At 43.2% G+C, this 509,259-nt stretch overlaps 1 protein-coding gene and 1 long non-coding RNA gene across 3 annotated transcripts; both read right to left on the bottom strand.

Moving 5' to 3' along the window:
- Window positions 1–22,506: 22,506 nt before the first annotated feature.
- Window positions 22,507–259,188, bottom strand: ZFAND3 (zinc finger AN1-type containing 3). Of its 2 annotated transcripts, XM_074949104.1 has the most exons (7): window positions 259,102–259,188; window positions 198,112–198,152; window positions 195,806–195,832; window positions 96,490–96,669; window positions 79,169–79,234; window positions 52,223–52,393; window positions 22,508–25,073 (listed from the first exon to the last, which is right to left on the bottom strand). In XM_074949104.1, the coding sequence occupies exons 1-7, from the start codon at window positions 259,170–259,172 to the stop codon at window positions 24,919–24,921; spliced, it is 711 nt and encodes a 236-aa protein (XP_074805205.1). In that variant the 5' UTR covers window positions 259,173–259,188; the 3' UTR covers window positions 22,508–24,918. The 2 variants fall into 2 exon arrangements, with proteins under 2 accessions (XP_074805206.1, XP_074805205.1); XM_074949105.1 differs by lacking the exon at window positions 195,806–195,832 and having other exon boundaries at window positions 22,507–25,073; window positions 259,102–259,187.
- Window positions 259,189–474,331: 215,143 nt separating this feature from the next.
- Window positions 474,332–480,299, bottom strand: LOC141984283 (uncharacterized). Its single transcript, XR_012638711.1, has 3 exons — window positions 480,256–480,299; window positions 479,105–479,192; window positions 474,332–474,368 (listed from the first exon to the last, which is right to left on the bottom strand). It is a non-coding gene; the product is annotated as an uncharacterized LOC141984283 (long non-coding RNA).
- Between the last annotated feature and the right edge of the window lie 28,960 nt (window positions 480,300–509,259).

Here is a 509,259-nt window from a genome sequence, read left to right as displayed (position 1 = left end):
CAGGGGGTTGGACTAGATGACCTCCTGAGGTCCCTTCCAACCCTGATATTCTATGATTCTATGATCACTAGCTAACATTACTGCTGTGCTGACTCTGGGGTTCAGATCCATCTCTGTTCTTCTGAAATACTGAGGTGATTATCTGCAAATCACAAGTGTCTCAGCTCCTGTCTTTGGGATTTGTGAAGAAGTAGAGGAGTGAGACTTCTATCTCTTGGCTTTTATTCCCTGGAATACATTTGAATGTGGCTTACTGCTTTGAAGCAGCGTTCATGTTTGTAGGATTTACACTAAAGTTTATTGCTTCATTTTAAATACACCCACAGTGTATTGAAATTTGCCTTTCTTTAGTCTTCTTTTTCTTCTCTAAACCTATTTTCGGGCAACCAGTGGCAAACTTCCTCAATAGAAAAGTGACATCCTAGTGAGTCAAGTGCTGGTCCAATTAGAACTGTTCTTCCTTTCTGCATTTTAGTGGCTGTTACAGCTGGATGTAGCATTAAGACTTTTATGCTGCAAAAGGTTCCATTTTCTGAATGTTCTTGTTGCATTGCAATGTCAGACTTTAAAGGAAGGCATGTCTTCTGTGAGAGAAGACAAAAGTACAGTGGGGTGGCCTCATTGAAGTCTCCATTTGATCATGTAACATCAGCCTGTTCCAGAGAAGCCCTAGTTTGGAAGAGCATGGATGCTGCTAGTCAGAATTATTGAACTAGACGTGAATTAGCAGTGATACAGTTGTGGAGTATAGCAGGTTGGTACTGAGGTGCAAGGCTGTGCTCTAAGAAGGGTCCAAGACTTCAGGAGAACAGGGTTGCTTTAGGACAGCACTGAAGGTGCATTGTTGGGGGACTCTAGAAGAGAAGTAGCAGTATTGAGGTGGTAGGTCAGGATTGACATACATTGGCAGCGGTGCATAGAGGCTTGGAATGGAATTGGAATAGCTGCTTAATGTTTTGAGAGCTAGGAATTGATTTATGCTCTGGGTGCCATCTCCCCCTCTCCCCCCATTCCAAGACTAAGATCCTAATTAAAAGGAGGTTGGGAGGAGCAACTGATGGACATTTTACTGCTACTCCTTTGTTGTGTAAATTAAGTACCTAATGATCTGCATCACAGACCTGTTTTTTGTATGTGTTGTTTCAGTGCAGATTGTTACAGACTGCATCTCTCTTTCATGAACAAGCATATTCACACTTGACTTGACCCATTTCCAGGAAAGTCCTGCCAAGCAGAGGAATCTATCTTACAATGCTATCCCAGTCCAAGGATGCAGGAGGTCACATAGGGCCCTTATTCTGTTGTATGAGAGGATCTTATCCTTGTCTTACTCATCATAAGAGAGGTGGACTCGGAGTCTGGGTTTAAAGGGCACCACGCCATAACTTTTTTATAAGTGTGTGTGTTGCGGGGGCAGGGGGACAATGGGTTGAAACAGATCCTCAGAATAGAGGAGAGGTGTCTTCAATATGGGGGAAGGGAAAGATGATCTCAACAGAAACCTGTGTCTTCACATGCCTCCCTGCCCTGCCCTTTTTTTTTTTTCTTCTTTTGACCAAATTTGTGAATTTCCTTCAATGCCAGACTCCTGTGTAGCAAGTTTTGGTTGTCACTGAGCCTGGAAGCTCAAGCTGCTCAGTGATGACTCCATCTAGGTTGATCTTCTGGAAGGACAGTCATTCCACTTCCTTCCCCGCCATAGGAAAGCTGATACTGTGCATCCCAGCCCTATCCATCTATCCAGGGGCCAGTTAAAGCAGGTCAGGAAAATGATTTTCCTGTCCCTTGAAAATTTTCAAGATTTTTCTGTTTTGCATTGGGATGAAATAAGAGAAGAACTACTAGGCACCCAGTTTCAAGTCCTTGCTCCAATAAATAGGAGAGATTGAGAAAAACCCACCCAGAATAGCTAATAGCCTGGTGGTTAGGGAACTTAGGTAGGATGCGGGAAACCAAGGTTCAAGTCCCTGGTCTGACTCAGGCAGAGCAAGGGTTTGAACTTTGGTCTCCTACACCCAGCTGAGTTCCCTAACCACAAGGCTATACTGTGGTGAATGAATCTTTGTCTCTGGTTTTGACCAGGACTTCCAACTTGGATGTGAGCGAATTTTTTCTCAAAACTGGTATGTTCCCATGAAAAGGCCACATGGTTACAACATTCCTGACCACAACCTGTGAAGTGTCATTTTTGTTTAATCAGCATTTTCCGACAAAAAACTGTTCTGTTGAAAATTTCTTTACCAGATCTAATGTCAAGGCAGAAGTGTTTTCTATTTTCATTTTCTGGTGTTTTGTTCAGTCTAGTTTTGAGAATCTCTTCATCCTTTTTGACAAGGAGCTGATTGGTGTCTACCCCCCTTGTTCTACTTACTTCCAAATTGGCTCCTTTGAAAAGAATAACATATAAGTGGTAGCTGGTTTTACACACACCCATCCCTCAAGCTGGGTTCCTGGAGGGAATCTGTCCCTTTGAGAGGGCAGTGAAGAGTGACTGTTGCATTTAGATCTTGGCAGCTGGAAGAAACAGGCTGATGCTATCAATCATTTGAGGGGCCAGATTTGGGAGATGACAGACAGACCGGAGAGATAAGGACTGTGGACTTGTGATCAACACAGATACAGACACTGGTATCCAGGAACTAGTGTAGCTGCATCGGTAGAAACCTATAGCATAGACAAGCAAACCTGTGATTTGCAGAAGTAACATTTATCCTGATGCCAGACAGGAGTATGCTCAGCCAGTGCAAATTGTGGCTATTCGTGTTTCTACCTGGCTTTTCACCAGTGCAGCTACGCCGATTGCCAGCTACTGATGGCTGAGTTACAGACAAGGCCCATGATGCCTACATGAGATTAGGCAATAAAACACCCACTTACTGGAAACAAACACCCCCCCCCCATACTGTGCACTAAGCCTTTCTGAGTAACCCCATTCTGGCTGATGGCATATATCTTCCCTCCTCCAGCCCCATACCTCATGTCTAATCTAGTTTGCAAACTCTTCAGGGCAGTTTGGGGAAGTGTTTGGTGTCACTAGAGATAAATAATAGGGAAGCAGTGGCTCAGCCTCCTCTGAAATTGGAGGAGTCATCAGGGCAAAAGTTATCTTCTGATAGAAGAAGAAATCTAGCCCATGGCTCCAAACTATAAATGGACTGAGGGGCCATATCCCTCTTCAGTGGTTTAAAATATAAAGGGTGCAATGACATTGCCCCGATTGGTGGTTTAGTCCCTGGCCTGGGCCCTGGGTCCCACTTAGAAAGCCAGCTGAGCCTGGACCTCTGACTGTCAGGTGCCTGCTGAATGCTCACTGTGTATGGGATTCCCTCTGTCCTCATGTTCTGATGCTGAATAATCCAACCTGTTGGCACTTTGAATTCCCTAGCCCAGCTCCACTCCCTGTTCATTCAGGTGCATGTGAGCCCCCACTGCAGCTTGGATGCTGTGAAATGGGGAGCTTTGACAAGACATAGGTGCATCTGGTCAAAACTGGTCTGGGCAAGGAGACAATCTATCCCAGTCAGTCAGGGGGAAAGTCCACCAGTGCAGCTGAATAACAGGGATGTGAAATGGTTTGTGGCTTTGGCTTATAGATTCTCTCGGCAGCTGCCAATAGGGAGGGAGGGTAAGAGGGAGACTGTTTCATGGGCTCAGGAGGTACAAGAAATGTCTTCCCTTGTCGTTTCACCTCCCATCAAAGATTGTTCCACCAAAAATGGAATGCAGCACTGTGCACCATCTGACCTGGTGAATTAGGGAAAGGGGAAATAATTTACAACTGATTTCAAACCCCTCCAGGCCACTCTCCCCAGCTTCACCATCTCGGCCCAGAGAAGATCGTTCAGATTGTAAGGCAGAGAAGAGAGAAATGGTGGTAGGGGGAGTTGCATGGGATAGGAGAGTCTTGCAATAATAATGAAACTTTCACGCTGGCACAAACAATTATGAGCTTCTCCTGCCTGTTTCATTTCTTCATAAACATCCTGATCCCTGAACTGTGTATTCTCTGGACAGCATGTCACTTAATTATTTTTTGCAGGATGAAAAAACTGTAATTCCACTAAATTAAAAATAGAACTGCAAATGGGTCTGGTTTGATCTCTGTGGCGTCTACAGCAGAGGAACAAGAGTAATTCTAGCAATTAGATGTTAATTGATGTCTGAGTGTATCTATTCCTAGAAACAGCAAGACCATGTATGGCATAACTAGCATCATTAAACAGCATCATCTCCCCTCTGTGCTCTGCAAGCTAGAGTGGAGAAACTCACCCAAGGATTCTCTTCTAAGCGGGAGAGCAGTGGTGGATGATTCAGGAGGAGAGGTTTGTACAAGAATTGACCTCATCTTAATAATGGCAAATGATGGGGAGAGGGAATGGGACTAATTTTTCATTGGCTGATTAAGTTAGAGGAGGTTAAATGCAGAGAATGTCACAGGCTTCCTAGTGTTTTTATTTAGTTTTTTAAAAACCCGGTGGTGCACACTGCCAGTGCTGGTTAGGTCTGCGCAGGACTATAATGGCCTACACAGTTTTGATACAAGCCAGTCAAATGTAGAGTAGAGAAAAAGAGAAATTTGCTTTAGCCTATGCAGGCCTGTTACTAATTACTTCAGTTAAATGGAATAAGAGATCACTGAATTTGGTATCTATTGTACATAACTTCAGATACAGCCATTTCAGTAATGTGATCCCATTTCTGAGCTGCTTGTGCCTTCACAATAAAGCACAAAGTGCTATTTGTTTCACTTTGTTTTTCATTTTACAATACAATAAAAATCTTTTTCAACTAGAAAAAATGCTAACCTTGGATTCTGAACTGAAGCACAGCACAGAATAATAAATCCTATGCATCAGCAAAGTGGCTTTCATCTGTGGGTCTTAAAGAACTTTGTAAACATCAATTAATCCTCCCAACATGCCTGTCACATAGAGGAGGAGTATTAGCTCCTTTCTGCAGTTATTGCTATGAATTCGTATTGTAATAGCATCTAAAAGACCCAACTGAGATCAAGATCCCATTGTACTTGGTATTGTGTACACACAATAATAAGACATCCCTGCCCCCAAAGAGCTTACATCACTATAAGAGAAGAGAGATAGGGGATAAAGCCACCACACTAGCTATCCAGCTATTGTCACATGTTTTGTAGACAGCGTAGCAGAGGTGAGGAGGAATCTGGAGTTAGACTATACTGCTTTTCAGATTTTAGAGGGCACTGCTCCCATGCATAAGAGGGAGCATAGGAAAAAGCATGAAGGTGTTTGAGGGACATTTGGACTAATGCAAAGGTGGGCAAACTATGACCCATGAGCTGTGTCCAGCCCATCAGATGTTTTAATCCGGCACTCGAGCTCCTGCTGGGGAGCAGGGTCGGGGGCTTGCCCCGCTCCGCGCGGCTCCTGAAAGCAGCAGCATATTTCCTCTCCGGCTCCTATGCGTAGGGGCAGCCAAGGGGGTCTGCACGCTGCCCCCGCCCCAAGCGCTGGGAACCACTGCCAATGGGAGCTGCAGGGGCGGTGCCTGTGGACAGGGCAGCCCGTAGAGCCACCTGCCCACACTTCCACATATGAGCCGGAGGGGGGACATGCCGGCTGCTTCCAGGAGCTGCCTGAGGTAAGCGCTGCCCAGAGCCTGCATCCCTGACCCCATGCCATGCCTCAACCCCCTGTCCCAGCCCTGATTCCCCTCCCGCCCTCCAAACCCCTTGATCCCAGCCTGGGCACCCTCCTGCACCCCGGACCCTCACCCCGCGCCCTGACCTGCCCTCCCTCCTGCCCCCTGAACCCTTCGGTCCCAGCATGGAGCACCCTCGTACACCCCAAACCCCTCATCCACAGCCCCACCCCAGAGTCTGCGCACCCAGCCTGAGCCCTCACCCACCCCCCGTACTCCTGCCCCAGCCAGAGCCCTCTCCCACACCCTGAACTCCTTTCTGGCCTCACCCCAACCCCAGTTTCGTGAGCATTCATGGCCACCATACAATTTCCATACCCGGATGTGTCCCTTGGGTCAAAAAGTTTGCCCACCCCCTAGACTAATGAATGTTAAAGACTGGTGTCATTGGCAGAGTGAAGGAAAGTTGATGGCTCAGAGTGGTAGGGGTACGGCTAAACTATGAAGAGTCTTAAAAGCGAAGACAAGTACATTGCATTTGTGGTGGTGAAGCGGGTGCCAGTGCTTAGGTGTAAGGAGAGGGGTGGCACAGTCCGCACTTAGAGTATGGCTACGCTGCAATCAGGAGGTGCGGTTTGCAGCATGTAAGACACATGGCTTGGTTTACCCAGGCTAGCTTTGCTCTTGTAACAATAGCTTGAGAACAATAGCCATGGCAGCGACAGCGTGGGTAGGGCTGCCCCTTGCCACTGTGGCTTCGCTGTTATTGTTACTGGAACTAACTTTGATCTATTTAGATCAAAGCTAGCTCCTTGGGTATGTCTCTGTAGTGCAATCACAGCTCCCAGTAGCCAGTGTAGACGTAACCTTAGTGGCAAGAACCACAGAGTTCTCAACAGTTAAGAGGCCACTTGCGACCTGTCTGAGGGCAGCCTATTACAGTGCAACGTAGACGGGTGCCCTGCCCAGGAAAGGTACATGACATCTTACTGAAGGAGCTCAGGCTACGTCTACACTGTACTTTCATCGTTTAAAACTTTTGTTGCTCAAGGGTATGATAAAGATACACCCCTGAATGGCAAAAGTTTTACCGATGAAAAGCACCGGGTGTGGACAGTACTTTGTCAGTGGGAGACACTCTACCGGAGACAAAGCTCTACCGCCCCTCGTTGTGGGTGGTTTTATTTTATCGCCAGGAGAGCTCTCTCCCAGTGACAAAGAGTGGCTACACTGTGTACCCTACAACAGCACAGCTGCAGCGGCACAGCCACGCCGTTGTAAGGTGCGCAATGTAGACATAGCCTCAGGCTGAAAGACAGTCAAGTGTTGCTAGAGAATACTGTCTGACTCTACAAATTAGAGCAGACTGACTTGGGGCATGGCTACACTAGAGAGCTTACACTGGCGCTTTTGCAACATTGTAGCTGCACCACTGTACGCTAATGTAGCTGCTTTAAGCCAACAGGAGACATAGCACTGTGCACACCAGTGCTTATGACTGCGTAACTTATCTCGCTCAAGGGGGTGATTTGTTCATCCCCCACGAGCGACTTAAGTTATGCAGACATAAGCAGTAGTATTAGGGAGAGTAGTAGTATTAGGGAGAGCCTTGGCCTGCAGCCAGACCACTTTGGGCTATAATCTTGTCAGATCTCATAAGTTAAGCAGGGTCAAGCCAGATCAGGACTTACAGGGGAGAGCTCTAATGAAAACCCAGGTGCAGCAGGTGACGCAACTTGCTCTAAATACAGTGCCACTACCCCTGCCTGGAGAGGTTCTGTGTTTCTGGAGAGGCCATGTTTCATGTGAGAAGTGAAATTTACATCTTGTCCATGTATCCTTATTAAAGATCCCAGGGCACTCTTCCCTGAGTGGTGCCTGCTGTTTCATTTAGACAGGGTGTGCTTTTTCCTATTTCAAACTGAGGTGTAGTGTTGTTTTGTGCTGTAAAACAGCTGGTGTGTTCCATGATTCATCTATGTGTAATTCATCAGTGAGGCTTCTGATTTTCAGTTCTAACCAATAAACACTCACATATACTTATAGATAAAAAATAAGTGTTTATCCAGTAAACACCAGAAATGGTTACTTGTATCTAAGGGGCTTGTCTGCCCAGAGCCGTTATGTGGACTAGCAGGGTGTGATTTTTCTGAAGTGCACTAACATGTTGTGCATTAATTGGTCTATGTGGACCTTGCTGGTGGACAGTAAAGGTTCCCTAGTGTACTTTAGCGTAGTGCTGTTTGAAACGCTACTACGTTAAAGTTCACTAAGGTACCTTAAAGAGAGTTCTGAAAAAAAAACAATTTTTCATTGTAAAGCTAAAAAAATGCTAAAAATAAACCCTAAAAAATAGAATCCCCATGCATAAAGCATTTGGGGATTTTTCTACATGAATTTTTTTTTTTTAAACTCTGATAAACTTGGGTCTGTACTAGCTACTCAGTAAGACAGCTCTACCCAAAGGAGTTATAATCCCCAGAAAAGCTTCTGTAGATGGTGCTGTACAGATGTAAATGATTTACATTTTGACTTCATAGAAACCGAGCCAGGTTATGAGAAGAGGATTGTATTTAGAGAAATAGCTGGCTATGAGAAGCATGACATATGAGTGAAGATAAGTCTTGAACTACTGTCCCAGTGGTGGGCTGATCATTTGGGGATATTCTCAGTGAAAAGGCAGCGAGATGTATTGGTGCTAGTGCTCTGAGGTAACTGAACCACTGGAACAGGATAGGATAATGTGTGCAAGGGGAGGATCTCAGTGTTTGGAGAAAGGCGGCATCCTAAATTGCAGCAGTTTATCACCTCTCTAATCAGGAAGTGTTGGGAACCCAGACTTTCTCGGAGGGATTTCCACATTGTGGCCAGGCTAGACTCAGTACCAGGAGTCTTTCACACAGAATTTCAGCGCTTCTGTTCCTAGTTATAAACAGATTTGAGCAGAACAATATTGCTGGTAGTTGGCTAGTCTGCATGTGGCATTATGGGTTGACTTAAAACCTCATTGAAAATGATTTGTGAATAATGCCTTTCATTCAAGGTAGTTGCAAAAGACAGTGAAGGGGCTACACCTAAAAAAGAGAATTAATGGAGTCTTCACAGAAACTCACAACTTGTGGGCAGAGGGTTCAACCGTGTGTGTGGGTGTGTTCTGACTAGGTGAGTGTGTGGGCAGACAAGAAACTGACCCAGACTAAGGCCTGGTCTACACTGGCGGAGGTGCAGGAGGGGAATCAATCTAAGTTACGCAACTTTAGCTACGTGAATAATGTAGCTGAAGTTGACGTACTTAGATCTACTTACCGCAGTGTCCTCACTGTGGTAGGTCCACTGCTGATGCTCCCCTGTCGACGACTCCTAGGCTTCTCACTCCAGTGGAGTGCCAGAGTTGAAAGGAGAGTGCTTGGCGGTTGATTTATCGCATCTTCACGAGACACAATAAATCAACCCCCGCTGGATCGAATGCTCCGGAGGTAAGTGTAGACATGCCCTGAGGCAGGAAAAAAAGTAAAGCAGCAGCCAGTAAATGTGGTGTGATCCTGGAGAAGCCTAGAGAACGGTTCTGGGTCTGGTGCTTGTTAAAGAGACATGGAGCGATAAGCAAAGAAGCTATCCTCTGTCTTTTTTTTTTTTTTTTTTTTTTTTGGTTCCTCGTTTGGAGAAGCAGAGCTTTGATGCAATTATGTTTATTTACAAGGAACATACAAAGAAAATACCAGATTCAGTCATCAATTTCTGCTTCCATCTGAAACATCCCAGGGCCCTGAACTTTGAGTAGCTGCTCGGTTTAAAAAGGGGAACATGTGTGTGAAGCATCGGATCTGGTTTCCAGGGAGAGATTGTGGATTGATATTCCTGTTGAACTAAATTAGAGCAAGTTAAGGCAATGCTTGCAGAAATCGAAGATGGCCAAAAGCAATAACTAAAACAGGAGCTGGAGATGTCACAAAATGAATTTAAGACAACTTAAAGCAAGAGCTGGAAGTTTCCCAGAAAGGACTCAAAGATGACTTACAGGCCTGGTGGAGCAACAATTACAAAGAGCCTAGACAGATTGGGAAACCAGAAGTTTTTCATGAAAATGGGGTAGACCAGTTAGACTTTGTTCAATTTCAGGGCCCTGAACTTTAAACTAGCCACTCAGATTAAAGAGGAGCCACATGTAGTGTTGCCTTTTTCTGGAACAGAAATGCTCACCTGTGCATTTGTCTTTTGAAAAAAGGACCATTTTCCATAGAGCAAAGTGGCAAATGTTATGGGCAAGCTATTTTAATGTCCAGTATCAACCAAACTAGGCTTTATAAAGAAGCTGCAAGCATTTCAGGACTTGCCCAAAGAAAGAAACGGAGGATTCCCACTGGGCTCAGCTTTATGGAGCTTTAACAGTTTCCTCTAGACTAGAGAATTGTTTCTCGACCTTTTTGATAACATGGACCGGCTTGCTGCCTTCCTAAACTGTGCCAGGGAGATCTCAGGGACTGTCACTGGTCCATGGACCGGTTGTTGGGAAACACTGCTCTAAGAGTCCTCTTTCTTCTAATGCTGAGTCTCTTCCTTTGCCACAGTGCTGATTCCTCATATACTTCTGAAAGAAGGAGTCCTCCATGCAGACTAGGCCATTCAGAACAGGCGCACTAGAAGGAAAGTCTCTCTCACACACAAAACAGTCAATATAACTTTCTCTGTGAAGTCCGCCATGACTGAAAATAATGCAGGCTTAATGTGAGCTACAGGCAATTCTCCTTCAGTTCAGATGTACTGGGCCTTTGCTGCAGCAGAAGATCCTCCTGAAATCTGTTTGCAGCAGAGAGACACGCAAGAAGTGCTAGGTGGCCACAGCCTTGTTTCATTGTTACTTGAGTATCTTCAAGTCATAAAACCAATTTAGGTTTGGGTAGAGTTTGCAGCCAAGTTTTGCCTCACTTTTCATTAATATTTTTACCCAGCAGGAAAACCAGCAGGTGGACATTGGTTTAGGTGGAAATGTACCACTCCCCAACTGCTTTCCCCCGCAAAAAATATTAGCGTTTGTAAATGTATTTGTGTTTACATAAAATTGAATTGGCTGCTGGCTGTGTAGGTTGGTTTGATTAGAAATGTATGGATTGACTTTAGTTATACTACAGCCTTTTGGAGAAAGAGTGCTCAGTCTTGAAGAATGGATGCCTGAGAGTAGCTGACATGCTTAGCTCAGCTCTGGAAATCACAGACCCTTCTGGGTCCGTGTGTTACAAAGGGGAGTCAATTAAATGTTTCCAGTTGTGGAAAAAGCAGCCTCCTCAAAATACATTAGCTCTCTCAAATATCCAATTTTAAAAAAAGGGGGGGCGGAGGAGGGGAGGGTTTGATTGCAATTTACAATAGTCTATTCCTTTAGTTCAAAATACCCTCCTTTCACTACTGTGTGCTTGGCTCAGCATCTCCATTTGATTAGATCTGTGCAGTGTGATTCTGTATATGGTGTATTGATCTCACTAGAAGTAATTTGGTGAAGACAAAAGTGGAACTGTTGGGGCACCAAGCCCTGATTTTTTTATTTAACAACCCCACAAGTGCTCTGCTAAACCAGACATCCTTGAAGAGTCTAATGGCCTATAGAAATGAAACATGCTTGCAGCTGGCAAAGGAGGTGCAAAAAGACTGGGCTTTTTTTAAACTTTGTTTTTATTATAGGTTCACACAAATCCTGGTACAAGGGGAAAAAAGAGAGTAGTTATTCTACAAACGCTACCCCTCCCATTCCTGCACAGCTTTGTAGAGGTCCCCTATTTGCATACCACTGCAGAGAGCAGCCATACAGAGTGAGCACAGGTTTTAAGGCCATCTGGCACACACCACTCACCTGTCCATCATTTGAGACCCAATGCTACCTCTGTGCTCAGAGAGACCTGCTGTTATCTCTATTACTGTCATTTGTTGACATCAAGAAATGGAGGTTATGGAAAACGTTGTTTGTGAATAAAACAACCACCACCTAATTGGCAGCTGCCTTCTGTCTAGTTCCCTTGTTTTGGGGGAGGATATGTGTGTGTAATTCTGTCCTTACAGTTCTCTGTGGTCCTGTTGTAAATTGAGAGAGTGACAGACCTGATCACAAAAACCAAGCTTTTAGCCATTTTGGCTTAAATGCTAGGCTAGTGTTCCTGACCTTTTTGCTGATGCTAATAGTTCTTTCCTAGTTTCCCAGGGTCTGCAGGAAATTAATCATGATGGATTTTACTATGGTAAAATGACTTCAGAGATTCTAGTTTAGTTGTACTAGGAAAATTATTTTTGCGTTTTCACTGAATAATTGCGAAGTGAGGATGGGTACAATTGTATGAGTGCAACAGCAATGAAAAATGCAGGTAGAGGCATGAATTCATAGAATTATAGAAATGTAGGGCTGGAAGGAACCTCAAGAGGTCATCTTATCCAGCCTCCTCATACTGAGGCAGGATTAAGTATACCTAGACCATCCCTGACAGGTGTTTGAAGGTTTTTAAGAACAGGTTAGACAATGACAGATTCCGCAATCTCCCTAGGTGACCTGTTTCAGTGCTGAACTAAGTTACAAATTTTTTCTGGAGATCTAATCTAAATCTCCTTTGCTGCAGAACTAGCCAGTTACTACATGTACTAGCGTCAGTGGACACAAAACACAATCAATTGTCATTCTCTCCATAACGGCCCATAACATATTGGAAGACTTATGTCCCTGATCAGCCTTCTTGTCAGATGAAACATGCCCAATTCTTTCAACTTTCCACATAGGTCATGTTTTGCAAGCTTCTTAACATTTCTGTTCTTTTCTGGATTCACTTCAGTTTGTTCACATCTTTCTTAAAGCGTGGCACTGTACAGTGGACACAGTACTCCAGCTGCAGCCACACCCGCACTGCATAGAACAGGACAGTTATCTCCCATGTCTTACTTTTAACCCTCCGGTTAATACATCCCAGAATGACATTTGTCCTTTTAGCATCGCACTATTGACTCATATTCACTGTAACCCCCAGATGCTTTTCTGCAGTATTGGTGCCTAGCCTATTATTTTCCATTTGTGCATTTGATTTTTTCCTTTCTAAGTGCAGTACTTTTGCACTTGTGTTTACTGAATTTCATCCTTATTGTACAAGGGGAGACAAAAGCTTTAATCGGACATTCTGAAAATAAGGTAAAAGGCACATCAAGTGGACTAAGTCCATTAAAATGACAATATCCCTGGATAGAAGCAATCGACTTAATAAGCAGGGCTAGCATAGCATAACATAAATGTCTTGTTATAGCACCATAAGCCTCCAGGGGGTGCTTTACAGGCAAAGCCAATGATAACACACAGTGGCTGCAGGCTAGAAGGCTAAAATGGCAGCACTTCCAAAGATGGGAGTCAGAGAATCAGAAGACAAGTCTTAGGCCTTGTCTACACTACAGTGGGAGAGCGATCTAAGGTATGCAACTTCAGCTGTGTGAATAACATAGCTGAAGTCGACATACTTAGATCTACTTACCGTGCAGGGGCAGCGAGTTGTATGGGTGTGTGGTGCCCATGCTCCACTAATATGAGAGCATAGGGGCCCGGCTCCACCAAAGTTCGGAGTAGGGTCTCTACCCCGGCCCTGCCTGCCACCCTCAGGCAATTTAAAAGGGCCTGGGGCCCCCACTGCCAGTGCAACGGGGCTAAGGCAGTTTCCTGCCCACTCCGCTTCCGGAAGTGGCCGGCCTGTCCCTCCTGCACCCCAACCCCCTTCCCCAGTCCAGACCCCACACCCAAACTCCCTCCCAGAGCCTTGGGGAGGGGGTGGGACTTGGACCCATTCTGGGGCACGACCAAAAATTATACAAACCTGCCGCTCCTGTTACCGCGGGGTTCACACTATGCTATGGAGTCATAGATTAAAGTTATCACCAAAAGAATAGGTTTGCGGTGGGTGAGAGCAAGAAACAGACGTACCTGTTACTATTGATTGTATAGTGATTCTATGGTGACAGGAGAGTGTTCTGCGGTCGATTTAGCGGGTCTTCACTAGACCCGCTAAATCGACCACTGATGCATCAGTCGCCACGTGTCGATCCCCCAGTAAGTGTAGACAAGCCCTTAGTTTTAGGTTAACTTCCAACTTGAAATGCTCACAAACCCTGTTCGTAGTGCTCACACTTTCAAGTTAAGTAATTGATCCCCCACATCAATTAAAATATTTTATTTTAAACCCAGAAAGTTAAGAAATTTGCAATCTATCAAAAGGTAAATTGCCCAAAGGAGCCTGTGCAAACACTTCCAGCATGGATTACAGCACAGAATTTACTGTCATTCCACTGTGACTTTACTGCTGTTAACAAAGTCATTATATACCCTAATATAGTCAGAACTAGACTGCCCAGTGATTACACTACAGCCACAAATTGCATTTCCTGACTAATTCATCTAAAACATAATATTCACACCATAAAATCAACATTAAGAGTGTGAAGGGAACCCATAGCCAGCAAAGAAACATAAGGTCAAAAGTCTCTATTTTATTACCCAGTATTTTGTGCTGCAGTGATCCTGATTTTGTTCATTATGTCGTTAAATCCTCCAATTTACCTGTTTAACTGAAATCCTCAAGGAATGCTCTGATGTACCCCAACACACAACACAATGCTAGAGGTGCTTTTTGCCCAGCGTGCCTGGTACAGTAGGCAGCAAATTGTTTAATACTCAGTAATAAATACTTAGCACCATATAGTGCTTTCCACCTCCAAAATGCTGAAAAATGTTAATCAATCAGTCCTTGCCCTGGACCCTGTGAGGTGGTATAAGCTTATTATATAGACAGGGATACTGAGGCCCAGAAAGGTTAAGTGACTGACTCAGGATTCCGCACATTGCAAGTTAATGATAGATTGCATTAGACGGCATTTAACTTTACCTTGCTCGGGATATGTAGTTTGCATAGATATAGCATCATTTAAGTTTCATTTCATGATAGTTGAAATAAGTTGTGCAGGAACACTGTGTCCATGAATGAGCAATTGTGGTGTATTCTCAGAAGTGTTGTAGACCATTTAATTTCCTCATGTTTTCTCCTCCTTTCAGCCAGATAGCATTTTGTCAGGGGAAAGGCATTGCAGCAGATAGGTTCCCTGCTAGGCCAGTCACAGATCAGGGTTGTACTGCTTAACATGATTAATACATTTTACCTCTTTATGCACAACCCAGTGTTTCACATAAATATTTTGACACCTCTTACTGTGCCTAGTTAGAAACTGCAAATATAATATACAAGGACTAAAGCTTCCAAACCCAGTGTTTTACATTTGCTCATAAAACTGTAACTCCTAGATGGTGGGCTGCTACTGAGATCTCTGGGGCACAGGGTACAAAGAGGTGAGCACCAGCCCCTCTGCTAGCACCGAGCACACCAAAAGCTCAAACGTTATAAAAGTTAAGGGGCCAGATTGAGCTCAGTTTGGAATTTCATAAGTTCAGTGACGTGTATTTATTAATGTAGTTCTGAAAATGGGGTAAACATAGATTCCAAGGCCAGAAGGGACCATTACATCGTCCTTTAAAGAGCAGCAACTAAGTAATTTAGCATTTAAGAATTAAGATCTTCATTTACAAGTAGACTGAGATTGATTGGCAATAAAAGTCTTGCTGCTGTGATATTAATGGACATGATTGACTGTTCTAAGGACTGACTGACTGTATATCACCATGCCCTCAGCTATAGTTTACTATGAAAGTGATCATGCAGAGTAAGAGACGGATTTGGGGAGCACCGAGAAAGGTTGTTAGGCACTGAAGGTGACTGGTGAGTTGCTAGTGGCACCATTACTTTAAAACGGGTATAGCATTTTCTAGTATAGGTGCAGGCCTGAATGAGTGAAGACAGTAAAAGCATAGACAGGCCCTTCCAGTAAGTGAGGTCAATAGTAGTAGGTAAGAAGCCACAGGCCATAAGCAAGCAGAAAAATGAGGGAAGACAAAGGAATCATTGGCAGGCCACTTTCCACCTGGAAATCTGTTGAGACAAGGGCTGGTGATTGGATGTGTGGATATAATGAATTTATGTTTTCCTTCCAAACAAGGTAGGTCCTGCTTCACTCAGGCCTCTACTTTACAAGGAAACAAACATTTCTTTGCCTAACCAAAGCACACAAGGAATGCCCCTTTGAAACTGCCTAGAGCCAAGTCAGTAGCGATCCAGGAACAGAAAGAAACAGTATGCACGCTGGTTGGTGGCTGTGAACATAAATTTGGGTAAGCAATTAATTAATGCTTAACTAATAAGGATTTCATCCAAACATCTCCAAATGTGGGTTTCCCCCTTCATTACCTTTCTGTATATTCAGCATGCACAAACTGTACATGTGTAGAGATGTATTCTGGGCCAACTCAAAGGTAAGAACCTCACTGGACTTGTCTAGACTAGAGTAAAAGGTGCATTAGCTAAAACTGTTTTAAGTAACATTTTGAAAACTTTAGATTGAGCAAATTGAATTTTAACATGCATTAGTTGGTAGAGATGAACCCTAGTGGGAGTTTAGGCTTTAACTCAACCAGCTAGTTTAAGTACACACTGTCTTGTTTACACGAGACTAACATGTTTGCTAGAATGTTTTATCATCACACCTTTAAATCCTAGCCTAGATAAGGCTTTAGAGAGCCTGAATGTAAATTGCGGTAATTTACATGCTGAAGGGGGCAGACCAAGATGTAAAATTACAGGAATTTAAAATAATCTCTAAATCCAGCCCATCGAGCACAGGGGATTTCTCCCCTCAGAAGTTTGCTTTTTCTCCTTTGAAAAGTAACAGATCATTCTGTTGGGTATTTCAGCATTTATGGAAACATTTATTTCAGGGAAAGAAATCTTGATTATCTTTGCAGTGCTGATCACAAAGGCTTTTTTTTTTTTAACCCCACACACAATATGCTGCACTGGCAACTACTCGTTTCAGGTTTTTGGTTTTTCTAAAAAATTAAGGAAGTAGGATTACTAAGAAATTCTGAACAATACTGGAAGAGTATGGACTAAAAACACTATCCAGACATAAAACACATCTTTCTCACTTTCCATTCTCATTCACAGTAGATCAGTTCTCTTAGCACTCTCTACCTTCAGCCAAATTTGTTTGCTTACTTAAGAAAGTAGCTTTCTAAAAAGTCAAGGACTTTGATTAGATCCCCATCTTCATTAGCAAAGTGCATCAGGAATTAAGAGATGGAAAAGAACTATTCGATCAGACTTGTCCTCTAGCTCAAGTAGATTATTCCATATAGTTAGGCGAGGTAGAATTCAGGGTGGTTTTATTTATTTATTTTATTTTTTAGTAATTTCAATGGATAATACCAGTGTTTATTTTTAAGCATTTTTATTGCTTTAAATTTTCACAGTTGTAAAAAATTATGGGGCGGTGGAAGAGAGAAGAGATCAAACAATCATCATTTAATGACAGTAGATGTTGAGATTCAATAAGTTTAAAGCTTTATAACCATTAAAACAAATTGTCAACATCACATGTCAATATACAAAGTAAATATCCTTAAATCAAACTCTAATGAAAGTTCTCAAGCAGCATTTTTCTTATTTTGCCCATCTGTAAATTTCAGTTATGGAAGTTTTGTTGGTTTGTATGTGTAGAGTGAAATCAACATTTACAGATAAAAATCTAATCCTCCCAAGCCCTTATTCAGTTTGGTTTCAATAGATTTAAGCAGCCAGGCTTCCACTAGTTGTCTAGAGGACTATATTCAATAGTCCAAGAGCTCATTTAGGAAACTTTTCCTTGGGTAGCTAATTTTCCTTTTGTTTTAGCTGCACCCCTTGAACAGACCCAACAGAAAGAAACTTTGTGCTTGTGATTAAACCAATGCCTTCAAAGCTTATCCATCACCATCTTAAAAAAATGTTTTAGAGTGCACTTACTGAATTTTCAAACATTTCCCCAATACTTCAGCTGTTTAATCTTTTTTCTATTTTGAATTCGGTATATAATTTATCTGCTAAAGTTATGCATAGTTTGTCCATTAGGGAATGTATAATATATTGTAAGTGCAATAGCAAAACAGGAAACTCGTAGCAAAATTTAATCCCTATTAAACAGTAAAAACCAACATTTGTTTTTAGACCAAATATAAGCATGTTCCCATTTTACTTTGAACATAAATGGAGTTCCAGGTGTTGAATCAGACACCAGGACACTATTCAGGTACTTTTAAAAAAAAAAGTAAATTCACACCATAGCTTGGCACTTTGGTAATGTGTGAGATAACCTTTGTGATCACGGACTTCAGAAGATGCAAGTGGCTAGTACTGTATATGCATGTAGGTTTTGTACATTCTCTATTCTGGTTTCATTCTACTCTTCCTCTTGCTGACTCCTATCTACAGGCTGCAGGACATGGTATACTGTAGGTGTCTGGCACCTCCAAAGGAGTGAGGGGAGTCTATAAAAAAGTCATAGTCCACATCCATCCAGATTAGACAGGACACCTCCACGATGTGTCTGATGTCCTTGGAGCAATGCCACCATCTATATGCTTGTGGTGCCTCATGAACGTTCTAGAACACAGCTCCTGGTTCAACCTGCCTGATCTTAAATTCTGAGGGCTGCAAAAAGAGGAGAATTGATACATCTTGTGTCTTATTGGGAATGCTGCAAATCAGTGTAGTAGAAGAGTGTGCTCTGGCAGAACACGAAACACTACTTCCACATATCCAGCTAACTTGGAGAGTACATCAACAGATAGGCCCTTGGGAGTTTGCATAAAAGTAAAGAACTCATTCACTTCCTTCAAATGAAACTAACACACCCAGTGCTCTCTGTTAAACAGAAGCAATACTTCTTGGTAAGACAGCCCGGAGCTCTTCCTCTCACATTTCCTTTTGATTTGAAGGCTATAACGTGTCCTTCTTGTGGTTTTTTTTTTTTTTTCCCCCCCAAGAGGGCAGCATCATAGCGGACAAAAGTTTGGCTAATAAGACAAAACATGCTGACCTCAGTAAGCAGAGTTCAATCTAGGGAATGGTGACTTGTTTGTGTAAATCTCTCTCTTTTTACATTGCTGTAGATGTGCCCCCACGTTAAAGTTTAGAGTCAGAATTGAATCTGATATTCTACAGCAGTGGTTTTTAACTGGGGGTGTCTGCAGACCTTATCTGAGGGGTCCACAAAAGGTTGTAATTACCATACAACAATGGTTTTCAAGGAAGAAAGGAAAGCAGCTTCGAATACTGACCCTGGACTTCAGAAAAGCAGACTTTGACTCCCTCAGGGAACTGATGGGCAAGATCCCCTGGGAGAATAACATGAGGGGGAAAGGAGTTCAGGAGAGCTGGCTGTATTTTAAAGAATCCTTATTGAGGTTACAGGGACAAACCATCCCAATGTGTAGAAAGAATAGTAAATATGGCAGGCAACCAGCTTGGCTTAACAGTGAAATCCTTGCTGATCTTAAACACAAAAAAGAGGCTTACAAGAAGTGGAAGATTGGACAAATGACCAGGGATGAGTATATAAATATTGCTCGGGCATGTAGGAATGGAATCAAGAAGGCTAAATCACACCTGGAGTTGCAGCTAGCGAGGGATGTTAAGAGTAACAAGAAGAGTTTCTTCAGGTATGTTGGCAATAAGAAGAAAGCCAAGGAAAGTGTGGGCCCCTTACTAAATGAGGGAGGCAACCTAGTGACAGAGGATGTGGAAAAAGCTAACGTACTCAATGCTTTTTTTGCCTCTGTCTTCACGAACAAGGTCAGCTCCCAGACTACTGCACTGGGCAGCACAGCATGGGGAGGAGGTGGCCAGCCCTCTGTGAAGGAAGAAGTGGTTCAGGACTATTTAGAAAAACTGGACGTGCACAAGTCCATGGGGCCGGATGCGTTGCATCCGAGAGTGCTAAAGGAGTTGGTGGATGTGATTGCAGAGCCATTGGCCATTATCTTTGAAAACTCATGGCTATTGGGGGAAGTCCCGGAAGATTGGAAAAAGCCTAATGTAGTGCCCATCTTTAAAAAAGGGAAGAAGGATGATCCTGGGAACTACAGGCCGGTCAGCCTCACCTCAGTCCCCGGAAAAATCATGGAGCATGTCCTCAAGGAATCAATTCTGAAGCACTTAGACGAGAGGAAAGTGATCAGGAACAGTCAACATGGATTCACCAAGGGAAAGTCATGCCTGACTAATCTAATTGCCTTCTATGATGAGATAACCGGTTCTGTGGATGAAGGGAAAGCAGTGGACGTGTTATTCCTCGACTTTAGCAAAGCTTTTGACACGGTCTCCCACAGTATTCTTGTCAGCAAGTTAAAGAAGTATGGGCTGGATGGATGCACTACAAGGTGGGTAGAAAGTTGGCTAGATTGTCGGGCTCAACAGGTAGTGATCAATGGCTCCATGTCTAGTTGGCAGCCGGTATCTAGCGGAGTGCCCCAAGGGTTGGTCCTGGGGCCGGTTTTGTTCAATATCTTCATTAATGATCTGGAGGATGATGTTGATTGCACCCTCAGCAAGTTAGCGGATGACACTAAACTGGGAGAAGTGGTAGATACGCTGGAGGGTAGGGATAGGATACAGAGGGACCTAGACAAATTGGAGGATTGGGCCAAAAGAAATCTGATGAGGTTCAACAAGGACAAGTGCAGAATCCTGCACTTAGGACGGAAGAATCCAATGCACCGTGACAGACTAGGGACCGAATGGCTAGGCAGCAGTTCTGCAGAGAAGGACCTGGGGTGACAGTGGACGAGAAGCTGGATATGAGTCAACAGTGTGCCCTTGTTGCCAAGAAGGCCAATGGCATTTGGGGGTGTATAAGTAGGGGCATTGCCAGCAGATCGAGGGAAATCGACGTGATCGTTCCCCTCTATTTGACATTGGTGAGGCCTCATCTGGAGTACTGTGTCCAGTTTTGGGCCCCACACTACAAGAAGGATGTGGAGAAATTGGAGAGAGCCCAGTGAAGGGCAACAAAAATGATTAGGGGACTGGAACACATGAGTTATGAGGAGAGGCTGAGGGAACTGGGATTGTTTAGTCTACGGAAGAGAAGAATGAGGGGGGATTTGATAGCTGCTTTTAACTACCTGAAAGGTGGATCCAAAGAGGATGGATCTAGACTATTCTCAGTGATAGCAGATGACAGGACAAGGAGTAATGGTCTGAAGTTGCAGTGGGGGAGGTTTAGGTTGGATATTAGGAAAAACGTTTTCACTAGGAGGGTGGTGGTGGAATCCCCTTCCTTAGAAGTTTTTAAGGTCAGGCTTGACAAAGCCCTGGCTGGGATTGGTCCTGCTCTGGGCAGGGGGTTGGACTAGATGGCCTCCAGAGGTCCCTTCCAACTCTGTTATTCTATGATTCCTGGGAGTCCACACCTCCATTCAAAAATTTTTAGGGGGCCACAAATGAAAAAAGGTTGAAAACCACTGCTCTAAAGATTTGTTCTATCTCAGACCTCCTGATGCTCTAGTTTGAGCTTCTCTCCATTTTTTTTACTGTACTGAGTGGCAATTTCAGTTAATATACCCAGTGACAAAGGAGCATTGATTGATGGCTGTATGTATTTAATAATGTACCAAGGACCATGCTGTCTGGGTACTGTTAATGATTTTGCTGATGGAGCATCTGGAATCCATTATAAAATTTGCATTTTATAACAGATTCCAGTTTTCTTCCTTTTGGGAGACCATTATTAAAAATAAACATTGCAAGGCAGAGAACTGGGTTTGAGTGCATGTACCTTTCACCCTTGGAGAGGTAGGCACAAATCATTCACATGAGAGAGAGAGATGATTGTTCTCATTCTCCATAATTTAGTTTGTGCCACAAAGTCAACTCACTTCAGCACAACATCGAAATAGGGTTCAGTGGATTGGAGTTGGTCAAAAAACTGACAAACTTTTCACAAGAAAAAAATCACCCCATTTTGTCGTCAGAAAAATTAAAATTGAATTTTTGACTGGCTCTCAGGATACAGCACCAGGGGACTGTTACACCTTGAGACTGAAGTATAATTGCATGTGTACACTTGCATAATGCTAGCACTTTCACCAGCGCTAAATTCATTTTCTGTAATTAAAAAAGCTTTATTGTTGCAAGACAGACAATAGCAGATACAGAGCAAGAAAGGATTTTGGACGTAGGGCTCAAGACTGCTCATTCTAGCTGAGAGATCTCCCTCTTTTTCTGAAATCTTGGCTCACTCCTTGGAGCTACACCAATAGCAGCTGGGATATCTCTAAGTGTGACTAACCTTGCTATACTACTGAAGTGGTGTGCAAGAACCACAATACACAATTTTATCTTTGAAAGTACAGTGTTCATTTCAGGAAAAAATAGGGGTACATGTCCCATGATTCAGGCATAATTTCAATTCCAAACTGAATTTAAATAGTACCCGTTTGACTTTGTCTCCTTGTTCAACACATTCCATTGTTATTGGCATTGTAAGATCTAATCTATATAGTTTAGCTCCTAATTACCAATTATGAACATCTCATAACTATGGAACTTTACATTCAGCATACAGCTACTGCAGGTGAAGAATCAGTCAAAATACATTTACTTTAGAGGACATTCTTTACTTCTCATACCACTGTAGCAGTGTGCAGTACCATATGCATGGGACTTAAGAGCAAAGAAACTTGTTTAATTGATAAAAGTGACAAATCTACTGTAACCTCAGTATTAGGAAATAAAGTTTTGTGAGGTTAAACTAGAGTTGCTTACAAAAGAAATTGCTAAACTTGAACTCTGCAGAAGTGCTAGCTCCAATGACTGGCAGAAAATACTACCCACTTCCCACCAACTTTAAACACAATTTGAAATCACTGGCCCAGTGCTGAGGTTTCTCCCCCCCCCCCCCAATTCACATTTCATAAACAGCAGAAACAGTGCAGATCAACATGACCTGCTGGAATAGTCAGAGAGGAATTCAAACTTTAGTCTGATTGGTTTAATTTTTTTTTTTTTTAGCAGGAGGAAAAAGAATAAAGTTACAAGAGTCTTTAATATTTTCACAATGTTAAACTAAAACTGAGCACTAGGCTACATGTGTAAGTAAATCTAGAACACAAAAGGGTTAAATAAGATTTTCTTTAAAGATACAAGAACTTAAGCTTTCTTTACGTTTAACAAACTTCACAGAACAGATACTGCAGAAGGAACAACCCCTACCCCCACTTTTGTTTTAAAGTGAATATTGCCCATAATCCACATGAACTTTGAGTAGTGTTCTCTTACGAGCCACCTTGAAACCAACTGTGCATTTATAACAGGGTTAAAGGAGTAGGAGGGATAAACAGCATCATCAGTATTAATGCGGAGGAGTCTTGTGTGTCAATCAGAATGTCCACCAAAGACTATGCTATGATTTTAGAGGAAAAGAAAGTGCGTATCTCAGCAACAGCTGAAATCCATGGTTTTTAAACTCTTCATGGCAAGTGTTAAAAATATCCTCAGATTGCCTTGTCACCAGGATGGAGTGGGACCATTTCCTGAAAATACAGCTGGAAATTTTGTTGCTGATTCCATAACCTTGAATAATAAAAAAATAGTTTGGTTTACATAGCTTGCATTTTACAAATGATGGAACATTTCTGATTTACTTTATGATTAAATCACACTAATACAGTCTGATGCTGAGTGTATTTTTAAAAAAAATGTCTCATTAAATGGTTTGATCTGGCTACCAAACTAAAAATTAATTTGGCATGTATGAAATTATTTACCTTTAACACATGCAGAAAAAAGGAGGACTTATTTAAGCTCTCTTTCCCCACACACTATTATTGGAGTGACAATATGCTACTTCACCCCTTGGAAGTTTTACACAAGCCCAATTTTTCAAAACTATACAAAATCCTCCCACCCCTCCCAGTTTTTCTACTAAACTACCTGATTGTTAATGCTTTACTAACTTGGGTCAGGGAACCATATCCACATAGGACTACTGAGACAAATCAGCATGAATCCTCTTGACCTGCATAAACTTTGTCTGCAGCAGGAGACATGCTGATTTTTTTTTCTTTCTCTTTTTTTTTTATGCTACAAACTAACAAGATCTGTGCAGTTCAGCTCTATGTGGCTCAGTGTGAAAGCGCACATAAGTCTAAACAACAGATCCAAAGTTTTCTATTCCATGTAATGCATTTCACATTCACTTGCTTTGCAATATATGCGGGCAGAGATTTTCATGAGAGCATCGAGCTGCATAGAAACAAGGCTGACATAGCCCATTTGATTATCTTGTTAAAACTCAAGCTGATGAGGGATGCTTTCCTGGTTGTTCCCCAATACTGTTACTGAATTCTGTTTGCTACAATATGTCCTTTCCCCCCCCAATATATATGTCTAGCTACAGAAAGTCAGTCTGTAGAATCCAGCCTTGGCTACTGTGCTGTGAATTAGCCTTATTTGATCAATTATCAGATACCTGCACTTAGCAAAAGGCAAACAAGAGCCAATCAGGTTTCGGCCAGTGGGAATGGCAGCACTGGTCAGCATACATAACAACCGTGGAATCTGGTCAGACAACGCTTAGAAATTCTATGGATGCCATGTAGAGAATATACACTGTTTACTGCTCTAGGATGGAACCAGCTTTAAAATGAGATCACCATAATTTAAATGAAGAAAAATAGGATCTCTGCAGCAAGTTAGATATAAATTTTTTTCATAAGAATCTCTGTCCTCCTCTCTTTTTGGCTTCCTGGGAAGAATCAGAAAGATGTTCCCTCCCCAGCAGAATCCCTGATGCTGGTGACATTGCCTAACCTCAAAAGCCACACGTGATGAAGGCACGGATGACCAGTCAGGTCTTCCGGGCTTAGCAGCTACCACTGCTGCTTTTAGTGGAGTTTCACCTCTTCAGGATTAACTAGAAGTGAAGAGGTGAAAGGCTGCACATTAAACACAGTTTGTCTGAAAGCCGTGTGCATAGCAAACTTTTACACCAGCTTCTACTCAGCTATTTATTTTAACTCTGCAGCTGGAAGGTTTCCAGCATAAGGCTTTTAGAGTTTGACTCCAGCAATAACAGAAGCCTTTGGATTTTTTGTTTTGTTGTGTTTTAAATCCACTAGCCATGCTCAAAAAAATATTTCTTCATGTTTTAATTTTATACATTGGCTAGCAGGCACCTTTGTAACCAGCCAGAAATCAATTTCAACCACCATCAACCCCTAAACTACAGTACCAGGACGGTTGGCTAAAGAAAGGAAACTGATTGGCTGTAGTCTGAAACTTGCCCAGTACAAGGTGTCTGGCTGACTTTGTCCTAAATAAGGCTAACATTAGTGAACTAAGAACAGCATTTGGTTGCAGAGTGTCGCACTCAGGAACACCCTTCGCCGATGCGCTGGCATGATCTCCCTACTTTCCGGTCCAGTTTCACCATTTTCATAATGGCTTCCTCGCGCCCACGTCCCATGTGGTCAAACGTGCAGTCATGTTGTTCGGGCAGGCGATGTAACATACAGAACACATAACCTGCCAAGGAGAAGGAAAGAATGTGTTGTGTTAAGGACTCCCTTGAAATGGCTGAATCCTATGTCACCCAGGAGAACAGCATTATGCTGGGTATTAGTGGGGTTTCAAGATCAATGAAAACTTCACGTTTTCATTTGTTTTCATGATATTGTCACAACTATTGGTATGAATAACTTTAAATTCCATGCTGTTTTGTATCATACACATTCAGTGGGAGACCACATAGTTTACACCTACATTTACAGAATTTTCTATGGCATATCTGAGTTGGAGTCATATATTAGTAATTTATTCTTGCAACCCACCCCTCTGTGAGGAAGGAAGTTTCCTATTTTACAGATGAGACAGAGTAAAACCAACATTTTCTAAATTAGTCTCTGATTTTGGATGCCCAGCTGGAAATATCTAGGGTCTGATTTTCAGAGGCATTGAACACCCTCAGCTTCCTTTGACTTCTTTTGGAGTTGTGGGTGCTGAGCATGCTGTCCATGGTGTCACAGTTTGGGGACCCAAATACCATGGCACTCAAAATCAGAAGTTATTTTAAAAATGTTGACTCTGTTAGCACCACCAACCCTGTGACTGAGCTGGAAAAAGAACCCAGATTTCCCCAGTCTAGTTGTACTGAATGCCATTCTCTTTTTGAGGGTGTCCTCACTCTCTGTCAGAACCCAGAGGATTCCCTTCCTCACGATGCTATGTCATGCCATTATCCTTCTGACTGTGGGTCAGTCTTCTCTCTCCCTTCCTTCCTCTCCCAGCTACTTAATACCATTCAGGCATCCAGAGCCCTGCACTTCAATGATAAAAGGCAGCCTTTTTTTCCCCCCAAAGGCAAAGAATAAAGCCTCTTCAGCACCCAGTCTTTTCAATCTAGGGAGAGACTGGAAACCGAACTCTCATCTCGGGATGTGGGCTGAACATCAGAGTGAGTATAAAAGTCTTGACTTCAGATCCCGTCTCTGACACAGATACTTGGTAACTTTGAACAAATCTCCTCTCTGCGTCCATTTCCCTATCAGTAAAATGAGGATAATAATTACCTCACAGGGACATTGTAAGTAGTGTTTCTAAAGGCCTTTGCAAGTGAAAAGTGCTGTATGATGGTAAGTAGTAGTAGGCTGATACAGTATGGCAGAACAGCAGCACACAGCTACCAGGATGGCATAATCCACTGCGTTTGAAAAGTAGTACAATATAATGTATGCCAACAATATCCCTCCTGCATGATAGCTCAAAGGACATCATTCTGCCTCCCACAGAACACTTAGCTAGTGCCTCTCCATAAGCAATCAGAACAGATTAAAACCACAATTATTTCAAGCTTCTAAAACAGGGGTTCTCAAACTTCATTGCACCATGATCCCCTTCTGACAACAAAGATTACTACACGACCCCAGAAGGGGGGACCAAAGCCTGAGCCCACATGAGCCATGCTGCCCCAGGTTGGGATGGGGGCAAAGCCCAAGCCCCACCACTCCAGGAAGGGGGCCAAAGCTGAAGCCCCGCCACCCAGGGCTGAAGCGCTCGAGCTTTGGCCCCAGGTGGTGGGGCTCGGGATTCAACCCCAGACCCCAGTAAGTCTAAGCCAGCCCTGGCGACCGCATTAAAATGGTGTCACAACCCACAGTTTGAGAACCGCTGCTGTAAACCTATATTACAAGACACCACTATAGAAATGAAAGAACCAATAGATTACCTTTACATTGGTAAGATCCTTAAGAAAACCGATACAAAAAAAATCTCATGAGGGATTATTTTTGCAAAACTAACTTGAAGACAAGATGGATTTATTTTGGCTTGCCGTTTCGATGACACCTGCTATAGACTTTGCTATATTTCACACCCTTACCTTGTGCAGAGCATGTATTCTCGGGATACCAGCAACAAAAATGGAGTTTCCTTTACTTAACTGATCTTATTTAACAAAACAGACAATGATTCAGCTAAATTAGGATATAAAACCTCTATCCCTTTCCCCATTTATTCTCAACTGCTGATCCACAGCAGCCATATGCAGGAAATACCAGGCACTTCCAAGGTCAGATGGTAAAGATGGTTTAAGTAAGAATGCCCTTGGGTATCAACTTAACAGGCTACTTGCCCGATTCTCTTGTGTACATTCTGGGGTAGGGAACATCTCCAACTGAGATTGGCATTTCCTTTCTCCATTTGTTGAAAATAGGACATCAGCCTGCTGAACCAGTACCAATTGGATGGCATAGGAATATAGCAACTGCCATATTGCATCAGACCTGAGGTCCATCTAGTCCAGTAACCTGTCTCTGAAAGTGGCAAGCATCAGATGTTTTACAGGAAAGTGCAAGAAACCATGCAGTAAACAGATATGGTATAATCTGCCCACCATGACGGTTTCATCCTAATCCCTGTTAGAAATTGCCTTAAACCCTGCAATATGAGGTTTCAGATCCTTTCCACTTTTTTTTAATATCATCCTTAGCTAACAAGTCTGGATATTCTTGCTATCCATATAAATGTCCAATCCTTCTTTGAATCTTGCTAAAACTCTTGGTTTCAATGACATTCTGTGGCAGTGAGTTCCAGAGTCTAATTATGCATTGTGTGAAAATGTATTTCCTTTTATCAGTTTTGAATTTGTCACATTTCAGCTTCATTGACTGTCTCCTTGTCCTTGTGATATGAAGCAGGGAGAACAGAAGCTTTCACTCTATCTTCTCTAGACCAGTGGTCTCCAAAGTGGGGTGCGCAGCAGGAGGAGCGCCGCTGGAACGCCGCTGTCACAGTGGCGGCTGCGCTCCTGGACCTTTGATTCCTCAGTGGCACGCTGGCGGCTGCTCAGCTCTCCCTGCCCTATCTTTGGCCGCACGCCAGCAGCCGCTCTTTTTTTTTTTTTTTTTTTTTGGCTTCTCCCTAGAGCTGGCCCTGGGGGGTGCGCGATCCAAAAAGTTTGGAGACCACTGCTCTAGACCATTGTTTTATGTAACTATCACGTCCTATCTTATTTTGTCTCCTTCTAAGGTAAACAATCCCATTATTTTCATGCTCCACATATCAGTTTTTCTAAGCCCCAATCATTCTCACCACCCTTTTCTGAGACCCCGCTAATGCTGCAACATCCTTTCTAAGATGAGGTGAGCAGTAATTTACACAGTATCCTACATAAAGATATTCCATCAATATTTTCTCTATTATTCTTCCATTCAATCCTCATGTCTCCTAACATGTTTTTTAAAAAAACTACAACTGCACACTGAACAGAAATTCATCAATCTGTCCACAAAAGGTATCCAGATGCTTTTCTTGGGTGGATTCTGTTAATTTAGGGTCTCACTATTCTAGTGGGCCAGTGAATGATCTAAACTATTTTCAGCTGTCTCTTATTGCCGGGGCTTTTGCTTTTTATAAATATGTGCAAGTGAGAACAATGCCTTAAAGCCCATATGGAAAATTTACAGACTGTTCAAACAGAACAGTGATAATGCCTACAACTGAATTCATAAAAAAAATCCCATCATTAAAAAACCAATATCCAATACAGGATTTTTAACATTTTACTTAAGACAAGTTTTTATATTATTAGCTTTTCTTTTACATTATGCATTGGGCTTTTTAGATAGGTAAAGGATAAAATTATCAAAAGTGCCTAAGAATTTAAATGAGCCATGCATCAGCCTATCGAAGCTAGGTTGTGTAACAACATAGTTCTGAAGAGTTTTTCGCTAGTTCACAGTTGTATTATTGCTTCTGTATTCTCTCCCTGCTTCACTAGCCTTGGGAATCAGGGTGGGCACTACGTAGTCGGTTGTGTGTGGGAGTGCCCATTCCAGTCCCAGGCTCATCAACTTTGACAGCAATTACATTATTAATTTATTGCACTAGGAGAGAAGGCCAATATGTTTATCTCTACTCTTATCCTTAAAACCAGTTCAGATTTAGAGATGAAACCGTTTCCTGAGAAACAGGAGCTCCCTCTTGGTTAGAAAGCAGAGTTAGATTAATGAGCTCTTGTGATATATTTACTGTTAAGTTCATTACTGAAAGATACTGGATATGGGTTGTCTCTCCTAAAGGATAGTACAGAAATGCAGAAGTACCTTTGCTAGTCCACTTTAACAAGCAAAAAACTTCTTGCTGGGGAAAAATATCTGTCAGCTAAGGCTAGTTTAGCAAAAGCAGAGTCATACCAAAAATACAGCAAAACGAAAGATTTCAGCTCCGGGTGGCAGATCTCAATGTGCTACACTTCATGTCAGGAATAGGCTATGAACTGTGCTCTTTACACTACATTCATCTAATGCAGCATTGTGGAAAGATGTACTGAGGCATTAATACCTTATAGGTAGGGCCCTACCAAATTCATGGTCCATTTTGGTCAATTTCATGGTCATAGGATTTAAAAAATCATAAATTTCATGATTTCAGCTATTTAAATCTGAAATTTCACAGTGGTGTAATTGTAGGGGTCCTGACCCAAAAATGAGTTGTGGGAAGGTCACAAGGTTATTGTAGGAGGGGTTGCAGTACTGCTCCCCTTACTTCTGCGTACTGCGGGCGGTGACACTGCCTTCAGAGCTGGGCACCTGGAGAGTTGTGGCTGCTGGCCTGGAGCCCAGCTCTGAAGGTAGAGCCACAGCACAGAAGAAAGATTGGCATGATGTGGCACTGCCACCCTTACTTCTGTGCTGCTGCTGGCAGGGTGCTACTTTCAGAGCTTGGCACCTGGCCAACAGCTGCCGCTCTCTGGCCTCCCTGCTCTGAAGGCAGTACGATCCCCTGCAACTCCCTTTTGGGTCAAGACCCCCAATTTGAGAAATGCTGGTCTCCTCTGTGAAATCTGTGTAGTATGAAGTAAAAATCACAAAAGACAAGATTTCATGGGGGCAGACCAGATTCCATGGTGCCTGACGCGTTTTTCATGGCCATGAATTTGGTAGGGCCCTACTTATGGGATCTTATAAGTGCAGTAAGGAACTATTCTCTGAAATTCATCAAAACGAGGCTTCTGCTACATTAATTAGAACTTCAATGGGACACTGGGAGCTAGGACTGCACCTGGTGTAACATCTCGCTCTAGAGTACTCATGCCATTTCAAGTGATCTTGAAAATGGTGGAAGCATCATTCAAAGAAAGTCTCTAAGGCAGCAAAGAACAGCTGTGAAGTCTGCCCTTCATTTTTCATTCTTCCTGAGGACTCTACTGGAGAAAGCACATTTCAGCTGGAGGTCACTAAAGCAGCTCTATGTACCTAAGATGGGAGAGCACATCAGACTTCTGTTCTTACTCTGTGTGAAAGTGAAATGCTGCTGAGTCCCTGTTAAGTAAGAAGCTGTTCACGTCACTAGACAGGAATATGGAACAACAACTATTGAGAGCTTCCACCAAAGTGCTAAAAAAACCCACATTTAATTCTTCTTGACGTTTTGACTTCTGAGTTTTGAAAGCAGCTAGCTGCTATTTTAGCAGCTGCTAAAATACCAGCAAAGTAATACATGAAGCATTAGAAACAATTAAAATACATCGCATAGTAATTCACTAGGAAAAAGTCAGGATGGAGTTTTGGAGGGTTCTTAATTCCCTCAAATGGCATCAATTCAGTTCAATTCCTTTTCTTGTCACGATAACTCAATGGAAGGAAATATGGTCCTGGAACATGCCCCTTTTTGCAGAGTAGGTGTTGTAGGTGTTACTGCAAGCCAACAGTTTTACCCTCATTGCAAGCCAGCAACTGAAAGCTACAGCAAGAAGGACTGGGTAGTCTCTTACAGGTTTTTGGCAGATCTGTAGACCTCAATCTTCCAGTAGTAGAGTCCACTGGAGAATTTCAAGGATATTCCTGATAAATATCTATATGAGGATTTCAGTGACTAACTAGCATGTTAAACAGAAAGGGAGAAAACATTTCCAAATGCCAATCCCTGTGTTTAAGAATCCAAAAACCTGTCATGACAAGACCCTTTTTTTGGGGATATGAGCATGTCTTGAGAAGCTAGCAAGAGAAAGAAAAATTGCTCAAGTACAAGTGTCAACAAAGACTATTCTTATTAAATATTTATGTAGTACCGTAATTTGCATGGTGATTTAGAGATATTGAAGACAATGCCCCATCTCAAAGATTAAGCCTAAATTAGCAAAAAAGCAATTGCACATTGACCTAATTACCCTGGAATAACTGCTCAACTTTCAGCACTTTTAAGCTTTAGTTTTTGTAGAAATCAGAAATATTCAGACTTACCCTGAAGTTTTCATAGCAAATGTGCCGAGTTGTTGACTCATCCACCGAAGTTAAGACAAAACCCCAAACTCCACTTTAATGGGGTTTTATTTTAGTATTTCCAAACACCTCAATTCACAGAACTGCAAAAACCTCATTAGCTTAAGCTGACAAAATACCTGACTGTAAAATGCTATAAAAACTGTAACAATATTTTCTGGGTCATAAATTTGAAAACATTAGTAATGTTCAGAGTTGGTTCACTAGTCAAAGCGAAAGTGAGCAATTCTCTCCTGAAATACCGGTTCTAACAGCAACCTGTTAGTTTTCAAAGTTATGCACGGTGATTGTGGCCATATGCACAAACCATTCTGAAAGTTGACTCTCCCCGCCCAAAATATGTATGCAACATCGACCCTCCTATAGCCTTTGAAGGGGAAGCTTCCCTGGGTAGGTAAATGGAAGCGATGCCAAGATTCACAGCCAAAGTCAGAGTGCTTGACATTTTAAATTCAGTCCTAGCTTCACACTACTGTTGTCGTTTGTCAGCTTTATTCCTGAATGAAAAGGCACAAATTCAAAGCCACCAGAATTTGCAGCTCATGCCACTTCTGAATTTTAATTAATAACACACTTTTTTCCTCACAAATATTCTATTTGGAGCCTCTTCAAAAGTGGTCTAATAAAGCCACAGACTTATTCCTGTGCAGAATTCTGCTCCATATGTTCTGGCTTCTTTCACCTCTCTTGCAAGAAATTTTACTTTCCTGCTGATTTGAAATTCTAATCAACAGAAGTTCAAGCAGAACCTAAAAATACCTAGATGCCTTAGAGATGAAGGTACTGCAAGAATTACATGCCAAAATGCAGTATTTTCTAGTAGTGCATGTGTGTGTGTTTACATAGAATTCTGTATAAAGATTATGTGCAAGCATAAAATGTAGAAATAGAGGTTAAAATATCTGCAAAATGTAAAAAGACCAATACTTTTGAAGGATCAAAATTACAGACCTATTTATATCGGCAGACAGTACATTTGTGTGCATGTCCAGATCGTAAGTACACAGAAAAAGTCTGCAAATCAAGAGTTGCTCTAGTGTGAAGCACTGAAGTTTAGTCACACACACAATCTTTGCTAAAGCATATAGGAATGGATTTTCAAGCATGTTCAGCACTTACAGTGGGGGCCAGATTTTGAGACAGCTCCACTCCCATTTAGGTTCCTAGAGATGAATGGGAACTGCTAGGTCCTGAGCTCTTGAAAACGTGACACTTAAACGTTAGACCAACTCCTTCTTTAACCTCTTCCCCCTCTTATCCACAATTAGATTTATACAGAATAAGAGTTATTGTTCAGCCACTATAGGTGCGCTTGACTTAACTCAAAACCACACTCCATTACAGCTAAACTGCAGCAATTCCGTCCCATGTAATCCCTAAAACTAATAAACAAGGTAAACTTTTGAAGGCACCTTTTCCCTTCCCACAACAATTGACCACCCTTCACAACTTCTCTTCCCCTCTCCTATTGGGGGGTGGGTCAGAGGGAGGGAAGAAGTGAGCTTTACCATGTAAAATGTAGCATCATCTGGTTATCCCATCCTTCCCCCATCAAACTAGTATAGAAGATAGCCAAAAATATGTCTCCAGTACCACCTTTCTGTTGCACTTTCTGGACTCCTCCCAATCCAGAGCACGGCATAGACAACACTTGCTGCTCTGGTGGGGGATGGCCTCCTGTCCATTTAAAATGGAAAAACATTCATCTTCATCCTTCGGGACTTCTCTGGGGCATTTGATACTATAAGCCACCAGATTCCAGTACACTCTCCAAGAGGCTGGCAGGCATGAATCTAACTGCCCTGAGATGTCTCAGTTCTTTTTTATCTTAGGGTTTTGTACTGCTGCTCATCAACATAATATTGAACTTCCTCCTTGTAAAAAAAAAAAAAAAAAAGTCAATAGCAAAGTCTCTATTTGACTTATGTATTTCCTGGCTCTTCTCTTTTTGGATTATAGAAAACTGCTTTGAGTGACGACGTGTTTGTGGCTGGCTGGGGGTAGTAACTGCTTTTTGGGAGTTTTTAGCTTTGTTTTTTGGGGGTAGAGGTGGGGGAAGGGGTATTCTGGAAAAGCTTTATCAAAGAAGGTTTTGAAGCACTTTCTAAAAGTAGGACAGACCCTGAATTCATCTAATCGCTGGAAATTGGTTCACAGGTAGAGCCCCTCAATTGAGAAGCTTTATCCCCAAGCTCTCACATAGTATGTGGTCAGTTTTGTGATCTGTGTTATTACAGAGGAGCACAACTTTCTTGGCAGTTCTTAGGTGGAGCTGAGATCTGATCCACTGATTTTCTTTGAAGATAAGGACCAAGGCTTTAAATTGCATAAAAAATAGACTGGGATCCAGTGCCAGGTCCAGAGGATGGGCTGTAAGTACTCACATGAACCCAAACTATGCAGGAGGCAGGCAGCTGAATTTTGTACTGTCTGGGGCCTTTCTACAGTGTTCACATTCAGCTTCAGATGTAGTGAATTATAGTAGTCAAGCCTTCAGGTGACTAATGCATGGATGACTGAGCCAGGTCCTCTCCTGGCAGGAAGGGGCAGAGTTTCCTAGCAAGCTGGAGGTAAAAAGAAGTTTGAGTCAGATGGTACCTGATTATCCAAGCTAAGTGATAGTCAAACAGTACTGTGGGGCGTTGCACCACTTCGATGAATGTACACGGTATGCTTTCAATGGAAAGGTAGATGCAGGAAGATGGAGTCTCAGCTAGTTCTTCAAAGCTTTTCCCTCTGCTGACCAGCATCGTTTCTGTGTTGCCTGGGTTGTGTTTGAGCTAGCTGCTGTTTCATCCGGGAACTGAGAACTTGTAGAAATTGTTAAATCTTAGTAGTGGTAGTATCATTGGAGAATGAGGTCATGTCTATGCTAGGAGCACTTTGCTGGTGTAGTTATACCAGCATACTATACCAGGAAAGTGATCCTAGAGTGTATGCCAGCAAAACTGTGTTTTGTACCTGTATAATAAAACCATCCCTTCCTGGCGAAATAATCTATACTAGCAAAACTGCTGTTTTGCTCATATAACTGCATCCATGTTAGGCACTTCTGCCAGCACAGCTATGTCAGAGATCACACCTCATGACACCACTGATATAGGTAGGCCAACAAAAGTTTGTGGTGTAGACCTGGGCTGAGATGTATAGTTGGGTGTCAGTATACTATTGGCATTGGAGCCCATGAATTCTCACTCTACCTTCATATGGTCTCAGGTAAATATTGGAGAATAGGGGATAATCTGGACACCTGCAAGATCCCATAGGTGAGGGCCTTCAGAGAAGAGAAGTAGTTACCCATCATCACTCTCTGAGTTCTGCTAGAAAGGAGCATTTGGAACCATATGAGCATAACCTGTGTCTGAACCTATAGAGCAGTGGTTCTTAAACTGTGGGTCGGGACCCCAAAGTGGGTTGCGAACCGCTTTGAATGGGGTCGCCAGGACTGGCTTAGATTCGCTGGGGCCCGGGACTGAAGCCCGAGCCCCACTGCCCAGGGCCAAAGCCAAATCCTGAGGGCTTCAGCCCTGGGTGGTGGGGCTTAGGTTGCAGGCCACCTGCCTGGGGCTAAAGCCCTTGAGCTTCAGCTTTGGCCCCCTTGTCCAGAGTGGTGGGGCTCAGGCTTTGGCCTCCCCACCCAGGGCAGTGGGGTTCAGGTGGGCTCAGGCTTCAGTCCCCCCTCTGGGGGTCATGAAGTAATTTTTTTTTGTCAGAAGGGAGTCACGGTGCAATGAAGTTTGAGAACCCCTGCTATAGAGTCATTATGGACAGTTATATCTCCAACACAAGGGCCTCCAAGTTTTAGTTTTCTCCCCTGTACCATTCCATACCTACATGGAGCCACTGAGTGCTAGTGAGACAACATGGGCTTCAAGGCAGAGGTTGTGAGGGAAATTCCCAAAGCTAAGCCATTCTTTTTAGGTGACAAACCTGAGGAACGGTTGCAGATTCAGGTATAATTAGAGAAGGTTTTGGAACAAACTGATAAACAATAAGAAGTCACCAAGACCAGATGGTATTCACTCAAGATTTCTGAAGGAACTCGCATGTGAAAATGCAGAACTACTAACTGTGGTTTGTAACCTATTGTTTAAATCAGCTTCTGTACCAAATGACTGGAGGATAACTAATGTGACGCCAATTTTTAAAAAAGGCTCCAGAGGTGATCCTGGCAATTACAGGCTGGTAAGCCTGACTTCAGTACCGGGCAAACTGTGTGAAACTATAGTAAAGAACAAAATTATCAGACACATAGATGAAAATAATTTGTTGGGGAAGAGTCAAAATGGTTTTTGTAAAGGGAAATCATGCCTCATCAATCCACTAGAATTCTTTGAGGGGGTCAACAAGCATGTGGACACGGTAGATCCAGTGGATATAGTGTACTTAGCTTTTCAGAAAGGCTTTGACAAAGGTCCCTCACCAAAGGCTCTGAAGCAAAGTAAACTGTCATGGGATAGAGGGAAGGTCCTCTCATGGATTGGTAACTGGTTAAAAGACAGGGGAAAAAGGGTAGAAATAAATGGTCAGTTTTCAGAATGGAGAGCAGTAAATAGTGGTATTCCCCCCAGGGATCTGTACTGGGACCAATCTTATTCAACATATTCATAACTGATCTGGAAAAAGGGGTAAACAGTAAGGTGGCAAAATCTGCAGATGATACAAGAGAGTTAAGTCCCAAGCAGACTGCAAAGAGCTACAAAAGGATCTCACAAAACTAGGTGACTAGGCAACAAAATGGCAGATGAAATTCAATGTTGATAAATGCATGTATAGTTGGGATTATATTTTCCAATGTATATATAAAATGATGGGGTCTAAATTAGCTGTTACCACTCAAGAAAGATCTTGGAGTCATTGTGGATAGTTCTCTGAAAACATCCACTCAATGTGCAGCGGCAGTCAAAAAAAAAACAAAAAAACAGAATGTTGGGAATCATTAAGAAAGGGATAGATAACAAGACAGAAAATATCATATTGCCTCTATATAAATTCATGGTATGCCCACATCTTGAATACTGCACACAGATGTGGTCTCGCCATCTCAAAAAAAGATATATTGGAATTGGAAAAAGTTCAGAAAAGGGCAACAAAAATGATTAGGGGTATGGAACGGCTTCAAAATGAGGAGTGATTAATAAGACTGGGACTTTTCAGCTTGGAAAAGAGATGACTAAGGTGGGGATATGATAGAGGTCTATAAAATCATGACTGGTTTGGAAAAAGTAAATAAGGATGTGTTAGTTTCTTATAACACAAGAACTAGGGGTCACCAAATGAAATTAATAGGCAGCAGGTTTAAAACAAAAGGAAGTATTTTTTCATACAACGCACAGTCAACCTGTGGAACTCCTTGCCAGAGGATGTTGTGAAGGCCAAGACTAACAGGCCTCTTCAAAAAAGAACTAGATACATTAATGGAGGATAGGTCCATCAGCGGCTATTAGCCAGGATGGACAGGGATGGTGTCCCTAGCCTCTGTTTGCCAGAAGCTAGGAATGGGCGACAAGATGGATCACTTGATGATTACCTGTTCTGTTCATTCCCTATGGGGCACCTGGCATTGGCCATTATCAGTAGACAGGATACTGGGCTAGATGGACCTCTGGTCTGACCCAGTATGGCCGTTCTTACGTTCTATGCTAATAGAAAACACCCAGCTTTATACCTCCTTTACCAGATGCTACCATCATCTCCTCCAAGTTTTGTTTGGCTAAAATTAGTGCCTGATAAAGAACAGCTGACTGAAGATGAACCCTAACAAGACTGAGATGATGTTGGTGGGAAGAAGTAGTACTTGGAAGAACTCACCTTCATTACAACACCCACCACTGAAGGTATCTGCACTCAAACTGTTGGACCCCAATCACACCAGACACTGATCTGGCCATTGTGATCCATGTTTTCATGCCTTCAGGCTTGACTACCGCAGTTTTTGGGGGAAGCTTTATAGTGATAGACTCAAGGAGCTCCATCTGTTTAGCTTAACGAAGAGCAGGTTAAGGGGTGACTTGATTAGAGTCTATAAATACCTACTGGGGAACAAATATTTAATAAAGGACTCTTCAATCTAGTAGAGAAAGATTGAACATGCTCCACTAGCTGGAAGATGAAACTAGAAAGATTCCGACTGGAGGAACTAAGATATCAAGTTTTAACAGTGATAGTAATTAACCATTGTAACAACTTATCAAGAGTCATGGTGGATTCTCCACTACAGACAATTTTTAAATCAAGATGGGATGTTTTTCTAAAAGATAGGATTTAGGAATTATTTCGAGGAAGTTCTATGGCTTGTGTTTTCAGAAGATCGGATTAGATGATCACAGTGGTCTCTTCTGGCCTTGGAATTTATTAATTCTCTTTACCGAGGAATGCAGGCAAATGCCCTGAGGTAACTACAGCTTTTTCAAAATGAATCATGCCTGGTAACAAGTTACCAGAGACACACAATTCCAACTGCCACTCCCTAAACTGGCTCCCAGTTGTATTCACTGTACTGATTTCCAAATTGGCACAGGACTGGTCCTAGCTAATTTAGAGATCACATCTTCCTCTACAATAATCACCTTGCACAATAGCTTTGCTCTAGCAAATTTTTTGACAAACATGAAAATTCCTATCCACAGAGACAAATGTCATGGTTGAATGATAATGTAAATATATCTATATATCTCGAACTCTAAACATATAAAATATAGATTCATTCTGGAATGAAACTCCTAGAAGCTCAGGACAGCTAGGAGGCCAGAGAGCTCATTTTTAAGTACATGTCTGTAACAGGAGGTGGTTACAGTCAGTGGTTTGTTGGAAAGCATTAGCAGTTCATACTCCATCAGCAAAAATACCTGGATTACATTGTGTCTACTGACCCACTGCCCAAGACAGAATTTGTAACACAGAGATATATTAAAGCATCTTAATACATTTTATTTCATCAAGCCTATGGCAGGGCAGAGAAGCTGCAGGTGTTCCATGAATAAAACAGATTTGTTTTACATTCTCCTCCATCCCTGGGCTTTACATAGCTAAGAGGAAGAATTCAACTTACTCTACAGGGCTGGAAATGACTGGCCTGTTATCCAGTATAGTGCATGTCAGGGCAGATAATCAGCAGAGAAGAGATTACTTCCTACCGCGGATACAGAATGCTGCTGTACTGTTTAAAATAGTTAGACATCATTCATAGCAAGGTAACAGTAATCCCCAAAGCAGAGTGTTTATGCAACTCTCCCCCTTACAAAGGGAAAGAGGACTTAATTTGTTTTAAAAGATATTATTGGCATTAAAGCCGCTAAACATTAGGGGAATCCTAAAATAAGCGTAATCTGCTGGTTTTTCAAGTGAAGGAAAATGGACCAGATAAGACAAATGTAAAAATAGAAGAAATAGCTAAGATACAAAGCAAACATTCTAGAGACTTGTACAGAGTACTTGAGAAACTCTTGCTCTATAGATGCCATTGTGATCCAGTTTATTCCCCTGATACTCCCCATCAGACTGCTCTAAAAGAGCAGCCAACAATGGAAATAAATAAAATTGTGTTACAGTCCAGCTTAATGAAGCTCCCAATGCAATTTGTGCGCACTGTCACTTTAAATTTTAAAAAAAAATATTCTCTTCTGCTGACATTTTTTATTGTCTCCTTCCAGACAGTTCCATCCTTGCACAAACTATAATTACCTTTTTCCCTCTCTTCTGTAGGAATTGCTTTGTGCTGGTAATGTCTGCTTTCATTGCACAAATCCAGCAACATTCACTTTTAATGACATTTTACAAAAAGAAGAAAAATAAACCCAACAAGCCCACAAATCACAACAATTCACCAAAAAATTGACCTTTGGAAATGAATGAGCCAAACTAATCTCCTATTTCCCCAAACTTTATAAATGGCAGGGACTCTGAGTAAGTGCTAGGGATAAAGGTAAAACTTTTGCATTCAACATGCTTTTGCTGGGAATCTTTTCATCCCTCCCCCCATCCACCTCACCCTGAGAAGAGAGATGAGTCACATTATGGTAAAGCTTTTTATCCAAATTAATATAATTTTAAAAACTCCAGGAGAAATGGCCCAAGGCAGTTTTTGCCACAGATAGTGATATGTTCCTTCTATCATTTCTATTCCAAGAGCAGAACTGGGGGGTGGGGTGGGGGGGTTGCTAACTCCTTAATGCTGGAAATCAGGATTTCTAGATATTAATGCAAAGCATCTTAGAGCTTATCAAGTGATCCCAAGTTAATTTGCCTCTACAGAGGGACAGACACATACAGCCAGCCGCACATGTTCCAGGAAACACAGACAGCACCAACAGATGGGCTGGTGACCTTGTTTATTCCACAGTTGCCTGTGATCACTGTAGCTAGCCTTTCCTTGTCTTTTTAAAGATGTTCTTTTCAACTGAGTGCTTACTAGAAGCTACCAACAAAAGTGATAACTGAACTGAAATCAGCAGGAGAAGGGGAAGACATCAGAGAGCGTAAGATGCATCATAATGTTTCTCTGAGTCTTCCCACTCATGCTTTAGGACTGGAGCACCACTAGGCTGCAGGCAAACAAGTCTCAACCTGGATTCACATGGCAAGCATATCATGCCATGACATCTATGATGCAAAGTGAAAGTTTATGCCTCAGAGCCTCAGGATAGTTAGGAAGTACTGCTGATTTGCAGTTCTAATACTGGATAGAAAATATGTCTCTTCTGATACCCTTGATGGTGTGTAAGAGAGTGAGAGGTGAAGAACCTAGTGAGAAAGAGAAGCATGTTTCCCTTCTGATTTGCTCTGTTTTCTTCCCTCTCTTGCAAATAGGACCTAAGCCAACCCACACAACCATACATATAGGCAAAAAGCCATCAGTGGTGCAAGGCTACCATGAGGTCAGAGGGAAACAACTGACATGCTTGCACATGAATGCAAGGAGTCTGTTCAAAACAGATATTATAGGGATTACAAAAACATGGTGGAATTACACTCATGACTAGAATACAGGTATTGATGGGTATGTGCTATTTAGGAGAGAGAGGAATAAAGGTAAAAGCTGTGTGTGGAGGAATAGCACGTCAAATCAATGAAGCGGTAAACTGTAAAGAAATACGAAGTAACAGAATGGCCAAAACAGTCAGTCTGGGTCAAAATCACTTTGGGGAAAGATTGTAAAATAGGTTCTATTAGTATAGTGTTAGGAGTCTGCTTTTGACCCTCAGAGTCAGACTTAGATATGGATAGATACCTCTAATATTAGAAAGAGAAATACTATTGGGAATTATGTAAATGGGAGACTGACTTCCCAGACATAGACTGGAGAATAAATGCTACTAATACTGGTAGAGCCCAGTTATTCCTGGATGTGACAGATAGTTTTCTTCATCAAACTGCCCCAAACCAACAAGAGGTGATGCGATTTTAGACATGGTTTTGGTTAGTAGTGAAGACATCATAGAAGAGCTGGTTGTAGGAAATAACCTTGGATCGAGTGGTCACAAGTTGATTTAGTTTAAATTAAATGGAAGGATAATCAAAACGTCAGCTATGATTTTTTATTTCAAAAGGGCAGACCAGACACTTTGGGAAATTAAGGGAAATAGTTAAAGAAGTCAACTGGACTAAAGTGCTCAACAACTTAAATGCAGAAGAGGTTTGGAATTTCTTCAAATGAACTATACAGAACGATCTGAAATTTGCACCACAAGCAAGGGGGAAAAACTTGTAGAGAAAAGCTCCAGACCCAGATGGATAAATAACCACCTTAAAAAGGTTATTAGGAGTAATCAGAGAGTCTATTGGGAATGGAAGAAGGGGATGATCAGCAAATAAAGCTACATTGTGGAGGTTAGAAAAGGTAGGAATAAAGTGAGAATTGCCAAGAGTCAAGCTGGATAAAAAAAAGAATAAGGATGGATGAAGTTGGGCAGCTATGCAGTGAGCTTTGGGAAGGAGATTAAAGATAATCTAGGTATAGCCCCAAAACTAAATAAATACTTTGCCTCGGATTTCAATAAAGATAATATGAAAAATGTGCATGAAAGCAGAATGGCTAATGGAAATGGAAATTACCACAAGTGAGATGGAAAAAAAATTAAAGCGCTTTAATGCAACTCAGATCAGGGGACTGGATAATTTCCATCCCAGAATACTGAAAGAACTGGAATCTGAGATTGCTAGTCTGATAGCCAGGATCTGTAATAAATCTGTCTATTTGGTGATATTACCATTTAACTGGAGAAAAGCAAATGTAGTATCTGTACTTAAGAAAGGGGGGAAAAGTGATCTGGGCAATTACAAACCTGTTAGTCTGATCTCAGTAATATGCAAGGTTTTAGAACAAATGGTGAAGGAAAACATGGAGATAAATGGTAAAGGGGATATAAAGCAACATGGGTTTACTGGAAGTAGATCATGCCAGTTATTTGAGAAAATAACTGATTTTTTAGATAAGTGAGTACAGTAGATCTAATATATTTGAACTTCAGTAAAGCATTTGACAAGGAACCACATGGGAAATTATTAGGTGAATTAGGGAAGGTAGAGATCAGAACAAGAATTGTAAGGTGGATAAGGAACAAACTGAAGGGGAGAATGTAATTGGGTTGTACTGAAAGGTCAATTATTAGACCGGAGGGAGATTACTAGTGGAGTTCCCCAAGGATAGGTTGAGGGACCAATCTTCATCAGTATTTTTTATTACTGATCTGGACACAAAAAGTAGGAGTGTGTTAATGAAATCTGCTGATGATACAAAAGTTGGGGGCATCGTCAATGCAGAGGAGGATTTGATGATCTGGAGTGACATAAACGGGATGAAATTCAATAGTATGAAGTGCAAGGTCAGGCATTTAGGGTCTGATAGGTATTTCTGCTACACACTGGGGACTCATCAGTTGGAAGCAACAAAGGAGGAGAGAGACCTGGGTAGGTGCGTCTATCTCAGGATGACTATAATCACCTCTGTGCTGTGGCTATGAAAAAGGCTAATGCAATGAGGCATTTCAAGTATTAATGCCATTGTACAAGGCACTAGTAAAAACTCATTTGGAATATTGTGTACAATTCTGGTCATCCATGTTCAAGAAAGTTGAATTCAAACTGGAACAGGTGCAGAGAAGAGTTATGAGAACAATAAGGGGAATGGAGATCCTTTCTTATGAAAGGAGCTTGGAAGACGGCTGAGAGGGGATATTATTGCTTTCTATAAGTACATTGGGTGGTAAAAGGAGGCAGAGTGAAGAGCTATTGAAGCTAAAGGACAATGTTGGCACAAGAACAAATGGATATAAACTGGCCATGGACAAATTAAGGCTGGAATTTAGAAGAAGGTTTCTAACCCTCAAAGGGGTCAGGTTCTGGAACAGCCCACAAAAGAAGCTGTGGGGGCAAAACTTGGTTTTGAGAGAGAACAGGTCAAATTCATGAGTGCAACTGTATGACAGGTTTGCTTGTCATGGAAGGGGACAGAGCTCAACAGCCCTGGGGCTCACTTCTGGTTTATGTTCCTAAAAGTGCATCTTTCAGGGTTTCAGCTGGCCACCCCAGCAGGGGGTCATGAAGAGATTTATACATTGGGGGATTTAAAAAAAAAATCTCCTTGTGAAACGTTGGGGAGGGCCAGGGCTCGGAGGTAGCACCAAGCATTCTCTCTCTTAGATGTGCTTGGCAGGCTGGTTCTTGCTAACATGCTCAGCACCTAACTGACCACTGTATGTGGGGTTGGGAAGGAATTTCCTCCCAGATTGGGGGGGAACCCTTGGGGCTTTTTGCCTTCCTCTGCAGCATATGGGTGCAAGTCTACCAGACAATCCTGGCATGTATCTCTCACTTATTTATTTCCCTACCATTGCGGGGTCCTTGGGCACTGGTACACCTTGATCCCTCCTATTCTTTGCCTGAGGCACATAATAGTTTAGCTTCCTATGGGCTCTAATTTTGGTTGTTGGGTTTATTGTGCGGGTGCTGGATGGTGTTGGTGGCTTGTGTTATACAGGAGGTCAATCTAGACAATCTGGTGGTCCCGTCTGTCCTTAAAGTCTATGACTGAATTGGTAGTGCTCTAATATTCCAGGGGTCTGTGCCCCATATAGAGGAGCAATCACTATGTGCCAAAGGCTTTGATATCTCTTGAGAAAGGTAAAGTGGATGGGATACAGCCACCCGAGCATCTGTGTTGGGGCATTAAGTGTAAGGCTTCTTGGGTGTAGAACATTTCATACTTTGCACTGACTCTGGTTTAGTATTCATACTTCTCAAAGTCTCTGCACACCAAGTTAATCTCTACTACTACACTCCTCCCAAAAGTTGAGAATTCAATTAAAAGCCAAAGTGTATCCAATAATTTAATTAAAACAAGCAAGCAATACTAGGTGAGCTGATAAAGTATGTGTACCTTCTGTTTTTTCAAACCAATGAAAATGGAAGTCAGATAAGGCTATTAAAGAGCCAGAATAAATCATGACAAGATTCCATGCTGAGGCAATGTGCAAGCTGCATAAATCCAGGGCATTTATGTGGCTCCAGGTATTTTGACCTCAAACCTTCACATGCCTATCAGGACTCCAGTGCTTTAACTTGCAACACATTTTCTCAATTAGATTATTTATGCCCTGGATTTAAATAGCTGTCTACAGCTGTTGCTGTAAATTGATTAATCCCCTGACAATAGTCAGAGCTGCTGACCAAACCATTTGAGACAAAAAGCTCTAAATTTAGGCTGAAAACTCAGTGTAATCTATTTTATGTTCTGTTTCCCTCTCCCACTTAGAGGACTCCAGGTGCCACTTTGATTTTCCCTCCTGCCTCCTACTTCAGGGATCCATGTCATAGTAACCTCTTTCTTCTGGCAGAAGAAGGCTGGATGGAGTTCCATTCAGAAGCCCACTTGTGCTGGAAAGGTATGCAAAAAGAGCTGTAGAGTGATGAAAGATCACTTTCTTCCCCTCCCTGGGAAGCAAGCTGAATTTACACAGTACTTCCAACCCTTGCTGGTTCAGGATGTGACCGATAAGACCAAGATCACACACATGCCTGAGCCCAAACTCTTAAGCTCCCTGCTCAGCTATGGCTCCCAGGGCTTCTCAGCTCCTGGCATCCTATCAGCCTTAGTGGACTGATAAGGAACTGAGAGTCTAGAAGCCCCTGGGAGCCATGGCTGAGCCAGAAGCCTCAGAGTTTAGGATCCAGGGCTCCCAGCTCTGTGGCAAGGAGCCTGGAAACTCTCATTTTTCAGACAAGTCAAATGAGTCAGACTGAGTAAGTGACTTACCTAAAGCCACAAAAGGATCCAGTGTCAGAGTTGAAATTAGAAGGTCTCACCTATGTTTCCTATGTTCAAGATCACTACATTACCTCTTCTGCTGAGTAGGTAAAATACAAGTAATGGTCTTTTATTTATTTTTTTTTAATTATTACCAGAATCACATCATCTTTTAGTCTGTGTGCATACTACCTATTTCCTACCTCAATTACACCAGTACTACTGTGAGAAGAGCCCTAAACAGGCCATCAGAAAGATGTTTACTTTTCTACTGTGGTAGCATCCCCACAAGAAGTTTGCACCTGGCTGCATACATGATTTATCAGTTTGGGGCTAAATACACATTCTTCTAGCCCAGTGTTTAAATGGGTAATCCAGATTCTGACAGACAACAAGAATGAGAGAGTCTATGAAGCAAAAAGTGGACAGATTCATAATCACATGAAGCATGCCAAAAGCAAAACTGATGTGCATTCTTTTTTTGGTTGATTGGTTGTTTTTTAAAGGGGCAGTGTACCTGTATGTGCGCTCTACTTTCCTGGCTTTTATAATCCTATCACTCTAAAACCCACAAGTCAATGATCAGACTTTAACCTGCCAGTGCCACACAGAAATAAGGTTGCACTTGAATGACAAAGTACATTTAGCTTTTGCCATCAGACACTGAATTTGCGAGTCACCGCTGAATCTCTACCCTGGCAGTCCAGAGAACTCATTACTCTTCGGGCCAGTTTTCATTCTAGTTTTATATCTCAGAATACAATACCTGCCATATTGTCCCCAGTACACTACAAAAATAATTGTTTAAACACTGTGAAACCATTGTAACTCAGGCATATTTTAAAAGGTATCTTCTCTCCTCTGTGAAGTCAGAAAAAACATGTTATAACCATGGGAAGGAGCCATGTTTTACCTAGATACTGATTATAACAGAGGTCCTAATGGTTATAACGTGTCTTTTTCTCAATTTTGTGGATAGAAACTACTTCTATATGACTGCTCTACATTGTTTCAAAATAGTGCTTACTCATGGTTATTGTTAAACATAGACGGGGCCTTAAATGGAAGGTTTTCACATTTCTTCCCTCTCTCTGCCCCCATTTTAAGGCTAGGTTCTGGATTGACAGTCAGGGAGACTAAAGACACCTATTGACAGAAAAGATATTGGACAGGCAACAGCAGTACTAGTCTGACGGACCACCACGAGGGGCTAAAGGGAAGCTCAGTCTCAGCTGCCATTCAGTCACAGCTTCTGCATGGACTGCTAACAGAATGCCAATGAAAGATGGTTGTTACAGGGGGAGGAAGGGTTTGGGATATGAACATGTATGTCCACTAAGAACTGAATACTGAGCACTAATTCATTTCACACAGGGACCACAGAACAGCCAGCGGATGGTAGTAATTTTTCTGTAACTGCTGACCAAGGCTGGATTTGAAATGGTGAAAGAGGGGAAATCCCATTACTGCCAATCCCCTAAGCCATCCCCTTAAGTCTTATATGAGATTTTTAATACAGAGAGAGAAGCTCAGTTCACAGTTCCTGTGATTTTATACCACTCCAGAAAGCCACTGTAAATCTAACACTGTTAACAAAGACCTTGACAGGCTTTTAAGGTTTGACTTTAAAAATCAAGTGATACCAGAAATCAATTTTTTGTGACTAAACAGTTTACTAGTTGTAAATATTCATCTGCTGTGTGGAGAAATACGGTCATAAAATTAAGCAATATTTTCTATGCAAACAGCTTCCATAATTTAGATTATTATAATTTCAATGTATTTTTGAAAATGTGTACAGCTTCAGTTAATGGCCACATATATCTTATCAAATCATTAATGAAATGCCTGTGAATCCATTCTACAAATAATCAATTGGGAAATTTACATTGGAAAAAGGAAGAACTCTCAATGTTATGTTGCCATTTTTACTGACAACTTTACTGTCTCTAATTTTAGTCAACAAGTTTGCTCATGGTTGGCAACCTTGCTCACCACTCCTACTGAATTGGCAGTTTGATTTGCAAAGCAAACATGACCCACTGCTCAATTCTGTGTTGCTTACACTCTTGGCAGAAAGCTTATATTAAAATACACTTCGGGAGATAAGGTTCCTAACGTAATAGCTGATCTACTTGCCCACTGAACCAGATATTAAGTAACAGTATTTTTATGCAATCATTATCCATCATGGGAAACTAAACCATTCAAGGATTCACACAGTGCTAGAATCATCTGTCTGAACACATGCCTGGTGTAATTGGCTTCTAGAAAGGTTTCATAGGAAACTGGTGTTACTCAGATATTGTTAATTTAAAGGTTATCCAGTCAGAGAGGCACAGAATGAGAAGTCATTTTCAAATTTCGCCTCCTCACTGAAGCCTGCAAAGTGCATTGGCAATTAACAATTCCTATCACCTCTCCCAGTTCACTGTGAGAGAAGGCTCAGAACTCGTCTTACAAATTGCTCTTTTGAAGATCAAAGGGAAGCGGAATTTGTCTGTGTGCACTCTGGATGAGATTGTAATTTAATGGAATTTTCAGAGAAAGCTTGGCAGTGTGTTCATATGACAGCCCCAGGGTAGAGGATTCAGGGGAGCTCTGTAACTCTTCCCTTCTAAGCGCCTTCCTTGCCTTTAATTGGCACCTCATTAGAAATTAATGAAAATGACATCCTCTGTTCTTCCTGCTTTAGGCACAGAGTGCTACAAAAAGGCCCATCACAATTCATAACACATTCAATTTATATAGCAATGGCTCTTAAGCATTATTTATGAGCTGTGAATTTCTTGTCAGCAGTTAATAAGCTGTACAGAGGGAAAGGAGAATGAAAAAAGATTGTGAATATGTAAAAAACAATATTTCTACAGCTGAGAAATGTTGTGTTTGAGCTTAAAGTATCTTTATTGGGAATCCCTTCTCAGTAGTAAATTGTTTCCCTCCCCCCCACCCCTAAAACCCTACCACACTGTTAAATTTGTCTGAAGTTCCATGTAGTGTCAATGAAATGGGATCCATGGTAATGCCTGGCTATCTGAGAGGCAGTGGGAGCAACGGAGCAGGATAAAGGGCATGTCTGGCCCCAGTTCTCTGAAGTGCAGTGTCCTGCAGGAGAGTGATTACACCTGGAGAGGTGTAACAGGCTTGAAGCATCATATCGTTAGGACTTGGAAACTGTAAAACTATGGTGTAAGCTCTGGATATCTAGTTCAGATGACACTGGTAAGCAAGGCCATATAAGCTCTAAGCTAATGCAAAAACTGCATTTTACAAGCATTTGTAAACCACCAGAAACTGCTGAAAGTAAAGCCATGCATTGTTCAGAATGTAAACATTGCAATAATGTTACTCTGAGAGCGTAAGTTCCTGGGTATGGCAGACTGTGAAAGACACATTTGTGAAATCTGCACGAGGTAATGGGTTGCAGAGGTGTTTGCTTAGCATACAGCATTATCTAATGAGCTTCTAGACAGTCATTCAGTGGATGAAATATTCAGAAATAGACACTGCTCGCTTCAGAACTTCAGGGTAGATGGGGAAACATCACTGCATATACAGCTCATCTGACTGCTCAGTGCATGCCCGATAATAGCAGGCAGTATTGCACCAGATCTTCATGCAAACAAGTCTGTTGGAGGCAGCATACCCAACTTGATGAAACAATGGCCTAATCAAATATTACAAATCCTCTCCCTAGCACATGGGTTATCCGAGTGGAAATGCAGTAACCACAAAAGAAAAACCACAGGCACCTTGTTTCGGAGGAGTTGTCTCTTGAGGGTTCATTGTTAATGCTACCCTTCCAGAGAAAAAACAAACGTTTTGGGAGAATTTTCTTTAAAAAAATATTGGCAACAAAATACGAAACACCCAAATTCAAAGAAAAGGCATGCATATTCCAGTTACCTCTCTCATGTTTAGTGTTAATTCTAGTGCTGGGGCAGGTGACTATGGGAAAAAGACAACTTGTAAATGTTGAAGAAATATTAAGCTGCTTTTGTAAACTGTACCCTTGCTGCTTCTTTTGGTATAGGTTTCAGAGTGGTAGCTGTGTTAGTCTGTATCACCAAAAAGAACGAGGAGGACTTGTGGCACCTTAGAGACTAACAAATTTATTTGAGCATAAGCTTTCGTGGGCTAAAACCCACTTCATCGGATGCATGCGGTGGAAAATACAGTAGGAAGATATATATACACACACAGAGAACATGAAAAAATGGGTGTTGCCATACACACTGTAATGAGAGTGATCAATTAAGGTGAGCTATTATCAGCGGGAGAAAAAAACCTTTTGTAGTGATAATCAGGATGGCCCATTTCTAACAGTTGACAGGAAGGTGAGAGTAACAGTAGGGGAGGGAAATAAGCATGGGGAAATAGAAAAGGAGTACTTGTGGCACCTTAGAGACTAAAATTTATTTGAGCATGAGCTTTCATGAGCTACAGCTCACTTCACTGGATGCATTCAGTGGAATTTCAGTATTTTCCACTGAATGCATCCGATGAAGTGAGCTGTAGCTCACGAAAGCTCATGCTCAAATAAATTTGTTAGTCTCTAAGGTGCCACAAGTACTCCTTTTCTTTTTGCGAATACAGACTAACACAGCTGCTACTCTGAAACCTGTCATGGGGAAATAGTTTTACTTTGTGTAATGACCCATCCACTCCCAGTCTTTACTCAAGCCTAATTTAATGGTGTCCAGTTTGCAAATTAATTCCAATTCAGCAGTCTCTTGTTGGAGTCTGTTTTTGAAGTTTTTTTGTTGTAATATTGCAACTTTTAGGTCTGTAATCGAGTGACCAGGGAGACTGAAGTGTTCTCCAACGGGTTTTTGAATGTTATAATTCTTGACGTCTGATTTGTGTCCATTTATTCTTTTACGTAGAGACTGTCCGGTCTCTGAAGCAAACACTCACTAGCAACCACATACCACACAACAAAAACACTAACCCAGGAACCTATCCTTGCAACAAAGCCCGTTGCCAACTCTGTCCACATCTCTCTCCAGGGGAAACCATCATAGGAACTAATCACATCAGCCACACTATCAGAGGCTCGTTCACCTGTACATCTACCAATGTTATATATGCCATCATGTGCCAGCAATGCCCCTCTGCCATGTACATTGGTCATACCGGACAGTCTCTACGTAAAAGAATAAATGGACACAAATCAGATGTCAAGAATTATAACATTCAGAAACCAGTCAGAGAACACTGTGCCAACGTAACTGTTTCAGTAAAAAAACTACATCCCTATCTGAAATAGTTATACTGGTACAAAATCTGTATATAGACCAGGCCTTTGATTTAAATACTTATCAATTTTAATAACATGAAGCTACTAACTAAGGGAAGGATCTTTTTTTTTTAAAAAAAATACGATTTTTAACTTCATTGTCGCTTATGTTGCAATTTTTTTTTGTTTATTTTGGCATCTAATTGCCGCTTTTGTTTAACCAGACAATGCAAAGATGCTTATACTGTGGCTCTCAACCCTTCCAGACTTCTGTACCCCTTTCAGGAGTCTGATTTGTCTTGTGAACCCCCAAGTTTCATCTCACTTAAAAACTACTTGCTTACAAAATCAGACATCAAAATACAAAAGTGTCACAGCACACTATTACTGAAAAGTTGCTTACTTTCTCATTTTTACCATATGATTATAAAATAAATCAGCTGGAAGATAAATATTGTACTTACATTTCAGTGTATAGTATATAGAGCAATATAAACATGCCATTGTCCTTATGAAATTTTAGTTTGTACTGACTTTGCTAGTGCTTTTTATGTAGCCTGTAGCAAAACTAGGCAAAGATCTAGATGAACTGATGCACCCCCTGGAAAACCTCTGCATACTCCTAGAGGTACACTGCCACTGGTTAAGAACCACTGGCTTAGACAATAAAATCTCTACCACTGACGCATCCAGAGTGGGGGAGGTGTACATTTTCACATTTGCAGTTTCTATTGTTTGGATGGAAATACTTTTCTACCAAACTAGCAGTGATAGGGCAACAGTATGTTGATTGCCAGTGTGATGGCTTTATCTTCATATGAGAACTTATTTTTAAATGGAAGTTTAGAATTTGCAGAATACAGCAAAAATTGCTGATACTAAAAATTACACAATCCACTTATTTTTATACTTGCAAAATTCTCTTGACCTTGATGTTAGGAAGGATTTTTCTGTGTGTATTTCAGGCAGGCATTTACAAACTCCCTCATTCAAATTGTGACAAATGCAGCCTAAGAGCTGCAGCTTCTGCATCCATCATGCTGGGAAGAGAAACTGTACCAAGCTATGTCACAGAGAGCAGGGCTGCAGTAGTTTGTTGAAAATCTCACCAGATGCCTTACTGTGCATGTCCAGAACTGAGTTTTCAATCAGCTTCCATTAAAACCTCTACACCATAACTTTTGATTTTATAAGCAGTTAGTGGCTTGTCTGATTTTCCATGTAGTTTCTGTACACATCTATGGTTAATACCCAATACCAGGGAGTTAAACATGTTTCATCCTTACCAGAGTTCTAGGCCGTACAGGGTTGTCTTTGTGGCACTTACTTCCAGGAGACATTTCATATTGAAGATAGGACCCCCTAACTATGCTTGGACAATACTTCCTCTCAGTTCTATGTAGTAGGACATCCCAGAGTGCATTGGTCCAAATGCCACAGGTGTCATTGTGTTTACAAGTCCTCTGAGCACTCAATTACTGTAGTGAGGCATCATGAAACAAGTAGCAAACTTCACCAAATGTATAAACATCAACAGGATTAGGAAGTGTGGTATGCAGGAAGCACAAACTTAGTTGATACATGATTGTGTTATGAAAAAAATTACTATGCAAATAAAAGTACCATGTGTTTGTTGTAACCAAGCCTAATGAGTGTATTGCAAATTGATTACAACAAATACAATTGTATTTGTGTGGATGAGACAATTTCTCCCATGGTGTCTACCGCATTCATCACTTTTCCATGTAATAATACAAGTTCCAAAATCCAATAGATTTAGAGTAGTCTGAATGAGACAAGCTAGTGGTCAGCATAGGCAATAGCATCCACCCCGAAAAACCTCAAATAGCTGAACAGTTTCCTCAACTTATGGAACAGTCTCCTTTGGGATGACATCAAGAATAGAAACGTTCAGCATAAAGGAAAGGGGTGGTTTTTTGGAAAGTTACAGACCCATCTAAAGATAGGATTCTTATATAGGGAGAAAGGACTGTCTTGTAATTTACATACAGGACAGAGGAAGACCTGTGTTTCTGCTCCAGGTTCTGCAGCAGACTTTTGTGTGATCTTCACCAAGTCAACTGACCTTCTCTGTGCTTCAAGCTTCTTCAGCTGTAAAGTGGGCATAACATTCATCCACCTCACAGGGAGTTATGAAGCTACATTCATTTATGCATGTTAAATGGTTTGAGATCCTTTGGTAGAAGGCTCTACATAAGAACAGAGCATTAGTGGAAATTGATCTGACAGCATTAACTGTAACTTTTGCCACCAATGAAAGCTAGATCCTCTCTCTCAAATTTATCTTTAAAAGGTCTGAATAGGACTGCTACATTTTCCCATCCGTGCAACAGTACCTAATGTCATTCTGTCAGAAAGCTTAATTTTAACAGTATTGACAACCAGTACTTACCACAGCGACATGATCCCAATTCCTGCTGTACTAGCTCCAGTTTTGTTTGGCACTGGAAGCACCTGCGTCTGCTCTTCTGTTTGGATCGACTGGTTTCCTCAGGCCTGTCATTACTGTCCTCCAGTAGCCGTGGCCGTTTCACAGGAGAAGCCTCGCTCTCTGACTGTGAATCTGTAATATTCAGAACAAACATTTGGGGGAAATGTTAGAACCTCCTTTTTGAGGTCCTGTTCTAGAAAGATTAACGGTCTATTACTTGCATCTGGGGTCACTTGCAAGGATTATGTTCCTTCCTGCTCTATTGCATATATACATTCTTCAACAGTCAAAACAGGCACCAACTAAGGGAGCAATTATCTTTGTTCCCTACAAGGACCCCTCCTGGCTCACAATACTGAAAATAAAATAAACTGGATAACTCCTCTCGGCCACAGCTTAGTTGTGCACAGACACATGTAGCACGCACACCATCCTAAACAATTGCAAGCTTCATTTAGTTTCTCCTACATGACTTTATTCCCCCTATACAAACCAACTGAACAAGGCTGCTGATGAAAGCCAACTGAAAGCGAGTTCAGCCTATTTCCTGGTTGGATAGAACAGAGGCTTTAAGGCACAGTGTGCTAGCTACAGCTCTGAAAACTGAAGGCGGAATACAAAAGCATCATACTGTGCCTCCCTTTCTCTACAAGGATAACAATCTAAATGTAAATGATTACACATCACCAAGATAAACTAACCCCATGGATGCTATAGATTCAAAGTACTCCTGGATTCTCTCTTTAAACTAGGCACAACACTACTTCCATTAATAACCTTTTTTATATACATTTCCTCTTATAAGAAAGCGTGCTACTCTTAGAGGATGTAAATCCGCAGATGCTGCAGTTGTTAGTGCATCTGTCGTAAGAATGAGAAGCTAATTAATTGTCTGCACATGACATTTTGTCAGACCACAGCGATTGGCACTATAGAAAAGTCCAAGATGAATGGATCCCACTCTCAAACCTGCCATCTTGCCTGTGGGATGCTCTTCACACTACCAACTTCCTTCAGGCTAAAAAGGTTAGGTAAGCATTTGTTTTAGGTGAGATAGTGCAGAAGAAAATCCTCTGTTGGGAATCCAGGATTCGGAGAGAACAGGCGTTCCCAGACACCACGGTCTCCCAATATTGTCAGATTCTGAGGTACCCTTTCCCCCCAACCCCCAGGCCTAGAAACAATATAATATTTAAAACAAAAATCAAATCTTTCTTCTTCCATTTCATTTCTGCAACCACAGTCCCCCTTGATACAACATCCACCTCCTCAGAAGTTAACCTTTCCCTGCACAGGAACAAAAGGCTTTTGTTTCCAAACAGGTACATTAAGTGGACAATATTTTGAACAGCAGCTCTGCTGTAACATTACAGGCCTGCAATAAGGGGGGCGGGGGACCCTAATTCAACAGTGCTGTTGCAGCAGAACCAAGTCTCAATAACTTCCTGAAAGTGGTTTTGTCCCATCTACACTACAAATCAAACTGTCTGCAGTACTATTTCAAGTAGATCCACTGCTGAAAGCCAGTGTTGAAATGGGTCAATATCCTAGTGTAGGATGGGGTCTGAGAAAAATCCGTGTTATTGTAGCGACACCAACTGTAAAAACATACATTCAACAAGACAGAACAAACATGCCTTCCTGGCAGGACCCTGGCCTTGTAAACAGCTTTATTTTAAAATGCTATTGCGGGTTCACTATGATGATGGAAAACGTGTTTAATTTCTGTGAGCTGAACCAGTTTTTAAAATAAAGTTTTCATCAGCAAGAATATTTTTAGGACCAAATTCAGTGCCCTGTGCTTGCCAGAACACCCTGTAAAGGGGTGAGGAAGCGAATCATTACCCAAGTAACAAAGCCACTCTACAGGATTAGCACAACAGCGTAAACAGTTATCCACACCCTTGTTATTTTCCATATTGCGCCTCTTCCCAGCCAATCTGTCCAAAATGCATTAGCCAAAGTTCTCTCATCTAATTAGACCATCTCAGCCCACTTCTGACTTGCACCAATGACTTCCCATCTTGTCCACCATATACAATTTAAACTGCTCTATTTTCTTGCCCTCAAATGCTGCTCTGTGTGTAGTATCCATAGGTGCCTGCCTCCTAGATCAGTATACAGGGGACCTACAGCTCATTCATATCCCACCAAAAGATTCACTTCTGTGAGGCCCACAAATAAATGACTTATTACATTTAAATAAGTTTACCTAAAGCGATTCCTTCTGGATTTCTAAATGCATCTGTTTTTCTGTATCAGTCTTTTTAATCTGTTTTGTATAGATGACTGGTGCTTAAGTTATAAATAAATAAACAAACTAACTGTAGTAACACTTAGCATATAATGTGCTGCTCTCTGGGCACTCAGATACCACAAGGAAGGAGGCCATGAGAGAATCTAGCAGGGAAGATGGAGAAATGGATGCTTACTCGTGGGGGAATTCTGCGCCACTGTGCATGTGCAGAATTTATATTCCCCGCAGATTTCATTGTTTTTCTGCAGAAAAATGACTTTCTGACAGGGAAGCAAAGGGAAACCACAAGAGCAGTCATGAGACCCTTTTCAGCAGTATGTTTTGGGTGCCCAGGACAGCTGGCAGAGAGGTAAATCATTGTGGGGTAGGGGGTGGGACTGGGGAAGACCTGGCTGGTGGCACCTACCCTGCGCCAGGCTCAGCTGCTAGTCTTGGCTGGGCTGGGGACGACGAGACTTCCTCTTCCCCGGCATGGAATCCAGGACCAGGTCAGACCCACCCCCAGATTTTTCCCACAGCTGCAGGAAGCTCTGCAAACTCCCCCCCGCAACTCCTTCCCCCGCTTCCTGCACCCATCACTCCTCAGCTGCAGGGGGAGGGATCCCTGTACAGGGAGCTGCTCCCCCATCCGCCTAACCCCTATGCATGCAGACCCCCTCATGACTCTCCCGCTGAGCCTCACCGCCCCGCACTCAAACACTCCCCCCACCCGATAAGCCCCACTCCCCCTGCACCTGGACCACCCCGACGAGCCCCCCACACCCAGATCCCCACCTCACTGAGGCCCCCACACCCCGACCCCCCTGCCGAGCTCTATCCCCCACCCCAAACCCAGACCCCCACCCCCCCTTAGCCCCAACCACCTTCACCTGAATCCCCCTGCAGAATACCATTACCCCAGTGCCATGCTGGAGTCTCCATATTTATTTGATAAATAAAATCTGCAGAGTTTTGCAGAATTTTAAAATACTGTGTGCAGAATTTTTAAATTTTTGGCGCAGAATACCCTCAGGAGTATATGGATCTTTGTTGTTATGGATCGACTGGCACCATTTTACCTCAAACCACCTCTATGCAGCAATGCAGGAGAAGTTCCATGACAAAGGCTCTTTGAACAGGCTCCAAGAATCCTAACTAAGCCAGACTCCTGAGCAGCAGACCTGCATCAATTCCACTGTCTTCACTATACATAATGATATTAGGCTGGGCATACTGGATTCTGAGGGTAACATACACCTGATGTGCTAGGAGTACTCCTTTCCACAGGAACAGTAGCCCAGTTCATGCTGTGTTTAATAATGAAGCCTACTACAGTACACCTCTTCACAGCTAAACAGCTGGGGATAACAGGAACTATCCTACCTGCCAGGACTCATCACTCAGAGCAACATTCGACACTGCCGTTCCCAAATGGTTAACCTCACACATATCTTTGCTCTGAGAAAAATAAGCCATTCTGGTTCTTCTCAACAGTCAATTTTGCATTTTAAATTAAGTTAATGGAACAAACAGTGGCCTACTGGTTTATTATGAAGTCTCCATGAGAAATTCAAATCCATGTGCCAAGCAGTATCTAATTTAGTTAATATAGCCAAATCCTGTGGAAAGGCTCCCCCTAAATTAGATAAACAGCTGCCCAGGGTCAGGCTTGCAACTGTATAATTAACTACATCCAAATATTAAATTACACATTTCCTGTTGATTAATAAATGACTAATCAAATATATAGATAAGATGGCTCATAATAGAAATGAGAGAAGATTTAGAAATAAAGCCTTTTAGATGCCCATATCTTCCTGGCTTGCTTGGTTTAAACACTATTTTGTTAGACTACAGAGAGGTTGCTTAGCCTAATTTTAAAGGACAGTAGCCCATTTCTCAGTTATCTGATTACTTAGAAATTATATTGAGTATTACATGCTCAAGTACTGTACAAAAACTAACTAACCCTCACGACAAACTGCAATGCAGGGAAGCACTATCCCCACTTTATGGATGAGGGAACTGAGGCAGGGAGAAAATGACTTGCCCACACAGTCAGTGGAAGAGTTGACATTAGAATTCAGAACCGTGACTCAACTTGGTGTTGATTCCCCCAGATCACCCTGCCTTCCAAAAGATTAAAGTAAAACACGTACTGAAATCTTGCATCAGTAAAGTATAGGGAGCAGACAATGAATGGAAATAGTTTACGTATAGTTTTAGTGACAGGATAGTGAAATGCAAGACACAAGTATGTTCAACAGCATGTTAGAGGAGCTGCAGGAACAGGATAAAACTGATGAAGCCACTGAAGTCAAGAGTAAATTCTAATTAAAGCAATTAAACAATCAACAAGGGCTACAACAAAGTGGATGCTTTCAGGTGCTGACATGTTCTTACAAAACAAGGTGGCATGTGACCAACAGACAACGGTGTTTAAAAAAAAAATAGTAAGTTTTCATGTTCATTCTGGAGGTCAACTCTTTTCTACTTCTAACACAGCCTGGTAGAGAAAGGGAGGAGAGAGCTTTCCGTTTCTTAATTGCAGGTGTAAGAATACAAAACCTTATTCTCATGAAGGAAGGCAAAATTAAATAATTGAGCTATCCCAAGGTTTCATGAGCAGTCTCCTCTACAGAGTAACACATCACTCTGTCCTCCATTTTCACTAACTGCAACTCCACATTTAGAGATGGGAAATTTGGATTTTTCTAATCTACCTCTAAGGATGCAGATTCTTCTAATTGTAGCTTCTCTGTCAGACTCATTTGAAAGTGAGAGAAGATTGGTAATTTAGTAGAGCAAGTTTTAAATTGGAGAGTTGAGTAGAAAAACAAATAGAGCAATGTTCTTAAAAATTCTGTTTGGTCTCTAACAGAAACTCACATTTGTTCCTTACTGTCACAGATCTTGTCTTCATTACTTATGTTCTCCAGCTCGTAATTTCCAAATAAATCATGCCAGGACTGTCAGAACTGAATCCCAGTCTTCCAGTCACTCTCCTTCCACAGCAGAGTTTGCAGTCTGCGCATACATGGCTCCACTAACAATCACTGTGGCTCTTTCCTGACATTGCCAGGGGACTGTGAGGCCAGCAGAGAGGTGAATGCTTGGAAAATGTAGAGGATGGGGGAAGAGAAGGAAAAGAAGCAGGAGAGAAAGGAAATCCCTTCCCTTGCTGCTTGCTTTAAGAAAGAAATGAATCTGTTTAATCTCTAGCTTCATGACAGCTTTTGAGGAACTCAATCAGGCTTTTTTGAACCCATCCCATTCTGACAGATTGACATTTATGATCCCAACTGCCTGTGCAAACATCAGTAAGAGCAATAATTAATGAACCCTCACACATCACTGCTATCTCTCCTCAGACCATTTAAAAAGGAGCATAAGCTGTTAAAACCTCTGTCCACAAAGAACCCCAGATAGTCACAGGTAAAAAATACAACAGAGACTTGGAGAAATATAGGCAGTTTTTTTCAGCTAGTCTTAAAGCAAGGGATTATCATTCTCCTGATATGCTGAACTACACATTAGGAATATCTAAGCGGAAACAGCCTAATTACCTGATTTTTACTATTGCATTTGCCAGAATCTTTTTCTTTAAATAAACCGTATCGTATATTTCAAGTGAAGTTAAAGTTAACACATCTGTTTGAAATAGTATTTGTGTGTTTGCTGCAGCAATGGAAGTTCAACTATTCAAGGGGACTGGAGCATAGCAAAATTCGTAGCCATTTCCTCCAGCAACTTCCCCAACCCCTACTCCCCTTTGATACGTATTATGTATTGTGGTATTATTACATGTATTATGACAATTATTTTGAAACCCTGGTAATTACACTGTGGATGATATTCCCCCCACACAACCAGAATCTGCATTTTGAAAGCGGGTCAGATATCCTGGTGTTCAACTCCTTGGTATTGTCCATTTCAGCAAGGAACCAATTTACTTTTTATTTCACTGGATTTCTATAGGACATATTTTCAGGGGTTTTCCCCATAGAGTTCAGGTGTCCACGTCAGAGTCCTGAGGATCCTCTCCTATTTTTCTCCCTGCAGGATCCACATCATCCTGGTTGAGACGCAGACGGAATTCCTTTTAGAACCCATGAGGGCTGCTTCTGTTATGGCAGGGCAAGTCAAAGGGGCAATTCTAGATGGAGAGGTCACTTAACCAATATGGGGCCCTCCCTCTTTTCATTTGGGTTGAATTTACCGTATTTACATAGCATTTATATAAGCTCGCCTTCACTGCCTACTCAAAGTAGAAAGGCCGAATGGTGACCCTTCAGGTATTTGCAAAACAGATGGTTGTCACAACATAGAATTCTGACCAAAAAAACAAAAACAAAACATTTTCTGTTAGACACAAACAACAAATTGAACAATGGCTGTAGAGATACAGAAAGTTAGAAACAAATGAGTAATGGCTTTTTATTACACTTCTGTCCCCCTCGCCAACAGCTCATTTGCATGTGTCTGATAGGCCCTTTTTAAAAGTAAACTGACGCAGAAGTACTATACCACACACCATGTCTTAAACAAATTTAGTGTTTGTGTAACAATAGCCTAGTCTGAGGGTTTTTTCCAAGATTTTACCAAACTAGCGATCTTTGGTTCTTGTTTTGGGGTCCTCACAGATTCCTTAATCATAACTGTTCTCTGGTACTTTGACCTAGCACTCTAGATAGAGATGTAGGTTTTAGCTGTGGTATCTGAACACTTTCCATATTAAATTGCCCATCCAAAAGTCCTACCATAACATAAAATTATCCTGACAACTCCTATTTTATGCAACTTTTTTCAATCTTTTTAGGCTGTAGCTCGTAAACCCCTATCCACAACACATTTCCTTACTAACATTTAATGAGAAGTCCTGCTGTGATAACTGGGCCTACAGATTTACCCTAATTGTGAGCTCAATTGTGAAAAATGAGTGAAAGTTCATAAAGTGTCACAATAACCTACAACCATAAATGTTGGTGGGAAAAGGTGGTGTGATACATGAAAGGGGGGAGACGGGGAAAGAGTAGCTCCCTTTGATGGACACCCAGCCAGCCAGTTAGCTGTAAAATCCCTCTTGGTCTGTTCTCTGCTTGCTCTACCTGTAAAGGGTTAACAAGCCCTTAGGTAAAAGAAAAGGAGTGGCCACCTGACCAAAAGAGCCAATGGGAAGGCTAGAACTTTTTAAAATAGGAGAAAAACTTCCCCTTTGTCTGTTGTTCTCTGGAGAAGGAGACATGGAGCAGCAATGCTATAAGCAGGAATGCTGTGTAAGTCTTGAACCAGGTATAAAAATTCATCTTCCATACCTTGAAGAAATCATTGGACAGGGCATGTTTAAACAAACGCGATTAGGTTTATTTCTTTATTTTGGCTTGTGGATCTCCTCTGTGCTAGCCCGAGATGCTTTTGTTTTGCTTGTAAACTTTAAGCTGAACCTCAAGAGAGCTATCTTGATGCTTAATTTTTGTAATGGTTTCTTTTAAGATCTAGCAAAAAGCCTAAGTGCCAAATGTATTTCCTTTCTTTTTGTTTTTAATAAATTTTACCTTTTCTAAGAACTGGATTGGATTTTTGTGTCCCTAAGCGGTTAGTGCATGTGTTGTTTAATTAGCTGGTGGCAACAGCTAATTTCCTTTGTTTCCTTTCTCAGCTCTTCCCCGGACGGGGGTGAAAGGGCTTGAGGGTACCCCACAGGGAGGAATTCACAAGTGCTCCTTCCTGGGTTCAAAGGGGTTTTTTGCTTTTGGGTGGTGGCAGCATTTACCAAGCCAAAGTCAGAGAAAAGCTGTAACCTTGGGAATGTAATACAAGCCTGGAGTGGCCAGTATTAATTTTTAAAATCTTTTTTGCAGGCCCCCACCTTCTGTACTCAAAGTGCCAGAGTGGGGATTCAGCCTTGACAGGTGGAAAATGGAGACAGAGACTGAATTAGTTCAAACAAAATGGCCTCCTGATATAACTCCAGGAGTATATTAAATTATGCCTGGTAAACAAGGAAAGCACGGAATCAGAAGACAGTGAACCAAAATTGGTGGTCAAAATTAGACCTAATTCATGGACAAAATAATGTTCCACCCATCACTCCCTTTCAGGATTCTTAAAAAGAAAATAGTTTTGGAGGGAAATGAGTGGAGATGAAACAGAGGCGGATAACTGCTGACAGAAAAGAGGGGGAGAGGAGTAAGTTTTACCATCATGGCCACCAGCCCACCTCTTCCTGGGACCCTAGGATTCACTGGATGACACTGGTATGCTTTTGTCATCCTCATCCTAAGAGGTGTCCTGACTAGAGTCTGCCCAAGATGACATCACCACCTCCAGTGGCTCAGGCTAAATCCTGAGCACCATCTGGCTTGTGATTCATTCTCTCTCTCTCTCACACACACACACACCCACCCCCTTTGTGTGTCTTTCCTTCCTTACCATATTTCTTCTCTTTCCTCTAATTTTTTAACTCCTGTTTAATAAGAAAAGGAGTACTTGTGGCACCTTAGAGACTAACCAATTTATTTGAGCATAAGCTTTCGTGAGCTACAGCTCACTTCATCGGATGCAACTGATGAAGTGAGCTGTAGCTCACGAAAGTTTATGCTCAAATAATTTGGTTAGTCTCTAAGGTGCCACAAGTACTCCTTTTCTTTTTGCGAATAGAGACTAACATGGCTGCTACTCTGAAACCTGTTTAATAAGAGTCAGGCTTAGGCTGCCAAGACTGTGTATTTTGCAACACTGCTGTGAGCCTGTAACCAGAGAGGCAGCTAAAAGCTATGATTTAACAGCCCAATGCTGGTATAAGTTTGTCAGTTCTCGGAGTGGCTGGTAAGACCATGTGCTATGCCTGTGTTTTTCCAGCAGAGGTTGCAAGTGACAGTCAACACCAGAGACGGAAGCTGCATTTTCTCTCTTTTCCCCAAAAGGACAGTTAATACAATCTTTCATACCATCTAAGAGACTGTGAGACAAAGGGGAGTTCTTTCTACAGAAAAAACTCTCCAGCTAACAGAAAAGGGAACAAGGGATCCTGTTAAAATGAAAGCCTTATTTAATACTTTGCATTTCAAATGCTTTAACTGTTTTTCCTTCTTTTCTCAAAAAGAAAAGGAGTACTAGTGAGCTGTAGCTCACGAAAGCTCATGCTCAAATAAATTGGTTAGTTTCTAAGGTGCCACAAGTCCTCCTTTTCTTTTTGCGAATACAGACTAACACGGCTGTTACTCTGAATCCTTCTTTTCTGTATCTTTAATAAATGGTCAAAGTAAATTTTTAATGGTGTGTTTATCATGGTACTAAGCAGGCTGAGGTCTCTGTATACCAAACCCCAAATCTTGTTTAACGCTGTTTAACGTTGGACAGTGATAGGAGCGTGTTAACATCTTTGACACTTTTATTCCATCTATCTTAGTACAACAGTCCAGTTTCCCATCCTGTTAAGTATTTGTTTTCTGAGGTCACTACGGTATTCTAGCATTATTCTTCACATTAATCTGTTTATAACCTCTCGCTTTAGAACTTTGAGAACTTGATTAGGGGTTTTTTGGGGGGAAAGATTTTAAAAAAAACTTGATGCAGTGAAACTTATATCGAAAGTCCCTGTACAACTTAGTGTTTGTTTTCAGACTCTCCAGGAATCCCTGCAGAACTCAAAAACTCTGTTATGCATCCTCTTCTGTTTCTGTGGAGTGAATAAAATAGAGACCTCCTCATGAAAATTACCATTCTGGAGATTTTGGATAGCACCCAGAAACAACAAATAACTCTTACATTAACTACAAAACAGTTCAACATGTATTTGTCCTGAGTCCTAATGAATGCAAAAGTTTGGAATTCCTATACCAAGCTGTTTTAGATACACAATTAAATAATTGTTAGAAGACTTTCCAAAAGTAAAATACGTCTTTTGACACACCTTTCAACCAGTTGGACAAATCCACTTCAAATTCTGACCCTCTCCTAACCCTCTCCCTGCCCAAATCTGTCAGGAGATCACATATGCAAAATTTCAGGCAGAAGAGGTTTTTTTAAAATGTAGAAGTTATTGAGGGGACTGGGTCAAAACTGACCTGAAAATGAAACCTTATTTATTATAGCAGGAGTGACAGGAACTGCTATATTTAAACTTACTTCAAGTTTTCATTCAAACCACCCCAGTTTTTATTGTTTATAAGCTTTGTGAAACTCATCTTTTGGGCTGAAATTTCTAGGCTTCACTCTTTATGAATGTGAGGGGCTTTGTTTAACTAAGTTTGCTCAAAATTAATCTGTTTAGAGTAAGGGGGAAAAATTCCTCCATTATAAAAAATGGTGATCTAATTTTAAATTGTTTTGGCACTAAAAAAGGTGGGGTTAAAAAACCCAAAATTTCAAAAGGGAAATAGGTTTCACTGGCAATTAGCTGAGACTGAGTTTAATTGTGAAAATTGGTTTGATGTGACCAAAGTATAACCTGATACAAATCACACTGCGCAGCACATTTTGAAAAGGACCTTCTCTCACTAGGCTCAGCAGGAGGGAAACTACAGAAGGCTGCACTTCATGTGTGAATGGCTAACCGCAGCACAGTGAAAAATTTATCAGAGCCCTTTCATTCACTGCCTAGTCTGTAAAAGCTACACGGCTTAAACTTTGCAGGAGGGAATCTCTCCCTCCACACCTTATACCAGGGGTGGGCAAACTATGGCCCACGGGACCGTCCTGCTCGGCCCCGGAGCTCGCTCCCCCGCTGTCCTCCCTCCTCCGCAGCAATGCCGCCGTGCAGGTAGCACGGCTTGCGCCCACCCACCTCCCAGGCTTTCCAATAAGCCTGTCCTGCTGCTCTGAGCAGCATGGTAAGGGGGCGGGGGGGTTGGATAAGGGGCAGGAGGTCCTGGGGGACAGTCAGGACAGAGGATGGTTGGATGTGGCAGAGGTTCGGGGGGGGGAGGGGGAGGGGGTCAGGAGATAGGGGGGTTGGGTGGGAGTCCTGGGAGGGGGCGGTCAGGGGACAAGGAGTGGGGAGGGGGGGATTGGATGGGTCGGGGATCCCGGGGGTCCTGTCAGGGGGCAGAGGTGTGGATAGGGGTCAGGGCAGACAGGGAGATGGGGGGGTTGGATAGGGGGCGAGGGTCCCAGGAGGGGGCGGTCAGGGGACAAGGAGCAGGGGCGGTTGGATGGGTCGGGGGTTCTGAGGCAGGAAGTCAGGGGACAGGAAGTGCGATGAGGCAGGGGCCAGGCTGTTTAGGGGGAGACAGCCTTCCCCACCCGGCCCTCCATACCGTTTCGCAACCCCAATGTGGCCCTCAGGCCAAAAAGTTTGCCCACACCTGCCTTATACAGCGATTGGGACAGGATGTTCTCATAGTATAAAAATGGCCACACTTGGTCAGATGAATGGTCCATGTAGTCCAGTATCCAGTCTTTGACAGTGGCCAGTGCCAGATGCTTCTGACTGTTGGAGATTTAGGAATACCTGGAGCATGGGGTTACATGCTAACAGCCACTGATGGACCTATCCTCCATGAATGTATGTAATTCTTTTTTGAACCTATTTACACTTTTGGCCTTCACAACATCCCCTGGCAATGAGTTCCACAGGTTGACTATGTGAAGTAGTACTTGTGATGAAGTGGGACTGTTCTTAATGTTTCCTCTGAATACTGTAGGGGTGCCTCAGTTTCCCCTAGGCATTTCTTAAGTCTCTAGGTGGTGGGATAAGGTGTGAGCTTCTTGCCCTGCAGAAAGTCTGCTCACAGAGAGGAGACTTCACCAGAGTCCTGCCTGGCTTCGTAGGGAGCAGTTCGAGAGCATCGCCTGGGGACTCCGTGACAGTACTTCCCTTTGTTTGTTTTAAACATGCTGCCTATTAATTGTATTGGGTGACCCCTGGTTCTTGTGTTATGTGAAGAGGTAAACAACGCTTGCCTTTTCACTTTCTCCACACTATTAATGGTTTTGTAGACCTCCAGCATATCCCCCGTTAGTCATCTCTTTACCAAACAAACAGCCGCAGTCTTTTTAATCTCTCCTTATATGGAAGCTGTTCCATACCCCTTCTCATTTTTGTTTCCCTTCTCTGCACCATTTCCAATTCTAATATATCTTTTTTGAGATAGGGCAACAAGAACTGCACACAGTATTCAAGATGTAGGCGTATCATGGATTTACATATTGGCATTATGATATTTACAGTCTTATTATCTATCCCTTTCCTAATGGTTCCTAACATTACCACCTTTTTTGAGTGGTAACAGCTAATTTAGACTCCATCATTTTGTATGTATAGTTGGGATTATGTTTTCCAATGTAAATTACTTTGCACTTAGAAACACTGAATTTCATCTGCCATTTTGTCACCCAGTCTTGTGAGATCTGTTTGTCACTTTTCACAGTCAGCTTCAGGCTTAACTATCTTGAGTAATTTTGTATCATCTGCAAGTTTTGCCACCTCACTGTTCACCCCATTTTCCAGATCATATATGAATATGTTGAACAGCACTGGTCTCAATGCAGATCATTGGAGGACCCCACTAGTTACCTTTTTCCAATTCGAAAACTGACTATTAGATCTTTTCACCAGGTATTGATCCACGAGAGGACCTTTCCTAACTGCTTACACTTTGCTTAAGAGCCTTTGGTTAGAGACCTTGTCAAAGGCTGTCTGAAAGTCCAAGTACACTATATCAACATGATTGCTGACTCCCTCAAAGAGTTCCATAGATCGGTGAGGCATGATTTCCCTTTACAAAAGCTGTGTTGACTCAACATATTGTGTTCATCTATGTGTCTGATAATTTTGTTCTTTACAGTAGTTTCAACCAATTTGCCTGGTACTGAAGTTGGACTTACTGGCCTGTAATTGCTAGGATTGTCTCTGGAGCCTTGTTTAAAACAGCTGTTACATTAGCTACCCTCCAATCACCTCTACAGAGCGTGATTTAAGTGTTAGGTTAATAGCACAGTTAGTAGTTCTGCAATTTCATATTTGACTTCCTTCAAAACTCTTGGGTGAACATCATCTGGTCCTGGTGACTTATTACTGTTTAATTTATCCATTTATTCCAAAACCTCCAATACTGACCCCTCAATCTGGGACATTTCCTTGGATCTGTCACCTAAAAGAATGGTTCAGGTGTAGAAATTTCCCCCACATCCTCTGTAGGGGAGACTGATGCAAAGAATTCATTTAACTTCTTCCCCAACACCCAGCCCCTCCAAAGTCTGTAACCGGCATTGAATAAAAGCTTGGCATTAACACTCCAAAAAAAACCAAAACAAAACAAAAAACAAAACAAAAAACAGCCTTGTCTTCCTTGAGTGCTTCTTAAGCACCTTGATCATCCAGTGGCCCCACTGACTGTTGGGCAGGCTTCCTGCTTCTGCTGTACTTTTTTTTTTTGGGGGGGGGGGGGGCTGTCAGTTTCTGTGTCCTTAGCTAGTTGCTCTTCAAATTCTTTCTGGGCCTGCCTTGTTATACTTTTATTTACACTTGACTTGCCAGAGCTTATGCTCATTTCTATTTTCCTCACTTGGATCTGACTTCCAATTTTTCTACAGTGTCTTTTTGCCTCTAACCTCCACTTTTACTCTGTTGTTTAGCCATGAACACATTTTTTTTGGTCTTCTTACTGTTTTTTTTTAATTATTATTTGGGGTATAATAATTTGTATAATAACAGTTTGAGCCTCTGTTATGGTGTTTTTTTTAAATAGTCTCCATGCAGCTTGCAGGCATTTCACCCTTGTAACTGTTCCATTTAATTTCCATTTAACTAGTTTCCTCAGTTTTCAGTAGTTCCCCTTTTTGAAGTTAAATGCTACTGTGATGGGATTCCTTGACACTTTCGCCCCTACAAGGATGTTAAACTTAATTACATTGTGTTCGCCATTACTATGCAGTTCAGCCATATTCACCTCCTGGACCAGATCCTGTGCTTCACTTAAGACTAAATCAAGAATTGCCTCTTCTTAGGTGGGTCCCAGGACAAGCTACAAACAATCTAACCAAACAATTCTACTTCAAGAATTTTTTTTTACCTAGGAAACCGCACAAAACCCCCCAAATACCTATTTCAGTGACTTTAAGGACTTGTCTACACTTAAAATGCTACAGTGGCAGAGCTGCACCACTGCACCTGCACCACTTTAGCACTTCACAGTAGACGCTACTTACACCAACAGGAGGTACCTACCGTCAGCATAGGTAATGCACCTCTTCGGTGGCTAGCGTGATGGAAGAATTCAGTTGACCTTGCTGGTCTACGGTGGGGGGGTCAGATCAGTGTAACTACATCTCTTAGGGGTGTGGATTTTTCACACCTCAGAGACACAAGCTATACTGAAGTAAATTCCTAGTATAGACCAAGCCAAAGATACATGGTTAAGCTCTCATCAGAATATAGCAAAGCTGCAGCTGCATATGTCATTTTAATTATAACTGCTTGTCAATCTGCATTTTTATGGACTGTTTTTCAAATATACTTTTTCCTACAACCTTAGGTAAATGAGCCCTGCTAACATCCTTTAGGTCCTTCAAGTCAGAAGAAAAGAAGGTTGTGTAGCTGGCTGGGAGGAAAATGTGTAGTCTTTGGCTGCTGACTAAATTAAGATACTTAACGGAAAAAGACTTTTTTTATACAAGTCTAAATCAATGGCATGCTAGACTATTATGACAATGAAAATAGTATATGTATGTGTGAATGGAAATACAATGCAAAATGCTACGCAGGCATAGCTAAAATAGTATGGTATGTTTGAGAATATGTGATTATTAAATTCAAAAGTAATGCATTCACGTGCACATGGGGCAGAATTAAGGTTATGTGCATGATCTTGAATCTTTTTAACTCTTAAGTACTTAATTTTGAAACCTTAATATTTTTGTTTTTTTAAAATATACAAACAATTTATGTACATAGGGTCACTAGTTTCCATTGTGCTCTGTAGACAAATAGGAAGATAAGGACATTACCTTTTAAATGTAGATTGTAAGCTTCTCAAGGCAATCATAAGAGGATGACAATTTGTAGAGGGGAAATGGAAAGACAAATCCAAAGGGGTGGGGAAGTGTACACCGCAGATTCCTTCATTCCTCCCTCCCTCCCTCTGAACTTTCAGCAGTTTGCTTTGCCTCATCCCCATCCCCTGAGTGAGAAAAGAAGCATACTGTAGTAGAATGTAATTTAATGAGGTTGCTACCATCTCTCTCATGAAATGAAACATACCAATCTAACTCCATTATCCAAGATGAATGAAATGAAGGTAGTAAACAGCACAAGTGAAAATTAAACTAGACATTTAAAACTCTTGAAATATTAATCTAAGGTATGATTAGTAAAACTGTGGAAATTTTTTTTTTACTTCATGGTAGTCCTTTAAATGCTAATAAATCTTGTCAAATTGGTTTGCTTACTACTGTCGTTGAACAATTGTGCCATCTTACAGAGGGCTCCTGCACTACAGTTTGTTTGGTGGTAGGAGGCATTCTCCCCCAGCCCATCATGTACTTCCATTAGTGTCATGCCTGTCTTTATCTGGGAATGTTAATTTCTTACATATTGTTACTTACACACCCAATTGATTCAGTTAATATGCATGTTCAAATGTAGTCAGGCACCTGCATTACAGAGCTCCTTTGATGGATTAATAGAGGGATTTCAGTTAGGTTAAATGTGTTATAAGGCAATGGCCACCTGAATTGTTGCTAGTTGAAGAAAAGATTGACCTTGTTTATAAGCAAGAATAGTCTGAATTACTCTGTCTCACTTTCCAAATCACCTGACAGAAAGGAGACTGCAAACCTCTAGAGCCCAAAATAGCTGCTCAGTTTATGAATGTGGAGGAAGATGGAGAGCCTTCTCAAACATTCAGTCTAGCACCAGCTGTCTGTTGTCTGTTACAGGTGCAAGCAGCTGAGATGCTTGTCTAAAAACAGCTGCCAGCTGCAAACCCATGCACCTATAGTAACAACCAGTGATTGGCAGGTACCATGCTGGGTTTGTGATGACCCTTGATCGTTCTGGGCAATTTATCCAGTGTAGAAATTCCATGGTAATCCAGGGAGGTTAAAGGAAGTTGTTACAGCTGGGAAATTGAATGCCATATGATTCTTACATTCAGCTTATCAGCAAAGCAGAGAGTGACATCTCCTCAGCTTTTGGAAGGCTAGTAGTAATACTTTCTTCGCGGTAAAACTGAACTATTAGCTTCCCAAAAACGTTTTATAGATGCCAATGAAAAAATGATAAAAATAACCTGTAGGAGGTTTTCTTTTCCATTCATAAAAATTAGAACTTCCGTGCTCAAAAACATTGAAACCCTTCTAAAAAATAGAAATTCCACAACACACTAGGTCACAAAATAGTTTATAGAAAGTTCAGCTAAACGGGGTGCTAGTGAGGTTTAAGGAATGGGAATGAACTGTGTCATGGAAAGTGTTCAAAACAGGTAGGGCAGGACAAGTGTACACAAAAGTAGAGAGGTCAGAGAAGAGGCAGAGCAGAGACTCGAGTAAAGTGATCAAGTAAGGAGACAGGATAATATGAGGTCATACAAGTAGAACGGTGGGGTGTTCTGAAAAGCAATTGGATGCAATCACATATATATCACGTGCATCCCATCCATCTGTAGTATTTAAAGAGAACCAATCACTGTAAGACCTAAGCATATTTACATATGCATATGGTTGTTAACCTCTGAGAACAGGACAAGAAGCAATGGGCTTAAACTGCAGCAAGGACAGTTTAGGTTGGACATTAGAAAAAACACTTCCTTTCAGGGTAGTTAAGCACTGGAATAAACTGCCTATGGAGGTTATGGAATCTCCATAATTGGAGGTTTTTAAGAGCAGGACAGACAAACACCTAGACCATCGCTAGCATATTAGGGGTGGGCAAACTGTGGCCCTGCAGATGTTTTAATCCGGCCCTCGAGTTCCTGTCAGGGAGTGGGGTTGGGGGCTTGTCCTGCTCCGCGTGTGCTGTGGCTCCCAGAAGTAGCGGCATGTCCCTCCTCCGGCTCCTATGTGTAGGGGCAGCCAGGGGGCTCCACACGCTGCCTCCTACCCCCGCCCGGGAATCGCGGGCAATGGGAGCTACAGGGGCTTGCGGATGGGGCAGCCTACAGAACCGCCTGGCAACACCGTTGTGTAGGAGCCGGAGGGAAGACATGCCACTGCTTCTGGGAGCCTCCTGAGGTAAGTGCAATCCGGAGCCTGCACCCCGACCTCCTCCTGTGCCCCAACCTCCTGCCCTGATCCCCCTACTGCCCTCCAAACCCCTCAGTCCCAGCCATGAACACCTCCTGCACCCCCAATCCGTCATCCCCAGCCCCAACCCAGAGCCCTCACCTCCGCCCCCCGCACGCCAACCCCCAGCCCGGAACCCCCTCCCGCACCCTGAAGTCCTCATTTCTGGCCCCACCCCAGAGGCCACAACCCCAGCCGGAGCCCTCCCACCCTCCAACACCCCAACCCCCAATTTTATGAGCATTCATGGCCTGCCATACAATTTCCATATCCAGATGTGGCCCTCGGACCAAAACGTTTGCCTGTCCCTGGTCTAGATAATACTTAATACTGCCTTGAGGGCAGAGGACTGGACTAGAAGACCTCTCAACATCCCTTCCAGTCAACAATTCTATATAGAAATAGGACTCAGGGTTATTCAGCTTGTGTAGTACAAAATCACGAATCAACATTGTACATATAAACATGGGAACTTTGTGTCAGCAGTGGCCTAACTGCTTCCCTTGAAGTCACTGGGAGAAATCCCATATTTATTGAACTACTCAAATGTTGTACTAATTGGAAAGAATGGGTAACCAAGCTGTAACATTACAATTCTGCGAATGCTCTCAAGTTTATATAAACAGGCAACTCCTTCCTGCCTCAAAATACTGAGTTGTGTGCTTCAGAGTAGCAGCCGTGTTAGTCTATATTCGCAAAAAGAAAAGGAGGACTTGTGGCACCTTAGAGACTAACCAGTTTATTTGAGCATAAGCTTTCGTGAGCTACAGCTCACTTCATCAGTTGCATCCACTGAATGCATCCGATGAAGTGAGCTGTAGCTCACGAAAGCTTATGCTCAAATAAATTGGTTAGTCTCTAAGGTGCCACAAGTCCTCCTTTTCTTTTTGAGTTGTGTGTGTAACCCATCCATGTCCATATCAATCAGAAGATGAACAGTATTCAAGGAGCTGATTTTTCAGACTAATAATAATCCAAACAAAGATTCTGGGAAGATGCTACTTGTTACAGTACTGTGTGTTGCTTCCTCACCCCACACCTATTGGAATATCAAAGGATTTCCAAGGCAAAACCACAGATGCAGCAAAGGAGGAGCTGTGAAAAGCTATCCTGATTGCTACTGAGCAAAACACTTTCTGCATTGTCTCTTCAAAATATGGTTTGTGAGTATCTATAGAATACGTGACATGTTCCTAATGATAGTAATCTTGCAATGAGAGACTGTCACTCCATGAGTCGCTGTGTCATTAATGTAAAGAATAAAAATGTATAAACTCTTCTATTTTGATAAATATTCTACTTAATGCATTTGAGAGTAGATTCTGAAATTAAATTGCTGATTTGTTTTCCAACTACTTTAATTTCCAATCACCATTATCTTAAAATCACATTCTCTCTGGATCACTTTGTTTTTTGGGGCACTATCCTTAGGAAAAGAAGCAGACTTTGCTGTGGTGTGTAGATAGCTTACACTTACAGATATCTGCAGTAAAACAAAAATCAAGCTTTAGCTGAAAAACGTATACTCCATTTTGAAGAGAGAGACTTGGGAAGCATCAACACTGATTTATGATGAAGTGCCCAGTTCTGTGCTGGAGGAGAAGTAGAACAATGAAACTGAAGTTCAGGGAATACACATATGGACCTTGTTTTGACTTGTTTCACTCCTGGTTCTTTATTCAAGTGTTGCAGGGTCTTAGTTCAGTCTTTAGTTGCTCCCTTCAGATTACATTTGATATGCTAAGTTTGTGGGAGTACGATTGGGGATAAAGGGGGAGGTTTACATTGTAGATGCTTTTTTGCGTATCTTATTAGAAAATGGGACAATTTTTAAGTCAGACTGTAGAACGTACAGAGAGCAGCAGAGTAAACCTTGAGAATTGTACACTTCACATAATTTGATTACAGAAATTGGAGAAAGAGAATACCCCGCATATGAATCATGTAGTTAGAGGGACCCCTATCATTAAGGCTCAACACAATGTCTGCTACTTCCCATCCCTTCCATTCAAGGAATTAATAAGCCTCGTACTTCCGTTAAACAGATTTACGGAAGACTCCAAGATTATATCTGTACATTTTAAAGGGTTTCACTGCAAATTAATTCCTAAATGGAAAACAGTAAAAAGCTTTACCTGGAGGTCTATGCTGCTGTCTGAAATGTCTAAACTTAGATTCTGAGGCTTTACCCAAGAGTAAGATAAAACCTTTGGGACACTGTCCCCATGTTAGAAGTACAGCAATTACCTTCTATGTTGTATACACTTTAAATTTAAACACAGTACTTGAAGAAGCAAGAGATAAGTGTCACTTTTTTAATGGTTCCAGGATAGTTACTTAATATTGAACTGGTAAAAAATATACTCTAGCACACTAAAATATCTCACTGAAAATGATAAAGAGCTATATTTCTCAATATTTTTTAAGCCCACTGGTAAGAGAGTTATTACAGATCTGGACAGATAATCAAGCCACTGCTTAATAACTGTAGCACTCTGTGGTGAAATCAACTCAGCCCCTTTAGGCTGACAGTAGCAAAGTCCCTGACGGATTTTTTCAGTCGGATATTGGCTGTGTTCAAGTTAACGACTCAAGGATTCTTTGCTACATTCTTTATTTTGCCCTGCTAAGGCAGCCAAGACAAATTAGCCCAATCTGAAGTAAAAGCAAGCCCTCAGCTACCCCTATCTCGTACTAATATATATTTTTAATAAGTTTTGGAAAAGGGGTATAGGTGGGAAATGCATGACATGCAACTCTAATTCCCCTGTCCCTTGAATAAATGGAGATGTGGTTTATTTAAAATTCTGAGCTGTAGTTCTGCTATTTGGGAATAGCTTTCTGAAAGTCTGTGGGTGGATACTGGTAATGAAACAGAGAATTCAGAACTGCGGGGAGCATAAGGCCAAATAAGCTTTTATACCAGTATACATGTGTATTCTTTAAAAATAATTATACAGCTATAGTGGAAGGCTAGTTAACTGAACCCACAGAGGCACTGACTGTTCAGACAATTAATCTCAATATGAAATCCCCCATGGCAAAGTGCTGTAAGTTTAAATTCTCTGATTTTAACCGTAACATTTAAATTTATTGGGTAGTGTCCACTCCTCTTTCTCAATGGATCTGAGGAATGATTTTTTAATCACAATATCATTTCACAGAAAGATGATGTCATATCTGGAGTATAAGTGAAAAATTTGATAGTCTCAAAATCTTACAAACTTCATTCACGCTGACTTGGATAGGACTCCTGTCACATGGATTGAAGAAGGCCTAAAGGACGATAAAAAGCATAATGGGAAATGGCAATGTAGAGTTGGGGCAAGATGTTTAGTGAGGTGCCGTATGCATTAGTCTTACCTTTAATAAATGACCTAGAAGGGGGAAAACCAGCAACACGTCTCAATCACTGAACAATCCTTTTCTCTGGCCTTGACAAAAGCAATGTTGCCCTGCTCACGTCCATGTAGATTGCTGCTGCAAAGGCCATTCTCCTAACCCAGTTATACTCCGACCTCAGTGGTTCAGGAGTCAAATTAGCAATCGACATTATCCAAAAGGGCCACAGTAGAGTGAATTCATTGTTTCATTTACTCAAATATTACATATTTATATTTAAACAGTATGACAGGAAATATTTATATATATAATTCTCACAGCAGAATGACCGAAAGTATTATTATTTTATCAACTACAACTGCTTAATAACATAGTAAAAGCATCCTGACTGGTTAATAGATTAAATCACACAGTATTTAATATCAAGTGCTGCAATGAGCGGCAGAAGACACACTGAAGAGCTACTTGCTGCTCACGACCCTCAGTCTGAGTATCACTGTCCTAGCCCATCGCTTTGACCGTGTCACCCCTCTCTTTGCATCCCTCCACCGGCTCCCCCTTCTCCATGTCATCAAACATAAGCTGCTTGTCTTCACTCTCAAGGCCTTTCATGGCCTATCTCCCTACTTCTCTCTCAATCGGTATCAAAATATTGACTCCCACCTCCAATTGGCCCATGATGCCAGCCATCATCACCACTTGTTAAATTTCCAAACAAACATCTTCATGCTTTCTCCCATTATGCCCATCACACTTACGAGGTACTCCCCATAAACAGCCACAAAGCCACCTCATTATCATCAATCAAATCTCTCATCAGAACTCTTCTTTGCCATAATGCTTACAAAAAACTCAACAATGGTTAGGCTTCTGGTGTGCCGAGACCACTGCCTACATGCTGATCAATTTCTCTCTCTCTAGCATCCTTAATGGGTAGCTATGATGGCTTGATAAGAAAGAGGAGCTGTTTCTAGAACACATGCGGATAATCTCCACTTCAGAAACACTTCCAGTGTGTGCATTTCTGGGTAGAGAAGAGAGGAATGCCAGAATGTTCTGACTTGCTACCATGTGTTTTCATTTCTAAATGTTAACAAAATTTGTTAGTCTCTAAGGTGCCACAAGTACTCCTTTTCTTTTTGCGGATACAGACTAACACGTCTGCTACTCTGAAACATTTTTAAATGTTGTTTTTCATAGCCCAGGAACAAACAGCGTGAGCAACTAGTACCTGAAGTATCAGGCTGATGGCAAACATCTTTTCAGGATCCTCTAGTTTGAAGGCTAATTTCAATGACATTATATTTCCTCTGTGGCTTTTCTGAAGAGATCATCAGTCATAAAGGTTTATGAGATTTCAATGGAGGTGAATGATCGAAGATCAGAAAAAAGGCTTTTTTTTCTGGATATTGTTAAGTATCAGGTGTTTACATGCTCTTTAAAAACTTTGCAGTAAAAGCCACAGTTTGTTTCCATAACTCAGGGCTTCTCTACATGAACACTTAGTTTGCAGTGAGCTGGGGTGTAAACGTACCCCTCAGTATCCTGCCATTGACTAAAAGTTCCCTAGTGCATTTTGATCTTTCCCACTTTGAAATGGGGTAGATCAAAGAGCACTAGGGAACTTTTAGTGTGTGGCAACAGTTACCACATGCACACTTGGCACATGGCAGGCATGTGAGGGGTAGATTTACACCCCAGCTTACCATGAACTAAATGTTTGTGTACATAAGCTCTCACGCAGTGACAGCTGCTGTCTGCACATTAGCACCATTGTTGGGAATCATTTTACCTATTAGTACAATAAGGTTAAGATACAACTCATCTCTTTGGGACTTCAACTACACTGGTTAGGACTCCAGTCCAGACAGCGCATCATTTAGTCTAGAAGAGGATTCAGATGAAATGGTCAGCCACAAAACGTGGGTAGCAGTTCTGAAATCAGTTTACTTGTAGGTCAAAATTAAGCAAGAATATGCTTCTAGTGATGCTGAAACGACATCCTAAAATTGCAGCAGTAGGCCCTTAAAACTGTTTACATGCCGATTACAGTACTTACAATTAGGATCTTAATCTACAATAATCATAAAAGGGTTTTCAAAATGCTCTTAGATACCAGTTTCCGAAACTAATGCAAACGTATACGTGCAGCAAACGTCAGACCACCTTCTGGCAACAGAGGAAACTGATCTGTCTCTCCGGATAGATATGGGAGTATGGAACAGATAATACAACTCATCTCAGAAATAGGCAGCAAGATGAGGCAGTAAAAACCCATCAACATACATCATCCGATCATGGTACAGTGTCATCTTCCAGCCTCTATTAGCCCTCCCTGCACCAGTGCAAGTCCCAGACACTTTATCCTGTTTATAATTGCTGATGAGCAGTAATAAGGCCTCCATGCCTCAGCTCCCATCCGTTCCACTTCAGCGCCTACCTATTAGGTAATAACTTTTATTTACAGCCTTGCTTGATGCGCTGTTTTATTAGTATAGCCGAGAACTGAGCCGGGTAAAAAAGTGTCTCTAATGGGCACTATAATTGCCAGGGCTGGGAGATTTATAACGCAGCTCTGTGGCTGTTCTAGCATCCTATTCCTTCTGGTGAGAAGGCTCTAGGAAGGCTGGAGTGCTAACACAGTGCCCTCCAACAGTCAAACACTAAAGAGCACCTCAAAAGGTCAATTGGAACAACAACAAAAACCTCTCAAAGTTGTTTTTATAATAAAAAAATCCGTCACTAACCTTTTTTATATTGTTAGCTCAGACACTTTACCACTGCAGAGCAATAGAATATCTAATTAATGGTAGACCAGAGCTTTTTGTCCTTACTAGACGTGTAAGGGATGATAAAAAGTGATCATAAAAAGGAAGTTTCAGCCACAGCCACAGCCACGGAGCCATTCATTTGACTGGTATTTCCATACTGTCTGTGCTAGCAGTTCCCAAAAGGTTGTCATCTCAGGCAATATGGGCTCAATCCTGCAAGGGGCTGAGCATTTTGGCACTGATCTAGCAAAACACTTAAGCACATGCCTAAATTTAAAGATCAGTGTTAGAGTGCTCAGCACCTCGTAGGATTGAGCCCCAAACAAGGAGAAGCATACAGCATACTCCTAAAACTGAAACTCTGGACCACAAAAGTACCACCTGACATGCAAAATAAAGCTCCGATATGTTAGCACCAAGACAAAATTACAAATGACGTGCACACATATCTTTATATGACATGAAAATCCTTCGTTTCCGTGGCCTCCCATGAGAAGTGGAGTAAGGCACAACTATATGGATAAACTCTGTGGATTGATTGTATCATTATTGCAACTGATCTGTTTCTACTGCACTCTCTTTTTCAAGCACAATTAAGAATTAGCAGAGTGCATTCAAGGAGTTTCACTGACCTTTCCACAAAATCTCTAAATTGTATGAAAATGCTTTAAAATCCAGCTGTTATGATTTACATATTCAGTCTTAGAGTCATATAGCAGAAGAGTAATAAAATCCTTTTATGCTATTTAATACTGTACTTTCATGACACAGGCACGAGTATAAATGGGGTAAGGATGCCAACCTGAGTTGAAAAAGCTTTACTGCAATAATGTCAGCCATTAATCCGGACATGAATTCTAACCAATAAAAGACAAATTAAGATACATAAAAAACCATTCAGCAGGCCAGAGCCCAACGTCTTTTCTACAACATTCTCACACGTCTGGCTCTTCAAAACCTTTAAGGCCTCGCCCCAGCTAGTCATTCTTAGACTTTTCATTCTTTTCTATCATAATCCTTGTCCTTTGGACACACTTCAGAATATCAATACTTTTACAACCAGACCATCAATTCTGGCAAAGGGAGAAAAACACTATTTGGTGTCATAATGTGACTTTTTGTCAGAGGGCTGCTCCAGAATCCAAGCTGACAAGTGCACAAGGTAAAAACTATTCTTTTAAAAAACACTTTTTCCTTGTCTTGACAGATTTATTGTTTTGATCTTTCTTCAATGGTTACACTAAATGCTAATAAAATGTGAAAGGTTTATGTCTTCCTTAATATTCTCCTGATGGGAGCCAGCATATTACATAAGTAGGTCAAATTTCTAATTTTCTGTCTCAAATACTGATACTGCAGACCTAAGGGAAAACCTACACCGGGGTGGGGGAGAGAGACGCAGATGAACTCACACCAAAACATTCTTCTTTAAAGCTCAGACCTGAGGAAACGCAGGGTTCTTACAAAAGGAAGTATTTATGCAAAGTGTAGTATATACAGTTTTTATCCATTGAACTAACCAACTTCCTAGGAACAAGCACACAAATTGAAATGTGGCTACAGTTATCTTGAGTATAATATGCAACATTCACCTTACAGTAGCCTTATCAGCCCACCTCTCAATCCCAGCTCAGTTTAAGATTTTATATACATATAGTAAACCTCTTTGTAACCCACACTACTATTAAATATTTTTATTTAACTGGATTCCCAAACACTGCCTCAGAAAACAGCCATTTCTTCTTCAAGCACCACTGAGAAAATTTGATTGAAATGTAAGTTTTGAAAAAAGTAATTTTAACAAAACTTAGAATTTTTTAAAATTATTACAAGTGGTGCTTTAAAAAAAAAATTCTACATTTCCTGTATTACTTGCACCCAAAAAGAATTGCTTGCAAGCTAGACCTTCCCACATTGTGCAAGAACTTGAGAACTTTAAACTGGAATTGACTAGCTTATTTCCACTGTCAGACCTAGGAGAAATGCTAAAAGTAAGCAAAACATAAATAGTGACAAAAATGTGAAATTTAAAATACTGGCATTTTTGTGGGTAATTATGATTTTTTTCTTTAGAAAGTAACCTTTTAACTCCTTCAGTACAGTGAAAGACTACAACTGAATCACATAGACCCTGACCAGTGAACGGAAAGCAATTTCAAAAAGAGGCTTGGGGAAAATAAGAAAAACTACAAACAATGCAAAACAAATTTGTTTTACTCAATTGGCTGTTATACTAAAGGAGAGACTGGTAACCCAAACAGCAAGTTCTCTTTGCATTTTTGTTGATAGCGTCTAAAACAACATTGCATATGACAAATATACCAGAATAAAGGGACCAAAAATCTCTCTAGATTACTAGCATAGACTTGGAATAAGAAAGCTACTGGGAAAAACATCTTAATGTTTAATGGGACATTTCTCAACATGTCTAATAGTTCCATCTGCCTTAATCTAATCTAAGGAGATATTGCATCTCCCATATGGCATGCCAAACTGTAATCTTGCCATTATGCTAATTATGATCACATTTTTAATATTCACATAGTGCTTTTCCACTATCATTTTCAAGACCATCTATCCAGAAAGTTATTTAACCACCCTTCAATCTAAATTTTAGTTAAATATTACAGCGGCTACTGTATGAAGGAAAACATATGCAGTTCAGCTTAGTTTGTGTAGAGATAGAGGCAAAGGGATAAAGAGGCAAACTTACTTTCTCGTTTAGAAGCATCTAAATGGGACAGAAACATCTTGATCTTTTATGACTGGAAGAGGGGGACGACGTAAGAAAAAAAGGCAACAGTAGAAGTGTCCTGTTTTAGCTTTTGACAAACTGAGAAACGTTTCCTGCAAGAGTCACAGCAGAAGAAGAATGCCCTAATCCCTGAAAGAGAGGGAGTCCTTAACTATGCTCAGGAATAGCCCCCATTCAGCCATCAGTACTGTAATATTGGTGCTTACTCCTAAATATAGAGACAACGGCATGGAAGGGTTTGCAACAACTGATCTGAATCAGGTTTACCCCCCGTCTCAACTGATGCAAACATCAGTTCCTCCTTGTATGTACTGTGAGGTCAATTAGGAAGGGTGCAACCAACTCTGCTCTGTTCTTTCAAAGTGGGACTGTCATAGGTTCCATCTAAATTCGATTAAAACAACAGGATTACTTTTGTATTTTTCTATGGTTATGTCATGTTAATGATTTAGCTGTTACTCTCAACAGCAGGTCACCAAGGTTTATTTTCCACTGCTATTCTCCTGGTATACTTACTACACTCGCTTGTAATTGTACAACTACATATTATGCAAAGCCAAATAGAAAGCAAAACTTACCAGAGTCACAGGATCTTTTGGTTGGTGTACCTAACGAGACATGAGGTGTACCTGTGCATGGCCCACCTGGAAAAGGAGAATAAAGTCAGTCCCAAAACACATTACTACTCAGCATTTGCCATCTTCTTACAGATGAACCAAATCAGAGTTATGTCTAGGGATGTACAGGTACTGAAACATACACATGTCTTGGGAATTTATGGGTGTTGAGAGTCCAGTATTCATTGAGATCTTTGTCCTCCAACCCTTCCTTCCCATTAATATCTGAATATGACTTACAATTAAATATTAGGATGACACTTTTTTTTTTATATGTTGTAAACATTTTGTAAGAAATATCTTTAGAGAAATACTCTGGCAAAGGTGATTCTACATTCCAACAGAGCTGGGATCTCCTATGGTTAATCCACAAAAAGACTTTGGGGTGAAATCCTGGCTCCCCTGAAGTCAGTCAATAGGAGGTTTGCATTATATTTCTATAGCGCTTTACATCCCACAAGGGCTTTACAAGCAGGTTATGTAAATGGATGCAAGATCATAGACTTTAATGAGTTGAACCTACTTTCACCAGGCCTAGATTTTGTCCCATTTCTAAAAATCACTTCTCCCACCATGGGAACGTACTTTTCTTTGGGTGGAATGCAATACTATTGAACAGCATACAGCAAAACTACACAATAGTTTAGGATGGGAAGAGAGAACAGCATATCCAGCTGAAACTGCTGGAAGAAGTTATACAGACATAATATTGACAAAAATGGAAGAAGTGTCATGGAATCATTAATCACCACAAGTGGTCAAAAGTTTCGTTTTATGTATAATCTCAACACAAACATATACTACATTACCTTTGTGGACAAATTTTATTTTTAGGTTCTGGACTCTTGCCCACTCTGGTATTTGTTTGGTGGTAAATTGCTTTTAGGCTTCCTACCATATTTCAACACTCATCATCATGGAAGAGCTCTCCAGAGATCTTGTTAAACTAACAACCCAATTCAGTATATTTACTGTGTTGCCGTAAAGCACAAATAAAACCATATAGCTGAGTCAAGACAAATTGACAGAAAGCATAACTGACAGTAATAATACATTGTAGCTTGGATAATTGGATGATATTACATACCTAGAACCTGAAACTAAGTCTGGTCTAGTAGACTTTGGCAATGAAAATACCAACAATTCAGTTTAAAGCAAGGGGTCAGTATAAGCCTGACCCCAAGTATTGGGATGTGCTGTTAACTGGGCATATGTCTATGCTGCCAGGCAGTTTGGACTACAGGGGTATGAACTGCCATGCACACCGAAGTCCTGCACTATAATGGCCCTGTGTGGACATGAAGTAAAAGGTTTAGTTCACATTTAATGTATTCATCTTCAAATAGCACTACATTAATGCAAACTAAGAACCCTTTTGTTCGCGCCTGCAGCATCCACATGGGAGTTACAGTGCAGCACTTTGGTGTGCAATGCTATTCACATACTTGTAGTCCAAACTGCTGAGCAGAGTACAGAAGTCCTCAGTTGTTACTGGTCATCCAATATTTGTGTGTCCTGAAATCAGCACTGTTGCTAGAACAAATTGTAGTCTTCCCTTTTCAAACCATTTCAAATCTGGACTGGTAAAAGTGACCAACGATGGAAACTAATTGTACCTTTTTGCTTCTTTATGTTTTATAAAAAGGCAGCCTGAATTTTTCTCATGTTATAATTGCACCTGTTTTTACTACAGAAATGTCAGATTTTGCTTGCCAACTCTGTTTATATTGCAAAAACTCATGGGATTATAGCTTTATAAAAGGTGACAGAAACATGGCTAACTGAGAGGGGAAGGCATTTTTAGTCAGACCACCTACAATTCTGCTTGTTGTGTCTGAACATCTGTTTAACTCAAGCTTCTGAAAAAACACTGAGGATCAAAGCTCTCAAAAGATTTTGAGATTTCAGAACTCAGCCTCTCAAACGAGGGAAGAAGTAGATCCCACTTGAGTTCCCCGGCCCTTCAAGGTGTCCTCAAGCCGACCTGTGGAAAACTAGTTCAACAGCACAATTTTTATTCCCCCTTGACAGGTCACCTTTAAAGTGATTTCAAGGTAAATCAAAATGTAAATCTCACAAAACACTGTCAAGTTCAAATCATTTAAGAATTCAGCTTCTTTACTTGTGTTAGACTTTGTTAGAATATTAAAAATGAAAATGTTAAGAGGTCAGAGTAATTTACACTATTAATGCTATTGTCCAAGATGCCAAGTAATGCACTAGTGTTTTGGAAAAAGGGGATGAAAGAATCCCCAAACAGACCTGATAACCATTTGTAGAGCCTTTTACAAGCCGACTCAAGCACTAGTACAAAGTTGCAACATTTTGGATATTTATATTGCAAAGGAATTTTTAGAACAAATACCAAAAAACTTGCTATTGGAAATATACAAAACCTTCAATTTTAGGTCTATTTGACTTGTCAGTGTCCATTTTAAAGAGCCGGTGCACGTCCATTGTTTACATGTAAACAACAACATGGAACAGCGTGCAGTTCTAGTGATGTAATTCCATGCAAGTGTACTTTGGTTTTGAGTGAAATACCTTTTTCATTAAAAAAATGTCATTTAGTTACATTCTTTCAATTTTCATAGAAAGAAAAATTGATTTTCTACAGTGATGGAGCCTATGAGATCAAGATTATTGTACAGTAAAATATTTACACCAGGTGGGGCTTTCAGCACCCAGGCAAATATAGGATTTTTTACTTGCCATTTTTAAAGCAGAATAAATTGCAACTATTTTTCATTCTTTTGCATTTGCTGGAGTGCAACAGGAGTTTGTTTATTGCCTCATTAGATATTATGTTCAGATGGGTCTGATTTTTTGTATTGCATAGTAGTAGGGCTTCAACAACTAGTAACTTGGGATTTGCATGCAAATACACCAGAGTGCCTCATAACCGATGAAGTCTGCATGCCCTTTGCAGCACTTTCTTCTACAGCTGTTTTTTGTTCCACCATTAAAAGTAGTCATGCATAATTGTGTACGGTGGGCTCGAATCTGCAATTCTATGGGGAAACCATGATGTTGAATCCATTGTAATACTGACAGCTAACTCAGAGATCTTTCTACTATTTGAAACAGGCGGTGTATTTTTCACTTGGCTGAAATTAGTACAGTTTTGTGTAGGAAACTGAAGTTAAATGACTATCCTCACTTAACCACTACAACAAGCAGGTTTACGTTAACATGTCCCTCTAAGTATCAGAATCTTAGTACCTGGAATCAGTGCTTGGTGTGTTTAACTATGGGTCACAAAATGCTCATTCAGTAGATGCACTTTGCACATGAAACACTGTAGTTGTCCAATTCTTAGCATAATCCAAATGACTGGAAGCTGTTAATTGCTCTCCCTTTAAATGAAGCAGGTCCAGGGCCCTATGCCAGACCAGGTGCTCTAGTTTGGCCAATTAAGAGGGCAAAGCAGTACCTGGGGCTAGAAAGGATCAGGGAGAATCAGAGAGGTGGGAAGTTCCTGAAGGAAGCTGTCAGAGGTTCCTGGGGCAAGGCTGAAAGCAGGAGAGGGGGTTTGCTGGCTGACCTCCTCAAGCCAGAGAGCTGAAGGCAGGACAGCAGCAGAGGGAATTGCCTGCTGACTTCCAAGCTGGATCCAGAGGCCTGAAGAAGGCTGAAGCCAGGAGATCTGCAGAGGGGTTTGCCAGCTGACCTCCCAAAGAGCAGCAGAAGAGTCTCCTTGCTGGTCTTTCTGAGAGGAGAGGTTAACAGAGCAAGGGGAGTGATGGATGCTGCCTGGTGAAGATCAGGGGGAGCAGGGGGGTTGCTTCTGGGAAGACCAAGGTTGCACTCCAGCTGGAAGGACTGGGGTGGCTGAAGAGCCAAGCTATGATGGAAGACACCAGAGCATGGTATGTGCTACATCGGCAGACTAGATGTCATGGGATTTTAAGGATCACATTACTGGAAATAATAAAAGGACTTTGTTTGGGGACTTTTGTTATGCATTTTTGTCACTATATGTTTTTGTAATGAACTGGCCCCGAGGAGGAGTATTATGGAGGCAAGAAAATCTATTATGGAGCCATTAGGGGCCCAAGTTGGGAAGTAGCATGGTAATCCTAGTGTTAGGGCACCCAGCTGCAAGCGGGTACTTGGGGGCAAGGGGGAATCATTTATAAAAATCATGAGGCTAGCTGAGAAGTCATAAGATTTTAAAGAATTTGTGATCTTTTTATGTGCCTTCTAGGGTTTTTTGTTTGTTTGTTTTTTAAACGAAAGCTGAGCTTCCCTTGTAATATGACTCCAGGAGCTGCGGCTTCAAATATTGCAAGACTCACTATGAAGACAAAAGAGTTGACAATGTCACTGGGTTTGCACAGTCCAGCACTCAAAATAAAGGGAGGGCAACTACAGAAGAGAAGCACTTTGTAACCTTGAAAACACTAAAGTACATACATAGACACACAAGGTCTTGTTAATACATTTGCAATGCCTGACTATTGTTGGCTCCTGGTATCACTAGCCCACTGTGGCTAATGTTAACATAGTGCACTAAAGACATCAATTAGGAAAAATGGATTGTGAAGCAGTCAGTCAGCTAAAAATTGTCTGTAGGTCAATAATCAAACGTTTCTCTACCAGCTTCTGTTGTAACTCTATAAAATATTAATAAAAACATAAAAAATAGTTAACTTACCTATTTCTTTTGCAGATTTATTACACCTTCAATATTCTCTCTTAATTAGCATGACATTTACATAACAATATAATTAATTTCTATCTACAGGCACAGTGGACTAATTAGAAATGCATAATCCCTTTTAAATACCTTGTCAATTTCACTCCATTTATTCTGGTGGCTGATTTACCTTTGCATAACTAAACATACTAGTATGTCAAAATACTACCCTCAGACAAACAATTTTATCTCAATATTAAAAATAAAGGTTAAAAAATCCACTAATGTAAAATATCTAGTGACTAAGGCACTTGCTAGATGTCCTTTAAAGTGGATCTATCAGATACCAAAGTTTGTATTTTTCTTGTTTGTCAACATTAATTTAATACTCTAATATTACAAGCACGTACAATAGCTTCCTCACCAGAATAATTTTATTTAAAATTAGAGATCCTGACAAATTTAAATATATCAAATTTAAATATATAAAACAAATTTAAATATATCAAAGGAGATTATTATGTGTTATCTGTTAAGTGATGACAATGTGCTATCTCAGGGGAAAGAGAGACTACTCTTGGTACCGTAATAACTGTAGTTAGAATAGGTGGACAGCACAGATCCCCACTTTTGGGAGCATATACATTCTTGACACCTTAGTCAGAAGCCTCTGGAAAGTAGTTCTGTTGGGGCTACTACATACATGTTCCACTTTTCATATAGCTGAACAATAGCTCATCTTTATGAGGAGCAGAAGCCTTGACCCATACTAGGTCCTTTCCCCATTTATTCAGAACCCATTATACAGACTCCAAAGAAGTTTGTGGGGAGTGGGAAATCTGGCTAAGTAACCTCTCTTTCTGCCATTACAGGAGGCACAGTGTTTGAACCCAGAATACTTTTCAATCTGATGTGCTGACTCAGTCCCGGGGATTTCTCAGAATGGTTTTCCTGGTCTACCAACCAGCACGGGAGATACGCAGTGGATTGAAACCAGCCTGACTACACAATGGCATAGAGCCTAATAATAAAGTAATACATTTTTAAAAAATTTAGGAACTATGAATAGACACAAAGCGTGCTAACTAAAATAGTGAACACACAGGACCCTGAAGTGAAAAGGATACAGGAGAACAAAGTTTCCATTTCCCCTGTTCACAGTGCTCTAAAAGGGCAGTGTACATCTGAACCTTGGTCTGACCTTTCACTGCTGGAAGGGAGCTAGCATCCCAGAAAGTTCCTACTTAGATGCTGAAAGCATGTGCACTCCCTGGAGGGGGTATCTAGCAATCTAAGGAGTGCTGGATTTCTTGGGATATTCGTATAGTAAAGAGGGATTTTGTGAAGCTGTAGGAAATATATTGAGGGTATTGCATTACTGGGAAGACCAGTGCTTTGGAAACTTGCCAAAACCACGAATCTAGTTGTGCATTTCCTTAATCAGTAGAGACGTACCTAATTTATCTGTGTAATCTAGTTTGAAAAGAATCATCGATTAGTGGCACAAATACATAAAAAGATATAAACTAGAGGGAATCTAAATTTGGGCAAGTTTAGCCTGCAGAGATAGCACTGTCTTTCTGCAGGAAAACATTCAGAGTTGTGAGAACTGTGTGCGTGCTGCCGAATGAGTAAGCTGCACAGTAATTTGGGGTATGTCTACAATGCACCTAGGAGCGAGCGCCTCTCAGGCAGACAGACGTTGTGATCCAAGCTGCAGCTTGGGCTCTCAAGCCCACCCAAGTTGACCCCCTAGGCTTAACAGCCTGAGTCACAACATCCATACAGCTATTTTTAGTGCAGTGCTCAAGCCCTCCTAGCACGAGTTTGTCTGCCCAGGCTGAGACACACACTCCCATCTGCAGTGAAGACATATCTTTAGGTTACACCCCTATTAAGCATAGATAAAAGGGTTAGACATGAATATTTTAGCGGAGTCTAATGAGTTAGCCCTAATTCACCTTGGTGGATTTTTCTTTATATGAAAGTCTTCAAAGAGAAAGTCTTTGCTGCTGCTATCTGGTAGACCTATTTAGTGCTTATAGCAAGGTGTTCTGCAGGGCTGGCCTTAGGGAAAATGGCAGCCTGGGCAAATTTGTATTTTGGTGCCCCTGGCCCCCGTTGCCTACCCCTCGTGTCCACTTTCCTATGAAGAAGTGGCGAACTAGGTAATGAACTTACACTGGCCAGGCTTCTGACCCGTGCAAGCTGGTACAGTTCTGGGGTACAAGACTGGGGAGCTGAGGGAATTGGCTGGAGCCTTTCTACCGTTGGTTCACGAGCGGCTGGGAAACCATTCATGTAGCACAGTTGGGTATGTCCCTGCCTGTGGATGTCTGTGTAAGTGCAGTGCCTGTCAGAGGCTTGTAGCTTGACATCAGCATCACAGTTGATACCCCAGGTTAATGGTTTTTGGAGAGCTCAGCAGTCCCACAGTCCAGGGTGCACCCTGGGAACCCTGTCACAACTTCGCTACTTCAGAGGTCTAATGTAACGTTTGCAAGGTGCTTTTGAGAACTGCAATTTAAAAACTGCGTTATTAAAAGCCATAGATTAGTATTAGATTTAGGTTGCTTTACTCACACTTTCATACAAATGTGTTTCAGTTTCAGCTTTCTTGGGCCCTTCAGTCTAATGAATGAGGACACAATGTACTGCCAAATCTGCACTGCAAAATTTGCGTAGATCGGAGGAAACAACACTCGTAGAATTTTGCTGGTTTTAATTAGGCTTAAAAATTAACATGTCACTGACATAAAAAGGAGTTAATTTCATAGTCCTATGTGCCATCTCCTCAGCCCATCTACATACTTAAGGCATAAAGCAACAGTCCATATAATATGTTAAGAAGACAGACCTACAAACTCTCTTTAAATGGAACTTGGATTCCAGGGATAAAAGTAGAACCCATGGAAGATCCTACTGCCATAATTTGCACAAGGCAGGTTTGGACTTCCCATAGACAGAGCAAAGGCAAGGCCTGATGTGTACATTACACTCACTTGCTTCCACTTTCTAGTTCTATTTGTTCTGCATTGAGTCCCAAAACCAGGAGCCTAACTCCTCTCATTTTTCTAAAAAAGATTTTTTAACCTACTCTCCCATAATTCCATCAGTTTTCAATTTTGAGAGTATATGGGTTATACTCCAGGCAGATGCTATTTATTCTCAAATTAAGAGAGGAAAAACGGATTGTGCTAAAATTAGAAGAAAATTTGCTACCATCTAGAGGTGAAAGATTGAATGGTGTTTAACTTTTACATTTTAAAGATGTGCTAGACACTGAGCATGTGTGCATCCATTTTAAAATGTACACTAAAGAATCATCCCCTAACTAAAACTGTTCCACCTCTCTCACAATCATCTAGTTCAGTCAAAAAGCCTGAGAACAGTTGGGGCTTACAATGTGCCAACAGACTACAGCACTGACAAACATTAACTAGAGAAGTATATTCTAGAGCAGAGGTGGGCAAACTACAGCCCGCGGGACCATCCTGGCCGGGGAGGCTAGCCTCCAGCCCCTCCCCTGCTATTCCCCTGAAGCCGCGCGGGCAGCGCTCTGGGCGGCGCGCTCCTGCAGCGCAGAGCGTCAGCGTGTCTAGCTCTGGCCAGGCAGCACGGCTGCCAGACATGCTGCTCTGAGCAGCATGGTAAGGGGGTGGGGGGTTGGGTAAGGGGCGGGGGTCAGTCAGTGGACAGGGAGCAGGGAGCAGTTGGATGAGGCAAAGGGGGTTATATGGGGGGGTTGGATTGGGGGGGCTTGAGGAGGGCAGGAAGTGGGAGGGGGCCAGGCTGTTTGGGGAGGCACAGCCTTCCCTACCTGGCCCTCCATACAGTTTCGCACCCTGATGTGGCCCTTGGGCCAAAAAGTTTGCCCACCCCTGTTTGAGAGTCAAGGGCTCTCTAATGAGAATGCCTTAGGCCAGGGATTCTCAAACTTCATCGCACCGCAACCCCCTTCTGACAACAAAAAATTACTACACAACCTTGGAGGGAGGACCAACGCCTGAGCCCTGCGACCCAGGATGGAGGGCCCAAGCCCCACTGCCCTGTGGGCGGGGGGGAGGGGGGGCGCAAAACTGAAGCCCAAGGGCTTCCACCCCAGGCAGGGGGCCTGTAACCTAAGCCCCACGGCTTTGGCCCCAGGTGGTGGGGCTCGGGCTTCAGCTTCAGCCCTGGGCCTCAGCAAGTCTAAGCCAGCCCACTAAAATGGGGTTTTGACCCACTCTGGAGTCCCGACCCACAGTTTGAGAACTGCTGCCTTAGGCCAATTCCCAGGTGTGTAAACTTAGGTATCAGCATGTGGGCTGATAACAGTTGATTCTGTGTGTTCACAGGGAAAACTTCATATATTGTATCTTATGGCCACTGTTTTACTTGTATCGTTTGTCAATTATGAGTGAGGATGCAATTAATTACAGTATTAACCATCTTGTCATATGACAGGCCATTGTTGCAATCCAGCACAATTTTAATAGTTGCTGCATTCCTTGCAGAGAAAAGGCTAGAAATTTGCTTTGGGAGAAGTCAGATTTGTGGTTTGCAATTTTATACCACAAAGTAGGGCAAAATTCTTTCCCACAATCACCTTTCAGAAATCAATCCGTTCTTGACTGCTTGACTGAGAAGTAGTGCTGGGGGGGGGGGGGGGGGATTTTAAGTCTATATTTGTTTACACAGTTGACACATTACAGAAGTATATACAAATTAACATATTTGTCTCTCTCTACTCTTCATATATTGCTCACAATATTTGACTGAAAATTCTTCAGGGCAAGGACCATAGATAAGATTTGCAATACTGACTGGTGTTTGTGTGTGCCCATTTGGAGACACTGTAAAGGCCTCCAATTTTAGGAAAGTGATGAGCACCTGCTCCCTCGAAATCCAGCCCCTTTCAAGTGTCTCGAATTGGACATCCAGAAATGCAAGCACCCAAAAATCTCTGGCCACTTTTGAAATTCATGGCCGATGTTTACATCTATGTGTACAGACCAAGTAGTACAACAGTAATATAAATTTTTAACAGTAAACAGTGGAAAGTTGTCATGTCTGACTCAGTTTAGCAATTTTGACTTAACTCAAGCAAAAGGCAAAAACCTGAAGCAATTACAAATTATTCGGAACCTTGGTTTTGTCTGGTGCTATCAGAGAGAAGACGCTCAGAAAAGGATGTGTTTCAGAGTAGCAGCTGTGTTAGTCTGTATTCGCAAAAAGAAAAGGAGTACTTGTGACACCTTGGAGACTAACAAATTTATTTGAGCATAAGCTTTCGTGAGCTACAGCTCACTTCATCGGATGCATACTGTGGAAAATACAGTGGGGAGATTTATATACATAGAAAACATGAAACACTGGATGTTACCATACACACTGTAAGGAGAGTGATCAGGTAAGGTGAGGTATTACCAGCAGGGGGGGGTGGGGGGGCCATTTGTAGTGATAATCAAGGTGGGCCATTTCCAGCAGTTGACAGGAACGTCTGAGGAACAGCAGCGGGGAGGAGGAATAAACAAGGGGAAATAGTTTTACTTTGTGTAATGACCCATCCTCTCCCAGTCTCTATTCAAGCCTAAGTTAATTGTAGCCAGTTTGCAAATTAATTCCAATTCAGCAGTCTCTTGTTGGAGTCTGTTTTTGAAGTTTTTTTGTTGAAGAATTGCCACTTTTAGGTCTGTAATCGAGTGACCAGGAAGATTGAAGTGTTCTCCAACGGGTTTTTGAATGTTATAATTCTTGACGTCTGATTTGTGTCCACTTATTCTTTTACGAAGAGACTGTCCAGTTTGGCCAATGTACATGGCAGAGGGGTATTGCTGGCACATGATGGCATATATCACATTGGTCGATGTGCAGGTGAATGAGCCTCTGATAGGGTGGCTGATGTGATTAGGCCCTGTGATGGTGTCCCCTGAATAGATATGTGGACACAGTTGGCAACGGGCTTTGTTGCAAGGGTAGGTTCCTGGGTTAGTGGTTCTGTTGCGTGGTGTGTGGTTGCTGGTGAGTATTTGCTTCAGGTTGGGGGGCTGTCTGTAAGCAAGGACTGGCCTGTCTCCCAAGATCTATGAGAGTGAGGAGTCGTCTTTCAGGATAGGTTGTAGATCCTTGATGATGCATTGGAGAGGTTTTAGTTGGGGGCTGAAGGTGATGGACAGTGGCGTTCTGTTATTTTCTTTGTTCGGCCTGTCCTGTAGTAGGTAACTTCTGGATACTCTTCTGGCTCTGTCAATCTGTTTCTTCACTTCAGCAGGTGGGTACTGTAGTTGTAAGAACGCTTGATAGAGATCTTGTAGGTGTTTGTCTCTGTCTGAGGGGTTGGAGCAAATGCAGTTGTATTGTAGAGCTTGGCTGTAGACAATGGATTGTGTGGTGTGGTCTGGGTGAAAGCTGGAGGCATGTAGGTAGGCATAGCGGTCAGTAGGTTTCTGGTATAAGGTGGTATTTATGTGACCATCGCTTATTAGCACCGTAGTGTCCAGGAAGTGGATCTCTTGTGTGGACTGGTCCAGGCTGAGGTTGATGGTGGGATGGAAATTGTTGAAATCATGGTGGAATTCCTCAAGGGCTTCTTTTCCATGGTTCCAGATGATGAAGATGTTATCAATGTAGCGCAAGTAGAGTAGGGGCATTAGGGGACGAGCGCTAAGGAAGCGTTGTTCTAAGTCAGCCATAAAAATGTTGGCATACTGTGGGGCCATGCGGGTACCCATAGCAGTGCCGCTGATTTGAAGGTATACATTGTCCCCAAATGTGAAATAGTTATGGGTGAGGACAAAGTCACAAAGTTCAGCCACCATGACATTATCGGGGATACTGTTCCTGATGGCTTGTAGTCCATCTTTGTGTGGAATGTTGGTGTAGAGGGCTTCTACATCCATAGTGGCTAGGATGGTGTTTTCAGGAAGATCACCGATGGATTGTAGTTTCCTCAGGAAGTCAGTGGTGTCTCGAAGATAGATGGGAGTGCTGGTAGTGTAGGGCCTGAGGAGGGAGTCTACATAGCCAGACAATCCTGCTGTCAGGGTGCCAATGCCTGGGATGATGGGGCATCCAGGATTTCCAGGTTTATGGATCTTGGGTAGCAGATAGAATTCCCCTGCTCAGGGTTCCAGGGGCGTGTCTGTGCCGATTTGTTCTTGTGCTTTTTCAGGGAGTTCTTGAGCAAATGCTGTAGTTTCTTTTGGTAACCCTCAGTGGGATCAGAGGGTAATGGCTTGTAGAAAGTGGTGTTGGAGAGCTGCCTAGCAGCCTCTTGTTCATATTCCGACCTATTCATGACAACAAAAGCACCTCCTTTGTCAGCCTTTTTGATTATGATGTCAGAGTTGTTTCTGAGGCTGTGGATGGCATTGTATTCTGCACGGCTGAGGTTATGGGGCAAGTGTGTCCACATATCTATTCAGGGGACACCATCATAGGGCCTAATCACATCAGCCACCCTATCAGAGGCTCGTTCGCCTGCACATTTACCAATGTAATATATGCCATCATGTGCCAGCAATGCCCCTCTGCCATATACATTGGCCAAACTGGACAGTCTCTACGTAAAAGAATAAATGGACACAAAACAGACGTCAAGAACTATGACATTCAAAAACCATCCGGAGAACACTTCTATCTCTTTGGTCACTCTATTACAGACCTAAAAGTGGCAATTCTTCAACAAAAAAACTTCAAAAACAGACTCCAACAAGAGACTGCTGAATTGGAATTAATTTGCAAACCGGCTACAATTAACTTAGGCTTGAATAAAGACTGGGAGAGGATGGGTCATTACACAAAGTAAAACTATTTCCCCTTGTTTATTCCTCCTCCCCGCTGCTGTTCCTCAGATGTTCCTGTCAACTGCTGGAAATGGCCCACCATGATTATCACTACAAATGGTTCCCCCCTCGGCCCCCGCTCTCCTGCTGGTAATAGCTCACCTTACCTCATCACTCTCCTTACAGTGTGTATGGTAACACCCATTGTTTCATGTTCTCTATGTATATAAATCTCCCCACTGTATTTTCCACTGAATGCATCCGATGAAGTGAGCTGTAGCTCATGAAAGCTTATGCTCAAATAAATTTGTTAGTCTCTAAGGTGCCACAAGTCCTCCTTTTCTTTTTGCAGAGAAGGATGTGTGTATCTGTGTGCGTTCTTCACACAGACATCCTGAAAGACCTGGAAAGACTGGGATGCAAGTCTCATTGGGAGCATGGAAATAAAGAAAATAGTCAATGTTTTTCAAACACAGTAGGCATGCATTGCATTTTATAAAACAGTGGTTAGGCAAGTCCCCACACGAAGAAGCTCAATCTAAACATCCAACTGTTGCATTGGGAGAACAGGCAAAAACAATACACCTCACCCTTCTGATAAAGCTCTCTGATAGAGAGCCTTGGCCTTCAGCTACAGTACATGAAACCCAAATATATTTAAATTCCCTGGAATATTTTCACACTTACAAAGGCTGCTTCACTACTTCTAGCACAGTCAAAAATGCTTAGTTTAAGAGTAACATCACTAGCATGAGTACTACACAGAAAACTTTTATTTTATGAGTCATGAAATCAAATACTCAAAAGTGGACAGTGACTTTGGGTGTACAGCTTGACACAACTAGGGCCAGATTTTTGATGTGCTGAGGAACCACTAAGAACTACCAATGCTCAGCACCTCTGAAAATCGGACCAAGGCGTCTAAAGTTGGGCACATAAAAATTGAGGCACAGTCAGTGGCCACCACTGAAACTTCTGGCCTAAACCTTTAACAATTGTTCTGCATCTACACTTCCACATCAGAGGCATATGTATCTGGTAGAAAGTCTATTTGCATATCTTAATTAAAAAGTATCTTAAGCATTGGAATCTAATGCATTTAATTTTTCTAGAAACAAAAGCAATTCCTCTCTTCCCTCTCTGATTACGGTATTTGCAAATTCAAGGCCAGGAAGAAGTTAAGCAGATAATTAAAATAAAGCCACGTCATTTGAAACTAAGAACTACTGAAATATCAAACCTGATCCAGCTGCCAAAGTCAGTTTTTCACACTGACATTTTTCCTGTCTTATTACAAGTTAGAGTTAGCTTTAAGCCTGCATAGTGTCAGCTTTAGCTCCACCTGTACAGAAAAAGGAAAACAATATGACAGCCCCAAAGGAGGAGATGTAGGGCTGAAAGTAAGTGAAATTGTTCCATATCTAGTGTGACCTTTTCTTTACCAAAATACAGAGAACCATACCTTAAGAAGATTTTTAGGTTGTGTTCAGGGGGAAAAAAGCCTCCTTCAGTGCTTCCCTCCCCCCGAGATTAACTTCAGATAGCCACCTGCTAAGAAGCCTAGCTAGTCATCTCCAGAGCGACAGACAAATCCTATGCTAGTGCTGGCCAAGTAATGTTAGGGCAGCCTAAACAAAGGGTGGAAAGGGGGATAAAACAGAAGTATCCAGATTTAGAAGAACTGATCTACATAGTTTTTATTGATTTAACTATATCTGTTTATAAACAGATTAGTTAAATCTATGCAACCCCTAATGCAGTCAAAGTTATGCTGCTATCAAAGTGCTTATATCTGTATGGCCTATTTCAGTAAACTGACTGCGTTTCTAGATCAATATAGGTAAATCGATATAAAAACTGTGTTGACCAGCCTGAAGATGCCAGGGAGAAAAATGCAGTAACACCTGAAAAAGATCTTAAAACTGTTTTTTCCCCCCGAAGTTGTAACTGCACCTCGTAAAGGAAACGTAGTGCTTCATGTACCCAAAATATAAGTGACTAAATTAGTCACAAAGCCTTTGCTCTGGGTGTACTACTGTATGTAGTCTGTAACCCTCAAAGAACTACCCTCATTCTGCAAGAGAATTATTAATCAGCAAACTGGTCGAACCTGAAACAATCAGCACCGCCTTCCAGTAGTCAGGTGACTGTTCTGACCTTGATGTGGCAGGAGATGGAAACCTGCAGTAATCTGGCTCTGTATAGAAGACGCTAGAAATTAAATGTGGTTCTCACAGGAAAAGTAATCAGAGTTACCAAAAAAAAAAAAAAAAAAAGCAAGAGATTGTATTTAAATATTGTCACAAACTGAACTCCTGCAAAATCTAACCCTAGGAACTTCCTTCCTAGACCATTCACTGAATATTTAGAGGACAAAAGACACCCTTAAAGACCAAAACAAAAAAAAAACACCCAAAAACACCTTTCCCTTCACATAAAATATGAATCTTAGCACAGAAGATTTGTACGGTTCTCTTTACTTGTTATATAACATGATGAATAGAGTTTGTTAATTACCAAAATGACTTGCTGCAGTTTTGTTCAATCTGTTTATCTTGCAGACTCAACCACCATGGCAAATGCCTTGATGTGGGACTGATTTAGAAGACATGAAAAGGGAGGAGGGGGCAGAGACTGCAGCCTGAGCAGTTACTGTAAGAGAACACTTCTGAGCACTCCAATCTTTCCACACTTTGATAGGGATTAACTTAATGATCCCATACATTGATATTTTGCAGTACAGTATGATGATGTACAGCTGCATGCTGTACTGAATAGAACTGCAGTAATTCACCAGGAATCAATCTTCTAAGAACACTGCTGTAATGAGAGAGGTGTATACTTTATAGAACTAGCTACAAAATAAATAAGTAATGCACAGAAAAAGCCACCTTTAAATTAAAATAAAAAAAGACATTTAAAGTTTGGGTATTCTTCATTATGGGAAAGAACCTTCCACTTTGAGACCATTATCCATCAGAAAAGCTCCATCTGTTGTATAATTATCTCTGACAAATGACACTAGTCTGAGCTTCATTAGGGAGGTGGGGGGAGGGGAAGAGAGCGCTAGCTGGAACTGTAAATAAATCTCACTGTTTTGCACTTAAACTAAAGCCATCCCAGCAGGAAGGTGTAAAAAAAAATTTTTATAGGTAATATTTTCAAGTGCTCTCTACTGGCTGTACTGCCTAATATCATTCACCTTGGAGCATCCATTGATGAGTGTGTAGCAATTAGGGATGGAAAACACTTTATTTCTTTAATTCCCCTCTCCCCACACCCACACACATTCCTTGTAATCCAACTCAAGTCTCAATGAAAACATTTTCACAAAACCTGGCCCAGCAGCATGGAAGAAGTGCCCTGTATCACCAAATGGTAGATCTTGGGTTATGAGTGAGCAGGGGATTGAAGGCCCCAGACCTGAGAAGGCCCAACGTGTTGTTGAATTCTCTAGGAAAGGTGTTGTAAGAACTGCTTTTACAGCACCCCACAGGGTTTTCCGTGGAGAAGCGCTGGACGGAGGGAAGTGATGGGATCGTGGCCGCCAGCAACTGTGTGTGTGAAGGAAAGACAACAATAGTCACATTGCAAATTAACTCTTATTACAGCAACGGATATCAGAGTGCCTTGGAGTTTAATTAATAGGAAGTGCCCATTTCTGCCTGCCATAGTACTGACAGGGTACCCAAATACTGTATTCGTAGCATAGTACAATCTAATTTTAATTTAAATTTATGTTACAGTTAGTACAAATAAACTGTCACAATCCCATATTTGTATGCAGTGTTGTTGTACCCGGGTTGGTCCCAGGATATGAGAGAGACAAGGTGAGCGAGATAATATCGTTTACTGGACCAATCCATACGGATACATACGGCCTTGTTCAAATCACTCAAACTAACAAAACTGAAACCCAACAAAGGCCATGTATCAAAGCTCCTTCAGTCCTGGCACTTTGAGGCAACTACTATAAAGAAGAACTCCAAGTGTTTAAGAATGCTGGCATCTCCAGAATCTTCCCTACTGAAAAAAGTGGATAGAAATATGTTCTCCTTGAAATGTGCATGTGTATCTGCCATTCATTAGATACCAGGGTATTAAGAGCAAGAGCGATTCTTTCCACAGCCCACCTTTCAAAAAAGTAAGACTTCAGTCTGAAGAAAATGAAACTATGAATCACACATTATTTACGAGTGTAACGTATTGTAAAATTTGTAACTCAATATATTACACACGGCATTAACTTATATAGAAATTTAGAATAAATTTTCCTGAAAGAAGGCAGACATTAGCCCAGAGTTTTAGCATGCCACGTCTGAACACTTTACCTCTGCCTTTAGATAGGATTCTGGTCTGTAAGAGTTCTGTAGACAAACAGAGAACTGTGACCAGGGAGATGGGGTCAAAGATCATCCCACAGTCAGTTCTGTGAGAGATTCACCACTAGTGTAACAAACCCTATGTTACTGCACATAGCCATTTTAAAAAGGTTTTAAAATAACGATATATGGACCAAATTGTTAAGATTCTGGGTTCTATGCTACAGCATGCAATAGTTTACTTGTAGTAATGTAGGGACAGAATTTCATAAAAATGGGTAAAACTGTCTTAGAGTCAATCAAGATCAGCAAGACTAAAGTTCAAATAGCTGTACATCCGTATAAAAACAGTTTCTAAAATCATGGTGGCACCTTTTTTGTTTGTTCATTTTTGATTAAACCCAACAGTTTGAGTTTCACGATTATTTTCTAACTCCCTCCTCCCCAAAAGAGAGGTCATATCTTTCTAGTAAGAAGCAGTAACAAATGGCACTGAGAAGAGAGCAGATGTTTAGGTTTCCTCTGTTTTCCCCTCCTCAAGGCTCACGCACTTACATTCCTCTTTACTCAGTGAAGTTACATTCAGTTCTGTCGAAAGTTGCTGGCTGGAGTGAACAGTCTGCGTAGTTAGAGAGGTATTGCTGTTGTCACTGTTTGTTTCTCCAGAGAACAAATCTGATTGGCTGTTGCTTGTGCTGGGAGTGGAGTCATCATCTGGCTGCTTCTTTTGGAAATCTATCAAAAACAAGGTTGAGAAAGTGGAATGAGGTATGAAGGCTACTCACTTCATTTTATGCTTGAAGCAGCAGAATTGAGAGGAAAAAATGAAAATAGGCCAAAATGCAATGAGTACACGGTCTGGGTTAACATCACTCCAACTGATTCCATGGATATACTGTAGAATAAAATGCTGAAGTAGCCTTAAGGTTTTTGATTTATCCCAGATTTGAAACTTCAGTTTAGAATTTCCTTGTTATTAACAAGTACTGACAGAATGGTTAGCACTACACAAAGAAGAAGACAGTCCTTGTTCCAGGGATCTTGGTCTAACAGAGCATCCAAAGTTTACTTGTGTGTTTAACAGTCGAACACTTAACATACATGCTAAAAACTAAGTGAGGAGAGAGTATGCATCTGATGAGGTAAGAACTGGAAGTGATTCCCTGGGTTATCCAATCCAACTATAAGAATATTTACAAAATGGTGTTGTGAAAAATGTTTCCCACTGAGACCAGTAAAGTTCCACTAGGGTAGCAATGATGGGAGTGCTAGAGTAGACAGGACTTCTGGTTGTCTGTGAGCACTGTAAGCACAGTATGGTCTAACCCTGTTCTGAGCAGACCTATATAAACATGAGTAAAATGCCTGCAATGGTTGTCTGGCACTTTGTCTATACCAGTGCTCCCCGCCCTTGTTCCCACTAATGGAGCTGAACTGGTGGCAAAAACTGTGGGAAATTTTAGAGACGGTAAGCCAGAGTAAAGCCTACCTGACGGAAATAGGCGTTGCCTCTATATTACTTTCTCTGAACATTTTATCTAGCCTGCTATTTAAATCTCTCTCCTAAAGGTGTCTAGGGCTACATCTACATTGCGGACTACAGGTGCGTGACATGCAGACCACACCCAAGTGTTGTGCTTTAACGGCCCTGTATGGACACTGCTGGCAAGAATGAAAAGGTACCTAGTTTGTGTCAGCATAGTCCTATTTGAAAGATGACTATGTTAATGTGAACTAGGTACCCTTTAGCTTGTGTCAGCAGCATCCTCAGAGGTCAGTTAAAGAGCAACACTTTGGTGTGCTCTGCAGTTCACATCCCCATAGTCCTTAATGTGACATGGTGCAGACAAACCCTGAGCCATCTCTTTGGATGATCGCTCCAGGACCTAGACACCACTTAAGTGAGGGATTTAATACCTAACCCTACAATTTTCCTATCACACTGCTGCTGTTTCTAATATTCTCAAATGATGAGTAATCCTCCATCCTCTACACTACTACTTCTCAAACCGTGGCAGACAATCATCATAACCATCCCACTTTATTTGCTTTTTGCAAAGCTATACATAGTCAAGTTCCCTTAAAACAAGAGAAACCTCCTTATATACTCCATTTATACTGGAGAAAACTCAAATATATAAAAGTAAAAATATAAATGTTTTCCCCCAACTTTTCTTTTGTCATATTTGCTAAATAGCAAAGATAAAATTGTGAGCATAGAAATGCCTCCCTCCTTCTCCACCCTCACCCTCTACCAGAGACTGCAGTGAAGTCATAGTTCTTTACATTTCAACTGTAGCAACAGAATACATCATCCCAGGATCATGACTTCATTATGGGATCCAGCAGATGACCTCAGTGAACACAGAAGTGTCCTAAAAAACTGTGAAGAAAAGTTTAGAAAAGTACTGGCAATGCAAACTGTTTGCAGATAAACTTTCACTCTTCCCGCACCAAGTAAAAACCTCAGCTTAATTTTCTCCATAGACATATCTTTTATTTTTCCTCGCCTTTCCATGTCTTTTCTCTAACATACAATGCTTATGGTACCGAGATTGTAAGCAATTTAGGACAGGTACTACGTCTTTATACAAGTATAAAGCACCTAGCATACTGCTGATGCTATACATGTAAATAAATATGGAAATATTAGCATTAACATTCAGATATACATGACAACCATCTTATTCCCTGGGCCTCTCAGTCCTTAACCTTCTCCTCCATGTCTCAGACTTGGCTCATTCGCCCCAGCTGTACTCCATCTGTAGATAAGAAGCAGTCGAACAGCCCATGGATTCCTGTGGAGACAGGGCTCTCATCTTTAAAACAGATGGGAACTGGGGAGACCACAGGTCCTTGCAAGCAGTGTTCCAGATCTAGCCAAGCAACTGGGCCACTCATATCAAGGCAAATCATGGCATGTTGAGACCTGTACCCTCCATGGGCTGCTGCATATCTATATGAAAGATGAGAGTTTGCAATCTCCTCCATTTCCTCATACTTTGCTAATACTTGAAACAAATTGCAAGGGACAATTCTCCAAATAAAATGGGGTCTGGGGTCTGCTGCAAGGTTATGTTTGCATTTTGATTAATTTCAGGTTGCTTCGCTTTTGGAAAGGTGTGAGGAAAAGGCAAAGAACAATAAATTAAAATGCATATAAAACCCTCCAACTCTCCCCAGATGGTTCTGCTTATCTGAAAAGTCGCAGCGGTTCTCAAACTGTGGGTTGGGACCCCAAAATGGATCATGACCCCATTTTAATGGCGTCACCTGGGCTGGAGTTAGACTTGCTGGGGCCCCGGGCTGAAGCCAAAGCCCCACCACCCAGGGCTGAATTCCGAGTGCTTCAGCCCTGGATGGCGGGGCTCAGGTTACAGGCCCCCTGCCCAAGGCTGAAGCCCTTGGGCTTTGGGCCCCCCACCTGCGGTAGCGGGGCTTGGGCAGGCTTAGCTTTGGTCCCCCCCCCCAAGTCTCGTGTCATAATTTTTGTTGTCAGAAGGGGTCATGGAGCAATGAAGTTTGAGAACTGCTGTGTTAAAGAGTTGCTTCTCACAGCTCCTGCTATTTTCCCTATGCTTATGGCCTTCCACCCACCCATACCATACACCTCCTGCCCTTTTGTGCCCAGGGATTCTCCTAGGACCCCCACCTATGCAGGTTCCTATCCTGGTAGCAGCTCAGTTGTCCACAACAGAGGTGGAGCTGCTGAGGGAGAGAAAAGACGAGACTTGACTAGGTTGGGAAAATGACAGGTGTTTTTAAAAAAGGGTTAGCCAATACATGTCAACATATTGTGACAGACCCAGACCAGTGGGGTACAGGAGTCTGGTAGAAGGCAAATATATTGGCCACTGGATGAACAGTTTTCTGTTCCCTGAGTGACCAGAGCAGGGGCTGCCCTAGAGCAATCAGGAACCTGCCAGAACCAATTAAGACAGGAAAGCTAATCAAGACACCTGGAGCCAATTAAGAACTTTCTAGATTCAAATATGGCAGGCCTGGTTTAAAAAGGACCTCCCATCAGTTAGGAGGGGGGCACGCCAGGAGCAGAGAGTGAGAAGGCGTGCTGCTGGAGGAGTGAAGAGTTCAAGCGTGATCAGGCTTCAGGAGGAAGATCCTGCAGTGAGGATAAAGAAGGTGTTGGGGGGAACGCAATGGGAAGTAGCTCAGGGAGTTGTAGCTGTCATGCAGCTGATACAGGGAACATTTTGGACAGCCGCTATCCACAGGGTCCTGGGCTGGAACCCGGTGTAGAGGGTGGGCCCGGGTTCCCCCCCGCATCCGCCCAACTCCTGATCAGACACAGGAGGAGTTGACCTGGTCTGTGAGAAACACCAGAAGGGAAGGTCTAAATTGGAAAGGGATCCGCCCTCTCCCCGGCCCACTAGGTGAGACACAGAGACTGAGGGGATTGGTCTCCGTTTCCCCATGCTGGCCAGTGATGAGGTTAGCTGAGTGGACGGCAGGTTTGAGCCACTAGCAAGAGTGGCCAAACTGAGGGCTGCCGTGAATCTCTGAGGCAAGCAAATCCGCCAACAAGCGCAGGACCCACTGAGGCAGAGGAGGAACTTTGTCACAATATTTTTAACCACCACTTAGCACCTAGTGCAGACACAGGGCTTACCTGGACTAAGAAAACAGGTAGTGTTTAAAAACATGTTACTTAACACTTTTAATGCCTTTCAAACACTAACTTAAATACAGCTGAACTTTTCTAAAAATTATTAGCTAGTTGAGATCACTCCTTAGGCTCCCAGTTAGCCTATCCCTATATATATAGTATCTCCAGCCAGCTAATATATTTTTAAAGGAGTTAACTGTGTCTAGAGTAGCTGCAAAATCATGTTTAAAATCATGCTAGCTAACATTTTCAAACAATCTATATTCCTAATCTAGACAGGGCCCAAGAGTGAGCTGCCAGGGGCATGAAGCTGGATCTTCTGCCTCTGAGCTAGAGAGGAATCAGCCAGGGACTGAGGGGGCTCCTGCCTAGCAAGAAGCAGCTCAGAGTAAAAATTTCACCTGTTGCAACAGCACAGTCTTGAGACATTGGCAGGGACAGCAGTTGTCACAGATGGGTTTTGAAACCCTGGGAATGTCTTGGTCAAATGAGAACTGTTGGCAGCTATGTTTGATTCACTTTGAGCACGGCCCTTGAGCTCCCGGCTGAGTACCAATCTGACGCTTTGCTAAGGAAAGTTGGGCACTCATGGTGTACATCCTGCCTGCACTAAATGCTCTCTACCTGCAAATGGAAGGACAGAGTAGAGATTAGATAAAAAATGTTTTAGGACGGATTTATATGCAAAGCACTGCACAACAATTAAGCTGTATTGTACACATCTCGGAAATGGAAGTACCTGCAACCCTTGAGCAATGGAACAACATATATAATGGTTACACTCCATATTCTACACCAGTGATCTGCAAAACCCATTTAAAAAGTCAATTTGAAGTTATAATAGAAATTAAGAAAAATATTAACATCCTACAAGTCAAAAATTCTCAGCTGATTTATTCTCCCCCTGCAAAACAGGTACAAATATTTTGCTTTTGGGCTGTGCTGCCTACTAAGTTTCATCCACAAAAAGTATTTACAGGTGAATTTTAAAACTTTAAAAATTAATCCATATAATGCAAGTCCTGACAGACCCCTTATGACAATATAACTAACAGTGGCCGTACACTACATCTCCCAAAGCTATTTATTTGTTCAGCATGCACACTCAGCAAGGTTGGGGGGTTTTCTGAAAGGCTATTCATTTTTACACCCCACTGATAAACTTTCCTGTTTGAAATTGGGCACAAAAGGTTGACAAAAAAATCATCATTCAGCAATGTCATTCCCCAGAAGCTTAATATTGAAACAGCTGGCAGATTTGAGCAGCCAGACTGCAGCAGAGTCTACTTAACAAATTGTACACTTTTAGCCATTGTGGCCCTACGATGTCCTACATTCAGAATTGTATTCTTTATTCATTAGGATCTGCTAGCAGATTTGGCAAACCAATTAGCTCACAAAGAACTCACACTTCCTCCATTTTGTGTGGTAACTGAACATGTCTATTTTTTTGTAATGGTTTCTTCAAAGCACACAAAAGGAGGCAGGAAAAATGTGGGAACTGCTGCTCCGAAGCAGTTGAAAGAGATTTTAGTTCTTCTAAACCACACTGCTTTTGGAATACAAATTCAACTGAAACATTGCCAGCAGAGGGTTTTATATAGGTCCTATTGATGACAGACTGGTGCCATCAACCATCACCAAAATGCACAGAATTAAAAATATGCAGGTGGTCTAAAATAGAAACTGGGATTTCCACATGTTAAGTAGTTTGGTCGATCAAAGAGACAGAGGCTCCATATGGAGCTTTTAAATGTATCACACAAGCTTTTGGTCAAATGATCTTCTATAGTAAGACAATCATTTCTGGGTTCTGCTAGAATGTGAACAGGCTGCAACACAACTTCATTGTGTATCTTCCCTAGACCCCACAGCATTTAAATGAGTTTTCTTACCTTAAAAAAAGTTATAAGTAAATATCTAACAGCAGAACTCCCTAATGTAATCTACATTTCTGATTTTGGTAATAATAGTAGTGTGGTGAAAGCATGGTCTGGAAGACTGAACATTGGACTGAAAACCAGCTATTCATTCCACTCACTCATTATGTTACCATATCCAAGTTGCAATCTTTGATGGCCTGCATCTGTAAAATGGTAATAGAGAAGGAGCCCTTAAATTCCACCATTTTCAAAGATTCTGCTGCTTACTAGAAAGACAGAGGACAGCATTGAAAAAGATCTCTTAAAATTTCCTATTTTGAAAGTGTGTCCACTGTATTCACATGCCTCACAAAAAAGTGTCTTAGTGCTCTGAAAATGTCAAATGGTAAACATTAGCTTACTATTTTAGAATCAGTCTTTCAAATGTAAAAGAGCCCTCCCAGACCAGACCATTGTTGATATTAAGATCCCACAGCATCAGAACAGAGTTTGTATATTAGAAAACAAAATACATTAGTAGAGATCCAGCAGCACAAGGGCATTAAATTACTTAACATAGTTGAACAACTGTAGTTTGGACAGAAATCAACAGATACAACGAACAAATAATGAATAACAGAACACAGCTTCAGTACATGTAACTACAGCTAATTACTGAAAATTGTACTGGTAATAAAGATAGTTTAAGCTACAATGCAAGATCCATTTTTTCATACACTTAGCATTTTTAATGCTGATGTGAATAATGTATATATTAAAAAACATGAAATGTTTCATATTAAGTGTAGTGCTCCAATTTTTAATTGTGCAGCTGCAAATATTAATGACAAACTGAATTAGTCTTGTTAGTGTGTGTAAATATATACTATATATTTTATTGGATTGCATTTGGTTTCTTTGAATCAGAGCTTCAGTTAATGCAGGTAACTTATGGATCACCTCGATCTCACTCATACATCCCAAAAACGGGCAGTAAATTCAGAAATGTTAAGTTTATCTGAAGTTAGTTAAGCCCAAGCTGCTAGCAAAACAGTTAGGTGGATGCTGCCAATTCTGAAAGAGTTTTTATGGGCTGTCAAGTGTTTAAAACAATTAATCGTAATTAATCACACTCTTAAACAATAATAGAATACTATGTATTTAAATATTTTTGGATGTTTTCTACGTTTTCAAATATATTAATTTCAATTACAACACAGAATACAATGTGTACAGTGCTCACTTTATATTTATTTTTTTTTACAAATATCTGCACCGTAAAGAAGAAATAGTATTTTTCAATTCACCTAATACAAGCACTGCAGTGCAATATCAATCATGAAAATTGAACTTACAAATGTAGAATTAGGTACAAAAAAAACTGCATTCAAAAACAAAACAATGTAAAACTTTAGAGTCCAAGTCCACTCAGTCCTACTTCTTGTTCAGCCAATGGCTCAGACAAACAAGTTTGTTTACATTTGCAGGAGATAATGCTGCCCACTTCTTGTTTACAATGTCACCTGAAAGTGAGAACAGGCATTCGCATGGCACTGTCATAGCCAGCATCGCACAATATTTACGTGCCAGATGTGCTAAAGATTCATATGTCCCTTCATGCGTCAACCACCATTCCAGAGGACATGCATCCATGCTGAGGATGGTTTCTGCTCGACAACTATCCAAAGCAGAGCAGACAGACGCATGTTCATTTTCATCATCTCAGTCAGATGACACCTGCAGAAGGTTGATTTTCTTTTTTGGTGGTTCAGGTTCTTTAGTTTCTGCATCAGAGTGTTGCTCTTTTAAGACTTTTGAAAGCATGCTCCACACCTCATCTCTCTCAGATTTTGGAAGGCACTTCAGATTCTTAAATCTTGATTCGAGTGCTGTAGTGATCTTTAGAAATCTCACATTGGTACCTTCTTTTCATTTTGTCAAATCTGCAGTGAAGTGTTCTTAAAAAGAACAACATGTGCTGGGTCATCATCTGAGATTGCTATAATATGAAATATATGGCAGAATGTGGGTAAAACGAAGCAGGAGACCTACAATTCTCCCCCAAGGAGTTCAGTCACTAAATAATTAATGAGTTTTTTTTTTTTTAAATGAGCATCATCAGCATGGAGGCATTTCCTCTGGAATGGTGGCCGAAGCATGAAGGGGCATACGAACGCTTAGCACATCTTGCACATAAATACCTTGCAATGCCGGCTACAAAAGTGCCATGCAAATGCCTGTTCTCACTCGACATTGTAACTAAAAAGCGGGAAACATTATCTCCTGTAAATGTAAAGAAACTGGTTTCTCTTAGCGATTAGCTAATCAAGAAGTAGGACTGAGTGGATTTGTAGGCTCTAAAGTTTTACATTGTTTTGTTTTTGAGGTCAATTATGTAACAAAAAACAATCTACATTTGTAAGCTGCACTTTCACGATAAAGAGATTGCACTACAGTACTTGTATGAGATGAATTGAAAAATACCATTTCTTGTTTATCATTTTTACAGTGTAAGTATTTGTAATCAAAAATAATAACATAAAGTGAGCACTGTACACTTTGTATTCTGTGTTGTAATTGCAATCAGTATATTTAAAACTGTAGAAAAACATCCAAAAATATTTAATAAATTTCAATTGGTATTCTACTGTTTAACAGTGTGATTAAACCTGTGATTAATTGCAATTAATTTTTTTAACCATGATTAATTTTTTTCAGTTAATTGCATGAGTTAACTGCGATTAATCAACAGCCTAGTTTTTATTCTTTTGATTAAAATCTCAGTAAAATTCTATATGATGATACGCTCAGTTAATAGCTTTAACAAGACAAAGCCAGACTAAGAGCTGGTGAGAACCAAGTGGTCTGTTATCATTTAAAAAACTTTATTTAAATGAAAATGGTCTGCATACAGAAGACTTTTCTTTGCTCCACATTCATTGTTGCTTTCCCTATGCTGAAAAGTGAGAACTATATGCGAAATAATGAATGACTAAAAATCCACCTTATTACACTGATACTTCTGTAGTCTCCAGTATCCTATATTGAAATGTTATTTTGTAACTTTCTACAGAAGTACCCTGGTGAGTTTCAACTAGTACTTAGAGGTATACAAGGAAGATAGTAGGTCAGTATCAGAGCAATGAATTATTTTTTTGTCAAGATCCAAATTTCTTGGTCAACGTATAGTCAAGGTCCAGACTCCAGAGAAAAATAATATAAAAACAACAACAATAATGATGATGATAATAAGAAGTAGTAAATAACAAGATTTTGTGGTCTGTTCAAAAGCATCTGGCACTCCAGATTTGGCCCACAGTCTGCCTATTGACTGTCCCATACTAGGTTCTCTTTCCCCAGCAGTAAGACTTTATGCACTGGCCCTCCTCCCTACAGAGTACACTTCAAAGTGCAGGATTCTACTGGCATCAGTTTAAATGTACATACTCCTCACTCTCTCTTTTCCTCCCCCCCAAACTAAAGACTTTCTGCCTGAAGGAGTAAAAGGAAGTTATCCAAGAGAGATGCATAAAGTGCAGCTTGTGGGCCAGGTCCCGGTCACAAAATTCTACCATACAGCATGCAGCTGCCTTCATCTTTAACAAATGCTGCTGGCAGAAACTTCCTGTCTTCTTTACAGCCAGCAGCTGCCAACCCCCAAACAGGATAAACTGACAAGATTTTGGAAGCTAACTGTATTTTTAAGGGTTGTTCCCTATATGATGTTACAGTAGCACAATTAGGTTAGTGGGGAGAGAAGTCTAATGCAGCCTTATCTTGTGTCAGCTGTTTAATAATCTGAGAATGTCAAAGGAAGGGAAAATTTCTTGATAACTCAGGTTACTTAAGTATTTACATGCAACAGGATCACACACACACACACACACCATATGGAACAACCTATATAAGCAATCAGTTAGAATTACTAATTTTCTTCATGTTGAGGATATTTAAAAAAAAAAAAAAAAGGATATTACCTCACCCGCCTTGTCTCTCTAATTTTCTTCAGTTAATCTAACTCAGAGCATTTATTTCCAGACAGCAGAGATTCAGTTATTAGTTTAGATCCTCCACGGAGAGAATGAACTAGACTCCAGCCTTAAAACAGGTTGTTCAGGAGTCAGAATTCTCCCTCTTCCCATTCATCATCAAGTCAAAACAAGCACGAGCATGGCTTCATGTTCTAGTCCTCCAAGTGAGAAAGACACACCACACAGCCTCCAACTGTGATTTGAAGACTACTAAACCAGTGTAATCATCTCTCTCTAATCCCAGTGTACAGAGATAAGGGAAAACATTTAGTGTACCTTCCAACTTCCCCATTTGATCCTCAAACACTAGGACTAAGGGAAAGATTTAATATGAACTGTTCAGTGGCCTTAGAAATACTATGCAAGTACTTCAAATTCTTTGACATCCCACCATAAGACAACAGTTGTCTCAGTTCCAGCATTCAGTTCAGTCAAGCATTTCAGATAAATTACATTACATATTGCAGCACAGTATCTTAAGGCCTCACCCCCTTGTTATTTATGAAAGTGGCTGTAATTTCTGTAATTTGCTACACTTATGTAAAACTATGTAGGATCATTTGGTTCCTGGTACATTACCTGCTAGTCAGATGAACTTTGCGCACTTATGCCTAACACTACAAACAATATCGATATATCTATCATACAGAGGGAGAATTCTGAAAAAAGAGTTGTGTCTACATTTTATAATATAAATGAATTTATACAAGTCAGTGTCTTTACCTGTTACCATATAATGAACCGAGAGCAGCAGAGCTGAGACCAAAAGGCCATGAATTTAAGCACTATCTTTTGCGTGCTTTGAGAGTAAAAGTTAGAGGTTTCTGATATTATTGTAAGTATTGATCTTGTAACCAGCAGGGTGGTGTGTTCAAACAGATGAAATGCATTATGAGAAGTATTAGTGTTACCAAAACTGAATATTTGAATCAGCCAAGTTAAATTCCTAACCAAAAGTCTTACAAGTAATTAATTAATCTGGTTTATTGCTGAAATTACACTGTCCTTTAATTTTTCATTCCTACAGCAACTAGAGGTTTGAGGTGTAAACTAGCAAAAAAAGTTATTTGGAGAACATTTGCTTCTTATGCAGCATTTTTTGTGCAGAGCACACAGTTTTCCCTGCAAGAGTACCTTGTTCTTTTACAGAGCATAAATTAACGTGGTAGCATTACAGCAAATGTCTAACAATCCATTAGCACCACAATAACATGCACAAGAGACTTTACCTTATTCTAGTCTAATCAGAAAATGGTTTAATGTCTAAAAGAATGCATATGTTGAAAGTACTGTATGAGAAGGAATATGATTATTATGACATTAAATTGCTACACTGTACTGTTTATTTTAAATTATTCTATCATTTCATTTTTTTCTTTAAGTGCCTGGAAAAACAGTTAATACTCCTACCTCTGATTAGTCATGGTTTTGCTCCAAGTTATGAAATATCAAAATAAACTATTTATTGAACTTTTCTGCTTCACTGCATATTAAAAGCATCTCAAGTGCCATTCATATTTGACTGCATTTAGGACAATAAGCTACGTTCCAATCTTCCACTTTCACTTGTGTGTCCTAAATACACATTTGAATAAAACCACAGCCTCTGATCCTGGAAAGACAACTGGACGATGACAGGTTTCAGAGTGGAAGCCATGTTAGTCTGTATCATCAAAAAGAACGAGGAGTACTTGTGGCACCTTAGAGACTAACAAATTTATTTGGGCATAAGCTTTCGTGGGCTAAAACCCACTTCACCCACGAAAGCTTATGCCCAAATAAATCTGTTAGTCTCTAAGTAAAACCCCAGGCTGCAGGCCTTGTTGGAGACCTACAGAGGTACTGGGGCTGCAGAATTTCAGCTTGGGAATAGGCAAAGGCAGAAGGTCCTAACCCCTTGCCAATGATGAGTGGCCACTACAGACTCATAGACTCAGACTTTAAGGTCAGAAGGGACCATTATGATCATCTAGTCTGAACTCCTGCACAACGCAGGCCACAGAATCTCACCCACCCACTCCTCTAACAAACCCCCTAACCTATGTCTGAGCTATTGAAGTCCTCAACTCGTGGTTTAAAGACTTCAAGGTGCAGAGAATCCTCCAGCAAGTGACCCGTGCCCCACGCTGCAGAGGAAGGCGAAAAACCACCAGGGCTTTCAGGTGAGCAGGGGCTAGATGATGACTGGCAGTAGCCACTGAGGCAAGGTGGGCTTAGAGCAGAGGTGGGCAAACTACGGCCTGTGGGACTGTCCTGCCCGGCCCCTGAACTCCTGGCCTGGAAGGCTAGCCCCAAACCCTCTCCCGCTGTTCCCCCTCCCCCGCAGCGCGCCACATCATCAGCGCAAAGCTCTGTGCAGCCGGGCAGCGCAGTTGCAGAGCCGTGGCCTGACCCGGTGCTCTGGGCAGCGTGGCTGTAGCGCCGCCAGCCACCGGTGCTCCAGGCAGCGCGGTAAAGGGACGGGGGGGTTGGGTAGACGGCAGGGGAGTTCGGGGGCCTGTGGTCAGGGATCGGGGTGTGGATAGGGGTCGGGGCAGTCAGAGGGCGGGGAACAGGGGGCTTGGATGGGGCAGTCAGGAATGAGAGAGGGGATTGGATGGGGTGGCAGGGGGAAGTCAGGGCTGGGGGAGGGGTCCGGGGGGGTCGGGGGTGGTGGATGGGACAGGAGTCTTGGGGGAGCCAACAGGGGGCGAGAAGCAGGAGGGTCAGATAGGAGGCAGAGGCCAGGCCACGCCTGGCTGTTTGGGGAAACACAGCCTCCCCTAACTGGCCCTCCATACAATTTTGGAAACCTGATGTGGCCCTGAGGCCAAAAAGTTTGCCCGCCCCTGGCTTAGAGGGTTGGGGGTCTCCCCTGGGAGGGGAGACACAGAGCGAGGGGGTACTGCTGGGGTAGAACCTCGAGGTAAACAGCACTGGGTCCGGGAGGGACACGGGGCCAGCGGCAGGTGAGACACTGGCCTGCAAAGGGCACTCCATACGCTGGAGAGCTAATTCCCAAGACGACCAGCAGGAGGCGCTGCGCCGGTGAGTCTCACTTCGCTACAGCCCCATTACGCTAGGCGCTATACAAACATGTAGTTAAAAAAAATAGTCCCTCAAGCAGCTGACAATAACAATAAGAGACAATTGGGGGATGAAACAAATTTAGAAAGGGGAGGGAAGGTGAGATAATTGTAATTATGAGCATGTTTGTGTGTGAACTAGCAGCACATACAGTAGAGGCCATCCCAAATATAGGCAACAAATGAAAAAAACACAGACAGAAGGGGTGGGGTGGGTATGGACAGAATATGGATACTCAATTTATGGACATTTAGTAAATGTTTATTTTTAAAACATATTTATAGTCTTTATTCACTCACTGAGTTATTAGGAGAGGTTTTAATGAATGGTTGGCATTGTTGACAGAGCAGAGGAGGCAAGGAGGACATGAAAGGAAGAGAGAAAGTCAAAAATGTAAATGGCCGTACATAGTGAAGGGCCTTGAAAGCACGGGCTTGCAGATTCCTTGCAAGAGCGGGGCCAGCCAGAGTAAATGAGGAATCCAATTTCCCTAATGCAACATACTAAAGTTACATTATGCATGTGCAATGTGGCTCACCATACCTGGAGTCTAACAAAGCTTCCAGCAAACTATTAGAGGCTTAACTTCCTGTACTACTCAACTATCTAGTAACATATTACAAGAGCATCTGATGCAGAACCTCCATTCGCTAACTGAAAGGTTCTTTCCACCATGGAGGCTTCATAGAATCATAGAATATCAGGGTTGGAAGGGACCTCAGGAGGTCATCTAGTCCAACCCCCTGCTCAAAGCAGGACCAATCCCCAATTAAATCATCCCAGCCCGGGCTTTGTCAAGCCTGACCTTAAAAACTTCTAAGGAAGAAGATTCCACCACCTCCCTAGGGAACGCATTCCAGTGTTTCACCACCCTCCTAGTGAAAAAGTTTTTCCTAATAGCCAACCTAAACCTCCCCCACTGCAACTTGAGACCATTACTCCTCGTTCTGTCATCTGCTACCACTGAGAACAGTCTAGAGCCATCCTCTTTGGAACCCCCTTTCAGGTAGTTGAAAGCAGCTATCGAATCCCCCCTCATTCTTCTCTTCCGTAGACTAAACAATCCCAGTTCCCTCAGCCTCTCCTCGTAAGTCATGTGTTCCAGTCCCCTAATCATTTTTGTTGCCCTCCGCTGGACTCTCCAATTTCTCCACATCCTTCTTGTAGTGTGGGGCCCAAAACTGGACACAGTACTCCAGATGAGGCCTCACCAATGTCGAATAGAGGGGAACAATCACGTCCCTCGATCTGCTGGCAATGCCCCTACTTATACATCCCAAAATGCCATTGGCCTTCTTGGCAACAATGGCACACTGTTGACTCATATCCAGCTTCTCGTCCACTGTAACCCCTAGATCCTTTTCTGCAGAACTGCTGCCTAGCCATTCGGTCCCTAGTCTGTTCAATTCAGTCTTTGTTTATTTTAAGTCTGCTTGCACTCCCTATGCTGTTATATTTCCTTCTAACACAATGTAGCAGCAATAGTAACTTGCGTTTAGATAGAACAGTAAGTTGATGTGAAAAACCTAGGTTTTTCACATTTAATTTTTCTCTTCAAACACCAGAAAGGGAGACAAAACAGCTCAAAAAACAAGTGATGCTACAAAGGCAAAATGAAGGTGACCAGCAAACAGTGGGACTATATCACACTAGAGTCAGAAATATAAGTGAAAGTGATAGCTGTATTCCTGGAAGTACTTGTATTCATCCTGTTTCTTGGATGACCAGGAATCTGGGTTAAACTGTATAAAAAGTTGCTCACAAATATCGTATTTAACTTTTGTGCAACTACTGGACACACAACATAGAACATACTTATTTTTTCCCCTCAGTATCAAATTTGATGACACTTGTGCTTTTAGGTAACTTTGATCTTCCTTCTCCTCTCAAGAGAAACTTCCGTATGAGTAAAAATATCAAGTCTTCTCCCTTGTGGCTATTTTACTCCCTACATAATCTTGTGAGATTGATATTTTGGCTCAGGAAATCCTTGCTTCATTACCAGGATGCCCTGATTTTAGTATATTCAGCTATTACTAAGGGAAGTGCAGCAATGCATAAGAGTAACTGCTAAACAGAAGCAAACAAGAAGTTGGGTTGAACAATGGGATTAACAGGAGAGTTTTTATATCCAAAGTCTAAGTAACTAATAATTCCAAAGGTAAATATTTGAAAAATAGCAAGACAATAAATGGATTTATATATGTGAGCAGAAGTATCTATAGGAACTCTCTTAGCCAGGCTTCTAATATAGCTATTCTGAAAACAATGTCATTTCCACAGCACCGCATGCTCCACAGTAGTTGTGCAATGCTGAATGGATCAACTGGGTGATGAAAAAGTAGTTTCCCTAGCATCTAACAGCAACTATCTCACAATGCAAAGACACGGTCTGGGTTGTCAGCTGTTGAAAAGTAACTTACTGTATCATTTTTGCCACTCACCAGTAACAGGGTCAGCACAAATTCATGCAAATAAATCTATCATTTTAACAAAGGTTGTGTCACTTTTTAAATTGGTGTGCATGCACTTTGACAATACTGTTAAAGAACTTTTATCCTATAAAACCTGCAAATGATAATGACAAGGAAGCATATTTATTTTTACTCAGAAAAAGCATTAAATTTATTGAAGCTATTACTTTGGCAACTGGCATTTCGCATGTTCCCTGCTATAGGACACCTTATCTTAAATAGTCAGCTTTCACACTGACTCCATTACACAGCATGCATGGTGGAAAAGTGCTGTATAAACATAGTACTGCATTGCAAAAATTAAATATCTCATTGCAAAACTAAAAATTTAGAAGGCCAGCTATTTAACAGTTGGTTCTGTTGGTGGAACTAGTAAAAATGTGTGTTCTTTTTATAACGTACTTGTAATATATGGATTCCTGGACCTGTGGCATGGGAATGACTGAGTCAATCAAACCAAAGTGAAAGGACGGAATTTGTTCTAACTAAATTGCGGAATATGTACAGTAGAACCTCAGAGTTACCAACACCTCAGGAATGGAGGTTGTTCGTAACTCTGAACAAAACGTTATGGTTGTTCTTTCAAAAGTTTACAACAGAACATTGACTTACTACAGCTTTGAAACTTTACTATGCAGAAGAAAAATTCTGCTTTCCCTTTATTTTTTTAGTAGTTTACGTTTAACACAGCACTGTACTGTATTTGCTTTGTTTTTGTATTTGCTGCTGCCTGATTGTGTACTTCCAGTTCCAAATGAGGCGCGTGGTTGACTGGTCAGTTTGTAACTGGCGTTAGTAACTCTGAGGTTCTACGGTACAGTTATTGCGCCTTAAGTTTGGCAACAGGAAACACTTTTCTTAAACTAACATTTTCAAATATAATGGAGTGTTTACATACATCAAGGAGAGCTTTTTGCTTGGTGAAATATCTATGATGAACCATTCCCAGTGGGTAGTTTTCACATAGTGTTAAGAGCCACTGTAAAATACTGTTAGAAGAGAGAGTACTATAGTAATAAATAAACCTGCGAACTGAAGGAATCAGGAACAAAAGTGATTTTGAGTCTGGTAGGGAACAACTGATGAGGAAAGAGAAAAAGAACTAAGGGTACATCCACACATACACAGCTGTGCTGGTGTAGCTCTTCAGTGTGAACAATACCTTTGCCGATGGGGGGGGTTCTCCCATCAACACAGGTAATCCACCTCCCTGAGATGCAATATATTAAGGTTGACGGAAGAATTCTTCTGTTGACCTAGCGCTGCCTACATGGGGTGTTAGGTCAGCTTAACACCGCCACTCATGGGCATGGATTTTTCACACTCCTGACTGATACAGTTAAAGCAACCTAATTTTCTACAGTAGACCAGGCCTGACTCTCTATTGCTTGATAAAGTAATAACTAGGAGGTGATTTGTTAATTATCTACAAGTATTTCAAGGGTGTAAACATCAAGGAAGGAGAATTGTCTAGTCTGGTCTGAAGGAAGAAAACAGTGAGCTATGAAACTAAGAAGAAAACTGAGGATGAAAAAGATCATGGAAAGTGTACTAAAAGGTTTGGTCTGTAGAACCCAGGGTGGATAAAAAATATTTTAAATTAATTATTTTTAAAAAAATTGGATTTTTTATTTAATCAGATTTTTTTGATAAAATGCTTTTTGAGGAAAAAACCTATCTAAAGATAGTTTTAACTAAGATACATTATAGCTCAAAGATATCTCATCATGGAATAGGAATTATAAATTCTAATTCAATCGTATGAGACAATATATTCACATAATGTTTAAGAAAAGTTTTGTAAATGAGTTCCAATAGTTCATGGATTAGGGATCCAATTTTACGGGGTTTCAGGGGCTTCTGTATAGATTATTTAGGTTAATCTTTCTATCTACCCAATGGGACTCAGTGCTCAGTCTAGAAGATACCATCACAGATGCTTAGTTTTGCAGTTCTCAAACTATGGATTTGTGTCTTCAGAGATAACATTTGTTAACAGCAAAACAAATTTTAAAATAAATAAGTAAAATAATATATAGAGGTGAGAAATAACAGACCTCAACCCTATTGTCCCTCTACAAATTTGTGTACACAGGGTCAGTCCCTTACCTCTCTCTAAAAGTGCAAAGTTTCAAAAAGTTCAAAGATTAGAAGATTGTTGGGGGCGGAATAGATCTGGACAAGGAGAAGAAGTCTGGAGATAAATGTGAGAAGGGAGGGACAGGCAGTAGAAACAAAAGTGAAACTGTTTGAGCAGCATATTCCAGAAGTCTTGAGGTCTTTCTGAGTGTAGCCTTCATCGATTTAAGATCTACCATACCATTCTCTCACTAGAAGGGAAAACCTATAATGGCGGCAAGCCGTAAAAGAGACCCAGTTTCGGAATACAAACCATTCAAGTATTATATTTGCTGAGCTGTAGCTCACGAAAGCTTATGCTCAAATAAATTACATATTTGCTGATGATGTAAGAAAGTCATACTAGTGAACTGGAAGTCACTTAAGCACTTGGATTCAGAGACTGTTGAAGTGATAATCTCACTTTTAACAGCAGTAGCTTCTTCTGCCGGTGTAGAAAGAATATTTTCTTCCTTTGGACTAATTCATTATAAATTGAGAAATCGTTTGGGACCTGAAAAAGCAGGAAAGCTTGTTTTTCTTTTCCAGATTATGAACAAACAGGAAAATGAAGGTGAAGACAACCAAGTTAGCTGTAGAACCCAATATTTTAAGTTTCTCATGTTGACCTGGTTGACATAGTTGATTTAATTTTTGTTTTTTGTTTTTTAATATTTAATTTAACTATTTTAATTAAAAACAATTTTAACAAAAACAAACCTGATTTTAAAAAACTTGAATGTTGAACTAAATTCAAAAATTCATATGCTTGTTTTGTTAAAATATTATATGTTTGCTGTTGAAGAAAAAAATCCATAAAACATAACATTGTTGTTTTAATTAAATAAAATAATTTAGATGTCTGTGTGGTGATGTTCTCCTCCTAATACAGCATGGCAAGAAAATCCTCCAAATATTAATAATTAACCTGTTGAACTGGAGATAGTTCACCTTCCAATGACTTCATAAATATCTGCTTCAATTACCTTTGGTAAATGAAATAACCAAACAATCATTCATTTTCTGATATAGCTGAAAAACTAATCTGAAAAGTTTTCAAAATAAATCACTTAAAAAATGTATAGCGTGTACCTTCTAAAAATGAAACCTACATCTATCTCTGAGTTGTGAAGAAAATGTATAAAGATTATAACCACCAACAAGAATGCACTTTTATGTAGAAATCCATTATTAAATCCAGTCTTCCTGACTAGTGATTGAAATCATGATTTAAATCAATTTGATTTAAATCAAATCCACCCTGGTAGAACCTACTCAAGTGAAGGGGTGGAAGCCCTGGTATATAGGCATTTAAAACATGTACAAGATAAACTCTAGAGAATATATTGCAGGTATCAATTTTGTATTGGCTGGGACACATACAAAATGGATAAAATGACTGCAGTCACTTTATCTTCCCTAAATTTCTATGATTTCACCTCTAGGATTCTTGAAGTATAAGTACCCACCTAGAATAATTGCACTACACTGATGATTTAGAATAAAAATACCCACAGTTCCAAAGTGATTTCATGGAATACAGAGACATCCAAAATGCAGTATGTAACAAGGGAAAAAATTCTCTCTGTGATTAGAATAACTTGATAAGCAAACGCACACACAAACCAAGGAGTTAGCAACATGGGACAGTCTGAGGAAATGGACTAAAAATGAAGTGAACTTCTAGATGTATATCATAATAACTGAGGGCTCTTGGAAACTGGGTTATTAACTGATGGATACAGAATTTAATTATCCTTAACATTTACTCTGGACACTTGAATCACAAGGCATGTAGAAGCTAATATTGTTTTAATAAAAAACTTTCAATTAGCTTTTCTTGTACTGCTGGTATCTTCACAGCCCGTCTTGACATGCCCTTTCTGATGTCTAGAGAGAACCCTAGAATTTCAAAACATGTCTATTTTTTTAATTAATTTCTCTAGTCCAGCCTACACAGTTCCAATTAAAGCGAACATTTGCCTCATTTTCTGTCAATGAGATTCATTTAGAGTTCAAGCGTTCTCAAATATTTGCCTCAAATATGAACTGCAATAATTTTTACAAGGGATAAAAAGTCTTTATGTTAAATTGAATCTTTCTGGTTCTAACTGACAGCTAGCTGGCCATTTGCCTTTTTCTCAGTCCTAGTTAAGGTATCTTAACTACACATTGAAGTTAGTAAAAATTGTTATCAAGCTCTAGATATATTAAACATACACCACAACCACCCACTTGTTTCCTTAGAACAGCAAAGGTACAAACCTATACTTCTCTCTAGAAGAGAGATAGAAAGGAGGAAAAGGCCCAGGAATGTTATTTATAAAAAAAAAGAAAAAAAAAAGAAAAAGAAGAGCGGGGAGGAGAGGTAGACAACATTTTTTCTTTGTCCCACCCATCACAGACAGGGAGTGTTACTTTCCCCAAAGAAAGGGCCCAGGATAAAGTATGTTAACTACCTTGAGAGACTCAATTTATACTGGCCCTTCATTGAGGGCCCCTTTCACCACATATCACCACCTCATTCATGTACAGCAGTCACAGACACTGTGTGGATGAGGGAGTCAGTCACTTATACAATGCTGTTCGGGCAGGCAGCTACTAAGAGGGGAAAACATGCCAGGTTCATCTCCCATGTTACCTCCCTAATTTTCTCAGCTCTTACAAATCCAGTCAGTGAAAACCTTGAGCTTATTCACCGCCTTTCCTTAAGTGCACAATATTATTATTTTGGGGGTGGCAGAGTAGCACACAAGTATACCTCTTTCCTGTTCCGTCGACCATTTTAGAGTTTTATACTGCCATCTATCACCACCATATCTGAGCGCCTTCCACATAAAATCAGTAGCAACAATGAAATCCCTAATAGATTTCATGGAGTGCCTGGCACGTCTCCCTTTTTGGGGTAAAAACTCACTGGGGTAGAATTTTTAGATATTTTATTAAATAGCAGCTGCCAGTGCCAATAGAAGCATCTGCAGCCTCTTCAGGCAGCCACAATTTCCCCAGTTGGTCTCACCCCCTGCAATGATATCAGAGTCTAGCTGAACAGAGCTCCTATTGAGCCAGAGGAAGTCAAAGGACATAGCTTCTCATTCCCTGATTTGGCAAAGCACAAATAATTAGGATACAATTCAATTTAAAACAAAAGACCAAGATTGGTCATTTACTCACACATCTTGACTAAAGAGGAGTCAAGGGGAGAAACTAACTCTAAAATAACTACTTAATCATATGTTGTGTCCCTTATGCATATTACTAGTAATAATGTTGATTATTAAAAGTGACTGGGCTTTAAAGATTCATTTTTCTTGTCACTATTGAGGTTCCATTTTCTTTTTGTATTCCTCAGCTTGAACAATGAAAGGAGTTAAGTTAGGTGTATTTTCAGGATCCACTTCAGGTTCATATTTATTTTCACAGGGTTTATTTTTTAATTTTGGGATTATTTCCATTTGTCTTATTTTTTTCCATAGAAACTTGTTTTTAACAAAATTCAACTTTTAGGTCTAATTTACACTGATAGTGACTCTAATGTATTTTTATGGACTGTGAGGTCCCAACCATTTGATTAAGGTCTCTCCAATACATTTGAAAAGATATGAACCAATCGAAATGGTGAAGCAGTGGATTCTGGAAGTGAAACTAATATTTGAAGTCAAACTTCTGCTAAATATTTGAGATTATAAAGGGTGGGAAAGGGTAGTAACATCAAAGTTTACGGTATATTTTAGAAACTAAAGCTTTCCAAAGTTTAAAAAATTTTAACTCTGGAGAAAGTGTTATTTTTAGGAAGATTCCAAAAATTCAGAAATAAACTGTATTAGCAGTTGAATACTGAATGTGTATGTTCAGCAATATAGTCCTGGATGTCTGGAAATAAAGTAAACATCGCACGAACAAACTAAGAGAAGTGTCAGAAAGAGGTTGTCCGTGTCTGATGAAAATAACCCAATTACTGAAATTACTTCTTCAGCCAATCTCATTTTTAAAAAAAACAAACAGCTAAAAAGAAACAGATTTAAACGTTAATCGAAAACTTTTACATCCTGCACCAGAAGTGGCTTTCAGAAGAGACAGCACTTTAATCCTTGTTACTGTTGAGAAGTGTCCTTCAAAATTCTGCTGCTTGTTCCGCAAGAAAAAAACCAACTTAATGCATGTACAAAAATTTCCATACCCCATGCATCAAAGTGTCAAAAAACTACCGAGGAAAGAAAAACTGACCTATATTTATGAACCAAAAAAGGTCAAGCGAAGCAAACTTTTCACTAGACTCAGTAGGTGTAAAATAACTGCATTCCCATTAAATTCTCACTGTGGAACACTGTGAATCAGAACACAGCATCAATACAGGCAACCTTTGCTATCACTTAAATTACTTGCTATAGTTGAAGGTACCTCTCCATTTGAATACTTCCTTAGGGAAAGGACTGATCATCATTGCTGTATATGCACAGTGCTAGATTACAGAGAACTGCCCGCAAAGAATGAGAATTCTCTCAATCTTCATGGGTGTGTCTACACTGCCATATTTTCTTGCTCACATAGCATATGCCTACACTGTATCAGGAAGCCAGTCTCCCAGGCTGACTTGTGCTAGTGGGGCTCACGCTAGCATATTAAAAATAGCTGTGTGGACATTGCGGCACTGGCAGAGGTATGGGCTAGCCACCCAAGTTCAGACTCAGGGCAAAGGGTCTGAGCTCAGGTCACTAGCCCAAGTTTCCAGCAGTGCTGCAACATCCACACAGCTATTTTTAGCATGCTATTGCAAGCCCCGCAGGGCAAATTTGTCTACCTAGGCTGCGAGGGTAACTCTCTACTACAGTGTAGACATAACCCTATGTGACCAAGAAAACATGACAAGCTGTTGTGTTATATTGGACACCTCTATGATTTGTCGTACGTTTTGTCTATTTTATAAAATTGTTTGGTTGGGAAAAAAAGTATGAAAATTAAATTCATTCTGGTACAGATTACAGGCATTTTCATTATTATTTATTCAGTCCCACAAAATACAAAAGTAGCTCATCTCAAGTATTCCAACTACTGTGAAATGAAATATAGTACTATAAAAATAAGTAGATTTGCCAAGGTACATTTTTGGGTTTAAAAAAAAAAAAAAAAAAAGAAGATGTTCCTAACATACCAATCACTCCCCTCCTCTGCTCCCCGCCAAAAAAAAAAAGGGGGGGGGCAGCGTGGGAGGAAATGGTCTCCCAAGGATTATGCATTCTTGTCCCTCCAGTGGAAAATTTGGATAATGCAACTCCTTTGGACGAAATAATTATTATATAGTAAATATGTCTGAGCTCAAAGTAGCCCTTGGGATGTTGAAGGGACCTTTTTAATCCCCAAAGGTTGTGAATCATAAATTATGTAGGATAAAAACTGGCGTCATTATCTATCTTGTCTGTATTTTCTCCATCACTGACATGGCTACAGGGAGAGAGTGGTACTTAGGGCTCCTCACACGCTACGGTAATACAAATAAACAATATATTACATTTTTGATTGTTTGGAAAAGTGATCCTATCGCTTCACAAACTCATGCCCTATAAGTCTCAGGCTCAGTTTACACTGGAAAGTTATACTGGCATAGCTATGTTTGTCAGGAGTGTGAAAAAAAACATACCACGGCCCAATTAAGGATGCTTACAAAACCCGCAGCGTAGGCACAGCTATGTCAATGGAGCTAACATCATTTGGGAAGGTGGTATTCCTACACCAAACCCTTCCGTCGCTGTAGGCTGCGTCTACTCTAAGGAGCTATGCCAACTGAGCTATGCTGGTATAGTCTCTGTAGCATAGACATACCCTCAGTGTCACCCGAGTTCCTGAAGATGTGAAACTGGTCTTTTGGCAATTTCCAGATACCAGAGCTTTGGACTACAAGTCTTACCTGTTGGGACCATTGGATCTGAAATCCCTTAAATGGAGCCTCTATAGCAATACAGTGCCAACTTTAAACTCAGAGTTTTAAATTTTGGGCCTAAACTTTTCACTAATTAAATTATTGCAGTGTTACGGAACTGCAGATAAATCAGGACACTGAGGTCAGTGTTTAGGCTGTATGTTTCTAAAAGTGTAGCAGTCTCATGGCCATGCAACTGGGAACCTTATTTTTGTAGGGTCCACAGGTGTTTCATGCTCCTCCTGTTGGCCCTGCAGCAGCAATTTACAAACATCCACTGACTGTCCTATCATCAGGTACAATGAAGAACAAACAAAGCTGACTGAGCCTTTTAAGGTGCTCTCCATGTTAAAGGTGGGGTTCAAGAAAGGCAACACTGATTTCAGTTCTATTAAAAAGAAGAGGCAGAAAAAAACCAAAATGTTTACCAAACAGAGAGGAAAACTGGCAGGAAAAAATGCCAGTGTCAAGCTTCTAAGATAGTTTGTTAAATTTCCTACAGTTTTATCAACAGCAAACAAAAGACATCAAAATCTTCTTTACAAGAGTACTTGACAGTATCCTTTAAAATAGTATTTGTTTAACTCTGCTTATTCCTAAATATCTGAGCTATTAATAATTGTTCCATGCAGCAGCTTTAGATGAACGCTAAAGATGTTACAGGAGCATGATATGACTGATTCAACCATCCGTGGAAAGCTTTTAGGGAAAATATTAAAATATACCCACAGTACTACTTTGCATCTAGTAAAATAAAAGAAATAGTTAAAAGCCCTTCTACTCAAACAATGGCTAACTGTGCACTGAGTACAAACAATTATAGGCATTACAACAGGAAAGTAACAGTGGATCGCCAGGTAAAATTCAGAATAAGTAATGAAATGTAAAGTAAACTGAAGTGTGAATAATCCTTGCAGGCAGAGCTGAATCACTGCTCTCTCTCACACACACACACACACACACACACACACACACACACACACACACACACACACACTCTCTCTCTCTCTGTTTAAAGTAGTTAGAATTGATCTGCAGGAGCAAAGAGTAAAAAAAGATCCTTTGCACTTTTTGGATAAGCAAGTATAGTAGGAACAGATTAAACTACTTCATCTGTGCCACCAGGGGAAGCCCTTCTATTAGTATGAGTTTCATAAAATGATTTCATTCACTGTCTTCAGTTATCAGCATCAGTAAGGAATAAGCTTCCAAGTCCACATAAAAGAATTACTTTAATACCACCTCGCTGTGCATATGCACTGTACGAGAGTTCACTTCACACTTATTTGCATAGCAAACTGAACCTACTGCAAATGGAATGTCATTTTCGATTTATCACCCCAAACTCAGTAGCTAACCCAGCAGTTCAATTTCCACCTTTTTCAGCATCTAGATGGGTCAGGGATGGTTCACTTAAACCACTACATCTCTAGGCAAGAAAATCCTACATCCCCTCTTCCCTAACCATGACTAAAACAAGATGAAAGCTCCCAGAAAGTTCTGCATGGAACAAGTTCCAAAAACTTCCATATTAGTAACAAAGCAAGTAGAATAATGTGAAGTTTTTCAAAACACATTGTCGTTTCTGCTCTTACCTTTTAACCAATAGGAAGAAAACTTGGGTAGTGGCATCACCTTGCTGCTAGCCTGTATGAATTAGTTTCCTAAAGGATGGAAGGTGGGGCATGAAAAATGTATTATAAATTAAAGTGGATAGGACCTTGACAAAACATGGCTGGGTTGCAGAGGCAAAACTGATTTCATTTTCTCGAAGCAGGGTTCAACTATGAAAAGTTTGGGAAAGGTTGCTATATGAAGTTAGAAGACAATCACTGTTATAAGTCAGACTGTTTTTTTAAAAAGGCATGTTTAGCATCTTGCCGATCTTAGGCCAAGTCTACACTTAACAGTTAGGCTGACATAGCTCTACTGGCCAAGGGTGTGAAAAATCCACCACCCTGACTGACGTAACTATGCCGACCTACCCGCAGAGTAGATGCAGCTGTAGCAATGGAAGAATTCTTTTGACGACATAGCTACCATAGTGCTGGGAGGTGGTGTTCCTGTACTGGTGGAGAAACCCAGTGTAGCAGTGAAGGCTGTGTCATAACCCCATATTGTAAATGGCATAGCATAGTATAGTCTCTGTAGTGCAGACATACGCTTAGACCAGGAGTGGCCAACCTGAGAAGGAGCCAAAATTTACCAATGTACATTGCCAAAAAGCCATTGTAATATGTCAGGAGCCCTGCATCAGCTCCCTCCCACCCCCCCGCGCCCAGCGCCTCCCACCCACTGGCAGCCCCGCCAATCAGTGTCTCCCCCTCCTTCCCAACCAGCTGTTTCATGCATGCAGGAGGCTTTGGTGGGGAAGCAGCAAGGGCATGGCAGACTCAGGGGAGGGGGCGGGAAGGGATGGAGTGGGGGCAGGGCCTGTGGCAGAGCCAGGGGTTGAGCAGTGAGCACCCCCCGGCACACTGGAAAGTTGGCTCCTGTAGCTCCAGCCCCGGAATCGGTGCCTATACAAGGAGTCGCATATTAACTTTTGAAGAGCCGCATGTGGCTCCGGAGCCACAGGTTGGCCACCCCGGCTTAGACTTTACAGCTCTTTTGGGCAGAGAAGAACAGGACATGGAGGATATGGGGAAATATTGGGGAAGAGAAGACAGCAGAAAGATTTCCTGGATGTATCACTTAGAAAAAAGGGAAGACTGATTCATACTTAACTAGCTACAGTAAAGGTCTCTGAAAATATATCTAACACATTATATATCCAAGGTCTGCTAATTCCTTTATACTTTGGACACTAGAGCAGGATTCTCTAAGTGATGCCGCAATATAGTTAAAGTTTTTCCATTACTCTGAGTTGCTCCAATGTTAAGGCTGACCTGTCTGGGAAAGCAGAAATAAGCCTAAGAAAAATGAGAATGGAAGTGCACAAACCTCTCCCTTGAATGAATGTTACTTGTGGATCAGCAAAGACACACCTCCTCCATTGAACAGTGAATATTTTACAGGTAGCTTTTTTTCTCTTATGTTGCTCTCCTTCACCTAAATGACCCAGAAGACTTTTTATGTTGCTGCATCATCCTCATTTTTAAAATCTTGTTAAAGTGAACCTTTCCTTTAATTTAAGTTTTTCTGGTCAATAAACCCCTTCAATGCTTTTAGAAGTATTTAACTAGGAAGATGGATTGGTTTCTTAGGGTCTTAGGAGAGGACTATCATGGTAAAGTTTAGGAACCTCTGCTCTATATTCTTATAAACTCCTAAGGGTTTAAAACAAAAAGCAACAAAAAGAGGGTTCTTCGGGCAGTGCAAGATGGAAGGGAAAGACGACCTTCCTCGTATGAAGAGGTATAGCAGAGCCATTCACTTTCTTCATAACCTTCAACTGGCAATAGAATCCACTTATTTTGCTACTGAGTCTTTGTAGTGTTTATTTCTAGCACAGAGTGCTAACAACACAGCAGGAAAACATGGAAACAAACTAAGCTAAGGAAGAACGGGCCAAGTTAGACTCACTTATAGTTACCAGAACCCATATCTAAAACTACAAATATATTTTATATTAAATTATATATAATCAAACAAAAAAATAGGTAATATACGCAGTGATTGTTAGGAAACTGAAATGGTAGCTCCACTAAAACAGAAGTAGGTACATTTTTCCTACATGAAGAACTTTAAGGCTACTACATCAGTCCACTGATTGTTGAGCTCCACCCAAAATTAGATTCCACGTTGATGGTTAAAAAGTCTTGGAGAACAAACAACATATTAAGTTTAAAGAATTCAAAGTTAGTTATGTATAGGGTCCTATCAAATTCACAGCGATGAAAAACGCATCATGGACCGTGAAATCTGGTCTCCACCAGTGAAATCTGTATAATTTCACGGGGGAAACCAGCGTTTCTCAAATTGGGGGTCTGACTCAAAAGGGAGTTGCAGAGCAGTCACAAGGTTATTTTAGGGGGGTTGCAGTATTGCCACCCTTACTTCTGCACTGCCTTCAGAGCTGGGTGGCCGGAGAGCGGCAGCTGTTGGTTGGTTGCTCAGCTCTGCAGGCAGTGCCCTGCCAGTAGCAGTGCAGAAGTAAGGGTGGCAATACCATACCATGCCATCCTCACTTCTGCACTGCTGCTGATGGCAGCTCTGTTCCTGGCCAGCAGCTGCTGCTCTCCAGCTGCCCAGCTCTGAAGGCAGTGCTGCCGCCAGCAGCAGCGCAGAAGTAAGGGTAGCAGTATTGCAACCCCCACTACAATAACCCTGTGACCCCCCCACAACTCCTTTTTGGGTCAGGCCCCCTACAATTACAACACCGTGAAATTTCAGATTTAAATAGCTGAAATCATGAAATTTAGAATTTTTTAAATCCTATGACCATGAAATTGACCAAAATGGACCATGAATTTGATAGGGTCCTAGTTATGTATTACAGATATTCCAAAACAACTCTATTGAGTCTCATCAAGCACAATAAAGATTAATCTCTGATCTCTCATTATGTGTGTGACCCTCTTGCACTTTGAGTTGTGGGAGCATTTCTGCAGGAATGTTCTCAGTTATTTTCTAGCTTTCTTCTGATGACTTTAACAATAACTAAGAATAAGCTAGCAGCAGAAATGCAGCCCATACATTCATTTCCATCTCCTCCCTGGGTAACCAATTCATGACCTTGGCAATGCACTCAGGAACTGCTATCTAGAGTCTGTTCCTCAATTTAAATCTCTCAGTTCAGAGCATAATACAATCTTGGCTGCACCACAGGTGTGACTGTCTCCTTGGTCCTCAATTCCCAAAGACCATATCAAACCCTGTCAGCTGCAGCAGGTATAAACACTGTGGTTACAGACACCCAACTTTCAATTATAAGATTTTATTCCCATACATTTAATATTAGGATGCACATTCATTTTACTTTGCTATTGGATTTATACTGATAGCCATGCTGGTGTCGCTGCAGCCATTATATTCTGTGCAGAACTGTATGTATTAATAAGTTACCACTAATGCAGCAGAGGGAAATATGCTTCCTCAATGGTGATTCCTAACCATACCATATTATTTAAACTTGCAAGTTTAAATAAAGTTTTAAAATACAAAGACTCGCTTGCTGTTGAGGAGAAGGAAGAAGCGGTGGTGATGATGGGAGATAATAATTTACCTTCTATAACACATCCCATCTGAAGATCTCAAAATGCTTTATAAAGAATTAAATCTCCACCCCTCCCCCCTTTGGAGTACTGTCCCATCTTTACCATATTTTACTCAGCTGAGGGTGTCCCCCACCCCACCACGGTTGAATGATGTATTAGGTTATTCACCATTGCTAAGTAGATTTTGAGCCCATCTTCATACGTTTTCATGATAATTTGCAAAGCTGTATTATGTCTGTCTATTTTGCAGCTTGGGAAATTTAGGCATAAAGAGATATGATTTGTCCAAATTCACACAAGAAATATGTGACAAAGCCAGGAATCAGACAACAGGTCAAAGTCAACTACTTATTTCACATATTTATCCTATCACTTACACAAAGGGAAGGGGTTTACAGTCAGCAGGGAGGTGCGTAAGGACATCCAAGTTGAAGTTACAGTATACTGAGGTAGTAGGGAAGATGGATAGGGCGAATAGTTGAACGACTATGGTGGGAAGGAGAACTTATTATTTAACTTTAAAAAAACATATGTCTTCCTTTACAAGTGTGTGCCTGGCTCGAATTCAGATGAAACTGATTCAAGCTCAGCCAGACCACTAACGTCTCTTTTCAACTTTGAAAAAACAGGAAGGCAATTTTATTATGTTTGTCATTGTTAAGTTTGTTTTCTTTTAATTTAGCTGTACAATGCCTTAACTATCTTGGCTGGAGCAGTGCAGGGTGAAGAATATAGTGATTATTCTGCCACTGAGCGCACACGCAGCATTGCCAATGGACGTGGAACTTGATTTGCTGCCACATGCAACCTGTCCAGGCCTAAGCAGAAAATGTTTATTATACCAAATTATGCTCGATCACATGGTGTTTGAGGTAGATGGAGATCTAACTGCTAGGATGAGATTACCCAAATAATTCATTGGCTCTACAAAGAGCAAACTAACTCGTGGTTCCTTTCCTGAGAAAGTACTTGTGCATTTCTATTGTCTTCCTTACAAGTTCAGTGAGAGTAGACTGAAAGTATACAATTCATTCAGCTCATCTGATGCAGTAAAGAACTGAGTGCTACAACCGTCAACCTGGGTGGTTTATTTATACTGAAATATCTCCAAAAGCATCATTTGTATCTGTTTTTAAAAATCAGAATTTGAAAGTTTGGCTCTGTGGTTTAACATGTCTACCTTTACTAATGGTAGGTTTCAGAGTAGCATCCGTGTTAGTCTGTATTCGCAAAAAGAAAAAGGAGTACTTGTGGCACCGTAGAGACTAACAAATTTATTTGAGCATAAGCTTTCGTGAACTACAGCTCACTTCATCAGATGCATTCAGTGGAAAATACACTGTACTCCTTTTCTTTTTGCCTTTTCTAATGTGTATCTTGCTCAAATTCAGCCACTTCACAGATCTTTCTCTAGTTCACACCCAGGTTACTTCTCCATTAATGTTATAAAAACACTGTAGTTCAAACAAGAGGAAAATAACTGTTTGTAGGAGGTTATGCTGCTGACCTGGGGATCAGTGTCTGGAAGTAACCTTAAGTAGGTGAGATTCCATCCTAGCTCCTAAGACTCATCTGAAATCCACAAAATAAAGTCTAGCCAAATATCAAGTACAAATATCAGAACATTTGCACAAGAGACATTTCTGAAAACTACTGCTGAAACTGCAGAAATGCCCCACACTGGAAGAACACTGGAATATGCATAACCCTTTCAGAGTAATGCCTGCATCTTGATAAAACGCAGAGCAGACATCAGTGTCCATGCAGTTTTTTTGCTCTTTAAGCAGTGTTAGTGTCTTTAAAAGCTAGTACAATCTATAATATAAATTGGCAGATATAAATGAAACAGTGACCCTTCAGTTTGATTCTCAAGTATGTTCCTGGACTCGACAGACAAATACAAACCTAGAGATATAAATTTAAAATTCAGTCTGACATTTAACTGACATATTTGTTTCCAAATGAGAGTAAAAATTAGTACTTGAAAATTCTTCCTACCCCAAGAGATAAAAAGCACTCCCCAGGAATCATCGGGTTTCACCTTTTGAACCAGATAAAGTAGATGTGGATCAGCATGTGCAAATGAGCTTAGACAAGGCCATCCAAACAAAACCTTAAAAATACCATTTGTGTATACTGCATGTTACTTTTATTTAACAAAAAACAGTCAGGAAATTTGTAGTTCTACATTTTCATTTCCTTTTCTTTTTTAACTATGATATAAAAATAAAATTAGATGGGAGATAGTGGAACCTATTATTAGAACTTTACATATACCAAGAACTTATCAAGACCATTCTATAAATGAGATAAAGCCTTTTTGATTTTCATCAGCTCACCCCATATTCAAATGTGCCAAAAAATGTATTTCAGTATCTCTGATGCTTGTGTCCAATTCATCACCCTCATAAAGTTTACATTTATCCAGCAGACAAGTGGATTCTATAAGCCTTACTCACACGCTATTTTAAGTATGGCCTCCTGGCCTAGATTTCTTTATTTCACACAAACTGAAAAATTACAGAGGATTGTAAATGGATAGAACTGACTGGTTAGAAGAACAGGTAGAGAAAAGGTTTCTCTGCTTGAGAAAAGAAATTTATGGGATTTCCACATTTTCAAAAATAACTGGATACAAAAGTATAGCTACAAGCTTGTCCTACACTGGACTTGTTAGGTACCCTTTGACCCTCAGAATTGCCACTAACTCCAATTTCCAAGGCCCTCCAAGTGGACCTAGAAAAGTCTCTCTCAGTCCATACACTAACTCTCCCATGCAGAGCCAGATTAAAAGGATATGTGGATCCGCTTGAGCTCTTGTACCTCTGTTATGAAGCCTTTGAACAGAGCTAGCATCAATGCCAGATCCAGAAGAGTTTCTATGGTTGCCCCAAGACACATTTGGCTGAAGCTATAGCTCAGAAGTGCAAAATCTAAGTTGACAGCTTCCTTCCTTACTGAGGTGTAACACTTTTGAGGGGGAAGCTCTTGAGAAGGCCATGGAGAAGACACTTGAGTTTTGCAAGAACACATCCTCTCAACACCCTAGACCAGTGTTTCTCAATCTTTTTGATACCGGGTCTAGTTTGTTGCCTTCCTAAACTGTATCAGCGAGATTTCAGGAACTGGTGCTGGTCCATAGACTAATTGTTGAGAAACTCTTTCCTAGATGACTCCTCACTAAATCAAGGGCCCCAGAGAAAAGGATTTACTAGATCTTCCACTCCTAAGTCATTTTGCAAAAAGCTCTTCTGTTTTTGGAGTTCCAGTTACTCCTTCTGCATATCATTCTGGATACTCTGAGCAGATACTTTTGTCCACACTCTCGTCCTTCCTTTCAAGCAACCTTTATGAGTTTAGGCCAGCCTGATCCCAGTACTCCTCATGCCCCCACACCTGCTAGGCGGGCAATGCCAGAAGTTTACATGGTGATAACGAGATTTGTACTGTGTCACCTTTGACTTGGATACCTAGATGAGAAATGGTATGCAATGGCTACTCCTTAGAACTCATTCCTTTTGGCCCAGCCAAATTTCTAGCACTACTGTTGAGTACAGGAAATTCTGGATAATAGCCATTCTTTTCCATTGTCCGGGAAGAAGGTAACCAAGAATTCTACTCCTGGTACTTCCAAGAACACAAATTTACTGGAATTTTCTTTGCATTCTGGACTTAACTCTTCTCAGCAGGAGATTTGCAGATAAATCTTCTGCAAGGAAACTCTCTCTATTGCCCCTGGTGAGATTCTGCACTTTCCAGGGCATCTGTCTCCATGTCTGAACCCACCCTAAATTCTGGTCACACTCTATTTCTTTTGAAAAAGATATGGAATTCTGGAAGAAGAGGACAGAACTTGTTGTTCTGCCATTTAGTTGTCTTAGTATCTTAAGTATTTGCCAGACTTTGGCCAGAAAGTGCTTCAAACAGCATATTAAAACAAGCCTGTCTCTTGTAGCTTATTACTAGCTATGTCCATTTGGGTCCGAGTTTGCTATTTTCTTCTCTTAGCCTATCCATTACAAATTTTCTTGCTCAATAAAGTTCTAACAAAGGAAGAGAATGGGCTGATGTTCAATGTACTATATACCCTTAACTGACAGGTTTTCTGCTTCTTTGCATCCAGGTGGGGTAGAATGTGGTTTGTTTTGACTAGCTCAAGTAGGATGTTAGAAGTGGGAAACAACCAAAGGAACTGCGAAAAATAATTCTCTGAATGATGAGACCAAGTGCCATGATGGTGATGACAGTAGGAGACAGGAGAAAACAGGAGTATCTAAAACACAAGCTGTGTTCTTATGCTAAGTAAAGATATTCCTTAAAACTACAAAAGGTTCTGCTTGGTATTTTAGAACAATTAACACAAAAAACCCGAAACTAATTCAAACCACCCATGTTTACACACAGAGTGGGAAGCTGCCAAAGCAATGAGCATCTAGAACACTCCACAGGGAGTAAAGGAAAGCACAAAAGAGTGGCAACCACTGCATTTGGCTTCAGAGAGCTCTGCTAGCATGAATTACTTTTGCTGCCTCGGTGAGATCTCTTTTGCTTTTGCTGATTCAGAACCTTTTCCCCTCAGATATCCAGATTGGTTGCATAGCCTCTGTTGAGAGCAGCAGCCTTTTGTAGAAATATTAATATTTTATACTTACCAAGGCAGCCAGCCATGAAGAACAGTTTTTCTTCAAAATTTTGCTTTGATTCTCTGTGACTCTCCCCCGATACTCAAAGTCAGATAAGTTACACAGACACCACTGGGGTTTTAAATCCTTGGTACATTCATTAATATTTTATAGGTTTAATTCTAAGTAAACCAAACAATATATCTCTATTAAAATATTTCTGTATATAAAAGAGTGTTGCTTAGAAGAACAGAGAACGATTTATCACAGAACTTTGCAAAGGAGATCTTTCAAGGTATTAAGAAGCATTTATCCAAGGAAAAAAAACCATAGGGACACACAATTTATATTGATAAACTCTTTGGAGCCGATGAGATCTGGAACTTTTGTCTGAACACACTAATGAATTTAGAGCAGCGGTCCCCAAACCGTGGGGTGTGTGTCCCCTAAAGGGGTGTGGAGGAACATGGGGGGCACTTCGGGGTCCAGACCAGCCCCCCCAGGGGGTCAGGGAGGGAGTACCACCCAGCCCAGCTCTGCCCCCAACCCTGGGCCCCGACCGCAGTTCCCAGGGTGGCATGGACAGATTGCATTACAAAAGGGGGGCAGGGACGCGACATTAAAAGTTTGGGGACCACTGGATTTAGAGTTATTACATTGGTTTAAAATCTGAACTTCTGATTTCTGAGTCAAGGTTCACTAAAGAGGAACAATGGGTGCCTGTAAAAGGGATATATCAACTACATCACAGTCTAGTCATAAGGGAAACAAAACTCAATTCCTCATCCATCCATAAGGTTTCAGTTACAGGTTCATGCACTAATGAATATACTAACTCAAAACATGCTTAAGTTAGATTTGTAACTCTGCAACAGGCCACTCTGCTTGTGACTTGCACTGATTTATTAATAGCGAAACAAAACATTTAAGATCTTTAATTAACAAAAGACATGCAATCAAATTACAAATACTGTACATAACAAAATTTTAGAAAGTAAATTACTCTCTTACTTAGCAGGTAAGACTTGAATTCAGGATTTTGAGCCCCCTACCCTACCCCAAAGAACTGAGGGGACCTAGAACAGAGCAAGATGTTGCAGTCTCCACACTGTTGAAGGTATCTGTCATGCTTCATTGTACAAAAGCAAGGAAAATAGATCTCTGAATGCTGGTTTTGGCAAATAAAAAAGGAGGAAGTGAATTCTGTATTAGTGTGCATGTGACTGGAAGCTCTTTAGGGCAGAAAACTGTCTCTCTTTGTTTGTACAGCATTCAACACATTCCTGGTTCTATCTTAGATAGGTATAGCCCCCATCAGTATCTGAGTGCCACACAATCTTAAATATATTCATCCTCACAAAACCCTTATGAGGTAGGACAGTGCTATTATCCCCATTTTACAAATGGGGAGCTGGGGCTCCCAAATCCTAGACTAGTGCCCTAATCACTGGACCATCCCTTCTTCTCTGACTGGAGACCTATTTTTCCCACAGTACTGCTACTAATATTATTATTTGAGCCTATTCTATTCTCTATTATTTGAGCCTATTCTATTTAGATTCTTAAATAGCCTTCAGCTACTGTATTCCAATTCACTGTTAAAACGCAAACCAGCATTATATACAGGGAAAAACCTTCAAGAACACCTAAGAAATTCAGGAACCTATGTCCTCTTGACTTAGGCAAATAGGAGCCCACAAGTCACTTTGAACAGGGACCTACCTATTTTTGAAAATTTAACACGTTTTCTCTTTCTGATTGGAGGTTAATTTAATTATAAACAGCTTTGCATTGCAACTTTTAGAGATTGCATGAGTGGAACACAATACTAAAGTGGTTTGGGATATGCTTCCCTCAATCTGTGGGCATATAACGGCAATTAATGGTGATTGACAATATGCATATTCCTCTGGAGAGGATATGCAGATACCCGAAAGACAGCTCTTTATTTTAAGATGTAATCCAAACAAGAAAGTTTGTACAGAATAGGATTAGATTAAATCTGGGAAGGAATACAGGCAAGGAAAGGAAAAACTGGAAGTTATTTTTTGGTTCATACGGGAGTGAAATGCAATGGTATTTTTAAATGCGTAGGACTGATGAAATTTAGAAACTAAAGTGGACCTTTTGACTATATCTAAGTCTGAACACGTAAAGTTCATAAAGATGCATTTCTTACATTGGTGTGTACAGCAAGCCATTTTTCTTCATTATGTCTGATGTTTCATCCATTAAACTATGAGCTTCCTCAGAGGATAGAAATAAATTGCCAGTCTTGTTTATTGGGTGAGAACATCAAGAATAATTATGAAAAATTATAGGGTATCCAACAGACAAAATTCATCTTTCCTTAGGACAGCAACTCCCACCAGAAAGTATGAGATACTGGATTTTTTTTAAAAAAAAGTTATGCTTAAAAGGCAATTGTCTTTTTCTAAGAAAGTCACAATGAACTCAAAGAATTAATAGATTTCGCAACATCACAATGCAGATGACTGTTGAACTTTCATCATAGATTCATGGGAGACAAGGAAGCAACAACTGCTAAAAATAGTCACAAAAATACTCAAAATACATAAACCTAACCCTAAAATACATTGTTCTTTATATATATATAATCTCTTTACATGATCAGCAGTTAATGTGTGCATTCAATAACCCACTCATACAACATACCTTCCTGGTGAACATGGGAAGCCCAGTTTATGTTTGAACGTTTGCTACATTTTCTACAAGACCACAGAAGCTCTTTCCATTTGTTTGCAACAACAGAATTTCATCTTGCAAGATGTTTAGGTCCAATTCTGCTCTTCAATTCATAATATCAACATAGTCAATGGAGCTGCACCTCCCTGGCCCAAAAGGCACAACTTGACCCACTGTATACTCCAGGCCTTCGTGTACAGAACGCTTTTTCATGTTTGCATAATAAAAAACCCTTAGCGAAAGTTCTCTGCTTCATTCAAGTCCCATAGTGATCTCTTACCAAGGGACTATTAACAATCTAAGTCATCTTATTTGAAAAGGAAAAATTAATCGCTAGTCATTTAGGCCAAATAATAAATGACAAAACTTAAAAGAATACTGATGTCTTTTACAGTGTTACAGATTGCTGGATTCAAAATAGTCTGGCAACATTCTAACAGTGAACTAACAATAAATGTCAGTGTCACTTGCTAGGCCTTGTATCTAGCAGTTTCCTCCCTCCACAGCTGGTTTGAATGCAATTCAGCTTTGTTTTTTTCAAGTAACAATGAAGCCACTGTGTCTATAAAGCAAGAGAAACTTGGCCCTAAAAGGAATTTGAAATTGCTGCATTTTGAGTCCCCTATCAAAAAGCTTGTGACAAACCAGATTTCTTATTCTCACCTCCAGGATTAAATTTAAATACCTGTATTTGTACATAGCATCTCTATAGGATGACAAGATGTCCCGATTTTATAAGGACTGTCTCAATTTTGGGGGCTTTTTCTTATATAGGCACCTATTACCCCCCAACACCCATCCCAATTTTTTACACTTGCTATCTGGTCACCCTACATCTCTGAAAAATGCAGAAACACATTAACTTGTATCTGAGTAGTTGACAACAATTTTAGACTTAAAAAAGACAAACTAATTCTTTCATGACTGGAAGCAGCAACCTTAGCTCCTGAGGGGAAAAGAGGTTGTGAAGAAAAGTGTGCTATCATTAAGCCCCTTCGTTTTCAGTTTAAACTGATTTTTAACCAAAAAATCTGGGGTTTTACAAATATTTGTTTCTCCCAGCCCGATTTTCGACCTACTTTTGTATTATTCAAATATATAAAAAATAAACTTGTGTTATTAAGAACATACAGTACATTGCATGAGATATATGTGTTATAATACATTAGGTTGTGTGCATATACAAAGCTGCCTGTTGAAGTAAAGCTATATATTAGTTTAGACAATACACAGCAAACAGGCACGCATGCAAGCTCTGAAGCGCGTGCACATCTGAACATACTGATGAATCTCATGCCACTGCATATACATTTCAAGCTGTTAGCAGATAACGGTTTAAAAATCCGACACTAAAATGGGAAGAAAATGCAAATCTGTATCAGAATACATTTCAGAACACAAGGAAGTATTCAAAAGTTTTATTGGGGGATTAAAAGACATTGTTTTCTTCAACTCAGAGGTGGCATTGTGTTTTGAGTTCTGTTTTAGTTCTGCAGCAAACCACACTGAATTCTGTTCATCAAAGTATTAATCTGCTGAATACTTTCCCTCCGTCCTTCCGTTCACCAAAATAACCCCGATATTTACCTAGAAAAATTATTACTAATTTTTTCACCAATTTTCAGCTGTCTTTGTTGTAGTAATAAATACCGATAAATTCCCAGGAAAAATTAGAACAAATAAGGCCCTTCATTTTCAGTTTCTATCATTGAATGCCAGACTCCCCAACAATTTAAAATGCAGCACTAATGACCTCCAGAAGAGCCTGTCATCTTTGGCTACAATGATGGATAGATAATGTGGGTCTTCAGGAAGGCGGTTTATTGGGTAAGCAACTCAGAGCTCTGCAGAAATGTGAAGGGGTAGGGAAAGGAAGGAAAGGAAAGTGAAGACAGAAAAATTCTTACAGCAGAAATTCTTGGGAGGCAGCGTAGTGCAGGGGATAGGGCCCCAGACTAGTTCTTAATAAACGTGCATTCTAGTCCCTGCTCTGAAACTGACCAGCTGTATGACCTTGAGCAAATCAATTTACCTGTGTGCCTGTTTCCCCTTTCATCATATGTCCATCTTGTCTCTTTAGACTAAGTTCCTCAGACAATGACCGACTCAGTACATATTTATAGAGTGCCTAGCATAATGGGCCACAATCTCGTTTAGACCTTCTAGGAATAAGTAGATTTCTGAATTCAGCATTTTAAAAAAACCTGTATACATATAAGTAACATCCAAGTGAGTGCTGAAAGGCCTCTTTATTAGACAAAGCTCTTTAGCCTAAAACCTCCAGTTCTGAAAAAATACTTTACATGCTATTTCTACCTAATTCAAAGGCAAGCAGACTAGGTGAAGCCTCTCAAACCCACATCCAACTGCCAGTCTATTTCCTTTGAAAACCCCATCCTTGTAGTAAACTTTTTATATGCTGACTTTCATGGACAAATCATTAACCTTCTTCACATTATTTATCTCAGCTGGGATAATGTTTGATCTAATTCTAACAGATTTTCATTTCAGAAGCAATCGTAAAACTCAGCAGGGTGCTATATACAACTTTAATGAGAGTGCTTTATCCAAGATGCACTTGTTTAGATCTACACCATTTCCTTTTTGGGGGGGGGGGTAGGAATAGGAGGAGAGAGGTTAGTTGAGCAAAGGAAGAATTTAAAAAAAAATTGACACCTCCTTTCTGCTAACCACAGTGATATGACTACATATGAAATCTGACCTAACTGCTCATGGCATTTCTATTTACTTTTAGCAACCTGTATGCCAACTCTGTGCTCCTCTTTTATGGATGCTTTTCATTGCGTCCAGTGGCTTGCAGCAATTAATGCAGAGCAAGAGAGCAGCTCTGTAAACCGGCTGACAGCCGTTTAATGGGAGAGGTATAAAGTGGTGGACAAGTCCTGGCAGCGTGCTTAATGGATACACAAACACCCACAGTCATCAGCCTGAAACGATAGTGGCAGAAAGTTAACTTAGAGCTACAAAACTCATTTAGTTAGGAGATCCACAGCAATCTGGACAATATGAGACTTCATAATGGGAGGAAGGGCGAAAATGGTAAGGTGCATCTCTTGCATTTGCTTTCAAGGAGATGGCAGCCTTTAATTTCACAAGGCTTTCTGGTTAGCCCTGCGGCTTCAGTGCAAAAGTTAGCAGTTGCTTCTGTTTTGCAAAGGAAATGTTATCACATAGATCTGTAAGTTCCATGGACGGAGTATGTCAAAGACTTGTTTGAGGTAAAAGGAGATTTTCATGTTAATAACAATAGCACCATGCTGCATTTTCTTCAGATACTCTTGGACGTGGCTGTACTATAAATGATTCTTCCCGTTAACTTATGAGAGGCAGTAAGGACAGTCAACATCTTATAAGGTTATTTTAAAAAAATAAGGTAAGCATTTTATGTATTTGACTGTATCCCGCCCCCATACCCCATCCTTTGTATGTCACTTTTCTTAGACCAAATTCTTCAGGGCAGGGAATATCTTTGTGTAGAGGCCAACATAAACGGGGCACCAGTCCCAACTAAGGGTGCTACTGCAGCATGCATATTACGTTATTATAATAACCATAGTAATAAATCACATCCAATGATAACATTTAAGAAACTTGGGTTGGGGGCCACATTCAGCAATGCATTTTATATTTTATCATGATTGAACAAATAAATCCTCATATAAAATGGAAATTTTGCATGCAATAATAATAGCAGTCACCAATTGTGATTTCTGTAGCTAAGGCTGAAAAAACATTATAAACCCTGTTTCACATTTTCAATTTAAAAATAATAATCACCTTTTGCAATAAAGACTGTCTGGTCCTCAGACCAAGTGGGGTTTTTTTTTGTTTGTTTTTTAAAGTTGGAGCAAATCTTCTTCACTAATTTGCATTACGTATTAACCAAAATTCAAGAATATTTTTATACTGGGCAAAAATTCAGACGCTTTTTGAAAGCCTTAACAGGGAAAATAAGGCTCCAGTTTTAAACTTAGTCCCTAGACATACTCTTTACAATAAAAGGGCCTTTATCAAAGCTTATCCAAATCAAGCATATTTAAAAATTTTATATTGTACATTTATAGGGGGAAGTGTTAATTTTACAGATATGTATAACCAGTTCTGTGCCGGTTGGTTCAAGGTGTTTACAAGGTCTATAATTCTAGCAGTCAACATTTTCCTTTCCCCTTTCAAAAACCTCAGAAACTAAAAGGGAAAGCTAGCCTTGACACATGAAGGGCCCAATCCTGCAAACATTTGTTCACAGGAGCACATGGCTACACCTACACGGTTACTCCTGTTTAGTTCATTAAATGTATAGCTTTAATATCATTGTGTGTTATTAAATGTATATAATAGAATACAGGATATAGTATGCAGTCAAGTTTCTAACGGGAGCATTATCTTACACATCACATTCAAATCAATTGAAATACACAGCTAAATATTTTTCCACATCAGCAACTGCAGTGGTTGGTACAGGATGATGCATGACCACAAATGAGACAGAAGATGTCCACAAGATACCCTTCAATAAGAAGTGGCAAAGCATGGTGAGAATCCCTGCTCTCATAACAAGCACAGTCTTAAAATTTTGAAACCTCTCCATATATTTGCATGAATTCAGGCATAAACATTAATACCATATTCCTTTTCATTTTACATTTAAACTGGAGCCAGTGTGAGGCAACTGAATGCATTTCCATGCCATATTTGCAATATTCAATTTCCTTATTCTCTCTTTCACACAGACAAACCCCAAGGTGGAGGAGGATGAGGGAAACAAATCCCTTTCAGTTCCAGCCTAACAAACCTAATACTGAAAAAGGAAATACAGAATTGTGAAGCCATGTTCATCATATCTATACAGGTATTTCAGAAAGAACTGGTAGAAGCATATTAAGGCTGCATTCTAAATATTTTTGGATCCTTGAGCATCCTCTTTTTTCCGCCCTGAGGGGAAAAAAAAATTGCTTTCTCACCTCAGAGAAGACTGAGCAGAGCCCCAAAAGATGGTCTAGCAAATTCAAACTTGAATGTGATTAATCTGAATTTAGACCATCTAGATAGAGAATACTTAAATGCAGATCACTGCAATTTCATATAAAGTCTCCCTGCACTGGGACTGGAGCCCAGCACTAGAAAAAGCAATAGATTGGCTGTGTTTGCCAGTACTTTGGGCTAAGCATCAGCAGTCAGCTGGGGAAATCAGTAGACTTATCAGGTCTGTGGAGATGTTACTAGCCTGACTGAAATCAGTAACACTTCTTGCTAGTTTAGACAGGCAAGAGTTGCAATGGTGTAGTTTTAGGGAGAAAAAATAAGTTAGTTTTTATGAACAGTAGTATCTAAAAAAGTTAATCTACCATTTACATTTCATATACAGTACATACACAGACCTTCACAGCTAACAAAACATACAGAACACAGAAAATGAAACTAGGCCTTTGTCCAAAAGAGTTTACAGTATAAAAGCACAAATGGGTACAGTTCAAATAAGAAAGGGTGTATGAATATTAAACTGGTAGACACCTTAGAACAGATAGGGTTCTAGAAGTGATTTGAAGAGAGGTAATCTGTGGAACATACCATATGGCCTCTCAAGGGGATGGGTTTGTTTTTAAAATAAAACACTTTACATATGAAACCACTTTTTAAACTATCAGTTGTTAAGATTTGTGAGCATCCTGGCATCTATCCAGCGCAAAGGAGATAACACTAAGGGAAATCCCTGTATTGAAGAAAATCTCCAAGAGGTCATACAATTTTCAGTTCTTTCCTTTAGGTCAGACAGGAGATAAAATTCCTTGTCTCTTTAGTTATTTTGTTCCTATTGATTCTATCTCCCCCTCCACAGCCCCCAAAAGATAACAGAAAAATCTGAAATGCATGTTTATTCTGAAAGCTTTGTTTATCTTGAAGCTCTGTATGCACAAAGTGAAAAGACAAGCTCTGCTAAAGTGCCTCCAAAAGCAGGAACTCTGGTTTAGTGGAATTAAGCAGATCAAGCTTTCAGACTTTATTTTAAAAACACAGCTACCCCAAGAATGCATGGCTCACTGGGCACACTAATAACCAGCCTCAAATACCAGTCAAAGTAACTCTGTAAAAGCTGCCTGACTAACTGAATGCCAAACAGGAAACACAGCTTATTTTTCATTTGTCTTGCTTGCTTGTTCACAGAACTCACAATGGGTGAGCATACCATTTGTCCTCTAATTTATCATTTCAAGAACTAATATACATTTAGTCCCGTAAATGGAATTCTTAGGAGTTACAGAATGTATAGGGTTAGTCACCTGGGTAACGTTTTCAGAAGCACCTAAGTGATTTAGAAATATCTTAACTAGAAGGGTCAAAGTAGTGTACTAGTTATGGCCTAAACTTTAAAAGCCCAGGGTGAAATTTTAAAAAGCACGTATGACTTAGAAATATCACAGTAAACATTTGCTAGAACCTTGCGATTCTGTCTTCCTAGATCTACCACGGTAAGCATGAGCCTCCAATTTCTTTTCTCCAGTTAACTCCTTCAGATACCAAAGCACACCTACCTTTGGCCACTTCAGAGGTGCTACCACTGTGACACAAAACATTTTCCAACCCTGGCTTGAACATGCAGCTCCCACCAAGTTGTGGAGTGGGTGTAGGAATGAAACTGAACCATGCTTCCCACATGCCAATGCAAAAGCTAACAGGAAGAGTAACATGAAGAGTAACAAAGACTCTTCAAACTGTTACAGTATAGGAGTGAGAATCAAGAGATACTATATTATTTAGGTTTCATAGTGGTAGCTGTGTTAGTCTGTATCACCAAAAAGAAGGAGGAGTACTTGTGGCACCTTAGAGACTAACAAATTTATTTGAGCATAAGCTTTCGTGGGCTAAAACCCACTTCATTGGATGCATGCAGTGGAAAATACAGTAGGAAGATACATCTCTACCCCGATATAACGCGGTCCTTGGGAGACAAAAAAAAAATCTCACCAAGTTATAGGTGAGACCGCGTTATATCGAACTTGCTTTGGCCCCCCCATTCCTTGTTCCCTGACCGCCCCCTCCAGAGACCCCCATCCCTAATCACCCCCAGACCCCACCCCCTACCCAATCCCCCTGCTCCCTGTCCCGACTGCTCCGACCCCTATCCACACACCCTGCCCCGACAGGCACTCACCAGCAGCAGCGGGAAGCGGAGCAACGTGGCCCTAGCCCGCTCCATTCTGCCACCTCCCCGCCATGGAGCTCTGCTTCCCACCGCCGGTGAGGTTGGGGAAAGGACGCCCCAGTACTCACTGGCGGCGGGAAGCGGAGCGACGCAGCCCCAGCCCACTCTGCTTTCCTTTCCCCAATCCCACTCTCCCAGCGACGGGGCCAGGGCAAGGTCCTGCACTCACCTGCGGCGGGAAGCAGAGAGCTGCGGTGGGGAGCTGGCGGACTGGAGTGGGCTGGGTCCGGACTGCTCTACTTCCGCCACTGCCGGTGAGTGCGGGGGGGGATCCCTTCCCCCAAGCCCCCTCCCCCGAGCGACACGGCTGGGGCCAGGGCGAGGGAAGCAGAGCGGGCAGCTCCCGGCTCCCCACTAATCCCCCGGGTCACTCTGGGACTGCGGGGCCCCCAAAAGTGACCCCCACACACAGCTCCTGCCTCCCAGACCCTGGGGGTGGGGGAGAGCCCCTGATCACCCCTGAGACCCTCTGCCCCTTATCTAACCCCTCAGCCCTGGCCTGGCCCGGCACCCTTAACATGCTGCTCAGAGCAGCGTGTCGGAGCTTTACAGTGTTGTATGCTAACCCGCGTTATATCGGGTTGTGTTACATCGGGGTAGAGGTGTGCATATATATACACACACATACACAGAGAACATACACACTATAACGAGAGTGATCAATTAAGGTGAGCTATTATCAGCAGGAGAAAAAAAACCTTTTGTAGTGATAATCAGGATGGCCCATTTCCAACAGTTGACAAGAAGGTGTGAGTAACAGTAGGGGGGGAAAAATAAGAATGGGGAAATAGTTTTACTTTGTGTAATGACCCATCCACTCGCAGTCTTTATTCAAGCCTAATTTAATGGTGTCCAGTTTGCAAATTAATATTATTTAGATTCCAGCAGAGCCCAAAATATGCTAGACACTTGCCAAACAGCAAAGGCATTTCCTGTCTGAAGAACATGCAATCTAATGACTGATAAGATAAGGTGAGGAAACAGGATACAACATACAAAATTATCAGGTTGATAGGTTTAGATTTGATTAGTTACAAGGTTTTTTGTTTGCTTGTTTTTTAAAGCTTCAACACACTAAATTCCCTTACCTTACACAAATTCTCTTATTACCATCTTCCCCCATGGCAAACCCTGGCTTCAATTCAAATGCCTTCCACCCTACCCCCTATAAGTGTAAGCAGTTAACTCTTAGGATAAATACATTAGATGACTTAGATTTGCATTTTAACTCCTAGCTCTGCAACTAATTTGCTGTGTGACTGTGGAAAAGTCATTTAACCACTTAATAGCCCAGTTTCCCAATCTGTGAGGTGGGCATAACACAGTCTCGTACCTGAGCTCAAAATATACTCAATGATGGACAATCTAATATTTCATTCAACTATAAAAAGTCTCATCCTCGGGCAAGCAGAATATTGCAAAGCTAGCCCAACAAGGGTGGTAAAAAGCTTAATCCACTGATTGTTTTTTGAGATCTTCAAATGAAAGAAGTGCAGTGAATGCTATTGATGTGCAGAGCAGTATAACCACCAACACTTGTAAGATAAGAAGCTATGCAATGGTTTTCATTGTAATAAATATGACCTAATCATAGTTTTCATAGTTAAAAGTGCTTAGCTGTAACAATCTCATCCTGTTCATTAAAAGCAGCAACTTGATTTAAAAAAAAAAAGGGGGGGAGGGGGCAGGAATCTAACCATACATTTGAGCTGTTCTTAAGTGGTCTGATCAGTCTTTGTATTTTGAACCTATTTTGCACATATTTAGCTTGTTAATATTCTTTCATTAAAAGAACCCATTAAAGCAGAGACCCTATTCACTGAAAGTTTATAGCAAGTGACCCACATAAAGAAAAGGAGTACTTGTGGCACCTTAGAGACTAACAAATTTGAGCATAAGCTTTCGTGAGCTACAACTTATGCTCAAATACATGTGTTAGTCTCTAAGGTGCCACAAGTACTCCTTTTCCTTTTGCGGATACAGACTAACACGGCTGCTACTCTGAAACCTGACCCACATAAGCTCTTTTTAAAAAAAAAACCAGAAACAAAAACGGTTACCCATGAGGGAAGAACAACAACAGTGTTAACCTCAATGATCTTTCATAATTAAATTTGCTGGCAGAACTCAGCACAGAATTAAAATGTTCTAATGTTTCCCCCAGGTCCTGCACTGATTTTTAAGTTCAAAAACTTTTAATTGTGCAACCCATACAGAAATCAGGCTCCATTTTGTATACTTCTACACAGGGCTGGCTGTAGGATTTTTGCCGCCCAAAGCCAAAAAAAAAAGGGGGGGGAGCCCCAGAGTCCCGCCGAAGCAAAAAAAAATTGCCGCCCCAAGCACGTGCTTGGTTTGCTGGTGCCTAGAGCCGGCCCTGCTTCTACAACACCACACATTACCATTGCTGTACACTGTGTCCTGAGTCTGTAAAGACCACACTAACACACACAACTTTCAGAGTAGCAGCCGTTATAGTCTGTATCTGCAAAAAGGAGTACTTGTGGCACCTTAGAGACTAACAAATTTATTAGCGCATAGTTTTGCGACCCCCGAGCATGCTCAAATAAATTTGTTAGTCTCTGAGGTGCCACAACTTACTTTCTTTCTACACACAACTTTTGCTCCCAGAAAAACAGTCTTAGGATATATCAAACTCCTGTAATTTTTGGTATGGAGAAGTTTCTCTGAATTGTTTGCAACACCCTGTAAGTGGGACTAAGCAATACACATAGCCTGATGTAAGTCTCAAGTTACATGAAGTAAAAATAATCCTTCATCCATCCTGAGTTTAATATTCTCCTCACTGCAGTTATCCCTCTGTCCTAAGAGCCCAAGTGGGGCTCAGCTGCGGAAGGGACACGGTTGTGTGAGAGAAAGCTCACATTCCCTTTCATGGGAAATGACAATGTCTAAGTTGTACCTTCCTCAATTATAAGAGGCTACATTAATCACTTTTCTTATCCTGAACCGAATAGTAGCATGTTCTTTCAAGGCTGCAGTAATATTCAACCATCCATTAGAGGGTGCCCAAGTATGAAGCATACGTCAGTCTTTTCCTTTCCATGGGCCAAGTGTTAAATTTCAACTATTCATCTGAAGCTCGTAGTCCACTAAGGAAAACCTCAGAAGCTGTTCTTGAACAACGCAATGCTATCAGGCAATCACGCTGGCCTATTTTAAGTGCACTTATAAATTTTAGGGCTGTTGATTAATCGCAGTTAACTTATGCGATTAACTCAAAAAAATTAATCGCGATTACTCACAGTTTTAATCTCACTGTTAAACAATAGAATACCAGTTGAAATTTATTAAATATTTTTGAATATTTTTCTACATTTTTAAATATACTGATTTCAATTACAACACAAAACAAAGCATACAGTGCTCACTTTATATTATTTTTATTTCAAATATCTGCACTGTAAAAACAACAACAGAAATAGTATTTTTCAATTCACCTCATAAATGTACTGTAGTGCGATCTCTTTATCATGGAAGTGCAACTTACAAATGTCAATTATTTTGTTACATAACTGAACTCAAAAACAAAACAATGTAAAATTTTAGAGCCTACAAGTCCACTCAGTCCTACTTATAGTTCAGTCACTCTAAAAAAAACTATTTTGTTTACATTACGGGAGATAAGAATCATGGCATTTTTGTAGCCGACACGGCAAGATATTTATGTTCCAGATACACTAAACATTCGTATTCCCCTTCATGCTTCAGCCACCATTCCAAAGGACATGCTTCTATGCTGATGATGCTCATTGAAAAAACAATGTGTTAATTAAATTAGTGACTGAACTCCTTGCAAAAGAATTGTATGTTTCCTGCTCTGTTTTACCTGCATTCTGCCATATATTTCAAGTTATAGCAGTCTCTGATGATGACCCAGAACATCTTGTTCGTTTTAAGAATACTTTCACTGCAGATTTGACAAAACGCAAAGAAGGTACCAATGTGAGATTTCTAAAGACAGCTACAACACTCAACCCAAGGTTTAAGAATCTGAAGTGCCTTCCAAAATCTGAGAGGGATGAGCTGTGGCGCATGCTTTCAAAAGTCTTAAAAAAGCAACACTCCAATACGGAAATCGCAGAACTCGAACCACCAAAAAAGAAAATCAACCTTCTGCAGGTGGCATCTGACTCAGATGATGAAAATGAACATGTGTTGGTCCACCCTGCTTTGGATCATATCAAGCAGAACCTGTCATCAGCACGGACGCATGTCCTCTGGAATGGTAGTTGAAGCACGAAGGGACATATGAATCTTTAGCGCATCTGGCATATAAATATCTTGCAATGTCAGCTACGACAGTGCCATGCGAATGCCTGTTCTCACTTTCAGGTGACAATATAAGCAAGAGGAGGGCAGCGTTATCTCCTGCACATGTAAACACTCTTGTTTGTCTGAGCAATTGGCTGAACAAGACATAGGACTGAGTGGACTAAAGCTTTACATTGTTTTGTTTTTGAATGCAGTTTTTTTGTACCTAATTCTACATTTGTAAGATCAACTTTCATGATAAAGAGATTGTACTACAGTACTTGTATTAGGCGAATTGAAATATTATTTTGTTTTTTTCTTTTACAGTCCAAATATTTGTAATAAAAAATAAATATAAAGTGAGCACTGAACACATTGTATTCTGTGTTGTAACTGAAATCAATATATTTGAAAATGTAGAAAACACCCAAAAATATTTAAATAAATGCTATTCTATTAATGTTTAACAGTGCAATTAATTGCACAATTAATCGTGATTAATTTTTTTAATAGCTTGACAGCCCTAATAAATTTACATAGGTTTTCTTGGTATCAGAGAGCCTCTTCTCAGACAAAGATGAGATGTTTGGGTTACTTATCATGCAGGCTTATCATTCTATGTATATACTACAATCCAGATTTTATTATACATGGGACAATATTACAGCCTAAATTGTGAAATACTGTACTTCACTGGGAACGTCCCCGTGCAAATTGTATCTTGCCAGAAAGATCAGAATTAGCAAGTCTTGGGCTCTCTTTTCCACTACAATGTTTTCAAGTGTTTCTATTTTGCTTGGGCATACCCTAATTTTCTTCCCAATACAGCAACATCCCTTTAACTATATAGCAAATTCGCTAAAATTCTGCAGTGGTTTTTGGTTCTAAATTTCAGTAATTTGCAAAGCACCATTTAAAACCAACCCAATAACATCCCAAAGGACAACCCTGAATTTGATTTCCTAGAGAATCCCTATCTAACAATTTTCTAGAAGGAAAGATTAAATTGGGTTGCTAACCAGGAAAAGTATTCAAGAAAGCATATTATTTGTACAATAATGTGGATGAATGATAGAAAACTAATTTTTTTCCAGAATCTAAAAATGTGTGCCTATTATGGAAACAGCAATTCCTATGGATATTCTGTTCTATAAACCATCAAGAATAGGGAAAATCCTCCACAATATATTAACATATGCTAATAAACTGTCCTTAGATTGTTTCTTTTATTAGTCTGTTTGGATTTTGAAAGACTTCCACCAGCAGTTAATTTTTACTATTTTGTATTTGTACAGACAGCTGCATGCAAGACATTTTTAGCAGTTCTAGTTAATTTACTACAGAATGGAAGAATCATTTAGCTGCTATTTATCTAACTGTAATGAGGACTCTCTCCAGAACCCTTTGATACACACAGCAAGTGTCCCTATCACAGTTTTCATACGGTATGCTGGAGCCTTCTGTACTCAAACCTTTCCTTCCATTTCTTCTGTTTTTATTGTCATGACTATATCTGTAACTTTAGTAACAGTGATTTTTATCAAGACCAGTTACATTTTCCCAGGATCAGTTTATTATTTAACACTGCACTTCCCCCCCTGCCCCCCCCAAAAAAAAAACACAACACACCACTGCTTATTTTCCTAACAATCATGGCTAACTGAAACCAACTAGATCTCAACTAGTTTAATATTGTATTATGTATGCGTGCACACACAGAAGCAATGTATATATGATCAGATAAGTTACACTCATGCACCTCAACTACCCTCTACCCACTAACATTTCCAATAGGCCAATGTACTTACTACTATTGCAGAAATTTTTTAAATATACAAGAGCTATTTTTGGCTATTTTTAGATGTTTAATGTATTAGTTATAATTCTCCTCTCTGAGCCTTTTAAAGTTGGACTCCTGATCATCAGGAAGCCTGGCTTAGTAAGTGGTGGGATACAAGTAGTAATCTCAATAAATGCTTTAATATTTCTAAAATATATTCTCTGTTGAATGTGCCATATGTGGAATACACGGTGGTATGGCATGGCACAAAGTTGTTAATCATTTGGGATGACCTATATAACTCTCTTGTGATTTCAACATTCATAAGCAATGCAGACATCCATCCCATGAGTGCTTATCAAATCTTTACTATCACCAACTTGTATTTTACTCGCATAGAATGTGGTACATTTTTTAAAACACAGAAGTATGACTATACATTTATAAACATTGACTTGAATAGAAAACATTAAAGAAAAACAACTACTGAATAAAACACTTCTAAGAAATCCTTACCGGAGGATCACAATTCCATTTTGTGACAACTTTTGAGATTTCAAAATTTGTTTTTATTTCACAGCAGAACAAAACCAAAGCCATTTGAACATTTTTGTGAAAATTAAGTTGTGTCAAAAACACGTGTGTGCATTTGTGCGTCACATTCTACAGTTTGCCACTTCAGGCACAGGCCTGGGATGTGGGAGACCCAGCTTCAAATCCCTGTTCTCCCTAATTCAGAGTGTTCTGGGATGAAAAACTCTGCTCTGAATCAGGCAGAGCAGGCACTTGAACCTGGGTCTCCCACATTTCAGGCCAGTGCCCGAAGCAGCAGGCTATAGTCTCTCTCTCTCTCCGTCTCTCTCTCTCTCTCTCTAACCTTCCCAACAATTTCATCAAAGATACATCTGATGAAATAGCTTATTTCACAAAAATATCATTTTGGCAAAACTGTTCTGGCCAGCTCTACTAGTTACAGAAACATTCAGTTCAAGATTTTGATAACCATACACAAGGCAGATGTCTAATAGAGATTAAAGAATATAATATTGTCTCACTTGTTTCTCCAAATTTGTGGATATTTAAACTGCAGACTGTGGGCTGCGAGATAAATACTGTACTGTTCGCACCAGATATATGACTGTGTTGGGGAAAGGATACCCCTTCACAGAGATGGATGGTGAAAGATCACTTATAAAGCACCAAACATTAGTGCATGCAAGATAGAGATTATGTGGAGACTGCTCCTGTCGTTTAAGTACTTCACTTTAGCAAATATTTGCCTAGTGGCACTAAATTAACCAAGTGAAGTAATTCAGATGAGTTTGTAGAATTATCAGATTAAAGAGGGTCATTTGCTGGCTACTTTCCAATGGCAGAATGATTATCAAACCACACCATTACTACTATTATGACATTATGCAAAGTAATGGAAATGCTGAATAATACTGTTCAACTGAAACAATCATGGTAGCCTACCTTAAAGGGCTAATTAATATTTAATTATTCCATTTGTCAGGATAGAGATAATGTTATGAGAGCTAAGCATTATTAACACTTCATCTGTAGATTCTGAAACACTGAAGAGTCAAGTATTATCCCCATTTTAGAGAAAGACACAGTTGAAGTGCCTTGCCCAAGGCCACACCACATCAGGGGTCCATCTGGGAATAGAACCCACATCTCCTGACTTCCTATCCAGTATCCCAGTCACCAGACCACAGTGCGAGCATAGTTAGACCATAGGGACTAACTACCGGTAGTTCAAACACCACACACAAATTCACATATAGACAGATGAGAGACTTTGTTCACGTCCATCCATCTACACACAAAGACACTCAAGATACTAAGTTGATGGGCATGTTGCAAGTTTCTGTGCTTAAGTCAGTGATATTCAGTGTGATAAATTCAGGATGATTCACAGAACACTTCAAATGTGGAATCATCCTGAATGGTACTCTGATTATTTTTAATTAAAGGAAAATAACCCCTTCATTGCTGCATTATGCAATTATGAACATTTTTTTTTCCAGAGTTCCAGCTACGGCTGGTTTCTTCTTTCAAAACTGAAGTCAATCCTCTGACCTCACAATCCTCTCCATGACAACCATTTGTCAGGTCACTAGATTTGGACTTTGAGGACTTACACTAATGATGATTCTTCATGCCAGTTTCTCAAGCAACACACACAGGAAAGAGGAAAAAAATGAATGTGCTAAGCATTGAAATACCTCTAAAATTCATAGAAATCATAAACACATGGGGCTAGAAGGGACCTCAAGAGGACATCTACGTCCAACCCCATTGCACTGAGGCAGGACAAAGTATACCTAGGTGTTTATCTAATCTGTTCTTAAAAGCCTCCAATGAAAGGGATTCCACAACCTCCCTTGAAAGCCTATTCCAGTGTTTAACTATCCTTATAGTGAGAAAGTTTCTCCTAATAGCTAATCTAAATCTCCCCTGCTTCAGATTAAGCCAATTACCTCTTGTCCTCCTTGTACCTAAGAACACAAGAATAGCCATATTAATTCAGACCAGTGCTCCATCTAGCCCAATATCTTGTCTTCAAACAGTGGCAAGTGCTAGATGCTTCAGAGGTAGGAACAGAACAGGGCACTTTATCGAGTGATCCACCCCATCATCCAGTCCCAGTTTCTAAGCAGTCAGATGTTTAGGGACACCCAGAGCATGGGGTTGCTTTCTTGACCATCTTGGCTCATGGAAAACAACTGATCACCAACCTCTTTATAAACAGCCCTGAACATATATATTATCAGACTTCTATTATTTTGAAAGTTTTTCCAAGTGAAATCAGTAAATAGATTACCCGGATGCACCTCATTTGTGCAAAGAAAAGAAAAGCTATGTCTGAGTTTACCGCAGTGTGCCATTTGCAATGAAGACCTGTTTCAGTTGAGTGTTAAGGAGTTTTATGCAGTACTTTCAAAACACAGCCCTGAAGATGAGTGAGCATACTGAGGAACACTGAGTTTCAATAAACCCTGGATTTACATTTAATTTAGAAAGGGTGTTCTCTTAATTGTGAGAGGACAATTAGAATAAACTGAAGCAAAATGTGTGAAATTTCTCACAATTTCACATGCCATTACAGCAAGTGCAGACACATGTAACAGCTGGTCAATTTAACTTACATTCTCAGTTATTAAACATTACCTGCAGGTCCATTAAACTGCTTTTCTACTGGAAACACTATATAAATTACTTACTACTCACAACACAGAGGATTAAGTTGACCTTTCTCTAGGGCATGATATTCCAACTCAGAGCCGTTGAAGTATGAAGCCAAAATGATATTAGCTGTTCTTATAGTATTGGATTTCACAGCTCCACCCTGAGTGAGTGAGTTGGGGAGTGTCATAACCATTACCCATATTGCTTCCTTATTATGATCGCTATGGAGTTAATAGCCATTTATATAAAAAAACCCCTACAAACTGAAGAGATATAAAACAAATGTATAAGTGAGTTGAATTCCTAGTCAATGCAAGGAAATGGTCAAAAATTAAATTGTTTTGTAATTCTCTTATTGTTGCTATAATTAACTGCTAAATGTATTTTATATGCATGTGTTTTATCTTCCATCCATATTATATAGATCAACTAATGGAAAATGAATGCACTATTATACCACTGTTTTTAATTTTTCATCTAGAAGAATTAAAACATTGAGAACTTGATCAAACAGAGGTTCATCAGTAGTAAAAGCTTGCCTTTTGGCAAGCTACAGCTTATTAATTATGCAAATTTCAATAATTATATGTTAATTAAATGATTTTTAAAATCCATCATTGCAGCCAGAATAATTATTTGATTTAATATGCTCAGATCCTTGTAAAACACAGAGGATGAAAAGATGTTTGTTGCTATTAAAACCTGAAGTAAAACTCTATTCCTGCCTCAGACACCTGCATTTGGAAGCTACAAAGCCAAAGTCAATCTCCTTTCATTAATAAAGCCAGAGCTCTCAAATGGTCTTTCAGGAGTGGAGCCAGCCTAAGTACTCAGTGTAGAAGGTGTAGGGGAGAACAGGCACTATACCCAGGCCGTGGGGATGGGTGCATAGGTACAACCAAATAAATAAGGTGCACAACTCTATCACCCATGAACAGATCTCAGAATCTTACTCTTCCCAGATAAGAGCTGTGCAAAGGTTACTACAGCCCCAGGGAAATATAAAACTTGTTGGAGCAGCATGAGGCTTGCAGGGGAAGTCAATGGGGAGAAGAGATCTTCACCTTCACTGTTACCCTTAGTTAACAGTTATTTCAGAGTAGTTAGCCTGGAGATTCATTCAGGCTGCTTGTGTGCCCTCCTCCTTTACTGTCACTTAGTCGAGGACACCACCCATATATGCCTCCCTCTGTGTGGAAGAGGAACACACTGTCCGCCAGAGGTTGGGAGGTACTCCATATCTTGGTTGTGGAGGCCACTGAAGAGCAGCCCTCAGAATGAGAATTTGGCACTTGACTCCGTAAGTTATGTCTATTTGACTGAGAAATAGATTTTATTTTCTTAATTTCTATGTAAGCATCACAGTCTTTATTCTATATTTTTACAGTGCATTGCACAATGGGATCCTTGCCTACGACTAGAGCTCTTAGGTGCTACGGTAATACAAACGAAAACAAAAGAGACCTGGAAAACTGGATTCTTTGCTTGAGGTAGTAACATACAAGCGTGCATGCAGGTGGCACATGTACCATTATTAGCTTTCAAGCAACTTTTTTTTAAAAGCTTCCTGCTCTGAACATTAACAAACGATAATTATTTTAGTGGCCTTTTGAGTGAAGGGAGAAGTGGAGAGATACTGACATTTATTGAATAAAATCAATCCTCCCAACTCACAAGAAACCAGTGGCCATCCCATAGAATGGAATAAAAATTGTAACTGGAAGTAAACTGCTGATTTGGGTGCAAGTAAGCAAAGACTACATGATAGAAAACACAAATTCCACGGCGTTTTGTGGAAAGACGGAGTACATGAGATTCTCCCTTTTCATAGGCTGTTGAATCACTTGTTCACAAAACAAACTGAGATAATCTAGGACAAATTACCAGTTAGATGGATCTGACCGTATGACTGAAGAATGGACATAAAAACGATTACTAAAACACATTTTGGACAATTACAAAAAACTAGTTTAGAACTGGGTATTACAAACATTCTAGCTAATATGGTGAAGGTCTGTTCCCAGTTTCTTTGCGGGCCCGCCCCCTGATTTAACTTGATATTGCCAGGATGATATGCTGCTGCCATGTAAATGTACATGTTCTTCAAGAGTAACAGAAATTCTGCTCCTGACGCTTAAATCAGGCAAATTAAATGAAGGCTGTTGATCCGATGTAACCTGCAACAGACTACATGCAGTTTTCTTTAATTGGTACACCATTTTGTAACAAGCTGACAAAAGCATTTCATACTTCTAAACATTGACTTGCTTTGGTCAGAACTAGAGTAGACAAATATATCCAAGGAAAGAACTCCTGCACAGTACTGCTAGAAGCAAAAATGCCTTTCCCAGCATTTAGCTCTTGAGGCTCAGTATGACTGAGGCTATGTCTCCTCTACCCTATGAGCTAGGGGTGTGATTCTCATGTTCGCGCTCATCGCCTGAAGCTGGTGGGTTTATACTCCACACAGCTGAGCTGTGCCTCTACCAGTGATACTGTGGCTACACGGCTATTTATACTTGTGCTGGCGCAAATGTGTGTTCCAAGCCGGGGGGTGGTGGTGGTGGAATCACACTCCTAGCTCATAGTTTAGACATAGCCTGAGGGCTGAATAAGTTCATCTGAGATTCTTTGTGAATGTGCGAACAGCCTGGATTTGCTTTAGGACTTGGAACATGCTTTGCCTGGATGTTTGTTTGTTTGCAGCTTTAGTGTTGTAAAAGCTCTGAAGTTACAGAATCAAAATCTTTTATTAAAATGGCAAGGAGAGATTCCAAATACCAGCATTGTTTTTTCCCATTTTAGGAACCCTCATTTTAAGGAATGTTCATCCCTGAACAGCTTAAACTCAATATCACTCAGCATTCTCATGTCCTGATGCACTCCCTCCTACAAAAAAAAAAATAAAAATTGAGCACTACTGTGCAATTAGTTAACAGGCAAACATAGGTCTATATTTAGCTGCTATATCAGATACATCCCCTGTGGTCACTGATTTAGCCAGAGCGATTGTGTCACTCAAAAAATTACTTTAAACCAACTACCAACTTCTCCAAACCTGAATATATTCAAACAGATATTGGAGCAATAAACATGAATAGATAAAGTTGCATGGACAAGTTAAAATGGTGAAAGTGTCATAGCATGGTTCCCACTCGATTTACTTTGCCTTTGCTCCTCTTTGCAACTTTCTGTCACAAATGGATTGGTCCTCAAAAAATTTGTGGAGAGGCAAAGAATAGTCATAATTGAGAAACTCTGCAGATTAAGCAGCAGTAGTACTTTTGGTTTCATAATTTGCACCTAAATATACCAGACCTAATAAATTAGGCAAATTGTATTAGTGAACAGATAGCGCACACCACAATGGACTATATATAGGTATCGGGGTTTTGTACTACTGAGCTATCATGATGGTTCTTGAACACCTGCCCGGAAAGTTAGATTAACATAGCTAGGTCCCTAGAAACCTTCAGAGAGATTTTGGCTATTCTCCTATCTTAAATTATAGAGGGGGAAATAGCTTTTTGGAGCTGTAGCTCACGAAAGCTTATGCTCAAATAAATTGGTTAGTCTCTAAGGTGCCACAAGTACTCCTTTTCTTTTTGCGAATACAGACTAACACAGCTGCTACTCTGAAATTTTCCATTAGTGAATCTAAGAGGCTAAATTACATGTACTTCTGTAGCTGAGCACCTTTTTTCTCCATCCTTCTCGTGCCAATATTGATGCACCAGACAGAAACACGTCTCTTCCATCCCTCAAATCAAAGATACACAGCTTCAAATCAAATATAATCAACTTACAAAATAAAACCAAAAAAGAACAGAGCATCATAGGAGAAGCATCAAAAAAAGCTCAGGCTGCCTGAGCCTGCAGCACTATGTGCCACTTCCTCCAATGACTGGCTACATTGGTAGCTAGTGCAGGAGCAAAGATAGAAGGCTAGCAGGTTTCAGAGTCCTATCACCTTCCCCATGGCCACAAGACCATGTTTATGGAGTGTGGAACTGGACTCATGATGCTTATGTTGACCACATTTTTCTCCTCTGCACGCCCATTTCTCCCCCCTTTGTGAACAGTTGGAGATACATTATCCCTTATACTTACATTGTCTAGCCTCTTCTCGCTGTGACATCTTTTCCCTTCTGTGCCCCATCCCCATTGCACTCAGAGTAGGCCTAGCAACAATGTTTTTTTGTTTGTTTGTTTTAAGATCTGGGTAGCCAGACTTCTAGTAAGTTGCATTACTACCTGCAGTGCAGCACAGGGAAAAGTAGAGCAAATTTTTATATAGGCTGGAATAGAGTAGAAGTGAACAAGTATTTCTCTCATTTCCTTCCAGACATTTTTCACAGATCACCTCTAATTCAACCTACACAGCAAGTCACACCTTGGACTTCAGATTAAATAATATAGAGACCTCCACAATTCAGCTGTTATCCTGAACGTATCGTCGGCAATCCCTTGAGGTCGAAAATGATCTCTTTCACAGGTTTTGATGGGTTCTTTGATGACTGAGGAGTCCGATCCTTTAGCCACAGGCTCGTTGGCAGACTTTGCAGGTGGTGTTGGAAGACAGGATTGGGACGTAATTGCTGCATGGCCATTGTCTTTCCTGGCATTTTTCTGCAACCAGGATAAGGCAATTTTCCTCAAAAGTGGATGTTCCCTCTCTGACAAGTCTTCGCTAGTTATCCCTAGCCTGGGCTGCTGTCTCCCAGTGTGTGGTGTCAATGCCACATCTCTTCATGTTTATCTTTAAAGCATTTCTTTTGGCCTCCCTGTTTCCTTTCTCCTTTGGTGAGTTGGGCATACAGCAGTTGTTTTGGTACACATACATTAGGCATGCACATACAATGCCCGCATAACCTCAGCTGGTGCTGGATAATCAGGGCCTCAAAACTGAAGATGTTGGCCACTGTGAGAACATGGACATTAGTGCGATGATCCTCCCACTTTCTTCGGAAAATCCTCAACATAAAGTGCTAGCATTCCAGGCTTTTCAGGTGTTTTCTATAGGTCACCCAAGTCTCACAGCCATAGAGGAGAGTTGGGATTATCACCGCTTTATAAAATAAAAGTCTAGTATGTGTTCTGGTGTCCTGATTGTTGAACACCTGGTGAGACAGTCTGCCAAAGACAAGGCTGGCACAATGAATTCTGTGCTGAATTTTGACGTCTATGTCTGCCCAAAGTGAGAGATGGCTGCCAAGATAGGCAAAGTGTTCTATATTTTCCAGTTCTTCTTTGTCGACGCAGATCTTCCTTGCTGGGTCTGATGATTGATTGGGGACTGGCTGATGGAGAACTTTTGTTTTGCTGATGTTCAGAGTTAGCTCTAGGCTTTTGTAAGCTTCAGAGAAGCAATTAAGGGCTGTTTGTAGATCCTCCCTTGAGTGTGCAACTACAGCACAATCATCTGCATACTAGAATTCAGTTATTGTTGCTGATATTACTTTAATTCTGGCATGGAGATGAGAAAGGTTGAGGAGGTTGCCGTTGATCCGATATTGGAGGCCAATGCCCTATGGTAGATGGTCTTGGGTTAAATGTTTTCATAGCTGCTAAGAAAATGGAGAAAGGGGTGGGTGCCAGTAAACAACCTTGTTTTACGCCAGTTTGGATGACAAAGGGCTCAGAGGGAGAGCCACTGCACAGGATGGAGGCAGTCATCTGGACGTGGAGGAGTCTTACAATGTTGATAAACTGCTTGGGCAGCCAAACTTTTACATGATTTTCCACAGAGCCTCATGACAGAGTCGAAGACTTTGGCCAGATCGATAAAGGCCGTATACAGCTCCTGGTGTTGTTCTTGACATTTTTCCCAGATCTGCCTGACTGCGAAAATCATGTTGGTGGTGCCTCATCAGGGTCTGAAGCAGCACTGGGACTCTGGAAACACTTCCTCTGCAAGAGGGAGCAGGTGATTCAGTAAGATTCTAGCAAGGATCTTCCCAGTGATGGAGAGGAGGGCAATGCCTCACTATAGTTGCCACAAACAGCCCTGTCTCCCTTTTTGAAAATGGTGACAATGTTAGCATTACGTAAGTCAGCAGGGATTTCTTCGGTGTGCCAGATTTTGAGGAGCAGCAACTGAAGCTTGTTAGTCAGTGTTTCTCCCCCCACTTTCAGTACTTCAGCTGGTATGCCATCAGGACCTGGTGCTTTATTGTTCTTCATTTCTTTAATTACTTTGCAGACCGCCTCAGGTGTTGGTGGGTTGGCAAGAGTTTCCCAGATTGGGTGTGAGGGAGAGTGTCAATGGTGTTATCAGTCACAGTTGATTCTCAATTTAGAACAGGGGTAGGCAAACTTTTTGGCCCGATGACCACATCTGGGTGGGGAAATTATATGCAGAGCCATGAATGGAGGGCTGGGGCAGGGAATGCGGGGGTGCAGGAAGGGGCTCAGGGCAAGGGGTTGGGGTGTAGGAGGGGTGCAGAGTGTGACAGGGAGCTCAGGGCAGGGGGTTGGGGTGCGGGAAGGGGTGCGGAGTGCGGGAGGGGGCTGGCGGGGGCTCAGGACAGGGGGTTGGGGTGCGGAGTGCAGGAGGTGTTCGGGGTGCGGTCTCTGGCCCAGCGCCGCTTACCTTGAGCGGCTCCAGGGTGGCAACGGCACACAGCGGGACTAAGGCAGGCTCCCTACCTGCCCTGGCCCCCCGCCGCGCCCAGAAGGATATGTTCCCCGTTCCCAGCCAATGGGAGCTACGGGGGTGGTACCTGCAGGTGAGGGCAGCGCCCAGAGCTCTTTGCCACCACCCCTTCCCTCCAGGGGCCGCAGGGACGTGGTGCCGGCCGCTTCCGGGAAAGGCAGGGGGCCAGGGCAGGCAGGGAGCCTGCCTTAGCCCAGCTGCGCCACGGGGCTGACAATCCCGCGGGCGGCATTAAAGCCCTGATGGGACGGATCTGGCCCGTGGGCCGTAGTTTGCCCTCCCCTGATTTTGAAGCCTTTGATAGTGTTCCTTCCAGTGTTCCTTGATGGATTCGTTATCTTTAAGAAGGGTACTACCATCTTCTGATCTCAGAGGTGTGAGGCCACATGTGCTTGGTCTGTACCAAGTCTTTGTCTCACAAAAAAACCTCTGCATATCAGTTCTGTCAGCGAATGTTTGGATTTCTTTTGCTTTGTTCTCCCATCATTTGTTTTTGATTTCTTGGATCCTCCTTTGAACTTCAGCTTTGAGCGGATGGAAAGAGCTGTTTCTGACTGGATAGTGGTTGGCTTTGCCAGTCACAAAAAGTTTTTCTCTTCTGGTCCAAAAGGGCTGTAATCTCAATGTTGTTGTCGTCAAACCAGTCCTGATGGCAGCAGGTAGCAAGGCCAATAGATTCCTCGCAAACCTCATGGGTGGCCTGTTTTAGGGATTCCCAGTCTTCAACACTTGTGCTGTCATTTCCAGGTGTACATATGGCCAGTTTTTCACTGAGGAGCGTTTGGAAGTTCTCTTTGTGTACTGAGGATTGAAGTCTTTGGATGTTGTATTGCTGTCTGTGTGATTACGATTACTTTCTACGTTTCAGTGCAATCCTGATGGACATGACTGACCTCACCAGATGGTGGTCAGTCCAGCAATCATCGGTGCCTCTCAGGACATGGGTGATTTGGACATTTTTAAGATTCTGTGTTCTTACAATGACGTAGTCTAGGAGGTGCCACTGTTTTAAGTGAAGGTGTTGCCAAGTTGTTTTGTACTTGTTGCTTTGTCTGAAAATTGTGTTTGTGATCACAAGGTCATGCTCTGCACATTTGCTGAGTAGAAGGATGCCAGTGGAATTGGTCTTGCCCACTCCTTCCTTCCCAATGGTGCTACTCCATATGTTAGAATCTCAGCCAACTCTTGCATTAAAGTCCCCTAAAAGGATTATCTTATCTGTTTTTTGGAACGGATGACAAAATGTTATCAAGGTCAGTGTAGAAGGATTTTTTTTGGTTCTCCTTCAGCATCAAGAGTTGGTGCATATGCACGGATGATAGTGGCAAATGACTTATTGACCAATTGGATGCGGAGGATCATAAGGCGCTCGTTGATGCCAATAGGGAGCTCAGTTGGGCGGTTGACTAGAAGGTTTTTGATTGCAAACCCAATACCGTGTATTTGCCTGTTGCTTGCTGGTTTTCCTTTCCAGAAGAAAGCGTAACCGCTGCCCTCTTCCCTCAAGCGGCTTTCATCTGCACATCTGAGCAACATAAATTCTACTAAGCGCCAGTGTATATAGCACTATGTTTAGTGCACACAGCTTCACCCTCTGACATAGCTGCTGCCTCTCACAGAGGTGGAATTATTATTAAGCCCATAGCGGAGCTCTCTCCCGTTGGCTTAGAGCGTCTCCATCACAAGCACTACAGTGGAGCAGCTGGACCACTGTAAGTGCGGTAGTGTAGATGTAGCCCAACAGATCCCTCTGGTTTTTAGACACCCTGCACCAGACAGAAGGGGACACAAACTTAAATTCCAGTGGTTGAAATCTAACGCAGACAGGCTAAAAACAAATAATTTCTTCATGCGTAGAAATTCTTCCCCCTCCCACCTCCAAGAAGCTGCCAAATCATAACTGTAAGGAGCTATTCACGTTAGTAACTGCTTCATTAACCCTGCCTACGGTCAACAGCAGAACGCAGCACCAAGATTGTTAAAAATTATCTTCCTACTTAAGTGAAAAAGATTATCCACATTTACAGGAAGGTTCTCAGGCTGCATGGATCCATTCCTCCCTATGCAGGGATGTAAGCACAACCTATCTCAATTCTTTGAGTTCAGCTCATTCACTCCGTAAGTAGTGTTTTACAATCTCAAGGAGATGCTACCAAAGACCTGTGATTCCAACGTACGCCCCTCTGAGTTGGTGACAATAATCATGTACAATTGATATATCTCCTGATTGAAATAACCATTGTCCCATTCAGTGAAGCAGTCTTCCCTTCCTCCTTTAAAGAAGCAACAGTGTGACCAATAAAGAAGAAATCCCACCCTGTATATACTGGACTGGCTATCCACCACTCCACATCAAGTTAGCCAAAAGCCACCTTTAAACTCATCTAGAGGCAGCACATATCCAAAACTAGAACAATCCAGAGATTTAGGCCAGGACATGGAACGGAAACATTAATGCACTGCTGATGATCAATCTCTTAATGTCAATGGACAGAGGGTCGATATTCCTTTGAGCTCTCATGTAGCAGCATCCACACAATGCACCACAAGCAATGATTCTATCAGAAATGTATGTCTGAGGCCAGATCATCTGCCAGACATACTTTTGTCATCACCTGGGTGGACTATAATAATGCTGGACATGAAGCTACGAGCCCACAGAAAACTCCCAACTAGTACAGAATGCAAGAGTTTGTTTCCTTAGCAACACAGGCTACTGCAAGCACATCAGACCTATCTTCTAAACTGGCTTCTCAGAGAATATCACGTCAAAATCAAGGTCTCAGTCCTTGTTTTTCAGAAAATTGAATTGTTTGGGCCCATGGTACCTGGAAGACACCTAAAACTTAGGGATAAGGACAATTGATCATTCAGTCACACTGGAACTGCCTATAGCAAGGGTAAAGCTGATCTGCATTGAACGATCTGCACTGAACAGGAGTTTTCCGAACAACCAGTCCAGGAGTGTGGAATGAACTCCTTTCGGAACTAAAATTCACCGAACTTCACTACCACCACAAGTTGAAAGCACACTTTTTGGACCTTGCTTTTGCTAATGCAACACACAGCAGAGTGTACTTATATTAAATAATAATACCCTCAACACAAGTTTCCTTTAGGGAAAGGAAGAGAAAGAATAAACTACATGTGACAGATGCTAGCCAAATTGCTTAATTCACTTCTGGTCACACACTATAATGATGCAGAATTTATAAAAACCTGAATAGAACAGAATTAAAGGAAAAACAATGTCCACCAGTGTTGGAAGACCCAGCACTCTGGGCCGATAGTAGCTTTGTTGGTACCTAGTACCCTCCTGAAGGTCAGAAAATACCCCAAATAATGTGTATAAGACACAGAACTCTTGATAGAGTAAACATTTCTAGAAGTGGCACATAAGTCAGCATGCTTTCCAGGGGGTTAAGAGGAGTATTTTGCTTGTACTTAAGTACCATTTTACTTCAGACAAGTTTTATAATTCTTGGAAGTTCCAATGAATAAACATTAGCCTGCGTACTTTACTAGTAAGACACAGAGTTCTCTTTAGAGGCTGTATGGGTGTGTCTGTCTCCATAGGGTGCAGCAGTGTTTTTTTTTTTAAAACCTTTCATACTACAAATTTGAATCTGTTCTCTTTTGGATTACCTTTGCTGTCCTGTGCAAGTAAAAAATTGTATGCATCGTTTTCACACACACAGAAACAGTACATTAGAAATTAAGCAATATATAAATAAAATAAACCTAATAGTACTGAAAAGAACAACCTAGAATTCAATCAAGTATGAATATTTGAAATGAGATGCTCTCACTAGAGGAAATCATTTGGAGCCATAGTGCTTAGTATAAAGCAAGTTATTCTACCTTTCAGTACAGGGGTATTGCAATTGGTTAGGGTCTGAGATTAGAAGTTCCCACAGCTATGCCTGGATTGACCTTTTATAGGGTAAAAATATATATTGATTTCCTTAGTCTCTCTCTTTCCCACCTCTACATTTTATTTATATATATTTTATACATAATATTTTGATATAAAAGTATTAATCACACCCAGGTCAGCAAAAACCCCTCTCTATGGAAGAGCTTACAGAATTTTTTACTATGGAAAAATACAGTATACTTGCTCTGTGTGTGTTCTTGAACTCTCTCTATCCCCTTTGAAGGTTTAGACGACACGTAAGATTTATTCTGCAGATTTCCTTAACGGGGAGGTATGCCATTGCTTCAACAGAATGGGAACTGGGATAAAGAGTTAATTGTTGGCCCCTGGAGAGAGGGCTGCATATTGTTGGGTCTTTGGCAAGGTCTGATTTAAAAGTCTGAATAAACCAAATTAAATAACTCCATAACCAGACGTGTCTCAGAACAACTTGAACTCTGTTTTCAGGCAATGGGGACAAAGGGAGACAGTCAATTTTATACACTCTTCCGAAACTGCAGCAATGGGAGCTGGGAGAAAGGAGTCTTAAGCTAAGCTCATTTGTTTTCTTTGTTTTGTTTTTTAGGACGGTGTTTAAAGTATTTTAAGAACACCTCTCTGTAAAAGGACGGCATGCTAACGGTTTGCTAGATAGTCGTAACTGAAAGTTTATTAGACTTTAAAACCCTTAAGGTTTTCCCTGTCCCATTCCCATGTTTATTTGATTGATAGCAATCCAGACACTTCATATAGGTAGGTTCGTAGTTATACAGCCACGTTCCTATGAGACAGACAGACAGACAGGTAGCTGTGCCTTAGCTTGATTAGGGCTCTTGTGAAGTTGTTGCAGAACATTGAATCATTACCATGTTAGCAGCTGATGTTTAGGGGGAGGGATGTAGTTTCCACCCTCCTGCCCACAATAAGTTATACATTAAAATGTCTTTTTAATCTTATTAATACTTATTATCTTCTGAATCCTCATCTGAGGTCCCACAGGGTTTTGTTTTGCCATAACTCTTGCCCTGAAAACTTTCTTAAACCGCTAAGGAAGATGATCTGGGTGGCAGTGCCATCAATATTCTTCTCTAAGTCTCCATTTCTTTGGAGCTAGCTTGTACAGATATTTAGCTTTCCAAATATCTGGCCAAGGATAGGTCTCTTGCATGAAAACTAGCCAATTAAGGCTCTAACCAGACAACAGCGTCTGCTGGAGGAGCTATAATTCACAACTTAGAGGATTTTACTGGATCCCTGACTGCTTCTTGTTGTCCAGATAACAGTGGCCACTTCCCCATGCTAGACTGTACAACCTTTCCTGTTGGATGTGGACCTCATCCACCACAGCGTCATATAGTGCAAAATGACTGACTGATTAGTTAGCAGTGTTTCACATAGTGCTCTAGTGGGTTGCACTGGCTTCCAAATCATTTTTGGGTCAATTCAAAATGCTGAATATGAGCTATAAAGCCCTTTTCTGATTTGGGTCCTGATTATTTTAGGGTATATTTATATAGTCTGTGGCAGCGAGCCTCACAGACTGGGCTGACAGACTTCGGCTAGTGGGGCTTGCACCCGTGCTCTATAAATAGCTGTGTGGACAGTGCTTTGAAGTTGTGGCTTGGGCTGGAGCTCAGGTTCTGAAGCCTGGGGGCGCGCGAGTGGGCTTCACAGCCCAAGCTGCAACTTCAAAAGCACTGTCTATACAGCTGTTTTTAGAGCACTAGTGTGAGCAGCTCAAGAATCATAGAATATCAGGGTTGGAAGGGACCTCAGGAGGTCATCTAGTCCAATCCCCTGCTCAAAGCAGGGCCAATCCCCAATTTTTGCCCCAGATCCCTAAATGGCCCCCTCAAGGATTGAACTCCCATCCCTGGGTTTAGCAGGCCAATGCTCAAACCACTGAGCTATCCCTCCCTCCACTAATCCAGGTCTGTTGACCCAGGCAGAGAGGTAGGTTGTGTAGACATATCCTTAGAGACCTGCCTCTCTGTAAAACTGTGACTGTTCAGAGCAGGTGGGGTGTTTGAATCAACAGTCCCTACTTTTGTATCTCTGGGAGCTGCTGGCAGGGCGCTCTTGGTGAAGGGTCCCCTTGTGTAACTGCTTTCCCTTATTTGCCTCCAAGCCCAAATTTGTTAACCTCTGGGCGCACTGCAAGGCCCATCTACCTTCCCAGGCTTCTGAGGAGATTTTTTTAGGGACATGAGAGGCTCGTTAGTGATTTTGTTGCATTAAATTTTGTATTGTACTCCTAGTGTAATTAAGATAGGTGCCATATCTAAACTGAACAATAAAATAGAAATCACAGCTGCTTCAAATGAGAAATTCACAACAGAAGGGCACAAAATAAACAGATCTCATCAATATGAATATACATATTTAAGGAATTAAGTGCATTTGAAATAGATGATTTATATCTGATTTATATAGTTTAAGCACTATAAGCGCTGTACTATTATTAAGTTATTTCTGTGTATCAAGCTGCAAAAAATAACATCAGTTTCAACCATATCATACAACAAAGTAACTCTGAAGTACATACATTCCAAAATCTGCACTAGGAGAGTGATGATGGATTGTAGGAGTCTGAAAAGTTACTCAGAGGTTGACACGTGAATAATTTATTTATTTTTTTAAACTAAGTAAGTCTGACTGATAACTTTCCAGTGGCGCTTCCCATGAGGAGATCCTTACTGGAGTCTTGACCATGAATTAATATGGAGCAGGACAAAGTCATACAAGAGCAAGTGCCAAATGGAATTCACTGCACTAATGTATACTTTGAGTTGCCCAAGGCAACTCAGTTTGACATTTATTTTAAAGATCTGAATTAAAAACTTGGAATAAGGCCTGATACAAATTCATATCCTTGTACCAACTCGATAGGAGGGAGGGAAAGGTTTGTGTGTCAGTTTAACAAATTAAATTTCTACCAAGAAGCTTTCTAAATTGAGCAAAAAAACTCGTTAATGGGATCTGTCCAAGAGTCAATAGATTTCTCTGTGCCCTTGACACAGCACAATGCATCAATAGACCTCATATTCTCTCACAAATGTCTCCAGCATTATGATACTGTCACCTTCCCTTTTCTACCCTCACCTTTCACTCTCCCATTCATTCACTGTCACATTCAATACAGCTGATCAACTGTTACTCCACTGGAAGCAGCGTAGGGAGGTTTCCACTTACAACTGTCAAATCAGTGTGGGATGTGCATTTCAAGCCATACTCAACGAGTCTTTTCCTCCCTTTTTAAATGGCTGCAGGAGCTGTAAAGTACACACGACTGGGAAATCCATTGACAGAAAAGACTATGAAGGAGTACAGACCCTGCTTAAGCTCATCCAGGACCCTAGTAAGAAGTCTTGAATTACTCCACAGAGTGACAATATGCAGTGAAGTGCTTAATGGATGTATATACGTGCTTAATAAGCATCTGTTTTGATGGAATTCACAAGGTTAGTGTTACAAATATATGGTCTACAGATGTGGCAGCCTTTTCTGTGTATCTGCCAAAGAATATAGCTGGAATCCCATTCTATTCCAATTTACATCAAATCTTATATCACAAAGCAAGTAAAAAAGGGTTATTTTGTTTCAGTCTAAACTTCAAGACTTGCACTGCCACGAAACTCAATGGCAGGCAGGAAAGAAATAAAAGTGCATGCCTTATTTCAGAAAGAGTGTCTTCAACTAAGGCATGAGTTTGGGGATAGCATGGAGTCATGCCTGCTTCTATGGAAGTTAATGGAAATTGTCATTGATTTTAATGGGAGCAGAACTGAGCCTTAAGAGAACGCAGGGAGTTTGAGAAAAACCTCAGTATGCACCACATTTACATTTAAAACACGTTCTAGCTACTCCAGTTTGCTATATCCTCAGTATTCAGTGCATGTTCCGCAAACTCTCCAACAATGACCTCCACACTAAGACCAACCTAATATCAGAATTAAAAGTCTAAAACATGGGAGGATATGCATTATGTCATATCTAATGCAGACTGTAAGTCCCATGGAATGAAGCTGTCTTTCTCTCTGTAAAGAGCAATATACTAGTTTACAAATACTAACCGTATAGAACAAAGTAGCAGCAGCTTCAGTACTTTACCCACTTACAGGTCAAAAGTTAAGATAGCCTATTCAGTTACATGCCTTCCTTCACCAAAATTCCTGTTCAGATCACAGTGGGAGAGATCATCATGCATTGAACTCCAAATAGGAGGGAGAACGGTTTATGGTTAAGTTACTGGGACTCAGGAGACGTGAATTAAATTCCCAGCTCTTCTGCAGCCTCTCCCATGTGATCTTCGGCAGACCACTTAATCTACCCTGTGCCTCAGTTCCCCCAACTTGTAAATATGAAGATCGTTCTGTTGATCATTCCAACTAGAGCTGGTTGGAAGATTTCCCAAAAGAATGTTTTTCTGTCTGAAAATGCGGATTTCTCAAAAATGAAACATTTCATGGAAAAGTGTCTATTCCAATAAAACTGTCTCAGGAAAAAATAAAAATCATTTTGATAAGGTCAAAAAGTTCAGTTTTTGACAGTTTCAGAATGGAATGTTTCGATCTTTTGTTTCAAAATGACTTTATTAAGAAATTTTATATTTTATAATATAATTTTTTTTTAAAATAAAAAATATCAAAATCTGAACAAAATGATTCTATTTTCTCAAAATTATTTGTTTCAGAATTTTGTTTTGTGGGATATTTCCAAATTTATTTTCATTTCATTTCAGAATGGAAAAAGTTTCAAAATAACAGAATTTCCCATGAAACAGAAAATCCAGTTCTTGCTCAGCTCCATTTGTGACCTTTGCTTTCCTGGTCTGTTGTATCCACCAGTTTCTTTCCCCTTATACTCACACTATAAGCACTTCAGGGCAGGGACCATCTTTTCACTATGTTGGTACATTGGGTTGCACAATGGTCCCCATATGTCATTACAATACAAGTGATTAAGTAGACAATAAAACTCCAGTAACTCCTTAGTCCATTCCAAAAGGAAGATAGCTAGTGGATACCAATCCTATCATCGGTTGATTTATTAAACCTCCAGATGAAAATTTATTCAAAATAGTAAAAAATCTTAATACCGATTAGTAAACCTGAAAAATCATGAATATTTGACTTGCAATTTTCATCACCGGTGATGCTATACTAAGCCAGCAATCTGACACTAATCCAACTCTATTGTAATTTACTCGTCACTGAATGGATTCAGTTTGCTTGCCTCTCAGAGGACACCATTTGCCAGCACAGCTTAAAATTCTACAGAAGCAAAGGCAGCGCTTTCACTCAGTGTTCACATGAAAACACGACAGTACTAGCAGGACAGACTGACAATTTGTAAACATTCATCAGTTTAGATTTTGTTAACATTTACAATAATGTTAAGATTGGTCTCTTGAAAGGATTCACATTTTCATTGAATTCCCAAAACTTATCTTGAATGTATACACTTTTCACCTTTTCTGCCCTGTGGAGGGAGCTCTGAGGTAAGATGTGCTTTGAGCTGTCCATCTTACTAACTCATTTCCACTAACGGCAGAGAAATAAGAGCTCATCAACACAATCTCTGTATGGAGAATATACAACTGTAATACTGAATAAAAAGAACAATTTAATTGCACGCACTATTTCCCTAAGGAGCCGCTTTAGAGTTAGTTACCACCATCACCCTTTAGCTATCTGTTCTGACTTCATAATCCACTCTTCCCCCAGCCCAAGTCTTTTAGTCAGAAAAAAAGTCAAATCAAATGCAGGTCCAGTATTGTTAGTTTAGAGTTCAGACTTATTTTCTGTTTCTCTGAACAGGTAAGCAGAGATACAGACAAACATTTATTCTAAACATAACTCAGTACATTTCACGGGTGAACAAATTTAAAACACTTAACCCAGGAGAGAAAAAACATAGTTCTGAAACCCCATTTTAAAAGAGTTCAAAGAAAATACCCAAATAATTTAAACAACAGACAGCACAGATGGAGGAAATGTTGCTTAAAAAATGCTAATCACATTTGCTATTTATAAGTATGTGGGGGAAGGAGGACAGAGAGAAGAGAGAAGTATTATCAAAAATGATTTATCAACTTAGCAAATAACAAATTTTAACATTTAACTTATTTGCTCTCATATAGCATAAACAGTAAGAGCATGCTGTTTAACATTTTAATACACATCTGCTTCTCAGTGAGGTTTCATTAAATCATTTTCCGATACCTAACAATGTGGATATAGGTTAGAGTGAGTTTAAAGAGAGATGGCTGCCACAGCACCTCAAATTTATAAAGAACTCTCACCACTGATAACTCAAGACAGGCACCATATCACACATCAAAGATTAAAAACTGCTATTCAAAAAGCTACCAGCGATCCGGAGATTTCCTCCTAATGCTTATTGTCACATACATACAGATCTGTCAGTATGCTGGTATCACTCCCTTTCTGAAGCAAAAACTAAAAGGAAAGGACATGAAAGCTGTTGAGTTTGAAAAAAAGGAAAATATCTCCAAGAATGAGCCGTTAGTAAGAGATAGGTGGTAGCACAATTCACTGCCTTTTGGAAACCAAAAGGTCAGACCTTGAACTCTGCCCCTCTTTCTGCGAGGTATCCTGGTTCAGTGTATTGAGCAGCTGAAGGGAGGAGAGGATCATATTGCACAACTATCACTGCTAGTTTGTTGAAAGCAACATTTAGTTATATTGAATAATAATTAATAATAATAAAAACATCTATAGTATGATTTAAACCAAAATTCAGCTGTGTAAAACTCCTGGTTCTACTACCAGATGCAGTCCACAGAAACACATTAGACATAATATGAATTCATGAGCTGCATAGTGGCGACAGATCATCTCATCTAGCACTCTGTTAGTGCCATATAAGCGAAGTTACACTTTCTAGGTGGGACCTTGCTATTTACCTCTCTCCACTGTGAAAACATTCATTCCTACCCTATGTTTCCTATCTTTTAACCAGTTACTCATCCATGAGAGGACCTGCCCTCTTATCCATGACTGCCTACTTTGCGAGTCTTTGGTGAGGGACCTTGTCAAAATCTTTCTGAAAGTCCAAGTACACTTTATCAGCTGGATCACCCTTTTCCACATGTTTGTTGACTCCCTCAAAGAATTCTAATAGATTGGTGAGGCCTTTACAAAAGCCAACAGATCGTGTTCATTTATATGTCTGATCATTCTGTTCTTTACTATAGTTTCAATCAATATGCCTGGTACCCAAGTTAGGCTTACTGGCCTGTAATTCCAGTATCTCCTCTGGAGCCTCTGGTTCAATGTGTGTGTGAGAACATGACGCTAAAATGAAGGAAAAATCATAACCCAGTATGCACTCTATTTTAAAACAGGTCAAAAGAAAAATTTCAAACAAAGCAATGCACACAATCCTTAGTCAAAGCTATGTACATGTTGAGTGGGAAGTTACAGTTGCATGAATAATCAGAGAGTAAATACAGGCCTGAAAAAGAAGTTCTTTGAGAAATGCTTCCCATTTCTCTCCACATGTTTTTACGTAGGTCAAAGTGTACTCTGCAACTTACACAAAAAAAAATCATTTCTGGGTTGAGATCAAGACACAAGTATATTCAGCCTAAGGGGATGAGTTAGAGAAAACAGACATCAACTGATAGTGCTACAGGAGTACACTACAATAATCAGCTATAAAGCAAGTCATGGCCCTATGAGATTCTTCCTCCCTGTGGGCAGATGGCAGCTGAGATGTTGTGAAGGTCTCACAATGCAGGAGGAGAGAAAGAAGAAAACAGAAGTAATCAGCAAACCTCTGTCACTCATGGCTCCTATTCCTAGAAAGCTCCTACTTACCTATCAGTTGGAAGAGACCTTAAAAAATGCTAATGTGTGCACAAGCTTCTCGAGTTTAATTTTTATAAACTTTCTAAAAACAAACACAGGGGTGAGCCATTTGGCTCAGAGAAAAGTGTTCGGCTGTTGAACAAGTTAAGAAATAAGTGTAAGTCACTCCCTTGTTGATAGAGCGATACTCATGCTCTGAGGGGTACACATTTCACCATTCTCAGGCAACCCCACTGGGTGGGTGTATGAAAAGCTGTATTATTTTGCTGCTACTTCATATTTGTGCGAACTCTCAATACCACTTGGTCACTTGCCCTCTGCAAGCAGGTTTCTTACATACCAAGGCACATGCAACATGTAGATTAAAATACCATAGAGTCTGCAGGATGGTAGTCCAAACAGGTCTCTGCCATCTCTGATTTTTATCCTATTAATTTTATGGCTTCTGACACATTGAATATAAACCTTCCTATAATCCTTTTCTCAGAGAGGATCACTTCTGCCTGATGAGGCACAAAACCCATCCTTTCAGTAGAAATATTCCCAATCCTCCCATTATTGGTCTGCATTTCAGCAACCTCTGCTAAAGGAAGAGAGCAAGATCTTCTTCAGACCAATGTTTCCACATGTGTCAGCTGGGGCTGCCATGGAAGTGAAGCAGAGCAATCACTATTCCCTCAATCCCACCCCACAAGTCTATTGACTCCCTTGAGACGTGATAGCAAATATACATTTCCGCAGAAGAATGAGGCTTCAGGTAATCATTTAAAATGGCTAGTTTCACTTCATGAAGGTCATAACCAAACTGAACACCTGCACTCCAGATTCTATCATCTGGTGAAGTGTGACAGGTTGCAATAAAGAAACTTTGTGTATGGAGAGAACCCCACTCACTCACAGGTAGCTGCAACGGCATCACTTTATCAATAGCGTTATAAGTAAGTATTTTAAAATTATATAAACAATTCTTACAATACTTCAATAACTGTTAAAAAGTGAAGACATCACAGTGTAGCTCATGAACTATTTGAGGGGGAGATAGGGTGACCAGACAGCAAATGTGAAAAATTGGGACGGGGCTGGGGGGTAATAAGAGCCTTTATAAGAAAAAGACCCAAAAATCAGGACTGTCCCGACTGGTCACCCTAGGGGGAGAAATCTGGCATGGGGAGGACACTAAGGTCTCACACTTTCAGCATCCTGACAAAACCCAGAACATATATCAGCAGCTAAGCTGAGGTCCAGATCATGCTCATCTTAACTCAGTCTCTGGTTTCATACCTTCTAGCTTGTACCCCACTACAGGAGCTAGATGCAACAGAGAAAAAACTGCACTCTTATTCCACTTGTAAAAAGGATTGTGCCACTCATAACGTTTCTTTTTATGCATTCTAATTTTAAATGCATGCACATCAGAGGATGACAAAATGTTACTATCAAAAACTGAGGCCTTTTCTACATGAGACACAATGGTTTCACTAAATTCAGTTTTTAAACTGATGCAAACCCATAGTTGGACACATTTACATTAGTCTAAAACTGGCATATATTAGTTTAGCTTGCATTTGTAAACCTGATTTGAACCGAATTCAGAGCATCTACACAGGGTTCTTCCACTAGCTTAAATGAACTGATTTTAAAAACACACCTTTAATTAATCAGGTGCAACTCTGGGTGTAGACCAGGCTGAAGACAAAACGCCAGAAGCTGTTACAACTGTGCTCCTTGGAAGCGGAGGAACATCCCAGATCATATACTGAAGGCAAACATACCTATATTCATTACTTGCTGCTGCCCATCAACCCCGTGGGAAAGAAAGTACAGCATCAATAATGGAATGGTGTGAACTGTAAAGTATTAGAAAATAGTATTTATAGTGTCTCCTAACAGTCACTTTGCTTTTTAAAATCAGAACGGAAAGACTACAGCAGAAGGTCCCAAGAATCTGCCCTCTCTCACCTTTGTTTTAATTTGGCCTTTGTTCACCTAATGCCTCTTACAGCACTTTTCCATGCAAGAAAGCAAGCAGGAAGCAAAGAAACAAATTTACATTACAATCTTTCTAGGAGTATTCTACTTCAGGCAAGGTACTGCTTATCCTACAATTAATTTTAATATTCTGGAAGGAAAGCTTTTTTCCTTTATGTTTTAATCTGGGGACAAGAACAAATCCAGTAACAAAACGTCAACATTAATTTGAGGGGAGATGAAAAATGACTTAATAACACTGCAGCAGGATTAATATTGTACAATAGCTCATGGAGCCATAAAACTCTTGACAAATTCATTTTTGTAACACTGTATATTCTTGCTAATAGGGCAGGGCCCGTCTGAGGGGCTATTAATACCTTACTGCACAATGGATATCAATGTACACAGCAAAAAATAAATAAATAAAGCTGCACACACAGTTTCAGTTCCTCCTCAGCAGTAAAACTGGGGTGGAAAAGCAGGGTCAGAGTGGCTTCATGCAGGAAGCCTCCCTCTTGCTTCAAAAATCATCAGGAAATTCACCTCCACTTTAAGCCTCTCTAGTCAAGAAATCTGAGTGAAGTACAGTAAGTGGTATTATAGAGAGGTTTTAACAAAGCCAATTGTAAACAGAGACCCAGAATAGAACATATCAGAGGTAGCCTTCCCAGAGAAAGCCTAGGCCATATCTACACAGGAAAAGTGATGACTAATTCACCACCAGTCGTCACTGGTGCAGTTCCACAGCTAGAAAGCGGCAGTGTATACAGAAGTCAAGAAATTCTTCTACTGTGTTGTCTAGCTCTGCTCATAGCTGAGTTAGATAACTGTGGTAAAAGCACCCAAGTCCCATCTACAATACTGCTTTCTGCTTGTGCTACCAGCAGCGGAGCTACACATAGGGGGCACCTGTGATGAATTTGGCAGCTTAAATGCAGCCCTAATGACATAATCCAGAGACTAAGATATCAATATCATCATTTTGTACTTATGTGACGTTATTGACTTGAACTGGGACCGTATAGAATATTGTTGCAATCAAGGTCCTGTAGTGGCACCAAATCTTATATAAAGGGGGTCAAATAAGGTGTCTAAGACGAGCTTATGGTTTGCTGGTTAGGATTATGCTATCTGTTTGCATGTATCATTTTTGTATTTAAAGATATAAGTATTGGCTCTATACTGTCTGTATTCCAAACTTATGCTATGCTTCTGGGAGACACCCCAGACAAGTTTGTGTCAGTGCTGCCTAGCCTGCTTGATGGCCCATTAAGGACCATCAGCTATACAACTGACCCATTGAGAGAAGGCAGACACCCCTTGGGACTCAGCAAGGTATGCAGGGACCTGCCTATGGACAGAACTCTGAGGTTTTTCCAGGCCATGTGATGGACAGCTTGTCTTTGGAACAAAGAAAGAAAGATCACATGGCAAGAGAATATAAAAAGCTGCTGCAGCTCCTCCATCTCGTCTTCAATCCTGCTTCTTATCTCTGGAGGAACTTTGCTACACTGAAGCTTTGAACAAAGGACTGATGACCCATCCCAGCTATGGATGTACTCCAGAGACTTGATTTGAACCTGCAGTTTATTCTATCACTGCCGCAAGCCTGAACCAAGAACATTGCCATTACTGTAAGAATTGGTTAAGTCGAATCAATTACAAACTCTCATCTATATTTCTTTCCTTTTATGAATAAACCTTTAGATTTTAAAGGATTGGCAACAGCGTGATTTGTGGGTAAGATCTGATTTGTATATTGACCTGGGTCTGGGGCTTGGTCCTTTGGGATCGAGAGAACCCTTTTTCTTTTATGGGGGTATTGGTTTTCATAACCATTTGTCCCCATAATGAGTGGCACTGGTGGTGATACTGGGAAACTGGAGTGTCTAAGGGAATTGCTTGCGTGATTTGTGGTTAGCCACTGGGGTAAAACCAAAGTCTTCTCTGTTTGGCCGGTTTGGTTTGCCTTGGTGTGCATGGAAACCCCAGCCTTGGGCTGTAACTGCCCTGCTTTAAGCAATTTGTCCTGAATTGGCACTCGCAGTTGGGTCCCTCCAGAACCAGCCTCGTTACAACTTTAAAAAAAAAATCAAGTCAAAACAATCTTATCAAATGCAAGGCAACACTGGGTCTCACATTATGCAATATTCATCACATTATTATACTGTTACATACGTAGCCCATAGACGGGCTGTGAACCTTGCTTGCAAAGGTTCTTTAAGATTCTAGTACCTATTATCACTCCCTCTTTCTCTTGTGCTGATAGTTCTCCGGTTATCCTTTCCATGCTATTGACTTTTGCCATGTACCCAATATGGAAGACTACCCTCAGACTGACAAAGCCTGCTTCAAGTTTTCATTCAGTGTTAAACAGATTTTTCTTCATTAAAGTACATGTGAAAGTGAACGTTCGTGCAAGCTTTGGCCTTCACATGAGTATACTCTGTCAGAGCTGGACTGATTTATCCAGTGGGGCAAGTCTCTCTGTGCTTGGTCAAAAGCAACTGTACATATGGAAAGTTTAAGCTGAGCTGGGCTCGGTCTTGAGAATAGCAGCGCTCCATGCCCTTCCCTCACACTGTTGCAAAAGTCGTGGAAGTCCCATTTCCACTGCAGTAAAAGATTCAAATGGGTAAAAACCTTTTAGAAGCAGAAAGAGTTCCCATAAACCTAGTATACAAGTCTAAAGTGACTGAAGTAAACAGCCTGTAGAAAACAACCAGGTCAAGAGGAGAATTATATTCCTGAGATTTACAGACTGCTTCTGTTGTTTACAGTGGGGTTTTAGCGCTTAAAAAAAAATTTTGGCAACCTACCCCCACCCCCGGCAGCAAGCAATCAACGAGCACTCAGGCTACCACAACTGCCTCAAGAGGTATAAGGACAGATCAGTATAATATAATACAGTTTGTTATATAGCATCCTTCATATGATGGATCACAAAGTGTTTTTATCACAGATGAGTTAGAGGAGACGTAACGTGTTACAGAGTGTGGTACAGTGACTTGCACCAGCATAAAGGAAAAAGAACATACCAAGATTGAATACAAACACAAAGCTGATTACAAGTATTAAAGATGACATAACTGAAAACTAGATAGAGGCACTAATGGAATAAGGGACAATTGAGGATGGTAAAGATCTGTGGGGTGCAGTCAACCATAGGATAAAGAGAAGAGGTGTGTTTTAATCCAAGATTTTAAGACAGGAAATCGTTCAGTCGTTTGGAGTTATAAACTTCCAGGCAGTTAAACTGGTTTTTCATTTTTGCAGCCCTTCCAGCTTTGAAGAGAGTTCCACCTAGGTACTTATTTGACCTTCATCACCTTAGTATGGGAATGCCCAAGAATCTAGAGATTTCCATGATTAGTGAGGAGGTGGAGTAGGCAAATACAAAGTCAAAGGGCTGAATGGATTCCATGCAGAGTTTTGAAATAGAAAAGAATGCTGAAATGGATTTAGACAGAATGACAACAAAGGGGAGAGAAAACAGATTCCCTAATTCCTGGAGTTCAGGCCAGCTTTAACAGAGATTTCCCCTTAATTTTAGGAAAACAACAAACAGAATCACTTCACCAACTAAATAAATTAATACTGCACCGTTGCAAACTCTAAAGATTTCACTACTGGTCTCTCCATATCTGGTGTTTTCCTTAAGCCCCAGATTCTGAAATCAGGAGACTCAGCTTTTATTTAAAAATAAATAAATACATACATACAAATAAAAATCTAATTCTCCATTCCTCGTGGTTGTGCAGAAAATCTGGAAAATGTGACCCGAGTACACCCAAAGAGCTCACAAACCAGATAGCAAAGGAAAAGACTTCTATAAACCATTTATAAACATTTATAAAATCAGTTGTTTTTTTAAACCATTCTCATGATTTTTGAAGGCTTGGGGTTGGCAATACCACTAAATGGAGAGCACTAAAAAAAGGAGCTCTGGAGACAAGTCGTATAGCCTCACAGCAGATGCAGCATAAGCAACGGTAACAAAAGATTCCCTACACGGCTATGCCAAAGGGTAATTTAGCCACTACCTGATGGGTCAGTGTGGGCTTCCTTATCCATCTCTATTCAGTCCTTGCCCTCAGCAAGACTGCCAACAATGTTGTCACTTGTGACGGTGTCTTTGGCAACATGGACCTCTGGCAAAACCTGTATTGTTACCAGCAACTCATTGGTCGCAAGCCCATCAACAGAAATTACTCATTACAAACCCGGGACATAATTGGGACAAATTATTGGGACAATTTGGGACAAACCCAAATTCATAGTGGAAATAAAAGGCTATAGTTCCTATCTTACAGATGGTTGCAAGAGCCAGACCAGGTTCCTCACAAAAATAGTGTAGATTGGGAGAAAAGAATAAGGGAAATCAGAGAAACAGTATCCCTACATTTTTACCTATGCATCCAAGTGAAAACAAACAAGCCAGGCAAGGGAAGAATGCACTATACGGTAATAAAAAGCCACATATAATGGAAGGGCAAAGCATTAGCAAATGAATTCTAAGAGAAAAAGCCCAAACAATTAGTGAAAACAAGCAATTGCAAAAATATTTCCTTTTGAACAGCTGCCACATTTTTTCTGTTCTAATCAGTTATCACCTTGTTAATGGATATAAAACATTGGTAAGTTGTATGAATAATTTAGGTCCATTTTCAGTTAAGTGGTATCTTCATTAAACCATATGCTGTGAGAATTTACAGCACCTGTCCCCAACTAACAGCTCTAAGGGAAGCTGCATTGCATAGTTCTAAAGCTCACTCGACATTACTTTAACTGGTTTACATTTGGCAGCCCACAGAGCAGTCACCTGTCTTTGCCACTTTGAGTGGAAAGAGAAACTTGTTTTTAAAAAGGGGGAAAAAAAGTTAAGCCTAGTATCTCTAGTAGCATGTTCATAACAAATAACTGGAAAGAAACAAAAGATAACCGTGTACTGCTAATTAAACTCACGCATTTGGCTGTTATGATTGTATCCGCTACAGAAATGACTAAAATAGTAGAGTTAACAAAAATAATAGAAAATGTAAAAGGGAAACAAATTCATATCTAGAACTGGTCAAAAAAATTTCAGTGGAATAGGTTTTAATTGAAAACTGCTGAAATAGGAACATTTACCAGAAATGTCTGTTCTGACAAGTGAGGAAGTCAAAATGAATCATTTCAATGTTACGTTGATTCTTTTTTTGACATACTAATGTACATATTTATATATTATAGTTTATATCATAACATTTAGACCTTATTACAACAAAATGTTTCGACAATTCAGAAAAAAAAATTAAGAATCTGAATTTCACAGGAAATTTTCAAATTTCAGCTTTTCATTCTGATTTAGAATCTAAACAAATTTCAAAGCAGCAATTTCCCACAGAATGGAAGATTTGATTTCTAAACAGTTCTACTTATATCCCAATTTTAAGTCCGCTGGTTATACATTACAAAACAGGAAATTACTCATATAAACCACATCACTTAAAATAATTAAACACAGACTGGACCACACATTAGAAGATCTACTGTAAGGAACAACTCTATATTAGATGGAGATAGGTGCCTGACTAGATGACCCAAAAAGTGTTTTCCATCTCTAATATCTGTGAGTTCTATTGACTTCTCTCTCCCTCACTTACACAAAGGCAGAAATGAGATCACACTTTTTGCATTAGAGAACTTCTAATGAAAATTGAGTTGGAATCTAAATCATTTCACAATGTCCTTGGGAATTAAATCATAACAATTTGAAGCACAGGGTCAAGTGGACAAGCATGTAGGATCCAATTCTGATCCTGCATCAGTTGCATATCTCTATTTACTTCAATTGAAGTTTCTCCAGATTTACACCACCGTAAGGGGGAAAAAATAGATCTGGGCCCTTACTCTGCAGGTAAAGGTCTCAGAGTTATGTGTAGAGGACAACTTATCACAGCTTCCCGAGAAGTCAAAGCACATTTGTTGTCCTTTCTAGCAAAATCAGTTAAAACTAAAAATGGATTGACATTCAGCTTTAATTATCTCACCCTGAAAAAGGGAAGCAGAAAAAACTTTGGAAATGGGCAGTATAAATATTACAGAAATTTAGGCATCTAAATGTACATAACCAACTGGAGTTGGACTCAGTTACACCATCTGTAAAAGGGGAGAAATGATATTTACCTACCTCTGACAGGAATGAACATGAAAAGCTTTACTTAGGAATTAAGACCGGTCAGTGGAAGGAACAGGAATTAGGGTTGCCAACCCCCAAGGATTGGCCTGGAGTCTCCAGGAATTAAAGATTAATATTTAATTTAAAATGTCATGTGATGAAACCTCCAGGAATACGTCCAACCAAAATTGGCAACCCTCAACAGGATCAAACTTCAATCCAGTGGAATATGCAAAGATCCAGGAAAGCCATATGTTAAGGCAACATTTTGGCAAGCCCTTTTCCTAGGCTATGTCTACACTATAGCTTATGTCGTCATAATTTATATTGCTCAGGGGTGTGAGTAAATCACCCCCTGAGCAACTTAAGTTACACCGACATTAGCGCCGGTGTGAACAATGTTATGTCCTCGGGAGGGCTTCTCCCGCTAACGTAGCTACTGCAGCTCGCAGGGGCTGGAGTAGTTAAGCCGATGGGAGAGCTCTCTCCCGTCAGAGTGGCTACATTAGAGGACTCACGGTGGTACAGCTGCACCTATGCAGTGCCGCTGTGAACTCGCTAGTGTAGCTGTGCCCCTAGACGCTGCATTTCCCAGAAATATTTAAAATGTGATCCTGCAACATTCAGTGCACAGCTAAGTAGCTATACATCCACAAGGCAGCAGTCCTTAGCTGCACATTTTGCAAGCTCAGAACAGGGGAGAAAAAAAAATTATCATCTTCTCCACATGCTCTGTCTGATATCCAAGGTTTCACACCTATATCAAGTCAAAACCCATTTACCCTGGGACAAGTCCATATCATAGAATCATAGAATATCAGGGTTGGAAGGGACCTCAGGAGGTCTAGTCCAACCCCCTGCTCAAAGCAGGACCAATCCCCAACTAAATCATCCCAGCCAGGGCTACTACTACTCCTCCTCCTCCTCTTTAATAAGGGCTATTTCCCTGTCCAACTTCAACCCCAACCCCAACCTGTTTCTGCACTAAAACTTTTGACAATAAAAGTCAAACTTTTTTTTAAATAAATTGAAAAGTTCATACACAAGCCTCACTAACTACCGCGGAATCATTTTCATTCAGACTTTCCAAAATACAAGTCACCTTCAGGCAGACACCAAGTGTTGGAATTTCACCTTTTGCAATTTTCAAGAGTTATGAGACTGAAGACAAAGAGCTATAATGGAAATTAACAGGCTGAAATCAGCTCCCTACCAAAGTGAGGACAGAAAAAACATTTTAAATCAACTGAGAAGCCACAACTTTTTTTTCTTCAAGTGAAAGCAGAATGATGCTGTCAGGAGAATGTCAAGATAAACTGTTAAAATGATTTTGGATGCTAATGTTATTTTGGTGGACCCAGTCCTGAGACATTGTACGAAATCAGTGGCTAGATGCTGCTTTATAAATATAAAAATAAACATTTTCTGATGATATACTTAACAGCCATACCAAAGCTTGATTTATAAGTACTGTATTTTATCATACTACATGCATCATGCTGATTAAAATTGCAGTGCTAACAAATTTTAGCATGAAAATTTTGCAAGTCTTGGTTAACATTAATTCATACAAGCCGTTTTGTCACTACGCAAAATGCATAGGCATAATGACAGCATTAATAAACTTAGCCAAGTTCATACTGTGCAATTTAACAAGCATCACTGACTCAGTCATCTTCCTTGTGATCACTTCAACAGTATGGACTCCACAGTTTGATAGCGTTAGCATCATATTAAAATGGGTTGCAGTATGGTCAAAGGATGGATATTGGTCAGCAAAGTGAGTAAAAAGCACATCTTGATGTTGCACATGATGCCTATGCATTTTCAAAGTAATATCTGTTTAGTTTACTTAAAGTTTTTTTTTATTGTCACTACTGCAGAACCATCATGCTGTAGCAAAGCAAGCCATGTTCTATTCCCCATCACATATTGACTAAACTACCAGTAAAACTCCAGTTCCAGAATCTTTATTGCTGGTGATGTGGCATAAGCCAGAAAAGAACACTTGATTTTCAAGCTTGATTTTCAGATACAGTACCCGGCTGAGCCTGTACTGCTGCAGTTAGAAAAATCTTATTTTGACTTGTAAACTGAACAGATTTGATATGGAAGTCACCGAGGAAGAATAAATATGGAACACCAGCATAGCATTTTTCACAGTTTCTTTTCTGACCATCGCCACACTTGTTATGCAATTTGAACAGCTCAACATTTGTTTTTACATTATCTTGCTGATCCAGTCTGCTCTGTTTCTGTCTGTCTAGTGCAGGGTTTTTGCACTAACAAATCTGTGAAAAAACACAGATTGGATAACACTGGATATGTTATGTATAGAACATACTTTGTTATTCACCCAGAGACACATGCATCAATTGCTCATTTGGGTGTGTTTACTGGAGTGAGGCACTGCGCTCTTTATTATGCAGAGGCTGCAACTTTTCAATATATGCACATAACAAAGGTAGATAGCAAGACTATATAGCTGGCTGGTGAAAGCATGAACAATTCCCATACCATGATATAAGATAGTATAGAAATTAAGCATGTATGACAGTAATTATGACATTTTTATCTTAATTCTTTCCATTTGGTAAAGGTGTTAACTGCAATTTGGGATTTGATAAATTCACTTTTTAGAATTTTACGTTAGGTAATTTAAAGATTTGAGAGATACCAAAATTAGATGTTGGGTGAAAAGTCATGTCACTTAATTTGTATAAAACTCTTTATAGTGAATATTCAAAGATATTTATTTCATCTCTATATAGCAATGGAGTGGGCTACGAGTCTGAATAGACTGGATGGTGTGATTTGGGTCAACACATCTACAGTGAATAAATATTGTATCAGCCTAGCATTAACATGTAATTTTGGTAAATTTGCTCAGGCACATTTGGGATCACCAGGAAAAAATACACGATACGCTGCCTCAGTTTGGAAGAAGCAAAGAGTGTTAGCTGCAAAGTGGGTTTGGTGGTTTTAAGATTCAAAGAAAAGTTACATTTTTTTTTAAACACTATTCAAAATGTTAGCTTCCAGAAAGATTCAGAAATTCCCCTTTCCTGATAGAACCTTTACAAAACACATTAAAGAGGAGCTTGTGAAGATTGATAAGTGTGCATATGCACACTTATCGATCTTGTTTTCAGGGGTTATATATGTTCTAGACAGTTCCATACTGCTCATACAGTAAACAGCCTGTTTTACAGACAAAAGGAACCAGCAAATACTGATTTTTATTCCCTAACTGAAACAGTCTCTGTTAAGAGAGGCTAAAACTTGATTAGGTCACAGTGCATAAAAAAATTGCTCCCTCCCCACCACATGTTCCTCTGCAGAAACGCTTATTTCCTTAATTTCTTTAACTCTGAAGTACTCTGCTGCCAGGATCCATGTGCTTGACTGTCAAAAGATGTTTTGCATTTCAGAGCAAATAGGTTAGCTAACATATCAGTTGGATGAAGAGTTGTCCATTGAGTAGCCAGTAAACAGTACTGCACAAAATAGCAGGGTATCGATTTAACACACTACAACTCCCTTCAACTCCATCTCTACCACCATAAGGGGAACAAGCTGTCGTAATGCTGCATAAGATTTAACATTGTAAGTGCTTTTTTCTGAAATCCCTTAAGAGGGGATAAAATATCAAGTACCAGTAATAACATTTTCAAAAGTCAGAATTGAGAGAGCAATGAATTTTCCATCCCTGTAGGATAAGGTATGATTTAATTTCTTAGGCTCAGGTGTGGGTAGGGAGGGGGTCACAACTGACAACTCATTCTCTCTCTACAGGGAGTTGCTTATTGGTGCTTGTTGTGCAGAAGAGAAAACGGTTTCATGTTAAAAACAAAACAATTACTTCTGTACTTTTGTAAATGGACTTTTCGTACTTTGCTGTGGGATCTACAGGAAAAAACAGAGAAGTTAAATGTCTCATTCCCCCTGCGCGCGCGCACACACTTACTGAATGGGGCCAGTGGAAGACAGAAGTGTTCTCAATGTCAGATGTTTATGCCACACTAACTCACAGTAAATATCTTATAAATCAAGAACGAAATAGCCTTCATTCTGTCAGAGAGCCTCAAATAGGAACAAATACATGAAATTTGACCTTTACATCCAAAAAGCTCCCTTGGTTACCACCAAGAAAACAAAACAGGTTTTGTGACAAAAGCTTCCCACAATTCTTCGTTTCTAAACCTACTCAGTGAATATCCCTATATATATATATTTTTTTTCCTCTGTCTTAAACACATCAAGACCTTTTCAGGCGCAAAAGTCTAATGGACTGAAATTCACTAGAGACCTAATGCTACCCCAGAGCTACCAAGTAGATTGATTTTCAGGTAGTGTCGGCTATCTGATTTTGGATTTAGAAACACTCCCCCTGCTTCAGTTCAGTGGTTCACAAATTCAAGTGTCCAATTAAAAAAAAGAAGAGAGTAAATGGCCCTGTTATAGGTGCCCATCCAGTTACATCTGGCTAGCAGTCATGCATCAGCTGTGCTATTCATGTGCTCAGAATGTCAAAACAAATGACTGCTACTTATAACTGAAGCTAAGCCTTTCTAGTTTATCCGAGGCACCATAACAATGGAATTTTCAGATATGCAACGATTTTTCATATTTTTAGAATTCTCATGCTAACAGGTCACGATGAAAGAAAAAACGCACACATTTCAATTTATTCAGGGATTTCTACATTAACTTGCCATGGGGCAAGTAGGTGGATGGAAGCTACCATTAAGGGCTTCTGTGTTTCCAGCTTTATTTATATCTATCACAGTCTTCTCTAGACCCTAGCGAGTCTCAATAAAAAAAAAAAAAAAGTAGCCAGTACTGTCAAAATGTAGTTTTTAAATTGCTGCTGAAGAACCTTCAGCACAAGTCTTAAGTGGAACTGCCTCCAAGTGATACAGAAGTATTGCTGATGCACACAGAAAGTGTCACAGTGAAAGAGTGTTCTCATCTATACCGGGATCAACCTTCTACTTCTTCACACATTGCAAGGCAGCACATGTCAACATAGGTGAATGAGAGCTTGTTTAATAAGGGTGGAAAAAGCTACACTAAACACAGCTGGGATACAATGGCAGATAACAGCACAAGCAGAAATGGATATAATTTTTCAGCCTGAAAATAAACCAGAATGTGGCATTTGCCTCCAAGTACACATCTTTCCTTTCTTTTTGCTTCAAAAGGAAGACATAAGATAAACAGCACCTTTAGGTAAAAGGGCAACGCCTATGACCGCCACCATTACTGATAAAGAAGAGAAATGGATCTCTAAATGTTGACTTAGTTCACTGAAAACAACTTTGGCCTGAGGTAAGCAGAGTTTACTGGGAAATAAATGATACCTATTCTACTCTGTATATTCTTAAGTATTTCTGAGCATCTCTCTCTGAAGGCAAGTTTACTTTTGGTGAATTAATACTCCTAAAACTGAAGCACCCACTGACTATCTCCAACTTGTGTTGCATGCGGACAGATGCTCGTCTCCACAGCTCTGTCAATGCACCTCAGTTTTGACATGCAACACATCATGCTATTGAAGGATTGGGAATCTGCAGTATATACTGACTTCTTGCTGCACTGTTAATGTAATACTTTACACTTATAGACCACCTCTGATATGGAAATCTCCAAGGGTTTCATAAACATTAAGTTTCAATAATCCTATACAGCATGAAAGTAATTCATTTATGGTATGTATTTATTTTGAGTTATGCTACCTACAGAAAAAAGGAGATACCATCAGGCTACGGGCATCACTGACAGTTGAAAATTGACAAAATAAACAAACTTCTCAAATTTGTCCCAGGACACAAATACCCCAAGCAGTTAAATGCATTTTAGCAATAAAATCCAAACAAAATTCAAGCCTCTCCAATGTATACTACCCACACACTACTCAGACCATGAAAAAATCCCTGTAGTCCTCAAAGCAAGAAAAAGATGAGACTAGCCTTGTAACATGCCATTAAGGTCAGCACATTGGCTATTTTGCTGCAGAGGTGGAGTAAATTCAAAGGTATGGGGGCCTTAACAGAAGACTTTACCACCAGCCACCTCATCTATACCAAGGAGGTTTTCAGCTCAAGCACCTTGTTGACCAAAAATGGGTCCAGACACGTGTACCCTCTACAGGCCAGCTACAGGCCCCCACCCAGCCCGACACTCAATCTCTACCCCCCCCCCAGAGCCCAGGGATCCAGAAGGAGTACCAGCCTGATGCTGGGTCCTGGGCTTGCACAGAGTTTCCTGCACGCCGCTGCCTCCTTCCTTCAGGGCATCCCGGGAACTTCAGCGGCTGGGAACCCTCCAGTTCCCTCCCCCTCCCTTCCCCCTTGTCTTTTATTTGTGAATCAGGCTCTGCCCGGTCCAGTGGCCCCTAGGGGCAGCCAGCAGCACTGCAGCCCATTTCTGTGGGGAAAAAGGAAATTCTGTGCACACAACATTAATTTCTGCAAAATTCTGCACTGCACCATGGTGCAGAATTTCCCCAGGAGTAATGGGCAATACAGTTTGGTGACATACCAGTCTCCTGCAGACCTGATTGATTCCACCTAAAGAACTCAAAAAAATATGCTTTAATCAGTGACAATTAATAAATGTGAAATGCAGTTCCCTAAGCCATGGCAAAAGACAGGGAATGTGAAACACATATGAAGACATTAGCAAAAATAAGACATACAAAAAGGTCTAAAACAAGTGACTAATTTTACATGGACTTACTCAAACGTACAATTTTACTGCTATAAAACACCAAAAACATCTATGGTGATTTGCAAATATCAAGTGTCCATTCCTCCTAACTACCAGAAGATGGGATGGAGCACTCTATAATTGCCCTGTTCTGTACACTCCCCCTGAAGCTCTGGTATGGGCCACTATTGGAGACATGATACAGGGCAAGAGCACCATGGTTGGTCCGACTCAGTATGTCGCCTCTTATGTTTTCTCCCTCTGACATACAAATGAAATGCCTAGCTTACTTTGCAGTACTGACCACTATTATTTACAGCCAGAACTGGCAGTGCAATCTATATTTAAGTTGCCTAACACTTTCCATTATAAGACCCTGTTTTCAGTTGCTGAGACTTCACCAAACTTTAATGGTTCAGGCTGAAGTTTTCCAGGCCACGTGTATGCCCCAGGCCGAATTTTTTGGAAGAGTTTCAGTTAAAATGGCTGAGCCATGTCAGAGAAAAGAGAAAGGAAAGATACATTTCGTGAATGTTAAATTATTGCAGCTGTATCACTGAGAAGCGATAGCCTGTCTCCACACTCTGGAAGAGAGAATTGTATTGTGACAGGGAAAGTCACCCCAGGTTCAGGGAAGTGTCTTTTGCTGTCCCTGTGAAATTTCTCAAAGTCTGGCTGAGTTTCAAGCCTCTGAAAATTGCTGTTTGCAAATGCTCACGAGAAACTTGTTACAGTTTGGCACCAAGATTCTCTGAAGATTCCTTCTCTACAGAGAAGGCTCCATCCTCACACTAAGCATGCTCTACTCCAACAGAGCATGGTCCAGGACTATTCAGGGCTGAGCAGGACTTCTGCAATTGCTCCTCCAGCCTATCGGGAACTAATGTGCCACTGGGCACCAGAACTGACAGTAGGGAGATACTGTCTTACTGTGTTATTTATTATTTGTATTCTGATAGTGCCGAGGAGCCATAGTCATGGATTAGGACCCCAAAATACTAGGTGCAGTACAAACACAGAACAAAAGATTATCCCAGCCTGAGAGAGCTTACAATAAGTATAAGACAAATGACAACAGATGGATACAGCCAGACCAACAGGAAAGTACAAAGAAACAATAAGACAGTGCTTTCAATGCTGTCCCCAGCACCCAGGAAGACTGATTGGAATGTAGGGGGAGAGGAGCCAAGAGGGACAGGGATAGAAGCCGATGGAGACAGACTGTGAGGGGACAGGGATAGAAGTGTCTATAACCACTAAATCACATTGCCCTCCAGAACATGGAATTGAACCCAGAATTCCCAAATTTCAGCATTCCTCTACTCTCAGCAAATAGCTGTAAAACCCCTGGCAAAACGTGTCTCATTCCTTTCTAGTAGCTTATCCACAGAGACAACCTACTGTCACCATTGCCAAGCATTCATGGGCTCAAGCATTCATGTCTTGGATTTAGAGGTTCCAACTCCAACCTTGCTGATGACCAATTTGGAGGTCTATATGGTTCCATGTTATTAACTTCCATGATTTTGTCACAAATTCTTCTGCTATTTGGTGTTTTTCTTAAAGCTCCAAGCTCCTGTAGTCTAGTGATAATAGAATCTCAGCTTTTATTTAGACAACAGGTATCTCACGTATGGAGAAAAGACTGAAAATGTAACCTGTGTATACCCTAAGAGCTAAGGAACCCGAATCCAAAGAAAAACTGATTTTTTTAAGTCTCATAATTTGAGGCCTGACTCATGATTTTTGAATGATTGGGGTTAATAATATTGGTGGTTCCACATGACAATTTATAGGGATGGGGTTCTGGTAACTTTTTGAAAAACGCCAGAAATTATTACAAAAAACACCTCATAAAAGATTATTAAAGTTAAGCATTCAAAAGTTAGGAAGTGCCAGAATTGATGGTGCCTGCACAACTTTATAATTTGGCCCCATTCTGAGCACATACACCCTAATTATCATCATATATAATAACAAATTAATTTTTCCAAAGGACCTCTGCCTTATTCAGGACAAAATATAGATGGTGCTCCAGGAATGAAATCCAAATGAAATGAAGCTGTTGTCTTCACAACCGTTCTTTTAATTTATAACTGAAGTTAGAAAGTGTGTAGCGAAAAAGGCAGGAAGAATTTGATTCTATCCCTCCCTCTGCCACACAATTCCTAGATGACGTTGGTCAAGTCACTTACACCAGAATTTTCATAGGTAGCTGCTACTTGTGTGTTCCTCATTTTCTGAGGGCTACAGTTAAGACATCTGGATCCTGATTTGCACAAATGCTAAACATACAGATGCAACTGAAGTCTATGGGAGCTTTAACACAGTGTCTCTCAACATTTCCACACTACCCTACCCCTTTCAGGAGTCTGATTTGTCTTGCGTACCCCAAGTTTCACCTCACTTAAACACTACTTGCTCACAAAATCAGACATAAAAATACAGAAGTGTCAAAGCACACTATTACTGAAAAAATGTTTACTTTCTCATTTTTACCACATAATTACAAAATAAAATCAATTGAAATATAATATTGTACTTACATTTCAGTGTATAGTATATAGCGCAGTATAAACAAGTCATTATCTGTATGAAATTTTAGTTTGTACTGACTTCGCTAATGCTTTTTATGTAGCCTGTTGTAAAACTAGGCAAATATCTACATGGATTGATGTACCCCCTGGAAGACCTCTGTGTACCCCGATCGGTACGTGTACCCGTGGTTGAGAACCACTGCTTTAACATATAAAGCGCTATGTAATGCTAAGTACACTGAAAAAATCAGGGCCTAGGCATCTCAAATCGGGCACCCAAAATTAGTGGGCAAAGAGGCAAGATTTACCTAAAATGCCTTCTACAGAATTTAAGTAACAGACCATGGCTCCTATGGCTCATAGCCAATTTTTTTTTTTTAAATTACACGCATTTCAAAGGCTTTCAAGAAAAAAACAGTTGTCATAATAGCACATGATACACTGCCTGGCCATTTGCATTATATACACACACAATCATCCATGAAGAACAAGGTTCTTGTATGGTCAAGGATTTAAATTGGAAGCGGGTTTGACCAACATCCTATGCTCTCTGCAAAGAAAAACCCTGATATAATTAGCAATAGCTACAGTGCTAGGTTCTTGCTGTATACATTTCTTCCAACATGGCTTTTCTCACAATTCTGGAGGCTGAAACAACTCTAGCACAGGAAGTCCTGGTTTCCCTTAGAGACTAGTCTTTATATAGCTACGGTTGCGGCCAGATACCATTAAGAAACTTTGTAGCCCCCGTGTTGCTCTGCCTATTAAAACTGATGTGGCTGCAACATTGTCAAGTTTACTCTGAAATCTAAGGGGAAATTTTTTGCAATGTTTGAGAATAGATCAACTTTGAATTTGAAGTTCTGAAGATCTGAAGTTTGAATTACAGATACTTTTAAAAGGTTAACCAGATTGGAAATGCTGGCTTGTGCCATTCAAGGTCAGAAACTGCTAGTTATTTATTCCTTATTTTCACTTAATTAATTCGCCTTCTAAACCTATACATAGGCTACCTTTGAAAAAACAGGTTGTAATTAAGCAAAGTTACTAATTGTATCTAACTGTAATGGCTAATGCGTTTGAGTAGTTTGCCCTCTGGTGACTAGTTTTGAGAGAACAGAAGAGCGTCCCACAGCTCAAGGGGCAGTGATCTGTGTATGTAGAGCTCAAGTATAAAGCTGCTATTCCTAGACTTGAGTAATTGTGAACTGACAACCCAGTAGAGGCCTAACTTTTGAGGTGACACGTAGTATCGTGAAAGGTCATTTGACTAAAAACCCATACCTGCTGCATTGGCTGTATTCCTCCATAAGCCTGCTTCTTATACCACAAGATTTTTTTTTTTTTTCCTTTTTCCAAGTGTGCAGAGGCAGACCTCTGCTAGGTATTTATATGGCTCCATTACCGTAATATTTGAATGCCTCTCAATCTTTGATGTATTTACCCTCACAATACCCCTGTGAGTTAGGGAAGTGCTATTATCCCCATTTTACACATGGGGAACCAAGGCACAGAAAGACTAAATGACTTACCCAGGGAGTCTCAGAAGTCCTGCTGTGGAGCAAGGAATTGGACCCCGGAATTCCCCAGTTCCAGACTAGTACCCTAAACATGACACCATCCTTCCTCTCAGGTAAACATTGATGAGTTATTAGTAGACCACGTTTTTTGAAAATACAAAACATGAACTAAAATGGAAAACATAAAACAAAAAGCTCACCATACATCAGTGGCTCCTGCCCCACAGGGCTGGGCCTAGATTCCTGTTATGGGTGTTGCGATCTAGCACATGGGGTTGCAGTGCTGCAGCACCACTCAGCTTTGGCCCAGCTGTCCCTCTGTCATGGGGGAGAGGGAGGCAATTTGAGTGGGTGTTGTAGCGACCCCATGGGTCGCAGCACCCGTACCGGGGAGCTGGGCCCAGCCCCGCAGGATGGGCGTTGCCACTGCAGGGTGAATGTGGCATGTGCTTGCTCTGCAAACACTGCCCCCAAGGTCTGCCATCCCCTCAGAGGCACGACCCGACACCCTCCTCCCTCCATGGATAAAGTGGAAAAAACAAAATAAGACAAAATTACCTAAGAACAAATCAAAGAATTTCAGGGGGCTCTAGTTATTGGCCATCTACCACTTACATAAGTTTCTATAACCAGATCACTTTTGTCCAGGTACCCAATTCTGCAGAGCCCCTCTGGCCCATGATTCAGCCTTCTCAGGAGATGTCTAGCTTTCAGTAACCTTTTTTTTTTTTTTAAAACACTGCTGAGCTAAAAGGTTTCCCTGAGGAAAGTTTTGTTCGTGGTCTCTCCTTGCTCATAATAATGGCTGCTGAAATGTTGTCTCTGTCGATCACGATGACTACTCACCTAATTTCACTCAGTGTCCTTAGTTAGAGGTGGTAAAGAGTCTGATTTCCTTCCATACCTAAGGTGTAAAAGCAGATGTAATCTAGGTGAAGAGGAGGAAGGAAAAGCAGAGCTAACCTCCATGTTTTGTTGTGTCTTGATTGAATTCAGCAGGAGTTCAATCACTGCAAAAACAAAGGCAGGCAGAACTGCTGATAGTTTTGGCAGGTAATGGAAGTATAATAATAGAGCACAAAACTGCTTTTTGTGGGTTACCTTAAGTAATGGAATGGCAATGAGGATTTCCTTATAGACCGGAATTGTGGAGTGTCAGCCAACTAAAGAGAAACCTGCACTTTTATTAATATGTTTATTTAATTTGTTTTTCCCAAAATGAAGCTAGACTCCTTGTAGGTGAACTAAGTGGTAATTCATTAGCTTTAACAGTAGTTTCTGGATCAAAGAAGGTAACAGGTTCATCTAGCATGTAGTAAAAAAATAACCTTATTTAGCACTTTTTGTCCCTAGATTTCTGAATAGTTTTGCAAAACCCCTCTCCAGCTAGCTCCTTTTCCACTTGGTACCAATTTTTGTCCTAACCCAGACCCGGACCTGGAGGTGCAAGGGAAAAGAGGGAGTTTAGCTGCTTGTACCCTGTATAATTTTCCACACAGCATTGGTGGCTCAGATCCTAGAAAACATGGAGTAAACCAGACAGATATCCTGTTGCATTTCTAAATATTCAACACACAGCTCTGAACAACAGGTATCTCCAATGACAAACTAAATTCTATCCTAGTGACAAAACATGGATTTGAATCACATATCTTAAAAGGAATGAATTGAATGGTTTAAAAATGTGCTCAGATACCGACCTCTTTCTTTTCACAAAGAAAGAGTTAAACACTTTCTTTTATTCCCCGAAGGCTGTCTGGTCCCACTCAGAGGTGCCATGTTTTATTTAAAACATACTCTCTCTCAGTAACCACTTGTTCTAATTGGCAAGGCAAGGCTGGGTCCCCAAAGCACACAGCTCGTTACATTCAGTTTGGATTACAAAAAACACGATGAAACAAACTGCATCGAAATGTACAAATTAACGGCTCAGGAGTGCACGACACGGACGTGGAATTAGATTGTAATATGGAACAAACACCACAGGGAGGCTAGGGAACAAATCACTCGTGTCTCTATAAGCTACACAAGGTTTCCAAATGAGCAAATACACAAAACAGAGCACAGGCTTTTCCATAACTCACCCAAATTGCTAAATATGAATAGCAGAGATTCCTTCCCCCCACCTTATACACACATGTAAAAGAGAATGGAGTTACAAACAAGAAGGCTTAATGAATTAAACCTGCAGGTTGCACTGTCTAAATATGTAACTCATCTTTGCTTTCATGCTGACAATGTGCAAACATCAATGCAATTAAGTCACACTTCTAAACATTTTTTTAAATCACCTGAGAACCAGAACACAAGGGACTAAATTAGAGTTGGTGTTTCAGCAGGCAGCATGGAGAGGATAATGAGCTAGAAGTTAGATGAACAATATATTTATGAAATAGGAGGAAATGGACTCTTCACTACAAACAACAAAATGTACAAGACAAAATAAAAGAACAGCTCTTTGTACAAAAATTAAACAAAAACAAAAGGCAAAAAGGGTGTGCTGCTCCGCAGTCAAAGTTAGTGAGATTAGCCAGCCCTTGAGATAACAATAGGCATGGAAAATACCAAGCAATAAAATTGTTCAGGTACAAAAACGTATTAAAATTAAAAACAGACATTGCAGTCTTTTCAGGCAGCCAGCACCTAGCAGAGGTCACACTTCTAGTTAACTGTAAAGTGCAATTTGTAATGGTTTACATCAATGAGCCTCAAACTACCAGGCTGTCAAAGTCGCAACAGCTAAAAATCATTCCAACCATCTTTTGTGATCTTAGTTCCACGTCTCCTTAAATAGGAATTATGAAAACATTGAAGCAATACTGGATCTCAAGTGTGATGGAACTCATCATGGCCTCTTAAACCGGTAGCTTTGTTGTTCCCCTAACAAAAGGGCTCACATACCTTGCATGACAGCATTAACATATCTAGATTCCTGTCACAAAGAGGTTTAATATCTTCATGAGAAGACATTAACCCCATTCAGTACAGGCTAAATCTACTGGCCAGTAGGAAACGCTCTTTAGTGCATTGAAGGCTTACCCATCAATTGCTACAAAATTTAAAAGTTCCCATTGTAAGAATGCTGTATTTCTAGCCTTTATGTTTGTGAAGAGACACTTTTTAATGTGACTAGATGAAATGCCATCTTCCTGATGCTGGGGACATCCAGATAGGAAGATATGAATTGTCCTGGGCCCATGCACAGCTTGAGTGCCAGGCTTCATAAAGAATCCTCCTTCCTCCCACCAATTATTGTGCAGCAGTGGATCCACTCTGTGGCCATGGCCTCCCACAATGCTTATACACCCCTTACTACTTTGTTTGGGGAAGAAAGGGGTGGCATGAGGGAGAGGGGAGAAAGGAGAGAGAAGATAACTTGCAGATCAGCCCAGTGGCTGAGCCACCAGCCAGGCTCCCAAAATCTTTGTTGCATATTTGTATACAGGGAGCCCTCATTAAGCAGGGCTCTTGGCATGCAGGGAGTACACAACCCCTAAATGGGATCCCCAATTCCCATCTCACACCAGTACTACACTAATTCTGCTACCAGGGTGTAGAACCCTGGAGTAATATTTCTGTGTCATGGCTATAGAGAAGAGGGCAGGATCCACCTTTGAAAGAGGTGTAAATTATATTCACCTCATTGAGTAACCCAAAATATTGTATTCACCCCTCAAAAACTGCTGTATAGTACCCTCCTGCCCATCCTATACCCTGCACATATTGATTTCTGGCTACACGTAGGGGGAAATCTTCTACAGCATAATTTGTCACAGGTTGCCTCATCAACCAGAGCTAAATTAAATTAGGAATGCAACTATACTTGGATGAACTGATTTCCTACACATAAGTATTTCTCCTCCAAAACATTAGGACTTTATCTTTTGTCTTGTTTGCTTATGATTCACTAATCAAGTCACATTTAGAAGAGTTGTAAACGTTTCCCACATGACTACAAATATTAGCCCGTTTTAATGAACCAGGCAATGCTATCACCTGGGTCGTCACACTTTGCAGAGGCTTCAGTCTTGCTAATGGCGCAAAATGATAAGGGCCAGCTAGCAAGGTAAAAGGAATTGAGGGTAGACAATGCAAATTAAGAGTGTCAATAAACCAAATCCCAATAAAATCCTTTATTTAGCTTCCATTTAATTCTTTTTCACAATCATGATTCTCCTCCTTAGTAAGGTTTGATATACGCTTGGATTCTCTGAGTGTTTACAAGTTTTGTGGCATTCTTCTCTCTCTTCCCATTAAAAACACAGACCTTTAACCTGCAATTGGGGAGGGCTGTATGGAAGACCAAATGAAGATATGCTGAATGCTAAATAAATATCTATGATGCTTCAGGACCCTGTAGATGGGTATTTCCAGACTACCTAAGCTAGAGTTACCATGGTGAGCGGTGTGTTTGGCTATACAATTTTCAAAAGAATGCTTATCAGTTTGAATGTGTAATACAAAATGGACTGGAACACAAAAATACTGCCAGTCTCTCAAATGCTAGTCAAGTGAATTTGCTTTAACAGTCTTGCAGTAAACATTCTGTATGCTACAAACACTAAGACAGACATGAATACAATGGGAACCCACCACTATCAAAGATCCAGCCTAATGGAGCAATACAAAAGGAGATGCCTGCTTATATTAGAGACTATCACAGACACCATACTGCAGCCCTCCTAAAAAAAGGTGTCTGCGTACAGACACAATGCTGCTTTTAAGCTGTAGATATTTCTTGCTGCTCTTCCAACATCAGAGCACTAAAACATAAGGCTGCACATCAGTAGAGAGGGTAAGCACCTAGACAATGCAAACACACTGGATTTTTTGATATTTCATTTAGAAACAGAAGTTTCCTTCAGGGGTAAAGGGAGGAACAAAGTACATAAATGGTTTGCCATTTATTGTGCAATACTATATAGCACAGATTACAGGATATGAAACAGCAGTCTGCAAACTGCTTGTATTTTTGTTGGAATTGTTTCCCACACAGCAAGCCAAACGACTGATAGAAGATCTGCTCTGCAGTTTACTGACTCCAAAAAGCGACTTGGAAATGCACCCCCAAAGAGTGTTTGTCAGGTCATCCCTGTGATAGCTTTACATTGCCATGAAGGAACCCAACCTTGATTCCAGTCTCTTGCAGCCTAGAACAAGCAGGGTGGAGCTACCATTGTAAATCCAGGAAAATCATTCAGGGAGACAGATGAAAGGATAATTTCTGGTTTTACTAAAGAGTAATTCTTCCTGTCATTTAATGAGTTTCTAAACAAGTCATGTCTAGTTCTTAAAAATCTACTACAGCAGCGGGCCTCCTCAATGGAAGTGGCAGGGTTAAAAGTGTATAGAAATTAAATTTAATAATTCTGCACAATCTGGGATGCAGAAGAATTCTGGGGAATAAAGATTTGCCACTGAAATGGCTTTTATAGTTTTCTAGATCTACATTAAAAGATGAAAACCAAGGCAGAACATTGGTATGTTGTATATATGAACCCACCTTAGAGAAAGCAGTGCCATTTTTTTTATCCCTCTTTCCTTGTTATATGCGTCCCTCAAACTGAAGGGAAAATAAAAATCAATATTGTGTTCAAGTAACAAAACTTTATAGTCTGACATACAGCCACTGCATACATATTGATACATATTGCCAGTTTGGTGGTCAGCAATAATGATTTTGGACTAGATGACCTCCTGAGGTCCCTTCCAACCCTGATATTCTATGATTTCTACTCTATTGTAGATTTTGGTCATAATTAAACAGGATTTTATTTGTCAAGATGGTAGCACAAGAACACACGCACACACTATTTCAAGCAACAAATGACAGTGAACCAGCAATCAAGACATTCAGTCTTTTCTGACAATTTTAGAGAACTCACCACATGTACATAATATGTTGCATGCACAGCTCAGAGAAAGAAGTATATTCTTGAATCGAATTATGCTGATATAGTGGTTCAGGTAAATGTGGAAATCTTGTAGCATGGTTTAAATCAGAAGTTAGAGATGGAAGATAGCTTGGGTCTAGTTCCCTCATACATACCTTCAATTATAGCCTCACTGAGAAGCACTATGAAGCCCCTCAAGAGTTTTGTTAGAAATATTTTACCCCGCTGACGTTCTTAAATTATTCTGTTCTACTTCCAGAGGTCTCTGTGCATCTCCCCACCATACAATCTTGTACTATGGCACTTACCTTTAGTTTCATGTATTAGCCTTTGGGCAAGCTGCAACCATTGCCTGCATTCCTTTTCCTTTCCTGTCTGCTCCATAACAACTACCTTCCATTAGTCTGAGAGCAAATGGACTAAAGGTGAAATATATTTATATAATGATTTAAGGAAAGAGTACACATAAACATTTGGTGTTAGTGAGAGGTCTATTTGTTTTGCACTAGTGCCCAAAGTCTCAATCCTGAGACTCTGTTATGCCAGGTGCTATACAAATATATAGGAAAACAGTCCCTGCCTGAAAGACCTTACAATTTAAGAGTGAGTTTGCATAAACAATCAGCATCGGCCTAACCCTGCTCCCACTGAAGTCTACAGTAAGAGTCCCACAGACTTCAGTGGAAGCAGAGTTAGGCCAATGCTAGATGCTTTTGAAAATCCCACAGTGTCTAGTAATTCAGGCACTGAGCACAAACAGTTTGCCAAATTGACAGGACAGGTTGTAGTAATGGTATAGAATGTGGTGTCGGTGAAGTACCTAGTCTACCTATCCATTTGCATTTCCTCACTTACCATTCTACAGTCCAATTTGAAAAAGTATGACAATATAGCATTTCATAAGAACATAAGAATGGCCATACTGGGTCAGACCAAAGGTCCATCCAGCCCAGTATCCTGTCTACTGACAGTGGCCAATGCCAGGTACCCCAGAGGGAGTGAACCTAACAGGTAATGATCAAGTGATCTCTCTCCTGCCATCCATCTCCACCCTCTGACAAACAGAGGCTACAGACACCATTCCTCACCCATCCTGGCTAATAGCCATTAATGGACTTAACCGCCATGAATTTATTCAGTTCTCTTTTAAATCCTGTTATAGTCCTAGCCTTCACAACCTCCTCAGGCAAGGAGTTCCACAGGTTAACTGTGCGCTGAGTGAAGAAGAACTTCCTTTTATTTGTTTTAAACCTGCTGCCCATTAAGTTCATTTGGTGGCCCCTAGTTCTTATATTATGGGAACAAGTAAATAACTTTTCCTTATTCACTTTCTCCACACCACTCATGATTTTATATACCTCTACCATATCCCCCCTTAGTCTCCTCTTTTCCAAACTGAAAAGTCCTAGCTTCTTTAATATCTTCTCATATGGGACCCGTTCCAAACCCCTAATCACTTCAGTTGCCCTTTTCTGAAACTTTTCTAATGCCAATATATCTTTTTTGAGATTAGGGGACCACATCCGTACGCAGTATTCAGGATGTGGGCGTACCATGGATTTATATAAGGGCAATAAGATATTCTCTTATTCTCTATCCCTTTTTTAACGTTTCCTAACATCCCATTTGCTTTTTTGACTGCTGCTGCACACTGCGTGGACTTCTTCAGAAAACTCTCCACGATGACTCCAAGATCTTTCTCCTGATTAGTTGTACCTAAATTAGCCCCCATCATATTGTATGTATAGTTGGGGGTATTTTTTCCAATGTGCATCACTTTACATTTATCCACATTCAATTTCATTTGCCATTTTGTTGCCTAATCACTTAGTTTTGTGAGATCTTTTTTAAGTTCTTCACAGTCTGCTTTGGTCTTAACTATCTTGAGCAGTTTAGTATCATCTGCAAACTTTGTCACCTCACTGTTTACCCCTTTCTCCAGATCATTTATGAATAAGTTGAATAGTACTGGTCCTAGGACTGACCCTTGGGGAACACCACTAGTTACGCCTCCCATTCTGAAAATTTACCATTTATTCCTACCCTTTGTTCCCTGTCTTTTAACCAGTTCTCAGTCCATGGAAAAGATCTTCCCTCTTATCCCATGACAACTTAATTTACGTAAGAGCCTTTGGTGAGGGACCTTGTCAAAGGCTTTCTGGAAATCTAAGTACACTATGTCCATTGGATCCCCCTTGTCCACATATTTGTTGACCCCCTCAAAGAACTCTAATAGATTAGTAAGACACGATCACCCTTTACAGAAACCATGTTGACTTTTGCGCAACAATTTATGTTCTTCTAGGTGTCTGACAATTTTATTCTTTGCTATTGTTTCAACTAATTTGCCCAGTACTGACGTTAGACTTACCGGTCTGTAACTGCCAGGATCACTCTAGAGCCATTGGGTACAGTAGCTGATTTAAAGGACAGGTTACAAACCATAGTTAATAGTTCAGCAATTTCACATTTGAGTTCTTTCAGAACTCTTGGGTGAATGCCATCTGGTCCCGGTGACTTGTTACTGTTAAGTTTCTCAATTAATTCCAAAACCTCCTTTAGTTTCTAGTTTGGATATGTGAGATGTCTAAAGTTATTATAGGTTAGCAATCTACAGTTAATTAATCTGTGACAATTCAACATCAAGGTTTCACCCTACTGTACCTCTACTGGAGACAGTGGGGTATAGATAGCTTTTAGGCATCATTACAAAATGAAGACCAGCACACTATAAAGTACTTTGCTGACCCAGGATTAATGTTAAGAGTCTCTGTTGAAAGCATTTTAACATTTCAGAATCTGTGATTCTTACTAATTCTTAACTAAGACAGGTTTGATTTTTCTCAAAAAAAAATTCTTGTTAATTTCAAACTCTTCTCTCCAGAGTTTCATAAACCTTTTTGTGCAAGTTAAGAACTAAGAATTAAACCAGAAATGCTAGATCTGTGGTCATGTTGAATAGTCCTGTGAACTTTCAAGCCTTTCGAGGTTAGTACTTCAATTTCTACCAGAAAGGGTTTATCTTCACACTTGTCTATAAAGTGCCTAGCATACTGCTCAGAAATTCCTGGCTCCTAGCCCATGATCATGCTACTTTTCCTTTTCAACCACAGGTTAAACAAACAAGTTGCCAGATCACCCCATATGTTCATCCCCATAGTCATTTAGCCGTTGTTAGTATTTGGCCAAACAAGAATTAAAGAACAGCTCCTGGGCATTGCCCTTTGCTCTGACCAGATCTGTGCCAATTTAATCTCATTTCTTATCACAACTGAAGACTAATTATGTAATAATTAATGAATCCCATGAATGTTTCAGGGAAAGAAAGATCATATCAGATCATGATTATATATTCAGGAACTTGTAATTTGGCAAGATTGAAATTATGGCAAAAAAGGTAAAGGAAGGCAGGAAGACACTGTTTCTGTAATTTATACTGCAATGCAAACCCAGCAACTATGTTTTGTTTCCTCAGTAGCCTGTTGCCGTCCTCACCTGATATATTTAAAATTCTACCTTCCACCAGAGTGTAATTTTTTTTCCCCTCAGAGAAAGGGGACAGAAGAGACCCGCCCTCCATTTTTTGTTTTAATTCAGTTACTTAACCGCCTAGTTACTAACCTTTTTCATTGTGTGGATTTCTTTTTTCTAAAATGAAAGAGAAAGGAAACAAGGGTCAAGATAAGTAATAACACTCACAAATTCTCCCCCTCATGCAAAACTGCTACAACACATTAGTTTATAGCTTGCCACCTTATCACAAAAATGTAAGAGGAAGAATCCTTGGCATTTTTGGGGGGGTCTAAATTATGACAACACAGATTTTGATGGTTTTCTTGATAACTATTGTGGTTCAATTTACAGGAGCAGAGTACAAGTCTTTGCCTTCCTATTTTAATGGTCTGGCTGAAATCCAACAACATTACATTAAAAAAATCCACAGAAAATTAGTCACTCGCTTTTAAAAAAAAAAAAAAAGAAGAGGGAAAGTATTAGAGGAAACCATGTTAGTTATCACCTGTTAATGAATATTAGAAGACTCCTGCCATATGAAGATTACCAACAAGCCATAATTGGGTCCTAAGACAGCAAAAGCAAGTTTGGCACTCCTAGAATATCAGTTCTCTCCCTGTCAGTAATAACTAGTGGCAATCTGATCACTGATCCCAGACAGTCAAGGTCTAATGGATACAGCAGCTTTAAATTCACATAATACAGTGTATTTTAGAAAAGAGACTAAAATGGCTCTAAGGGATCCTTGACATTTTAAAGTTTCTACATATAGGTTTGAACAATATCACTCGCAGTGTGAGTAAGCCTTTGCATATGCAGGGTACTTATTCAGAGGGGAAGGGCTTTTCAAACAAGACTTGCAGAACAGGAAGAAAATACATCTTAAACTTGTTTTCTTCTAAAGAAAAATCAATACAAATCAAGGTTTAAAGAAGCTCCACTCCATGTTGATCTGCTGTTTGTACAGCCTGGAGTATTCTGTTAACTCCAAGATATGCAAGATTGTCAGTTTATAGCTAACTATTAAATATACAGGTTGTTTGTAGAGTTGCTGCAGCTGTGTTGGTCCCAGGATATGAGAGAGACAAGGTAGGTGAGGCAATATCTTTTATTGGATCAACTTTTATTGGTGGCAGGTACAAGCTTTTGAGCTATACAAAACTCTTCTGCAGGTCTGGGGAAGGAAGCAGAGTATCACTTCCCCAGATCTGAGGAACAGCTCTTTGTAGCTCAAAAGCCTGTACCTTCCACCAAGAGAAGTTGGCCCAATAAAAGATATTACCTCACCTCCCTTGCCTCTCAAATATAAAAGTGTATATTTGATACGTAAACATACTTGTATGTCTAATACTTACTTGGAATCTGAAATCTGCATGCTTTTCAGTACTCATGTACATCAAAGTTTGTGGTACTTTATTCCTTTACGAAATTAGTATGGTGAACTTGTATATTATCTATGATCCACCAAGCAAGGGTCTTCCTAGACTTTAAAGAGAAATTCCAAAAGGAATCTGGCGGGTACTTTATGCACTCTTAGCTCAAATTTAAAAAAACAAACCAACAAACATGGATTTATGCATTCAAAATGAATAGCCTAAAAAAATTCCAGTGGGTCATTACATTTTAGTTTTAGGGCTCAGCCAAGAATCTAAACCATAATAAGGTTGACTTTTTTTGCCTCAGCTTTTTATATTTACTTCCAGCCCTTGAAGGAGATTCTTTTAAGACATAGAACAATGGAAGAGCTTTAATTATGGCAAAGTAAGTGGCATTAGTATAATGAATGGCAACAGAATGATTTCAGAATCGAGAAAGTTAATGTAAGAGGGTGCAAGCTACAAGAGACTGACAAAAGGTTGATAACAGTTCGCAGCATTCTCCAAGTTTGCAACAGGAAAATATGATGCAGAGCTTAGGGTTGAGCCTGTTGGTCAACAACCAATGATTTAATGTACAAGTTGGATATTAAATACACATGGGCCGCAGGACTGATTTCCATAGCTGCCACTCTTCCTTTTATAGTTTCATCTATGCAAGATTTTGGTGTTTAGTAGGAGAGTAAAAATGTGACCGACTGAATTCAAAATGCCAAACCAGACTGATACATTTTGAAAGCGATGTGAAATTTACATGAGTTGCACTAAGACTGGAGCTCTACAGTTCAAGGGCATCCCAGACTTCTGTTATCTTCACTGGGTGAAGGCTTGATGGGTATATTTACACTAGAGGCTCTTGCTTTATATATTGGGGATTGTTTCAACAAACCTGAGCAAATAAAATGAAGAACCAAAATGAGGAGAATCTGATTTCACACACACTGAAAAAACTGAACCCCATGCATAAACCCCAAAAGAGATGGCAACAATGTGATTTAGATAGTCGAAGAAAAACACAAAACCTTTTAGTGCACTTACCAGCAAAGCATTTGGAACAGAGATTCATAGTCTTGCTGGACCTAGGGCAAGGGGGAAAAAAAAAAAAAAAAAAAAAAAAAAAAGAGAGTAGAGCTAAAAATTCATTATTATAATTCTAAGCAATACATTAGGAGTTTTCAGAAGAAAAACAACGGTAGGAGGGGACAAAAATTTAAATGGCTAGGCACCTATACAAGTCATCAGTGGCAAAGGGCTGGCAGAACTGAAGGCGGGGCAGGGGGTGGGAAAGAATCTCATTTGACAATCTTTCTTCAACTTCGGAAAGAGCTTTCAAAGCATGGCTTCCAAACATTTATCCTAGCATTCATAAATAACCTGTAGGATAACAGGTATGATAGACATGAAAAGCTGAATTATTCCACTTGAATGTGACAGCTCCCTGCAGCAGCAACAGGTTTTCAGGACTGGCAATCTCCCATTGTAACATTTCAGGAAATATGTTGACATGTTTTCTTCTACACAAACTACACAGGATTTGATTTGTCCAGTATTCCTGATTTGGTTCAGACCAAACGCCATAAAAGGCACATTTTGGGGTTACATGAGAAAGCACTTTAACACCATTCTGAGCAGGGTTGAAGTACATGCTGGTAAGCAAGGTTATAGCAAAACTGCCCATGTTAGACCAGTTCCGAAAATAGAGGAACTCACTTTTCATGGGCTGTCTACCTGAAACGTCTCACTAGCACTAAATTAGCTATGTTTCTAAAGGTAAAGACAGATGTGGGAACAAAAACAATGGAGCCTACCAAAATAATTACATTTCTAGTTTAAAATCAAACAAAGCTGGAATTTTGAAAAAGAACCCACAACTTGCATAGTTTATGTATGTTATAAAAATCTAGGCACTCAATGGAGACCACTGTAGTGTCAAATGGCAAGTATTTCTATAAGTGTCTTTTCAGACCAATTACTTCTCAGATTAAATATTTTCCTGATGGAATTATAGAAACATTCTAAGTGTTTTGCAAATAGGGCATTTTAAATTATTTTCCTGTAACATAGAGAAAATCCAGATATGATTACTCATATCTTTGTGCCTGGCATTTCAGGACATTAAGATGCTTTTGAATTTCTGCAAAGGTGAAAGTTGGTTTATAATTGACTAAAAATCCCAATAGAATACAGGTTACTGCAGGTATGAGTCAAACATACTTGCCAGCTACAGCAGGAGATGCACAGACACACACACTAATTTTAAATATGAGCGGTATGTGCGAAGGAGAAACATTAAATCCTAGGGGCGGAAAAAAAGCAGAGCCGCTCTATCCAGCCATACAAATACATCATCTGGTTGATATATACCCAGATATTGAATAAGTGCATTGACATTCTACACAGATTATCTACCTTCAGAAAAACTGCAATTAAAAACAGCAGGTGAGCCCACACCTACAGCATTAGCATACTGAAGTCCCATACTCACTGATTGTGAGTTAGACATTCTAGACTGACTCAATATGCCAGGCAGGAGCGTCTCTGCAAAACCACCAAACCCCAAAGGGCAGTCAAGAGAAAACAAGGCAGAGTAGGGGTGGTTCATACTGATCACTTCAGAGCTGGCAATGAGAAAGAAGGCTTTCAGAGGCATAACCAACCTGCCTCACCTGCTAATTATCAATCCAAAGTCTACTCTTCATAGGATTTTTTAAGAAAAAGCATGGAGAGGGAAGGAAATATATTGCTATGTTAACGAAAAAAATGACACACTTTCACAGCACAGGAGCTGGATATTCTGAACAAGTGGTGCTATGAAACAGTCCCCACATATTCATCTTACTAGCTGAATAACTTCAGGTCACTGTACAGAATCTTTCAGTTTCTCGTTCACATAAGAAGGAAAGATCACAGTGGTCAAACCACACCGAAGAAAGGAGATGTGCTACTACATATTTGGCACATCCTTTTTTTTTAACCCCACAATAAAAGAATAGAGAACAAGTTGAGCAGGTTGTACATTCTGGATCCAGTCTCTATTACTAAATTTCAGTTCAGTACTATGCAGCAAGGCAACTGAAAAAACAAAGCAGAAAGAACCAGAATCAGCAGGATAGCAAAGAGATTTAGAATCAAAGCAACACTCTAGAAATTGAAGTTGCATTCAGCCAGAAGATCAGAGGAATGAAACTGCCAATGCAAGAAATAAAAGATAAAGCAAAATCCTAAAAAGGCCTGTTTATTTTGGATACATTAACACAAGCTGATGAGAAACTTAACAATTTTCTTACAAAGCTGTATCCTGCATAGTACTCACTGCAAAAAACAGATCATCCTACCAAAATCCACCAGATTCTGATTCCAGTCAATCCATCATTTTTCTTTAAAATAATATGGAAGATCTTCGGATGGGGGGCAATAGTGTTTAAAACCCAATTCAACAAAGCACTTAAGTTCCACTGAATTCACACTTAGGCCTGATCTACACTAAAAAGCTAGGTTGACCCAACTCCATTGCTCCGGAGTGTGAAAAATCCACACCCCCAAGCAACACAGTTAAGCTGACCTAACCCCAAGTGTAGACAGTGCTACGTTGACAGAAGAATTCTTCTGCCGACCTAGCTACCGCCTCTCGGGGAGGTGGATAACCTAGGCCGACAGGAGAATCCCTCCTAGGGCGGCCCAGATGCCTGGTTTTCGACCAGCAAGTCTGGTCGAAAAGGGGACCTGACAGTATCCGGTCAGATCTACTGACCTGACACCCAAAGTCTGGTTACTGCGGGCGGGGGAGGCGGGGAGGTGCTAGGTCATCACCCACGCCAGCCCCTACCTCAGCTGGAGCAACCTCCTACCTGTGTCGGGAGGCTGCAGCTCCCAGCCCCAGCCCTGCAGGGAAGTCCCTCCTGACCTGGGCGAGGGTGGGGAGGGTGGAAGGGGAAAAGCAGCAAGCAACAAGGAGGTGGGGGGGAAGACGAGTGGATGGGGGCAGGGCCTCAGGGGGACGAGACAGGTTAGGGGAGGTTCTGGCACTCCTGCTGGAGTGTCCAGCTTTTAATTACCACCAAGATGGCAACCCTAATCCATCCCAATGATGTAGGTAGTGTCTAAACTTCATAGAGTCTTCATAGAATCTCAGGGTTGGAAGGGACCTCAGGAGGTCATCTAGTCCAACCCCCTGCTCAAAGCAGGACCAATCCCCAATTTTTGCCCCAGATCCCTAAATGGCCCCCTTAAGGATTGAACTTGCAACCCTTGGTTTAGCAGGCCAATGCTCAAACCACTGAGCTATCCCATTTAAGTGTAGACAAGCCTTTCGTCACAAAAGGTCACTTCAGAACTCAGTGTACTTAAGTACGTTGTTAATGCTTTGCTGAATCTGGGTCTTAACTAGGGAAATGGACACCACTACCAGCCTGTGGATAACAGTGGCAAATGGGGAAGGGATGGGAGGGCGGGCATTTATAACATGGGGCCAATCCTGTTGCTCCTGAAGTCAACAGAAGTCTAGCCACCCACTCCACTGGAAGCAGGACTGAGCTCACAACAAAACAACTAAATAGAAAGCAGTGCTTTCTTTTGGTTAGAGCACAGGAGTAGAAGTCAGAAGAACAGAGTAATCTTGAGTCAGACAACAGTTCAACTAAGGCCACAGCATAGATGTCACAGAATCAATATTTTGAAAGCAAAATACATAGTTGTGGGTTTTTTTAAATTTTAGTGGTGTTTAGCAAAAAACCTCTACTAAATGCTACACATTGGTATACCTGGATACCCCAGTACTAAACATGTATATGTATACCAGTTACACATAGTTATACCCACTTCCAGCAAGATCAGGTATGTAATGCCACAGAAGTCTCATACTGTTTCTGTACAGTGCAATATGAAGTTATGATTTTTAACAAAGTAAAACTGACTAAAGGTTTCCACTGTATATTTCACTGTAAATTATTAATAGCTAACCCATCTCCCCAAAACACTGGAAGATAAGGCTGAAACTGAAAAATTCTTAATATACCTCCAGAAAAAGCAAGCCACTACTGTTCACAAAGTTCAGCTGAATTATTTTTGTAAAGGTGAGGAAGGTACCATGGTTCTAGAACTCCAAGTCAATACAGAAATGGGGAATCTCATGCAGGATGGATTTAAAAAAAAAATCAAGGATTTCTTAATTTTATTTCAATTATACTATGGTTTTTCTTTTTACAAATAAACCTGTTTAAAATTAAATCTGAATTGAGTACAAAATATGTTAAGGACTAAGCTTATTATAATCTCTTAAAACATTTAAATAAAAAAAAAAATACGTTGAATCCATAAGCCTCTATCAGAAACTTTGAGTTAAAGACTGCTTGTATATATAAAGAATGGGGGGGAGGGGAGAGAGAACCTGAGGGCAGGTCTACACTACAGCGGGGATAGATGGCCTGAGATCGATCCACTGGCGGTTGATTTAGCGGGTCTAGTAAAGACCTGCCAAATTGACTGTAGATCGCTCTCCAGTTGACCCCTATACTCTATCCTCAATGATAAGAGTAAGATAAGTCAACTGGAGATTTTCTCCCGTCAACCCGCAGAGGTGTAGACCCTGCGGTAACTTGACCTAAGGTTTGTCGACTCCAGGTACGTGAATAACGTAGCTGGAGTTGCGTAGCGTAGGTCGACTTACTGAGGTAGCGTAGACATAGCCTGACTTTTGAAGTCAAGCTTTATAAATATGGCACAATAGGTCATGTACATTAGGGGACTGATCCTGTAGGGGAACCTGGGACTGTGCGTTTAATTGCTGGTAGGTTTCTAACCTCACATTTGCATCACAAGAGTCAACCTCACACTTAGTGATAGTTAATGGAGAATTGCATACTTGTGTCTGTTAAACAATGGATTTCTATAGATAATTTACAATCTACCCTTGGAAATAATTTAAGTTAGTATTCAGACATCCACAAATATGAATAAATCAAAGCAAACTAATAGTATTGGCTTAAAGAGACTTTGAAGTTAAAAGGTTTCAGAGTAGCAGCCGTGTTAGTCTGTATTCGCAAAAAGAAAAGGAGTACTTGTGGCACCTTAGAGACTAACAAATTTATTTGAGCATAAGCTTTATTTGAGCTGTAGCTCACGAAAGCTTATGCTCAAATAAATTGGTTAGTCTCTAAGGTGCCACAAGTACTCCTTTTCTTTTTATGAAGTTAAAACCAATTGGAAGGTACAGTGTCAGAAAAGAAACCATTTAACTGATGTAAAGTTACCCTGTGGATTCAGGAACTATAAAGTGAAACAAGCTACCCAGGTCAAGTGGCATGACATAGAAAATTAGAGGCAGAGGATACTTCAAGGCAGCTGGAAAATCCTCAAGGACAGAGAATGATCAGATGTAACATTTCTATAGGCCTCACTGGCTCAAGGAAAGTTCAGGTAGTAGAGAACATAATATTCCTTTAAACAGATAGAGGAGAAAGTACCAGCAGCAAAATAGGGACTTTGATAGAGGAAGAAATTTACAAGTCTGCCCTCAAGCAAAACTACAATTACAGTGATATTTACACACTCCTGGAGGGCTGGCAACCCCGTCTTTCACTTTCCCTGCTAATGCCTGCAAATTTCCCCAGTAGATGAAGAAGCCATTTTAAGGATTCAGAAGCACATATGTGAACACATGACGTCACACATACACTGCATTTTAAAATCTTAACTCACTAACCAACATTTATACTCCCCCACCCTCCCATCAGATTTTTAAAAAAAAGGGGGGGGAAAAAAGGCTTTTATAGGCTAAAGCCTCATAAGCCAACCTCCAGCCTAAACTAGAGTTTTGTTGTTTTGTTGGGGGGTTTTTTATGGCCAAGGACCATAATGGAAAATGAAGGCTGTGCAGAGGGGAACTATAATTGTGAAAATTAACATACTTGAAATCTCAAATACATATTGGTATCACAGGTGCCAACTTTTGACGGCGCCGGTGGGTGCTTGCACCCCTGCCCCAACTCCGCCCCTCCCTGCCCCTATTGGATCCCTCCCCAAATCCCTGCCCCGGCCCTGCCTCCTCCCCCAAGCGCACCGCATTCCCCCTCCTCCCCCCTCCCTCCCAGCACTTGCTCCGCGAGCCTGGGCGGAAGGGGGAGAAGCAGGACCCAGCAGTGCGCTCAGGGGAGGAGGTGGAGCAGAGGCAGAGGTGAGCTGGTGTGGGGTGGAGAGCTGCCCCATGGGTACTCCAGCCCCAGAGCACCCACGGCGTCGGCACCTATGATTGGTATTATAACTTACTGGCAATCTGAATGACATACAGCAGTATGAAGAGTTCTTTAAATTCTGTTACCACTGATTGCACTTTTCTACTTACCCTTACTGAAACTGTATTAAGATCTGAGCTCATCCACTCCAACAACAACATTTCAAAGCAGTTTACTGGATTCTATTCACTATTCCACTAAGTATTCTATTTATTACTAGCAGTGTGGTTAAGCATTATCATAAAAGTGTGGTACAACTCAAGGCACAAAACCCCACTCAGTACCTGCCAGTGTTTTTGCAATAAATTACAGATACAATATGTAATCCCACTTCTTTACACCAGCGAGCATGACTAAAATCCTAACTGCAAATCCTCAGAGCAGAGACTGCTAGATGTATTGTGCGTAAGTATAGTAACTTAAATCTAAAAGACTGAAGACAATCTAGAATTTCAAGAATATGTAAATGGTCAATTTTGAGCATTAGAAAGAAACTGAGGAGGGATATCCAGAAATCTATCTAATATCCAAACACCTTCCTTTTTTCCAATGAAATCTATTTTCTGAAAAGCAGTGTCAGTTGTAGCTCAGAGAAACTAATGGTTTTGCCATGAAATCATGTTTCACGGTGGACTGAAAATCTGTTTAAAAAATAAAGGGGTGGTGAAAGGAAGCTAAACACATACAGAAAAACTAATACCAGATTACTCCTCCCCATTGCTAATAAGCAATGTAAGAAACTCAGCTCCCCAAACCTTCTCTGTGCTAGAAAATTTCTTAACCTTTCTCCAGTAACAGCTGAACTAGTGCTACTACTGCAGGGGTGGGCAACTTTTTAGTCTGAGGGCTACATCTGGGTGGGGAAATTGTATGGCAGGCCATGAATGCTCACGAAATTAACAATTCAGAGATATTCAAATAAACTTTATTTAATGAAGATTCATTTTAGTGAAAATAAACATAAAACCTTACTTACTGTTATAAATATACCATCATAACAATGTATTACAATAAGTAAATCAAACTTACCCCCTTTCCATGCCCTCTCTCTCTAGTCTGGATTTGTCGGGCGTCAGCTTCCAGTCATTGGAACTCATTGAGATTCACCAGCGCCCTGCTCTCAGAAATCTCCTCCCACATGAAAACCGCCACTGAGCACTCCCTGGCCAACTACTCTTTGTTTTATCCTCAACAATGGAAAATTAACACGACTAAAACATCAGAGTCACGTAAGCCAACAAATAGCAGGCACATGGGCTTGCACGTTCCAGGCTCTGATGGTGCGTGAGGCACGTTCAGGTTGTGCAGCTGGAGTAACATGAGTGCCCTCATGCCTGTCACGCAGGTCCTGAATACACAGGAGCCCCCAACCCCGCTCCCCGACAGAAGCGCTGGAGCAGAGAAAGCCCCCAACCCGACTTCCCAGCGGAAGTGCCAGGTGGGTGGAGTGGGGCAATGGAGCTTGAGGGCCAGATTAAAAGGTCTGATGGGCTGGATGCAGCCCACGGGCCATAGTCTGCCCACCCCATACTAATTTGTAAGCACTTACACCACTGGCAGGACAGGTGCACCTCCTCCATTCTTAAAAAGCATAAGAATTTTTCTATGCTCAATGCACTCCTTCAATGCCTGAGTAAAGTCAGATTTTCCTAAATACTGGTTCAAATCTTCTATTTGAAGACAGGGTGCATGTGTGTATTATAGTTAACTTGATATACATTTGAACACTAGATACGATTTCAGAACAATTGGAAAATCCCAGAATCTGCATTTTTATTGGGCCTAAGGGCTTGTCTATGCAGGCAGCAAAGCACACTAGAGGGGTGTGATTTGTAGAGCACACTAACATGCTGTATTCCAACTGTCCCATGCAGACCTTGCTGGTGCACTTCAAAGTTCAAACAGTTCAGACTGTTTAATGTATAGTAGATATCTTTTAGAGCGTGCCAGGAGGATCTACGCAAGGCAGTTGGAGTGCAGCACGTTAGTGCTCTCTACAAATCATCCCACTAGTGTGCTTTGCTGTGCCGTGTACATAAGTCCTGATACATTCCCGCATGCCGTGTGAAGGGTTCCAAATGAGTAGTTCAAACTGTTGTATGCTAAATTAAAAAGGGGAGTGAACTGCAACAGAAATTCCAAACTGAAACTGGTAACATTAATACAGTGGTAAGGTTAAGAAATGAAGCACACAAGTTCTTTTACAACTTAGAAGTTGCAATGAACTGGCAGTACAAAAAACTCTGATCTGCTTCAATGACACTGTAATTGGAATGGTGATTAAATGCTTCCTGGGCCTTTTCCAGAATGGCAATTATACAGCAGGATCGCTGCAACCTAAACATCTTAGCTCACTGAATGATACCCATCCAGCATGTCAGAGGTCATATGTCTGAGAAATACTTTAATAATTAATGAATGGCAAGACATGCAACAAAGACTATACACAAGCCTCCTTCCTGCATATGTAATGGACATATTGTTTAATATATTCAGCAACCTGAGACAACCTGATGTATGTTAGAGCAATGCATTTGTACCACGGTAGCTAATAGTCTGTCAACATTTCCATTATACAGCAATTTTCAAAGGTTTATAATTCCGCTGAAGAATCTGCTGAGCTGAATCTTTGCAGAGAGTAAAAGCAATACTGTAACCCATGTTTGTATATGTTTGTCCAAGTAGGCCAGTAGATTTAGTGTTAAAGAAAATTGATCTAACCCTGTATTTTAGTTTTTCTTTATATTGCTTTTCATCAATGTCATCCACAGCACAGTAACACCTCACCTTGTATAGGGAGGAGGATAATTAGACTGTTAATTAGACCCTCAATCAACCCCTTGGATACTCTGTATAAAATTGTATACAACTTTCTTAACAGAACCATTTAACTTTCCTTATAAATGGAGAGTACAATTTGGGAACAGTGTATTGAATAGTGAGGATGCCAATGGTAAAGGGTTTCAAATAAGCAGTTCAAACTGTTGTCTGCTAAATTAAAAAGTGGAGTGAACTGCAATAGAAATTCCAAACTGAAACCGATAACATTAATACAGTGGTAAGGTTAAGAAATGAAGTACACGTCAGGAAATAATATAGTTAATGATGAAAGCTCAAATTTAACTTTACCCTTGTGCTCATGCTTTAAAAACAGTCTACTGAAGAAGAACTCTGTGAAAGTTGCCTTAATTTGGTCCCTTTGTAGGTATGCATTATAATACAGTCTTTCAGCCCACAGCAGAAATGGTGTTCACCATAGGTGCTGACTCCGTGGGTGCTCCAGGGCTGGAGCACCCACAGAAAAAAAAATGGTGGGTGCATAGCACCCACCGGCAGCCCCCTTATCAGCACCTCCCCCTCTGCCCCACACCTCCCACCTGCCACAATCAGCTGTTCCATGACCTGCAGGAGGCACTGGGGGGGGAGGGTAGAGGAGCAAGAGCTGGGCACGCTCAGGAGAGGGGGCTGAACAGGGTGGAAAGAGGCAGGGCGGGGGCAGAGTGGGGGCAGGAAGAGGCAGGGCAGGGGTGGGGCCTTGGGGAAGAAGCAGAGTAGGGGCAGGGCTTGGGGCAGAGCCGGGGGGACCATCCGCCAGCACATTAGAAACTCGGTACATGTTCACTGAACAATCAGTTATTCAAATCTGGTTTTATCCTCATTATTCAATGTATGGCCCCATGTCTGCACACCTTCCAAACCCTGCTCAGTTCCAGTGCCACAGAGGCCTCCAAAAGCCAGCAGCAGCAACTGCATGGAAAGTCCTGCTCAGCTCTCGGTTGGAGCATATCCAGTCACTGTGGGGAGGGTGCACACCGAGTCCAATCCAGTCCATGAAGGAGTTGTGGGGGGATAGAGCATGCCCAGTGCAGACACAACTTTGGGGGATTTAGCTGCTAATCTATAACAAGTTTCTACTGAGCACATGTGAATTGAGATTTTTCAAAGTCTTATAAATTACCCAAACGTGACTGTTTTTTCATAGGGAAGTGTCACGGGTGACTGAGCCCTTTAAGAGGGAGCAAGGGTTCCAGTGCACCCATGACTGATTACCTGCCACCCAACTGGGCAGGGAAGGAACCTTGACCTTTAAGGGAAATGGATGCACCCAGAGTGAAGTAAGAGGAGAGCTGCTGAAAAGACTCAAGAAGAAAGGAGCTGGGGAAACTGCTGGAGGAGTGACCAGACAGTCTAGTAGACACAGGCCCAAGAAGTGGGTCTTTGCAACCTCCCGACCTCAAGGGGACAGACTGATTCCATAGAGCTTGGGAAGGGCTGATAACTGTACTAAGTAGAGAGGCTTGGAACCTGAGAGACCTCAAGTAAGAGGAGCTGAGCCCAGCTGGAGACTGGGGGTGAGTAGGAAGAGGCTTTACAATGGGTTTGTTTTAATAAACCAGCCCCCAGGAAAGGGGTTTGTTATTGGACATAAGCCTTGGTAACAAGGAGTCCGGTGGCACCTTAAAGACTAACAGATTTATTTGGGCATAAGCTTTTGTGGGTAAAAAACCACTTCTTCAGATGCATGGAGTGAAAATTACAGATGCAGGCATTATTATACTGACAAATGAAGAGAAGGGAGTTACCTCTCAAGTGGAGAACCAGAACTTACCTACATGCCTCCAGCTTCCATCCAGGACACATCACACGATCCACTGTCTACAGCCAAGCCCTAAGATGCAACCGAATTTGCTCCAATCCCTCAGACAGAGACAAACACCTACAAGATCTTATCAAGCATTCTTAAAACTACAATACCCACCTGGGGAAGTGAGGAAACAGACTGACAGAGTGAGACGGGTAGCCAGAAATCACCTACTATAGGACAGGCCCAACAAGGAAAACTGAACACCACTGGCCATCACCCCAGCTAAAACCTCTCCAGCACATCATCAATGATCTACAACTTATCCTGGAAAATGATCCCTCGCTTTCACAAACCTTGGGAGGCAGGCCAGTCCTTGCTTACAGACAGCCCCCAACCTGTAGCAAATACTCATCAGCAACTACACACCACACCACAGAAACACTAACCCAGGAACCAATCCCTGTAGCAAACCCCATTGCCTACTCTGTCCCCATATCTACTCTAGCAACACCATCAGAGGACCCAACCACATTAGCCACACCATCAGAAGCTCATTCACTTGCACGTCTACTAATGTTATATATGCCATCATGTGCCAGCAGTGCCCCTCTGCCATGTACACTGGCCAAACCGGACAGTCCCTACGTAAAAGGATAAATGGACATAAATCGGACATCAGGAATGGTAACATACAAAAGCCAGTAGGAGAACACTTCAATCTTCCTGGACATTCTGTAACAGATTTGAAAGTAGCTATACTTGAACAAAAAAAGTTCAGAAACAAACTTCAAAAAGAAGCAGCAGAACTAAAATTAATTTGCAAATTTAACACCATTAATTTGGGCCTGAATAGGGACTGGGAGTGGCTGGCTTATTACAAAAGCAGCTTTGCCTCTCCTGGAATTGACACCTCCTCATCTATTATTGGGAGTGGACTACATCCACTCTGATCAAATTGGCCCTGTCAACACTGGTTCTCCACTTGTGAGGTAACTCCCTTCTCTTCATGTGTCAGTATAATAATGCCTGCATCTCTAATTTTCACTCCATGTATCTGAAGAAGTTGTTTTTTATCCACGAAAGCTTATGCCCAAATAAATCTGTTAGTGTTTAAGGTGCCACTGGACTCCTTGTTGTTTTTGTGGATACAGGCTAACAGCTACCCCCTGTTACTTGAAGCTTTGGTAAATTATTCCTGGCAACATGTGAAGGGGAAATCAACGCAGGGGCCTACAGACCCACATCGAGTATAAAGGGGTGATGAGGAGGTAGCTGCCCCTTCATAAGAAGGTAAAAAGGTCTCTCTCTGAAACAAAGGCCACCCCAAATTTCAAGTCCCTGCTCCAAGCCATTGTGGTGATAAAGTTTCTCAAAGACATGGTTGTAGAAAGATGCAAAAATGCATTTTTCCCTAATCTTGTTCTTGGAAACATCTGCTGAAGCCTTCCATAAAAAGAGTTCAGCCTTAAGGAGACACCTGGACTTGAAGATTTCAACTTTAACAGTTTAAATTTGGCCAAGTTATAAGCATCTGAAAACAGGATAATATAATGGGAAGTGCTGAGGCAAGCTTAACTATAGGTGGCACCACAAGCACCGACTATAGTAAGAAATCCTAGTTTCTATTAAACATGTGTAGAGCACCAGTCATATCGGGAAACTACAACCTTACAGTAAGTTATAGTACACACAGCATGTTTCCACGTCTCGTATTCATGTTTGAGGAAAATGAGTTCAATCGTCTAAAGTTATGAATGTTTAAACTTGAATACCGCCTAAAGACTGAGATAGTGAATGCTCTAAATCACTAAGTTTTGAGTAGACCTAAAAAAGTCTGAGGTCTTGTCTGTACTGCAAGATAGCTCAAGTTATTACATTCTGGATTTGTCTATACAGCAACTAGGAGGGGGCGTCTCAGAGTGGTTAGACAGACACATGAGAGCTCTGCCTGAGCTAGTGCTCTAAAAAATAGCAGTCTGGCTGAGGCAGTATGGGCAGCATCTTGGGCTAGCCATCCAAGTACAATCCTAGTGGAGCCCATGCCACTGAGGCCACACTGTTATTTTTGGCATACTAGCTCAGGCACCGATGGCACAACTGCCTATATGTGCTGGGAAACACCCACCCAGTCGCTATGTAGACATACCTTCCAAATACTACGTTTGAGCTAGGCTAACTCAAGTGAGAGTGGTCACACTGCGGAAACACTTCACAGTGATTTAGCAACACAGGCCTTGTCTACACTACAGGGGGAGATCGATCTAAATAATGTAGCTGAAGTCAAGATACTTAGATCTACTTACCGCGGGGTCCACACTACACAATGTCGACAGGAGACGCTCTCCTATTCTCAGTGGTAGCAGATGACAGGACAAGGAGTAATGGTCTCAAGTTGCAGTGGGGGAGGTTTAGGTTGGATATTAGGAAAAACTTTTTCACTAGGAGGGTGGTGAAACACTGGAATGCGTTCCCTAGGGAGGTGGTAGAATCTCCTTCCTTAGAAGTTTTTAAGGTCAGGCTGACAAAGCCCTGGCTGGGATGATTTAATTGGGGATTGGTCCTGCTTTGAGCAGGGGGTTGGACTAGATGACCTCCTGAGGTCCCTTCCAACCCTGATATTCTATGATTCTATGATTCCTATAGACTCCCCTTGTGCTTCTTGTTCAGGTGGATTACAGGACTCGACGGGGGAGAACGATCGGCGGTCAATTTAACCGCCGATGCATCGATTGCCGTTTGTCGAACATCCCCCCCCCCCCCCCGGTAAGTGTAGACAAGCCCACAGAGTGAGTAGATTAACAGCTAATAAGTTGTGTTAACTTGAGCTGTAGCTGGATCCCCACTGCATCACTAGTTCAAGCATCAGCAGCATTCAAGCTTCAACTCATACACCCTGATGAGCCAGCCAATTCAAGCTTAAAGTAACACTTAACTCAAGCTAGAGATTTATTTGTGTAGATATGAGTTGGGCTAGAGGCTAACACTGCAGAGAAGGCAAACCCTGAGTGAAAGATTTAACTTGCAGACCTCAAACATTTACTTGTAAAAAGTATTCGACCCATTTGCTTTCAACATTGCCTGCTTTGTAGAGAAGAGAAAAAGAAATCAAGCCTGAAAAATGTGGTATTATATACTTATATAAGAAAGCCTAATTGAAATTTGTCACTATGATACTATAATGTGGGACAATGTTAAATGTACAAACCCAGACAGGCAAATTTAAGGTTGACCTTTCATATTTAACTCTGTCTTTCATGATATGATTACTTGACTTCACTGCTTTGACATTGCATTCAAGAGGGTTTTTTTGCATGGTATATTCTTTGCATTTTTGAAGGAGAAAGGATTACCAATGAAGCTTGCAAATTCCATAATCATGAACTATCTAATTTAATGTCTCCTAAGCATCCAGACACCCTTTACCATTGCTCAGCAGGATACGTATCCCTTAATTTTTAATCACTTTAGATATTTAGATTTTTTTTTAAAAAACTCAGCACTTAAAATTTAACTCCTGTTTTACCACTTTAGTTGGCAATAGCTAAATCCATCCCCAGAATAAAATGTATGCTAATTCTGCCTTAATTGTGCTAATTAAGTAACTCGGTACCATTGGGGCAGGCAGGAGCCATCTCTTTCTGTTTTGGAAGGCACCTCCAGCTGCCATTCCTAACAAACCACTCCTGACCCCCCAACAAATCAGTTTCCTATAAATACCAAGATAGATTTCTAAAGTGCCTAATCATAGTAACTAGGTGTAGAATACAAATTGAAATAAAATGTTCCATAAAGATATCTAATGCTTGGTTAGTTATTCTTTACTTAGGACATTCCCACCTTCATGCTTTCCTTCCCTTTTTCCTCACTTTCTTCATGGCCCTTTCTACACTAGATAAATTAATACAAGATATCACATTGGTGTAACTTTAGTTCAGATGAACTGATGTTAGCAGCGTAGTGAGATCCATTCTAGAAAAGCAAACCAGCTGCCAACCCCATTTTCAACACTGCTGCAGAATCTGTAGCAAGTAGTCAGGGGAGCTGCCTACACTTGGGCTCCCAAAAACGATAAATCTCATTCAGCTGAAATGGCATTAAATACCAGTGGGACTTTTTGATGATTTCTCTAGCACAGATGAGGTCTATAGGATGGTTCTTTAGCCCTCCCCTGGATGGGAAGACCTGAAAGAAATTCTATCTCACCTTGTGCTCTAGAAGTGATTGGGCTTGTGTTGATCAAGATTGGAGCTCTCTACTATGAATGTTCTGCCTCTGACTCCTGGAATTCGGGACACCAACCATGTTAGTGTTCCTTACTAATGCAGGAGAGTTTTGGTAGGTTGTAGTTGCAAAATGTTTGAGTTAACAGACAAGGGCCTGAGTAAAGGCTTTAATCATCTGGACTAGAACACTGAACTGGATTTTGAATGGAATGGGGAGTAAGACAGAAAATGCTTTTGTGATGGCCTCTTGCCAGTCTCTCCTACTCAAAAAGCACGCCGATATGTCCCCAAAATGCAGCCATTCTGATTTAGCATATACTAATTGTGTATACTGTAGTATTCTTTTGCATTTATATTGCATCTTTCATACTGAAGCACTACGTAAATTTTACATGTTCAGAAGCAACGAAGGGCACCAGCCTCTGTGGCAAAGCCCAGCAGCCAACCAGCCAACAGGACACTGCACAACAGCAGAAAGAGGAAATGTACGCAGACAGCAGAACAACCCCCTACTCTTAGAGAATGCATCATCGGCCCTGACACCTACACACAGCTGACAGAATTTCAGTTAAGGTCTTGCCTGAACTTCATAGAGCTTAATGTATCTAAATTGAGGATGAAAGGCTGAGACAGCTCTCTCTGTATTTCCAAAGAAAGTAACAACTACCAAGCAGACCAAGTCATCCTCTTCCAGCAGAGTCTAAATGGTCCACGTTGCTATTTTGCATTTTCTTTTTGAAGTCAGCTTCCCCGCAGAAAATGCTACTGTCAAACATTCACTCTCCTTAAATCACTTGCAATCTTTTAATGTATAACCTGTATACTTCACTTCCCTCCAGGCTCAAAAGAAGCAAACGGATACAGGAAGTGTGTGCACGCGCTACGTATGTACAGAATATGAAGGGCTCTTACTGGCAAAGGTGGGAATAAAACTCAAGTTCTGGCCTACTCACCTTCCACTTATTCCTCTAGAGCATAAATTTTTACATACTGCTGTTGCACCTACATGTGGCCTCCATGGAGACACAACCATCTCTCTGAGATTTTACAATATCCAATTACCTTGTTCCTTAGACCAGGTACTCAGATAAGGTGATAAGGGACTTGCAAATACCTACCTTATCCCTGTACTCCCTTCCCCAAATAATCTCATTAAGATCTACAAAGCAAGTCATGTTTGAAGAAAACTGGTACAGTCATCACTGAGTTGTTTGCAAAATTTCTGATAATATATGGGGAATTTCTCACATGCAGAAGTCAGGTAACTACACAGATTTTACAGAATCTTGCAAAAAAATTAATTTCTAGACGAAAGTCAAGTGTGGAATTCACAAAGAAGCTAAGAAAGCCACAATTAACTGAAAAGGGAAGAAATATAATAAAAGTTCAATCTCAACTTTAAATGCTGAATTCCCTGTGGACCAAGACATGGCCTCATGATTCTTTTAATGTATGTTGTAACATGCAGCAGAACTGAGAGACTAATACAGGTGAAGATATAAGGTCACTAAAAATTACAGGAGAAGACTCAGAGGAAACAAATCTTTATCTGTAACATGAATATTGAAGAAAATACATTTTCAATGAACAAAGTAAACATGGAGAAAATTTTAGATATTTATAGGCATATTCAGCATTTTGTAAAGGTTATAACTTCAGAATGAGGAACAGATGCCATGCAAGTTGTTTATGCTTCAGGGAACTTTCCCCTTTGAATGTAGGTTAAATATGAATAACAATTACAAGTCTCTCAGTCAAAAGGAGCTTTTATATTCTGATACATCCCGTTCAATATAGTGTCCTAAAAATAAACAGACTCCCCACAAACTGATGCAGCTTCAACAACAAATGAGAACATTTACAAAATAGTGAAAGGGGTGCCCAAACAAAAGCAAAAAGTCAAGAATGAACCCGGAGTTCACCCTGTAGTATTGTATCACATACAAATCTCATATTGATCTCTGTGACCTAGCCATACCCAAGTGAATTAAGGACAGAATGGCAGCCTCAACTTTTAATTTCCTTATTTTTCTTGCTCAGTGACACCATTTTAGGTTATTTAAACATTTCTGTCTTTGAATACTATGCTTACAAGGTAAAGCTGCTTGAAAAGCAAAGGCAGCACCTTGATCAGGTGTTTCCAATTACATCTTATTAGCTTCTTCTTTCTGAAATGTACAAGTAATGAACAAAGTGTTAATTTTATGCTAACACATCTCTTTAAAACTTCTTTAACTACTAGGACAATGATTTTGACTCAGAAGTCAATTTTATATCTAGTGCTATCATTACTTGGGAGCTATTGGATAAGTCTTTAATTCTCTGCAGCCAGCTTTGTGATGCACTCATTGTACAAGAGAAATATAGCACTTCAACTCTTCTGACATTTAAGGGGAAAGGGTATAATAAGTGATATGTAAACTATCTGGCATTCCTGGTTAACATTGTACCAGCTACTATGTACAGCCTGTTATATACTCAAATCAACTTTTTTACTTAAGGATATCAATGGAGGTGGCACATTTCACTGTTAGTTGGCACAGGCTTTTTAGATTTCCACAGCTTGCCAAAAGGGCACTTTCAGGCCACATGTGTACACTATGCAGACATGTGAGAGAAGATAAGTTCAGGGAACAGAATGCTGTTGAGACGTGGATCCCTTCTGCACTAAACAAGCAAAGTCTCATTGCCAGAGTTGCTTCTCCTACAGAGAGAGACCACAATCCATGTGAACACCACTGCTGAGTATCTGGGCATAAGGACAGGTTTCAGAGTAACAGCCGTGTTAGTCTGTATTCGCAAAAAGAAAAGGAGTACTTGTGGCACCTTAGAGACTAACCAATTTACGAAAGCTCATGCTCAAATAAATTGGTTAGTCTCTAAGGTGCACAAGTACTCCTTTTCTTTTTGGGCATAAGGAGTTAGAAATAACTTCAAAAAGAGACCCGTGGACCCAAGTGATTGTTATAAAAAAAACAATGCTCAGGAAGGCTCAAATGGGGAGAAGGACAGCGTCTATACAATCACCAACTCCACTAAAATACTTTGCTACACTTGTCTTTGGCTAAACTGATTTTTTTTTTTTTTTTTTTTTTTTTTTACATACACTGTTCTCTTTAATTGGGATACAGTTGCTACTAACACTTTGCATCAGAGTTAGTCAAACATGTTTCAACTTCAGCAACCACTCTGGAAATTACAGAACTGGACTTCTAGTGACTGCCTAACTGACTATAGCATAAACAAATTCACCTTTGGACTAACAAAGGAAGTTTGGAAGTTAGCAGCTGAGGAGGGGTGTCAAAAGAACGCCTCCTCTTAATCTTAACTTCAGGGTCACTACTGTGATGTTATAATTAAACAGCAATTATTTTACTTAATTCTGAAGAACACAGCAACTTCTAAATCATAACAGGAATTAGGTATACTATAAAACATTATGACAATCACAACAATGTTTATATGTTAAGTAAATAAAAGTAAAAAACATTCAAGTTGGCAAGTTTCAGCGGGGATGAAATAATCTAAAGTAAAATTTAGCACACACCACATAAACAGCTCAGGTAACAAACAACACAGACCCAAATCTTTCATGACCCCATGAGAAAGAGGAAACAAAAAAAATAAAAGTCACAAGCCAGACAGATATTAATGAACAGGAAGTGTTCTGCAAAACAATAAATTAATCTAAACCTAGAGTTGGGCAGATTGTCCATGAAGAAAATTCAGAAGGTGCATGCATGTAGAAGTCTGACACGAAAACAATGAGCATCATTAGTACAGTCAGAAATATGAGCAATGACAAGTTATAGGCAACAATTTCTAGGTTAGTCTATTATAAAGCAGCACTTACAACTGCTCTTAAGAGAAAGAAAAAAGTCTGTACAAGGCACCTCTGTGGTGTTTTTTGTTTTGTTTTTTAAATCAGTTACACATGGATTTCTCCCATAAGAAAAATCTAATTTATATCCTCCATACCAAAAAAAAAAATAAAATCCAAAATTTGTCCCGTTGCTGTAGAAGTAATAGGTCACCTCCTTACAGAATTCAAGTCCCTTATTAGAACTACTAAAACAGGAGGCAATACCAAAGTAACTCATTAACACATATTCCTAATGAATAAAAAAAAGCTGTAAATGCCTTAGTGCAACTTGTTAAATACCAATTCGTTCCAATGAGCAGCCTCTATTGCTAGGAACAAATGAAACAAGAATCTATATTCACTATGCACTGAAATGGCATACTTGTCAACTGTTACCATTTTAAGACAATGGACTTTTGTCTTTCCGTGTTCTTAAGAATTCACATTGTTAAGTCGTAAAAAGAAAAAAGAAAAGGAGTACTTGTGGCACCTTAGAGACTAACCAGTTTATTTGAGCATGAGCTTTCGTGAGCTACAGCTCACTTCATCGGATGCATAAGTGAGCTGTAGCTCACGAAAGCTCATGCTCAGATAAACTGGTTAGTCTCTAAGGTGCCACAAGTACTCCTTTTCTTTTTTCTTTTTACGAATACAGACTAACACGGCTGTTACTCTGAAACCCATTGTTAAGTCGAAATCTTCTATGGTTACAAAGTTTACCACCAATTAACTAAAAGCTATTTGTTGGTGCATCAGAGCTGATAAGGCTTTTTTTTTTTTTTTTAAGCACAGGGAAAGCTATGATTTCATTTCATGTGATTTCCAATATATGCCAAATAAAAACACACTTTTCTGAGACAAACAAATTTTATGAGCAGATAGTACTAGAAAGTTAGCCCCATACCTCAGGACTGTCACTGTTTTGAAGTCTAGAAGCAACATTTATGCCTAAACTACATGAAAAAAGCAAAAAGGCAAAAAAAATTTTTTTTTTTTTTACCATGCCACACTCTTACTGCACAAATTAAAATAATTAAAATACTTCACTATTTAGACTAAACATGTATCTTCAGATGATCTTAATTCTTTGGCACAGAAGGAGTGAGGGGCCTAGTACATTAGCAGTCACAATGAACCAGATACTCTACTTGTGAAAAATGTAGTTCAACTGAAGTCAAAGGAGCTGTGACAATTTACACCAGCTCAGGATGTCCCTAAATGACTAATATACCACAGCAATATAATAGTATCACTGCTATTACAGATTATTTGCCAAATAAAATGACACAATGGGTGCTGGTTATATCAGCTATAGTTAAGGTTATCTCAGATCTTCTGTTAGCTTGGAAAAATATATTGACCATATATATAAAATGCAGCAATCGTAAATTCTGCATAGTTTAACTCCAGGTCTCTAATTTCAAGAAGTCAAGAATGAAATTGGGCATTGGGTCATGTGGAAAGAAGAGAAATATCACAGAGCACATGAGTTTTGACCCCTGTGGCAGAAGTATTAACCCAGTTGCGAACAGCCATGCGACAAAATTCACGGTCCAATCAAACTGCTTCTTTAGCCCTTTCATGAGACTAAATAAGAATGTTCCAAGGGCTTACCTATATTACAAAAAGGAACCATACTAAGCACATAGCCATGGTTAGGGGTATCTTATGTTTTCTCTTACAGCATGGTCAAAAGATACAGGATTAGATAACCCTTTTATTCTAGATCTCGAACAGTGTGTTCATGATACAAGCTAAAACACCATTCACTAATGCAGCCCTAGCACCATGTTTTCTCTCCACACTGGCAAGAAAACGCTGTTTCTGTAGCATAGATTGGTTCTAAACAGCCAGGAATGGAAGAATCAGACTAACTTTAAAAGGATCTAAGATGCTTTCATTAACTCACATTGCAGGATTCACACGAGAAAAAAAATAGTTTTGGGACATAGCACTGGAATGGAACTGAAGAGATTTGGGCTCTAATCCTAGCTCTTCCTGTGTGACATGGGGCAAGTCACCACCCCTCTCTAGGGCTCATCTCCCCACCTGTAAAATGGAGATTACAGTTCCCTACTTCAGGGAACATCATGAAAATACACTAATCTGTCTTTTTCAAACTCTGATATTACAGTGATAAGTGCTATAGAGAAGCCTATAAATAAAAATGAACAAACGCCACGGTCAGTGCTCTTTTGGGGCAAGGAGACTGGGTGCCACTTCCTTTGGATTCCATCATCGCCATTCCTTTATCATCTAGCTGCATCACTCTTCAGTTATAAAAGCAATAGACTGCAATATTCCCATAGCTTGCCAACCCAGAAAACAAGAGACCAGGAAAGGAAATTGAAGAATGGTCTCCTGAATATCAAAACAGACTTCTGCCACTGCATTAATAAGCTAAACAGGGGAGCATCCTAAAAAGTGCTACAGGAGTGTGGACGTATTAGAGCAGAATTTGTTCCATGATTTCTACCGAACAAGAGGACTCAAGCAAATACACATTACAAGTGGGGCTTGAAAAAAAACTTTCAAAACTTACTCACCAGGGGACAGAGATACTGATTTACTTTGTTTCCCTATCCCCACTGTAACATTTCTACCCTCTCCAAACCTCTTTGTAGGGCTTCCTCTGCTACTGAGACAACCATCTTCCTAGGTGCACATGAGGCCTTCTGCACCTCCCAGCTCCTTAGGACCCTCTGTTCTTCACTCTCCTTTATGCAAGACAATTAGTATGCCTTAGGCCACCAGGCTTGCCTTCTCTGAAGCTCTTCCAGGGAAAGAATCATTGGCTCTCCTATCCCATTCAACCTCGCTGAATGGGGTTTTCTGACCAATGGTTAAAATTAGGCATGCAATGGCTATTTCGGTAGCTGCAGAGCTCAACAGCCTTATGCATCTTCAATTTGAGTACTCACATGTGAGCTTCATGCAAATTATATTGGTATAGAATGGAGTCAGCCAGAGCATATGATCCTGGAGAATTAATGACTCAACTCTCTGGTAGCATTCAGAAACCACACCTCAAGCAAATCACTATATTCTAATTTGTTGCTTCCCTTTAACTCACCAGCCATGTGCCCATGAAGAACAGCTGTCTCAGCTTCTCATTTGATCCAGCTGTTTATGCTGCTCCAACATTTTCAACTTTGCTTCCAGTGGAAAAATTAGTTTAGCCTAGTTAAATATATCTGAGACAATTAGGCATTTCAGTATAGGAAGGGAACACACTGTAATAACTGTATACTGAGTTAACACATCTCAGCCTTTGGTTTCCAGAGTTATGTTGCCTAGGATACAATTACTTCAGACAGGAAGCGTCTTCTGGTAATCATTTAACACCCCATAGTGTTGACAGTTTATTATGTTCTTGAGCCATTTTCATACCAGAAAAATATTGTCTGAGAGTGAGTATTCAGAAGGAATGCATAATATCCAGCCATTCTCAAGAAGCTATTTTCAAGAGGCAGGCAAGCAGGGTAACTCTCTGTTTCTCCCACCACAAAAGTTGTACTGACAAGAATAGGTACTTGGTACCTGTACATCTGAAATAAGAGGAGCCAAAGTAATGTTATTACCTAATTCTCTCATTGGCTGTTAAAATCTTTTGGGTGGGGTGGATGGGTTAAGTGCAGACAGGAAAAGCAAAAAAAAGTTAAATATTGTTAGTATTTCACTAATTAACTTCATATCAACTTCACAGGATTGCCTGTCTACTTTCCTTTAGCGTGACAACATTCCTTGGAAGTCCAAATATGAAAGGACTAATGATTAGTACAGTGAACCCAGTCCAAAAAGCTAGTATATATAATGAAAAGGAGCTCCCTCTATAAAGTCCTTATAGATTCACTTCTGTTAAAACTACTGAAGACTAGCAACCTATGCACTAAACCAAAGTTAAAGATTAGCTGGATTTACTGAGTAAATGTGGTATATGAGCAAGTCTATGAGACTATTCTGCTATAATTTTTGTCACTCAGAACAAACACTTAAAAAATAAATATTTGATATAGAAATAACCCTCATTAATGGGATATGTCTACTGTACAGATGACTGTCTACTTAAGCTTCCACTGTAAATACTACAACAGTCTAATTAAGACTTAAACTCATGCATATTATTAAACAAAGCAATGTTTTCCAAGTTTAAAAGCTGCTCTCATAACAGTAAGCAGAATATCTTTTAAAAAAAAAAAAAAGAAAAAAATCCATTCACTGTCACCATCTACTAAAAGGGTAACTAGTTTTCTCAACTAGTTATTTTGAAAACATTTTGGAAAAATATGTAACTCTCCAATAAAGAATGAGAAAAGAATTTAACCTAAGCAGTATCTTTATCAGCTTCAAAATTTATTTTTCACAACTTCTTCCTATCCTAAAAAAAGCTCAAAGCTAAGTTTAAGACTGACACTTCCAAATGATCAACTAACTGGTTGTTCTGTTAACTAAATGACTGTTAACCATCATCTCCACCAGAACTTCAGTCATCTCCATGACATTCACATGAGCCTCTCTAGTCCTTTAAACCTCAGCAGTCAACTTCTTCACCATGCCCAGACGTTTCCTGGCCACTCTGTACTAGCAGCCCTTAACATAGAGCCCAGCTGCCAAAACAACAGGTGCAACAGAAATTAATAGTGAACTCCTATAGACAAATAAAGCCTCATGCCAGGGAAAAAACTCTTAACTTGTAAAAATCTCTGTCATCTGTCTGCTTAGCAACTCAGACTGCTGTGAACACATCACCCCAACACTCACTCTCTGCACTGGCTCCCACTGAATACAAAGTCCAATTCAAGGTCCAATTCAATTCTGTCCCTATATTTAAAGCGCTCCATAGATTATCCCTAGTTACTCAAGGGACTGTCTCTCCTCCCGCAACTATGAATGCTACATTCCACTAGAACAGTGAATTCGTTGACGAATATAGCAAGGCTCTTGAGTACCAGATAATTTCCACAGGAGCTGGACCTAGCATCATGGAACTCACTCTAAAAAGCAATAGACCATGCAGGGGATGGGGGGGGGAGGGGAGGGGGGCGCAGAAGGTCTCCCCACCATCATAACTACACACAAAACTAATTTCTTCAACTTCGCTATCCCTAAATAAGTTGTTCTCTCTCATGCACATGCTATAAATGAATCAAGCTACCACTCATACAGGCTGGAAAAGGAGAGCGTTGATGTTATTTCTATTTTTAAATTCTTGGGAGGCACCAGATAATATGGTGACAGAAGTTGTGAGAGAGATGGTAATTTCCTGCAATATCTTTGGGAGATCTCCCTGCATTACGCTGATAAAATTCTATGGGGGAAGGTGACTACAGCTCCTCCACGAACTAAGAACGGGGGGGGGGCGGGAGAACTAGGTAAATTCACCTAAGTTGTAACATCTCCTTACACCTTAAGAACAAACGTACTTGCTTATAAAGAGTAACCTGTGAAGTCTACTGGCAATTAAACTATGTATATGCCTTGGGAGCGAAATCAAAGCACAGATTCTGGCCTGTTTAGGTAGTCTGGCTTGCTGGGAATATCAGAGTCAGCAGGAAACTGCATGACCTGGAAAATTTGCCTTTCAGGTGGAAGACACATAGGCCTTTTGCCCAAGAGAGGTGACTGCTGAGAGCTAGGAGCCCTTGATGGACCACTAGGGGGAAGCACAGGTGCAGTTACCTGGAGCTGTGACAGAGGTCATATACATACCAATCCAAATAGGACATTCTTAGTTAAACTATGCACGGTGTAGGACTTTTAAGAGGCCTCAGTTGCTTTGTTTCGGTGTGAGCAAGAGCTAGTCTCTCTGCTCCGTGTTCAGTTGTGGCACACTTTAAATTAGTTCCATACGCTTCCAGTTCTAACATGTACATCTGAGGGAATGGAGAAACATTGGGTTTTTAAAAAAAGAAGTCTACAGACATTTATCCCTACATATCCCCTCTTTTGCACTTCAGTGAAAGTCAATGGAATTCTTCTCCAGTGGTTAAATGCCCATTTATTCTTCCCTTGTTATCTTCGACACTGGGGTGAAGGGAAATACAGAGGAATGGACAGACATTAGCAAGTTCTATCCACCCTGCTAGTCTGAATGGTCTAATTTCTCAATTAAATAAACCAGAGGAGAAGACACATTTTAGTAGTCAGATAGAAATACAAAGCATTATGGACAAGTGTTGCAATTCTGTTTTTAACACTTTGTCGTGAACTACTGGACAGGTTTTACCCTGAAGTGAAACTTGACACACTTACAAAGCTTACAACATAATTGGTCTGACACAGGAAACCATGTGAAAAATGACTCTTTCCTATATAACTTTCTCTCTGAATAACAGGAAGGTGCAAACTGAGGCAGGGCAAACTCTACAATACTGCTGATGAAACCCTGACCAAAGCTCAAGAGCAGAATTATTAGAGAGCACTACACTACCGGATCTACAAGAGAAGCATGCCAGCTATTGTGGCCATCCCCAGTGACTGCCTAATAAGGGAGGATTACATAGACTAAAGCACATGCGAATTTATGACCTCAAATCATGGCTGAAAGGACTGGTGGTGGTTGATTTTTTTCCCCCAATTCAAGTTTTATATCGCATCTGAAAGTAAAATTACAAAATAAACATCTGAGAGTTTGCAAGACTTCAGGTCTTATATTTTAACCTCCTCATGTGTAGATGAGGAGAGGATAGGGTACCCTCACTCCATTTAAGGCTCAACAATTTTTATCAACCTTTAACCCACCATGCTCAAGACCCCACATTGCAGCTATTATCCTGCTTGACAAGGAAAGCTGAACTAAACTCCTTACAGTACTCACCGATACAGTTTCTAGTTTACTACAAAGCCATACAAATCATTGCGTCCACAGGAGCTCAGTGAACTACCTATGCAGTACTCAGAGCCCAAACCAGCTTGGTGAACTAGAACACAGGCCTCACCATCAAACTTTATCGCTCACTTAGCTAGTCACCAGGCCAAAAGGTTGGCCAGACATCTGTCATGACGACATTCCCACCTTGTAATCCAGCTCTTGCAGGATTCCTATTTCATAGAGGCAAAAGGTGAACCAACGCAGAAATCTCCATGGTCTAAATGGAACGTCAACAGCCTTAACTTTTAAATTTTCCATTTTTTAAAAATAAAATAAAAAATTTAATGGAAGCTTTTAAAATTTATAACCCCTCTCCAGAGGTGGTATATAGACAGGTAGGGTTTTTACTTTACGTTAACGGAACCAGAGGCTAGAAAAGCCCTCCTGGGTCTCACAGTCCACTCCCCTGTATTCATGCAGAATTGTCCTTTATAACAGCGGTTCTCAGTCAAGGGTCCGGAGCCCCCTTGGGGGCCGCGAGCCGGTTTCACGGGGCCCTCCAAGCAGGACCAGCATCTTTAGACTCGCTGGAGCTCAGCGAAGAAAGCCAAAGCCCCACTGAATGAGGCTGAAGCCCGGAGCCCCGCCTCTTGGGGCTGAAGCAGAAGCTTGAGCAACTTAGCTACGCAGTACCCCCTGTGGCATGGGACCCCAGGCAACTGTCCCACTTGTTACCCCCTGGCTTTTATATACAGAAAACCAGTTGTTATGGCACACGTGGGCCATGAAGTTTTTATAGCATGTTGGGGGGCCTCAGAAAGAAAAAGGTTGAGAACCCCTGCTTTATATTAAGGGTTTTATCTAGCCTCCTCTAGAACCCCCTCTAGTGATAGAGCTTCAATGACCTTCCTTGGCAAACTGTTGCATTGTCTAAGTGACCTCACTCAGGGAAAATGCTACAATCTCCACATTTCAATTTTTCTGTTTTTAGTTGCAGAACAAAGTAGTTTTTAGAGAAAAGAATTACAGGTTCTCTACAGACCAGGAAAGCAGATGTAGAGTACAGTTTGGTTAATATCAAAAGCCCATAGAATTAATTTCGCAAGCCATAGACAAATAAATTTTTAGAACATCAAAGAAATATTACCATGCAATATAATCTAAGTGGGAAGAGAAAGCTTTTTTTTTTTAAAATTATGTTCCCTAATGACTTTTGTCCATTCACCTTTCCCTACAGTTAGCAGTAGTAATAAGGAAGCTTGGGTAGAGGGATAGAAAAGCTCTACCAAATGTTTTAGTCTCTGAACAATGACAATTATGCAACTCTTTAAAAAAAAAAAATCCCACAAGTGGAAAGTACAGGGATTTTGCTTTCAATTCCAATGTAGTACCATTTACTTAGCTTTGTTTTTAAAGTTAATTCTTCTTTATGGTAACAAATTGCATTACATTTGTGTCCGGCCCAATTCTGCATAGCATATAATCAACCTATGAGAGCCACTGACACCGGACATAATGAAGATAAATAATTCAGCAACATTTAAAGGACTGAGTAATTATTTTGAGCATGAATAACTGCAAATGTTGTAAAACTAGGACAACACTACATGAGGAAAAATCTATTCTCATACTTTAGGGCATCAGCTGACTACATGCAGAGGGAAATGAGGAAGAGGTGTCTCCACTCTTATAGCACTTAACAATTGGTTATGTTCATTGTAGGCACTGCTCGCCTTCCTTTGGAATTGCACACTGCTGAAGATACCAAATCAAATGATCCAATATACCAAGTTCTTACTGAAGAATCCAGCAGCCCTCTAATCAAGAGCACGAAGGTGCTCAAATACTACAGGGATGGGCACAGTATAAGAACATGGAGAGACAACATTTAAGTATAGGGCTTTGCTAAGTTACAAGAGGGAGAGGAACCATTTACACTGAACATTCATAATTTTCAAGGTACTGTAACCTCTGTGAAACATTTTATAACTAAGGACGTGACTACAAAATGGCTCAAGCTGGTGCTAACACTGGATCAAGTGAACCAGAGGTAGTACTGGGGGACATTTATCATGCAAGAGAAATGCATTACAGAGTCAGGTTACCACACTTTAGTGCCAGACGGATACATTAGAACAGGTTTCAGAGTAGCAGCCGTGTTAGTCCGTATCCGCTAAAAGAAAAGGAGGACTTGTGGCACCTTGGAAACCAACACATTTATTTGCGGATACATTAGAGTAAGTCTTGTGCCATGATTTCAGTGTTCCCAAATATCCCACAGTATTGCAAAAATTAAGTTAAATCATTAGTTGGCCCCATTTACACTGCAAACTTGAATTAGGTTTTGTCTATGTTGGGCACTACAATACAGTAAACCCAGCCCTCAACATAATCTACATGATTTATCTATGGGAAACAAATAGTTACTAATTCTCAGTTCCTTTTTTGTTGAAAATAGCTCATCAGAAAGTTTATCCCAAGTACATGTACTGAAGCATTTGTTGTGTGTAACGAGAACAGGGAAATCTGGCAATATTAACTTAGATAGATGAGATGAAGTAAATATTTGGATTACTATGGGACTAAACTGCAGATATACAAAACGAAAAAGTCTCAGACCAGGACATTTTCCCAACAAGTACTAGAAAGGAACCAATAATCTATTAAATAAATATCCACTTATTTTCCTCTTTTAAATAATTGATAAGTCTGAACCTTTTCCCCCCTGCTCATCTTTTTAACATAACCACCAGGTAAACAAATTTCTTGTTTTTGCTGAACTCCTTGGAGGACTAGAGAATTAGGGGAAATGACATCACAAGAAAAATAAAATCCAAAAAACCAAATGCAGAATGGATATTTGGTCAGTCTGTTTAAATCTTTTGAGTTAAATAGGAGATAATCAAAACTCCTTGACCAACACAGAAGAGAAAAGCTATGTATATCTTTTGAAACATTCCCCAGGCCTTTAAGGTCTGAAAAATTGCCCACATCAGTTCAAGAGACTTCCACTAAATCCAACAACAACAAGGAAGACAAGACTTAATATTACTAATATTTCATAAGGTAAAAACCCTGCTTATGTTTTTAAAAGCCTTCAGGCAGTTTAAACCAGCAAGCAAGAGGCTTTTTCCCTTTACAGGTTACCTTTAAAACAGTGTTAATATCCTCCACTCGTCAATCAACTGAAATATAAGCCTTAAGATAGTTAACTTTTCCTATAATTATTTCCCTACATGTGAATGAACCATCTGTGATTCGGAGAACTTAAAGTATCAAAACTACTCACAGTCTCCACATGTAGCAGCATGAATAGGGACTAATGTTATATACCAATTTATGATTTCCAAAAGGGGCATTTAACTTTTTTTTTTAATCTCCCCCATACGAATACTCGATTTTTTGCAGAAAGAACAAACACTATTTTCACTATGAAAACTAAGTAGTCTGAACAATTTAATTATTTAGGCTCATTCTCTTTACATCTACTAAACAGGAGTCTGAAAGCTAGAGGACAGGCAGGTAATTCTAGGTCTTATTTGGACTTGTATCTCTAATTCAGTATCTGTCAATGATTTAATTGTTCATCTGTCAGCTGGAGCATTAGAACCATCTTGATGCCAGCAGTTCCATCTGGGGAGCCAAAAGGGTATATCCACTTTTGCATTTTCTCCTACTATTTAAGTGAACTGTGCACAGAGCGTACACTATGCCAGCATTCATCTTTCTGTCTCTATTACACCCCCAGTAAACCAATTACACAATGATGGAAGGATTTGCTCCTGTAACACACCACGAGCACTTCATTCCAAAGCACACAGGGAAGCCCAGAAGCTTTTCAAACAATCATATCAACAGAATGATCTGCAGTGAAAAAAAGGAGTTTTAAACCAACTTTCTCCTCTCAGCTGTCAATGGGCCAGTCAGCCATACCTGACCTTCCCCTTCTTACTGCCTTTTGTTCCCAAAGGTGAACATTTTGTTTTAAGTCATCCAATACTTTTCAGTTTGTACAAAGGCATTACACAGTTAAAAAAGAATTTTTGTGAATGTGACTAACTTTCTGAGTGAACATCGTGGTTTCTGGTGAAGTGTCCCTGATGTATAATGTGGTGCCCTTTATATACCAGACCAAAAGGTTTGGAAAAATTCTTCTCACCTCTCTACTGCTGATGGTCAGTGGCCATAACTGTATTTCTGGCATTTATAGCATATGATATGAAAAACGATGCGATTTTATTGAAGGGCTTCAAACAATTCAAAGGTCAGGGGAAAGTGGAACACCTATAGCAGAATAACAGCCTTCTCTAAGCAAGCTGTGTCATGGGTGCCAACTACATGGGTGCTCAGCACCCACCGGCAGCCCCACAGATCAGCTGCTTCCCTCGCCCCCCTCCCTGCCCTCCCGCCTACTGGCGGGCCAGGACAATAAGCTCCTCTCCCTCCCTCCAAGTGCCTCCCGCCCACCACGATCAGCTGTTCTGCAGTGTGCAGGAGGCACTGGGGGGAGAGTAACGGGGGCAGGAAGAGGCAGGGGGAGGGGTGGAATGGGGAAGGGAGGGTGGGGACAGAGCAGGAAGTGACAGGTGGGGTGAAGGCTTGGGGGAAAGGGGTGGAGTGGGGGAAGGGCCGAGGGTGGAGCAGGGGTCAAGCACCCGCTGGGAACTGGGGAAGTCATTGCCTCCAAGCTGTGTCATATAAAAGCCACAGTTTACATTAAGCCTCCATCTACACTACAATTAAACGCTACCACACAGCAGTGTGGATGGGATGATACATTTAATACTGAGGCTGTTGAAACCTCAGTATGCCAAGTACCATGCCCTGGAATGTTTAGAATTTTAGGACTCCTGGGGCTTTAAGGGCCTATTCTCTGCTTGATACATGCACACAAACTCCATGAATCAACAGAAGTTTCATGCACTTATTCAGTGGAAAGTACAGTAAATAAAGATTGCATTTCTGCAATCAGCAAACACTTCAAATGACCTTGAGCTCGCAGCAAGGTGGTTTAGCAATCAGCACTAACTAGAGGGGCAGCTATTGACCTTTTCCCCTCTCCACTCCCTTTATCCTCTGAGTCTAATTGGAATTTATATGCTTTTGGAAGACAATATTTTGATTTAGATTTTAGAAGGATACCTAAACCATTTTGTAAACAAGTCAATATTATCTCTGTTTTAAATTTCAAAATGTTATTTTAATTTACTATTTATACTATTTAATGGTTCTATTCCATTTACAACTTTTAACAGTGTTGTAACCGTGTCAGGGGACAGCCATATTGCTACCTGCACTCCCGATGCACAATTGCAGTGTAGAGAGGACCCCAGGCATTATTGATTTATTTTGATTGATAACTAAAGAGACACCTGTTGTGAGCTATATGTGCCTTCAACATAATTAAAGTGCAATGACATGAGGAAAAACAGCAGCTTTTCCTCACCCCCAAACTAGAAAAGAAATGAAACAGATGAAAAACAAATCCAAAAAAAATCCCACTGGACCAGAAAATATCCACCATTATTAAAATCCTCCCTCACCAAAAAGGTAGGCCTTGCAGTGTGCTTGTAAAGTCAGACTGGCTACATCAGACCAAGTTGAGAAGGAATGAATGTCAAAAACTGAGGGCCCTTCAAGGAGAATGCACTGCCCCAGGATCTCTGCTGACCAGAGCTGTGGCAGTATTACATGCAAAAGATGCAGCCTCTCACGTAGGTAGGTCCCAAACAATTTTGGGCTTTACAGTTTGGGAATCTATGTGAACCTATGAATGCCAGATTGATTTTATGGACTTAGGTTATGTCTACATGGGCAATTGAACAACAAAACTTTTTTCTTTCAGAGACGTTTAAAAAAAAAAAAGCCTGAAAGACAATTTTGCTGAGACAAGTGCCAGTGTGAACAGCGCATTGTCGGCAGGAGCACTTTCCTGCCAACAATGCAAATGCTGCTCGTTGGGGGTAGAGGTTTGTCGTCAGCAGGAGACCTGACAAACAGTGGTTACACTGCACGACTTCTAGCGGCACGGCTGTGGCAACACAGCCACGTCACTAAAAGCTGTGTAATATAGACATTGCCTCAGTTTTTATACCCTTCCCTTCTGGCTATCTTTCACTGTATCCTTGCATCATACCTCTTGTGTTTTGGGTGTGGGTGGGCATTGGCATTTGGGTATGTCCCTGAATGGGACAGACATTAAGAACCATCAACAATTGAATAACCTCACCCTAGCAGGACAAGAAAAAACTCCCTGGAAAGACTGATGATATGCTAATGAGGTTTATGATCTACCCTGCCTGCAAGACAAAGGGAGATGTGCATATGAATACACTACAGCTAGGGCACCAGGTCTCACCCTGCGACTCATGACTAAAACTGTGCTTATAAATAGGAGGGCTTCTGTGTGCTCAAGCAGAGACAAACCAGAACCAGAAGACGGGTTGGGGAAGGAGAAAAGGGGTGTAAAAGAATCCTGGAAGACATGTGTTTGTTACTTTTCTATAGTTCTATATCTTTCTTGTGCTCTCTCTATAAAGAAAGAGAGTGTCTAGAAATTCCTTTGCAGAGTTCATATGTTCCTTGCTCACACTGTCACCTAGTCCCCAAAAGAGCAAAACAGTAAATGAGGAGCCACAGCTTCAGTGGAACTCTGCGAGCATGCAACAGTTACTGGAGAGGCTTTAGCAAGCCAGCACTAGTTTCAGAATCTAAGCAATTGGACTGCAGAGTCTGCATTTCCAAAAGGGGTGTCAGACATGTGGTCTGCACTTGGGGTGCGCACCTAGAGACCCAAAGTCAAAACTCTGCCCAACAAGCAAAGAGAATGTGGGACCCAAGGCTTGGGTCCAACACAGAAGCCTAATGTGGACTCACTAGGAGGAGCTTGTCAGGATTGTGATAAGAGGCCTTAACTAACATCTTAAAATTGACCCAGAGACCTGTAGTCAGTCAATGGAAATCCCAGAACACTGGTGTCACACTCATGAAGAGAAAGCCAGCTACTAAATTCTGCGCCTACCTTAATTTCCAGGATGTTTTAAAGTAGAGTCCCATGTAGAGCACTCTGAGGTAGCCTAGTCTGGAAGTGACCAAGTATTGATTATGGTAATAAAGTTGACAGACTGAAAATAAAGATCATTGTGAGGCCAGACAATGAAGAAAATAGCCATTTGAGGCACTATTACAATATAATCATGCAACAACAGATTCGGACATGAAAGGGAGAAGGTTTGTAAATTCTGAAGTTAGTTTTGCACAGATACCTTTGACTTTAAGGTATGAAAATTTCCTCATGAACTACCAACCAAAAATTCTGTTAAGGTTGAAAAATATTTTCTATTATAAAACACCTCCTGCCTACCCAATAACGAAGAAATCACTCAAACAGCAGGACTTGGAAATTTCGTGTGCAAACAGTACCCATTTCAGAGAATGGTCATGTCTAAGTTGGAAAAAAAATGGCTGGATAATAAAATGAAAAAGTTAAGCATGCCTCTGTTGTGTCATCATGATGTACATCCTCTGCCTAGTTTGATAGGACAGTTCCAACAAGACACATGCAGACAACACAACACAATCCTCTCCAATCCTATCTGCCGCCCTGACCGGGAAAACCGAGAAGTCTGCTGCTTGCCAGGAGCTAAGATTCGCGATGTGACAGAGAGACTGCCGAGACTCATCAAGCCCTCAGATCGCTACCCCTTCCTGCTTCTTCACGTGGGGACCAATGATACTGCCAAGAATGACCTTGAGCGGATCACTGCAGACTACGTGGCTCTGGGAAGAAGGATAAAAGGAGTTTGAGGTGCAAGTGGTGTTCTTGTCCATCCTCCCCGTGGAAGGAAAAGGCCTGGGTAGAGACCGTCGAATCGTGGAACTCAACGAATGGCTACGCAGGTGGTGTCGGAGAGAAGGCTTTGGATTCTTTGACCATGGGATTGTGTTCCAAGAAGGAGGAGTGCTAGGCAGAGACGGGCTCCACCTAACGAAGAGAGGGAAGAGCATCTTCGCAAGCAGGCTGGCTAACCTAGTGAGGAGGGCTTTAAACTAGGTTCACCGGGGGAAGGAGACCAAAGCCCTGAGGTAAGTGGGGAAGTGGGATACCGGGAGGAGGCACGAGCGGGAGCACGTGAGAGGGGAGGGCTCCTGCCTCATACTGAGAAAGAGGGGCGATCAGCAGGTTACCTCAAGTGCCTATACACAAATGCACAAAGCCTGGGAAACAAGTAGGGAGAACTGGAAGTCCTGGCACAGTCAAGGAATTATGATGTGATTGGAATAACAGAGACTTGGTGGGATAACTCACATGACTGGAGTACTGTCATGGATGGATATAAGCTGTTCAGGAAGGACAGGAAGGGCAGAAAAGGTGGGGGAGTTGCACTGTATGTAAGAGAGCAGTATGACTGCTCAGAGCTCAAGTATGAAACTGCAGAAAAACCTGAGAGTCTCTGGATTAAGTTTAGAAGCGCGAGAAACAAGGGTGATGTTGTGGTGGAAGTCTACTATAGACCACCAGACCAGGGGGATGAGGCTTTCTTCCGGCAACTCGCAGAAGTTACTAGATCGCAGGCCCTGGTTCTCATGGGAGACTTCAATCACCCTGATATCTGCTGGGAGAGCAATACAGCGGTGCACAGGCAATCCAGGAAGTTTCTGGAAAATGTAGGGGACAATTTCCTGGTGCAAGTGCTGGAGGAACCAACTAGGGGCAGAGCTCTTCTTGACCTGCTGCTCACAAACCGGGAAGAATTAGTAGGGGAAGCAAAAGTGGATGGGAACCTGGGAGGCAGTGACCATGGAATGGTCGAGTTCAGGATCCTAACACAAGGAAGAAAGGAGAGCAGCAGAATACAGACCCTGGACTTCAGAAAAGCAGACTTTGACTCCCTCAGGGAACTGATGGGCAAGATCCCCTGGGAGAATACATGAGGGGGAAAGGAGTTCAGGAGAGCTGGCTGTATTTTAAAGAATCCTTATTGAGGTTACAGGGACAAACCATCCCGATGTGTAGAAAGAATAGTAAATATGGCAGGCGACCAGCTTGGCTTAACCGTGAAATCCTTGCTGCTCTTAAATACAAAAAAGAAGCTTACAAGAAGTGGAAGACTGGACAAATGACCAAGGATGAGTATAAAAATATTGCTTGGGCATGCAGGAGTGAAATCAGGAAGGCCAAATCACACCTGGAGTTGCAGCCAGCAAGAGATGTTAAGAGTAACAAGAAGGGTTTCTTCAGGTATGTTAGTAACAAGAAGAAAGTCAAGGAAAGTGTGGGCCCCTTACTGAATGAGGGAGGCAACCTAGTGACAGAGGATGTGGAAAAAGCTAACGTACTCAATGCTTTTTTTGCCTCTGTCTTCACGAACAAGGTCAGCTCCCAGACTACTGCACTGGGCAGCACAGCATGGGGAGAAGGTGACCAGCCCTCTGTGGAGAAAGAAGTGGTTCGGGACTATTTAGAAAAGCTGGACGAGCACAAGTCCATGGGGCCGAATGCGTTGCATCCGAGAGTCCTAAAGGAGTTGGCGGATGTGATTGCAGAGCCATTGGCCATTACCTTTGAAAACTCATGGCGATCGGGGGAGGTCCCAGATGATTGGAAAAAGGCTAATGTAGTGCTCATCTTTAAAAAAGGGAAGGAGGAGGATCCTGGGAAGTACAGGCCAGTCAGCCTCACCTCAGTCCCTGGAAAAATCATGGAGCAGGTCCTCAAGGAATCAATTCTGAAGCACTTAGACGAGAGGAAAGTGATCAGGAACAGTCAGCATGGATTCACCAAGGGCAAGTCATGCCTGACTAATCTAATTGCCTTCTATGATGAGATAACTGGCTCTGTGGATGAAGGGAAAGCAGTGGACGTGTTGTTCCTTGACTTTAGCAAAGCTTTTGACACGGTCTCTCACAGTATTCTTGCCAGCAAGTTAAAGTAGTATGGGCTGGATGAATGGACTATAAGGTGGATAGAAAGCTGGCTAGATTGTCGGGCTCAACGAGTAGTGATCAATGGCTCCATGTCTAGTTGGCAGCCGGTATCAAGTGGAGTGCCCCAGGGGTCAGTCCTGGGGCCGGTTTTGTTCAATATCTTCATAAATGATCTGGAGGATGGTGTGGATTGCACCCTCAGCAAGTTTGCGGATAACACTAAACTGGGAGGAGTGGTAGATACGCTGGAGGGTAGGGATAGGATACAGAGGGACCTAGACAAATTGGAGGATTGGGCCAAAAAAAATCTGATGAGGTTCAACAAGGACAAGTGCAGAGTCCTGCACTTAGGACGGAAGAATCCAATGCACTGCTACAGACTAGGGACCGAATGGCTCGGCAGCAGTTCTGCAGAAAAGGACCTAGGGGTTACAGTGGACAAGAAGTTGGATATGAGTCAACAGTGTGCCCTTGTTGCCAAGAAGGCCAATGGCATTTTGGGATGGTGTAAGTAGGGGCATTGCCAGCAGATCGAGGGACATGATCGTTCCCCTCTATTTGACATTGGTGAGGCCTCATCTGGAGTACTGTGTCCAGTTTTGGGCCCCACACTACAAGAAGGATGTGGAAAAATTGGAAAGAGTCCAGCGGAGGGCAACAAAAATGATTAGGGGACTGGAACACATGAGTTATGAGGAGAGGCTGAGGGAACTGGGGATGTTTAGTCTTCAGAAGAGAAGAATGAGGGGGGATTTGATAGCTGCTTTCAACTACCCGAAAGGGGGTTCCAAAGAGGATGGCTCTAGATTGTTCTCAGTGGTAGCTGATGACAGAACAAGGAGTAATGGTCTCAAGTTGCAGTGGGGGAGATTTAGGTTGGCTATTAGGAAAAACTTTTTCACTAGGAGGGTGGTGAAACACTGGAATGAGTTACCTAGGGAGGTGGTGGAATCTCCTTCCCTAGAAGTTTTTAACATCAGGCTTGACAAAGCCCTGGCTGGGATGATTTAGTCGGGGATCGGTCCTGCTTTGAGCAGGGGGTTGAACTAGATGACCTCCTGAGGTCCCTCCCAACCCTGATATTCTATGATTCTATGAAGCCTCTCCCCACAGCCTTAATATCAAGAACAGGAGCAAGGGGGGGGGGGGGATGTTGCTGCATTCTGAACTATCCTGCAAGCTCTAACTTTTTTTTTCTTGTTTTTTTCTTGTTTTTTTTAAGATAACAAAGGTTATTCTTTGTTACCCTGGCTAGGGTACAGACATCAAAATATACACAGATAAACTTTAAAGGCTTTTCCTTTTTTTTCCTGTCAGTACCTTTATACACAAAGAAAAATAGGGCTTGTGCTCTTTTGCAGGTCCCCTTAAGATTGTACAATTAAAATTAAAACATGGTTAAGCTGGCATTGCTGTGATAATAACAACTTCCTACATTTGCTGACTTTTTAATATTAAGTGCATAAACAATGTTAAATTGACAGCTTTCTTGAGGAGCGGGGAATTGCATTTAATATAGTTGAGCTTCAGAATCACATTAGGCTCAGCCTAATCAGTTGCAAAGAAAATTTGTTATTTGTAAACCAAAGCAAAATATTAGAATAGTTCAAACCCAGTTACTCTGAAACAAAAAAGTGTTACTTATTTACCATGATTATAAAAGTAAGACACACACAGATCTCAAACATTGTCATACTCTTTAGAAAAGCATAGCAAAGTAATTTTAAAATAAGCTTGACTGTCTTGACGTAAGCCTGAGGTTTTTCACACCATCCTTAACTCATTTCATTGCACCGAAGCGTTCCAGAAGCCTGAGAACATAATTGTGTGGTCAAAGACAGGATGAACATCCTTAACTTGGACCAAAAAGCATTAACTCTGAGTTTCATAGGTTCCATGTTTTAACCCCAGATTCTGGTTAGAACTTAGTGTGGAAAAAAACTAGACTGTGGTACCCAATTCCCCCCTGCAGTTTCAATTATGCACAAGATTTTTTCATTTCTTGTCCTGAAGTGTTGTAGAGTGTTGCTGTGTGCTGCTGTTAAACACTTATGGCTTTCACCTCGGAGGCGGCTGCATTGCGGTGTTGGATGAAGTAATCCCCTTTGTAATTGTAACAAGAACTGCAAACCTAGCATAGCAAAAGCTGCAAAATTATTTCCGTTATAAAACCCTCTTTTCAGACTTTGAAGGTTTCCCAAAGTTTAACCTTTGTGGCTGAAGCTTTCTAGCCCTGTTCTCTGCCTAACAGATTTTTTTTCCTTAAGTTTGCGCAAAACGATTTAGCCATTTTACAAAACCTAGGAAATTAAATATGAAATTAATGACCTACGTTCATGCAACGTTAAGGTTCCATGGTTAAGCATTGAAAAGTCAGCTATTGCTAGAGTTGAGGTTGCACATGCAACCTTTACTCTGGCTCCTTGTGTGTGCATGCACTACAAAACAGTTTATTTAAATTATTTCTTAAACATACTACTTTAGACACATACAAATCCAACAATTCATAGTACTGCGTATGTCCAACTCCAAGAAAATAACATGTAAATCAGTCATTAATAAATCTTACTGTAAACACAAATATTAAGTCAATTTATGGAAAAAAGTTTTAAAGTTACTTGGACTAGTTAGAAATATATAGGTATTTCCAGCCAGTAGCATAAGAATATTTTCACTCATTAAAAAAGTTTCACTATATATTTTAAAAGTACAGCCAATATTTGGAGAAAGTAATCTATCTCAGAATAGTATTGGGATAGGTCACATGGAAAATACAAACTAGATACACTGCTACTTAAGAGACTGTCAAAGACGCAGTCATAAATACACTGTTAATACAACACTGGATGCGCATTTCTGGAAGAAACAGCTTGTGAGCAGCTACAATAATAAATTACCGTTTAGTGATGCATCAGTCTCCAAAGGAAAAAATATCCTTTTAAAATGTATACAACAGTTGGATGCTGACATTATTAAAATACATACCTAAGGGAAAGGAGAACGTATAAAAAGTCAGATATATTAGACTATTATGGCAATTAAATTACTGTAAATCTATAATGAAAATAATTACAAGGCAGTGCTACATTAGTTGTAGAAAAGGTTGTAGACAAAAGTTTGATATTTGAACAGTATTATTTGAAAACTAGGATATGATTATGTAATTACAGCCCATTCTAATGTGTACACACAAAATGGGCAAAGTTAAGGCTGGGCATTCCACCTTACCTTTGGAGTTGAACGCTTAAGTTTGCAACTTTAACGTAACATTAAAAGCAACCTATTCAGTAAGCGCAAAAATATTAGTATTTTGGTACACTGTTGTACAAAAGTCACTATACGTGTAAAATTATAATAAATACTCATTGTGACAGCTGTTACAACACCAATCGGATCTATTTTAAAGCTGTTAAAAATCAGGGGGCAGAGGATTAAGGAGGAGTATTCAAAATACTACATTTGTATGAAGAGTTATATTAAGCAGTGAGAAAAGTTAATGTGCCTGAGCCTACAATATTTTTATCCTGTTGCTAAATAGTCGGCATAATAAGCATAAAGAAAAGGAGTACTTGTGGCACCTTAGAGACTAACAGCTCACTTAATCGGATGCATCTGATGAAGTGAGCTGTAGCTCACGAAAGCTTATGCTCAGATAAATTGGTTAGTCTCTAAGGTGCCACAAGTACTCCTTTTCTTTTTGCGAATACAGACTAACACGGCTGCTACTCTGAAACCCATAATAAGCATGTTACCTAAAACCTATTCAGAGCAGTACTGGTTTTTGGCCCAGTCCTTGAAGTCTTTAGCCACTGACTTCAACAGGACTACTCATATGAGTAAGGGCTGCAGTGCCAGGGGGGTAAAATATTCAACAGCACTGAATGGGAAATTTTCAAAGGCACCTGACTTTCAGTGGGACTTTGGCACCTAAATCAAATCAGCTGGGTGTTTTGAAAATGCTATGTGAAGTCTTTCACAGAAAATGCTAATAGTAAACAAGATCCACATTGGCCTCTGGTACATAAACAGGAAGATGTTTTTATTTTTTAACTTGGCTATGTCGCTTTAAGTGACACAGTGGAACACTAGGAAAACTAAGAAATTTAAAGTCAAAAATAGTTATTTAAGATTTTTATTTTATGCACTTTAAAGTGACAATCAGCCTCATCTTTCGTTATTGTTTATCCAAGCTTAAAGTGCACCTGATCTAAGGTGTCTGAACAGATATTCACAAAGCTTCTATGGGAGGCCCTCAAAATCAAGTTTAAACTAAACTGAATTTCGGCCACTTAAATTCTGAATGAAAAAGTCCACACAAGGGGTTTAATGAGGTTTAACTAATGTGCTATAACTTCGCATCTTTAGTTAGTTTGGATTAACTTTCTGGAGTGTCCCCCATGTAGATATGACCTTAGAATGACAATATTTTTAAACATACACATTTCTGACCTGTTCACAAACCTCAGATAATGAAAACTTAGAATTTTAGAAGTCACATTTACTCATTTATGATGTTTATTTTATTCACTTCTTTCAGCCTGCATAAAAGACGGTTTCAATTTCATGGGTATTTGATCTACTAGATGAGAGACTGATTGGTTTTTTCTGTACTTTTTTTTTAATAATAATTGGTGTAACTCATATGACACCTAAAGCTGTTACAAATAGGCACCTTTCAAAATATCTGCACGTAAGTTATTAAACACAATATTATGAAATACAAGTTTCAGTAGAACACCAAGCAAGACTCCACTCTTTACCAGCTCCCTGGAAGAGGGTACACCTTTCCTCCATCATTCTGCCCTCAACCTCCTACAGTTTATTCGCCAATATCCACAAACATCCAAGGATATTAACATGCTCCTTGTCAAATTCTGATGTGCAACTACCAACTCTTATGCCATTTCCTTTCTAGGAACTAGAAGTTGCTTACTTTGTTGCCCTTTTAATGACCCCACTGGATCTTTTTTCCAGATGTCAGATTTTTTTTTTTAATTAAAAGTCTGTTATTGGTTTTAACAACTCCAGATTTGGGCTTTATTTTTCCCCTTTTGCCCTTCAAATACCTCCCTCTATAAAAATGCTGCAGTTTTCATCTTCCTATAATTTAAATGCTCGCCTCAGTTATCTTAAGCAGTTTGTCCTCCACTCAGTGGTTTTAGAATCATTTACTTTTTAATATAGCATACTCTTCCTTTGAGAACTACATTCTCTCTAAACTTTGACAAAATATGCAGAATTTTAAAATACTGTATGCAGAATTTTTATTTTTTTGGTGCAGAATTCCCCCAGAAGTACATTTTACAGAGATAAATTTCTCATCTTTACAGCTATGATAAGAGCCTCCTAAGCGTGAGCAGATGCAAAATTGCTCTCCTGAGTTATTAGAGAGCTTGAAATAACAGCCACTAGAAAACTATGTCTTAAGTACATGAAAACAACGATACTGGGTTAGATCAATGGTCCATCTAGCCCAGTGTCCTGTCTGCCAACAGTGGACAATGCCAGATGCTTCAAAAGGAATGAACAGAACAGGGAATCATCGAGTGATCCATCCCCTCATCCACTCCCAGTTTCGGGTAATCAGAGGCTAAGGACACCCAGAGCCTAGGGTTGCATTCCTGTCCATCTTGGCTAATAGCCATTGATAGACATATTGTTAGGGTTGCCAACTTCCTAATCACACAAAACCGAACACCCTTGCCCTGCCTCCTGCCCAGAGGCCCCATCCCTGTCCCCACTCACTCCATTCCCCTCCCTCCGTCACTTGCTCTCCCCCATCCTCACTCACTTTCACTGGGCTGGGGCAGAAGGCTGCGGTGTGGGAGGGGGTGCGGCTTGGGCTGGGGGTGCGGACTCTGAGGTGGGGCCGGAGATGAGGGGTTTGAGATGCAAGAGGAAGCTCCAGGCTGGAGCCAAGGGGTTTGGACTGTGGCAATGGGCTCAGGGCTGGGGTAGAGGTGTGGGAGGGGGTGCGGGCTTCAGCCGGGGATGTGGGTTCTGGGATGGAGCCGGGGATGACGGGTTTGGGATGCAGGAGTGGGCTCAGGGTTGGGGCAGGTGGTTGGGGTGCAGGCTCCAGGAGGGAATTTGGGGCTGGGATGGGGTTTGGGGTGTGGGCTCCAGCCGGGTGGTGCTTACCTCAGGCGGCTCCCTGTCCATGGCACAGTGGGGCTAAGGCAGACTCCTTATCTGTCCTGGCTCCGCATGGCTCCCGGAAGCGCCTGGCATGTTCGGCTCCTAGGCGCAGGGGCAGCCAGATGGCTCTGTGCAGTGCCCGCACCTGCAGGCACCCCCCAAGCAGCTCCCATTGGCCACGGTTCCCAGCCAATGGAAGCTGCGGAGCCAGCGCACAGAGCTTCCCTGATCACCCATGCCTCGGGGCCACAGGGACATGCTGGCTGCTTCCAGAAGTGTTGCACCGCTATCCAGACTTTTAACGGCCTGGTCAGTGGTGTTGACCAGAGCCATCAGAGGCCCTTTTCGACCGTGCGTTCCAGTCGAAAACTGGACACCTGGCAACCCTACCCATCCTCCCGGACTTGCCCCATTCATCAATACAAAATTGACTCTGAAACCTACTGGCAAAAAGACAATATTATTTTATGGCTAATCATTTTAAAAGATTCAGCTAATCCAGTGTTGGATGAAGTAGCAGTTGTGGGTGAAAGAGTAAGGCTATATGCAGTGGCTCCCTAAAGTGCTGCCCAACTGTATATAACTTTCTGAGTCTACTCTCTGAAGGAACCCTGCCGAATGGTTGGAAAGAGGAAAGAAGAGAAAAAAATCCATGACTGCTTTTCTGCCCCCAAATTTAACCCCAACTGTTGTGGACACTAGACAGAAGATATAATATATAGGCCCTACCCACATATCCTAAACAATCATCATCTGGCATTCTTCAAAAAGAGCTTAACAATTCTTTCACAATCGCCTTTAAATTGCCTCGCAGGGATAGGATCTCCCCGAGATTTTTGGGTGTAGTTATATCTCATCCTCACCTTTCTTCAGCTTTACATGTCTAGAAGATTGGGATGGATCCTCTCTCTTTTCTCAACTGATCTACCCTCTTTTCACAATTAACCAAAACCCAATGGTGCCTGCTGACTTGATTGCCTCTCCTTGCAGTGTTTCCTGTGCAACTATCCAACATTTCCAATCACTGCCCCAAAACTGCACAGCATGTCAAAATGTCCCCCTAGGATCCAGAGATTGTTCCGCTAGGTGAAAAGCAATATCATACCAAATGCAGAGCATTCTTGCATCACCCACCACCTGGAATTAGCCATGATGTGACCATTCTCTGTAAGAAGTATCTGTCTACCTTTGTCTAACAAGCTTTGCACTCAGAGAAATATCTCTAAACTTGTTATAAATCACTCATTCAGTTTTCAATCTCATATGTTTTTCCTGACCTTATTGCTGAACGGCTCTGGCCAAATTCAGATGCATGCTCAGCTCAGACACTTCCTGGTCTATTTGTACCAAATTACTCCTCCCATATCCAATTACTTGCAGTAGCTGCTCCATTTTAGCATTTTGAGCAGTTCTATGCAGAAGGCTTTGAATTATTAATATACTTGACAACTTCACATAACTTCTACACGATACATTATTTTTCTAGTTTTAGAAGATAGCTGGCTCCCTGTAAAGTAAAAAAAATAGCACAGTTTTTATATAGTTGTTTTCAGGTCAAACTTTGCTCCAAGTTTAGGTTTAGCAAAATTGAGTTTTCACTGAAAAAAAGCTTTTACCTTTGATTTTAATCTCTTTGGGGCTGGGACTGTATCTGTACAGCACATAGCACATGGACACCACTGAACAAGTAGTAATAAATAAGGTAAAGACAATAAAAGTGTTCCCAGGATTGTTATTTAATTCCAGTGAGAACCAGTTTATTAAATAACTATTCCCCAGTAGTTTTTAAAACCCAAATAGTATAGTGCTATGATAAGGCATGAAAACTTGTGTGTTAAACTGACTAAACAAAAGTAAAACTGGTTAGCCTAATCTATTTTCATTGTCTAAATGAAGAGCCATGCAAATAGTAAGCAACTTATATGGTGAAATGTTATATTTCCTTTTTAGCTTTCAGTTTTAATACTCAAGTGTGCTACTAACAGCTACTAAGAAAAATAGTTTAAACATCTATGATATAACCAGCGTCCCTTCAAAGAAATTACATTCATGGCCATGGTCTAAATCCACAAATTTCATTTGCTTTTATTTCAGATCCTTCTACAGTATATCACCCTCCCTTTGCATTTTAAGCATCTGATAGTATTTTCTGTCAAAAATTCACCAAGAAATACAAAAGCTTAACCTCCTGTACTAAGCAAACTCCACTAGAACTTTTCTCTACAAAAATAAAACTATCAAGGATCTCTCTGAGAAGATCTAAAACATCCCCGCCCCTTCACAGCTTAGGGTAACTTTTTAGAAATCTGAAAATGAAATCTGTTCCAAAGTAGTCCTCATTTCCTACACTGCACATGAACGTTGGTTTGTCATGGTAGAGCTGCTCATGTGTGTTGTGGCTTTTTGAAAAAAACATAGCATATGAGAGTTTTTAAAAGTTAGTGTAGAAATATTAGGATCATCTGCATATTTATGAAGTAGATACAATTTTGGGCCTAGCCACTTGACATCGCCAGTTTAAAATTTGTCCCTAAACTTTACGCAAACACACAAGATCTGAAATTTGATGGTTAGAGGACAGAGAGATCATGAAGTGAACTAGGTCACCTGAAATGCATTGCCTTAAAATAGAGGATTTATCCTCTGACACAAGTGAGAGGAGCCAGCATTTAAGTGGCTTGTGCAGAAATCCTCATACATGCTGAACTATATAAAATGTGACTAATAATTCAGCATGAACGCTTTCTTTAAAGTTAACTTTTTTGAAGTGTTTAGAGTAGCAGTTCTCAAACTGTGGGTCGGGACCCCAAAGGGAATCACAACCCCATTTTTAATGGGGTTTCCAGGGCTGGCATTAGACTTGCTGGGGCCTGGGGCTGACCCCAAAGCCTGAGGGCTCAGGTGACAGGCCCTGCACCTGGGGCCGAAGCCCGTGGGCTTTGTGTATCTCTCCTCCCCGCCCCAGTGGAGGGACTTGGGCAAGCTCAGGCTTTGGTCCCCACTCCTGGGGTTCTGTAGTAATTTTTGTTGTCAGAAGGGGGTCATGGTGCAATGAAGTTTGAGAACCTCTGGTTTAGTGAGGCAACAGTCCTTCATCCACTGATAGACAAGGGACTACAGCTTTCTACTGGTTAGAACTTTGTTTTCTCTAGCTTCTGTGCTCTGGATGAAAGCACTGAGTACAAATTTCAATGTTCAAAGTTGTCACTGTATTAGTATGACTATTTTTGTGATGTAGCTCATAATATAAAATATTTTAAAGTTATCAGTCTAACTTCACAACATGCATTAAAACAAGGGAATCACGGCAGCATCTTATACAAGCCATTTGGCTGTTTTCATCACGATCTACTTTGGGAGACCATGGAGAAACTGTAGAGACGGGCCAGAACATTACCTTCTTTGCTTTTTACTTATTTTACCTCATTTAGAATGGAGGGATTAAATCCAATTACTATGCTTATTTCATCCAATATTCACACATGGGGCAATCAGGGCAAAGTGGGACATCACGCCCATTTTCATGCAGAGTGAACAACAAGGCTCCTATCTCAGATTACTTTTTTATGCATTTGTGAAGAAAATGCTAGTCAAAGACATTGTAACCATGCACAGAGTGATATTAAACAGTAACAAACAAAAATGAGCCCCTGTTCTATTACCTCATATAGAATGCTGTTATTCGAGCTACATGGAACTTTGTTAGCACAGTGGGGAAACCATTGATTTTTAACCACCTAATCTATCTTCTGCAATACGCTAGAATTGCAAAGTAAAGGATCTCTCCTGCATCAGAGAAAAAGTTATTTCAAAATAATGGTCTGTTTTAAATGGAGGCAGCAGCTATAATGACTTAAGTTTAAACAAACAAGACCTGTAATTCGCCCATAACTTTTCAAAGTTGTTTATTTCTCCATTCTGTAGCGGAGAGAGAGCGTTCACATACTACTGGTTTCCTTTGGCTAAGTATTTTTAGAACTTTTCAGCATATAGCATCCTATTAATTCCAATCTAAATAACGAAGATGTCAATCACAGCTTTGCTATCACCAAGCTTGAAGACTGCAATTCCTGTAGGCTGAACAAATACATGAGTATCAAATCCTCTTGAACTTGTACTTTCCGACCTCTCGTTTCAAAACAGCTATTCCGCCTGCTCACACTACTCCCCTTAGTTGCGGCCCTCTCTTTAGCCTGCCTGCCTCAAACCTCCATATTTGCAGAATGTGGTGGAGTGGAAATGATATTCTTTCATCGGTGATGACTCATCTCTTCAAACTGAGTGACTAAGCCCATCACAAGCTTGCCTTAAAATCTTCCTTATATTTTTAGGTCAAGAGTGACAGTCTCCATGAAACATTTTGACACTTACTAGATGCTACATAAAAATATTAACAAAAAATTATTAGAACGAAGTTCGGCTGTGGTTTTTTTCCCCCCTCCATCCAATCCCACATCTCAGCCTGTCTCAAATGTCCTCCTGGATGCATCTTCATCAGCTTGAACTTTACATGAGATGGCTTAGTCCTGTTATGGCGGGAAGTTTACATGTTTTCAAAACTGTTTGCATTTAACACAACTAGAATAAATATGTACTTAATACAATCTTAACTATAGGTGGAGCTGCCAGCTCAGACTATGATATCTTGCCCTAAAGACAACTTTCACCATGAGAATGTTTTTATATCCACAGTCTGATCTGTGACAAATTGCGCCACATGATACTAACGGAAACAAGATGTTGTCAGATGCAGATATGAATACATACATTTTCAGTTAAGTGCGGTGGTCTGTCCAGCTAGCAAGCAAAATGATTGTAGAAAATATGTAAGAGACAGAAAGGCCCAGCAGGAGGAAGAAAAGCATTACTGATTATTTAACTAGTAAGTGCCAGGAAAATCCCCCTCTCCCAAGCCCTAACCCTCTGGTGCTCCATTTTTGCATGATAGGACTGAGACAGAGACAACTGCTAATCATCAACAATACAAGTATCTACGGCACATTCATTTACTGAAGACTTACTGATTAAAATGTCTTAAGTTTTACAGTTAAAAAATTAAAAACCAAAATTGATCAGCTGAAATGCTATCAGAATGACTTATTTCATCAAAACTAGGTCTCAATTGCAGAAACTTCTTACAAACATGGATGTTTTCTTCCTGAAAATTGATCATTGTAGATGAACTTTCTTATGTATTATTATTATAACGACCCTCAATTGCACACGATCAATCTAAACAATGACAGATTGCATACAAGCCATTTCTTTTTTGCAATGATGATCCTTGATCAGTAATTATAAAGAAATTGAGGTTCTCCATAACTTGCAAAATCTTCTAACTATTTTCAGTTATAAAAGCTAGTTACAGCTGAACTCCAGATATATATCCTAAGTTAAAGCCTACAACAATGGTATTTTAACCAAAGCCAGAAACTGATTAGCAAATCAGCAAACTGAGGTGACGGCATTAAAAAGAAACCTCTGTACCAGTAAGGTAACCAAATCAATTTCCAACATCAGCAGCTTCAAGAATTTAATGATGTTTCAGCTACTTGAGCTGAAAATACTGAAAAATAAAGTTGAAAATTATAATAAAATCCACTAGTGTCTGCCTGTCAGGCAGCAATAGATTTAAAGCACCCACTGCAAATACCTAAAGCCTTCATCTGGCCTAATTCTGTCCAGTTTAGGTTTCCAATTACTGCACTATTTCAAAAGCAAATCTTAATATACCTCATTGCAGAATACTATCTAAACTCACACAGAAGTAATCAGGCTCAACATGTTATATAGCAATAATATAAAGGTGGTCACCTGACTGTGTATATTTAGTCAGGTCCCAAGTCAAGTGACCCAAAAACCAGAAAAGGAAACAAGCTCAGTTCTTCATTTTATCTCCCCACCCAATGCTTTGTTTAAACAGTATATGGCTTACAGAAGTGTACATGGTCTAGATGTTCACAAGTCCAGAGCACATACAAAACAAGCAGTGAGGAAGGAAAGCATCAAAATAGCAAAGGGCTTGTTAAAATGTCATTCGCACCTTGTCAGACTGCAGTCAGACCTACCTCCTGACACCATCACAAACGCAGTAAAAAAAATATGTTAATGCAACATTAAGATTGAGAAGTGAACTTTATACTACTTAAGAAATTTAAAGGTTAAGCTTCCCATAGCAAAATTAACTCAAACACTGCATATATTTAGGTTTGTCAATTGCTGTTTCTGCTGTGTTGCTGTGGAAACCTTAAAGGCACAGGTCAGGATAAGTCACCTTGAAATAAGGGTCATCTAAGGGTAGTTTTTTCAAGACAAAATATGCTTTGAGTCACAACTTAATTTAAATAGGATGTCATTAATATTCCTTTTTAAAAAAATATTAATTGGTTTGTTGTAAGAAATGAGGTCAAAATAATTGTAAGAAGTGATTAAAACTATTTAAGAACCCAGACTCCACTAGCAGATAGAGCCAAATTTGAATAAGAAAAATCACAGGGTAGTCTTGCTCAGTAGTGGGCTGACCAGGGAGACAGACCAATACTAAGTCACAGAAATCAAAACCAGGACACACACACAGTCATAGGGCCCAATGCTACAAACCCTTATGCATGTGAGTAACTTTGCTCAGGTGAGAAGCCCAGGTGATTTCAGAATCATAAGAATAAGGGACACATTATTAAAAGTAAAAAGCAAAGGAGTTAAATTGGTTAGTCTCTAAGGTGCCACAAGTACTCCTTTTCTTTTTGTGAATACAGACTAACACGGCTGCTACTCTGAAACCAATTATTAAAAGTGAAATAATTATATTAATCGTGTTTACTTTTCACTATGCTATTTACTTTCACTATTCAAGTTGAGTGATGCACAAGAGAGACTAGTCAATTTCCCCTTCAGGTTCTCATATAGTACCACAATACTGCTCAGAGATTATTTCTATTTGCTGTGGTGTTGTAACCATGTTGGTATCTGGATATATAAGATATTACCTTACCTATTACCTGTCTCTCCTATTTCTTTTGGTATTTTAAAAGTAGTGGAAACATTTCTACTGGTCTTTGATTTTACTCCCAGGTGAGATCTAATATTTATTTCTTGAATTCCATTTTCTTTAAGAAAAAGAAAATCTGCTGCTATATCAGCAAAGTACCCAACACTAAAGTCAAAGTGTTGCCCAGAGAAAGGAAGAAGAGCGTCCTTCCTCCAGGCCCCACGCCATTTTTAGTAGAACCACCAGTTACCTGGTCATTAGGGAAGGAATTACTAAATTACTTGTGGGTGTAGTACACAGGTTGAAAATTTTAAAAAAAGGAACAGCTACTCAACCAATAGAAACTACTTGCCAGAGAAACAAATGAATTGTTTAGCAAGCATTAAATGGCACACTTCCTACATCTAACATCCATCTAAATAAACAGAGGAGCATGCTATCAGGAAACGTAAGAGAAAAATTACAAGCATTAAAAATATTCCATCTTCCTACCACAGGCAGTTATGAGGCTTGGAAAGTTATTTTGCAAACTAAAAAGGAATCAACCTTCATCAAATTAACTGAATTATTTCTAAGGCAATTTCATTTATTTTGTACATCAGTATTAAATGCAGAGCCCCACTATTCAGCAAAAATACTGGAAGATTTCAAATGTGATTATAAATTGCTTTCTACACAACGTTCAAAAATGACAAGTTAGCATATAGGGAGACTACTAAGCATATTTTGATCCATCGTAAGTGCCCTGCATTAATTATACCAAAACCAACTACTCATTCCGTGTTTGAGAAAGATTTCAGGAACCCCAAGCAATGACCAGTTTTTCAGTCTTCTAAACTTTAAGGAGACTGAATAAGTTTCAAGACTTTTCCAGCACCAGATTTTCCTATACAAAATTTGAACAAAGATTGACACAGGATCCTCAACACTGATATTGGAGCAAACTTTTTATAGGAGGGGCTCAAAAAGGCTCTTGCTCTTTCAAGGTACCATGGACCCAAGATCAATTCTAAAAAGGAAACCATTGGATGTAAAACTGATGAATACTCTATTAAAGCTGTACCAAACTAAAATCAGAAAATTCTTTTCTGGTACCAATCATTGTTAAAACACTATCAATAGAGCTAAAAACCAAAAGTCATTAATAAATCAACAAGTGTGTTAACACACACTGAATCCAACTTTAGAAACTGTATTCTCCAATAGCCAGCCAGCACTGAGTGGGATAAGGGGGGGAATTGTTTTTTGTTGTTTTTTTTTAAATTACTTAGCATCCCAGATGTAAAGATTGGATGAAGTTCTCTAGGATGGACCAAATCTGTACTAAGATTTTCTGGGTTAAAAAGAAAAACAAAAAACAAAAAAAAACCCAAAAAGTGTTCTCCTAAAAACCCAGTGAACTAATTTTGTCATTGCTATATTTTAACACTTCCTTCGTTCTTGATGCACACTAAAAAGTAATGCCAGCACATTTTTAAAATAAGAAGTATTACTTTGTCTAACATTAAAATCAACACCTGCTCCTGCAAGCTGTTATCAGCAATATCAGGCCTAAGATTTAGCTCCTCTCTCAAGCTAAAAATGTGTTTCAATGACCTGCAATTGATTTTTGTTAAATAAAAAACACCACCACCACCACTTTCAAAGACACATAATTGATTCTCCAACAAGCTAGACTGAATGATATTGATGACATCTTGCACCAAAATAGTATCTAATCAACAGCTAGGATAACCATACAATTTCAAATACTGTGGGATTCCTCTGTAAGTGAGACAGCTTTGCATACTTTAAAAATACATATGTAACTTACTCTGAGACATCTTTCACAAACAGCATATAATTAGAGATCAAAACACTGCCGTCATGGTGACAAGGCCAATCTCTGTAATATGTGCATATTGTGAAAGCAGACCTTGTTTTAGTGATTAAGCCAATGAGACAGGACTTTGGATTCTCTATGATAAAGAGCTATTCTGTATTTTTCTAACTGCTCTCACTCTAGTACTGCTTATTTCTTTTTTTTTTTAAAAAAAAGATACTTTGAACTGATATAGCAATTTTCATTCAGGGATCTCAAAGTGCTTTACAAACATTAGTGGCATGATAGATAAACACACTCATTTTAAAAGGGACGAAACCAAGGCACAGATGTTAAGCAGCTCATCCAAGGTCACAGACTATGTTTGTTTAAAAGCTGGGAATGGAACTCAGTTCCATCAGTTTCTTACTAAAGGTTTCAGAGTAACAGCCGTGTTAGTCTGTATTCGCAAAAAGAAAAGGAGTACTTGTGTCTCTGTGTATATAATGTCTTCTGCAGTTTCCACAGTATGCATCCGATGAAGTGAGCTGTAGCTCACGAAAGCTTATGTTCAAATAAATTGGTTAGTCTCTAAGGTGCTACAAGTACTCCTTTTCTTTCTTACTAAAGTCATCAAACAATGCTCCCTGCCCTTTTTATCAGTTTGCCTGGTTGATTTTAAAACTGCTTTAGAAAAAACAGTATGCACGCATGAACACGTGTACAATTTATTCTCTACAGAAGAGTCTGCATAGAACAAGTGTTTATCATATTTATTTATTTAGAGCCATTCAAATTGGGCAAAATACATTTTTTGTAAAAACAAGCTTTTATAAAACCTATGTCCAACAGAAATGTTTTCAAAATTATTTAAATGACAATAAAAACAGTCTTTTTAAAACAAATAAATATTTCCCTGAAGCGTTTACAATCCAAACACTACAGCACTGAACTTGAAACCTAACTGCCTGCATTCATCTTCAGTGTTCAAGTTAAGAGAATGCAAGAAGTGAGCATGATAAATAGCGAAAAGTGAACAGGATGCTTACGATTCTGTTTTAACCACCTAAGGCAGTGGGGTTCCCAAACTGTGGGCTGTCAGAACACCAGGAGCCCACGGAATGCTTGCTGGAACTAAAAAATAATTAAATACTTTTCTAACATACTCTTCCATGTTCACAGGTGCTGTAGTTGCCACAGGGATGTTATTCAATTGCCAGTGAGAAAAGCGATGGTGGTACACACAATTGTGAATGGAAGAGGAAGCATCCGAGTCAAGCTCTCCATTATGACAGCATTCCCTGCTACGAACATTTGAAAACTCTTCATTTAAGGCACAATTTGTAACACAGCTAGAGAACTGTTTACAATATATGGGACTAATCCTACATTTCCTGTGTACCTATGATTCCCAATGACTTCAATGAATGCAGGATCTGGCCATATGATTTTTTTAATATGATGGTATCTCTTTAAAATCTGAAGTAGCAGTTGTCTGTTTTTGCATGAGTCTACAGACACTACGCAAGTTCTACTGGATACCACTGTCAGCTCTGGCACCTAGACAAACTTCTACCTGAAATCATAAGGTGCTAGTCATCCACACAGAGGCTTCATTTTCAGAATCATTTTGCATTTGTCACTGGCAATGTCTCCAGCTATATTTGCCCACATATTCTCTCAGGCCCCTGCAGGTCATTTTGTTTTGTAAATAATAGATCAGGAAATACTCAGACCTGGACCTTTTAGAATGTTTCGCATCTGGAGAAGTCAACTGTCACCCCACAATCACACGTCCCATTTACAATTTCTTCTAAAAATCATAAGAGGGCTCTTTCTCAGTAACCCCTGTCCAACCTGTATTGACAGGAAAAAGAATATCCTCTTAGTCATTTGAGTAAGACAAGTGGGAGGGGTGCCATTTTCTAAGAAAGACAGAAAGACAGAAAGAAAGGCGGGGGGAGGGGCGACAAATCAGACAAGTTCACTTGTCCCCAGATTATCTGAACACATGGCTTCCTTTTGAGGCCCAAAAGAGGATCTCATCACATGATCACAATCAACATTATAGAATATATACATACACATATATTCACTGCATGCCATTCTCTTAAGACATCTGCAGGATATGTACACCAATGTACTTATTTTACAGTTAACTAATCCATCTTCAAAAAATGCTAATTTGAGAGGACAGGAGATAATCATTCCTCAGCTTCAGGCTCAGATTATAAACAGAAAAAAGGACTGTTTTTTTATGAAAACATGGTACATCCATCTCTGATATATGCACTTATGTGGTGCCAAAAGAGACTTGCATTTATTTATAGATAAAGTAATCTAATTTCGAAGCCATTCTCAAATCTGAGAGAAATTTCCATGCCAAGTCAATCAAAATATTCAAATCAAAACCAAACTCCTCAATGAAAATATGTAACCGACTCATTTCATGACACTAGCGGAACCTGTGTGTTCTGTGGCCAACTCCTTCCTTAGTCAAAAGGATGACACGACTCTGAAGGCAAAATTAGCTTTTAAGCCTCCTCTTTTCATTACTTCAAGGATGCAGTATTAGAATCCTTGGAGCTCCATGTTCAGAACAGTTTTTATAAACATTTGTGAGAGTTTGGTGTCAGCGTGAAGACAAACTTAAATATCCCTTTTAATTATGAAAGTTATGCTTACTTAAAACTGAGATGTACATTGACAACCCTTTGTCTCATGGACTATGTTCATTATAAGATGTTACAATAATTTAAAATGAACTGAAAAACACCTCCAATTAAGTCAATTGACTCAATATGTAAAGCGTGACATATCTACAGCACAAAACCAGCGTCAGGTTCTTGAGTGACACATTATACAGCAGTACAGTCTATGTTATTAAACAGTATAAAACCAAAGAAACATTTTGTAGTTCTCACTATGGAGCAAATGTTAGCATTATTCAAGTCACAATACTTTCAGCTTACCACAGTTTGAAAAAAATACCAGACACATACCATTCAGAAGCTAATAAGAAAGACCGTAGGTGGTCTAGGACAAATGACTCTAGTGCTCCCAAACTGCTCCAAGCTTCACCAACTAGTAGAGTGAAAACGACTTGCTCCTTGTCAGTTTACATTCAGAAGGTTATCTTTGCAACAATTTTTTCTATAATTTTTGCTATCTTACAGCAAAAAAACTTCAAATCCAGACTCCAGCGAGAAACTGCTGAATTGGAATTCATTTGCAAATTGGATACTATTAATTTAGGCTTAAATAGAGACTGGGAGTGGCTAAGTCATTATGCAAGGTAGCCTATTTCCCCTTGTTTTTTCCTCCCCCCCTCCCCCCCCCAGACGTTCTGGTTAAACTTGGATTTATGCTGTAAATGGCCCACCTTGATTATCATGCACATTGTAAGGAGAGTGGTCAGTTTGGATGAGCTATTGCCAGCAGGAGAGTGAGTTTGTTTGGGGAGAGGGGGTGAGAAAACCTGGATTTGTGCTGGAAATGGCCCACCTTGATTATCATGCACATTGTAAAGAGAGTGGTCACTTTGGATGGGCTATTACCAGCAGGAGAGTGAGTTTGTGTGTGGGGGGGGGGGGGGGGCGGAGGGTGAGGAAACCTGGATTTGTGCTGGAAATGGCCCAACTTGATGATCACTTTAGATAAGCTATTACCAGCAGGAGAGTGGGGTGGGAGGAGGTATTGTTTCATGGTCTCTGTGTATATAATGTCTTCTGCAGTTTCCACAGTATGCATCCGATGAAGTGAGCTGTAGCTCACAAAAGCTCATGCTCAAATAAATTGGTTAGTCTCTAAGGTGCCACAAGCACTCCTTTTCTTTTTTCTATATGAAAGCTTGTATTATGGAGAAATTCATGGTTTAGGTGACTAGATTTTTCACCCCCTGGCTTAACTGGAGAGATGAACAGATCTCTAGTTCAGTAAGCATACCAATGGTTTTCTTAAACCAGATATTTTCATATGCCATCTGGTTTTTGTTCATTTTTTAGAACAGCAAATTCAACGTTTTTGCTTTGTCTACTCTCATTTTTGTTTCTCCAATTTTGAACTCATTGGTCCAAATGAAGAAGTTATTTCCTATATCCATAGAGAAGAGGTTTCTGTAGAGAAAGCTGGTTTACTACTTCAACAAAATATGGCTCTATGTGATAGGCCAGCAATTTCCATTTCAATGGTTCAACTTCAGCAACAAACGTACTTTTGAAATAGTTTAGCTCCAGTCCTGAAATTGATACCTTGTGGCAAGAATTCCACAGGTTGTGTGCTGTATTCAAAAGTATCTACTTTTATCAATTTTAAATTTACTATCTTTCAATTTAAGTGGCTGTCCCTTGCATCTAACTTACTTGCTCTATATTAGTCATTATTTTATATGAACTCTAGTTCAAAGAGAGAACATGATAAAAAAAATCCCAGACTGTCATTTTCCCCTCATATTGAAAAATTCCCATGTCTCTGATCATCTTCAATATCCTCTATGATGAAAACTGATGCAAAGAATTTTAGTTTCTCTAAAGTGTCTTTGTCATCCTTAATTACTCTTTTTACTTGCTGGTAGTCTAGGGGATCAACCCATTCTCTTACAGGCTTCTTCCATTTCAATATAATACCTAATTACAAAGCCATGAAGCTGGTGCAAGACAGAAAGTGGTGGAAAGACTTAATTCAGCACCATCATTGCTGCTGAGCCAATGGACGGAAATCAAAGAACAGAAGAGAATATCTAGCTCACAGCAACTGTTGTAAAGCCTTATTTATAAAGTACTTTGAAACACTTGTGTGAAGATACTAAGAGATCAGTGTTAATGAGTTCATATCTAGTAAACCAGAAATATTACATTCAAGTATTTGTCACACAGATACACACACACACACACAAACACAAAATCAGATCCTAACCACTAACTCAAGACGTGTTAATTACTCAGTTTAAGCCTTGTAAAGTGCCCCCTGATAGGTAGGTGCCCCATAAACCTTTGTAATAAAATAATTTTTAAAGAAAGGAGACAACTTATGTTTTGGCTCTCCTATCGGAAAATGAGTTTTCACTTAAGTAAAAAAAAAAAAAAAATCAACAGTGATTAAAGGCAGTGATTTTTAAGCTTTTTTATGTTTTACTATGGATTTAAATCAATTCACCCTATTTAGTGTGAGGAAATAACAGTTTTGGTTAGAGCTAGACCTAAAGTAGGCTTCCCTACCACAGCTATGTCAATACTCCTCAATTCTGATCCACAGCATCACCATCAACCTGCAGTTACTCCAATGCACCTCAACTTCGACCTACAGTATTCACTGCCATTCTAGTCCAGTCTTCACTAAAGACTCCAGTCAACACAAATTGTAACAAGCTGTATGGTAGTTCTGATGTGAACTAGAACAAATCAACAATTCATTCTCTAATGGCTTGCTCCAGAACTTGAGGTTCCAGATAGGAAAGGCACCACTAATCCATTGCACCACCTTCGTCGCAGTGGAAAAGCATTTTCACAGAAACGTGTATATTTCTACTACTGTCTATTCAAGCCTGGTTTAGGTGGCAAGGATGTGGTGTTCTGGTACAAAACAAAATGAAGCTTACAAAGGCATCTTTAGTTAGGTAAGAATGTGGACAGGTGTGGACTCTGGAAATTAGGAAGTTATTTTTAAAAAGGGTTCAGAGTAACAGCCGTGTTAGTCTGTATTCGCAAAAAGAAAAGGAGTACTTGTGGCACCTTAGAGACTAACCAATTTATTTGAGCATGAGCTTTCGTGAGCTACAGCTCACTTCATCGGATGCATCCGATGAAGTGAGCTTTCGTGAGCTACAGCTCACTTCATCGGATGCATCCGATGAAGTGAGCTGTAGCTCACGAAAGCTCATGCTCAAATAAATTGGTTAGTCTCTAAGGTGCCACAAGTACTCCTTTTCTTTTTAAAAAGATCACCCAGGGTCCTTGGAGAGGAAAAAAAAAAGCTTCAACCTCCAAGTTAATCAGTGCCCAGAGAGAGCTTTGTGAAAAATCAAAGGACTTTCTTTTATTTAAAAAAAAGAAACAACTTATTTGATTAGAAAAAAGGAATGCTTCAGTGATCCATAGTCAGAAATTAATCATGTAACTGAAATTTATATTCTGTTGATCAACTGCTTCATACTATATTAGACAATCACAAAAGGGCCAGGTTAATGTGACAGCAGCATGGTAATGTACTAACAACTAGAAAATTCAGATTCAGAAGTAAGCTCTGGATTCTCCCAGGACACTAGAAAGCTTGGGGCTGAATGTGTCATCATGTATAGGATGGAGACAGTGTCAGTGAGAAGCAGGATAAGTGGTAACATCCTACTGAACCCCTGCTGGCCTGTTCGCAAAGCAGTATTGCCATCAGCTTTGGCGGAGTACAGTACCTTATAAGTTGCCAGAAATAAGATGGGATCAAACTAATCATACTGTGTATTTAATCAACTTCCTGCTAGCAGCCACCATTTTGAGAATGGAATTCATTTGTTTTATGCTTATTAACATATTTCCTTCTTTTCTGGTTCTAAGGCATTGCATACAATGTTGGTATGGGCTTTAAAGGAAATAAAAATATTCACTAGAGCACAAATAAAGTTGTCAAGTTATTTCTTTGACGTCTCCCTTCCCCACAATCAACTCCTATAAGTCCAACTGGTATTTCAGCTTGTAATAGTAACCCATGCATATGACTGCTTAATTACAAAGGTCCCAGTCCTGCAATGAGCTCTGCACAAATGGATTCCTGTCCTTGTGTAGAGAAAGCCCTTCCAAAGTCAATTGGGATCTGCCCACAGGATATCCATAACAGGATTGGGTCCTAAATTTGAGCAAAACAGCTCTAGGTACCAAGAAAAATGGCTTGATTGGAGTACGTATGGCATAAGATATATGTTTGTGAAATCTGCAGCTCTAAAAGAAAACAACCAATGCAACCTGCAGTCTGTGATTCCAAAAAGAAACTGAAAGAATGTAAATCCAGTATAACTGAAACCCCAAATGTATGTTGCAATGCTCACACTGCCTGAAACTCAACAAAGCTTATGACATGCTATAATAATGGAAGGAAAGAATAGTGAAGGTATTTCGAAGATATTGGAAGCATAAATTCTTTTGTAAATGAAGTTCTAAGAGATTATTATAGACTAGGTTTGCAGATTTAGGCTGTCTGTTTGGATACCTGAAATGATTTATTAAAATGTAATGTTCAACCCAATGCTCCACTTGACCTAAAGGATTTAAAGGGATTGTTCCTTTTTTTTTTTTTAAATGATGCATAAAGAATAACTGAAAGGTATTTTTTTTGTTTTTCCCCCTTAGAAAAAAGGAATGTCAAGGTCTTGCTATAAGGCCTCTGGGAGCTTTCAGGGCTTGTTATTGTGAGCTTTAACAAAGATTAACATTTATAATTGAAGTTAATCATTGACCTTAAATAGATGTTTAAAGAAAGTTTTACATATAGGCTGACAAAAAATCCCTTCCCCTCTCAGTTGTTCAGTTCGCAGTATCTTGTATCATCACCATTTTACTAGTTTTCTAGTAAACGTCCAGTAAACACAGAGTCTTCCAGCCTAAACAGGACCTAAATTTCTAATATAAAAACAAGCAAAAGTTTTTTAAACTTTTCAGACTTTTATGCATCAGAAATCAGGAACAAAATATGGAATCCTCCCTCCTCCTCACCCCCCCCCCCCCCCGTACATCACTTTTTAAAATGTGTGTTTCCTGAACTCCTGACATTGTAGTTCACCTAAAGACAGATTTTAGTGCTAGGATCAACAGCAAGTATTTTTACATGAAAGGCCTACTTTATTTGTAATGCTCCTTTTCACATTTTTCTTACCATGCCAAATGTTTGTGGATTACTGTAGAGAACATTCACTTTAGGCAAAAGCTAGTACTAAACATTACACAGAACTTTTATGTTTCACCACATGAAAATAATTACAACCTTTTCATATTTAGCCAAGACCAACTTCCTGGAGTCCAGACTAGCCCATTGGCTTAGCATACATTGTTCTACCACAAGTGTGATTCAGGATCAAGGGCAGCCTTGAGAGAAATCTTGATCATTAGACTAGTGGGGAACATTGAACAGCCAAAGATTTCGGAGAGAAGAGTGAGATGTGCACCACTTACTGCCTGTCCACTAGTACAAGGATCAAGATTCCTCCCAAGGCTGGTGATAAGCTGCATTTCCACTAGGAGGACTTGCCAGCATAGCTACAGCAGTACAGTTCTACCAGCAAACCATTTCTAGTGTAAACAAGGACAAAGAAAACGAGGACAAGTGTGTCTTCAGAGATCAGAACTACATATGTACACAAGCCAGCCACTCTACAGGACGCTTAACAATGTCAGCCTCTGATAACTCAATGAGGAAAAGTCTGAGCCTCTGATAAAACAATCTTTCTCTTTTCTTTTCTTTTTTCCTTCTGATAAAGTATATTTGTGTTCTGGAAAGGTGCCAGATTGACAGAACGAGAAACTGAAGCCCTGTTTATCAACACAACAGGTAGAGAAGGGGAACTTTTCCATACTGTTCCACTGCCAAAGTATTTCAACCCTATCTTGGAGGAATAACTGCTGGAACAACATCCCTTCAAAAGAGGGAAAATTAGTCCCAATTGTGATGGGTGTTTGTGTGATGAGGAGAAATATCCATCAATATATAGGCAGCATCTTTAAAGGGCCATTTTCTTCATAGCCTCATTGCACCATTTGAGGCACCAGATTTTTTTCATGACAATACACTGATGTCACAAACACAGGACACTGAACTCAATACAAAGTTCAGCATGAAAAGAGCTGTGAGCTGAAGTTTTCATAACTCCTTCAGTGCTTTTGTACATCATCACTGATCACAGAAGCCAGCACATCATAATGGAAATAGTGGCAACTCTTTTTCAGTCATGTTATAGAAGACATGAGGCATGAATACAGGGGCCTAGTAAATCAAAAATAAAGTAACAATTTACTGTATATTTACAATATGCCTTGTAGGTTCACTCCCAATGGAATCATCATATTTGTCAAAGTTCAGACTTGTATCATAACTCACAAATGGGATTTAATTTAGAATTCTGCCATTCCAATAAAATCATCAAATGTAGCCTATTGAATAGTGACCGTTCTAAATCACTCTTAATATGCATCCCTCCGCTCCTCCAAAGTACCTTAAATTGTATTATATAAATCCCAAGAAGGTACAGTCATAGACAGGTATAAGTCTCAGGTGAACTCCCACAATTCTACCCATTTACATATCCTTTGAACACTCCATAAATAAGAACTTTAGGGACCTACATTTTCACCACACATATTAAAGACACTTTTTGTTCATGTCTCAGCCAGCACATTCCATATGCCACAATATATCTGCTAAAAACCAATAATGGAAACATCATTACCAGGCATGGCCCGGAAAGTGAAAGAAGAATCAAATGGGCAGTTATGTTTTTTTCCTCCAGCACAGAGGAATGACTTTTCTCCCTAAAAAAACAGGATTAGCCAGCAGATGACATGGACCATCCCTACCATGAGGCCTGCTGGGAAGGTTTTATAAAGTGGCAACAGGACACCTTCTGTATTGCTAATCATATATACATGGCTGTATATGGCTCTTTACAGACTTAAAGCAGGACAGACTGAAAGGGGACCTAAGTTACATGCTAGCCATATCTATGAAAGACCAAAATTCTTGAAAGAATTCAAGAAAGTTGCCTGCCTGGCACTTTGCTGATGTCACAATTATTCCACCTGGGGCTCAGAAACAAGGTGTGTTGGTATCAATTAAATAGAACATCTGGAGGGATGAGCAGAGAGAGACATTGAAGCTGCTCCCTTCAGGAAATTCTCTACAATTTCTAAAGGCCATGGAGGAGCCCAGACAAAGGTGTCAAAGCTGTGGGGGGGGAGTGGGGAGGCGGTAACACATGGGGATGACTAAATAATAATAATAATGTGATGACTAATACAAGCCACAGACACACACAGATGGGGACCCCACTACAGAGAGCTATTCAATGCCTTGAAACGAGAATACAGATGGGATATTTTGGGATGATTTAACGACTGTCGCCACCCCTACTAAGCCACTTGTACTTGTAAATCAGGAGCCAGCCACCCCCTCTGTGATGCAGCAAATACAGTCACATGCCTGGGGGAGGGGCCCCTCTGACAGGGGAAGCCCCCCCGCACAGCAGGGGCCACACGCCCCTGCCCTGAAGCAATCCAGACTAGGGTGGGGAAGGGGGGTGGTGCAGCCTTCGTGACAGGCCCGAGGGGAGACCAGTAATCCCAGCCCCAACCCGGCTCTGCCGTCCCTGGCCTTAGCCACCAGGCCCGGCTCTGGTCCTGCCCAGCCCCACGGTGTAGCCCAGACCCCGGCCCGGCCTCCTCCCCCGGGCCTCACCCCGCCCGCTCGGCCCCCTCCCCGGGCCGCACTCACCCCCAGAAGCCGCAGGGGCACCGGGGCGGCAGGCTGGGCGCCTTGCTGCGCTCGCTGCCGGCGTCTCCCATGGCAGGTCCGAGTCTCCGGCGGGGCCGGGGCCGGGGCGGGGGGTCGCTAGGAGCGGAGGGTCCGGGGCTCGGAGCCGGGATTCCAGGCCGGTCAGCTGGAGCCGGGCGCTACCACTGCGGCGGTAGCGGAGGGGACGGAACGGGAGCAGCAGCCGCGCCCGGCGAGGCCTGGGGGGGACACTGAGCTCCGGGCGGCGCCCCTCCCTCTCAGCGGCGGCTGTGACGAACCTACTCTCGCCGCGGGCCGCACGCACCCCCTGACCCAACAATACCCCCAGCTCCTCCCCCCGTAGTGCGCGGGATGGTATCGCCCGGCCGCTGGCTCAGGTGGGAGTGGCCCGCACCATCGTCCTCCGGTGGGGGAGGTTGGAATAAAGCAGGGGCGAGGGCCAGGAGACGGTAACTGCTGAGGGCGCTGATAGCCAGGACTAACGAGTCGCATCCGGCCTCAGAGGGTTCAGGGGCAGCGGGGACAACAGAAGTATCTAGAGAGGCCTCCCTCCCACCACATGTACGAGATGGTACGGCCCGGGAAGATGGACCTCGGCCTGAGAGATGGGGGTGAGGGTTGGCGGGTGGCGCATGCGCGATTAGGGGGAACCCGGAAGTGGCAACGGAGCCGCCTCGTCGCGGGAGGTTCCCCCGGCGTGAAATCCAGCCCCGGGATCCCCCCTGTGGGTCCGGCGTCCCCTACTCAGACCCCGCCGCCGCCCGGGGCCTCGTGCGCCTGGAGGGGCTCGTGATTGAGAGGCGGGTCTGCGGGCCCGGACTCCTGGGTTCTCCGTCCGGACCACCCCCGCCCCGTGTGTGACCTTGGGCTGGTGCCCGCTGCCCGCTCAGTGCCCGAGCGGTGCTGGGGCCGGTTCGCTCCCCGGGGTGCCCGACCCTGACTCTCATCGATCCCCTGAACCACTTCCCGCAAGACCCAGGGTCTTTGTCTGCCTCGGGTCGCTCCCACCCCCCAGCTCCAGCCCAGACCCCCTCCCCACAACACGCCCCGCTGCTTAGCAAGGGTTTAATGACCCCAGAGGTGTGTCTGGGGACTCGTTGTTCCGCACGGTGTGGATCCTACCCGGACCCTTCCTTTCTCCGTGCTCCTGTGAGTTTCATTGCCCTCGGACAGGAGCATTGGACTATCTGTCATCCTCAAAACTTTCCCCACTCCATACCCCAAATTCTGCCAAAAGGCACCTAAACCATCCAGAGGTGACTAAAATTAAATGAAAATTACATTTAAACCAATCTGGCGGAGGGGTTAGCCTCTCTACCATTTGTACTTTGCAAATACAGAATCAGATTAAATTTGGCCCCTAAATGTAGGTGATGTAAGAACAAACCTATACAAATCTAAGACCACAACAGATATTTCTGAGAAATAACTCTTAATTTTCAATTGTAGTGGAACACAATTTTTGTTAACAAATAAATATTAATTTAGTATTTGCTACTGAAAGAGTGTAGCACTGTACAAATTATTTGTGGTGTCTATACTTATGATTTTGTTTTCTGCATATTGCATCCTTAAGATTAAAGATTACCTGCTTGTCTCTGTGTGCCTCAGTTTCTCCATCTGTGAAATGGGAATAACGATATTGACTCACTACTGTAAAGTGCTTTTTGATCCTTGGATGAAAAGTGCTACGTAAGTGAAAAGTATTAGTATTATGATTAACAATGTAAGGTAATTTTAATATAGTTCATTATGGAGATGCTGGTTGCAATTCCATAGTTAAAGTTTTTCTGTTTTGCATTTAAAGCAGGGTTGGATTCAACCTTTTTATGTTGTATGATAAATACAGCATATCCTCTCCAAACTTACAGCACTTGTTCTTTGAGTACAAGTAAATCTGATCATTAGTTTATAAATTACAGGGTAAAACTGGATCCTTTAAGAATTTTATCATCCTGTGTCTTTTCTTTGTCTTGAATTATCTTTACAATGGAGTAACACAAATACTTCATACTTTTTGTCTAGTTAACATTAATTGAGATCTTATCTATAGGCTACATTTTGAGAAATTAAATTGCAATTACGCTACATTATTAAAGATTGGTGAATCTAATCATTATGATTATATAGGCTACAGACAGGCTCAGGTCAACAGTTTGGGTAACACTTTATGTAGGGCCATTCTGACATCAGAGGTAACTCAACCAGTCACCATCTTTCCTCTACAGCCAATTTGAATGCAACAATTTTATTGGTTGCAGTGACTGGTATGCGGGAAATAGAACACCTGTTAAGAGTTCTTGCTGACAACTTAACTGATCCAAATGTCACTTCTCTTTAAAGATCTGGTGGCTGTATACTAGTCTGGGCATCAGTGCTTTGTCCTCACCCACAACTATTTCACATTTGGGAACAATATATACCTTCAAGTCAGTGGCACTGCTATGGGTACCCGCCTGGCCCCACAGTATGCCAACATTTTTATGGCTGACTTAGAACAACGCTTCCTTAGCTCTCGTCCCCTAACGCTTCTACTCTACTTGCGCTACATTGATGACATCTTCATCATCTGGACCCATTGAAAAGAAGCCCTTGAGGAATTCCACCATGCTTTCAACAATTTCCATCCCACCATCAACCTCAGCCTAGACCAATCCACACAAGCGGTCCATTTCCTGGACACTACTGTGCTAATAAGCGATGGTCACCTAAACACTACCCTATACCGGAAGCCTACTGATCGCTATACTTACCTCCATGCCTCCAGCTTCCATCCAGGACACACCCCACAATCCATTGTCTACAGCCAAGCTCTAAGATACAACTGCATTTGCTCCAATCCCTCAGACAGAGACAAACACCTACAAGATCTCTATCAAGCGTCCTTAAAACTACAATACCCACCTGCTGAAGTGAAGAAACAGATTGACAGATCCAGAAGAGTACCCAGAAGTCACCTACTACAGGACAGGCCCAACAAAGAAAATAACAGAACACCACTAGCTGTCACCTTCAGCCCCCAACTAAACCTCTCCAGCATATCATCAAAGATCTACAATCTATCCTGAAAAATGATCCCTCACTCTCTCAGATCTTGGGAGACAGACCAGTCCTCGCTTACAGACAGCCCCCCAACCTGAAGCAAATACTCTCCAGCAACCACACACCACAAAACAAAAACACTAACCCAGGAACCTATCCTTGCAACAAAGCCCGATGCCTACTCTGTCCACATATTTATTCAAGTGACACCATCATAGGACCTAATCACATTAGCCATGCCATCAAGGGCTCGTTCACCTGCACATCTACCAATGTAATTGCTGGCACATGATGGCATATATGCCTCTCTGCCATGTACATTGGTCAAACTGGACAGTCTCTACGCAAAAGGATAAATGGACAGAAATCTGATATCAGGAATCATAACATTCAAAAACTGGTACGAGAACAATTCAACCTCTCTGGCCACTCAGTAATGGATTTAAAGGTGGCAATTTTGCAACAGAAAAGCTTCAAAAACAGACTCCAACAAGAAACTGCTGAACTTAAATTAATATGCAAACTAGATACCATTAACTTGGGTTTGAATAGAGACTGGGAGTGGCTGGGTCATTACACATATTGAATCTATTTCCCCATGTTAAGTATCCTCAGACCTTCTTATCAACTGTCTCAATGGCCCATCTTGATTATCACTACAAAAGTTTTTTTTCTCCTGCTGATAATAGCTCATCTAAATTAATTAGCCTCTTACTCCACCTTTTCTGTATGTGTGTGTGTGTGTGTATATATAATCTTCGTACTATATGTTCCATTCTATGCATCCGATGAAGTGGGCTGTAGCCCACTAAAGCTTATGCTCAAATAAATTTGTTAGTCTCTAAAGTGCCACAAGTACTCCTGTTCTTTTTGCGGATACAGACTAACATGGCTGCTACTCTGAAACCGGTGCTTGACAGGTTCTTTGTGGCACTGCAGCTTGAGCACCCCTGCACACTGAGGCAACACTGCCAGGAGAGCTGTGGCAGAAGTATAGTTATGAGCTCCTAAACCACAACATTGGGACTCAAAGTGGGCTCTCCGTCTATAAAGCACCAGTCTCACTCACACAGCACTCTAAACCAATAAGACAATTTCAAATTAAGAGCCAGATTCCCCAATATGCTTTGGCTATTTGCATCAATTTAGTGATGCATCTTAACTGGCTGGTGCACTCTGGCTGCTTTGTGCAGCTTTGGTGCCCATACTGGGGAATCTGTCCTTAAAAGTTATTTTTAAAATTACATGAAGTTCATAGTACAGATCTTCGTATAACTGGAAACATCACCTGGTAGACTTCTCTTTGGATTTCTTGCTGTATCACTGAATGGCCTATGTAAATGTGCTATCCACCATTGTGGACAGGGCCTGTAGCAGTTACGCACCAGATTGTGGACAATGTAGAGTACTTAACTTTATGAATGTCCTTTGACCATACGATAGTTATGCTAAAGAGTAACTGCATCCTAAGGGAAATGACTTCTTTCCCCCTCCCTCTGCAAGGAGCTGGCATTGGGAGAGTGGAAAATTCCCAAACAAGACAAAGCAACAGACATGACAAAACAGGTGTTCAAAAAGGACTCATGGGAAAGGACTGAGGAAGACAAGCCAGAAGTTTGGGCAAGAGGAAGAAAGGGGTTGGACTAGCCAAGCTAAGAAAAATCAAGCTGACCGAGGGAGACAAGGCTTTATTTTTCAGCATACAAGCTGTATACTCGAGCGAAAGGTCTGGATCATACAAAGGTATCTGAGGCAAGCCCAAAGAATGCCCTGGAGTGGTGAGGAAACTGAGGCAGGGAAATTCAGGTAGGGTTTATTTTTTTATAGATCCATGTATTCCTTGTGTGATTAAAGGGCAACAGTGTGTTAGAATCTGTGCAAAGTGTCTGTGTGTTATATGATACACCTACTGAATGGCCCTTTGAAAAGGTAAACCAGAAGGCTCAGACCTTTGGTGGGATTCTGGGAAAGGGTGTGTTTAAGCTATGGGGGAGTCTCAGGAGTCAGCACTGGTGCCAGGGGTTGGGCAGGGGACTGTGTGGTTGTTGCTCTCAGCATGGGATGCTAGATAGAGGATCTGCACCCAGAAAGTGTGTCTAAGGACCCCAAGAGATTGACAGTGTATGAGCTCTGTTAGACTCCAGAGGCTTAAAATACCTGAGGAACCAGCAATCTGGTGAGTCAGCCGTAGGAGGTGCTTGACCAGATCTGTGATACTTGAATGAGTTGCTTTAACCTCTCCAAGCCTCAATAAAATGGAGATCATGATACAAATTTCCTTTGTAAACTGTGTTGAGATCTACTGATGAAAAATGCTATGTAACCGCTACCCATTATTAATTATTATTACTTAATTTTCTAATGCTCAGTTTGGGGATAATTACAACATTCCCATAATTTTTTTAAACTTAAGTGACCGATATGTGCACTCAATCTTAACGCCATTTCAGTGCAGTATTTTGTCTGGGGAAATTATTTTTATATATATTATATAAATAAAATTTTAACCTACCCATGTTATTTTAAAGATCTTTAAGCTTCACCATATCCACAAATCCATGTTGAAACTAGCATATTGGTCCACTTCAAATTGATGGGAATAAGTTGCCTGTGGTATATCACTGCGGCAGCAGAACATACTAATCTCCGATATTAGAGCTCTTCTCCTCCTCTCTGTCTCAGTAAAGTAAGTGGGGGATGGGGGGGCTATTGGGCTGACAGGAAATTAAGGTAGTTGATAACAATGCACCAGAACCTAGTGTTCAGTGTGCGGTCTCCAGTAGGGCTCCCCTTGTGTCACAGCCTTGACCTTCAGAAGAGCATCCTTAATAATTAACACTTTCTATAGCCCTTTTCATTCAAAGTGCCCAACAAACTTTATAAACTAACATACAAAGTGTGTGTATACATATATATATAGTGCAAGACCCATGCTGTATCACACTATATATATATATATATATATATATATATAGTGATACAGCATAGCCAGAGGGCAGCAGGAGAGTGGTTTTTTTTTTTGAAGCAAAAAAAATGTGTTTTTATTTGCATAACACACTTACAAAATAAAAACAACAGCATATGCAATGTGTAACACAGCAACCAAACACAATTGTTTTCTCATTAGCTTCAGGGGAGGGAAGTGTTCAAGCTTGCCTGGGCCGAGGGTGGGGGGCTTCCTCGACTCTCGTGGTCTACCACCCTTCCGAGTTACCTGGTGGCCCAGAGCGAGGGGGCTTCATCGACTCTCAAGGTCTGCCACCCCCTCGAGTTACCTGGCGCCACGCCCAGTGTCACCAACAATTCCCTCCTTTGAAAGCACCCAACAAGAGGGGCAGGCTGTGGGGTGGACAATCTGGGGGGGGCATGTGCACCTACGTGTGAAAGGACCCCTCTAAGGTGGTGGTGCAATGGCTGGGGCTGGGGTCCCTTACTCTCTCCCCCAATCAAAGGGTCAAACAAAGGGAACCAGATGGGGACACCGAGCAGAGAACCTCGGACAGCGCCCACCGCTCCTCAAAAGCATCAAGGGAGTCGGTGGATGCCGCCCAGAGGAACTCCACCCGGATACGTGAACGGACCGAGGATCAGAAAACGGCCCCACGGTCACAGGAAACTCCATCGGCCAACCTCCTCTCTCTGGTTTTATAGATGGACAGAGGTCAGGACCAGGCAGATACCAAGGTCCTCTAGTGGCTCTAGGGGGACAAACACCCCCCCCACCACCACCAGGCCCCTCTCCACCACTTCCTGGGCGGCAGCCTCCAATGCTAAGAAGAAGACGACGACCTTCCCGTACATTTTGGAGGCTGCCACAATGGCCGAGGGCTCCACCACTCTCGCCAACGCCCGCACGTAGGTCTCCACGTGGGGCGAGGCGGGCACCAGGAGGCATCGGACACCGTGCTTCCTTGTCATGGTGGGAAAGGGGCCCCGGCCGCTATTGATGGTGGCGGAGGCGGTGGGCAGGAGAGATGATGAGGCGGCAGGTGGGGGGGCTGCCGCCGCCCGGGCATACATCCTGGGGGCTGAGGGAGGGACACCCGCAGAGCTGGTGGAGGAGGCAGCGGGGAAGGACGCCGTGGTCGGTGGCGGGGCCGCAGCAGTGGGGGTGGCCCCTGCCACGGAGGGCCTGGTGGTTTTAGCGGGGCCCTTCCCCTTCTTCTTGCCCTGGCCTTCCCGCCGGCTGGGGGGGCTCCCCTAGAGTCTGGGGAGGCGATGGGCATGGCAGTGGCGGAGGTCACCCCGGTGCCCTCCATTGCCGATGCCCCAGCGGGGCGGTGGCAGGTGGTTAACAGGAGTTGGGGTCAGGTAGAAAGGGACAAGCTGTGGGATGGACAAGTCGGGGGGGGAGCACATGAACTAACGTACACTCGTACAGAGAGTCCTGTTTGGTTGGCTGGTACTTCTGGCCCACACGGTGGAATCAGGGCAAGCAGCTGAATCCAGAGGCAGATGTTAAACAGCCAGCAAAGACGGTGGAGGGAGCAGTGGTGAGGATAGTAGTATGGGGGTTGGGAGGACACAGATGGATCGGGGGCAGCTCCGTGCCGCACCCCCTGTGTCCCTACAAACACAGTCAAGACACAGTCAAGGCCTCCCCCCACATGAGAGCACAGTTCGAAAGTTACTCAGTCTTAGGCCCCCTCCACGGCGATGTGTAGATTACCCGGGCAGTGTTCCTCTGGTGGAGGGCTTGTTCCCTGTCTTTTCCGGGCTTTCTCTGCAGCTGCAGCATTCCAGGGATGCCGGAACAGATGATAAGAGACTCTCTCGGCCGGAGACAGATCCACAAACAAACAGCAAGCGGCTGGGTCCCTCTACTCCCCCCCTCCGGGGAGTGGGTCAGCAGGCCCTCCCTCTCTCAGGGGGCCGCAGTTGGAGTGGTAGCAGCATCCGAGGGCGGGCGGGCGGGCGGGCGGGGGCCGGCAGCCGACCGGCACTCAAGCAGCAGCAGAAAAAGAACAAAAAGAAAAAGGGCGGGAAGGGGGAAGAGCATCTGGCCCGGTCAGGGGGGAAGCTGAAAGCAGGGGCAAAAAGCAAGGAAAGCCTAGACCAGAGGGCAGCAGGAGAGGGCTAGAAGGGAGCCTTATTCCCTGTAGAGGGAAGAAAGTTTGCTATAAATTAATTAAAGCGCCTGAAGCCAATCACATGATAAAAAAAAACCCTGCTTCAATCAGACAAGAGGAGGAGTTGAAGCAGAGAGGATTGGTGCTGGATCAAAGAGCAGTTTAGAGGAGTTGAAGCAGGGTGGATTGATGTGGGAGTAGAGAGCAGTTTGGAGGGAAGCAGAGGAGAGTTTGAAGAAGTGCTGTGGTGGTCTAAGAAGACCAAGACCCTAGGTAAAGGGACACCTAGTTTGTGCAGAGGGAGGGCAGGAAGCCCCACAAGCTGAAGGGCAGGAGAGGGAAGTAGCCCATGGAAAGGAACCGCTAGTTCTAGTGGTTTACCGCTATCCCCAGGGTCCCTGGGCTGGGAACCGAAGTAGAGGGCGGGCCCGGGTCCCTCCCTCTCCACTCCCCTCCTCTAGGATGCTAGTGGGGCAGTTAACACCCCAGTTCAGGGGCAAGAAATGGTGCCCTGAACCCCCACCCCAAGAAAAGAAAGCCAGCAATTTGCCACCATCTATATATGGATCACTTCACTCAGCAGTAGGTTCAGCCAAGGGCTGGGATGCAATGTTGCAGTTATTTAACGGATTTCAGCCCCTCAGCACAAAAGTCTATGACCGGAGGTGAAGCAGAATACGCTGTCCAATGGGAAAAGAAAGACCAGTTTTATTTTTTTTCGGTCAGTGGTTCCCAACCTTTTTTTCTGAACTCCCTCTCCTGTGATGGACTAGCAGGTGCCAGGGAACAGCTACCTGTCTAGGAAAGAAAAAGGGAAATAGAGAGTTTCAGCAAATTGACAAAGAAAGGGGGACACTTATTTTTTATTCGTTTTCTCCAAACATCTTACACGAATAGTGCATTCAAGCTGGTTTGGACATAAGTATTGTCGCAGAGGCTGAAGTTTGGCTTAAGGTTCATAAACAAAGGGTCATTATAAGGTATCAAGCTGAGGAAAAGTGTCTAGGTGTTGGGTCCAGTCTTATTTAACATGAATAATGATTTGGAAAATAGCAAACAACAAACTGAAGAAATTCACACATGATACTAAATTGGGGGGGGGCGGGGATCATAAACATCAGGGTAGGCAGAAAAAATATGACAAGGGACCAACAGAGGGTTGACATATGGCAGAAAATAATAAAATGCAATTTGACCTGAACAAATACATGTAAGAAAAAGTAATTAGAAAAACAGCTACTTAATGGTAGAAAGAAAACTTGGAAAGCAATGATGCTGAAGGAGACTCTAGTGGGAAGCAATTTAGCACTATGGCAGCAAAATCAGCTGATGTAATTTTGGCACTGCATACATGAATCCATCATGAAATGGACAAGGAAAATACTAAGCTCTCTTTATGAGACTCTGAAGATGTTGTTGCTATAATTCTGTATTCATTTCTGGGCACTTTCTTATAGTAAGATGCAGACAAATTGTTGGGAGTACACAGAAAAGCAACCAAAACAAATGAAATCTGGAAGAGCTGAAATAGCTTGGCTAAGGAATGGTTACATTTGGGAAACAGGTGATAACCATCTACACATGTATGAAAGGTACAAACAAGGAGAGAAGAGAATTTTTCAAAGTAGTACAAAGGAGTTTAATAAAGGGATGAAGAAAAATAATATTTAGGTTGAATATCAGGAAAAGTGTATTAACAGAAGTCTGTGAGACTGTGGAATAGTCTTCCAAGGGAAGTGATCACAGCCTCCCATTGAACTCAGTGGGAGTTTTGTCTTACAACTCCAGGGGAGCAGGAATGGGCCCTAATGCATCAGTGCTGCAAGATGTTGTGCGGGTTCAGTTGCCACTGAAATCAATAGGAGTTGGGGAAATTCAGTTCTTCACATGATCAGCCTAAGTGACACCTCCCAGGCTCAGGCTTGGGCTCAGACCATGATGAGAGACAAAACTGTTCCTGATCTGGAAACATTAATTGGCATAACTGTTTCTCAAACCTTCTCTTTGTCAAATCTGCTAGACAAGATTGTGCCTGTACATCAGACCATTTTCGTGGTGTTTATTTTCATACAAGCACGACTGCTCCATTGAGGTACACATGCACAACCCCACAGTGGAGCAGGTGGAGTGTGTCACAAGTGCTGCACATCTTCCTTCCCATCTTAAGATCTAAATTACCATAAAATGAGAGAAGCGACTCATGTGGCGCCAATCTGTTAGAGAGACTCTTCATCTGATTGAAATAATCACCACTTTCTATCCCACTCCAGTCAGCTGGGTATCATTCTCCATGAAATCCTGTCTCTTAGAAGATCCCTTCTCTTAAAACCCTCTTCTGATGATGGCAAATATGAGAGCTTTGAAAGGGGCAGTAAACAGGACATGTGTTAATTGTCGTTCAGTGGCAAACTTGTTAGATCTTTCACAAAAAAGGTGTTAGAATGTAGAACGCTAACTGAATTTTTCAATTTGTCTCTCAGTGATGGCTGTGTTGGCTAAGCAGCAAGCTGGGACCAAGCATTATTTACTGAGTTGTGAGTCCTGTAGAGTTGTGTTTAATATGAGCCCTCCACAGTCATACCATCATAACACATGGCTGTCATTATTTGAACAATAAAGGGAAGGAACATGGTTTAAGGGGTAGAGCATGGGGTTCAGAGTCAAGACTCCTGCATACTTTCCCCAGCTATGGCACTGACTCACTGGGCCAATAACTTTACTGCTATGTGCCCTTAGTTTCCCTCTTTGTAAAATGGGGGTGACCTACTGACTTATATCAGGCAAGGGCTTGGAGGCATAATTCATGTTTGTAAGGCACTTCAATCTTTGTTGGAAAGGTGTTACAAATGTGCGATTATTATTATTTAATATTTTATTATATTATGACTATAGGAATGACATTTCCTGGCAGCTAATGGCTAGCTGGAGGAACTTACAGTCCATTGTGAAACTGAGAGCTCTTAACACTGCCAGTCACTAGTGGCTAAGAAATTACTAACCTCGAGGCCATCATAAATATTATGAATAATAGTTTTATTTATTATGCCCTCCACATCATTCATCCAGGGCACTTTGAGTGTTGCATTGTAAAATAAGCAATTTAAGAAGGCCAGATAAAACATTAAAAAGCCAAAGGATTAGGCATAATTTATAAAAGAAGGTGGAGAAGAGAGAGGCAAATAGAAGCCCTACACAGGTTTGATAGTGACTAATATTGAAACCATCCACATAGAATTAAATCTGCATATGTTTTATATAAGCTGGAACTTTTATTACTATTATAAACTGTCCGGTTTATGAATGGATAATAAGGACGATTGTGCTGGGCATTTCCTGACAATGAATGACTGGCTGGGTGAAGCTTTTACATAACTGTTCAGCAGAAGATCTCAATGCACTTTACAAAGGAAGATAAATATAATTATACAGTCAGGGAAATAGCCACAGAAAGTGAAGTACTCAGGGTCACACAAGGCATTGGTAGCACTGGGAATAAAACCCCTATTGCTGAGCTCCTAACTTAGTACCTTATCCAAGGGTCCATGCTGTCTCTCAAAGCCCCTGCCTTCACCTTGGGTGTTCAACTCTTCCAACCAGTCACTAGCACCATCTCCTCCCCTCCCCCCCCCATCAGTCAGCATTACCCTACCTTAGACTTTAGTTCCTCCTGTGCTGCTGACACATTGAGGCAGTCCAGTTCCTCCACTGATTATGGCTGTTTGTTAGTTGAGGTACCTCTTCCCAGGTGATACCAGCATATTCAATATCCTGAGCCACTGTATTCTCCCAGCTCTTCCTTGCTTTCTCTTTCCTCCCTGGGGTACCCAATTCAATACTTGCTCAGCATGTCTCCCATGTTCCATGGGGTGCACATGTCCCAGCCACGTGAGCCTTCTTTCTTTGATGATATTTTCTAACATGTCCTTCTCTATCAGCTCCTTCAGTCTCAAATTTGTTGTTTTATCTTTCCATGAAATGTGTAGTATCTTCCTCAGCCATCTGTGATGGGCAGCCTCCAACTGATTTTTGTTAGCTGCTGTCATCGGCCAAGTCTCTGCTCCATACTGTACTGTGCTCAGTACCGTTGCATGGTATAATCCGACCTTTAGTTTGGCGTGCAGACCTCTGTTTGACCAGATGTTGTTCATCCTTCCAAAAGTGGCGTTTGTTTCCATAACCTCATATGAATATCTTTATCTTAGCCACATCAGATGTCATCATGCTCCCCAGGGCACAGAACTCTTCTACCTGTTCAATTTCTCTTCCATCCATCTTTTTCATCTGTTGTCCAGTTTCCTACCTTAATCATCTTGGTTTTCTCTGTATTTACTCTCAATCCAATTTTTGCTTATTCCTCTTCTTCCTCCAGTGTGAGGGCAAGCATTCCTTTTCATGTCATACTTAATAAACCAATGTAGGCAGTAAAGTAAAGATCTTGTAACTCATCTCCACTAACCCATTTCATACCATCCATTATGCCTTTTGTTGCCTGCTTCACCACCCAGTGTATTTTTAATGCAAAGAGGGACTGGTGATAACACACACCCTTGTCTAACTTCAGTCCCAATATTGAACTATGCACCAGGCCTGTATCCAGTCTTACTGTGCATTCACTTCCATCATGTAAACTTAATGTTTTGTTGATCAGCTTATCTGATATCCCATACTTTCTAGCAGTATTCCACAGGGTTTCTTGGGGGACACTATCGAATGCTTTCTTAAAGTTGATTGTAATGGATTTTTTGCCAAGCAGTAGCTTTTTTGATGATCTGTCAAAGAGCAACTGTCTGTTTACAACATGATCTACCTGAACACAGCCTATCCTGTTCTTCTCTTAATATTTCATCCACTGTCTTCTTCATTCTATTCAGCATAACCGTAGCCAGTACTTAGCCCAGAATTGACAGCAGTACAATACATCTCCAGTTCATGCCCTGAGTAAGATCACCCGTTTTTTGCAATGCCACGATGATACCATCTTTCCAGTCTTGTGGCACTTGTTCTTTAACCCAGATTTTGTTGGAGACAGAAGAAGCAGAAGAGAGGGGAGAGTTCTAGCAGCTCTCTAGAATAGCAGACAACTTCTCAGGAAGAACCAGACCAACACAGGTGATGCCCAACAGGGACTCTCATGGACTGATGTTGAAAATCCATGAAGAACAAGTCAGATGACTGAAAGAACATTTCCATTCCTTATTAAACTGTTCAAAGCTGAAAATCATGCACATGTTCAAGAGAAATGCCAGCGTTCAATTAGAAATAGAAGAGGGACCAATAACAGCTGATGAAATTAAAACAACTATCAAAGGCCACAAACAGAGGAAAGATCCTGGGGCTGACAGAATTGAAGCAGAAGTACTAAAGGCAGGAGGCGAAATTCTGGTTCAGCAGTTAACAAATCATTCAGTATTGCTTAATAAAAAATGGAATCCCCAAGTCTCTCTGTTGCAATTGTTTTTTATATACAAATGAAAGGATTAAAAAATAGTTTACATTTATTTCTCTTTGGAAAAATATCTTATGCCAGAAGGATATAATCCAATAACAGAGAGGAAATAATTTAGAGTTGTTTCCTCTGTCTTTTTGGTCTGTGTTTGTACCACATGCCTAGCACAACAGGGTCCTTGCCCATGACAAGAGCTCCTAACCATTATGGTAATACAAATAATAATGAATCTTAAATAGTGTGATTTTGAATAAATGTGTACCACTTCAGATTCTAAGATCTAAGATTCAGATTATAGATGCCTTCCTGTTACTTTCAGTTTGAACATAAATTGCTTTTTCTCTTCCCTCAGCTTCTTTGAGGACCAGGAGTTTGAATATGATGCAGAGGATGAGGGGAAGCCAGTGAAGGCATTCAAATAAGGGAGTGACAGAATCAGAGCTGCAGGAAAGGAAAATGGTTTGTACAACAGCTTTGTAGCTCGACCGGAGGGGAAAGCAGGAGACCAGAAAGAGGAGGTTGCAGGGATGGAAGAGTTCAAGGAATACGTGGCCAAATATTATTTCCATCCCTCTATCAATTCTCTGACTTTTGACCTGGTGTTTCTAAGCATACCTGAGATGGGTGTTAATTCTCCTACCAAAACTGTGCTGTCAGTTGGGTCTAATTGCTTAGCTGCACGAGAAAATGTTCCTGGAATCTAATGATGTCATGTCCTGAGAAGATGTGAAATATGAGCTTAAATTTCTTTCTCTATAACTTATTCAAGATTTTTGGTTTCTTCAGTGTTATGGCAGTAACATCAGCTGAGACAAACCCTGTCTTGCCATTTGTGGGGTCCATATGCCTGCAGCAAGATCGAAAGTAATATTTCACAAGGGGTACCTGCAGCCTGGCTAATTTCCTAAGCAGCACTAATTACTTTTATAGCAGGTTCAAGCCTGAAAAAGTAGAGATTGCAGCTGAAAGTTGAGATCAGATAGAGCAGCTGTTTTATATTTGCATGATGTTGTTACAAAACAATTTTAAAGTTGTTTAAAATCCTACCCACAGCAATATTTCTCCTGCTGCATCCATGTCGATGGTTTTACTTTTATGCTAGGAGATCAAGTGGAAACATCTACATACTGACTGCTTGATTTTTAGAACTATTTGTCAGAGAAACGTTGATTCAGTTGCTGATTGAAGGGTACTGCTTAACAATATCCCTTTGTTATTATTTATTGAGTGTTAAATGGTGCTCAACCCGAAAATACACAGAGGAAGAGACATCCCTGTTCCAAGGGGCTTACAAACTAATGAACAATACAGTGCAGACATAAAATGTTCTTGGTGGCCATTATGCAGGTGGCTTGCAGAGAACACAGGGAGCAAGGGAGGCAGTAAGAAGAAATAAAAGCATCAACATAAGCAAGCGTGGAGTTATGCAGGGTCCAGAAGGTGAGGACCAGAAGTTTGAATGTGATGCAGAGGATGAGGGGAAGCCAGTAAAGGCATTCAAATAAAGGGAGTGACAGAATCTGAGCTGCAGGAAAGGAAAATGATTTGTACAACAGCTTTGTAGCTCGACCAGAGGGGAAAGCAGGAGACCAGAAAGAGGAGGTTGCAGGGATAGATGACCAACGTAACGACAAGGTTTTGACTGTAAGGATGGATAGGAAAGGATCAATTCCAGAAATGCAGTAGAGGATTTGGTGGTAGAAGAAGAAAGAGGAGTCAACAATAACAGCAAAGCTCAAATCTGGGTGATGGGAAAGACAGTGGAATCATCAGCAGAGAAAGAGAGAGGAGGGTTTGGGATTAAAGGATTAGGATTTCAGTATATTGAGTCTGAGCTGGCAGTAGGACATCTACAATGTGATGGCAGTAAGACAATTGGCATATTGAGAAATAATAGTAGGGGATGTGAGGAGTAAACAAGAGGATTTCAGATTTGTCAGTACAGAGTTGGTAACAGAAGCCATGAGAGTCAATGAGGTTTCCCAGCGACAAAGTACAGAAAGAGAAGACTAGAAGACTAAGCACTAAATCCTGAGGGATGGAGATGGAAGAGAGGATGAGGAACTATTGCAGCACAGCTAGAAGATGCAGAAAGATAGATTTTAGGAGTAGGACCAGGTGAGTATGGAGACATGAATGTCCAAAGAGAGAGACTCCAGAAGGAGAGGCTGACCAAATGTGTCAAAAGCAATAGCTAGAAAGTCGTGGCTTTATATGTGATCTTGATTAAATGCTGTGACTCAGTTTCCCCTCTTACTCTTTGCCCATCTTGTCCATTTTTGTAAGCTTTTGGGGGCTAGGACTGTTTCTTCCTATGTGTTTGTACAGCACCTAGCACAAGAGGTTCCAATCACGGATGGGCCTCTAAGTGCTACTACCATAATAATAATAAAGATAGAGCAAGAGGGTAACAGAGAAGAGGCCCTTAGGGTTGGCCAGCAGGAGAGCATTAGTGACCTTGGTGAAGATACTTTGGTAGAGTTGAAGGGTGGAACCAAAGCCTGTTAGGAAAGAAAGTCAAAACCATGAGAATAGGATGTACACTTAAGGAGTTTAAAGGCAAAGGAGTAATGGCTGCATTGGCAGGGTGATGACTGTACTGGATGATCAATTAATCTTTTCCATCTTTAACTCTGATAGAGAGATGAAGCAGTAGCTGGATGGGTAGAGGACTTCAGGGAGGGGCCTCTTGTTTTTGAAATAAACTAAAAAAAAGAAGAGAGCAGGCAATATCAAATCTCTCCTTGAAGAAATTAGTGAGCTTCTGAGCAGATGGCCTCAAACCCCTACTGTGTCATTCATGATCCTGCAGCATATAGGCAGATTGAGGCCAAGTCACTATGGCCCCCCTACACAAGGAATGTAGACCACTGCAACATCTAACTTTAGGTGCCTAGAAAATCAAGGAACACTGGGATCCACAAAGCCTACGTTAAGCACCTGGGCTCCGTGTGCAATGAATGGGGAAAGATGGGCACCTAAGAATGGGATCCACAAAAACCAGTATGGTAGGCAGAGAGCTGCCTAAGCTAGACAATGGGAAATGGCAATGAAAGGGGTGTGTCCTAAGACCCGCCCCCCTCATGGAATTAGGCACCTAAATCCAGGCTGCAAGGAGGTACCTATCTCTGTGAGCAATCTACACCAAGTACCTCACTCCTGGAATCAGGCAGCTTAGGGTGCCTAAGTAGTATAAGGGCCCTACCATCAATCAAACCCTGACCCCGCCCCTTGACCCCTTAGCCCCGCCCCTTGACCCCTCAGCCCCGCCCCTTGACCTCTTAGCCCCACCCACCGGAAGTCCCGCCCCATGGGTTATTACTTCCGGGGTCAAGGCTGCCACATGACCGGAAGCAAGGTGTGTCATGTGACACCCACCCCACCCCTTGACCCCTTTAACCCCACCCCTTGACCTCTGCCCCCCCCCCCACCGGAAGTCCTGCCCCATGGGGTATTACTTCCAGGGTCAAGGCTGCCACGTGACCGGAAGCAAGGTATGTCATGTGAACCCTCTAACAACTCCTCCCACTGCCCTCTACCAATCAGGATGGGTTTCGCCCCATAGGACTTCCCCCCCAAGAGGAGCTTTGACCAATCAGGGCGAGTTCCGGAGCGGGGTGTCCTCTCCGGAAGTGGGTCTTGTGACCCCTCTAACAACTCCTCCCCCCCCCACCAATCAGGATGGGTTTTGCCCCGTAGGACCTCCCAGAGAGGAGCTTTGACCAATCAGGGCGAGTTCCGGGGTGGGGGTGTCCTCTCTGGAAGTGGGTCTTGTGACCCCTCTAACAACTCCTCCCCCCACCCCGCTACCAATCAGGAGGGGTTTTGTTCCGATAGGACCAAGAGGAGATTTGACCAATTAGGATGAGTTCCGGGGGCGGGGTGACCCGTCCGGAAATGATTCGTGTGACCCCTCTAACAACTCCTCCCACCAACCTCTACCAATCAGGCCGGCCCGAGAGCAGATTGGACCAAAATAGGGCAGGTTCTGGGATGGGGTGAACCACCCAGAAGAGGGGCGTATGACCCTTCTGCCAATCAGAGCGCAGCACCATCACCCCATAAGGCCCAGCGTCGGGCAGAAGAGGCTGTCTTTTACCAAGAGCGCGTGTTTTAGAAATCGTGGAAACATGGACTCCTTCACCACCCCCGTGAGAACTTCGGACTTTGTTTTAGCCCCGAAGGCCTTTGGACTTGTATGGAGAAAGCGCTACATCAGCGAGAGTTCTGAGGAGGGCCCTTTGGCCCAGCCGTTGATGGACACACCGGAAACCGACCCCGAAACCCGGCTGCTTGTGAGGCCCCACGATGAGCGTGATGGCCTCTTGTTGTCCACCCCCCGAGAGGTGGAAGGTGATCACGGCTTGGGGGAGTTACGGGCGGACAAGGTGAATGAAAAAGACGTGGCTCAGGTAAATGAATGTTTAAGAAGTGACGGTCGGGGTGGGGGTGTGTAATGGGGGTGGGGGGGGGAGGGCTAGGAACCAGGGATTGTGTAAATCAAAAACCAAGCAGTGGTGTGCTTATGCTGTTTCTTTTTTGAAAAAAAAAATCTCTCAGCAGCTCGATGATGCCTTTCTGGAGGCCTTTGAGAACTTACACATCGGTAGCCCTGTGGGAGTAAATGTATCATGCGTCAGCTGTTTTTGCTCATGTCTGAGACACAGATCTCAAGAGGAAAAGGACAAAATGGAAGAATGAACCAGCACAGACACCCTCATGTTAGGAGTCATGGCGTCCATTTTTACAGGCGGTTGTAAAAGGTTGTGTTAAACCAGGCGATTAATAAAACTTATTTAAACATGTTAATATGAATGTTGTCCCCCACCCACACTTGTGTTAGTAAAAGATGGTACCAGTAACAGTCATGTCTCCACAGGCGGCTCTTTTAAAGAAAATATATTACACCCCCGGGGAAGTTGGGAGCTTTGGTGGGGTGAACCCTCTTTTTCAAGTGGCCAAAAAGCATAGTAAAACTTTAAATAGAAGACAAGTAACAGCTTGGCTTTCAGACCAGGATGCTTATACTTTACACAAACCGGCTCGAATACGTTTTAAAAGAAACAAGACCATTGTTTCAGATGTGGATGCGCAATGGCAGGCAGATTTGGTGGATATGCACCAGTTCTCCAAACAGAACAGCAATTTTAAGTACATCTTAACAGTGGTAGACATTCTATCCAAATATGCCTGGGCCTTAGGCCTAAGGGACAAGACGAGTGGTGAGGTATGCAAGGCCTTTAAAGCTATTTTTAGCGAAGGGCGTGTGCCTCAAAAATTACAAACCGATCGGGGGAAAGAATTTTTAAACAAACCCTTAAGCAGATTGTTAAAACGGCATGGCATTCACCATTTTGTTACTAATAATGAAGTCAAAGCAGGGGTTGTGGAGCGGTTTAACAGAACTTTAAAAACTAGGATGTGGAGATATTTTACAGACCATAACACCTTTTGCTACATCGATGTGTTACCTGACTTTATAAAGAGTTACAACCAGAGCTTTCACAGAACTATACATACCAGACCCGCTGATGTTAACCCTTCAAATTCTCTGAAGGTATGGAAAATGGTTTATGGAGATGATTTTAAAATAAAACCAGTTGTTGCCCCTTTTCGAAAAGGCGACCACGTGAGACTATCTAAAACCAAAGGAGCTTTTGAAAAAGGTTATGAACAGACATTTACCGATGAGATATTCATAGTGGATGAAGCCTTAACCAGGGGTCAGAGACCTGTATACCGATTAAAAGACTACGAGGGTGAGACAGTTACTGGATCTTTTTACCCTGAAGAATTACAAAAAGTAAACCCCAAACGAGACAGGATTTACAGGGTTGAAAAAGTTCTAGCGGAGAAAGGAAAAGGGAGAAAAAAGCAACTACGTAAAATGGTTGGGGTGGCCTGATAAGTTTAACAGCTGGGTGAAAGCTTCTCAACTCTGTGACATTTAGACGCAAACAACAAACAAACAAAAGTTATTCCTCCCCGCAAAGTCAGAGAAGATGAGCGACGGCGGGTTTTACATTACTTTGCCCAGCAACGCCAGCGCTGCAGTTTTTCCCCAAAACACCAGCTCGAACTTTACAATACGGCTAATTAAGCCCTTGGATCTCCAGGGTGCCTGGGAGGTGGGGTTAGTGGAAATACAATACCCGCACAGCTGGAACACTATCAACGAAGACACCCCTTTTGAAGTCACCTTTGGAGATATGGCATGGAGTTTCATCCTACGACGAGGTTATTACGCGTCCATACCCGAATTACTGGATCATATGAACAGTATCATAGCTCGTCACCTCGGACCGCCTGAGATGGTCATGAACTATGACCCTGTGGGTAGAAAAATTAGACTTAAATCCGCCGCTTTTACTTATATGTTTTCTACCAGCGGGGAGCTAGCTAACATTCTGGGCTTGGGCCCCAAACACAGCGTCCAAAAATTCCCTTTCTCGGCAGACATTACAGGGGGTTTTAATTCCTTGTATCTGTACACGGATATCGTAGAACATCAGTTTGTGGGGGATTTTTCTGTTCCCCTGTTACGTTGTGTCCCCGTCCAAGGAAGGAACAACGAGTTTGTCACCATCACCTACGATAAACCTCATTACGTCCCTATCAGTAAACACCACATCGACACAATTACCATTGAAATAAAGACAGATCAGAACAAAAGCGTCTCATTTCGCTTTGGCAAGGTGATCATCAAGCTACACCTGCGCCCCCGGAGAGAGCGAGTTTTCTAAAAAAGCAAAACAGTATTATGGCGATCCTAAAAAATTACGGCAACCCCAACGTCTACAGAAACTATTACAAAGCCCAGGCGGGATACGCCCTTCCCGGATATCATGGGGCCCCCGTGATGTATGGGGCAGGCGTGGGTGGAATATTCCGTAGCCTCTTTCGAAAAGCCGTACCGCTTTTGAGGAGGGGGCTAGAGATTATTAAACCCCACGTAAAAACCGCCGCTCAAAACATAGCTAAAGACATGGTAGGTCACGTCTCCCGCGCTGTTCTGGAGAAGGTGGGGAACACAGCTTCACAGGAAGGATCGGGGCTGATGTACATTAAAAGGAAGAAGAAGAGAAAGAGAAATGCGTCATACCCGCGACGCGCAGGTCCCCCGAAACCCTTTAAAAGAAGGGCTTTGACCCGCAGGGTCGGCCATAAGCAAAAGTCCAAGAGGAAGCCTGGGCGAAAGAGGAAACACTCGCCGGCTGATACGAGAGATATATTTTAATCAACATGGCTTTCGTTCACTGCGGGTCTGAAGAATGCACCAAATCCGAACTAGACTTGTTCCAAATAGCCCCTACGCAGACCAGCATTGAGAAAAGCATCTACATCAAGGTGCCACCTCTGTCAGCCGTTACGGAGTCTGCCCCCATTGACTTCTTTATAGCAGGGAATGGCGTAGATTATATGGATTTAAACAACACACTGCTGTACCTGTGTTGCAAGATTGTAAAAGGAGACGGAACTGAACTCAACGCGGGTGCCGAGGTGGGCCTGGTGAATTACCCAGTGGCCTCTATTTTTAGTCAGCTGGATGTCACGCTCGGAGACCGTCTTGTAAGCCAAAGCAACAACTGTTACCCTTACAGGGCCTTTATAGAATCGGTGCTCAATTACAGCAACGACACCCTCGCCACGCAATTTTCCGCTGGCCTCTTTTACAAAGACACTGCCGGACAACAGGAAGACACAGACTTGGATGGCGAGAATCTAGGGTTTGTGAGGCGTGCAAAGCTGACCGCTCAAAGCAGAACAGTAGAGCTTCTGGGTCATCTACACAGCGACCTGTTTTTTCAAGAAAAACTATTGTTGAAAGGAGTGGATGTGAAAATTAAACTGACGCGCAGTAAAGATCCTTTCTGTTTAATGGGCAGCGGAACCGAAGGCTTTAAACTGCGCATTCTATCAGCATCCCTTTTTGTGAAGAAAGTACGTGTGGCCCCGAGCGTTCGTCTGGGGCATGCCGAGGCCCTGCTTACCGCTAATGCCAAATACCCCGTGGACCGTGTGGGAATGAAAGTGTTTAGCATCCCTGCGGGCAGCAGGGTCAGTAACCAGGAGAACCTGTTCTTGGGACAGTTGCCCAAAATGCTTGTCCTGGGGTTCGTGGATAACGATGCCTTTAGCGGAAGTTACGCTAAAAATCCCTTTCATTTTAAGCATTACGATATTAATTTTGTGGCCTTGTATGTGGATGGTGAGCAGATACCGACCAAGCCTCTGCAACCAGACTTCGAGGCAGGACGCTGCGTGAGAGAATACATGAATCTGGTACAGACGGCCGGTAAACACATGAAAGATCGTTCTCTGTTAATCGACCGTGAGGAGTTTGCACAGGGTTACACCATGTTTGCCTTTGACCTGTCCCCCGACCAGGAATGCGCCGATCACTATTCCCTGATTAAAACCGGGAACCTGAGAGCAGAAATTCGTTTTGGGAAGGCTTTAACCATTACCGTCAATATGATCGTGTATGGGGTTTTTGACAACGTCATAGAGATAAATCAGAGGAGAAATGTTCTGTTTGACTACATGTGAACATGGACACCGTGCAGCTCTCACGTGTCTTATCAACAGACCCTTACACGAAAAAGAATTTCTTAGACGTGTTTCCCTGCGATTGGCTCCCTGGCGGCAAGCTGTCTCAGAGACCCCTAGGTTTGGTGGTCAACACACATCCACACAGCCGACCGGGTGAACACTGGCTTGCCGTGTATCTGGTGGAGCGTAACCTTGGAGAGTTTTTTGACTCATACGGGCATCCCCCGAACAGTGTGTTCTTTCCTAAAAGCATTATGAAATTTTTAAACAAAAATGCCACAGACATTGTGTTTCACAACAGACAATTACAAGACCCCAGCTCCGTTGCCTGCGGCTATCACTGCGTGTTTTTCTTACACCATCGTAGCAAGGGTTTATCTTTTGACCGGATTTTAAAATTGTATTCTAATGACTTAGTGCAAAACGACCGGATGGTGATGAATTTTGTAAAAAATAAATTTAAATACTTGGCCATGCCTAGCCTTGCTCAAAGCATGTTTCAACAAGCCCAGACATGCGTATCTTGCAACGATTTTCATAGTCATGTTACCCAATAAAGCACCCCAGGTGGGGAGTTTAAAGACAATCGATGTTTGGCATGGTTTTTTTTAAAAAAAAACAAAACACAATGACCCAATTCAGAAATGTTTTATTTAAAGCAAAACATTACCAGTTTTAAAAAAAAATAGAACGTGAAAAAGATCACAAACTGAGCCATTCGGCTCTTTTAGCCAATTTTCGTTTTTTAGATGGCAAAAAAAGGGTCACTGTTTCTTGGTCCACACCGGTGTCGGCGATTGAGGCCTTGAGGCGTTCCAAAAGATCTCGGTTGGTCGCGTTGCCCATGATGGAAGATGGCATGTTCAGTTCCGCCATGGCATTCATAAACACATCCCATCCTTTAGGTACATGTCTGCTAGGAACAGAGCGCGTCTGGGTGACGGCCCTGACTAAGTCGAGCATGTTAGAACCATTAACCACAGAGCCTTTGTACACAAAAGACCCTTTATCGGTCCATGAAGAAATGTTTTTATCTTGGCTCAGCTTATTTAGCAATACTGATGCATTTTTCTTATAACGCTTATTCACATTATCCAACACCTCCTGAGCAACAGAGTCTGAGGTCTTTGGTGTTTCGGAGGGTTTGGCAGTCACACTCTGTTCCTGTTCTGGTAGAAACAGACTTAGTTTTCCTTTGTCCACATCGCTCTGCTTCACGTACGTTAGGTACCTTTGAAGCACGGTGCTGTAAAGTTTAGCCTTTTCATATTCACCTAAGTCAGTTCTTTGAAGAACAGATTTCATTTCAGCATCCAGTAAGCGAGTTGCATTCGTTCTGATATTTTCCTCTGCCGGAGGGGGAGCACTTAATTGCTCCAACTGCCGGCTGGGCACCAGGTACATTTTTTCTGCATACTCCATTATCGATTAGTTAAAAGCCCCGTTATCAGAGGGATAGCAAAACTTAACAGGGGTCCTATAAACCCCCCAGACTGCTTCACCAGACGCTTCTTTCTTTTAAGTGAAACCCTTTTATTACACAAAGTTTTTATAAGCGTGTGTTTGTTTTTCAGCACACGCACTTGCTTCGGTGTTAAAGGTACGTTTCCTTTTAAGGTGTTGAGCGCTATTTCTGAGATGGCTGCTACTAGATCGTCAGAGGCCGAGCACAGTATAGCCCTCCTTTGCTGTGGGGACGATTTGCTAAGTAATTTTAAAAGGCCCAGGTTTCTTTTCACGCAGCTAGACATGTTTTCAGTCAGCAACCCCGGCTGCTAAAAAGGGACCTGCCAATAATTCATCTCTTTTTATACAGGGCTGTTGTTCTTTTTAAAGTATAAACTGCCGGCCAGTCTGGAGGGAAAAGACCAGTTCTTAGCCTATAAGCTTCTGGTGTGGAAGCATTTAAATCCACCACCAGGTAGCCATAAGGCCTTTTGGTAGCATCCTCAAAAGCTTCTAGAAAGAACTGAGCTTTGCCGGGGTACATTTGCCGAGCAAGTGTAGCAATTTGTAATCTGTCCCTGGGGTTTTTGAACAGAACCATGTATTTTGTGTTTAGGTTAATAGTGCGACTCTTTTTTCCCTGGCAAAATACGTTCTGAACTATATACATAATGCTCAGGTTCCTGTGATGCACGTACTTGGTAAAGGCTTTCTCGATTTCATCACTTTCACAAGCGGAGTTCATCAGATCGTCTATGATAATCATGTTCACTTTATTGGTAGGAAACAAACGGTCATCGTCAAAAGCATCAGGCAGACCCTCCACAAAATTGATAAAGGGGTATTTACAGAGCAGTTCTTTATACAAGGGTTGCCAACAACTGTAACACCACACAATATTCTCAGGCGTAACAGACAATGTTTGTTTGGCATTATCCAATACATTTTTTATAAAGTAACTTTTCCCGCAGTTGCTAGGCCCCGCGAGAATTGCAGAAAAGGGGTGTCTCCACCTCGTATCCATTTTTCAAAAACCGTAGGGCAGGGTTTTAAACCCTTCTCCTAGGACCCTCTTGTTGTAAACGACTTTCTGTGTTTTTTTAAGGGTTTTTGTCTCTATTTGCCACTGATTTTTGTTTCTTACAATAGAGGGTTGCTGCACCTCTATCTTTTTTGAGGGGTTCTCTCGCAGACCCGTGCAATAGTCCAGGACTAGATCTTTCAAACTGTCAAAGTTGATCTTTTCACAGTTTGCTACGTTCAGAGTAATACCTTTGACCTTCATACAAGCCTTTCCTCCCGACAGTTTGTACCCGTATGTTTTTGGGCCTGCCGACACAAACTCGGTGATGTGTTGATCTGGTGGGATCTCGCTCGTGAGGTCCCCTAAATAATCCCCCAGAGGGGGATTCCAGGCCCCCTCCCTTTTCACAAATCTCACAGAGTCAGTGTCGTGGTACAGGCACCGCTCTTGCAATCCGTCTAGGAGGTTGTATAGTTCTAAGCGGGCATAAGCGGTGGTGAAACAGGCTATGAAAACATTGGTATTGCCAGAGACAGAATAACGGTCTTTTGCGTGCTTCCAAGATACGCACGCTGTTTCATCGTCGATAAACTCACAGGATGAAACCTCGTAGTTGGGGGAAAATAGGTACTGAAAGAGTTCGTCGGGGTCTCTCACGATGCTGGTATTGGGTAGGTTGGTTCTTTGGCCGAATTTACCCCACAGAGAATTTAAAAACAGTTTAGCAATTTGGCGTTTAGCGGGGTTTAGCCTGATCTCGTGTCGGCGTAAAAGCACGCCTTCTTTCTGGTAGAAATCGTTAACATACTTATTTTGTTTGTCTTCGTCTGTGCACCAGCTGGGATACCCTGAAGCCTCTTGTTTCTGGCGGAGGTGTAATTTTATGTACTCCGAAAAGAGTTTATCAGATTTTTCATTAAAATGCCAGATTTCATAGATTTTAGCCACCACGTACCCCTTCGCTATGGCTGCGTTCAATTCCACAGTGCACCAAGTCCCCAGGATGGCCCTCTCCTCGTCAGTGTGGGTGCACGTCTCCCGCTGCACGGTTTCCACGCAGGTTCGGCATAGCGGGAACATAAGCTTGCCGCCCACTCTGACAGGTAACAATGGGAAAAAGAGGCCTCGTGGGGGGTACACTTTAACTTTTGCAATTCCAAAATAATTTGCAAGGGGTCCAAATTTGTCATAAACTATATCGGGGTGCCCGATAGGGTAGTCTTTCGTTTTGTTTACAAAAGGGTACAAGCTGGTAAAATCATAATAGTGGATTTCTTCCCCGGGCTTAGGTTTATAATATAGACGGATGGCGTTCGTCCTCCCCCCAAAAAGAGCATCCCTAGGCATGAGAGGCTGGGGTAACTGGGCTCGGTTTAAAAAGCTCGCAAGCTCCCTGTCTGTTTCTTTCATCACCACCCACTCGTGCTCCCAAAGAGTCCTCACTACAAAACCAAGCCGTTTTAGATAGTCGGTCTTGAGCTGCGTCTTGTAATAAAGAAACCCAAAAGTTGTACCCATCATAGGGTTTTGTGCTTTTTCACAATGACAGACGACACAGCCGTGAAAAAAACACCCATTAAACTCAAAGGCTGTGTGTACCCCGTCAATATTGGCATAACCGTCTAAAAAGTAGGGGCCTACCTGTAGTTCCCCACTCTGTAAAGCGTGCCGTATTTGTATATGTTCTTTTTGAGAGATATACAACAGCCACTGGATAGATGGGGTCGAATATCTCTTTTTCTGTCTGTGATAGTTGTCTGGAGGGAGAAGAGCTACCGTGTTAGGCTCCAAAAACATAAACCTGTACATAGCCATGCAGACGGATGCCAGCGTTATGTACCGGAACGGATCTATTCACAGTTTTATCTCAGTGAATTTACCGGGTTCTCTCTCTACTAGATCGACCTTCTCCGTCATATTCATAATTTCTTTTCTGTATAGGATACAAGCCTGTCTCAAAATTTTTACATCCTGCTGGCAGTAATACGCAAGCTCTTTCTGCAGGTCAAAAGTCTCAGAGCTGTGGTCTTGATACCAGTCGAGAAACTCTGCTTTTTCCCTGGGCATCATGCTTTCTACACCGTAGTGCTCCACACCGGGCATAGGCCCCACATAATTTTGATTTTCTAAAGTGTTAAAAAAATGTGGAAAATACCCTTTGCAACCTTCAAACCCCATCGCCTGTGGGAGCTTGCTAAGCTTCATGGGCAAGAAGTTTAAAGAGTCTATAAAACGAATGCCAAGGGCCTTAACTTCCACACACATTAGTTTACTGCCCTGAGTGATCAGTTCTATGCACATCTTTTCCTTCAGTAACTGTCTAACGCAGAAATACGCATCATAACCTTTGGAATTGTGTGCTAGGAACGTGTAGTCCCGGAACTCTTTGCCAATAAAGGTCTTAACAAACATAGAAAGACATTCGTCACCCTTAAATTCCCAGGATTTTTCCGGCTTTAGGGACATTGCAAAAATATAATTGGGAGTGTGCAACCCAGTCTCCTGCATGCATTCAAAATCATAAAAAATATACTTTTCTGATGATTCGGGCTTTCTAAGGCTGTCCATAAAACAGAGGTGAATGTCTACATCTCCAACGATCAAACCCTGACGCTGCTTACAGCGCCTCCCTTTACACCTGTGCTGCTTGTCCACGTACGCCTGACACTTACCGCACAAAGTTTTAGACAGGCATTCAACTTGGTTTTTTGACGCACAGTTGACATGTCTGTCTAAACACTCTTTGGACCGACAATACAGTTTACAGCTAGGACACCTCAGCTGCACACCCATGTTGTCAGAGCATGTTGCGCTCAAGCAGAGACGGCAACGATACCTGCAAGAATGGTCGTGACTGTACACCATGTGGCAAAACTCACAGTAATTTTTTGCTCCGAACAACTTTTTCACATCCAGAACTCCATAGTAATGTTCATTGTGCAACAGGATGAAATAAGTCTTAGGGTACACGGGGCCCCCCGTTTTAAAAAAACCCCAGCCACCTTTCACCGCATACAGCACCACCTGTATGTTAACTCCTAAATGCTGTTCAAACTTTGCTACATCAGTGAGCATAACCTTTTTTTGATCTGACCACCCCAGTTTCTCGTGCAACTTTCTCGCCTCTGCTAACAATTCTGCATCTGTAGGTTTATGACCGGCCATGACAGCCAAGAGCCCTCCCGCAAAACATAGATTGGTACCGGTGTAAGTCAGGTCTACTAAACATTGTCTCTTTTTATGAATAATCTGACTACTAAGGATAGAATTTAAAACTCTTCGAGCGCCCCCACCCCTATTTTTTACAACTGTCACAACAAGGCGCAACGTCCCATCGAAATGCAATTCTCTATTGCTCTGAAGCAGCTTTGAGGTCTGGTTCAAGAAATCCTCAGCGGACAGCTCATCCCTAGTTCTTCTGACTGAAAACAAAGGGTTAGTTAAACGACGGCTCTCTAAACGTAACTGTACGTAATCATCAGGGCCTACCCTACCATTAACATCATCAAGAACTAGCTGTATCCCTCTGTGTATGGCTTCAACAGCCTGTTGAGCTGAATTTATTTGCTCAAGATGGACAAAACGAAACTCCTCACAATACACCGACCCCCCAAATCTAGGTAATTCACGTTGCCAACTTCTCACTCTCTCCATATACACCTCTGCATTTTCAGGGTTACTTGGGGGTTCCTCTACGGAACCATCAGTGGCATCTTCTACATCCGATACTAATTGAGAGTCAGATTCTGAGACGCCTCCGTGAGGGGCATTGGGAGTCGATGGGACTCCGTCTAGAGAGCACTCTGGGGAATTTTCTAAACCAGAGTCTGATTTCGCCTCCCCATTTTCAGACATGCCAGTTTGAGAGCCTCTGGTAGGGGGCATCTCTTTTTGTTTTTTTTCCCTCATTACCTCTTTAGCCCTTTTTAAAATTTTTACAGCGACCCTGGCCTGGAATTTTTTGGCAGCCATCTGTTTATCCCCCAAGCGCCGTCCGCCCTTTTGTTTACACACGAGCTGATGTGCACCCTTGAGGGTACCCCTTTCCACACCTAGTCATGCCTGATCAGAGCCACCCTTTCCAGCCCCCCTTTCTTTTAGGCCCCCTGAGGATTCAGCGTCCATCAGTTTTCTGAACAAAGCGTCGTATTTTTTCCAAATCTTTTTAGAATGCCGTAGTTTTAGACTCCCCGAAGATACAGCGTCCATCAGTTTTCTGAATGAAGCATCAAACTCTTCCCAAATACTAGAATATGGGGGATCTTTGTCAGTCCTTAGTTTTTTATTCACAACCCCTAGAGTGCCTGCTCTGGGTTTGTGAATGTGTGTGTTTCTGCACACATTCAGAGCCCCTAGAGTGCCTACTCCGGATTTGTGAGTGTGGACGTTTTCGCTCACAGTTTTCTCAGGGCTTGGTGCGGCGGTGGCCACTGAGGAACTGGAGTTGTGTTTGCATGGTTGCAATACCTTGGCATCGCAGGTGTTTTCAATCCTTGGTTTTTTATTCACAATCCCTAGAGCGCCTGTTCCGGGTTTGTGAATGTAGGCGTTTTCGCTCACAGTTTTCTCAGGGCTTGGCGTGGCGGTGGCCGCTGAGGAACTGGAGTTGTCTTTGCATGGATGTTTTTTACCAGAGTGTTTTGTTTTGTCCTTGGGTTTGACGTAAATGAGGTTTGGACTGGGCTGATGCTTCATCTGCACTCTTGTGCTGTTTTGCGTTGTTAAAGGTCTCAAAGCAGATTCCTGGTTCTTTGGTGGTTCTCGGTGAGGGGTCCTTGTAGCTCCCACTACAGCCTTGTCAGAAGGGCTGCATATGCCTGCTTGGGGCAGGAGGGGGGAAAAAAAGCATTTTACAAAAATGTAACTTTGCCAGCTTTCTCACCCACACCTATGTATGTACTTAAAATACAAAACCTCATAAATTAACCAGACTAATAAGCAAAATATATTTACCCGGCTTCATCCATCCATCTGTCACTGATACTTGTGAATTTTTCTTTTCAATTGTCTCTTTCCTTTTTCTTTTGAGCATTTTTACCCGCTCAAGTTTTGACCGTGCTGTAAAGCAAACAACATTCTAATAAAACACATGAAACTGTCTAGTAAACTTTAAAATAAAATAAAATAATATCCATTAGAGTGTTTTTTCTATTTAAAAAAGTCATAGCTTTAAAACAAAATAATCCATTTCAGGCTGTACAACAATCACAGGTTTTGAGTTTATTTCTACCACTTTGAAAACAACCCCCACAAATTTTTTTTTTTTTTTTAAAATACATCTCATTTTGCAAAGTAAAAACCCTGTTAATTGGAAACACACCATCACCATCAGTTTGTAGACATATACTTTTTAAAAACCGCCTATGTTTTACACACACACACACACACACACACAGAGTTTAAAACACTGTTTGCAACAAAATACTTTTCAATAAACCCACATGCTTTTAAAAAGATCCCTGGTTGTTCTGGCCCCCGCCCTGCCCCAGCCATGTGTGCTTGGGGTCTTTGGGGTAAGAAAAACAAGCCAAAATGTTAGTTAGTATTAGCTCCCAAATCCCTATTCAACCTATGTAATACCTGAAGTTATTAAGCACAACTACAGTTAAAAATGGTTTTTACCTTTGCCTGGTGATGAACTGCAACTTAAAGTTACTGGCTCCATGCTAAACAGATCACACTGCAATACAGATATGCACCATTATTTACTAAGATAGCATGGCCAAAAAATGGCATTATATAATATAGATATATTTTCAGAGTTAAAAAAAAAAAACCAGGGAACATACCTCCACTTGCAGCCCAGCAGCAATTCAAGAGAGTTTCTGTTGAAAGAGACAGTCTCCAAGCTACCTGAGGTTTTGTTGTTTTTTTTTTACACCATCCTAACTCTTTTGTTTCAAAATAGTTAGCAGGTTGATTGGATCACCCCTCCCTAGCATTCCCTTTTGTGATCGGGGGTGGGGAATAAGTTTTTCTGCACAATTGGGCTGCTTTTCTTTTTTTTTCTTTTTTAAGTTCAAATACTTTTTGTTCCCCCCACCCTGTAGGGCCTTCTTACAGTAACCATTTCAAGTGAGGGGCCCTTTGCAGATATCAATGAATGTCTTGGGGCTTGTTTTTGTTTTTAAAAACATGTTCTTTCATGCTTAAAGTTTGGTGGGACGGGGGGTGATTTCTAGAAAAAGTGCCCCGTGGCCTTCAACCAACTCCTGGGCCATATTTAAACTGGCCTATAGCGTTCCACCAACTCCAGGGGTTATATTTAAACTGCCCAATAGCATCTGCAAACTCCTGAGGTTTTATTTCATTTCATATTAATCAGAACTCACCATCCTCACCCACCCACCTCCCTTACTATGGGTGCACCCCCATCAAAATTAACCCTATGGCAACAAGGGTGAGTAATCACAGTCACCCTGGCTATTCAGTGAGGGGGGGGGGTGGTGGTTAAACCCGTTCAGTTCAACAGAATAAGTCAACTCTATTGTACTCAACCACATGTCTGAACCATCCCCGTTTGTTTTATTGTAAACACATTTTTAGGGTATTTTTCCCCCTCCCACAACATACATTTCAGCTTTTTTTTTTTTTTTTTTTTTGCTGTAAATGGGTCTCTCTTACACAAAAGACACAAGAGCTAGGTTCTCACAAACAATTTTTTTTTTATTTAAAAGACATACAGCTCCTTCAAAACAAACCAAGATGCTCCATTAAAAAAAGAAAGAAAGAAAAAAAGACTTTAAGCTCCCTTAAGGGCCAGAGACCTTTTAACAGAAATACAAATAGTCACAAAGCCCTTTTCAATAGATTTTTTTTTTAAATTTACAGCTACCAAGTTTTATATCGCATGTTTGGCACCTCACCATTTTCTAACTTAATCCTTTTAGATTTCTTACAAATAGCCTTTTTCTTAAGCAGGGTTCTGTAACTTTTTGTGCGGACCAGACGGTCAATATAACGCTCTAAGCAGGCATCTTCCGGTTTGGTCATTTTCTTTAAAACATGGTCAGGGTCTCCACTGAATTGCACAGCATTTATCAAGGTCACCCCTTGTGCTAAATGTTCTTGGGTTAGGCATAGACATTGCATAGCATAACCTATGGCAATCACAGTGTTTAATAAGCTTTCCAAACACAGCTCAGCACACAGGCCCCGGAGCTTGCAGTTTATATCCACTGAAGTCCAAGTCACACAGTCATGGTGCCGCTGGCCTGGTGCATCTATGACACAGCCCTCACAATCTTCAAAAAGCTTTTCCCTAAGACAGTGATTAAGAACAGAATAAACAGCAACGCGTACAATAGTCCGCATGACTTTGTTACGCTCACGACGTGGCACTGGCTCAGTCAGTTCCATGCCAAGCCTCCTCCTAAACTCCTCATAGCCGTCATCCTCGGAGTCCTCTTCAACATTTTGTATTGGCGTTGAGCAAAAACAAGGTGGGCCCGGTTCATCTTCGCTGCTTGGTGCAACGCTGTCCAGAGTCTCCGGGTCCTCTAGAAAGGCATCATTGAGCTGTTGAGAGATTTTTGTCAAAAAAGAAACAGCGTAAGCACCCCACTGCTCGGTTTTTGATTTACACAATCCCTGGTTCCTAGCCCCGTTACAACCCCATCCCGACCGTCACTTCTTAAGCATTCATTTACCTGAGCGTTCATCTTGTCCACTAGTGACTTCCCCGAGCTGCGATCACCTTCCTCCTCCCGGTGGGTGGACAACAAGAGGCCATCACGCTCATCGTGGGGCCCCACAAGCGGCTGGGTTTCAGGGTCCGGGGTATCCATCAATGGCTGGGCCAAAGGGTCCTCCTCGGAACTGTCGCTGATGTAGCGCTTTCTCCGCGGTTTGTTGAAGGCCTTCGGGGCTAAAACAAAGTCCGAAGTTCTCACGGGGGTGGTGAAGGAGTCCATGTTTCCACGATTTCTAAAACACGCGCTCTTGGTAAAAGACAGCCTCTTCTGCCCGACGCTGGGCCTTATGGGGTGATGGTGCTGCGCTCTGATTGGCAGAGGGGTCATACGCCCCTCTTCTGGGTGGTTCACCCCATCCCAGAACCTGCCCTATTTTGGTCCAATCTGCTCTCGGGCCGGCCTGATTGGTAGAGGTTGGTGGGAGGAGTTGTTAGAGGGGTCACACGAATCATTTCCGGACGGGTCACCCCGCCCCCGGAACTCATCCTAATTGGTCAAATCTCCTCTTGGTCCTATCGGAACAAAACCCCTCCTGATTGGTAGCGGGGTGGGGGGAGGAGTTGTTAGAGGGGTCACAAGACCCACTTCCAGAGAGGACACCCCCACCCCGGAACTCGCCCTGATTGGTCAAAGCTCCTCTCTGGGAGGTCCTACGGGGCAAAACCCATCCTGATTGGTGGGGGGGGGGAGGAGTTGTTAGAGGGGTCACAAGACCCACTTCCGGAGAGGACACCCCGCTCCGGAACTCGCCCTGATTGGTCAAAGCTCCTCTTGGGGGGGAAGTCCTATGGGGCGAAACCCATCCTGATTGGTAGAGGGCAGTGGGAGGAGTTGTTAGAGGGTTCACATGACATACCTTGCTTCCGGTCACGTGGCAGCCTTGACCCTGGAAGTAATACCCCATGGGGCAGGACTTCCGGTGGGGGGGGGGCAGAGGTCAAGGGGTGGGGTTAAAGGGGTCAAGGGGTGGGGTGGGTGTCACATGACACACCTTGCTTCCGGTCATGTGGCAGCCTTGACCCCGGAAGTAATAACCCATGGGGCGGGACTTCCGGTGGGTGGGGCTAAGAGGTCAAGGGGCGGGGCTGAGGGGTCAAGGGGCGGGGCTAAGGGGTCAAGGGGCGGGGTCAGGGTTTGATTGATGGTAGGGCCCTTATACTACTTGCCTAAGCCATTTCTTGCAAGGAGGAGAAGCTTCTGCTACCCTTATAATTTCTAGGCCAGTGGTTAGAGCACTCATCCAGGATGTGTGAAACCCATGTTTGTACTGGTATATAGGTGATTTATACCCATGTAGCCTATTCTCCTTCCCATATGGGAGTTGGGGCTATGATGTGGGCAGCAGGACCATGGTGCACAGCTGTGGGGAGCCCTGTGTCATGGTGTGCCTAGGGCCCTGTTCATAATGTACCAGGTGCTGCAGAGACATACAAGAAGACACAGTAGCAGCCTTGAAGAGTTTATGATTAGAGCCTTGTGGTTTTTGCAAATGTGAAATAAAATGAAATGAAGTAATAGGATGAAATTTAATAGTGAAAAGTGCAAGGTCATGCATTTAGGGATTAATAACAAGAATTTTTGCTATAAACTGGGGATGCATCACTTGGAAGTAACAGAGGAGGAGAAGGACCTCGGAGTATTGGTTGATCACAGGATGATGATGAGCCACCAATGTGACATGGCCGTGAAAAAAGCTAATGCGGTCTTGGGATGCATCAGACGAGGTATTTCCAGTAGAGATAAGAAGGTGTTAGTACCGTTATACAAGGCACTGGTGAGACCTCATCTGGAATACTGGGTGCAGTTCTGGTCTCCCATGTTAAGAAAGATGAATTCAAACTGGAACAGGTATGGAGAAGGGCTACTAGGATGATCCGAGGAATGGAAAACCTGTCTTCTGAAAGGAGACTCAAAGAGCTTGGCTGTTTAGCCTAACCAAAAGAAGGTTGAGGGGAGATATGATTGCTCTCTATAAATATATCAGAGGGATAAATACCACAGAGGGAGAAGAATTATTTAAGCTCAGTACCAATGTGGACACAAGAACAAATGGATATAAACTGGACATCAGGAAGTTTAGACTTGAAATTAGATGAAGGTTTCTAACCATCGGAGGAGTGAAGTTCTGGAACAGCCTTCCAAGGGAAGCAGTGGGGGCAAAAGACATATCTGGCTTCAAGACTAAGCTTGATATGTTTATGGAGGGGAGGGTATGATCGGATAGCCTAATTTTGGCAACTAATTGATCTTCAACTATTAGTGGTAGATATGCCCAATGGCCTGTGATGGGATGTTAGATGGGGTGGGATCTGAGTTACTACAGAGAATTCTTTCCTGGATGTCTGGCTGATGAGTCTTGCCCACATGCTCAGGGTTTAGCTAATCGCAATATTTGGGGTTGGGAAGGAATTTTCCTCCAGGGCAGATTGGCAGAGGCCCTGGGGGTTTTTCGCCTTCCTCTCCAGCGTGGGGCACGGGTCACTTGCTTGAGGATTCTCTGCACCTTGAAGTCTTTAAACCACGATTTGAGGACTTCAATAGCTCAGACATAGGTTAGGGGTTTGTTACAGGAGTGGGTGGGTGAGATTCTGTGGCCTGCATTGTGCAGGAGGTCAGACTAGACGATCATAATGGTCCCTTCTGACCTTAAAGTCTATGATTCTATAAAATAATGCATAAGACTAAATACAATGAAACTCCACAGTGGCAGCTCCTGCCGTTCCTGTCCTTGGGGGCTAGACCCAGCTCCCCACTCCGGGCATTGCTACCTGGCACACAAGGTGACAGTGCCACTCAGGTTTGGCCCTGCCACCTCTCTGTCATGACAGCTGTGTGTGTGACTGGACCAAATTTGAATGAGTGGCATTGTGATCTGGTGCATGGGCTCATAGTGCCACACTCAAATTTGGTCCTGCTGTCCCCTTTGTCGTCATGATAGAGGAGCAGTCCAGCCAAAACTGAGTGGCACTGGGACCCTGCATGTCAGGTCACAACACCCAGAAAGGGGAGCTGGGTCCATCCCTGCAGGACAGGAGCCACCAGTGTGGGGGTGAGTGCAGGGCAGGCTCTCTCTGCAAACCTAACCATAGGAACTCCTACCTCCTGCGGCAGGAATCAGGTCCTTCCTCCATGTGGATAAAATGGATAAAACTGAATAACACACAAGTCCTCCAAAATGAAAATTACAAAAAAAAAATAAATAAAAATAACCTATGAACAAATGGTAGAAATTATGCAACATGTGACAGCCACAGCCATAAGTGGGGAAATAGAAGGATGGATGAACGTTACTAAAAGGCCACTATGGATTCTTATAACAAGACGTGCATAAATCCTATGTATCCTAATATGCGTGAAACTACTAAAATCCCCCTCCAGGGCAAAGCATATCCTTATCCAACCTCCTTGCATCCTCCCTCTCTGCTGAAACACCCTTTCTCCTCACTTCACATGGAACTCTGGGCAAACATTCTTACACATGTTCCGTATTTTCCCTGGAAACTCTGAGCATAAATCCCACCCCCAAGCTCTTAAGGTATAAAGGCTGCTTCCCAGGCCCCAGGCTGCATGAACAGACAGATGGCAGTGTCTCTCAGGAGGAGCCAGTCCACAAGACATGTCAATCCCCTGCAGCACCTGCAAGTCTAATTAATTCCTGCTGCTGTCTGACCTCCCAGCTCACTGGAGGTGTCAATGATCCACCTCAGGCTAACTTCCCTTGTTACTGAGGACAGTCATCAGCTATTGTCCTGACTATTTGCACCTGCTTTGGAAGTGATGGTGGGAAAAGGTAGAGTGCAGAATTCTTGACCTTCATCATTGTCCTTTCTTGCTCCTTCTTCAGCTCCTTGCAGGATGGCTTGAGCTCTGCCACCCATAGAGACCCATCCTTGTTGCCAAGCCTCAGTGCTGCTTGGGCACCTATAATAACACATGTCCCCTCATCACTGTCATACCAAAATGCTAGAGGGAACAAGAGATGCAAATGAACTAATAATTTCCACTTGCAGTCTGAATCTGCCACCTTTATTCATACTGGACAGTACCTTACTGAACAAGTAATCCCACTGACTTCAGTTCTACATTCTCACAGAGTAAGGCTATCAGAACTGGATCTTCAGTAAATAGTGTCTGACTTGTCCAGGAACATTCTTCTGCCACCACATAACTTTTGCAGAACTTGGTAGCATTAGCATTTTGAATTCCACAGAATCAGGTGTTATTTCTGCAGCCAGAAGGAAGCCACAACAATATGATGCAATGAACTACAATGGACAGGGTGCAGGGGCACTACCTGGTCCTGAGTCAACCAGGGGTCAACCTCAGCTCAGCCTCCTTCTTCTCTTGCATAGGTGCCAAAAGACTGTACACTGGCTGCTCCAGAGACTGAGAAAGGAAATGCCTCTTGGGAAAGGGTGGGGTCTATAAGTGGAGCATAGGACTAGGTTGAGTCCCAGGCTGGGACTGTTGTTTGTTTGGGGTTTTTTTGCTTATGTAAATCTATTTGATTCTGGTTATAAACATTCTTCTTTGGAGGAAAAACCCTGTTGACTTAGCCTGTGTGCTGTTTCTGCTCAGTCACACCACTGACTTCCAACAACTTTATTTGTTTTACATTGTTGTTCACATAAGCTACCCCAAAATGCTTTGCAGAGAATTAAATAATACATTCCTCTAAAAGGAGAGTGAGAAGAAGTAAGAGGGATGAGCAGGAGAAGAAAAGAGAGGTCTTCATATAAGATTTGAAAGTAGATGGAAAATCAAAGAGGTGCAGAAATAGAGTCTGATATTTAATGGCAAGAGCTGTAGAAGAGCTTGTGTGATGGGATGCCAAAGAGGCTGGTGGTATATGAGCAGAGGGACAGTAGAAAGAGACAAGGGCTATGAGACAGAATGGAACAAGACTGGAAAGGATTTTAAAATCAAGCAGGATAATCTAGAAATGGAGAAGGGAAAACTGCCTTAATTCCAAGATAAAAATTCTTCATAATTTCCATCGCTTCCAGCTGGGACACATTTTTTGTCCCAGCTGGAAAAGGCTTGGAAATTCTTAGTGGTTGCAGTTGGGAACTTGCAGCCTCATGCACTAATTGCTGCTCACTGACTTATTAGATCTGTAATTAACTTTGGGTCTGAAATAATACCTGTGGCCAACTGGAAAATCATTTAACCTTCAAAGATATTGAATATAAAGATATGTAAAAGTTGCCATGTTCAGGAATTGCTTGCCATATTTCCAACAGCTGTATGCAAAGGATGGGAGCTGTCTTGAATGGTGCAGATGTAATCTCCCAGAAGTAGTTTTCATCAGCTGCTTCTGTATAGCTGAGCAACAAATTCTCTTGTCATTATCAAAGGTAAAATCTCTTACTTGGACCTGCATTTATAAAGACTCCTGAAATTTCAGCAGGCTCTGGCATCCTCCATTCAAATGGCATGCATTGTCTTCCAGACTTTATCTACAACTGAAAAATCAGATTGATTCTCCTTCCACTTACACTGGTTTTAAATTGTGCAACTCAAATGACTTAGTGTAAATCAAAAATAATTTTTTTTATCTCCAAACACATAAGCATGGGCTTAGCTTTATTACAGTGAACACTCTCATTAAACACCTCTGTATGTGTGTTCAGGACTGGGGCCTACATTAATCTGAAAATCAGGCTCATCGTGTCTTGGCTTTTAGGAAGACTTTGTTGTCTTATGATTAGAAGAGGATGGTCAGAACCAGAATTCCTGAGTTTCTACTAGTGATTTGTTTGGACTCTTGACTGCTCTATGCCTCACTTTTGCAGTCTGTGGAATGGGTATAATAATACTTTTCCTTTGGGGGGGTGCAAAGAGAGGCTAACTCATGAGTGTTTATAAAGTGTTTTGAGATCCTTTCATGAAAGGGGCTATCTGAAAACTTCAAGTGGTGTTCTAGTGCATGCAAAGCACTACTTACTGCCCCCTTTTGTGGGTGATTTGTTTTAACTATGTCAGGCTAAACTGTTTGTAAATAAGCAATAACTGAATGTTGAGAGTTTGTCACCGGGGTGTGAATGATTCCAATCAGTGTATATGGTTACAAGTTGATTCAGAGCTTCCTGTGCTAATCCTCCCCTTGGCTTCTCCCTCACAATCCTCTCTAGCAGTGATAAATTCCCCTCTTGAAATTAATAATGCCAAGCCTGTCAGTGTTTTAAAATCCAAACTTAATTTTGTCCTCTTGAGCTTTGCCTTTGGCACGTGAAAGCAGAAGCTTTAAACTCTATTATTTGGAAAGTCCGCTGGGATGGCTTGGCATGGCAGGTGCTATATAAGTTTAGTGCTGCATTGCTACTAAAGTCCATTAAGAGGGATCTTTCTGAAGCTGTCAGCACACTGCAGATTAAAACCAGAAAAATAAAGGCATGCACAACACATGCCTCTCTAATGGTTCAGATAGCTGCAGAGAGGGGACTCATCTTTGGCTTGTGATCAGTTTACAACTAGGTTCGCTGAAAAGGGTGTTTGGCTTTCTGTACAAGCCCTGCAAAAAATATTAATGTAATCAACCTTGTGTGGGAGCCAGAGGAAGGTTTGTATTGAATCCAGCCCTCTGTTGTTTCTATATTATGCCCCATACCAGTTCTCTAACTTCAGGCAAGACCTAGCCTTTAGCACCACTACTTTCAGGAAGCTAGCATGGTAGACAACTTAGTATTGGTGAGGTGAGAAATTTATTCTGAATTTTAGAAAGCCTTGGACAAATTCCCTGACAAGAGGCTATTCAAGAAACTACGTAGCTATGGGGTGAGAGGCAAAGTCTGGTAGTAGATCAGAAACTAAGAGATAGGAAACAGAATGGGAATAAGTAACTAGTTTTCTGCAGTGACGTGCCCAGAGGTGAAAGTAAGCTGGTACGGCATACCAGGAAGAGCCAGTACGCCGTGCCGGACTGGACTGGCTTCCCCAGGTTGGTGATTTAAAGGGCCTGGGGCTCCCTGTGGCGGCTGGAGCCCAGGGCCCTTTAAATCGCCTCCTGAGCCCCGCTGCCGGAGCCCTGGGGTAGCGGTGGCAGGGCTCTGGCCACTGCAGGGAGCCCCGGGCCCTTTAAAGCGCCACCCGAGCCCCACTGCTGGAGCTTCTGGGTAGCGGTGGCAGGATTCTGGCGGTGATTTAAAGGGCCCGGGGCTCCCCGCAGCGGCCGGAGCCCCAGGCTCTTTAAAGCGCCGCCAGAGCCCCGCTGATCTAAAGGGCCAGAGCTCTGCCGCAGTAGCAACAGCCAGAGCCCCAGGCCCTTTAAATCACCCCTTAGCTCTGGGGCTCCCAGCCGCCTCTGCAGCTGGTAGCTCCGGGGGTGATTTAAAGGCCCCGGGGCTCCCAGCTGCAGCTGGAGCCCCGGGGCCTTTAAATCTTGATTTAAAGGGCCGTGGTATTCAAAAGCCCTGCCTCTTCCGGTTAAGGCCACGCTCCCTGCTCAGGACTCCAGCGTGGTAAGTCCTTTTACTTACTTTCACCCCTGGAGGTGCCTCACAGTTCCATACATGGGCCAGTGTTTATATATTTATTAATGATTGGGAAAAGGGAATTTACAGATGTTGCCACCTCACTGTTTCTGACACAATTGTTGAGATTAGTTAAATCTACAGAAGACTGTGAGGAACTGCAGAGGGACCTTGTGAACGGATAGCACAATGGCACATGAAATCCATTATTGACAAACACAGACAATGCAAGTTGGAAGGGATAATTTAAACTACTCAATAATGTAAACTTCTTCAATACTCAGTGGTCAAAAAAAATAATGTTAGTATACATAAAGAATTGTTTAGAAAACACTGGAACTGTTGTAATGCCATTATAGAAATTGGCACAGAATCACCTGTGCTCACTTCTGGTCCTGCTATTTCAAGAAAAGTATAGCACAAATAGGGGGTTTTCAGATACATGGTAGTGGACATTATTAGAGGTTTGGAAAGACATCTGTGTGAAGAAAGGCCAAAAAGTCTGGACTATTTCCTCTTATTCATACCTTCTCTAAAGTAGACACGATATATGTATGCAAAATAATGAATGACAGAGAGACTCTTATTTACCCTCCCATACTAAAAAGACAAGGGGACAGTCAATGAAATTGAAAGGCAACAACATTTAAAACTGATGAAAGGAAATAAATTTTTATGCAGTGCATAATTAACTAATTCCCATAAGATAACATTAAGCCTAAGAGATTAGTAGGACTCAAAAAAGAATTAGACATTTATATGGGTAATGTAATTGTAGATGTTCTTATTAAATAGAATAACTTTTCTTTCTTTTGTCATAAAAGGATATAAACGCTCATGCTTCAGGGCCTAAGCTGATCAGTACGTGAAAAAAAATTTAAAAAAACCCTTGCTCTATGGGCAGGCTATTCCATAAACGTCTACTGCTGAGTTTCTTGTATGTTAATGGTCACTGCCACAGAGCTTGCTAGACTAGATGGACCACAGTTCTGATACTCTCTGGGGCAACTACTGGGCTTCAGTCAGGCTTCACACTGGAACAGTACAAACAACCCTAGTAGCATGACAGTAGCATGTTCCTCCAGGCAATGGATAGAAACCACAGCCCCACTTTTTCTATTTCTCTCTTCCTGGGGTAGGGCAACCCCTCCCTGTACCTAACTTATGATCAGACCACCTAGGGTCTTACTGTTCCAATCAACAGGAGCCCCAGAGTAGTAAAGGCTAATTCCAACCCCCCAGTGTCCTGCCTAGTGGGTCCAGCAGTGATCCATCCTATTTCCTTCCTTTTCAATGGTACATGAAATCACTTTGAGAGGGGGTAAGACACCACCGACTCTGCTACCAACAGCATCCAGTAGTGTATGTCCTTCACCACAGATGAACCAGCATCACCACATCAGTGCCTAAAGATCAGCAGCTGGATCATCATAAATTCAGAGAAGAGAAAAGTGGTGATGGTCAGAAGGGGAAAATGTGTCAGAGACGTGGCTTAGATACTGTCTTCCAATTCCAACAAAAAGAGAAAGGAGGGTCTTATGGTTAAGGCATTAGCTTGAGATGGAGGCAATCAGGGTTCAAGTCCACCCTATACCACAGACTCCCTGTGTCAGCTTGGACAAGTGTCTGGGTATATCTGTAGCTCAGTGCCCTAGGTGTAAAAGTGGGGATAATGATATTTACTTACTTCACAGGGGTGTTGAGGATAAATGCATTAATGTTTGTGACATGCTTGGATTCTATGGAGATGGGTGACATGTAAATACCTAGATAGGAGAGGAATGCTTTTCTACCTACCTGTCACCCATGAAGATGCTGTGACCTCAGAGACCCATTTAACTCATTTCTAACCCTAGAAAATCAGGTAGCATCAGTGGTGAAAAAGGCCACTTCCACCTCCAGTTTGCTAGGGAACTGTCCCTTCCCACCACATATGGAGTCAACTACAGTGATTCTTATATGGTTTATGGGACTCTCTTCAACAGAGGAGCAAATAGAGTGCAAGTTTATTTATCAAAGTAAATGTATGCATCGCTCATGGTTAGTGGTTCTGGTTCAAAAACACTAGGCCAGAAATATAAGAAAGGGTCAATAATTTTGAGTGCTACAGTTTTTGGGTGCAAAACGTGAGACATGTAAGGTCTGATTTTTTCCCCAAGTGTTGGGCACCTTCAATTTCAGATGACATCACGGGAGCTGCAGGTCCTCAGAATATTTGAAAAAGATTGGGTACATGGTGTCTCAAGTTGAGCACCCAAAATTAAGGCCTATGAAATTAGTAGCCCTAGCATGCTGTACACTATTTACATTGCAAGGGGTATCATGTAAGTGGTTAGAATAGCAGACTACGAAAGATGAGCCTTGGGCCCTGATTCTCCACCCTGTCTGAGCTCTGCTTGGATGGAATGGGGGCAGTAAATGGAGCCAGTTGTGGCTCTCTGATTCACAGCAGCTGGCTCTGGCACAAGTCACTCCGCAGCCCTAACTCCCTTCGCTGGTATATGGTCCCTCAGGAACCTTATGCCAGTGGAGGATCAGGCATAGTTGAGTTTAGCTCCACCATGTCCTCTCCATTCCCCGTCCTGATCCTGCTCTTGCATCACCCCTCTCCATCCTGATCTCCCATGAGCACAAATCCAGATGTCACATCCCGACCCATCTCTGCTGCGTCCTTCCTCTGGTGAAATTTGCCTCCCCCCTAGTTCTGCCTCCATTCCTGCTCTCTTGACTTCCCACACCCTTCCCCGCCATCTCTGCCCCTCTCCTGACACCAGTCACCTAACTTCCCACCCCACCCACTCCTCCCCCCACCCCTTCTCCTCCTGTCTCTGGAGCTCACACTCCATCTCTAAAAAGGTCTCAGAGGACAAGATCCCTTCATCTAACACTGCCATTGCAGCTGCCCGCTCTGAGGCCTCTCCTTCATACTCCCTGCGCTTTATCAGATGGTGGGGGGTGTTGGGCTTCTCCTTTCCTGTTCCAGCTGCTTCCAGCCCTGCCCTCCTTCCCCTTGCCACTTTTTCAAAATAGCACCGCGTCCAAATCTCCACTCTTCTCCCACTCTATGTTGCCTTCATCTACTATCCACCCAACTCTTCCCCATCAGCCTTCCTCTCCTCACAATCTCCACCACTCCACCACAGTGACTTCAACTGCTATGTTGATGACCCACCTGATCCCTTCGCTGTACATTTCATCCTCCTGTTTTCATTTGACCTGCAGCCCTAGTTTAACTCCCCCATTCACCAAAAGGGCCATTTGCTTGACTTGGTGTTCCCCAAGCACTACTCTCTCTGATCTTTCTTTTGTTGAGTTTCCTCTTTCTGACCATCACCTGGTCTCTTTCAGTATCACATCAGCCCCCTCCATCATCCCTTATCACTTGGCCTTTCCGTGACTTCCAGTCTATTAGCACTGATAACTTCTTGTTTGCTCTCAGCCCTCCCCTTGCTGCTGCCCTTTCTTCCCTTAATGGGGTTGTTAATTCTTTCCATGTGTCACTGTCCTCCACCTTGGACTCCTTCCCTTCCCTTCCCCCCACCAAATAACAAAATCTGCCCTGTCAACTTCCAGTCCTGGCTTACCTCAACATCTGTTTCCTGCACTCATGCTGCAGAGCATCTCTGGCAGAAGTCCTGTGACCAGGCTGACTTCTTCCATTACAAATTAGTGATCCCCTCCTTCAGTTCTGCCATCTTCCTAGCTAAACAACTCTACTTCAACTTAATTGAATCTCAGGACCACAATCTCAGCTGCCTTTTCACCAGTGTGTGAACTCTGGGGGAAAAAATAGGGGGCCCTGGTACTTTGCAGGTGTTTTCTTCTTGAGCTACAGCAGTGGTGTGCAAACAGGGTGGGAGGGGCGTGCTGAAACGGGGATCCTGCAGGTTCTCCCACACTGCAAACAACGTTTTTAAAAATTCTGCTCCTGTCCCACCCTGCAATATCCACTTCTGCTACCACATTTTGTTGACTCTTTATCCTGCTCCTGCTATTATGGCGGAGGGATCCCAGAGAATGTGTGTGTTGAGTGCTGTGGGGCATCACTCAAAGAGGGCAGAGTTAAGGTTGCATGGGAGTTTACCTTAACTCTGTATTTCTTGGCTTCTCAGAAGTTTGAGTTTGGCTGAACTCGACATTGTGGAAGGCAACTTGAATTTGCTGTTAACTATTTTTTGCCATTTAATTTCCTAGTGTTTTTTTGTTTTTGTTTTTAAACAGAATGAAATGTTTGTTGGGAGGAGTTAGTGGTTATTCAGGCAGGTGTAGTTCTCCCCTAGGCTTGCAGTTGATATGTTACTGTGGCTAGGTAAGAATCAAAAGCCTGAGCTTTTGCACAGTGCTTTTCATCATTAGATTGCAAAAGAACTTTACATCATTCTCATTTTACAGATGGGAAACTGAGGCACACAGAGGTGAAGTGACGTGGCAAGGTCCACCCAGCTGGCCAGTGCCAGAGCTAGGCATAGTCCTAGTCCTGTGGTCTTTCTACTTGGCCACACAATTGCCATGTGATTCCTCAGTGCTCCTCCCCCATCCTGTTCATTGTGGTATAGTGGAACGGGGGGAATTGTCATGCTTTGAGAGGTTTTCAATGTAGTTGCTAGCAGGGCCCCCAGTTCCCAGCACACACAGAGGGGCAAGAAACAATATTCAGACACCACCAGGGAGCAGTGACTCTCAGATCCTATGAAGGGGTCAGGGAGTGGGGCTCAGAAAGGCCCAGTATCGTATCAGCCTCCTCTGTCATACCCTGCACTTGGCCTGTCTGTTCATTTCTGTTCAGAAAGGCAAGCCCACCCCCCGGAACATGGTTCACATGACAGGGACAAGGTGTGGGGAGGGGGGGATAGGGTATACCCTCAAAGGTGGGCAGGGCCCCCCAGATTTTGGTGCACACACTAGAGCAGGGAGCGGGGCTCAGACACCATCAGGGAGGGAGGGACTCTCAGCTCACATAGGGGGCTTGGGAGAGGGGCTCAGACTCCTGAAAAAAGAAACCCTCCACCCCAGAACCTTTGACTCACTCCTCAAACCCTTCCTTCCTCCAATCTCCGCTCTCTCTGCACAGGATCTTGTCAATCTCTTTCAAGAGAAAACTGACAAAAAAGGATGTGACCTTTTCTCTCTCCTGGTTGTACCTTCCCTCCCCCCACAACTCTCTCCTCCTCCACCACAGACACAGAAGTTTCTCAGCTGCTCTCCTCCTCTAACCAGTCCACCTGCCCCAGTGATCCCATCCCACCCCATCTCCTGATCACCCTCATGCCCACTCTCATCTCCTCTGTTACCTCCTCCTTAACCTTTCACTTGCCACCAACTCTTTCCCCTCATACTACAAGCATCCCTCCCATCTTAAAATACAACAAGGAGTCTGGTGGCACCCCAACCTGAAGCAAATACTCATCAGCAACTACACACCACACCACAGACACACTAACCCAGGAACCAATCCCTGTAGCAAACCCCGTTGCCTACTCTGTCCCCATATCTACTCTAGCGACACCATCAGAGGACCCAACCACATCAGCCACGCCATCAGGGGCTCATTCACTTGCACGTCTACTAATGTTATATATGCCATCATGTGCCAGCAATGCCCCTCTGCCATGTACATTGGCCAAGCCGGACAGTCCCTACGTAAAAGAATAAATGGACACAAATCGGACATCAGGAATGGTAACATACAAAAGCCAGTAGGAGAACACTTCAATCTTCCCGGACATTCTATAACAGATTTGAAAGTAGCTGTACTTGAACAAAATAAACTTGAGAAACAGACTTCAAAGAGAAACAGCAGAACTAAAATTCATTTGCAAATTTAGCACTGTTAATTTGGGTTTGAATAGGGACTGGGAGTGGCTGGCTCATTACAAAAGCAGCTTTGCCTCTCCTGGAATTGACACCTCCTCATCTGTTGTTGGGAGTGGATAACATCCACCCTGATCGAATTGGCCCTGTCAACACTAGTTATCCACTTGTGAGGTAATTCCCTTCTCTTCATGTGTCAGTATAATAATGCCTGCATCTGTAATTTTCATTCCATGCATCTGAAGAAGTGGTGTTTTACCCACGAAAGCTTATGCCCAAATAAATCTGTTAGTCTTTAAGGTGCCACCAGACTCCTTGTTGTTTTTGTGGATACAGACTAACACGGCTACCTCCTGATACTTGACATCTTAAAATACCTCACCCTCGATGCTACTTGCCTCATCAACTCCAACTAGGGTGACCCAGGTATCCCGATTTTGTAGGGACAGTCCTGATATTTGGGGCTTTGTCTTCTATAGGCGCCTATCACCACCCACCCCCATCCTGATTTTTTCACACTTGCTATCTGGTCACCATAACTCCAGCTCTACCACCCCATCTGCCAGCTCATTGAATGTGCTGCCTGCAGTCCCTGTCTGGAGTTCCTCCTCTTCAGTTCCATCCTAGTCCCTCTTCACTCTGACTTCTGCCCCTGGCGCTCCACTGAAAGCATTTTCACCAGTGTCAGAACCAGGACTCCATCCTCCTCCTTGACCTGACCATTGCCTTTTGACACCATTGATCATGCTCCTCTTCTTCAAATCTTGTCCTTCCTTGGCTTCTGTGACTCTGTCTTCCCATGGTTGTTCTTCTACCGCTATAATCCCTCTTTCAGCATGTCCTTTGGAGGATCCTTCTCCATCCCATCTCCAACTTTCTGTGGAGGTTCCACAAAGCTCTGTCCTTGGTCCCCTTCTCTTCTCCCTCACTGTATCTATGGGTAATCTAACTGACACACACAAATTCAACTACCCTCTCTATGTTGATGACTCACAGATCTACTGCTCTGCTGTCTCCTGTCCAAACTAAAATGTCATCTCGTCTCTGACATCTCCTCACTCCTCAAGCTCAGCATGGCTAGAACAGAGCTTTTAATCTTCTCACCCTGCTACTTCCTTTCTCAATCACTGTGGACTCCACCACTATTCTGCTGCGCCTCAGACCTGTAACCTGGATGTCCTCTTCAACTTGGACCTCTCTCTAGGTCCTCCCATGCAGGCTGTCTAAATCTTGACGATTCTTTCTGCAAAACATCTCTAAGATATAACCTTTCTTATCCGTCCTAGCAGCTAATATTCTCATCCAAGCTCTCATCCTCTCTCATCTCGATTATGGCAACAGTCTTCTCTCCGGTCTTCACAAATGCAGTCTTGCCCCACTCATGTTCATTCAGAATGCAGCTGCACAGATAATTTCCCTAGCCTTTCACTCTGACTGTGCCACACCTCCCTTTGCATCTCTCCACTGGCTCCCCCATAAGCTACATGTCTTCACTTTTGAAGTCCCTCACAGCCTATCCCCATGGGAAGGGGTTGACTCACTGCTAGCACCTCCTTTTAGCCAGGCGCTGCATAGCAGCTCTCTCCCCCTCAGATTCCCCCTCCCAAGAGTTGTTTCAGCACTGCGGTGGTCTGCTTCTTCCTGTGACTTGGCCCTCCAGCCAGGTCACTTTAAAGTCTCCTTCCAGGATAGTCAACAAAAAAACCAAGGGGAATTAAGACACATCACTCATCCCAAAGTTGGGTTAAGGCTCTCTTCTCTCAGACAGCACTCAGGCTAAGGCCCTGAATTGAGTTCACAGGTAAGAGAGAGGAATGGTCCCTATCAAGGTGAGTCAGCATCTGCCTCTTCCCTTCACTCAGGGACGGTCCATGAGATAGCAGTCATCCGGGAGCTCCTGTCTTCATTCAGCAGTTTCTCCAGAAGCTGAGGGCTGAATGTGTTGTCTCCTCCATCTGCCATCAACAACTTCTTCTGTTTTATGGTGAAGCAGACTCATCTACTGAGTCTATATCCGCCACCTACTATATTCTTTTCTTCATGCCACTACGCTTTCGTACCCTGCTTTATCTTCTTAAGAAAATGTAACCCCATTTTCCCTGATACTCTCACTAAATCCCTCAGAGTATATTCTGTCACCTTTAAAGTGTCTACACTCTTCATAAAGAACCCTTCTTTCCTGGGAACACTCCCTGTATTCCCATAGCAAGTGATCAACTGTTTCTTTAACCAAGTGTGTTACAGAATCCATCTTTGTGTCTATTCAATAAATATAAATTATTATTCAAACCGCAGTGGCTAGTTAACATTTTAAATATGAGCACTTTATTTCACAACCTTGGAGTACCACCTTATCCTCTATTTTGGGCATAATTCTTAAAATCTTCTTTCTCTTTTCTCCTTGGTCCACATTTTTTGCCATTCTTTTTTAAACTAAATTTTTAATTCCTGCTAACTCAAAGGAATTTTTATATCAACTTCTTCATTTTTTCAAAGCATTTTTTATTTCCTTATCTGCTATTTCTTTGTCAGGTGTCCCAGCATGTGCTGGAATCCATGCTAGTACTATGTTCATGCCTGAGCATACTAATTTTGTTGTCAAAAACAATATATCGATTAGATCTCTCCTGCTTTCTGAGGTACCCCTTTTTAATTGCCAATAAACCTGATAACAAATCCAGAAAGATAATAGCTGGGTAGGTCAGTTTAGTGCTAATATTATTCCCACCAGCTCAGCTGTCATAATGGCTAAACAATTAAATATTATTTTAGATTTCTTAACACCAAACTCAGGGATGCAAACAGCTATTTCTATGTTACCTGATTTTTCATCTTTAGAGCTGTCAGTATATAATTGGTAATGGTGACCATATTTACCATATATAAACTCAAACTTTATCCATCCTATAGGATGACTTTCTTTCCCTCTATTTTATTATATAATTCTAAATCCAAACCTGGAGAGATGATTTTCCAGGTATAATTTAATGTCTTCTAGTATTTCCTTTTCACTTAACACTTTTACCCACGTTTTAATCCTTATAGCATGACTGAGTTTGTGTCAGGCTATATTCCATCCATGTAATTCCCAACAATCCTCATATTTGTCCAGTAAGCTCATCTGTATTATTTCACTCAACTTTAGCCCAAAATGTCAGCTCTAACATTTTCATTCTTAAATTAATAGCTACCTGCCTTACATAAAGAGGTGCTGTAAGAAATGCATCACACACAATTCTTAGCACTTGAGCCTAATTGAACCTAATTTTTTTAAGTTCCAATCTGAACATAGAACTAAAGGCTTGACACCAGGTCAATCTATGACTTATCTTATTAATGCTCTGTATAGCATTATCAGCACTGTCCTATCTGTTCCCCAGTTAATCACCAGATCATTCTTTTGCAAATTATTTCTGCCTTTACATTTGTTTTTAATAGTTTCTATATGGGTCTTCCAAGTTAGTTTATTATCAAACACTAAACCCAACAATTTAAAACTGTTAATTACATGTACCTGCTCTGCATAAAGATGAAAATTACACTCTTTACTACTATCAACTGAGCTGGTTTCTCCCTCTTAAACTCCTCCCTCAATCCTGACAGGTGTGATAGGGCACAGCCACCTGAGCCCACATTAGGTCACTGACACCACATAGTCCAGTATGCTGTTTGTATAAGCCATCACACACCACCTACCTATCATCTCTCATTCATTAATGAGGTGTCAACTCCTGCCTCTGATTGGGCCATGCTTCCAGCTTCCATCAACCACTTATTAAATTTTCAAACAAGTACCTTTGTGTTTTCTCTTTCACTGCTTTGAACTTGGGAGTAGCTCTCTATAAACATCAGAAAAGCGACCCCATTATTCTTCAAAACCCTCCTCAGAGCTCTTGTGATGCCTACAAAAAACTTTTGACAAGGACTACACTGATGGTGTGTTGAGACCATTGCCTGTCTTGCTGACTCAGCATTGTTTCCCTGTATTCCCCTGCTGGTCTGTCTGGTGTCTTTTGTCTTATACTTAGATTGTAAGCTCCTTGGGGTAAAGACCATCTTTTTGTTCTGTGTTTGTACAGTGCCTAGTGAGGTCCTGACCCCAGTTAAAGCTCCTAGGTGCTATGGTAATAACGTCTCTGTGTCAGGGTACATAAACCCATGCACTAGAATAGAAGGGTTTAAGGAGTGCTTTTGGGCTGCAGTAGCTGTGCCCCTACCACACCTGCAAATCATGCCAGGACTGGAGGTGTTATAAGGAGGGAACTCCACTTAACTAGAGCAACTCTGGGAAGGGGACGGAGTGAGCTCCCTAGCTCTGAAGAAGGGACTGATAGCCTGAGAGCTCCTGCCCTCACAGAAGAAGGGTACAGAATCCCTGAGGGGATGGGGAAGGACCCAGACTTGCAGTGGTCTCTGAAGTGGGCAGTGATACTCCCAGGGCCCCTCTGAAGTAAGAGAGGCCCATATCCTGGAGGGAGCTGCTGCTTGCAGATTTTTCTTTCTCTTTCTTTTGTTTTAGCCCAGTTTGCTGACTGTGGGCTGTTTTTGTGGTTTCACTATGGACCCTAAGTGGGGATGAGACAGTCAAGAGGCCTCGGCTGGAGGGCTGAGCACCAGCCTGCTGAACAGGTGCCCTGCAGCACCCTCTAGGGTCAGGGGATACTTGGACTCTCATGTGTGTGCTTCCCATGAACCCTAAAGGGGGTGTTCTACCACCCACAAATTTGGGACAAACCACTCTTTCCTCTTACACTGGGGTCTCTTGAATAGCTTACCAGAGTGTTGATGTCATTATGCTACCACTACACCTGTGTTAGGCCTGGTCTACACTAGAAAATTGTCAGCTTAACTACATCGCTCAGGGAGATGAAAAAATCCTCTGAGTGGTGTAGTTAAGCTGACCTATTCCTCAGTGTAGATGGAAGAATTCTTCTATTTCCTCTCTGGGAGCTAGATTAACTACAGGAGAACCCCTCCTGTTGGCATAGTGTTTACATTTCAAATGTAGGCCCCAGCAGCCTGTATTTTACTGCTTCATACACCTGCCATATATAGTCAGCAGGCAGAATTATGTAGCGGAGTATATAGAGGGTCAATGCACTCAGCAGCAGGGTGTCTGCTAAACAAGCCTGCAGCTAAAATTGGTTTCCATAGCAGAAGAGTTCAGCATAGCTCTGTTCTTGGCAATGCTTATTTTCCCTCATCTGCTAATAACTCCTGCAAATCCTTCAGTCCAAGTGGGTGTCTTTTGTGTACTAAATGCTGCCATTATTTATAAAGCACTCTGCATCTGAATGTGCTTAAAGTCAGTCCTGCAGGACAGTTTCAATCAACTTCTGTTCAATTTATTCCACCTAAATGACTCAGAAATGTAAATAAAATTAAATTAATGGTACTGTATTTGTCTCCCGTTACAAATGTCATAGGCTTGAAGTACTGCTGACTGTACAATCAGAGGAGGACTACACTGAGGAAATCAGCCTCTAGGAAACTGCACAGATTCTGGTATCTGGCCTGAAAGGGTCATAATGGCCACATTTAATCCAGATTTTTTTTAAAAAAAATCTTAGGTGTAAACTAATGGTGGGGGAAAAAAGACTAGCCCAATCTCACTCAGCACAAGTCTCTTCTCAGTAACATGTATATTGGGTTAAACAAGCACGCAAGCTGTGCTGAATCTTCAGGGTAACTTTATTCTTCACTAATGTACTGTTCTTGACCATGCACCAAATTATTAAATAGTAATCTTCTATTTGACACCTTTCATCCCAAAGCACTTCACAAAGGAGGGCCAAATCCTGAGGTCCCAATTTAGGGAAACTTCTATCAATGTAAATGGGAGTGTAATACTCCTGTCAGAGCTAGGAGTCCTGGGGCCAGCCTTCCCTAGTCCTACATCAGCTGGAAAGGGGTCAGGTGTTGGGGTTTTTTTTATAAAGGGCAGAGAGAGCTCAGGGGAGAGGAGCTGCAGGGCTGAGAGGGGCTCCTCCAGTAGAACCTGAATCAGGGGGATTGAAGGATATCATGCTGTCATTTCAGCAGAGAGAAGCAAGTGGGAAAGACTGGCTGCTCTAGCCCAGAGTCGGCAGAGGAACTGCTCTTGTTTGATGTTTTACACTTGAAGAAAACTGCCTGGAATGACACTTGGCCATAGCAATGATGACTCTGGGAAGGTCAGGAGAGCCAACCTGAGTGAGGGGAAAATGAGGCAGTGGTTAGCTGAAGCCAGAGCAGGTAAGACTGTACAGCTACCTACTTTGTGAAAAAACTCTGGATTTTGTCTTACCCTGTATGAATATAGATAGGTCATTGTATCTTATGCATTACATTTCTTCATCTACCCCTGAACCTCAACCCCAGCCAGGATAGCTACCAATGAAATTTCTGGAGCACAGCTAGAGGACCATTCCTTAAGGACACTTGGGAAACCCCAGTTTTTATATAAAAAGGGCTATAGGATCTATTCTATCTAGGCAATCCACACATTTTAAGGCCTTCCCCAAGAGGCTCACAGACAGATACATTGAACTCTGTTTAGCTACCTGGGAATAATGGTCTGAGTTGGCCCTGCTGGGTTCAAACTTGTGGCTGCAAGGCATCCAGGTATTTTGAATCCAGCCATCTATTCTAGCATGAGTTAGTTGGTTTCAGACTACCAGCTCAATGAACAGTTAGACTTTCCAGTGTCTCATGTACACCTGTCGCCAGATGAGTGAGTGGCAGATTAAACAAAAGAAAAACCTTCTCTGAGAGGACTCACTAGCTTTAGAAAACATCAGAACAAAGGCCCTGTACTCTGACTCCAACACCCGTCTCCATCTCTCAGGGCTGCCTTGTCCAACCCAAATCTATCTGTAATGCCAGCAGACCCTGGTCGTCGGCAGGCTGGATCGAACCTAAGACCTCTGGAGCTTAGTACATGAGCCTCTACTGCATGAGCTAAAAGCCATAAGGCTGTTAGCTAAGGCTGTAGAGCAGACTCATTAATTTCTCTCTCTAGGTGGTCTTGGTGCCACTAGATGGGACAGAACACTACACCCAGGCAGTGTGTGGGTTACATATGCAACAAATAACCTTCAGTGCAGGGCTAGAAGTGGGGCTGTGCACACCGACCTCTCAGGAGCTGACTGCCATATTGCCCCCTCCCCTCCCCTCCCTGCTTGTTGGTGCCACTGGCCAACCGCAGCCAGTGGTGCCAAAACTCAGAACGGTTGCCTAAGACCAAGTGTATTCCAGAACCTTAACTCTGGCAGCTTCTTTACCATTGTGGCTAGCAGGGGGAGCTAGAGCATGTACCACCACCACTCAGTGGGGAAAGTTGCAGGAGTGAGTAAGGAGCTGCCACTGCCAAGGCCCTCTGCTAAGTGGAGGTGGGGGAAAGAGAGGCAGAAGGGAGCTCAGCTTCTCATGCTGGTGCTCCTTGGCCCAGCACTCCCCTTCCCCTCAACTCATAATTTGCCTCCAGGCGTGGGAAGGGGCATCTAAGACACCCACACCATAGCCTATGTTCCGCCTTTTGGCTCTCTCCTCAGTCTCCCCCGTGGGCTCACGCACTCTCTCTTTTTAAACCCAGAAGTAGGGGAATTGGGATGGAGGGAGATGTGCAACACAGCAGCAGAGGATCATGGGCAAGGTGGGGGGCAGTGCTGGTGTGAGTCCCCTTGCTTATTTTTTTACAATTTGCACCCGGCTGCAGGGTAGAGCCTGATTCCCAGGTTGACCTGCCCCAATATATTTCCAGAGCTTCCTAAATGAATGGAGAGAGGTTCTGGCTGGCAGCCTTCTTCTCTTGGAGATGACCCCCCTCCCTATAAGCCCATCTGCCACTAATGCAGGCCAGCTGCTTTATTATGGTGAGTCAGGCTCCCACAGGGATTCAGGTGTTCTCCCTCAACTTCCCTGAGCTATGCAAGGACTTCATTGAGTCTAGCTTCTCCTGGCATCACCCTATCCGAGGCTAGCTGGTGCCACCTCCCTTTATAAAGGAAACTGGGACAGTGGTGTATCAAGGTCATAAGGCCCCTTAAGGGTCTATATCACGCGTCACAGGGAGGTATCATTATCCCCATGTTAGTTTTCCACTGACTTGAAGGTCACGCAGCAAGTTAGTGGTAGGACTGGTGTCACACTTGTGCTTTACCACTAAACAATCCTCCCTCCCACTGATGCCAACTAGCTCATCTTTGCAGTTAACTTATTTCCACTGATTCAAACTGAATTGCTTCAGAAATAATTTAAAGTTATTTGCTGCTCTGAAATGTGAAACTGCTGTGTGTGAAATGGCTCTCTGCTGGTACCATCTACCAGGATCCTCCTAAAATGATATGCATCTTCCACTGAGCTCTGATGGCAGCTAAGAACTGAAACTAAATGAGAGCTCATGCATGCGGAGAGAAAATAAACACTATATTTCTGCCCCAAGAATGAAGTGACACCTTTGGGCATTCTCTTCTGCTCTCTCTCGCAGTTCCATGCAACATATCTAATTACTTTGTTTCATATGAAACTTAAATCAGACAGAACGTGCCAGCAGAGACAATGGGTAACTGTTGATAGAGGGAGGGGGCACCTGACCACCCCTCGTGTCACCTTTGCTACCCACTCATCAGTCCTTTACATGCTCCCCTCCTCATTGCATCCTCCCCCAGCTCTCCTTCTCACCGTCCCCTTCCTGCTTTGCCCCTCTCAGAGCCGCTGCTCCTCCATAAATCTCTAGCAGGGTGCATCCCGCTCCCAGCAGTGTGCAGAGACCCAGCCCCTGGTGGGAGTACTCAGCACCAGGACTCCAAGGGGCAGGAGCAGGATTGAGGGGCAAGGCCAGCCCCCCCGCCACGGAGGCCTAGAGCCACACACACACCCTGCAGGGGGCGGCTACGTAGGGCACCAAAATGGCTAGGGACGACCCTGGTGCTGAGTACTCCCACCAGGGGCTGGTTCTCTGCACAGTAGAGAACCCCCCTGCATGAGCCGCCGGAGTGGAGCAGGTTGGGGCCAGGTCGCTCCACTTCCTGCCACTTGGTGAGTGCAGGGCAGGCCCGACCCCGCACTCACGGGGCTGCAGAGAGTGGAGTGACCGGGCCCCAGCCTGCTCTGCCCTGCTCTGCTCTGTTCCCCTGGCTCCCAGCCTTGGGGTTTGGAGGGAACCGCCCCCCAGCCCTCAGCGGCGCTGCGGCTGGGAACCAGCGGAGCGGGCTGGGGCCGGGTTGCTCCACGTACCGCCGCCTGGTGAGTGCACGGCCCCAACCCCTGCAGCAGTCCACAGGGGAAGGAGTGGAGTGGGGGCGGAGACCATGGGGGAAGAGGCGAAAGTAGGGGCTGGAGCAGCACGCAGTTGTATATGGCACCTGGAAATTTGGTGCCCCACGCAGCTGCGTACTTTGCACCCTGTCTGGAAAGCTCCTTCCTCCCTTGCTGCCTGTGGCCAGGCCAGTGCCCTGGGAAAGCCCAAGACCCTCCTGCATGGGATGCTGCTCAGGAGGAGCTGAACCCTGCCTGTGCCAAAGCCTCCTGGAGCCCCGCACAGTGCTGATATGGGGGAGCCTCTCTGGTCTCCGCCCCTCTGATAAGCGCTGGAGTGGAGCTGGGGGAAGCTCCAAACGTGCAGGCTCTGCAGCATTCCCCTGAGGCAGGGGCTTAGAGCCCTCTTCCTCCCCCACCACCCCTGCTGTCCTGCTCCCCCGGGTCCTTGCCCCAGGGCTGCTCCATCCCTCAGGCTTTGTGCTTGAGGCAGCAGCCACTTGCTGGGCTGCTCCTTCTGCTCGGGGCGCCCTCCCTTGGTCAGACGCCTCTGGGCGTGCTCCACTGCTGCTGAAGCCCCTGCAGAGCCCAGCACTCATGGTTGGTTTGAGGAAGCCAGAGATGGGATCTACTGGTTCCCATCTTTCCCCACCCAGCTCCCCGCTGCTGGGCACCAGCAACAGCCCTGTCCTGCCTGCTGCCACTGCCTGCTCAAATGGTCCTGCCTGGTCTCAGTGTGCTGCACAGCTGGATGGTCCCTCAATGGAGAGCCCTGGGACCCAGCTGCTTCTGCTGATCCCCCTGGACTGCGATGGCTGTGCCCCGCAAGCCCCCCACTGCTGGTGGATGCCTGGTTGGAAATGGAAGGCAGAAATCGGGGGGGGGGATGTGACCCCACGTGCCTCCCCCACCACGTGTCACCTCTGGTGTCGAGGAAATCTAGTTTTCCCCTCAATGTGTGATTGACTGTAGGAAGTTTCTTACATCACAAGTATCAGAACAGTAGGTTTATATTACTCACACTACTGGCTAAACTTACATCTGGTTGTAAATCCCTTGAAGTCAGTTAGATTACTACAGGGCCAAATTCATATCTGGTGTAAAGTCCTCAGAAGGCCAGGTTGCCTACTGGTTAGCACACCTGTTTCCAGTCCCTTGCCTCTCAGCAGGAAGAGCCTTAAGTCCAGTTCATAGCCCTTGTATGTGGCTTATTGTCACCACAGGGTTTTCGTCATCCTTACCCTCTCCTTACCAGAGAGCAAGGTGTGGTGGAAATGAGGCTTATGCCCCTCCTGCAACAAGGGCAGTTGGTATGGAAGCCCAGGCCCTCCCATGCCACTGGACTCAGACCCAGGGCCCTATGACAGACTACAATGTCAGGTGCTTTGGAGTGCCACAGAGCCGCCTGCCTTGGTCACTTCCTACCATCCATTTCCCCCAAAGTCTCCAAATCCAATATAAGATAGCAAAAGAAAAGAGAATTAAATCTTCAGCCCCAGCTGGGTTAAGCAGGTAGTCTTCTTCCTCCCAAAAAGAAAAGGAGGACTTGTGGCACCTTAGAGACTAACCAATTTATTTGAGCATAAGCTTTCGTGAGCTACAGCTCACTCCTGTAGTGCACGAAAGCTTATGCTCAAATAAATTTGTTAGTCTCTAAGGTGCCGCTAGTACTCCTTTTCTTTTTGCGAATACAGACTAACACGGCTGCTACTCTGAAACCATTCTTCCTCACAGTGAGGCTTCTTGGTACCCAGCTCAAGTTTGCACACCGCATCATAGGCCCTTGGGAGTCTATGTTCTCTCCCACTGAGGTGCAGGAATTGACGAGTAACTCCAATTCTATTACTCTTAGTAGGAGTTACATAATTAATTCTGTTGGCTGATATTCTCACTGCTATTGCCACCACAGCTATTGGCTGAAATGGGAGCAGCAGAGAGCCAGCTGCCGTAAAGGGAACATTTTCCTCTACATGGTAGATATGTACAGCGTAAATTGAGAATGGTGAAAAGGTCGAACTTCGATTCACTCTCACCCGCTGCCGGGTCATTTCTCAGAGCAGTTTTCTGAGTACGGTATTTCTGATTTCATTTGCCTGGGTTAACCATTTATCTAGTGCTTGGAGTTTTGCCCCAACAATTGTGAGTTATATGGTCACCCCAGAACAGCAATGTTAGCTGGATAAATCTCATTCTGCAAAATTATATCCGTTCTACTTAAAATTCTGTAACAATTTCAACTGGATATGGTGTCCTTCCATTCCTCTACTAAATGGCTGGTTAGTAGTGCTGTGCACTGATAGAGAGCTACCATATTTCACCACAAAGGTGGGGTGGTGGTGAAACGATTTTTGTGCGTAGGGGTGCTGTTTGTAAATTGCTTTGTGATCCTTCCGGTGGCAATTCTGCTGTTGAGAGAGCTGGGGCACTGCCCAACTCAGAAACATGGAGAAATAGTATTGGAATGAAATGAATGGACTTTTATTCCAGTGTTCGGCACCTCTCGCAGTGAGTAAAATGCCTTTTCCACTTTATTGAAGGATCTTCGCTTCGGCAGCTGTTCCCGGACCCCTAATTGAGTTGTGCACATGCATACATTCCAGTAGAGGGCTCCAAAGCAGCAGCAGCAGCTACAGAGAGCACTAAGGGTTGCTTTCAAAACCAAAAGTGCCCTTAGTTAATGAGCACATGTGCAGCCAAGGTGAGGTACAGTGTTCCTCCACCTAAAATTCTGGATTAGAGCCCCCACTGGCTCCTTTGGAATAAAAGGTGGTATGGAAATGTAAGATATAATTGGCTAACTCAATATGGGTCAGTCCAGTGAGGGGAAGGAGGTTAAGTTTCATTTAGAATGATAACGAAGAGAGCATTTTTTTTTTGTTTAACCTTCACAGTTAAAATCATACTTGCTCTGTAGCTCTTCTGCTTGTCTGGGGAGGAGAGGAATAATCTGGATTCTAATAATCTTTAATTTTCTTTTTCTAGAGGAAATTAACACAACATAAATCTGCAGTAATTCCATCGAATCAGTGGGAACCATTGCACCAGGATAAATCTACAGTAATTCTGCTGAATTCAGTGTAATTACTCCACGTTTACAGTAGTATAAAGGAAATAAGAATCTGACCTAATTGTCTTTCCCTGACTGCTAGGGCAAAATTTCTGTCTGTGTACATCTAGATAGCTGTGCCACTAAACTAGTTAGAGAGAGATTAACCTACTACTACCCTGCTGGGCTACTTATGGGAGTGAAAAGAAAAGGAGTACTTGTGGCACCTTAGAGACTAACAAATTTATTTGAGCATAAGCTTTCGTGAGTTACAACTCACTTCATTGGATGTATGCAGTGGAAAGTACAGTGGGCAGATTTTATATACGCAGAGAACATGAAACAATGGGTGTTACCATACACACTGTAACGAGAGTGATCAGGTAAGGTAAGCTATTACCAGCAAGAGAGAAAAAAACCCTTTTGTAGTGATAATCAAGGTGGGCCATTTCCAGCAGTTGACAAGAATGTGTGAGGAACAGTAGGGTTATTGTAGTTGTAAGAACTCTTGATAGAGATCTTGTAGGTGTTTGTCTCTGTCTGAAGGGTTGGAGCAAATGGGGTTGTATTGTAGAGCTTGGCTGTAGACAATGGATTGTGTGGTGTGGTCTGGATGAAAGCTGGAGGCATGTAGGTAAGTATATCGGTCAGTAGGTTTCCGGAATAGGGTGGTGTTTATGTGACCATCGCTTATTAGCACTGTACTGTCCAGGAAGTGGATCTCTTGTGTGGACTGGTCCAGGCTGAGGTTGATGGTGCGATGGAAATTGTTGAAATCATGGTGGAATTCCTCAAGGGCTTCTTTTCCATGGGTCCAGATGATGAAGATGTCATCAATGTAGCGCAAGTAGAGTAGGGGCATTAGGGGACAAGAGCTGAGAAAGTGTTGTTCTAAGTCAGCCATAAAAATGTTGGCATACTGTGGGGCCATTTGGGTACGCATAGCAGTGCCGCTGATTTGAAGGTATACATTGTCCCCAAATGTGAAATAGTTATGGGTGAGGACAAAGTCACAAAGTTCAGCCACCAGGTTTGCCGTGACATTATCTGGGATACTGTTCCTGACAGCTTGTAGTCCATCTTTGTGTAGAATGTTGGTGTAGAGGGCTTCTACATCCATAGTGGCTAGGATGCCTCCACCTTTCATCCAGACCACACCAAACGATCCATTGTCTACAGCCAAGCTCTACGATACAACCGCATTTGCTCCAACCCCTCAGACAGAGACAAACACCTACAAGATCTCTATCAAGCATTCTTACAACTACAATACCCACCTGCTGAAGTGAAGAAACAGATTGACAGAGCCAGAAGAGTACCCAGAAGTTACCTACTACAGGACAGGGCCAACAAAGAAAATAACAGAATGCCACTAGCCATCACCTTCAGCCCCCAACTAAAACCTCTCCAGCGCATCATCAAGGATCTATAACCTATCCTGAAGGATGACCCATCACTCTCACAGATCTTGGGAGACAGGCCAGTCCTTGCTTACAGACAGCCCCCCCAACCTGAGGCAAATACTCACCAGCAACCACACACCACACAACAAAAACACTAACCCAGGAACCTATCCTTGCAACAAAGCCCGTTGCCAACTGTGTCCACATATCTATTCAGGGGACACCATCATAGGGCCTAATCACATCAGCCACACTATCAGAGGCTCGTTCACCTGCATATCTACCAATGTGATATATGCCATCATGTGCCAGCCATGCCCCTCTGCCATGTACATTGGCCAAACCAGACAGTCTCTGTGTAAAAGAATAAATGGACACAAATCAGATGTCAAGAATCACAACTTTCAAAAACCAGTCGAGAACACTTCAATCTCTCTGGTCACTCGACTACAGACCTAAAAGTCTCAATTCTTCAACAAAAAAACTTCAGAAACAGACTCCAACAAGAGACTGCTGAATTGGAATTAATTTGCAAACTGGACACCATTACATTAGGCTTGAATAAAGACTGGGAGTGGATGTGTCATTACAAAGTAAAACTATTTCCCCATGTTTATTTTCCCTCCCTACTGTTCCTCACACGTTCTTGTCAACTGCTGGAAATGGCCCACCTTGATTATCACTACAAAAGGTTTTTTTTTTCTCTCCTGCTGGTAATAGCTCACCTTACCTGATCACTCTTGTTACAGTGTGTATGGTAACACCCATTGTTTCATGTTCTCTGTGTATATAAAATCTCCCCACTGTATTTTCCACTGCATGCATCCGATGAAGTGAGCTGTAGCTCACGAAAGCTTATGCGCAAATAAATGTATTAGTCTCTGAGGTGCCACAAGTCCTCCTGTTCTTTTTGCTGATACAGACTAACACGGCTGCTACTCTGAAACCTGTCATGATGGGAGTGAGTGTCAGTAAATTTCACTGCTCCGGCATCCTGGTTTTAGGGGAATGTCAGTAAAAGATACTGCAGTAGAGGCCTAGTTTTGGAAGACAGCATTCTCTCCCTGTCTTCTAGAAGGTTATTGCCTTTCTTGACCCAGATCTTCTAGATCCAGAAATGCAGTACACCTGACTTCAGCTTTGATCCACCCTCACTCCCAGCTATGTCGTCCCTCAGAGCAGTTTTCTCAGAACAGCAGGATGCACAGCAGATTGAGTGGATGTATCAGTGTGGGTTTCTTTCTGAGCCACAAGAATTTAATTTACTCTGTTACTTACAACTGCTTTACTTTGTCTAGCTTCAAAAATTTTTGCAGCCACCTTTTCATGCATTTGAACCTTAATGGAGGTTTAGGGATGGAGACTGAGTAAAGTTTTAAAATAAACACATTGTGCTCTATTTAGCCTTAACGTACAGTTTCCTATTACTGAGAAGCAGAATAACCCTGTGGTCCTTTCTCAGTTATGATACATCTTACTCCAGTAGGAGCTTACCACAGGAAGTGTCAAAACTGAGGCAGGACCTTATAAAGTTTTGGTGTTATTTAATGGTTACTATATTTGTGAATAACTGGTAGGCAGCAACTGGACCTAGGAAAATGATGTCGTCATAGAGACACTTGCTTGAATCTCTCTACCCGATGAACCAACTCGTGCCATCTGGTGCTGCCCAATAATGTTACAGAATTCAGGAGCTAGAGTTTCCACTATTTGTTCCGAGTCATCTGCTTTCCCCCCCGTAACCTCCCCAGGGAACCACAGTATTTTTTAGTGCATTATTGGGTATTTTCTGATTTTCACCAGAAAAATGTGGGAAAGGCAGAAGCCACCTATGTCCACAGTGAGACCTACCAGATCTAGATGTGGAGGTTGATGGGATCCAAAAGAACACTTGTCTGTCAGATACACTCGAAGATGAGACCTCTCCTTCTCAGGTCTCCAGCCTGCGCTGTGCAGTTTGTCTAACTGCTCTAGGGCTTTGTTCCACAGGAGAGAGCAGTTTCACAGCCTGAGCACCTAGTTCCTGCAGGGAAGCCCCAGGGAGCCCTGTAATTCAAATACCAAAAAGTACAATCAGACCTAAAAAGAATGAAATAAGCTCTGGAAAACTTTGAAGGTGCCTGCGAACTCTTAATCACCTCCTCACCAGGTGACACATGCTGCCAGAGAGTCTCTCACTGCCACTCAGGCTCACTTCCCTTCCGTCTGATGCAGAAATCGACAGGAGATGTCACTTGTCTGCTAGCGCTTTGGATTGCTAACTAGCTGGGTCTGTGTATTTCATCCTGGAATAGCTGCTGCTGCTTTTTTTCCCCCTTGCTCAGAAGGTGGATGTCAAAAATGTCATCCTTTATGAAAGCTAGAAGGAAAGGACAATATCAGTGTGTGATGTGCAGGGCTGTGACAGGGAGAGGAGCCATAGATAAAGGTCCAGTATTGCTAATAATGCATGAGATAACGAGAGATCTTTGGTGGGGGGAGGAAAAGGCAGCACTTATGGCATACTCAACACATGGAATTGTTTCTTTGGGGGTTAATTACACCATTTAGGCCATTTCATCCTGATGTTTCACCTGCTTTGATATATTGGCTCATTTCTGGCATTTAATGTTAAAGGGTGAAGTTCCCGTAGCTGTTTTTGTAGTGAGCCTGCCTCATAAACTGATACTAGGGTGGGTCAGACTGGAGTCTCCCTCTGCCTTGGGTCTGAAGGGATGCTGATCTTAGCACCTCAGTAGTTTTTCAGGTTAAAGCATATTCTGGAGAATATCATTACTAACTGGACTCTACTTTTTAAAAAATCTGTGACATTTGTATATTTTAAAATCATATTTTGAGTCCTGACTTGGCAATGTCCTCCGGCCTCATCCTGAGCACCCTCGGCTCCCGTTGATTTCCATGGGAACTGGAGGTATTCAGCACCATTCAGGTAGTGCTCAGCACCATGCATCATTGGGTCACTAATATGTATTTTTGGGAAGGGGTATCTGTGAAGGAGAAATTCTCTAGGATCCCTCCTACGAACACAGGCGCCAACTCTCCTTGGTGCCGGTGGGTGCTCGTGCCTCCCCGCCCCAACTCCGCCCCCTCCCTGCCCCTATTGGACCCCTTCCCAAATCCCTGCCCTGGCCCTGTCTCTTCCCCGAATGCGCCGTGTTCCTCCTCCTCCCCCCTCTGTCCCTCCCAGCGCTTGCTGCGCGAACCAGCTGTTTTGCGGCGGAAGCACTGGGAGGGCGGAGAAGCAGGACGCGGCAGAGGTGAACTGGGGCAGGGCGGGGAGTTACCAGTGGGTGCAGAGCACCCATCAATTTTTCCCTGTGGGTGTTCCAGCTCCCTGCCAGCCCCCGAGTGAATGCAAAGGTGGTATAAAGTCACTTTTCTCTCCCCCCACTTGGGTCTGGAGTCAAGCTAAGCTCACCTTCACCTGTGAATTGGGGCCACTGTTTTTTGCCTAGGTTCTGCATCAGGGGTGGGCAAACGTTTTGGCCCGAGGGCCACATCGGGGTGCAAAACTGAATGGAGGGGTGGGAAGGGAAGGCTGTGCCTCCGCAAACAGCCTGGCCCCACTCCCTATCTGCCCCCACCCACTTCCCACCCCCTGACTGCCCCCCTCAGAACCCCCGACCCATCCAACCCCCTCTGCTCCTTGTCCCCTGACTGCCCCCTCCTGGGACCCCCCCTGCCCCAAGCTGCCCCCCCTCAGGATCCCACCCCCATCCAAACCCCCCGCTCCCTGTCCCCTGACTGCCATGACCTATCCACACCCCCACCCGCTGACAGGCCCCCTGAGACTCCCATGCCCTATCCAACCCCCCCCAGTTCCCCACCCCCTGACCGCCCTAGAACCTCCGCCCCATACAACTGCTCCCTGTCCCCTGATTGCCCCCCGCTCCTAACTGCTCCCTGTCCCCTGACTGCCCCCCGGGAACCCCTACCCAATCCCCTCACCACCACGCGTGCGCGCTGCCACCACCCCCTTACCATGCTGCTCGGAGGAGCAGGAGCTCGCAGCCCTGCTGCGCGCACGGCAAGGTTAGGCTGTGGGGGAGGGGGAACAGTGGGGGAGGGGCCGGGGGCTAGTCTCCCAGGCCAGGAGCTCAGCGGCTGGGCAGGACGGTCCCGCAGTCCGCATGAGTCAAAAATTCAAATTGTTGTGCTAAATTCTTTGTAACTGCACTAAGGTCATGGAATCATATCAGGGATGAACTGGGCCATTTTTACTCCTATCATGTATTTTAATTACTATATTTATACAGTCTTTTCCTTGAAGCTGCAGCAGAGATGAACTCTCACAGGCAGCAGTAGCCTGAAGTGTAGGCTAAGTAAGCAGCCGTATAGGGTGCCAAGGGATTATTTCTGGGGTGGCACTGGGAGTCATGCATGGTTCAGCAGAAAGGGGAGTGGAGTGGTGCAGATGAAGCCAAACCCTCTGGTGGACTTTCTGGGTGCCCGAGTGTGGCCATGGGTCTTCGTGGAAGGGTTGAGGGTGGGAAGAAGTCTATCTTTGGTGTCCACTGAGGTGGGCTTTAGGTCACAAGATAATTGTCCCTTCAGTCTTATTCCCCTTCTGAGTGAGGATGAGCAACTCAGCCTCAAAATATTCTACAACAAAACACAAATGTAGCTCAACACTGGGCCATTTCCCCGTCTTCTGGAGGGTGAGGGGTGTCCCTGCCCTTTCCTTCGGGCTTGGTTCTAAACAGTCTCTGATTCAAGTATGGCTCGCTCCTTGGGGTCTAGCAATTCCTCCCCAGAGGCTGCTCCAGCTAGCAGGCCTTTCTCCTTACTTCTGCAGGTGAAGCTCCTTTCAGGCAGAGACGCAGAGCTCTGTCCTCCTTCCTGGCCAGTCAGCCCAAATCTCAGCTACAGTCTCTCCTTTTATTCCTCCTCTGGGCTTGACATAGGCCACAGGGATAGCAGGTCAGAGCTAGCTGGGTGCAAAGGATCTCCTTAACTCTTTCTCTGCTGGTATGGGGCCTCTTTGACCCATCACACATCATCCCACCAACCTCATTTGGGGTACATCTCTCCCCTGCCAGCTCTCCCCTATCCCGAGGAAAAAAAAATCACCGTTCACATGGGCTCTTTCGGCCTTGTGTTGGACACAGAAGGAAAAGGGCTGGAGGGACAGGTATCACCTCATAATTTGGGGGTTGTGTCCTTCATGGCATGGAGCCAACATAGCAGGGCCTGGTTGGTGACTAAAGTGAAATAATTCCCAAGGCAGTAATATCGGAGTGAGTCCATTGCCCACTTCACTGACAATGCCTCTTTTTCAACTGTTGAGTAGGTCTTCTCCCTGGGAATAATTTTCAACTAACGTAGAGAATGGGGTATTCTTTGCCTTCCACCAACTGGGATAAAATGGCCCCTAATCTCGCATTGGAGATGTCAGTCTGTAGCAGGAAGTCCCTGGTGAAGTCAGGGCTATACAAGACAGGTTCTTGGCAGAGATGGACCTTAAGAGTTTGAAAGGCCTCTTCACAAGCTTTGGTTGACTCCATCTTCTTTGGGCTGTTGTTTCTAAGGAGAACTGTAAGAGGGGCCACGGTGGTCCAAGTTGGGAGTAAAATGTTGGTAGTATCTGGGTAGTCCTAAAATATGACATACCTGTTTCTTTGAGATTGGCATGGGACATGTTTGGAGGGCCTTCACCTTATCCACAAAGGCTCACATCTTGGCTTTCTTCAGGGTGTACCTGAGGTAAGTCATCTCGTTTTTGCCCAGATGGCATTTAGTGGTGTTTGCTGTCATTCTGGCCACCTTGAAGGATTTGAGTACAGCAGCTAAAGCTGGTCTTCCCAGATTCAACAATAGATTATTACATCTTCTGGGTATGCGGCGGCATAGCTATTATGGGACTGGAGGACCTGATCCATCAGTCACTGGAACATGGCTGGGGTCCTATGTAATCCAAACGGCATAGTCTGGAACTGAAAAAGACCAAAAGGAGTGGCAAAAGCTATTTTCTTTCAGGACTTAGGTGTGAGGGGGATCTGCCAAAACCCTGTGGTCAGATCTCGGATGGTACTGTACTCTGCATCACCTAGCCAGTCAAGTAATTAATCAATGCGTGGCATAGGGTATGGATCAAACTTCAATATGGGTTTGATGTTCCTGAAGTCAATGCAAAAACAAGTGATTCCATCAGATTTAGGGACCAGCACTATTGGGCTCCTCCAGTCACTAAATGATTTCTTTTAATCCCAGCTCTAGCATTGCCTGAACTCTTGCTTCATGATTTCTCTCATCCTCTGGGGAATAAATGGTGAATTTTCTCTAACACAGTGTCTGGATTCTGTCTACATCTGATGGGAAGTTGATCACTGCCTTCACTGTAGAGAAGGTTCACCGTCCCAGGCCAATGGGGGCTGCGAGAAGGACAGTCAGCACATCCCTCAGCCCACGCCACTTCCCGCAGCCCCCATTGGCCTGGGATGGCAAACCACGGCCAGTGGAAGCTGTGATTGGCTGAACCCGCGGACGCGTCAGGTAAACAAACCAGCCCAGCCCTCCAGGGGCTTACCCTGATGGGCCACATGCCAAAAGTTGCCGATCCTTGCTCTGGGGTATGCTGGACAGGTAATGGCCTGCTGCTACAGGGTCTCCCAGGGTAGGCCTTCACCACAAGCTAGGGTGGTCCAGGCAAACTGTCCTGACAAGGGCAGTCACGACCTAGGGTCAGAGCAGGGTCAAACTTGAGACTGACAGTAGCGGAGGACGCATGCCAAAGGTTGCCGATCCCTGTCCCAGAGGGTACTGGAGATGCCTGAACAGCTTGACTGCTCCCAGGAGGAGCTCCCTGTGCTTTGAGCCCAAGTATTGCAGATCACAACAGAGAACCAAGCTCTGTGCAAGCAATCCACCACACTCCATGATGAAAATGTGGCACTGCGGGCCCAACTGGCACAGCATGCTGGACCTAGCCAGATGCTATGAGAGCAGGCAGCCTGGCTGCAGGATGAGAATGCTGCACTACGGGTGTGCACTGCATGTATCTGGACTGAGAACCCTCAGTCCCCCTCCCAGAAAGTTTTAGTGGGGACTGCCAAAAATTCAGGGGGTTATTAACCAATGCTGCCTGCTGTTTTGCCCTGTCCCCAGTCCTACCTCACTAACCAAGCAAAAATAGGACTCATTATTAGCCTCCTGATGGGCTATTGGCGTCGGCCTCACCCCCTCTTGAATGAATCAGTCTGACACTATGTGATTGGGATGCCTTCCTCCAGGCATTTTCTTCCATGTTGACGATCCCCACTATGCCTGCTTGATGAAGACGGTCCTGTGCAAACTCCAGCAGGGGCAGGGACCAGCGTCCTCCTATGCTGCCCACTTTTGGTGACTAATTGCCGACACGGAGTGAAACAAAGTGGCCCAGCTCGACCAGTTTTTGTGAGGAGCAAGTGAGATTAGGGATGAGGTACCTCATGTGGAGGCCCCGACCAGCCTAGATGCCTTCATTGACATCATACGCATTGACAATAAGCTCTGTGAGCGACATGAGGAAGAGGCCCGGGCCACCTGACTGGTGCCCCTTGAACTGTGAACCCATGCAGCTGGATGCTGCCTGCTGTCATGTGACCCCTGAGGAAAAAGATCACCGTTGCCGCCACAGGCTGTTTTCTCTACTGTGGAGGATCCAGCCACACTTCGCCAATTGCTGTATCCTGAACTCTAGCATGATCCAGGTCAGGAAATGACCACATGCGGGAGGGCTTCTCCCATTGACATAGCTATCACCTCTTGAGGAGGTGGATTAATTATGCTGACAGGAGACGCTCTCCCATTGGCACAGTAGCATCTTCACTAAAATGTGACAGCTGCACTGCTGCAGCGTTTTAAGTGTAGACCAGCCCCCAGCCTTGTTAGGAATGAAGCTGCTTCAAATGTCATTGGCCAACTCTTGAGTCTAATTGTATTGTGCATGGATTAACCGCATAAGACACTCAAACTTATCCCTTAGCCAGACTTGTCCCTGCTCTAACTACAAGGAACCAGTGAAGTTATACCAGAGATGAATTTGTCTCATTCTGTTTTATTCCATTCAATACAAGCAAAGCTCCAGTCAAAGCATACCATTGAAATCCATGTCAGGGACCTCAGAGTTGATTCTAAGGAACAGCAAGTGGGCATGATTTCTCAGGTCTATGTGGGAGAGGCAAGGCATCTGACAGGGCCCAGCAGGAGTGACTGCCAGTGCTCTGCCTGCCACACAACAAACAGGCCTATTTAGCTAGTAGCATCCTCAGAGCTAGCCGTTATCACCTGACGTAGCTCCCTTTATGTAGCACTAACTCTCTGCTTGCAACAAACCATGAAGCTCTTGCTGACATTACCTCTGTCTCTCTGCACTATATTCCAAGTTGTGTGAGGAACGTGAACAACTTGGAAAGAGCTTGTTGTGAGTTTGCACCTCTGAGACAGAAGGAAGTTCTTTGTGAGCAACCTGTAGAGTCAGCGTTCACTTTGGACTAGTCCATGTTTCCCTGGTTAAGTCCATGGAAAATGAGGAGTTAATCACTCTTGTATCAGACTTTTCTTCTGCTCTGGACCTTGCATAGTCTGCACCCCTATTTGTCCCATGACCACCCTGCAACAGAAACACACACCTTGAGGAATACAAGCCCCATTTGGGGTCATTGCCTTGGTATCACTTCCACGTCACTTGCAACATGTGCAAAATGTAGCCTCTCACTTACTTGCTCACTGGTTGGAAGAGTGTTCATAATATTTCACCTACGCTGCACTCTGTACATTGGTTGTGTACAAAGTGGCAGGCTGACTGTAATATAAGCTGGTGCTGCTGGGTTTTAATGCCCCCAATGGCACAGGTCCCTGCTGTATTCAAGACTTTCTCCTTCCAGCTTACTGTGACTGGTATTGGCAGTAGGACACAGTCCACCTTTAAGTATCTCACTGAAGTCTCTTGCTGGCAGGCAACTGAGCCTTTGCTGTAATTGGTTCCAGTGTGTGGCACTTTCTCTGCACCAACATCACTCACTTTTTAAAGCTTAAATCTTAAAATCCTTTAAAATTTCACAGGGTGTTTGTGAGCATGACCATTGTAAGCCTCGTATCTGTTCCCTTCCCACAACTCCTCCTCTCTGTATCCTACCTGCACAGTGTTTTGAATTGTTTTTTATTGCTGTTCTACAGTGCCCCAAGTGTTTGAGCTGGAAAGTGTTTTAAACATAAAGGGATTATTACTTTGACTATGTAATAATTGGGAAATGAATTCAATAGTGGTACATCTACAGATGGAAGATCTGTCCTGAACATATGTATGTACATACATACACACCCTGCAGATGTGCACACACACAGAACACCTCTCTTTGTCACATACATGCACTTTCATAGCCCATCAGTGCATGGGCAGGACACCCCCCCCCCTGCAAACACACAATAGATATGAATCTACACCCCTTTGAGTATTGAATGTTAGGTTTGGTTTTCTTGCTTCTATTGATTTGATTCCAGGCTGGACAATACCAAGGAGAGATCTGTTTTCCAGTTCTGGGTTGGACATAGCTGGGCCAAAGATGGCATGTATTGGAGAAATTGAGGGAATTTTGCAAAATCGGGTATTCTTGTGAGCTTTCTGCCATTTTGAGTCAAAATCCTGTGAAAAGAGTTTACCAGTTTTTGGCAGCATCAAATCCAGATTCCAAACTTGTTCTTGATCTGAGCTCTGCCACCTTGGGCCGTCCGTCTCGCTTTTTTCCTGCCCCAAAAGGCAGATAACAACAAAGTCACACATGGTCATGCGTATTCACCCTTACCGAATGAAATACCAAAGTACCTTCTTTTTATATTGGATTAATAAGAGGAGTCAGCAGAGTATCTGGAACTCGGAATTATTTATTACACAATTACTTTGGAGTTAGTATTCGGGTGACCAGGCAGCAAACATGAAAAATCAGGACAGGGTGTGGGGGGTAATAGGAGCCTATACAAGAAAAAGACCCCAAAATTGGGACTGTCCCTATAAAATCAGGACATCTGGTTACCCTAGTTAGTATAGAATAAGGAGAGAGCATGACTGTGCAGGCAGATCAAGGGACTCTGTGAAAGCATGTGATTCTTTAAGTGCTACCCTGTACATGACCTTCAGATAGTGTCAGCTTCATGGAACTGAAGGCGGAGCCAGGTTTGCTATCTAACATTGGTCTTTGTGTTCCCACTCCTGGCCATTGCTTTCCAGGTGTACACATCCGAGGGCCAGCGTTTGGCCTGTTTTCGCAAGATATCTTCAAATTGCCTTTATCTCCATTGCTTTGATCAGTTTTGACTGTGAACGAAAGGACCAAGTCAAGGGGATCAATAGTAACAGGAGCGCACTTTATCTTATGTTGCTGAGCCTTGTTCCAGGTGTTCTTCTTTCTGGCTTTTTTTTAAATTTTGTCTTGTTTTCGTTATTGTTATATATTGCTGGGGCTGCAAAAATTCAATAGGAATTAAAGTTACACAGCAAGAAGCACAATGTTGCCTTTTGCTGGGTTTTCTTAGGTGGATGGGGCCTGGGCACCAGAGAAAGAGAGGTGATGAAAACCTCTGCTCTTCTTGGTCATTCCTTAACGTGTGAAATGCTAACCTGGCTTAGCAGAGTCTGTGGCTGTTCCTACACTAGCATTTTTCCTTGAAAGCTTTCCACCAGCTCAGCTCCAGCTGCCACCATTTTCGTCACAGTGTCGCCTAACCTTGCTCAGAGCAGGTCTGAATGACATGGTAGTAAAACAGGCCACCACTGGTGCCTCGTCTCCACTAGAGTTTCTGCAGTTGCTACCATTAGTAGTGCTACAATGGTGGTAGCAAAGGGAAACTTTTGGGAGGGAGGGGGGAAGGGGAGGCTAGTGTAGCCTGGGCCAGTGAGGGCTCAAGGAGAATGTTTGCCCATATTGACACCACAGAGTTTGTAGTACTTCAAGCAGGGGTTTGGAGGAAGAGGCTCTGAGCTGTAGCTCATGAAAGCTTATGCTCAAATAAATTTGTTAGTCTCTAAGGTGCCACAAATCCTCCTTTTCTTTTTTCAGTTCAAAGAGTTGTTCAAAGCTGGAGACTGGGTTGAGTGGTGGCAACAAGCTCTCTGCAGTTCTCCCAGCCAGGGGATGTTTGCAAGTTTTTTCAAGCTGCTTCTACTCACAAGCTTCAATTACCATGTAACTGTCTTTCCCAGGGTTGGCCTAAGTTTTATACTATTAACCCTTAAAAATTTGATGTGCTTATTAGTCGTCTTCATGAATGCACCTCCAGGTTCCACTTTCAGTAGCCTAACCTTCCAGCCTCAGCCTCAGAACAAGACAGATGCTGGCCTCTACACCAGCAAAATGAATTGCTGCTGACCATGGATGGCAGTGAACCCCTGCTGAACATAGGTTGGCGTTGTCTATGCTTATTGCTAAACTTTTGTTCTGCACTGATTCAGCTGCCAACGTAGCTAGCACCTGCTTTCAGCAATGGTTCAATTTCATAGTGACGACAAGGCCTAAAGGACCTTGCCTAGGGCTGTGGTACTCATCTATTGAGGCATCCTGTTATCAAGTGCTGTAACCCTGCATGGAAGTGAAGTGGAATTACTGCTGAGTCACTCCAGCAGTAGATTCAGTTCACACCAGCTAGGATGTAAGGGCTAGAGACAAGACTTTCAGGGAGGACCTTGGGAGCAGCCAAGCTTGGCTAGAAAACTTAGGCTGAGGTTCATGTGTGGTTGCTTTTTATTTGAGTTGCCAGTAAAACCAAACCTCAAGAAGGAGGGTAAGTTTGACCTAATATTTTGTGTGTGTGTGTGTGTGTATTCCGTTCAGAGCAGGGTGGGAGCCATTATAGCCTCTAACTTGCATCTTAAACCTCCCAGGGCTCCTCAAGAAGCTCCTGCCTCCTCCCCCTGCCACATGCCCAATCTTTTTGTATCTCCTCTAAGACGACCCTGGACTAACCACCCACGCACATCTTTGACAACCCAATACCCCTATAGCTATCTGCCAAACCCAGCCACAGCCCCTCCAGAAAGGGCTCAGATCTCTGTAACCAGGTATCAGATTGAAGGACCCTATGGAGAGATGCAGCTTAGGTGGGTCTCAAGTTCCAACACAGGAATGTGAAGAAAAAGAAAAAAAAAGAAGACGAGAGAATTAGAGAGACCCTGAGAAAAAGCCCTTCATGTTGCAAGCACATTCCTACCTTAGGGCTCTGTTATGTTATTGAACAATAAAGGCAAGCCCCTGGAAGGGGATGAATGTTTGGACAAGGACCTAGTGTGAGGTGAGTGGTGGGGAATGGTGTGGGGACTCTACCCATTGATACCATTCTTCTGTATTGCAAACCCTCCATCCCCTGCCAATTCACTCCTTCCAAGCAACTGGATTCACCCAGTTTCTAGTACCATCCACAATGCAAATGTTAATGCCGCTGAGTAAGTTGCTGATCTGTTTCCTGGGAGACTAGGGGAGTCCATCTTCCTCCATGACTCCTGGAAAACGCAGGTGGGCAAAGGGGAAACCACTAATTCATTTCCCAGGGGGAGGAACTGAAAAGACTCCTGAGGAGGGGAGCTGTCAGGCTGATGCTTCCCAGTAGCTCCAAAAGGAAGGTTGCAGAGATCCCTGCTTTGCACTGGAGTGCTTGGCACATACCCCCAACCACTGTTCCCTCTAAGCTGTGCACGTGTGCACGTGCACACAGATCTTGAACCCCACGCACATGGTGAAACACCGCGCGCACAAACATTTGCACAGAAGCACAACCATTTGCAAAGAAGACATTTTTTGCGCACATGGCCTGTCAAAAATTAGAGGGAACATTGCCCCCAACCCATTTTCTATTGTGTGCTGTGAACCAGCATTGTTTTCATTAAAACAATATGACAAATGAGCCAATAGAGCAGGGAAAGGACTGTGTGCTGTTCAATGAGCTCTTTGTATTTCAGTCCTCACCTTCCCCTTATTGATCGAGTGCTCCTTGCTAATCAAATGATTAAAAATGAAACCACTAATTACAGGAAATGGAAAGTCATTTAGTTGCTAGTAATGTAAAAAATAAAATTGGATTTTTCACATCTTACCTGGTGTACAATGTCCTCTGGAGCACCAGCACGGCTTTGGGAGCACCTTGTCCTGTGTCTAGTGTGCCTCATTCACACCTGTGGAGTACTCTGGCCTGCATCTAGAGCACCTGGCCCCACAGTTGAAACACCCTGCCTTGCATCTGGAGCAGTTCATTCCACGTGTGGAGCACTTCATCCTGCACACAGAGCACCTTGCCCTGTATTTGGAGCATTTCCCTAATTACATCTATAGAATCTGACCTGCTTTAGGGTATGGCTGATGTAGAGCGCTTTGAGTTAAACCAGCCTTCGGAGAGCGCAGTAGGGAAAGCGCTGCAGTCTGTCCACACTGACAGCTGCAAGCACACTGGCGTGGCCACATTTGTGGCACTTGTGGAAGCATTGGAAGCGGTGCGTTATGGGCAGCTATCCCACAGAGCACCTCTTCCCATTCTGGTGCTGTGGCTTGTGGGTAGGGGTGGGGGTGGGGGCGGGACATTCTGGGTCCTGTCCCAATGCCCCGTGATGCATCGGTTCGCATCCCAGCAATCCCTGTGCTTCCATCCACAATTGGCGCCGTCTTTCAACGTTTTTTGTACTGCGCGCTCTGTCTTCCCTTTCAGTCTGTGGGAATGGAGCCCGAACTGCTGAGGAGCATGCTGATGAGTCTTGCCAGCACATCACATTTGGCAGTCAAGTTACTCTTTAAGATCCAAAGTGACAGTGAGGACTCCGACGATGATATCGACTCGAGTAACGCATATGACACGAGTTTGCTTGTGGCATTCACGGACATGCTCACCACCGTGGAATGCCACTTTTAGGAAACAAGCACTGAGGGGTGGGATCACATCGTCATGCAAGTCTGGGATGACGAGCAGTGGCTGCAGAACTTTCGGATGAGAAAAGCCACTTTCATGGGACTGTGTGATGAGCTCACCCCCACCCTGTGGCTCAAGGACACAAGATTGAGAGCTGCCCTGATGGTGGAGAAGCGGGTGGCTATTGCAATCTGGAAGCTGGCAGCTCCAGACAGCTCCTGATCAGTCGCTAACCAGTTTGGAGTGGGAACATTGACCACTGAAATCATGTTGATGCAAGTTTGCAGGGCCATTAATCGCATCCTGTTCAGAAGAACTGTGACTCTGGGTAACGTGCATGACATTGTGGCTGGCTTTGCACAAATGGGTTTCCCTAACTGCGGAGGGGCGATAGATGGGACACATATTCCAATTCTGGCACCAGCCCCCCAAGCCTCCGAATATGTTAATCGGAAGGGGTATTTCTCTGTGGTTCTCCAGGTGCTTGTGGCTCTCCATGGGCATTTCATTTACATTAATGCAGGCTGGCCTGGAAAGGTGCATGACACACGCATCTTTCGGAAGACTGGCCTGTTCAGGAAGCTGCAAGCCGGGACTTTTTTCCCAGATCAGAAGATCACTGTAGGGGAAGTCGAAATGCCCATTGTGATCCTTGGAGACCCCGCTTACCCTTAAATGCTGTGGCTCATAAAACCCTACACAGGGAGCCTTGACAGCAGCAAGGAGACATTCAACAACAGGCTGAGCTGGTGCAGAATGACTGTGGAGTGTGCTTTTGGCCGTTTAAAGAGCCGCTGGCGCTCTCTGTATGGGAAGCTGGACCTGGCTGATAACAACATCCCCGCTGTTATAGCCGCGTGCTGTACCCTCCATAACATTTGTGAAGGGAAGGGTGAAAGATTCACTGAGGCATGGACCTCAGAGGTTCAACACCTGGAGGTTGAATTTGAACAGCCAGAGAGCAGGGCTATTAGAGGGGCCCAGCGCAGGGCTGCAAGGATTAGGGATGCCTTGAGGGAGCAATTTGAGGCTGAAAGCCACCAGTAATGTCTGATGCCCTGCACGGGAGTGAAGTGCAGTGGTTCCAATGTTAGTAGGAACCTGTGTTTGCTACGCTGACTTGCAGTGACTGTTGCTTTCCTAGGCTAAGGTATCTTTTACTTTATGCAATAATAAAGAATGTTTTCAAAGCCAAAAAATGCATTTATTGAAAAGAAACACAACTGCTTGGGAAACAGAAAGGGCAAGGGGGTGGGATGGAGAATGGTACAATCACAGCTTTGCATATGTCCTGTTATCATGCTCAGCCTTCCTGTCTGGAGTGCTGTGCAATGAGTGCTGCACTTCAGGATGGCTACACTGCATGGTGATGGGGGTTGAGTGCAGTGGGTGAGGGTTGTAGTTTTCAGGGCTGGGTGGTGAAGCTACAGGTGTTGTAGGCAGCTGGTGGTGATAAGAACCTGGATGTTGGGGAAAGTGGGTTGGAGGTGACATGGGGGCACAAGGGAAAGAGTTTTGGGACAAGGGCTGCAGGGGGGCATGGGCGCAGTAGTGCTCCGCCTGCATGGCTACGAGCGCCTGGATCAAGTCGGCTTGGCACTCCATGGCTTTGCTGCCAGAGCTCCGTGCTTTTGTGCCTGTGCTCCTCATTCTGCTGGTGGATCCTCCTTTCACTCTCCCTCCACTCCTGCGCTTTTAGATTCTCGTTAAGGGACTTCATGCATCATAGCCTCTTTGCTTCTACGTGGCCTCTTCCTAATTCTTTGGAGTCTTTTGGCCATTGATAACATGGATGGCTGAGATCTCAAGGTTGCATCTGTAAAGGCAAAATGCAACACTTAACCAAGGCAGCATTGTTCACACCAGATAGAACAATGATTCCCCCGTACTTAAGGTCAAGCACAGTCTACACAATAGCATAAGGAAAAGGAGTACTTGTGGCACCTTAGAGACTAACAAAGGTGCCACAAGTACTCCTTTTCTTTTTGCGAATACAGGCTAACACGGCTGCTACTCTGAAATCCGACAATAGCATAACTTGCCCATCCCAAAGCAAGCACACATAACCCGAGGGAGCCCCAAAATGGTGAGTAAGCACGGGGTCAAGGGGCACTGATTGTTTCATGGCTGTACTGCCCTCTGGGTTTCCGTGCCTTGGGGAGAGCCAACAGCTGCAGGGGGGCGCTATGCTGAACACTGTCCCCACATTTTCCACAGGAGTTCGTCCTGGAAGATATCTCGCTGCTGAGGGTGACCTGGGAAGCAAGGTAGGGTCTTCTACTACAATGCGGCTTCTGCCCTGGCCCATATGCAGCTTGCCTGTGTGCAGCAATGATCCCCCCGCCCCTCACAGCACAGTGGCGCAGACATGTTAGCTTGACTGGGACAAGGACCACAGTGGCTCTCCCAAGAAACCTGCGCAAGCGCATTGGCCAACTCCTGGATGAGACCTTTGAAGAGATCACTGAGGTTGATTACCGCGATGTGAGAGAGCACATCACGCTCTATTCCGCATCTAGGCATGCATGCAGCCCTAACCCTCCTCGTCCCATGAGCCTGCACTGAACAACAAAATAAAAGCCACTTACCGGGCACCTTCTCTGGTGTTTGTCCTTCCCCAAGCACTGGCCGCCATGACTGGCTACCTTCCTCCTGGCTTGAGAACAGCTCCTGGCTGCATGCATCTAGGGATGCCGGGGTGTCTTTCTTTCCTCAGCACCCTTGCTCCCGCTTTCCTCCTCCTGCCTTGTTGAACTGGGCTCTGAAGTGTCCATGGTGGTACTTGGAGTGGAGGTTGGGTCGCCCCCAAGTATCGCGCCCAGCTCTTTGTAGAAACAGCAGGTCACAGGGGCAGCACTGGAGCAGCGGTTTGCCTCGTGGGCTTTGCGGTAGGCATTTCCACAGCTCCTTCACTTTAACCCTGCACTGCTGTGCGTCCCGGTCATGACCCCTTTCCATAATGTCCCTTGATATCTGCCCGAAGGTATCGTAATTCCTACGGCTGGAGTGCAGCTGGGACTGGACAGCTTCCTCCCCCCAACCACTGATGAGGTCCAGCACCTCACCATTGCTCCATACTGGGGATCACCTGGCGCATGGAGGCATGGTCACCTGGAAAGATTCGCTGAGAGCACTCCACGCCTGGTTGAGCAAACAGGAAGGGAATTTTCAAAATTCCCAGAGAATTTAAAGGGCGGGTCTGACAGTTGGTCACCTGAGGGCAGGGCAGTAAAATTCAAAGTGATGACCAGAGTGGCTAGAACAGGCATTGTGGGATACTTCTGGAGGCCAGTCAGAGCGCATTAACAGACCAGGGCGTCCACACTGGTGTTGCAGCGCTCCTTTGGGGGGTGCATCAAACGTTATTCCACTTGTGGATTACCAGGAGCGCTCTAGCCGCGGAGTCCGGGCGCTTTATGTGCCTTGCCAGTGTGGATGCGTTGTGAGTTAGAGCGCACAGGGCTGCTTTAATGCACTCTAACTCGAAAGTGTAGCCATGTCCTTGGTCTGTCGTTCAGAAGCCCTGGGTTTCAGTCCCCTTTCTGGTTCCTTGCACTGAGAGTCCAAAGCATTTGGCCATGCTGTGATATCTACTTGAGCAGAGGGGTGGGGGAGCTCTCAGGCAAAACAGAGCATATTGCCATATTTTAATTTAGACCTGAGCAACATTGGTAGGATAAATGGTGAAGTTTAGCATTTCTGGCTTGTAGTCAAAAGGTTATTTAGGATAAGTTAACTCACCCTAAACTCTGCCCCCACCTTTGAGTCCCTTGATTTGGTTGGTGTTGGCCCTGCTTTGAGCAGGGGGTTGGACTAGATGACCTCTTGAGGTCTCTTCCAACTCTAATATTCTATGATTCTTCCCTCGTCATGCTTACTGACTGTCCTGAAGATGAGTGGAAACAAGTGAATGTGTAATCATGACCAGCTATTAATTATATTGAGACAATTAAGACACTTATTTATGTCTGGCCTAAGCAGAGATCTGTTACCAACTCCTTCTCCTTTGGGCCTGCTTACAAAGAGGATATCTGTTTGTGGTCACCACCAGACTTTTCAGGAAAATGATTCCAGTTTGAGGTGGACTTCTACTATCGCCTCATATCAAAATACCTAATTCTTGGTCCATGATGAACTATAACCAACATGCTGGAATTGCTAACTGGACAAGGATGGTCCCTGAGGTGTAGCAAGGGGACACTGACCTCTACAAAAGACTTAAAACATGTAGAAAGAAAAGGGGTCTCTCTTACATTAGTGACACCTGAAGTTGTATCCTGATCTCTTCCCTGGACTGGCCATCTGGAGAAGGAGATGCAAAAGACTAACAAGTTTGAAGCTATAACTAAGAGAGAAAAAAGACCACCTCTGTGCATGCAAAATGAGCTCAAGTTACTTGCAACATCAGAACTAGTTCTCAGCTCAGACTGACCAGATGAGTTAGCGACTCTGGAAGAAGATGACATGATAGTGCTTTTGTTTGAATTCTGCAACATTCTAGTAGAGAGTCTGGTGTGTCATCAACTGTTTCTCCAGGTACACACTAAAAAACTCCCAAGTTGTTGTTTAATTAGTAAGAGATTAGTTTGGGTTAAAAGCATGTTATTCCAAACCTGCTAAGTGTCTGATTTAAGAATCACTTCTGTATTTGTGTAAAAGTGCCAGCAGATGCAGAAAGACATTGACGCTGTACTAATAGGGGAAGAGGAATGAGCTAAAGGTTTGTCCGCATGGGCAGAGGGGGGTTATTGTGAATTTGCTATGTGTCTGGTAAAGTGCTGTATAGAAGCTGAACCAATAGTGTGCACGTGGAATGCCTGTTCCAGTTTTCAGTTTGCATTGTGTGTACACAAGGTGCATGCAGCTTGTTGCAAACTGACGAGATTGTGTTCTTGGAGGGTGTCCTATGATCCTTTACTTCACCGTGCAGCAGCGTTGCATCCTGGGATGTTTTTCATTATGAATTGTGGGAAGCCAGGTGATTTCAGATTTTTGGATAATCCCGTGTCTCTATACCGTGTTTATTTTCTGTGCTGGCTCGCGCCTTTGTTGAACTGCTGTTGGCCAGCATGGACCCAGCAATACGCCGTTCCGCTATGGTGGCAGCCTCAAATACGCACAGGCTTCTTGGGTTGTATTTCGGCACTCCAAGCCAGATAAATTCAGATTTGGAGACCGCCCATTGCAGTGCTATGTGGTGGGGCAGCAGTAATAGAAGTGGGACGAGAGTAAGGGGGAAGAGGAGGACACCGAGTGGTTGGTTCTAGAGGTCCAGTTCCTGGATCAGCTCCACATTGTGCAGCGCTGTTTCTGGGCTTAGTAGACCAGCATTGATTGGTAGGAAAGGATCATTCTGAAGATCAGCAGCGGCGAGAGAATTTCAGGATGGGAGGGCAATCTTGATTGAGATCTGTGCTGCACTGACTGTGGAGCTGCAGTGCCAATGTACGAACATGAGATGCTCCATTTCCATGGAGAAGTGGGTCACCATTGCCATATGGGTGGCTAGCCATCCCTGAATGCTACTGTTCCATAGCCAACTGATTCAGCATGGGGGAGATCACCTGTTGGAGCCATTGTCATGCAGGTGTGTCACACCATGGAAAAGGTACTGTTGTACCAGGTTATAAAGCTGGGTAATGCTAAGGAAATTATTATGACTTTGTATGCATGGGGGTTCCCAAACTGTATTGGGGCAATTGATGGAACCCATGTGCCTATCATTTACTCCTCCATCCGAGCACAGAATTTATAAACAGAAAGAGTTATTTCTCCATGGTGCTCCAAGAGCTGGTTGACCACCATGGCAGGTTTACAAACATAAATGCAGGGTGGTCAGGAAGAAGGGCCTATGATGCTAGGATCTTTTGGAACTCAGCTGTATTTGTATTAATGGAGATAGGACTGTTTGCCCCAAGGAACTCTATGAGCATTAGTGGTGGTGAGCTGGCTTTGGTTATCTTGGGAGAATTGGCTTATCCCCTTCTTCCCTGGTTAATGAAGCATTCACAGGCCACTTGGACAGAAGGAAGGAACTTTGTAACGGTTGACTGTCATTCTGCAGCTGCTGAGTCAAGTGTGCATTTGGCCATTTGAAAGGCAGATGGTGCTGTTTGTGGAATAGGTTGGAAGCAGCAGAAAAAAATGTTGTAGCATCATGTTGTTGTATTGTGATATGATATTTGTAAGATGAAGAAAGGAAACCTTCATGATGGGGAGGCCCAAATACAGACACTTGCTCAGCGGTTTGAGCAGCTAGAGGACAGCTCCTCTCCATCCTCATCCCACTCAGCCTCCAATGAGTGTTGCTGGTTGCCCTTGTGGGGAGGGAGGGGAAGAGAGCTGACAGCAGAATCCCCAACCTGTCAGGGTTGGATGGTTGTATAATTGTGTAAAATCCTGTCCAGTTCTTCATAAAATGGACAGATCACACATTCCCTGCCCAGTGTCTTCCTTGCATCCTTCTTTTTAATGTAAACTCTCCTGAGCTGCTTGCTTTTTACCCATCATTGGTATGCATCCTGGTCATAACCCTGTGCAAACAACTGCTTTGCAATGTCCACAAACAGGTCTTTATTATGATCCCTGGCCACAAGAATTTCCTGCACTGATGCCTCTCTCCAGATGGCAATGAAATCCAGAGTCTCAGCACAGCTCCTAGGCATGTGGTGTGGTTTGTGGAGTAGAATTGCTGTAGTATCACAAGAATGCTGATTCATTTAAATCCAGGAGAAAATGGGCAAAAACTGTCAGCTTTTAAAGGGTGAGGGGAGGGTTTGACACCTGGGAATTTGACACCAGGGCAGGGGAAGCACACAGGTAAACAGACAGATAAAGGGCTGATTTCAAAGCAGTGTGGGATAGCCATTGGAGGCATGTAAAAAGTGATGGGCAGCAAACTTCCACAATTCACAGTAAGTGTGGAGTTAATTTGCTGTGGTGCATTGCAGCATGTATATGCTAGCATTTTAGAAGTGGATTAACTCAACTTGAACCAGTTTCAAAACTGGTTCAATCCATAAGTAAATAAAGTCCAACATAGGTTTTATGTGTTCCGAGAAACTTAAGGCAAGAGTCAGCTTCTGTCCTTAGCAGACTCTTAAGCCAATTAATTAGATTAAAAGAAACTCATTCTTCCTTAACTGTCCTGTGAGGTATTGAAGTAATTCCTGAGGTAACCTTGTACATTGATTTAATTACTCATTGTAGTAACTGGTGAGACAGATAAATTGATCCATGGATTTACTGATTGAATTTCAGTTGTAACCTTGATTTGATCATTGCATTGTTATATTTAATGAGTTTAGGGAAATTGAAAATAAATTAGTTAGAGATATTTTGCTTAAACGTATTTTTGCTTAGCCTTTTTATAAATCCGTAAAAGCACACAAGAGTGGTTTCTTTCTCAAAACTTCAGTGTGGGAAAACAACCTATTTAGAGGAAAAAGTAAATACAGAGAGTTGCTCCTGGACCCCTGTATTTTAATTCTTTGATTAAAACCCTATTGCCACTACTTCTCTGTAGCTGGGAAAGATGATGGCTCCCATATGGGACCCCCAGAGGTTAAAGGGGAGAGAGATAATGGGTTGGCTCCTCAAATGTTCCACCGCTAGGGCCATGGGAACAGAAACCCCAATACACTCCAAATGCTAATTTTCTTTAGTATTTTATTTCCTTTGCACATTTTTAGTTCTCATTTGTCTTCCTTAGCATGCCTCTGGAATAACTCTTTTTAAAATCTCTTGGATCCCATCGCTATATTTTTTTATAGCAGTGGCTATCACTGTGGTATCTGAACATCCCCATTTTAAATTACTATTCTTGTATCTCTCTCCCTCTGGGCTGGAGCCAAGAGAAAGAGATGAAGATTCACCACCAAATAGATGTAACAGAGCTAAAGATGGGCCCAAAGGTGATTTGAACCAGATCTTTCAGGTCACTGGTGCATCAATTAGCGAATAGGCAGCGAGGCTTGCTAGACTATCAGAATGCAGGCTGTGTTAATAGCTGTTCTCCTCTAGGCCAAGAGTCTTCCACTTGCAGAAACCCAGGAGATATTCATCTCTTCTCTCTCTTGGAAATGTTGCCATTAGTTTTAAAAGTGACATTTGGTAATATAGCAACAGTGCAGCAAAAAACCCCTCAGACTGCAGAGATGAATAGCTCCTGCCATTTCTCTTTTGTATCCACTGCTGAGCTATTTGAAAAGAGCAGGAGATAAGTAGCCTTATGACCATCACAGATTAACAGGCTCTGAGGCACTGAATGTGGGTTGTTGCTGCTGGGAGTATAATGGCTGTTGAATTCACATTTATACAGAGGTTTCAGTGAGGGCACTGCACAGAGTACTATGTGTAAAAAGCCACGTATTATAAACAACGGGATCATGCAAAATGAGACACAGAGCAAAAACCCGGTCACCCAGGACCAGCAGGGCATTGACCAGTGCCTGCCACACAAGAGACCCAGTCTGATTGCAATTTATGAATCCTCCTCAGAGTCAAGGGATATGCTGGAGCCTGTAAAATTCCAACTACTCTTGTAGCTTTTTGCTATGGGGATGCGAGTTCCTGGCTGCCTCTGAACCTGCAATATGGGTGCAGCAGCCTCCGGAGAGGTGTCAGTTGTCCTGCCTGGCTTTCTGATGCACGCAACAGGCACTGAGTGACTTCCCCGGCCAGGCAAGCAAAGGAAGCTCTGGAGGACAAAGTTGCAGTGCAGCTGGTGGATTCTCTCACTGCCTCTGCTTTTGCTTGCTTCCCATTTTGCCGAGCTGAATGATCAGCGATAGGCTCCAAGAGTGGCTGGAGCAGTGGCAGTCGGAGTCATGGAAGTGCCTGGGGCTGATGTGCTTGAGGCACAGGCCTGGACATGCCCTGTCCTCACTTTCCAAAGCACATGTCCTAAAGAGCGAGCAGGGGCTTGCTCAAGGATGGCCAAGATGAGAGCAACTTCTGCCATCCCTGCTTTTGTGCTGGAATAGTATAGACTCAGAAACAGCTGTGCTAGGCTCTCACAAAGGCAATGATACGACTAATACTTTGCAGTTCTCTGGCACCTTCAACCAGGAATCACAAAACACTCTACAGATATGAATGACTTCAGTCTCGCGACCCTTCTGGGATATAGGTCTCTATTATTGTCCTCATATTATGGATAGGAAAAGGGAGACACTGAGGGAGAAGTAACTTGCCAGGGGCCTGCACTGAGTCAAGGGTAGAGCTGGGGAAAGAACCAAGGCTTCTTGATTCCCAGCCCCCTGCTCTAACCTCTAGACCAGAGGTGGGCAAACTACGGCCCGTGGGACCGTCCTGCCCGACCCCTGAGCTCCTTGCCTGGGACGCTCACCCCCAGCCCCTCCCCTGCTGTTCCCCCTTCCCCCGCAGCCTCACCTCACTGCATGGGCAGCGGGGCTGCGAGTTCCTGCCACTCCGACTAGCATGGTAAGGGGGTGGCGGCGGCACGTGCATGTGCGGTGGTGGAGGGGTTGGGTAGGGTGTCCCGGGGGGCAGTCAGGGGACAGAAAGCAGGGGGCGGAGGTTCTGGGAGAGGGTGGTTGGGGAACAGGGGGGGGTTGGATAGGGCGTGGGAGTCCCAGGGGGCCTGTCAGGGGGCAAGGGTGTAGATAGGTCAGGGCAGTCAGGGGACAAGGAGCATGGGGGTTGGATGGGTCGGAGGTTCTGAGGGGGACAGTCAGGGGGCGGGAAGTGGGAGGGGGCGAATAGGGGACGGGGGCCAGGCTGTTTGGGGGGCACAGCCTTCCCTACCTGGCCCTCCATACAGTTTAGCACCCTGATGTGGCCCTCAGGCCAAAAGGTTTGCCCATCCCTGCTCTAGACAATGCTGCCTTCTAATAATTAATCGTAACAAGTCAATTATATATGCGTGTATTTACAGTATATGGTACTAACACCATAGTATCTGAGCACCTTCTAGACATTGAGAGTTAGCCCCACAACACTTCAGTGAGATAGAGAAATCATATTGTACCTGTTTTGCAAATGAGGAATTGAAGCACTGTAATTAAGGTCAATTTAATCTCCTGTGTTCTTCAAGGAATCTTACATTACATAAAGAACCTGTGCAGGTCCCAATGAGCCGCCCAAATGCTGCATGAGTTCATTGTAACAATGTAATTCAGGGCACTGGGTCCCAGGAATCTCAATAGTTCTTTCTAACTCAAGAGAAAATGTTACATCCAAATTGCTATGTTTGCACCTTCAAAGAACAGAATTTGTTCATGGCAACGAGTTTTAGATCTCAGTCTAGTTCTTTTATTTCAACAGGTGTCTCTGCAATTGCTGTTTCTCAGGGTATGTCTACACTACGAAATTAGGTTGAATTTATATAAGTCGATTTTTTAGAAATCGTTTTTATATAGTTGATTGTGTGTGTCCCCACACAAAATGCTCTAACTGCATTAACTCGGCGGAGTTCTTCCCGAGTTCCGAGGCTAGTGTCGACTTCCGGAGCATTGCACTGTGGGTAGCTATCCCACAGTTCCTGCAGTCTCCGCCGCCCATTGGAATTCTGGGTTAAGATCCCAATGCCTAATGGGGCAAAAACATTGTCGCGGGTGGTTCTGGGTACATGTCGTCAGGCCCTCCCTCCCTCCGTGAAAGCAACAGTGGACAATCATTTCACGCCTTTTTTCCTGGGTTACCTGTGCAGATGCCATACCACGGCAAGCATGGAGCCCGCTCAGCTCGCTGTCACCATACGTCTCCTGGGTGCTGGCAGATGCGGTACTGCATTGCTACACAGCAGCAATCCATTGCCTTGTGGCAGCAGACGGAGCAATAGGCCTCATAACCATCGTCGTCATGTCCGAGGTGCTCCTGGCCACCTTGGTAAGGTCGGTCAGGAGCGCCTGGGCAGACATGGGCACCGGGACTAAATTAGGAGTGACTCGACCAGGACATTCTCTTTAGTCCTGCCGGCAGTCCTATTGTATCGTCTTATGGTGAGCAGGCAGGAGATGGGGATGGCTAGCAGTCCTACTGCACCGTCTGCTGCCAGCCAAAAGATGTAAAAGATAGATGGAATGGATCAAAAAAAGAAATACACCAGATTTGTATTCATTTGCTCCCCCCTCCCTCCCTCCGTGAAATCAACGGCCGACAATCGTTTCGGTGAGGTCTGTCAGGGGCACCTTGAAAAGTTTAATGGAGATTCAGTCCTTCCTGAAATACCAGGGGGAGGGATAGCTCAGTGGGTTGAGCATTGGGTTGAGCATTGGCCTGCTAAACCCAGGGTTTTGAGTTCAATCCTTGAGGGGGCCATTCTGTGTGACAGTTGTTTTTGTTTCTCCTTGATGTAAAACCACCCCCTTTGTTGATTTTAACTCCCTGAAAGCCAACCCTGTAAGCCATGTCGTCAGTCGCCCCTCCCTCCGTCAGAGCAACAGCAGACAATCGTTCCACGCCTTTTTTCTGTGCAGACGCCATACCACGATAAGCATGGAACCTGCTCAGATCACTTTGGCAATTAGGTGCACATTAAACACCACATGCATTATCCAGAAGTATATGCAGCACCAGAACACGGCAAAGCAAAACCGGGCGAGTAGGCGATGTCAGCATGGTGACGAGAGTGATGAGGACATGGACGCAGACTTCTCTCAAAGCACGGGCCCTGGCAATGTGGGCATCATGGTGCTAATGGTGCTAATGCTGTGGAACGCCGATTCTGGGCCTGGGAAACAAGCACAGACTGGTGGGAGCGCATAGTGTTGCAGGTCTGGGATGATTCCCAGTGGCTGCGAAACTTTCGCATGCGTAAGGGCACTTTCATGGAACTTTGTGACTTGCTTTCCCCTGCCCTGAGGTGCAAGAATACCAAGATGAGAGCAGCCCTCACAGTTGAGAAGTGAGTGGCAATAGCTCTGTGGAAGCTTGCAATGCAAGACAGCTACCGGTCAGTCGGGAATCAATTTGGAGTGGGCAAATCTACTGTGGGGCTGCTGTGATCCAAGTAGCCAACGCAATCAAAGGTCTGCTGATATCGAGGGTAGTGACCCTGGGAAATGTGCAGGTCATAGTGGATGGCTTTGCTGCAATGGGATTCCCTAACTGTGGTGGGGCCATAGATGGAACCCATATCCCTATCTTGGCACCGGAGCACCAAGCCGGCGAGTACATAAACCGCAAGGGGTACTTTTCAATAGTGCTGCAAGCACTGGTGGATCACAAGGGACGTTTCACCAACATCAATGTGGGATGGCCAGGAAAGGTACATGACACTAACATTTTCAGGAACTCTGGTCTGTTTCAAAAGCTGCAGGAAGGGACGTTACTCCCAGACCAGAAAATAACCGTTGGGGATGTTGAAATGCCTATAGTTATCCTTGGGGACCCAGCCTACTCCTTAATGCCATGGCTCATGAAGTCATACACAGGCAGCCTGGACAGTAGTCAGGAGCTGTTCAACTACAGGCTGAGCAAGTGCAGAATGGTGGTAGAATGTGCATTTGGACGTTTAAAAGCGTGCTGGCGCAGTTTACTGACTCGGTTAGACCTCAGCGAAACCAATATTCCCACTGTTATTACTGCTTGCTGTGCACTCCACGATCTCTGTGAGAGTAAGGGGGAGACGTTTATGCTGGGTGGGAAGTTGAGGCAAATCGCCTGGCCGCTGGTTATGCGCAGCCAGACACCAGGGCAGTTAGAAGAGCACAGGAGGGCACGGTGCGCATCAGAGAAGCTTTGAAAACCAGTTTCATGTCTGGCCAGGCTATGGTGTGAAAGTTCTGTTTGTTTCTCCTTGATGGAAAACCCCCCCGCCCCTTGGTTCACTCGACTTCCCTGTAAGCTAACCACTCTCCCCTCCTCCCTTCGATCACCGCTTGCAGAGGCAATAAAGTCATTGTTGCTTCACATTCATGCATTCTTTATTAATCCATCACACAAATAGGGGGATAACTGCCAAGGTAGCCCGGGAAGGGTGGTGGAGGAGGGAAGGACAAGGCCACAGAGCACTTTAAAAGTTTAAAACTTATTGAATGCCAGCCTTCTGTTGCTTGGGCAATCCTCTGGGATGGAGTGGCTGGGTGGACGGAGGCCCCCCCACCGCGTTCTTGGGCGTCTGGGTGAGGAGGATATGGAACTTGGGGAGGAGGGCGGTTGGTTACACAGGGGCTGTAGCAGCGGTCTGTGCTCCAGCTGCCTTTCCTGCAGCTCAACCATACGCTGGAGCATATTAGTTTGATCCTCCAGCAGTCTCAGCATTGAATCCTGCCTCCTCTCATCACACTGCCGCCACCTTTCAGCTTCAGCCCTCTCTTCAGCCCGCCACCTCTCCTCCCGGTCATTTTGTGCTTTCTTGCACTCTGACATTGTCTACCTCCACGCATTCATCTGTGCTCTGTCAGTGTGGGAGGACAGCATGAGCTCAGAGAACATTTCATCGCGAGTGCGTTTCTTTTGCCTTCTAATCTTTGCTAGCCTCAGGGAAGGAAAAGATTCTGTGATCCTTGAAACACATGCAGCTGGTGGAGAAAAAAAAAGGGACAGTGATATTTAAAAAGACACATTTTATAGAACAATGGGTACACTCTTTCACAGTAAACCTTGCTGTTACCATTACATACATAGCACATGTGCTTTCGTTACAAGGTTGCATTCTGGCTCCCCCCACCACGTGGCTAGCCCCTCCCCCTTCTCCCCTTCCCGTGGCTAACAGCGGGGAACATTTCTGTTCAGCCACAGGCAAACAGCCTAGCAGGAACAGCCACCTTTGAATGTCCCCTTAAGAAAAGCACCCTATTTCAACCAGGTGCCCATGATATCACTCTCCTGAGGATAACACAGAGAGATAAAGAACAGATGTTGTTTGAATGCCAGCAAACATACACTGCAATGCTTTGTTCTGCAATGATTCCCGACTACGTGCTACTGGCCTTGCGTGGTAAAATGTCCTACCATGGTGGATGGAGTAAGGCTGCCTTCCCCAGAAACCTTTTGCAAAGGCTTTGGGAGTACATCCAGGAGAGCTTTATGGAGATGTCGCTGGAGGATTTCTGCTCCATCCCCAGACAAGTTAACAGACTTTTCCAGTAGCTGTACTGGCCGCGAATGCCAGGGCAAATGAATCATTACACACGCTTGCTTTTAAACCATGTATACTATTTAAAAAGGTACACTCACCAGAGGTCCCTTCTCCGCCTGGCGGGTCCGGGAGGCAGCCTTGGGTGGGTTCGGGGGGTACTGGCTCCAGGTCCAGGGTGAGAAATAGTTCCTGGCTGTCGGGAAAACCGGTTTCTCCACTTGCTTGCTGTGAGCTATCTACAACCTCATCATCAACATCTTCCTCGTCCCCAAAACCTGCTTCTGTGTTGCCTCCATCTCCACTGAAGGAGTCAAACAACATGGTTGGGGTAGTAGTGGCTGAACCCCCTAAAATGGCATGCAGCTCATCATAGAAGCGGCATGTTTTGGGCTCTGACCCGGAGCGGCCGTTTGCCTCTCTGGTTTTCTGGTAGGCTTGCCTCAGCTCCTTCAGTTTCACGCGGCACTGCTTCGGGTCCCTGTTATGGCCTCTGACCTTCATGCCCTGGGAGATTTTGACAAATGTTTTGGCATTTCGAAAACTGGAACGGAGTTCTGATAGCACGGATTCCTCTCCCCATACAGCGATCAGATCCCGTACCTCCCGTTCGGTCCATGCTGGAGCTCTTTTGTGATTCTGGGACTACATCATGGTCACCTCTGCTGATGAGCTCTGCACTCACCTGCAGCTTACCACGCTGGCCAAACAGGAAATGAAATTCAAAAGTTCGCAGGCCTTTTCCTGTCTACCTGGCCAGTGCATCTGAGTTGAGAGCGCTGTCCAGAGCAGTCACAATGGAGCACTCTGGGATAGCTCCCATAGGCAAATACCATCTAATTGCGCCCACAGTACCCCAAATTTGACCCGGCAGGGTTGATTTCAGCGCTAATCCCCTTGTTGGGGGTGGAGTAAGGAAATCGATTTTAAGAGCCCTTTAAGTCAAGAAAAAGGGCTTTGTTATGTGGACGGGTGCAGGGTTACATCGATTTAACGCAGCTAAATTCGACCTCAACTCCTAGTGTAGACCAGGGCTTAATAAAAGGATGAGCGGTTAATTCCTCCCCCCTACATTTTTAAGAATAATTGGTACTCAAGGAAGCAAGAGACTAACAGAATTGTCTACAGGTTCCTACAGATACATGCTACAGAGCACTGATGTTCCAGCTTAATCCTATCCAGCAACATACCTTATTCCACTCCTGCGAGTCCTCTAAGTGGAGAATGCCAATTATACCAAATTGTGTGGAGATACACTTAAACCTCCATAAAGAACCAGAGTTTCATGAGGTAGTCTGAGGTCTACAGTACAGACTAAGGGTTTGTTTACACTACCACTTTTGTGAGTATAATTTCTGTCACTCAGGGGTGTGAAAAAACCCACCCCCCCTAAGCAACATAAGTTACACCAATAGAAGTGCCAGTGTTCACAGCGCTATGTTGGTGGGAGAGCTTCTCCCACTGCCATAGCTACCGCTGCTCGTGGAAGTGGTTTTATTATGTTGACCAGAGAACTCTTTTCCGTCGGCACAGAGAGGCTACACGAGTGATTTTACAGCAGCACAGCTGCATCAGTACAGCTGTGCCGCTGTAAGCTCGCTCATGTAGACGTGGCCTTACAGAGGTATAACTACGTGTGAAAAATCCACACCCCTGATCTGAGCGATGTAGTTATACCAACCTACCCCCTGGTGTAAACAGTGCTAAGTTGGTGGGAGAGCTTCTCCCTTTGAAATAGCTATCGCCTCTCCTGTTGGCATAGAGCGTCTTCATTAAAGAGCTACAGTGCAGCTGTGCCGATGCAGCATTTTAAGTGTAGACTTTCCCTTAGAAGGGTGTCCAGGACTGAAATAGCAGGGAGGCTGCAGCACTGGATTTGAGGAGCACTAGCAGAACTGTAAGGGGGTGGCACTGGAATACAGTAGGGAGGGGCTACAGGTCAGGATCAAGAGGCATTGACAGAACTGCATGGAGAGCCTAGGACTGGAATAGCAGGGGCTGCTGCAGGTCCAGAGTGAGAGGCATTGTCAGATTTGTGTGTTGAGCTTTTACAAGTGTGTGAGAGTAAAGTGCCCTGCATTATATCTTTCAAAAAAGGGGAGGACCCATTGATCTTGCTACACTGGAACCATTGACCCCCAGGGCAACCTCCATTGTGCCAATGAATTCACACTCTAGCTTCTGTAATTGCTAAAATTCAGAACCAAACAAGTGAAGTTTAAAGATAACTTTATGGCTGAGTCTATTGCCCACCGTAAGTAAACACACACTGTCTTTGGTTTTGATTCCAATGCTGAAAAAAACACTTTTCAAAACTCCCACAGTTGCTGTAAAACAGACTATGTTATCCTTTGGACAGCTCTAGTAATTATTCTATTGCTTGTCATTTCAGTACATTTGGTTCAAAATGTATAAAAAAGCAATTTTCCTCCTGGGGACAGAAGATGGTATCTAGCAGGGATTGAGGGACCACTCTCATCATGGCAGGATTTCTTTCCTTGTAATGAGGTAATGATTCTGTGGGGATTAAGGCAAAATGAGTATTTTCAACGGAGAGGGCCAAAAAAGGAGGAAGGTTCCCTTCCCCCCTCCGCTGCTTCCTGTGGTCAGGTGATGGCCTGTTAAGCGCAACCATGCAAGTCTTGTTCCAAAAGAATCACTGCTCTATGTCCTGGGAATTTCATTCACTTTAGATCTTTTTCATGTTCTCTAGAGTAAAGAGCCAAGGAGTTAAACCTGCAAAGTACTGAGTGCCCTCAACTCCTAGTCTTCCACTTTTCAAACCTGCAGTGGTATTAGCAAGACAGTGAAGCAATCTGAGCTATGGCAAAATGTGCTATTAAAATGGGCCCGATTCGCCACTTCCTTGCCTCTTGAGTTATAATTTATGCCTTGTGCTAAGTGGCTGCCAGTTCCAAATAGCAGCATTTAATATCCTCTCTGTGTAGGTGCAAAAGACTACACAAGGTACAAGGCAGAGGAGGATCAGGCCCTACGGTTCCAGCTGACAAGTGTTAACTGTGCAAAGGCGTGACCAGAATAGAATGTCTCCTGTGAGCCTGATTTCTTCAGCCTCCTGTCGAAAACAAGAATTACCTGATATGGCTAAAAACAATCGGAGTATAACCCTCACCCTGCAAAACTGGCATAAACTGAGAAAGCTGCTGAATCTAAAATATTGCCTTCTGAGGATTTGCTCAATTTCAACCTGCAAACAGAAATAAATTTTTCAAAACCTGGGCCCATAAAGGGATTATAACCTGCAAGACTGTTTCCTCAATTATGTTCTTATGTCCTTCAATCAACTACAGCACCAGTGCAATATAGAGACAAAACACTTTTATATGCACCTACAATTAAAAGGCTTTTTATATCCAAGGCTAGGTATTTACTTTCTTTTTATGTTTCAGACAGAGAGAAATACTTTCAGTAAACAAAGAGCCCTAAGTATTCCATTTCTAAATTGTGTAGGATCCTACGAAATAGTAATTGACACCTTAGTGACCCTTCTTCCCCTTCAAGAATGAATTTGCTAGGCAAATGTTCGAGCCCTCACTGCCACTGAACTGCAGAGGCTGGGGACTCACACTATAAATTGGGTAAATGCTATGTGGGGGAATGGCAGGATGTGGGAGTTGTGGCAGGATCTTGGGTATCTAGCCACCATAGCTGTGAATACCATATTTGCTTCACCTACAGCCATTGTATTCATGGAATAGGTATATTTCCTATATTCATAGGCTGCATCAGCTCCCCTTGGTTCCCTCAGAGGAGTATGTATGTGCCCTCTATAATGCCCAGTACAGATGGGATGTTCTCCATGGAATAGGATTCTGGAACAACTTGGTGCTGCATGTGCCTATCTATAGGAAAGAGAATGAGGTCTGTAACCCTGCAGCTCACAGCGTTTAAGAAAAAGAACGAGGAGTACTTGTGGCACCTTAGAGACTAATAAATGTATCTGAGCATAAGCTTTCACGGGCTAAAACCCACTTCATTGGATGGATGAAGTGGGTTTTAGCCCACGAAAGCTTATGCTCAAATACATTTATTAGTCTCTAAGGTGCCACAAGTACTCCTCGTTCTTTTTGCTGATACAGGCTACCACTCTGAAACCTGTCAGCGTTTAGGAAGTATCCTAGGCACACAGGGGCAGAGGGCTGGTTGATGCCAGTAGTGTCCCTAATGGGTCTTTGAAAGGAGCAAAAGTCATGGATGCCAAGTGAAGTTCTGATCTTGATTACTACACAGAGTGCATGACTCTTGTGGGTCAACTTCTCTTGCTCTCCCTTCAGCTCATCACGGAAGTGTCAAATAGAAGGCTGCGGGGGGTAGTTTGCACCTCTGTATGAACTGTGCCTCAGATTGAGGAAGTTCCTCTGAAGTTCACAGAGGATGTTAGAAGGGCAAGGGCACTTCCTTCTCCGAGCCTTTCTCTTCCTTGCCCATTGACTTCTTTCTCTGCCTCATAATGTACGGACCCAGAGAAGGTAGGTGTTGTACTTCAGTCTCTTGCCAGGGATGTCCCCTACCGCTTCAGTGACCCCTCGCCCAGAAACCCTATTGTGGGTGTGATGGTGAGGGAGCTGGGATCAGTTATATATGGAACCAGAGCCTTATTGGAAGAGCAGCTCAAATGTTAGTGGCCTTAAACTTCGGACTGATTTGTCCTTCTGCTGATAAATTGTATAGTCAATTGCTTGACCACACTTACGGTTCATTATGAAATATACTCAAGAGACAAATTAACCAGTCAGATTTGTTAAGATAGTACAGGAAAAAAGTTCTATATGATATCAGTCTCCGCAGAGCAGTTCCATGCAGTGATGACACATTTCCCTTACGCAGATGGTGTGCCCCCAAGTTACACATTTCAGCTGGGACTATTTATCTGATTTTACAGGTTACACATTTCTTTACACATCACTAAAATCCAACCCATCAGTTTGTTCCAGTTCTCTAACTTGTTCTATTCCTTCCTTATCTTTCTTTTCGATACTAGCATTCCACGTACCAGTCCATGAAGGTACTTCCCTAGCTTGTACTAAAATATAGAATGATAGTATCTTGATTTTTGTCAAGTTTCCTTTCTGCTTGTGCCAAATGCTTACTTAAGCAAAGAACGGTGTTATGGGATACTTAGCATAAGTGAACAGGATTAAGGTATAGGCCAGTTTAGGTTATATCACTGTTACAATATTTGTGCTTAACGTTTTTGGTGCTTAATGCATATTTATATACAGGGCACGGATAATACATATTAATATATCTATTTATATGCTAGTCAGTGCTTCCTTTACTGAAGCCTTTTGGCTGGTGTAGAGGCTTAGTCAATTGTCACTAATAAAGTCTGTTTGCTGGAGGACCTATAGTTGTACAAAAGGAGTTTGCCTTCCACTTTATTAGACAGATAGGATTTCTATTGAGATTATGGAATGGATTACTTGCTGCTCATGTGGTGCAGAGTCTGCAGGTTCAACGCAGAAATGGTCAGTAAAGAATTCTCTTTGAAAAGGGCAGTGCTTCCCAAAGTGTGGGTTGCCCCCTTGGGGAAGGACAAAAGGCTAATGGGAGTGGGGAGAAGGTGAATACATTAAGATGTGTGGGCCTTCAGCAACACATGGTGAAGTTCAAGGGGGGTACAATAGGTTTTGCTCTCCTGAGGAGGCGTTCAGCTTTTGTTAGTTGGGTAGCATAGGAAACACTCCCATAGTATAAGGCTGGTGTAGATGGATGAGGCAGAGCCTGTACTCCTGCCCTGTAGATGAGGTGTCTCAGGGGAGTGAAGCGGGGGCGGGAGAATGACAGAGCAGAGCACGGCACGGCTATGCCAGTTCTCCACTAGCATAAGTTCCCTAACTTCTGCCAGGTTTGACTAGCGGTGGATCAGGGAGCTGATTTTGGCCCTTCACTGTAGATGAAGTTTGCTTGGGTGGGGTGGAGAATCCAGAACTATTTGTTTATTTGACATTAACCTGATAAATGTTATTCTAAGATGGAAAGGACATTTTATATTAAATTTAGAGATAGGTATTTAATGATGTATTTTATTATTAATTTGAGGGGTATTAATAAAGTTTATCGGTTGGAAAAGTTGTGTCTGAAGTCCATTTCTTTAGCATCAGGAATGAGGGCTCCACCAAACCACCTACCCCGTTCGGGAGGTTAAAGAGAACTAATCAGTCTTTGAATCCATTAATCCCCGGTTGTTCCTCACAATAGATATATATACATCTGTGTTTACAAGCTGGGGCATATTCTTCTACCATCTGAGAAGCAGAAGTTGCTTGGATGATCTTGTCCACAATAACAACAAACCCTGCAGAGAAGTGTTAAAATTTACGTGTTCTTCAGGCTCCCTCATCTCTGACTCACTCATGGGTTGTCAACTTTAGAGCCAGACCTTCACTTAAACCTGGTGTTTCAACTGTAGCTGCTCCCATCTGAATAGAGAAAGGGTGGGTGATGAAGAAGTAAAATTTTTTTTAAATACATCCGAAGCAGGAAGCCTGCCAAACAAACAATCGGTGGGGCCACTGGATAACCAAGGTACTGAAGGACCATTCAAGGAAGACAAAGCCATTGCAGAGAAGCTAAATGAATTCTTTGCATCCATCTTCACTGCAGAGGATATGAAGGTGATTCCCACACATAAGCCATTCTTTTTAGGAGAGAAATCTAAGGAATTGTCCTAGATTGAAATGTCCATAGAGGAGGCTAATAAAATTTGTATATATACACCGACAGAGAACATGAAAAAATGGGTGTTGCCATACCAACTGTAACAAGATGAATTCATAGATTCATAGATACTAAGGTCAGAAGGGACCATTATGACCATCTAGTCCGACCTCCTGCACAATGCAGGCCACAGAATCTCACCCATCCACTCCTGCGAAAAACCTCTCACCTATGTCTGTGCTATTGAAGTCCTCAAATTGTGGTTTAAAGACTTCAAGGAGCAGAGAATCCTCCAGCAAGTGACCCATGCCCCATGCTACAGAGGAAGATGAAAAACCTCCAGGGCCTCTTCCAATCTGCCCTGGACGAAAATTCCTTCCCGACCCCAAATATGGCGATCAGCTAAACCCTGAGCACATGGGCAAGATTCACCTGCCAGATAATACAGAAAATTCTTTCCTGGATAACTCAGATCCCACCCCATCTAACATCCCATCACAGGCCATTAGGCCTATTTACCATGAATATTTAAAGACCAATTAGTTACCAAAATCATGTTATCCCATCATACCATCTCCTCCATAAACTTATCGAGTTTAATCTTGAAGCCAGATAGATCTTTTGCCCCCAGTGCTTCCCTTGGAAGGCTATTCCAAAACTTCACTCCTCTGATGGTTAGAAACCTTCGTCTAATTTCTAGTCTAAACTTCCCAGTGACCAGTTTATATCCATTTGTTCTTGTGTCCACATTGGTACTAAGCTTAACTAATTCCTCTCCCTCTCCAGTATTTATCCCTCTGATATATTTATAGAGAGCAATCATATCTCCCCTCAACCTTCTTTTAGTTAGGCTAAACAAGCCAAGCTCCTTGAGTCTCCTTTCATAAGACAAGTTTTCCATTCCTCAGATCATCCTAGTAGCCTTTCTCTGTACCTGTTCCAGTTTGAATTCATCCTTCTTAAACATGGGAGACCAGAACTGCACCCAGTATTCCAGGTGAGGTCTCACCAGTGCCTTGTATAACGGTACTAATACCTCCTTATCTCTACTGGAAATACCTCACCTGATGCATCCCAAGACCGCATTAGCTTTTTTCACGGCCATATCACATTGGTGGCTCATCATCATCCTGTGATCAACCAATACTCCAAGGTCCTTCTCCTCCACCGTTACTTCTAATTGATGCGTTCCCAGCTTATAACTAAAATTCTTGTTATTAATCCCTAAATGCATAACCTTACGCTTCTCACTATTAAATTTCATCCTATTACTATTACTCCAGTTTACAAGGTCATCCAGATCCTCCTGTATGATATCCCGGTCCTTCTCTAAATTGGCAATACCTCCCAGCTTTGTATCATCCGCAAACTTTATTAGCACACTCCCACTTTTTGTGCCAAGGTCAGTAATAAAAAGATTAAATAAGATTGGTCCCAAAACTGATCCTTGAGGAACTCCACTGGTAACCTCCCTCCAGCCTGACAGTTCACCTTTCAGTAGGACCCGTTGTAGTCTCCCCTTTAACCAATTCCTTATCCACCTTTCAATTTTCATATTGATCCCCATCTTTTCCAATAATAATTCCCCATGTGGCATGGTATCAAATGCCTTACTGAAATCTAGGAAAATTAGATCCACTGCATTTTCTTTGTCTAAAAAATCTGTTACTTTCTCAAAGAAGGAGATCAGGTTGGTTTGGCACGATCTACCTTTTGTAAAACCATGTTGTATTTTGTCCCATTTACCATTGACTTCAATGTCCTTAACTACTTTCTCCTTCAAAATTTTTTCCAAGACCTTGCATACTACAGATGTCAAACTAACAGGCCTATAGTTACCCGGATCACTTTTTGTCCCTTTCTTAAAAATAGGAACTATGTTAGCAATTCTCCAATCATATGGTATAACCCCTGAGTTTACAGATTCATTAAAAATTCTTGCTAATGGGCTTGCAATTTCAGGTGCCAATTCCTTTAATATTCTTGGATGAAGATTATCTGGGCCCCCCCGATTTAGTCCCATTAAGGTGTTTGAGTTTCGCTTCTACCTCAGATATGGTAATATCTACCTCCATATCCTCATTCCCATTTGTCATGCTACCATTATCCCTAAGATCCATTTTAGCCTTATTAAAGACTGAGGCAAAGTATTTGTTTAGATATTGGGCCATGCCTACATTATCCTTGACCTCCACTCCATCCTCAGTGTTTAGCTTTTACTATTGGTTTTAATTCCCTTTGCAGGATCCAACTTTACTTGACTTTTAGCCTGTCTCACTTTATCCCTACATGTTCTGACCTCAATAAGGTAGCTTTCCTTGCTGATCCCTCCCATCTTCCACTCCCTGTATGCTTTCTGCTTTTTCTTAATCACCTCTCTGAGATGCTTGCTCATCCAGCTTGGTCTACAACTCCTGCCTATGAATTTTTTCCCCTTTCTTGGGATGCAGGGTTCCGATAGCTTCTTCAGCTTTGATTTAAAGTAATCCCAGGCCTCCTCTGCCTTTAGATCCATAAGTTTTCAGTCCAATCCACTTCCATAACTAATTTCCTTAATTTTGGAAAGTCAGCCCTTTTGAAATCAAAAACCTTAGTTGCAGATTTATTTTTGTTAATCCTTCCGTTCAGTTTGAACTGAATTAGCTCATGATCACTTGAACCAAGATTATCCCCTACAACCATTTCTTCTATGAGGTCCTCACTACTCACCAAAACCAAATCTAAAATGGCATCCCCTCTTGTCAGTTCAGCAACTACTTGATGAAGGAATCCATCAGCTATCACATCTAGGAAAATCTGAGCCCTATTATTGTTACTAGCACTCATCCTCCAGTCTATAGCTGGGAAGTTAAAGTCTCCCATGATCATGCAGTTTCCATTAGTATTTATTAAAAACATTAAAAAGGGCTCTATCCATATCCAAATTAGGTCCCGGCGGTCTATATCACGCCCCAAGCACTATCCCAGGGGAGGCTCTAATAGTTTTCTTCCCCAGTGTAATTTTTGCCCAGACGGACTCTGTCTTATCCATTCCATTGCTTCTGTCAAGGTTCCTCCCCCAGTCTGAACGCTAGGGTACAGATGTGGGGACCTGCATGAAAACCTCCTAGCTTATCTTTACCAGCTTAGGTCAAAACTTCCCCAAGGTACAAAATATTCCACCCTTTGTCCTTGGATTGGCCGCTACCACCACCAAACAAATACTGGTTACTGGGGAAGAGCTGTTTGGAAACGTCTTTCCCCCCAAATTCTTCCAAAACCTTGCACCCCACTTCCTGGACAAGGTTTGGTAAAAAGCCTCACCAATTTGCCTAGGTGACTACAGACCCAGACCCTTGGATCTTAAGAACAATGAACAATCATCCCAACACTTGCACCCCCCCTTTCCTGGGAAATGTTGGATAAAAAACCTCACCAATTTGCATAGGTGACCACAGACTCAAACCCTTGGATCTGAGAACAATGAAAAAGCATTCAGTTTTCTTACAAGAAGACTTTTAATAGAAATAGGAGTAAATAGAAGTAAAGAAATCCCCTCTGTAAAATCAGGATGGTGGATACCTTACAGTGTAATTAGATTCAAAACATAAGAGAATCCCTCTAGGCAAAACCTTAAGTTACAAAAAAGATACACAGACAGAAATAGTTATTCTATTCAGCACAATTCTTTTCTCAGCCATTTAAAGAAATCATAATCTAACATATACCTAGCTAGATTACTTACTAAAAGTTCTAAAACTCCATTCCTGGTCTATCCCCGGCAAAAGCAGCATATAGACAGACAGAGACCCTTTGTTTCTCTCCCTCCTCCCAGCTTTTGAAAGTATCTTGTCTCCTCATTGGTCATTTTGGTCAGGTGCCAGCGAGGTTACCTTTAGCTTCTTAACCCTTTACAGGTGAGAGGATTTTTCCTCTGGCCAGGAGGGATTTGAAAGGGGTTTACCCTTCCCTTTATATTTATGACAGCTTCTTATTTCTTTACATGCTACCTCATCATTGATATACAATGCTACTCTACTACCTTTACCTTTATTTCTGTCTTTCCTAATCAGCACATACCCTTTAATACCTGTAGTCCAGTCATGACTACTATTCCACCATGTTTCTGTTATCCCTATAATGTCTGGTTTCACTTCCTGCACCAGTAGCTCTAGTTCCTCCATTTTGTTACCTAGGCTCCTCGCATTGGTGTACAAACATCTTAATTTTTGCTGTTTGGCCTCGCTCACATTCTGTACCCTATTAGGCACGGTCATTCTACAGCCAGTATAACCTATTAGACTGGTATCCACACTGCCCTTCCTCCTTATATACATTCTCCTACCCATGGCTGTATCCTTTCTTACTTCATTTTCTTCCCTCTCAATGCTAAAATCCGGCGTGGAGATTACCTGGACATCTCCCAACCATCTCCCCCAAATTCCTAGTTTAAAGCTCTCTTAATCAGTTGTGCTAGCCTCCATCCTAGAAGTCTATTTCCTTCCCTACTCAGATGAAGTCCATCCCGAGAGAACTGTCCTCTGTCCATGAATGCCTCCCAATGGCCATATATCCCAAAGCCCTCCTTATAGCACCACTGCCTAAGCCATCTGTTGATAGTCATAATATTGTCACACCTTTGTTGCCCTTCTCTAGGAACAGGCAGAATCCCACTAAAGATTACCTGAGCCTCGATTTCCTTAAGCGTCTTCCCCAGCCTAGCATAGTCTCCCTTAATACTTTCCAGCAAGAATCTAGCTGTATCATTTGTTCCCACATGAAGGATAATTAGGGGATTCTTTCCTGCTCCCTTTAGGTTCCTTTTCAACCTCAGGTCTACATCCCGTATCTTAGCACCTGGAAGACAGCACACCCTTCTATTCTCTGGATCAGCTCTGGTTACAGGCCTGTCTGTTCTTCTCAGTAAAGAGTCCCCGATCACATAGACCTGCCTTTTCCTGGTGACTGTGCTATTCTCCAGTCTATCCCCTGTTCCCTCTGGCTGCAAGTTTTTTCCATTCCTATTCTCCCTTGTAATCCTCTTCAACCCATCCTGTATCCTCCTGGGGCTCATATTTGGGGTAGTCTCCATTGACTCTTCCCCTTTTCCTATAGGACTAGCCGCTCTTCTCTTCTTCCTGGTCCTTCCACCTTCAGTGACCACCTGTTGAGCCCCTTCTTCATTTTCCAACTCTGAAAACCTGTTCAGGAGCTCTATTTCTCCTTCACTAGCCTGTCTTTTCCTCTGCCTGGTTCTTTTAGTCACATGCTTCCACTGACCACTTTCCTCACCCAGTCTCCCCTCAGAATTCCCCAGTCCTGCTTCCATCTGCAAGTCTGAGCTTGTCCCTTCAGATACCTCATGTCTTTGCTCCATAATCTGCTCAAACCCCTTCTTAAACTCAACCAGACTTTCCACCTGCATCTCCAAACCTTGGATCTTTTCCTTCATCAGCTCTATCAGACGGCATTTCATGCAGACAAAACTCTTACCAGGTGCCCCCTCCAGAATCATGTACATACCGCAGCTTCCACATCCAGTCATTTTCATTGTGTCTTCCATGACATGAGTCACTCCCACTGCTGCCTCTGTATCTGTCTTAGCCTTTCCACCTAAATTCTGTTAATCTGGGAAACACAACACCACCACCCACAGCAAAAACAAACCCCAAACAAGCACTACAAGACAAACTCCCCTTTCAAACTCCCACTCAGGCTCCCCTGTTTACAGCTCTGTTTGCTGGCTCCTGTGCTGCTGCAGCTGTCTGAATTAATTAAGGTGGGCTATTATCAGCAGAAGGAAAAAACCTTTTGTACTGATAATCAGGATGGCCCATTTCAAACAGTTGACAAGAAGGTGTGAGTAACAGTAGGGGGAAAATTAGCATGGGGAAATAGTTTTTACTTTGTGTAATGACACATCCACTCCCAGTCTTTATTCAAGCCTAATTTAATTTTGTAAATGGGATAAAATTTAATAGTGCAAAGTGCATTTAGGGACTAACAACAAGACTTTTTGCTATAAACTGGGGATTATCAGTTGGAAGTGACAGAGGAGGAGAAAGACCTCAGTGTTTTGGTTGACCACAGGTTGACTATGAGCCACCAATGTGATGTGGCTGTGGAAAAGGCTAGTGCAATCCTAGGATGCATCAGGCAAGATATTTCCGGTAGAGATAGGGAAATGTTAGTACTATTATACAAGGCACTGGTAAAACATCATTTGGAATACTTTGTGCAGTTCTGGTCTCTCATGTTTAAGGAAGATGAACTCAAAGTGGATCAGGTACAGAGAAGGGTTACAAGGATGATCAGAGGAATGGAAAATCTACATTACAAGAGGAGACTCAAAGAGCTTGGGTTGTTTACCAAACAAAGGGGAGATATGATTGCTCTCTATAAATACATAAGAGGGATAAATACCAAGGAGAAAGAGGAGTTATTCAAGTTAAGGTGCCAATGTTGACACAAGAAGAAATGAATATAAACTGGCCCTCAACAAGTTCAGGCTTGAAATTAGATGAAGGTTTGTAACCACCAGAGGAATGAAGTTCTGGAACAGCCTTCCAAGGGGAGCAGTGGGAGCAAACAACCTAAGTTGCTTCAGGACTGAGTTTGATAAGCTAATGGCAGGGATGGTATTGTGAGACTGCCTACAATGGTATATAGTTGACTTGTGACTGCTAGCAGCAAATATCTCCAATGGCCAGTGATGGGATGCTAGTTGTGAGGGAGGAATGGCTGAGAGATACTACAGGGAATTCTTTCCCAGCTGTCTGGCTGTTGGGTCCTGCCCACATTCTTAGGATCTAATTGTTTGCTATATATGGGATCAGGAAGAAATTTTTCCCTGAGTCAGGTTGGGAAAGACCCTGGGATTTTTTTTTGCCTTCCTCTGCAGCATGGGGCATGGGTCACTTCCTGGTTTAAACTAGTTTAAATAGTTACAGGTTTCAGAGTGGTAGCCGTGTTAGTCTGTATCAGCAAAAACAACGAGGAGTCCTTGTGGCACCTTAGAGACTTTCACATTTATTTGGGCATAAGCTTTTGTTGGCTAGAACCCACTTCATCAGATGCATGGAGTGGAAAATACAGTAGCAGGTATAAATACACAGCACATGAAAAGATGGGAGTTGCCTTACCAAGTTGGGGGGTCAGTGCTAACAAGATAAATCAATTAACAGTCGAATACTAAGGGAGGAAAAATCACTTTTGTAGTGGTAATGAGGGTGGCTGATTCTCTGTAACCTGAAGTCTTTAAATCGTGATTTGAAGACTTCAGTAACTCAGCCAATAGGGGTCTATTACAGGAGTGGGTGGTTGAGGTTCTGTTGCCTGCAATGTGCAGGAGGTCAGACTAGTTGATCATGAAGGTCCCTTCTGGCCTTAAAATCTATGAGGTTTTGGAATAAACTGATAATTAAATGATAGTAAGTCATCAAGACCAGAAGATATTCACCCAAAATTTCTGAAGGAACTAAAATATGAAATTGTAGAACTACTAACTGTGATATGTAACCTATTGTTTAAATCAGCCTCTCTACCAGATTACAGGTGGATAGCTAATGTAATGCCAATTTTGAAAAAACACTCCAGATGTGATCCTGGCAGTTACAGGCCAGTAGGTCTAACTTCAGCAAACTGTTTGAAACTATAGTAAAGAACAGAATTATTGGATGTATAGATGAATGTGATATGTTGAGGAAGAATCACCAGGGCTTTTGTAAAGGAAAATCATGCCTTACCAATCTATTAGAATTCTTTGAGGGAGTCAAACAAACATGTGGATAAAGGTGATCCAGTGGATATAGTGTACTTAGAGTTTCAGAAAGCCTTTGACAAGGTCCCTCAGCAAAGGTTCTTAAGCAAAGTAAGGAGTCCTGGAATAAGAGGGAAAGTCCTATCATGGATCAGTAACTAGTTAAAGACAGGAAACAAAGGGTAGGAATAAATGGTCAGTTTTCACAATGGAGAGAGGTAAATAGTGGGGTCCCCCAAGGACCTTTACAGGGACCAGTGCTGTTCCACATATTCATAAATGATCTGGAAAAGAGGGTGAACAATGAGGTGGCAAAGTTTGCAGATGATACAAAATTATTCAAGATAGTTAAGTCAAAGCAGAAGAGTGAAGAGTTACAAAGGGATCTCACAAAACTGGATGAATGGGCAACACAAGGGCAGGTGAAATTCAGTGTTGATAAATGCAGAGTGATACACATTGGAAAACACAATCCCAACTATACATATAAAATGTGGTCTAAAGTAGCTGTTACAACTCAAGAAGGAGATCATGGAGTCATTGTGGATTGTTCTCTGAAAACATCTGCTCAATATACAGTGGCAGTCAAAAAAGCTAACAATGTTATGAACCATTAGGAAAGGGATAGAAATTAAGACAGAAAATATTGTAATGCCATGATATAAATCCATGGTACACCCCACCTTGAATATTGTGAACAGTTCTGGTCACATCATCTCAAAAACGGTACATTGGAATTGGAAAAAGTTCAGAGAAGGGCAACTATCATGAATGTCATGGAGAAAGCGAATGAGGAAGTGTAATTTACCCCTTCATATAACACAAGAACCAGGAGTCACCCAATGAAATTAATAGGCAGCAGGATTAAAATAAACCTAAGCACATAGTTCTTCACACGCAGTCAACCTATGGACCTCTTTGCCATGGGATGTTGTGAACACCAAAAGTTTAACTGGGTTTAAAAAAGAATTAGATAAGTTCATGGAGGATAGATCCCTCAATGGCTATTAGCCAAGATGGTCAGGGACACAACCCCGTGCTGTGGATGTCCCTAAACCTCTGACTGCCAGAAGCTGGGACAGGATGGCAGGGGATGGCTCACTCAATAAATTGCCCTTTTCCTTCCCTCTCTGAAGGATCCCCGGATGCAACCTGGACTGTGGGATCACTGAGTCCTCCAAACCCACCAGCCTGGGCTGCCCTTCACACTGTGATGCTGATGTCAAGCTACAAGCCTCTGACAGGCACTGCACTTACACAGCCATCCACAGGTAGGGACACAACCAACTGATTTACATGAATGATCTCCCAGCCACTCATAAACCAACAATAGAGAGGCTCTAGCCAATTCCCCCCAGCTCCAGCCCTACACCCCAGAACTGTACCGTCTTACACTGGTCAGAAGCCTGACCAGTGTAAGCTCAAAATTTAATTTGCCACTCAAAGGGTAGTGGATGTACAACGGTCCTTGTTAACCTGAGCTGAGATTCCCTAAGCACTTCAACCAAAAGCAGACTGTGTTAGATGAAATATAAAATATTGATTAATTACAGAAAGGTAGATTTTAAATGATTATAAGTCTCAGGCATAGAGATCAAAGCTGGTTACCTAAGAAAATAATAATAAATTTGCTATCTAAATTCTAACTTAAGCAGACTAAGCAAGATTTGAATCAAACAGTTTCTCACTCTAACGGATGGTATAAGCAGCTTACAGTTCCTAAATACACAGACTGGACCCCCTTCCAGCCTGGGACCAATCTCCCTAGTTCAAAGTCTGTCTCCTGGACAATCTTCCAGGTGTTGAGATGGAGGGTGTGTGTGAGGCCAAGTGATGATGTCACTGACTTTTATTCTGTCTTCTAGCTACTAGAAAGATCCTTGCTATGATGTGAATGCATTGTACAAAACATATCATATGACAGTGGGGAATATGGGAGTTCCAGGGTGCTACTTTGAAGTACAGCATGCCACACCCTCTGAAGCATCTGACACTGGTCACCATCAGAAGACAGGACACTGGGCTAGATGGATCATTGGTCTGACCTTAGAGGTTTTTAAGGTCAGGCTTGACAAAGCCCTGGCTGGGATGATTTAGTTGGGGATTGGTCCTGCTTTGAGCAGGGGGTTGGACTAGATGACCTCCTGAGGTCCCTTCCAACCCTGATATTTTATGATTCTATGACCCAGTATGGCTGAATTTATGTTCTTAAGCCCAAAGGAGGATTGCTTTGTGACTTGTAAACACAACTAGCCGTAATAGTTATACTCAGATCCTGTGATTTGCATAATGATCTGATATTAAATTACAACAAAGCACATTGATAAGTGAATGGCAGTGATTAGCCAGGAGCTTTGGTGTCGACCACAGGAGACTGCTGTGTTTGGTTCAGTCTGCAACATCCCCTGAAGATCAGCTACTTTTAATTTTGATTGGTGCACAAGAGGGACACTGGGTTTGCATCAGTGACTAGCTTAGTGGAAGTGTGTGAAAATGTTATTAAAATGGGAAAATGCCTCTTCAAGTGGGTTTTGCTTTGCCACTTAACAGTCCCATATAAATGATGTACAAAGGATTTGGATGAGAGGACGCTATCAGAAATAATAAACTATTAATAGGAACTAGTCAAGTTTCACTCAGTGGGATTAAGACTCAATCATCTCCCATTTAGGAGTATAGTACTAAGCCATCCTTCTGATATGACAAGGTTTGTGTTTTCCCTGAATCATTTCTTAGTGAGGAGGAAGAGCGGATTTTCATTTAAAATTTTTCATTTGCGTCAACGATCCTTTTGTGGGTTTGCAGCTCTGCAGAGACCTCCAGGCTCATACTCTAACCATCCAGTTAGAGGAGCGGTGTAGGAGATAGGATCATCATTGGAAACCGTGAGCACAGGGGGTTTCCGAAACACGTCACTTGGCACAGAGTGGGTTGTGGGGTGGGATGCTGTTTTCTGAGAGGGGTGCAGACAGGTGTGGGTTCCACAGCTCGCCATATATGGGTGGAGGCAGTGGTGTAACGGAATGGAAAGGGGCAGCTGTATATTTCCTCACTTTGAGGAGAGAAGATGCATCCTCTACAACTGCACTAGGTGCTATAAACAAAAATCACAGATAACAGAGGATTTTATAGATACGAGGGCATCTATCCATCCACCCCTCTCTTCCCCAAGTTTGACCCATTTAGTTAAAGTGCCCCCAGTGAGGGAGCTTCCAACCCTTCCCTTGGGAGTCTGTTCCACAGCTCGACAGATATCACCATTAGAGAGTTATTTTTTCTTGATATCCAGCCTAAAATATCCTTTGTACAATTTCATCTCTTTATTATTAGAGCCCATCCACACTTCAAAAGCAGGTCAGTCAGGGGAACCCATTTAAAACTTAGTTAAAATAAGTAGTGTGAATGGGCCCCAAATGTGTTGCAGATGGGACCCCTGAGTCAGTTGTTTCACTCGTGTAGAAGGGCCTTAGCTATAGATCCCTGTGCCATCCTACACAATCCCCCTCCTTCAAGTATTTGGAGACAGCCCAGTGCTACATACTGTAACCAATCTGTGGTCACCAACTGTAGGGAATTGAATGGTTATCCCTGTGCTGTGCAGCTTGGGCATTCAGATTTCCACAGCATCAGCACGAATGGAAACCAGACCCCCTACCACCTGAGCTAACCAGAGAATTGTCATGAGCTGCTAGCCCAGTAGGGCCTGTGACTAGAAAGGCTACTGTCACCAAGTTACCACCAATATTTGTTTGCATTTTTAAATGAATTTGCTGGGACTCTGTGTGATGGGATCCTCCCAGGTGCAGCCTGGGACTGTGGGACCACAGTGCCCCCTGAACTCTCTCCAGCCTGGGCTGCCTCTCACAATGCCTTGCTAGTGACCAGCAGCAAACCCCTCCAGGTGCTGTTATCACTCAGCACAACCACATGTGGAGACCCAAAACCCAGCTAGATTGCATGAATGCGCCGAGAGCCACTCATGAACCACACAGGGAAAGGCACCAGCCAAATCCCCCCAGCTCTGTACCCTAGGAATATACTGTCTTGCACTGCTCAAGACGAGCAATGCAAATGTATTAATTGCTTCACCATTTAATCAATAGAAAGTGGATGTACACCAGCCTTTGTAAAACCTGAGCACTTTTGACACACACTTCATACGAACTCACTGGTAAAGATAAACAGTAAAACAAATGTATTGACTACAAAAGATTTAATATCACTTAAAATCTGTGATAGGAAAAAGGTCAGAGTTAGTTACCAACAGAAATAAAATACAAGCACCCAGTCTAAACTCTCAACCCTATTAGACTGGGCAACAACTAGACTGAGCAGTTTTTCTCACCCCACTGGACATTGCAGTTCATAGCACACAGGTTTCACCCTTGAAATCTGGGCCAGTCCCCTCAGTTGGAGACTTCAGAGTGTCCTTGTTGCTTGCAGCGTAGGTGGGTGAAGGAGAAAGGCCCAGCATGTGGCCACAGTGTCTGTTTTCTACCCTCAGTCCTATGTGCTTGGGGAGCACAAGTCCAGGCATGTCTGGGGGCATTGTTGAGTTTCCAGACAAGGTTGAGCAATTCCCCTGGTGTGGCCTCATGCAGGTGAGTCATTGAATTGTAGCCCCCTTGCTAGACAATGGTTGTTGATGGGTTGTTTAACACCCCTCCCGGGTATTGGTTACTTTCCCGGCTGTTGCCTCTGGGGAGCTAATATCTGGCTGATTCCCCAACTAACAGCATGTTTTAGTTACAACCATACAACACAATTCTCATAACTTCATATGCATTAATTATACACATACTGTATATGGATGGAGAAATGACTTTCAACAGATCATAACCTTTCCCCTGATACATATAAAGCATGCTTTGTAAGGTAAGATCACAATTATATAAAAATTAGGAATATGGGGGCTACAAGACACTTCCCCAAGGTATAGTAGGTCACACTCTGTTTGCACCCCTGTTGGTTTGGCTCTCCACAAATATCCTAGGCATCACTCAGAAATGTTTGAGACACATCACTTACTGGGATCTCAAAACTATCTGCATTTCACACAAATGTCATGTCCCCTTGCTTTTACTGTTGAAAATGACTTAACATCAGAAACATAGATCCATGAAAATGTAGTTGTAGAAAGAGGTGTTTACACTACAGGAATTACTCCCACAGCAGTGTATCTTCCAGCAGAAATAACATTGGTATGTCCTTCTTTGTTAACTTTATATCCCTCCTCTGGGCGTTGGTAGATAGGATTCAAGGGAATTAGTTCACTGGCAGGAATTTTAATGGTATATTGTGGAATAGTGACAGAAGGTGAATTTTTAATTTGTAAATGTATTTGCCCTGGAAACCTGATACTAAGAATTATATTCATTCAATCAGAGAACACAACCATACTGTGTCACCTATGGGGGCAATCAAAACAGCTGAAATGTCGGATATTCAATTTTCACAACAGACTGTTTGTAAATGGACTACAGACCAAGAACTTTTTGGCAAATTTAAAATACTTTTGAGAAAAAAAAAAGTGGTCCATGTGCTATTTATAAACAGAAAAAAAGTGAAATTCTCTGAGTAAATTATTTATTATAGACGTGCCCAGCTGACATATACTTGTGCCGTTCTGATTTCACCCATTAAAGGGCAGTGGTACACACAATACCTGCCCCCACAAACTCTCCCCGCCACACACACATGAAAGCCTCCCTACGCTCCCACAAAAGCCATTGCCCTCAGTCACTTTTAGTGTTTTTTCTAGATTCCCTTCAGTTTGTCAAGATATTTCCGGTCTTCTATTTGGTTATCCTATGCCCCGATCATCATGGTGTCTTAGGCCCAGATCCTCAAATATATTTGGAGTTTGGCCCATATGCTTAAAGATATTTAGGTGCCTGAGTGTCTTCTAGAATTAGGATTTTAAACAAGCAGACATGTATTCTGGATTTGAGATGCTCATAGTCGAATGCAGTATCTTGAGATGCTATCCCCAGGTGAGCACACTAGGTAGCAGGGGCCTACTTTTCCTGTTATTTTCTATTTGTAAACCAACTTGAACTTTAGTGCTGGTGAAAGTCCATTAACCTTGGGGTAGCTGGGTGTAGGCATTGTATACGTTTTACATAGTAAATCTGATATTGGTTAACGGGCACCAATTAATTTAAAAAAAGGAAATAGCACTTTTTGGGAACACTTATTTGAGGAAAAAGCCCACCAAAAATTCCACAGAGTTTGCAAACCAACATAATTTAAAAAATAAGATTTGCCCCATATTTTGGGCATGTTGTTTTTAAGAAACCTGTATGCTGCCTTCAAGCTGTCTAGCTAGTATTGACTCAGCGTAAAGCAATTCCTGCAATTGTGTTTCTAAAGAACTGGTGCAAAGTGATATGAAATTAAAATAAATGGCACCATTAAGTGCTCCCCAGGGTCAATAGCACTGACACTTAATGGTCAAAGATGTACAGTAGGCAGCACTAGGAGCCTCTGTTCTGTCAGAGCCCTATAGACAGACTTCCAGCAAGATTAATTTGCCAGCAGTCTTCATTGTTCCTTTCCAGTAAATAGAGTTGAGGCGGGGAATAGTCTTAAATTGATACATTGTTATTTTCACTGGTGTAAAGCCCAGCGTGGCCACAACCTGCAATCACTCCACCTCATTTCCCTCCTGCCCTGAAACCTTGACAAGTTCTAATGTCTCCTGCTAAGCTAGTCATTCCCATAACACAGTTATTAAAGCATTGTTAGGAAAATGAGGGCTTGAAAAGTGGAATGATTTTGACAAGAAAATCTCATTTCTTTCAGGTTCATTTTGCTTGAATTGGAATTGAATTACTTACATTATCTTTTATTTATTTATATTGCACTTCTGAGCCAAACACTGTGTAGCTAACAGGTGAGTGACCCAGAAAAGTTGATTTTAAAGGGTTGGGAACGTCAGTACTGAAAATTTTAGCCTTAAGCCTGGTTAGTGGTGTAATTACTCATGGGGTGGGGGTGGGGGTGGGGGAAAGAGAAACATCTGCAATTCTCCCTAACCACTCCAACTGGTTGGTCTAATCACTACAGCTAGCTCCAAAGAGTGAATCACAACGTTTAAAAAATGTTCAAAATATATATTTAAAACAAAAACTTAGCTAGGAAGTTGCTGCCTTAGCCCTGGTCTACATTAGGACTTTAGGTCGAATTTAGCAGCATTAAATCGATGTAAACCTGCACCCGTCCACACGATGAAGCCCTTTATTTCGACTTAAAGGGCTCTTAAAATCGATTTCCTTACTCCACCCCTGACAAGTGGATTAGCGCTTAAATCGGCCTTGCCGGGTCGAATTTGGGGTACTGTGGACACAATTCGACGGTATTGGCCTCCGGGAGCTATCCCAGAGTGCTCCATTTTGACCGCTCTGGACAGCACTCTCAACTCAGATGCACTGGCCAGGTAGACAGGAAAAGAACCGCGAACTTTTGAATCTCATTTCCTGTTTGGCCAGCGTGGCAAGCTGCAGGTGACCATGCAGAGCTCATCAGCAGAGGTGACCATGATGGAGTCTCAGAATCGCAAAAGAGCTCCAGCATGGACCGAACGGGAGGTACGGGATCTGATCACTGTATGGGGAGAGGAATCCGTGCTATCAGAACTCCGTTCCAGTTTTCGAAATGCCAAAACCTTTGTCAAAATCTCCCAGGGCATGAAGGACAGAGGCCATAACAGGGACCCAAAGCAGTGCCGCATGAAACTGAAGGAGCTGAGGCAAGCCTACCAGAAAACCAGAGAGGCGAACGGCCGCTCCGGGTCAGAGCCCCAAACATGCCGCTTCTATGATGAGCTGCATGCCATTTTAGGGGGTTCAGCCACCACTACCCCAGCCGTGTTGTTTGACTCCTTCAATGGAGATGGAGGCAATACGGAAGCAGGTTTTGGGGACGAAGAAGATGATGATGATGACGAGGTTGTAGATAGCTCACAGCAAGCAAGCAGAGAAACCGGTTTTCCCGACAGCCAGGAACTGTTTCTCACCCTGGACCTGGAGCCAGTACCCCCTGAACCCACCCAAGGCTGCCTCCTGGACCCAGCAGGCAGAGAAGGGACCTCCGGTGAGTGTACCTTTTAAAATACTATACATGGTTTAAAAGCAAGCATGTGAAAGAATTACTTTGCCCTGGCATTCGCGGCTCTCCTGGATATACTCCCAAAGCCTTTGCAAAAGGTTTCTGGGGAGGGCAGACTTATTGCGTCCTTCATGGTAGGACACTTTACCACTCCAGGCCAGTAACACGTACTCGGGAATCATTGTACAACAAAGCATTGCAGGGTATGTTTGCTGGCGTTCAAGCAACATCCGTTCTTTATCTCTCTGTGTTATCCTCAGGAGAGTGAGATATAATCCATGGTCACCTGGTTGAAATAGGGTGCTTTTCTTCAGGGGACACTCAGAGGAGCCCATTTCTGCTGGGCTGTTTGCCTGCGGCTGAACAGAAATGTTCCCCGCTGTTAGCCACAGGGAGGGGGGAGGGTTGAGGGGGTAGCCACGCGGTGGGGGGAGGCAAAATGCGACCTTATAACGAAAGCACATGTGCTATGTATGTAATGTTAACAGCAAGGTTTACCCTGAAAGAGTGTAGCCAGTGTTTTATAAAATGTGTCTTTTTAAATACCGCTGTCCCTTTTCTTTTCTCCACCAGCTGCATGTGTTTCAATGATCACAGGATCTTCTCCTTCCCAGAGGCTAGTGAAGATTAGAAAGAAAAAAAAACGCACTCGAGATGAAATGTTCTCCGAGCTCATGCTGTCCTCCCACACTGACAGAGCACAGACGAATGCGTGGAGGCAAATAATGTCAGACTGCAGGAAAGCACAAAATGACCAGGAGGAGAGGTGGCGGGCTGAAGAGAGTAAGTGGCGGGCTGAAGAGAGGGCTGAAGCTCGAATGTGGCGGCAGCGTGATGAGAGGAGGCAGGATTCAATGCTGAGGCTGCTGGAGGACCAAACCAGTATGCTCCAGTGTATGGTTGAGCTGCAGCAAAGGCAGCTGGAGCACAGACTGCCACTACAGCCCCTGTGTAACCAACCGCCCTCCTCCCCAAGTTCCATAGCCTCCACACCCAGACGCCCAAGAACGCGGTGGGGGGGCCACCGGCCAACCAGCCACTCCGCCACAGAGGATTGCCCAAAAAAAAGAAGGCTGTCATTCAATAAATTTTAAAGTTGTAAACTTTTAAAGTGCTGTGTGGCATTTTCCTTCCCTCCTCCACCACCCCTCCTGGGCTACCTTGGTAGTCATCCCCCTATTTGTGTGATGAATGTGAAGCAACAATGACTTTATTGCCTCTGCAAGCGGTGATCAAAGGGAGGAGGGGAGGGTGGTTAGCTTACAGGGAAGTAGAGGGAACCAAGGGGCGGGGGGTTTCATCAAGGAGAAACAAACAGAACTTTCACACCGTAGTCTGGCCAGTCATGAAACTGGTTTTCAAAGCCTCTCTGATGCGTACCGCACCCTCCTGTGCTCTTCTAACCGCCCTGGTGTCTGGCTGCGCGTAACCAGCAGCCAGGCGATTTGCCTCAACCTCCCACCCCGCCATAAACGTCTCCCCCTTACTCTCACAGATATTGTGGAGCACACAGCAAGCAGTAATAACAGTGGGAATATTGGTTTCGCTGAGGTCTAAGCAAGTCAGTAAACTGCGCCAGCGCGCCTTTAAATGTCCAAATGCACATTCTACCACCATTCTGCACTTGCTCAGCCTGTAGTTGAACAGCTCCTGACTACTGTCCAGGCTGCCTGTGTACGGCTTCATGAGCCATGGCATTAAGGGGTAGGCTGGGTCCCCAAGGATACATATAGGCATTTCAACATCCCCAACAGTTATTTTCTGGTCTGGGAATAAAGTCCCTTCTTGAAGCTTTTGAAACAGACCAGAGTTCCTGAAGATGCGAGCGTCATGTACCTTTCCCGGCCATCCCACGTTGATGTTGGTGAAACGTCCCTTGTGATCCACCAGAGCTTGCAGCACTATTGAAAAGTACCCCTTGCGGTTTATGTACTCGCCGGCTTGGTGCTCCGGTGCCAAGATAGGGATATGGGTTCCGTCTATGGCCCCACCACAGTTAGGGAATCCCATTGCAGCAAAGCCATCCACTATGACCTGCACATTTCCCAGGGTCACTACCCTTGATATCAGCAGATCTTTGATTGCGTGGGCTACTTGCATCACAGCAGCCCCCACAGTAGATTTGCCCACTCCAAATTGATTCCCAACTGACCGGTAGCTGTCTGGCGTTGCAAGCTTCCACAGGGCTATCGCCACTCGCTTCTCAACTGTGAGGGCTGCTCTCATCTTGGTATTCATGCGCTTCAGGGCAGGGAAAAGCAAGTCACAAAGTTCCATGAAAGTGCCCTTACGCATGCGAAAGTTTCGCAGCCACTGGGAATCGTCCCAGACCTGCAACACTATGCGCTCCCACCAGTCTGTGCTTGTTTCCCGAGCCCAGAATCGGCGTTCCACAGCATGAACCTGCCCCATTAGCACCATGATGCATGCATTGGCAGGGCCCATGCTTTCAGAGAAATCTGTGTCCATGTCCTGATCACTCACGTGACCGCGCTGACGTCGCCTCCTCGCCCGGTAGCGCTTTGCCAGGTTCTGGTGCTGCATATACTGCTGGATAATGCGTGTGGTGTTTAATGTGCTCCTAATTGCCAAAGTGAGCTGAGCGGACTCCATGCTTGCCTTGGTATGGCGTCCGCACAGAAAAAAGGCGCGGAATGATTGTCTGCCGTTGCTCTGACGGAGGGAGGTGCGACTGACGACACGGCTTACAGGGTTGGCTTCAGGGGGCTAAAATCCACAAAGGGGGTGGCTTTACATCAAGGAGTAGTTCAGGCAGGACTTCACAGAGGGTTCCAATAAGAAATGGTGCACCTAAGTTATTGTTCTTATTGGAACAAGGAGGTTAGCCTGGCCTCTGATTGATACATGGCTAGATCTACCTCGCTGCACCTTCTCTGTGAGTGACTGCAGTGTGACCTAGAGGAATGAGTCCCCTAGACAGGGGAAGAGGCAAATGAGTACAAAACAAATCTGGTCTATTTCTTGTTTTGATCCACTCCATCTATCTTTTACATCTTTGGCTGGCAGCAGACGGTGCAGAAGGACTGCAAGCCATCCACATCTCTTGCCTGCCTGGCAGAAGATGGCACAGTACGATTGCTAGCCATCCTCATCTCTTGCCTGCCCGGCAGAAGATGGTACAATACGACTGCTAGCAATCCGTATTGCCTGCCTGCTCACCATTAGACGGTTCAATACGACTGACTGCAGGACTAAAGAGAATGACCTGGTCAAGTCACCAAAAATTTAGTCCCTGCGCCCATGTCTGCCCAGGCGCTCCCAGCCAACGTGGCCAGGAGCACCTCGGACATGACGAGGACGGCTATCAGTCATACTGCACCATCTGCTGCCAGAAGGCAATGGGTTGCTGCTACTGTGTAGCAATGCCGTACCGCGTCTGCCAGCACCCAGGAGACATACGGTGACGGTTAACTGAGTGGGCTCCATGCTTGCGGTGGTATGGCGTCCGCACAGGTAACTCAGGAAAAAAGGCGCGAAACGATTGTCTGCCCTTGCCTTCACGGAGGGAGGGAGGGAATGGAGGCCGGACAATATGTACCCAGAACCACCTGCGACAATGTTTTAGCCCAATCAGAGTGCTCCATTGTGACTGCTCTGGACAGCACTCTCAACTCAGATGCACGATTGTTTGCCGTTGCTCTGACGCAGGGAGGGGCGACTGAGGACACGGCTTAGAGGGTTGACTTCACGGAGGGTTCCAATAAGAAATGGTGCACCTAAGTTATTGTTCTTATTGGAACAAGGAGGTTAGCCTGGCCTCTGATTGATACATGGCTAGATTTACCTCGCTGCACCTTCTCTGTGAGTGACTGCAGTGTGACCTAAAGGAATGAGTCCCCTAGACAGGGGAGGAGGCAAATGAGTACAAAACAAATCTGGTCTATTTCTTGTTTTGATCCACTCCATCTATCTTTTACATCTTTGGCTGGCAGCAGACGGTGCAGAAGGACATATTGCCTGCCTGCTCACCATAAGACGGTTCAATAGGACTGACTGCCGGACTTAAGAGAATGAGCTGGTCAAGTCACTAAAAATTTAGTCCCTGTGCCTATGTCTGCCCAGGCGCTCCTGATCGACCTCACACAGGCGACCAGGAGTACCTCGGACATGACGAGGACGGCTACCAGTCGTATTGTACCGTCTGCTGCCAGAAGGCAATGGGTTGCTGCTACTGTGTAGCAATGCCGTACCACATCTGCCAGCACCCAGGAGACATACGGTGACTGTTACCTGAGCGGGCTCCATGCTTGCGGTGGTATGGCGTCCGCACAGGTAACTCAGGAAAAAAGGCGCGAAACGATTGTCTGCCCTTGCTTTCACGGAGGGAGGGAGGGAGGGAGGGAAGGGGGGACTGACGATATGTACCCAGAACCACCCGCGACAATGTTTCAGCCCCATCAGGCATTGGGATCTCAACCCAGAATTCCAATGGGCAGCGGAGACTGCGGGAACTGTGGGATAGCTACCCACAGTGCAACGCTCTGGAAGTCGACTCTAGCCTCGGTACTGTGGAAGCACTCCGCCGAGTTAATGCACTTAATGCACTTCTGTGGGGACACACACACTCGAATATATAAAACCGATTTCTAAAAAACCGACTTCTATAAATTCGACCTTATTCCGTAGTGTAGACATACCCTTAATAGCCTGGTGCAGTGTAGGACAGGACTGAGATGGCAGCTTCTATATGAATGCATAGAAAAACAGAAGTTATTGCTTTTTCAACATTTTCAGCTAACTTAATTTGTTTTAACTAATAAGCTTAATTTATCTTACTGCCGCTTTGAAAAAATCCTAGCTCTCCCTGTGCATTCAAAGGGGTTCTGCATTCTTGGAGTCCTATCTCTACATTCCCCACGCTGGAGCTCCTGCCTGGGAAGCATCAGTGCAATGGCAACTTCTACTGAGAGTCCTGCCACAGCCATGAAGATAGATGAGCAGTAGTAAGTCTTTCTAAAGACTTTGGAAATTCTGTTTTTATAAAGAGCGTGGGGCGAATCCTGAGAGAGCCCCTGCAACTCCCAGGAACTTCACCAGGAGTAGCAGGGGCTCAGAATCTCCCAGGAATGGTCTTACTCAAAGGGCTCAGTCCTGCAAACACTTGCACATAGGAGTAACTTTACTCATGTAAGCATCCCCATAGAGTCCAATGAGACTCCTAATGACGGTCAGTAGAAGTGTCTACAGATTCAGGGCCTGCAGGTGCAACAGGGAACCACAACAGTTTTCATCTAAGACTGGGTCTTGCTCTTGAGGTGCTTTGTGGTTGATCTCATTACTACATGTTCTTTAGTCGAAGATTTAGGCCTTGTATCTGCTATGGGTGCTGTAGTGGTATATCTATGCTGCCATAGCTAGGCCATTGTAACGTCCTGGTGCAGAGAGACTACAGTGACAGAAAGGGGTTTTCCATTGCTAGAGGGATGCCACCTCCCGGGGCAATGGTAGCTAGGTTGACGGAAGAATGCTTTGTTAGGGGTTAGGTCGGTGTAACACTATAGCTCTTGGGTATGGATTTTTCACACCCCTGAGCACTGTAGCTATGTTGACCTAAGTTTTAAGTGTAGACCAGGCCTGAATAGTAAATGTGTTCAAGTCTACACTGCTACCCTTTCAAGAATATCCATAGTGCAGCCCTTTCTTTCCAAGCTAAGGTGACCAGATGTCCCACTTTTATAAGGACAGGCCCAATATTTGAAGCTGTGTCTTATATAGGCACCTATTACCCCTCACCCCATCTCGATTTCACACTTGCTAGCTGGTCACCCAATTACCAGCATAGCTCACCAAACACCATTCTGAACCAGATCAGGCTGATAATCATATCTTGCATTTTTCTAGCAACTTGCATCTCAATCTGCAGCATCCAGGGTTTTCCTTGGGAATCTTCCACCCACATTCTGACCAAAGCCAGTGCTGCTTTGCTTGTGTGTTCTGATGGGACCACAGCTCAAGATGGCAGGGACTGCTAGAAACACTACTTACTGAGCTATTTGTCAGGCTGTTAAATGCCTGCCTGCAGTACGACCTTAGATATTCAGTTTCTTTATACTGATTTTTGACTAATCAGCCCTTCTCACTACTTTTCCCCTAAGCCTCCCCCCCTTCCCTTAGGGGTCTCTGTACTGGAGCGGCATGCACCAATGGGGAAAAACAGAGATGACAAGTGGAAATTTTACTGGTACCATTACATCAGAGCAGGCCTTCAATTAGCAGCTCTGAAGGGAAGAAAATCAATTCTGCTTGTATCTGTTACAGACACACGAGAGGGATGCTAAACAGATGGAGACCGTTCTTCATTAAAGGGAAAGGTGTTTTCTCTAACCTTGCAAAGGCTTCTAATCAAACACTCTCCTCCATTTTATGAGCTGTTCAGCAGGGTGAGGGCATCCAAAAACACCTGAAAGCAGTAGAGGAGAATGGAGGAAGCAAGATCTTTTTTAGTTGCCTGTAATGTGCTGCTTAATTTTAGTCTGTTAGTCTTGTTCCTGAGGAGGAGAGCTAATTCTTTTCTTACTTGCTCCGCTTTGGCTTATGTTAGATTTCACTGGGGATTTGGCTAGGATCCCAGGGTCTAACACCCTGTGTCTTGAAGAAAGTGCCATGTGATCTTTACCAAGGGGGTAGGGCCTTGGTTTTACCTCTGATCTGAAAGATGGCACCTCAAGTTGCACAATGCTGCTTATCCTGATTTCTCCAGAGCAGCCCTGATTTTTGGAATGGATTTGGCCTGTCTAGTCTTGAAGGAGCTGCCCTCCATTTCACTGCAATGGAAACATGGCATTGCAGTAAGTCTTGCAGAGCAGATTTTGTTCTCCCTTCTCCAGTGCCTCTTATCCAGAGGTTTCCAAAAGCACTTCTCCCTCTCCTCCAATTTCTTTTTCAAACTATAAAGTGAAACCCCTGGATGAACCAAGCCACCAAACCACTTACTCCATGTAAGGTGGTAGTATTTTGTGTGCTCAGCTGGATGGGTCTACGGGAATAGCCAGTTTCCAGACCATCAAGGCTTCTTCCATTTGGATAAGAGGCCACTCAGGAATTCCCCCCAGAGGGTATGGAAAATGTCTAAGATGCTATTAGGGTTTACTTATTAAGAGGAAGATACTTGCAACAAAGATTCCTAGGAGCTGACTGTTGAGAAATGAGCCATTGCATTATCTGCCTGCATGATGCGGTCCTGTCAGAAAATCATCGTTAAGAAAACAGCAAGTGTTGAAGTGACTCAGATGCCTATATTCCAGTCCCAGGTTTCTGTGCTGTCTCTCCCCAGGGCTGCAAGACCTACATGGTTTCTGTTTCATGACATTCCCTCCCTCCTTGTCTACTGCTCAGGATACTCTGTGTTAGGCATTCATGATCCTCGCTTTCCTAAATGCTCTGTGCTGGTTGGTCTCACAGGGTTTGAGGTAAATGTCAGAGGCACAGAGAGACGTATAACTGTAATAGGGAGATGAGTAAAGAGAAACAAATAGAGCTGGTCAGGAATTTTTCAATGAAACAATTTTTCATCAGAAATGCCAATTAGTCAAAACAGAAACAGTTCAACAATCAGGATCGATTTCCACAAATCTCCTAACTTGAAAATATGCTGAACTTAAAAAAAAAGTTTAAATATTTCATTATGACAACATTTTCAGAGTGAAAAATTCTGGTTTTTCATTTTGAAATGACTTTTCATTTTGAAACCTAAGTTTTAAAATCTATGACTAAATAAAAGGCTTTTTAAAAACAGGGAAAAATTGAAAAAACCCACAACATACTGAATGTTTAAAGTTTTTTTCCAGTTCATGCAAACTTCAAGATTGATTTTTCATCCCAATTTAAGGGGGTGGAGGAAGAAAATGTCAAACTCGCAAAACTCTGAGGGACAGGAAAATGGTTTCCTGCTCAGCTCTAGAAATGAAAGCTCAACAGGAACAGTGAGTAAAATTTTCAAGAGTGCCTAAGGGATGTAAGAACTTAAGACCCCTTTACTATCATTTGTATGGCGATCATCAGACTCAAGTACATTTGCTATAGGAGATAATGGTCAGGAAAATATATAACATATGGCAGCTGTCATAGGGTTCACACAACGCTAGTAGCCATCTCCTGCTGGCTGTCCTGGGGATTAGCTCTAGTCAGGCATTGCACCCTCTCCTGGTGGGGTCTCTCCTGTCCTATCTCACCTTACAGTCCCTCTTGCTTCAGCAACTGCAGCCTCCTTTTCTTGACTTGGCCCTCCAGCCAGGTCACCATACATGTTCCCCCTTTCTGGGGTATAGTCATTCAAAGTCTCTGTCATTCCTACAATGACCCAGGCACTCTTCTAGTTCACTCCACTGCTGGTGCCACTTCCCCAGTAGTCAATAGGGGAACCCAGACCTGTCCTCTACTCCAGGATCCTGTACAGGGGTCCTCTGGTTAGCAGCTAAGGCCTGCTATTCCTTGCTGCTATTCCCCTAAGCCTTCTTCTACCTACCTCCCCCCTTTGGGTTTGCCAGCCTCCTAGTGAGTGACTCCAGCCTGACTTCTCACAGCCCCCTTTTGTTACCAGCTTCCTGGTTTATATAAGCTTTTCCCTGCCCAGCTGATCCTCATGTTTAATTAATCAATTCCTGCTCCCTGGCTCCTCCTCCAGGTGCAGCCCGGGTAGTTAATTGGGCTTAATATACCCTCTCAGGGCTAGTGTGGGGATTACATCCCATCACAGCCCCTAATTCAAATCCAGAGGCGCCATCTCTCTGAGTTGCCGGAGGGGTGTGCGTGTGCGTGTGCGCGTGCGCGTGCTTGACCCCCTCTCTGCCCCAGGCCCTGCCCCCCACACCCCTTCCCTCGAGCCCCCACCCCACCTCTTCCCATCCCTGCCTCTTTCTGCCCCGTTCTGCCCCCTCCTCCAAGCGCACCTAGCCCTTGCTCCACCCCCTTCTCCCCCCAGTGCCTCCTGCACGCCACTGAACAGCTGGGGTGGGAGGTGCTGGGAGGAGGAGGGGGAGGAGGTGATCCGAGGGACCTGCTGGCGGGCGGGAGACACTGCGGGAGGAGCTGATGGGGTGGGGGCTGCCAGTGGGTGCCGAGCACCTACTACTTTTTTTCCCCTGGGTGCTCCATCCCCAGAGCACCCACGGAGTCGACGCCTATGATTCAAATCTATTCAGATCTGTCACATTCTGAGTGAAAGAAAAGAGGTTGAGAATGGAAGGGGGTTTGCATTTAGAACCACCACAAACACGGGGCCATAGGGTTTGCTGGCTGGATCAGACAATTGTCCATCTACTTGGATATCCTGCTTCTGGGAGTGGTTTAAAATCCTCCACAATGCACCTGACCAGTTGTGTGTGTGGTAGGGTAGAGCTGCACTCAGCACAGACCTGACAGTGAGTGTGTAAAATGCTACCACTGGCATAAGGGAATGAAGAATTTGGATTTGGTAGCATTTTATATTGGCGTAAAGAACTACACAAGGCAGAGGAGAATAATGGTGCCGTACTCCCAGGGCTGGATTCTATATATCTCTTTACTTTAGCTACATAAATAGCCCACCATCATGATAGTAGCTGAGCATCTTGGACACATTAATGAATTTATCCTCACAACCCCCTGTGAGATTGGTAAATATCATTATTCCCATTTTACACGTGGGGATCTAGAGCAATTGAGTGGCTTATCCGAGGTCACACTGGAAATCACTCCCAGAATCAGGAACTGTGCCCAGATTACTTAAGTATCAAGCCAATGACTTAAAGACATCATCCTTCCTCCCTATTTTTGCTCTCACACTGACATAAAGGAGGAGTAACTCCACTGAAATCAGTGGAGTCATTGGTGTAAAACTGGTGTAATCTATAGGAGGCCCTAAGTCCTTTAAGTCAGACATAAAACTGAGGGTCTGACTTGTGGCCATTGGAGACCCTGGAATACTTTCTCCTCCTACAGAAGAAAGTATGCTAGCTCTGGAAACTTTCCCTCCCCCAGAGTAGATGTGTGTTAGCCCAGGGTTCAGGTAAAATTCCAACTTGAGCAATTTAAGTCTGTCTCTAAACTCCACATGCAGGTTCAGGTTGGCATAAAATTCTTCAATTCCAGTCCTAAAATACTCCACAGCAATGCTGTGCTCTGTTAAATAGCTGCTGTGTCCAGCCCTGTGATGGCTGCTCTTGAGTGAATTGATTCTTGTATATGGAATAGTTTATAAAGAACTTTGGGCTCATTCAAGATTAAAAAAAAAACACTACAGAAAAGTAAGATATTTGTTACTGATACAAGGGATCTCTTGTGTAAACAACAGCCATCCTCCCCCAGAGAAATTTGGAAACTCTCTCCCCACCCCATGACATTTTTGTTTTGTTTTTTTTATTTTTGATGACTTGGTGGAACAGTCCTGAAGGGATAGAGAGGCCATTTGTAAGATGTGAATGCTTCTGTGAGGGCATTTTTACATTGCTCAGAACAAACAACATTTCCAAAAGCCCAGACATAGATCGCTTCCTGGCGTATCAACAAGAGGAAGTGGCCCCAGATTCCTTCTCATGGACCTTAGAGCTGCAGATGGGATGTGAAACAGACACAATAAGTCCATACACCTTCAGTGGGTAGCTTCTCTGCCTTTTTTTGGACACCCTTTCACTTCATTTTCACTCCAGCCTATCCTGCTTCTCTTCTACTGATTGCCTTCCCATGAAATAGTTTTGTTCTGATGGTGGTGGTTTGCTAGTGATCCATCACTTCCAGAACTAAAAAGGTGGCAAATCCTATTGAAGGAACAAATCACAGAAGGAAAAGGCCTATTAGATGATCCAGGCCGTCTTCCTGAGAGCATGAGAGGACTGACAATCATCCAATGTGATCCTTGGTGTCACTCCACCGACTTCAATAGAGTTATGTCTGAGAGAGCATTTTGGCCTAACATATCTGTTGCTACTCTCTAGATGTGAAGTGAGCAGGAATCCTTTGCCTGATCTAATAGCAGGTCACAGTTCAACTTTGAGTAGGGGTGAGGAGGTTTTTGTCGCAAAGGATGGAACTTTTGCCTCTTATTCTCTTCAGGTACCAGCCAGGAGGTTTTAAAATGTAAAATGCCATTTCAATGTTTAAGAATAGCAAGTAATTTGATGGCTCTAATAGAAACACTTCCAATCCTTTAGCAATGTGTTCCAGACCCTCATAACACTGCTATAAAATTGCCTTTGGATTCCCTGCCTAATATTCCAGCCTTTCTCTCATTCAGCAAAACACAATAGCTTGCACTAAGCCTCCCTGGGAGGATGGCTAACAGCACATTTACTAGACACTTCAAACATTTGATCATATTTCTCCTGAGTGTATTTAATATCTGTTAATGCCAGCAGCTCAGCCTGATAGAAAAGCTCGCATTGCTGGGAAAATTGTTTAATATAAAAGACAACGCAGGTAAGCAATCACTTACTGCTGTCTTTTTTGGAAATGGATAGGTGACCACCGATGGGCCCCCCCCCCCCTTTTCCACCAACTGCTCCCCCTCCCAAGCCCTATCCATTACCAGTTCTGCTGCTGTGTGCTCCTCTGGATGCATTAGAGCAGTTATTCTAAGTACATAAGAGATGCCAGGAACAGTTTCAGGTTTCCTGCCTCATCAAACTAAACCTGATCTGTAAAAAATTAATACACCCAAAAGGAACAGTTAAAAGCATCTCCAATCAATTAATGCTGAACCAGAGGCAAGAAGGGTCAATTTGTTAAAGGAAACCCAACCCACTCAGGCTGAACAGAACTCAGGAGGCTGCAGGTGGAGTTTTGGCCAATGAGACAAGCCCAAATGCTTTGAAAGTGGGTGTGATGCTGGCAGACCCCAGGTGCCAACTCTTGGCCAGGCTTTAGGCCTCAGCTCAGCACTGACAAATTCATTGCTGGAAACTAGTCTGTTTCACTTGTGTGTTAGGATGGTGAAGATGTATTAAACTTATAACAATGTGTTTATCGGTTAGATGTTATCAAATGCTTGTAAGTTGCTCCAGGTGTTAAGCTCACTTATAACATCTTTATCAGGTGCTATAAGGTAATATTTAGATTTTTGCTTTATAAATGTTTGGTCTGAAACTGTGAACTCAATCAGAAGCATTCATCTCTTGCTTATCAAAAAGGCCTATAAGAAGGCCTATCAAAACTAAACAGGCCGTTGTGGGACATAACAATACAAAGACTTTATTAATTGCCCTTTCACACTGAGGGCTTGTCCTATCAGCTTGATTTCTGGAAGAAGGAAATAAAAATAGCTGACAAGAAAATTTTTCATCTCTATCTTGCTGTTTGGACTCTCACAGGGTCAGAGGTATGAAACAGAAGCTGAGATCCCCAGAGTCAACTTGCGTAAACCCTAAAAGACATTCAGAGCTGACAGATTACTACAACTCTGTCACACTTTAAAATCATAGCCTGTAACTCATTTGTGTATGTATGTTTGCCTGCTTTAACCTTCTCTCACTTCTTTTTCCTAGTTAATAAACCTTCAGTGAGTGTATTACAAGACTAGTTGCCTTTGGTAAGAGATCTAAGGTACAAATTGACCTGGGGTAAGTGACTGGTCTCTTGGGCCTAAAAGCAACCTGAATATTTTGTGATCTTTGGTGTATAGCAACCATCTATCAACCAACTCCCTATTCGAATTTACTCTTTGACCAGAGACTTTCCAACCAGGTTCTCCTTCTAGCTGGTACTTTAAATCTAAGGGGGACAACCAAGCACAGCCCTATAGTGGTCATTTTGCCTTTGACTGCTATTGCTTCAGGCTGAGCCTTACTCCCTTCCTGCTTGTAAGTATTTAGATCCCTTTATGTTCTATCTCTTGTCTTTTGTCCTGATCTCTGTTGAGATGCTACATCCTGTGATAGGGGGTGCTGTTAGCAGCTACAAATAGAGCCCCCTTTAGGAGCCACTTTGAAGAATTCACAGGGCACTGGGTGCAGTTAGAACAGGAGGGAGTTAGATAATCTGATTGGGTTTGGATGTTTAGTGGGGATCATTTGCACCCATAGAGAGGCTGATGAGCTAGCCAGGTAATTAGCTGACCAACTGGACAGCTGGGAGAAGATAGCAAGCAGTATAAAAGTCTGAGCCAGGGAGCTAGGGTGCTCTTCCTGTTCTCTGCTGTGTTGTACTGGGAGTATAAGGCAAGAAAAGACAATAAAAGCAGTTAGTGAAGGTGCCCTGGCAGAGCGTGTGATGTTCAGTCACTGGGAGGGCTTGCCGGACAGAGGTTTCTAGGGTTGGGTAACTTGCTTATTCATCCTTGTAACCAGGGAGTGTGGAGACAAGTGAAAGTGATAGACAAATGGTGGGAGGCAGTTAATTCAATAACCCACCTTTTAAGCTTGGCTTGAGATCAGTGCTTTTATCTAAACTGATGTAGCCCTCTGCCCCTGCTTTCAAATTGATAGGGTGCTTGTACTTTAGGATGGTGTTTCCTCCCATAGGGCAGAGGGACTGTGGAAATCTGGAGGGACAGTTTGAATGGTGACATCTTGGAGGATGGCTGCTTTGGCAAATGCAGCTTTTTCACTCTAGTGCAGATCTCTCTGGAAGTGACTCAGTGGGAAGCTCCATTCTTAAGGTATCTGTTTATTACAATAAGCATGTATAGAGCCTTATTTATTCTTTATGTTATGGTAGCACTATTGTGCTGGCCACTGTACAAACTTGTAGTAAGAGACAGTCCTTGCTCCAAAGAGCATATGGTCTAAATAGATAAGATAGTTAAAGGGTGAGGGGGGAAACTGAGGCACAAGAGATGCCCTGCACTAGGATCTGAAAATATGCCAGTCCCTTCTATAAAACAGTGTTTAAACATAGTTCTTGAAACAATGGGCTTAATGTCATTTCAATCCCCTAAATCCTGACTGGGCCAAAGTATCCTCTCCCTTACAGTGGGGTCACTTCACTGAAGTCAGTGGGATTGTGCAGGTGTAGCTGAAGAAAGAATTTGGCCCTGGTGCTTGTAGTTGCTCTTTAGGTGGGCTGACGTGTTCCACCCCTTGCACAAGGGAGTGGTGAACACAGAAACCCCGTGTTGCTGAGATGTGAAGAGCACAAACTGCATCTCCCACCTCTGCTTAGTCATAAGAATAGTCCATGCAGAGACTCCTTTCAGGATCGGCAGCCTCCTTCTCTGGAAGTTTATTTGCTTTGGGCATGGGGAGTCCATGTGGACTCACCTGGTACTTTGGCTGTGGGTACACCTGGCACTTAAATCTTTACAAGGGGTCCTATGGAAGAGAAACTGTGGAAACTCTATTCAGCCTTTAGGGAGGAAGCTTCTTAGCCCACAGTAGCCCCATAGCCTGCAGCGGAGATGTGCACTGATCCCAACTCTTACCCATGTTTTATTTGAATTTGGAAATAACTCATCCCCCCCCCCTCGCAGCCCCCACCCCACCCCTTTTCACTTCATTCTGCCTCAGGCACTACATGACCTTCCCTCCAGTTGAGAGAAAGTGGAGGCTGGAGGTGGCTGAAGAAAAGCTCATCGAGGCCAAACCTGGCACTCTTCAGAAGGAGAGCATTGCAAAGATCTGTCCCCTCTATCAGTAGCTGGGTAACACTCAGACTTTGAATGTGGGTTCCCTGCATGCTGAACTGCAGGCCAGTTCCCGAAAGGACTTTGGAAATTAAACACAGCTCTGTAGGGAATTTTCAGAACTCACGTATTCTATAGAACAACTGACATAAACTGTGCTTAAAGTACAGGCCAGTGTCTTTGTTAACATTTACCCAAGTTGGACACAGTGAATGACACACTCATCCCTGCAGTCAGGTGTAGGGGACAGTGTGGCTCAGTCTTGTCTCTGCCAAGATACAGGAATACACAGTGTGATGCGCTTTCATTTTAATACAAAATAAATATTTTCATAACCTATCAAATTCCTCTAATATACTTATCTGGGAGAACACAGAGATTAAAGAAGTCCTGCTAATTCTTTTATCTTTCAGGTACAGGGCTGGGAACAAAGGCACCCAAACCTTGGACTGTTTGGAAGAGGAAACAGACAAAATTTGTGCCCGAGGTTTGGCAGCTGGGTTTACTCATAGCTTCAGGTAAGCTTCTTTCCCTAGAGTGTTTAGTTTCTCAGGGGCCGTGCTGTTCCTCAAGGCAATGTAAGGATTACACAGATGAACACACACTCAATTCTCTGCCTCGCTGCAACAAAACTTGTAGCCAAGAAGGAACATGAACAGCTGGATCATTTAGGTTCATTTAGTCCAATACCCTGTCTCTGACAACGACCAGCTCCAGATGCTTCAGAGGAAGGTGCTAGGCTGCCACAATAGGTAGATGTGGGAAAATCTACCCCCCACATTAGGTCTCATCATGGTCTCTAATAATTGGAGATTTGCTAAAACTCTGAAGTATGAGGTTTTATGTCCCTTTTGCAGTGTCTGTTAAAATTAATTATGACAGCTCTGGAGTTCTTGATCTCCATATCAATATCCAGTCCTTTTCTGAATCATGTTAAGTTCTGGCCTCAACAACTTCCCATGGCAATTAATTCCACCTTCTAATTACAAGTTGTGTGAAAATGTCTTTTGATCAGTTTTGAGTTTTCCACCTTTTAATTTCCTTGCATGTTCCCTGGTGTTATGAGGCAGGGAGAACAGGAGCTCCTGATCTATCTTCTCTAGACCACTCATTATTTTATCTGCTTTTATCGTGTCCCCTTTTCTTAATCTCCTTTGTGTAAAGGAACAAGCCCAATCTTTTCAAGCTTCTGTCCGATAAGAGTTTTTTCCAGGTCCTTGATCATTCCTGTTGCCCTTCTCTGAAATGCCTCTAGTTCTGCAATATGCTTTTTGAGATGTATGACAGGCGTTGCCTGCACTGTTTCAGACGAGGCTCCACCATTGATTTACATAGCGGCATATGGTTCACTATTTCATGCTTACACCCTGATGCCTTGTTCGGCTTGCCTTTTTTGGTACCTCAGCTGCACATTGAGCTGTCTACAGTGATGACCAGGTTCGTGTCTGGAGCTGATACAGTTAATTTAGAACCCTGTAAGTAGCACAGGGCTGGAAATGGCTTTCCCATTCCAAAAAACTTTGAGATTTCAAAAGATGTCTGGTTCTGCATCAGGGCAGAACCAAGATACTTGAGTCGGGCAGATGGGAGACTTGAACCTCGGTCTCTGGCATTGTAAGGGTGTGCCGTGACCACCAAGGGGTGTCCTTCTATCCCATGAAATGCTCTTATCTCATCTAATCAATCAGTATTTTGTATTGCAAAATGCCTGTCCACCTCTACCTGGAAAGTGTCCCGGTAGTTTAAAGTTTTCCCTCCGATGTGCATTACTCTGCATTTATCAACACTGCATTTCATTTGTTGTTGTGTTGCCCATTCACCTAGTCTAAGTCCTTCTGAAGTTTCTCATGGTCCTCTCAGGTCCTGACTCACCTCAATAACTTTGTGTTATCTGCAAATGTTGCTCCTTCATTACCCACACCCCCTTCCCAGATTATTAATGAACATATTAAACAACACAGGATCTAAGATGGAACCTAGCTGCACCTACTAATCACCTTTTTGCCATGATGAAAATTTGACCGCTTTGCTTTCTGTCTCCTACCCAGGGTTTGATCCAGACAATAATTTGCCTCTCACCACATGGTGACTTAGCTTCAGTGGCTCTCAACCTTTCCAGACTACTGCACCCCTTGCAGGAGTCTCATTTGTTTTATGTACCCCAAGTTTCAGCTCACTTAAAAACTACCTGCTTACAGAATCAGACATCAAAATACAAAAGTGTCACAGCACACTATTACTGGAAAATGTCTTACTTTCTTATTTTTACCATATAATTATAAAATAAATCAAGTGGAATATAAATATTGTACTTACATTTCAGTGTATAGTCTATATAACAGTATAAATAAGTCATTGCGTGACATTTTAGTTTGTACTGACTTTGCTGGTGCTTTTTCTGTAGCCTATTGTAAAACTAGACAAATATCTAGATGAGTTGATGTACCCCCTGGAAGACCCCTTCATACCCCCAGGGGTACATGTACTCCTGGTTGAGAACCACTGCTTTAGTAGCTTCTTGTGCGGGACATTGTCTAAAGCCTTTTGGAAGTCTTAATTATGTACACTGGTTCTCCTTTATCCACTGTTTTACTGATGTGTTCAAAGAATTCTGAGAAATTAGTAAGATACAATTTTCCTCTGCAGAAATAGTGTTGGTTAGACTTGCTCAGATTATGATCTTCCAGGTGTTTTGTTGTTCTGTTTTTAAGGACTACTGGATGGAAACGTTTTCAGCCTAGCCAAATGGCTCCTAAAATTGGACACAGGTGGAACTGCTGACTCTGAGCACCCTTTCCCCTCTGCCCCAGTGCTGAGCATGCTGCCTCCACAGCCCACCCAGGGCCTCCTGGCCTGGAGAAAAGATTGACATTGATTGAGCAACCATGTTCACCATTGCCATCTGCTGAATGGAAGTGCCAGAGCAGGGGTGGGCAAACTTTTTGGCCCGAGGGCCACATCTGGGAATGGAAATTGTATGGTGGGCCATGAATGCTCACAAAATTGGGGTTGGGATGTGGGAGGGGCTGAAGGCTCTGGTTGGGGGTGCAGACTCCGGGGTGGGGCCTGAAATGAGGAGTTCAGGGTGCGGGAGGGGGCTCTGGGCTGGGGTGGCAGAGTGGGGTGCAGGGGGAGTGGGTGAGGGCTCCGGCTGGGGGTGCAGGCTCTGGGATGGGGCTGGGGATGTGGGGTTTGGGGTATAGGAGGGTGCTCTGGGCTGGGATTGAGGGGTTCAGAGGATGGGAGGGGGATCAGGGCAGGGGGGTTGGGGTGTGGGGAGAGGCTCAGGGGTGCAAGCTCCGGGTGGCACTTACCTCAAGCGGCTCCCGGAAGCAGCGGCATGTCCTTTCTCCAACTTTTACGCGAAGGCGCAGCCAGGCGGCTCTGCACGCTGCCCCGTCCACAGGCACCGCCCCTGCAGCTCACATTGGAGCGCTGGAGGGGGCCATTGGAGCGGGGCCATTGGAGCATGTAGGAGCCAGAGCGGGGCCAAGCCGCTGCTTCTGGGAGCCGTGTGGATCGGCCCCCAACCCTGTGCCCCGCCTGGAGCGGCCCCAGACCCTGCTCCCGAGTGGGAGCTTGAGGGCTGGCTTAAAATGGCTGGCGGGCTGGATCCAGCCCACAGGCTGTAGTTTGCCCAATCCTGTGCCAGAGTTTTGGAAAGAGTATATATTTGCAATAATACTACCAGAGAGTATAAATCTTTAACTCCTGTGGTAAAGCCTGAAATCTGTGAATGATGCTCCCAGCATCAACCACAAGGAGCTATTAAGAACATAAGTATGGCCATACTGGGTCAGACGAATTGTCCATCCAGCCCAGTATCTTGTCTTCCCACAGAGGCCAATGCCAGATGCTTCAGTGGGTTCCAGAGGGCTTCAGAACAGGCCAATTACTGATTGATCCATCCACTGTTATCCAGTCCCAGCTTCTGGTAGTTGGAGGTTAGGGACATCTAGCATATGTGTTTGCATCCCAGATGATCTTGGCTAACAGCCATTGATGGACCTATTCTCTAGGAACTTATCTAATTCTTTTTTGAACCCAGTTATACTTTTGGCCTCCACAACATTCCCTGGCAACAAATTCCACTTTTGTTTGGTTTAAACTTGCTGCCTGTTCATTTCATTGAGTGACCCCTGGTCCTTGTGGGGTAAATATTGGAGAGCACTGCCGGCTACCTTTCCCCAGCGTGATCATCGCGTCTGTTGGCTCTGAGAGCGTGGGACCTCAATAATCAGGACGTTAACTCTTTTCACCTTTCAGTGAGTGGTTTCTAACCATAGCTAGATGTAATAGGGCTAGTTCTTTAGGCTTTTGTGGCTGGTCAGCCAGGCTCCCACTTCCTGCCTTAGTGTGCTGGGCCCTGGCACACAGCCACAATCTATCCCGTTACTCCGTACGTATGGTAACCCGTCATGGGGCTCAAGCTTGAGCTGTGGAACAGCTGAACCTTCATAGCAGGCTAGTGACCACAGCAGAAGCAGAGGTGAAGGAGACGGGCTGCTCCAGTTGAGGACTTCACTTAGTGACTTAGCACACTCAAAAAGATTGGAGACCACTACTCCAACTAACCCTGTTTCTCTCATTGGCAGGAGCTGAGTTCTGCCATGGGGCTGTTACACAGAGACATGTAGGACGATAGTTTTATTGGGGGATCAGCTATTTGCTCAGGAGGCTCTGGGATGTAGCAGTTCCTTGGGCACCATAGATGTATTTACCGTATTTAGAGGTCAAGCAATCTTTCTATTTTCCTGTTTGCTACAGAGGGTTTTGTTGAACATTCTCATTACTACTTGTGGTATTTTTTTTTTTGGTTTAAGAGGATTTCTCTGCGAGACTCTAGTTATTAGGATGTGGTGAGTGTGCAGTGAATGTGTTATTACTGTAACAAGCTTCTCATAGCAAATATTTATTTTAAGTGTTGGAAAGCTTTACATTTAGATGCAAGTGTGGAGGTGCAGACAAGATAGGGTAGGTGGTCTGGAATGAGGAACGGTAAGCAGGGGAGGATGATTTGTAAAGAAGGCACAGGAGTGGTAGTTAGGAGCTGTGGGGTCTGGTCCTGCCTCTATCACTGGTTTACTATGTGACAGTCAGCAGGTCTCTTCACCTCTCTAGCCTGCATTTTCCCCTGTGGATGGGAGGGAACTGTGAGAGTTGAAACTTATGAATTTTTCTCCTGTTACAGTTTGCCCCCTCTCTGTCGGACTCTCCTAACCTGTAGATGTGCTGAAAGCGGCAAAAATCTTGTGGATCTGAGGACACTGGTTGGGAGATCTCTACCTCTGCCCTATTTCCTGGACTTTCCTTCCCTCAGGTTTTCTGCTGCCCCCACCCCTTTGGGAGGGGGTTCTGTCTGTGAAGGGGGAGGCAGAGTAACATTATTTGCAAATTCTCTGCAGCTTTTTTGTTTGAGGGTGGAGAAGAGGATGAATCTGATAGCCAAAGGAAAGCTAAAGGGAAAAAGCCAAGATCTGACCATATCAAGGATCACAACAAGGAGTTTTTAAAGTATATCTGGAATAAAATGGCATAGACCCATTACTAGATGGAGATGGTAAATTTATTGATGATGCAGAAAAGGGAGCAGTGTTTAGAAGGTATTTCTGTTCCATAGTTTGAAAGAAGCAGGAGGATCTACTCAGTTCAAATGAGGATGATGAACTATATCCCAGCCCATTAGTAACTAAGGAGCATGTTAGATAACATCTACTAGGTATAAACATTTTAAAATCATCAGGCCTGGATAACTTTTACCCAACAGTCCTAAAAGAGTTGCCTGAGGAGACTCTGGCCTGCTGATATTAATTTTTTAATAAATCTTGGAATATCCAGGAATTTCAGAAGATTGGAAGAGTGCTAATGCTTTGCCAAAATTAAAACAGGGCAAGTGGGATGACCTTGCTAATTATAGGCCAATTAGCATGATATAAGTTACGAGCAAAATAAATGAAAAGTTGATATATTCAATCAATAAAGAATGGGAATATAATTAATGCCATTTAATACAGTTTTATGGAAAATAGGTCTTGCCAAACAAATTTGATTTCATTTTTTTTATGAGATTACAAATTTGGTTGATAAAGTGACTGTGTAGGTGTGATATACTTTTGTAGGGCTTTGTAAGATGTAGTACTTCACAATGTCCTGATTACATCACCAGCAATACAACAAAACACATGTTACATGGATTAAGAACGGGCTGACTGATCTCACAAAACAAGTGTCAGTGGGGAGTCATCACTGAGTGGGGATGTTTTGAGTGGGGTTCCACAGCAATCAGTATTAGGCCTGCTGCTGTTCACAGTAAATATAAAATCACTTCTGATTTTAAAAAAAAATTACATGACACAAAGGTTAGTACAATGGTACATAATGATGAAGTCAGGGCAGACATACAGAGTGATCTGGATTGCTGGATGAGTTGGGCCTTGTGATAAGGTGTTCACCCCACACCCAAGTGGAAGGGGTTAATGGAGACCTTGGGGGCCTGCCATACTCCATCCCAGAAAGTTGTGTGTAAGTCCTCCTTTCAGCCTCAGGAGGCGGCGCAGGAAGCAATCAATTGGAGAGAGGCTTCACAAAGCAGCCAGTCAGGGCCAAGAGGTTTAGTACAAAAGGAGCTGCAGGGCAGAGCAGGGTCAGTTGCTGTGGGGAGCTCAAGGAGTGAGGACTGTGTTCCTAGTAGGCTGTAGCAAGGGTAGCACCTCAGACGGAGCAGTTGCTGACAGGGACAGGGGGAGCAAGAAGGAGCTCCTGCCTGGCTGCTGGCTGAATGCCCTGAGAAAAGGGCAAAGACGGTGCTGGGGCCATGGGGAAGTAGCCCAGGGAAATGAAGGAGGCTGCTATCTACGTGGTCCCTGGGTTGGCACCTTAAAGTAGTGGGCAGGCCTGGATTCCCTGCCCCCCTCCCATTTGCCACTGGGGAACTGGATTGACTGGTAGACAGTGATACCTACTTCCAGATGGGGGAAACTCAGATTGTGACACAGCCAGAGGGCCGAGTCATGAAGAGGATGTTGTGGTACTTGGGCTGAGGTGGGTCTGCAGGTGGAGAAGATGACAGGAAGGCACCACCAGGAGAAGGTGCACTGGCTGGCAGAGCTAATCCCTGTGATGGCCAGCAGGAGGTGCCATCGTGGTCAGTGGACTCCATCACAGGCCCATTCAAACAAAACATGTTTTAATACAGTCCAGAACAAGGTCATACATCTAGGAGCAAGGAATCACACTGGCTTGGTTGACACGTATCCATGGAAGTTTTAACATTGTGCTGGTTCCTGGAACACGTATGACATGAAGTTATTGTGTGTGTGTGTGTGTGCCTTAGTGATCTCCCATCCATTCACTGACAAAACCTGTGAGGAAAGATTAAAAAAACTGGGCATATTTAGTCTTGAGAAAAGATGACGGTAGAGGGGGGAGGACCTGATAAGTCTTCAGATATGTTAAGGGCTGTTATAAAGAGGACAGTGATCAATTGTTCTCCATGTCCACTGAAGGTAGGACAAGAAGTAATGCACTTAATCTGCAGCAAGGGAGCTTTGTTAGTTGTTAGGAATAATTTTCTAAATACAAGGGTAGTTAAGCACTGGAATAGGCTTCCAAGAGAGGCTGTGGAATTCCCATCATTGGAGGTTTTTAAGAACAGATTGGAAAACACCTGTCAGGGGTGGTCTAGGTTTATTTGGTCCTGCCTCAGTACAGGTGGCTGGACTTGATGACCTCTCGAGGTTCCTCCAGCCCTACATTTCTATGATTCTATAAGACCCATGCTGCTGAGCTTGTGAAAGCTGATGAGCTCCCAGTGCAAGGAAAGCAGTTAGCTTTATTAAAATAGGTACCCTAGAACTGAACCAATTTCTCAAATTAGTTTCTTTTGGCATTAACCCAGACAGATCAATGGAATTAAATTTCCTTTTTCTTATATAAACACCAAACTGGCTTTGATAAAACTAAATATATCTTTGAACAATTATCTATTTCTTTCCAGGAGATCGGATCATGATACATACCGAGTTACAAATAGCCTACTGACTGTTTAAAGCACTCTTTTTAACTCCTGTGGTCTAGTATTGAATGGACTAATATATTGCCTGAGATTGTTAATTGTACTAATTATGTCTCTTTCAGAACTTATTCATTGTCTCCTACTTTTGTATAATCAATTAAATGGATGTACTAGTGTTTGTATTTTTTAACCCTCTACTAAAGCACTTGAAATTAAGGGATCGTAATGTGAAGTACTGTAATGACTCTGCCATTGTAGGGAGCTAAGGTTATGGCGTTGATCTCCCTTAGTACTCTCTATATGTGTGTGCGGAGTCAGGATGGTGTGGCAGAGATTGTCCCTGAGCCTGATTATCCTCTTGCTTACACCCTTGTAAATCAAAAGTAACTCCCTTGAAATCAATAGTAAACTAGTGTAAAGCTTGTGTAAGTGAGAGAGGAGTTGGGCCCACTCTCGGACAAGTGCAGACATGCAGCCCCAGGATATGTTGTTTGAGGACCACCTGGCAAGAGAACTGAGGGTCATGAAAAGAACCATGTATGAAACGTGAACTTGTTCCCCCGAGCGCTGTGGCAATTAAACAGAGACCTGCACCAGAACAGTGCATCTGTCTGAGTCTTACGAGAGAGCCGGTATCCAGCTTCCTTCTGTACCTACAAGGTAACAGATACGAGCCCCCTTTTTGTAAAAGGGAAGGTGAAGGGTGAGAGGTTTTCCAGGCCCACGCTTCGTCTTCCCCTCACCTGAACAGCTTCCAGTATATGTTAAATAAAGGGCATGGTGGGGAGCTGTGCTTGTGATGTCACCTGCAATTCCTCCCAAACACTCTTTCTTCTCTCTGTGGCTGCCCCTCACTGGCCCGCATAGCATAGCCATCGATAATATTTTGTGGACTGCATCTGCCCTGTCTCCCCACTGTTTGCAGCGTGACAGGCAGGCACAGCAGACTGTCTTAGTGACCGTGCCTACGCCCATGCTGGGGAAGTGAGAAGGAAATGAAGAATTCATCTCAGCTTCTATTGCCTTTGCTCTCTGTGTCAGTGAAATCCCAACATCTGTAAATATTTCTGTCCTCCAGAGAAGATATTGCCCATGCTGCATTATCTATGAAAAATCCATGCCCCAAAACCCTATTTGTGGCTCCATTAACCTAAAGAACTCATCTGAATGCTCCATTTGCCTTTTAAATAAAGAGCGAGCGATTGTTCAGGGCTCGAATCCCTATCATTTCATGTTGCTTTCCTCATTATGAGAGGAACATAAGGGTCCCCGATCATTATTTCTGACTCTGTCATTAGCAAAGGTCTGAAAAGCCGCATTTTCACTCCATTAGCCTTCAGAAATAAAAAGAATGATTGCTTAAGTCGAGAATAATTATTTCAACCAGCTTTCCTCAGCGTTTTGCCATGGAGCAGGCTAGGCCCCGCACACAGACTGACAAATTAATTTCTATTATTTATATTTTGTCGAAAAACCTACCCCGCTCAAGACTCATTTAGCAATACAAATGGCTTTATTTGTGGTTTTATGTGCTTCTCTGGTCACCCATGACAAACAGCAGGAAGCTTATTGTTTCCCCCATGAAATCTGTCAGGGTTCCTATGATTAACACCTGGAACCGGAGTATAAAACAGAGGTTCCTGGAGCTGTCGTCGGCCTGCTGTTAGCCACAAGTGGGTGGAGTTTTTGGTCGACTGGAACCTCTTTCTCTAGTGCATGGGTTCTCAAATTTCATTGCATCGTGACCCCCTTTCAAAAATAAAAGTTACTACATGACCCAAGGAGGGGGGACTGAAGCCTGAGCTTGTCTGAGCCCCGGGGTGGGGTGGGACAAAGTCAAAGCCCAAGGGATTCAGTCCCTGACAGGGGCTTGTAATCTGAGTCCCGACACCCAGAGCTAAAGCCCTTGGGCTTTGGCCACAGGTGGTGGTGTTTGGTCTTCAGCTTCGGCCCGGGGCCCCAGCAAGTCTAAGGCAGCCCTGGTGACTCCATTAACACAGGGTTGTGACCCACTTTGGGGTCCCGACCCACAGTTTGAGAACCGTTGCTCTAGTGTTCACTGGTGCTGTTTACTAATAAGCTTGGAGTTTACTCTATGTGACTCTGATGGCGTGAGGGTCAGGGGATGAGCCAAAAGGACCTGAGTGGGGCTCTGCCTGTGTTCAGGGCAGTTCTCCATTCACTGTAAAGCAGAGCTGGGATGAATCTGCTTTCCCCTCCCATTTGATAGAATGGCAAGTAGTAGCTATTGGAATTTTAGATCCAGAGTTAACATTCTGTAGACTGGGAGGGGAGGGGGAGATTTGGAATCTGTCATGATATACACCCACCAGGAAACAGGGCTTGCAGAGCAGGGACACACTCAGTGCACTGTTTATGCAGGATAGCTAATCGCTGATGAAGTGTGGTTTGCCATGAGAGAAAGGAAAGGAGTCAGGACCAAGAAGATGGATTTCCATCTCTGCCGTTGACTCACTGTATAGCCGGAGGCAAGTCTCTTCACCTTCCTGTGCCTCCGTTTCCCCAGTTGCAAAAAGGCAGCAATGAGGTGTTATGAGGATTGATTTGGGAAGTCTGCCAAGTGCTTTGATGGAAGGTGCTATAGGGAGGCAGAAGTATTGTATTTGTTATTCAGAATGTGAATGGCACTCCTTGAAATTATTAGAGGCTGTGAAGATAACTGCCTCCCAGCTGAGAGCCTGGGTGGTGTTAAAGGAGACTATTTCAATTCCCCTCTCTTCCCTAAACAGACCCCCTTCCCCTCCACTGCTTAGCAAAGCCTAGTAACCTTCTTGACTTGTACAATAACATCTTGTACAGACCATCACTTCCCCTTCCCACAGCAAGCAGTGCATACGGGAGAGCCCAGCACCCAAAAAGCCATTTACAGGGGGTGGCGACTCTCTTTGCGCGTGTTCTCACTGAAAAGATTGAAAGATGGTATCGAACGCCAATTATTATTTTTACAGGGCTCTCAGTTCAGAGACCAGGTTCCTGCCCCAAAGGGCTTTGCAGTCTCATTTTAAACTCGATGCCACAAATGAGGGTAATGAACAGAGTGGCATTGGGTGAAGAAGTACAAGGCTTACAACAATAGCAGCACATGGTTACTTGGCCTTGGGTATATTCTGCTCATGAGGATTCTGTTAGATATCTCAGTCTGTTGTGAATGAATTCACAGTCTCTAGATGCCAGGGCAGAACTGAGGTTTGAGGAGGGATTTGAATGAGGCGTGGGCTGTGGCTTGGCAAGTAGGGAGAGATGATTTTTCCATGCACAGCGGGAAGAAGACACATAGGCGGCAGGTGTGAATGAAGAAAATCAAGGCGGTGCCCAGGGCCGGAGTTACTGGCAGAACACAGTAAGCTGGGGGGAGATGTAATGCTCTGGTTATGCAGGATGCCAGGCTAGATGATCTAATGGTCTCTTCTGGCCCTAAACTCTATGAATCTCTACAGAACAGGACAGAGAGAAACTTTAAGTACCGTGGCTAGTCTGCTCCGCCGTAGTCTACAATCCCATTTTGGGAGGCCATGATGTGCCTCCCTAATCCCTTTATATAGCCCAGCCTCTTTATCTAGCCCTGAGGATCACTCTTGCCTCCTGGTGTGAATGCTTATGTCTCTGTCCTCCTCAGACTCTTGGTGATTTTGGTCTCATCCTCTGGCTTTGCTGGGCGTTTTGAATCCTGCATTCCTGAAGTAGCCGAGCTGAAATCTGGATGCATTGTAATTAATACACTAATGGAGTCTTCATTGCACTATTAGGACCTTTTAAAATTTACTCTGGGAAACCTTTCAGCACTATTAAATACACCTTTGTCACATGATGAAGTGCTCTTCATAATAGGCTCATTAACATTCATCGAGTAATTCAACCCCATCCATTAACAGCTGGCAGGCAGGATTTTCCAAAAAAGACCCTGGGAAGCTCTTTCCCTGGCCCAGGGCATGCTTTCTGATGCTGCTCATTAGTCAAATGTTGGATGCCTCGTGATGGGGAATCTGTCAGCTCCCCCATGTCATTCAAATATATTACAGAGGGCAGCTGAAATCAGTGAGAGATTTGGAGGTATCTGTAGGGAGCTTCTACCTTGGATCTCTGAAGCATTTATTTCAAATTGGCAGCTGCAGTGAGGAGAAGACCCCAAATTTGTGGAATTTCTATTGGTGTTTTTCTTCTCTTCTCTTCTGCTTGGCCTGACTCTCATTTAAAGCCAGGCATCAGTTGCCCTGGATAAATGCATTAGCTGGATGTTCTGGATATGGTGATTAGCAGTGAAATGGTTAACAATGGCATTTGAGAGGTTGTCAGTAGTTAAACAGTAGTTCAAAGTTAAATATCTTTTCCCATTGAGATAAAGGTTAGATGTTGGGAGCCAGATTCTTCCAGGAAAATTAGCATAGGAAATAGTTTTTATTTTGTGTAATGACCCATCCACTCCCAGTCTTTATTCAATCCTAATTTAATGGTGTCCAGTTTGCAAATTAATTCCAATTCTGCAGTTTCTCGTTGAAGTCTGTTTTTGAAGTTTTTTTGTTGGAGAATTGTGACTTTTAGGTCTGAAATTGAGTGACCAGGGAGGTTGAAGTGTTCTCCGACTGGTTTTTGAATGTTATAATTTTTGACATCTGATTTGTGTCCATTTATTCTTTTGCGTAGAGATTGTCCAGTCTGGCCAATGTATACAATGCCCCTCTGCTATGTACACATTGGCCAAACTGGACAATCTCTACGCAGAAGAATAAATGGACACAAATCAGACGTCAAGAATTATAACATTCAAAAACCAGTCGGAGAACACTTCAACCTCCCTGGTCACTCAATTTCAGACCTAAAAGTCGCAATTCTCCAACAAAAAAACTTCAGAAACAGCCTTCAATGAGAAACTGCAGAATTTGAATTAATTTGCAAACTGGACACCATTAAATTAGGATTGAATAAAGACTGGGAGTGGATGGGTCATTACACAAAGTAGAAACTATTTCCCCATGCTAATTTTCCCCCTACTGTTACTCACACCTTCTTGTCAACTGCATCTTCTTGTCAACTGTTTGAAATGGGCCATCCTGATTATCACTACAAAAGTTTTTTTCTCCTGCAGAAAATAGCCCACCTTAATTGATTAGTCTCATTACAATTGGTATGGCAACACCCATTTTTTCATGTTCTCTGTGTATATATATATTTCTACTGTATTTTCCACTGCATGCATCCGATGAAGTGCATTTCAGCCCACGAAAGCTTATGCCCAAATAAATGTGTTAGTCTCTAAGGTGTCACAAGTACTCCTCGTTTTTTTGTCCATTCTGTCTTTCTAAAAAGTAAATTTCTAGCCCTCCTGGTAGTGGAGCAAATATCACTCAAGACAAATAAAATCAGAAGGCCAATAAAAAGAACCCTGAATGAATTTTTTTTTAAAAACCTCAATTTTTAAGCCAGTCTCGGGATTTCTTGGGACCAGTCTCGGGATTTTTGAACACTAGGATCTGTCCATCTGGAGTTCTCAGGCCAGTTCCTACTAGACATGGCCACAAAATAGAAACTGCCTCATGATTGCCAGCTGGTTGCCACGCTTAGCAGACGAGCTAAAGGCTACCTACTTGAGTCATGAAGAGGGAACCACTCTCTCCCCATTAGAAGTGGCTGCTCCAGGGGAGGGTTAAGGCATGTTGGCAGGTAGTGGTGTGTTTGGGAAGCTTGCCCTGAAGATAAATAAGAGGTTTTGAGTCTCCAGGGTGTCATTCTTCCCCAGTTTAGCAGTACTATGTGTGATGGGTTAGACCCTCCCTTCCGGGGTGCCACCTGATGTGCTGGGGTCCCACTGAGCCTGCCTGTCCCAACAGCCTGGGTTCCCCTTATTCTGTGCTGCTGTGACAGGCTCTCAGGCCCCCTTCCAGCACACACACAGGTAGGGACACACCCAACTGTGGAATCACACAGAGTTTGCAATCAGCTCTGAGTGGGAGGACTCAGCTCGGGGAATTGTCCAGCACTTTGGTGCACACACCCTTTGGAGTATAAACCCAAAACTGTATTGTCTTGTGCTATATAGAGATTTATACAGCGTAAACTCATGAAATTGCTCCCTCCCTCAATGTGGAGGAAGATACGCTCAGCTTCCCCCCCAGTTATGAATTGCACAAACTGGGTTTTGGAGTAAACAAAAAAAAAGTTTATTAACTACAAAAGGTAAATTTTAAGTGATCATAAGGGATAGCAAACAAAACCAAGAAGATTATTGAGCAAATAAAACTAAACATGCAAACTAAGCTTAATGCACTAAGGAATACTGACTACAAATAATAATTTCTCACCCTAAATGTTGTTTCAAACAGGTTGCAGAGTTTCTTGAAGGTAAACTGCATGGCTTGCAGCTTAAATCTCCAGGGATTCCTTTTACAGGCTGATCTGTCTTGCTCGAGCTCAGCCGCTACCTCCCTCAGTTTAGTTCCTTTGTTTCTTCAGGTGTTTTCAGCAGTCTTCCTTCTTGGGTGGAGAGGTGGAGGAGAAGAGCCAAGATTAACTCACTCCCCAGCCTTAAATAGGATTTGCATATGGCGGGAATCTTTTGTTTCCCAGTTTTGACCCTCATCCCCTTCCCGTGGAAAAGTACCAACATTTCAAGATGGTATTCTATACCAGGTGACACGATCACATGACCCTGCTATGTCAAAGCAGCATCCCAGGAAAATTCTCAGGAAGGAGGGAGATTAGTATCTTCAAAGTCGTATTGTCCTTCGTAATGGCCGATGCAGGCTGATTGCATACTGTCTGGTGGGCGTTCCCCAAGTACACACACAGTTGTAATTGTTACATAGTCAATATTCCTAACTTCAGATACAGAAATGATTCATGCATACAAATTGGATAATCACATTCAGTAAATCATAACCTTTCCAATGATACCTCACATGACCCATCTTGCATAAAACGTATCTTAGTTATGCCACATTCATATCATAATATTTCTATGAAGACTCTGGGGCATAATGTCACACTATAATAAATTATGGGAGCTCCTACCTCTGGCCGTAGTTTCAGTCCACCCTACAGCAGACTCCATAAGCAAGATATCCATCAGTTTTCACTGTCAGGGATGAACTTATACAAAAGGGCTAACAGTGGCCTCTTTTCCCCCAGTGACAGTGTGGTTCAAGAGACTACAACATAAACTGAAACTGTGAGCTCTTTGGTGAAAACCATATATTTTCTTTACAGACAGTGCCTAGATCAGGGTGGGCAAACTTTTTGGCCTGAGGACCACACCGGGGTTCCGAAACTGTATAGAGGGCCAGGTAGGGAAGGCTGTGCCTCCCCAAGCAGCCTGGCCCCTCCCCCTATCTGCCACTTCCCACTCCCTGACTGCCCCCCTCAGAATCCCTGACCTATCCAACCCCCGCCCCCCCGGCTCCTTGTCCCCTGACTGCCCACTCCCAGCACCTCCCACCCCTAACCGACCCCTGGGATCCCACCCCTATCCAACCCCCCCTGCTCCCTGTCCCCTGACTGCCCCACTCCCTGACAGGCCCCCCGGGACACCCATGCCTATCCAACCACTCCCTGTCCCCTGACTGCTCCACAGGACTCCCTGCCCCTTATCTAACCCCCCCGCTCCCTGCCCCCTTACCATGACGCTCAGAGCAGCAGGACTGGCAGCTGCACCGCCCAACTGGAGCCAGCCATGCTGGTGCCCAGTCTAGAGCACTGGGGCAGGCCGGCGGCTCTCGCAGCTGCACTGCCCGGCAGGAGCTCGCGGCCCCATCGCCCAGAGCCCTGGCGGCATGGCAAGCTGAGGCTGCTGGCGAGGGGGCTAGCCTTCCCCACCAGGAGCTCAAGGGCTGGCCAGGACGCTCCCGCAGGCTGGATGTGACCTGTGGGCTGTAGTTTGCCCACCTCTGGCCTAGATGGTGGTTATTGATTATCCCACTTTGCCTTTTTAATTTTAACTAGGGAAATACTATTCTCTTTTCCTGATCTACCTGAATCTACACCCTGCCTTTTTTGCTCCTGAGTGACTAGTGGTGAACAGATCTTTCAAAGACATCTTTCTGGTCCCCCTGAACCAGACCCAGACAAATACAAGGTCTAAAATGCAAACTGTATAAAGCCGGAGGCAAAGATGTGTGAGAAACTCAGCGTTATGAAGCAGAAACAGCAGGGGAAAGCAGAAAGTACATCCCACTGCTAGAGCCTAATGTGATTTAGTGGACAAACTACAAGACATTACAGTTAGGTTTTACAATTGCTAAATGCATTAGTCCTTAAACAAACATCTAATGTGATTTTAAGCCTTGCTTCCTTCAAAGCAATAGGCTTCATGGGATAGTTATTTTCCTGTGGCATCTAGCATCATGTCTTCAAGCTGCAGAATTCTATCAATGTACCTTTAAAAACATCATCAGAGTTCAGTCCAGGACACATTTCAGGTTTTTCCAACTGGTTGTAAACAATGTTATTGTGTATAAGTTCTTTTGTGAAAGCTTGTAATGTTCTGAACTTGATGGCCACTATGAGATACGTATACAGACTGTGGTTATGAATTTACATATCTGTGTAGATATAACACTATGCTCATAATTTGGCTGCAACATTCAGCTCCAAATCTCACAACAGGGAGGTGGTCGGTCAGACAGGGAGGGGCTGTCTCCCAGCCAGATGAGACTAGCTCCAAGCACCTAGCCTTGCACCACCCAGGAAAAGACAAGTGATGGGCCATTACATTTAATAGTGACCTTGTTGCAGACACATATGAGGACTGGCTAGCTGCCATAGCCTGTCATCCTCTCCTTTCGTTGCTCGTAGATCACGTGGATTGCCTCGGCTCTCATTTGTGGCTCCTTTTCTTGACTCTTCTGCAGGATCCAGTAAGTGGCTGGCAACTGTTACATCTTGGCATTCTGTGTGGCTGTGCATAGTAGGAATATCAGTCTTCCTAAGAAGGCTATGGAATGGCAGCAGGCATTTGATGACTGCATTTTCAGTAGAAACACAATGGAGAAGGGTGGTATTACTGAGCTGCAGCTGGTGAATCTTTTTTATGGGAATCCATTTGCATTCCAAACTTAACAGTAGCAATCAGGTGTGAGACATCACCCCACTTCCCTCACAAGGTGGCAGTTTTGAGGAGGGAGGAACATGCCACTCCCTTGGGACTAAATTAATTTAGGGTCTATTAGCAGCAGGCAGTAGCAATCCGCTACTAAGCCTGCTTCTTCTCTCCCCGCCTCTGTCTCATTGCCAGCATCTGCCTCCCTGCCTCGGGCACTGATGATCCTTTAATAATCCAAGAGTGTGTCCCAGCTCAGGATCATGGTGAATATATTTCATCATGAGATTTCCTCTTCCTCATGTGCCTGCCTCTTGCTCTCATGAGATTTCCTGCTCTATTTCTAAGCCATAGAGATTTAGAGAAACAATCCAACTTTCTGACTCATAATCTCAACCAAACTTCTGTCTCCGAGGGACAGATGCCCCTCTCACTGACACTGGTGGAAATCAGGAGTAACTCCAATTAAGTCAGTGGAGGTACAATGTTGTAAAACCAGTGTTGTGAGACTAGAACCATGCTCCATATCTTCAGGGGTTCCTGCCATTGCGTGGCTCTCCTCCTCGCCCAGTGCTGGACAGCTTTGACAAAAATCTCTAGTAAAAAGGACATTTCTGACTCATCTGCTGCTGGTTTACACAGCAGCCAAATGTGCAGAACTGTACTTTGGTTTCCATCCAGAGTTAAAGGGAGTTTATGCATTTTGGTGCTGCCTCAGCTCCGGGATGTGAGGCCAAATGAATTTTCATTGCTGCCTCAAGTGCCATATAGGCTTGCCAGTTTTGGTTGGATGTGTTCCTGGAGGTTTCATCACATGACATTATCCTTAATTAAAGATTAATCTTTAATTCCTGGAGACTCCAGGACAATCCTGGAGAATTGGCAACCCTAGTGTCGTAGGCCATCCTGGTGCCTCGCCAGCATTCCTGTGGAACCCTGGCTCGTCCCAGTTCTGCCCTCATGACCTCCCATGGAGCAAGCTCAGTAGTGAAGGGATTAACTACCAGACTGTTCATGTTAAATGGTTCATTTTTTGAAGAGGAAAAATTATTTTCCTTATTTTCCACTTGGTACTAGGGACAGATTGAAACTTTTTTTCAGTCTGAATGTGGTCACCCTCCCACTGGTGCCCAGCCTTGATGCAACCCTCCATGACATGAGCTTCCAGCCACTTGGGAGTCTGAGGACAGAGCCAAATTCATAGCATGTGTAAATCCTGAGCTTGGCAATTCTTTTTGTGTAATCAGGGAGAACAAAACCCGTCTCCAGTGTTTTGGTCTCCAAGGTTCACATTTATCATAAGTAGTTAGTTTGTTTCTGTTTAGGCTCTCTCCCCTTCCTGCCCTGCACCCTGTGTTGTCTATTGCTATGGTGTAAAAATGATCTGTGTTGACACAGAACTGAGGAGGTACTTTGTATTATCCGCTCCAGCATTTGCCTGGATGCTTTATTTCAAGCAACAGAAGTGTATTTCACAGCAAGATGGTTTCTTAAAAGGTTTCCACTGACAATTTGTCTTAAAAGAGACACTGAGGTGGCTATTTTTATCAAAGGCAGAAAGCTGGATTTCTTAAATGCATCCAGCAAAGTTACTGGGAAATGGTCGAATGAGGTTTGAAGGGTCATGAGGATAGGGATGCACAGTACAAGTGGCACCACCAGCACTGGTACCAGTACCAGCACCATATGAGGTGCCCGTGAGGAAAAAGTTGCTTTAACTTCGCTGTGCTCGCTTCCTTCCATCCCAGTCCTGGGACTGTCTGGGTACCAGTCCAGTCCTTGGTGTTAATTAGAGCATCCTGCTTAAATCTACCTACATGACCGCCAGAGATTAGCTGGGTCCTGTCATGCTTGGCCATGCCCTCTCTCCCTGGCCACACCTCTAGTGCTGGTAGCTAGGAGGGGGTGGTGTAGCAGAAGAGAGAGCTGCCATTTTGTTCTGAGTTGTTGCCCAGACACAGTTGTACACTCTGCTCTCACCTGAAGACTTAACTTGGAGCTTGCTCAACTCTTGTTTATATTTTCATTCATGGGACTTTGCACAGGTGAAGAAGTTCACCTGATCAGCCGACCTTTAAAAATGACGGGATGGCAAAGGCTATCTTGAACCTCTTCTCTGCACAGTCCTTGGAAATTATAAAGCAGTGGATCAGTCCCAAAGCTTATTAGAATTCTTTGTAGAAAGACAGCGGTGAGGATGAGGTATGTTGATAGCCTGCACTGAAAACCAGGGTCTTCTCCTGTTTCTTGGTGAATGTATAAATTCTGAACCTAAGCCCCCACTCATGTTCCCAAGGTATCACACACCATTTTAGCCATGTGGCTCTCGTTAGCTTTATCCAACTGGAGAATAAACTCTTGGGTGTCTTTCTTCCCTAGAATGGTAACAGTGTCACTCATGATCATCAAATCTTTTTAGGTCAGACTCTTCCCCCAGTGCAGGGTGCCCCCTGCTGGTAGCGAGCAACCTGCCTCAGTCCTCATTAAACAAAGATCATCTGCCTGCCACGCACGGCTTTCCCTTCCCTGGCAGCAAGCTGTTTTCCATTGCTGTTGGTCTAACTGTTTTTAATGATCCGCTTTGGACATTCTTGCTGGTGCTTTGCACAATAATCAACAGTTAATTACAAGCAGTCAGACAAATTGGTCTGCGAGGCAAGGAGATGAAGCTGACAGAGAGGTTCAGGGAGTAGAGCTGGAGTGCAATTCAATGAGGGAGAAATGGCTGGTGTGTAGGCATGGTGGGGTACTGTTTGGGTGAGCAGGTGTTCAGAATGAATCAAGGGAGTGTATTGTTGTGCAAAAGCTTTACTTCTTTCCCTGTCCCAGATGCACTTTCCTGATGATTTGTTTTTACAGTTTGCTTCTGTGACGCCATCTCCAATGTCAGGCAAGTTTTGGTTTTGCAGGCAGCATTGTCAGATACTGAAAGGCTGTGGGAAAAATGAGTCATTAGAGAATAGAAAATTGGAAGGCTGAAAGCACTGGAAACGTTGCAGGTCTTTCTGGAGTTTCCTAGATGTTCTCAGGTGTCTCAGGTGAGTCCTGGCAGAACTCAGAAGTCCGAGGTAAGTCCCAGACCAGATGGGCTCTGGAGTCACAGATGTGTACCGCAATTCTAGATGTGTCCCGGGTGTGCCAGATATGTCCCAGATGTGTGCAGGAGATCCCTTGCCAGCTAGCGAATGCAGTTTTACTACCAGACCCCAGGGATGTGCACTTCTATTTTTTTCCATTTATTTATAACTTTTTTTGCTACAGTTAGAAAACAGAGGAAATTAAATGCAGAAATGCCAAATTTCAGCCCACACTAAGATGAAGCCCAGGCTGCTTTTCTAATTGGTAAGCGATGGGGGGGCTACATCCAATGGCTGTGCAGACTCCATAGTAATTAGCTAGCCTCATGGACATCTGCCAGCTCTTGTGCAGCTTCATGTCTTACTGGTGAGAAAAAAATGTCTGCCTACTCCCTCAGGGTTTCCCTAAGCAGTAGGAGAAGATGTGGGGGAAGGCAGGAGACTAGCCTTTGTGTGTCCCAGGAGCAGGAAGTGAGGAGAAGCAATGGTGACTCTGGAGGCTGGTGGAGTCAGTAGGTTGCCTGGGGCTCCCAGTTTCTAGGGGTAGGATGCCAGAGGGGAGGAAGTGCTGAGGGATCCTGGGGTTTGGACAAGTAGAATCTGCTTGTGTGAGTTGTTTGAAGGGCCCAGAGACTGGAGCAAACTAGCTAGGGGAACCTTCCCCATTCTGCCCTTCCTCTTCCCCCTTCAGCCCCTGCTTCTTCAATCCTTGCATCCTTCCAAAGTGGGTGAATATAATGCACATATGGGCAGGCATGACAGGTGCTGCCGAATATGTGAGCCCTGATGTTTGGTATATGGAACCGGGATGGGACGGCAGGGCCTTCTGTTCTCAGAAGATGGATTGTTACCCAGTGAGCATCTCAGCTAGCACAGCCAGCAGAGGGAAGAGGTCTGGGGTGAACGTACCTGTACCGCTGTGTTACAGGGCCTCCCCCCGCCAGCTGAAGCGGAGCTTGTGATCAACATAGAGTATTTGAGGTTCAGTGTGAGTCAGCATATGGCCACACACATGCAAACGCCCCAGCCATCAGCCAATCCAAGAAGGCATCAGGGACTACAGCACCCACGACTGCTCGCCCCTCTGCCTGGCAAGTGAAAGAAGCAGCTCCGCCAGTTCAGGCGGTGCAGACAGCCTATGTAAACTTGAGCCAGTCTGACATATTGCAGCCAGCAGAGGACAGTGCCGCTCACATACACCGGTCACTTCATTACAACCACACCCTTACGTGCCTAGGCACTGAAGTTCTTCTGGTATGAAAATTCTTTACTGTTGTGAGACTCCCTCAGTGTCTAGGCAAACAAAGAATTAAGGGCAGAGTAACTCGCTGCTGTCGGTATAAATTAGATCCTTAAGGTTAATGTACTGTTTGTCTATTTTCCACATCACTTCTTTTTTTCTAATATGATTTGCAGTCCCTTTAGGCCTACAATTAGCTGCAGGCTCCTTCTAATGTATGCAGAACATATCATACTCCCTAGCATCCCCCCCAATGTGCTGTGCTGGTGAAGGTGAAGGAAAGAGGCTGTAGAATAACTGGATTTATCCTACATAACTTTGGATTCGAAAGAAATTGCCTCTGATAAATCCCTAGTGGACATTTGCCCCTATCACATAACCACTGCATAATTCAACATGGTTCAGTATGCTTGGCCAGCTAGTCTTAGGGGCTTGAATAGTGCTGAGATAGTCAGAGCTGTGTGTGGAGAACCCAGGACTGGAATAGCGGAGGGGAGGCTGTGTTGTAGGACAAGACTCGGGGCAATGGCAGATTTAATGAGGAGGCAAAGATAAAAGAGCAGCAGGTGCTGCAGATCAGAGATTAGATGTATTAGCAAAGCTGGGGTTGGGGGCAGGACTAGCAAGGTGTGCTGTGAGTCAAGATTAAGGTGTACTAGCTGAGCTCGGACTAGGATAGCAGGAACTGGTAGAGGTGCGGATTGAGGTACACTGGCAAAGTTGGATTGGGGCCCAGGACTAAAATAGCAGGGTTGCTGCAAGTTGGAATTGAGAGGCCTTAGCAGAGTCCCAGAGGAGGGGATGTTTCCTGTATGGACTATGCTTTCTCTCTACATTCCTCAAAAGCTTTTCTTTTGCATTGCTGTATCCCCTTCTTTTGTTTGGGCTGCTGATGCTCAGTCCCTGTCAGTGTGGATGGTGCCAATGGCAGATGGGGCCAAAATCACTTCCAGAATCCTCACTGGGAACAGACTCCACAGACCATATTCTAAGTACCCCATAAATTATATCACGCTTTTTGCCATGTGCCTTTGTGGTATTTTTCTGGGGTCTAAAATATTAATTAAAAAAAAAGCCCTTTTACAATACACCACTATATTAAACTTACAACACTATAAATCGGGGCCATAAAACTGTAACTCGATGACTGAGTGGAAGATGAACCTGACACGCTGCTGCAGGAACGACAAAGATCCTAACAAATTGCATCATATACAAGTTCTTGCAATATACATAAAACTTACTATTTTTCACTCTTATTAGTTTGTTTTTACAATATTTTCATGGACAAAATATAAAAATGGCAAGAAACACACAAGCAAATCAGTTCACAAATATAAAAAGTGACATGATCATGCATCCAAAGCGTGAGCTGAACTTCAAAAAAAAATTTTTTTTTTGAGCTTTGAAATATTTTCCATTTTCTCTCATTCTGTGCGTCCAGCTTCAGGCTGGGGCCAGAGGAAGAAGCACAATGAAATAATGTGAGAAGGATTATTTCTTGTGCTAATCACATCCTGATCTGAAGCAGAAAGTACCCTAAGTCTCACAAGAAAGTCCAGTTTTACCAGATTTCCACCTCCAAAACAAGAACAAGTTGTTTTGCTTTCTGCTTTATTATGCATAAAGATTAGCTTAAAGTGTTGGTTTTTCCTCTAAAAAGAACTTTTCTTGTGTTTGTCTGTTGTGTTTTTACGTTAGGAATGTGAAATCTTCACTTTCCTCTCTTAGCTGGAAGTCCTTGGCAAGAACTTTGGAGGACAGGAATAATGATGTCATAAAAGGCTGTAACTGGGCTGTAGCTTTTGCTTTCTGGAGCTCAGGTAGCTGAAGGCATGTAGATTGTTAAGAGTCCCTTTCAATTGGAAGGAATGGAAAGTTGCAGCTCAGTTTAGAGCTTTATATGACATCGCTATTCAGGTCATCCAGCAATGAGAGGGAAGCAAAGATCAAATATTCCAAAAGGAAAAAAACCCCTTTTATTAGGGAGCAAGGTCTGCAGTGCTGTATTTATCTACCACGACGGAGCAGTAAAGGGCATAACATTGATTTCTTGTTTTTGCTCTGTGGGTCAGCTTCTTGAGGTTTGGACTGCTGGGAGAATTTTCAGAGATGCATCTGCCTATCTAGCTGCTTTTGAAATGACCCTTGGACCTATTTGAGGTTTGCCTCTCACCAGTATTCCTGGAATAATACAAAGGCTCAATCTGGAATCTGGCCAGGACATGGAACTGAAACTGCTTTATTGGTACTGATGGATGATGTTCTGCTGTCAATGGATAGAGGGAAGACATCCATTCTGAAGTATTTGACATTGTCAGCCATGAGATACTGATGTCTCGCCTGAGAGAGGTGTCAGGGGTCCAGGGTAATATATTAGAATGTCTGAGTTCTTCCTGGAGGGACACACCCATTGAGTAGTAATGGGGAAAATGCGTCTCCACCACTAGACCTGTCACTTGTGGGAGTCCTTCAAGCATCAATTTTTTCGCTGGTCCTATTCAATATCTACATTTAGCCTCCAACTTAATTGATCAGATGACATGGACTCAAGTGCTAGCAATATGCAGATGAGACACAGCTTCACCTATCCGTCATCACATATGAGCACACCGCTACTATCAAGATGGGTGCTTAAATGAGATGAATGAATGATGGATGAAAAACAGTTGGCTGAAGCAGAAACCACACAAGACAGGTGATGCTGGTGGGCAAAGGCCTGTGAAGGGCTTGCAGCCACAGTCCAGTTTCCTTTGGTTGAAGGTACACACACACACACACAAGTGGTCAATTCAATCTGTAGCTTAGGTATGCTCCTGGATTTCTTGCTGATGTCAAGCTCTCAAGTGGCAGCATCCATGAGTAATGCTTTCTATCCTCCCTGATTGGCTAGGAAACTCCATCCCATCCTTGTGGATGATGGGGTGGCCTCAGTTATGCATGCCTTTGTAACACTTTTCTGCACAGCAATGCAATACACTTGGGCGTGAAGCCATCAACGCTTAGGAAATTCCAACTAGTAGAGAATGCTGCAGGGCATCTCCTCACCCACATGGGCTACAGTGAGCACATCAAACCCATCTTCTGCCCCTAACACTGATTTCCCAATTCCCAGAGAGTAGCCAGTCAAGTTTAAGATCTCAGTTCTTATCTTCAAGACACTCAATGGTCTTGGCCCAGGATATCTAAAACACCATCTAAAGCTCTGGGGTGAAGGCCATGGTCAACAACTCTGTTCCTCTGGCACAGTGAAAATTTTTACAATAAGGGTGAAGCTCGTCTGTGTGGGAGACAGAACTTTCTCAGGGGCCAGTGTGAGACTGTGGAATAAACACCCACAGGAGGCAAGGGCCATCACAAACCTCATCACCTTTTATTGCAAATGCCAGGGGTACTTCTTGGACTTGCTTTGTCCAAGCCAAAGAACATGTACATAAAATAATAATAAAAAGCCCTAACCAAAACAAAACACTCCACTGTACATCCAAAATCTGCCCCCAGGGAGAGGATGAGAGAACAAGCCACACGTGGCAGAGGTTAGTTACATTGCTTACAGCTCTACTGGAAAGTTCTCAGATACTACGGTGATGTGTTGTAGAAGAACCTGTATAGATTAGGACAGGCTGTGTGAGGATAGCAGTACACTTAGCTATTTTAATGGGTTTATTAAAAAGCAAAAATAAAGCAAGAAAACCCTATCGTTTGTGAAGGATAATAGTTTTCCCCCCAGATAAACGGGCTTTTATTTATTCCATTGGAACCACAGTTCAGCCACATACTAAAATACCAAACACACTATCTGTTGCACATTCTATCTTCCCAGCACAGGATAAACACTAACTAATTAAACCTCACACCTGTCAGGTAGGTAAGTATTATCCCCATTGTACTGATATGGAAACTGAAACATAAGGGGTGAGCGCCTCAAACCCACTCTGGCCCTTTTACTTCTCATAAAAGGCTCAGAGCAGATGGGCATGGATCCCCCCCCAGTGAAGACATTGCAGAAGATGCCCTTACAAGCCCTGGTGGGAGGAAGAAGCTTGTCAGGAGTGGAGCTGGGGGAAGGACATAGCACTGCAGAAATTCCAGGCAGTTTTGTGACACTCCGGGCAATTATGGGAGGCTACTGTAACTTAGGCCACCAGAGCCATCTCAGTTACACCAGGGCCTCACCAGCTCCCAGAACAGACAAGGATCAGGAGGATGCAAAGGTGCCTTAAAGCCACTGTGATGTTTTGGGGTTCAACCCAGACCCGTGAGAGTCTGTGTCACTGCCTTCCCTGTAACCGTGGGTGCTTTAAATGCTGCGCTCCTGTAGCTCATAGCCCAGAAACCAACAGCCAGCAGACAAGCATGCAGTTCCCTGAGGGTCTATGTGCTGTGCAGCCCTGGTTCAGCACTCTGACCCCAGCAGCCTGCCACAACACAACAGCCTCACCCTGATCTTCTCTAGTCTTGGTTATTACTTGCAGGGTGACCCCCACACACCCCCAGTCCTGAATTTCCCCCAAACCATCTGCCCTGAAATGTCCAGTCCTCTTTTGGAACATTGAGAGAAGTAATAAGGTTCCTTCGCTCCTTTAAAGAGACAAAAGCACAGCTTATCACTTTAACTGGACTTAACAATCACTTCAATTCAAATATAGCACTGGGTTACTTTGCATTAAAATTAAAACAAGTTTATTAGCAAAAAGAGAGGGGTTTGAAATGAGTTCAACTCGAAGAAATAAAGACAAAATAGTTATAAGCAAATAAAAGTAAAATATGCTTCTAGGGCTAGGATTTAACAAGCTATGGTCTTGGTTCAAAGTAGATTTATTACCATTTTTTTTCCTCTCCAGCCATGGCTGATTTTCTGTCAGTCAGGACCTTCCACAGAAGTACAAGGGACTGGTTTCCCTTGTCTTCCTAGGTGAATGATGCCCAAATGGCTCTGTCTCCCCCTTATCGCTCTCAGAGTTCATTGATCCTGTTTTAAGAGGCAGGATGGCCTCATGCTGTTCTTTCCTTCCCGTTGACTTCCCCTTCTCCTGCTGATTCATATATATATGGTGCTTTCATTGTTTGATTCCAGAATGCTTACTTTACATAGGAAACAAGTAGCTGGCTGCCTTTCCTCCTGTCTGGGAGAAAACCTGTTTCGCCCTGTGTTTGGTCACAGACTTTAAAGCATAATATCAGTTAGTATCCATAATGCCTCATATAGTGTTAATGCACACATTTCACAATGATATTAATCACCAGTGTGTTGCAGGCTTTCATAAAAGACCTTACTCAATACACTTTTATAATACAGAACTATTGCATAGAATCAGTTGATTCACTTATTTATCATTTGTGATAAATGTGTCTTTATAGTCCAGTAAACCACTGAAATGTAATCTCAGACAGAGATCCTTTTCTCCTTCTGGGAAGAGATGCCATATGGTGGTGAAGACTTCACGCTGGCCTTGTTTTCAGAGCTACAGAGCACTTGTCTTCACTGGAGTTGTGGATGCTCATCACTTCTGAAAAATAGACCCCTTGTGACTTGACTACGATGACACAGCAAGTCACTGCCAGAGTTGGGATTAGAACCTAGGAGTTCCTGGCTCTCAGTCTCACACTTTGGTCACTAAATAATGGTGCCCCAGAAGTGATGGCAGCCTTGCTTCCCTGTGCAGTATATAGTCTTTCCCTCCCTCTCATATATCTATATAATTTTATGTACATATAAGTCACAGATTTTCTATAGCTCTTTAAAAATCTTAAGTGGGCTCAGAATCAAGAGGTGAAAGGAAACATTCTGTGATATTCAAAGGATTGTAATATTAACTGGAGAGACAATTCCTAGTGTTCTTCAGTATAAAAGTTAATTGCAGGCACCCAGGGGTTTAAAGACCTACTGTTATTGGGGGATGGGGTGTTTGCTAGCAACAGGAGGGGACTCTAACATTCAACTGGGATTTAGCATGTACAGTAGGTTGTCAAGAGGAAAAAAAAAAGAACAAAGGAGACTATTATTATCTTTTACTGCCATCTTTTAATTCCCCCGTTTTCCTTTCACGCGATCTCTTTTTCTCAGCCCTCTCTTTTTCAATAATTACAATAATCAACTTGCCAATGATAACAAAAATAATCTCCTGCAAGATAACTAAACAAACTGCTTGTTATCTGTACTGTACTGTGCTCACTTATTGTAGGTATTTCATTTTTTATGGAAAAGCCAATAAAATTTTAATTAAAAAAACATGTAGGTTGTCTGCTGAGACGCAAAAGGGTGTGGGTTTTGTGTGTGCGCAAAATGGTCCCTAAATCACTTTCATTTGATAGAGTAGGTGGGAGGGCAAACTCCCCCCCCCCCAAACAAAACAAAGACATCCCTCCCTTTCCAGATTTCAGAAACTATGCGGCTCCACCAATGGTACTAATTGCTTGGGAAGTTAAAGGAAATAATCCTACAAATCTCGAGTGACAGTCACATCCACCTCTGTCAATGGTGGCAGCAAGTGCTGCAAAACCTAATTAAAGATTTTGCATCTCAGACTGTAATGTTGGGTTGTTAGCCCTGGCTATGGAGGTACAAGCAACTCCTCCTACACCCTGTATCATTAATGTGGCTCAACCTTGTCCTGCGGGGACTGCTTGTAGTGATTAGGGGACATTCAGTCTCCATGGACCATTCAGTACTTGGCCTCTCAGTTGAGACTTCCAGCAAGGCAACTGTGCCAGTCCCTGAACAATGAGGCTGTTGGAGGCATGGGCGCATGGGACGAGGCATGGGGAACAGACTAAAGTGGTCAAGGTGCAGCTGTGAAGAAAAGGCGACCTGCTGAGCCCACTTGGGATAAAGGTTTGGTTTTTATATATTTCTGTCGAACTTTGATACAGGACTCAGTGGCCTTAGAAGGGGCTGGACTCTGCAAAGTGGTCTGGCTGAAGGGCCAGGACACGTCTATGGTCAGAGTAGGTCAAAAGAAGGTGGGGGGAAACTGAGGCAAAATGTGCTGCAATATCACATTCTGCCAGTAGAGGGTATCTTGAAGCAGCAACTTTGCCATATTTGAGGGCTTGTTTTGAGGCGGGACCCCAGAATGATACCAGACGTTGACTGTCAGTCCTCCTTTCATCAAGGAGGGATATCTGAGCAGCGAGACACAAACACCTTTCCTGGTGGTGAAACATTTCCCTCCCAGATCTGTATAAGGGGGGCCAGCAACAGTTGTGGGAGGGCACCTCCTAATCTTTTGAGGCAATGGGGATGAGACGACAAGGAGGAAGATGTGGGGCTCGTCTGATCACATGCTGACTACAAGCAGACAGGGCATGTAAAGTGGGTCTGTCCCTATGGCAGCAATAGCTGTGAGGCCTTCCCAGATTCCCAGAGTACTAAGAGAACTGGGGCGTTTCTGACTATTAGAGATGTCATGCCCCAAACCAGTGGGACACAGACTACTACAGTCTAAACAAAGAACTGCGAGGACCCATTCTGGGGCAAGAAAGCATGAGACGTAGGGACCATCAGTTTTAGTTTGAGAAACTGGGGCACGTAGAAAGATCGCTCGTTACTAAAAGCTGGTCTTTTGGGTGGATGAACTGTACCTATGGGGAGACTAGAGTCTGCTGGAATAGGCCCATATCGAGTATTCAAGGAAACAGACCCTGAGGTATAAACTTAAATGGGGGAAGTTGTCCTGAGGGTTCAACTTCCCTGTTGCTTATGGAAGGTACCCCTGACTCCATTCTCTGCCCCAGTCGGTAAGAACTGGGGGACTTTGACTATCTTGTAATGGAAACCAGGTGTAAAGAACAGCAGGGTTACATGGCAGAGGGCACCCAGCTGGAAACTGACTTCAGGTTTCTGGGGAGCCGAGGAAGTGCTGGCTACAAGGTTGGTGTTGTCAAACAATTTCATAAACTGCAGGCCCAGATGAAGGATTTCTACTTAGAACCTGGATGGTCAGATAAAGGTGCGGGAAGAGTAAATCCTAGAATTAAAGAAAAGCAATCCCGGAAGCATTGATGGCACAGCACAAATGAACAAAGCAGTTAGAAGCAGATCTGGAAAGGGCATGGCATGGGAAAGTGACTATTCTATACTGGCCAGTGAATTTAAGAAGCTTCTATTTGGCAATGAAAACATTCTGCACATATGGAGACAAGTAATAGAACTGCCACTCAGTTTGAATAGCAGCTCAGGAAGGCTGAACCAGGTGGAAAGCAAGTCTTTTACACCTGTTGATGCTTTGATAGACCTGAGGCCTGACTACAGGAGTGTTACAAGAAGAGATGCACCAGGAATTAAGGCTGCAGAGCCAGGTGAAGCAGGTGGAGGCTGAGAAAAACCACTTCAAAGAGCAGCATGCGAAGGAGCCAAACTGAATTGAGGCTTTGAGAATAAGATTGCCTTCCTAGAAGGCAGAAAAAAGGAGGCAGAGTATCTACTAGTTTTGGAGAAGAACTGCTACTCCCATGACAAGGACAAGTGGGAATGGGCTGTAGCCAAAGTTTAGGAGCTAGAGAAGCTCAAGCTTACCCTGGAAAGGGAGTGGGAGACTAAGGCCAGTGAGCTCAAGGGGTGATCCAATGAAGCAGTAGCGCTGGGCCCCTCAGCAGAAGAACCTGGGTTATGGAGAAAGCAAATCCAGAGTCATATTGAGTCCATGGCCAGGGCACGGGAACATTTGTGGAGATATGCAATAAGATAGCCCATAACGAGGGGCTGGTATCAAAACAAGTGAGCTGACTAACACTTCAGATCTCCAGGAAGACCATTCTGATGGGATTGCTGGTGGTTCAACAACAGGCTGTGTATCCCGAAGTATACTCACTGAGATGGGCTTCAAGATAAATGCTGCAGTACTGGAAGTAGCCTGAACAACTACACAGCAGACCCACACAGTGATTGACTCTGGGTGAATTAGAAGAGAAGGCCACTTCCCTTGATAGTTTCCAGGCCTAAAACCTCATGCTACAAACCAAAATCAGTGAGAGCCAGTGCGAGCTAGAGGAGACTACAACACAGGAGTTGTGTTGGAGCAGCAGCCCTGGGGCAGCACGTGTTGGGGCTTGGTCTGGAGTGAGATCCCATGACAAGGATCAATGAACATGGATGCCTGTCCCTCAAGAATATGGACCTTAGGTAATTATTGCCTAACTATGAGCCACAGTAGCTCAGAGGGATCCATCTCAGTGCTATCTGCCTGTTCTAGTGATGTCAGGAATATATAAGGACTATCTGGCATAGAAACCATGAGGAGGAACAGAGTCAGTGCTCAAGTGCTGTGGGTCCCTGCTATGAACCAGTCCTTTTGAATCTCCTTTCGAAGGTTGGGTGAGCTAATTGAAGGCAGCAGAGTGCCAGTGCTGTGCAGCATGTGGGAACCTGAGCTTGTTTTGGAACCTTGCTCTCTTGAGTAGCTCCTTTGTAAATAGTACAAAACTCTGTTCTGAGCTGTTCTGAGCTCTGTTCTGAGCTGCTGATATTCCACCTCTGGGTCACTCCAAGGGTGTTGGTTCCAGCACTAGCTTTGAGGGTTGAAGTGCACAGCCCTCCCCGTGACTCTGCTACTCTAACCCTGAAGCAAGAGCATTTTGATATCAGTGGGGGGAAATTTCAGCAAGATCTGGGAAGATCTGTGTTGGCCTCCAGTCACACTTTGCATCACTGTTCCTCTGTGAGTGAATAACAGTCTCCTGGGACTGCAGTCTAGTATTGAGACAACCCTTCGTGTAATGAATATGCTGCCTTTGGGCTGCATGAGCATCCAGGGGTGGAGTCTGGCCTTTTCCCCCTCATGGCTTAATCTTTTAATTTCAGTTGTAATGGACAGGCATCCCACCAACACATTTCTAAAGCAAGTCTTTGCAAATGAGTGATATTCAAGACTATAGGAAGCAAGGCTTGGTTCAGTGAGGGAGCATTATTCTAGTACGTATCCACTGCTGTAGGGCAGTATGTACTGAAGATATTAATAATACGTAGCATTTATGTGATTCCCTTCATGTTTAAAACAAGCCACAGGCACTAACTAATTAAAACTCACAATAGCCGTGTAAGGCAGGTCAATAAGAATTATCCCCATTCTATGCACTGGAAATGGAGGCAAAGGCATTCAGCGACATGTCCAAGATTACAGAGATGGGGGTTGGTGACAAAGCCGGGATTAGAATGCAGGACTTCCTGATTCCCAGTCCTCTGCTTAACTGTACACCTCTCTGACTCACACACACACATTATTAAGATTGAGAATAACGATAGGCTAACATTTATATAGCACCTTTCATACCAAGATCTCAAAGTGCTCTATAAACTGATTTATATACTCTTTAGGGGTCACTTCACCCATTATCTAAATGCCACAACCTTTGGTGCATGAAAGGTAGTAGCCTTTAAATAGTGCACAGCAACTCTGACAGTTTAGAACGACCTCTCCAAATGAATCTGCAGGGGCATTTAGAGAGTAATTATTTGCACTGGAATTTGGCCAGGAGTATGGGACTGCCATCCCAACTCTGATGAAAAAGTGCCATGGGATCTTCACTGAGCACAAAGGGCCATGATCTTAGGTTTACGTCTCTTCCAAAAGAAATAACTGCGTCCTGTTGCAACCCTCTGGAATCGACTGTCTCTCCAGCTTGAAAAGATTTCCCTACATCTCACACTGTAAAGTAAAGCAAAGCTTTTTTCCTCTGCAGCTGCTGGTGACTGGCAGCTCTGTTTTTTTTTCTTTCTTTCATATTTTGATTACAGAGTTGCTCTGTTATTCCAGCAAGTCTGAAATTAGATACAGGTGCAAATGAACTGTGTAAGTCATAAGTGCATTAAAGTTGGTAATTTTTCTGTCAAGAGTCATGTTGAAAGGTTGCATAGAATAATAAGAGCAGACTAGAGCCAACTGGCTTGCACAGGTGCACCTACAATTCAGCGTGTTCTTGTAGGTGGCATGGGGTTATGTATGGTAGTGTTTTATTTTTACACAACACCTTGAAATCCTCTCCCTTTTGGTTAACTTTCCATCATGCATCTCTCATTTGCCACTCCTGTGCCTGACCACGATTCGTTTAGAGGACTTTAACAAATCCAAGCCAATGGGAGTCTCTAGGTTACACACCCTGGCCTCTCAGACCATCACAAACAAAGCAGGGAGAGGACCCAGACCCCGCTCCTCCAAAAGCATGAGCCCCTATCACTTTTGCGGAAGGAGAACATCCATTAGCTGTTAGCAGTATGGAGCCTATGCTATACAGCTGAATATGTCTGATTCCATCCACCTGAGGACAGGCACATATGCACCCCGTTCTCCTACACTACTGAACTTACAAGAAAGACACGAATGGGTGGTGTGTGAGGTGGAGCTTCCAAGAAGTCAACATAATAGGACCGTTCAACTGATTAGAACTCAAACAGCACATCAAGGACCTTGCCTTAGTTTTGTATCTGTAAACAGAAATGCACACCTTCTAGAAAGCACCCTCTAAATAACAGAAGTGCTGGTAGGCACTGTGCATGGCACTGGGAAGGTGCATCTTCTAGGAGCTATTCATCTGTTGCAGATCACAGCTGCTTAGTTGTCATGTTTCTGACAACCTTCATTTCTAGCTTCTGTGACAATCTATTAATTGTGCTAAATTCAAGGAAAATTCAAGCATGATGAGTTTGGTGGGCTCAATTCCAGTGCCCTCTTCACAAACTTACCACCATGCTCTGCGCTGATTAGCTATAGAGATGCATCCGATGAAGTGAGCTGTAGCTCACGAAAGCTTATGCTCAAATAAATTGGTTAGTTTCTAAGGTGCCACAAGTACTCCTTTTCTTTTTGCGAATACAGACTAACACGGCTGTTACTCTGAAACCTGTCATATAGAGAGACAAAGAACTGCATGGGCCATGGAGATTGAACTACCCCTGTTACTCCTAGAAGAAGTTGTGCCTCTGTCTACCAGATCAAGGCTGCAACATGCTGGCAGGGCAGTGTGTGAGTGGAGCTTGCCCTACGTCTGTCTCATAAATAAAGGGAGAATTTCATTCATCAAGGCTGTCAAGCAAATGCTTTCACCAGCGCTAAATCCACACAATTTATTTAAAGCGGAAATTTATGGTTCTGGGTAAATTAGTTTGTAAAAATGTAAATTAGTTCATCATATAATATGCATAAAATGTCACACATGGCACTGCACAAAACTGGCAGCTCTGAATTTTCTCTGCTGTTCAGTATGGTATATAGACAACATTGCCTTCCATCTGCAGGAACTATGGGTCTGCAGGCCCAGGCCTAGGCCCAGGCCCAGGCCTAGGCCTAGGCCTGGGCCTGGGCCTGGGCCTGGGGCTAGCTGGCTCAGCCCTCAGGCTGGTTAATGAGCCCAGCTGCGCTGCAGCAGCATGACGTGATTGGGTACAAGGAGCCTACAGGTCTGCATTTAAGGTAAGCAGCAGTAGTAGCTCAACACTTATGCCTGCAGCTACAACTGCTTCTCTATCTGCCTTGTTCCCTGCTCTGGGCCTGACCCTTGGCTCTGACCTCTTGGTGCTTTTTCTGGTGTCTGACCACCACTGCTCTGACTGCTAGGCATGACTACCCACACCCTGGTCTGTGACACTAGGTCACTTGGTTGCCACACCCTGTGCCCACCTGCATGCAGCTGAAGCACACTCCTGCCCCCCTCATGTCTCCTGCATGTCGCTGGGTTGTATGCCCAGCACTCCCTGCCCCACTAGTGTGGAATTAGGGTGCCTGCCTACCGCAGCCCACGATCCCAGCATGGAGCAGGTTGTAACCAGCTTTGCCCTCTGTGCAGAGCTGGCAAATGTCCATAATACCTAGCTGCAGCTGGTAAGCATTAGCAAGTAACACCCAGGGCTGACTGACTGCAGTCAGCATATGCAGTATAATGCTTCCAGGCTGATGCATATATTGTCTTTCTAATTTGGCTCTTTATTTTGAACAGATGTTGTGAGAGTGAAAAAATTAGCAACAATTAGTCACTTTTTTTGTCACAAACAACACTGCGCTATAACTGCAGGAGTAAGTAACAGACCCGGGTGTGACTTCAGAAATGTTTTCTGTGAGATGTCAAAGGTAAATGGCCACTTACTGAATGCATCTTTCCCATGGTGCTCACAGCATTTCAGAATGGATCTGAGCCTTTTCTTGCCAGTTCCCATGGCCAGTATGGCCTTCCTGGTACAGAGATGGACTCTCTTTCTTATGCGCTACATTACTCTGCACTCCAATGACCCTTAGGTAAGGCTAAGGGGTCCTATTCCTTTCCCAGAATAGCTATCATTGTCCCACTCTGCCCTTCCCCAGTTCAGTAGATTTTAAGGGGGATATATGGAATGTTCTGACCCCCACCACTGCCTTTTTTCCTCCCCAAATCTCTCTGTGTGTAGTTTTCAAATATAGGCAGATGTGGAGCAGGCAAGAAATTTTAGGATTAGGTAAGAGGAACATGGGCTGTAGGAAACCACCCCTCTTATTATCGGGTTCAACCCCTCTCCCCCAAACATCCAGAATTCTCTCACTTCACTATACTGTTGTTAACTACTAAGAGAGCTGGAAACCCTAATTAAGACCAAACCCCCAGACTGCAAACCCGTCCTCCTCCCGCATCTATAATCACTTAATGATTTATTCCTAAAAAACCAAAGAGGCAGGATTAGGTGCAAAACAAATAATAGTTTATTAAAGGACCCCCAACAACTATACTGAGTAAGCTAAGAGGAAAACCACTCAGGTGTTAAGCCAAGGCCTCAAAACCATACAACACCAGGGGTGGGTAAGACAAATTAAAGGGATTAACACATCACCATTCTTCTTGTTGTTTACACAGGACCCTGGACACACTGGAACTCAGGACACTACCAGGACCATAGGACATTAAGGGACAGGAACCACGAACACCAGGATACTCAGGACAGGATCAGGTAAGCAATCTTCTAGCTTCTTCCTTCTCAACTTGCCATGCTGTTTTAGCAGGGAATAGACCTTAGCACTGGGCTGCCTCTCTGATGGACAGCTGCCATCACAGGGCGCTGTAACCTTTTATCACCTTTAGTTGCCAGGCAGGCTTCTCTAGGTCACCTGACCCTTTCCCACCCAAATGTACAAAAGGTGCCAATACTTCCTGCCAAAATGCTGCTGCTAGGCAGATTATAGACAAAGGGAGAACACGAAGGGGTAATGCAATATGGAGGGTGAAGTACAACTTAAGGAAACCAAGATGGCGAAAAAAAAGTTCCTTAATACAATTAAAAATTGTAGATGTAACCTACCAGGGGATTAGGGAGGTTGAATAAGTGGTGGTGCATTTACATGGGGAAATATATAAGAAAAAAGGAAAACACAGGGCTGGCCCACAACATTTTGGCACCTGAGGTGGGAAGCTCAAATGATGCTTCTATTTTGCTTGGGCCACAACTTTGAAAGGTCTCAATTCTGCCTTCTTCCTGTTCCATTCCGCTCATGGTACTGCTCTGCTACCTACCCCAATAAAGGAGATCTAAGAACTTAAAATGCCTTGTTCAAAAATGTTAAGTAACACTTAACTTTCCAACGCCTGAACAGCAAATGTAACTTTTCTTGTCTGCATAGTAAACACTGGCATTTTTATCTGTTTGAATAATCAAAGTGGTGCTTTCTGTGCCTTCTTGGTTGCAAAGATTTGAACTGCTTCCTGCTGAAGGTCGACAGTGTGGGCCAGCTCATGCTCTGTTGAGATGGTTGCAAGGCTGACCAGCCTCTCCTGTGTCATTGTGGAGCATAGATGTGTTTTTATTAACTTCAGCTTGGAGAAGCTGCGTTCTCCACTGGTAACTGTTACAGGAAGTGTTAGAAGTATGCGCAGAGCAACAAAAGCATTTGGAAAGAGGGCGGTCATCTTATTTGTGCACATATATTCCAGAACAGCCTTTGGAGTTGATCCTGCTGAAATGTATCTTGAAAGGGCTTTCAGTTCATTCCCTAAATCACTTGCATCAATATCGTGCATGTCATCATGTGTCAGCGCTGTCTCTAGTGCCCTGCATTGCTGGTGTAGGTCTTCTTCAGGTATAGTGAGGAGTTTTGGAATATCATACAACATCCCAAATATACTGTTGTGTTCCTTGAGCTGCATGAAATGTTCTTCAACTGACTGTTGCACAATCTAGCACCTGGTTAAAGAATTCAACTTTGAATTGTTGTTTGGAGTCTCTTATGGGATTATCCCGTGCCTCGTAATCCAAATGTCGTCTTCTTCGGTGACTCTTGTATTCTTGAATGGGTGGAAAAATAGCTTCAGTGTGAAGTTCCTCTGCCAACATCTGTGCACTCTTCAGAACGTTTTGAAATCCCTCATCTGACCGGTAAGAGTGTAGGTATGACTTTGCTTTGTCCAGTTGTTCCATTGCTCCAGATACATCAAGGCCAACACCTTGGAGTCTCTTGCTTACAACATTTATTTCAAACAGTATGTCATGCCACAACACTAAGCCACACAGAAATTTGAAGTTATGTGTGTTTCTGCTGATTCCATTTCCCTCTGCCACTGTTCCCCCATGAACAGTTCTTGTCATAGCATTATCCTCCATAATGGCAACTATGGCATCATCTATCTTCTCAATTTGGTGTTTGATAGGCTTTATCGCCTCCACTCGACTTTCCCATCACGTGGCACTCAGTGGTTTCAGTGTCAGAGAGGATGTTCCCAGATGTTGCTTCAAAATTTTCCACCGATGAGCCGATGCAGAGAAAAATACATAGATGTTTTGAATTACATTAAAAAATTCAGCAGCCTCACTAGAAGCTGATGCTGCATCACTGACCACCAAGTTCAATGAATGAGAACTGCATGGGACAAAAAAAAGCTCGAGGGTTTAACTCTCAGATCCGTGTCTGCACTCCTCTATTCTTTCCTCTCATGTTGGCACCATTATCGTAGCCCTGACCTCTCATGTCAGCTATCGCAATTCCCATATCTTCCAGCTTTTTAAGAAGCACATTTGTCATACCAGCTCCTGTAGTATCATCAATGTCAATAAATTCTAGAAAATGCTCTCTGACAGTCACCATTGCAGGGATATTTTCACTAGATTCTGTTGTTATTACAAAATGCACCATTAAAGTCATTTGTTCTGTATGGCTGCTGTCAGGTTTGCAGTCCAGAATAACAGAGTAATAGTTTGCTGACTTCAGATCTGCCACAATCTTCTGTTTGATTTTTGTTGCCAGTAACTATATGATCTCATTTTGAATTGTTTTTCCAAGGTAGTGGTGTGTGTACATTTCTTGAGTGGTGACTCTTCTTAGATGCTCCTGGAATACAGCATCAAACTCAGCCATCAGCTCCACAATTTTAAGGAAATCTCCATTGTTTGGCACATACAGCTGATCTGAAGTGCCACACAGTGCTAGGTTTTGGGTAGCAAGCATTCTCACAATGGCAATGAGCGTTTTCAGAACTGTCTTAAGAGGCACAGATGCAAAGAATTCTTGAGCATTCAAAACAGTCACCTTCAGCTGGCAAAGTCTAGGGAAAAGGTAGCTGCCTGGGAGGAGACAAGAAATGCTCCTCTATTATCAATTTGTATGATGCTTGTGTCTGGAGGCTCCAGACAGCATTGGAACCTCATTGTGCTGGGTGAGTGGGCACAAATGAGTAGCTTTTCTTGTGTGTGGGAGGGAGGGAGAATATGTGTAGAGCAGATATATCGATATATTGAACAAAGTTTTTTATGGGCAAGAGGGACAAGTGTCAAGACACATGCTCAAAAATGAACACATGCAACTTTTACTATGGCCTTTCCCTATTCACCATTCATTCAGGCTCTGTAGAACCAACAGGGGAAGCAGATTCCAGGCATGGGATCTCCACTGGGAACACCCTATCCCCAGACTCTTGAATATAGGTAGCTTTAACTTCCATGAATCTTATCTACTATGGTGATACCTAGAATGAGAGGAAGGATGCACGCCATGTAGTGCTTTGTAAATCATAGGCAACATGCTGAGTTGCCCCTAGAAGTGAATAAAGAGCCAGACAGTTGCTGGAGAGCCAATGTAATTTTTTCCCTGTAGCAAACACCATTAATCAGGGGAGTGACCACATTCTGCACTAGCTGTAGTTTCCAAGTATGTTGCAATAGTATGGTCCATGTACATTTCGGTTTATAACCCAAGATTTGGGACGTGTGAGGTGTGAAAATCTTTCCAGCCTTCCTCAATATTATACTTCTCTAGATGTTCTCTCTCTAGGTAACAATTTGCTAGAACAAACTCTTCTATACTGAAGGTCACATAAATTGTTTGTACTACTCCAAATGATTATTTTTGACTTGTGGGGATCATTCATTAGAACAGGAGGTTGATGTTTGGTCCACTGGCCTTTGTCACAAAGTGACTGTCTCAATAACCACAGCTCTAGGAATGTGACATGTGTTTGTTTGCTAACTGCTGAATTCAGTGGATCCTAATCTTGAGGCACATGAATCATTGACCTCTTACTTTAGAAAGAAAGAAACAGTGATAATATTAACAATTATTCTTGTCCCCTTTAGTTCAAAGGGCTTCACAAATTTGATATAAGCGCTACAGCACCAATGAAATGAAGCCATTCATGGGATGGAGGCCAGAAGCTAACGGACTGGGGCACAAGAACAACAGTGGCAAAAAGTATCATGGGATCTTCAATGCTCTTGCATAATCCTATGGCCTGATTTTCAAAGTGTCTTAGTGACTCTAATTGCATGGAACTCTATTTATCTACGTTGGAAAGATGAAGGGCAGAGAGGACCATGCTGGGATTTGAACCTCTAGCTCTAGGGAGTCTTGATGCTTAGCTTAGTAGGCCATCTCCTCAATGCAGTACTGAAAAAGGAGTCCTGGAAATTAACCATTTCATCTTCTCTTACTGTAAAAGGGGTCACGTTCCTGTTGTGCTGAACAGCATTAGGAGAACTGACCGAGACCGTAGAGACCACACATGTTTAGGAAAACCCAGATTTATTTATTTTTTCATTTCAGAGCCTCCGGATGGAGGCCAAAGGCCTGGAGGGACAAAGATTTTGAGTGTGCCCATGCTCCTAAAATGACAAACTAAACACTTACTCTTCTTAAACATGCCTGGTCTTTTTGGACTCTGTTATCCTGCTTTGGGGAACAAAGTCATCATACAACAAAGTCAGGGAAAAATCTCTCTCCTCCAAAATACAGCATTGCATATATGGAGAGGGGCATTATGGGGTGTGTGTGTGTTACTCCTTCCTATGAAGCATCAGGTATGAGCTATTACCTGAGACTGAATACTGGACTAAATGGACCAGTGGCCTATTCTTGTATAGCAATTTCTGTGTTTCCATTCCTGGTGTTCACCAGGGGTTCAAGTTCGTTTGGATCGTCACACAGACTAAAGGAGGTGTTGCGGCTAATTTCTCTGAAACGAATAGCCTCCCCTCACCCTCCCTGCATTTAAACATCACAATTGAAATCTATATGCCAGGAAGGCAAGTTGCCTCTTTAGGCGCTACAGAGCCTATACGTCCACAAACACATATTATATAGAAAACAAATGAACACATTGTCAAAGCAAAGACCAATTTCTCTCTGCATCTGCCTCTTTCAGCCCGAAGTACGGTTGGTCAGCATCAAGATTAGAACTTTGCAACACTTTAAAAGCCCCTTTTCTCCAGAGAGGTCTCTTGAATTTATAAACTCCAGGTTTCACATAGCTACTGTTTAATTTCTAAAGTGTTAACCAAAATTTACTACAACTGCCATTTTATACCGGCATATTTGTTGTTGTTACTAAGGTAGCTATTCCATAGTTACTATTTTGGTTCCCATGGTGATTGCATTGCTACCTGAGTCTGAGATGATAAAATTGCTATGTTGACAGATTCTGATTGACTGTTGATACCGGTTGGCAGCAGAAAGGAAGCCTTCCCAATAGGTTAACATGTATATTTTCAGGAAGAAAACAAGGCAGCACAAATTAGTTTTTGATGCAGTTAAATTTGCGTAGCTGCAGAATGGTGAGTGCAGATGAAAACAGCTGGAAGCCCAGAGGCCGGGTGGTGGTGGGCCTGAATTTCCATGGGGCCACATTCTAGATGGCTGCCTTGCATTGATTTCTCAGATGGAGCAGGAGTCAGGGGGTTACCCTTCTAAGCAGCTGCCTGCTTGTGCTCTTGCTGGGATGGATGTCTGAGATGTGAATTCAGCAGGTATTTAACTTCTATGGAGGGTCTAACACAGTGAAACTCAGACTGAGGCTCGCGAGCCGCAAGTGGCTCTTTAATGTGTCTCCTGCAGCTCTTTGCACCGCATGCTATTAAAACACGATGTGATTTAATTATTAACCCATCAGGATGCTTTTACTATGCTATTTACCAATTGTTATCAACTTGCACTAAGTTATTAACTTATTTACTGTGAGAACAATATATAATATAAAAACTAAATATTTTCCCTGTCATTCACAGTATTGTGGCTCTTTTGGGGAATGTTGATCGCTAATTTGAATCCTGAACCACGGAGATCCGGGTATCACTGGGCTAACAGGATTGTAATGAACCTGTTGCAGGTCATCACTGAACATTGTGTTAACTCCCAGCTCAACATCCAGCCAGTAGAGGACTCTGTAACTTCCACAGCACAGGGAAAGAAGGTACACCCAGAGGTCAGAATGGACCTGGCTCAGGGAGGAGCTGGCTGCAGCCATTAGCCGTGGAGTTGGCTGTGGGGGAAAGGTTGGCAGTGAGTGCGCAGACTGTGAGCTGGGGTAGGAAGGCTGAGAACTGGATGGGGTGCACCCAGGTGTGGGCAAGGAGCTAGTAGCAGCAGTGTGGAAGGGTTGCACTAGGATGCTGTTACCTTCGTGCCTCTGGACTGGACTCCCTGCTGAAGTTCTTTCTTTTTTGTGTGTGGTTGTGGTGGCCATTATACAAGTGTGCCTAGGAACTTTGCAGGGTTTATTTCTGGCGGCCCTAGTGAAGGGATCTTCTTTACCGTTCTAAGTGTGTGAATGTCTTTGGGAACCCACCGAAGACTAGAACCTGAAGAACTAGTGCCTGCAGTGCTTGTCTCCAAGCTGGTGGTTCACCTGGTACACTACCAAAGCACTCACAGTGACTCCCCGCCGTGGAGTTGGTTAGGGTACTAGCTCAACCACCTAGGTCTGAATCCCATCCCCTTCCCCTAGAAGTTCCCTGGTAGCCAAGTGAAACCTTACAAATCTGCCTTTATAAAGATACTATAGTAACAGCCCCAGACCCTGAGCGTAAGCTCTGGGGATGTGGCTCATTAATGAAGAAAGCTGTAGAATGTTTTCCTAAAAGTAGGCCCCAAATTTTGGTGTGGCTTTGTGCTTCTTGGGAGAACCTTGTACCCCATCTGATTGGTAATGGTCCCCACCCAGGTCCTACAATATCCTGCAAGATATCCCTTCCCCAGGTCCCTGCAGATCTAGTACAGCATCCATCTGGCCTTTGACTGCATGGATGGGAATTCACTACATCTCCAGCAGCTGAGGGCTGGCTTCAGAACCAAATACAATGGGCTCCATGAAATCTGGTGTGTGGTTCCAGCCCATAAGGCCTCATTCAGTTTCAAGGGAACTTCCAGGGACTTCTGGCTACAAGGAGGGACTGAAGGGGTGACACAAAGCTTTCTTTCACCTGCGCCACAGCAGAGCAGTGTTACACCCTCGTGAAAGGTTTCTGTGGCCAGGCCCCTGCAATTCCACCAGGCTTGGGCTTTGCCTAGAACTTTGGCTGGGCAGAAAGACAATGGTTTGAGAGGTGAAAAGCTTCATTTCCTTCCTGATGAAGAATGAAAGATTGGACACATGGGGAAAGTTAGGGGAGGAAGAGGATGGAGGGGAAAAGAAAGAAAAGGGAGTGCAGAAAAGATGTGGTGGAAAGAATGAGGAGAGGGAGAAAAAAGAAGGAAGGGAGATGTCAGGGAGGTTGTTGATGGAGTGGGGCTGACCGATGCCTGGCTCTCCTTTCACATTTCTTTTATTTGCATGATGACCCTGGACTATCATTCAGGAACTTACACAAAGCTGATCCCCTCCTTCTTAGCAAATGCGCAAAATGCCTCAGGTAGCACATGACCGGGATTCATCACTGAATTTGGTCCACTGGTTGGATCATTAGCTTCCCCGGCCCAGGCCAGGTACTGTCGGGGAGTGCAACATGAATGCTGATCCATGAGCTGATCCCCTATCTTAATAGTATCCCCTGGGGCAGCGGTTCCTAAATTTTTCCCTTGCATGTCCCCATTTTCAGATTGGTTGCTTCCCCTGACCCCAGACAGCATGGAGGACACCAATTTAAAATGTCATCTTTTGCATGGTATGACCTCGCACACACCATATGTAGAAGGTCATGTCATGCAGAGGATGCCAGTTTGTAAAATAGTGTCCTCTGCACACTTGGGATTGCCCTGACCCCATCTGCTGATGGAGTGGCCTCTAGGGAACTGCTGCCCTAGAGCTTGGAAATGACTATATTCCCAGCTCCATTGCTCCTTAAAAGAAAGACAGGTTTGATTATTGTTCTGTTTTCTTATTTTGGTAAATGCTACAGTGGTTTACTGCCTGCCGCTTCTAATCTCCTCCCAGCCTCCCTGCAATCTCTTTGGTAGTGACTGTAATTTACTGTGAATTAACCCAGCCACTGGGGAGTGCCTAATGGCCGTTCTACAGGTTCATAGATTATTTTAAGCAACTGATATTTAGTGCAGAAAGAGGGAAAACTTCTAAAAGATTTAGTAAATGTCATGAAAAGTCTATTCCGGAGCTCAGTTTTTATTCAGTGTTGTGTTGACACAGCATGGCTTTCCTCATCCAGGTGAATGCCAGGCTAGCCATACTGTGTCTTCTGGAAAGCATGGGAAGCCTTTAAAGGGGACAGTGAGATGCATATGTGTGAGAAAGGAGGGCACCTGCCACTTCTCCATTTACATAGCATGGTAGCACAGAGAAGAGATGTTTCTAATCCACCGAGGCTTTATCTGCACAAAGATGCCTTGTTGTTCTTTATCTCCCTTGTGTTACTTAATGGCTGGGCTGGTTCATGCAAACCCAGATTAAAGCAGATAAAAAAACCGAAGCTCTGAATTATTCTGCAGAGGAGGAGGATGACGACTTGGGTTGAAGGATGAAACTGCAGCCTTGTATGGGACTGCCCAGGCTGCTGTGTTTTATTTCTAAATCTCTTTACTTGGCGTAAGCCTTTGGCCCTTAATACTTTTGGAATCAAAAAGGGGCAAAGTGTGGCCTTTTCATTGCAGTGCCTGGGGTCAATGTGTAGAGCCTGATAAAATACTCTTGTGTTAGGCTTCTGCAAGACTTTCTATCCTTATGGCCCTTACTGCAGTAGGTCAGGGCTGTTCAATTCAACACACTTGTTGTTCAGCTTTTTTCCTCTGTTGTTTTATTTTTTATTTCTCTTACCAGGAGATTACTCACTTGGCTTGTCTTGAAGGCCTGGTGGGAAGACTGGAAGGTTTGAACAATAGTCTCGTAACAAGAGGTTCTTTTCTTGCTGCTGTGTAGGTCTAGAGATGCCTGGGAGGAAAAAGGGAGAGGTGATGAGCAGGCTGGGCTTTTGCCTCATTGCTTTGCCACCCAAACCGTAACCTGGTCTCTTCAACAGCTAATTACAGCACTACTCCACAGACTGAGCATGGGTGCTTTGTATGTCCTTTGAACAGACCAAGCATGTCATCTTTTTATCTCTAGCTCATTTAAGTGACGGGGTGATTGCAGGTGGCCTGATCTCCCCCAGAGAACTTCCTCCTGCTGCTGTGATCAGGAGCTTCACCTCCAGCAACCAAACAGAAGCAAAGTCCCCAGACAATGCAGCAGGTGGTGTTTGCAGCTGCTCACCTGGACTTGTTGTTGTTCTGTGTGGGCTGGCTAGAGTCTGCTGGGTTGTCCTACCAATACTAGACCCAGCTGGTGAAGATTAAAAGCCCGAAGACAGCAAAGGCTCTATCAGTCTTGTTGTCTCAGTTACAATAGGACTGATTCTGATCCCACTGACGTTGCTCAGCACCTCTGACAATAAGGCTACTGCTTCAGGTGCCTACATTTGTCTAGGCACTAAGTTTTGGAAATGTTGGTCTACATGACTTGCTGAGCTGTGACTGGAAGGAACCCAGGATTCCTGACTCCTAGGGCTGTGCCTCTGGGCCATGCGAACTCATACTGACTGCCCCTTTTATCCACCTCTGGCTGGGACCTTGTTTAATCTCATAAATTGTGGAACGAGTGACCCAGCAGAGGTGAGAGTCAATCAAAAAGGCTGGTAAAGGAGGTGCTGTCGTCATCATGAATAGGTTGGAATATGAACAAGCGGCTGCTCGGCAGCTCTCCAACACCATTTTCTACAAGCCATTACCCTCTGATCCCACTGAGGGTTACCAAAAGAAACTACAACATTTGCTCAAGAAACTCCCTGAAAAAGCACAAGAACAAATCCACACAGACACACCCCTGGAACCCCGACCTGGAGTATTCTATCTGCTACCCAAGATCCATAAACCTGGAAATCCTGGACGCCCCATCATCTCAGGCACTGGCACCCTGACAGCAGGATTGTCTGGCTATGTAGACTCCCTCCTCAGGCCCTACGCTACCTGCACTCCCAGCTATCTTCGAGACACCACTGACTTCCTGAGGAAACTACAATCCATCGGTGATCTTCCTGAAAACACCATCCTAGCCACTATGGATGTAGAAGCCAACATTCCACACAAAGATGGACTACAAGCTGTCAGGAACAGTATCCCCGATAATGTCACGGCAAACCTGGTGGCTGAACTTTGTGACTTTGTCCTCACCCATAACTATTTCACATTTGGGGACAATGTATACCTTCAAATCAGCGGCACTGCTATGGGTACCTGCATGGCCCCACAGTATGCCAACATTTTTATGGCTGACTTAGAACAACGCTTCCTCAGCTCTCGTCCCCTAATGCCCCTACTCTACTTGCGCTATATTGTTGACATCTTCATCATCTGGAACCATGGAAAAGAAGCCCTTGAGGAATTCCACCATGATTTCAACAATTTCCATCCCACCATCAACCTCAGCCTGGACCAGTCCACACAAGAGATCCACTTCCTGGACACTACGGTGCTAATAAGCGATGGTCACATAAACACCACCCTATACCGGAAACCTACTGACCGCTATTCCTACCTACATGCCTCCAGCTTTCACCCAGACCACACCACACGATCCATCATCTACAGCCAAGCTCTACGATACGACCGCATTTGCTCCAACCGCTCAGACAGAGACAAACACCTACAAGATCTTTATCAAGCATTCTTACAACTACAATACCCACCTGCTGAAGTGAAGAAACAGGTTGACAGAGCCAGAAGAGTACCCAGAAGTCACCTACTACAGGACAGGCCCAACAAAGAAAATAGCAGAACGCCACTATCCATCACCTTCAGCCCCCAACTAAAACCTCTCCAACGCATCATCAAGGATCTACAACCTATCCTGAAGGACGACCCATCACTCTCACAAATCTTGGGAGACAGGCCAGTCCTTGCCTACAGACAGCCCCCCAACCTGAAGCAAAAACTCAGCAGCAACCACACACCACACAACAGAACCACTAACCCAGGAACCTATCCTTGCAACAAAGCCCGTTGCCAACTGTGTCCACATATCTATTCAGGGGACACCATCATAGGGCCTAATCAATCAGCCACACTATCAGAGGCTCGTTCACCTGCACATCTACCAATGTGATATATGCCATCATGTGCCAACCATGCCCCTCTGCCATGTACATTGGTCAAACTGGACAGTCTCTACGTAAAAGAATAAATGGACACAAATCAGATGTCAAGAATTATAACATTCATAAACCAGTCAGAGAACATTTCAATCTCTCTGGTCACTCGATCTCTGACCTAAAAGTTGCAATTCTTCAACAAAAAGACTTCAGAAACAGACTCCAACGAGAGACTGCTGAATTGGAATTAATTTGCAAACTGGATACAATTAACTCAGGCTTGAATAGAGACTGGGAGTGGATGAGTCATTACACAAAGTAAAACTATTTCCCCATGTTTATTCCCCCCCCCCCCCAACTGTTCCTCAGACGTTCTAGTTAACTGCTGGAAATGGCCCACCTTGATTATCACTACAAAAGGTTTTCTTCCCCTTCCCCCCCTGCCGCTCTCCTGTGGTAATAGCTCATCTTAAGTGATCACTCTCCTTACAGTGTGTATGATAACACCCATTTTTTCATGTTCTGTGTGTATATAAATCTCCTCACTGTATTTTCCACTGAATGCATCCGATGAAGTGAGCTGTAGCTCACGAAAGCTCATGCTCAAATAAATTGGTTAGTCTCTAAGTACCACAAGTACTCCTTTTCTTTTTGCGAATACAGACTAACACGGCTGCTACTCTGAAGACTGAGGCCCTAACCACTCCCGGGAATTAGAGACCCTTTGGCAAACATTCACAACAGTTAGGGATTTAGCCTTGGAGTCCTTGCTAATTTATAACCTGGGTAATTGCATTCTGCCTATCTCAACTCTTCCTACTGTTTCAAGTGAATTATAGGCTTCTTCTTCACCTTGTGTCGTAAATGGTGTAGTGTTGCTGTTAATCAGCTGTAGTGTGTCCCTCCAGAAGTGGCTGCATTTCTTTGATCAATGCAGTGATTCCTATAACTAAATTTATAAAGGACTTTGGCATCCTTTGGGATGAAAGATGCTCAAGAAATGTATGATAGTATGGAGGGAAGCCTCAATTAGGGTACAATCCTCCAGTTCAAAGCTCACCTAGAGGCCTCTGAATTTTTGCCCCAGAAATCTCTGAATGCGAGGCATCATCCATCTCCTCTTTGACATTGGAAGTCGGGCCAGGGTTTAATGGGTTGAAACACAACTCTTGCTCTCCAGCATCAGCTTTTCAGTGCCTGTTACAGCCCTTGAGCCACACATCAGAAGAGCATGGGCTTTCATTGCCTTTTCTCCTCATCAGACACACTCAATGACCTTCAGGCAGTATAATGATACCATTTCAGGCCTCTGTCCCCCTCCCACTCAGCCTTTCTGCTCTGCTCTCAGGTACAAAGCACATACAATACAAATATTTATTACATTCCATGGGGGATATCATATTTGCAGCAAGCCAGGCTCTGAGATCCCCCCCAAAGACTGACTGAATTACCCATTGATTAATAGTACATCTTGTGGTCTTCTCGCTCCTTTCAAGCAGAAATTTGAGCCTAAGTCTTGTAAGGGAGGTTTGGGATATTTGCAATGTTGAAATGGCAGCACACCGCTGCAGATATTAATCATAATGCTGGTTAAAAAAAACAAGACAGCAAAATTATCAGAAATATCAAGGAGTTGATTTAATTACGGGGAGTACACACGCTGCAAATGCTTCTTAACGTTCTCCATGTCTCAATTAGATGGGGTTGGAGTTCTCTTTGTTCTTGCTTTTGAACAGTCTGAAACTCTGCAGGTTTGATCAATGGCGAGGGACAGAGAGGAAATGAGCAGGATATGAAAGGGCTGAGTATCTCTAGAAGCTGTCATGGTAATTTATGGCTGTGGCTGATAAAACTTTTAGCTAGTCAGGTATGACTTGGGAAATAGCAAAAGCAAAGTGGCAGCTCTGAGACTGCAAGGAGGTTTCCCAAACTGGTGGAGAACTAAGCTGGGGAAAAAACCCTGGATAATGGGTATCAATCCTCAGCTTTTTGCCCAGGGACCTTTCAAGAATGAACTCTGGACGGCTGATCTCAGTGGCTCATCTCTGGTGACCTTTCCAAGTTCTTGAACAATTAGAACAGGACCAGTTGACCTGCAGAATGTTTTAGAGTCAGGGCTACTGCAGGTAGAGAACAACGATCTGGCTGCTTGGGGCAGGTAGGTTCAGGGACCAGGAGATACTTGTGGCCAGTGCCAGCTGGGAAGGGAAGAGGCTACAGGAGAGAAGACAGACTATTTCTTTGTCGACATTTCTGTGGTGATCACCACAGTAGCACCTGAGTGCTCTATGATCTGTGTAGTAGCAACTATGCCCCTTTGGGCTCTGCTTTCATCCCACCACACAAGCCAAGCAGCATTTTTCCGCATGAGTACTTGGATGGGAGATCACTAAGAAAAACCCCAGGTGCTGCAGGAAATGGTGGTGATAATTCAGTCTATGCATTGTGTGCTCTTCCCTTTGAGTCACTACCAAACGAATGTCTCAGCATGACAGCATGAGGGTGCTGTGCTGTTAAAGGCATCATTTTCTGGAGGAGAGAGAGAAAAAACACTGACCTCTTCAGTTCATTACAGATCCCCAAGCACTGCTCCCAAGAGTTAAGGATATTGGTATTCTGGTCTAATTCTAACTCAGGCAGTTCACTCTACTACTTACATTCTTCTGGTAGTTTCATTCTTCGTTTCTGATGTTAAGCTGCTGTATGTTGTTGAACAGCTGCTATACCTAATCCCCATCCCTAGAGATGACTGTACGATGAGTGAAGGGACTTCTGTATATTGTTTATAAAATGCTTTGGGGTTCTTTGAGATCAGGGACCCTATACAAAGCAAATAATATTGGTTAGAGCTGATAAGCAGCTTTGCTGACAGGGAGCCTGAAGCCCCCTGCTCTCCCAGCCAGTTTGTTTGAGACAGAAAGCCAGGGAAGGAGACAGTTTGTGTGGGTTCATGTCCCATTACCCAGATAGTGGAATTAACAAATCCCTTTCTTTCCTCACTGCTTGATGGTGACTTGACACAGAGAGGACTTAACCACAAAAGAGTCCCCTAGTAGCCAGGAGTTGTCCTGCCCTTCACTGCTGCTAAGATTCTAACTGAGGCCCTCGTGGTCCAAAGGCAACAGCAGTTCTGCAAGATGAGCCAAAATCCCACTGGCGCCCTCCTCAGCAGTCCTGAGCTTGGCTGGGAATCATGCTGCAGATCCTCCTTTCTCCCTTATTAGAGGACACCCCACTCCCATCTCCTTTTCCTCACTAATGAGCCGAATTCTAAGCTGCAGAAAGTCACCTACCTAGCGTCTGGAATTTGACCCCAAGCTGCCACGTCTCTCTCAACCCTTTCCTAGAGCTACAGGTGAGAGATGATTTAGTTAATTATGAGGTGATGCTACCGCTTTGCTGATCCACTTGTGTCCCAGCTGCTTTCATTGCTGATAAAGGAGCCGGTGAATGGAGCATTGGAGATACCAGTGAGATGGATGGTAGGGAGGAGAATGGTCAGTACAAGTGACCACTAATTGTCTAAGTGAACTTCTCCCTCCTGCACTTCTCTTCCCATTCCCCACATTCATCTTTTGAAAAGTCTCATACCACTGCACCTGAGACATCTACTTACTGGTGGTGTCTCTGAATAGGTCAGTTCAACACAGCACGCACAGACCACAGTCTTGTACTCTGGTCAGCATTAGTATATCTGGGTTAGTATTTTGGTGATCCATCCCTGCCCCTCAAAAATTAGACAATTGGTGACAAACTTCTCCCAATCCATATGTATTTCATTCTGAGAGGCCCACAGAGTGGGGCAATTGACAGGCAAAGAAGGAGAGAGATCTGTAGTCTGGAGGCTACAGAATTGTTTTGTTACAGAACAGCTGCTGCTCTATGGCACTGAGTGAATCCACCACCTAGTCCTGCGAACACAGAAGTTGTATCTATTGATTTGCCCCTGCATGTGTAAGAGGGGACGTCAGAGAAGAGTTGCTGCCAGTGGCAGTGAGTAGGTGACAGAAAGTTGTGTAGCACACACACCCACACCCCACAAGGATATCTCCAGACCTGACAGGTTAGATGTTCAGTTTGGTGCCTTGGGTACCTATCAGGAACCTAAAGTAGCAAAACCACAACGCTGCTCACAGCCTTGCCCCCCTTGCAGCACCTGCTCTCGCAGTAAAATAAATAAATACATAAATACCCCCCAAATTATCCAAACTGAGCCGACGTTTGAGCTAGCACAGTTAATACCTAAATCCCTAATGTGTCCAACTGCTACAGCGGGCTGTACCAAGTAATTGCTTGACATATTTGCTTACACTGTCTATGAATCTGATTATCTTATTCTGGAAGGATAACTCTTGATGATCAGTAATCCACTGGGTCTCTGTGCTGCTTCATACAAATTCAAAAAGATTTTCTAAAAAACTGGGCTATAAAGATGCCTTATATCTGGAATCAGTATCCAAATGATATCTTTATAGTATGCCCTGGTGGAATTTAGAACCCATCTAGAGCCACATCACCGGCCCACCCATTCCTCTCCCTGTGACTTATTCTAACACTCCAAACCCCTCAGCAGCTTCAAACAGCCACTGTTTTTTGTGATATTTTTAAAATCAACCTGTCAGAGTAATATTTCCTTCTTTTTTCCCCCCAAATGTGGAATTTCTCCTTTCTCTTCTCCTTTAAATTACCCCTGCTCAAGGCCTTGGGTGGATTAGAATTTGGGCCGGGACAGTAACTGGTGTCCTGTATATAAAATTGTCATGAGATTGATTCTCATTTACACTACGCTCCCTTTATACCATTTTGACAGTGTAAAGAGGCCTTAAAGGTCACATCAGTTACTCCTGTTGAAAGGCCCCTTTACTTTGTCATGGTCCTTTAAAGGGACCTTAGTGTAAACGAGAACAGAGCCGGTGCTAGGCACAAGCAGACTAAGCAATTGCTTAGGGCCCCCAGCAGCTCAGGGGGGCCCCCTATTAATTATTAGTATGTGTTGTGTGGGAGGCCCCGCAGTATATTCCTGAGTAGGGCCCCAATGATCTAGCACAGGCACTGAATGAGAATCAAGCCCTGAAGCTTTAAAGACGGTTAGCTCACATTCCTGTAAAGCTCGGAAAGGGAGTTGTACCCACCAGGAAGGAGAAATTACCAGCTTCCCAGTGGGGGCCAAGGCTGCACTCATTTCTAGTCCTGGAAGGGCCCAAGAAAAGCCGCCTATCTCTGAATGCTTCAGGTGAAGAAGTAGTTGCTCTGGAAGTTGGTAGTATTGCCCTGACTGGGGCTATTGTAGGCTGAGACCTGACATCTGCCTGTCAGAGGGTGATTTGGGGATACTGAGATCAGTCTTGACATGATGGGAAAGGAAGGGACCAGTTGTCCCCTGCGGGGGTCTATGATTCCACACACCCCACCACTCCTTCCATTCCACAGAGTCAGGAGTACAGCCCTGAAACAAGGTGGTTGACGGAAAAAGCAGCTAATTCGCCCCTAAACTCATCCCATCTCAGATATATTGATCCTCCTAACCCCATTCCCTCGACTCCAGCCCAGGAGCAGTTCATAGGGTGTACGGGCCAAGGAACACAGCCTGCATGTGATGAAGGGAGCATATTATTAAAACATCTCTCTAGACAGGCTATCCCCGAGGAGCGGTGTGCTAATGCTGTCTGCGGTGCTGTCACCCCAGGGCTGCTGAGTCAGCACTCTTTCCTGCCTTGCCGCCTCCCCCCGCCGCGCACACACCTTGCTGTCCTCTCTCTCTCTCTCAAACAATATTTCTGCTGTCCCTGCTTGTTCGGTGGCCTTTGCTGACTGTCCTCTGGATTTTATCAGTCCAAGTCACTGAAGCAAAACCTGACCAGCTCAAGCTGCCAGGGCAGCCGCAGCTGGGCTATTTGACTGATTTCTCCTCCCTGCAGGAGACTGAATGTCACCCACTAATATTGCTCCTCTCTCAGGGGAGAGAGATTTATTTTGTCTTTAGGTCTGAAGCAAACAGCCTGTCTCTGGCTGCAGGAGGGTTTGGCTTAGAAACTAGGTTTCAGCAGCCCCAGCCTGCGTCAGAGGGTTTACTGAAAATTACAGTGGGGAAAGCTAAGAACGCTCCAACTGGCCCAGCTTTGAGCTGCAGCTGGTGGCATGTATGTGTATATAAACTGGAGCAAAGTACCCACGCTTCCAAAATCAGCGTGCAAAGGAACTGACGAGGTCAGACTGAGCTTTTGGGTAATTCAAACATCCTCAGAAATAGACAGTGGAAGTTGGAAGTGTATTTGACAGGCAACTGGAGAGACACAGAATGGGAGATCAGTAACCTAAACAAAGCAAATTGTCTGTAAAGGATTATGGGGCCATCATCAACCAGGAACAAGGTCATTTAAACTATTCATTCACATTTCTGTGTTCTTCTTTAATTGAAGAAAAGGCTCAATGAAACCCTGTATATAATGTGTTGTGATGGTAAAACAAAATAAGCAAAGTGCTAGGATCCATTAGAAATGGGACAAAAAACAATACAGAGAATATTAGAATGCTATTATAGAAATGGCTGGTATGCCCTCACCTGGAATGTTGTGTTCAGTTCTAAACAGTCTATCTCAAAAAGGATCTAGCAGAAATATAGGGATTCAGAGAAAGGTGACAAGAGTCCAGGACAGAAGGTGACAAGGTGACCAAGGTGACAAGGTGACCAAGAAAGGTAACAAAAGTCCAGGACAGACTTCTGAATGAAGAAAGACTGAAAAGACTGGCATTGTTTCTGTAGAGGTGAATAAGAGGGGAAGTGATAGTCAGATACAAAATAATGAGTGGTCTAGGGAGGGAAGATTGGATGTTCCTATTTACTTCCTCTCATTATAGAATAATAAGGAGGCAATGAATTAAACTGAAAAGCAACACGTTAAAAACTGGTCTAAAGAAATCTTTTTCTTATACAATGTATAATTATTCTGCAGAACTCATTACCACTAGATATCACTGAGGCCAAGAGCTAAGCAGGATTAAGAAAGAAAGATTGGACCAAAATATGGACAACAGCAACATCCACAATTACATGAAAAGGAATATAAATCTTCTTACTTCGTGGCGTAAGCCAACCTCTCACAAGTGATAGGAAAAAAGGTCCTCTATGTGCAGGCAGGTTATTGTATATGTATCCACTGCAGGGTTTCTTGCACCTCCTTCTGAAGCATCTGCAGCTGTCCACTGTCACAGCCAGGATACTGGGCTAGATGGAGCCCTGATGCAGAACAGCAACGCTTATTTCCTAAGGTGAACCTGGCTTGAAGATCAGGAAGCTTTAGGGTATGAACACAAGAAAATAAGTGAGTTTTGTTTATGTTGGCAATAAATACAGTGAAATATGAATGGCAAAGTGAAAAGTTCTCCTCCTGCTGAGCCTGCTTTCCCTGGCATTTCCTGCCACTCAGCCATGTCTCCTGGCAAGGTCAACTGTGTTGCTATAATAGACATCTGCTCAGATACGTCTGAGATGGGCAGATTTGGTAGTATCTGATCATTTTTGTTAATGGCTTGACAGCTCTGGGGACAAGGTCTTCTTTTTATTCCCACAATAATTACAGCACATGCAGCATCAGGGCAAATTCTCCTTCCACTGTGGTTTAGCACTGAGTTGGAGGAGCATCCTCTAGGGGTAAGTGGGAAGATCAGTCTCTGTGGCAGTCCTTGGCCTCTCGGCTAAGACTGGAGAACTAGTGCCCATGGTGGTGGTGAAAGAAGTATTCATAGAATGGACTGAGATCCACAGAGTCACTTCACACAAAATACTGAACAGCCGTGTAGTGTACTTATATTTACAGAAAGCCTTTGACAAGGTCCCTCACCAAAGGCTCTTAAACAAAGTAAGCTGTCCTGGGATAAGAGGGAAGGTCCTCTCATGGATCAGTAACTGGTTAAAAAATAGGAAACAAAGGGTTGGAATAAATGGTCAGTTTGAGACTGGAGAGAGATAAATAGTGGTGTCTCCCAGGGGTCTGTACTGGGGCCAGTACTGTTTAACATACTCATAAATGACCTGGAAAAAGGGGTAAACAATGAGGTGGCAAAATTTGCAGATGATATAAAAGTACTCAAGATAGTTACATCAAAAGCAGACTGTGAAGAGCTACAAAAGGATCTTTCAAAACTGGGTGACTGGACAACAAATGGCAGACAAAATTCAATGTTGATAAATGCAAAGTAATGTACACTGGAAAACATAATCCCAATATACATATAAAATGATGAGGTCTAATTTAGCTATTACCACTCAAGAAAGAGATCTTGGAGTATTTGTGGATAGTTCTCTGAAAACATCCACTCAATGTACAGTGGCAGTCAACAAAGTGAACAGAACGTTGGGGATCATTAAGAAAGGGATAGATAATAGGACAGAAAATATCATATTGCCGCGACATAAATCCATGGTAAGCCCACATCTTGAATACTGCATGCAGATGTGGTCGCCTCATCTCAAAAGAAGATATATTGGAACTGGAAAAGGTACAGAAAAGGGCAACAAAAATGATTAGGGCTATGGAACAGCTTCCATATGAGAAGAGATTAATAAAACTGGGACTTTTCATCTTGGAAAAGAGACGACTAAGGGGGGATATGATAAAGGTCTATAAAATCATGACTGTTGTGGAGAAACTAAATAAGGAAGAGTTATTTACTCCTTATAACACAAGAACTAGGGGTCACCCAATGAAATTAATAGGCAGCAGGTTTAAAACAAACGAAAGTATTTCTTCACACAATGCACAATCAACCTGTGGAACTCCTTGCCAGAGGATGTTGTGAAGGCCAAGACTATAACAGGGTTCAAAAAAGAGCTAGATAAGTTCATGGAGGATAGGTTCATCAATGGCTATTAGCCAGGATGGGAAGGGGTGGTATCCCTAGCCGCTGTTTGCCAGAACCTGGGAATGGGCAATGGGGGATGAATCAATTGATGATTATCTGTTCTGTTCATTCCCTCTGAAGCACCTGGCATTGGCCACAGTTGGAAGACAAGATACTGGGTTAGATGAACCTTTGGTCTGAGCCACTATGGCTGCTCTTATGTTCATGGTAACAATGTGTATTTTGTACTTTCTACCAGCCTGTGCTGGATTCAAACCAGCAATCTAGGCCACTCCACAGCCAATTCCTTCTTCCCAGTGATCCAGTTCCTTGTGCTTTGTTTTTCATGATAGCTGCCACTGGGACTTCTGCTCTTCTCTTCCGTCTCTGAATTGCCTCCTCTCTACACAGACAGTGAAGATCAATCAACTCTGCGGAACCTGACTGTGAAGCCAGAAGTGCGACCGTCCTGTCCCATCGTGGGTGTTGGTGGTGAGCGGATGTAGGAACAATCACTTTGGTACACACACACCTTGCTGCTGGTGACAAAGTAGGTATGCACCGTGTATATATTGCTGGCAGGAAGTTCATTGAGGGATTTGCTCTGGATAATGGAACATTTATTTCAAAGGCTCTGAGTCAGTGAAAGATCTCAGGGGAGCTGCCCTATGAAATGATACTGCCCTTTCTGTTACACTGTTGCTGTCAAGAATCCATTCAAGCGATTCAACCAAGTTTATCGGAAAAGCAGTGGAGGCAACCTGTGCACAAGTTAGCATGGAAGATGGATAGAACAAACAAATCCCCATGAGTCGGAAACCCAGTCCCTCCACACTGCCTCTATTAGTGAAAACAAGAACTGTTACAGCAGGAAACTGGGAAGTAGGACTTATGGGTTCTAGTCCCAACTCTGCCACTGACTCACTGTGTGACCATGGACAGGTCACTTATTTTCTGAGTACCTCAGTGCCACCATCTATAAAATGGGGATAATATTTACTTACTTTTGAGTGCTTTGAGATCCTCAAATGAAAAAGACTATATGATCCAAGTATTAATCATTAGGATTGTATTATATCACTTCTTGTTTAGCTGACAAGTGTCAGCTGGTCAGCAATCTCATGAGTCCTGTCGTGCATTAAAAAAACGTCTGAGGGACCTGATTGTTGGAGACGCTGAGCGCCTGCAGTTACCACAATGGAAGCTGCAAGTGCATAGCACCTCTGAAAAAACCTAAGCCTCGTATTCTACTCAATGCCCATAAAACTTCAAGACCTAGTGCAGTAAATGGATGTCAGGCAGAATGACGTAACATTCTAGCATAGTGTACTGCACTGTCTCTGCAGCTGCTATATGGCAGTACTGGACAGGATCACACAGAAGTCAGCAGGAATAGGATCCAGGAGTCTTGAGCGGCAGTCCTGTGCTCTATCCACCAGTTCACACATGATGGACAGTGGACTCGATTCTCCTCTTCTGTTTTGAAGCAGTCTTGGAGCTCTGCTGGTTTCAGTGGCATAACTCCTGATTTACACCATGTGAGAGGAGGATCAGGCCAAGTGTGTGGGTCTAAATATACCTAAAAGAAGAGGGGACAAGCCTACAGCAAACTGACATGCAGCATGCAATGGCTGGCCCGACAATGATTGTTGTGGAGAGAGATACACTTATTAACTCCATCACCTGTGCTGCTTCTGCCTGGTGCCTCATTAACAGGTAGAATATATTAGTAACTGTCAAACAGTGGGAGAGCTACCTCGTTGGGCGAATGGATGAAAACACATTAGCTCCCACAAAAGGGGGAGAGGTGGTGATTAACTGGTGGGATGACAATATGAAATGTCAGAGGCACAGACAGTAAGCACAACTGTTCATTATTATATTAACAGACCTAATTTTCTGCCTTTAACCACCAGTTCCTTGTCAGTTCAATTAGATTTTGTGTGTGTGTTTAATTTAGATCAATATACTGCTGTGTCTGGAGTTTTTCTCACACATCCTTTGTGCACGGTGAGAAGCAGACCAGCCGGCAGGAGCCTCTTTTTGTGTGTGTGTCCTTGAGGTGAAAGGCAGTTTGTGAAGAGGGTATCTAGGTGATGCATGTTCCTATGTTAGGTGAGTCTAATCTGCAGTGATTTGTGAAATTCTCGCACCGGGATGGGACGGGGGGAAGGGCAGGGAGGGAAGGCACGCAAAGGTCGCAAAGTGGCAGGTTGAGGTAAATAGCACATGGTAATATATTTAGTAAATGACATTACCAACTTCAGAAAAATACAGAGGAGGAGGAGGAAGGAATAACATTCCACTTATCAGGAGATTACTGAGGGCCTGATTCTGATCTCAGTGACACTGGTGTAGATCTGGAGATGCTCTACTGAAGTTAACTCTGGATTGACTCTGGTGGAAGTGGAATCAGGCTCTGGCCCTGGATGTTCAGGGGCGGGATTTCCCCCTTCCGGGAGAATCATTATTCATTTGAGCGCTGCTAGGTTGGAGGAGGGAGAGACCAGGGAAGCCAGTTGGGTTTTCTACATCACCCAAAACTATGTCAAGGGGACTTCTCACTGGACCGTTGCCAGCCAGGCTGAGTAAGAGTGGGAGGGGGGGCTAAAATCATCACACCTCATCTCCCTCTGTCCTACGCACTCTGCTGACTTTGGTGTAGCTGAGTGCGTCGTACTCCCCCCTCCTGCTTTCTGATGGGTAGGAAGATACGCAGCTCCCACCATTACTGGGACCTCACTGAGTCATCAGGAGAAAAGGGTATCAAAACATGACAGCATGTATGCTCTGCCCCCAGCTCTGACCCCTTCATCTTCTTGGCTCTCAGTGCTTCGTCTCTGGATCTCATCACTGTATGTGTTCATTGGGGTTTTCATTTCCTCCTGAAGCCTCTGGATCAACAACAGTATGACTCAGAGACCTTTATTTTTAGTAGCTAATCATATTATTTTGCTGCATTGCCCTCTATTGCCTAGATCTTCATCAGGATCTTTACTCATCCTTCTAAATCTTCTTAGATCCTAATTTTTGCTCCTTGGGTTCCAATCTTTTGGGCCTGGCTCCTCTGCTACCTTCACTTAGCTTTGGAATCTATCTATTTATTGAGTATTGGCACCCATAATCAGAATACATGACTACATTTGGGCTGAGTTGCTAAAAGAACCTGAACTCCAGATCCTAGATATTGATCTCGGATTCCACCTAAATTTTCAATCCGGAGACCTATCCCTCTCTCGCTGAAACATCATAATCTTTGATGATTGCATCTGGGCTCTTTGCTTTGTAATAACTATATTAATGTAGTCTGCTTCTTGCACATCACTTTTGAGTAGCTCACTTATTCCTTCAGCATCTGCAGGCTCTTTTAATCTCCTCCTTTAGATTTCTTTTGTCTTTTCTGCAGACACACTAGATTTTCCTCTGCTTGCCCAAAGGTTTCCCTGACTTGAACTGAAGTGGGACTTTTGATCATTTGGGTAATTTGATTTTCACCATGCTATTTGCCCAGGTTTCATTAACTTCCTTTTCTACTTCCTTCAAAGGGGGTTTCCTTTTTTTCTGGGTCCCAATCCCCTCCTCCTCTGATTCCCTTTAACGTAAATGTCTGGGCAGCAGAGAGGGATGGAGTCCAGTAGGAAACATGCTCCTACCCTTCTTTACCATACAGCAGGAAGGTGAATAAACAGCAGAAAATATTCCAGCAAAACAAAAACAGAACACTTAATTTAAAATAAGGACAAGCAGAAAAAAAGTGATCTGATAACCTGCAGGAATGGATGGGCAAGAGCAAAACCAAGGCAACAAAATCCCACAGATACAGCACTTGAAAAATGTGTACCATAAACTCTCTGCCTGAGACAGAGAATACAGTGCTTGGGCTGGCAATTCCCTAGCAACTTCAAGCTACTAGAGAAGGTGGCAGTGAGTTTGGGCAGCAGCTCCTGACACTTCTGGGTACGAGGAAATGGATGCTGGGTCTGGACAGCAATGCTGGGGACTCAAGTTGTTTAATATTCACTATGCACTATGGAAAACAGGCACTGTTTATATCTGTTAATATCAGATTAAACCAGTGTTCCAGTATCATGTCTGTGACAATGGTCAGCATCACATATTCAGAAACACCATGGTGGACAATTCTGAAATAACCTGAATGGGCGACTAGGCTGGTATTTGGAGTTGGGTGATAATTTAGTTTCCTAATATTTGGATGATATTCTGATCCCTGATTTCAAATATCATCTGAATAGCTCTTCCCAGTCCTCATCCCCAGGCCTAATGCTCCCTTCCTTCCAGACCCTAGAAATATCTTCCCTTAGCAGGCATGGCTATTTCCGTTACATTAAGATGTCATTAGGGTTGCCAACGTTGTAATATTTAAAAACCAGATACTCCGGCAGGAGTGCCAGAACCTCCCCTTCCCCGCCCCTTTCCCCTGAGGCCCCTCCCCCATTCACTCCTCTTTCCCCCCTCTCCCTGTCACACGCTGCTTTCCCCTCTCTCCCCCATCTCTGCCTGGGTTGGGAGGGACTTGCCTGTGGAGCCAGGGCTGGGAGATGCAGCTGCCCAACACAGGTAGGAGGCAGCCCCGGCTAGACTAGGGGTTAGCGCGGCTGATTAATCAGTGCCTCCCCGCCTCCCCCGCCCACAGTAAGTGGACTTTGGGTGTCTGGTCAGTAGATCTGACCAGAGACTGTCAGGTCCACTTTTTGGTCAAAACCAGGCACCTGACCACCCTAGATGTCATCTGTGGGGGTGGCCCAGTGGTTTGTATCACTACCTGGTTTGTGTCCCAGTTGGAGGTGTTTGGCATTCTGGGGAACAGCCTGCCTCTTCAGCTAGTGGTGGTTTATGCTCCTGGATCTGAATTCCCCCAAAGCGCAGGGGTGTTGAGATCCAGCGGTTTGGATCGGGCTCATCTCTAATTCCAAAAAAGCCTTGTCACACATCCCTGTATTTCTTACGCCTGGCTCTGGAGCTCTCACTGAACACGGACTCCTGGCTCTCTAGTTTTCCTCCCTTGCCCCATAGGGCTTCTCGCTGGGTTAGAGACCCTCCAGTTTATTGGTTCTTCCCTTCCCCTCCCCAGACCTCAGAGTTAACAAACTGCTGAGTGTGTGAATGCATTGGTTAATCTCCTTGTATCCTAAGCCTGAGCATAAACATTACAAATGAAACCTCCAACAGGTAATGACCGAATAATCATTTAAAATTTTTTTTTTAAATGCACGTCAGGGCTTTTATCAGCAAAGCATCACGTCCATTAAAAAACAAATCAAGTCATTCTGCAGCCAGGCCAAGTGCCACGATTTCTATGCCAGAATTAATACTGTCTATTTCCACAGTGGATGTTTAAGTTCCCTTCCCCCCACTCCTCCCTCCCGCCCTGGGATTATAGCTACTTTTAGTTCTTACAGGGGGAATTAATCAGCGACGCTCCTGTGCAGAGCACCTGAAATAGAAATCACAAATCAGGGTGGCTGGGAAGGAGCCTGTGAAGTGACAAACATGAAATTATGTTGCATTTTGTTTGGTGTGGCGGGATAGTGCGAATGCAGTGGCTTCAGGGACTCTCACCAGCTCTGGGGAGCAGCTGGCTACTTCCACTCTAGAGGGGGTGATACAGAGTGGGGCTGTTGGAGAGTCCAAAGGAAGAGGTGAGAGCAAAGGCAGAGGGACAGGAGGCAGAGAATGTTTTTTAATCACAACTTGCTTTTTAGAGGTGTTTCTAGGAGGAGATAGTCAAAGACTATCTTCTAAACCTGCAACGTGGCTCCAAGCAGTTAGGGTCTGTGATCCTAATTCCCAGGTGAGTTCAGAAAGCCTCTGAGTTGGTATAACTTCCATCATCATCCGGGCTCGTCAGGGTGTATGGAATGTTACTTCAAATTAGACTCTCTCCAGATTCTTTCACCCTAACTCCTGAGATATTACCTCTTAAACTGGCCCACTGAGTCCAAGGTCTGGGCTACATACAATCTTTGTACCGATTTAACTATTTCAGTTCAGGGTTTGATTTTATACCATTCTAGTGAAAGCAGTAGAACCCCTAGTGTGAATACAGTTATACTAATCTAAATGTGCTCACGCTGCTTTTTAAACTAGAGCAGAATAAGAACCTTTAGAAAGTATAAATATGTCCACAGGAAGGGGGTTGTACCGCTTCTTTTGATTTATAAACCAATATAGTGACAATAGTATAAAAAAACATGTAGACACATCCCAAGGGAGTTAAAATTGGTATAACTCACTCTGAGGAGCTGATGTAGCAGCAAGGACTGTAGCAGAGGAAGCAATTAATGGGAGGGTGCAAAAATGTGCAAGCAAAAGCATCCCTGCCCTTTAAAAACTTACACCGTCTTCCAGCCCCGCAGTAGGTAAGTTACACCAATTTAGACTGCCTTACCCATCTAAAGAGTGGGTGAGAAGGTCTAAGGGAATCTAGCTGAATGGAGAGGAGTCTAATTGATGCCACCTTGTTCATCACTTCTCAGTTTGGCCCTATGTGTTCTCCTGGCATGGAATTCAGTCAGAGTAAAGGATAGTGCAGGTCATGCTCAAACCTTGGGTTTTCTCTATCTGGTGAGATTGCTCTACACAGAGGGAGGATAGTGTCAGGCTATCAAAAGGCACAGCTCTGATCCCTAGAAAGCAAGGAAGAAAGCCACAAGCAGTTTTGCCAACATGCAAATGATTTGGTGTCACTTGAGTAGACACGTCATATTCATCCAATCACACAGAGAGATATACAGTCAGAGACAGACACATTCTCTGCTATGACAGTATCTGCTTCTGCTCCTGCATCTGATCATTAGGGCTGGTCAAACATTTTCCATATAAACTTTTTTTTAGATGAAAAATTGGGTCTTGATTAAATGAAAATGTTTACAGAATGTCAGCTTTCCTTAAAATTTTTTTTCTTTTCAGAAAACCAGACACCCAAAAACTAAAAATATTTTGTTCAAAAACTGGATTTTTTTTTTAACTTTTTGGTTTTTTGATGGAAGGTCAAAAATTTCTGTGGGGAAAAATAAACCCATTTTCTGACCAACTCTACCAATCACCCAAACAAGTAAATGAATAAAGATACCCCTCCCCCAAATAAAGGACCACAATAACAAATCCAACCATGCTCTCCCAAGAGTGATGGAGTGGAATTCCATATCCCCTTGTTCTCTTTGGTTTCTTCTCCTTCCCTTTCACATATCACCTTTCTGTATATCTGGAGTCAGTCACTCCTTGTTGTGTTAACTGTCCACTTTAAATTGTGAGCTCCTTGGGATAGGGGGCCGAGAAAAAGGCCAACGTCACTAATGATGTACAATATGCATAACAGTGAAATAATCACAGACACATGCTTAATCATGTACAATTACCCAAGGGATCTATGCTTAGGAGTGAGCAGATGCTCTTCTTAGCTGTACCCATTAGGGGGCCCAGCCATCCTGACATTCTGCAAGCTGCATGACCTGTATGTATGACCCATGAACCTCTTGGTGCAAACTGGCAGAGGGCACAGGGCATGCATAGAGTTTTACAGGGATCCCCTGGGTCAGAGGCATGCATATTAAGTTTACCAAAGGGCGGTGTGTGAGGTCTCTATCAACAGTCAATAGCCCTCTGATTTTCATAATCATTGCAAAATGGATGGATGGATGGATAATGGTTAAGGAATTATGTATCAGTACTAAAAATTATATTCTTAAGGTATATGTGTTAAGGTGATAAACATGCTCCTGTCAGATAGTAAGGAAGTGGCGCTTATCTCTCTGGTTGGCCATGTGCTTATTGTGCATTTTCCGCTTCATAATGAAGGCCTGAGCCAAATGCTAATCAAGAGATTGTGAAATTGACAAGAAAAAGAGGCACAGGAAAAAACACTGGGCAGGGGGTGTCTTGTTTACAAGTAAAAACAATGGATTGTGGGGGGCAGTATAAGTGAGGGCACAGCGAGACTCTTTGGATCTTTTCCGTGGAGGAGGCAAGCTGACAGCAGGGCTGGTCACATGAACAGAGAATCACAGCCAAGCCTGTCTGAAATGTGCTGGAAGGGTTTGGGGGGACGTTTTGCTCTATAAGACATGACAATAACTCATAAAGTAAGTCTTGGTTCTAGAATACGTGCTATGATTTTATTGTATATGTAACCATTTATTTCCAATACTTCTACTTTTACCATTAGAATCTCTATACTGTGTTCAGTAAACTTTTACTTGCTTTCACTATACACATTTCTAAGTGCTGTGAGTGAAGTGAAGCAGTGAACGGAGGTATAACTGGTAAGCCGGGGTGTAGTGCTTTTCTGGGAACAGTGGATCTGTAACTACTGTGAGTGTCCAGTGGAACTGGGGCTGGACACCCCAGGCAGATGCTTGGGGACTGGAAGTGCCTATTGCTAACCTGTAGAGAGAGAGCAGGGCCTGCGCAGGCCTGGAGGAGAATGTGTGTGTTATCTGTAGCTGGTGAAGTTGGGGAGCTTACTTGCACACACTAAGTTAGGCTTCCTCACGCTAGGGGCAGGTGGTAGCAAGGTGCCTCACGGCCCTGGGCTCCCTAGGTGCATTACCTGTATGTCTCCGGATACTCCTGCTTATATATATATAGTGGGTACTTTCTGTGCTAGCTGGAACTTACAGTGGATCCTGACTAATAAAATGATCAGCTGTGCAGAAAGAGTCTCCTCTTACTCATAGACATTAAGGCCAGAAGGGACCATCATGATCATTTAGTCTGACCTCCCGCACATTGCCGGTCACAGAATCTCACCCACCCACTCCTGTAACAGACCCCTAACCTCTGGCTGAGTTACTGATGTCCTCAAATCTTGGTTTAAAGGCTTTAAGTTACAAAAAATCCACCCGTTTACTCTAGATCAAACCAGCAAGTGACCCATGCCCCATGCTTCAATGAAAGATAACCCCCCTACCCCCCAGGGTCCCTGCCAATCCGAAGTGGGAGAAAATTCCTTCCCAACCCCATATATGGCAACCAGTTAGACTCTGAGCATGTGGATGAGACCCAACAGCCAGATACCTGGGAAAGAATTTGCTGTAGTAACTCAGAGCCCTCCCCAGCTAGTGTTCCATCTCCAGCCATTGGAGATATTTGCTAATAGCACTCACAGATGGGCCATCTGCCTTTGTAGGCAATCTCATTAAGCTCCGTCTTAAAACAACTTATCAAGCTCCGTCTTTCAGAGCTGGGCAGCTGGAGAGCGGCATCTGCTGGCCGGGAGCCCCGCTCTGAAGGCAAAGCTGCTGCCAGCAGCAGCACAGAAGTAAGGGTGGCAATACCATACCATGCCACCCTTACTTCTGCGCTGCTGCTGGGGGGGCGCTGCTTCAGAGCTGGGCACCCGGCCAACAGCTGCCACTCTCCAGCCCAGGGCCGTCTCTACCCATACGCAAAGTAAACAGCTGCATAGGGCACCAGGAAATTTGGGGCACCAAATTTCCTGGTGCCCTACGCAGCTGTGTGCTGCTCCATCCCCTGCTCCGCCTCTTCCCCATGGCCCCCGCCCCTGCTCCGCCCCAGCCCTGCCTCTTCCCGCCCCTGCTCCACCCCAGCCCCACCCCCACTCCACCCCTTCCCCAAAGCCCCTGCTCCTGCTCCGCCCCCACCTCGCCTCTTCCCGCCCCAGCCCCGCCCCCACTCCCTTGAGGACTGCAGCAGGGATTGGGTGGCTGTAAGTAGAGCGACCTGACCCCAGCCTGCAGGCTCCCCTGGCTCCCAGCTGCGCTGCTGGTGAGTGTTGGGGGGCTGTTCTCCCCTTCCCCCCAAGCCCCAAGGCTAGGAGCCAGGGGAGCAGAGTGGAGCGGGCTGGGGCCGGGTCACTCCACTTCCCACCGTGCCTGAGTGCGGGTTGGCCTGGCTGCCCTGCACTCACCAGGCGGCAGGAAGTGGAGCGATCTGGCCCCACCTGCTCCACCGACTTGTGCTGGGGAGCGGTTTCCCCCCTAGGCCCCCCCCACAAAGGCCTGGGGCCCCACACAGACACCCCCCCCGTGGGGGGGCTGCGTAGGGAACCAAAATGGCTAGGGATGGCCCTGCTCCAGCCGCCCAGCTCTGAAGGCAGTGCAGAAGTAAGAGTGGCAATACCGCAAGCCCCTCTAAAATAACTTTGCGACCCCCTTGCAACTTCCTTTTGGGTCAGGACCCCCAATTTGCGAAACACTGGTCTCCTCAGTGAAATCTCTACAGTATAGATTAAAAACACACAAAAGACCAGATTTCACGGTCCATAACATATTTTTCATGGCCGTGAATTTGGTAGGACCCTACTCATAGTCATCCTGTGATCATCCAATACTCGCAGGTTTTCCTCCTCCTCTGTCACTTCTAACTGATACGACCTCAGCTTATAACAAATATTCTTGTTCGTCCCTAAATGCAAGACCAGGCACTTTACACTATTAAATTTCATCCCATTTCTATTACTCCAGTTTTTCAAGGTCATCCAAATCTTCTTATATGATATTCTGGCAATACCTCCTAACTTTGTGTCATCTGCAAATTTTATTAGTGCACTCCCACCTTTTGTGCCAAGGTCATTAATGAAAATAATAAATAAGATTGGTCCCAAGACTGATTCCTGAGGAACTCCATGAGTAACCTCTCTCCAGCCTGACAGTTCACCTTTCAATATGACCCGTTATAGTCTCCCCTTTAACCAGTTCTTTACCCACTTTTTGATTCTTGTATTAATCCCCATCTTCTCAAATTTAATTAATAATTTCCAGCGTGGAAATGTACCAAATACTTTACTCAGGTCCAGGTAGATTAGATCTACTGCATTTCCTTTGTCTAGAAAATCAGCTATCTTCTCAGAAAAAAAGAGATCAGGTTGGTCTGGCATGATCTACTTGTAAAACCATGTTGTATTTTATCCCAATTCTCATTTACCTCTATGTACGTAACTACTTTCTCTTTCAGAATTTGTACTAAGATCTTGAATACAATTGAGGTCAAACTAACAGGCCTGTAGTTTTTCAGATCCGTTCTTTTCCTTTCTTAAATATAGGTACTGCATTTGCCATTCTACAGTCATAGATACTGTAGTAGAAAGAAAGAGCCTGAAGCATGGGGCCCGGTGCAAGGCCTGAGGCCTGAACCAAAGTCAGCAAAAGTTATGCTATGAGCAACAGTCAGGCCCTGCCAAAAGCAGATGCTTGCCTGCAAGCCAGCGTCTGGAACACGAACTCAGCACCAGTATTGCTAGCACTGATAAAACACACTGAATATGTGAACACATTCCAGCAGGCCAGCACAAGAACACCCCAATCTAGCACACGATAATATGACTTGACAAAAGTGATGAATAGTGATATTTTGTCTGAAACATCAAGCATGGAAGTACAAAGACAGGTGGTGAATAGGAATGTTTTGGCTGAAACATCAGGAAGAAAGTAGGAGGGGAGGTAACAAAAGTAATGAAACGCGTACGGTGATACGTAATCTGTTTATCCTAGACTGTTTGTCTCAGCCTATAAATGTTGGAACACCTTGCCTTAGCCATTCATCCAGCCTGAGCTGCGTCCATTGTCATGGGTATAGATGCCTTAATATCCTCGTAGAGTCTGCCAGGTGCTATTACTGTGCTTGTCGACAATAAACCTGGCCGGGCGCCTTTGCCACTAAACCAAGTCTTGTGGTCATTGGACAGTTCTACTGAGGTTTGCTGTGCCAACTATCTGTGCAGAGCTGGGACAGAACACAAAGAACACACACGCAAGTAAATCCAAACCTCCTCCACATTCAGATCCATCCATTCTTCAGTCCAATTCACTTCCCTCACTAATTCTCTTAATTTTTTTAAGTTTGCCTTTTTGAAATCAAGGACCCTAGTTGCGTTCCTATTTTTGTTTATCCTTCCATTTAGTTTAAACTGAATTAATTCGTGATCACTTGAACCAAGATTGTCCTCTACAACCATTTCTTCTATGAGGTGCTCACTGCTTACTGTAATGGAATGATAAACGGTATTAGACTGGTCAGCCGTTGGGTGGTGCTATGTGTAAAATCCCGATTTTCAATGAACTCCAGCCATACCTGGCAGAGCATTAAAGGATCTTATGATGAACACATCTGGTGTATATTAGCAAGCTCTGTGATCAGTACATGTCTGGTACGGAAGAACATAATATTTCCCAATACTAAATCAAAATGACATCACTTCTTGTGGGCTCAGTGACTCTTTGGTGAAAAAATCTCTCAGCTATCATATCCAGGAATATCTGGGCCCTACCACTATTAGAGGCCCCAAGCACTATCCCAGTGGAGCCTCTGTTACCCTTCTTCCCCAAAGTGATTTCGACCCAAACAGATTCCGTTTTATCCATCCCGTCAGTTCTAATTGCTTTACACTCTACCTTGTCCTTAATATATAATGCTTCTCTGCCACCTTTACCTTTATTTCTGTCTTTCCTGAACAGCACGTACCTTTCAATACCTGTATTCAAGTCATGACTACCACGCCACTATATTTCTGTTATTCCTATAATATCTGATTTCACTTCCTGCACCAATAATTCTAGTTCCTCCACTTCGTTACCCAGGCTCCTTGCACTAGTGTATAGACATCTTAATTGTTTCTGCTTGGCTTCACCCAGATTCCTCACCCAACTAGGTACAATCATTTTACTGCCAGTGTTGCCTACCTGACTGTTACTGTCAATGGTATTGACAATATCTTTCCTCTTGGCATTGCCCATTTCTGAAACACAGGATACTGGGCTAGATGGACCATCGGTCTGACCCAGTGTGGCCGTTCTTATGTTGTCCATTCTCCTACCCTCTGTTGGTCCTTTTTCCATTGCTGTATCCTCTCCTACTTTATTTTCTTCCCACTCAATAGTAGAATCAGGCATGGAGATTACATGAGCATCTCCCAACCATCTCCCCTAAGTTCCTAGTTTAAAGCTCTTTAAATCAATTGTGCCAACCTCCATCCCAGAGGTCTGTTTCCCTCTCTACTCAGGTGAAGTCTGCCCCATGAGAACAGTCCTGTCTGTGAAGGACTATCAGTGGTTGAACACCCCAAAGGCCTCCTGATAGCACCATTGCCTAAGCTATCTATTGATCACCCTAATCTTGTCTCGCCTTCACTCTCCTCCTTTAGGGACAGGTAGAATTTCACTGAATATCACCAACATCTCCATTTCTTTAAATGTCTTCACCAGCCTGGCATAATTTTCCCTAATGTGTCCCAGCAAGAATCTAGCAGTATCATTTGTTCCCACATGAAGGCCAGTGAGTGGATTCTCTCCCACTCCCCTTAGGATCCTCTTCAGCCTCTGATCCACATCCTGTATCTTAGCTCCCGGCACACAGCACACCCTTCTGTTCTCCGGATCAGCTCTGGTGACAGGCCTGTCTGCTTTTCTTAGTAGGCAGTCCCCAGTCTTGTAGACCTTGTGGCAGAGTTGTGGGGCTAGGGGATTCTGCTCTGCAGGGAGGGTTCTCGGGGCTTAAGCCCCACAGGGAGGCATCAGGGCAGAAGCCCCGCATCTCAGCAGGTGCTGCCCTTTTGGCAGGTTGTGCATGTCTTGCGGCTCTCGAACTTCTGAAGATTATTGTATGCAGTCAGTAAGTTAGGCCACCCTTGTTATATGCTATCCTCAGTCTCTTTTCAAGGCAGACTTCCTTCACCGTACATGCTCAGCAGAATCCAGCAGGACAGCAAGAATATCATTCACTGAGGGCATGTCTACACTGCAGTTAAATACCCGTGGCTGGCCCGTGTCAGCTGACTTGAGCCTGGGGGCTTGGGCTAAGGGGCTGTTCAACTGCAGTGTAGGCGTTCAGTCATGGGCAGGAGCCTGAGCTCTGGGAGTCTCCCCGCTCAGGGGGTCCCTGAGCCCAGACTCCTGCCTGAGCTTGAATGTGTAGCCCAAACTCTGCCAGCCCGAATCAGCTGACAAGGGCCAGCCATGGGTTTTTAATTGCAGTATAGACATGCCCTGAGAGATCCATTTGCACTGTGCCCCAGAGCAGTCCAGATGCCTTGACCTTTAGTCCCTTGCTTGGAGGGGATGCTTTTCTTGTAGGGTAGCAGTCGAGATGGGATAACCCCTCTCTGTGTCCTGCCTCATTAGTGAGGCATGCCGGAGGGTCTAAAGGTAGGTTTCTTCTTCCAGCCTGAACACGGCATAATATTATTGGGGGAGGGGAAGAAGTTGTCATCCGAGGCCATGCCCATCTGGCCACCCTTTATTGCTGCGTTTCAATCTTTTCAACGGTGTTGTCGAACTGTGACCCCAAATCTTCATCTTGCTTCCGAGGTGCAGTTCTCCAAACAGCCTGTCACCGCTGCTCCTGGCACCAGAGAAAAGAATCAGTGAGAAAATGTCAGCCTGTCTGACTCCAAACTCCTCCACTGTTGCAAGCCGGGACTCTCCAGTGCTTGCCCACTGCAGTCTTGGTGATCTGATCTTGACCTGCTTGGAGCTTGGTGGGGGGGGGAATGGAAAGGCAGAAGTGAGGGGTAGGGGAGACCTCCGGAGACCCAGCCTGACCTGGATGTTTTGCACCCCCACTCACAAGTATTGATGTGTATGTGGCTTCTATCCTTGACAATGGCTGTGTCATGTCCCTCCCAGACCAGGTGCAGTGGGAAGAGGGGGTCGTAAGAACTCAGCGACTGCCTAATCTGGTGGAGGCATCTTAGGAGAATGGGTTAGCTGAAGGAAGCCCAGGAGAACCAGTTTTCTCCTCCTGCTTGCCGTGGGTTGGCGAGGCATTTGGAGAATGGAAAATTTCCAAGTGTGGCACCAAGAAAACAAAGTGTTGCTGCTGGCATTTAAAATCCACAGCATCTTTACGGGCCGGGGGAAAACGCACAAAGAGAGCTACACAGGGACTTTTGGGCAGGAGGGGGGAAGAGATGAGCAGGCTTTTGTAGTAGGGTGGGCCTAGTTTAGCTGTGGGACTAACCAAAGTCAGAGAAAGGAAGCTGACTTAGGGAGAAGTCAAACTAAAAGCTGCAACAGAAGGATCCTGGGAGCCCTAGAGAACTCAGACCCAGGGCTGGGTGAGCAGGGGTTTGACCTGGGTGCCAACGTCCTGCTATACAGTCTGGCTTTTTTTCTCTTCACTGATTGGTGGCTCGCCCTGTTTCTTTGGTTTTGCTCAGCTGTTCTGGGGCCTCGGGGTGAAAAGTTTTCTGCCCTGGTGAGCAAAATGTCTGTGGCTGTTCCTGCTCAGCCCCAGGCCCAAAGAAAGCTCCAGAGTGGTGAGGAAACAGAGGCAGGGAAACATGTGTAGAGTTTATAATTGTTCTATATATCTATATATTTCTTGTGTGATTAAATCGAAGAGCAATGGTGTTCTAGACCAGTGGCTCTCAGCTTTTCCAGACTACTGGACCCCTGTCAGGAGTCTGATTTGTCTTGCGTACCCCAAGTTTCGCCTCATTTAAAAACTACTTACTTACAAAATCAGACATCAAAATACAAAAGTGTCCCAGCACACGATTACTGAAAAATGTCTTATTTTCTCATTGTTTACCGTATCATTATGTAACCCTTCTGCCCATCAGAGTTGGCAGCAACAAGGGCCGGGTTCAATATCTAGGGGATCCATTCCAATAACACAATGCAAACCGGCTCGAGCCCCCACCCAGTGACCTGGGACAAATATATACCACCCCCACTGGGCACCTCCAAGAGGCAATACTTCCCCTCTCGCAAGCACATAGTCTGAGTGTAGCAAAAAGCCTTTTAATAACAGAGAGAAACAATGTGGCATTATGTTGGGGAAACACCACCAACAGGATTCATAACACAACCCATGAGCAAAAAAAACCACCCCAAGCAAATTGGGGCATGCCCCTTTCCCTCGGGTTCTTGAGTCCCAGCACCCAAACGTCTCTTGAGTCCAGCAATCCACAAATCACCCAAAGTCCAAAAAGTCCAGCCCAAGAGTTCAAAAGTTCATCTGCATAGTGTTACTCCCCAGTCTGGCTAAAATGTGCCTGTGTGTGGGGAAAAGGGGCACCTTACGTGTCCTGAAGCTGACTGCCCCACAGGGCTCCGCTCTGCACCGCTCGCCGTCTCACAAACAGCTCTGCTCAGCTCGCCGTCTCACGAACACACTGCTGTCTCACAGACGGCTCCGCTCCACCACGACCAGCTCCACTCTGCACAGCTCGCCGTCTCACGAACAGTTCTGCTCAGCTCGCCGTCTCACAAACACACCGCTGCACTCTAGATCTTCCGGCTCCCCACTACTTGACACAGTGCTCAGTGATTTCAGCTCTCAGTGATTTCAGCTCATAGTAGTGGGGGCCTTAGTGCTGGTGCACCTTAAGGCCAAAGTGAATGCAGCATAGTACCTGTAGCAAGACTCTCAATAGACCCAAAATTAGCTCTGACATTCCACAGTGGAGAGAGACAGAGGTGCAATTGGTGCTTCAGGCCCTCACAAAGGGGCCCAGCCCACACCACCAGGTACTAATACCTGTCTCAAGTCTCTCTCAATTCACACAGTTTTGGAACCCATGACCCTTGCCTAGCGAGTGCTACTTAGTTGATGGTGAGTCCCTCCATCATAGCAAAAGGCCAAGTACAGTTCCAAGCACAGTTCCCATAATCAGGGTAATAACAATTTATTCTTCCTGCCCCAATAACAGAGACACTGGGGATCCCACAGCAGCCGAAGTGACCATTTGGGCAGCTATGGCCTCAGTCTAGGCGGCGTGGGTGTGCCTATGCAAATGAGATCAGCCCCTGAAGTTTTTTTTTTCCACAACTTGCCACACCTCACCACCAGATGTCAGGGTGGAGCTCATCCTGACACTGCTTACAATTATAAAATAAATCAATTGGAATATAAATATTGTACTTACATTTTGGTGTAAAGTATATAGAGCAATGTAAACAACTCATGGTCTGTATGAAATTGTAGTTTGTACTGACTTCGGTGGTGCTTTTTCTGTAGCCTGTTGTAAAACTAGGCAAATATCTAGATGAGTTGATGTACCCCCTGGAAGACCTCTGCGTACCCCCGGGGGTACACATACTCCTGGTTGAGAAACACTGTTCTAGACTCCTGGGCAAGGTCTGATGGTTTGTATATTGTGTTACACCTATTGTGTGCCCTTGAAGAGTTACTCTGTGACCCAAGAGAGCCCACACAATTGGAGTTGTGGGAGAGGATGTGTTTAAGCACGGGAGAATCTAGGGGTTAGTATTGGTCACGTGGGCTAGATAGTGGGACCATGGGCTCTCAGCTCTCCGGAGGAGGTGCTACACAGAGAATCTGCAGCATGAGAGCATGTCCAGGGACTTCAAGCTAGGGTCAGTGTCTATACTCTGTTCAGACTCCAGAGGCGTAGAGTACATGGGGATTCAGTGGTTGGATCGTCATGCAGCACTCTCGCAGGGGCAGCTTGACTCAACGTGTAACAGGGACCCATGGCATAGGGCAGTAGGTGGTCTCTGAGCCACCCTCCTGCTTTCCTTGTCGTATTGGAAAACCCGGGAAGTGGGTGGGCACAAGCCCACCCACTGCTAAAGGCCCCTCCCCCAGCCTAGCGGGAGGGACCACTGGACCCAGGGACCAACTGATTATGGGGGACAACTAATGAAAAAACGGGGACCGGAGTGAGGGTCAAAGGTTCAAAATGAGGATACCGGATGGGGACACTGAGCAGAGAACCCCGGACAGCGCCCACTGCTCTTCAAAGCTGTCGAGGGAGCCAGCGGACGCTGCCCAGTGGAACTCTGCCCGGATGCATGAAACTAGGGAGGAACGGAAATAGGCTCCACAGTCGCAGAGCACCCCTTCGTCCAACATCCTCCTCCTGGTATTGTAGATGGAGACTTTGGCCAGAGCCAGGAGGAGGTTGACGAGGAGGTCTCGCGACTTCGTGGGGCCACGGATAGGATGTGCAAAAATGAACAAGTGTGGGGAAAAGTGCAGCCAGGGCTTTCCTTGTGAATGGGTGCTATGCTCCCTGCTCCAGCTTCAGTTCACTTTTACAAACAGCCAGCGAGGGGATAATCCCTCTCCCCTCTGACAACCGGTCACTGTAGAGTAGAAGGGATCCTTCTTTGGTGCTCACTTGTTGGGAGGGAGAGTTGGAGGGGTGCTGGGATTCGTCTGTTCATAGCTTCAGTTCCAAAAGGATGGCAGTGGGACATGAAAGGGCAGCACTTTCATATGGGAATGTGGCCTACCAAATCAAAGCACGGGGCTGTGTGGCCCCAGTCTGGGGAGAACACAGGGTGGCATATATATGGCCAAGAAAGGAGCCAGCCAGGTAGTCAGGAGAGGGGGAATGGCATGAATTTCGCTCCACAATGCAACATAAGGTATTTTGAGCAAACACGTCCCCAAGTTCTGCTGTATCTGCAATCCCCTTGGGACAATGTGTGTGGGCAGGGGAGGAGAATGACATGGAGGAGAGGGAAAGTAGCAGCTGCTCAATGTGCAGACTCATCTGGGTGGTTTTGGCAGCAGCCCCTGTTCCACTGAATGATGCGTCCAGGAGATGAGGGGCAACTGGAAGTGCAGTTTTCATGCTGCAGCTGGGCAGTGCAGGGGATTGAATCCCAGGCCATCTCTTTGCAGTGGCTCAGCAGATCTTTAACGTGACCACAGCCTCTGAAACAACAGTGGCGCTTTATAAATCTCATTGCAAGTTAGATTTGGGACACGCCTTTCCTCTCGCCCTGCGGATCTACTCTGCTCGTTCTTCATGTTGCCTCTTCTCCCTTCTTTTCCACCCACCCCTTTGGGGGTGCTCTGCAGGAGGACGTTCTCCTGGGAACCTGCGTGATGCTCTCATCCCTTTTTACTGGAACATAGAGGATAATCCCAACAAAGGAAACCAAACACTTTGAGGGCCAAGGAAAATTGCCTCTAATTGTCTGCTCACTGCTTCCTGCAATGAAATATTCATGGGCGGGCAGGGAGTATTTGTCATCCACTGTGCGCAGAGCCCTGCTGGGTTCTGAAACCCACCATCAATTATCTGTTTGTGGAGCAGTTAAACCTGGGGGCAAGTCTGACAGGTTGGGAGCTGTGATCTATGCATATGAGCCCAGCTTCACCCCACTGATGCCAGCTGCTGGGGAAGGAGATGCCCCGTCCATGGCTGTGCTAGTGTGGGAGTTCAAAAGCACTGGTACCAGAGATAATAAAACTATTAACCTCCTGAGCAGCTTGGTCTGAGCCTCTCTGAATTTTCCTCTCCCCATAGGAAATTTAAGGAACCACCCTCAAAAATGGGTAGGGACAAGGGCCTGAACTGAGGTGACCACTGATAAAAAACATTATAATTTATATTGCACCGTAAATATACCTGGTTCTGTACTATGTGCAAATAGGCTGATCAAAGTCCTGGAGCCAAAGAGCTTGCATGCAAAGGGTCCAGCCTAGTAATAATCCCCAGCTCTTATATAGCACTTTTCAACTGTAGATCTCAAAGCCCTTTACAAATTAGGTCAGTATCATTATCCCCATTTTACAGATGGGGAAACTAAGTCATAGAGAGGTGAAGTGACTTTTCCAAGGTGGGAAGAGGCCAGAGCCAGGAGTGGAGCCTGAATCTCCTGCGTCCTGCTCCAGTGTTTTGTCCACTACAACAGGGCAAAATTAGAGTTGACTAGTATTTGGAGCCTGAATGTTTCACAGGGAAGAGTTTGCTGGGGGAGATGTATTTTGAAGTGTATAGATAACTCTCCCTTTAACACTTTAATCTGACAGGTGCTATATAAGGGTCGCAATGGGAATTGAGGGACCTTGCAAGGTTGAGCCCTTCATAAATATTGGACCAAAGTAATCTCTGATGAAACTCCACTGACTTCAGTGGTCTTACACCTGGGATGAACCTGGGTCCATAATGTAATATTTGTGATTTTGAGAAAATGTATACCCAGGGTCCAGCTGTACCTTTCATCGCTTATGCCTCAGAGATGCGGCACAACACATGCAGACCAGGAGGAGGTAGGGCCAAGATGGCTTTACAGTACTTTTGCCTTGCTCTGGAGACCAGTGTGGCCCCTGGTGTAAATTAGAGTAGCTCCAGAGCACACACCAGATCTCATGGTCTCATCCAGTCTTGACTAACCTAAATAAATCTGTGTCATCTGCAGTTTTTGCCACCTTGCTATTCACTCCCTTTTCCTGATCACTAATAACTATATTAAACATAAATCCTAGTACAAAACCTTGTTGCAGCTCACTGATGGTCTTTTGCCAGGATAAAAATTAACCATTTTTTTCCTATTCTTTTTTTCTTTCTCTTAGCCAGTGTTTCATCCGTGACAGTACTTGGCCTCTCACTCTGTGGCTACTTAGTTGTCTAAATATTCGTTGGTGAGACACTTAGTCAAAGTGGGAAAAAGTGGAAAATAGGTCAAATTACAAAGGATGAATATAAAAAAACCCCACAAGCATGTAGGGACAAAAGTAGAAAGGCCCAGGCAAAAAATGAGATTAAACTAGCTAGGGACTTAAAGGGTAACAAAAAAACCCCCAAACATTTTACAAATACATGAGAAGCAAGAGGAAAACCAAGGAGAGGGTAGGCCCATTATTCAATGAGGAGGGAAAGACAATAACAGAAAATGCAGCAATGGTTGAAGTATTAAATGCTGGTTTTGTTTCATTTTTCACCAAAAAAGTTAGCAGTGATTGGACGGTTAACATAGTGGACATCAGTGTAAATAGGGTAGGATCTGAGGCTAAAATAGGAAATGAACAAGTTAAGAATTACTTAGACAAGTTAGATGTTTTCAAGTCAGCAGGGTCTGATGAAATTCAGCCTAGAATGCTTAAGGCTGAAGAGATCTCTGAGCCATTAGTGATTATCTTTGAGAACTCATGGAGGCTGCGAGAGAACAGGAAAATGGCAAATAGAGTACCTATCTATAAAAAGGGGAATAAGGACAACCCAGGGATTTATTCACCAGTCAGCTTAACTTTGGTACCAGGAAAGATAATGGAGCAAATAATCAATCAATCTGTAAGCATCCAGAAGAAAACAAGGTAATAAATAGCAGTCAGCATGGATTTGCCAAGAACAAATCGTGTGAAACCAGCCTAGTACCCTTCTCTGATAGGATATCAAGCCTTGTGGCTAGATGGGGAAGCAGTGGATGTGATATATCTCAACTCTAGAAAGGCTTTTGATAGTCTCACTTCCAGGAGACCTTGGCAGCATGGCTCAAGACTTTTCTGGTCACCAGGGTTGACATCAGTTTCCATTGCGTCATTCACTTTGCCCACCACTGTCATCCACGGGAATTTTTCCCACGCTGCAGGCACAATAGGTTCTGGATTCACATCACCAAAGCAGCAGGTTTGCTGTGTTCTAAACATTCTCATAAACAAACTAGAGAAATATAGCCTAGGTGAACCTACTATAAGGTGGGTGCGCAACTGAATGGAAAACTGTACTCAGAGAGTAGTTATCAATGGGCCACAATCGAGCTTGTAGGGCATATTGAGTGGGGTCCCGCAGGGATCTATCTTGGGTCTGGTTCTATTCAATATCTTCATAAATGATTGGATAATGGCATAGAGCATGCACTTATAAAATTTGCAGACAATACCAAGCTGGGAGAGGTTGCAAGCATTGTGGAGGACAGGATTAGAATTCAAAATGATCTTGACAAACCGGAGAAATGGTCTGAAATAAATAGGATGAAATTCAAAAAAAGGACAAATGCAAAGTACTATACTTAGGAAGGAATAACAATTTGGACACATACAAAATGGGAAATGACTGCCTAGGAAGAAGTACTGCAACAAAGGATCTGGGGGTCATAGTAGCTAACAAACTAAATATGAGTCAACAGTGTAATACTATTGCAAAAAAAGCGAAGTTCATTCTGAGATGTATTAGCAGGAGTGTTGTAAGCAAGACACGAGAAATAATTCTTCCACTCTACTCAACACCGATAAGGCCTCAACTGAAGTATTGTGTCCAGTTCTGAGCACCACACAGGGGAAAAGATGGAATTTGGAGGAAGTCCAGAGAGGACCAACAAAAATAATTAAAGGTCTAGAAAACATGACCTACAAGGAAAGATTGAAAAAAAAAGGTTTGTTGAATCTGGAGAAGAGAAGACTGAGGGGGGCCATGATAACAGTCTTTGAATATGTAAAAGGTTGTTATAAAGCGGAAGGTGATAAATTGTGCCCCAGAAGTAATGGACTTAAATTGCAGCTAGACAGATTTAGCTTAGACATTAGGAAAAACATCCTGATTGTAAGGGTAGTTAAGCACTAGAACAAATTGCCGAGGGAGGCAGTGGAATCTTGGTCGCTGGAGGTTTTTAAGAACAGGTTAGACAAACACCTGTCAGGGATGTTCCAGATAACACTTAGGCCTGCCTCACTGCAGGGGACTGGACTAGGTGACTTATCGAGGTCCCTTCCAGTTCTACATTTCTATGATTCGATGAAAGGCTTTTTAGCAGTGCAAACAAATTACATCAACTACTTCTCCTTTACCATTTTACTGAAAAGGTCAAAGAATTCGAATTGATTGGTGAGACATGATTTCCCTGTGCAAAAATCCATGCTGGTTGGTCCCTGTCGTATCCTGATCATGTGTTTTATGATTATATTTTAAATTATCGTTACAATGAGTTACCAGGTTCCTGAGTAAGGCTGGGTCTATAATTCCCTGGATCGCTCCTAGTGTCTTCTGAAAAAATAAGTTCAAAATTTGCTACCCTTCAGTCCTCCAGTTTAGAAGTTGGTTTTATTGTATGGTTTTGTTAGAAGCTCAGCAGCTTCATTCTTACGCTCCTTCAGAACTCTTGGGCCCGGTGATATATTGCTACTTAATTAATCACTTTCTTCCAGCATCTCTTCTTCTGACACATCAATCCTTGAGAGTGCCTCAGCTTTACTATTTTGTATTGTAGGCAGGGTTGGTACAACTGCCTATTAGTAAGGTTCCCTGACATGTCCCATTTACAAGACCCTGCTTATAACTTTGCCAAATTTTAAATATTTGGGCTGAAATTTTTCACACCAAGTGTCTACCTCAGCCTGTTTTTTTTAAAGGAGACTGGCATTGAGAAACAGTGGGGAGAGGGGAGGAATGAAGATGGATCTAATGAGAACTGGGACTGGCTGAGCAAGGAGACTGGTACAGTTAGCCGAGGTGGGGGGAGGTGGGGACCCTGAAATTAGACAAAGAATCTGTGGTGGGGAAATTGGGACTGAGACAGAGAACATGGGCAGGGGGGCACCTGGACACCAAGGTAGGGGAGATAGATGAGATAGGAAACCAGGGGGTGTGAACTGGGACTGGCTGGGCAAAGAGATGGGAGTTAGGGAGCTGGGGTGAGAGAGGATGGGAATGGCTGGGCAAGAAATCTGGGACGGGGAGCCTGGATGGGTGAGACTAAGACTTGGTGGTCAAGGAGACTGGGACTGGGATGAGAAGCCTGAGGAGTGGAGACCAGGATGGTCTAGCAGAAGAGAATGGACTAGGACAAGGATTTATGGGGTGGGAAAGAGACAGGACTGGGACAGAGACAGGTTGAAGGGGATGAGGCAGAAAGAGTCATGCTTGGAGGGAGCGGGCAGAAAAGTCTGTCCTCCTAGAGCACGCTCCTCTCCAGAGCTTAGAATGCAGTCAGTAGGAACCTGGTGAAGAACCTGAGTCCCTACATTTTCCTTTCTGGAGGCAAGAGTGTTACTAGTTGCATTGCACTGCCACCAAATACTCCATCTTGCATGCAAATGTCCATGTGTTTTATCATACTCAGAACAGAGCAATAAAACACAAACGTGGAAATCAAAGCCATATTTCTGCTCTGCTTTTATATTACCAGTTGTGTTTAATGCAATGCACTTAAAATGCCTCTAGAATACATTAGGGTGTTTTGATGGTGAATTTAACTGCCAGACTATAGCCTGTGTTGCTGAGCTACCTTCTCTTTTTTATGCCCATATTATTGTTGTTTAACTTCTCCATTAATGGGAAGAGCGCGTAAGGCACCGCAAGGCTATTGACAGGTAAACCAAGGAGTTGGAAGTCATTCCTGGGCTGTCCACAATCACCCAGGAAACCCACTCTTTCCTGTGTAACAACCCTTTCCACATTGACACAGAAAGATTGACAGTGATCTTCTGTTCTATTTTTCTGACTGATCTCTCTGTTTCACACTGTGCAGAACTCCTCACTGGCCCAGTGGCTCAAGAGTCACCTCAAATTGTTTCAACTAGTCAGTCCTGCTAGCCAGAATACTGGCCAGAAATAGAGATGAGGGGATGTCCGTATCTGTTCTTCCCTTTATAGGCACAAGAGTCCTTTGCTAAATGATTCAGATTCACCTAGCTGCTATCTAGAGGCTGCCATTTAAAAGGATCCTATCAGCTCAAATTTGACCCCAAAGTTAGATTTCTGTAAAACGTAAGCTTACCGTCCCAACAAACAAACAAAAAGCTGGAGACCAATACAGATGCTCCCATTGATTTGCTTGTAAAAATTCCAAGAAAACAGTTCCGTTAAAATAAACTAACATTCCCCAAACATTCTCATAGAAATATAGGACTGGAAGGGGGGACCTCAATAAGTAATCTAGTCCAGTCACCTGCACTGAGACAGGACTAAGTATTATCTAGACCATCCCTGATAGGTATTTGTCTAACGTGTTCTTAAAAACCTCCATTGATAGAGATCCCCCAGCCTCCCTAGGTAATTTGTTCCAGTGCTTAGCTACCCTTACAGTTAGGAAGCTTTCCTAATGGCTAGCCTAATCCTCCCTTGCTGCATTGTGCTGTGTTAGTGCATGAAAGTCAAAAAGTGAAATTGACTAGAAGCTAAAGTGAAACTGATCAGTGAGCTTTCATGGGCCATTGGAGAGAGAGGCTAAAAACAAGCACATACCAGAAAGAGTGAAAATAAAATTAGATTTTGAAAACTCTTTCATTGTCATGATTATGAGGTGTTATTTGTAACAGAGAGAACATAAGATTTTTAACCTGACAGTGTCCATTAGTTAACAGTGACTATTACTTTAATTTTTTGCAAGATCAGCTGTCCAGATAACTAAAACCCCCAACAAATTTGCCAATGGTACCCATACTGCCTCTGGAGAAATATGCAAATTTGAATCCAAATGGGTCTGTTAGAGCTTTACACTTTCACAGACAATAACTATGGTGCCTGTAAATGCCAGGCAATTGATTCCAGAGAATGAATTTCTCACCTGAGCAGGGATACTGGGAGTTCTGGAACTGAACCTCCCCAGTGTAAACAAGCTGTCAAGCTGTATTGGACACTCTTAACCTGAGCTAAATATTATTAGGAAGTGCCTTAGGCACTGTAAAGCAAAACTGCTCTAACTGGGTTAAAATGGGATACAGAGCTGCAAAGAGTCTTTGGAAGCTGGGTCTGAGGATACTCTCATAAAGAATCAGAGGTGAGTGTGTGTGGTGGTGGGGGGGGAGTGTGTACCAGACAGAGAGACAGAGAACAATGTGTGTGTGTGTGAGAAAGAGAGAGAGAGAGAAGTGTGGCAGGACCAGGTATTGAGTCTCAAGTATTGTGACAGTGCAGGGCTGTTCTGGAGAGTTGAGGTGACTGTATGGTCCAGATCTGCAAAGGTATTTAGGCACCCAAATTGCATTGTTTTCAATGGGAATTGGGTGCCTAAATACATCTGAAGATCTGGCTCTATTGTGAGCAAGGGTGTGTTGCCATAAAAGTAACCAAATATAGGGGTCTTCACTAGCAATTCTGTCATTGTTGGCAATGTGGACAGGAATAAGCAAATGATTTCTTGTAGTAAACAGGAGGTTCAATCAGAATAGACATTCAATGGGAATAAAAGACAGGATAGCGCAGGGAAACACCACAGTACACTGGTCTGAATCCAGCTAAGCTAGGCAGTGACTAAAAGCTGTTCTGGGGCTATTTGAAATGAGTTGATGGATCTCTGTGCACAGTCATCAATATCTTCAAGCCACCACCACTGCTAGTCCTAATTGGCTCCCATGTTGGCAGTCTCAGCAGAGAGGCCAAGGACTGAATAGGTCACAGAGAGTGAACTTGTCTCCATCTGCCTCTAGACTGAAGCACATTGGCAGGGCAGCATGGGGGGAACGAGGGGGGAGGAAGCTTGCAGTGTCCCTGCCTGTGCGGCCCCTGTTCTGTGGATAAATAAAGGCTTTAGGTCATTAGAACTGTCAGTTCAGCACCTTTCACCAGCACTGAGCTCATTCCAATAAAGAAGGGAAGAAGAGAGGCAAGGATTTGTAGCCTTGTGCCTTTAATTGCGTGGCTGTTTCAGGTCCCGTTCATTTCATTTTAAATTGAGAAGTTTAGACAGTGTTAAATCTGGTAGCATTGCCTTTCACAGGAGCTTTACGTTATACAGGAGACAGGCTTACATTTTGCGGTGACAAATATTTTATCGACATTGATACAATATATACATTGCAGAAGAGCATCCTGAATCAAGTCTCTTTCTATTTCAGCGAGGAGACATCTTTGCTATGCAGATGACTGGAGTAAATCTGGCCTCACAATTAAAATCTGTTTAGAGATTGTTGCAAAAGTGACTGATGAATTAGGCTCTGCGCTCCATCAATCCCCAACACACTCGTCTCTGTGGAGTAATATTGACGGCATATCATAAATAGCCATTTGTACAAAGTGCAGGAACTCTCTAAGATGCAGTTTATAGCTAGCATATATATTACAAGTGATAGACAAAATGCAAAGTTCCTGAGCTTTTAAGAAACAAGGACAATGGGCCCTGCATGGCATGCAACTGCCTATCTGTTTGCACCAATGGTGCCCCATAGAAACACATGAATGGTGGCATTATTAATATTCTGGTAGCATCCACAAGGTACTATGCACTGTTACCACATACAGGAATAGTCTGTTCCCCAAAGAGATTGGGGCAGTAGGCAGAATTTCCTGGCCAAATTCCTGTCTGGGTAATTACAATCTGCCTCCTTAAAGCCTCCCTGAACTTTCGGTTGGATGCAGTACTGCTCCTCACTTCCTGTCCTAAGCTCACATTCCTGTGCACTGCTAAACAGCTTCCATGTATCTCTCTAGAAGGGCTTGATTTCAGTGTTGGGGGGAGTTACATGTTACATAAAGCCAAATTCCCAGCCGTAGCACTGAATACTTGCAATTTCCACTGATTTTAATGGGAAGTGTAGCTGCTCAGCACCTCTCAGAGTTTGGCTTTTGAATTGTCAGGGGCATTGGGATCTTTTAAAAATAAAGGCACTAGGGAAGTGTAAAATATTAAGATAACAAAACTGCTGAGATTTTAGGTATTCATAGTTAATACTATGGCCACTGAGCGCTTCAAAGAGGCATGGGGCAGAATGCAAATCCAGGCCTCCAGTCGCGAGCTGAAGGAAGATCTCCATTCGCTGGTAGTGGGGAACACAGGGGGGGAGAGCTTCCTTTACAGCAGCTACTATAGTAATATCATGTTAGCTGAGCAGCAGGCTCAGACCCAACCTCAACGAGGGCTGAATAGTTCAATCAGCAGATCTGGCGTTAGCATTTTTAGTCAGTCTCATCCCCAGAGAAAACCGTCACCGAGCCGCTATGATCACACACCACTGTGCACAGGCTGGCACACGGGTTTCGGGGAGGGTCAGTGACATGGTTCTTTGTGATGCACCCTAAACATAATGGACTCATTTTACTTTAAAAATGTATATGTAGGAAATGGGATCTTTAGGTCCCACTCCCTCCTCCTGCTGCATACATAGAGCCCTATAACTGCTTGTTCCTTTTGACCCTAGTTTTTGGTTTGTAGCAGTTACATTTTCAAGGTTATCTTCTCAAGAGCAAAGGCAAGAAACTTACTGTACAGGCGAGCTGAGATTCTCCTGTAGAGGGCCCAAGTCCAGTTCTGTTAACAAGGGGCACATCCAAGTCCCCGCAGGCCCCCTCCAGCTCATCAGGTCTTTTACCTTATTTGTTCATGAGGAAAATCTTAGCAGAGGAGACTGTTTCAGTACAGCTGTAATATGCCCAGGTTATCTGCACAATTACAGACTACTGATGTCTTCAGACCAGCAGCGAAGGAGGACCAGTTGCATGCCATGCAGGGCCCATTGTCCCATAGTGCTAGTGGTTGCTTCTGGCACCAAGTGTAAAGTAATTTACTGAACCTGAAAGTATGCATGTCTACCTTGGGTGGAGGGAATCAGAACTCTTAAACTGTGTTATAAGCCCTGTGCCATTACTAATTCATAGAGCATCTCCTTTAGCTCAAATGGTAAGGGGCCAATGCTCTGGAGCAGAGGAATCTGAGTTCTAGTCCTGCTATTGCCATGAACTTTCAGATGATTGCAGTGTGTAGCATTTTGACAAATGTGAAAGAGCTAGGGACCCACAGATTCATTATGGTGAGCTCCGAAACTGAAGGAAGCTGTCAAGAGAAACAGGCCAGAAACAGGGGTGTCCAGGTTTCTTAAATAAGAAAATAATTACTGTATGTTAATTGTTAAGACCAAGTCAAATTTGTTAAATTAATAAATATTTTTGGGAATTACTATCACGCCTCTGCTGAGAGGAAGCAGATTTGGGGACTTTGCGGGTTGGTTTCCCATTGGAGGGGAAATCAGTGACACAGAGTCTAGCTACTTCCTTAATATAGCTTGCGTTATTGACTCTATATACTACAATCCTGTGACAGAGGTGAGCAAGAAGCATGCTGGCAATCCCTGCTTTTGGGAATATCTGCCCAGTTCCCGGGAAGCATCTCTGCTCCCAAAATAGACTCTAGTTAGAAAGATTAAGGCAGAGAGCAAGCTCTTTTGCTGTTTACAACCACAATCCCCCCCTCCTCCCGCCACACCCCTGAAAGCCTGACATCACAAAACAAACAACAATACATCATTTCTTCCAAGACTGTATATTATTTGCATGCTAAGAAAAAGAACTTGTATGACTACGTGTAACAGCACCACCAGTGACACCCTCCAAAACATTACTTAAGGGAAGATTTTCAAAGGTGCCTATGGGATTAAGGAGCACACATCCCATGGATTTCATGAGTCAGTGCTGCTTCAAAGAACATTAAGTCCCATGCATATTTCCACATGGCAACGTGCCAGGTCATCCAGGAATTATACTTGTATCTTGACTTTCTCTATCCTGAGTTACCCCCGCAGTCTAGGAGAGCAGCAACTCCCCCGGAGGAGCTTCTGCAGAGACCCAGACAGGAGAAGAACACGCTGTGGAGCTGCTGCTCCCCCTTTTCTGTGATTCCTTCTCCCAAGATATCCACTGGATCTGAGTCCTTTCTGCTTGGAAAAGCAGTAGGGACAATCCAGCCTCCAGTATTAATTGACTAGAGATCTCTAAACATTAGTATAAATTATGACTGGGGGAAAAGTTCCTTTCCTGTTCTCAATGGTGCCCTTTGCTAGGTTTCAGAACTCGCAAGTTATATTTTCCTTTGGGTAATACAATTCTTCTCTCTGATCTGATGTGGCTTGACAGCAGTAGTAAGGCTTGGAATCAATAAGGAATTATATACTAATATGTGTTCTTGGCTCAGTTAGTTCTGATTTTGGAAACTCAAAGCAGAAATCAGGCTATTGTCATATGTGCCACCTAGTGAAATGGGAGTGGGCTAGTGCCCCACCTGGCAATGTCTAGTGCCTGAGAATTGGGGCGGGAGCTATTGCATTTGTGAATAGATAGAAGCCCATCCGGACACTGGAAACTACATTCCCCTGTCAACAGAATGAAGTAGGCTCCAAACACCAAAGAAGCCAGGGTGCATGCTAGCAAAACCCATCCGCTTTCTTGATGACACCAATCCAAGGTGCTATCATATTTGGATTTAAAAACATATCTGAATGAACACATGGAAAATGAATTTTAGACTGTCAATTAATCCTACTGAACCCAGCTCCTCATGAGTGCCTTGTGATCTGTGTCAGTTAAATGGATTTCTTGAAATATTCATCTACATACTTGTAAATTATTCCTAAAGGATCACACTTTCCTTCTATCATAAGAGGAGCCAGGCCTTTTGGGGACCTTTAGGTCATGTGTACAGATGTCTGCATGTGTAATTTGCAGGTTCAGTTACACAAATTGCCTGTGCAAATTGGGTATTTGTGTGTGCAAATGGATGTTTGCAAATAGCTGACTGGTGCATGCAGTCACAGTGATTATGTGTGCAAATTTGGTACACAATTGTGCACAGCTCCAGGCACTTGAGCTTTTGAAAATTCGGCCCTGAATGTCCCAGGAAGAACTGTATCCTCATTTACCACTATGACTCTCAAGGCATGTCTACACTGCAGCTGTGGTTGTTATTTGCCTCTAGTAGACATACCCACAGTAGCTATACTCTAGCTGTCTTGCTAAAAATAGCAGTGAGGATGCTCTGGTGTGGGCTTCAGTGACCCCTGGCCCCCACTGGTAGATGCTCTCGTGTGCAGGCAGTGCTGAAGCCCATGCCACAGCAGCCTCACTACTATGTTTAGCAAGATAGCTAGAGTGCAGCTAGTGAGGGTGTGGCTACATGAGCAGCAATTCCCAAGCCCTGGCCGCAGTGTAGACATACCCTAAGTGAGAATGGAAATAACCAGCCCGCCACACAGATCGGTAACTACCACACTAGGTAACTGGTTTCCCATCCCATGCTGGCTCCATATAGGGTGACCAGATAGCAAGTGTGAAAAATCGGGATGGGGGTGGGGGGGTGATAGGCACCTATATAAGACAAAGCCCTGAATATCAGGACTGTCTCTATAAAATCGGGACATCTGGTCACCCTAGCGCAAAACCCGGTGTGGACTCCTAAACCTGCTAACAAGTTCCATCTATAACAGATGAAAGAAGGTGAGCAGACCTGGAAATGCCTACTTATGTGTAAACAACAATTCCTCAGGGCCGTTCCCGCTAAACACTGCGCATGAGGACACCTCCCATCCATCCATTCTAGTGATTAACAAACTGGAAATAAGTGTATAGAGAAGAGAGAAGCTATTAGACACTGACGTGTGTGCTCCTAGCCATATCAGGGAACAGAGATAATGGGACTTGGCTTTACATAATATCCACATAGTGAGTCCAGACCAGATCAAAGCAGATGTAAACAACGCAGCTGAAAAACACTGACCAGTGTCTACGCTAGAGCGTTCACTGTTGCCATTATTACCACTGGGGGAGCTAAAGCAACAGGAGAAAACTTTTGCCAAAAAGATCTCTGTCTCAGGTAGGCTGATCCATTTCTTTCAGCTGATTGACACAGGAGAGACCCCAGTGGGCTCCAGAATGGCACATTGCTGCTGCTGCTCACCTTGTGCTTATAGCATTAAAAGATACAGGAATTCCAGGCCTGGATTTTCACCCCTCTGCAACTCTTAGTCCCTCCTCTCAGCCCAACTTGAGACATGGCTCAGACAACAAGAGGACTCAGAGGGAAGCTGATCCTCCTGTTGTTCTTATCAGCTAGAATAAGGTGATCCTCAGACAAGGAAGGATTTCAGGAGCTCCTTGTAACAGGGTAGCTGGCCCCTTAAATGAAGTCAGGCCCAGCTCTCCGATTCCAGTTCAGGTGCGCCCTACTTTGGTGTAATGAGGAGTGTAGGGCTGTCCCTTGGAGTCCAGAAACCTGAGAAAGAGGAGCCCAGAGGGGGAACTCATAAGCAGGGAGGGCTTAGAGCTTGGGTAGGGGACAGTGGAGCCAGTGAAAGCAGAAGGCTGGAAGGCCATCGAGGGGTCACCTGCAAATTTCCCCAGGCCAGAGAGCTATGGCTGACAGCAGCAGAGGGAGATGCCTGTTGGCTCTTGGAGCTGAAGCCAGAAGGCCAGGGAGGACTGAAGGCTGAGGAATGATGGAGGAGTGAGCCAGCTGAGGTCTCTGGGCAAGTGCTGGAATTATACCTGGGAAGGAGATAGGGCAAAGAAGCACTGCAGCTAGAGGTGCTGGGGTAAGGCGCGGTGAGTGACGCTGGAGACAGACCTGAGAGGAGGGGCGAGACGCTGGAGCTGTACTTGGTGTTGCACTGTTGGGACAAATATACTGTCTGGGGGCATTGTGGTTTATGGTAGTGGGACTTTAGATAATAAATTAAGCCTGCAAAAAGGGCTATTCATAAACTCCAAAAGCTGTACTGGGTTTATTTAGGAGCTAAGAGGAAATCTGAGGCAAGTGGCCACTTGCAGGGCCACCCTGAGGTCACCGGTTCACACTCCTTCTCTCCTGGGATGCTTCATGCTGAGGTAGAGCAACAATAACAAATCTGATTTAGAGCCATGGTTACTACTGCAGGGAGAAGCCCCCAACCTCTGTGTAAGCCCCATGGCCAGAAGCTTCAGAGGGGAAAGAGCTCTCTACTTCCGCTATCTGTGAAAAGGGAAAAGTGCTGCGCTACAAAGCTTCATTTGCATAGTCTCCCGCTGGCTCTGGTTGCTCACTTCCTCTAGTGACACTTGGGCAGTCACCGTGACTATACACGAACATGGATTTTGGGGGGTAGTGGGCTCAAAGAGGGAAAAAGCTCTTACCTTGGGACAAGGAGCTCATTCTGAAGCAACCAGGACTCTGCTCAGAAGCTGGGAATGGGTGACAGGGGATGGCTCACTTGATGATTACCTGTTCTGTTCATTCCCTCTGGGGCACCTGGCATTGGCTACTGTCGGAAGATGGGATACTGGGCTAGATGGACCTTTGATCTGACCTAGTGTGGCCTTTCTTATGTTCTTATGCTCAAGGGTCTTAAGTGCTCTTGGTTCCCCTTCCATGGGGACGTTGCTGCAGATAAAGAAGTTCACTGTGAGAGAAAACAGAGTGAGGGCTTCACTGTGAGAGCTTTCACAGAGAACAGCACTAGAGCTGAGTGGGCTCTGGTGAGGTCCTGGCTACGTGCTGCCTTGATAAAGCTGAATCACTAAGCTGAAAAGGGGTTAGTAGGCGAGTGTTGACTTACCAAGCCCTCTTTACACATATCATACATCATTCGAAAGCTTAGTATGTCTACTTTAAGAGGAAGTGTTATGTGGAGCTGTAAAGTGGTGCCAGTATCATAAAAATGGGGATAAACAACGATACCATCAACACATTAAAATGACCACTTTGAAATATTTGCATTTGTTTCTGTTAGTTTAATTTCTCTGTTTTATTTCAAAACATAAAATTGGATTTCTTTGTGACCTCAAAGCATCACGACAATCATCGAAAGGGTAAAACAAAATCTAATAATAAATGTGCACAGGTGTAATTGAAATGTAATAGCACTGATGACATTTCTAGTCAACACCATTATCATCATCTTGTTCCTCATGATCTCCGTCAAGAGCATGTGGGTTACCACAGTCTTTGTTGCCTTGGCATGTACACAGTTCTTTGAAGAGCAGATTGTTCTGATTACCGTCACAGTTGATTTTCTCAAGTCCTTTTTCATGGCAAGCTGGTTCTGGATGTGTTCAAATGCTGCACACTGCATGAGAGACTCTGATTGCCTGTGAAAGTAAGTGACTTTTCTTTCCCGTGCTTCAGTGATATTTCTTGTGGTGCTGGGACTATCGGCAGACTATTCTTGAAATACCACCGTAGCCATTGAATGGAAGGTATTCTTTCCACCAACGGTCTCTCTGTTGATGTCTATATCATCAGCTCCCTCCTGGATGAGATTTACACCGGTATGAAGTGGTACAATTCCATGTGGAATGAACAGACCTCCCTGGAGTCTTTCTACTTCAGTTCTTGCAGCACTAGTGATGAACTGCCTCAGTTCATACTAAGAGATGCAGAATCCATGAAGGTGTCATATGTCAATTAAATTATGAGACCCAAACTCATGGTGTAGATGTGCAGCAAGGCTTATGGGCATAGGTATGATAATTTTGGAACTGTGAAATACTATGCAGTTGAAAAGCACTTTCTCGGAATGTCTTCTGAAGGAGGATACTCATTGCTGGCTGAATTATATGCCTCTTTATCAATCAAAGGACAAACTCCTGCACCAATTAGGACACAAAAATAGCTGGCCTCTGTAAACTACAATCACCTGGTTTTGGATAATATTCTGGGGCTTTCATTTGGGCTATTTCAAACAGAAGGATTGAAGCAGCATTATATGAAGCCACTTCTTCATTCGAAAGCTGTTCATTAGGCTCACTCACCAGAAGAACATCCATAAAACATTTGGATGACTTAAATTCCTGCTTCAGACTACTAGCAGCTTGGACAGCATCAGCTAATGTTATTGTGCCGCATAGAACAATGATAGACTGTCACTTGCCTCACCCAGCTGTGCATGGGATGACATTACAGAACCACTGGGTTTTTCTAATCTTGCCTGTAATTTACTACTGAAATAGCTTGGAATTTCTCCATGTAAGGGAAGTAGGGCTTTATATCTTTGTACCAGCATGGACAGGAGAAGAGCCTTCTTGTTGTACGTAAGATCATTGTCTCTTCAATCAGCTGATAAAATGCAATGTCATATGATGACTGTATTGTTGCAGTGTAACTAGATGGTTTTGCTTTAAGATTTGTTTTACTCAAGTAGGAAGAAAGGCATGTTGAGTGATAAACTGCATCCTTAGCAATCAAGTCTTCCACAGATAGTCTGTGCAACATGTCATCATCTCCTCTTTGAAGTGCTGCCTCCCTTAGATTGGCTGCTATCTCAGATGTTTCTATTTTATGAAGTTTCTTGTCCTTCTTACGTGTTTTGCTCAAGCAAACACTGCAACAGGACCAATCACTGGCAGACGTGCTTGCTGTGGGGGCTATAGAAGTAGGTGAACATGATGCTCACTGATCAGATTCAGAATTTGTTTTCTTTCCTGCGTTCAATACAACTCTGACATGTGCCAAATTTGTCTTGCTTGTGTATTTCTGCGAGCAACCCCTGTGATAGAGTATTGATGGCACATCATCTAAACTAGAAAACTCATCCAGTAGTCGCCAGTACAATTCATCTCCCCTGGTCTTTGCTGCCAGCATCACAGAATTCTGTGGAGCACTGGTGGCTTTTGACAGTATTTCATTCATTTGATTTTCTTGACAAATTAACACATTTTTCAAAGTTTGTGGAGAGTGTTTTTCTCTTCGATGTAAGCTTTAAGGGGCTTTTATCCTCCATGCCTTTATGTCCTGTAACTTCCCTGCAGAAGTAAAATTCCCAAAGTATATTGTTAGCATTACTGTAAGGAGGGGTGCGTGTCTCTCCAGTTCTGATAGGGTGGGAGGCCGCACCTCCTTACTGTTTTTCCAGTAGGGCGCAGCTCAAAGCCAGTGAGTCCACCTGGTGATTAGTCCAAGTAGCAGTTAGTCCCTCTGTCCAATACCTCAATCAGGGCAGTGAGCAGTTAGCAGACCTGGCCAGTAATCAGCCAGGCCTTAATTAGTCTCTCCGCCCCAGTCCCTCAATCAGGGAAATTCACAGTTTGTAGCTCAGGCTGAGTCTGTGCGATACAGCCCCGTGGTTCAGGGTGGGGAATTAGATCTCAACTGGGAGTGACAGCTAATGCGCCTGGTGCCCTAGCTGTGGTGGGCGCCAGACCAATTCAGGCCTCCCAGCCTCTTAGTGGGGAGGTGGCCACTCTCCACATGTGGGGTGCCCGGGATAGGGGGACGCAGGCCCTCTCGCTCCACTGCGTCCTAGCCCAGGGCCCTGTTAGTGGCGGGGTAGTTTGCCACTAGGTCAGCGGGGATCTGCCCGCAACACGCTGGCCAGTTCACAATTATTCCACAGCCGAACCCTATTTGGTGTCCCTGGACTCCTTCCTACCCTCCCCAGTTTGGGGTACCTGGGTTCCGAGGTCGTCCTCCTTCTCCCTGGGGTAAACAGGCAATGGCAGCCCCGGCAGTTCGACGACGTTGCTAGTCTCTGGCAATTCAGGTAACTCCTCTGGTCGGGCAGCCGTCTCCTTCAGCTCCGGCCTCCGGCAGCAAGGAAGAGACGTCCTGCTCCTCTGGCAGCTCTCCCCCTACAGAGCTAGGAGGCTGGCCTTTTAGAGTCCAGCTTCCCGTCCTGCACCTCTGCTTCTGGCGGAGCAGCCGCGGGTAGCCTGGTTCTGCCCACCAGAGGGTGATCTCAGGTCTCTCCCCTTCTGACAGGGCGGGAGGCCGCGCCTTCTTTCTGCAATTACCATACCACCATTTTTTGTTTTGTACAAGTATACAGACTATATTTACGATCCATATTTTAGTATCAAAATAGCCATTTTTGTTTAGTGAGCATGTTGACTGAAGCCCAGTATGAAGCTGTGTATTGTCATCTCTAACACTAAAACTGACCTGTGCATAAGTATCACAGAACTAAAAAGCTAGTTTCTAGTATATTTCAAAGGCTAGTACTGCATGCATAGGCAGCTACAAATTAAAACCTTCTACCAGGCAGACTAGATGCTACGATGTATGTACAGAAGCTTAAAAATGGAGAAGCATTACATTAAGAATTCATGTACATTTATAACTATCCACTATGAAGAGCAAACTGTGAGCATGATATCTACTGCTACTGGTGCACAAACTTCAGTGTGAGACTGATCTGGTCAGCAAATTTCCATTGAAAATATAGAAAACTATTATAATCACTTGTGAGATAGTTTGACAATTAAGAATATGTGATGTGAACACATTCCGTGTTGGTATATTGCAAAATGTTGATATTTGCCATTTTTGCCACATGCTAAACAGCATCATCATTTCTGAAAACATAATACATGCCCATGCAAAACCAATAAAAATCTTTTAATACATTCTCGTTTTGTAGTTTTGACAAATGAACATCACGTTTAAGGTGTTGAAATTAACGTAAACAGTAAAAACTATAGTCAGAGTCGTGTTGCAGTGTTTTTGGAACTGTGCACAAGAATGACACTTTCTCATTTTGGATACCATTGTTTCACCTTGCCTAAAAAAAGCTTTCAAACGATATATGACGTGGGTGTATGTAGGGTGGGGACATTAAACTCCAAAAATATGTCCCTTTTGGGGGAATTGCTGCATGCCTATAGGTGGAGCCTCCAGTCAGGACCAACCAGGCAGTTCCCATGAGACTGGAGACAGACTTACACAGAGACACTTGGACTGCAGCTATTCATTGATCCCAACTGTGAGTGGAGTTTGGTGGACAGCTGAGATGGCGTGGGGACTATTACCTATGGAATACTCAAACTACTGACGGACGACTGCCAGAGTTACTGGAGGAGTAAGGTAATGGCATGTATATTTTGTTGTGTGTTTTCCCAAGTTTATGACTGTGTTCCCTTTTCCCTAATAAAGATTTCTGTGTTTCTACAGAGTCTCAGAGTGCTTCTCGGTCTTTTAAAGGCACCCCAGGTGGGTGCCTTTAACTTTCCCAGGTTTCTGGATGGGGGCTCAAGTCATTTTAGTTATTTGCCAAGAAGGACCTTAGATATATTGAACAGAGCCCCTCTTGCTGCTGTTAACCACTTGGTAGATGGGTTTCATTTGGAGGGTTGCAGAATAACTCAAAAGTCTAGGTGCTTTCCCCCAAACTATTATAACCTCTTAGGTCTGCAAAACTGAGATGGAAATTTTTGGAAAGTGGATCTTTTTCTCATGCAATTTCTGCATTTCTGGAAATCATGAAAAATACATGTATTGAATCTGTGATCAGCTAGGACTGCACAGCTGACACCAAGCAGCTTGCCATGGTCACTTAGCATTTCACAGGGGCAACAGGGACAGAACTCAGATCTTCTTGCTGCAAAACCTCAATTTCTAATCCTTGAGTTAAAGGAGGACCTTTGTTGACAGCATAGGGCTGATAACAAACTGTTGAGCAGCTTTGATTCTATAGAGAGTAATAATCTCTCTCTCACACACGGACTAGTAGGACACGCGGATTTCAAACTGGGGTCTTTGGGATTTCTAGTTAACTGGCACAACTTTGCTCGCACCACCAACTTACTGGGTGTTGAGACTATGAAACCTAAAGCTACATCAGGGAGGCTTCCCTTGGTCCCTGATTGGAGGAACACCTATACTTCTGATTGGTCAGGACTTCCTATTTAAACCCAAAGAGTCACAGGCAGTTGTTAGCATAACTAGGCACTATCTAGCTGCTGTTTGGATCCTTTGTCTGGTGCTACAAACTCTGACCTACTTGAGTCCTGATATTCTGACTTTGGCTTGACTCCTGGTGACCTGATTAGTACCTGACCCTGTTCGGATTGGTTCGACAGGCTCCTGCCTGGTTCCCGGTAACCTGAATATAACACCTCTGAACTAGGTTGCTAACCACTAGCCATGGCCCTGACACACTAGCTGTTTCATTATGGCCGGGGTAAAAAGTGTTGGGAAACTTTGTGAACCTCTAAAAATGCATCAGGGTTCTTTAGAAGAAGCTGTTTGCTCTTTCTGGGCTGTAATGACCCCTGATGAAATTTTGATGTGAGCAGGTTCTTCTGTCTCATGTGGGAAAACAGTGACTTGGGGCTCTTTGTTTTGAATTTACCTCCAGTCCTAATCTCATAATTCCCTAAGGTACCAATGAAGAGTTGGAAATATCCTTTCTCCTGTACACCTCCCCCATGAACATGTTATTGCACAATTGTCCATTATGGGGTTTTATGCCTTCCTCTGAAAGATCTGTAAGCGGCCATTGTAGGAATCAGGAGCCTGAGCCAGATTTGCCACTGGCAATTCCTGTGTCAGAGGCAAGAACATCATTGTGCTGCACTTCAGCTTTATTGCTTCCCCCCTCACACTCTGTATAAGCGGTGGCGGTGCTGTTAGAGAAGGACAAATTTGATAAATAACAATGTAAAACAAATCTGCAGAGATGGATATTCTACTGTAAACCATATGTCATCCACTGCCTCTGCCGGGTCGTTACGAAAAATGGCAGGGTAATAAACAGTGAGATTCCTTACATTTCCAGTCATGTTTCATGACCATCCAGCTCATCAGGTGGTGTGGGACTGGCCAAAGTTTAATCCCAGGAGACCAACAGAAACACCCCATCTCACCTCCTGGGTGTGTGCAGGGGAGGGGTTTGGAACTGTTAGCCAATCTGAGAGGAACTTGCACTGTCTTCCAGCTGCTTTCTGGCAGCAGCTCCTCAAGCTGCTGGCAGCACAAGTGATACAATCATTCGGCAAAGGGGAACTGTCATGGAGTGCCAGGGTCTGGTCTATGCCCCAGCTTGTAACTGGTCTCTCAGGAGTGACCCACGTTAGTGTGCCAGGACCCACACTGTACCACCGGGGCAGGCCTGTGGCCTCCAAGTCTGGGCCTTTGGCACCTGCAATCCCTGTCTGTGGCTCTGTGCAGTAAATACAGCCAGGCCAGACTCCAGTGGGAGGCTTGTCCTGTGCCCCTTCACGGTGCAGTGCTCTCGGTGAGTATTCACAGTGACTCAGGCACCTTTTTCAAAAACAAGGTGGTAATTTATTAGTCACCTGGCGCACAGAATCTGAAAATTCTTAAATTAGCAAAAAGAGGGGGAGGTTAAGCCATAGTCCAGCCTGGTCAAGACAGTGCCTTGATGAGCCACCCAAACTGTAATGGACTTCATCTGTGGCTCTTTCCCCTATTCCCCTTCTCTCCCCAGGTCAGAACTCCGGAGTCCCTCCAAAAGGGCAGCCCTTATTCCAGTCACCTGACACCTTGTTCTCCAGCTCAGTTCACAGGGCTCACCTGCTGGGGTTTCCTGCTGTTAGGTGTTGATTTGTTTGGACATTGGCTTGTCTCTTTGTCTTGGGGGACCCTCTGGTGATTTGAGTTGTTTTCAGCCAGTTCTTCACTGACTGTTCATTCCATCCCGATAGCTAGGCGATAACCTCCTCCCCTGCCTGCCTCCTGCACTGTTTCAGGAGCAGTGTTAACTTATTTGCACCCGCTGGGTAGAAATGCAACGAACAGAGGGCAACTGAGGCATGCCTGGGATTCATACAAATATCACAGAAAACTCCCACTTCACTGCAGGAGGCTCATACACCCCAACTGTCCCCACAATGTTGGTGCTTGTAAACTGAGGGTGATGCCAATGGATGAAGTTTAGCACAGAGTGGGTAAGCACTGTGCAAGCTTCCACCTTACACCACATCTACCCACGCATCTCAACCCTACCCTGTAGCCTCCCCGGCTATTCCAGTCCTGATGTACCTCATTCCTGATCTACACCACCACCTTCTATCACACTGTCAAGTCCTTATGTTGTTGTTCCAAAGGAACTTCATGCTAATCTGCAGCATTCCCTGCTGTTCCATGCCTGGCCCTCTCCTTGGCAGAGACTACTGTCAGAGTGATTTTATGCTAACCATTAATAAGGGCTAGGATGAGAGTCCGCCAAACTAATTTCATTTGTAACTGTAGTCAGGATATCAACCCATACCTATGGAGGTGAAAGATTGGTATATTAACCCCCGATGCCCTGGTGGCATCTCACTTCATATTTGCTTAGAATTTTTTCCTAATCTCTGGGTGAACTCCGAGGCTGCTGGGCAGAATGAAACAGGCATAGGATTGTTTTCAGCTATAACCCATTACCTTGCTGAAGGGGCAAAGGGAATAGATAACACTCCTACATGAGCACAGGCAAAGGGCCAGACAGTAAATAGCCTGTGCGAGAGAGAATTCCAGAGGGCAGGGACTGCAATATGGGAAAAATGTTGGGGAAGAAAGTGAAAGGAGTAAGAAAAAACAAACACTATTGCAGGGCAGAAAAATCCAGGGTGGTAAGAGATTGCAGAAGAGGCATAGCTACTCCTATGAAAGCGCCAGAGCTGAAGGGAAACAAAAAGGCCAGGATCCTCTTGGATGCTGGAGATACTTAGTGTTTTCTGTGGGATTGCCTTTGGCTATGTTTGGCTTCCTGGCTGTTTTCGTGGGCCTTCAACTCACCTTTTGCAGGGAAGTGGCTATTTATAATGCTGTATAGATTCCAGTCTGGCTCATCAGTATCTAGCCCAGTTCTGTCTCCTTCCTTGGCCTGCAAGAAATAAAGGGCATGGGGTCTGGGGGAATTAACCTTGGAGAGATCAGAAGAGCCATCAGAGCTTCAGACCATCAACTGACTGCTCATGAAAGAATTCCCTCACTTGCTCCTCCCTCCACTCTCCTGCCCCCATCCATATACACCATCAAACAATTAAGCAGGTTTATTGAGGAGATTTTAGCCCTACTCTTAAGCATCCAGTATTGAGCCCTGCTGATCCATCCTTCATTTGACCGTCAGCTGCAAAACCAAAGGGCACATCTACGGGAGAACTGTAACATCAGTAGCAATCCAGAGTAACTCACTGGACCTCAGTGGATTTACTCCAGATTTACACCAGTGTAAAAGAGAGCAGAATTTGCCCCTGTTTTTTCGATTGGTGATCTGGGGGGAAGTGAGATTATTTTCTTAATATATATTTTAGATGGATTTTAATGAATTTTAGACCTCATAATAAAACACTAAAAAACCCTCAAACTTGCTCCTCTCTGCAGAGGTGAAGGTGAAACCAATTCACTGAGTAGGGACAGGCAAACTAATGTAAAGAAAACAAACTATTCTGAGGGTTGGAACAGTCCACGTGCAACCTCACTATCCCCTGTCCTTAGCATGAGGAAGTTTTGCCTAGGCCTGCTGTGGATCAGCTCCCTATACTGTCCAGCCTCTGGCAGTGCAAGCACCTTCCAGGTCTTGCTCTCGCTGTACAGGTTAATGAAAGACACACATCAGCCCCTGGCTCCTTTTCCCAGAGTTCCCTGCTTTGCATAACCCCTATCTACTGAACATTCACAGCATTTCCAGGCCTGCTGTTCGCAAAGAAACAGTGCAGCACAGTTTGTTAGTTACACTTAGAACATAGCTCTATTAAATACACAGAACTGAGATATATTTATAGTGAGAACAAAAGTAAGTATATTATCAAAGAAAAGAGATTCAAGTGATAGGGGGTAAGGATATTGGAAACAAATGGTTACATATTAAACAAAATCATAACACACTTTCTAGAGACTAATCTTAACTAACCAGTTATCCTCTTGTCTAAAGAAGCTTATCTTACCCAAAATTCTCTCCAGTGTTTTCAACCAAGCCTGTCTGAAACCCCTCTTCTAAGAAGCAAACTTGTTGTCCGTTTACTTCCTAGGTGAAGGATACCAGGGTGTCTTCTTTCTCCCCCAACTATACCCGAAGATAGGGTTCGTCCCCATACTCCCACAGTTTACTTCTTCCTGCTACTTTTTTTTCCTTTGAAGTTTTCACAATCCTTCATTAGCATTCAGTTCAGACTGGCGAGAAGAGGGCCATTGTGAACTATACAATGCTTAATTTACATGTAAACAGCCAGATAGATAATCATTTCTTGTCTGCCAAAAAATCTGTTTCTTCCCCTTTGCTGGTGACCAGTCACTAGACATAGACCTTAAGAACATGATTTTCAGTGTAGATGCATAACTCCTTACACAACGTCCGTACATGCATTTCACAATGATATTGATGACCAGTGTGATACTCACTTTTTTTTGAGCCCTCATATCACACCCTTTGGTGAACTAGAATGTGCATACCAGACCCACGAGATCCCGGCGGTAACCCCTATGCATCCCCTCTGTACGCCTTGTCAGTTGGCACTAAGAGGTTCATGCATCACACCGCTTAACTTACTTTTTAATTAAATAGTCTCGGGCTGCCTCTGAGTGATCTGATTCCAGCTGGCATTGGAAGAAATTAAGTATTTTGAGAGAGGCCATTCATGTGGAATTACATTATTCCTTGGTCCAACTCCACTGAAGTCCATAGAACAGTTACACCAGGACTGGTGTTTTCAGCCTGGCTGGGAGGAGGTAGCATGACAAATCTCCCAAGAGAGCCTTTCCTCAGGGGATTTCTAATCCAAAGAGGCTTGGGATATGTTCAAATAAACAGCATCCAAATCTGTAGCTGCCTTTCCAACACAAATCTTTTCAGGATGACCCATCACTAGTGTTAACTTCCTGCACTTCTATGGACACAGGGTGGGTTACGGCAGAATCCACAGATTCTTGGGATATGAACCCCATAGTTCAAGGGGTTCCAGATTAAGTTGTGAGTCAGAGGCAAAGCAGTAGACAGGTCATCTGACTGGTGGCAGCCAGTCATCTGTAAGGGTGAGTTAGGCTGCTTTTGTTGCCAAGATGCTTAAGGACTTGAGAAGGAAGAAAATGTGTCCATTTTGGGGTACAAGGTGGAAAAATCTGCCTCACTGAAGAGCTTGGGCTCTAAGGAAGAAGGTGAAAGAGGCTTCTGGAAACAGAGGAAGCAGGGCTGATAGACTGCGCGGAAGAGTCTGGGGAAGAGGGGGCCGGAACAAGAATCTATCCATTGGGCCTGTGGGAAATAGAAGTGAGCGAAGTTTTGGCATTATAAAATATTAGTGGATCAATGCTCTATATAGCCTAATCCACCCTTACAGAGGATCATAAAAGTAGTTTGTTGTGATGTAGCTTCTGTCTCTCACCTACCACAAGAGCTCCCTGCCCTTGCATCCATCATCTTCAAAAATCAGCCAGACCACTGAGTTTGGATTCAGATCCCTGTCCAGCCTACCTCAAAGTTCAAGGGGTTCAGATGCAAGGGTCTGGTTTAATTTGAGCAGAGATAAAGTGTGCAGCCATTTAAGCACTGTGACCCCCACTTTGCCCTGGAGACAGAAGGCTGGTGAGGGAGAGAACTCTCAGAGGCCTGATCACTGAGGCTTGTGCTGAATCTCTAGCTATAGAAAACCTCACCCCAGAGCTCTGGAGGTAAGACACCTAGTCCCATTGTTGACTGGATAGGAGTTTCCCTTAAAGGTCATTCATGTGAGTTGTTCGGTAGCTGAAGTTTAACTTGGCCTCTCTTTGAGATCCTCACCTCCTCCTTCTGGTGCTGAAATGGGAGGAAGTGGTTTTGTCATTTAAAAGAAAGAAACAGATGGAATTTGTGGCAGCACTAAAAAGCTCCAGCTTGTTGCCACGGTAACTGAGGGGAATTTTTTTTAATTATTATTTTAAATTCTTCATTGTCTTCATTAAAGGTAACAATGATAATAGCAGAGAATAAACAAAGCAGAGCCCTGCTGTGCAAATCAGTCCCTCAATAAATAAAATTAAATGAGAACTCTCTGTGATGAATGCTGATACAGTCACTGAAAGGATGGAAGGACTACGGGTTAGCTGAGGAGGCTGAATTAAACATATTGGTGGCTTTCTGGGCAAGGTAGAGTTACACCATGGCTCTGTCCCATAAATCAAGGCACCAGGCTACACAGGTTAGGACTAATGTGCTGCTTAATGTAAGGAACCCAGGGTAAAAACAATCAACTCATTTTTCAGGGCATCACCTGATCGCCTTTAAGGGTCAGGAAGGAATTCCCCCATCCACATACACCCATATGTAGCATTAGACAAGTACATTATGGAGATTTTCACCTTCCTCTGAATCTCAGGTATTGGCCACTACTGGATGTAGAATATCAGACGTCTCGAACTAGCAGTCTGAGGAATTATGACAACTTCTGTGTTCCAGTGTGAGGGGATATAGTCCAGGGTCTGTAAAACGAGGAGTGATGGCTGACATTTTATAGCAACTTCCACCCAAAGATTTCTATGGCTTCAACAAACTGATCATAAATGATGCAGACTGGTATTGCTTCACTCACCACTGAAATGAAGTTTCCTCTAATGTGGGACACAGCAGCTGCTGCCCAGCGCACAGGACAGGACAGAACAGGAAGTGAACAAGAATCATCAGCCAACTGAAACTACATGGTAAATTTAAGACAGCAGAATGCAATTCCTTGAACTGGAATTTGGGCAGAACGTGGAACTAACAACAATAGCAACAATAATCATGACTGGCCTTTGGTTCTGTAGTACCTCCCATCTGAAAGATACCACCTCAAGATGTTTTCACTTCACTCGTTCTGTCAGCCAGAGTTAGGCAGGCACAATCAATAGATAGCTGAGTCACAGGGGGAAAGAACTTCAGAAGAATGAGCATAGCTCTACCCAGCATCAGGCATACACAGCAACATTTGTTTCCTGGTGGCGCCAAGGTCAGTGAAGTGAGTGTGTGAACATGGTCAGGTCTAGCTTGACCCACAGTGCAGGTTTTGTGAAAACAACTTTATACAAAATGAAAGGTTATTTATTTATTATTTTTATTCCCCACAGATTAAATTGATATGATCTGGTGTTATTAACATAAAGAAATATTTTTTTTTAAAATGGCAGTGGGGTAGGATTGTTCTTCTTCTCCAAGATCTGTGCATGGACTTTCTATTTACTGCATGGATACAGGGGTCTTCAATCTCTGTGGAACCATACCCCAGAGCCTGTGAATGTCTTACAATCTGAGAGGGCAGACCAGGAATGGGGTTCTGGAGGATGTGCATCAGACCTACCCCCTAGACGCCAGAAATAAATATCCCCAAATTTAACACTGCTCCCTCTCCCTCCCATATCAGTGAAGTTTGGTCCCCAAAATGATACAAAATTGCCCTTAGAAGGGATTGGACAGCAATCTGCATTCTCCATCCACTAACTCCATCCTTCATTGGAGTCTTAGTTCACTGGGCAGTTATAGGCAGATCTTTTTCAGGCGGAATATTTGGGCACAGTAATCCATGATTCCCTGCCTCTGGTGCATGATTCCCTGCTCCCTCAAGAGTGTGGGAGCAATAGGCCAATGAGATATTGTATCTTTCCCTCTGCAGATGCCTCCAGCTCTTGTACATGGCTGGAATATGTACTAGGAATCTCTAATGCAGAAACCTTGCTTTAAGGACATGAACCATTTCTGAAATCATGTAAGCAAAAATGAAATTCACTGATATGTCATAAATGTTCATCTTATTGCTGAATTTACTGCCATAGCGACCTAGTTCTTCCATGCCTAGAAAAGGGAAGGACAGCTTGAGGGTCACATCCAGTCACCGTCTCGCCGTTCCTTTATTACCAGGTGTAGTCCCCTTCCCCATGTTCCAGCAAATGACAAGGAAGTTCCCCGTTTGGTTTCTGTATTGCTCTTGGATCCTATATATTGGGAAGTGAATAATACTATTCTCTCTGCCATGGAGTAACTTCTAGGGTATAGCTGACTCCAGCTCTTCTGGGCACTGCAGCACACGTGCTGTCTTTGAGCCTTCCTTTTCTCCCTTCCCCTCTTTATGTGCACAAAAGCTGAAATTCCCCTGTTGTTTCTGTCTAATTTAGCTAGTTTTCCAGTGCCATTAACTGGTCACTGGTTATGAACTGGGCTTCAGTTTGAGTTTGGTATGTGTGTGCACTGGGGAGCTTGGGTTGGTCCTTCCTTTATCCAAACCACCTCTCCCTTCCCTAGATAACCCTAGGAAAAGAGGAGACATTGGCCTCGGACTCTCTCCACACGCTGATGAATGTCTTTCGGACCTTCCCGTATGGTAGAAACTTGAAGCAGGTTGTGATCCGTTTATCGAACTAATGGTAATAAGCCCACCAAGGATCACTACGGTCAGTAGCCTATATTGTCTGATAAGACATTAAGTCATACCGTCACATGAACCAAAATGCCCCCTGGGAAAATATGCTCCATGTTGCTGACCAAGACTTTGGAAGAACTAAAGTCTACACAGCTTCTGATGCATCCACCCTAGGTTTTATACAGACTGGGCTAGATCACTGTGGATGTCCTCAGTCAATGATAGTCAGACCCACCCCCCCAGGTAGGATGGATGTGTTCTTTGAAGATGCTAATTCTTGACTTTTGTTCTGATTCTTAATGTGAGGGTGCGCCTGTCTTGGAGATATTGGCTCATGCTTCTTTCTCCTTTAATCTGCATTGTGTAACAATCCCTTCTTACTGAAATGCTTGTGTGTGTGTGTGTTTATAATACAGTCCTTACTGAAGAGATCCAGTAGGTGAAGAAGGGAGGAGGCAGCTATGTGAGTAGCATGTGGTCTCCAGGTACCAGCACATCCTGGAGCAGCGATAAAATCCTCAGGGGGTACATGCAAAGGAGGTGAGTGCATTAGCCTTTGCAGTCAATGTTTTCTCATTGGTGCAGCCCCAGGTTTCCAGGACTGCCCCATCGCATGTCAGCAATTCTCCTGTGAGCCGGAAAGACTGACTGTGGATGGGCCTTCTCTTCCAGGTTCTTCCATCATGGTACTGACTGATAGGGAACAGAAGATCAGGGAATTGGGAGAGGGGAATACATTCTTAGATCTCCTTTCCTCCCTATCAAAATAAATGAAGGAGCAGTTTTCCAGAGGGTGGAGCATCTGACCTCTCTAATTTTATCTGTGAGGGTGCAGCTCTATCTTTTCAAAGCTATTTTCAAAGTGCCTCCGATAACAGAACTGCCTACAGACAAGGCTGCAATGATTATTCAAGGCATTAATCAGGGAAAAATTATGCCAGTTACTGATTAACTAATTACTGCAATCAAATATTCACTCCGCTCTTTGGAACGGTGGGCATGGCACAGGGAAAAAGCAACAAAAAAAACCTCACAACGACCAAAAAGTTGAATTAATATTTTGAGGGCCAGGGGGTCCACTGATGGGAGCCTGAGGCACATGAGGAAAGCACTAGACTCCATGCTGTGTCCCCAGGCAGATATCATCCCAGGGCATCTCTGCTGCTCCAGCTCTCCAGATGAATGGAATAACTGGAAGGAACGGTGAGTGCTTCAACTGGGAAGCAGTTGAAAGTGACCCCTGCTAATGGCAGCAAATTACAGATTCAATAATGCCACTTAGCTCCATGTTTCTAGGGGCACATCCGCCAGTCTCCTCCTGCCACATCGGCACTTTGAAAACACTGGTCGTGGCTGTGCCCCTGGAACAATGGAGCAGAAAACTCCAGAGGAAGGCATTTCAGTTGCACAGAGGAGCTTTCCAGGAAATCTCCTGCCTACATATTCACCGCTGCAGGGCTGAGCAGCGGAGGGTAATAGGAAGGTTGGATGGTGGGAGTGAGGAGAGGGGAAGGGATTGTTCTCCCCGGTTTGAGGGTGATTCGCCAAGGACTATCCAAACATTGCTAAGATCCCAACTTGTTTCCAATACAGTGGTAAAAATTAAGGACAATAGGTAAAAGCACAGAACAGCAGCAAATTACATTATTTAGCCCAGAACCGAATATCCAAGGGAAATTCATGACTATGAAATGTATTAGGTTGTAGAATAAAATCCCAAGGTTAGCACACTTCCATAGGACATTTAAAAAGAGCTAGGACAAAGCAGTGGACTGTACACTGTTGGGCATAATCCTCCTTGGCAGGGGGAGGGATCAGATCCAGGAGTCTCAGACTGGTGCAAGACTTCTAGGTGATGGTGGAGCTGCTTCTCTTTCAAAGAGGAATCTTGAATTAGTCTCCAAGCAGTGGGGCTTCCTGATAGCTGGAGCTCAAACCCAGAATCTCTTAGGGCTTTCAAAGGATCTTAGGGTTTGACCATTTGAAGACCAATCTGCACTCTGCATAGCTCCTATATGCCTTTCTTTGTTAGGTGATTCATCTTGTCTTCCTAGCTATTCATATAACCAGTTATTACAGATGCCAGGGGAAGGTGAAGGATCAGAACAGGGAAGGTATCTATGTGAGGATATCAGTGTGGCTTCACTCTGAAAATGGGCCCTTCATACTGAGCACATCCACCCTCTGTATGTGTATCAGAGTTAGATCTGGCTACTTTGATGATTAAAATAATTTTTTTTGTTAGTTGTATCCCTTCTGTTATCCTTATAGGACCAGTATAACTCCAGGGGAGTGAGTTGGATTCTATTTCTTCTTGTGCAGTCTTAACAAAATTGTTTGCCAAATTCCAATTACTTATACCTGTGAAAACCCACTGAGGGCAATGAGTCGGCACAAGGGCCTCCAAGGGCAGAATTTGAAGACACTAGGGTTGCACAGGTGTCACTGATGGCAGAATTTGACCCACAGAGCTTTTGTTACTGGTGATGATGCACAAGAAGAACATAAGGATGGCCACACTGGATCAGACCAATGGTCATCTAGCCCAGTATCCTGTCTTCTGACAGTGGCCAGTGCCAGATGCTTCAAAGGGAATGAATAGCATAGGGAGAAGGAAAAACCCTGCTTGATACTCATCTCCCAAGAGGAGTTTGCAGATGGTGAAAAGAACCTTGAATGCCGATGAGGTAAAGCAAAACCCAGAAGTTTAACAAACGGATTTTATTTTTATTTTTTTGAATTTTGACATATAATATTGACATTCCTTTCCAAGTAATTTTATTTTAAAATTGACTTACATTTTTCTGCTAGCCGGAACTTTAAGAAAGAACTTAGATACTAATTGCTATTAATTCAAAGTGTAATGACTGCAGAGGCTGAGCTTCATACCCGGTTCGGACATAAATCCATGCTTGATAATAATCATATTTCATAATGTTAGCTTCTTAATGTTTTTATTTTAAGTATCATCAAAAATTCTCTTCTAGCTCACTAACACCCACACTCTCATCCACTCACGCATCCCCTCACACACACTAATTTGCTCTCACATATTATTTTAAACATTTAAGTTTTTCCTCTCTGTAAATTTCAACCATAAATTATTTGAATTTTTGTCCATTTGTTTTTGAGTAGAACAAGAATTTGTCTGACATTCACAGATTAAAGTCTAATTCTTCCAAGACAACAAATAGCAAAGCATGGCTGAAGACATGTCAGACACTCCTCTAATCCCCACCCCCAAGCTCAGTGGAGCCGTAGTAGACTCCCTGAATAAGGCACAACTTCATGGGTGGGGGTATCATAGGCCAGGGGAGGCTGTGCCTCACCAAACAGCCTGGCATGTCCCCAACCACACTCCACCCCAGATCCCCTCCTGCAGTTCCTAACTTCCTGTTCTTCGGTGGCCCAGGCTGGTGGGGGCTGAGGGGGGGGGGGTGCTGGCTTGCCGCTGGGACTCGGGTCAGCTGGGGCTGAGCCCGGGACTGCGCTGCCTGGCCGGTGCTTGTGGCGCTGGGACCACGCCCCCCAGCGCTCCAGGGCTGGGGCACTCAGGAGGCCTGGGCTGGAGCCGGGGCTGCGGTCGCAGTGCTCTGGGCTCCTGCGGTGGAGGGGAGGCAGAAGGGGAGAGAGAGGGGCAGAGCCTCGGGCAGAAGGTGGGGGGCCTGGGGGCTAGCCTCCCCCAAGGCTGGTTTACCGGCAGCCCATACACAACTTTCATCCAGCCACACCATGGGAAAGGGGTCCTTTTTTATTAAACTGCCCAGTGCTTTGCCCCATTTCCTAGTGTGCTTCGGCCAATGGCTTCTAAAATAGCCAACTTCCTCTTCTCCTCTGGGACTTCATTTCCTAAATCTGCAAGAGCCAGTTCTCAGAGAGTTAGGCCCTTTCCCCCTCTCAAAATGGTCACTGGTAGGGCTTTGGTAGCCTACTTACCACTGGTAAGTTTCCCTGCTAGGCTTGGTCTTCTCCCTTTCTTCCATAGACCTTGCAGAGGGATTTGGGTGTTGGACCAGAATTACACAATGTGGTAAATACAGGGAGAAATGTACATTGCCTGCAATTAGGCAAACTAAGCATCTTGCTTAGATTGTATAGACTAATAACAGTCTTCAAATATGTTATGGGCTGTTATAAAGAGGACAGTGATCAATTGTTCTCCATGTCCACTAAAGGTAGAACAGGAAGTAATCTAGTTAATCTGCAGCAAGGAAGGTTTTAGGTTAGATATTAAGAAAAACTTTCTAACAATAAGTGTAGTTAAGCTCTGGAATATGCTTCCCAGGGAGGCTGTGAAATCCACATCACGGGAGGTTATTAAGAACAGGTTAGACAAACGCCTGTCAGGGATGGCCTAGGTTTACTAGGTCCTGTCTTAGTGCAGGAGGCTGGACTAGATGATCTCTCCAGGTCCTTTCCACCCCTATGCTTCTATGATTATAGCATAATGAGAGGGCTGTCTGTCCACCCCCTGGGGAGCTCCAGCCCACCTGAAACAGAGCTGGAGAAACACAAAGGGCATCTTTCCTGAGCCCACTCGCACAGAGAGAGGGCTTCCGGAGCCCCGTGGTAGAGTCCCCCTTTACATCTGATTTTCCTACTAAATAACAAATGGTTTTTCAGAGTGAGGAAGGCTCTCAAATGGAAATACAGCACAGCAGCCCCTCTAGCTAACCACTGGAGAACCTCCATTCCCTCTGATCCCAGCTGCAGTTATGGGCCCCAATATAAGGTATTGTATAACAGCTGCTTCCCAGACAGCTGAGTTTCCATTCACTCCAATATGTTTGATGCCTATCTGATGCTAGGAGGACAAGGTTGCTGTACTTGTAGCAACTCTCTCCCCTCCCCTTGGCTGCTTGCAAGTGGCACCAAAATACCAACCGGAAAACCTTATCGAGATGGTGCCTAGAGAAAGGAGAGTCATAGTTATATTGTAGGTGGCCTATTGCCCAATCCAGATCAGAGCCCCACTGTACTGGTGTTGTACACACAGGTAGTAGAAAAAAATAAACTCCAGCCAAATGGTTATACCACTAAATATAAGTACAAAAGCTATGGGCCAAATTCAGGTTCAGTTTAAGCAGGTGCCACTCCACTGAAGTCCACAGAGTTACACCTGCTTACACCAGTGCTGAATTTAGTACATTTTCTCCAGTGAGCCAAACCTTGTCTCCAAGACCCTGCTCCTGCTGTCATTCAAGTCAATGACAAAATGCTCAATGGAGATAAGAGCAGAACCCATGACAGTAACTAGTTCTGGGGAGGGGTAAATGCTTTTAACATGCCTCAGCAGGGTCACAGCCATGGCTACCAAAGGGGGCTCCCTCCCATCCAGCAGTAATTATATGCTTTCTGTGGCTGGTGAAGTGATCCTTGGGTATAATATATATATTCAGCACCCCAGCTGTGTCCATTTCTCCCTTCTGAATGCTGCTATAGAAACATACAAGATTATAAGAGAAGATGAAGTCACGCAACTGAGCATTAAATATTCATTCCCTCACATGCTTCATTTGGTTTGTTTTAAAATCCTTCCCTTGATTTTCTTGTTTCATTCCCGAAGAGCAGCTGTGACGCTGGCTGCAGTTGTGACTCTTCATTATTATTATTATTTATATTGTGGAAATAGGCCCCAGTCTACATTGTGCTGGGTATTGTACAAACACCGGAAAACATGAGTGCTTCCCTAGAGAACTCACAATCTACAAAGAAAAACATCAGAGTAGTGGTGGAAAAGGATCCACCATACAATCAAAGTCACCTGGGTGATTGCAGTCACAAGGCAACTTAGTTCCATGCCTTTTTAAAAAAATGAGTTCATCTGTTTCACTTGTCCGTAGTTTTGAGGGGGGGGTGTCTTTTGTTTTTTGGGGAGCACTCAGGGTTGGAATTGGGAAAGGGAGGGATGCGAGGAGTAAGAGAGGGGCCTGGGTAAAGGAAGAGGAAACCTAAAGGGGTAGAAGGCATACAAGGGAAAGAACAGAAGGGAGGGGAAGTGAAGGAGAATTGGTGATGCGAGGGGTGAGGCTGGACAGTGGAGGGCAATTGCAGGGGAGTGGGCAGAATGCAGGGAACCATCAACCAATGGCAATACACTGAGCAAGGAAAAATAGATCTGAGAGTCTGAATTTCAGAGCTGAGTGAATGATGCCAGCAGGAGCATGAAAAGGCTTCCCTGCTGCTGCTGTTGCTACCCATCTGGAAAGGAAAAGAAAGATTGCCCTGGGCAGGTCCCTCAGGCTCTGGGGATGAGGGACAGTGGGAGGCTGGAAGGACTTGACTTGACCCCTCCAATCTCAGGCTATGTCTACACTACCGCGGTAAGTCGACCTACGCTACATAACTCCAGCAATGTGGATAACATAGCTGGAGTCGATGTACCTTAGGTCGAGTTACCGGGGGGTCCTACACTACGGAGGGTCGACAGGAGAAAATCTCTCATTGACTTATCTTACTCTTCTCATCGGAGGTAGAGTACAGGGGTCGACTGGAGAGCGATCTGCTGTCGATTTGGGGAGTCTTTACTAGACCCGCTAAATCGACCACCGATGGTTCGATCTCAGAGCGTCCATCCCCGCTGTAGTGTTGACCTGCCCTCAGTGGTTGTTGTTCAAAGCTGCAGTCCTTGTTCACACCAGAAGAGAGCACTCCTGCAAGTGTTTGTTATGTGACACTCACGCCCCCTCTTCATGAACACAACCACATGGCTAGAGGAGGTAACAGGGAGTTTGAAGAGGGGTGTGCACGGATAAGGCTCTTATCTCCATTTTGCCGGCTGAAACACCAGGCTTAAGATGTGTGTGTGCATGCGCATGGAGCCACAATAACTAGAGGGAGATGCAACAGAAGGAAACATGAAAGCAGCTAAAGTGCTGAGAGATTAACTCAAGCAGAAGGGATTGTCTGGAGATTGGAGATGAAAGGAAAGTGAGCATATCGGAAGAGGTGCAAACAGAACAGTCACATTCTGCGGCAACTAACCCTACTAGAAGAAGGTCGGTGAAGCCAAGAGAAGATGAAAGGGACTGTGGGTGGCAGTGGGGAGAGTGATAAACAAACTGACATTTACCGTGGGACTAAAGAGGGGAAATGATGGATGAAAAATAAACCCCTAGAGAGGGATGAAACAAGTTCTTTAACTAATCAGCTTGTCCAGCTGAGCTGAAGGGTTAATCCAGTTATGACACAATGAAAAGACTAAACACATGGCACGGGTCAGCTCAGCTGTGTGACCTCCATCTAGTCCCGCTCTGGGGGATAGTGAGGAAGGAATGGGCAGGGGATTGGGCAAAGCTTCAAATGGGTCAGACAAGCACCCGGAAGTTGGGATGCTTCCTCAGCTCTGGCTTTGCTGAAAATCTCATCCGCACAAGCTTATTTGGGGCATTTCCAGAACATCCTGGAAACACAGAGATGTATAATGACATCTAAACCATCCTGAGCCTCCAAGCTTGGGCTGGGGTTGGGAGGGGTGGCTTCAGTCTGAGTTTGGGAGGAATCATATTTTATCTGCACTGGTCACGTGTTTTTAGAAAAGAAAGAGAGTGAGGAGGGGTGGTGAGGGAACGTGCAGACTGGATTGACACCCACTAGTTTGAGAGGAAGCCTGGCTTATGGGCTGTATTAGAAGAGACCAGCCACTGTGCCTGTGGACCAGGATAGAAGTAGGGTTTATAACATTGGGGATGTTGCATATCTGGAGAGTGGATATGCTTTCTCTGATTTGACAATAACAGCCCTTCACTTGGTGCAAGTCCTGAAGAAGAAGGTCTTTCCCCCAGTGCTGAGAGAAGATGCCTGAAAGGATAGTGATTCCTGGATATACTTAGGATTGGCTTGCTGATCCATGGAGAACACCCAGTGCTGAAAGGGAAAAAAATTGTACTAAAGGAGACTATTTATCATCAGCCACTACAGATAACAGAAGAAATCCAGCTCCCACTGAACTTGGGGTCTCTACATACTAAATGGACTTCTGATGTCATGACCAATATTTCTAATGCTGTCGTAGTGGGAGTGGATTTCATCAGAGGGCATCACAAGAACTCATGGGCTATTAATAGAATGAACTTGTCCCTGGACAGTATTCGGATGTACTTGCTGGATATGGGAAGGAGGAAGTATGGATCTTGGGGCGGGGGGGGCAATATGTGGAGCCATATAGGTTCCTCTACTGTGCCTACAAGGTGACTATGTGGGAGTTCAGAATAAAAGTTGTGGTGAAGCCAGGTCATCATGCAGTAATACCCCCTAAGGATTAGAGGACTGCTGCAGTGACCCTGTAGGAGTGTTTGAAGCTACCAATATCCAGTCAGGATTGCTGTTTAGGAGACCTCTGTTTTGAGCTGACCAAAGGATGAGTTCTGGGTAAGAGCAATTACATCGCCACATAATATTTCTCAAATATTACTCTCACAAACAAAACCTTGGTTAAAACACAGTTAAGTCTGCAAGTTCATGTCAACGGAATACTTTTTTTTTAAAATTACCCTTTCTTTACCATACTGCTACAACTCCAAAACAAACTGAGACATTTAAAAGTCTGGAAATGAACAGCTAAGTGATGCAGCCGGTTCTCTTATGCCATATCATCCTTCATCACTTACTCTCACCCTGCTCAATTTGTGCTATGCACCCAAACATAACATTGCCCCCTTGTTTTGTTCTGCAATAGACATGTGCTATTAGATGGTGTAATGGGGTGGACTAGGCCCAGAGGCCCCCGGCTGGAGGCCTGTCACACCCATCCCAGAAAAAGAGTAGTAGAGGAGTCCTCTAAGCTTCATAGATAGGCTGCGTGGGATGCAGCCAATCGGGGGAGGCTGCAAGGGGCTAGCCAATCAGAGGGTTGCAGGTTATTATAAAAGGAGCTGCAGTATGGCCTAGACTCAATTGCTGCTTGGAGCCTGAGAAGTGAAGGTGGTGCTCCTAGTGGGCTGAAGGACTGCAGAACCACAGACAGCTCAGTGAGGGCAGGGACCAGGAGGAGAGAAAACATTCCGGGATGGCTGCTGGGCCTGAACACAGAAGATCCCTAAACTAAGGGTCAAGCATTGGGGAAGGCTGGGGAACTGCAAGCAGTTTGGTTAAAGGGACATGGTGGTGCATGGCTGCTATTTTCAGGGTCCCTGGGTTGGGACCTGGCGTAGTGAGCAAGCCCAGATCCTCCCCATAAACCACTGGGAAAGTGGCCTACAACTGGACAGTGATAAACCTCCAGAAGGGAAATGAACTGTTAAGAGGCCCAGCTGGAGAGCTGGGGCCAGAACAGACCAGAGTGGGCGAAGAGTCACCAGGGAGGAAGCCCTGGAGGCATAGCACCTCCTACTAGCACCAGGAGCACTTAAAGACTTTGTTGGACTAATGGCCCAGAAGGGGTCTGTTTGAGTTGTGTTCCATAGAGGCTGTGTGAGACTTGGCCGGAGGGCTGTGTCACTAGAAACTGCCAGAAGGGGTCACCACAGACTGAAAGAGGTGTCGACAAACACATGAACAAGGAGGCTCTCGCTAGAGGTGGGTACCACCCCATTACAGATGGACATAGTGATTTCATATAGTGTTTATTAAATGAGAAGTAAAGGTTCCAAAAGGATTCTAGTCCCATGGTACATTATCATGACAGAGTTCCATAGACTTTTCTCACAGAGTGTGTGTTCGTGGAGAAGAAGAATATTGTTATGAAACGAAGTGATTGATCTGCTTGGTGCTATGGAATGTGTGGATTATCATGGGGGAGGGGTATGTTGTTTGTGAGTATCCCTGTCTTAATAAGGGTTAGATGTTTAAATCAGGTTGCTGTATAAGGTCTGGAAGAGAGGAACCCTCTACTGAGCAATCTTATGAGGCCTACCTAATCAGAGCTTCCCTCCTGCAGACATGATAGAGGGAGTTCAGTTATGCCTCAGTGGGCATTGGGTAAAGTTGTAGGTGGAGGAGACTGAGCAAGGATAGAATGGAGGTTTTTAGTCCACAGAAAATTTAGAGACTTTCTGGTTTTTAATATGGATAAGACTCCCCTGATATTCTGTAAACCCCTCCATGCCTCAGAGGCCCCAGCTCCTGCCCTTCATGAGCAATGCTGCACGACCCCATCCATGCCTTCATTGGCCTCTCATCCCATCCATCATGTTGCCTATCCCCAGCTCTTTTCTATGCCTCCCAGTATGCTAAACTCCCTTTCAGCCTCCCACTACTACACTCATCTCCTACCCCATTCCATGTACCCTTCTATTTCCTCCAGTATCCCCTCCCCCACCTCCTGTTCTCAGTCTCCCTCAGTGCCACACCTTCATCCCCTGGACCCTCATGCCTCCCCAAGTCCAATGTATGCACAAACCTTTTATGCCTTTCCTGTTCTCTGCTCCATGCTCCACTCGGTGCCCTTTGTCCCCTGTCCATATGTTTTCCTCCAGGTCCCCTCCATCCTCTTCACGCCACTCCTCAATCACCACTCGTGTGCTGCCCTCCTCCATGTGCCCCCTTTTCTTCCCTTTTCCAGAGTCCCTCATCCTGAGACCAGGAAGCACAGCTCCATTGCAGCCTTCCATGTGCCTCTAGTCTCCTCCGCCATTCGAGTCCCTCTTAGTCACCTCCATGCCCTCTGCTGGACTTCTGTGTCTCTGTATTTCCCCCTGGTCTCATGCTCCCCATCCATGCCCCCTAGCCCTGGCTCAGCCCAGCGGCTGTAGAATCAAAAACTGCAGAGTCAGTAGCAGACCACTTAATATTTATAAATCTTTATTTACATTGGACAAGTAAAAACCAGTTCTGTATGTCCTTTGCAATTCCCGCACTAACCTGATCTTTCTCCCAGAAAAAAGGACTAAAATGCTCTTTTCAGCAAGGCCAACACAGAAAGACAACGTAGTTCGAGGCTGTTGGCCAAGCCATCTGGGAGATGTGATGAGCTAAAAAGGGCTAGAAAAAGGTTTAAAACTGAACCAGAGGGGGGTGTTTAAAACGCCAACATTTCAAAGTTCCTTTTCATAGGGTTTTTAGTAATCCCAGAAAAATCTTTCATGGGATTAGATGTACTATGTGGAATTTATGGGAGATTGGGTTTGTTTTAGGGGAACTAAAAGGGAGGTGGGATTGAAAATTGGATTCATGGTAAAATAGAAAGCTAACTTCGACCTTTGCTGTAGTGCTGCTCCATAATATCATCCAGGCTTTTTCTAGGACCTTAGATACATGTAACATCCTGGAATATGCTTTCATTCTTCTTTACGCAAAGTTCACTAATTGCATTGCTATACTGCCCCAGTGTATCTTCGATGACAGACTTTTTATAAGGTGAGCTCCTTTCTGTCTCTCTCTGCTGGGCAGTTTTGTAATGTAGTCTGCAGCCATGTACTGCCCATTTTCTTCTCATCCATTATGGCCAGGCTCCTTATTTCCAATGTGGGGATGAAGCAGTTAATTATGAAGCAGACCCTAGTTAAGGATGACAGTAAAATGGCACACAGGTAAATGAAAGGGTACTATACTACTAGGCCACATTCTTAACCCTTCTTTATCCTCTTTGTACCTATCTGGCTGTGCAAAGGGGATGGAAACTGGCCAGATCTCCTCTGCTGAGGACTCCCCTAGTATTCAGTTGGCACATAGCTAGCTCCTACACCAGCTCCCATCCCATCCCATCCCTGGCATACTGGGCATGTGTAGGGTTACCATACGTCTGTATTTTCCCGCACATGTCTGGCTTTTTGGTTCTTAAATCGCCGTCCGGGAAGAATTTTTAAATATCTAAAGACGTCCAGGATTTTGCCATTATTATTTTTCCCCAAAGAAGAGTTGATCATTCAAGAAAGAGTGAATGTTGATCATTCGAGAAAGAAAGTGAATGTTGATCACTAGAGAGAGTGCCCACTTTTCCCCCCTAGCTCCCAGCGCCTGCGCCACGAAACAGCTGTTTCACGTGGCTGGAAGTGGGGGGGCGGAGGGGGAACGCGGTGCGCTCAGGGGAGGAGGCGGGGCCAGGGCGGGGATTTGGGGAAAGGGTCCATTGGGGCAGGGAGGGGGCGGAGTTGGGGCAGGGACTTTGGGGAAGGGGTGGAGTTGGGGTGGGGCCAGGGACGGTAGCAAATCCCCCCCGTGGAGTGTCCTCTCTTTTAATGTTCAAACATGGAGGGAGGTGTGAAGGAACCACACTGCTTTGGCTCTCCCCAGGTGGCAGACAGTCTCATGGGGACCATTGCCAGCTACCATACATCAGAGTAGTACCCAGGTTACCCTGACTTCTGCTAGAATCATGCCTGGGGCCAGTGAAGAACTGACTGAAGAATCAGGCAGCCCACAACCAGTTTTCTGATGGACTTTCCTCTCTGCTCTGCAGAGCAGAGCTCAAGCACAGCTGAGAATTTGGGTCATTTTATCTAGTGCTCTTCCTCTTCCTCAGTGTTTGAAAAAAGTCTGTAAGCATGGTCATCCTCCTTTTATGGATGGCCAAAATGAAGCACAGATTAAAGTCCAAATCCTCAAACGTATTTAGGCTCTTAACTTCCACTGATTTCAGTGGAAGTTAGTAATTTGCCCGAGACCACTCATTCAGCAAGTTCAGACTAGAACCCCACAGTCCAGACAGCCAGTCCGCTGTCCCAGCATTGCAGCATAGACTACTAGGTTTAGTTAGCTCAAAATCCCAATCAGAACTTGTGTAGATAGCAGCAATATAGAAATAAGAGCTAAAAGAACCATCCACATCTTTGTTTGGACTTCAGGATATGTATAGTAGGGAAGAGTGAATTACTAGGTGAAATTCTGTGGGCTGTGTTGGGCAGGAGATCAGACTAGATGATCATAGTGGTCTTTTCTAGCTTTAAAGTGTATGAACCTATGAATCTTGACAGAAAGTTCAGCTGCCACACAGTAAGTACCAGAAAGAACTTGGTCCCAAATTTTTGCAGATGGTAGACTGAGTTCTCTTGCTTCAAAACAACAAATAGTGCACCAGAGACTTAGAAAGACACAACATGAAATATTGATAAGAGCGGAACATCGGGAGAAATGTTTAAAAAGAGCAATTTTAGCTGCTTTTTCTTTCCAAGAGAGCTAGATTGAGGGTCAGTTTCAGAAAATGGCCCCCGGTAGCATTCCCACCCCACAGAGAGGGGAATCTACAAAGCTGGCTGTATCTAGGTGGGGTGGAGTAAAAACAATCTGTGTAAGAGCTTAAATGGAATATTCTTGAGCCTCATGCAAAATGAAACATATGGCATTCAGCCCAAGTAAATTCCCTAATATCCCTCCATTATTTTGACACTTAAATCCTCTGTTCTCATGTGTCTGAGAATCTTTTATTTAATGTTGGAAGGAGCCCTACAGCATATATACCCAAGGTACCTCGGTGACTTGCTAGAGTTCTTTGCTTAGCGATACACCTTCCCAGGGGAGTGTGGTCTCCAAAGAGCTTGTCATGTTGTGCCTTATGTTGTACATGAAATGGTGTTTATATGCAAAACATATATACCCAGAAACTATACTAAAAGTTAGAGAGAGAGGAGAACAATTCAGTCATCAAATCCACCCCTTGGTGTTCTGTTCAAGATAGGGTGACCAGATAGCATGTGTGAAACATCAGGACAGGGAGTGGGGGGTAATAGGCACCTATATAAGACAAAGACCCAAATATCAGGACTGTCCCTATAAAATTGGGACATCTGGTCACCCTAGTGCAAGATTTTTCCTTACAGTGCAGTTAAATGTCCTGAGCATCCAGGCATCTTAGGAGACTGTCTTAACCTTGATGGATATCACTGTCCCTGGTCCTCTCCTGCAGTACCTGTGTTTTGTTTTTCAAATTCTCCAATCCAAGTACTCACCGGCCCCGAACGTGCTTGGCTCGTGAGATCTGTCTGGATCTCAGCATAGTCGCCTGGGTGCAGTACAATCGGTATCTCTGAGCTCATGCAGCCTTATTTCCTAGTGCTTCTCTCTTAGAACTGGCCGTGGGGACCTGGTGTTTGGCTGACTTGCATTGCCTTCCACCCATTTCTCTGTCATCTTTGATTTCTAACTGGTGTTGCCAGTGGCACTGGAGCACTATGCAATGGGACTGTGAAACTGCTCCTGTGTGACAGAGGTCCGGGGATTATAGTAGCTCCAGTTTGCTGGTCTCTAACTCTGACACTCTCTGCTTGCTCTTAAAAGCACTAAAGTGGTAGGCCAGACGGCCAGTCCCCTGCTGCCTTCTATGCAGCCACTGGAGCATTAGGACAATGTAGCCTGTCACTTTAACTGTATTTAAGCAGAGGGAAAGGCAGGAAGCATAAGGTTTGAGTTTATTAGTGGAACTACTTCAGATAGTAGTTGAGATGGACAACATTTATCCCTGGAATAGGCATGCAGGTGCTACACCACATGAATTAACCCCCTGTGATGGGGAGCAGGGGATAGCAAATAAACCCCATATTGTATGGCTGGAGAGCTGTTCTTCTTGGTCCCTTTGAAGTGTTCGTTGAGAAGCAGTGTTGTCCAAGCGCTGAACCAAGGCAATCTGAAGTTCTGTTCCCGGTCCTACCAGTGACTTGTAGCAAATCCCTTCAGAAGTGTCCAATATACATTATGACTGCTTTATAGGAGGTCTGGCTTGAGGTGTGTGTTTGCCATGAGAACGGTTTCAATATAATCTCTATTTTTAAAGAAGCCTTTCTGCTTGTGCTACTGTGCAACACTTCTGAGTGCATGTGAAAGGAAATAATGCCCAGGGGGCAGTGCCAGCAGGCAGTATGAGGTTGCTGGGTGTTATTTACACACCTCAGAACAAAGTCATAGATCAGCTAAGAAAGGTCTCCTTAAATCTCTGGGTAAATAAAGACTCGGATGTCTGTTATCTGACTTCACAGCCCTTCAGTTTCATTATGTTAATAGCCCTCATCAAGAGGGCAGCCCGGATGCTGGCAGTTGATTTATAACCTGTGAATTCATCAGTCTTAAACTGCAAAGTCACTGTACTGCACCCTGGAGACATTCTGAAGGCTTAGTGTTCTGTGCAGGGGGTTGATGCCAACATTATGGATACAAGTTAGCGAGGGTCCCCTGTGCAATCCTTATCTGGCCCCATTCAGCTGTGATGGTGATATTAGAGCTCCCCATTGGATGCTGCTGGTCCATGAATCCAGGTGTGCAGTGTGATGACTTGCCTTTGAAGTACAGGATGCTGGATAAAGGTGGCTGTTGTTGGGGTGCTCCATGGACACTGGCTTGGCTCTCAGTGCTCTCTGAGTGGTGGTGGGTGAATCTATCCTCCAAAGCTTTGACTTGGAGAAGCAGCAACAATTCAGCTGTTTTTCCAAGGTGCACTGTCACTTTAAAAGAAGTGGAATAAGGAGGCGGAGTGGGGATGTTTGGGTCTTACCCCAGCAGAGAGTGAGGGGCTTGCAAACTTTACATGAAGTCAGCTGGAACTCACCTAACCAGCTGGACAGTTGTAGTTTCTATGTAACCTGTGTTGGTTTAGGCCCTGTTCAAATTAGATGACTGTCTTGCACATATGTGCTGCTAGCTTGGTTTCTGCCACATTATCAGCAGGGCCTAAGAGATCCCTAGTCTCTAGGGATAAGTCTGGGGATTTTGCTTGTCTGGGTAGGAGCGTGGCTCCTGTGCTGCTTCACCTCTAAGGCTACAGGTTGCCGTGATCAGGTGCAAGGGACAATCAGAGCTATAAAGACTCCGCTATAATGCATATACCTCTCAGTCTTGCTTGGGGCACCAGAAACTCAGACCTGGGGACGGGATGTGCAGGGGATTGGGAATGGGATATATATAGCCTTTCAGATCTAGGCCAACAAGTCTAAATCTGGTCCAACTCAGAGGTCACCCACAGTCATTAACAATTAGCTTATGGATCAATGGACTCTCTGAAATGGCCAACCCATTTCAGTCCACTTCCTAGCAGGTAGATGTCCCCATGACTCTTGACAGTCACAGCAGAGAGATTCAGAGGTTGTCTACACAGAAACTGGAATAGAAATATCTATATCTGTTCTAATTCACACCTTCAGTCATTTTGGTGTCAGTCTGTGACACTCTAGAGGTGGTCCCTCCAGGTCAAGAGTAAGGCACATGGGAAGGTAGCATGAGGAATCTGGAGCTGCCACAGTCTCAGCTCTGCTTTTTCTGTGGGTATGTCCTAAATGGGAAATCTCTTGTCCAAATCATTTCAAATTTTGCAGAAGAATTCTACATTAGGCCCAGACCTAACTCACTGACTTCTGAGGCCAATCTGCCTCTTTCAAGGTATTCTAGAGGTGGTCATTAAATTAGGTAAATAATGCAAACTCAGCTGCAAACTTAACTATAGAGCAACTACTGTCACTCCATAATATAGAAATCTTCAGTCTCCACTGCTGTTAATCCAATGCATTTCACTAGTACTAAAGCCACTAAAACAGGACAGCTGTAAGTCCATCCACGTCCAAAGCTACTTCCAATGTGTTCCAGTCAGAGTCCACAAGAGTTGAAGCTCAACTGTTAAGGAGAGGGGAAAGGGAGAGCAAGGGAGTGCTGTGTTTTCACGCAAGCTCCTTTTTATCTGTACTTCGAAATGATATCATATTTCTTATTCTTGGATGCTTTTCCTCCTTGCTGAGTCCTTGCTGCTGCCTGCATCTCATACATAGCAAGGCCCTCATCACATCAAGAATTCATAATCATCCAAAAATATTCAATAGGAATATAAAATATTTACATGCAAAAGACTGTCAGATGGAATGAATCATTTGTGTTACTTCACTGGAAATCGTTCACTTAGAAACTGTATGAAATGTGCCAAGTTGCAATGCAATGGGTGCATGATCTAGCGCCGGGCGTATGATGTGGATGGGACCCCAGGTAGACGCCTCATCTCCTCTCCTAGGCTGCTATGTAATGTGGAGATTAAAAGAATTCCAGGTCTGGACAGTCTCCTGGTATCTGCGGCTAGCCAAGCCATGTCCTGTTAATCACAGAGTAACAATATCCGACAGAAGGAGGCTGTGTGGCTGGGCTTGGTCCATTCACCTGACACAGCTTGTATTTTTGTCCTGGCTTCTGAATCTACCCCACATGGTCTTCGTCTTCTTGCATAATGAAGACACTACTGAGAATTGCTTCAATACCTGATTCCTTTCTTAGCCTCTGTTCATGCTCTCTCGTTCTTGAGCCTGTTTCTCTCTCAAATGCTTTCTCTGGAACTGTCAAGATTGTCTATCCAGTCCTCTCATAACTGTCTTCTCTTTTGCAAACAATAGCCGAATTCTGCTCCATTGCAATGGGGGTAAATCTGGAGTAACTACTGATTTCAGCGAATGACTCTGAATGTACACTGGTGTAACTGAGAGCAGCATATAGTCTTGTGTTTTGAATACTCTGCAAAGAATCTGCACACAGGCACTACCAGGGAGTATGGGATAGATGAACTAGGATTCCCCTGGGGAGCACACTTGGCCCATAATTTTCAACTGCCAGCCAAAACCCCCTTACAAATGCAGCACATGGAGTTAAATATCAGACCCCCAAACGTGAATCAGACTTATAACTGGAAACTCTGCATAGCTGTTGTAGCTGTATTTCCTAGTGATAGGAACCCTTTGGATGCTGCATGCAATACTGGTCACCTCTTTAGGTGGGGAGCTCTGAGTCCACTTTCATAATAGTATATGAATGAGTAGCAAGGAAGATGGGAGAAAACAGGAGGACCAGCATGCAGGGCAACTCATTCAGGCAGTCAGAATAAGGCAGACAATACTGGTCTTAACAATGGGGATAAAAATGCACCTTGGAAGCTGTCCATTTCTAGTGTACAGGTTTCAGAGGGGCAGCCATGTTAGTCTGTATCAGCATAAACAATGAGGAATCCTTGTGGCACCTTAGAGACTAACAAATTTATTTGGGCATAAGCTTTCATGGGCGAAAACCCACTTCATCAGATGCATGGAGTGGAAAATAGAGTAGGCACGTATAAATACACAGCACATGAAAAGATGGGAGTTGCCTTACCAAGTGGGGGGTCAGTGCTAACAAGCCAATTCAATTAAGGTGGAAATGGCCCCTACTCTACTTGCGCTACATTGATGACATTTTCATCATCTGGACCCGTGGGAAGGAGGCCCTTGAGGAATTCCACCATGCTTTCAACAATTTCCACCCCACCATCAACCTCAGCCTGGACCAGTCCACACAAGAGATCCACTTCCTGGACACTACAGTGCAAATAAGCGATGGTCACATAAACACCACCCTATACCGAAAACCTGCTGACCGCTATACTTACCTACATGCCTCAGGCTTTCACCCAGACTACATCACACAATCCATTGTCTATAGCCAATCTCTAAGATACAACCACATTTGGTCCACTCCCTCAGACAGAGACAAACACCTACAGGATCTCTATCAAGTGTTCTTAAAACTACAATACCTACCTGCTGAAGTGAAGAAAGAGATTGACAGAGCCAGAAGAGTACCCAGAAGTCACCTACTACAGGACAGGCCCAACAAAGAAAATAACAGAACGCCACTATCCGTCACCTACAGCCCCCAGCTAAAACCTCTCCAGCACATCATCAAGTATCTACAACCTATCCTGAAGGACGATCCCTCACTCTCACAGACCTTGGGAGACAGGCCAGTCCTCGTTTACAGACAGCCCCCCAACCTGAAGCAAATACTGACCAGCAACTACTCACCACACAACAAAAACACTAACCCAGGAAACAATCCCTGCAACAAACCCTGTTGCCAACTCTGCCTGCATATCTATTCAAGGGACACCATCATAGGACCTAATCACATCACCCATGCCATCAGGGGCTCATTCACCTGCACATCTACCAATGTGATATATGCCATCATGTGCCAGCAATAAAGACTGGGAGTGGCTGGGTCACTACAAAAGCTAATTTTCCTCTGCTGATACTCACACCTTCTCGTCAATTGTTTGAAATGGGCCACCTTGATTGCATTGGCCTCATTAGCACTACAAAAGTGATTTTTCCCTCCCTTGGTATTCACCCCTTCTTGTCAACTGTTGAGAATAGGCCACTTCCACCTTAATTGAATTGGCTCGTTAGCACTGATCCCCCACTTGGTAAGGCAACTCCCATCTTTTCATGTGCTGTGTATTTATACCTGCCTACTGAATTTTCCACTCCATGCATCTGATGAAGTGGGTTTTAGCCCACGAAAGCTTATGCCCAAATAAATTTGTTAGTCTCTAAGGGGCCACAAGGACTCCTCATTGTTTTTTCATTTCTAGTGTAGTTTCTCTGCTTGCATTCTTATTTATATGCAACTTGTAATGGCCTCCAGATTATTCCTAGAATTAAGGACAAGTGGACCCCAAATTCTGGATTAAACTTCAACATGAAGGTGAACCCTATCCCAGAGAAAACATTGTTAGGATGTCAGCACAGAAGAACCTGTACTCTGGGGATGGGTGGAAGGGGAAGGAGCTAAGAGGACCTCAGAGCTCCAGGAGCCCATTACTAGACTCAGCTGACAGGCTAAGTGGAGGAGTGTCTGGCCTTCTCCTCACATTCCACAGAGGTCTTGGTGCTCAGGGATCTTCTTGGTCAACAACTTCACCATGCAGCTACCCTTTGGGAACCCCGCCACCCCCACCCGAGACTTGCTAGTGTTTGAATTTGGATGTGCAATCCCCTAGAAGATGGATGGTCTTGTGGTGAAGGTAACTGAACTGGGAAGCATCAGATGTGGATTTTTTTCCTGGTTCTACCGCAGATTTGCTATGTGACCTTGGTAAGTCACTTATCTTGCTGCATCTCAGTTCTCCATACCTAAAACAGAGGTAATGATATTTACTGTCCATAAGAGTGGTGTGTGAAGCTAAATTCAGGAAGTGCTCAGATACTAAGATGGTGGTCAGAGAAAAGCCCACCATCAATTTGTAGAATGTGTAAGAGTTCAAAATAGAAAAGAGCACTTTGGAGGGAGACTTCAGACCAAGTTAGAATGTCACCCAAGAAAAGCGTGGCCCACAGTGTCTGAAGCTGAATTGTGAAAATACGAAATATAACTTCCCTGCTGACTCCAGATTCCAGCATCACCCTCTCCTTCCCTGATTAACTTCTCCAGTGATGGGGAGACACCCACACAGAGTTTCCCTGCCCTTTCAGGATGGAAGGGGCAGATGAGGATCAGAACCATATAATTTAGAAATGGGAGAGACCTGCGGATTTATATTGCAAAGCAAGGGGGGGTGGGGTGGGGAATCACTCAAGAATATTTTATAGAGAACAATCCTGCATTGTCAGAAGGATGAACGAGGTGACCTAATAAAAAACGTTAAAGATTTTGTTCCCAAAATCTATCACATAATAGAGGACTTGTCTCCAGAGCTGTCAATCCAACACCTTTCACTAGCACAGAATTCACTCAGAAATAATCTTGATGAAAGGAGAAAAACCTCAGTTAACTGCTTGCCTGGGGCAAATAGAATGAAGCCAAGAGGCATGTTGGCAAGTAATTAAGTATGCACTTTTAGCTGTCCAGGTGCAGGAAGCACAGCTTAGATTTTTATTTATGAACATCATTAAAATTTCCATTCCAGCCATAGCTCTGGCACCAGTGGTGCTCACAAAATCATGACAAGGGCAAGTAAAAATTGGCAGCATGCATCGTGCTGGGCAACACAAGTTCAATTGCTCAATAGAGCGAAGAAAATGCTGATAGAAATATTCAGTCATTTGGGGGGTGCCTACATACAATTTACATGAGGGGAAGGGTGGCCTTGTGGTAAAAAGACAGGACTGGGAGTCGAGAGATGCAGGAACATAGGAATTGCCATCTGAGATCAGGTCAGTGGTCCATCCAGTATAGTACCCTGTCTCTGAGTGGCCAGTACCAGAAGCTACAGAGAAAGGTGCAAGAGACCTTGCAGGGCACGGTTATGGAATAACCTTTGTTGGGTCGCCCTCAAAGCTAAATAAGTATGATAGAATTATAATTATGTAGTAGTAGAAATAAAGATAGACAAAAGAGTATATAGGTATTGTAAAAAGGTATGAACATCAGTTCCATGCTGTTGAATTTCACTCTGTAACAAATGCAAGGCCAAAGTGCTAATTATTTCAGGCCGGTACAGGACAAAGAGTCTATGCTGGAAAGTGATAAGAACTTTGAGGAAACAATGCTGTTCTTTAAAACAACACCCTGAAGCTCTTCGCCCGCGGGGACCCCTTGTCATGCCTACGTAAATCTTGGTAGCCAAAGAGGGAAAAATAGATAGTGGGATAAAATTTGTTAAATGAATCAAGAGTCATAGATTGTGTTGTTAAGTGAAAGAATGAATGATGAGTGCATGGAATTGAGAGCCTGAAGCAGGGAAATAATTGGTTAGTAAATGGTGCCAGCCTAATCCTAAGAATTTCAACTTTGATATCGATGAGCCGAAGAATATGCAAAGTGGAGATAACCGGATGACCCCCAGAGGGAGAACCGGAATCCACCCAAAACGCATCCAGGAAGAACAAGAAGATAACACCTAGCCATCATGGAGCCATCATGGATGTACCACCTGCTGATTGAGCTGATTGATAGTCATCTCAATTGTAAATTCAGCATGATGAAGCAACTTCCATAGACTTGTATTGAACCAGAGACCGATAAAAATTGGGCCCAGGGACTGTGTTCTTTGAGTCTGGTTCTACGACCACCCTCCAGGAGCATCGGATGCGCATCTGACAATGACTTGGCTCCACTCTCGTGTCCAGGCCACCTGGCCAGTGACTTGGTACGAGCAACATCTAGGCTGGTAACTATAACAACCTTTATGTAGAATCTGTGTGTGAATGTCTGTGTGTGTGAATGGATCTATATAGAAACTGCATATAGGAATATTTTGTTGTATTTACAATAAACGTGGCAATTTGCCTTGTCCCTCTTACAAGATCCTGTTGGCATCATTTTTATTAGTGTAACACCTGTCCACAGGGGAAGTATCTTCCTAACTTCTGTCAGTTAGTGATTGGCTTATCCCCTGTATCGTGCAATTTTATATGCATTATATATATATATATATGAAACAATTCTATATTACAAAAGTGGATGTTGTCATTATCCACACGTGTCTCTTCTCATTATCCACACATGTCTCATCCTTTCGTGAATTCTGCTAAGCTCTTGGCCTTAATGAAATATTGTGGCAGTGAGTTCCCCAGGTTAATGGTGTTGTGTGTAAGAAGGCATTTCCTTTTATCACTTTTAAATCTAGTCTCTCACTTTCATAATCTAAGAACAAAGGGATATTCCATGACAGAGGGTAAATAGGAGCATCCAATGTATCTTTCTCTAGCATTTATTGGACACCTTTATGAATAAAAGGGGGCACAATAATCATTATAAAGTAAATAGTTCCATATGGGAAGAGACTGAAATGTTGACAGTCTTTCCATGCCTCTAATAATTTTTATTGCTTGTCTCTGGAGCCTTTCCATTTCTGCTATATCATTTTTGAGCGAATGACCAGAGCCTAACAGTGTTCCAGGTGAGGGTGCACCAGGGACTTAGATAATGGTATCACAATATTTGGGCATTTTCTAGCCTAATCCTCTTATACATGCCCATGTTTTATTTGCTTTATTGACCACAGATGAACACTGAACTGATGTTTCCACTGAGTTGTCTCCAAGAATGCTCAGTTCTTTTTCCTGAATAGTTGGTTTTATTTAGAATTAGCAATGTGTATGTAGTTCAAATGATTATACCTTCCAATGTGCATTTAACAATAAATGTAATCTGCCATTGTGTTGCCCATTTCCCTAGTTTGGCTACTTCTTTGTAGTCTTCTCTAGTCTTGACTTAAATAATATTGTATCATAGGCAAACTTTGCCACTCACTGCTCATTTTCCTTTCCCAGATAGATAATATACAAAAAACCACCGATTTCTGCATTGAACCTTGGGGCACTTCACTGCTAACCTTTTGCCATGTTGAAAATTGAGCATTTATTCCTCATTTATTTATTTATTTATTCTGTCTCTTAGCCAGTTTTGAATCCATGACAGAACTTTCACTCCAGATCTATTTAATTTAATTGTCTCTTGTGAGGGCCTTGTCAAAAACATTAAGTGTCCAAATAAACTATATCGACCAGTTTTCCTTTATCTGCTATTTGCTGACATGCTTAAAGAATTCTAGTAGATTGGAGAGGCATGGTTTTCTTTTGCAGCAGCTGTATTGGTTAGTCCCTTCCATATCCTCATCTAGGTATTTTATAATTCTGTTATCACTTCAACCAGTTTTCCTAGTATGAAAGCAAAGGCTCACTAGCTCTGTTATTCCCAGGATCACTCTCAGCACTTTTTTTTTTAAAGATGGGTTTGCTGCACTCCAATCCTCTGGTATAGTAGCTGATATAAATGAGACTGGATCCTTTTGGTAGCAGCTCAGCTACTTCATTCTTAAATTCCTTCAGAACTCACTCAGTTCATATTCCTGGCTCTTTCATTGGTTCATAAAGTGGCCGCAGTCAAATAATTGAATTGCTCTAGGTTGCAGTTTTCCCATTTGGAAAATGGGGTTAATTAAACTCTCCCTCACAGTGTGTTGTGAGTGTTTGTTCATATTTGTAAAGTGCTTTGAGTTCTTCAGACAGAAGTTGCTAAATAAATGCCAAGTATTGTTATTTAAGACCTTAGATAGTTATAATATAAAGCATTTCAGTTCACAATTAAAAATGTAATTGAGTTCTATATACATTGTTTCTGTAATCTGCCCTGTTTCTGATGTATTCACATGGTAGTGCACATGGGAGAGAATTGCCTCCCTTTGGATGGATGCTCTAGACTAATTGTTTTATCCTGTCTTTTTCCTGCAAACATCCCTTACATATTAATGTGTGACAATGAAAGGATTATGATGCCATGCCAACTGCAACCTTTAGTTAACGTTTTTTCATGCAATCTCCATTTTTGCAATTCCAGCTTTAAAATGTTTGTTTTCCTACTGCTTTTGTCCTTTCACACTTGCCAACCAGATCATATTTTTTTTCCCTTCTGAGTTTCCAGTGAAGCTGAACATATGACTTTTGCCTCTGTTTATTTGCCCAGCAGCCTTCATAACATAGTCACAACTCTGGGAATTGGGATTGCCGTACGACTGCGAAACCAGGCTTCACTTAGCAGATTAGTCCACACCCTAACAGATTTTAGTTAGGATGAACTTCCCCCCTTACATATTCCTTTTTTATCTTACCTTTATTCCTAATTGGATCACGTGCAATAATTCCTCTCCCTCCTTTGTGTGTTAAGTATTTTCAGACTGTTACCAAGTGCCCCCTTTAGTTGTCTCTTAGACAAACTACAGATTTAGCAGTTTTTAAAATCTTTTTTCATATAAATCTCTAGCCCCGTGATAAAGCAACAAAAATTTCTCTGAACCACCTCCCTGTCCAGATGTGATATTTACTATCCTCGGAAGCCTTTTACCTGTTAATTGTTTTCTGTGGTGTGATGACACTGGTACAGATGAATGAATGTTCCTGTTCCTTGTTCGTCAAGCAGGAGGTGGCCAGTCTCGATATCGGATTTTCACACCTGGCTCTACCCACCTTTAGGGCTCCATGCTAGCAGATTCCCCAGCTGATG

Source organism: Natator depressus, chromosome 3 (genome assembly GCF_965152275.1).
Source record: "Natator depressus isolate rNatDep1 chromosome 3, rNatDep2.hap1, whole genome shotgun sequence".
Lineage (NCBI taxonomy): Eukaryota > Metazoa > Chordata > Testudines > Cheloniidae > Natator > Natator depressus.
This window is presented reverse-complemented; position numbering and strand designations above follow the sequence as displayed.

Bases quoted from the DNA above. Each gene is read 5' to 3' on its own strand.
- ZFAND3 (XM_074949104.1), bottom strand. From the start codon at position 259,172: ATGGGAGACGCCGGCAGCGAGCGCAGCAAGGCGCCCAGCCTGCCGCCC. The intron at 198,153-259,101 runs GTGAGTGCGGCC...CCCTTGCCCTAG, and splicing joins TGCCCCTGCGGCTTCTGGGG to GTCCAGCAAGACTATGAATC. The intron at 79,235-96,489 runs GTAAGTGCGTGA...CTCCTTTTCCAG, and splicing joins TTCACTGAGTAAAGAGGAAT to GTGGGCCATGCACAGGTACA.